Source organism: Bufo bufo, chromosome 10 (assembly GCF_905171765.1).
Source record: "Bufo bufo chromosome 10, aBufBuf1.1, whole genome shotgun sequence".
NCBI lineage: Eukaryota > Metazoa > Chordata > Amphibia > Anura > Bufonidae > Bufo > Bufo bufo.
In genome coordinates, this window is record NC_053398.1 from 98,907,296 (window position 1) to 99,484,011 (window position 576,716).

The 576,716-nt window shown below is 45.2% G+C and overlaps 2 protein-coding genes across 2 annotated transcripts; one reads left to right on the plus strand and one right to left on the minus strand.

Moving 5' to 3' along the window:
- Nucleotides 1-214,351: 214,351 nt before the first annotated feature.
- BRD7 (bromodomain containing 7) lies at nt 214,352-266,596 on the plus strand. Its single transcript, XM_040410724.1, has 16 exons — nt 214,352-214,577; nt 221,726-221,931; nt 229,658-229,787; nt 231,696-231,750; nt 232,261-232,405; nt 245,670-245,780; nt 246,726-246,904; nt 248,042-248,165; nt 251,312-251,384; nt 251,573-251,680; nt 252,525-252,660; nt 257,865-257,976; nt 258,056-258,170; nt 260,043-260,186; nt 266,199-266,342; nt 266,439-266,596. Exons 1-16 carry the CDS (start codon nt 214,367-214,369, stop codon nt 266,498-266,500), a joined length of 2,055 nt encoding a protein of 684 aa, XP_040266658.1. The 5' UTR covers nt 214,352-214,366; the 3' UTR covers nt 266,501-266,596.
- Nucleotides 266,597-282,032: 15,436 nt separating this feature from the next.
- On the minus strand, nt 282,033-483,859 carry ADCY7 (adenylate cyclase 7). The gene is made up of 26 exons (XM_040410723.1): nt 483,652-483,859; nt 430,900-431,365; nt 381,384-381,581; nt 359,091-359,252; nt 339,591-339,740; nt 337,336-337,481; nt 337,111-337,222; nt 333,184-333,311; nt 330,132-330,290; nt 325,937-326,069; nt 322,983-323,171; nt 321,031-321,074; nt 317,776-317,856; nt 315,554-315,626; nt 305,634-305,731; nt 304,512-304,596; nt 304,281-304,418; nt 304,131-304,199; nt 302,960-303,123; nt 300,832-300,919; nt 299,385-299,543; nt 292,773-292,919; nt 292,565-292,672; nt 289,530-289,644; nt 288,307-288,431; nt 282,033-284,015 (listed from the first exon to the last, which is right to left on the minus strand). Exons 2-26 carry the CDS (start codon nt 431,071-431,073, stop codon nt 283,869-283,871), a joined length of 3,192 nt encoding a protein of 1,063 aa, XP_040266657.1. The 5' UTR covers nt 431,074-431,365; nt 483,652-483,859; the 3' UTR covers nt 282,033-283,868.
- Nucleotides 483,860-576,716: the final 92,857 nt, after the last annotated feature.

Sequence of the window (576,716 nt, forward strand, 5' to 3'; positions counted from 1 at the left end):
GTTCTAAGATTTTCAAATCATTGCATTGTTTTTATTTACATTTATTTACATTTTGCACAGTGTCCCAACTTTTTGGGATTCGGGGTTGTAATAAAGTACCGTAATGTGTTATTGATGCAGTGTGCAATACAATGTATACACTAATATATCTTTAGCTGTTGAGGCAATGCTTCTCTCTCTACCTCTCATCTCCCAGGCATTTCAGTTTACCTCTTATCTCCTAACATGTGCTGCCTAAAAGACAAACTGTTGTATATAACAACTAATCACAGCAAAACTTTCATTTTTGCCAATAGCAACCAATAATAGAACAGCTTTCATTTTACTACACAGCTTCTCAATCTGCCTCTCCCTGCGTGTTCTCAGAAAATTAGGTCCTTTGTGATTCAGAGCGGTAATCTCCCTGCATGTGCTAGCTAAAATACAAACTGTTGCCAATAGGAACCAATTAGTGTTGATCGAGCACCAAAGTGCTCTGGTGCTAGTAGAACACTTTGGGATGCTTGGGGGCTCTATAGAGCACCAGAACACAATGGAAGTCAATGGGAGAACCCGAGCATTAAACCAGGCACCCCCTGCTCTGAAGAGGGGAGGGTGTCTGGTTCATAGGAAAAGGTCAGAAATTGATGGAAACACCACCGAAATGGTTCTGGAACAGCATGGGGAGGATGTCTGGATGCATCTTGGACTCCCAGGTCGCTGTTGGGAACCATATTGTCCGAGTAATACGCCACTTTTACAGACTGACAGTAATACGCACAAAACCGAAGATAAAATTGATTTTAGAGGAAAAATTGTTAGGAAACATTCTTTACTGTATATTTACTTGTATATAAAGTGCAAGTGCTGCCAAAAATTACAAGGTAGAGGCAATCCGATACAACCTGTATATCACATAAAGGAGGGCCTCATTCACATTGTAGTACAATTGTTCAGGTAGTGGGACTCCTACACTCATAAAGCCTATGCACCAAGTGAAAGGGCTGCCAAAAATTACAAGGAACCGGAACTCCAATACACTCTTTATTACACATAAAGAAGGGCATCATACACACCCTTGAAACATTATGATTGAACCATATACTCTTTTTTGTGGGGGAAGGGGTGCATGGGAATACAGTGTATTCAATACACCATAACAGCCACATTTAATGCCTTTATGTTCAGCCGCTTTCCTCTGGTGGAGTAGTGAAGTCAGGGGCAATCCAGGTCTTGAGTGAAAAAACGTATATAGAATACAGCGGCTCACCCCTATCACGTATGGATAGGTGCTCACCCTCGGGTCCTACCCTCAGGACCTAGAAGGAAAGTAACACGTATGAAAAATGAGGGGGCACACGCACACGGGAAACACTGGATGATTAGGTAAATATTATTTAATATTCTAAAAACAAACCCCTAAAATATACATAAAACTTATAATGTGACAACCTATAAATTCACATATATGTCAATACTGGTGGCAAAATCGTGTATACGCTGGCGTGAACACTGCTGTGGGTATGGTGAGATCACATACAGTCCGTGCAAGCAATATCCCAATTCAAGTATAGATGCATACGACTGCCAGTGTGCAAAACCGTATATGCACTGACATGAACACTACTGTAGGTATGGTGAAATCACATGTAGTCCATACAAGCAATGTCCCAATTAGTGTAAAAAAATGACCACACAATGTGTTCCAATAATTGTGGTGGTGTTGGATATCCGGAGAATCACACCAGTGATTCTATGAACTGTGTCCAAATGTAATGGAACACTAGTGTCCAATGTTCAGAGATCAGTAAAGCACACTTGGATAAACTTCCCAGTTACTCACAGTATCCAGCCGCTTGTGCTCACCCGGTCTCTCCCCTCCTTGCTGCCTGGCCGCAGCGCTGATTTCCCAGGTGGCCGTGCCTGGCCGACTGTGGCGTCCCACGTGACCTGGTGATCTGGGGTTCCGGGCGGACGCTTGGATGACGTCACTGCTGTGCGGCGGCAATTTCAAATTCGGAAGTGAATCTCTTGCGCTTACAGCTTGATATCCAGTTTCTTTAGTCTTTTGCTTGAATCCACGCTCACTCTGTAATGCCAGACGCGTTTCAGGGTCTTACACCCCTTCCTCAGTGGCCACCGAGAGAGTGGATTCTCACTCCTTTTAAATGGTAAAGACCCACCCACAATTGTGCTTTTTTCAGCTTGTTCCAATATGTGGAGTGGATTTGGTTGCTATTGCATTACTATTCCGATTTGTACATAAAACATAATTTAAAAAGGACATGATAATAAATATTACTCCCCATATAGTAACTACATTGTTAAAACATTAAAACACTGTTTTTAGAGTAGGACTGCAAGGTCAGAGATACATTTCGAGGAAAAACGCATCAAAACCGCAGCCATGTGAACTGCGTTTTGCATGCGGTTTCTGTGATTCAATGTTCTATAGGGCAAAGTGATCCCTCCCAAGGGACTTGGACCGAAACCGCATCAATGTATTTAGGTCTTATCTGCGACTATATGATTTATTGGTTTATTCCTCAGAATTCGTGTGTTGCTAGGGTAATTGATAGTTATGTATAAGAGGAGCCGTCCCGTGGGGAGGAGAATCACAGTGTCAATTATTGATCAAACTGCGATATCTCATCCCCACCGGACAACCCCCCACAATCACAGGAAACCGAAAACCTCCATCTCAGCAACACCACATTTTTTAGATTTTACACCGCCACATCACAAAGCACGAATAAGGAGCACACGCACTCCCACTCCATCACGACAAGAGACAAGAATACACAGTCACAAAACACAGGGTTATGTCCACGATTACAATTTGAGGGAGCGTCCGAGGGAATATGCACAGGGCAGGGGGCACTACCAGACACACAGACAGGAACACAGACACTATCACAACACAGCACATCATCACACACCAACAATCAGCAGATCACAAAGGCACGACCACAACGAAGAATTCGGAGAGGACGACATGCACAAAATGAGAAAACACAAGAATTAAAAACACCAACCACCAATGTAATAAATATCAGTGATATTGCACTTACAGAAATCCAGGTGCAACTTCTTAATAAGGGCCTTAAGTTTGCTCCTACTAATTCTATGGACAAATTCGCCACATACATAGGAGTGGAGAAATTCATCAGACGCCTATGTCTCAAAAAATATTTTCTCAAAAACCCCATTAATAGGGAGATCGATATGGGAGGGAATACAAATAGATACGTACATACAGATCTTAAAGTTAGATCTAAAAAATTCCCAAGGCAGGAGATCAGCAGTGAAATGGCCACTTTCAGGAACAATGTTGAACGTGACCTGAGAAGAATAAAAAGCCGCAAGGTTAACACAAATTTAAGCAGAGAAGAGATTAGGGCTATTAAATCCCTACAGGAAAAAAACAACATCGTAATTAGACCAGCTGATAAGGGTGGGGCCGTAGTTATTCTCAACACGACAGATTATATAGAGGAATGCTATAGACAGCTAAGATCAGAAAATACCTATAAAAAACTGAAGGGAGACCCCACACAGGAATACTATAACATTTTGAAAGAGTACTGTGCAAAGGGGGTAAAAGCTGAGTTCCTTTCTGACCAAGAAGCCAAGTTCATCCTGGATACTGAGAGGAGAATCCCAATGTTTTATTGTGTCCCCAAGATCCACCAGAACCTGGAAGCACCCCCAGGTCGCCCGATAGTGTCGGGGATTCAATCTATATCATGTAATCTATCCAAGTACATTGATCAATGGCTTCAACCTTATGTCAAGCGAGTGCCATCATATATCTGTGACACCACTGACATTATCAAAACACTGGAAGAAGTCAATTGGGTAGATGGGTGGATCTTGGGGACATTGGATGTTGGATCCCTCTACACAGTCATTGAACATACCAGGGGGACACAGGCACTATATGAGCAATTGTCAGGAGATGCTGGGCTCCCTGTGGAACAATTAGAATTCCTGTTAGATGGAGTGAGACACATTCTAGCTCATAACTATTTCTCTTTTGAGCAGGAGTTTTATCTGCAGTGTACCGGTACCGCCATGGGCACCAGATTCGCCCCCAGCTATGCCAACCTTTTTTTTGGCTCAATGGGAGAGAGAGACCATTTTACCCAGGCTGGGGACGGATCTGGTGCTGTGGCGGCGGTACATTGACGATATTTTGTTCATTTGGTGTAACACTGCGGAATCTCTTGATGTATTCCTTAGTGACATCAATAAAAATGACAAGAACCTTGTATTTAGTCCGACTATTAGTCAAGAAAAAGTAGAGTTTTTGGACTTAGAGATATGGATTAGGGATAGCAGGCTGCAATGCAGTACGTTTTTCAAGCCCGTAGCCAAAAACAGCTTCATCAGATTTGCTAGCTGCCACCTTCCGCGGTGGCTGACCAACATACCAACCAGTCAGTTCCGCAGACTTAAGCGGAACTGCACGGTTGACAGCAAGTTTGATGAAGAGGCTGCTAGCTTGAAGAAACAATTGCTAGAAAGAGATTACCCAGTCCAGTTGATAGATAAATCATTGGAAAAAGTCAAGAAGATGGAACGAAAGGGGTTTTTTGAGATAGGGGCACCACAACCGCGAGATGAAACACTAAGAAATATTCTTCCATTTAGCTCACAATATAGAGTGATGGAAAGAAGCATTCGTAAACATTGGGGACATCTGTTAAATGATAAATTAATTGGCCCACTTTTGAGTGATGTACCAAAAATAACGTACACAAGGGCAAATAATTTGGCAGGTAAAATAGCCCCAACTGTGAAAGGCAAAAAGGATAGGCAACAGCAACAAAAAAAATAATTGGTTAACAACCAATGGATTTTTTAAATGTGGCAGATGCACAAATTGCAAGATCACAAGTTTCCCTAAAAAAACAACTTGGGTAAAATCCACAACAAATTCCTTCAGTGTAGAGATACAGGAATGCCTAACCTGTGATTCTACCGATGTTATATATCTGTTGGAATGTGGGTGCAGGAAACAATATATAGGCAGGACCAAAAGGACACTCAAAAAGAGGGTAGCTGAACATGTGGCGAGTATCAAAAAAGGTTTAAAAACATACTCCCTATCGAAACATTTTAAAATTCAACATAATTGTGACCCAACTGGCCTAAAATTCACTGCCATAGAAAGGGTCAAAAAAATGTGGAGAGGAGGTAACCATATTGCACACATGTCACGACAGGAATCTCGTAGAATCTTCAAGTATGATACTATTATGCCGAGGGGTCTAAATGCCGAGATGGAGGTTTTCGGTTTCCTGTGATTGTGGGGGGTTTTCCGGTGGGGATGAGATATCGCAGTTTGATCAATAATTGACACTGTGATTCTCCTCCCCACGGGACGGCTCCTCTTATACATAACTATCAATTACCCCAGCAACACACGAATTCTGAGGAATAAACCAATAAATCATATAGCCGCAGATAAGACCTAAATACATTGATGCAGTTTCGGTCCAAGTCCCTTGGGAGGGATCACTTTGCCCTATAGAACATTGAATCACAGAAACCGCATGCAAAACGCAGTTCACATGGCTGCGGTTTTGATGCGTTTTTCCTCGAAATGTATCTCTGACCTTGCAGTCCTACTCTAAAAACAGTGTTTTAATGTTTTAACAATGTAGTTACTATATGGGGAGTAATATTTATTATCATGTCCTTTTTAAATTATGTTTTATGTACAAATCGTAATAGTAATGCAATAGCAACCAAATCCACTCCACATATTGGAACAAGCTAAAAAAAGCACAATTGTGGGTGGGTCAATACCATTTAAAAGGAGTGAGAATCCACTCTCTCGGTGGCCACTGAGGAAGGGGTGTAAGACCCTGAAACGCGTCTGGCATTACAGAGTGAGCGTGGATTCAAGCTAAAGACTAAAGAAACTGGATATCAAGCTGTAAGCGCAAGAGATTCACTTCCGAATTTGAAATTGCCGCCGCACAGCAGTGACGTCATCCAAGCGTCCGCCCGGAACCCCAGATCACCAGGTCACGTGGGACGCCACAGTCGGCCAGGCACGGCCACCTGGGAAATCAGCACTGCGGCCAGGCAGCAAGGAGGGGAGAGACCGGGTGAGCACAAGCGGCTGGATACTGTGAGTAACTGGGAAGTTTATCCAAGTGTGCTTTACTGATCTCTGAACATTGGACACTAGTGTTCCATTACATTTGGACACAGTTCATAGAATCACTGGTGTGATTCTCCGGATATCCAACACCACCACAATTATTGGAACACATTGTGTGGTCATTTTTCTACACTAATTGGGACATTGCTTGTATGGACTACATGTGATTTCACCATACCTACAGTAGTGTTCATGTCAGTGCATATACGGTTTTGCACACTGGCAGTCGTATGCATCTATACTTGAATTGGGATATTGCTTGCACGGACTGTATGTGATCTCACCATACCCACAGCAGTGTTCACGCCAGCGTATACACGATTTTGCCACCAGTATTGACATATATGTGAATTTATAGGTTGTCACATTATAAGTTTTATGTATATTTTAGGGGTTTGTTTTTAGAATATTAAATAATATTTACCTAATCATCCAGTGTTTCCCGTGTGCGTGTGCCCCCTCATTTTTCATACGTGTTGCAATCCAGGCCTTGTTCATTTTGATAAGAGTCAACCTGTCAGCATTTTCAGTTAACAGGCGGATGCGCTTATCAGATATTATGCCCCCAGCAGCACTAAATACACGCTCTGACAAAACGCTGGCAGCAGAGCAGGCCAGCACCTCCAAGGCGTTGAGCGCCAGTTCGTGCCACATGTCCAGCTTGGACACCCAATAGTTGTAAGGCACTGAGGGATCACTGAGGACGCTGACATGGGCTGCTACGTACTCAATCACCATCTTCCAAAACTTTTCCCTTCTTGTGACACCACTAGGCCGCGCATCAGGGTAAGGGTGCTGGCGGGGTGTCATGAAACTGTCACAGGCTTTGGAGAGTGTTGCCCTGCCTCTGTTGGAACTGCTTTGTGTTCCCCTCGTCTCGCCTCCTCGGTTGCCCAAGGAACTACGTACTCTGCCGCCAGCTTTGTCAGCTGGAAATTTGTGGAGCAATTTTTCCACAAGGACCTTCTGGTATTGCACCATTTTGCTAGTCCTCTCCACCACAGGAATGAGAGATGAGAAGTTCTCTTTGTAGCGGGGGTCAAGAAGGGTGAACAACCAGTAATCTGTGTTAGCCAAAATGCGTATAAAGCGAGTCCCAACAGACAAGAGTCCCAACAGACAAGACTTTGCTGTCCTCATCAGGAGGATGTCTCTCAATCTCCTCATCCTCTTCCTCCTCTTCGGCCCATCGACTCTGAACAGATGGAATAAACCTGCTATGGGTACTACCCTCTGTAGCGGAGGCAACTGTCTCCTGCTCCTCCTCCTCCTGATCATCATCCAATTCACGCTAAGAAGATGAACTGAGGGTGGTCTGGCTATCACCCTGTGTAATGTCTTCCCTCATTTTCACCTCTTCCACATACAAAGCGTCCTCCTTCATTGTGAGCTGCGAGCATTTCAGTAGACACAGAAGTGGGATGGTTACACTGATAATAGCGTTATCACTGCTCACCATCTGTGTTGATTAATCAAAGTTGCGTAAAACCTCACAGAGGTCAGACATCCATGCCCACTCCTATCTTGTGAAGAGCGGAAGCTGACTGGAAAGGTGATGACCATGTTGTAGCTGGTATTCCACTACTGCCCTCTGCTGCTCACAAAGCCTGGCCATGTGGAATGTGGAATTGCAAGCTCGGCTGCAGCATTGCCAGACCGGCGGCAGCTCTAGATGACTTTTGGAAACCTTCACCAGTAGCCCAGGCAAATTAGTGTAGGTTTTGAGAAACCGCTGAACCACTAAGTTGAATTAGTGGGTATGTGTGTAAGCTTGCCAAGCTCTAAAGCCGCCACCAAGTTACGGCCATTATCAGACACAACCATGCCTGGTTGTAGGTTGAGTGGCGAGAGCCACAGCTCAATCTGGTCCCTTATACCCTGCCACAGCTCTGCGGCGGTGTTCTGTTTGTCACCTAAGCAAATTAGTTTCAGCACAGCCTGTTGCTGCTTCCCCACAGCAGTGCTACACTGCTTATAGCTACTGACTGGTGATGCAAGATGAGAATTCAGAGGTGGAAGTGGAGGAGGAAGTAGAGGAGGAGAAGGGGGGGTTGCAGCCACTAATGTAGGTGGTGGCAGAAATCCTGATGGAAGTAGGGCCCGCAATCCTTGGCGTCGGTAGCACCTGTGCTATCGCAGGGTACGACTCGCCCCCGGCCTCCACAACATTCACCCAGTGTGCCGTCAGGGAAACGTAGCATCCCTGACCAAAAGCACTTGTCCATGTGTCAGTCATTAAGTGGACCTTCCCAATAACTGCGTTGGTCAGGGCACGGGTGATGTTACGGGACACATGCTGGTGTAAGGCGGGGACGGCACACTCGGGGGCGGACGGGACGGGAAAAATAGTGGCCTCACATCATGTCATTTTTAGCGCACAGTGAACACCGTAATATTAAAACCCCAAAACCTTGTCAGAATTGTGTTTGGGTTTTTTTCAGTTTCACCCCACAAAGAATTGTTTTCCTTTTTTCCAATAAAAGACACGATAATTAAATGGTGTCATTAAAAAAATGCTATATAGCCACAGCTATATGAATGGAAAATTCTAAAAGTTATGGCAATTGGAATGTGGGGGGGAATGAAAATGCTGAAACCAAAATGTGCCTGGTACTTAAGGGGTTAAAGAGTACCTCTCACCTTTCCGACATGCCTGCTTTAGTAACTATTTGCATCTCCATGTAATAGCAATTTTGGAGTATCTAATGTATTCTTATGAGTCTATGTAATTCATTTATAAACTTATATGAGGAATAATACATGAATGGCACAATACAGAAACATGAGAATAGATGAGCCAGAATTGTTATTTCCTGAGGAATGCAAAAAATTACTAAAACAGACATGTCAGGAGAGGAGACAGGGCTTCTTTGAATTATGATTGCCTCAGCACAGAACAATTTGAGTAATAGGTTTAGATTAGGGACAGTAAATTCCAGTAATTACTATTACCTGATCTCCAAGTAAGACAGGTCATATGACTTAGTCATTAAATTACTTGTATACTTGACTTTGTATGTCTGAAATAGAATTGCAGCTGTTGCTGAAACAAAAAAAAAAAGGGAAGGCAAGAGAAAGTCAGAGCAGCCTATATCCATCTTTAATTACTACATGATTCCGTACATTTACAGAGCATTCGGAAAGACCCTTACACTTTTTTCACATTTTATTATGTTGTAGTCTTGTGCTAAAATTAAAAAGTATTTTCCTCCATCAATCTGCACCCAATCCCCCCAATTTTAGAAATGTTTGCAAAGTGATTAAAAAGGAAAAATATTCTCACGGACATAAGTATTCAGATCCTTTGTTATGACACTTTAGCTCTGAGGTCCTCCGGTTTCTTTTTATTATCTTTGAGGTTCTACACATTGATTGGAGTCCACCTGTGGTAAATTCAGTTGCTTGGAAATAACGTGAAAAGACAGCGATTCACATCAGACATCCCAAGAATATTGCTGCACTGAAACAGTTCTGTAAAGAGGAATGGTCAAGAATTACTCCTGACCATTGTGCACGTCTGATCTGCAACTACAGGAAACGTTTGGTTGAAGTTATTGCTGCCAAAGGAGGTTCAACCAGTTATTAAATCCAAGGGTTCACATACTTTTTCCACCTGCACTGTGAATGTTTACATGGTGTGTTCAATAAAAACATGGTAACATTTAATTCCTTGTGTGTTATTAGTATAAGCAGACTGTGATTGTCTATTGTTCTGACTTGAAGATCAGATCACATTTTATGACCAATTTGTGCAGAAATCCATATCATTCCAAAGGCTTTTTCTTGCAACTGTATATTGTGTTCACAGAAGCAGAAAACATAATATGCCTTTAGGATTCATTATATAATGTAAGGTAAGCTCAATGACACAGCAGAAACAACAGAAAGCATAGAGTTAAACTGTTGTTGCTGGGCAGGAGCCTAGACCAATCACAGCCAGCCTCACACACAGCCTGTATGGGAAATTCCCCTAGCAGGAGCTGCTAGAATCATTAAACCAGAGGAGAGAAGCTGAACAGACATTCACTCCACTAAGAGCTGTGTTTTATGGAAGCCGAGAGGCCAAAATAGGTATTTAAAACAGTTATATAATGTTCTTACTGTTAATATAGTGATTAGAACTGTATACTGAACTAGTTATGTATGTGTTTACTAACAGTTCCACTAATTGCAAACTACAAAGTTCACAATCCAAATTCAAATTCCATATTGCAATCCAAATTGCATACAACCATACCAGGTCATGCTCAACCAATCTGCAAATAGTTACTGCTAACTGCATACTGCAAATTGCGACCAAATTCAGCAAGTAGAACTATTAGTTAAACCTCAGATATACCTCTCAGAGAGATCATAAAGTGCTTAAATAACTTTAGTGAGAGTACTGATACTGAAAAGAGAAATATATCCACCATTGTATGTTGAATGACAAGATTGAACAGTTGAACCACCATCTTATGCATACTGTCATTTTGTGATACTTTATTCAACACTTGTTTTGTACATGGACTATCTGCTGCGGAGGTGGCAGTGTTATATGAAGATAAATTAGAAACATAGAATGTGTCGGCAGATAAGAACCATTTGGCCCATCTAGTCTGCCCAATATAATGAATACTATGAATAGCCCCTGGCCCTATCTTATATGAAGGATGGCCTTATGTCTATCCCATGCATGCTTAAACTCCTTCACTGTATTTGCAGCTACCACCTCTGCAGGAAGGCTATTCCATGCATCCACTACTCTCTCAGTAAAGTAATACTTCCTGATATTACTTTTAAACCTTTGCCCCTCTAATTTAAAACTATGTCCTCTTGTAGCAGTTTTTCTTCTTTTAAATATTCTCTCCTCTTTTACCTTGTTGATTCCCTTTATGTATTTAAAAGTTTCTATCATATCCCCTCTGTCTTGTCTTTCTTCCAAGCTATACATGTTAAGGTCCTTTAATCTTTCCTGGTAAGTTTTATCCAGCAATACATGTACTAGTTTAGTAGTTCTTCTCTGAACTCTCTCCAAAGTATCAATATCCATCTGGAGATATGGTCTCCAGTACTGCGCACAATACTCCAAATGAGGTCTCACTAGTGCTCTGTAGAGCGGCATGAGCACCTCCCTTTTTCTACTGGTAATGCCTCTCCCTATACACCCAAGCATTCTGCTAGCATTTCCTGCTGCTGTATGACATTGTCTGCCTACCTTTAAGTCTTCTGAAATAATGACCTTTCCTCAGATACTAAGGTTAGGACTGTATCACTGATTTTATATTCTGCTCTTGGGTTTTTACGCCCCAGGTGCATTATCTTGCACTTATCAACATTAAATTTTAGTTGACAGATTTTTGACCATTCCTCTAGTTTTCCTAAATCCTTTTCCATTTGGTGTATCCCTCCAGGAACATCAACCCTGTTACAAATCATCAGCAAAAAGACACACCTTACCATCGAGGCCTTCTGCAATTTCGTAATTTCCCAGAACAGATCCCTGAGGTACCCCACTGGTAACAAGACCATGGTCTGAATATACTCCATTGACTACAACCCTCTGTTGTCTGTCCCTCAGCCACTGCCTAATCCATTCAACAATATGGGAGTCCAAGCCCAAAGACTCTAATTTATTGATAAGCCTTCTATGTGGGACAGTATCAAAAGCCTTACTAAAGTCTAGATAAGCAATGTCTACTGCACCTCCGCCATCTATTATTTTAGTCACCCAATCAAAAAAATCAATATGATTAGTTTGACATGATCTCCCTGAAGTAAACCCATGCTGTTTTTCATCTTTCAATCCATGGGATTTTAGATTTTAGAAGTTGAAGTTAATAAATAAGTCATTTCAAGCATTTAGTGTGCTCTTTAAACCTACTGTTTCCATAGAATGGCGCTAGAGGAATTACAGAGTAATAGACAGTCTGGTTAGACTAAAAGTCAGAGATATCAAAATTCTTCTAATGCCATAGCACAAAAGGCACTTCATAGTGCTGCGCCTGCCACACCCTGTCTATATAAGGTGTCAAAGCTGACAATTCATATCAGAACATATACCAAACCATGAGAAGGAAAGAACTGCCTGTAAAACTTAGATATTATGTGGAGTCACAGATCTGGAGAAGGGTAAAAAACAATTATGCTGCACTGAATGTTTCCAAAAGCAAAGTGACCTCTATTATTCTTAAATGGAAGAAGTTTGGAACAACCAGGATTCTTCCTAGAGCTGACTGCCCCAACAAACTAAGTAATCAGGGGAAAGGGGTCTTGTAAGAGAGGTGACCAAGAACCCAATGGGTACTCTGGCTGAGCACCACTGCCACATTCCACCAATCTGGTCTTTATGGCAAAGTGGCCATAAAGAAGCCTCTTCTTAGTAAAAGACAAAGAAGGTTTGCAAAAAAGAAGTTATAGGACTCTAAGACCATGAGAAACAAGATTCATTGGACTGATAAAACAAATAATGAACTTTTTGGCCTCAGTTCTAAGCATATTTGGAGGAAAACAGGCACTGCTCATCCAGAGGATAGATCATCAGTTTCAAAAAAGTGCAGAACCCTTTTATGGAATTTTAAAAGTGCTGAACTAACTGATTATGCATCGTTATCTCCTGGGAGCCAGCCCTGTGTTTGTGCACCTGTATCTATGTGCTGAGGTGAGCTGATCTAATTGCTTTTCATGTCTGAATACTTAGATAAACGCAATCTTTTTGTTTCTCTTATTCAATAAATTAGGCAAAAAGTTCAAACATTCTAGTTAAACTTTTTGAGTGTTGAGTAGAGTTGAGCGGACACCTGGATGTTCGGGTTCGACGGGTTCGTCCGAACTTCACAAAAAAGTTCGAGTTTGGGACCCGAACTTGACCCCGAACCCCATTGAAGTCACTAAAATGGCTGTAAAAATGTCATATAAAGGGCTAGAGGGCTGAAAATGGCATCAAAATGTGGTTAAGAGCATGGCAAGTGCTCTGCAAACAAATGTGAATAGTGAAATGACTTTAAATTACATAAAATACATCAAAATAAAAAATTATAATCTTGATCTAGGAGGACGAGGTCCATATGGAGTAGGAGGTTGAGGAGGCGGTGGATTTAGTGGTGTAGGAGGAAGCGGCAGTGGAGGAGGAGGAGGAAGCCTACACTGTTTTTTGGTTTTACATTTTGAATTTTTTTTAAAATTAGGGTACACCCCAAAACATTGGGAAATATAACCTGTGATAACCCCCTCCAGTCGTGCTAAACACACGTTCAGACAATACACTGGCTGCAGGGCAGGCCAGCACCTCCAAGGCGTAAAGGGCAAGCTCAGGCCATGTGCCCAATTTGGAGACCCAGAAGTTGAAGGGGCAGACCCATCATTAAGTACATGTAGGCGTGTGCACACATACTGCTCCACCATGTCGCACTTCCCTGTGATGTCCACGATCCAATTGGATATCTTCTCTATGAACTTTCGATGTTCTTTTATGTGCCTACCATGGTGATCACGGGTGGCGGGGAATCATGGTTCCAGGCCAGAGAGGGAGCCTGAGAAAGGGATACCACATCCAAGGGAGGTCAATGGATGAAATTAAATGTAATTGAGCGGAAATGTGGGACAAAGTATTGAAGCATAAGCTTCCAAGTTAAGGAGGGGGCGCGCGGCAATTACCCACTCCCGGGGAGGTAGTGACGATAAATAACAATACAGGACTCTTAAGATGCTCTGTTATTGGAATGATTAATAAAAAATTATAGGGAATGTCACTGGTGTATTTTGGATTTGGAAACGTTAGCCAGGAGAGTTGACTCTAGATAACTTCTGCCTGATCGCATGTCCCTGTGACGTCCACGATCCAATTGGATATCTTCTCTATCAACTTTCGATGTTCTTTTCTGAGCCTACCATGTTGATCACGGTTATCGGCGAATCAGGGTTCCACGCCAGAGAGGGAGCGTGAGAAAGGGAGACCTCATCCAAGGGAGGTCAATGGCTGCAATGGGATAAAGCGGAAATGTGGGACAAGTTATTAAAGCAGAAGGATCGAATGAAAGGGCCAATTAAAGACGAATTTTAGAAATTTAAGTCCCTGTCACCTATGCAGAGCAGGGGTTTATTCACGGCAAAAATTGTAAAATGTCAACCCAAGAATGTAACAGAAAAATTTGTGAAATTTATTAACCTGTCTACTAGGTAGAGCAGGAGTCTATCACAGCCAAATATTGTTGAATTTCACCCAAAAATGTAACAGACAAATTAGTGAATTTTTTTTAACCTGTCTACTAGGTAGAGCAGTGGTATATCACACGCAAAAATTGGTGAATTTCACCCGAAAATTTAACATACAAATTAGTGAAATGACATAAAATAAAATAAAATCCGTACAAAAAAAAAAAAATTATTTATGAGGTGGAGTTCCATATGGAGTAGGAGTTTGAGGAGGCGGTGGACGTAGCAGTGTAGGTGGAAGCAGCAGTGGAAGAGGACGAGTTAGCCAACACTGGTTTTTGGTTTTAATTTTATTTATATATATATTTTTAATTAGGGTACACTCCAAAAGAGTGTGAAATATCGAAAATACTAGAATGAGCAATTGCACTGTAGTATAACAATGGCTGGTTAAGGCCGGTATACATGTCTATTCTGCACAAGGTACGGACAAGTCCTGTGGGATCCAGGCCTGGTTCATTTTAATTAACGTGAGCTTGTCCACATTTACTGTAGACAGGCGGCTGCGCTTGTCTGTGATAACGCCCCCTGCCGTGCTAAACACACGTTCAGATAATACACTGGCTGCAGGGCAGGCCAGCACCTCCAAGGCATAAAGGGCACGTTCAGGCTATGTGCCCAATTTGGAGACCCAGAAGTTGAAGGGGGCAGACCCGTCATTCAGTACGTGTAGGGGTGTGCACACATACTGCTCCACCATGTTGGTGAAATGCTGCCTCCTGCTAAGATGTTCCATATCAGCTGGTGGTGCTGGTTGTTGTGGCGTGCTGACAAAGCTTTTCCATTTCGGCCATGCTAACCCTGCCTTCTGAGGTGATGGCGGTGCCCCAGCTGCGTTGGCAACCTCTTCCTCTTCCTCTGCCTTCGCCTTGTCCTTCCACTGTGCCCCCGCTGTCAGGTGGGAATGCCACCAGCAGCGCGTCTACCAGCGTCCGCTTGTACTCGCGCATCTTACGATCCCGCTTCAATGAGGGAATTAAGGACGGTACGTTGTCCTTGTAATGGGGATCCAACAGTGTGGCCACCCAGTAATCAGCACAAGTTAGAATGTGGGCAACTCGGCGGTCGTTGCGGAGACACTGAAGCATTTAATCGGTCATGTGTGACAGGCTGCCCAGAGGCAACGAAAATCTGTCCTCTGTGGGAGGTGTATCGTCTGTGTCCTCTGTATCCCCCAGCCACGCACCAGTGATGGCCATGAGCTGGTCTGGGTGCCACCCTGCTGTAAACATGGTTCCTCCTCCTCCATCTCCTCCTTCTCATCCTCCACCTCCTCATCCTCCATAACTGTGCCCTGGCTGGACAATTGTGTACCTGGCATTTGTGGGTGCAGGGACCCACCCTCAGAGCCACTTGTGAATGACTGGCCGGAAACCCTATGAAATGATCCCTCTTCCTCCTCCTCCTCCTGTGCCACATCCTCTTCCTTCATCGCCAGCAGCGTTTTCTCAAGGAGGCATAGAAGTGGGATAGTAACGCTGAGAACGGCGTTATCGGCACTGGCCATGCTGGTGGAGTACTCGAAACAGCGCAACAAGGAACACAGGTCTCGCATGGAGGCCCAGTCATTGGTGGTGAAGTGGTGCTGTTATGCAGAGCAACTCACCAGTGCGTGCTGCAGCTGAAACTCCAGTATCGCCTGCTGCTACTCGCACAGTCTGGCCAGCATATGCAAGGTGGATTTCCACCTTGTGGGCACATCGCATATGAGGCGGTGAGCGGGAAGGGCGAACAGACAGCCCACACTTTATGCAGCAGCTCTGACATATCGGGGTAATTTTTAAGGAATCTCTGCTCCACCAAATTCAGCACATGCGCCAGGCAAGGGATGTCTGTCAAACCGGCTAGTCCCAGAGCTGCTACGATCTTTCGCCCCCATTGTGACCCTCATAATCTTTAGGAGCAAAGGAGCAGAAAGTGCGGGCCGTCTTTTGTGCGCTTTCGGAGTTCTCACCCTGCTGCTCGCCTGTCTGCGCTGCAGCGTAACTTTGGCCTTCCCGCTTACTGCCTCATATGCGACGTAGCCACAAGGTGGAACTTCACCTTGCACATGCTAAAGAGACTGTGCGAGCAGCAGCAGGCAATAGTGGAGTTTCAGCGGTAGCACGCACGGGTAAGTCACTCTGCAGAACAGCACCACTTCATCGCCAACGAGTGGGCCTCCATGCGGGACGTGTGTGCCGTGTTGCGCTGTTTCGAGTGATCCACCAACATGGCCAGTTCCGATGACGCAGTCCTCAGCGTTAATATCCCACTTCTATGTCTCCTTGTAAAAACACATTGTGCGATGATGGAAGAGGATGTGGCACAGGAGGAAGAGGAGGAGGAAGAGCGATCATTTCCATGGTTATCAGGCCAGTCATTCACAAGGTGCTCGGAGGGTGGGTTCCTGCACCAACAAAGGAGAGGTACACAACTGTCCAGCCAGGGCACAGTTCTGCAGTATGAGGAGGAGGAACCGTGTTCACAGCAGGGTGGCACCGAAAGCAGCTTATGGGCGTCAATGGACCGTGGCTGGGGGGAAACAGAGGACACAGACGATACACCTCCCACAGAGCCTCTGGGCGGCCTGGCGTACATGAGCGACTATATGCTGCAGTGCCTGCGCAACGACCACCGAGTTACCCACATTCTAACCAGTGCTGATTAATTGGTGGCCACCCTGCTGGATCTCCGCTACAAGGACAGCGTGCTGTCCTTAATTCCGTCACTGGAGCGTGATCGGAAGATGCGCAAGTACAAATGCACACTGGTAGACGCGCTGCTGATGGCATTCACACCTGACAGCGGGGGCTCTGTGCAAGCACAAGGCAGAGGAGAAGGAGGAGGAAGAAGTCGCCAACGCAGCTGGGGCACCACCAGCACCTCAGAAGGGAGGGTTAGCATGGTCGAAATGTGGAAAAGCTTTGTCAGCACGTCACAAGAACCAGCACCACCAGCTGATACGGAACGTCCTAGCAGGAGGCAGCATTTCAGCAACATGGTGGAACAGTACGTGTGCACATGCCTACACATACTGACTGATAGGTCTGCCCCATTCAACTTCTGAGTCTCCAAATTGGGCACATGGCCTGAGCTTGCCCTTTACGCCTTGGAGGTGCTGGCCTGCCCTGCCCTGCAGCAAGTGTATTGTCCGAACGTGTGTTTAGCATGGCAGGGGTGGTAATCACAGACAAACGCAGCCGCCTGTCCACACCCAACGTGGACAAGCTCATGTTCATTAAAATGAACCAGGCATGGATCCCACAGGACTTATCCGTACCTTGTTCTGAGTAGACAAGTATACCGGCCGCACCTAGTCATTGTTATATGGTACTTCTCTTTGCATTCTCTTTTCTATTTCCCAATGTTTTGGGGTCTTCTCAAATTTATAAAAATAAATAAATAAAGGAAAAAAATAAAAATAAAAAAACAACAAAAACAGTGTTGGCTACCTCCTCCTCCTCCACCACTGCTTCCACCTACACCGCCACGTCCACCGCCTCCTCAACCTCCTACTCCACTTGACCTTCGCCTCCTAGTTCATGATTATTATTATTTTTTATTTTCCATCTTTTTTCCATTCCATCTTATTTTAAGTCATTTCCCTATCCACATTTGTTTGCAGGGCAACTGTCCTGCTCTTACCCCCATTTTGCTTCCTTTTGCAGCCCTCTAGCCCTTGCTAAGACTATTTTACAGCCATTTTAGTGCACCAAAGTTCAGTTCCACATTGACTTCAATGGGGTTTGGGTTCGAGTTCGGGTCAAGTTCGGGTCCCGAACCTGAACTTTGACCCGAAGTTTGGTCGAACCCGGCGAACCCGAACATCCACGGGTCTGCTCATCCCTAATTATGAGGTACTGAGTATAGAATGATGGAGAAAAACTTGAAATTTTTATTTTATTTTAGCACAAGGCATAACAAAATAATAATAAAAAAGTGAAAGGGTCTGAAGACTTTTCAAATGTACTGTAGGAAAGAAGGGATGCTATGAAAGTTATTTAAGGTCACAGTCTAACAGTGGCTAATGACTCACTCTGTAAGTTTGGCAGAGCTTTGAAGTGGTAGAACAAGGATAAACTATTAGAAATATAGTTCCCCATAAATCCATAAAAACTCTGTGTAGGGGTTAAAGGCTATGTCTACCTTTAAACCATTTTTATACATCAATGAATTTAAAACAAATTGGGGGAATTTATCATGAGGATAATATTTGAAATCAGTTTTCTTAGAGTCTCCGTTGGAGTACTCTGTGCCAAATTTATCAAATGGTACACGGTGTTTGTTAAATTTGGCTCATCTTTAAACCTAACACTTCTGTCTAGAAATGCTACTACAATTTTCTACACTACTCCTCCTTACTGGAGTAGCTTTGAGACTTTTTTTGAAACTTAAAAAAATAAGTCCAGTCATAATTCTGCAGTGAAACTCGTTAACATAGCTAACAACGGCCACTTTCTCTTCTACTTTTCAAAACTGGAGTGGTGTAAAGCCAAAAAGTTGCAGAAGACCTCACCAATTACCTCAAATAGTCACAAGAGACTTTTTTTGCGACTTTTTGAAAACAGAATTCTAAAGTACAGGGCTTGATAAATATTAGTGTTGGGCGAGCATGCTCGGCCAAACACCATTTTGACTCAAGCATCGCGATGTTCAGCACACCGCCGAAGCCATGTTGGTTACTGGCATTACAATGATTGGCTGGCTGAAACGCGTCATCGGGTGCTATATAGCATCCGATGACATGTGGTTCGGCTCAGTCTTAGTCAGGGAGAGCTGCAGCAGAAGGAACAGATAGTGTAGGGACAGGAATAGTTTTCTTTAATTAGGTAGGGTTCAGTGCTGGAAAAGAGAGGGAGGTATTAGAGACCCAAAAGTCCTTTTAAGGACTATTTATTTTTTTCTGGCTGCAATATATATTAGTAGCGCAACCTGCGCTAAATTATGTGCAGTTGTTTGGCCGCTGCTGACTGTGACACAACCTTTGCTACATCTGTTGTGTTACATTTGAGCATCCTTAATATCTGTGACATTCAGCGCAATTGTTTGGCCGCTGCTGACAGCGACATTACCTGCGCTACATCTCCTGTATAACGTTTGCGCATCCTAAATATCTGTGACATTCAGTGTAATTTTTTCTTAGCCGCTGGTGACAGCGACATTACCTGCGCTACATCTCCTGTATAACGTTTGTGCATCCTAAATATATGTGACAATCCGTGTAATTTTTTTCTTAGCCGCTGGTGACAGCGACATTACATGCGCTATATCTCCTGTATATCGTTTGCACATACTAAATATCTGTGACAATAAGTGTCATTTTTTCTTAGCCGCTGATGACAGCGACATTACATGCGCTACATCTCCTATATAACGTTTGCACATCCTAAATATCTTTGACATTCAGTGTAATTTATTTGCGCATACACTTACAAAACCTACGCTACTGTACGTGTGACATACTTTCAAGCATATATAACATTTAATATGAAGAAGGAGAGCAGTAAGGGACAGGGAAGTGGACATGCTGGTCAACAGAATCCTCACCCTGATCCTCCTTCCTCCCACCATGGAGAGTCTTGGCAAACAAGTGATCCCACACTCAGAAATTCCGAGGAGCTCTTTTCAGCGCAATTCCTTGATTTGGGCCTCTCGCCAAGCCCGCTTGAAGAGGGACATGAGGAGATCTTGTGCACTGATTCCCAAACTCTTGAGCATCCACAGTCACAAGAAGATGATGGTGGGAAACGGCAATTAGTGTTTCACAAGATGGATGATGATAATAATGAGACACAGTTGTCAATAAGTCAACGGCAATTAGTGTCTCAAGAGGTTGATGATGAGGATGAGACACAGTTCTCAATAAGTGAGGTTGTTGTTAGGTCAACAAGTCAGGAGGATGACCAGAGTGAGTAAGTGGAAGAGGAGGTGGTGGACAATGAAATCACTGACCCAACCTGGAAAGGTGGCAAGCTGAGCGAAGACAGCAGTAAAGAGGGGGAGGGATATGCAGCACCGTAACAGGCTGTAAGAGGCAGTGGGGTGGCAAAAGGGAGAAGGTGGGCCACACCAAACAGGCCCGCAACTGTTCTCCGGAGCACCCCCTTGCGACACTCTCCCTTACCAAGGGGCAGTTGTTCCGCAGTTTGGCGCTTTTTTGAGAAAAGTGCGAATGATAAAAGAATTGTCATTTGCAACCTGTGCCGTACCAAAATGAGCCGGGGCGTGAACACTAGCAACCTCACCACCACCAGCATGATCCGCCACATGGCATCAAAGCACCCTAATAGGTGGGCCGAATGCCTGGGTCCACAATCAGTGTCTGCGGGTCACACCACTGCTTTCTCTTCCCCTATGTTACGTGCTGGCCAATCCCAGGTCGAAGGCGCAGGCCCGGATGCCTCCCGCCCTGCACCTGGACCTTCGCAAGCACCATCAGCTAGCACTTCCACTTCTGTGTCCCAGTGCAGCGTACAGATGTCCATAGCCCAGGCCTTCGAACAAAAGCAGCCACACACCCACAGGCCATAGCACTAAATGCGCACCTTTCCATATTGCTGGCCCTGGAAATGTTGCCATTTAGACTACTGGACACTGAGTCTTTCCGCAGCCTGATGGCGGCGGCCGTCCCTCGTTACTCAGTCCCCAGCCGCCACTATTTTTCCCAGTGTGCCGCCCCCGCCTTACACCAGCATGTGTCCCATAACATCACCCGTGCCCTGACCAACGCAGTTATTGGGAAGGTCCACTTAACAACTGACACAAGGACAAGTGCTTTAGGCCAGGGACTCTACATTTCCCTGACGGCACACTGGGAGAACGTTGTGGAGGCTGGGAGCGAGTCATACCCTGGAATGGCACAGGTGCTACCAACGCCAAGGATTGCGGGCCCTACTTCCACCAGGATTTCTTCCACCACCTACATTAGTGTCTGCAACCCCCCCCCCTTCTCCTCCTCCACTTTCACCTCTGAATTCTCATCTTGCAGCACCAGTCAGCCATCAGTCAGTAGCTGGAAGCAGTGTAGCACTGCAGTGGGGAAGCGGCAACAGGCTGTGCTGAAACTAATTTGCTTAGGTGAAAAACAGCACACTGCCGCAGAGCTGTGGCAGGGTATAAGGGACCAGACTGAGCTGTGTCTCTCGCCACTCAACCTTCAACCAGGCATGGTTGTGTCTTATAATGGCCGTAACTTGGTGGCAGCTTTGGAGCTCGGCAAGCTCAGACACATACCATGCCTAGCCCACGTCTTCAACTTAGTGGTTCAGCGGTTTCTCAAAACCTACCCCAATTTGCCTGAGCTACTGGTGAAGGTGCACCGCCTGTGTGTCAATTTCCGAAAGTCATCTACAGACTTTTTGGCCAACTATTCGCCATAAACTCGCAAATTAGAGAATTCGTGATCTCCAGTCATTGTTTACTTGATTGCGAAAATCGGCAATGTAATATATTTGCCATAAATTTACGATAAATTTGCGATTACAATATTCAACACTATTCGCGAATACGAATATATAGCACTATATTCAAAATATTAGCAAATTCTCAAAATGGCGATATTCGCAATTAAAATTTGTGATTCGAATATTCGCGCTCAACACTACTTTGCATGTGGAAGAGGTGGAAATGGGGGAAGACAGTACACAGGGTGATAGCCAGATCACCCTCAGTTCGTCTTCTCAGCGCAAATTGGATGATGATGAGGAGGTGAAGGAGCAGGAGACAGTTGCCTCCGCTACAGAGGGTAGTACCCATAGCAGGTTTATTCCATCTGTTCAGCGTGGATGGACCGAAGAGGAGGTTGAGAGTCATCCTCCTGATGAGGACAGCAAAGTCTTGTCTGTTGGGACTCTGGCACACATGGCTGACTTTATGTTATGCTGCCTTTCCCATGACCCTCGCGTTATACGCATTTTGGCCAACACTGATTACTGGTTGTTTACTCTTCTCGACCCCCGCTACAAAGAGAACTTCTCATCTCTCATTCCTGTGGTGGAGAGGACTAACAAAATGGTGCAATACCAAAAGGTCCTTGTGGAAAATGTCATGGTCTTACCTTCTTGCTGTTCTCCTTCGTTTGACATGTGCGGGCGGTGAGTTGAGGCCTTGCATCGATTACAGGGGTCTCAATCGCATCACGATCAAGAACGCTTACCCGATACCCTTGATTTCCGAGCTGTTCGATCGCCTTAAAGGGGCCACGGTCTTTACCAAACTCGACCTGAGGGCGGCATATAACCTGGTAAGGATCAAGGCGGGCGATGAGTGGAAGACCGCGTTTAACACCAGGACCGGTCATTACGAATCCTTGGTTATGCCCTTTGGGTTGTGCAATGCGCCCGCAGTCTTTCAGGAATTCATCAACGATGTTTTCCGTGACCTGTTGCAGCAGTGTGTGGTGGTCTATTTGGATGACATCTTGGTATATTCTGAATCCATGGAGGCCCACATTCTGGATGTCAGACGAGTGTTGCAACGGTTACGAGAGAACAAGCTGTTCGGTAAGCTTGAGAAATGCGAATTTCACCGATCCCAGGTAACCTTCTTAGGTTACATCATTTCCGCTGAGGGGTTCTCCATGGATCCTGAGAAGGTTTCGGCTGTCTTACAGTGGCCCCAGCCCAGTGGTCTTCGTTCCCTGCAGCGCTTTTTGGGCTTCGCCAATTATTATCGGAAGTTCATCAGGGACTTTTCCATGCTGGCCAAGCCTCTCACGGATCTGACCAGGAAGGGCAGTAATTCCCAGGTCTGGCCGCTCGAGGCCATCCGAGCTTTTGAGGCCCTAAAGTCCGCCTTTGTGTCGGCTCCGATTCTGTCACATCCCAACCCTGGGTTGCCCTTTGTCCTCGAGGTGGACGCGTCTGAGACGGGAGTAGGCGCCCTTCTGTCTCAGCGTAGAACACCAGAGGGTCCTCTGCTTCCTTGTGGGTTTTACTCCCGGAAACTGTCTTCCGCGGAGTGCAACTATCAGATTGGTGACAGGGAGTTATTGGCCATCGTGCAGGCCCTTAAAGAATGGAGGCACTTGCTCGAGGGTTCGGTGGTTCCGGTTCTCATCCTGACGGACCACAAGAATCTGACCTACCTTTCTGAGGCCAAGAGATTGACACCACGTCAGGCCAGATGGGCTCTGTTCTTGTCACGTTTTAATTACGTGGTCTCCTACCTACCCGGTTCCAAGAACATCAGGGCGGATGCCTTATCACGGCAGTACTCCGAGCTGTCCAGGGAGGAGTCGATTCCGACTTCGGTCATACCTCCGAATCAGATCCTGGCCGCCATTCGCACCAGCCTGACCTCTCCCCTGGGTGAGCAGATTTTGGCGGCTCAATCTGGTGCTCCCTCTGGGAGACCCAACGGCAGATGTTTTGTGCCTGAGGAGTTGCGCACTCGGTTGTTGCGAACCTACCATAACTCCAAGACCGCGGGGCATCCTGGAAAAAATCAGCTGTCCTGGGCTGTTTCACGTCTGTTCTGGTGGCCTTCCCTACGTTCCGACATCGCCGCATATGTAGCGGCATGCTCCGTTTGTGCCCAGAGTAAGTCCCCTCGGCACCTTCCGTTGGGCCTTCTGCAACCCATAGCCACCGGGGAGCGCCCATGGTCACACCTGGGGATGGATTTCATTGTGGACCTCCCTGCATCCCGAGGCCAGACGGTCATTCTCATGATTGTGGATCGGTTTTCCAAAATGTGCCACTGTGTTCCTCTCAAGAAGTTACCCTCTGCACAAGAGTTGGCCACGATTTTTGCCAGGGAGGTCTTCCGGTTGCACGGTTTGCCCAAGGAGATTGTGTCGGATCGGGGGAGTCAGTTTGTGTCCAGGTTCTGGCGCGCCTTTTGCTCCCAGTTGGGGATTCATCTCTCCTTCTCCTCGGCCTACCACCCTCAGTCCAATGGGGCCACAGAACGATCCAATCAGGCCTTGGAGCAATTCCTTCGTTGCTATGTCTCCGATCACCAAGACAATTGGGTTGACCTCCTGCCTTGGGCTGAGTTTGCCAGGAACACGGCGGTGAACTCTTCCTCTGGGACGTCTCCCTTCATGGCCAATTATGGGTTCCAACCTGCCGTGTTACCGGAGGTATTCTCTCCCCAGGATATTCCGGCTGTGGAGGATCACCTTTCCGTCCTACGTGCTTCTTGGGTACAGATCCAGAAGTCCCTTGAGGTCTCTGCGCAGCGCCAGAGACTCCAGGCTGATCGCAGACGAGCGCCTGCTCCTTCCTACCAGGTCGGAGACCGTGTATGGTTGTCCACCCGCAACCTCAACCTTCGAGTGCCCACTCCCAAGCTGGCGCCTCGCTTTGTTGGTCCCTTCCGAGTGCTTCGCAGGGTAAACCCGGTAGCCTATGCCCTTGCGCTTCCTCCTGGCATGCGGATCTCCAACGTGTTTCATGTCTCCCTGTTGAAGCCACTGGTGTGTAATCGTTTCACTTCCTCGGTTCCTCGGCCTCGTCCGGTCCAAGTGGGCAATCGTGAGGAATATGAGGTGAGCAATATCCTGGACTCACGCCTGGTCCGCGGTCGGTTGCAGTTTTTGGTCCATTGGCGTGGTTATGGTCCAGAGGAGCGTTCCTGGGTTCCCTCCGCAGATGTCCATGCTCCTGCCTTGCTCCGAGCCTTCCACGCACGCTTCCCTCAGAAACCGTTTTGTGCTCCGCGGAGGAGGGGCCCTTGAGGGGGAGGTACTGTCATGGTCTTACCTTCTTGCTGTTCTCCTTCGTTTGACATGTGCTGGCGGCCATCTTGGTTTCTGGGTTTCTTGTAGCCTTCCACCCTGCGGCTCCTCCTTCCCACTGGGAGGAGCTGGATGCCTAGCTCATATATATAGGAGGTCTGTGGCTTCAGTTCCTTGCTTGGTCCTCTTGTGTTCACATGCTTCTAAGACTGCTGCTGCTTCTGGTTCCTGATCCTGGCTTCGTCTGACAACCCTGCTGGTTCCTGATCCTGGCTTCGTCTGACTACCCTGCTGGTTCCTGATCCTGGCTTCGTCTGACTACCCTGCTGGTTCCTGATCCTGGCTTCGTCTGACTACCCTTCTGGTTCCTGACCTCTGGCTTCGCAAAGACTCTGCTCGGTTTCACCATCCGTTTGGACTTTTTGCTTTACAGCTTTATTTTCAATAAAGCCTTCTTATCTTCACTCTTCTCTTGTTGTACGTCTGGTTCATGGTTCCGTGACAGAAAATTGCTCCAAAAATTTCCAGCTGACAACGCTGGCGGCAGAGTACGTAGTTCCTTGGGCAACCGAGGAGGGGAGACGAGGGGAACACACAGCAGTTCCAATAGAGGCAGGGCAACACTCTCCAAGGCCTGGGACAGTTTCATGACACCCTTACCCTGATGCACGGCCTAGTGGTGTCACAAGGAGGGAAAAGTTTTGGAAGATGGTGATTGAGTACGTAGCAGACCGTGTCAGCGTCCTCAGTGATCCCTCTGTGACTTACAACTATTGGGTGTCCAAGCTGGACACATGACATGAACTGGTGCTCAACGCCTTGGAGGTGCTGGCCTGCCCTGCCGCCAGTGTTTTGTCAGAGCGTGTATTTAGTGGTGCTGGGGGCATTATAACAGATAAGCGCATCTGCCTGTCAACTGAAAATGGTTGACTCTTATCAAAATGAACAAGGCCTGGATTGCCCCTGACTTCTCTACGCCACCAGAGGAAAGCGGATAACATAAAGGCACTTTAAATGTGGCTTTTATGGTGTATTGAATACACTGTATTCCCATGCACCCCTTCCACCACAAAAAGTGTATATGGTTCAATCTTCCTTTTCTCGTCCTCCTCCTCCATGATATCAACATGCTTATTAGGCTGCCCTCGTTCCTAATGTTTTAGAGGGTCAGCTCAGCAGCAGACCCGAACCCATAATGTTTTAGAGGGTCACCAGCAGTCCCTCGCCCCTAATGTTTTCGATGGGCAGATGAGCATCAGGCACTCGCCCCTAATGTTTTAGATGGTCAGATCAGCAGCAGGCCCTCGCCCCTAATGTTTTAGAGGGTCAGCTGAGCAGCAGACCTTCGCCCCTAATGTTTTAGAGGGTCGGCAGCAGACCCTCACCCCTAATGTTTTAGATTTTAAGATTAACAGCAGGCCCTCGCCCCTAATGTTTTTGAGGGTCACCAGCAGGCCATCAATCATAATTTTTCAAGGGTGTGTATGATGCCCTCATTTATGTGTAATAAAGGGTGTATTGTAGTGCCTGTTCCTTGTAATTTTTGGCAGCCCTTTCACTTAGTGCATAGGCTTTATGAGTGTAGGAGTCCAACTACCTGAACAATTGTACCACAATGTGAATGAGGCCCTCCTTTATGTAATGTACAGATTGTATCGGAGTGCCTCTTCCTTGTAATTTTTGGCAGCACTTGCATTTTATATACAAGTAAATATACAGGAAAGAATGTTTCCTAACAATTTTTCGTCTAAAACCGATTTTATCTTCGGTTTTGTGCGTAATATTGTCAGTCTGTGAAAGTGGCGTACTACTTGGACAACATCGTTCCCAGCAGCGACCTGGGAGTCCAAGATGCATCCAGATATCTTCCCCATGCTGTTCCTGAACCATTTCGGTGGTGTTTCCATCAACTTCTGACCTTTTCCTGTGAACCAGACACCCTCCCCTATTCAGAGCAGGGGATGCCTGGTTTAATGCTCGGGTTCTCCCATTGACTTCCATTGTGCTCTGGTTCTCTGTAGAGCACCCGAGCATCCCAAAGTGTTCTACTCGAGCACTCGAGCACTTTGGTGCTCGATCAACACTAATAAATATCCCTCATTATTCTTTTGCAAATAATCTTTAAATAATCTCCAAACTCAGTTTTAAAGTAATTATACCACCATATAGGATAGATGCCCAGAAACATAAGTATACCTTTCTTATAAAACTTCGGTCCTCTAATTCTGGGAAATGCATCTTCGGTGCATCATGGGTGAGGCCATACCGTTTAGTGCACTTGGCTTTCCCAGTGTCCTTGCTAACAGCTCTGAATTCTCTGGGACTATCAATCAAACAAGAGGGGGAGACAACTGGGTGGTGTTATGGTGAATCGATGGTGCACCAAATAGTTTCGCCCTGAACATGATGCTCTGAAAACTTTATTTGTATAAAAATGTTTTAAAGATTAGAGGGCCAGATTTTCACAAGAAAGGTGTGGCTATGTTTCAGTGCACTTATCCTTCATGGTGGTAGGCTTACTTTGAAACCAATTTTTGAGGTGACAGACTCCCTTTAATAAAAATATATGTTGTGCATACAGCTCCTCTGCCGACTTATGAGCACCAGATTAATGAAGCTCTTCATCATCGTTACAGACTATACAGGGAGTGCAGAATTATTAGGCAAGTTGTATTTTTGAGGATTAATTTTATTATTGAACAACAACCATGTTCTCAATGAACCCAAAAAACTCATTAATATCAAAGCTGAATATTTTTGGAAGTAGTTTTTAGTTTGTTTTTAGTTTTAGCTATTTTAGGGGGATATCTGTGTGTGCAGGTGACTATTACTGTGCATAATTATTAGGCAACTTAACAAAAAACAAATATATACCCATTTCAATTATTTATTTTTACCAGTGAAACCAATATAACATCTCAACATTCACAAATATACATTTCTGACATTCAAAAACAAAACAAAAACAAATCAGTGACCAATATAGCCACCTTTCTTTGCAAGGACACTCAAAAGCCTGCCATCCATGGATTCTGTCAGTGTTTTGATCTGTTCACCATCAACATTGCGTGCAGCAGCAACCACAGCCTCCCAGACACTGTTCAGAGAGGTGTACTGTTTTCCCTCCTTGTAAATCTCACATTTGATGATGGACCACAGGTTCTCAATGGGGTTCAGATCAGGTGAACAAGGAGGCCATGTCATTAGATTTTCTTCTTTTATACCCTTTCTTGCCAGCCACGCTGTGGAGTACTTGGACGCGTGTGATGGAGCATTGTCCTGCATGAAAATCATGTTTTTCTTGAAGGATGCAGACTTCTTCCTGTACCACTGCTTGAAGAAGGTGTCTTCCAGAAACTGGCAGTAGGACTGGGAGTTGAGCTTGACTCCATCCTCAACCCGAAAAGGCCCCACAAGCTCATCTTTGATGATACCAGCCCAAACCAGTACTCCACCTCCACCTTGCTGGCGTCTGAGTCGGACTGGAGCTCTCTGCCCTTTACCAATCCAGCCACGGGCCCATCCATCTGGCCCATCAAGACTCACTCTCATTTCATCAGTCCATAAAACCTTAGAAAAATCAGTCTTGAGATATTTCTTGGCCCAGTCTTGACGTTTCAGCTTGTGTGTCTTGTTCAGTGGTGGTCGTCTTTCAGCCTTTCTTACCTTGGCCATGTCTCTGAGTATTGCACACCTTGTGCTTTTGGGCACTCCAGTGATGTTGCAGCTCTGAAATATGGCCAAACTGGTGGCAAGTGGCATCTTGGCAGCTGCACGCTTGACTTTTCTCAGTTCATGGGCAGTTATTTTGCGCCTTGGTTTTTCCACACGCTTCTTGCGACCCTGTTGACTATTTTGAATGAAACGCTTGATTGTTCGATGATCACGCTTCAGAAGCTTTGCAATTTTAAGAGTGCTGCATCCCTCTGCAAGATATCTCACTATTTTTGACTTTTCTGAGCCTGTCAAGTCCTTCTTTTGACCCATTTTGCCAAAGGAAAGGAAGTTGCCTAATAATTATGCACACCTAATATAGGGTGTCGATGTCATTAGACCACACCCCTTCTCATTACAGAGATGCACATCACCTAATATGCTTAATTGGTAGTAGGCTTTCGAGCCTATACAGCTTGGAGAAAGACAACATGCATAAAGAGGATGATGTGGTCAAAATACTCATTTGCCTAATAATTCTGCACGCAGTGTAAACAAATCTGGTACAAATATTTTTGTACAAAATGTATTTTTCAAGCATCTCACATTTATAAAGTAGCATTAGCACTAGTATATTTTCTATAGTGAGTATGGCACTATTGTATTTGTGTTTGCAGAGTGCTGTTGCATTGTGTTTGTTTTTGCTGCGCATTGGGATGTGCTGACTAACCCCAATTTCTTTCTTTGCAGTCTGCATTGGAGGTGTGGCTGACTCCATTAGTTTTGCACTCCTAACTAACCTGTCTGTCCCATAGGCTGATTTTTATTACTGAAAGTATAAAGCTATAGCCTGGCACCAGGTGCATTCCCTAAATTTAATGGAGGCCACTGTGGCACCAAAAGAGGTATAACACAGTGTGGGCTCAGCATGCATTTAGAACCTGCATATCCTGAATTTAATGGAGGCGGGTATGGCACCAGAGGAGGTAGTATTTAGTGTAGGTTCCTGTTCTAAAGAGATCGCCTTGTCGTAGGCGGACAGGCACAAATAATTTTATACAAAATGTATTTGCCAAGAATCTCACATTTATAATGTAGCATTAGCATTAGTACATTTGCTATAGTGAGTATGGCACGACTGTATTTACTTTATTTTTTATATTTGCAGAGTGCTGTTGCAATGTGTTTGTTTTTGCTTTCATAAACAAATCTGTATGTTTCAGTCATGGACTACTGTACTTTTTTAGCAATGAAATGTGTGATCAGATCCTGTTGACATTACTTACGCATACTATGTGTATATCTCCGAGAAGAATTCTGAGCTGCCATGCTTCCCAGAAATCCCAGCCTTAAAGGGGTATTTCAGGATTTTAATATTGATGGACTATCCTAAGGATAGGCCATCAATATCTGATCGACAAGGGTCCGACCACCCCACATCCCTGAGCATCAGCAATATCAAAGTAGCTCCAATGCTGGAATTCATTTAAGTGGGAGCAGTGCTGCAGTTACCAGCTCTAGCACTCTACACAATGGATGGAGCTGTATAGTTCTGGCTCTGATTTTTGGCATCGAAGCTACTCTGAAACAGATGATCATTGAGTTGCAGAGTGTTGGACCCCCACCAATCAAAAATCTTTGTCCTATTATAAAAATAGCTTATCAGTATTAAAGGGGTTCTCCAGGCTACAGTTTTGTATGGAGCTGGATCCAGACAGCTCCGTACACAATGTAGTGACTATGTTCAAGTGAATAAGACCTATGCTGCTGTATGCCAGTGCCAGAAACTACATAGTGTACAGCGCCGTCTGCTTCTGTCTGTACACAGTTAGTTTCAGGCATCCTGGCAACCCAAAACAGCTGATTGGTAGGGGTATTGGGTATCATACTCCCACTGATCTGATATTGATGACCTGTTCTACAGTAAAGATAGGTCATCAATGTCTATAGCCCAGAGAACCAATTTACAATCGTAAACATTTCTCAAGATGGGCATCAGGGGACCCTTTTTGCAAGCAGTCCAGGCATTATACACAACTCCAGAAGCTTATCCAAAATTGTGAGTGCCCTACTTAACCCCCATCCACATCCAACCAGGTACACGGCAGGGGTGTCCTTTATCACCAGCATTGTTTGCTCCGGCAATGGAGCCACTGGCTATTAAAATTCAAAGTGACCCTGATATTTCTTGAGTTAAGATTGGACTTAATGAATATAAACTAAGTTTATTTGCAGATGATCTACTCCTTTCCCTAACCAAGCACCTCCTTTCACTTCTCAACTTACTAAAAGTGCTAAACTCTTTCTCTGCGGTCTCAGGGCTCACCATTAACCACTCCAAGTCTGAACTTCTCCTTTGTAATGTGTCCCCACAACTGTGGGCCCTCCTTTCACAGGAGTTTCACTTCCAGATAAAACAATATCATATACCCTACCTAGATATCTCTTTACCGACCCATCTGGATCATTTTTACAAAGCAAACTACCCGCCCCTATATAACAAGATCCGAGAGTACCTTAAATCCTGGAGTTCCCTACAGGTCTTATGGATTGAGAGGATACACATGACTTTCTAAGGTTTATTTAAGCTTCTAAACACCCATGTATTCCTAGACAGACTATGTTCCTCCACAAGATGCAGGGTGGACTCTCTGTCCCAGACATTGATAAATATTATAAGGCTGCCCATTTGGCACAAGTGTTCCTGACGCACCTGGAATCTTATTCACATCCATATGGATTTCTCTGGAAACCACAATTTTCTCCCCTTTTTCTTGGCCCTAAGGCCCTAACCTGGCTCCACTCTCTTTTATATTTGATGTTGAAGTCAAAGTCTCTGCTTTCCTACTATTCTCTACTTCTCTGGAGGGCTATCCATTTTAAATTTACACTGCAATTGGTTGTCTCTCAAGCGTTATATATACTTGGTAACTCTACCTTTGTACAAGGCTTCCAGGCCCAGCAGTTGGCACGGTGGACTTCTCACAATCTACAGTACGTACGCTACATGACTAAATCTCTTGCAATAAACCAATTTCTCTCTCAGTCCAAACATGATCTCCCAGCAGAGGAATTACATAATGCTAACCAAAACTTTTCTTTTTTTGCCTTCCCTAATCACTCCTCCTGACACTATACCTTACACTCCCTTTGAAAGAACTGCAATATATTTCCTGTATAAAAAAAAGGCCAGTTATCTAGATTCTACTGCCTTCTTAATAATGTCCCGGAAGATGTTAAAGTACCTTACACGCAAAAATGGGAAGAGGATAATGACACTAGCCTTTCAGTTTCTAAATGGAGCCACTGTTCCCAATCTTTAACCAAAGATAACTGGCAAACTACATTAGCATAAAAATCTATAAAGGTCCTTCATATGACTTATTTGGTCCCTTCACATTTGCATTCTATTTATCCAACAGTGTCTTCTTGGTGCTTCCGGGGCTGTGTGATCCTGAAAATACCATGCACCATACTTGGTGGACATGACCAGTTGTCTGTTGTTTTTGGAGCAAGGTTTGCACTTTATTGTCAACTATACTGGGCTGTACATTCCCCAAGAAGTTAACCTTCTGCTTGTTGGTAGATAAGCCCTCTTGGCTGACCTTTTCTAAGTTCAGACTTTGACAACAAAACAGCTGATCGGCGGGGGTTCCGGAAGTCGGACCCCCGCCGATATGATATTGATGAGCTATCCTGAGGATAGGGTCAACAATAGAAAAAAGCTGACAAATCTCTTCCTTAGCTTGCAGGCTGTCCTGGATTGGATCAACAGAATTGTCATGTATGAAAAACTAGGAGCTATTCATAATGACACCTTTGAAACCTTTCGAAAGCTTTGGGAACTTTAGCTATTTTCCCCACATTCTACAGACTTTAAATACTGCCTTAGCTTATTAGCTTGCCTAATTGGTGGGACCCCTCCTTATGTACCACTACTGTTGACCATGTAAACATAATGTTTACTTTTCGTTGTATCCAACACCATATTGACATTCTGGCTCATGTTCTTGTTATTTTTCTTTTACCTATTTGTATTATTGTATTCTTCTTCTCATTTTTTGTTCCTTCTTTTCCTTCTTCTGTTAATGTAAAACCAAATATGTGATTTTTGAAACATAAAATCTTAAAATACCCGTTTAATAGCTAAGTCAGCTTAAAGAGGACCTTTCACCAGATTTTATTAATTGAGATAAGTACCTGTACTTGCAGGGTACCCCCCGCTGATGCTGCCACTCTGCCTGTTTTGTTAAAATAGCGCTTCTACGCCGCGCTGTGCCCCCCGGTATTTCCCCTGCTCAGGAGCAATTGGGAGGAGACACAGTCTTTCTCTGTGGGCGTCTCCTTCTTCCCTGGCTGTAGCGCTGTCCAATCGCAGCACAGAGCGTCACAGCCAGGAAGAAATAAACCTCCCTGGCTGTGATGCTCTCAGATGCGATTGGACAGCGCTACAGCCAGGGGAGAAGGAAATGTCCACAGAGAAAGACTGCGTCTCTTCCCCATTGCTCCGATGCTCAGTATTTGCATACTGAGAGGGAAAAATACCGGGGGGCACAGCGCGGTGTCGTGGCGCTTTTTTTAACAAAACAGGCAGTGTGGCAGAATCAGCAGGGGGTACCCCGCAAGTACAGGTACTTAATCTCAATTAATGAAATCCGGTGAAAGGTCCTCTTTAAGATAGGAAAGGTAGAGGTTGATACAGGTACACAAGATGCAAGAGAATTTGCAAGTTCCCAAACAGACTAAGGCCACTTCACCCAGTGCAGATATGGTCAGTATCTGCCATCCATATTGTTAAACCAAAATCGGGAGTGGAACCTGAACAGAGAAAAATGTAGTGGGAAAAATATATAGAGGGATCAATCATTCCATTGGCACCAGCAAAGAGTCACACATTTGTACAGCTTTTTGTCATTTTATGTCACTCTCTCCACTTTTGAAAAGGGGACATGATTTGCTATGTTAATTTGGTGGCATATAACTTGAAAAAGGAATGGTCTCGGATTCAAATGGAGATCCTCTTAAAACTTCTTCTTTATTGATACATACAAATTATAGCAGACACAGCCACTTGGTACACAGGACAAATCGTTGACGCGTTTCGGGTACTGGACCCTTAGTCGTAACAATGTCACATAGTGAGACACTGGAATTTAAATGAATTCTATTCCAGTCCCTCCAAACTCGAAGGAGGAGGGCAGATTCTTCATTGGTTGTCTCACTATGTGTCACACCCATCATCTAGGCTGGTAATCACAGGATAGATGTGTTTCACATTGTGCTGGAACTCTAGATCAAATTAACCCCTCGGGAACTATAGTCCCGTTGTATTGACTGAAGAAAGGGGAAAGAGAAACCGCACAGTGTGAATATCATACTACATATAAAAACATATATTATCATAACTAATATGACCCTTAACCTGCCATTGTATTCCTGACTTAGGGGATTGCATTCATAGCTTCCACAAGAGTAATCTGCCTGGTTCCCTGAACTCAGAATTTACTGATAAATGTACATTAACTCCCTTTTCAGATTTAAACCTGCTGGAACTCTACTGTTAAGTCTGAAAATCCAGAACGCCTCCCGTAGGAGGAGTTTTTTACGATGATCGCCCCCTCTCGTGGGTGCAACCACCCTTTCTATCGCAAAGGCATTGAAGCTTTTCACTTTGCGAGCATGCATCTGCACGAAGTGTCTCGCTACATTTGAAATATTTAGTGCATTCGGATTATTTATATAATTCAGATGCTCCAGGAGTCGATTCTTGAATTTCCGAATTGTACTCCCATTATCTTATTGGCCTTGGCAGCAGCTGCCTGACACTGGTTTCTACAGCTTAGTTTGCTGTCTACTAAAATCCGTAAGTCCTTTTCCATGTCAGTGCTACCCAGTGTTTTACCATTTAGTATGTACTGGTGTCTTGCATTATTCCTTCCCATGTGCATAACCTTACATTTGTCAGTGTTAAACTTCATCTGCCACTTATCTGCCCACAAGTCTTCAATCTATCCAGATCCATCTGTAGCAGTTTACTATCCTCTTCCGTGTTAATTACTTTACACAGTTTAGTGTCATCTGCAAAAAATATTATTTTACTGTGCAAGCCTTCTACAAGATCATTAATAAATATATTGAAGAGAATAGGGCCCAATACTGACCCCAGTGGTACCCCACTAGTGACAGTGACCCAATCTGAGTGTGTACCATTAATAACCACCCTCTAAATTCTATCACTGAGCAAGTTACTTACCAACATACAGACGTTTTCCCCCAGTCCAAGCATTCTCATTTTATATACTAACCTTTTATGTGGTACAGTGTCAAATGTTTTGGAAAAGTCCAGATATACGACATCCATTGATTTTCTGCGGTCAAGTCTAGAACTTACCTCCTCATAGAAACTGAATAAATTAGTTTGACATGACCGATCCCTCATGAAGCCATGCTGATATGGCAGTATTTGCTTATTTTTATTGAGGTACTCCAAGATAGCATCTCTTAGAAAACCTTCAAACAGTTTACCCACGACAGATGTTAAACTTACCGTCCTATAGTTTCTGGGCTCTGTTTTTGGACTCTTTCTGAATATTGGCACCACATTTGCTATGTGCCAATCCTGTGGAACACGCCCTGTCAGTATAGAGTCCTTAAATATCAGAAATAAGGGTCTGGCTATGACATTACTTAGTTCTCTAAGGATACGGGGGTGTATGCCATCTGGTTCCGGCGATTTGTCTATTTAAATTTTTTTAACACACCGCTATATTTCTTCCTGGGTCAAATAGGACACTCTTAATGGGGAATTTACTTTAACATTCTGCATATCATCTGACAGTTTATTTTTCTCAGTGAATACAGTGGAGAAAAAGTATTTAATAGCTCTGTTTTCTCCTCATCGCTTTCTGCAACTCCTCCGTCATTACTCTGTAAAGGGCCAACATCTTCAGATTTATACTTTTTAGCATTTATAAAATTGAAGAACATTTTAGTGTTAGTTTTACTCTATTTGGCAATTAATCTCTTGATCTCTAGTTTGGCTGCTTTTATTTGTCTTTTACATATTCTATTTTTTTCCTGGTAGTTTTTCAGTGCTTCCTCGCTACCCTCCTGTTTTTGGTGCTTTGAATGCTTTCTTTTTGTTATTTATTGCTTTCTTTACAGTTCTATTTATCCACATTGTTTTTTTCTTGTTCCTTAACCTTTTATTCCCATAAGTTATGTACCTCTTACAATTAGATTTTAAGATGCTTTTAAAAATATCCCATTTTGTGGCTGTATTTTTTATATTTAAGGGCTTTGTCACAGTTAGTTAGGCCTATGGCCTCTCTTAGTTGGCTAAACGTTGCTTTTTTGAAGTATGGTATTTTTGTTCCTGCCTGAAGAAACACTCTTTTGAATGACAATTGGAAGGGTTTTACTTTATGGTCACTATTTCCCAGGTATCCCCCAACCTGCACATCTGTTGTTCTGTCAGGTCTATTGGTTAAAACAAGTCCAGTATGGCTGTCCCTTTAGTCAGATCTTTAACCAGATGCAGCATTTGATAAATGGTGGTACAACTTATGACAACATAGATTCATAAAAAAGGGGTTCTTGCGCAAAACTTTTGCAGCTTCTTAGGTTTTTCACAGCTCTTGCTCTTGCCACTTCTTTATTTTAAAAACTTGAATGGAGCTTAGTGGCATTGGTGGGGCCACAGGGGCCCTACACATTTACTGTAATTTACACCAGAAAACTTGTGTGAAGTTTAACTGAAATCTACAGTTTTTTCGAAATTAGAATTTCTCTACTTCTTAGGCCTCCTGCACACGACCGTTGTGTGCACCCGTGGCCGTTGTGCCGTTTTCCGTTTTTTTTCGCGGACCCATTGACTTTCAATGGGTCCGTGGAAAAATCGGAAAATGCACCGTTTTGCAGCCGCATCCGTGATCCGTGTTTCCTGGCCGTGAAAAAAATATGACCTGTCCTATTTTTTTCACGGCCAACGGTTCACGGACCCATTCAAGTCAATGGGTCTGTGAAAAATCACGGATGCACACAAGATTGTCATCCGTGTCCGTGATCCGTGTCCGTGATCCGTGTCCGTTTTTTCCTATCATTTCAATGGCAAACTTGACTTAGATTTTTTTTTTCATTTTTCATGTCTGTGGATCCTCCAAAAATCAAGGAAGACCCACGGACGAAAAAACGGTCACGGATCACGGACCAACGGAACCCCATTTTGCGGACCGTGAAAAAATACTGTCGTGTGCAGGAGGCCTAAGACAGATAATGATGCCTCATAAAATAGTTATTACTTCACATTCCCCATGTCTACTTTATGTGGGCATCATTTTGAAAATGTCATTTTATTTTTTATAATGTTTTTTATAATGAATTTTACATAAAATTTTGGGAATTTTTTTGAAATTTCCAAAACCCACTTTTTAAAGTACCAGTTCAGTTATGAAGTCAGTTTAATAGAAACGACCCATAAATGACTCAATTTTAGAAACTACATTCATATCTGATTTTACATACTTTTTTAACCCTTTAGGTGTTCCCCAAGAATTGAAGGAATATAGAGGAGAAATTTAAAAATTAGAATTTTTTGCAGATTTTCCATTTTAATAAATTTTTACTGTAACACAGTAAGGGTTAACTGCAAAACAAAACTCAATATTTATTACCCCGATTCTGTAGTTTATAGGAACAGCCCATATTTGTTCATAAACTACTATATAGATACACGATACAAAACCTACAAAGACTGCCAGGCCGCTTATGATTAAATGTTGCTTTAATACAAAATTACATATATTTTACAAACATGATTAAAAAGAGAATATGGTGCAGGAGAAAAGGGAAGACGACATCAACTGGAGGATAAACACAGCGGATACATGTCCATAAATCAGTCCATCTGTATGATGTATTAAAGAATAAAGTGCAAATGCAAAACATGTCATGTAAAATCCAAGGACATAGAACAATTGCCCATACTGTGTCTCCTTCAGGATGGCACCAACCCCAACGCGCGTTTCGGCTCACCTTCGTCTGGGAGGAGACACAGTATGGGTAATTGTTCTATGTCCTTGAATTTCTTCGCGGGTAATAACTTCAAAAATGTATTTCTACTGTAAAAAACCTTTTACTCGGGTTCCGTTCCAAGGTACGAGTTTGGTGAATTTTACCACTTTTACTGAAAGTATTTTTGAAAAAATAATCATGTTTTTGCATCATCATTTTCTGAAAGTCATCTCTTTTTATTTTTCTGGCAATAGACTTGTTTGTAGGCTAGTTTTTTGCAGCATAAGGTGATGGGGTGTATATGATTTTTGATCTGGGCGGTTTTTTTTAGTTTTTTTTTACACTGTTTACATGGCAGGATATATCATGTAATATTTATGGTCAGGGCTAGGAATGTAGTCGGCGTACGCAGAGAACCCTGCCCTGAACATAGTGGCTGAATTGTGCCGGGAGCCACGGGCGCGGGTACACCAAGAAAAGGGGGCAAAAACAACAGTTAGGTGCAACACTTTGTTGTGAACGATTACAAAGCCAAGGAACAAAAGGCTTGAGATATCTCTAATTGAGGATTCGGTATATATCTGGTGAAACAGGAGGACCGCCATCGCCCCATGGACCAAATGACATGAGCTGGCACCTGATGCCGGGATGCTACTGAGGCCGCCCCTATGCGGAATGAATGCCCCGAAATTACCTTGGGGTCATAACCTAGGCCCTGGGCGAGAGCACAGATGTAGGAAATGAAATGCGAGGTGTTGAGAGGTTTGCCTGCGTATGGCAGGAGCGGGCTGTCTGGCGGTGAAACCTGAATGTGTGAAAGTAATTGATGAAGCACCTGAACCGGGTACCAATTGTTCGAAGTCGGGTAGAATTTGACCTCTGTGGGGGGACCAGTCTGATTAGTTTTGGTGGAAGGTAGTAGGAGGTTATAATGGCCAATGCCCCATGACAAATGGACCTGCTGTTTGGATTAGACAGCATAAAGTGATGTTGTAGTCCGGCTAAATAAAGTTTGATGGTATTATGCGATAGAGACAGTTGTGAGTGACAATAAGCTAAGAAAGCCATGATATAGGAGGTTTCGGTATGATGACCCCTCGGATGGCTCTTGGTGAATTTATCAAAAGCTTTCAACCCGGCCTGATAATTCCTTGCCATATTTCTTAACCAGATTCTTGGCCTCGTCTATGAGATAATCTATTCCAGAATGAGTGTGCTGAATCGAGGAACGGGTGTGCCTGACTGATCCGCGTCGGGCATTTCCTGAAAAAAAACTGAAAATTAAAACGGGAAAGAGCATCAGCGGCCCTATTCTGCTCGCCTGAAATGTAAACACATCGCATATGAAAGTTGTGGCGGAGGGACAGCCAAACCAATTTGCGCAACAAGGCCATGATCTTGAAGGACTGGGCCCTGCCTTTGTTGACAATGTCCACCAGGGTCTGACTATCTGTAACAAAGGTCACAGAGGCGCTAGACCAATGGTGACCCCAAACCTGAGCTGCCGCCACGACGAGATACAGTTCCAGGAGGGGAGAGGATTTGAGTGCTGCTGAATCTGAGGCTAATTCCGGTGGCCATCCGGCAGCCAACCAGTGAGACCTAAAAATGGCGGCGAACCCGAACCCGCGGCGTCAGAAAATACAATGGGGGAAGAGGAGTCCCATTGTGGAACGAACAAAGAAATACAGTTCCAGTCGGAGAGAAAACTGTTCCACATGACGAGGTCAGCAATGGCCTGGCTGTCCAAATGGATGACGGAATCCTGCTCTGGGGCAGAGGGCAGAAGACGTAACAACCTGGAAAGAAAGGCCCTGCCCTGAAGCGTAATTCTAGTAGCGAAGTTTAGCATCCCCAGCAAGGATTGCAGTTCCACCTTGGTCAGGGAGTGGGACTGAACCGCCTGGGAGATGGCAGAGCGGATCCTGAGCAATTTCTCACTGGGAAGGCTAGCCTCCATCTTAATGGTATCTAAGATGATGCCCAGGAAGGTGACCCTTGTAGCCGGGCCCTCAGTCTTAGCGGCAGCCACTGGAACCTGAAGATGGGAAAAATGTCCAGGAGCGTGTGGGGAATGGATGGAACCTGCCTGGGCCTTTCAACGAGAAGAAAGTCGTCCAAGTAGTGGACGACCATGGATAAACCGCCGTGATGGATGAGAATCCAATGCAGGGCTTTGGCAAGTTGTTCAAAAAGCCAAGGGCTACTCTTAGACCCAAAAGTGAGCCGGTTGGCAAAGTAGAATTTATTCGCCCATTTGATGCCATAATACTTCCAAAGCTGCGGATGGATTGGAAGCAACTTGAAAGCATCGGCGATATCTACTTTGGCCAACCAAGCCCCGATACCTGCTTGCAGAATGTACTGAATAGCCTCATCGACTGAAGAATATTGCACTGAATATTCCTCAGAGGGAATAAGCGAGTTGAGACTGGGGATGGAAGACATATGAGGCACGGAGAGGTCGTAGATGAGACGCTTTTTATTAGAGGATTGCTTTGTGACAAGGCCAATGGGATTGATGCGCCAAGACTGGAAGGGAATCTCTAGAAATAGACCAATAATGAACCCTTTGTCGACCTCTGATTGGATGAGGGTAGCCACCGCCTCGGGGTCACTGGAAGCGGATAGCAAATTGGGGCCTACCCAGCAGCCCTGGGGAAGCGTGATGAGATCGGTATGGAAACCTTTTCTGAACCCATCCAACAAGAAGGTGACGAAAGGTCGGTCGGGGTGGTCCCTCAGAAATGCAGCCAGTAATTCCAAATTAATGTCGGCTAGTCAGGAATCCTTGGCTGCCTTCCTGGGACAGGAGGGACGGGGGTGGGCCCGAAAACACAGAGAACAGACATGAAGTGCTCGGCAAGCATTGAAGGCACAGCCCTTAGCATTGAAATTATTGCATACCTGGCTACTACCGAGGTACACAATTGGCCTGCCCAGCTTATCCAGGGAAGATGAAGACCTAGAGGACCCGGAAGGACCTGGCATTGACACTGACTGAGGGGAATGCACCGGGTTAGGGCACCACTCAGATGAATGGAAAATAGACTGGCAAATGGCACAAAGAGGGGACTTGAGACCCGCAAAGTGTCGACAAAACAGCTCCATATCAAAATCTGCCCAGTTTGACACAAACTGAAACTGGTTTAGGGCAGAAAATGAGCGGTGATAGTCATAGAATGCCGTGCCGCCGTACTTGTGCCCCAAATCCGTAACCCGGTATAAATAAGTGTCCAACTCTTCCCTACGACTAGGCTGAGCTGAGCATACAACATCTCTATAAAGGCTGAAGGCCAGAACAAATTCGGAAATAGATCATTTCCTGTTGAGACGAGCATACTTAGCCTTCAAAACCACAGAGACCTCTCCGCAGTTGATGACCCGGTTCTCAGAAATATCCTGGGAGGCAATAAGAATAGACGCCAGATTCACGTCCTTGCCTGCCAGGATATCCTTTTTGATATCCGGGACGAAATGAGAAGGTGCAATTTGGGCAGTGGCAGAAGGCCTACCTGCAACAGCCTGAGGAATGTCAGGGGTGACTGCCGAACCCGGAGATTGCGGCGAGGCCGCTGGCCTAGTTTCCAAACCTGCCACCCTAGACTGAATGTCCGCGACCGAGCTAGTGAGACCACTGATGGATGACTGGATCTGAGCTAGCGTGAGCTGTATTGAGCTGAGATTGGACTGCTCAGCTGTCGGACCCGGGGCCGTCATCAGTAGACGGTAGAATTCAGCCTTGCGGGCGGACGCGGGATGCCGAATCCCCCGGCGATTAAGCTCGGCAATCAGCTCTGGCACAGTCCAACTTCTCAAAGATGTGCTGCTGTTGTGTCCTGAGATGGAAGCTCCTGGCATGGAGATGTTGTCATCCATATCGGAAACGTGGGACATGCTTGACCTGAGAAAAAAAAAAAAGGCGAATTATAGCCACCAGAGCAACGGCAAAAGGGCACAGACGGATGCGGAGAAAGCGACCGGGAAGAATGTGAGAGACTGGAGGAGTGCGAAAGTGACCATCGGATGAACAGCCTACCTGGCGTGACACAAACGGATTTGGAAGCACGGCTCCAAAACGCCAAACGCTACGTCGAAACTAATGAAAAAGATGACCCTGAGTATCGAATCTGACGGCTGACCCCACCCCAGCAACCATCTCTAACCCGACTTACCTGGGAGCGCCTCGGAATTTGCCTAAACGATGTATAGGAGAAGAGAACAATTACTGCCCAATCTAAGGAAGGAACAAAACAACATCAGAACTGGAGATAATGACTAGGAACCACAAACAAGAAACAAAAAGAGGAAAAGACCCAGAACACATAGACACCCTGGGCGATCCAGGAGACACTGACACCCTGGGCGATCCAGGAGACACTGACACCCTGGGCGATGCAGGAGACACTGACACCCTGGGTGATCCAGGAGACACTGGCACCCTGGGGCGATCCAGGAGACACTGACACCCTGGGTGAACCAGGAGACACAGACACCCTGGGCGATCCAGGAGACACTGACACCCTGGGCGATCCAGGAGACACTGACAACCTGGGCGAACCAGGAGACACTGACACCCTGGGCGATCCAGGAGACACTGACAACCTGGGCGAACCAGGAGACACCGACACCCTGGGTGAACCAGGAGACACTGACACCGTGGGTGATCCAGGAGACACAGACACCCTAGGCGATCCAGGAGACACTGACACCCTGGGCAATCCAGGAGACACTGACACCCTGGGCGATCCAGGAGATACTGACACCCTGGGCGATCCAGGAGACACTGACACCCTGGGCGATCCAGGAGACACTGACACCCTGGGCGATCCAGGAACACTGACACCCTGGGCGATCCAGGAACACTGACACCCTGGGCGATCCAGGAGACAAGACCCAAGTAAGACAGAAAACAAGGCGAAGCTGTAGTGTGCTGTGAAACACATGCGCTGACAGAGGGAGACAGCTAAAAACCCACAGTGAGGGAACATTGCATCAGGTGAACCAAATTCCGCATGAGCAAGTGGCCCTGGCAAGCTGGCAGAGGATATAAATAAAAGCCATGCCACCCTAAATAACACAACCCCATCACATGCCCCAGATTGGGACTGTGCCGGCCGTACCCTGTGAATACACCGCAGGGCAGAAAACTAATCTAAAAGGGGCTCTGCACCCCCAGGCCAAACGAGAGCGCAGAACCCCCTCAAACCCCCACCTGCAGCCCAGCCACAGGGCAGAGTGCTTATATGGCTCTGCTTATCCCCTTGCCAGCCTACTAATAATGGTGACCATGGAGGCCTTTCACCACATCCCATCTTAAAAAAAGGGAAAAACGCGAACTGACCCATCATATCAGATGGGAGCCAGCTGAGCCCCGATTACCTGCTAGGCTGACGTGCGGAAGTCCGGACCTCAGGAGCGCGCTTGCGCAGATACGACAGGAAGAGAGGAAGGAGCGTGATAACCGGCAAGTAATGCGTGATGATCGGGCATCTGGCTGACCGCTGGCGTGGAGAATAAGTAGCCAGACGCCCCTCCCACAAATACAGGCTATCACCAGCCTTACCTATTTGTATAAAGCAGGTCATTAAGGATTCAGCAATATCAAATATGTCCATTTTTTTTTGGTTTCAGTTTTATACAATAAAAGCATTTTTTGAAAAAAATCATGTCTTTCTGAAAGCCATATTTTTTTTATTTTTCTAGCGATTGTCTTGTGTGCAGGCTTGGTTTTTGCAGAAAATGTTTTAATATATGCAAATGAGGCTGTAGGAGCAATAGGAGCGTGGCCATTACTCCTAGAGGCTCTGCTCGCTCTGCAACTGCCGTGCCCTATCCGCTTTGATTGACAGGGCCAGGCAGTGTAAACATCATCACACCTGGCCCTGACTTCTCCTAAAGTCAATCCAAGGGGAGAGGATGCAGCAGTTGCAGAGAGAGCAGAGCCTCTAGGAGTAATGGCCACACCCTCGTTGCTCCTAGAAGCTCATTTGCATATATTAAAACATCATTTTTCTCAGCAATGCGGGCACATATGAACATGGGACCAACACAGATGCCTTCAGCTGGCAAGCGCACATGTAACAGATCAGCCAGTGTCATAGGTACAAAACTGCTGACAGATTCCCTTGTAAAGCTGCAATGTTCTTACCTAGACTGCTGGTATTCAGGAACAGTGATTAGGATGAGAGAGCTACCACAGGCCCCCCTCCCACCTTTATCCCTTACCATAACAAAGGACACGGACACCGTTTTATGACTTCAACTTGTTTTACTGGGTGATAATCGGCCACAGCTAAACATTACAACTGCAAAAGTAAGCTCCTCCCCCAACCATTGCTTCAGTGCGGTGTGCCAACCCCTGGACCCCAGGGGGCACGTGCGCCAAATCTTTTATCACCAGCTCCTTTTGTCTAACTTGCCGCCAGCTGTGACTTCCAACTCCAATCCATAACCAGGAACCTCAAAAGAAAGAAAAACAACATGACCATCCAATCATAAACATTAACATACCACAAAGGGGAGGGAGGGCGGGACCAGCTTGCCTTCGCTGTAAAGAGGAAGGACCAGAAGCATGAAGGAAGTATTTAACCCTTCCCATTGCCACCTCCCCTTCCTGATTCTTCACTCCGCCACTCCTCTTTAACCCTTTTATTCCTTCTCCAACTTCCCACCCTTCTCACTCCCATTTTCAGCCCGTCGGGCCAACATTTAGTATTATGGGAGGGGGCCTTTATTTATTAACAACCAGTGAAGGGGTGAGGGAACCACCAGTCCCTCATCACCCTCCCTAAACCGTCGGGTGCTGTCCAGACTGCTGGTATTCAGGAACAGGGATTAGGATGAGAGAGCTACCACAGGCCCCCCTCCCACCTTTATCTCCTTACCATAACAAAGGACACGGACATCGTTTTATAACTTCAACTTGTTTTACTGGGTGATGATCGGCCACAGCTAAACATTACAACGGCAAAAGTAAGCTCCTCCCCCAACCATTCCTTCGGTGCGGTGTGCCAACCCCTGGACCCCAGGGGGCACGTGCGCCAAATCTTTTATCACCAGCTCCTTTTGTCTAACTTGCCGCCACGGAGGAGGACCGCCCTCTACACGGGACTCCGACCACCACCCAGCAAACAAAAACCTTGTTCAACGCCATCCTGTAGGCCAGACAAAAATATGTCCATACCAATATCCGTAAGGTGCACCCCATGCGGCCTCATCAGCGCCCTGTTATCACCTTCCAACTGCTGGTGCCTAACCACCACCCCACCTCGGGAGCGAACAAAACGAGAAATCCGGGCATTCAAGGTCCTACAGTACCTCTCCAGTGCCTCCCCATTCTGAGCTCCATGCCACCCCACTCGGGGCACCACCTCCGACCATACGATCACCAACTCTTTAAAGAAGGCCGGAAACCTCTCCAAATCGGAACACATAAGCACCATTAACTCTGTCAGCCGCAGGACGCAGAGATCGTTTCCACCCGGATGTATCACCAAGATAACCAGTCCCAGATATCACCCGGCACTGGTGATATCGGCAACCACACCCCGTTCCCAAACTGGTCCGTCTTCGATCTTCTAATAAGGACCCTAAGGGCATTATTGCCAAGCACAACATCCACATCCAACAGGCCACCAAGTCTGGTGCCGGAAGGAGCCACGAGATCCCCCACCCTTAAAGCTGCAAAGAAGGCGAGACTGAAACTAGCCACCGCCATAGAACGCTCAAATCCCGATGAACAAACATCCCCGCAATTCACAATCAGCTTGCACAGCAGGGTGAAAGAAATAGGCCGTCTGCTATCCCTTACTACGTACTCCCAATGCCAACCCTTCATAGCCTGCCTTACCACAAAATTCTTCGTCACATCCGTCCATCCACATAACTTAAATTAGAATTCCAACCTCTCCAACCGTTGCCGCGCAACCGGGGCAGAAACCCCCAGAGACCGCAGCCCTAATAGCCATTCCACAGTAACTTCCAAGCGAAGATCATCCCTACTCGCAACATCTCTTACCCCACGCACCACCAACCAGTCTGCCCAGGCCTTACCATGCACCTGTCACGTCGCCGGAGACACCGACGCACTCACAAGGGACATCAATCGCTGACCACTAGCTGCCACAGGTGCCGCGGGCATTCCGCTCTATCCAGCTCCTCCTCCGGAAGCAGTTCCCAAAAAACATGCCAATTGAAGCGAGAAAGAGCATCAGCAATACGATTTTCCACCCCAGGAACATGCCTGGCCCTAAAATAGATATTACGCTCCAGACAACGGATGACCAGGTGCCGCAGCAACGATAAGACTGGGAGGGATGAAGAAGACAAACGATTAATACATTGAACAGTCCCCAAATTATCGGACCAAAAACAAACGTTACGATTAGCCAGCCGCTCCCCCCAAATCTCCACCGCCACCACTATAGGGAATAGCTCCAGCAATGTAAGGTTCCGAACAAGCCCCGAGGCGCACCAATCCTCCGGCCACGAAGCTGCACACCACTCCTTGCCTGTAGACTGTACTGAAACCTGAACCGGCGTCATCAGACCACAATGCCAGTTCCGAGTTCGAAACTTCTGCCGAAATAAAGCAAGTATGAACGTTATAGGAACCTAAAAAGGAAAGCCAAACTTTCAAATCCGCCTTCAGAGACTTCGTAAGCCAGATATGATGCCGAGGGGACCGAACCCCCTGCGTGGCCAATGAGAGGCGCCGCGAAAAAACCCGGGCATAACTCGGCAAGCAAAACAAAGCAAACCCAAGAGCGATTGGAGTTGACACAAGGAAACCTTCTTCACTACCAAAAACCCATCAATCAAACCAACAAGAGTGTTAAAATTTTTCCAAAGGGAGACGGAACACCATAGCAACCGTATCTATCTCAATGCCCAGAAAGGAGAGACAAGTCACCGGACCCTCCGTCTTTTCCGCCAAAATAGGGACACCAAATCGCGCCATTAGCTCCAGAAACGTAGACAGGAGAAAACGACAGCCGTCACCATCCCCCAGTGCTACAAACAGGAAATCGTCAAGATAATGAATCACTGACGACATACCAGATTCGACACGCACCACCAATTCCAAAAATGAGCTGAACATCTCGAAATAATGGCACGAAATGGAGCACCCCATAGGCAAACACATATCATAATAAAACAGTCCCTCAAAACAACCCCCCAGCAGATGGAAACAATCAGGGTGGATGGGCAAAAGTCTAAACGCCGACTCTATATCAGATTTGACCATGAGAGCCCACTGACCTGCCGCCCTCACCAGAGCCACCTCCCTATCGAACGAGCAGGATAGCGTCATTAACGGATGAACCCCGAGGGTGAGATAGGTGATGTATGAGCCGAAATTTACCAGTCCCCTTTTTGGGAACCACACCCCATGGCGAAACCCGCAGGTTAGGGAAAGGAGGGGCAACGAACGGACCGGCAATCCTCCCAGCTGACAACTCCTTCCGCAACTTAGCCTCCAGTACCTCCGGGTTTTCCCTGACCGATTTAAGATTTTCAGAAAAAAACGGGGACCTCTGAAGAACAAACGGGATGAAAAAACCCTCCGAAAAACCTGTACTCAAAGTGGAAGCTGCCTCCCTATTGGGATACCTGTCTAGCCACGGACCGATCTCTACCACGCTGACCGGCGTCCTTTTGCTCAAAAGGGAAGGGAGGTTTCCCGGGCTTAACTTGGGACCTGGAACACCGGCCCGCTGGGTGGGGGCACCCACATGCCAAACATTCATGCTTGTATCTGCACAAACCAGCATACTTTCAGAATCCCTCATTAAACAACCAGCACGCACCTGGTCGTCAGACGGCCACTGGTCCCTGGGATGCGAAGGCCCCGGCCCCAGTGGCTGCCCCTTGAAAGGAAGGTGGACTTTGGGACACCATCAGGCGGAGCCAAACATCCGTCACCTTAACCCCCCACCCCAGCGCTGGCTGCAGCGCCAAACGTCTCCTAAACTCCTCATCGTACCTCCACCACGCACTGCCTCCATGTGCCTTATATGCGCTATAAATAGTGTCCAAGTAAATGAACAACTCCGAACAGCGCTCAGGGTGACGCTGACCCATAACACAACCCAGGACAGAAAACGCCTGTAACCAGTTGTTCATTGACTTCGACACCTTAACCCTCCGGTCATTAGGCTTATCCAAAAAAATGCTTCTCCCTGTCTACCGTATGCTGGTGCACTGATATTAGAGACCAAATATCCGCAAATTGATTGGACCAAATTTTTTCCTTCACCGCCTCGTTTAAGTGAGAACCTAAAGGACTGACACCGCAGAAAAACGAGTCCTTATGCACACCCGCCAACGCTGGGGGAACCCCACTGGAAGACAACGAAGCCTCAGGCAGAGTAGATCCCAACGCCGGCGGGTCAGGCACAGGAGCCGTGGGGGGCAACAAGGAGGGCAGCTTATCCAACAACGACTTCAATAACACCTCTAAACCCGTACTTGACCTGCCCGCCCCACAAGCCCCCGCATATTGGTACTCACCCGCTGAAGGAGGCATCGGTGCCGAAGCTTTCGGTACAGGCACGACTTCCCTGTGTACTGCCGAAGTAGCCAGGCTAGGGGCTCTGGACCCCTCTGCAGGACCCAGTCTGCTCCTTCTAGAACGCGGTGTTCGCACAGACTCCTCCGATGCACTCGAGGACCCGTCCGAGGACGACGGAGAGCGCCACCGAGAGTATCTGGACCGCCGACTATATCTGGACAACCGGGGCCGCGCCTGCTCCTACTCCTGCGGTCCCTGGACGAGGAGGGAGACAAGGACACCTCCCTGCGCCTGGGTGAGCGGACAGGGGAAGCCGCAATGGGCCGATGGGGAGGCAAAGGGGCCATGTGGGAAGGCCCAGCAGCGGGAGTACCCGCACCAGAAGCCTCCAAAACCAGAGCCACCGGCAGTGGACACCCAACCACATCAGAAGGGGGGGCAAAGTCTCGCCTAATGAGGATGGTGGAGCTGGCTGGGACTCAGGAGGGGTTAATGGGCGGTCATCCGCCGCCATAGCACTACCATTAGCCCCCATACTACTATCAACCGCCGCTTGCCACGCCGGAGACCACAGTGGCTGAAGCGGCGGAACCGGAAGGGGCGGAGCTAACTCTCGGCAGCGCGAACAAGCCGCCGGCCGGCGCCTTGAACCAGAGCTCCTGCTACTCCCAGCAGGAGCCGAAACAGGACTCCGGGAGGAGGCCGGACTGTGCCCTAATCTCACAGGAGGGCGGTGAGCACGAGCCGACCGCCGCTCAACAGGTATGACAGGGGAAGGGGCGGAGGGGGCTACTACTTGCGGCGTCCCCACCGCAAAAACGACAGGCGCATGAGGGACAGAGGAAGGGGGAGCAGACAAGCTTCCCATAAAGGAGCGAAGCCAGCCCTCCCCTCGTTACTAAATCTCGCCAGGAGCGCATTGCGCAGCTCAGCGTCTCCTGCGGCCATCTCTTGTGGGGACAGGCAGCCAGCACAACTCACCAGCTTGCCTTCGCCGTAAAGAGGAAGGGCCAGAAGCATGAAGGAAGTATTTAACCCTTCCCATTGCCACCTCCCCTTCCTGTTCCTTCACTCCGCCACTCCTCTTTAACCCTTTTATTCCTTCTCCAACTTCCCACCCTTCTCACTCCCATTTACAGCCCGTCGGGCCAACATTTAGTATTATGGAAGCAGGCCTTTATTTATTAACAACCAGGGAAGGGGTGGGGGAACCACCAGTCCCTCATCACCCTCCCTAAACCGTCAGGTGCTGTCCAAGAAGACAAGAAAAACACTGCAAAACACTGTAAATAAATCAATTCTAACCCAAAAAAATATATAAATAAAAATATCCATATACCTACAGTAGGTCCGAAAGCATTTTGATCACTTATGGACAATAATGTTAATAAAGCATTTTAAATAGGATGGGATTTCCAGCAGATGAAACCACCAGAATGAAAGCAGAAGGATTTAAATCCCTGGTTTCAGTTTATCAAATGTAATTTAGCAATTTCCACACGTTTATGAAGGAGTGCTTATGTTAACTGTGTCAGTGCCAGCATGGCAGTTTCCTTTGGGAATTTTAAAGTTTGAAGTCAGTTCAAAGCAAGACAGTATGCATTTGAACCAAGCTCTAACTTTGATCTCCACCCCATAAGGATCAGAAATTTTGGATCTGCATAAAGTGTGTGACTATTCGGATGGGTGTTAATCACATACCGCTCCCCCTTAATAAATTATTGACTGGAACCCTGCATCTCTGTGTACACAACACAAACATAAGTTAATGCTTTTATGAGTTCTGTTCATTCAGAATGCAAACCGGAACTGCTTTTAATCTCTTTTCATGGTTATAAGTAGAGTTGAGCGAACACCTGGATGTTCGGGTTCGAGAAGTTCGGCCGAACTTCCCGTAAATGTTCGGGTTCGGGATCCGAACCCGAACCGAACTTCGTCCCGAACCCGAACCCCATTGAAGTCAATGGGGACCCGAACTTTTGGGCACTAAAAAGGCTGTAAAACAGCCCAGGAAAGAGCTAGAGGGCTGCAAAAAGCAGCAACATGTAGGTAAATCCCCTGCAAACAAATGTGGATAGGGAAATGAATTAAAATTAAAATAAAAAAAATAAAAATGAACCAATATCAATTGGACAGAGGTCCCATAGCAGAGAATCTGGCTTCACGTCAGCAGAGAATCAGTCTCTTCATGCCATAGCAAAGAATCTGGCTTCATGTCAGCAGAGAATCAGTCTCTTCATGCCATAGCAGAGAATCTGGCTTCATGTCAGCGCAGAATCAGTCTTCATGTCATAGCAGAGAATCAGGCTTCACGTCACCCACCACTGGAACAGGCCACTGTCACACATTTAGGCCCCGGCACCCAGACAGAGGAGAGCGGTCCTGTAACAGAGAATCATTCATGTCATAGCAGAGAATCAGGCTTCACGTCACCCACCACTGGAACAGGCCACTGTCACACATTTAGGCCCAGGCACCCAGGCAGAGGAGAGCGGTCCCGTAACAGAGAATCTGGCCTTATGTCAGCGCAGAATCTGTCTTCATGTCATAGCAGAGAATCAGGCTTCACGTCACCCACCACTGGAACAGGCCACTGTCACACATTTAGGCCCAGGCACCCAGGCAGAGGAGAGAGGTCCCGTAACAGAGAATCTGGCCTTATGTCAGCGCAGAATCTGTATTCATGTCATAGCAGAGAATCAGGCTTCACGTCACCCACCACTGGAACAGGCCACTGTCACACATTTAGGCCCCGGCACCCAGACAGAGGAGAGCGGTCCCGTAACAGAGAATCTGGCCTTATGTCAGCGCAGAATCTGTCTTCATGTCATAGCAGAGAATCAGGCTTCACGTCACCCACCACTGGAACAGGCCACTGTCACACATTTAGGCCCAGGCACCCAGGCAGAGGAGAGAGGTCCCGTAACAGAGAATCTGGCCTTATGTCAGCGCAGAATCTGTATTCATGTCATAGCAGAGAATCAGGCTTCACGTCACCCACCACTGGAACAGGCCACTGTCACACATTTAGGCCCCGGCACCCAGACAGAGGAGAGCGGTCCCGTAACAGAGAATCTGGCCTTATGTCAGCGCAGAATCTGTCTTCATGTCATAGCAGAGAATCAGGCTTCACGTCACCCACCACTGGAACAGGCCACTGTCACACATTTAGGCCCAGGCACCCAGGCAGAGGAGAGAGGTCCCGTAACAGAGAATCTGGCCTTATGTCAGCGCAGAATCTGTATTCATGTCATAGCAGAGAATCAGGCTTCATGTCACCCACCACTGGAACAGGCCACTGTCACACATTTAGGCCCCGGCACCCAGACAGAGGAGAGGTTCATTCAACTTTGGGTTGCCCCGCAATATAATGGTAAAATGAAAATAAAAATAGGATTGAATGAGGAAGTGCCCTGGAGTACAATAATATATTGTTAAGGGGAGGTAGTTAATGTCTAATCTGCACAAGGGATGGACAGGTCCTGTGGGATCCATGCCTGGTTCATTTTTATGAACGTCAGCTTGTCCACATTGGCTGTAGACAGGCGGCTGCGTTTGTCTGTAATGACGCCCCCTGCCGTGCTGAATACCCGTTCAGACAAAACGCTGGCCGCCGGGCAGGCCAGCACCTCCAAGGCATAAAAGGCTAGCTCTGGCCACGTGGACAATTTGGAGACCCAGAAGTTGAATGGGGCCGAACCATCAGTCAGTACGTGGAGGGGTGTGCACAGGTACTGTTCCACCATGTTAGTGAAATGTTGCCTCCTGCTAACACGTTCCGTATCAGGTGGTGGTGCAGTTAGCTGTGGCGTGGTGACAAAACTTTTCCACATCTCTGCCATGCTAACCCTGCCCTCAGAGGAGCAGGCCGTGACACAGCTGCGTTGGCGACCTCTTGCTCCTCCTCTGCCTTCGCCTTGGGCTTCCACTGGTTCCCCTGTGACATTTGGGAATGCTCTCAGTAGCGCGTCTACCAACGTGAGCTTGTACTCGCGCATCTTCCTATCACGCTCCAGTGTAGGAAGTAAGGTGGGCACATTGTCTTTGTACCGGGGATCCAGCAGGGTGGCAACCCAGTAGTCCGCACACGTTAAAATGTGGGCAACTCTGCTGTCGTTGCGCAGGCACTGCAGCATGTAGTCGCTCATGTGTGCCAGGCTGCCCAGAGGTAAGGACAAGCTGTCCTCTGTGGGAGGCGTATCGTCATCGTCCTGTGTTTCCCCCCAGCCACGCACCAGTGATGGGCCCGAGCTGCTTTGGGTGCCACCCCGCTGTGAACATGCTTCATCCTCATCCTCCTCCACCTCCTCCTCATCCTCGTCCTCCTCGTCCTCCAGTAGTGGGCCCTGTCTGGCCACATTTGTACCTGGCCTCTGGTGTTGCAAAAAACCTCCCTTTGAAGAGACTGGCCTGAAAGTGCTAAAAATGACCCCTCTTCCTCCTCTTCCTCCTGGGCCACCTCCTCTTCCATCATCGCCCTAAGTGTTTTCTCAAGGAGACATAGAAGTGGTATTGTAACGCTGATAACGGCGTCATCGCCACTGGCCATGTTGGTGGAGTACTCAAAACAGCGCAACAGGGCACACAGGTCTCGCATGGAGGCCCAGTCATTGGTGGTGAAGTGGGTCTGATCCGCAGTGCGACTGACCCGTGCGTGCTGCAGCTGAAACTCCACTATGGCCTGCTGCTGCTCGCACAGTCTGTCCAGCATATGCAAGGTGGAGTTCCACCTGGTGGGCACGTCGCATATGAGGCGGTGAGCGGGAAGGCCGAAGTTACGCTGTAGCGCAGACAGGCGAGCAGCGTCAGGGTGTGAACGCCGGAAGCGCGAACAGACGGCCCGCACTTTATGCAGCAGCTCTGACATGTCGGGGTAGTTGCGAATGAACTTCTGCACCACCAAATTCAGCACATGCGCCAGGCAAGGGATGTGCGTCAAACCGGCTAGTCCCAGAGCTGCAACGAGATTTCGCCCATTATCGCACACCACCAGGCCGGGCTTGAGGCTCACCGGCAGCAACCACTCGTCGGTCTGTTGTTCTATACCCCGCCACAACTCCTGTGCGGTGTGGGGCCTGTCCCCCAAAGATATGAGTTTCAGAATGGCCTTCTGACGTTTACCCCGTGCTGTGCTGAAGTTGGTGGTGAAGGTGTGTGGCTGACTGGATGAGCAGGTGGAAGAAGAGGAGGAGGAAGCTGAGTAGGAGGAGGAGGAGACAGGAGGCAAAGAATGTTGCCCTGCGATCCTTGGCGGCGGAAGGACGTGCGCCAAATAGCTCTCCGCCTGGGGCCCAGCCGCCACTACATTTACCCAGTGTGCAGTTAGGGAGATATAGCGTCCCTGGCCGTGCTTACTAGTCCACGTATCTGTGGTTAGGTGGACCTTGCCACAGATGGCGTTGCGCAGTGCACACTTGATTTTATCGGACACTTGTTTGTGCAGGGAAGGCACGGCTCTCTTGGAGAAGTAGTGACGGCTGGGAACAACATACTGTGGGACAGCAAGTGACATGAGCTGTTTGAAGCTGTGTGTGTCCACCAGCCTAAATGACAGCATTTCATAGGCCAGTAGTTTAGAAATGCTGGCATTCAGGGCCAGGGATCGAGGGTGGCTAGGTGAGAATTTACGCTTTCTCTCAAATGTTTGTGAGATGGAGAGCTGAACGCTGCCGTGTGACATGGTTGAGATGCTTGGTGACGCAGGTGGTGGTGTTGGTGGTACATCCCATGTTTGCTGGGCGGCAGGTGCAACGTTCCTCCAGAAGCGGAGGAAGAGGCCGAGGCGGCGGCAGCAGCAGCAGAAGAGGCCGAGGCGGCAGCAGCAGAAGAGGTAGCAGGGGGAGCCTGAGTGACTTCCTTGTTTTTAAGGTGTTTACTCCACTGCAGTTCATGCTTTGCATGCAGGTGCCTGGTCATGCAGGTTGTGCTAAGGTTCAGAACTTTAATGCCTCGCTTCAGGCTCTGATGGCACAGCGTGCAAACCACTCGGGTCTTGTCATCAGCACATTGTTTGAAGAAGTGCCATGCCAGGGAACTCCTTGAAGCTGGCTTTGGGGTGCTCGGTCCCAGATGGCGGCGGTCAGTAGCAGGCGGAGTCTCTTGGCGGCGGGTGTTCTGATTTTGCCCACTGCTCCCTCTTTTGCAACGCTGTTGGCTCGGTCTCACCACTGCCTCTTCCTCCGAACTGTGAAAGTCAGTGGCACGACCTTCATTCCATGTGGGGTCTAGGACCTCATCGTCCCCTGCATCGTCTTCCACCCAGTCTTGATCCCTGACCTCCTGTTCAGTCTGCACACTGCAGAAAGACGCAGCAGTTGGCACCTGTGTTTCGTCATCATCAGAGACGTGCTGAGGTGGTATTCCCATGTCCTCATCATCAGGAAAAATAAGTGGTTGTGCGTTAGTGCATTCTATCTCTTCCACCCCTGGGGAAGGGCTAGGTGGATGCCCTTGGGAAACCCTGGCAGCAGAGTCTTCAAACAGCATAAGAGACTGCTGCATAACTTGAGGCTCAGACAGTTTCCCTGATATGCATGGGGGTGATGTGACAGACCGATGGGCTTGGTTTTCATGCGCCATCTGTGCGCTTTCTGCAGAAGACTGGGTGGGAGATAATGTGAACGTGCTGGATCCACTGTCGGCCACCCAATTGACTAATGCCTGTACCTGCTCAGGCCTTACCATCCTTAGAACGGCATTGGGCCCCACCAAATATCGCTGTAAATTCTGCTGGCTACTGGGACCTGAGGTAGTTGGTTCACTAGGACGTGTGGCTGTGGCAGAACGGCCACGTCCTCTCCCAGCACCAGAGGGTCCACTAACACCACCACGACCATGTCCACGTCCGCGTCCGCATCCCTTATTAGATGTTTTCCTCATTGTTCCCGTTCACCACAATTTTGAGAATGGCAAATTTGGGAATGCTTTTTCAACCCAGAACAAAAAGTCTGCTTTTACGGTCACTACAAATAACTTGCCCAGCTAAAACTGTGCAGATTTGGTTGAATAGAGATGTGAGACCTGGTTTTTTTTGCGCTGTGTGACAGTTATAGGTTTAATCACAGAATGACACTTCTATCAGCACGCTAGCGTGTGTCTTAGGTTTTTCTGAATGACACTATCAATACCTTCAATGTAAGATTTTCTTTTTGGGATAGATTTCAAGTAGGCCTCAAATACCACAAACTAGTTATTTTCAGAATGGCAAATTTGGGAATGCTTTTTCAACCCAGAACAAAAAGTCTGCTTTTACGGTCACTACAAATAACTTGACCAGCTAAAACTGTGCAGATTTGGTTGAATAGAAATGTCAGGTCTATTTTTTAGGCGCTGGGTGACAGGCTCAACTTGCCCCTGATGTAATATATGGCCAAAAAATAACCACACTGTTGATGGTTAAATGCACTTGGGTGACACAGGCTCAGCCTGCACCAGATGTAGTATATGGCCAAAAAATAATCAGACTGTTGATGGTTAAATGCACTTGGGTGACACAGGCTCAGCCTGCACCAGATGTAGTATATGGCCAAAAAATAATCAGACTGTTGATGGTTAAATGCACTTGGGTGACACAGGCTCAGCCTGCAGCTGATGTAGTATATGGCCAAAAAATAACCAGACTGTTGATGGTTAAATGCACTTCGGTGACACAGGCTCAGCCTGCAGCTGATGTAGGATATAGCACAAAATAACCACACTATCGATGGTTAAATACACTTGGTGATAGCTCTTGCTGGCGCACCACAAGTCACAAAATGGCCGCCGATCACCCCAGAAAAAAAGTGATCTAAAAACGCTCTGGGCAGCCTCAAAAAAGTGAGCAAGTCAATAATAGCACTTCAATGATCCACAGCTGCAGATCGATCACAGAATAAAGTCTTTTGGAGGAGTTAATCTGCCTAATCTCGCCCTAACGTCGCAGCTGCAACCTCTCCCTATACTGATCATAGCAGAGTGACGTGCGGCGCTACGTGACTCCAGCTTAAATAGAGGCTGGGTCACATGGTGCACTGGCCAATCACAGCCATGCCAATAGTAGGCATGGCTGTGATGGCCTCTTGGGCCAAGTAGTATGACGCTTGTTGATTGGCTGCTTTGCAGCCTTTCAAAAAGCGCCAAGAAAGCGCCGAACACCGAACCCGAACCCGGACTTTTACGAAAATGTTCGGGTTCGGGTCCGTGTCACGGACACCCCAAAATTCGGTACGAACCCGAACTATACAGTTCGGGTTCGCTCATCCCTAGTTATAAGTAGAGATGAGCTTAAAGTTTTGATTCGGCTGCTTTGCCAAATTTTGCAAAAAAAATTAGCTTCATTGCGAATTACTTAATCACGAAATGCATTTTTTTTGTAAGTAGTGGGTGCAATGACAGTGAAGGCCCCTTCCCCCGTCTTTGAACCCCTCAGATGCCGCGTTCACCACTGATCGTGGCATCTGAGATACATATTAAAGCATTTTCATGGTTGTTAATTGAAAAAATTTTTTTATTGCAGTTACGTCATCTTTTTGATCACAAAGAGGCCGCTGCGGCATCTTGCTTGAAGATCCAGCGCAAAATCTCACATGGTGCGTGATGACATTATCACTTCTGCTGGCCTCCTGACATCATACGTCACCGCGCAACAGATTTCACGCGGGATATTCAAACAAGGTAGCTGCTGTGGCCTCTTCGCTATCAACCGCCATTTTAGGAAAATCTATTCATTACCGTGAAGCATGAGGAAATTTGGCTTCGTGGGGAATCAAATTTTTGCTGAAACTTTGATTCGCTCAACACTAGTAATAAGATTACATTTTAGTTCTGAGTTAATAAAATTACTGATTTTGTACACTGTAACGGCTGTGCAGCTGTGTGCATGCACATAAAATGGTACAGTGGAAAGTTGCATCACTATCATGTCGCACAAAAAGCAGTCTTCCCGTGATTGTGGTTTTCACCACACCAATTTACACAAGTTTTTGCCATAGATGGTAATCATGGTAAAACCATATCTTAAAGGGGTTTTCCAGGTGTTCCATATTGAAGAGGTCATTAATGTCAGATCGGTGGGAGTCCAACTCCCGACACCCCCGCCGATCAGCTGTTTGAATAGACCTCTTCCTAGGCTACTGACTTCACGCTTATTGGTCTCAAGATCTAGGCGCAGCTCAGTTCCATCAAGAGAATGGGCCTGAACTGAAATTCCAAGCACAGCCCCTATACAATATTGGCATTGGGCTTGGTAAGTGCCATGGCCTCCTTAAAATAGCTGATCACCTTTTTTGGTTGTTGGGCTTTCAAGGTGTTTTTTCTGCATTGTTTCCTTTATTGACTGCAGTGCTACTCCCGTCCAAGTGAAGGATGCAGCACTAAAGTAACCAGTTCTATCCACTATGGAGCTGAGAAGTTCCAACTCCTACTTCCAAGGCTGGAGGTAATCCCGAACAACTGATTGGCAATTATGCAGGAACTCAGACCACACCAGTCTGATAGTGAGGGCTTTTCCTGAGGATAGGCCATCAATATCTACATGCTGGAAACCCCTATAAATTATATTTCTACAAAAGAATGGTTAATAGAGTTTGTAGGAAATAGAGAAATGCCTGAGTAATCTGATCCCCCCACTAGGGATCCGGTAATAGAGAAATCGGGATCAAAGGAGAGAAAGATATCAAGGAAGAAAGTACTGGGAATTTTTCATATTTTTTTTATTTTTACACCGTCAGATTGAGTTGGAGAAACATGGCCACATCTACATCTAGTGAAAGATATGGTCTTCCATTGGTGGCATCTATATCATAGTGTCAATATCAACTCATTCAACCAAACTTCAGTCAATTACTATAGTATGCCACTGTTGGATTTTCTAGGGCTAAAGCAGGGTGTGTAGTCTAAGGGATTTTGCTATCTTCACCTGTAAATGCCAGCGACATTATAAGACAGATACAAGTCAGAAAAGATAGGGATCTCATGCAGTGGCGGATCCAGAGCCTGGTCTCGGGAGGGGCACTTTCAGATTATTTTCTGTCCGCCGCCACAAAACAATGGTGCTTATAGAACAGACTCCACAGTGTAGAGGTATACTGTATATTGTGTGGCACAGTGTAGCAGTATACTGTATATTGTGTGGCACAGTGTAGAGGTATACTGTATATTGTGGGGCACAGTGTATGCTATATGTGTATAACAAACATATTCCACATGAAAACTTACAGTTACTTGGCTTGGACCTAGGGGATCTCGGACGCCACTTCACCACTTTGGCCGGGGGCTCGGCGGAGCTGATGTGTTTTATCCTAATGAGAAAGATTTCATAATAAGGATTTGGAGAAGGGGCAGAGGGATAGCAGAGCAGGGAGAGGCTGGTGCTGCTACTAGGGGGTCATACCATGGGGGAGTAATAAAGCCCACCATAATGCCCCCTCAGTAGAAATAATTCTACTTATAATGTGCAAAACATACCCCCTTGTAATGCCCCAGGTGAGCTAATGTCCCCATAGTGCCCCCATAATGTGCCAGTATAAAATACCTCTATATAGTGCCCCTAGTAAATGCCCCCATAGTGCTCCACACCCTCCTTCCTCCTAGTGCCCCCCATAATATACCAGTATAAAATGCTCCAGTAGATGCCCTCAGTGTCCCCCATAATTTGCAAGTATAAAATACCCCTTCTTAGTACCCCCCGTAGATGACCCCATAGTACTCATCTCCCCCATTCCCCATAGTACCCACCATAATGTGTCCCAGTATAAAATTGTACTGTACAGAGCGCCCCATATAAAATACCCCTTCTTTGTGGCCTCAGTAGATGCCCATATAGTGCGTCCAATCATGTGCCAGTATTAACAGCCCCCCATGTGCCAGTATTAATAACAGCCCCCCATGTGCCAGTATTAATAACAGCCCCCCATGTGCCAGTATTAATAACAGCCCCCCCATGTGCCAGTATTAATAACAGCCCCCCCCATGTGCAAGTATTAATAACAGCCCCCCCATGTGCCAGTATTAATAACAGCCCCCCATGTGCCAGTATTAATAACAGCCCCCCATGTGCCAGTATTAATAACAGCCCCCCATGTGCCAGTATTAATAACAGCCCCTCCATGTGCCAGTAATAACAGCCCCCCATGTGCCAGCAACAACAGCCCCCCGTGCCAGTAATAACAGCCCCCCCCCGCTGTGCCAGTAATAACAGCCCCCCCTGTGCCAGTAATAACAGCCCCCCCGTGCCAGTAATAACAGTCCCCATGTGCCAGCAATAACAGCCCCCATGTGCCAGTAATAACAGCCCCCCATGTGCCAGCAATAACAGCCCCCCATGTGCCAGTAATAACAGCCCCCCATGTGCCAGTAATAACAGCCCCCCATGTGCCAGTAATAACAGCCCCCCATGCGCCAGCAATAACAGCCCCCCATGTGCCAGCAATAACAGCCCCCCATGTGCCAGCAATAACAGCCCCCCATGTGCCAGCAATAACAGCCCCCCATGTGTCAGTAATAACAGGCCCCCCCCTGTGCCAGTAATAACAGCCCCCATGTGCCAGCAAGAACAGCCCCCCATGTGCCAGTAATAACAGCCCCCCATGTGCCAGCAATAACAGCCCCCCATGTGCCAGTAAAAGTATTGTGTATATTTAAAAAAAAAAACACAAAAAAAAACACATACTTACCTTCATGTCAGCGATGCAGGCCTCTTCCGGGCTGTGTCCCGCTCTGTACGGCTCAGGCGGCGCGATGACGCCGCCTGATGCCTGCACCGGCCTCTGATAGGCTGCTGGCCTAGTGCCTGCAGCCTATCAGAGGAAGGGAAAGGGACACGCCTCTCCCTCCCCTGCCTCAGCATGGCCATCTGTATCGCTGTCCTGAGGACGGCGATACAGATGACTATGGAGATGAGCGCTTCGCTTCCACAATGGAAGCGTTCATCTCCCTGTGCCCCGACGCCGCCAGCTCGGGGGGGGGGCAATTGCCCCGTTTCCCCCCCCCCCTGGATCCGCCACTGATCTCATGGTCAGGAAACAGTTCATATCAAATCCAACATAACAAACCTGTTCACAATAGAACCGAATTCAAAGAATCTTCTTGCTCAGGCAAGGGGGGTAATTTACAAATATCGATATATCAGTTTTTGCAACTTTTAAACGCCCACAATATTTTGGGAGGGGCGTGGCGGGGGCTGGGATTTCGCCCCAACAAATTTACTAACATTTACGCCCGGAAACATTGGAAGCTTCTGGAAGCATGAATGTTAGTAAAAAACGACTTCAGTCAGGGGCTGGAGTAATTTTTCCCCCATGCACACGGATTTCAGAAGGTGCACCTAATTTATTAAGAGGCAAAGGCCTCTTTATAAATGATGCACATCCTCTGACAGCGCAGAGGGGAAACAAAGACCAATGTAAAAAGCCTGTCTTTGTAAATGACCACCAAGAGGCTGTAGTTCTGAGCAGGTTCATATAATCAGCTGACGTAGGCCTGTCCTTTTATGATGTATGAGTAGGTGACATTCCATTTTATATCAATGAGAATACATACAGTATATATATATATATATATATATATATATATATATAGGGACTTTGGGCCTGTGGTAGCTCCGTAGCTGCTCTAAATTAAGCCATTAAGACCCGCCATTGCCTACAGTGCTAACTGCTGGGAAACTGTAGTATTACATGATGGCCATTCATTTTCATAAGTGGTCATCCACGTAGTAAATGGATGGTTTAGAGTGGGAGCCACTTGAAAAGAGCAGCTCTCCGTTCTGGCTCACAGAAGAGATCCTGAATGAGGAATCTGCTCTATGATGTCCATCTGTCCTAGAGACAACCCTTTTAATATTTATAGGAAATCGAGTATGCTACATTTGGCAAAGGCTGCAACTAAAAGTAAAACAGCTAGAAATTCAGTATTGCTGCATTCCACAGAGCTATACGCAAAACGTATATGAAATTAATTACCCCGTTTCACTTTATAACGCATTAAATGTCATAAATAAAATACTCAACTGAAGCAAAATACACATGAGATGAGGGGAGGCCCTGAGCCTTATTATTATCTTCAATAATATATTTGAATACCAGAATTGAGATTTTATATCAATTACGAAATGTGATTGATATGCAGATCAGGCTTCTCACAGAACATTTCACAGCTCATTACGTTAAAAAAAATAACCTAAAAGTTGAAATGGAGAATGATTTTAAATGCCGATTCTAAAACTTCCCTGACTTTTTGTACCTTTGAAAATTGCCCCCTGATGTTTTATATGCAGCGATGCTTTTATTTTATGTATGAATTACTGCAGCAGCTTATCTCAGAGCGCTGATCAATAGCGTAACTATGTAAATTATATCCAAGAGGAAAGCAAAGTTCAGTGCTTAGACCTCTGTGTGACGAGCCTGGCATACAGAGCTGTTACAGGTCTGTATCACAGCAGGCTAAGGGCTTAAAGGGTTCTCCAGCCATTACAAAGTGATGACCTATCCTCAGGATAGGTTATCGCTAGCTGATTGATCTGTGATGGCCTATCACCTTACATCAATGCCGATCAGCTTTTGGGTGGAGCTCTGCTGTTGGAAGTCAGTGCCTGAACTCGACAGCTCTGTCAATCTTGTATTGGAGCACTCCAGCACCAACTTGTAGTTACAGAACTACACCCAAATATCTGATCGGCAGGGGTTTGGAGTGTCAACCTCTACAGATGGCCTATTCTGTGTGTCACTGTATGGTACTATAAGGTGTAGACAGAGATCCCTCTGGATATCCTTAAAATGGTATTCCAGTTTTCATTTTTTTATTTGTTAATATCTCATACAATATTCTAGTAAATATATATATATTTAAAATTCTGCATACATACCTTTCTTATATCTGGCAATCGCCCCGAATATGCACAATAGACTGGTATAGCCCATGTACAGTTGCCTGACAAATTATGTGAACCCTTTGGAATGATATGTATTTCTGCACAAATTGGTCATAAAATGTGATCTGATCTTCATCTAAGTCACAACAATAGACAATCACAGTCTGTGTAAACTAATAACACACAAAGAATTTAATGTTACCATGTTTTTATTGAACACACCATGTAAACATTCACGGTGCAGGTGGAAAAAGTATGTGAACCCCTAGACTAATGACATCTCCAAGAGCTAATTGGAGTGAGGTGTCAGCCAACTAGAGTCCAATCAATGAGATGAGATTGGAGGTGTTTGTTACAGCTGCCCTATAAAAAACACACACCAGTTCTGGGTTTGCCTTTCACAAGAAGCATTGCCTGATGGGAATGATGTCTCGCACAAAAGAGCTCTCAGAAGACGTACGATTAAGAATTGTTCACTTGCATAAAGTTGAAAAAGGGTTATAAAAGTATCTCCAAAAGCCTTGCTGTTCATCAGTCCACCGTAAGACAAATTGTCTATAAATGGAGAAAGTTCAGTACTGCTGCTTCTCTCCCTAGGAGTGGCCGTCCTGTAGGGATGACTGCAAGAGCACAGTGCAGACTGCTCAATGAGGTGAAGAAGAATCCTAGAGTGTCAGCTAAAGACTTACAAAAGTCTCTGGCATATGCTAACATCCCTGATCCATATCTACGATACGTAAAACATTAAACAAGAATGGATTTCATGGGAGGATACCACAGAGGAAGCCACTGCTGTCCAAAAAAAACATTGCAGCACGTTTACAGTTTGCACAAGAGCACCTGGATGTTCCACAGCAGTACTGGCAAAATATTCTGTGGACAGATGAAACCAAAGTTGAGTTGTTTGGAAGAAACGCACAACACTATGTGTGGAGAAAAAGAAGCACAGCACACCAACATCAAAACCTCATCCCAACTGTGAAGTATGTTGGTGGGGGCATCACGGTTTGGGGCTGCTTTGCTGCATCAGGGCCTGAACGGATTGCTATGATCAAAGGAAAAATGAATTCCCAAGTTTATCAAGACATTTTGCAGGAGAACTTAAGGCTATCTGTCAACCAGCTGAAGCTCAACAGAAGATGAGTGTTGCAACAGGACAACGACCCAAAGCATAGAAATAAACAGAATGGCTTAAACAGAAGAAAATACGCCTTCTGGAGTGTTCCAGTCAGAGTCCTGATCTCAACCCGATTAAGAAGCTGTGGCATGACCGCAAGAAAGAGATTCACACCAGACATCCCAAGAATATTGAGTATATTTATATTGTGGCTCACCCGTATCAACTAGTATGGTTAAGGTGCTCTGTTTTTGGATGATTCACCTGTTCATCCAATATAACAAAAGTGACAAATAAGAAAAAGATAAAAACAGGCACTCACCAACTTGTATGTCTATAGTGGATATTTAATAATAGTAAAATCCCATAAAATAATGAATATAAAACACAATATATCATAAAAACATGTGCACTAGGATCGATAATCTAAGTGCAGATAGCTATCACATAAGATATGTTGCAGGATAACGATATGCTTCAAACAAGTCTGTGCATATACAATAGTAATAAAAAAAATATATAATTATAATAAAGTGAACAAATATCCTGTGAAAAAATATATATATATATACAGTACAGACCAAAAGTTTGGACACACCTTCTCATTCAAAGAGTTTTCTTTATTTTCATGACTATGAAAATTGTAGATTCACACTGAAGGCATCAAAACTATGAATTAACACATGTGGAATTATATACATAACAAACAAGTGTGAAACAACTGAAAATATGTCATATTCTAGGTTCTTCAAAGTAGCCACATTTTGCTTTGATTACTGCTTTGCACACTCTTGGCATTCTCTTGATGAGCTTCAAGAGGTAGTCCCCTGAAATGGTTTTCACTTCACAGGTGTGCTCTGTCAGGTTTAATAAGTGGGATTTCTTGCCTTATAAATGGGGTTGGGACCATCAGTTGCGTTGAGGAGAAGTCAGGTGGATACACAGCTGATAGTCCTACTGAATTGACTGTTAGAATTTGTATTATGGCAAGAAAAAAGCAGCTAAGTAAAGAAAAACGAGTGGCCATCATTACTTTAAGAAATGAAGGTCAGTCAGTCAGCCGAAAAATTGGGAAAACTTTAAAAGTAAGGGCTATTTGACCATAAAGGAGAGTGATGGGGTGCTGCGCCAGATGACCTGGCCTCCACAGTCACTGGACCTGAACCCAATCAAGATGGTTTGGGGTGAGCTGGACCACAGAGTGAAGGCAAAAGGGCCAACAAGTGCTAAGCATCTCTGGGAACTCCTTCAAGACTGTTGGAAGACCATTTCAGGGGACTACCTCTTGAAGCTCATCAAGAGAATGCCAAGAGTGTGCAAAGCAGTAATCAAAGAAAAAGGTGGCTACTTTGAAGAACCTAGAATATGACATATTTTCAGTTGTTTCACACTTGTTTGTTATGTATATAATTCCACATGTGTTAATTCATAGTTTTGATGCTTTCATAGTCATGAAAATAAAGAAAACTCTTTGAATGAGAAGGTGTGTCCAAACTTTTGGTCTGTACGGTATGTCCTGTGGAAAATAGTTCTACTTAAATATTTCTGTGGAGAATTCTGTGAAAAAGGTTTGTGAAAAAACTTGCAGAAGTATAATATCTTCTTATAAGAATATTGTATCCATACAGTATAGCGTTAATGTGTCTGTAAATTATCTTGCAAAAAGCTGTGTCCAATGGCATATGACGCTGCTGTGACAGGACAACCTGCTTATAAAGTCCACACTCAGGGTTCAGTAAGGCATGTATTAAGGAACTCGGGTTTTGTAAATGGGGCATCCCCCTCTTTATCAACCCTCTTACCTTGCCTTCAGAATGCCCCTCGCTTGTGTAGTTGCTGCTTTGCTGGTTGCTGAATCCTTTGTATCTCTCAGTATGAGATCCGATACTTTGTATTTACTGCTTGGTCTCGGCGTTCCACGTGGTGCTGTTGCGTATCACCTGGAAGCACTCAGCAGGAATCGCGTGGTCTCGCGATAACTTTCTCTGGCGTCCGGATCAGCAGTAAATAACTGGATCTTTGCTCGGGTTCAGGTGGGTAGTTTGTCTCTCGCAGGATCAGCCAGACATGTTTCGAGGGAACTCCCTCTTCCTCAGTAGCTATAGTGCGAGTACTACTACCCCCTTCTTTATATACTCTTGTCATTTCAAACCCCACCCAAAACCCGGCATGGATTTATTGCATTCTCATTTGGCTTATAATTATATCCTCAGTGCATAAAAACAATATAATTGTATCCTCAGTGCATAAAACAGTATACATATGTATCAATCTATAGACTTCTATCCTACACCTTATAATCTTTAATATTGATAAAATTGATAAAATTAAAAACTCTATAAATGTCAAACGTTTTGGAATCCTCCTTCTTTTCCATCTCTCCACAGTATATTAATCATATATTCAAATCAGCCTTTTGACTTCTTCCAACTCTCAATATTTGTATTTGTATCTATACAGCTTTCAAATTTATGCTACAGAGATATATAAATCCCTATCTATATAGTCTTCACAAAACCGCATAGAAAAAAACAAAAAACGCATCTACCCCAAAAAAACGCATATGCGTTTTCAATGCGTTTTAGGTGCGTTTTTTTTTTGTTTTTTTCGGATTTCACTTTCTCTTGTTTTTCTTTATTGTCCCCTATGGGTTGTTTGTTAGGGACAAAAGATATAGTTGAGTGATGTTAAATAATATATTTAAAGCTGTCAAATTGTTGAATAATGTTGAATAATGTTGGATAATGTGCTTAAAGTTGCCCATATTTATTATTTGATAACCCTTCTGGGTCCCTCAGACTTTTTCAATATTTGTTAGCCGTATAGGGAGAGGAGCCTGGCTCGGAGGGGAAATCCTGGTGCTGATTAACAGCCAAACTCAGGATGTCCCATCCAAGGCAGGCACCCCCCCCCCCAATGTCTACAAGAAACCAAATAGTTCAAAGTCCGAATTCAATCCTCGTGGGAGGAGTGTCTCAAAATCAAAAATTCTTCTTGATTCCTGCCTTGACATCCTGGCAATATGGTCTCCTCCTCTCCAGTGTATATCCACTTTTTCAAAGGCCACGAAGACCATACCTTCAGGATTTTTATTATGGTGTTCTTTGTAGTGTAGGGAAAGAGAGTGCTTTTCGTAACCGTTTTTGATATTTGTAACGTGTTCTGACAGTCTTTTTTTTAAAGAACGTTTTGTCCTCCCAATGTATTGTTTCTTGCATTGGCATTCTATCATGTATAGAATATTGCTGGAGCTACAGGTCAGGAACTCCTTTATTTTCCATGTGAAGGAGTTTACCCTTGATTGGACTTCTGTGGTCTTCCTAGGGAACGATGTCAATTTACATATTCCACATTTCCCACACTTATAGAAGCCAACCAAGTTCAACCAACCTTGCATGGATGTTTTGTTCTTTTTATCTTTATTTTTAATTGTTGGTGCTACCTTTAAAGATAGATTTTGGGCCCTTGTGTAAGTTATTTGGGGACCATTCCCAACTAAAGGGCCTATTAGTCTGTCTCTCAATAGATGATGCCAGTGCTTCCTCACAATTGTTTCTACCTTTTTATGTTGTTTATTAAAGGGGAGTATTATTCTTAATTGATCTAGTTCTCCTTTTTCTTTTTCTTTTATAGTTTCTTTTTCTACAAAGAAAGTCTCCCTTTGTATCTTTTTGACTTTTGTGAGTGCTTTATCTAATATGTTAGTAGGATATTTTTTATCTAAAAAACGCTCTTTCATAATTTCAACCTCTTGCTCGAAATCCGCTACATCTGTACAGTTTCTTTTTATTCGTTTAAATTGTCCCATTGGGACTTCAAGCAGCCATCTTGGTAGATGGCAGCTTGAAAACAGAATGTAACTGTTACGGGAAACCTCTTTTTGATAAGTACTGCAGATTAGTTGTTTATTCTGCACTCTGATTAAAAGATCTAAAAATTCTATTTTCTCTACACTTACATTGGCAGAAAATTTGAGATTAAATGCATTAGTGTCAATATTTCCCAGAAATATATCTAGATCTTCTCTCGTACCTTTCCAGATAAACAGAATATCGTCAATGAACCTATGCCAGAGTACCAGGTCTGCCCCCAACATGGGCAGGATCTCCTCACTTTCCCACTGCGCCATGAATAGATTTGCATAGCTGGGGGCAAACCTGGTACCCATGGCGGTTCCCCTAATCTGAAGGTAATAGTCCAAATCATAAGTAAAATAGTTATGGGTTAAGATGAATTTCACCCCCTCTGCGATGAAGTCTATTTGCTCCTCAGGAAGATCACTATGTATCTTTAGTTGTTTCCTCAATGCATCTATTCCCTGATTATGATTTATAACAGTATAGAGGGAACTTACATCTAAGGTCCCTAATATCCAGTCCGTTTCATACTGTAGTTCCTCCACTAATTTGATAACTTGGGTTGTATCCCTAATGTATGCAAAATTCTTTTTTACACTCGGCTGTAGCAATTTGTCAATGTATTCTGACAAGTTAGAAGTTAATGATCCTATACCAGAGATTATTGGTCTCCCTGGGGGATTTGTTTGGTCTTTGTGAACTTTTGGGAGACAGTAGAATACTGGTAATCTACTATGAGTGGTACTGATGTATTTGAACTCCTGTTCATTTAAAATTCCCCTCTCCCAACCATCCCTGGCATAGTTCATCAGCTCCCCCATATATTCCTTTGTGGGATCCCTAATCAGTCTGGAATATGTGTCAGTGTCTGACAGTTGTCTTAGACATTCTGACTCATATTTTTGTGTTTCCAGAATGACAATGGCTCCTCCCTTGTCAGCAGGCCGTATAGTAATGTTTTCCGTCTTTTGTAGTTGTTTCAAGGCCTGTATTTCTTGTGTTGTCACATTGTTTCCTATTCTTCCATTTATTTTTAATTTTCTTATATCGTTTTCTACAGATTTTTTGAATGCTGCCATCTCGTGGCCTATTTGCTGCCTCGGATACATCTTACTTTTTGGCTTTAAACTTGTATGTTGAAAAGTGTCCTTCTCCCCAGAATTTGCAATTATAGGGTTCCTCATAAAATGTTTTTTTAGGCACAATTTTCTAACAAATTTTTCTATTTCAATGTAGATGTCAAATTTGTTAGCTTGTGCTGTAGGGGCAAATTTTAGTCCCTTATTCAACAATTGGATCTGTGTTGTAGTAAGTACTGTTTGACTGAGATTGATGATGGAATCTCTTTCTTTCTGGAGTTTTATTATCTTTGCCTCCTTCTTACCTTTTCTCTTTCCCCTCCTTGTCCCCTTTGGTCGTTATACTGTTGGTAATAATTTGGGATATATTTTTCCCTCCTGCCCTGATAATCCCCCTCCCTCGGATTGTATTGTGTTTGATGTTGTTCTCTGTATCTTAGGTTGTATTGATGACCTATTTCCTGATGATAGTCTGTTTTTGGGGGGGATTTCACTCGTTCTGGTGTTGTATGTCTCGTCTGACGTGTTTTCGTTTTGTGGTGTGGAGGGGTCCCATCTAAAAAATGGTTATTCATAATTGGTTCATACCTATTTCTCACCGGGATTTCATATTCTATATGTTGTCTCGTATCTCTAGTGTGTTCTTCATTTATCCCTGTATTTATATCTACAATTTCTGCTGATATATGTTTATCATTTTCTCCTCTGGTGGTTTTCTTTAATTTCTTACTCTTTTTATTAATTATCTCCTGTTCTATTGCTCCTACAAATTTTTTACAGATTCTTTGTTGCCAATTTGTGATTTCTTCACTTGTAGGAAATTTCTGTATAATTTCTTTAATTTTTAGGATCTTTTCTGAGGTTTCGTCTAAAATTTGATTCCTCCTTTTGATAATTAATTCCACCAGTGCTATAGATTGTTTCACCAAAAGATTATCCCATTCTTCCTTGAAGGAATCAGTTAGTAGATCCATAGCTGGATTCTTAGAGAGCTGTAATCCTTTGGTTATAATACCCAATTCTAGATGTTTACCTAGGGATTTGATCTCCCATTTTTGTTTTAGTTGCCTAATCAATAAGGTTTCCAGCTCTCTAAAAGATTCCGTAATGGATCTCTCCATAGGTCCATTTAGGTTATATGTATTAACCTCTTCGAAGGTAAAGGTTTCCAACCTGACATTTTGATTCTCTATAAACTGCCAGATGTCCATAATAGTAGACACTGGGGAGCACACCGATATGTAGGTGAATAAGGTATCAAAAATTTAGTATATTTATATCGTGGCTCACCCGTATCAACTAGTATGGTTAAGGTGCTCTGTTTTTGGATGATTCACCTGTTCATCCAATATAACAAAAGTGACAAATAAGAAAAAGATAAAAACAGGCACTCACCAACTGGTATGTCTATAGTGGATATTTAATAATAGTAAAATCCCATAAAATAATAAATATAAAACACAATATATCATAAAAACATGTGCACTAGGATCGATAATCTAAGTGCTGAGTGCTTCCAGGTGATACGCAACAGCACCACGTGGAACGCCGAGACCAAGCAGCAAATTACAAAGTATCAGATCTCATACTGAGAGATACAAAGGATTCAGCAACCAGCAAAGTAGCAACTACACAAGCGAGGGGCATTCTGAAGGCAAGGTAAGAGGGTTGATAAAGAGGGGGACGACCCATTTACAAAACCCGAGTTCCTTAATACATGCCTTACTGAACCCTGAGTGTGGACTTTATAAGCAGGTTGTCCTGTCACAGCAGCGTCATATGCCATTGGACACAGCTTTTTGCAAGATAATTTACAGCCACATTAACGCTATATTGTATGGATACAATATTCTTATAAGAAGATATTATACTTCTGCAAGTTTTTTCACAAACCTTTTTCACAGAATTCTCCACAGAAATATTTAAGTAGAACTATTTTCCACAGGACATATATATATATATATTTTCACAGGATATTTGTTCACTTTATTATAATTATATATTTTTTTATTACTATTGTATATGCACAGACTTGTTTGAAGCATATCGTTATCCTGCAACATATCTTATGTGATAGCTATCTGCACTTAGATTATCGATCCTAGTGCACATGTTTTTATGATATATTGTGTTTTATATTCATTATTTTATGGGATTTTACTATTATTAAATATCCACTATAGACATACCAGTTGGTGAGTGCCTGTTTTTATCTTTTTCTTATCCCAAGAATATTGCTGAACTGAAACAGTTCTGTAAAGAGGAATGGTACAGAATTACTCCTGACCAGGGGCGTTGCTAGGGTCTAAAGACATCCGGGGCACGAGCCCACGTGAAGCCATGTCCCCATCCCACGAAGCCACGCCCTCATCGGCATCGGGGGCCTTCACAGTAGTTATTAACCCCTTTCAGCAGTCACCCCTTCAGTGAATGGGGGACTGCTGAAAGGGGTTAATAACTACAGTGAAGGGCCTAGCCGTCTGGGCAACCCCACAGATCATTCTAACCTATGGTCAGCCTAATTTAAAATGAAGCAAACCCCCCAACTATAAACTAATCACAGAAGTTGTAACCCATCAACCCCCCTTGTACTTGTTCCGCTACTTGCAGGCTGCGCGGGCATGAGTTCCGATTTTCAGACCGAAGTGACAGAAGTTTTGAACTCATTTTCAAACTTACCCATATTTTTCGCCCTATAAGACGCTCCGGCCCATAAGATGCACCTAGGTTTTAGAGGGGGACAATAAGAAAAAAATATTTTTCATTACACCCGAGGTCAGACCACCAATCAGACCCCCACTGTTAATTAGACCTCAGCTGACAGCCCCAATAAGACCCCCAATGTTAATAAGACCCCAATAAGACCTCAGATCAGACCCCAATGTGAATGACCCCCAATCAGACCTCAGATAAAAGCCCCAGTGCCTCATATCTGCCCCTGTGCCCCTCTTTAGCCCCCCAGTGCCCCTCTTCAGCCCCCCAGTGTCCATCTTCAGCCCCCCAGTGTCCATTTTCAGCCCCCCAGTGCCTCATATAAGGTCCCAGTGCCTCATATCAGCCCCCCAGTGTCCCTCTTAAGCCCCCCAGTGCCTCATATCAGTCCCCAGTGCCTCATATCAGCCCCCCAGTGTCTCATATCAGCCCCCCAGTGCCTCATATCAGCCCCCCAGTGCCTCATATCAGCCCCCTAGTGCCTAATATCAGCCCCCCAGTGCCTCATATCAGCCCCCTAGTGCCTCATATCAGCCCCCCAGTGTCCCTCTTCAGGTCCCTAATGCCTCATATTAGCCCTCCAGTGCCTAATATCAGCCCCCCCAGTGACTCATATCAGTCCCCAGTGCCTCATATCAGCCCCCAGCAGCCTCTCTTAGACCCCCAGTGCCTCACATCAGCCCTCAATGCCCCTCTTCAGCCCCCCAGTGCCTCATATCTGCCCCCAGTGCCCCTCTTCAGCCCCCCAGCAGCCTCTCTTCAGACCCCCAGTGCCTCACATCAGCCCCCAATGCCCCTCTTCAGCCCCCCAGTGCCTCACATCAGCCCCAATGCCCCTCTTCAGCCCCCAAGTGCCTCACATCATCCCCCCAGTGCCCCATATCAGCCCCCCAATGCCCCATATCAGCCCCCCAGCAGCCTCTTTTCAGCCCCCCAGTGCCCCTCTTCATCCCCCAGTGCCTCCATCAGCGCCTAAATAAAATAAAATAAAAAAACACTTACAGTTCCTGCTCCGGATGCTGCTGCTCTTCACCACTCGGTAATCCTCTTGTATAGTCTGCTGTGCAGCCTTCACAGTGGAGCGCCGAGGACCAGGAAGTAAAAGGTGAGTATAGCTCTTCCCAGCCAGCATAAACATTCGGGGCACTGGAAAAAACATTCGGGGGCTCGAGCCCCGAATGTTTTGACCTAACGACGCCCCTGCTCCTGACCGTTGTGCACGTCTGATCTGCAACTACAGGAAACATTTGGTTGAAGTTATTGCTGCCAAAGGAGGTTCAACCAGTTATTAAATCCAAGGGTTCACATACTTTTTCCACCTGCACTGTGAATGTTTACATGGTGTGTTCAATAAAAACATGGTAACATTTAATTCTTTGTGTGTTATTAGTTTACGCAGACTGTGATTGTCTATTGTTGTGACTTAGATGAAGATCAGATCACATTTTATGACCAATTTGTGCAGAAATCCATATCATCCCAAAGGGTTCACATACTTTTTCTTGCAACTGTATTAGTCCTATGTAATGTATCCATCACCTAACTGAAAGATGTCATCAGTCATGTGACGCTCTTCATGTCATGTAATCCCTGACAGTGTTTCATGACATACATGTGCTGGCTGAACACACAGGACACATCCATGTGATAACTTAATTGGACTAGTGGTGGAATCGTGATAATTATTGTAGTTATTCAAATTACTGCATCATTGTGTATATTTACATGATTTTTTAATCCCCAATGCGCAGTTGTTCCCACCGGAGAACCTCTGAGCAGACTTCTGCCTGGCTGGTAGCCTGAGTGGCTGGACTGTGCACTGGAGAATATCATCATTCCCAATATATAAAAAAGTTCATCAGCTCGCCCGCAGCTAGCAAGAGACGTGCCTAGAGCTCCCAGACCAGGAAACTTGCAACAGGAAAAAAATCCTCCAGCACTGTCGTCCGCTGTTAAAATCCAAGTTTTATTCAGTATACATTAAAAGTACAGGAACACGAGCCATAACAGGTTGACGCATTCCAACATCAAGTCTTAGCCATAACCTCAGAATCTTATACTGATTCTGAGGTGGCTCAGGACAGCACTGCTCTGCTGTTACAGCAGCACAAGCTTCATCTGTGGCCTAGTGGGGGCAGCAGGCGATCTCTGCAATGACACTATTCAGGTGAATGAAACTTTGAGAGAATGTACAGTATAGCACCATCACTTAGTCAAAGTGCAGCGTGCTACTGGTAGTGACGCCGACCATGGGATCCCTTTAAGGTGGTAAATATGTGGGTTGAAAGTTTGTCATTACGCCAGTTGCATTTCAGCAATGAGGGATTAGATCCTCCTATGTAAAAGGTGATGGTGGACCCAGGTGTAGGATTGCTAAAGAGGTGTAATGGTTGCCTATAGTGTCCTTTGGGTGTGGCTTTAGCACTTGTCACGGTGCTCCTACCTGGATATCCTGGAACCCCAGGCATTTTTGTCAGCAGCGGGGCAATTGAAATGCTTAGGTGATGAAGATGAGGGTGGATTAACTTGAGTTCAGACTGTTATTAATGTTGAACACAGCTTTACTTGAACAAACTTTCATAAAGGAACTTTATGTTAAAGGAACTCCAACTTTATCTTGATCATCAGCAGGTTTTGGCATTAGTTTTGGCAGGCAAACGCTCTCAGCTCTGCTACATCTGCACTCGTTCAGCTTTACTATGTCAGCTGGATTAAATAGGAACTTTTCCTCTTCTGCTGTAACTTAACTTTCTGTAGTCTTTATTCAGGGAATCTTTCTTCCTGGCTTTGAAGCTTGTAGCATGGGCCCTGCAGTGCTCTGATGGCCGACACACAGCCTTCCCCTTACAGGGGGTACTCTCAACTGACTTTCATTAACTAAGCTCCTCCCTCTCTAGAGAGGGCTGGAATGGAACTAGAAGGTTCCTCTCCAGGAAAACTAACTCTGCCACTGTTGCCGCCATCTGCTGGTGAATCAGGCACATTACACTTTAACAGTAATTAGAAAGGAAATCCATATACACATTATGCAGGACATGGAAATAAATATATAAGATGACACAGAATGCACAGGATACAGCATTGAAGATAGTGGGGGGCCAGACAAAGGTGGTAATGCCACTCTGGGGTATTACAAAAGGACTAATTTTTTTTTTTTTCTTGGCGTGACCCTTTAAATTTTTTCTACTATTCACTATAAGGCTTGGACTAAACCATGACATGTGTCAGTTAAAATTAAATCTAATGATTGTCCATGGTGAGACACACAACATGATATGACTGTGATGACACAACAAACTTAGAAAATCCAGGGCTGTTGGATTTTTTTGTTACAGGGCACAACTCACATGAGACTTTGCTATCATAGACCACAATGCAAGTTCCTTGTGACTGTGACTTACCTATGACTTTTCTGCGATTTAGTTGTTTTTTTACAGTCAAATCACAGCTCTAAAATACCGGTGTGACAGCAAGTTGCCAACAAGTATCACAAACATTTTTTGTTGAGCAACTTCTTCAGCTTTTTTTTTATTGCTCATTTATGGTATAAATATATTATTATTCCCTGGACACAACACTGATCTCTAAGCAAAGGCAATTTGGTTAGGTTATTATTGTGTCACATTTTTAGTAAACCTATAAACACTGCCAAAGCGGCAGCCTTTAGTACTAGTTTGTGATCACCTATTTGCCAGTATGATCTTCTCATGTTCGTTATCCACCATTTTCATCAACTTTTTTCTGATTAATCTTTTACACAAAAAAAAAAGAAAGATCTCCCTAAGACGTGTATATGATTGCCTCCTGAGTTCAAAAACTAGACATCCTCACACATGGCACATTTGTTTACCCCCCAAATCCCTCCAGACACCTTCAAAACAAGTAGTACTGCTGTGGCTCAATTACCATTTCCAGCAGATCTGAAGACTGATTCTCCATGGAAACTCCAGCACCACAAACACCCTCTACCAGCGGGGATTAGGCTACTTTTACACTAGGGTGAACAGCCTGTCGGATCCGTCCTGTTGCTATTTCGCCGTGCCGCCGGACCGCCACTCAGTCCCCATTGACTATAATGTGGACGGGGGCAGAGCTCCAGCGCAGCATGGCAGTGCACGGCGAAAGGCAACCGGACTAAAAGTACTGCATGTCCGACTTATTAGTCCGGCGGCCTCTAAACGCAAACTTCCGTGCTGCGCCGGAGCTCCGCCCCTGTCCCCATTATAGTCAATGGGGATGGAGTGGGGTTCGGCAGCACGGCTAAATAGCAGCAGGGTGATCAGCCTGTCGGATCCATCCTGCCGCTAGTGTAAAAGTAGCCTTAGAGTTCCGATCAGTTTTATCCAAATGCATTCTGAATGGAGAGCATTCCGTTCAGGATGCATCAGGAGGCATCAGTTCAGTCCCTCTTAAGTTTTTTGGACGGAGAAAAAACCGCAGCATGCTGCAGTTTTCTCTCCGGCCACAAATCCGGATCTGTCTGACAAATGCCATCAGTTTGCATCTGGTTTTGGCGTCAGTTTCGGCGAGGGAACTGCCTGCCGGAATCCTCTGCAGCAAGTGTGAATGTACCCTAAGCCTTCACATATAACACCCACTAGTGCAATGAGCAGGATACGGGTATACGCTGACGCCAAATTATGCAATGGCTGGGTCAGGTGTAGATGATAGTCTATGTTTTGTTCATGACGCCAATTGCAGCGTGCGCAGGGTACTATCACAGGGTCCTCCCAAGGTGTTATAACGCACGTCCCAGATTAGAAATACCAGAGTGGTGTAATGGCCTATAATGTCTCTATAGGTGTTGATAATTGTGTCAACGGTGTCTCCTACCTGGGTATGGCTGGACTCCTGGCTCACTTGCAATAAATTTTAGTGTAGTGATAGTTGGAGTAATAGAGAAATTTTGCAGCAGAAATGATGTCCAGACCTTTAGATGAAGTTCAAACTTTTCTTTACTGAAGATAATGGGTATCCAAGCAGAATACAGCTTTGGTCTTTGGTCCCAGCAGGTTTTGGCAATGGTTGGCAGGAATAAATCTTCTGCACTATAAATCTGGAGCTTGCAGGATAAGACGTCTGCTTAGCAGCTCTGTAGCTGTGGCAGGAATTTGTCTTCTGCGCTTCTCTCTATCTTCTGCTTTGTGGGGACTGACTAGCTGAGGAGAAATATAGCTTCTCCTAGGTTGTCTGCTTTCTTCTTATCCACTTGAGGCTGCAAGTTCTCAGGCTTGGGATTTGATCAATGTCTCAGCCGAGACAAGATCCTGGCTTTCTTCCCTATACAGGGGACTCCTTACACACCCCCTACCCTTAGCAGGGGGTGGGCTACACTGAACATAACTTACTTCTCATCCCATGCTGCAGGATGTGGGAACAGTCCACACCTCCACAGAGGGGGAGCTAAGCTGGAATGATCCATTCCAGCCTAGATATACTAAACTAGAACTAATACCTGGCCAATGTTGCCACCACCTGCTGGTCAACCTGGAACATTACAAGGAAACAATTGCATTTAATATGATTTTATATGCACAGTTGTGAAGACATGAGCAAAATTATATCAGATGACAATATAAAAGCTCTTAGAAGATAGTAGCGGGGTAGAGGTGTGTAGTAACACAACTCTGGGGTGTTACACTAGCACAGGAGACCACACACATAACTGAGACACACCTAAATGGGTAAAGTACAAAAGGGCCACACACACTAAAGAAAGGCATTGGTTGTATTGGCTTATGATGGATCCTCCCAACTATCCCTTGAGGGAAGTTGTCCAGGGGAAACAAGAATGCTGAAATTTGTTCCTGTGGTAGATAAGACATTGCTAGGTGGACTAGCAGCAGTGTACTCTCCTGTCTCAAGATGTGTAGCAATAGGCTTATGTGACCTGGTTAGAGATGAGCGAATCAAGGCTGACGAAGTGGAATTCGATCCAAATTTCAGGAAAAATTTGATTCATACCGAAGCCGAATTTCCTCATGGTTCGTGGTAATTTTTTCCTAAAATGGCTGCTGCACATGTGAGGATATGGAGCAAGGAACTCTGGGAAGGCGGGATCACCTACAATGCCATGCATGCAGCTAATCAGCAGCCAGCCAGCCCTGTGATGTCGCAGCCCTATAAATAGCCTCAGCCATCTTAGATTCTGACATTTTCCAGTGTACTTAGTGCAGGGAGAGACGTCAGCAGGCGCTAGGGACAGAGCCCAGCCCAGAGGGAGCACAGTATGGGTAAAGCAACTTTTGTTTCAGATTTGAATACCATTGCACTTTGCACTTGCACTTTTATTGTTATTACAATATGAGCATCATCACCCTTGTGTCTTCCTCTTGTGGATGCCACTTTTTCCATGCACCTGTTTTCATGTAATGATTATATTAATTTTATCAATAAAGTGTATTTATATTCTATGCGGTCTGGTAATTTTTTATTGGGTTTTAACTTATAGCATATTTTACCATAGGCATATGTGTTACTTTTCTCATGGGAATTATATACATGGAACCTTGTATGGTATATACACACATAAACAATTGTGGTTATATATTTTTATTGGCTCATATTTGTTGTAAGACTAAATATGGTAGAAGTAATGACTACTAAGCTACACCTGAAACAAGGGATGTGGTCATTAACAACAACAACTCTGAATCAAGAGTAATCAAAGAGGCTGTTAGATTTCTCCACGCTCCGCCAGTCTCCTTGATCTCCTGACATCTGTCACAGGAGGGACCGTGACAGTACCCCCCTTCTACGGGTGACCTCTGGGCACCCAGGACCGACCTTATCAGGATGAGCTCTGTGAAAGGCCTTCACCAGAAGATTAGCATTAACATCAGCCGCTGGAACCCACATCTTCTCCTCTGGTCCATACCCTTTCCAGTGGACGAGATACTGGAGGGATCTACGGAGAACTCGGGAGTCCACAATCCTGTTGATCTGACATTCTAAATTACCGTCCAGCATGACAGGAGCGGGAGGCAAGGAGGACGGATCAACAGGTTCGACACATTTCTTCAACAACGACGTATGAAATACGTTATGAATTTTCAAAGCCTGAGGTAGTTCAAGACGGAAGGCTACAGGGTTAACAATGGCAGTGATCTTATATGGACCAATAAATCTTGGGCCCAACTTCCGAGAAGGTACCTTAAGCTTAATGTTTATTGTGGACAGCCACACAGAATAACCCACTCTCAGGTTCGGACCATTCATATATCTCCTGTCAGCCACACGCTTATACAGTACTTGTTGCCCATCTTTTTCAGGTTATTTAGAATTTTCCGCCAAATAGAAGACAAAGAAGAGGAAAATCGTTCCTCCTCAGGAATACCAGAAGTTTGAGAACCAGAAAACGTGCCAAACTGCGGATGGAACCCATATGCCCCAAAAAATGCGACTTATCAGTGAAGTCCTGTCTACGCTTATTAATGGCAAACTCCGCTAATGACAAGAATGAAGACCACTCCTCCTGGTTCTCCGAAACAAAACATATCAAGTAAGTCTCCAGATTATGATTAGTGTGCTCAGTCTGTCCATTTGACTGAGGATGAAAAGCCGAAGAAAAGGACAATTGTACGCCCAGCCGAGTACAGAACGCTTTCCAGAATCTGGAAACAAACTGAGTCCCCCGATCAGACACCACATCAGAGAGAATGCCATGTAGTTTCACAATGTTATCGACAAACACCTGTGTAAGAGTTTTGGCATTAGGTAGAGCAGATAATGCTATAATATGCGCCATCTTACTAAAACGATCAACTACCACCAGAATCACGTTTTTTTCCGCAGAATTCGTTAAATCCGTGATAAAATCCATGGACAAGTGAGCCCAAGGTCTGGAAGGGATGGGTAACGGAAGGAGGGATCCGGAACGCCAAGCACGTGCACAGGTACAACAGGCTGACACATAGTCCTCAACACACTTACAAAACCCCAGCCACCAAAATCTACGAAAGATGAGAACGACAGTAGATCTGCTCCCAGGGTGTCCAGCAAGCACCGTACAGTGATGTTCCCCGAACACCTTGTAATGTAATTCGGAGGTAACAAACAATTTCGCCGGAGGACAAGAGTCCGGTGCATTCCCCTGGGCCTCTAACACCTTTGTCTCAAGATCAGGATATAGGGCGGATATGACTACCCCTTCAGACGAAATAGGACTAGGAAAGCTGCATGACAAAGCATCCGCCTTGACATTCTTAACCCCAGGATAGTAGGTGACAATGAAGTTAAATCTGGTGAAAAACAACAACCATCTGGCCTGCCTTGGGTTTAGTCGTTTAGCCAACTCCAGGTAGGCCAGATTCTTGTAAACAGCAATCACCTTAATAGGATGAATTGCTCCTTCCAACCAATGAAGCCATTTCTCAAAAGCCAACTTAATGGCCAGCAATTCTCTATTACCCACATCATAATTTCTTTCAGCAGTCGAGAGTTTTTTGGAGAAAAAAGCACATAGGTGCCATTTACTAGATGAAGGACCCTGCGACAAAACTGCTCCCACCCCTACCTCGGACGTGTAAACCTCTACAATGAATGACTGTGACATGTCCGGTTGTACCGGAATAGGGGCCAAAGCAAAACATTCCTTCACTGCAGAAAAGGCTTGTAATGCCGCATCAGACCAAACAGCGATATTGGCACCTTTCCTAGTCATGTCTGTTAAAGATTTAACCACAGTCGAATAGTTCAAGATGAATTTACGGTAGTAGTTGGTGAACCCCAAAAATTGCATAAGCGATTTTAGATTTTTGGGTCGATCCCAGTCCAACACAGCACGGATCCATACGAAAACCTGAGGATGAGAGCAAGTAACCCAGGAATTGCACTTTCTGAACTGCAAATACACACTTTTCCATCTTAGGCTACCTTCACATTAGTGTTTTTTTGCGGATCCGTCATGGATCTGCAAAAACGCTTCCGTTATAAAATAAATACAATAAAATAATACAACCGCATGCATCCGTCATGAACAGATCCAGTTGTATTATGTCTTCTATAGCCATGACGGATCTGTCTTGAACACGATTGAAAATCAATGGGGGACGCTGCAGGCAGCGTTTTGGTGTCCGCCTCCGGAGCGGAATGGTGACTGAACGGAGGCAAACTGATGCATTCTGAGCGGATCCTTTTCCATTCACAATGAATTAGGGAAAAACTGGTCCAATTTGGACCGCTTCTGAGAGCCCATGACGGATCTCAGAAACGGAAAGCCAAAACGCTAGTGTGAAAGTAGCCTTAGCATTTAACAACTTATTCTCCCTTAGAATCTGTAACAACTGTCTCATATGATCCTGATGAGTCTCCATGTCTGGAGAATAAATTTGTATGTCATCCAGATATACAACAACAAACCTCCGCACCAGATGATGAAAGATGTCATTGACAAAGTGTTAAAAAACCGCTGGAGCATTGGTTAACCCAAAAGGCATGACCAGATTCTCAAAATGACCCTCAGGGGTATTATAAGCCGTCTTCCATTTGTCCCCCTCCTTGATCCTTACCAAATTATATGCCCCCCTCAGATCCAATTTAGAGAACACCTTGGCACCGACAATCTGATTAAACAAATCCGGAATTAAAGGAAGGGGGTAAGGATCATGGACGGTAATAGGGTTGAGCTCACGGAAGTCCAGACATGGCCTCAGAGTACCATCCTTTTTTTTAACAAAGAAAAACCCAGCAGCCACTGGGGATTTGGATGGTCTGATATGTCCCTTCACCAAACTTTCGGTGATATACTCTCGCATGGTCTTTCTTTCGGGTTTCGAAAGATTATACAACCAAGATTTGGGCAGTTTAGAACATGTCTAAGCCCGGACACCGCGACAAGGTTCCCGGGCTACTTGAGAAACCTTGTCGCGGTGTCCGGGCTTAGACATGTTCTACACCGTAGGACATGTTGACTAATCTCTCAATTTTAAAAACAGTTTGAGGATTTAGTAATACTGCAGAGTGCACCTGTGTTTGTTATTGTTTTGTTATATTGTTATATTAATTATTACATCCGCACTTGTTACCTTGTGTAGGATGTCTATTGTGGTACTTGTGGTTCGCTGCGGGCATCCTCCATTGTATGCATTTTGCTGGGGATTGCCATTAGCAACGGGCCACAAGTGCAGGATCTGCTCCCCTATATATATATATGCACAACTGCATGTGGGTTTGAAGCACCTCCTGCTAATGCCAACCTGTCTTCTTAGTTTGTATATATAGATTTCTGGAGGTGTATAAACTCCTATTTAAATGTGCCTGTTTACCATCTACAGGTCACATTAAGGTGCACCTGTGAGGCCTGGGACATATCAGCAAGTCTTGAGTGGGACTCACAGACTCCTCCCTCCTCCCATTGCAAGCATGGCCACATGCTGGAGGTAACTGGTGAGTTGTTTGTGAGTCGGCCTTATGCTCCTGTAATTTGCCCACTGGCTCCTGGTATCGCCCATATGGCTCAGGTAGGAGAGTGTAGGGTCCCGGGCTACTTGAGAAACCTTGTCGCGGTGTCCGGGCTTAGACATGTTCTACACCGTAGGACATGTTGACTAATCTCTCAATTTTAAAAACAGTTTGAGGATTTAGTAATACTGCAGAGTGCACCTGTGTTTGTTATTGTTTTGTTATATTGTTATATTAATTATTACATCCGCACTTGTTACCTTGTGTAGGATGTCTATTGTGGTACTTGTGGTTCGCTGCGGGCATCCTCCATTGTATGCATTTTGCTGGGGATTGCCATTAGCAACGGGCCACAAGTGCAGGATCTGCTCCCCTATATATATGCACAACTGCATGTGGGTTTGAAGCACCTCCTGCTAATGCCAACCTGTCTTCTTAGTTTGTATATACAGTTTAGGTTCAGGAATAAGATTGACGGGACATTCTCACGATGCGGAGGTAACTTCTTGTTACCATTCTCAGAAAATACTTTAGAAATTTCAGAAATGAATGAGGGTACAGTTTTAGTGGTAACCACAGAGAACGATGTATTAAGACAGTTGTCCATGCAAAATTCACTCCAATCATGAATCTGTCTCGCTTGCCAGTCGATGGTCGGGTTATGTTTGCTTAACCATGGTAAGCCCAAAACCAACAGAGCAGGCAGACCCTCCAAAACAAAACATGAAATGGCTTCCTAATGAAAATCACCCACTCTTAAATGAATGTCATTCACCACCTGCGACAAGCATTTCTGGGTAAGAGGTGCTGAATCAATTGCAAAGACAGAAATACTTTTCTCTAATGCACTCGTAGTCAACCCATGAATACAAATGAACTGTCCATCAATCAGGTTAACCCCTGCCCCACTGTCGATAAATACCTCGATTTCCACAGTTTTGGACTCTAGCACCACCTTGGCAGACAGGAGAAATCGGGTACTACCAGTAAATGACAAAAGTAGGTTTTCTTGCTCCCCAGCCACACCACCAATAGTAATTTTGGGATTAAAGGTTTTTTATGGGTTTTTTTTCACCTTGACGCTGAATGTACGGACAAATATTCACAAAATGTCCCTTCTTTCCACAACAAAAACAGACTCCCTTCATATGACCAAAACTGTTGCCAGCAGTCCTAGGACTAGCTCCCCCTAACTGCATAGGCTCATCACAAGGCCTAACCACAGGTGTCTCTTTACCATAACTGTCAAAGGAAGCCGCCACCTTATTTGACAGTACGTCCTAAGGGTGAGGACCCTTTAGATCTCTCCCTCAGGCGTCTATCAAGACGTACAGCAAGGGACATAGCTGCTTCCAATGACTCAGGTTTCTCATGAAAGGCCAACGCATCCTGCAGCCTCTCAGATAGACCCTGACAGAACTGGCTACGGAGAGCAGGATCATTCCACTCCGTATCCGTAGCCCATCTCCTAAATTCAGAGCAATAGATCTCCGCAGAGCGCTCTCCCTGCCGTAAACCATGTAACTTGGTCTCGGCCTAAGAGATCCGATCCAGGTCATCATAAATAAGGCTCTAAAAAATCTATTTACTGATTGGAGGGATGGTGATCTGGTCGGCAAAGAAAAATCCCAAGACTGGGCATCATCTTTAAGCAATGAAATGATCATACCCAAACGTTGACACTCATCCCCAGAAGAGAATAGACGCAGTTTAAAGTACAATTTACACGACTCCCTGAACCGAATGAAATTGTCACTACCCCCGGAAAATCTGTCCGAAAGGGTAACCTTAGGTTCAGGGCAGGCCTGGTACCCACCACCAGAACCAGCCACCTGTGGTCTCTGAATCTGCAAGACTGTCGCGTGGAGGTCTGCTACCTCCAAAGACAGCCCCTGCAGCTGCCCGACCAGTGCAGACATAGGATCCATAGCTGCACTGACCTGAACAAAAATTATGTTTTTTTTAGGCAGTAAGATAATGTCACGGATGAGGTATAGGAGGAAACACCACACTGACAACCAGGAGGGAAAGGGAAAGCCACTAGGCCTCAGTGCTAGGGAAAGGAATAGGTCACCTCCTAGAGAACCCTACTCCTGTCCCTGACTCCTAACCGTATGGGCACCCCTTGATGGTAGGAATTCCCATAACCAGGAACCTGGGACCCTGAAGACCCTAAAGATCCCTATGGATATTGGCAGGGCTGAGACAACCCGTTCCTTCCCAGATGAATAAACAAGCGTCTCCCCGAGGCCTAGAAACAACCAACAAGAAAGGGAAAAACAAAAACAAACAAGAGCGACACTTAACTTCTGTAGTGAGATGGACGAGCAGGAACTCCAGAGAGGACCACACACCAGCTCTTCCAAAACCAAATTAAGCTATCTTACCGCACAGTCAGAAGGGTGGGGTAAGACTAAATAGGGTAGAAGTAATGACTACTAAGCTACACCTGAAACAAGAGATGTGGTCATTAACAACAACAACACTGAATCAAGAGTAATCAAAGAGGTTGCTAGATTGCTCCACGCTCCGCCAGTCTCCTTGATCTCCTGACATCTGTCACAGGAGGGACCGTGACAGTGTATTAGTGGAAAAAGAAAAAATATATTTGCCGCTCAGCGGTGCAGTTATTTGTTCTAAAGCCTTTTGTGGCATGTATTAGTAGGAAAAAGGGGGCTTATTAGCCGTTGTGTGGTGAAGTGAAAAAATGACAAACTTTTTTTGGGGTGTTTTAATTTTTTAATTTTTATTTTTTTTATTTGATCTAACAGTATGTCAGACAGAGAAGTGCTAGGCCCTGCACAGGAGAGTGGCAGAGGTGTAAATGTTTCTGGTGCAGGCAGAGGTCGCAGCAGAGTAAGGTGCTGTGGCAGCAGGGGTCACTTCGAGAGGCCTGAGCCCCCAGTGTCAGCTAACGGTCGTGTCGTGACCAGCAACCCAAGAGGTGGGGGAGACATCCACCGATTAGTCCACTAGGCGGGCAAGTAGTGATGAGGAGAGTGGCATGGGAGCTGGTGTTGTGAGCGGTCAGGCTCCTGACCCAGAGATGGTTGAGGATGACATCAGAGATGTGCATACAGTACCCGATGATGATGTAGCTGATCGCACTTGGTAGCCGGGTGACGAAGGGGCTTCATTATTATTTTTTCTTTATATAATAATATAATATAAAATACGGTGTCTCCATGATAAATCTGCAGCGTGGGGGCCCGTGTGGCTTCTACACACTTTCAAAATATTCCTTCAGCAGAGCGAATAGATGCCTGAAGACTGGGAGGCTCCATGACCTTCCCAGGAGCTTCTGTCGGGAGCAGTGGTTCATTTCTGAGACCTCCGTATAGTGCAGGGGGAATCCGAAGACCATCTCCATCTCCGTGCACCACAGGATGTCCTCTTCCCATCCATGATGACTGGGAACTTGTGATGGTTTCCCTGACGAAGAGACCAGGGGCTGGTAGTTATGGTTTGAATCTTGATGAACTTCGCGACTCTTTCGGGCTCCAAGCAATCTTGAAGCTTTGTCTTCTCATCGTTTGTAGCTACTAGAGGCTTGTTCATGCCAGGCACGTTCCCCCAGAAGTATCTGGCTTGATGAGCAGCCGATACCGCACTTGCTTCAATCTTGACAGGATTTGTCTCCAGGTGTAGAGAAATAGGTGTGCTGTCCACGTTTTTTGCGGACCAATTGAAATGAATGGGTCCGCATCCTATCCGCAAAAAGAACGGAACGGACACGGAAACAAACAACGTTCATGTGCATGTAGCCTAACCAGAAGACTGGCCGATTTTATCCTGTCTTAGGCAACACTTTATTGAGTAATCGTGGAAAGTCAAAAAACAGTTGTCCACTGCCCCCATAAAGGCCTTTCCGGTGCGGGTTAACCACAGATAAGTCATTACAAGGACTGCCGCCAATTATCAGATCGAATTGTTCCCATTCTTCAATCTGTTTCCAGGTTATATTCTGTATGTCGCCCACATATACAATCTGCCCTGGAAGGCGTACCCGTCCTATCATGATGGTGTCCACACACACCTCTGATGCCATATGTTTTTCAACGTTGATTCTAAGCTTTTTGAGGACCAGTAATCCTGTCTGTCCTTTCCAACACAACCGGCACACTCCTGAAATACTCTGTGCTGCCGGGGACCCTGCTCTTTCCACCTTGTAACTCTTAGTCCACAATCTTCAACAAGATCAGCACACTCCTCTCCTGAAATACTCTGCACTGCTGAGGAATCCTGCTCCTTTCACTCTGTGTGTGATATGCTACTCATCTTTTTTTTTTTTTATTAAAAATTTTATTAGAAATTCAAACAATACAATTCACCAAAAAACAAAACATTATTATATTATTTTTCCCCTAATAAACCCTTCCCCCCTGTTTATACCCAACCAACCCTCTCCCTTGTTATGCACCCCCCCCCCATCAATAAGCGAAAAAGGGAGTGATAATGAGGGAGTGTAGGCATGTAAGCAGGAAAACCTTAAAACTTCCATACTCCCCAAATTTTAGTCCATTTTTCCTCAGTATTTCTCTGCTTACATAGAATGTTTTCATATCTCTTAATCTTATTAACCAGGTTGACCCATGAAGTAAATACTTGGAGTATTTAGAGAAAACCAAACCCTAGCAATCAAAAGTCTCGCCAAGAACATTATTTTAATCAAAAGAATCCTTTTATATTTTGGACATTCTACCTTGGTGAGATCACTAAGTACCCAACATTCCACTATAAACGGAATCTCAACTTTCAATTCCCGGATAATAAAATTATAAATTGCCCTCCAATATTGTTTCAACTCTATACATGACCAAAACATATGCAAATGGACAATTAGAACTATCCCTTAAAACACATTTATTAAGCCAAAAAAGTGTGATATAGATTCGGTGCAAAATATTAAATTGAAACAAAACGTGATTAAAATTATAAGAAACTAAACTTAAATTTGCCAATATATTATCTAAATCTTCGAGGGAAATTCAAAGCACTTTATAAAGTTGAGAAATTTTAACCTTCTGTCCCATATTCCCTATAAATGAATAGACGAAGCGGGGAGGTCAAGAAAATTATTACACAGGGCATGGGGGAGGAGGGGGTCAAACATGGAGGCAGAGAAGGACACGAAGCAACATATATTCGATACTTCAAACTTCAAACCTGTAACCAGGTCCCAGCCGACACCGAAGATCCATGGAGGGGGGCGGCAGGAAGCAGAGGAGACCGAAACATCAGAAGGAGGGCGACCTCCCCATCTGCGAGCGAGGCAGCAAGCAGACAGCGCCAGACAAGGTGGACAAACATAGAGGATCTGCCGAGAGTCCGGTCAAGCAGAAAGCAAAGGGCCCAGAGGTGGGGGCATCCCACGGTTCAGATAGAGAGGCTTGTGTCTTGCATAGTGCGGCGGGATAGAACGGTTGGAGGGAGGAACGATTGTCACAGCCAGACAGCTGAGAAGCGCTCACAGGAGCTTCTCAGATCCTCCTCCTTAAATTTCTTTGTTTTGGTTTAGTTTCTCATCTCGTTAGTCTATCTCAGCTGTCATGCAGTCAGACTGATCGCTACCCTTTAAGTTCCTCCCCATAATGCAGTAGTGTGCGGCTGATACAACTTCCTGCAGTGTGTGTGCATGCTGTTCCCAGTTCCCAGTTCCCTGTTCCCAGTCGTCAGTCGTCATTCGTCTGCAAGATAAGTGCTGTTTATGTATTTATGATTTTGTCTTTTCTGGATCCAGGTGACCCTGACTCCCTCCGTGTCAGTGTAGGGAGCCGGTGGTCGTGTCCCTTCACTATTGTAGGGTCTTCAGGTAATAGATAGCCGAGGAACGTGGATATGCGGACATCCACCTTTGGGGTGTTCGCATAGGTTGAGCAGTGAGGGAGAGCGGCAGGTCTATTGCAGGGGTCTCCCTTTGTTCCTTAGTTGTGGATCCAGAGAGACATTGTTTATATGGTATTGTCTTGTTTCCTGTACACCATCCGTGACATTATCAGCCGCCAAAACCGTCTCAAGCATGGATCCGGTTTCACTTTTGGCTGAACGCTTTCAGGGTCTTTCTTTGGAGGTAGCTGATCTCCGTAAGACTTTTTCTCAGTTTCAAGTGATCGGTTCAGCTTGCGTTCATGGAGTTTGTGCTGAGCCTAAGATCTCGCTCCCGGATACGTTCTCCGGGGGTAGTGAGAATTTTGTGCGTTTTAGAGAGGCTTGCAAACTCCATTTTCGCCTTCTTCCCCATTCTTCTGGTGATGAAGAACGGAGGGTGGGGATCATTATATCGCTGCTCAGGGGTAACGCTCAGTCCTGGGCCTTTTCGCTGCCGGAGGGGGCACGGCCCCTTCGTTCAGTGGATGAATTCTTTTTAGCCCTGGGTCAGATATATGATGATCCGGATCGTATTGCTCTGGCTGAGTCTAGACTACGTCTGTTATGCCAGGGTAAACAATCCGCAGAGATATACTGTTCAGAATTTCGGAGATGGGCAGCAGATACGGGTTGGAATGATGCTGCACTCCGAAGTCAATTTTGCTATGGTCTTTCAGAGGGATTGAAAGATGCATTTGCCTTTCATGAAAAACCTACCTCCTTGGATTCTGCTATGTCTCAGGCTGTTCGTATTGACAGGCGTCTTAGAGAGAGAGGAGAGATCTCTCCTTCCTGTCATACTCAGTCCCGGGACAGTGCAGCGGTCTCATTCTGTGCACAGGGGTCTCAGTCGCTGTCAGCCCCTTCTGAGCAGGAGTCCATGCAGCTGGGGTTGATTGCCTCTGACAATAGAAGATTCAGCCCGCAGGGGAGGGTTTGTTTTTGTTGTGGAGGTATAAATCATCTGGCAAATGTTTGTCCCTCTAGGAGATTCAGGCAGTTTTCTGGGAGTAATAAAGAGACAAAAAGGAAAAAATCTTTTAAAAATGTTCCGTCTGTTACTATTGGCAGGGTTGAGGCGGAAATTGAAGGTTTTCCGTTTGCTTGTAGTTCCCGTTTTGTCCTGCCTGCTAGGGTGGCGCTAGAGAGCAAGAGCATTTTTTGTGAGATTTTTGTGGATAGTGGAGCAGCTGTCAACCTCATTGATAATCAATTTGCAATAACTCATGGTTTCCAGGTATGCACTTTGGGAAAGGATATTCCTGTTTTTGCTATTGATTCAGCTCCACTTTCTCAGAAATCATTAAAGGGCATAGTTCACAATATCCGTTTAATTGTGAGTGATGCTCATGTTGAGGATGTGTCATGTTTCGTCCTTAGCGGTTTGCCTACTCCTCTAGTGTTGGGGCTACCCTGGCTCACTAAACATAACCCCACCATTGATTGGCAAGCGAGGCAAATAAATGGTTGGAGTAACTTTTGCAGAGAGAATTGCCTCATAACATCTGTTTCTGAGGTTTCTACTAAGACTGTACCACCTTTCCTCTCTGAATTTTTGGATGTCTTCTCTGAGAGTGGAGTTCAGGGTTTGCCTCCGCACAGGGAGTATGATTGCCCTATTAATCTCATCCCAGGCGCCAAGCTGCCTAAATCTCGTTTATACAATCTCTCCCAACCTGAGAGGGTCGCTATGCGGGCTTATATCTCTGAGAGTCTGAGAAAAGGACACATACGACCCTCGAAGTCACCTGTTGCCGCTGGTTTTTTCTTTGTTAAGAAAAAAGATGGTTCTTTAAGACCTTGTCTGGATTTCAGGGAGCTGAACAGTATCACTATTCGTGATCCTTATCCGCTTCCTCTGATCCCGGACCTGTTTAACCAGGTTGTTGGGGCTAAAGTCTTTTCCAAATTAGACCTAAGAGGGGCATACAACCTGGTTAGGGTCAGAGAAGGAGACGAATGGAAGACGGCTTTCAATACCCCTGAGGGCCATTTTGAGAATTTGGTTATGCCTTTTGGTTTGATGAATGCCCCAGCCGTTTTTCAGCATTTCGTCAACAGCATTTTTTATCATTTAATGGGAAAATTTGTATTCGTGTATTTGGATGACATTTTGATTTTTTCTCCTGATTTCAAGACTCATAAGGAACACTTACGTCAGGTCTTGCTCATCCTGCGGGAGAATAAATTATACGCGAAACTGGAAAAATGTGTGTTTGCGGTTCCAGAAATCCAATTTCTGGGGTTTCTTGTCTCCGCTTCTGGTTTTCGCATGGACCCCGAGAAGGTCCGCGCTGTGCTTGAGTGGGAGCTTCCTGAGAATCAGAAGGCGCTGATGCGTTTTTTGGGCTTTGCCAATTATTACAGGAAATTTATTTTGAATTATTCCTCTGTTGTTAAACCACTCACTGATATGACCAGAAAGGGGGTAGATTTTTCTTCCTGGTCGGTAGAGGCGCGTAAGGCCTTTTCTAATATCAAGGAGAGTTTTGCTTCCGCTCCCATCCTAGTACAACCTGATATTTCGTTACCCTTCATAGTTGAGGTTGATGCTTCTGAGGTAGGGGTGGGTGCGGTCTTGTCTCAGGGTTCCTCTCCTGCCAAATGGCAACCGTGTGCCTTTTTCTCAAAGAAACTCTCCTCCGCAGAGACAAATTATGATGTGGGAGATAGGGAATTGTTGGCCATCAAGTTGGCTTTTGAGGAATGGCGCCATTGGCTAGAGGGAGCCAGACACCCTATTACCGTGTTTACTGACCATAAAAATCTGGCCTACTTGGAGTCAGCCAAGCGTCTGAACCCGAGACAGGCCAGATGGTCTTTGTTCTTTTCAAGGTTTAATTTTGTTGTTACGTTCCGCCCTGGGGTTAAGAATGTGAAGGCAGATGCCCTGTCACGTTGTTTTCCGGGAGGTGGGAATTTTGAAGACCCGGGTCCCATTTTGGCTGAAGGTGTGGTGGTCTCTGCTCTTTTTCCTGAATTGGAGGCAGAGGTGCAGGCAGCCCAGTCAGAAGCTCCTGATCTTTGTCCTCCTGGGAGGTTGTTTGTGCCTCTCGCTTTGAGACACAAGATTTTTAAAGAACACCACGACACGGTCTTTGCTGGGCACCCGGGGGCAAGAGCCACACTGGATCTCATCGCTCGGAGATTCTGGTGGCCTGCGCTTCGTAAGTCGGTTGAGGGTTTTGTGGCAGCTTGCGAGACTTGCGCTCGTGCCAAGGTCCCTCATTCACGGCCATCAGGTCCTCTCCTTCCTTTGCCCATTCCTTCCCGTCCTTGGACACATCTGTCCATGGACTTCATAACGGACTTGCCTCGTTCCTCGGGGAAGTCTGTGATTCTGGTGGTGGTGGACCGTTTTAGCAAAATGGTGCATTTTATCCCTTTTCCTGGTTTGCCCAATGCTAAGACGCTGGCGCAGGCATTTATTGACCACATTGTCAAATTGCATGGGATTCCTTCAGACATAGTCTCTGATAGGGGCACGCAGTTTGTTTCCAGATTCTGGAAGGCTTTCTGTTCTCGCTTGGGGGTTCGGTTGTCATTCTCTTCTGCTTTCCATCCGCAGTCGAATGGCCAGACAGAGCGCGTCAATCAGAATCTGGAGACATATCTGCGCTGTTTTGTGGCGGAGAATAAGGAGGATTGGTGTTCTTTTTTGTCCCTTGCTGAGTTTGCTTTAAATAACCGTCGTCAGGAGTCCTCTGATAAGTCACCATTTTTTGGTGCATATGGGTTCCATCCGCAGTTTGGGACTTTCTCGGGAGAGGGCTCTTCTGGTTTGCCTGATGAGGACAGATTCTCCTCGTCTTTGTCATCTATTTGGCAAAAGATTCAGGATAATCTAAAGAGCATGAGTGAGAGATATAAGCGTGTGGCGGATACGAGACGTGTGCCTGGTCCGGACCTGAATGTTGGTGATCTGGTGTGGTTGTCTACCAAGAATATCAAATTGAAGGTTCCCTCCTGGAAGTTGGGTCCTAGGTTTATTGGGCCTTACAAGATCCTGTCTGTCATCAATCCTGTTGCCTACCGTCTTGATCTTCCTCAGACTTGGAAGATCCATAATGTTTTTCATAAGTCCTTATTAAAACCTTATGTTCAACCTATTGTACCCTCGCCTTTGCCTCCTCCTCCGATTATGGTTGATGGAAATCTTGAATTTCAGGTCTCTAGGATTGTGGATTCTCGTCTTGTCCGCGGTTCCCTCCAGTACCTCGTTCATTGGGAGGGTTATGGTCCTGAGGAGAGGATGTGGGTCCCAGTGACGGACATTAAGGCCTCTCGTCTCATCAGGGCTTTCCATAGGTCCCATCCTGAGAAGGTGGGCCCTGAGTGTCCGGAGTCCACTCCTAGAGGGAGGGGTACTGTCACAGCCAGACAGCTGAGAAGCGCTTACAGGAGCTTCTCAGATCCTCCTCCTTGAATTTCTTTGTTTTGGTTTAGTTTCTCATCTCGTTAGTCTATCTCAGCTGTCATGCAGTCAGACTGATCGCTACCCTTTAAGTTCCTCCCCATAATGCAGTAGTGTGCGGCTGATACAACTTCCTGGAGTGTGTGTGCATGCTGTTCCCAGTTCCCAGTTCCCAGTTCCCTGTTCCCAGTCGTCAGTCGTCATTCGTCTGCAAGATAAGTGCTGTTTATGTATTTATGATTTTGTCTTTTCTGGATCCAGGTGACCCTGACTCCCTCCGTGTCAGTGTAGGGAGCCGGTGGTCGTGTCCCTTCACTATTGTAGGGTCTTCAGGTAATAGATAGCCGAGGAACGTGGATATGCGGACATCCACCTTTGGGGTGTTCGCATAGGTTGAGCAGTGAGGGAGAGCGGCAGGTCTATTGTAGGGGTCTCCCTTTGTTCCTTAGTTGTGGATCCAGAGAGACATTGTTTATATGGTATTGTCTTGTTTCCTGTACACCATCCGTGACAACGATGTAGTAAACTTACGTCATCACGTCTTCACCCCCTTTGACGAAGGGGCTTCATCATCGGGTGAAGAGGGTGGCAGCTTGCCCCATGAGGCAGCGGCAGAGCCAGCAAGTCGCTAGCGTGGCCGGGAGTCAGCAGGGTGGCAGCAGTGGGAGGTCGGTAGCCAAACATGCCTGGGGTAGACCACCTGCTTTGCAGGAGCCTACCTTCCCAGGAAGTAGCGGTGCATGGGTTTACGGAGGCAGCGGCGGTAGCAGTAAGTCAGTATGTAGTGTTGGGGGTAAAATCACCTATTCGGCGGCGGTGTGGCAGTTTTTTGTTAAGCCGCCTGAGGAGACGAACATGGCCATATGTAGAATCTGTGGGCAGAAGGTGATGCGTGGTCAGGGTACCAATGTTGGCACCACGGCCCTGCGTCAACATAACATAAAGTGTCTTGGGAGAACCGTGGCTCCGATGTGGTGGTCCAGCCTGCCGCAGCAACCGCTGCATCACCCAGTAGCACGCACCCGGTTTCAGGCAGTCAAGGCTCCACCACCTCAGCTGAAGAGAGCTATCTGTCCTTCTCTCCACTCTGTCGGGGGCTCTACTTGTATAAGTGTTTAATAGAACAGGTACTGTAGACAGTGTAAAAGGAGTGCGATTCTTCTTGAGGCTAACATTGACCTGTACGGCTGAGTTTACACTTGAGTTATTTGTGCAGTCTAGTGCAGTGAAGGGACCATTTTGAGTATACCTAGTTGTCTCAGGTACAGATGGAAGCGCTCATTGCTGAGACGCTGACACTCACATACTGCGGTGGGGCAGGGAGCGGAGCGCATAGTTCCCTGCCCCGCTGCCGATCACCGGCATAGGCTTCAGGCCTAGTAGGCCTGAAGCCTATGTGGTAATAAAATCCCGGCGCAGATGCGCGTGATGACGTCATCGCGCGCGCCTGTGACGGGATTCAGCAGCACAGTGCCAGGACTCTGCGAGCAAGCGCAGGTAAGTATTTAGCTTTTAGTTGTTTTTTTTTGTGTTTTTTTTTATTTTATGTGCCAACTTTGGGGGACATGAGGGGGCCGGGGTGCACACAGGAGGACGTGTGGGGGGAAAATATGGTGGGGGCAAAAATGTTATTTTATTTTATGTGCCAACTTTGGGGGACATGAGGGGGGTGCACACAGGAGGACGTGGGGGGGGGGATATGGTGGGATACTGTGTGGGTGCAAATTATTATGGGAGGGATTACTATGTGGGGCGAAATTACTATATGGGCAATGTGTGGGGGACACTACTGTGTGGGGGGCACTACTGTGTGGGGGCAGTGTGGGGGACACTACTGTGTGGGGGACACTACTGTGTGGGGGGCAGTGTGGGGGACACTATTGTATGGGGGCAGTGTGGTGGACACTACTGTATGGGGCAGTGAGGGGGACACTACTGTGTGGGGGACACTACTGTGTGGGGGGCAGTGTGGGGGGCACTCCAGTGTGGGGGACACTACAGTGTGGGGGGCACTACTGTGTAGGGGACACTACTGTGTGGGGGACACTACTGTATGTGGGCAGTGTGGGGGACACTACTGTGTGGGGGACAGTGTGGGGGACGCTACTGTGTGGGGGCAGTGTCGGGGCAGTGTGGGGGACACTACTGTGTGGGGGCACTACTGTGTGGGGGGCACTACTGTGTGGGGGACACTACTGTGTGGGGGGGCAGTGTGGGGGACACTACTGTATGGGGGAAGTGTGGGAGACACTACTGTGTGGGGGACACTACTGTGTGGGGGGCAGTGTGGGGGACACTACTGTGTGGGGGTTAGTGTGGGGGACACTACTGTGTGGTGGGCAGTGTGGGGGAAATTACTGTGTGGGGGCAGTGTGGGGGAAATTACTGTGTGGGGGGCAGCATGGAGGCCTTTCTATTGGGGAGGCAATGTAGGGGCCATTCTATTATTTCTGGGGACACTATACAGGGATTATTACCTGGAGCACAATATAGGGTGTTATTATTACTGGGGGCACTCTAGGGGACATTATAACTGCTGTAGACACCATAGGGACATTTGTGGTAATTTATCAAACTGGTGTAAAGTAGAACTGGCTTAGTTGCCCATAGCAGCCAATCAGATTCCACCTTTCATATTTGACAGCTCTTTTGGAAATCCAGGTCTACTTTACACCAGTTTGATAAATGACCCCAATTATGTCTATTAGGGTCACTATTTTTTTCAGCAGTATAGTACCTGGTACATTGGGGAGCACAGTGGGCACAGTATTGGGGGTGGAAACAGGATGACACTGTGGGGACACCAGGATGGGGAGGTTGATGGAGAAATTTAGAAATCTAACGTGTCTGTGTTACAAACTCTGTAGACACGAATTGTGTCTGAAAGAATTTGTCATGGCGGTCTAACGGAGGAGAAGAGGAAAGAGAAGGTTTACATGACAGGAGATGTCCCTGGATGTAAGAGGTATGTGGTCAAGTATTGTGGGGGGGGTGCCAGAGAAATGACCCGCCCCGGGTGCCAAACACCCTGGGCACGTCACTGCCCGATGGTCTATGGCAATAAAGGGGTTAAAGTCAGCATCTCTTATGTTCTAGGACTGTGAGGTGGATAATTCTTGTAGCCCACGTGAAAAGTGCTATACCAGTACATGTTATCTCAGGACTGTGAGGTCAGCTGTGGAACCAACATGTGATGAATGGTGACTGAGTTAGATAGCCCTAACCTATAAAATGCTCACAGATTACACAGTAATTATTCAGTGTCTCCCATGCTTTTCATTTGTGATGTGCTTAAAGGAAGCAATTGCTGCATGGACATTAGATATACAGACTAGTTTTAAGGTAGGAGGAGATAAACCTTTTTATGTCTGTTTCTCTTTGCCAAAGAAGAAAAGAAACTATATTGACTTAAATGTGGGAAATGTAAAAAGGGCCATATGTTCTCACTTTGTGCTTTGTCTCTAATAGATAGGAAGAAATCTTTGAAGTGTGGATTGGCACAGCAGGCTAAATCTTTCAGTAAAGAGAAGATTGTAAAAAAAAAGGGGAGGGGGTGGTGAATGGGGATAGGATACAATATTACCCATGCAGCCCAAAAGACACACAAGAAAATCCTATGATAATGTACATCTGTTTCAGGGAATTATAAGCTTTGAACATTTTTATGTGCTGATAAGTGGATCCTTCTCTTGCCATAACTTAGAACTTCAAAGCAGATTCTGTGGATAATGCAAATTGCTGAAATATAAGATTTTTCTACAAAGAGGTTCTGAAAAAAAGAGGAATTAGGCCTAATTGATGCAACAGCCTTTAATGTGCCGTGCAAAAGAATGTTACAAAAATTGATTTTTCTTTTTTTTTAATGAAATGTGGTCTTGTATCTTTTTTTTGTGCAAGAACTTTGGTTGGACTTTCTGTACATGATATATTTATCTCTCCTTTCAGCAAATTGTACTTTAAATGAAAACAGCAGTGAGAGTTTAACGCATCAGAACCAGTTTGTCGTACGAGGGATTGCTAGGAATAATCGTATATATTTAACAAGTGACAAGGAATACAAGTGAAAGAAGAATACTTAATGAAGAGATTGATCTGCAGACGTCAATTCAATATCTGATGAAACTTTTGTCTTTCTGCAGAACCATTTTATTTACAAGCATGTAAAATGTGCTGCAAACAACATTTACATCCCACCTGTTCACATTCATTAGAAATATGATTATGTTGAACTGCTGCTATAATGTATGACCAGAGGCTTATTTTCCACGCATTGACAGTTCTTAGTACAGGATCCCCAACATAGACATTGAAGCTTGAAGCTCATGGGCTCCAGTGCAAAATCTGTAACAGGACCCCCATCATCACCACCTGATATGCTCCATTTACACAGATTTATTCATAACATTAAAACCACCTGCCTAAAATTGTGTAGGTGCTCCTCAGGCCACCAGCCATGCTCTGACTCATCGAGGTATGGACTCCATATAACTTAAGTATTCTGTTGTATCTGGTACCAAGACTTAAGCAGTAAATCCTTTAGGTTCTTTACAAAAGACTTGTTTTGTTTTCAGCACATCCTACAGAATCAAACTGAAATCTGAGGAACTGGAGGCCAAGTTGACACCTTGAACACTTTTAAAGGTAATCTGTCAGCTCCAGTATGCTGAACTCACTGAGGGCAGCATACTATACACTGCGTGCAGAATTATTAGGCAAATGAGTATTTTGACCACATCATCCTCTTTATGCATGTTGTCTTACTCCAAGCTGTATAGGCTCGAAAGCCTACTACCAATTAAGCATATTAGGTGATGTGCATCTCTGTAATGAGAAGGGGTGTGGTCTAATGACATCGACACCCTATATTAGGTGTGCATAATTATTAGGCAACTTCCTTTCCTTTGGCAAAATGGGTCAAAAGAAGGACTTGACAGGCTCAGAAAAGTCAAAAATAGTGAGATATCTTGCAGAGGGATGCAGCACTCTTAAAATTGCAAAGCTTCTGAAGCGTGATCATCGAACAATCAAGCGTTTCATTCAAAATAGTCAACAGGGTCGCAAGAAGCGTGTGGAAAAACCAAGGCGCAAAATAACTGCCCATGAACTGAGAAAAGTCAAGCGTGCAGCTGCCAAGATGCCACTTGCCACCAGTTTGGCCATATTTCAGAGCTGCAACATCACTGGAGTGCCCAAAAGCACAAGGTGTGCAATACTCAGAGACATGGCCAAGGTAAGAAAGGCTGAAAGACGACCACCACTGAACAAGACACACAAGCTGAAACGTCAAGACTGGGCCAAGAAATATCTCAAGACTGATTTTTCTAAGGTTTTATGGACTGATGAAATGAGAGTGAGTCTTGATGGGCCAGATGGATGGGCCCGTGGCTGGATTGGTAAAGGGCAGAGAGCTCCAGTCCGACTCAGACGCCAGCAAGGTGGAGGTGGAGTACTGGTTTGGGCTGGTATCATCAAAGATGAGCTTGTGGGGCCTTTTCGGGTTGAGGATGGAGTCAAGCTCAACTCCCAGTCCTACTGCCAGTTTCTGGAAGACACCTTCTTCAAGCAGTGGTACAGGAAGAAGTCTGCATCCTTCAAGAAAAACATGATTTTCATGCAGGACAATGCTCCATCACACGCGTCCAAGTACTCCACAGCGTGGCTGGCAAGAAAGGGTATAAAAGAAGAAAATCTAATGACATGGCCTCCTTGTTCACCTCATCTGAACCCCATTGAGAACCTGTGGTCCATCATCAAATGTGAGATTTACAAGGAGGGAAAACAGTACACCTCTCAGAACAGTGTCTGGGAGGCTGTGGTTGCTGCTGCACGCAATGTTGATGGTGAACAGATCAAAACACTGACAGAATCCATGGATGGCAGGCTTTTGAGTGTCCTTGCAAAGAAAGGTGGCTATATTGGTCACTGATTTGTTTTTGTTTTGTTTTTGAATGTCAGAAATGTATATTTGTGAATGTTGAGATGTTATATTGGTTTCACTGGTAAAAATAAATAATTGAAATGGGTATATATTTGTTTTTTGTTAAGTTGCCTAATAATTATGCACAGTAATAGTCACCTGCACACACAGATATCCCCCTAAAATAGCTAAAACTAAAAACAAACTAAAAACTACTTCCAAAAATATTCAGCTTTGATATTAATGAGTTTTTTGGGTTCATTGAGAACATGGTTGTTGTTCAATAATAAAATGAATCCTCAAAAATACAACTTGCCTAATAATTCTGCACTCCCTGTAGTGAGAGACCCATTGATTTCAGTGGTCTGGCACTACTGTGATGGTAGTAGTTCTTTAAGGGTGCAACAACATTTTCAGGTTTCTTGATGCAGTTTTGGAAGCTAAAACCAGGAGTGAATTTCAGAAAAGAAGAGAGGTCATATCTGCCTCTCCTTTTTTGTTCCATTCCTGATTTTGGCTTAAAAAATTACAACAGGAAATCTGAACACATGGCCGTACCCGTAGAGTACTTGCAGTGAACAGGATACGGGTGGTTAATAGTCTATAGTTTGTTCGTGACGCCAATTGCAGCATGCGCAGGGTACTATCCCAGGGCCCTTCCAAGGTGTTATAATGCACGTCCCAGATTAGGAATGCCAGAGTGGTGTAATTGCCTATAATGTCTCTGTATGGTGGTGATAATTGTGTCAACGGTGTCTCCTACCTGGGTACGGCTGGACTCCTGGCTCCCGGATCACTTGCAATAAATTTGAGTGTAGTGATAGTAGGAGTAATAGAGGAATTTTGCAGCAGAAATGATGTCCAGACCTTTAGGTGAGGTTCAAACTTTTCTTTACTGAAGATAACTTGTATATAGCTTTGGTCTTTGGTCCCAGCAGGTTTTAGCAATGGTTGGCAGGAATGAATACTTCTGCACTTTAAATGTGAGCTTGCAGGATAATTCGTCTGCTTGGTAGCTCTGTAATGGTGGCAGAAACTAATCTTCTGCACTTTTCTATATCTTCTGCTGTATGGGGACAGACTAACTGAGGAGGATTTGGCTTCTCCTAGGTCTCTACACTTACTCTCTCAGATGATTTCTCAGGGGATGCTTTCTTCCTGGAATTCTGGAGGTTGTCTGTGGCTTTCTGCTTCTTTTCATCCAGCCGAGCTGCAGGTTCTCAGACTGGGGATATGATCAATGTCTCAGCCGAGACAAGATCCTGGCTTTCTTCCCTATACAGGGGGATCTCCCTACATACACACCCTACCCCTAGCAGGGGGTGGGCTACCCTGAATCTAACTTCCTTCTCCACCCAAGCTGCAGGATGTGGGAACAGTCCACACCTCCACAGAGGGGGAGCTAAGCTGGAATAATCCATTCCAGCCTAGATATACTAAACTGAGACTAATACCTTACCAATGCATTGCTGCCACCTGCTGGTCAACCTGTAAAATTACAACAATAATTGTATTTACCATGGTTTTACATGCATATTTTTGAAGACATAATGCAAATTACATCAGATGACAATATACCGGCTCTTAGGAGATAGTAGCGGGGTAGAGGTGTGTAGTAACACAACTCTGGGGTGTTACATTCCCCCTTACTTTGAGTTAAGCCGACCTCAGCTTATGCTTAGGAGGAGAGAACAAGCTCTTGGGTACCCAATTTAAGTACAAAGTGCTGCATGAGATACATATAAAGACAAACAAAGACAAACAAATAACGGCTACCCTGAGGTTCCTGCCCACATGAGTAGGGTGTTAATTAACAGTTTCCCTCTCGGTAAACCCAGTGAACCAAAGGTCTGCACTAAGCAATCACTACTGACTAACTTTGAAGTATTGTCCACCGATACCAAAGAAAGTATGGGGGTGTCTTTACTCTGTAGTCCCACCATTATGTAATAAAATGCCAGCAAATGGAAGGGTGGCTTTATCCCTTCCCTACACCAAAGTCAAAATATAAGGCTTATAGCACGATCACTATGGTGACTATGGGTAGCAAAAAAAGGCTCTAAGGTTGAGGCGCCGTACCTTATGCAAAGGCACAGAAGGGGAGGTATCAGCTTCTCTATGCGCTTCTGGCAATGTCACAGGAGGAGGGTATGAGAATCCCTTGAAACTCCTGGAAGACACCACAGGATGGGAGCAATCCTGAACAAATAACAAATGGGAAGGAGGGGTCAAAAACTCTTCTAACCATTCCGGAAGCAGCGGGGTTACCCTTGTACTGGACCTGCCGGGACTTACCACTTGGTCCTACCCTGGGTACCTATAGGCATATAACACCGGGTGTAGGCCATTAGTATTAAGCGTCCAGATAGGCAGTCCATATAAAGGGAGAATAGAACAAGAGCTGCAAAGCAAGGTACACAGAAGTAAGGTGCTACTGATCTGGCTAAGTGCAAAAGTTAGTGCAATATCACAATAAGTGCATGAAGGTCACATTGCGGCACCTAGAAAAGAATAAACACAATGGGCATATGATACTTGAACGTTGCTTAACCTGTAAACATTAATGCAAAAACATTGTGCAATATTATAGCTTGCTGCATTTTTCAAGTGCTGCTTTTTAGAAGTGCATTGGAGATATTCAGGAGACTAACTTAGACTAACTCAGAGCTTTTCAACTGTAGCAGAACTTCAGCGGTGTTTCTGGTGGATACTCAGACACTGTGTTTCAAAACAGCAGAACTTCAGCGGTGTTTCTAGTGGATACTCAGACACTGTGTTTCAAAACAGGTAAGGAATTTGTTAGACAGGTTATCACTATTGTCTGATTGCAAATGAGCATAGGTGATTAAGGTGTTAAATTTGTTGTTGGGGGAGGAGCTTTTGTGGGAGTGTGTGTATATATAGCCACATAGTATTAGCTTGCCTAATTATAGCTTGCTGCATTTTCCAAGTGCTGCTTTTTATATGAGCATTGGAGATATTCAGGAGGTAATCTGGAGGTGGATACAATCTAAAAAAGTAAGATTTGTTTGTTTAAAATCTCTCCCCTCTTTAAAATGGCAGACCTGGTTCTGTGCAGGAATTGTTGTGCTTTTATTTCAGGTTCCACTCTTCTGAGGTTTGGATGCTGTCTGATCTGTAGACATCTCTCCGTAATGCAGCAGGAAATTGCATTTTTGAAATCTGAGATTTGTAAATTAACCGTTAAACAAACTAAGGCTGAGAACGTTGCAATGCCACTGCCACAGAGGCCCCCTAGAAATGGAAGATGGGTTACTGCAGGTTCTGGTAGACTGAGAGTTGTTGATAGAAGACATATCCCACAGTCTGTGGCTCTCCATAATTCATTTGCAGCACTTTCAGAGTGCAAGAGCAACATGGAGGATGGCTCAAGCACAGTGGGTGAGAAACAATCATCTCCCATGCCTAAAGTATGCAAGTCTGCAGCCAAAGACAAAAAGGAGAAGGTGAGGACTGATAGTAAGCAGCTGTTGGTGGGCGATTCCATCATAAGAGGTGTGAAGTTTGAGGAAAATGGTGTTGTGAGATGTCTCCCTGGTGCTACCGCTAGCAGGGATAGACGACATATCCTTAATTTTGTTAGGCAAGCAAAGCAGGAAAGGGAGGTGGATGTTATTGTCCATCTTGGGACAAATGATCTGACTTGCAATGAGGTTTCAAAGGTGAAGGAAGCTTTTCACACACTTGGAAATGATATACGTGAGGTTGCATCAACTGTTTCATTCTCTGCAGTTTTGCCTGTGCATAACCTTCAGCATGACAGGAATATGCGCATTAAGGAATTCAATGTATGACTTGGTAAATGGTGTCTGAACCAAGGGTTTGGCTTTGTGTCTCATGTTAGCACTCGTTGGAATGGAAAAAAACTGTACAAGAAAGATGGTTTGCATCTTTCTCTCAAGGGAACCAATGTCCTCAGTGAACAGTTCTAAGTATTTGCTAAGGAGCATTCAAACTAGGAAAGGGGGGCAAAAGAGTGATAATCCAGCAGTCCGACCGCCCCACGGAACAATGCCAGAAGATGCCAGTAGCACATAGGTAAAGAAATGACAAGCTCAGAGTCTTGTCTACAAATGCTCGCAGTTTAGAGAATAAGATCAATGAACTTGAGGCTATAATGGCATCTGAGAATATAGATTTAGTGGCTGTTACTGAGACGTGGTTCAATGGGAGTAATGACTAGGATATAACAATACCAGGGTTCTCTCTATATAGGAAAGACAGAGAAGGCAAGAAGGGGGAGGGTTGGCCCTGTATGTGAAAGATAGCATAAAATCTAATTTAATACAAGTTAGCGAGACCAATTTAGAGTCAGTTAGGGTTATCTTGCAGCTTGATAATCATAAGGTAACTCGTGTAGGTGTGATATTTAGACCACCTAGCCAAGTCAAAGAATTAGATGATCTACTAGTTGAAGAAATAGCTAAAATGACATTGAAGGGGGAAGTTATAATTATGGAAGACTTTAATCTTCCTGATGTAAACTGGAAAACCAAAATAGCTAGTTCTGCCAGGAGTACAGATATTCTAAATTCCCTACTGGGATTATCTCTACAGCAACTAGTTGAGGAGCCAACCCGGAAGGAGGCCATTTTAGATTTAGTATTCACAAATGGGAATTTGGTATCTGATATTACTGTAGGGGAAAGCTTGGGATCTAGTGATCACCAGTCAGTGTGGTTTACTATAAGTACAGTGACTGATTCACACCACACAAAAACAAAAGTTTTAGATTTTAGAAAAACTGACTTCTCTAAAATTAGATTAGTGGTATACGAGTCCCTATCAGATTGGAACAGTTTCAATGGAGGCCAGGAGAAATGGGACTACTTAAAAATGGCACTATTGAAGGCAACAGAAAATTGCATTAGGCTTGTCAGTAAAAGCAAAAAAAGGAAGAGACCACTGTGGTACTCAGCAGACGTGGCCAAAATCATTAAAAACTAAAAGATAGCATTTAGTAATTATAAAAAAAATAAAAAACAAGGATGACAGGCAAATTTATAAGATTAGGCAGAGAGAGGCCAAACAAGTTATAAGAGCTTCTAAAGCACAGGCAGAAGAGAAATTAGCTCAGTCAGTGAAAAAAGGCGATAAGACATTCTTCAGATACATAACTGAAAAAAGGAAACTAAAACAAGGAATTACCAAATTAAAAACAAAAGAAGTAAGGTATATGGAAGAAGATAAAGAACTAGCTGACTGCCTCAATGAATACTTCTGTTCAGTTTTTACAAAGGAAAATGAAGGAAAAGGACCTCAGTTAGGAAAGAAGACTAATGAATATTTTGATGCATATGTCTTTACAGAGGAAGAGGTTCTAAGTCAGCTGTCTAAAATTAATACAAATAAATCACAGGGGCCTGATGGGATACACCGAAAGCTATTAAAAGAGCTCAGCGGTGAACTATCAAAACCATTAACAGATTTATTTAACCAATCACTGGTAACAGGAGTCGTCCCAGAAGATTGGAAATTAGCAAATGTTGTGCCCATTCACAAGAAAGGTAGTAGGAAGGAATCGGGCAACTATAGGCCAGTAAACCTGACATCAATAGTGGGGAAATTAATGGAAACCATACTAAAGGAGAGGATTGTGGAACATCTAAAATCCCATCGATTGAAAGATGAAAAACAGCATGGGTTTACTTCAGGGAGATCATGTCAAACTAATTATATTGATTTTTTGATTGGGTGACTAAAATAATAGATGGCGGAGGTGCAGTAGACATTGCTTATCTAGACTTTAGTAAGGCTTTTCATACTGTCCCACATAGAAGGCTTATCAATAAATTGCAGTCTTTGGGCTTGGACTCCCATATTGTTGAATGGATTAGGCAGTGGCTGAGGGACAGACAACAGAGGGTTGTAGTCAATGGAGTATATTCAGACCATGGTCTTGTTACCAGTGGGGTACCTCAGGGATCTGTTCTGGGACCCATATTGTTTAATATCTTTATCATCGAAATTGCAGAAGGCCTCGATGGTAAGGTATGTCTTTTTGCTGATGACACAAAGATTTGTAACAGGGTTGATGTTCCTGGAGGGATACAGCAAATGGAAAAGGATTTAGGAAAACTAGAGGAATGGTCAAAAATCTGGCAACTAAAATGTAATGTTGATAAGTGTAAGATATTGCACCTGGGGCGTAAAAACCCAAGAGCAGAATATACAATCAGTGATACAGTCCTAATCTCAGTATCTGAGGAAAGGGATTTAGGGGTCATTATTTCAGAAGACTTAAAGAGGACCTTTCATTACAATAAAAAATCTAAACTAAGCATACAGACATGGAGAGCGGCGCCCAGGGATCTCCCTGCACTTACTATTATCCCTGGGCGCCGCTCCGTTCTCCCGGTATAGGCTCCGGTATCTTCAGATTTTTGGCTTAACTGGGAGGAGCCTGCCGGCGAAAAAAAAACTCTCAGGCTATGAGCTGAGCGCTGCGATTGGCCAGCGCTACAGCCTGGGAGAAGGAGACACCGGCAGGCTCCTCCCAGTTGAGCCAAAAATCTGAAGAGACCGGAGCCTATACCGGGAGAACGGAGCGGCGCCCAGGGATAATAGTAAGTGCAGGGAGAACCCTGGGTGCCGCTTTCCATGTCTGTATGCTTAGTTTAGATTTTTTATTGTAATGAAAGGTCCTCTTTAAAGGTAGGCAGACAAAGTCATAGAGCATCAGGAAATGCTAGCAGAATGCTTGGGTGTATAGGGAGAGGCATTACCAGTAGAAAGAGGGAGGTGCTCATGCCGCTCTACAGAGCACTAGTGAGACCTCATTTGGAGTATTGTGCTCAGTACTTGAGACCATATCTCCAGAAGGATATTGATACTTTGGAGACAGTTCAGAGGAGAGCTACTAAACTAGTACATGGATTGCAGGATAAAACTTACCAGGAAAGATGTAACATGTATAGCTTGGAAGAAAGACGAGACAGAGGGGATATGATAGAAACTTTTAAATACATAAAGGGAATAAACAAGGTAAAAGAGGAGAGAATATTTAAAAGAAGAAAAACTGCTACAAGAGGACATAGTTTTAAATTAGAGGGGCAAAGGTTTAAAAGTAATATCAGGAAGTATTACTTTAATGAGAGAGTAGTGGATGCATGGAATAGCCTTCCTGCAGAAGTGGTAGCTGCAAATACAGTGAAGGAGTTTAAGCATGCATGGGATAGGCATAAGGCCATCCTTCGTATAAGATAGGGCCAGCGGCTATTCATAGTATTCAGTATATTGGGCAGACTAGATGGGCCAAATGGTTCTTATCTGCCGACACAATCTATGTTTCTATGTAATATCACAATAAGTGCATGAAGGTCACATTGCGGCACCTAGAAAAGAATACACACAATGGGCATATGATACTTGAATGTTGCTTAACCTGTAAACATTAATGCAAAAACATTGTGCAAAGACGTTATGCATTTACTAGTGCAATAATACGCTCAAATATGGCTTGAGTCCTTTTTCTTGAAGTGCTTGACTGTGGACAGGAACAAAAAGTCCATAAGTCACTTGTAATCCACGGGAAACAATAGAGTTACTTGTAATCCACACTCGGTAGTGGGTAATTTCCACAGTGGGTAATTTTCCTCACAGGAAAGTCTGGAAGTCTTCCTCCTGGGTCCCATATTTGAGGACACAAAAGTTCTTCTTTGAACTGTGTGCTCTCAGAAGCTGTAACTTCAGCAGAAACTTCATCTGCGGTCCCCTGGTGACTTTCTGTGGCAGAACTTGGAACTGCAGCTTCACCCTCTTCTGGAGGATCCTCTGTAGGCATTGGCCTTTTCCTTCTAGGTGACAGGTTCTCTGGACAGCAATAAAGGATGGACCCTTGGTCTTTCATAGCAAGGAGCTCCGGATTCGGTGGTGGCTCTGGAGTGCGTGAAGCAGTATCAGTGAACTCCTCACTGGTGGGTAGGTCACTATCAGGTGTGCTGTCTTCAGCAGGCGGCTGAGAAGAAGACTTGGAGGCTTCATACAATTCCCTTTCTCTGTGCTCTTTTTCCTCCACAATTTTTTTTATATGTTTTTATGCGTTTTCTTCTTTCTGTTAAGTCAACTCCACTAAACATCCTCTCTATCTTTTTCCGTTCTTCCGCTCTTTTTAGCAAGTCCTGTAATGTACTCCACCTGTGGGCTTTCTATCGGGCAAGGTCATCCTGCCAGGTGACCTCCTCATCACTGCTGGAACTGTTGAGGAACACAAGAGGGCGCTCCTGAATCTTGTAGCTCAGGCTGGCAGCTGTGATGGAGCTCCACTGACCTCTTGTGGTGGTTCCTGGTACTGTCTGGGTAGTTAGGCTGGTCAAAGCTACGGTGAGCTGCTGTACATCGGGAACTCCTGCCGGGGCAGAAGGGCTCAGAATTGCCGGCTGTAGTGGCTCTGGCAAAGGTATCACCAGTGGTGGTGACGGCAGGGAAGGAGCGCTCTCTCTGGGCAGCGGAGTGGGAGCTCCGGCCACCACCGCCATGCCAACCGGCGTGATGAGGGACACCTTACGGACCTCCCTGGGTAGGACGTATCCCTGTACTCTGGGACTGAAAGTCAGTACTAAGTTGTTTATTTTCCCCACCTGTAGAGTTGAAGCCGCAGGGAGTTGAGGGATCACTTTGGGGACCTCCCGGGGTCTAGTGGACGTATCGGGATTCACCAGGCATGGTGTCGGGGCAGCTGCGGGCTGGACCGGGGCCTCAAGTAATAGGGTAGTTACTACCTATGCTGCGGTCATTGTGGACCGCGGCTTGATCCGGTGCTGTTGCGCGGGTCCCTGGGCCATGCGGTGAAGGCTCAAGTATAGTTGTCCCCTTCGGGGCCTTCTCAGTCGGAGTCGTCACCTCCGCGGAAGTGGGCTTGAGTGCGGCTGCCATATTGGTTCCCGGGGTTGCAGCCATCTTTCTTGCTTCCTCTGTCACGATGAGTGCAGGAAGTAAGGGTAGAGCCTGAGGGGAGGAGTCTTTACTCCCTGGGCTTGCAGTGCAGAGTTCTTGGTGGGCAGGATTTAGGTTTCCCGCTTCTAGAGGGGCGTAGTCAGCATTTCCACGCTCCTGAGAGGGCGTTCATGTGTTTTCCCGCTTCTGAAAGGCATGAAGAAGCGGCGCCATTACAGAAATATTGCAAGTTAACCCCTGGAGTGGCGGTGCGCACGGTGTAGCGCTTTCTGGCACCGCAATAAAGGCGATAAAAGTCAATTTTCAGGGTTTTGGCACAATTCTTAGATCTTACATTACTGTTAGACATACAATTTGATCCTTGAGGCACACAATTCGATCCGGTCCTGTTCCAGTAGGGATAGGCACACAATCCGATCCTGTTTGTGACGTCAAATTTGCAGTGAGCAAGAACGGGTATGTCACGACCCATGGTCATGGTCGTGACTCTTTGAGTCCGCTTGCAGTTGTCAGCGGTCATTTGGTTGTTCACCGCAGCTGTGAGTGTTTTGCCTCACGTGCGGTTGCCGCTGGCAATATGGTGTTCTTGGCAGTGTAGCAGCCTGAGCTTGTTGCTGGGCTGCTCACTGTCTATGCATGCGGTTGCCTATGGCAATTTGTGTTTATATGTTGCCTCACGTGTGGTTGCCGCTGGCAACATGGTTGGTACTTAGTAGTGTGGCAGTCTGAGCTGTTGCTGGGCAGCCTGCTATCAAGTGCATGCGGTTACACCTGGTTGGGTGTGTGTAGGTATGCACTTTGTATGTCTGTTTGTTGTGCACGAGGTTATGTTTGTGTGCACTGTGACGCCTCCCTTCACTTGTGGTTGTCCGCGGCAACGTCTGGTGTTGTGTGCATGTGGTGGCAGTGTCTCGGCCTGCTGGCTGTTCCTCAGGACATGGTTGCCACGCATGCCGTTGCCGACGGTAACAGGTGAGTGTGTTGGTGTGCGTTTCCCTTTAAGTGTCTGTCTTCCCTTCCCTGGTGTGAGAAGGGTTAATTCCCTTCTGTGTGTGAACACTGGGTTTGTCTGAGTATGGGTGTGGCTACTTTGTGTATGAGCCCTCCCACCATCAGGGTCGGCTCATACGGCTAGGAGACAGGGTCAGAATTAGGGATGTGATAGGAGGTGACCTGCTCCCTGATTCCTGTCCTGGCCTAACAGCTATATCTCAGAGAGACATCGCCCGGCTGAGGGTTTCCCCCATCCTCAGCCGTGACAGTATGACCACAAAGGCTCCTCACGGGGCGTGCCTTCGAAAGAGGGTGCAGCATGTATGGCCTGCCGTTTTTGGCATACATGCGCGTTCTCCGGAGGGAGAGCGTTATGGGGTTCACCATTTACGGCGCGGTTGGTGGCTTATTCCCCGCCACCTTGCTAACCGTGTCCGTGTTGGTGACCCCTCGTCCCTCTCAGGGTTCCTTGCTCTGGTCGTCTGCTGGCAGCATTCCGTTGGTGTGCTGGTTTGGAGTGGCTGTTGGCAGCGACCTGGAGTAGGAACGTTTTCCTGAGTTGGACGCGGTGTCCAGTGTCCCTTCTCCAGACTGCTTTGGTGGCTGGCTGCCTGAGACCTAGGTGACGGTCCAGGTAGGTTGGCGGCAGTTCTGGAGGGAGATACGGGTACCTGTCTGGCAGTGCCTACAGTTGCTCTTTTCTCCAGTCTGCTTTGGTGGCTGACTACATGGGACCGTTGTTTCGGTCCAGGTTTGTTGGCGGCAGTTCTGGAGGGAGACACTGGTGGTTATCAGGCATTGTCCCTTCCCCCCTCCCTGTTTGGCCCCACCAGCTTCCCCTTTTCGGTTGGGGGGGGCTTTGAGGGGTGGGAGTGTCATGACCCATGGTCATGGTCGTGACTCTTTGAGTCCGCTTGCCGTTGTCAGCGGTCATTTGGTTGTTCACCGCAGCTGTGAGTGTTTTGCCTCACGTGCGGTTGCCGCTGGCAACATGGTGTTCTTGGCAGTGTAGCAGCCTGAGCTTGTTGCTGGGCTGCTCACTGTCTATGCATGCGGTTGCCTATGGCAATTTGTGTTTATATGTTGCCTCACGTGTGGTTGCCGCTGGCAACATGGTTGGTACTTGGTAGTGTGGCAGTCTGAGCTGTTGCTGGGCAGCCTGCTATCAAGTGCATGCGGTTACACCTGGTTGGGTATGTGTAGGTATGCACTTTGTATGTCTGTTTGTTGTGCACGAGGTTATGTTTGTGTGCACTGTGACGCCTCCCTTCACTTGTGGTTGTCCGCGGCAACGTCTGGTGTTGTGTGCATGTGGTGGCAGTGTCTCGGCCTGCTGGCTGTTACTCAGGACATGGTTGCCACGCATGCCGTTGCCGGCGGTAACAGGTGAGTGTGTTGGTGAGCGTTTCCCTTTAAGTGGCTGTCTTCCCTTCCCTGGTGTGAGAAGGGTTAATTCCCTTCTGTGTGTGAACACTGGGTGTGTCTGAGTATGGGTGTGGCTACTTTGGGCTATATATCCTCAGTTGAGACCTGAGGTCTGAGGGGTACTCCAGCCTTGTTTGTAAGCTGGAGGCACCCTCCTGGTTCCTTATACCATCTGCCAGTGAGGGCCACCCTTGTGGTCATAAACTTATGTTTAGACATTGATCTTCTTATGTTATGTTATGTCTAGTGGTGTCTCTTTATATTTATTGCAGCGTATGGTTCCTGGGTTCCTGTGTGATGTTTGGTGTGTGCTGTGTCCGTCTATGTTGCTGTGGACTGCAGCACTTGTGCACGGGTTCCAGGCTGTGTGTCTGTGGCAGGAAGGTGTGATACTAGTTTCAACTACCTGCCATTGCCATATGTCTGTATATGTTTCCCTTCTCCTTTATAGCTTGGCCAGTGAGACTCCTGTTGCTCCATGTCTAGGAGGAACAGGTCATCTTACCCTGCTCCTAGTCCAGGGCCACCCTGAGGGCTAGTAGGAATTACAGGTTACGGTGTATGAGCCCTCCCACCATCAGGGTCGGCTCATACGGCTAGGAGACGGGGTCAGAATTAGGGATGTGATAGGAGGTGACCTGCTCCCTGATTCCTGTCCTGGCCTAACAGCTATATCTCAGAGAGACATCGCCCGGCTGAGGGTTTCACCCATCCTCAGCCGTGACAGGGTAAAGCTGACGCCACTTGTGCAGTGGGTCAGGATACGGGTGGTTAATAGTCTATAGATTGTTGGTGACGCCAATTGCAGCGTGCGCAGGGTACTATCCCAAGGCCCTTCCAAGGTGTTATAAAGCACGTCCCAGATTAGGAATGCCAGAGTGGTGTAATTGCCTATAATGTCTCTGTATGGTGGATTGTGTCAACGGTGTCTTCTACCTGGGTACGGCTGGACTCCTGGCTCCTGGCTCACTTGCAATAAATTTGAGTGTAGTGATAGTAGGAGTAATAGAGGAATTTTGCAGCAGAAATGATGTCCAGACCTTTAGGTGAGGTTCAAACTTTTCTTTACTGAAGATAAATTGTATCCAAGCAGTATACAGCTTTGGTCTTTGGTCCCAGCAGGTTTTAGCAATGGTTGGCAGGAATAAATACTTCTGCACTTTAAATGTGAGCGTGCAGGATAATTCGTCTGCTTGGTAGCTCTTAAATGGTGGCAGAAACTAATCTTCTGCGCTTTTCTATATCTTCTGCTGTATGGGGACAGACTAGCTGAGGAGGATTTGGCTTCTCCTAGGTCTCTGCACTTACTCTCTCAGATGATTTCTCAGGGGATGCTTTCTTCCTGGAATTCTGGAGGTTGTCTGTGGCTTTCTGCTTCTTTTCATCCAGCCGAGCTGCAGGTTCTCAGACTGGGGATATGATCAATGTCTCAGCCGAGACAAGATCCTGGCTTTCTTCCCTATACAGGGGGATCTCCTTACACACACACCCTACCCCTAGCAGGGGGTGAGCTACACTGAATCTAACTTCCTTCTCCACCCAAGCTGCAGGATGTGGGAACAGTCCACACCTCCACAGAGGGGGAGCTAAGCTGGAATAATCCATTCCAGCCTAGATATACTAAACTGAGACTAATACCTTACCAATGCATTGCTGCCACCTGCTGGTCAACCTGTAAAATTACAACAATAATTGTATTTAACATGGTTTTACATGCACATTTGTGAAGACATGATACAAATTACATCAGATGACAATATACCGGTTCTTGGGAGATAGTAACGGGGTAGAGGCGTGTAGTAACACAACTCTGGGCTGTTACATAATGACCAAGCCTGCAGCACATGCCAGCGCTGCAAGAGAAATGAGTCAGATGAAGAACACTGACCAAACCCTCTCCTGTCCCTGGACGATGATTGACAGTTTCCTTTCCTGTTGTGCAAAATATTATCCACATGAATACCAGGACCAAGAACATTGTCCATATCATCCCACTAACTTCGGCAGTGTGCCTTCTTTCCATAGTGCATTTTAATGCTATCTCTTCCCTAGGGAAGTGATGCATATGCAGTACCCCAGACTTGGGTGTATCTGTAAAGTTTGGGTTTGTAATGTAATGTTTGTAATGTTTTTAACATGCTATGCACTGTTACAAAACATTCTTAAGACAGAATGCAAATCAATATGGCCATTTAGGGGCTTAAAAAAAAAATCTTTTTATCCACTTGATCGTGCTGCAGCAGCTTCTTCTATCTTCACTGAACAGGACCTGCCAAAGGACCTGCAATATGCGTAATGAAATCACCACGTGGGAGGTCCTGTTCAGCGTGATCAAGTGGATGAGGTGAGTTGTTTGGGAAACACACACATCAATGACTAGAGATGAGTGATCCCAAACTGCAAACTGCGAGTTCGGATACCCGGACCTGAACCCGGACTTTTTCACTTAAGTCCGGGTTCGGTGTTTGGGTGATTTTATTATTTTCAGTTATAACATGGTTATATCAGAATATAATAGCATTCTTTAAAATTCTGTTTATTTTTAAAAGATTTATGAATACATACATAGGAGTTACATCACTCCCATTGAATCGTAAATAAACAATCACATAAAATAAAGGTAGAAGCATACATACAGTCAGGTACAAACTCTTGATTGTCTTTAAAAATGAAGATATACAGTCAGGTCCATAAATATTGGGACACCAACACAATTCTAACATTTTTGGCTCTATACACCACCACAATGGATTTTAAATAAAACGAACAAGATGTGCTTTAACTGCAGACTGTCAGCTTTAATTAAAGGGTATTTACATCCAAATCAGGTGAACGGTGTAGGAATTACAACAGTTTGTATATGTGCCTCCCACTTGTTAAGGGACCAAAAGTAATGGGACAGTTGGCTTCTCAGCTGTTCCATGGCCAGGTGTGTGTTATTCCCTCATTATCCCAATTACAATGAGCAGATAAAAGGTCCAGAGTTCATTTCAAGTGTGCTATTTGCATTTGGAATCTGTTGCTGTCAACTCTCAAGATGAGATCCAAAGAGCTGTCACTATCAGTGAAGCAAGCCATCATTAGGCTGAAAAAACAAAACAAACCCATCAGAGAGATAGCAAAAACATTAGGCGTGGCCAAAACAACTGTTTGGAACATTCTAAAAAATAAGGAATGCACCGGTGAGCTCAGCAACACCAAAAGACCCGGAAGACCACAGAAAAAAACCTGTGGTGGATGACAGAAGAATTCTTTCCCTGGTGAAGAAAACACCCTTCACAAAGTTGGCCAGATCAAGAACACTCTCCAGGAGGTAGGTGTATGTGTGTCAAAGTCAACAATCAAGAGAAGACTTCACCAGAGTGAATACAGAGGGTTCACCACAAGATGTAAACCATTGGTGAGCCTCAAAAACAGGAAGTCCAGATTAGAGTTTGCCAAACGACATCTAAAGAAGCCTTCACAGTTCTGGAACAACATCCTATGGACAGATGAGACCAAGATCAACTTGTACCAAAGTGATGGGAAGAGAAAAGTATGGAGAAGGAAAGGAACTGCTCATGATCCTAAGCATACCAACTCATCAGTGAAGCATGGTGGTGGTAGTGTTATGGCGTGGGCATGTATGGCTGCCAATGGAACTGGTTCTCTTGTATTTATTGATGATGTGACTGCTGACAAACGCAGCAGGATTAGTTCTGAAGTGTTTCGGGCAATATTGACTGCTCATATTCAGCCAAATGCTTCAGAACTCACTGGACGGCCCTTCACAGTGCAGATGGACAATGACCCAAAGCATACTGCAAAAGCAACCAAAGAGTTTTTTAAGGGAAAGAAGTGGAATGTTATGCAATGGCCAAGTCAATCACCTGACCTGAATCCGATTGAGTATGCATTTCACTTGCTGAAGACAAAACTGAAGGGAAAATGCCCCAAGAACAAGCAGGAACTAAAGACAGTTGCAGTAGAGGCCTGGCAGAGCATCACCAGGGATAAAATCCAGCATCTGGTGATGTCTATGCATTCCAGACTTCAGGCTGTAATTGACTGCAAAGGATTTGTAACCAAGTATTAAAAAGTGAAAGTTTGATTTATGATTAGTATTCTGTCCCATTACTTTTGGTCCCTTAACAAGTGGGAGGCACATATGCAAACTGTTGTAATTCCTACAGCTTTCACCTGATTTTGATGTAAATACCTTTAAATTAAAGCTGACAGTCTGCAGTTAAAGCACATCTTGTTCGTTTCATTTCAAATCCATTGTGGTGGTGTATAGAGCCAAAAATGTTAGAATTGTGTTGGTGTCCCAATATTTATGGACCTGACTGTATATCTTCATTTTTAAAGACAATCAAGAGTTTGTACATAAATCTACACAACATAGCTAAATATTGGAATAACAGGGGAAGGGGAGGAAAGGGAGAAAAGGGAAGGACAGTGAGGGTAAGGAACAAGCACCAGTCAGAAATGAATCCTCTGTAGATACTTTTTATTTCTACAATTAAACAATTATTACGTTCAAGCAGTTATTATAATATCTTGGCCATTTTGTCCATGGTCACATATTCAGTCCATGCATTCCAAATAGAGTAATATTACTTTGTCTTGAATATCCCACTCCATCTTCTTTTCTCGTAACTTTGTACTTTAGTCATCTCCAAAAAACATTTTTTAATTGTAGGGTGATCCTTTTGCAACCATTTCCTAGGAATGATTATCTTTGTGGCATTAAGGATAAATAAACAAAGTTCGGACTTGACAGGTGATTGGTTCACCTCAAATATGTTAAATAACACCATATTTAGAGAAAATTTAATCTGCGTCTTAAACACTTCATTTACAATTTTGTTGATGGCTTCCCAAAATGGGACTATCAACGTACAGTTGTACCATATGTGTGCATATCTGCCCACTTCCTTTCCACAACGCCAACATAAATTGGAGATTTCAGGATTTACTAGATTCATAAGTGCAGGGGTCTTGTACCATCGAGAAGTCAACTTAAATTGCATCTCATGGTGCAAGTATGATTTTGAGTTAGAATAGGCATTACTCACTACATATTCAATTTGTGTCTCACTCAATTTCCAGTCCTAAATGGCCATATTGTTTTGCATTCTGTCTTAAGAATGCTATTATTTTCTGATATAATCATGTTATAACAGAAAATAACAAAATCACCCAAACACAGAACCCGGACTTCAGTAAAAAAGTCTGTGTTCAGTTCCGGGTACCCGAACTCGCAAAGTTTGCAGTTCGGGTTCACTCATCCTTAGTCATTGATGTGTTTCCCAGGTTCCTACTGTATTTTATGCTGAGGAAGGCTATTTGGAAATGGTTAACCTAAAGGGTAGGCTCACACAGAGTTTTTTGGAGGAGGTTTTGAAGCACATGTTTTGCAGCCAAGGTCAGAAGTGGATATAGAAGGAATCAAATCAAAGACTGACTTATACCTCGCTCTCCTGCTGGATCCACTTTGACTTTGGCTGAAAAACCTGAAGGGAAATCTGCCTCAAGTCCTCCTCAAAAAAACTCAGTATAAAACTACCCTTAGAGCTCTGCTGGTCTGGATGAGGTACCCCTGGCTAGGTGTGCAATGTATCTAGGCTGTCCTCTTTTCTGGTCTACTAACCTTGGGAAGGAGAGAAGCCAGATCTTTCTGAGAAGACACTGTTGATACCCTGTGCAGGTATAACTATTTGCTGTGCAGACTGTGGTTTTGTTTGACTGGGCTAAGATTGTGTATAATAAGCAATATTATTCAATGAAAAAATATATATTAGTCTCAACTGAATACCACCTAGCAAGTTATAGAAATGAAATACTAGTTCTAAACCTAAAAAGTACCCCCAGAGAACACATTTGCATGTGGATTACTGATTCAGAGATACAGAGTTTTTCACCACTTTCTAGCTTACAGTGGTAATTTTTACACAATGAAACCCTATTCAAGCCCATTCTTCTCATATCTTGCTTCCTTTCCATTGATGCTATTCTATTGCAGTTAAAATTTATACATTAATAAAGAACTGTTCTCTATGTGTTCCTGAAGATTAGCCATTTCCATTCTTCTCCTCTGTACAATTCTACTGTGAATGGCAGTAAGACAACTGGCTGCAGCAAGAAACTCCTCCACTGCTTTGTCTGAAATAGATGCCGAACATTTACCATCTGGGTCAGAGGGATATAACCCAAATCGCAGATCCGCAAAAACCCAGATTCCGAGCATGCCTCCTTTTTTCCCCCCTGTCTACAGAAAAGTCCTATTCTTGTCCTCAAAATGGATAAGAATAGGAGATGTTCTGTTTTTTTGCGGGGCCACGGAATGAACCTATGGATGGATCCGATCCGCGTTTTTTGCACAAATCTATGGTTGTGTGTGTGAGCCCTAAAATGAAGTGCACTAAAATTTTGTCACAAACAATGCCAGGAAAGTGGGGCTATTACCATAATAAATGTGAGAGTCATTCTTTTCTCAGTATTGTCAAATCACATGCAGTCGCATTCACAAATTCTCCTCCACAGTTGACAGAGGTTCCCGAGTAGACTCCCTCACTAGGGCCTGGTGTTCAAGAACCTTCTGCAACTGGAGGATTTACAACCATAATATACCCATTTTTTTTTTTTTTACAATTTTAATAATAATATTTTTCAAACTTTGTTTTGTGGTATATATTTTTAAATATTCATGTATCCTTTATCAGTCTGATAAATTTTGTGGTATTTTACATGGTCAAGTCATTGATGGTGTCTGTGTGTTTCCCAGGTTCCTATTTTATGATGAGGAAGGCTATTTGGAAACGGTTAGGTTCACACAGAGGTTTTTGGAGGAGGTTTTGAAGCACATTTTCCTGTTTGTTTTGCAGCCAAAGTCAGAAATGGATATAGAAGGAATCATAAATATAAAAGACTGACTTATATTTCGTCCTCCTGCTGGATTTATTCGGCTTTGGCTGAAAAACCTGAAGGAAAATCTGCCTCAAATTAGTGTAACTACCCTTAGAGCTCTGCTTATCTGGATGAGGTTCTTCTTGCTAGGTGTACAATGTATCTAGGCTGTCCTTATTTTCTGGTCTCCTAACCTTGGGAAGAAGAGAAGCCAGATCTTTCTGAGATGACACTGTTGATACCGTGTGCAGGTATAACTATTTGCTGTACAGACTATATAGGCTAAGATTTGCTCAGCCTTGTTCCAGTCTTCAGAGACTGATCTTTGTTTAGTTGGAGCCTGTACAAGGCTTGGGATTTTGTGTTTAATATATTTTTTTTTTTGTGATATGGAATCTGTGCAATAAAACTGGCAAGATAGTCAATTCAGTGGCGTTTAACACATAAGCTCAAATTGTGGGAAGTTTCCGTCAATAGGTATGATTATAAGTACTGCCTGACTAGGACGGTAAAACAAAAAACAAAAAACAAAGTTTATTGATATAATACAATACAAAGATGGGCATAGCCCTATTTGGTGACCAATACATGCGTTATTTGGATAGCGTATCCTGCAGCCTATATTCTTAAAAGGATGCAGCATATGTAACATCTGCTGTCCCAAAGCAGATGCAGGACACGAGGGTCCGTACTGTGCCCTAAAGATGTCGGCACATGTAGGAGTGGCCGGTAAGGTAATGAATTATCCGGTCAGTCGGACCCGAATCTAAAGAAAACAAGAAAAGGAAAGTCAGCCCAGGGTAAATGATGGTATTTGTATATAACCACCATACCCCAGCGGGCTGACAATATTGGAGCTATCTTGGTGGGAGAAGAGACCTGTCTTTCTGATCCCACTCAAGTAATGCAGCCTCCAATGAGACTCTACACCCTTACTGGTTAAGTAAAATGCGAGCGGGTGCTTCAGTGTAACCTAGCCAGCCACCATTAAGGGATAGATGAGAAAAAACACTGCTACTATCGTCTACTCTAAGCCAGTCCCACCCAACGAGTTTCTTGTGTCCCTATTTTATGAACATTTGTTCAGAAGCGAGAGAGAGCGGTAAAGAGAACAATCACAGCAGTTGGTAGTAGAGACGCGGCGTGTATCTGCACGTGTAGTGTGCAGCATACCCGTCACTGGTATGGCTTTGCTTGCCCGGCTTGTCTCGCTGTTTAAATAGGGCTGGGCCCTGCAGTGGATGTCACCACTCTCAGTAAGGATGCATGTAGGAGAGGAGGAAGGTCAGGTTGTGACTCACACCTACCATGTCCCTGAACATCCTGACATACAGGACAGCATCAGTGCCGATCAGCGGACAACTTATTTTTTTAAGGCTTATATAAGCGGCTCAAAAAGTGGTAAGGCAACCCTAAAGCGCAGAGCATACTAATAGGAGAGAAGAGATGGCAAGGAATAACCGGCCATAGTAAAGATACCGCTGATACAATGTGTCATCTGTGTATAACAGCATACTAGCCTTATGATAATCTATCTGATAACCTCACACTCATCCTATCATATGTATCGGCTAGATCAATGGATGAGGTGTCAGATGGATATATCAAATGAAGGCCTTCAACGATGGTATCGTTTGTTGCAAAGTAGCAACAATATGTAACAGGCTTTATATGGACAACCCTCATGTAGTGAAAAAGAGGGGTTACAATGTGATACATCATACATACTATCTTCAGGTAGGGAAAAAGGTGGGTTGGGAGTGATGCAGACAATCACTTAAAGCCAGTATTAGATGGTGTCAGTATACTGTACTACCAAACCCCCCTAATTCATAAAAGAGTCGTAAACATATATAATTCCAAATACAGATATCCAAGGATGGAGATAGGTCATAAACTATTGAGAAGATGGGCACACCGCACACAAAATGCATGCCAGGTGAGGTGTGTATTGGGGTAGTGAAAGAAGGCTGCTATTGTTGAGAAATATCTCTCTAAAATGACAACTTTGTATAAGAAAATGGGAAAAGTTGACTTTTACAGAGATATTTCTCTCACCCAGCATGGGTATATGTAAAAATACACCCCAAAACACATTGCCCTACTTCTCCTGAGTACGGTGATACCACATGTGTGACACTTTTTTGCAGCCTAGGTGTGCAAAGGGGCCCAAATTCCAAAGAGTATCTTTATGATTTCACAGGGCATTTTTTACGCATTTGGATTCCAGACTTCTTCTCACGCTTTAGAGCCCCTAAAATGCCAGGGCAGTATAAATACCCCACAAGTGACATTTTGGAAAGAAGACTCCCAAAGGTATTCCGTGAGGGACATGGCGAGTTCATAGAAGTTTTTTTTTTGGCACAAGTTAGCGTAAAATGATTTTTTATTTATTTATTTATTTTTATTTTTTTCTCTTACAAAGTCTCATATTCCACTAACTTGTGACAAAAAATTTTTTTTTACATGAACTCGCCATGCCCCTCACGAAATACCTTGGGGTGTCTTCTTTCCAAAATGGGGTCACATGTGGGGTATTTATACTGCCCTGGCATTTTAGGGGCCCTAAAGCGTGAGAAGAAGTCTGGAATATAAATGTCTAAAAAATTTTACGCATTTGGATTCCGTGAGGGGTATGGTGAGTTCATGTGAGATTTTATTTTTTGTCACAAGTTAGTGGAATATGAGACTTTGTAAGAAAAACAAAAAACTATTTTAAAAAAAATCAATTTCCGCTAACTTGTGACAAAAAAAAAAAATCTTCTATGAACTCGCCATGCCCCTCAAAAGTGATCTTTTTATAGCGCCGCAGCGATTTTACGGTGTTGTTGCAGTGATCAGAAAAAAAAGATTTCTGTCACTGCGGTGGGGCGGACTGAACGCAAGTGTGCGCACAAGATCAGGACTGATCGGGCGAACACTCCGTTTTTTGTAGAGCCTATAGAACATGTCCTATTCTTGTCAAGAAAAGGCATTTTCTATATAGTTCTGGCAATGTGCGGATCCGCAAAATGCGAAAAGCACATTGCCGGTGTCCGTGTTTTGCGGATCCACGGTGTCCGTGTTCTGTGGATCCGCAAAACACATATGGGAGTCTGAATGGAGCCTTACAGGGGGGGTGATCAATGACAGGGGGGTGATCAATGACAGGGGGGTGATCAGGGAGTCTATATGGGGTGATCACCCCCCTGTAAGGCTCCATTCAGACGTCCGTATGTGTTTTGCGGATCCGTGGATCCGCGTATCCATAAAACACATACGGATGTCTGACTGGAGCCTTACAGGGGGGTGATCAATGACAGGGGGGTGATCAGGGAGTCTATATGGGGTGATCACCCCCCTGTAAGGCTCCATTCAGACATCTGTATGTGTCTTGCGGATCCGCGGATCCGATCCGTGGATCCGCGGATCCGCAAAACACATATGGACGGATGAATGGAGCCTTGAAGGGGGGTGATCAATGACAGGGGGGTGATCAGGGAGTCTAATATGGGGTGATCAGGGGTTAATAAGGGGTTAATAAGTGACAGGGGGGGTGTAGTGTAGTGGTGTTTGGTGCTACTTTACAGAGCTGCCTGTGTCCTCTGGTGGTCGATCCAAGCAAAAGGGACCACCAGAGGACCAGGTAGCAGGTATATTAGACGCTGTTAACAAAACAGCGTTTAATATACCTTTCAGGGGTTAAAGAATGATCGCCGCTGGCAGGCTGTAGATGTACTTGTTTACCTGCAGTTCCTGTGAACGCGCTCTCCTGTGTGCGCGCGTTCACAGGAAATCTCGCGCCTCGCGAGATGACGCGCCGGCGCGTCTAGGAGGAATGAATCGAACGCCTCCGGAATGCAATCCTGCGTTAGGCGGTCCGGAGGCGGTTAAACATCTGCCTATTTATTTAATGTATTTGCAATGTATGGTATTTCCTATTTATTAGGCTGGCAATGTCATTACACCCATCCGCCCCTAGGTGGTGATGGCACCACATAATATATATAGCTGGGGTGTGTCTAGTTGAGAGTAGAGAGGAAGTGAATCCCGTATAGAGTGTATTGTAGAGAAGAGAAGGAAGTGTATAGAGGAGGAGAACAGCCAAGTTCCACAATGTAGCTGCCTTTCTTTCCTCTGGGACCTGATCAAGCCTGGAGAAGACAGACCAAGTAGTTACTTCAGCCAAGCACATAAGTCTATGTCTAAATATGAAGCAAGCCTAGTGAGGGTTAGAGCTGAATCCAGCCTATGGATTTCGCAAGCACAAGTTCCTGAGAGCAACTTTAGGAGTGCCGGTACACGAATGGATAATTGATGCGCAGAATTATCTTTATATTCACTAGAAGCCTTCCGGGATATAGTGAACCTGAATCCTTCAGGAGAGCATCCTGCAAATAATGTTGCAGAAGACTGATGCCTGCCACGAGGGAGAACTCCCTTATTAGATAGCTCAAGATAAGTAGAAAACAGTATATTTAGTACCAGAGTGCTATAGTTTGGACTTAGAATAATTACAGAAGACTTGCCTATAAAGTGTCAGCCTTAAAGAGAACTCCTCAACTGACAATTGCCTAAACCTGATAAAAGGAATACTATTAAACCTATTTTTGAGTCATCAATCATGCCATAGAAATGAACTGTATCTGTACTGACTTCCTGAAGACAATTGATTCAGTAAATGTTCAACTGTTTGATTACAACCGACTCCTCATCATTTCTACTACTACACTCAACATTTGCACCTTACGGTGCTGGCGTCACAAACCAGGGGCCCAGCCACAAAAGCATCTTAAACACCTAAGCCATCAAGGGCACCTCACATTCTATCTGGCTGGTGTTCCCTGCAATAGAGAGTGCCCCGGAGTATTTAGTGCTGTCTTCCCATCCACTGCACTGCCGGCCCAGGGCCCATCGGCCCACCGTGAGCCTCATGTGTTTCCCCTGCGGTCCGGCTCGCTGCATAAACATCTGGTTTCCCATGCCTACTGGTGGCCTACTTGGTCATGCAATGTGGTTGCCTTTGTCTCTGTGTGTGGTGTGTGCTAGGGCCAAGGTACCAAGAAGACGTGCTGCAGATTTTAATTTGTTTTGTTTCTGACTGCCAAATTGAGTGGAAAAGGTTTTTGCCCCTAGTGGAGTTCGCAATTAATTAACCACGTCAGCTCATTTATTGGAATATCACCTTTTTATAAATATGGCTTTAATCCGCAGTTTTCTTCTGTCTCTGTGTCCAGCTCCATGAATTCTGCAGTGGATGCTATCAATAGCTATCAGCGCACACATTGGGTTCAGGCTCGCGAGAACCTGAAACAAGCTCAAAGCATCCAATGTAAACAAGCAGTCTTTGGGTCCAAACTTTTTGTTAAGTGAGCTCGTCTGGATTTCTACAAAAAATTTGCGTCTCAGGGTACTGTCTGGTAAACCTGAGCATAAGTTTGTTGGACCATATAGAATCATGTCTGTGATTAATCTGGTATCTATCCATCTTCAGTTGCCTTCCTCGCTCAGGAGGACATATGATGTCTTCCATAAGTCATTGCTAAACAAAATACATTCCTCCTGTGATTTCTTCACCTAAGCCTCCTGATCCAATGGTAATTCTGGGCGAGATGGAGTATGAGGTGGAGAAGATACTTTACTCCCAGAAGGTTCAGGATTTGTTGCAGTACTTAATCCATTGGAAGGGGTATGTTCCTGAGGAGTGAACATGGGTACCAGCTCAAAATGTTCATGTTCATCTAATTATGACGTTGCATTTAAAATTTCCATCGAAGCTTGCTCCCCATGTTGAAGGTCCGGTGGCCCCTCTTAAAAAGGAGGGGGTAACTCACCTGTCCGGGCTCCAGCGGCGGGATCTCCAGCTTCAGCACAACTGTGCTTGGAGAGACACGCCACCTGGTGACGCAACTGCGTTCTTAGCCACAGGATGCAATGCTCTTTCTCCCCACAGCAGTGGACTGATTTATTCCTGTGTTAGTGTTCTGAATAATGGAGTGCCAAGTCATGATCTATCAGGTTCTGATCCTGGGACTCGGTGCTATATTTAAATCCCTTCCTGGCCTTAAACCAGTGTCAATGATAGTCTCTGACTCACTAGCTGTGTTCCTGGTTACGTATTTTGGATTACTAGTGTTTTAACCTCAGCTCATCCTTTTTACCACTCTCTGTCTAACGTATTGGTGGTACTGAGTTTCCCATCTAGTTCTGATCTCGGCTTGGCTATTTGACTACTCTCTATCTCTCGATTGGGTACTTTGTTGTCCTCCTGGTTTGTCTCGCACTGTAGCAGAATAGGGAACGTCGACCGGTTACAGACTTGCTACTTAGATTGTGCACTGCAAGTAGGCAGGGAAAGTTGGCAGGGTTCCAGTTAGGGCTCACTGTCCATGTCCATCCCTTCCTACTGACATTACAATTCCGCATAAAGAATTCAAACAGACCTGATACACTGACAATATAATTTTTTTCTGTCAGCCAAAATCATAAGTGGGCAAAGTTTATCAATATGGGGCGTGCACAGATTTCATAGGATCCAAAAGCAAAACTGAGATTTTTTTAAGTTACTGATGCACAGTGTGAGAGGTGTGCCAGTATCCCCCTCACTGTGCAGCATATGACAGATTTATCAGCAGGTTGCATACCCTGTGGATGAATCTCTTTTTCCAGCAAACTAGAAAAATAGAAAAGTTGCACTGTATCTCACCAACTACAGAACAGACCAAAAGTTTGGACACACCTTCTCATTCAAAGAGTTTTCTTTATTTTCATGACTATGAAGGCATCAAAACTATGAATTAACACATGTGGAATTATATACATAACAAACAAGTGTGAAACAACTGAAAATATTTCATATTCTAGGTTCTTCAAAGTAGCCACCTTTTGCTTTGATTACTGCTTTGCACACTCTTGGCATTCTCTTGATGAGCTTCAAGAGGTAGTCCCCTGAAATGGTCTTCCAACAGTCTTGAAGGAGTTCCCAGAGATGCTTAGCACTTGTTGGCCCTTTTGCCTTCACTCTGCGGTCCAGCTCACCCCAAACCATCTCAATTGGGTTCAGGCCCGGTGACTGTGGAGGCCAGGTCATCTGGCGCAGCACCCCATCACTCTCCTTCATGGTCAAATAGCCCTTACTTTCAAAGTTTTCCCAATTTTTCGGCTGACTGACTGACCTTCATTTCTTAAAGTAATGATGGCCACTCGTTTTTCTTTACTTAGCTGCTTTTTTCTTGCCATAATACAAATTCTAACAGTCTATTCAGTAGGACTATCAGCTGTGTATCCACCTGACTTCTCCTCAATGCAACTGATGGTCCCAACCCCATTTATAAGGCAAGAAATCCCACTTATTAAACCTGATAGGGCACACCTGTGAAGTGAAAACCATTTCAGGGGACTACCTCTTGAAGCTCATCAAGAGAATGCCAAGAGTGTGCAAAGCAGTAATCAAAGCAAAAGGTGGCTACTTTGAAGGACCTAGAATATGGCATATTTTCAGTTGTTTCACACTTGTTTGTTATGTATATAATTCCACATGTGTTAATTCATAGTTTTGATGCCTTCAGTGTGAATTTACAATTTTCATAGTCATGAAAATAAAGAAAACTCTTTGAATGAGAAGGTGTGTCCAAACCTTTGGTCTGTACTGTATGTTGGAAAATTGGAACAAACACTTAATAAATATGGCGTTCATTCTGGCTACTCCAGTCTCCTCCTCAGTTGAAGAAGGTTCTGCTGCGGAAAAACCTGAACTAGCTGTCCCTCTCTCTCTCTGTCAGAAGGCTGGTACCCTGACCAGCGGTATCCAGCTGCCTCTCTGGTCAAAGGGTTTGTTACCCAGGGTCTGTGGCAGAGTATCCCCATCTCAGAGTCTTCTGGTCACTTGCGCAGTCTGGCAGAATCTCTGCCAATTTGCAAATAGGTTCCATTGTTTAGTAGAAGAGTTTCAACACTGGACCCTATCTACAGACAACTATGGGCTCTAACTTCTCTTTTTATATGCAGTTTGTAGCTGAACTAGAACCTTCTAGTGGGAGGGGTGAAGTGGAGAAACCCAGCACAAACAAATATAATGTTACACTTTCCGTCTCTCATAGACTTGTATAGAGTTTCAATTTGCCTTTATTTTCCGTTCTTCTGATCAGCCATTCATGTTTTGTCATTTCCATCAGAGATCTGTTATTTTAGACTGATGCAAAATGAGCACAATGGATGCTCAAAATAAAGGATCTATATATATTTTTTCCGTTCTTCTGACATAAGAACAGAAAACAAAACGGTAACGTGAACCCAACCTAACTATATATATCCTTTATAACAAAGTTATTGGAGAAAACTAACATTGACTCTGAACTACCATTCACTGCAGCTTTGTTATCAAGGGTGAAATGGTTCATGCTGGCATTTCATGCAACACAGGACGGCAACATAGATATAATCAGAATTAAAGAGTCCCATAGCAGACAGCAAATTGCCATATAAGCCAGTTAATTGACTATGAGATGATTTTTCGTCTTTAGTTCAAAGTTTGTATTCTCCTATAATCCTCCACCGTGACCTCTTATTATGTTTATAATATCAATCATACAGAGCAAATATCTATTACAGTTATACAATCCATAAAAACCGTGTTCCATCTCAGATCTTTACAGGAGATGAATGGTGCTCTAACAGGGTCAGAGCTTCAGTTCTTCAATCAGAATCTTTCATTACATGTATAAAAGGGTTTGTAATACATTATGTTGGATAAAAGCTGAGCACAAAATTCTTTTTTTCTTTATTTTTTTTACCCTTTTTCTCCTATTGTCCGCTGGGAAGGTGAGAGTGTCCCTTTAAGAGCGGAAAGCCTAGCAGATTCAAAGTTCTCTCAGTCTCTACAAATCATAAGGCGTTTTTCATTTTGTTACATCAAAGCTCTCTGCTCCGCTTTGAAGTCCTCGCATGCTGTTTAAGGTAGAGCATGAATGAAGAAATGTCAATCTAGCGGGCGTCCGTGTAGTTTATGCTGAACACTAACGTGGAGTTGCTACATAAAAGGCAAACAGGAGCCTTGATAACGAATGTCCTACATGGAAGTTTGCATATCTAAGAGTGATCTCAGCTGGAGGACAGGCTTCCAAACCTCAAACTGAAACTCAGGCCAGGTCTGAGGGATTAGGAATGAAGCAGCAATGACTACGTATAGAACTATGAAATATCTATCTGTCACCTGTCTATACCTACAATTGAAGAATGTATTTCCTTGTTACCATCATGAGCATATAGCAGCAAGTGCAGTAATATTCGACCTACATATTTTATCTTTGAACATGTTGAAATGTGCAGCCACAGCAGGTTCATACAGAACCAGAAAAAAAAAATCTAAGATTATATGTGTATGAACAATCCCTTTAGCTGGGAAAATATAGAATGGTTTATTGGAACATTGGGATTGTGCTAATTGCCGTTGATGATGGAATGCTGATGATTGATGCCGCCAGCCTCTCCATAATTTTTCAAATATTGTTCGAGTATTGGTCAATCCACATTGCATTCCAGCACGCATGGTCCTTGAACAAGTCCATATCAAATGAGATGTCCAGAAGACAAAAATGATTTAGTAATGGCTCAAAATTCTGTAAAAAAATAAAAAGAATCATCATCACCTCACCAATCCCCCAGTACACCGTGTCCTGGTGCTTGTCGTCACACAAGAAATAACAGCACAGTCAATCACTGACCGTAACGAAGGCCTGCCTTCGTTTTTTGATATGCTTGTGTAGTGAGTAGCTTTAAACCTTGTAAGGCTTCATTATTTGGATCTAGGACCTAGATTACCAAGAGTGAAGTTACCCATACCATTTGTAGAGATTAATTGTACCCTGCATATAAATAATGCTGATATCTGCCCAATCTTGAAGGTAACCTGCAGGATAGTTGTGTTCTCTGCTGTCTTTACTCTTGATCCATTTGTAACACCCCTAAGTGGTGTTACCACTCCTGCACCTTGCTACTGTCTTTATTGGTCTAACCTTATGTCATCTTGTGTGTTTATTCCAGGTCCTCCACAATGTGCATTCCTATTTTATTATGCAACTGTTATGTTCACATGTAATGTGCCTAGTTCGCCTGCATTCCATTCTAACCCCCTCTGGAGAGAAGCCTGCAGGAAGGGTGGGGCAGAAGTTCCAGTTAGTTTAGTTTACCCCCAGCTAGGGGAAGGTGTGCAGGGGCAAGTCTCTGCTGGACGTGCCTACGCCAGCCAGAGCACCCTAAGCTCTGCTGGCCATGGAGGCCAAAGCTTGAAGCCTCAGGAGCCAGGAGGAAAGTTCCCTGGCATAACCTAGAGTCAGACTACAAAGTAAAGTGCAGCATACAGAAGAAGCTGAGTTATTCAGCCAGCCTGTCAGTACAACAGAGTCAGAGAGAAACAGATGTAGCAGAGTGGAGTTTGCCTGCCAGTTTCATGCTGAAGCCTGCTGGAACCAAGACAAAGCCTGTAAACCATTTTAGAGAACATTTATTCAGGTAAAGCTGTCATTGAACTTCATCTCAAGGTCTGGACTTTTATTCCTCAATTATTCCCCCTATTTATTGCTTTGGAGCCAAAGCCTCGATTCCAGCGGTATCAAGGTAGGAGCACCGTGACACACAATAAGAGACATTTTAGGCCGCAACAAACCACTCGGCATTTCCTACACCTGGGATGCGTGTTATTTAGAGGGCCCTAGGGGGAGGTGCCCATTGCACATTTATCTACATCCCTTTGCTTGGGTAACCAGAAAGCAAACCATTTGCTTTGCTGCACCCGGCTATTACATTAGTATGCAGTAACCTACCATGCTCCCTCTAGCGGATTCTGTAGACAGCCAGAAAATCATCTCTAAGGCCTCTTTCACATGTTAGTAGTTTCCATGGACAGCACACGTGTCCATGGAGAACGTGTGGGACATGTGCCATAATGTGTTTATTTACACATCAGTGACTTTCAGTAGAAAAACCACAGACATACACTACTTTGGCCCATGATGCAGACTAAACACATCCAATGAAGTCTATGTCCTCCATTTTCTGTCAGTGGTTTTCACAGACCATTAGCAGGAAATGCTCTGGACCAGCAGTGTACATGGAATACGGATGACACACAGAGCAAAAAACGGACACAAGGATCCTTCATGGACATCTTCATAGAGGAACCACTGACCATCTTGTCATGGATGTCATCATAAATCATGGTTTGTAGAGTGAAACTAAATCGCACCTCCTCATTCCTATACTTATGACTACTGTAGGTAATAAGCATCATTTCTTATGATAAAACATGGCTATACAGCTGTTGTATCAATCATTTGCTGTGCACTATTAAGAGGCATTAGTATACAGTTTGATCAAAGAGCATAGGCCCACTTACCGCGACAAGGTTGCCTCTTGTTAAGTGGGAACCTACTCTAACCGTAGCGCAGTGCCGTGTGGCGACCACCGCGTCTCATGTATATGATGGATGTCATCATATACATGTGTAAGAGGCCTTAGGCTAGAGCCAAACAGACACTTTTTGTAGCACTTTTGATTATTATTGATTGATTATTGCAACTACTGATCGCAGTTCACAAGATTACATAAAGCTCAATGTATTGCATTAAACTGCTGCTATAGTCAAAAACTTTTGTAGCCCAAGCCTTAAATCTATGTCTATACAGGGGATTTGGAGCTAAAGAAATTCATCTGCCCAGAATTGTGGACCTAAAAACAAGCTGGTGCCAAAAAGATGAAGAATCACCTTAAAGGGATTCTGTCCCCAGTGACCTCCCTAACCAGCTGTTCGCATGGACACATAGTTGTGGTTCACCTTAATAAAGTGCTGGTTTCCTTTTATTGAGCTGGGGCTCAGTTCCTGAGTTATACATTTTTCTTAATATACAAATTAGGCCGTTGTGCAATGACAACATCACCTTGGCTTTCATTGGACCCAAACTCCCCTAATTTCTGCGGCCAACCCCTCCATGGCTGATTTAATTGACAGGACCAGGCAGTGGCAGAGCAGGTAGGGGCTGGCCACAGAAATGAGCAGAGCTTGGGTGCAACGAGGGCAAAGGCGATGTCAGAAAACTTATTAGAACTCAGGAACTGAGCCTCGGATTGACAGAAGAAAACCAGAACTTTAATGAGATGAACCGCAGCTATGTGTCTATGCAAATAGTTGGATAGGGAGGTCGCCGGTGACAGATTCCTCGTAAGAAACATGATAGCTTGGCTTGGAATGTCAGTGCTACAAATATGTCTATCCCGCCATCTGCTTCCATTTTTAAATTAGGCTTCACTCCCAGGCCTGTCAGTATGCAAATAATTAGTTGATCTGCTAAACGGGAAATAACTGATATCTATATTACATAGACAAAATAAATGACATGTTTATGGAAGGCCCAGATTTACTAATCCTATAGATGGCAAGAAATTAGACAGACTGTCTATCTATGTGGTTCAGGCTGGATGACAAACCTGGAGCAGGACTAGACACTTTTGTCTATGAACCAGTTGGCTTACTTTGAGACAGAATATTACTCTAGAATTGTGGAGCAATTTTGGTGCAAAATAGAGCATCTTAGGCCATGTCCATTTACCATGAAGCTCCATCTGCCACCTGTTTCTAATAAGCCCAAGAAAGTGTAGAAACCCTAGATGTGCCAATTTTCATCACATTTTAGACAGAAATTAGGTGCAGACACATTAGTAAATCTGGGCTAGAGCTGTTGGCAAAATCTGTAACAGGGCTCCCCACCAGCCATAAGCCATCTATATTACCGTTGTCGTCTTATGTGGCAAAGTTTAGGGCCTCCCTTAGGCACCAGAGCCCTGGAGGTGACAGCTAACTCTTCACCTTTTTTAGTTATGTCTCTAATGTTATTCAGTCATATTCAAAATTGTTATTTTTCACTGAGCCAACCGATCTTGCGCCATAAAACTACAGCTACCATTTTAAATTCATTAGCAGGAATGTAACGAGAATTGATAGGGTCACTAAAAGTGTCACTGAACTATTGATATGTCATGTCGACATTTTAAAGGTTGTGATTGGTGAGTGTCCCCTAATGATGGCTAGAACGAGGAGATAGAAGAACTCACATTGCGCGCGTTCTCTCTCTTGTTCTAGTGATTGATGGGGAGCTACAAGTTTTCAAAGTTCATTAACACTTTATGCAAAGATAGTGAGGAGTTATAAAGTTAAACTGTATGACAAGATGGGGAATGAAAAGTCATAAAACTTTAATATGATTACGGTTACCTGGAGTCCACAAATTCAAGGTCCTTTCCGAGAGGTCTACATGGCATTACTCACTGCAGAGTATCACGTGAGAAACACTGAAATGCAGAGCCTTATAAACTGCACCCATTATAAAGTAATATTAGAAAGTCAACTTGACTTCCGCTTGTCTTAGATTACCTTACGTTTAACGATGACTGTTATTTTGTGTTAGTAATAATAACTTGTAGTGCTAAGTGACAATGCATTTTCTGTACTATATAATCTGTAACGGACCTGATGAATTTCGCATTGGCCTGTATTGACCAGAGCTCTGTGGCTACAAATAAACTCTTATTTAAAAGAAGCTGTTGCTGCTGTGAGTCCTGACGAAGACTGAGAAGTGATTATTGATAGGAATTTTACTTCATTTTGTCTTTCCGCCTGGTTTTCTTGGCGGTAAGACTTGTTGACAGGACAGTAATAATTCAAGCAGCAGCTTGACTACTTTAACCAACCAATAAATGGATGAAGATTTACACAAAAGTGAACCCAAAATATGAAGCCTAACCGCAGAAGACCTCCTCTATGTTTTCTCTTCACAAGAAGGAGAAACATTTCTAGGCTGAACACGACCCTCCGCTTTTATGCCCCCTAGCAGCTACATTGACTGCTCCGTCTGTAGTTATGTCCATAATATTCTGTAAAGCCTCTGAAGTATTAAAATACTAGCGCCTCATATACACATGACCATATTTTTCACCCATGTTCGATCAGCATTTTTTGTGGCAGCACACTGACCCATCCATTTCTATGGGACCATGCACATGCCAGTGTTTTTGTGGATCCCTTTTTTCTGTTCCGAAAATTATAAAATGTGTCACTGTCACGACTGTGACTGATCCAGACAGGTCTGGGAGGAGAAGGTCGCAGCGACTTGCTACTCGCGATAGCTTGTGAGTTTGCTCCATGGTTCAGGGTATGTCATCCAGGTTTTGCCTTGTGAACCTTTTTGTCCTGACTGGGAGTTTGTAGGCATCCTTCTCAGGTGAGTCCTGTCTGCCACTCCCAGCTACTATATTAGTTTCAGTTTCACTTGCAGTCATTGCAAGATATAGTCCTTACTTCCAGTGCTACTCTGACCTTTGAAGGAGATCGTTTGATGGTGTTGCTGTGGAGCTCTTGTCCGGCGTGGACTGTCGTGTTTGGGATCGCCTTCTCTGCTCGTAACTGGATAAGTCTATCTCTGCTGTTGTTTGTTTGTTGCTGTCTTCCCCTGTTGTTTTCCTAGACGTGAGTGATGGTGACTAGCGCTCCCATCGGCCTTTCCCCAGTCCAGTCTTGTTAGGGCGACTGAGGGTTTAGGCATCCTGCTCGCCGCACGGGTTCACACCCCGTCTAGGGTATCAGGGCAGACAGGTACCAGCTTAGGGTTAGTCAGGGGTGGCCATTCTATTTCCCATCCGTAGATAAGGGTCCCCCTTCCCCTCCGTCTGGTGCGACACGACTGCTGCTGGGATAGCGGTCGTGACAGTATATCTGGCCTTTTAAAAAAAAAAAAAAAAAGTGACATTTTTTTTTTTCCTTGCTGTTTTGCTTTGTATTTTGTCTGTTCCACTATGGATCCGGTTTCGGTTTTGGCGAAACGATTACAGGGGTTATCCCTTGAAGTGGCAGGATTAAAAGCAACAGTGCTGCAGCAGCAATCCTTGGGTTCCACCGTTGCTACGGGAAACCAAGGTACTCCTGAGCCAAAAGTGGCTTTACCTGATAGGTTCTCAGGAGGGAGAGACCAATTTGTAACCTTCAGAGAAGCTTGCAAATTGTTCTTCAGGTTACGCCCTAGATCCTCCGGCGGTGAGGAACAACGGATGGGCATTGTAATTTCTCTCCTGCAAGGAGATCCGCAGGCTTGGGCTTTCTCCCTACCATCAGACTCTCCGGCCTTACGATCTGTGGAGGAGTTTTTTGAAGCCCTGGGTCTCGTATATGATGACCCGGACAGGGTCTCACTGGCTGAGTCTAAGCTACGTAGACTTCGGCAAGAGAACCGGTCTGCTGAACTATATTGTTCCGAATTCCGTAGGTGGGCTACTGATACGTTATGGAACGACTCGGCCCTTAGGAGTCAGTTCTGCCAGGGGTTGTCTGAAAAATTAAAAGACGCGCTGGCGGTATACGAGGTCCCTGGGTCTCTTGAGGCTGCTATTTCTCTGTCCATAAGAATCGACAGACGACTCAGGGAGAGACTATTCAATTTTACGGAGGCCTCTATAGGGCAGGGATCGGTCTGTTATGGTCCAGTCGAACCAATGCAAATAGGGGGCGCCACTAGAAGGGTGAATCCTCCGAAGTTCCGCCGTAGGTCAGAGGTTTGTTTTCGTTGTGGGGGAGGGGTAATTTTGTAAAGGTTTGTCCCTCAGAACCCAAGAGACCACAAACAAAGGAGCCGCCGGAAAACTAGAGTCCCCAGATTGTGCGGAGGAGAACAGTCTGGGCGTATTTGTTTCCTCCATACGCATGTCTCAGTTTTTGTTGTCCGCTACCGTTGAGGCGGGCAATAAAACTGAGATCTGTTCCGTCTTTTTGGACAGTGGGGCAGGGGTCAACTTGGTGGATTCACGGTTTGCTCAGGCTCTGGGGTTTACTCCGGAACCGGTATGCAGAACTATTCCTGTTTTTGCCATCGACTCCTCCCCTCTTACTCAGAGAGAGTTAACTCAGATCATCCATAATATCCATCTGCAGGTAGGGGACCTCCATAAAGAGCACATCTCTTGTTATGTCCTGGACGGTCTTCCGGCTCCTATGGTATTGGGGCTTCCCTGGCTGGTGACTCATAATCCCGTGGTGGATTGGCAGGCCGGGGAGATTGTGGAGTGGAGTGAACATTGTAAGGACAACTGCTTGAGTAGTAGGTGCTCTACACTCTCTGAAACATCTTTACCTGCCTTTCTGTCAGATTTTATGGATGTGTTCTCTGAGAAGGGTTGTCAGGGGTTACCACCTCATCGTCCATATGATTGCCCGATTAATCTATTACCTGGGGCAAAACTACCTAAAACCCGGTTATACAATCTTTCCGGCCCGGAGAGGAAGGCTATGCAAGATTATATTTCGGAGAGTTTGGCTAAAGGACACATCAGACCCTCTTCTTCACCCGTGGCTGCAGGGTTCTTTTTCGTTAAAAAGAAAGATGGGGGCCTGCGTCCTTGCCTGGATTTCCGGGAATTAAACCGGATAACTATCCGAGATCCCTATCCTCTTCCTCTCATTCCCGACCTCTTTAATCAGGTTGCTGGTGCTAAATGGTTCTCCAAAATGGATCTCAGAGGAGCCTATAACCTGGTTCGCATCAAAGAGGGGGATGAGTGGAAAACGGCTTTTAATACTCCGGAAGGGCATTATGAAAATCTGGTCATGCCATTTGGTCTTACTAATGCGCCTGCGGTGTTACAACATTTTGTCAACGATATTTTTAGTCACCTTATCGGGAGATTTGTTGTGATATATCTTGATGACATCCTGGTCTATTCCCCGGATCTGGATACACATAAGATCCATGTGAGACAAGTGCTGCAGATATTAAGGGCCAACAAATTGTTTGCTAAATTAGAGAAATGTGTGTTCGCCGTAAAAGAACTGCCATTTCTGGGGTATGTGTTGTCAGATTCAGGTTTCCGCATGGATCCAGAGAAAGTCCGGGCGATTATGGACTGGGATCTGCCTGAGAACCTGAAGGCATTGCAACGCTTCCTGGGGTTTGCCAATTTTTATAGAAAGTTTATTAAGAACTATTCCTTGGTGGTCAAACCACTGACAGACATGACCCGAAAGGGATCCGATTTTTCCAAATGGTCACATGCAGCCAAAACTGCCTTTACATCTCTGAAGGAGAGATTCATCTCGGCCCCTATTCTCGTACAGCCAGATGTCTCGCTTCCTTTTATTGTAGAGGTTGACGCATCAGAGGTGGGGGTGGGAGCAGGGCCGGCCTTAGGTGTTCAGGCGCCCTGTGCGAGCTAACCTTGTGGCGCCCCCCCCCCAAAAAAAAAAAAAACACTGCTTGTTGCTGGCATCATGGCATAGGCTGGCTGACTATCCAACCAAGTAGTTACCAGCCCGCACACCCCAAAGGCCGGTGTAATGTTATACTTCCCTACTTCGTGAGATTTCCCTACCTTCGTCATTTCCGGTCGCACCGGACATGACGTGAGGAGGTGTGCAGCGCCGCGCAGGCGCACAATGACAGGTTAGGGAAGTTTCACAGCAGAGTGCGCATGCGCCAGGAGCCTCGCCGGCGGTTAGGGTAGGGAAAAACTATGGGCCAGTGCGCAGGCGCAGTGATCGGATGGATGTTCTCAGCTGGACACCGGCCGACACTGCGCATGCACCGGGAGCCTCACCAGCGGTTAGGGAAGCGAAAAATTACGTACGGGCCAGTGCTTTTTCCCTACCCTAACCGCTGGTGAGGCTCCCAGCGCATGCGCAGTGTCGGCCGGTGTCCAGCTGAGAACATCCATCCGATCACCGGACCTGTGCACTGGCCCATAATTTTTCCCTACCCTAACCGCCGGCGAGGCTCCCAGCGCATGCACACTCTGCTGTGAAATTTCCCTAACCCATCGTTGTGCGCAGTGCGCCCCCCCAATATAATAAACATTGGCGCAGCGCGCCCCCCCAATATAATAAACATTGGTGGCGCAGTGCGCCCCCCCCAACACCCCAGTATAATAAACATTGGTGGTGCAGTGCACCCCCCAACACCCCAGTATAATAAACATTGGTGGCGCAGTGCGCCCCCCCAACACCCCAGTATAATAAACATTGGTGGCGCAGTGCGCCCCCCCAACGCCCCAGTATAATAAACATTGGTGGCGCAGTGCGACCCCCCAACACCCCAGTATAATAAACATTGGTGGCGCAGTGCGCCCCCCCAACACCCCAGTATAATAAACATTGGTGGCGCAGTGCGTCCCCCCCAACGCCCCAGTATAATAAACATTGGTGGCGCAGTGCGCCCCCCCAACACCCCAGTATAATAAACATTGGTGGCGCAGTGTGCCCCCCCCAACACCCCAGTATAATAAACATTGGTGGCGCAGTGCGCCCCCCCTCAATATAATAAACATTGGTGGCGCAGTGCGCCCCCCCTCAATATAATAAACATTGGTGGCGCAGTGCGCCCCCCCCAATATAATAAACATTGGTGGCGAAGTGCGCCCCCCCTCAATATAATAAACATTGGTGGCGCAGTGCGCCCCCCCTCAATATAATAAACATTGGTGGCGCAGTGCGCCCCCTTCAGTATAATAAACATTGGTGGCGCAGTGCGCCCCCCCCTCAATATAATAAACATTGGTGGCGCAGTGCGCCCCCCCTCAGTATAATAAACATTGGTGGCGCAGTGGGCAGTGCCAATGAGGGTTAAAAAAATAAATAAATAATTAACTCACCTCCTCCAATTGATCGTCTTCTGTTCTTTCTTCATGACCTGTCAAAGGACCTGTGGTGACATCACTGTGCTCATCACATGATACATCACATGATCCATCACCATGGTAATGGGTCATGTGATGAGCTTAGTGACGTCACCACAGGTCCTGAAGAAAACAGGAGACCGGCAGCTACGCGATCAACTGGAGGAGGTTAGTTAATTTTTTTTAATTTTTTTTTAACCCTCACTGTCACTTCCCACTGAGCCACCAATGTTTCTTATACTGGGGGGGGGGGGGCGCACTGTGCAACCAACGTTTCTTATACTGGGGTGTTGGGAAGGAGGGGGGGCGCACTGTGCCACCAACGTTTCTTATACTGGGGGGGGGCACTGTGCCACCAACGTTTCTTATACAAAAACAGGAGGCGGGTGCCGGAATCAAATAGCCGGCACCCGACCTTTGTGACAGGGAGTTTCGATCAGCTGCAGTTAACCTCTCAGGTACCGCACCTGAAGGGTTAACTCAACTGCAGCTGATCGCAGCTCCCTGTCATAGAGGTCGGGTGCCGGCTATTTGATTCCGGCACCCGCCTACTGTATTTGTATTTCAGGTTTTCTTCATTGGTGGCGCAGTGGCCACAGCCCCTCCCCTCCTCCTCCTGTCTCTCTTCTTATTGGCAGCGGCGGGGGCAGCAGGCAGGTCAGACACAGGGGAGGAGGAACGAATCAGGTCAGACAGGGGAGGGGGAGATAGAGGGGGCGCCCCGAGGGAGAACACAAGTTCAGCCTCGCCTGCCGCATATTACATTGCGAGCTGTCGGCCGCCCGGCGCCCCTGTTACTATGGCGCCCTGTGCGGCCGCACAGCCCGCACACCCCAAAGGCCGGCCCTGGGTGGGAGCGGTACTATCTCAGGGCCCGTCCCCTGGTGAATGGCGTCCGTGTGCTTTCTTTTCGAAGAAGTTGTCTACTGCAGAAAGGAACTATGATATTGGCAACAGGGAGCTTTTGGCTATTAAGTTGGCCTTTGAGGAGTGGCGTCATTTTTTGGAGGGGGCGGTTCATCCCGTCACGGTGATTACTGATCACAAAAACGTATTATATCTGGAGTCTGCTAAACGTCTCACCCCTAGACAGGCTCGGTGGTCGTTATTTTTTACTAGGTTTAATTTTGTAATAACCTATCGCCCGGGGGCAAAAAATACTAAGGCGGATGCATTGTCCCGAAGTTTTCCTGGAGGGGGTGATGTTGATGTACCAGAGCCCATTTTGCAAAAGGGGGTGGTGGTCTCTGCATTACACTCAGGTTTGGAGGGGAGGGTGTTGGAAGCTCAGGGGGACGCCCCGGCCTCCTGCCCCTCGGGTAAACTGTTTGTGCCAGAAAATTTACGACTGGAGATACTAAAAGAACACCATAACTCCACACTGGCAGGACACCCAGGTAGTAGGGCAACCTCTGAGTTAGTGTCTCGTCGGTTCTGGTGGCCTAAATGGCGCCAGGAGGTGTTGAATTTTGTGTCTGCATGTGTTACCTGTGCTCGTTCTAAGGTAGATCATACTCGTCCGGCAGGGCGTCTTTTACCTCTGGCCATCCCCAACAGGCCTTGGACGCACCTATCAATGGATTTCATTACGGATCTACCAGTATCAGCGGGGAAGACTGTTATTCTTGTAGTTGTTGACAGATTCAGTAAAATGGTGCACTTTATTGCTCTTGCCGCATTGCCTAATGCTAACACACTGGCTCAGGTTTTTATTGACCACATCGTGAAGCTTCACGGGGTCCCTTCCGATATTGTTTCGGATCGTGGTACCCAATTTGTTTCTAAATTTTGGAAAGCTTTTTGTTCTCGTTTAGGGGTTCATCTGTCGTTTTCTTCATCTTTCCATCCACAGTCCAACGGTCAGACTGAACGTACCAATCAAAACCTAGAGACATATTTGAGATGCTTTGTTTCCGAAAATCAGGAGGAATGGTCATCTTATTTACCGTTAGCCGAGTTTGCCATTAATAATCGTCGTCAAGAATCTACCGATAAGTCACCATTTTTTGGTGCGTATGGTTTCCATCCTAAGTTTTGTACGTTTAGTGAGGGGGGGCCGTCTGGGATTCCCGAGGAGGAACGATTTGCGTCTTCACTTTCTTCAGTGTGGCAGAGTGTGCAAGAAAGTTTGAAGAGAATGGGTGGTAGATACAAACGTGTGGCTGATAGGAAGCGCTCTGAAGGTCCGGACCTTGGGGTGAATGACTTGGTGTGGTTGTCTACCAGAAATATCAAGTTGAAGGTTCCCTCGTGGAAATTAGGTCCGAGATTTATTGGTCCTTATAGGGTAATTAAGATCATTAACCCGGTGGCTTTTCGTCTGGAGCTACCTCAGACTCTAAGGATCCATAATGTCTTCCACAGGTCTCTGCTTAAGAGATATGTAGAACCTCCTGAACCATTGCCGCTACCGCCTCCACCGGTGGTTGTTGATGGCAGTCTTGAGTTTCAGGTAGAAAAGATTGTTGATTCACGATATGTTCGCCGCTCTCTTCAGTACCTGGTGCACTGGAAAGGTTATGGTTCCGAAGAGAGAATGTGGGTTCCAGCATCAGAGATAACAGCGGACAGACTCATTCGGGCTTTTCATAGCTCCCATCCGGAAAGGCCTGGTCTTGAGGGTCCGGGGGCCCCTCGTAGAAAGGGGGGTACTGTCACGACTGTGACTGATCCAGACAGGTCTGGGAGGAGAAGGTCGCAGCGACTTGCTACTTGCGATAGCTTGTGAGTTTGCTCCATGGTTCAGGGTATGTCATCCAGGTTTTGCCTTGTGAACCTTTTTGTCCTGACTGGGAGTTTGTAGGCATCCTTCTCAGGTGAGTCCTGTCTGCCACTCCCAGATACTATATTAGTTTCAGTTTCACTTGCAGTCATTGCCAGATATAGTCCTTACTTCCAGTGCTACTCTGACCTTTGAAGGAGATCGTTTGATGGTGTTGCTGTGGAGCTCTTGTCCGGCGTGGACTGTCGTGTTTGGGATCGCCTTCTCTGCTCGTGACTGGATAAGTCTATCTCTGCTGTTGTTTGTTTGTTGCTGTCTTCCCCTGTTGTTTTCCTAGACGTGAGTGATGGTGACTAGCGCTCCCATCGGCCTTTCCCCAGTCCAGTCTTGTTAGGGCGACTGAGGGTTTAGGCATCCTGCTCGCCGCACGGGTTCACACCCCGTCTAGGGTATCAGGGCAGACAGGTGCCAGCTTAGGGTTAGTCAGGGGTGGCCATTCTATTTCCCATCCGTAGATAAGGGTACCCCTTCCCCTACGTCTGGTGCGACACGACTGCTGCTGGGATAGCGGTCGTGACAGTCCTATTCTGGTCCATTTTGTGGACAAGGAAACTCCTTTTTGTTGATGGGAGTGAGAAAATGCAAATACCAGTTAAGAATGTGGATGGCAATGGTTGGTAAGGACCAGGGTTAATCACCTGTTCCTCCCCTCTTGGTAGGAGTGGGCTGGTCCTGCTTCCTGACAAGAGGGGTAGTTTCTGAGTAGCTTTAGGAAGAAGAGGAAGCACACTGCTGAGCTCCTGCTCCTCAAGAGGATTCTCCAGGGAGATCAAAGATGTACAGCCTCAAGTAAATCCTTGAGAAGATAGACAGCAGAGTGAACAGCTACAACTAGCATTAAAGACACTGCTGTGACGTGAGGGACTACAGCTAAGACACCCATCACCAAGACTACTAATAGGCCAGTACAATACTAGAGCTAAACTGCAGCCAACTAAAATGCCTCCATATTCCTTACCGATGCCATAAAACTGCACTTGAAATTAGCTACTATTGAATTTATTTGAAGTCAGAATTAAATGTATAAAAGTTCTGACTTTTATACAGTACATTTAATTCTGGCCTCATTCTTCAATACTACATTTCCACTACACTGATCCCCAGGGAGCAATGGCCTTAATCAGGGCCACAACACTTAATCAGGGCCACTACCACTCCCATCCTCTGTTCACTGCATGTGCACAAAGGGCAGACGGGAAGAAGGGGAATAAGCAGCTAACAGACACTTGACAGCTGATTGTCCCCATTGAAGGTCACCAGTGAATCACCTGTATACTTGCTATATAAGATGGTATTGAACACTTGTATGTAACCTTTGTTGATGAAGGCTGCTATAGCCGAAACGCGTCATAAGACATACTATTATGACTGAATAAAAAGAATATCCTTATTTACAATTGACGACTGCTGGGATTTCCTTTTGAATGCACTCAACACTGACCGGTCAGCTCCCCCTCCCATCCCTAAGCAAGATGGCACTACTAAACTTCTCTCCCCTTGACAGCATACCCTTGCCCATTTCCAAATACACATTAACAAGTGTACAAGTTAACAGCTAATACTTGAACAAGTAACAAAAGTGTTATCCCACACTCCAACTGCAGGCAAGAATAGGACATGCTCTATCTTTTTTGCAGGGCGGCGGAACGGAACTACGGATTAGGACAACACACGGTGGGCTGTCTGCATCTTTTGCGGCCCCATTGAAATGAATGTGTCCGCACCCGTTCCGCAAAATTGTGGAACGGATGTGGACCCAGAACTACGGACTTGTGAATAGACCCTAAAGCTGTTAAAAACGGACAGTTTCAATCAAATTGATCGTTCATCGGGTAATATTTAACAACGAACAATCATTTTAGTCGACTGATGCAGACCATTAACCTGAAAAGAAGTCGGCCATGTTTGACATTTTTGTCCAGTAGTCGGATGAAAGATGTTTCATTCAAAGGAAGATCATTATGGGAGAAAGATCTTTCTTTAAAAGAAGGTTTCTAAAAAGATCTTTCATCCATTGCCTGGTGTCATTGAACATACAGAGGCAAGAAAAAGTAGGGCAGCTGTAACCAACACCTCCAATCTCATCTCATTAATTGGGCTCCAGTTGGCTGACACCTCACTCCAATTAGCTCTTGGAGATGTCATTAGTCTAGGGGTTCACATACTTTTTCCACCTGTACTGTGAATGTTTACATGGTGTGTTCAATAAAAACATGGTAACATTTAATTCTTTGTGTGTTATTAGTTTAACCACCTCAGCCCCCCTAGCTTAAACACCCTTAATGACCAGGCCACTTTTTACACTTCTGACCTACAGTACTTTCACCGTTTATTGCTCGGTCATGTAACTTACCACCCAAATGAATTTTACCTCCTTTTCTTCTCACTAATAGAGCTTTCATTTGGTGGTATTTCATTGCTGCTGACAATTTTTACTTTTTTTTGTTATTAATCGAAATGCAAAAAAAGTGTCACACATCTGGTACCTCCGTACTCAGGAGAAGTTGGGCAATGTGTTTTGGGGTGTCATTTTACATATACCCATGCTGGGTGAGAGAAATATCTTGGTCAAATGCCAACTTTGTATAAAAAAAATGGGAAAAGTTGTCTTTTGCCAAGATATTTCTCTCACCCAGCATGGGTATATGTAAAATGACACCCCAAAACACATTGCCCAACTTCTCCTGAGTACGGAGATACCACATGTGTGACACTTTTTTGCAGCCTAGGTGGGCAAAGGGGCCCACATTCCAAAGAGCACCTTTCAGATTTCACCGGCCATTTTTTACAGATTTTGATTTCAAACTACTTACCACACATTAGGGCCCCTAGAATGCCAGGGCAGTATAACTACCCCACAAGTGACCCCATTTTGGAAAGAAGACACCCCCAAGGTATTCCGTGAGGGGCATGGTGAGTTCCTAGAATTTTTTATTTTTTGTCACAAGTTAGCGGAAAATGATGATTTTTTTTTTTTCTTACAAAGTCTCATATTTCACTAACTTGTGACAAAAAATTAAAACTTCCATGAACTCACTATGCCCATCAGCGAATACCTTGGGGTGTCTTCTTTCCAAAATGGGGTCACTTGTGGGCTAGTTATACTGCCCTGGCATTCTAGGGGCCCTAATGTGTGGTAAGTAGTTTGAAATCAAAATCTGAAAAAAAACACCCCAAAAATCATCATTTTCCGCTAACTTGTGACAAAAAATAAAAAATTCTAGGAACTCGCCATGCCCCTCACGGAATACCTTGGGGTGTCTTCTTTCCAAAATGGGGTCACTTGTGGGGTAGTTATACTGCCCTGGCATTCTAGGGGCCCTAATGTGTGGTAAGTAGGTAGTAGTAGTAGTTGGCATTTGACCAAGATATTTATCTCACCCAGCATGGGTATATGTAAAATGACACCCCAAAACACATTGCCCAACTTCTCCTGAGTATGTCTGAATGGAGCCTTACAGGGGGGTGATCAATGACAGGGGGGTGATCAATGACAGGGGGGTGATCAGGGAGTCTATATGGGGTGATCACCCACCTGTCATTGATCACCCCCCTATAAGGCTCCATTCAGATGTCCGTATGTGTTTTGCGGATCCGATCCATGTATCCGTGGATCCGTAAAAAACATACGGACATCTGAATGCAGCCTTACAGAGGGGTGATCAATGACAGGGGGGTGATCAATGACAGGGGGGTGATCAGGGAGTCTATATGGGGTGATCACCCCCCTGTAATGCTCCATTCAGACGTCTGTATGTGTTTTGCGGATCCGATCCATGTATCCGTGGATCCGTAAAAAAACATACGGACATCTGAATGCAGCCTTACAGGGGGGTGATCAATGACAGGGGGGTGATCAGGGAGTCTATATGGGGTGATCACCCACCTGTCATTGATCACCCCCCTATAAGGCTCCATTCAGATGTCCGTATGTGTTTTGCGGATCCGATCCATGTATCCGTGGATCCGTAAAAAACATACGGACATCTGAATGCAGCCTTACAGAGGGGTGATCAATGACAGGGGGGTGATCAATGACAGGGGGGTGATCAGGGAGTCTATATGGGGTGATCACCCCCCTGTAAGGCTCCATTCAGACGTCTGTATGTGTTTTGCGGATCCGATCCATGTATCCGTGGATCCGTAAAAAAACATACGGACATCTGAATGCAGCCTTACAGGGGGGTGATCAATGACAGGGGGGTGATCAGGGAGTCTATATGGGGTTATCACCCCCCTGTCATTGATCACCCCCCTATAAGGCTCCATTCAGATGTCCGTATGTGTTTTGCGGATCCGATCCATGTATCCGTGGATCCGTAAAAAACATACGGACATCTGAATGCAGCCTTACAGGGGGGTGATCAATGACAGGGGGGTGATCAATGACAGGGGGGTGATCAGGGAGTCTATATGGGGTGATCACCCCCCTGTAAGGCTCCATTCAGACGTCTGTATGTGTTTTGCGGATCCGATCCATGTATCCGTGGATCCGTAAAAAACATACGGACGTCTGAATGGAGCCTTACAGGGGAGTGATCAATGACAGGGGGGTGATCAGGGAGTGTATATGGGGTGATCACCCGTGTCATTGATCACCCCCCTATAAGGCTCCATTCAGACGTCCGTATGTGTTTTGCGGATCCGATCCATGTATCAGTGGATCCGTAAAAATCATACGGACGTCTGAATGGAGCCTTACAAGGGGGTGATCAATGACAGGGGGGTGATCAATGACAGGGGGGTGATCAGGGAGTCTATATGGGCTGATCAGGGGTTAATAAGGGGTTAATAAGTGACGGGGGGGTGTAGTGTAGTGGTGTTTGGTGCTACATATTGCTGAGCTACCTGTGTCCTCTGGTGGTCGATCCAAACAAAAGGGACCACCAGAGGACCAGGTAGCAGGTATATTAGACGCTGTTATCAAAACAGCGTCTAATATACCTGTTAGGGGTTAAAAAAATCGCATCTCCAGCCTGCCAGCGAACGATCGCCGCTGGCAGGCTGGAGATCCACTCGCTTACCTTCCGATCCTGTGAACGCGCGCGCCTGTGTGCGCGCATTCACAGGAAATCTCGCGTCTCGCGAGATGACGCACGGATGCGTCCAGGAGGAATGAATCGACCGCCTCCAGGACGCATCCGTGCGTTAGGCGGTCGGGAGGTGGTTAAGTAGACTGTGGTTGTCTATTGTTGTGACTTAGATGAAGATCAGATCACATTTTATGACCAATTTGTGCAGAAATCCATATCATTCCAAAGGGTTCACATACTTTTTCTTGCAACTGTATATGGCCAATATGAAACAGCTAACATCGATTAAAATGTGTATGGCTGTGCCTGCGAAAAGATCGTTCACCAGAAAATAGTTTTTTCAACTGCTGTTCAACCATTAACTAACTTTATTAACTAACTCTAATGTGTATGGCTGCAGGCGTACAGCCCCCTATCCTATATACCTATCTGTGTGTATAGTGTTGCAACTCTGCTTTATCTAGGACTAGTAGAAGGACCCGACTTCGCTTGGGTATATTTAATCTATTTCAATTAATGTTTGTGTGTGTCGTTAAAAGATATCAACACTATCCACTATAACAGTGACATCTACAGCACCCTGCCCCCTTAACAGTGACCTCCACAGCCCCCACCCCTTAACACTGATCCCCCGCCTACAGTGCCCCGTCCCTTAAAAATGGACCTCCACAGCAGCTCACCCCCTTAACTTTGACCTTTACAGCAGCATTCCCCTTTAACAGTGACTTTCACAGCACACCACCCCCTTGACAGTGACCTCCACAGGGGCCCGCCCCCTTAACAGTGGCCTTTACAGCAATCTGCCCCTTAACACTGACCTCCATAGCGGACCATCCCCTTAACTGTTACCTCCACAGCAGTCTGCCCCTAGGGTGGCCAGAGGTCTGGTTTTAGGCCGGACAGTCCGGCTTTCAGACTTCGTGTCCTCCGTCCGGCACAGGGCCTGGACGGACACAAGGAGTAGATTTTTAACTTAATTTTTTCAATCCCTGTTGGCTGAGGAGTGGGAGGGGGCATGGCCTAACTGGATCAGGGGTGTGTCCTTTTGAACAGCTCAGTCTAAGACAGCAGCACTGTGCTGTCTGAGAGTGAGCTGCAGGGAAACTGAATTGGGGGCGTGGCTTAGCGGGACCTAGAAGTTGATTTTTAACTTCATTTTTTCAATCCCTGTCGGCTAAGGAGTCAAAGGGGCGTGGTCTAACCTGATGGGGGCGTGTTTTAAGTTCGTCTTTTGAGGGTGGACACATTGTGGCAGGGGGCGTGTCTGGGCTCCTTCCTGCAAGAGTGACGCCCCTCTGGGCAACTTACTGGCTCATTTGCATTTCAAATAAACTGGATTTTCAGAGGATAAAAACATCTATTGCTGGAACAAAGGCACATCTTGAAATAAGGTACTAAGTGCTATTAGGCCATGGCTTTACTGCAATAGCGATTATCCTGGTGCCAGATTTCCTTAACAACCTCCCGTCCGCCCATAGACTATAAACGTCCGGGAGGTGGTTCTCTATTTCTGAATGGACGTTCCTGAACGTCCATTCATAAACTGCAGCTGAACGCTAATCGTGCAGCTGCTGATCGGGTTGCCCGCTGTCAGCAACCCTTAGAGAAGGCAGGGACAGTGCTCAGGTGTCCCTGCCTTCTAGATCGCTGTGCGCTTCCTGTTTCGGCCCAGCTGTCATGTGATCGCCGGGACCGGAGAGTGCAGGAGCTGTGTGAGGTCTTTCAGAGACCTCGATCAGCCCTGCTCTGAGGCTGTACAGCGCTGTATGGCGCTGTACAGCCTCTCTGGGGGGTGTATTTCCCCTGTAACTGGGGCTACTATGTCAGCCCCAGTTACAGGAGAAATCACCAGTGAAAAAAAAAGTGAAGTTAAATGTCCCCCAGAGGTCTTGTATGACCTTATGGGGGACACAAAGTGTAAAATAAATTTTTTTAAAAATAAAGTGTTAAAAAAAAAGTAAGGAATAAAAAAAAAAATTTAAATAGAATTTTTTTTATAAAATAGACATATTTGGTATTGCCGCGTCCGTGACGACCGGCTATATAAATATATCACATGATCGACCCAGTCCGATAAACACCATAAAAAAATTTAAAAAAGCGGTGTAAAAAAAAAGCAATTTTTTCACCTTACGTCACAAAAAGTGCAACACCAAGTGATCAAAAAGGCGTATGTCCCACAAAATGGTACCAATTAAACCGTTACCTCCTCCCGCAAAAAATTAGCCCCTATATAACAAAATCTCTCAAAAAATATATATATATATAGCTCTCAGAACATGGACACATTAAAACATGTTTTTTTTGTTTCAAAAATGCTATTATTGTGTAAAACCTAAATAAATAAGAAAAAGTATACATATTAGGTATCGCCACGTCTGTAACGATCTGCTCTATAAAAATGTCACTTGACCGAACCCCTCAGGTGAACGCTGTAAAAATATATAAATAAAAACTGTGCTAAAACAACCAATTTTTTGGTCACCTTGCCCCATAAAGTGTTATAATGAATGATCAAAAAATCATATGTGCCCAAAAATAGTACCAATAAAACTGGCACCTTATCCTCTAGTTTCCAAAATGGGGTCACTTCTAGGGAGTTTCTACTGTAAGGGTGCATCAGGGGGGCTTCAAATGGGACATGGCATCTAAAAACCATGTGGCGCTCCTTTTCTTCTGTGCCCTGCCATGTGCCCATACAGCAGTTTATGACCACATGTGGGGTGTTTCTGTAAACCGAAGAATCTGGGTAATAAATATTGAGTTTTGTTTGGCTGTAAACCGTCAATGTGTTAAAGAAACAATTTGATTAAAATGGAAAATCTGCCAAAAAAGTGAAATTTACAAATTTGATCTCCATTTCCTTTAATTCTTGTGGAACACCTAAAAGGTTAACAAAGTTTGTAAAATTGGTTTTAAGTAACTTGAGGGGTGTAGTTTCTACAATGGGGTCATTTATGGGGTATCCACTATGTAGGCCCCACAAAGTGACTTCAGACCTGAACTGGTCCTTAAAAAGTGGGTTTTGTCAATTTTCTTAAAAATTTTAAGAATTGCTTCTAAACCTTCTAACGTCCTAAAAAAATAAAATGACATTTCCAAAATGATGCCAACATAAAGTAGACATATGGGGAATGTTAAGTAATAAATATTTTATGAGGTATCACTTTCTGTTTTAAAAGCAGAGAAATAGAAATTTAGAAAATTGTGAATTTTTAAAATATTTGAGTAAATTTGGGATTTTTTAATAAATAAAGGTGAAATATATTGACTAAAATTTATGACTAGCATGAAGTACAATGTGTCACGAGAAAACAATCTCTGAATGGCTTGGATAATCGCACAGATTATCGCTAACGGAATGTAGGAATCTGGCAGTGTAAAAGCTCGTTCATCTGTTAATTGATCATTCATGCGGACAGCAAATAACAGCTTATTCTGACTCCTTTAATGGCCCTGTGCACACTTGGGGTCATTTATCAATCTGGTGTAAAGTAGAACTGGCCTAGTTTCCCATGGCAACCAATCAGATTCCACCTTTCATTTTCCAAAGGAGCTGTCAAAAATGAAAGGTGGAATCTGATTGGTTGCTATGAACAATTAAGCCAGTTCTACTTTACACCAGTTTTATAAATGACCTCATGTGTCTTTTGGCATGGGTTCCATCGCAAAAAGCCACCAGCGGCTGCTTGGAATCCGCCCACATTGTTTTCAGTGGGAGGCTACACTGCTATTTGTGTGGCCAGTGGTTTAAAGCCATGACAGCACCATGAGAGGACATGTCATTTTTTGATCCAGTGTCCAGACAGACAACACTGGAAGCCACGGTTGGTGTTCTTCCTCGATTTGGCTCCATTCACTGGGGCTAAACCTCAAACAGGTCCACGGCATTGAATTGAAAAAACCATGGCAGAAAACGTGGCGGTTTCTGCCATGGAATACGTCTCAGATTTAGTTATGGGACCCATATCTATCCTGGGAATATGGCATACTAGTCCTAAAATACCCCTTTAAAGGGAACCTGTCATGTGGATATTTGATTATAATCTAACTAATTATATACAATCATTAACAACTAAAAAGTACCTTAGATGTATTCACTTACTGGTGTGACAGATGGTTACCTCATAATATACACACAAAGATGCCACATGGTCATGAGCTGATTTGAGTCCAGCGTGATGTCATTGAGTCCAGCGTATATTTAATTCAGAGCTATAGCCACTCCCCTGCCCACCTGCTGCTGATTCATATGGAAAAAAACTGCAGCAGGTGGGCGGGGAGAGTCAGGAGCTCATGAATATTCATGACTCATCATTATCAGCTGGAGCTTTTCAATACAAGATGTTGGCAGATTGCCCGGGGCAATTAAAGAAAGTGACCCAGCATTGTGCTAAGAGAATCAATCACTTATTTATGTTGCCCTTAGTTAGGACACCATAAAACTGGTGACAGGTTCCCTTTAAGCCTATGATGTGCTTATTTCAATAAACTTTATAAAAAACCAGATTAACCCCATTAACCCATCCAATGGGTTGTGATATTTTAGAAATGATGAGCAGGCATGGACTAGGCTCTTTGTGCTGAAGGCAGGGGTTTTACAATTCTCTCCTGAAGTTCAGTATGATAGCTGTCAAATAGACAATCCTTCCTTTAATTGCACTAAAGATTGCTCCACCGATTCGAGAGCTTATAGCAAAATCAAACGCTAGTACACAGAGTTGTTTTAAGCCATACGTTTTGATTCCGTTCCCTCTCAATAACGCCAATTTTTAACAAGCCATGAAGAAACAGCATTGTACGAAATCTGGGCAAAATCAGCAGCCTTTTAAGTTTTATTCTAAACAAATATTAATGAACGTCGGCGTAAAGTTCACACCGAGGGCACCTGAAAAATCTCCCCATTACTAGTGCACACAGAAGCCAAGCCTGTTCCCCCTCCAGCGCAGATCTATAGGCTCAGACGCAGAATAAGCTTACCAGCAGGGCAACCGCAGCCTACATTAGAGGCATGATAGCGAGATACTGATTAATAACAGGAGGGGGTGTTAATCAGGAAAAGCCATATGCTATTAAACTTCAGATGAAAGCGAAAATGATAATCATTATTTCAGAAAAGATGCAGTTAAAAGAGTAGTTGAACAGCAAGCGGCATCTTTTTATCATTACAACGTCTTCCTGCAAAAACCTCTTTCCATTTTCTTTTCTAAAGATTTTTTCTTTCATGAGCATCTGATTCATTTCATCTTTAGACATTCGTCTCCCTCCCCTCCATCCATTATATTTGATGTTGTTTTTGAAGAACGACTTCTAAATATGCAATTAATTCCTATTAATTATGGCCTTCAAATCTGCAAATTTATACTCTATTAAGATAATACATTGCATTTTATCAGAAAACTTTTTATGTTTATATATAAAATGCTGTGCTTGGCAATTCTTTATGGTATTCCATAATCTGCTAACGCGGAGACTGAGATGAAGCTTAAAGGGCTTGTCCATTCGTTTACGATCGATGGCCTGACCTTCCATCAATATGTAATATATCGGTCCCAGAAGTCAGTGCCAGAACTGCACAGCTCCATCCATTGTGTAGTGGACACGGCTTGTAATTGCAGCATTGCTACCATTCACTTCAATGAGAAGGGCTGTAGTAACCAGGGCCGTCCACTGCATAATGGATGGCGCTGTGTACTTCTGGCGTTGACTTCTGGTGGCAGAGCTACTCTGAAACTCATTGTGGGGTGCAGGAGGTCAAACCTCCTGCAAATCAGATATTGAGAGCCTATCCTGAGGATAGGTCATCAATAGTCAAGGACTTCCTGGGCCCCAATGTAATATCTGTAATATGGACCTACCTACCATATGCTGTTTATGATATTGGCCCTTTTCTCATGTGGCAGAGGGATCTTTGGGCCTGCTGAGGCTACAGAACCTAGATGTGCCCGTCACCTCTGCAGCTCTTAGAGCTATGACCCTGCTTAAAATGTGACAATTTGCATCAAAATTGTGCCAAGCTTTAGGTACAACATTCTGTCAGTAAGACAACCAATAGCTATACAAGATGTATCAACACTGGCACAAAGGAAACCATTTTACTTGCCCATAACAACCAAGCAGAGCGATCCTTTCATTTTACAAAGGAACTTTGAAAAATGGAAGGTGGAATCTAATTGGTTGCTATAGGCAAGTTTTCCTTCGTACCAGTTTTGATAAAAAAAAATCTCCTCCTTGTATCTAAAGATGAACTAAATTTATTATCCAGCATCAGAGGCAGACTGAGAACTTACACTGGCCCTAGAAAAAAAAAATTAAAGTGGCCCCATGTTTTAGGCATGTCCAAATTGACAGAAGGCAGGGCAACTATAAGTAGGCGGGGCCAGCAATACTGTAGTCCAGCACAAAATACCGCCCCTGCAGAACCAAATACACAGTCTAGCACAAAATACTGACGCCCTCACAGCAGCATTCAAATCTACCACCGTCCCGAGGACGGCAATACAGTTGAATGCAGGAGGTCACTTTCTTTTGCCAGCCAGGTGCATAAGTACCAGATGCTCCTACCATTAATTAATTCTGAGAGCATCAGATCACTATGCACCCGACCGGCGGCCCCCTGGGCATTGACCCACCAGGAAATTACTTTGGGTCTATGGCCAGTCTGCCCCTGATCAGCTGTCACGGACACTCCCGTGACAGGTGCCAGGAGATCAGAGAGACTGGCAACACGTGGGTTAATCTGTTTGAATCCTTGTGGATCATTTGTGTCTGTGTTGTTTTGGTAATGACCACACCGAGGGCTGTCTTTAACGTGGGGCAAAAAGGGCAGCTGCCCCGGGCCCAGTTGCTCCTGGGGGGCCCAAGGCAGCTGCCTCTTGAGCCCCGCTGGCCAGTGGCGTAGTGGGTGGGGCCGGGAGGCAAATTTTTGGGGGCACTATGGGGGCATCTACTGAGGCCACAAAGAAGGGGTATTTTATATGGGGAGGAAGGGGAGAGAGGAACACTATGGGGGCTTCTACTGAGGCCACAAAGAAGGGGTATTTTATATGGGGGCTCTGTATAGGGGCATTTTTTACTGGGCCACATTATGGTGGGTACTAAGGGTAAGCGGAGAGAGGAGTACTATGGGCTCATCTATGTGGGGCACTAAGAAGGGGTATTTTATACTTGCAAATTATGGGGGACACTGAGGGCATCTACTGGGGCACTATATATGGGGCATTTTATACTGGTACATTATGGGGGCACTAGGAAGAAGGGGGGAGAGGAGCACTATGGGGCATTTACTGGGGGAACTATATAGGGGTATTTTATACTGGCATATTATGGGGGCACTATAGGGACATTAGCTTAACTGGGGGCATTAAAAGGGGGGTATTTTTTGCACTGGCACCTTATAAGGAGAATTATTACTACTAGGGAGCATTATGATGGGCTTTATTACTACTGGGGGTCTATGGGGAACATGATTACTAGTATGGGCACTATGGGAGCATTATTACTTCTGGGTCACAGTGGGGACATGTTGGGGGCAATGTAGGAGCACTATTACAATTATGTGTGCTCTAACAGAGAATTATTCCTATTGGTGGGACTTTTGGGAGCACTATTACTGTGGGGGTACCATGGCACAGTATCAGCTTACCACAATTATTATTGGGGGACATTATGTTTACACTACACTGCGTGCAGAATTATTAGGCAAATTAGTATTTTGACCACATCATCCTCTTTATGCATGTTGTCTTACTCCAAGCTGTATAGGCTCGAAAGCCTACTACAAATTAAGCATATTAGGTGATGTGCATCTCTGTAATGAGAAGGGGTGTGGTCTAATGACATCAACACCCTATATTAGGTGTGCATAATTATTAGGCAACTTCCTTTCCTTTGGCAAAATGGGTCAAAAGAAGGACTTGACAGGCTCAGAAAAGTCAAAAATAGTGAGATATCTTGCAGAGGGATGCAGCACTCTTAAAATTGCAAAGCTTCTGAAGCGTGATCATCGAACAATCAAGCGTTTCATTCAAAATAGTCAACAGGGTCGCAAGAAGCGTGTGGAAAAACCAAGGCGCAAAATAACTGCCCATGAACTGAGAAAAGTCAAGCGTGCAGCTGCCAAGATGCCACTTGCCACCAGTTTGGCCATATTTCAAGGTGTGCAATACTCAGAGACATGGCCAAGGTAAGAAAGGCTGAAAGACGACCACCACTGAACAAGACACACAAGCTGAAACGTCAAGACTGGGCCAAGAAATATCTCAAGACTGATTTTTCTAAGGTTTTATGGACTGATGAAATGAGAGTGAGTCTTGATGGGCCAGATGGATGGGCCCGTGGCTGGATTGGTAAAGGGCAGAGAGCTCCAGTCCGACTCAGACGCCAGCAAGGTGGAGGTGGAGTACTGGTTTGGGCTGGTATCATCAAAGATGAGCTTGTGGGGCCTTTTCGGGTTGAGGATGGAGTCAAGCTCAACTCCCAGTCCTACTGCCAGTTTCTGGAAGACACCTTCTTCAAGCAGTGGTACAGGAAGAAGTCTGCATCCTTCAAGAAAAACATGATTTTCATGCAGGACAATGCTCCATCACACGCGTCCAAGTACTCCACAGCGTGGCTGGCAAGAAAGGGTATAAAAGAAGAAAATCTAATGACATGGCCTCCTTGTTCACCTGATCTGAACCCCATTGAGAACCTGTGGTCCATCATCAAATGTGAGATTTACAAGGAGGGAAAACAGTACACCTCTCTGAACAGTGTCTGGGAGGCTGTGGTTGCTGCTGCACGCAATGTTGATGGTGAACAGATCAAAACACTGACAGAATCCATGGATGGCAGGCTTTTGAGTGTCCTTGCAAAGAAAGGTGGCTATATTGGTCACTGATTTGTTTTTGAATGTCAGAAATGTATATTTGTGAATGTTGAGATGTTATATTGGTTTCACTGGTAAAAATAAATAATTGAAATGGGTATATATTTGTTTTTTGTTAAGTTGCCTAATAATTATGCACAGTAATAGTCACCTGCACACACAGATATCCCCCTAAAATAGCTAAAACTAAAAACAAACTAAAAACTACTTCCAAAAATATTCAGCTTTGATATTAATGAGTTTTTTGGGTTCATTGAGAACATGGTTGTTGTTCAATAATAAAATTAATCCTCAAAAATACAACTTGCCTAATAATTCTGCACTCCCTGTATTAGTGTCAGGGGCACTATTTGCTGGGCGCAGTTATTTTAGGGCACCATGTGCCAATAATTATTGAAGGGCACTATCTGCATGGTACTACTATTATCAGGGGGTTTATCTGTTTCTGCAGTCTAGTATTGGGGAGCACAGCGGCACAGTATTGGAGGTGGTAGGATGATTTGTCCAGAAGATGGGAGGATTATTGAAAAGTAGTAAACTAAGATTTTGTTTGTCAAACTGAAGAGTCGAGAAATGGCTGAAAAATGTTGGTCTGGTCTGAAGGTCTGAAAGGAGAAGATGAGGAAAGAGAACATCTACATCAAAGAGACATCACTGGATGTAAGAGGTATGTGACTCTGTATTACCCTGTATGTAGGGGTGGATGTAGGGGTTAGTAGTACAGTACTATCTGCACATTGTAAAAAAAAAAAAAAAGTAATCTGCAAAGTAATATATATTTGTGTCAGAAGTTGTGCTTTTTTAATTTTTAGAATAATGATACATCCATTTTATTTGATACTTTTGTGCTGATTCTTTCCCCAACCCCCCTCTATATTAAAGGACACTATAGTCACCAGAACCACAACAGCTAAACGTAGTAGTTCTAGTGTCTATAGCATGTCTCTGCAAGCTTTTTAATGTAAACACTGCCTTTACTGCCAAGGAACACCTCTAGTGGCCACTCATCATTATTAAAGTTTACTACTCTACGAGGTGTGTGGATTTTTTTGTGTGTGTGTGTGTGTTGTGGTGGAGGTCATGATTGCATGCTAGGGTGTGGGAAGGCGGGATCCAAAGGGCCCAAGTAAATTCTTGCCCAGGGTCCAATCAATATTAAAGACGGCCCTGACCACACCTCTTTCAGGTGTTGTTGGTTTGGTCATTTAATGTCCCCTAGATATTACTGCTTATCCTTTCTGGGGGTGCGGTTTATAGCTTCAGTTTCTGGACTCTGGGCTAGCTGGTTGTTGGATCTCAGTTGAGCTCCTGACGTTGCTTTTGCTCCACGTGAAGTTAAGTGTCATCTTCCTTATTTGTTTATGTTTGTTGTATTTCCCTGTCTTTTGGATCTAGGCCTGAGGGAGACTCCTATTCATCCATCTGGTGGAGGAATAGGTTGTCTTAAGTCCTGTGACTATACCAGGGCTCTACAGGGTGTGTTAGGGCTTTAGTTTCCTGTGTATGAACTTTCCTACCATCGAGGTCAGTTCATACTGATAATTAGTCAGGACTTGGATTAGGGTTGTTCTAGGAGGAGACCTTCTCCTCTACCCTAGTTTCCAGGCCTAGTTACTTTCCCCTTTTCTCCTGTGCTTGGTGTGGAGTTTCCCACCCACACCGCATCCGTGACATCAGCATCAAATACAGTGATAAAATTGAATATACTGAATTCTGTAATGGATAAAAATCCATAACAGAATACAAATGACAATCTAATGCCACCTAGGGTGACTTAAAAAAAAAAAGTGGACCCAGCCTGCATGTGGAACCAACAGTTCCTGAACTTTATGGCGGCTATTATGGCGCATAACAGGTAGTATTTAGTGTTAGGACCCATCTTACAGAGATCGCCTTGACGTTCGGCAGATGGGCTCAGATGGTTTTGTACAAAATGCATTTGCCAAGCATCTCACTTTATAAATAAGCGTAGCATTAGCACTATAATATTTTTTGGTGACTATGGCATTATTGTACTTTATCTGGTTTGCAGGGTGCTGTTGCATTATCTTTTTTTTCTCTATGTTTTTAGCCATGGCAGCGTGCACCTGTGCATTGGGATGTGCTGACTAACCCCCTTTTCTTTGGTGATCTGGTGTGGTTGTCTACTAAAAATATTAAACTGAGAGTACCATCTTGGAAACTGGGTCCAAGATTTATTGGACCGTACAAAATATCTGCGGTGGTCAATCCAGTGGCGTTTCGGCTGGATCTTCCGCAGACTTAGAGGATCCATGATGTGTTCCACAGGTCTTTACTGAAAAAATATGTGAAACCGGTGGAACCATCGCCTTTGCCTCCTCCTCCTGTTCTGGTTGATGGAAATTTAGAGTTCGAGATCTCCAGGGTTCTTGACTCAAGAGTTCTTCGGGGTTCCCTTCAGTACCTGGTACACTGGAGGGGATACGGCCCTGAGGAAAGGATGTGGGTTCCGGCTCGGGATGTTAGTGCCAGCCGTCTGGTGAAGGCTTTTCACAGATCCCACCCGGATAAGGTTGGGCCAGGGTGTTCGGAGGTCACCCGTAGAAGGGGGGGTACTGTCATGCCCTGCTCAGGCAATGTGCGGGGGTCTGCCAGATTAGCAGCACGTGTCTAGCCTTTTGTTTTGTTTTGGAGTCAAGCTAGATCTGCCTTCCTTCAGGTGCACTGGGTGGGTTCGTTGGTTTCAGTTTAAATCACACCCACTCCCAGTGTTCCCTGCGGGTTATAGCTTCTGTCTGGCTCTGTGTTTGCCAGGAAAGAAGGATAGGCTGTTCCTGCTCAAAAGATAAGTTGGTTTTTGTTCTCTTGTGGTTTGCTGTCTAGGCTGTTAGAGAGACGCCTGCCCCTCCAGGTTCGGAGGGAGCAGGCTGCCTCTATTCCCCTTTCATCATCTTAGGGATTTTTAGGGTATTCCCAGCCCAGGCACGAGGACACGTTATTCCCACCTTAAGGGTCTGAACGTGGTCTTAGCAGTATAGGGATAGCTGGTAGGGATTTATCAGGAGGTGACCTTGATCCCCAGCTTCTCGCCTAGAAACTTGTTTGTTTATTTATCTGTGTTTCTATATCCTGTCCACCGTGACACCACCCCTCGCTTAACTGACCACCACTGTCAACCTCCCACTCTTCTCCCCACCACCACTAATATAAGGATGGGCCAAAAGTATGGATACACTTGATTAAATGGAAAACAGTGGTTGGGAAGGCCATCCTGTATGTGGCATGTTGCTATAGCGAAGAGGGCAAATCTATGATGGTCAGTGTCCAACACGGTGGCCATTTTGAAAGCCACCATCTTGGAACAAACTCTATATTTTAAAATCAGAAGGGGTGCATCTGACATGTGTATCTGGAGTCCAAATCTGTTGTTAAATGTGATGTACCTTTATTCCTGCCAAAGTTATTAACAATTTTTGTATTGTTACACAGATAGGGCTGTGCGATTAACACAATAGGAAAGGAAAGAGATTGGTCTGATCCCCGGGGAGAGCACTACCCGAGCAATTGCAATGGATTTCAACATTCAGCACCCATCCGCCATGGCACAGTTGGCAAATTGGTTGCCAAATTTCGCCAAATAAGTTCTGTTTTGGACTTGCCAAAAAGTGGATGTAACAAAAATGTCACAGACTAAGCAACAATAATGACCATCCTGGCGTTCTGCATGGAAAATTGTTAATAACTTTGAAAGGAATACAAATATGTCGCATTTAAGCACATATTTGGATTCCTCATTAGATTCTTTACCAGAAACATATGTTACATGCATCCCTTCCCCTTCGACTTGGTTCCAAGATGGTGTCTTTCAAAATGGCTGTCGTGTTGGACAGCATCCCTCACAGATTTGCCCCCTTCCCCTTGGTAACATGCCACACACAGAATGGTGTTACTAACCATTTTCCATTTATTCAGGTGTCTCCATACTTTTGGACCACCCTATACATTGGCCCCTGTCTAATCTCATGGTCATGTCCCAGTTGCTATGCAAATATGCACTCCATCCACTCTCAAGAGTAAGTGCATAACAAATAGTTTTTACCTATTTGTACCTGTAAGGTAACAATGTACCTGTGAAGTGTTGTGTTTTGCACTTGCACCTAGGAGCCTGAAGCAGGGAAGAAATCCAGTCAGTGATACCCAGTTCTGCCAGTTGAATTGTATTGAAAAATGTGAGAGATGCAATGTCCCAATCCAGTTCTAGCTCTCCACGGATCACCCACTTGCATGTCCCACCTCCGCCTTATCCTTTATCCTCAGTGAACAAAGACCAAACACATACCTTGTATGGTTCTTCTGATGTCCCCGACATCATACAACTTGTAAATATGGAGAAGCTTCTCAAAGACTTGTAAAGATCTATTTTCTTGGAACACAGATTCAGACTAGTGTTGATCGAGAATATTCTAATTGCGAATTTTTATCACGAATATCAGCACTTCGAGAATTTGCGAAGATCTAGAATATAGCGCTATATCTTCGTAATCGCGAATATTCTAGATTTTTTTTTTCATCCCTGCTTCTTGCTTGTGGGCCAATAAAAAGGCTGCAATATCTTTGTCAGAGCTTAGCAACATCCCTAGCAACCAATAGAAAAGTTGCCTACCCCTTACTATATAAGAACCCCCCCAGCAGCCATTTTCTGCTGTTTTTTGCAGTTCTGAGAGAGAGAGAGAGAGAGAGAGAGAGATCAGTAACATTGCTGTGCTCTGTGCTTTGCTGAGTCATCTGGATCCTTATTCAATTACATTAGATAGTTAGGTCATATATATATAATACAGATGGTTAGTGGGAGATAGTCAGTGTAGGTTAGATAGTGATATAGTGTAGCTGATAGGTTCCAGTGCAGGGTGTTAGGTAGTATGATAGGGATTGATGTGCTGTGATAGGGATTAGTGTCTTTGTCTTTCATCTACTCAGACCTGATAAAATGTGAAGTTGCATGTATTGCGCCAAAAAATATGCACATCATTAGTGCTGATTTGCACAATCGCAAATATATTGGATATATATCTGCATATAAAGCTATTGTTCTGCCATGCATGCGAAAGGTAATCAAAAACAGTGCTGTAATGTAAAATTAGTTACAGTGATCAGTTCTTCCTCACAGTCACAAAAGTTGCTGCCAACTATTTTCTCCAGTCTCAGGAAACTTCTAGCAGCTTGAAAAATGTAGCAAAAGTGAGCCACACCTGTATTGCGCACGCAACACGCAAATATTACATTTTTCGTAATCAAGAAAATAAGGACTGGAGATCACGAATTCTAGAATTTGCTAATTTATGGCGAATATTAGGCCAAAAATTTGTAAAATATCATTAAAAACCAATATTGCCTATGCTGCTCATCACTAATTCAGACCATTGACATGACAGAGTGGAGAATGTAATGTATATTTTACATCAAAATTATCACAGAGGAGTGCAATGGCCTGCTGAGGAGTGTGTGGAGGATGGGAGTGGTGGTTGTGGCCATGAGGGTGGTTGTTATACTCACAGATCACAATAGCAATCTCTTTTCTGGCTGCCCCTAGAGCCATGCAGTGACTGGAGGGTGCACTGTTTCTTCCCACAGGGGACTACCTGCAATTGGGGCTTCTGCCTAGTGGTAGTTGGGATGCCCTTGATGTTAGGTGTTGGTCAGGATGCAAGGCAGGAGAGCAGGTGCAATGGCCAGGGAGTGGTGGAATTAGTAACCAGGCCAGTTGGTGTAAATAAGTTTCTCTTTACTTAAGTGCAGAATAGGAGTAATAGTACATTGACAGTAACAAGGCACATTTCCAAGTAGATCACAATGCAATTCCTCCCCAATAGCAGCATATGGACAGCAGCAATAATGGAGGTTTTAGTACTTTGTCTCTCTCTAAAGTCTCTCTGCAGAATCTGAGGCATGCAGTGAGGTTCTTTGTTAATGTTTCTGAAAATTCCTGCACTGAGGAATGCAGATTTAAGACACGACTGTCCAAACCATCTGCAAGTGTGGAAGGGTGCGTTAGCAATGTTCCCTCTCATAGCAGCAAAGTCTCTCTCTACCATAAACGTGCCCACTGACTCCAGTGCACAGCCTTGCAGATTCTGGACCTTCTAACTTCTTCTCTCTGAAGCACTTTTGATAAAGTTGCTTCCCTGGCCGTAGCTTGTCTTAGAGATCAAGGTTCTCAGAGCTCAGACCTAGCTCTGAGAAGCTTGCACAAGTGGGTCCTCACTCTAGCACAACTAGAATTTCTATTCCCTAACCATGGGTTGAACCCAGGTCCATCTCCTGGTAACCTAAGGGGATAAGCTAAGGTGTTAACCGTAAACTCCACATACAGTGCTATCAGGTATACAAATACAGTAAATCACCACACCTCAATTAGCAATATAACATTACGAAAATCTACCCTTTGCAGTGACCCTTTCCTGGGGTACTGCAGGAACACCAAAACAAATGGAGAAAAATCCCTAATAACAATTTAAATTTTTATTGGTAAGTCTTATTAAAAAGCGCATACAAGTATGAAACAAAAATTCACAGACTAGTTAATTAGTCATATATAATGTCAGATGCAACAATTAATAAAGCCTAAGTAATAATAATATTAATTAAATAATAAAAGCTTAAATAATCTCTCAGTGGAGGTCCTTAACCCCTTCAGGACCCTGCCATTTTTCACCTTAAGGACCAGGCCATTTTTTGCAAATCTGACATGTGTTACTTTATGTGGTGATAACTTTAAAATGCTTTTACTTATCCAGGCCATTCTGAAACTCTTTCCTTGTCACGTATTGTTCTTCATGACAGTGGTAAAATTGAGTCAAAAAAATAAATTTTTATTTATAAAAAAAATTCCAAATTCACCAAAAATTTGGGAAAATTCGCAATCTTCCAAATTTCAATTTCTCTACTTTTATAATAGATAGTAATACCTCAAAAAATAGTTATTACTTTACATTCCCCATATGTCTACTTTATGTTTGGATAATTTTGTGAATGCCATTTTATTTTTTGGGGACATTAGAAGGCTTAGAAGTTTAGAAGCAAATCTTGAAATTTTTCAGAAAATTTCTAAAACCCACTTTTTCAGGACCAGTTCAGGTCTGAAGTCACTTTGTGAGGCTTACATAATAGAAACCACCCAAAAATGACCCCATTTTACAAACTACTATTTTGCTGGACTGTTTTTTTTTTACACCATGTCCCATTTGAAGCCCCCCTGATGCACCCCTAGAGTAGAAACTCCAAAAAAGTGACCCCATTTTAGAATTAGTGGAAAATAAAGATGAAATTTCAGAATTTCACTTTATTGGCAGATTTTCCATTTTAATCATTTTTTTCCAGTTACAAAGCAAGGGTTAACAGCCAAACAAAACTCAATATTTATGGCCCTGATTCTGTAGTTTACTGAAACACCCCATATGTGGTTGTAAACTGCTGTACGGGCACACGGCAGGGCGCAGAAGGAAAGGAACGCCATACGGTTTTTAAAAGGCAGATTTTGCTGGACTGGTTTTTTGACACCATGTCCCATTTGAAGCCCCCCTGATGCACCCCTAGAGTAGAAACTCCAAAAAAGTTACCCCATTTTGTAAACTACGGGATAAGGTGGCAGTTTTGTTGGTACTATTTTAGGGTACATATGATTTTTGTACAAAAGGACTGGGCACTCCTATGATATTGGGTCACTAACTTTATTTAGTATAATTAAAATACATTATTGGTAGAGTATATTAGAGTAAAATATATCTGACACAATGTTGCTGGCAATTTCAAAAGGGTAGTCCCCCAAGGAGGTACTGGGTTATATGTCCCCTGTAACTGTCCACATTGGAAATTATCCCAGCATGAGACCGCAGAACTGTATCTGTTACAATACGTCCAGGGATGGGCACATACCGCTAATTAATACTTTATAAATATAATTAATAAAATCGTATCAAATAAATTACACTAAACGATAAAATGGCATAAATCAATAATTTAGAGCAGCATAATACATCAATTAAATTTGCGCTAGATGATAGTATAAATACGGCATAAAATAGCTAATTATAACAGCTTTATTAAGTGCCAGCAGCAAAAATAGCAACAAAATATCAAGATGATCCAAATTCTTTTATCAGTAAAGGTTAGTGATAACACTTTGCAGTGAGAGTTTATAATAGCTCAAATTCCTTTAAAATATTCCGTTGGACAATGCCGATAACTTATGAGTGAAGTTTGCAATATTGTCCCCACAATTAGGCAGCCGTATAAAGCTTTTAAATCCTCTGATATTGTCCCCAATGTTAGGCAGCAGTATATAGCTTTTAAATCCCCTGATCGAACTTATGCAGCAGTGTATATTTGCAGTAATAGACGGCAGAGTCCTGCTGTGTTGCTGGCCTGGCGGCGTCCCGCTTCAGGTCAGAATTGAGCATATGACAATACCACCGGTTTTTAATATTGGAACAGTCTTACCGGTATTGGAGACTTGTATCATCCAAACGAAAGCCTTTGCCGTCCAGCGAAACTTGCTCAGGTCTCTTACTCCGGTCGGGTAGATCGTCTGTTCGCAGTGTTGTTTGGTCACTGCACGTGAACCCGCTTGCTTGGATCCGGACTTCGTCTGTTATCCACCTTTCAAGCTAAGTTTCAAATCGCCTTAAACACTGCTCCTCAATATGGTCAATGTGGTGCACTCACATATGTGTTTGGGGGGTCTGACCAGACGCGTTTCGGGTTAGGGTGTCCCCTTCCTCAGTGGTCCCTAACCCCGAAAGGCATCTGGTCAGACCCCCAAAACACATATGTGAGTGCACCACATTGACCATATTGAGGAGCAGTGTTTAAGCCAATTTGAAACTTAGCTTGAAAGGTGGATAACAGACGAAGTCCGGATCCAAGCAAGCGGGTTCACGTGCAGTGACCAAACAACGCTGCGTAAATGTGGGAGCTGGCTTCAGTCGTAAATGTGGGAGCTGTTATCAGTGATTGAAAGTGCAGTGTCCCACTGCGATGCAGTGCACCAGTAGTAAAGGGGTTACTTATGGGTAGAGTACAGTCTGTGCTGTGTGTGTCTGGAAGGCTGTGGAGAAGTTAACAGACCTAGGTTACAGCTGCTAGGCGGGCTGCTATACCCGTCCCATAGCAAGTGAAACCAGTGTAGAGAGAGACAGCAAAGTATGAGGAAGCTGCTCTGGGGAAGAAATAAACAAGCCAGCTTTAAGCCTCTTTCACACGGGTGTCGTGTAAGAGGGCCGGATAGGATGCGGGTGTTGTGGGAAATTGCGCGATTTTTCAGCGCGAGTGGAAAGCGTTTTAATGCGTGAGAAAAATCGGCGTGTTTGGTACCCAGACCCGAACCCGGACTTCTTCACAGAAGTTCGGTTTTGGGTTAGGTGCTGTGGAGATTTTATTATTTTCCCTTATAACATGGTTATAAGGGAAAATAATATCATTCTGAATACAAAATGCATAGTGTGGCGAAACCAACCTCGCCACTGGGTTTTGGAGAGGCCTGTTTACCAGCCTCTTGCCCTACGACTATGGCCCCGGGACATATTACCCTTCAAGAACAGTGTAACAGAACTATGCTGCATGTCTGGACTGTTAATAGGACCGAACGCGGTCAACGGTGTATACTAAAGATTCTGTGGAACTAAAATCGGATGCGCAAATACGCGAACACCGCTGACCCTTACCTTCTTCCATACGGAACTTTCAGCTCCAGAGACTAAGTCCCGTTCGAAGATGGGACTTAGTCGTTTTTCTGCATGAAATTGACCGACCGCACAGCCCAAATCTATGGAACTGTTTTGGGCAGGAAATTGTGCTTGCGGTCGGTCATAAAGGACTTCCACTTAACTTTTGATCCGCTGGAGGGATTTGTGTGATTTTTGGAAGTGGTTATATTTGATGTATACTGAGTTTAAATATGTAATTTGTATGGAGATGGAATGTATGGTTTTAAAGTTATAGAGTATGTTTAAAAACTGTATTTTTACTGTCTGTGATAGTTATGTTAATCCATAATTATATCACAGACAGAAGGGAGGATTTTGTGTGTTTGGGTGGGGATTCCTGTCCTGTTGTCTCTCTGTGTGTATTGGCGATGTCCTTTGTCCTGAGAGATAACTGAATTACTTCTCGGTTGTCTCCAGGACAGAGGATATTGTGTATTTGTCTGTCTGTGATGATTGCATCAACCCAGTGTGAGGTAATTCTATCAGGGACAGAGGGGAGGATTTTGTGTGGGACTGTCTGAGTTTATTGTACGTGGTTATTGGCTGTTTTGACAAAACCCTGAGGTGGTAACTTTGTTGGAAGATGTGTATAAAATGCTTGTGTCACGGCCAGGCCCATGACCGTGACTTCTTACCGCATGCAGTTGCCGGCGGTTTTGCATGGGTCTTCAACCACGGGTGAGGGCCGCTTGTCTGTGGCCTCACTTGTGGTTGCCGCGGGCAACCAGTGTTGGGGTTTAGCAGCAGAGCAGCCTGAGCGTTGCTAGGCAGCTTGCTGCCCTGGCATGCGGTCACACCTAGCAACCCTTTTTGTTAGGTGTGTTTGTTGTGTGCACTGTGTTGTATGTTATTGTGTGCACTTTCCCTTTATGTATGTGTGTTTTCCCTTCTGTGGCATTGGAAGGGTTAACTTCCTTCCCAGTGTGTGTGTGTGATGTCACTGGGTGTGTCCAACCTTTGGGTGTGGCCACTTTGGCCTATATATACCCTCTCTCTAGCAGGACTCAGTAGGTTGCTTCAGTCTTGCTAGCTGAGGCAGCCTCCTGTGCTTTCCATTCCTCTGTGAGAGCCACCACTGTGGTCATAGGTTTAAGTCTAGGTTTAAGTTCAGGTTTTATGTCTTATTTAGTTTATGCTTACCTGTATGTGTCATGTCTGGGTGATGGTCTGTTGGGATTTTCCTATGTTGGTTTGTGCAGCTAATGGTTCTGGATTCTCTGTGTCAGGGATCCAGTCAGCAAGGCTGGGGCAGGTTGGTTGAGCTACTGAGTTCACCTGCCATTTCCATTAGTCTGTTTATGTTTCCCCTTTTTCCCAACAGCTTGGCCGTTGAGACTCCTGCTCCTCCGTGCCTAGGAGGAGTGGGTTGTCTCACTCAGCTCCTAGCTTAGGGCCATCTTGAGGGCTAGCAGGGACTTCTAGGTTCCAGAGCATGAGCCCTCCTACCATCAAGGTTGGCTCATGTAGCTAGGAGCAAAGGGTCAGGTTAGGGATGCTTTTAGGAGGTGACCTGCTCCCTAATCCTGTCTTCTTGGTCAAGCAGCCATACCACCACCTGGCTGCACACGGCTGAGGATTTCCCTCATCCTCAGCCGTGACAGCTTGTGTGTTAAAATAAAGGGAGTTCCTGTTTTATACCTTCATGAAGTCTTGGCTCATGTTTGGCTCATGGGATAACTACACTCTTGGGGATTGCTATATCATAATACTCCCCTGAGTATAAGCTCTTGTAAGAGCTTGCTCCTGGTTCCTTTCTCTGGATTTTGGAGAGGTTCACCCACTGGAGTCTGGAGCCTTGTCGTAGGTCCAGGGTGGGTAGGAGACGGCGAGACCTCCACCAAGCTTCGGCGGTTCGTGGGGTCTGCAGTGCTGACGGTGTCGAGTGGAGTGCTTGGAGTCCTCTGGAAGCACTAGGAGCATCTATCGAAGGAGGTACCCGGTTGGGGTGCTAGGCGTTCCGTTACATTGGTGGCAGCAGTGGGATGGCGTCCTAGTGTGAGGAGAAGCAGCTCGGAGACACCGTTCGTGGAGTATATTGAGGGCAACGCTAGTATCCGTACAGCGCCCCTGGCTACAGCAATATGGATGCCGTTGGTTCCTGCACAGCATTCCATGAGGAAGATCACCCGGATTACAGGGATGCAGAGCGGAAATGCGTATGGCACCAGGCCCTGGAGGACGTGCAGCGTCGGAGGGGTGAGAGTCTTCCCAGTGAGGAGCAGAGATTGCGAATGCGATTGGCGCTGCGACTACCTCTACTGGGAGAGCAACCATTGACGGAGTGGGTGTCAGAGCTTGAGACACTGGTATGGCAGGAAACCTGGCTGGATGACGCTTACCAAGCACTATGGTGGGACACAGTACGACAGTCTCCATGGATGGAGGAGTACGCCAAGCCCGAAGGTGAGGAATATAATTGCCCTGGGTTATTGTGGGAGTCTTTTGAAGACATTGACTTTGGGAGCACAGAAGAGTCTAGATTTTGGGACATTACTGACTACAGGTGGGACTTGCACAATTGGCCTACAACTAGTGGGGTGAGGGCAGATCTGACCTTTCTGGTACAAAGGGAGTGGGAGCTGGAGCAAGATTATCAACAGTTGTTTCGCTCCATTCAAGCCCAGTGCAAGATACAAGACAGTTGGATACCAGGCCCAGACCTGCAGCCCTACCCCTGGCAAGTCACAGCTGAGGTATCCCCTACTTCCTCACCAACTGTGGAAGTAGGGGACTTCATAGACTGGTACTGGGAGGAACCCCAGTCGGCAGGTGGAGATGGGACCGTAGTCACTCCACCGTCCCAACAGGGTGGCTGGGCAGGCGGCCCAGATTCCCAACTGCCACTGGGAGTACAGGGAGAGGAGATTGTCGGTCCCTCATCTCTGCAACAACCAGAATCACTGGTAGTGGAGACAGCCGGTCTCACTACCCAGCGGCAGTATACTCTACAGGGAGAGGAGACAGTTGGTCTCTCTCCCCAGCGGCAGATGGGGTATCCAGAGGAGGGGGTAAGTGATAGCCCCCCTCCACAGCTCTCTCCCAGCCCAATACTGAGTGTAGTGGGTAAGGCTTTAAACCCCACTGACCCCTCTCCAGCAGAAGAGCTGGCATCAGAGCAGAGCGCCGCTGGCCTCTGCCCACCAAGTACCTACAGCTCCAAGCTAAAGAACCACAAGGGAGCAAGGAGTAGCAGATGCCCACTCAACAGCTGGGGACATACAGAACAGAGCCAGGCCCCAAGATTCAACAGGTCCAGTATTGGGTTGTGGTTGGACTGCCAGACTAACTCAGGTACTGACCGTGAGGTCAGGTATCTGGTTAGTCTTCCCTGGGAGGGGGAGATGTGTGGCGAAACCAACCTCGCCACTGGGTTTTGGAGAGGCCTGTTTACCAGCCTCTTGCCCTACGACTATGGCCCCGGGACATATTACCCTTCAAGAACAGTGTAACAGAACTATGCCGCATGTCTGGACTGTTAATAGGACCGAACGCGGTCAGCGGTGTATACTAAAGATTCTGTGGAACTAAAATCAGATGCGCAAATACGCGAACACCGCTGACCCTTACCTTCTTCCATACGGAACTTTCAGCTCCAGAGACTAAGTCCCGTTCGAAGATGGGACTTAGTCGTTTTTCTGCATGAAATTGACCGACCGCACAGCCCAAATCTATGGAACTGTTTTGGGCAGGAAATTGTGCTTGCGGTCGGTCATAAAGGACTTCCACTTAACTTTTGATCCGCTGGAGGGATTTGTGTGATTTTTGGAAGTGGTTATATTTGATGTATACTGAGTTTAAATATGTAATTTTTATGGAGATGGAATGTATGGTTTTAAAGTTATAGAGTATGTTTAAAAACTGTATTTTTACTGTCTGTGATAGTTATGTTAATCCATAATTATATCACAGACAGAAGAGAGGATTTTGTGTGTTTGGGTGGGGATTCCTGTCCTGTTGTCTCTCTGTGTGTATTGGCGATGTCCTTTGTCCTGAGAGATAATTGAATTACTTCTCGGTTGTCTCCAGGACAGAGGATATTGTGTATTTGTCTGTCTGTGATGATTGCATCAACCCAGTGTGAGGTAATTCTATCACGGACAGAGGGGAGGATTTTGTGTGGGACTGTCTGAGTGTATTGTACGTGGTTATTGGCTGTTTTGACAAAACCCTGGGGTGGTAACTTTGTTGGAAGATGTGTATAAAATGCTTGTGTGTTAAAATAAAGGGAGTTCCTGTTTTATACCTTCATGAAGTCTTGGCTCATGTTTGGCTCATGGGATAACTACACTCTTGGGGATTGCTATATCATAATACTCCCCTGAGTATAAGCTCTTGTAAGAGCTTGCTCCTGGTTCCTGTCTCTGGATTTAGGAGAAGTTCACCCACTGGAGTCTGGAGCCTTGTCGTAGGTCCAGGGTGGTAGGAGACGGCGAGACCTCCACCAAGCTTCGGCGGTTCGTGGGGTCTGCAGTGCTGACGGTGTCGAGTGGAGTGCTTGGAGTCCTCTGGAAGCACTAGGAGCAGCTATCGACGGAGGTACCCGGTCGGGGTGCTAGGCGTTCCGTTACACATAGTACAATAGCACTGGAGGGGTTATGGATCATGTGATGGACCATGTGAGGAGCACAGTGACGTCACCAAAGGTCTTTTTCTCCCAGGTCATCAAAGAAGAAGAAAGAAGAGATGCCGGCTGCGCGAACAAGTGGATGAGGTGAGTTTAATTTTTCTTTTTTAACCCCTCCATCCCTATTTTACTAAGCATTCTGTATTAAGAATGCTATTATTTTCCCTTATAACTATGTTATAAGGGAAAATAATAAAGATCGGGTCCCCATCCCGATCGTAACCTAGCAACCATGCGTGAAAATCGCACCGCATCTGCACTTGCTTGCGGATGCTTACGATTTTCACCCAGCCCCATTCACTTCTATGGGCCTGTGTTGCGTGAAAAATGCACAATATAGAGCTTGCTGCGATTTTCACACAAGTGATGCGTGAAAATCACCGCTCATGTGCACAGCCCCATAGAAATGAATGGGTCCGGGTGCAATGCGTTCGGAAAACTCGCCCCTGTGTGAAAGGGGCCTTAGACAGAGCCTTATATAAACCTCTGAGGAAAGAAAATAGAATGTATTCTGGGTTGTAGCGCAGCCTGTGCAAGGTACAAAACCTCGTACAGTGAGGCCACCCTATGGCTGAACTAAGAAGAGAGCATGGTTTTTGTAGAGTCACTCAGGGAGATAATATCCGGTCCTGTCAACCACCTTTGCAGCCTCTAGAATTGCAAGAACTGTGGAAACTGCAACCCATCTAAAATCTGCCGTTCAATATGTGGTAAAAAACTGAATCTGCTGTATTTGAACTTTTCGATTATCAAAATCTAGAACTGCTTACCAGCATGTTCAGCTTAGTCCCTTTGCCCTCCGCACGTTTTGCACTGCTTTGTCAGGAAGCAATATTCTCATCATCTAGATTTTTTTGATAATTGCTTTATACTTTTATACTTTTTTTATCCTATACATCTGTCTAATATTAAGGACCTTACCTGAGAAATTATTTAGATAGGATTTTAGAACTTTCACCAGTGATTATGAGCCAAAACCAGGTGTGGATCACAACCACAGAACAGGTGCACATTTTCCCATTGTACCGTGTCTCTTCTCTTTCAAGCCTCCACTCCTGGTTTTGGCTCACAATCGCTGAAGGAAATCACTGATCAAACACTGACTGTGAAAGAGAAAATGAGCAGAGGCAGCATCTCATGTGTAGAAGTATCGCCTGGATGCGGTGGTAAGTAATGCGCTTACCTTGAAGTGTTGTGATAGTCCCAACAACTGTCTGCATGGTATACAGGTTCTGGCAGAAGCTTGAACTGCAGCCACGGTCCACGGACAGCTTTGCTGGTTCATCGATAAGCCAAGAGAACCGAAGAAATAACTAGGAAGAAGAGACCAAATCACACGGACAAGGGACTTGGAAACAAGAGCTGGTAGAAGTAAGAATCCTTGATTGTCAATGGGTTACAAGGGTGAATCACCCTCTTCACTCTCCTCATGCCCTTGAAACGCGTTGACAATAAAGAATTCTTACTTCTACCAGCCGTTGTCCATTTGATATTCGTTAGGAGATCGCCTGGATTCGGTCCCTTCTTCCTAGTTATTTCTTCCAAACATTGACCCCGTGAAAGTGGTCTTAGGTTGCTAATGGCTTGCATGCTAGACGACGGTCTGCAGATCCCTTTAATGTTACATGATCGTAAATTGTTCCATTTTATTCAAAGAGCAAATAGGGATAATTCTGAATAAATGTTTGCAACATAATGTGGATATAGAAAGCATTTGCCTTCAGATAATTAGGTATGTGCAAGACACCTCTTCTGCTCACTTTAGGTAATTTGAGAATCTAGGAGGTTTCACTAGTCTTTTCTTCTCATTTTATATTCATGATCCTCTGGTCTTCTCTCACCAGGAGACATTCTTTGTTCAGGCTTTCAACTTGCAAGTGTGTTTTATCTATATCACTTATGGATTACAAGTCTTTCTTCTGTCCTTCAGCCTTTTATCAAGCTGCAAGATGTGGCAGATGCGTCTCCATACGTCTCATAATTACCTTTACTAATTTTATTTCTGTTATCGATGTTCTCTTAGGAGCTCATTGTGAAATATATCTATTTGTCAAGTTTCAATGTAGGTATCTATAGAAGCTATATCTTCCAGTTTCCCTTATTTAGAAGTAATTACTGTTGCTATACAGCTCTCAGTATATGTAGTGTATGAAAATGCTTTAAAAAGGGTTTCCAGGAGTAGAATATTGATCCGTTTTTCTCAGGATAGGTCATCAATATCTGCTCGGTGGGGGTCTGACTCCTGGAACCCTGCTGATCAGCACTTGGTGATTGCTGCTGCCTCTCCTTAGGACACTGATGTCATTTTCATCGGACACGTGGCCTATGTCCTGCAATACAAAGAACAGCCACTATACAATGTACGGCGCTGTGCTTGGCATGCTGTGAGGAGGCTGCAGCACTCACCAGAGCCCCGCAGCCGATCGGTGGATGTGTCGGGTGGTGGATTCCCACTGATCCTAAGAATAGGCCATCCATGTTCTACTTCTGGAAAAACCCTTTAAATTGCTATAGAAACTGAATGGCATAATGTAACAATGAAATGACTAAAGATGAAAGACACTGTCCTGGATGCTAATCACTACGGTATTGGGTCAGTGAACAGATTTAGAAGTCAAAATTCCTCTATTTCTATAGGCAAGAGACTTACTATTGCTGGTTGGGCCATGATAGGAACAATCAATAATTCTGCTGTGGTTCACATCCTTTGTATCTACTTATGACCACTGTCCTGGATGGTCATATTACATCAATTCAAAAAAAGATTGCTGCCGCACCTAAGCCATATACCTTATTTATTTGTACGAGTCTAATATGGACATACCTGACCAGAACTACCAAGATAGAAGCCATAGCACCTGTTAAGGGGCCCAGCAGCCAAAGGGCACAGGTAGGGTCAGACTGATATTTGGACAATATGGTATTATACGAGGGCCCAGAGTATTGGGGAGTCCTTCACCTAGAAATACTATATATGTTTGTAAGAGTTTGTAAGAGGGTCAGAAACTTAAAGGGGTTGTCCGGGTTCAGAGCTGAACCTGGACATACCCTTATTTTCACCCAGGCAGCCCCCCTGAGGCTAGCATTGGAGCATCTCATGCTCCGATGCGCTCCTTTGCCCTGCGCTAAATCGCTCAGGGCACGGGCTCTTTTGTTTTCAATAACACACTGACAGGCGGAAGCTTCTGCCCGGCAGTGTGTTCGGTGACGTCACCAGCTCTGATGGGCGGGCTATAGTGCTGCCCTAGCCGTTTTACTGGCTAGGGCAGCGCTAAATCCTGCCCATCAGTGCTGGTGACGTCACCGGGGTTCCTGGCAGCCCCATGGAGAGCCCCGGTACGTCACATGATCTCCAAAAAATGCCTTTGCCCTGTGCGATTCAGCGCAGGGCAAAGGAGAGCATCGGAGCATGAACTGCTCCGATGCTCCTGTCAGGGGTGCTGCCGGGGGAAAATGGAGGTATGTCTGGGTTCAGCTCTGAACCCGGACAACCCCTTTAAAGATGCGACCTATAGCCATTAGATAGACCCCACCTGAAGATGGCGCAGTTACTTAGACTTGGCAAGGTTTACTTTGAGTCTCTATAATTCCACAGGCAGCTGCCACTAGCAGCAGGGTAGTCATAGGGCGCGCACAGGCGGTGGGCAGTCTCTTGGTGCTGGCCATGGTACACATTAGCAGGGTCATCATCAGCAGTTCTTGGTTGGCTGCAGGGCTAAAAGGGGTTATGCTATAATTGATTTAATAAAATAAATTTCAGACAACATATACTAGATGACAATGTCTTTCTAAGCTAGGACCAGCCCTGTACCTCACATGGGTCCACAGATCTCCCCATTCGATGCCACAATTTCTCTGCTATATTCTCTTCAGGCTGGCAGGGCACGGGCATGTCCCTTCTTCTGCAGATCTCTCCCTGTCACAGCTCGGGGGAGGGGGGTATCCTTCCTTCCACAGTTGTCACATCTTCTAACTTTAGATAGGGCTCTTGTCAGTGGAAGCATGAAACTGAGCATGTGCGTCCACCTAGGCAAGTGGACATGCACAGTACTACACAGATTGAGATGGATTATCCATGTGCTTTCCACATCAATATGTCCGTTCCACAAAAAGATAGAACATGTCCTATTCGCAGGCGCAAAATGCCGACGACTGACCCACAGAAGTTAATGGGTCCACAAAAAAAAAGCAATGCAACACGGACGTCATCCATATTATGTAGATCAGCGTTTTGTGGACAGCAAAATACATACAGTCATGTGCCTGAGCACTTAAGGGGCATTTCCAGGAGTAGATAACTGATGACCTACCCTCAGGATAGGTCATCAATATCTGATCAGTGATGTTCCCACATCTGGCACTGATACCGATCAGCTGTATGAAGAGGCCGCAGTGCTCCAGTGAGCGCTGCAGCCTCCTCACAGCATAGCCAGCACAGTGATGTACACAGCATAGTGGCTGTGCTTGGCATTACAGCCCAGACCCATTTATTTGAATGGGACTGAGCTACACATAGAAGAAACCCGAGCACCCGAGAGCCACAACCTCTTCAAACAGCTGATTGGTGGGGGTGAAGGGAGCCGGACCCTGATCTACCAGGTATTGATGGCCTTTACTGAGGACAGATCCTCAGATCCTGAACTCTGTGACAAACTGTAGAGAAAGACATGGGTGGCACATGTTCTGTGATAATTTAGTTTTCTTTCAGTTATTTTTTTCCCCTAGATTACAATGTGGTTTATGTTATGAAATATTCTATATTGTAAAGTTTGCAATAAAGGGAACCCATTACAATGAAAATGCAGTGCAGTCTGCAGGCAGCCTGGTATAGAGCAGGAGGAGCTGAGCAGACTGATATATAGTTTTATGGGAAAAAATTCAGTAATTATTCTCATTCTGGGCTTAGTAGTCATGTGGGTGGTCCCAACTATTGCCTGCCCTGTGCATATGCACACACATACAGGGAAGGACCTCTCACTGGACTCCTAAGTAAAGCGTTAGAGTTAAAAGTCTGAAATACAGGTTACACAGTCTCTTCCCACAAAACTATATATTCATTTTGTAATACCCCAGAGTGGCATTACCACCTCTTCTGCAGCAAGCGTCATCTCATATATATTTACTGTCATTTCCTGCAATGTGTATATGTATTTCCTTGTAAAACAATGTTAACATGTAATGTGTCTGGTTCACCAGCAGGTGGCAGAAACATTGGCAGAGAGTGAGTTTCCCTGGGATGGAACCTTCCATTCCAGCCCTCTTTAGAGAGGGAGGAGTTTTAGTGTTAGGGAGTAGTCTAGCCTACCCTCCTCAGGGAGAGGTTGTGGGTCGACCAGCAGAGCTCTGCCTGCTCTGCTGTGCCCAGAGGGCCTGCCTCTGAAGCCTACATAGTTGCTTGTCCCATCCTGGGCTTGCACTGCCTTCATTTAAGCTGAAACTAGAGCTTGAGGTACTCAAAGCCAGGACAAGAAGATCTAAGATAAAGAGACTACAGCTAAGCTAAAGTTCCAGCAGAAGTTCCTGTTTAACCCAGCTAGCATAGCAGGGCTGAGAGAGAACTGCCGCATAGCAGAGCTGAGATTGTTGAAGTGTTTGCCTGCCAAAGTTAAGCCAATACCTGCTGATGACCAAGATATCGTTTGGAAACTGTTTGGATTACCATTTTATGCCAAGTAAAGCTGCGTTCTACATTATTACAAGTTATTCATCGTTTTTGCACTTGCTTCGGACTACACCACGTCTGGGATACAAGGATATCCTTGTAGGAGCACCGTGACACTTACATACATCTACAGAGACATTGTAGGCCACTCTACACCACTCTGGCAATACTAACCTAGGTACCAACACTACCATCTACAAAGGGGACTCCATGTCCTCGTTGCTTAACTGCAACTAGCGTCACGTTTACTTGCTCTATAAGTGGGACATATTTCATAGAAACCTCCCAAGGGGCAAGGGATACCCCAGGATACCCTGTGCGATTTAGCGCAGGGCAAAGGAGAGCATCAGAGCATGAACTGCTCCGATGCTCCTGTCAGGGGTGCTGCCGGGGGAAAATGGAGGTATGTCTGGGTTCAGCTCTGAACCCGGACAACCCCTTTAAAGATGTGACCTATAGCCATTAGATAGACCCCACCTGAAGATGGCGCAGTTACTTAGACTTGGCAAGGTTTAATTTGCGTCTCTATAATTCCACAGGCAGCTGCCACTAGCAGCAGGGTAGTCATAGGGCACGCACAGGCGGTGGGCAGTCTCTTGGTGCTGGCCATGGTACACATTAGCAGGGTCATCATCAGCAGTTCTTGGTTGGCTGCAGGGATAAAAGGGGTTATGCTATAATTGATTTAATAAAATAAATTTCAGACAACATATACTAGATGACAATGTCTTTCTAACAAAGCTAGGACCAGCCCTGTACCTCACATGGGTCCACAGATCTCCCCATTCGATGCCCCAATTTCTCTGCTATATTCTCTTCAGGCTGGCAGGGCACGGGCATGTCCCTTCTTCTGCAGATCTCTCCCTGTCACAGCTCGGGGGAGGGGGGGTATCCTTCCTTCCACAGTTCTCTCCTTGTAATTTTCACATCTTCTAACATTAGATAGGGCTCTTGTCAGTGGAAGCATGAAACTGAGCATGTGCGTCCACCTAGGCAAGTGGACAGGCACAGTACTACACAGATTGAGATGGATTATCCATGTGCTTTCCACAGCAATATGTCCGTTCCACAAAAAGATAGAACATGTCCTATTCGCAGGCGCAAAATGCCGACTACTGACCCACAGAAGTTAATGGGTCCACAAAAAAAAAACAATGCAACACGGACGTCATCCATATTATGTAGATCAGCGTTTTGTGGACAGCAAAATACATACAGTCATGTGCCTGAGCACTTAAGGGGCATTTCCAGGAGTAGATAACTGATGACCTACCCTCAGGATAGGTCATCAATATCTGATCAGTGATGTTCCCACATCTGGCACAGTGATGTACACAGCATAGTGGCTGTGCTTGGCATTACAGCCCAGACCCATTTATTTGAATGGGACTGAGCTACACATAGAAGAAACCCGAGCACTCACCAGAGAGCCACAGCCTCTTCAAACAGCTGATTGGTGGGGGTGAAGGGAGCCGGACCCTGATCTACCAGGTATTGATGGCCTCTACTGAGGACAGATCCTCAGATCCTGAACTCTGTGACAAACTGTAGAGAAAGACATGGGTGGCACATGTTCTGTGATAATTTAGTTTTCTTTCAGTTATTTTTTCCCCCTAGATTACAATGTGAATATGTATTTCCTTGTAAAACAATGTTAACATGTAATGTGCCTGGTTCACCAGCAGGTGGCAGAAACATTGGCAGAGAGTGAGTTTCCCTGGGATGGAACCTTCCATTCCAGCCCTCTTTAGAGAGGGAGGAGTTTTAGTGTTAGGGAGTAGTCTAGCCTACCCTCCTCAGGGAGAGGTTGTGGGTCGACCAGCAGAGCTCTGCCTGCTCTTCTGTGACCAGAGGGCCTGCCTCTGAAGCCTACATGGTTGCTTGTCCCCTCCTGGGCTTGCACTGCCTTCATTTAAGCTGAAACTAGAGCTTGAGGTACTCAAAGCCAGGACAAGAAGATCTAAGATAAAGAGACTACAGCTAAGCTAAAGTTCCAGCAGAAGTTCCTGTTTAACCCAGCTAGCATAGCAGGGCTGAGAGAGAACTGCCGCATAGCAGAGCTGAGATTGTTGAAGTGTTTGCCTGCCAAAGTTAAGCCAATACCTGCTGATGACCAAGATATCGTTTGGAAACTGTTTGGATTACCATTTTATGCCAAGTAAAGCTGTGTTCTACATTATTACAAGTTATTCATCGTTTTTGCACTTGCTTCGGACTACACCACGTCTGGGATACAAGGATATCCTTGTAGGAGCACCGTGACACTTACATACATCTACAGAGACATTGTAGGCCACTCTACACCACTCTGGCAATACTAACCTAGGTACCAACACTACCATCTACAAAGGGGACTCCATGTCCTCGTTGCTTAACTGCAACTAGCGTCACGTTTACTTGCTCTATAAGTGGGACATATTTCATAGAAACCTCCCAAGGGGCAAGGGATACCCCAGACGCTGGCAGTGGGCCGCTGCAATTTGCTCAGCTCATCCTGCTCTATAACCTGCTGCCTGCAGATTTTCAATATGACTGGTTTACTTTAAAGGGGTTGTCTGAGACTGACAAAAAAATTTGCCAGAGGTGCTGTAAAAGTAAAAAAAAAAAAAAGAAAAATCACCTTGCCAGAGCGTCCCAGTTCTAGCAAAGCGGCTGCTTTCGTTGCCACTTCACCGCTGAGCTGGAAGTGTGACATGCTGTCTACATGCATGTCGGCACTGCTGAGCAATCAATGGCCTTAGCGGTGACATGTGAAGGAAGGGCATTGATTGGCTAGCCGCAGTAAGATGCATGTAGATGGCATGTCACACTTTCACTCTGGCAGGGACCGGAAGCATTCAGGATAAAAGCCACGGTGCTGGAACAAGGATGCTCCAACAATCTCAGGGGGCTCTTTATTTTTACAGCCAGTCCAGATCCCTTAACAGTATAGTGGGCTGTATATTTAGGACTTGAACAATTAAGGCTACTTTCACACTAGCGTTCGGGTGTCCGCTCGTGAGCTCCGTTTGAAGGGGCTCACGAGCGGCCCCGAACGCATCCGTCTGGCCCTAATGCATTCTCAGTGGAGGCGGATCCACTGAGAATGCATCCGCCTGCCAGCGCTCAGCCTCCGCTCCGCTCAGTGAGCGGACACCTGAACGCTGCTCGCAGCGTTCGGGTGTCCGCCTGGCCGTGCGGAGGCGAGCGGATCCGTCCAGACTTATAATGGAAGTCAATGGGGACGGATCCGTTTGAAGATGACACTATATGGCTCAATCTTCAAGCGGATCCGTTCCCCATTGACTTTCAATGTAAAGTCTGGACGGATCCGCTCAGGCTACTTTCTGACTTAGAAAATTTTCTAAGTTATAATGCAGACGGATCCGTTCTGAACGGATGCAAACGTCTGCATTATCGGAGCGGATCCGTCTGATGAAACATCAGACGGATCCGCTCCGAACGCTAGTGTGAAAGTAGCCTAAAAGGGTTTTCTGAGATTTAAATACTGATCATCAGTATCTGATCTGTGGGGGTCCGACACCCAGGATTCCCGCCGATCAGCTGTTTTGAGAAGGCACCGGCACTTCTGTGAGTGCCATGGCCTTCTCCGTGGTCATCAAACACAGCGCCGTCCATTGTATAGTGGCCGTGCTTGGTATCGCGCTCAGCCCCATTCACTTTTATGGGGCTGAGCTGCGCCCGCCGCCTAGGCCACATCACCGATAAACATGACATCACTCGGCTCAGGGAAAGCATCGAGAAGGCTGCTGATCGTCAGGGATCCGGGGTGTTTGACCCCCACCGATAAGATACTGATGACCTATCCAGAGGATAGGTCATCAGTATTTAAGTCTCGGAAAACCCCTTTAAGTTTTTCATTGCATAAAAAAAATCTGTACAATAGAAGCCTTCCTTTCAATGTATACAATCTGTCCTGGTCAAGTGATGGACACATGTGTACAGCTTCTTAATACCTTTTTAACTACTTTATGGTATCTATCAGGGGTACTCAAGGGACAGACTGCAGTTGTCAGGTTTTTGGATCCCCGAATGTCCCACTTTCAACTGTATCTGCATCCTCAGGCCACACATACAGCTGTATGCAATGGTGAAGCAGGGAGTCATCAGCTCACTGCCTCACCATTCCGCTGCCGTCAGTGGTTCAGCACAAGCAGGCGCGATGTAGTGACGTCATCATGTCTGCTGCGCCGAGCCACAAACAGCACAACACAGAGCTGCGCAGACTTGTTCTACTCTGGATTGTGGGGTGAGTAAATTGGAGGCAATACAGGTCATCTCTAAATGTGGAGCACTAAAGTGGGCATCACTCTGTATAGGGGGCCATTTAAGGGGCATCGCTCTGAGAGGGAGGCAATTAACGGAGCATCGTTGTGTGGGGTCACTTAAGTGGACATCATACTGTGTTGGCACTTAAGGGATCATCCCGCTATGAGAAAGGCACTTAAGGGCATCACACTGCATGAGGAGCACTAAGGGGGCATCATTCTGTGTGAGGAAACACTAAGACCCCTGGCAGACGAGCGTGCCGGATTCAGTCCGGATGCATTGCGGACAGGTTCAGGGAAACCCGCGCGAGTTCGCACGCAATTTGTCTGCGATTGCGTTGCGTTGTTCAGTTTTTTTCCGCGCGAGTGCAAAGCGTTTTACTGAATGTTGGTACCCAGACCCAAACCTGGACTTCTTCACTGAAGTTTGGGTTCTGTGTTCTGTAGTTTGTATTATTTTCCATTATAACATGGTTATAATGGAAAATAATAGCATTCTTTAATACAGAATGCTTAGTACAATGACCATTGAGGGTTAAAAAAATAATAAAAAAATTACTCACCTCATCCACTTGATCGCGCAGCCGTTATCGTCTTTTTTCTTCTTCTTGCAGGATCTGCGCTGACGTCATCGCGCTCAGCACGTGGTGACTGAAGATAGAAGAACCATGTTATAATAGAAAATAATAAAGTAAATGGACTTTAATGGGGTCCTGGGGCTCATCCCTATTTATTCACATCATCTCCTTAGCAACCATCCGTGAAAATCGCATTGCATCCGCATTTGCTTGCGAATGCAATGCGATTTTCACGCAGCCCCATTCATTTCTATGGGGCCTGCGTTGCCTGAAAAACGCAGAATATAGAACATGTTGCGATTTTCATGCAACGCACAAGTGATGCATGAAAAACATCGCTCATGTGCACAGCCCCATTGAAATGAATGTGCAGCACGCCAGACCTGCAGGGTAGTGCGATTGTGAGGTCACGGTTAACGGCAAGCGAGGGTTACTCACAGTTCTGTAGGGAAACCCTGGGCAGGCATGCAGCAGTGAAGGAGAGGCTGACACAGGAGTCCTCTGGGGCACACTCTGTATTTAGGGACCAGGCCTGATGGTGGATGAGGTGCCCTGGATGTTGCAGGTGTTTTACGTGCCTGGGGCAAGGTTCGTGACGCCAGTGCCGGTAATGGTGGCACACCGATGGATGGTCTTAATAAGTGAGGTACACAGATGGTGTGGTGAACCAAACTTTGCTTTACTGTAATCAGTTCAACTTTGTACAGTTGGATGTCAACTCAGTTCCCCATATCAAGTACACTTAGCAAGCAGGGTTTCACAATTATGGCATGTATACTGTTTCCTTGCAAGATACACAGAGGGTAAACAACAACACACGCAGAATCAGGCTGTACAGACTCCTCGGAGATAGTGTACACTGTTCCTTAGAACTCCTGTCTGGCTTTGATCCCAAGGCCCGGATACCTCAATGCAGGCTTTTATCCTTGGTAACAATCTTCCTCAGGTACTCATTCTTGCTTTACATTTCTACCCTTTCTGCCCTTCAGCTTACTTGTACTAGCTGGACATGCTGACTCTGCTTGACTTGGTGGGAACTGCAGGATTTCTCCCAGGAGGCAAACTCTTCCCTTGGGGTAGGTCTTCTGAGCTAACCATGGCTCTCTTGATCAGCAGGTAGACTAGGATCCCTCTACTAGTCTCCTGGTAGCAACTAGAAGCCTGGGCTGTCTAGTTGCATGTCAGGAGAAGGCTCTGACTTGGGCCTCCCAACTTGCCTCTGCAGACTCCTGACCTTCAACTCCCTCTCTCTGTCTGGGCCTGGACCTTTATACCAGGGGTACTCTAACTCCCTCTAACGTCTGGGATGACTAACTGCACCCAACTAGGCCTGATATTGCATATTACAGGGTAACATTACATACAAAAATACATTATAAAATACATAAGATGCACAATTAAAGATAACATTCCTGTCCCTTGTGAGGAGGAGTAACGCACACACCAATTGACCCTTGTGTAGTGCCCACGCTTATCTAGTGGGACACTACATACCACCACGCTTTAACGTTGCCCGACTTCGGCGCAACATGGAGGGGCCCTGCCCAGCTGGATACTGCACCTGAAAAAGAGACAACAATGCAAAGCAGGAAAAAGACAGCTACATTTGCAGAAGCACATTACATGCATAAATCAGGCAGTTCCACTGGCTTAGGAACAAGTAACGGTGAAAAGGGGCGTCGTTCTCTTCTCTCAGGATCATGTGAGGGAACAGGGGCGCTGACCTGGCACAGCGTATCATTATTACCAGGATAGTCCATACGTGCAATTTGTCCTTGATAGAACAGTAGAAAAAAAAATGTAAACAATTTAAAAGTTCTTGGAGGCTCAAGGAACAAATATGAGTCCGTACCCAGGTTCCTTTCTTATTTAGAGTGAGTGTCTGTCACCAGCAAGGCAAGGTAGCAAATCACAGAGGCTCGCTTACAGTGGAGTCCATCTCTGGGCACATTCCTTTAGAAGAGCAAAAATCTCAGAGGCTCAGGTACTTTTGAGTCTATCACTGGGCACGTTTCCTTAGAATTCAGTTGCACAATAGAATGACAGCACATAAAAGATAGCCCACACTTTTCAAATGGCATAATATAAAAACAAGTGCTGTAATACCCTTAATCAACCTGAAAAGGGGGTTAAAGGGTTAAAGGTGCAACGTAGGAACAGGCACAACTTGGTGTGAGATCGTAGAAGCAGGCAGGAGGTCCTGGAACAAGATGGTTTTGCTGACATTTTTATTTCAGTGGGTGACCACTACCACTGAGCCGTGGGTAACTGGCAGCAGCAACAAAGGACCAAAACAAAGGACTCCTGTCCTGAAAGGGTTAAATCTTCTAGAAATAAATCCCTTGTCAAAACAAATAAATCAAGGGCCTAGCAGACCAATTCACAGGGGCATATCATAATCACCTGGTACTTCAGTGGTGCTCCCTGGCTCTGCTGGCAAATGAGGCCTGTAATAATCTTCCACAGGCGGATGTGCCCACAACACGGTATTAGGGGGCAGCTGCAGCATGAAGGGACCCCTAATAGGTATTGGCCCCATAGGCCTAGGGGTGATGACAGCTGCTGACCGCACCGGTGCAGGGATGACAATCGCAGGTTGTGCTTGCCTAGATACCGCCGCCGCAAGCGGTCCGGTGGGCGCTGGAACAACTGGCTCTGCGCAGCAAGTCACATGGTGAGAGGGCCTTCTTGGGGGCCTCAACGCAGCTGTGGTAGCAGAAGGTGGCCGACGGGTGGGGACAGGCACCCTTACCTCTTCCTTCTTAGGCGGCGTCTGGATCCTGGCGGTGGCAATCTTACGCAACTCCCGCAACTTTTCTTCCAGTCGGACGATCTGGTCGTCGAGGCTCTCGTTCTCCGAATCGCTGTCTTCCGCTGTCGCCGCCGGCACAGGTAGAGTAGATGGTGCATCGGACGCGGCCGCTGCAGGCTCCGGTGGCGCATCAGGTCTCTTACCCTTACGGATATTATCCAGGGTAACACGGAGTCCTTTCAGCTTCTCCATTTCTTGAATTGTTTTCTCCCGGCGAGGCAGCTCGGGGGATGGATAGGGACTCACCCATTTCTCTAACACGGTTGGCTGCCAAAATACGTTAGGACCAATGAAAGAGCCCCGCTCTTGGAATGCGTGATGGGCCGGTTCTGGAGAGCGCACTGGTTTGCACTCGCAGCCAGAGTAGTCCTCATCTGCCTCCCAGTCCTCCGGTTCTGTCCCCAGTGGCGGGCAGGCGGGTCTCTCCGGTCCCGGAGAGTAGGCCGGTGGAGCGTCCTCTGGCTCTACACCAATATCATCCATTTTTAATAGATCAGGCGCGGACATCCCAGCAGAGCAGTCTTCACTCTCCAACATGCTCGATCCTTATCTGGAGAGCGACAGGGTGGCGCCAATAAGTTCAGACAGATCCTCCCATTGCACTGGGAGGCCGCCCCCCAGGTACTCCAGTATGGGGGAGGCGGAGTCCATCTCTGCAGACATGCAAATGTCCAGACAGGGCGGTGGCGCCGACTTTGAGCTTTTTCCCGCTCTTCTCAGCAAAAAGGCGCCAACTTTTACCGCCAACTCAGGATGAAGATGATGCAGCAGCAAACTCAAGCAAGCTCAGCAGCCATCTTTAGTAGAAACGCTGTCTATTCACTGACAGCAAGCGGTGGCTTAAACAAGCAGCAAACAGTCCAGAAAACACTATTTTCACACCGCTACTTAGGACAGTCCTTTGGGCCCAGCAATTTTCAATAAAACAATTAGGGCTTGTGCAGCGTACTCAAGTTGTGTGCAGTAGGTGTTTCTGGGTGATGTAGTGCAATATACACTAACCTGGTACAGCTGACTCTCTGCAAGGGCAGGTATAGGTAGAAATAGTTCGTGACGCCAGTGCCAAGTAAACGGTGGCACGCCGTTTGCGGATGCAGGAATAAATTGAGGAAACGTAGGATTAAAACAGAACTCCAACTTTAGTAGTTTTTCCAAGCAGAGACAATAATGGAAATGCAGTTCCTTAGCATACAGTCGATTGTGCAATTCGGTCGATGCAGGCAATTCAGTTACAGCAGGGTAATTACAGAGTGTTGAACACAGGACTTGCAGCACAGGAGCTTGCACTCTAATTCTGTCTGATCCTGGAATATAGCATTTCTTCACCAAGGCCCATTAACCTATTTCTGGCTTTATATCCTTGGCTATAGCTTTCATAAGTACCTCCTCTGTCTTTCTGAGTACCTCTTGCTTTCCTGATCTTTGCCTCTGTCTCTCCCAGCTTCCTCAGGCTCTAGAAACTTCTGAGCTCTGGTCAGGGATGGACTGGGACAATAAAGTGGCCCTGGACTTCAGCCAGACCGGCCCACTTTATTTTTCCCAAACACACTAAAAAAAAAACATAAGTAAAAACATATAGCATAAGATGTTATATACGGTATGTATCATCCACAGATTCCCCATAACGGTGCCATCCACAGATCCCCCTCCATAACGGTGCCATCCACAGATCCCCTTCCATAACGGTGCCATCCACAGATCCCCCTCCATAACAGTGTCATCCACAGATCCCCCTCCATAATGGTGCCATCCACAGATCCCCTCCATAAGTGTCATCCACAGATCCCCCTCCATAACAGTGTCATCCACAGATCCCCCTCCATAATGGTGCCATCCACAGATCCCCTCCATAAGTGTCATCCACAGATCCCCCTCCATAACAGTGTCATCCACAGATCCCCCTCCATAATGGTGCCATCCACAGATCCCCTCCATAAGTGTCATCCACAGATCCCCCTCCATAACAGTGTCATCCACAGATCCCCCTCCATAATGGTGCCATCCACAGATCCCCCCCATAAGTGTCATCCACAGACCCCCCCCCCATAAGTGTCATCCACATGACAGACCCCCCCCCATAACAGTGCCATCCACGGATCCCCCTCCCTATAACAGTGCCGTCATCCATAGATCCCCCTCCCCGCCACTGACAGTAGTATACATTAATAAATCGGTATCCGGCTGCAGGCTGCAGACAGTAACTTTAATTTTAACACAGCGCTCATCTCAGTACCTTAACTACAGTACCTTACATTCATTCAGCTCCCGCCTCCAGCCTCCAGTAACAAGTGCGGGCGGCAGCGCTCACTCACTGACGTCACGCGCCTGCGCCGCCTAGTGGGAGGAGCAGGCGTGTGACGTCAGTGAGTGAGCGCCGCCCCCACACTGCCTGCTGTTACTGGAGCTTTACCCCCCTGATGGCGGCCCTGGCCGGCCCATAATTCGATCGGCCCACCGGGATTCTCCCGGTACTCCCGATGGCCAGTCCATCGCTGGCTCTGGTCTAGACTGACTTTTACTTCCTTGTCTGGGCCTTATATAAACTAGGGCTCCCTAGCTCCCTCTAATGACTAGAAGCTGGAATGACACCCCTAGCAGGCCTATACATGCAAGTTTCAGTAACAGGAAAATACATACATTACATGACATTTTATAAAACTGACATATACCAACTTCCCATAATTAAGGAGGGACGACAGCACACCAAGTGACACTTTGGTAGTGACGGGTACAGTCCCCGTACACTACATACCCCACTGCTTTAAGCTGAGTACGACCTCGTACTCCATCATGGGTCTCCCAATTGGAATCTCCACCTGAAATAGAAAATAGAGACATGCAGGCATACATACATGTAATTCATCTGCATTTACATTTACATCAGGTCCAATTGGCAAAGGTGCAGGGCAGTGACAAGGGGCGTCGTTCTCTTCTCTCAGGATAGTGAATGGAACGGGGGCGCTGACCTGGCACAGCGTAACATTATAACCAGGATAGTCCATGACAATGAATAAGTCCATGATAAAACAGTAGAAAACGGTATAAAAGTTCTTGGAGGCTCAAATAACAAACATGAGTCCGTACCCAGGTTATTTTTTTTTTTTTTAGTAAATCACAGAGGCTCTCATGCGGTGGAGTCCATCTCTGGGCACATTTCCTTAGTATGAAGTTACACAATAAAATGACAGCATAATAACGGAACTACCCAGGGGTTTCCTGGGGGTGTAGCACAGGCAAGGGCTCACGTGGGGGAGTCCATTCTTGCGCACAAATGTCCAACAAGGTATTCCCAGTAGCAACGGTTTGGGAGGAGACGCCACCAGAATAGTCAAAGTCTCCTAAACGGACTGGCGGGCGTCCCCTGGTCATCCGGGTAGACCTTCTCAGTACAGGGGTCTCCTCTTCCCTTAGCAACGAAGTAGAAGGGACAGGAGCAACAGGAGGGTCTCCATCAGCGAGACCCTGGTCAGGAACAACTGGAACAACTGGAACAACAATATCCACGAGAGGGGGAACTGGATCCGGGGCATCTTGAACCGGCTCTTCTGGAGGTGAAGAAACAGTAGGTGCCGGAGCAGGCACCAGCAAGTTCAACCAAGGTGTCAGCAGCCAATGCATGGGATCAGCGTCATACCTCAGATTACTAACAGCCTGCATAGGATCCTCGGGCTGTATTGCTGACTCTGACACAGGATATTCAGATCCAGAACTCTCGGCACTAGGTTCTGGTGTCATGCAGAGCTTCAACCGGTTTCGGTGTACAATTTGGGATCCCTTGTCTTCCCGGGTGATCTCATAAGTGTGAGTTCCAACATTTGGGATTGCAGTGACAACATAAGGACTTCGCTCCCATTTACTGTCCAATTTACTGGTACGGCGGTTATTCTTTAACCATACCACGGCCCCTATGGTCAAGGGTTCGGCATGGGCTGCCTGATCATAGTCTCTCTGCTGTCGGTCTCTAGCAAAGTCCATACGTTCCTGAACAATGGCCTTGGCTGCATCCAATCGCCTTTGATGTTCAGCAACCCAGTCGGTGTTAGGTAACGGGTTAATGCAATCAGGCACATGTACGTCCAATGAATGATCAGCAGGCAATGTCCCTTGGCGCCCAAACATCAAGTAAAAAGGGGTATACCCGGTGGAACAATGTATGGTATGATTGTATGTGAACATGAGCTGTGGCAACAGACTGGGCCAATCTCCTCGGTTCTCAGGAGGCACGGCCCTCAGCATCTCTATCAAGGTCTGATTCATTTTTTCACATAATCTGTTACCTTGAGGATGGTAGGCCGTTGTCCGGATCTTCTTACAGTTGTGTAAGCGGCACAGTTCATGGAACAGATGGGACTCAAAAGCAGGTCCTTGGTCGGTGAGGATCTTTTCTGGACATCCATAGGGCAGGAGGAAGTGCTTCCAGAACATTTCGGCTGTAGTCTTAGCTGTCTGGTCTCTCACAGGCACTGCTACAACAAACTTTGTGAAATGGTCAATAATAGTCATGGCATAAGCATACCCTGAGCGACTAGGCTCCAGTTTTACATGGTCGATGGCGACAAGTTCAAGAGGACGGGTACTTACAATGGGTCTTAGTGGTGCCCTCTGATCATGGTGCTCACTTCGTTTCAAGGCACAGGCTACACACTCTCGACACCACTTCTCCATGTCTTCTCTCATGCCCACCCAGTAAAACCGCTGGCGGATAGTAGCCTCAGTCTTTTGGACCCCAAAGTGACCAGATTGATTGTGGTACATCTCCAACACCATACCTGCATCTCGTCGGGGTATGAGAATCTGGTGCACTCTCTCATTGGACACTGGGTCTAGGCTTCTCCGTAGCAATAGGCCCTTTTGTATGAAGAGTTGATGGCGCTGTCTCCACAGTTTGATGAGCTCAGGATCTGCACTCTTACGCCGGATCCTCTCAGGGGCTCTGCCACTAGTAATGAAGTCCAACAGCTCACCCAGCACTCTACTTTCAGACTGTAGTTTCACCCACCTTTCTTCTTTAGGTTCAGGCCTATTGGAGGATGGAGGAACTGCAGCTCTGTTATTGGTAGCTCGAGCCTGATCCTGTTGAGCAAATTTGTTATAGAAAGCCGGCATCTCTACATCTTCCCAAGCATCTCGCACATCATCAGGAGCTGTCTCTGTGGGAAGCCTGGATAAAACATCAGCGTTATCATTAGTACGTCCAGCACGATACTTTACAGAGAAATTATAGTTGGCAAGGCGAGAGGCCCATCTCTGCTCCAAGGCCCCCAATCTAGCTGTATTTAGATGTGCCAGAGGGTTATTGTCAGTGAATGCAATGAACGGGGTGGCGGCTAGATAATCCTTGAATTTTTCTGTCACCGCCCACACTAATACCAGGAACTCTAGTTTGAAGGAACTATAATTCTGGTCATTTTTCTCAGCTCCTTTCAGGGAGCGGCTTGCATATGCTATCACTCTCTCTTTTCCCTCTTGGATCTGGGCTAACACAGCTCCCAGGCCTCGCTTGCTAGCATCAGTATAGAGATGGAAGGGCTTGCTATAATCTGGATAACCTAACACTGGAGGCTCGGTCAGTTTCTTTTTTAGCAATTGGAACGCTATCTCTCTTTTCTCATTCCACTCAATGGGCACAGGAGTTCTAGGACTCTTTTTGGGTTGCCCCCTCAAGAGCTCCTGGATAGGATCAGCTATTTGAGCAAAATGGGGGATAAAACGTCTATAGTAGCCGGCAAAACCCAGGAAACTCCTCACCTCTTTGACAGTAGTAGGAACCGGCCAATTACGGACAGCTGCTAACTTATCAGGGTCAGGTTGCACACCCTCTCCGCTTACCACATGCCCCAGGTATCTTACTGCAGGTTTGAGCAGGTGACACTTGGATGGCTTTACCTTCAAGCCATATTTGATAAGGATTTCAAATACTTCTGCCAAATGTTTCAGATGGTCCTCATATGTTTTTGAGTACACTATGACGTCATCTAGATACAGCAGCACTGTTTCGAAGTTTTTGTGACCCAAACACCGCTCCATTAGTCTCTGGAAAGTTCCTGGGGCATTACATAGCCCGAACGGCATACAATTGAATTCGAACAGGCCCATGGGAGTAGTGAAGGCAGTCTTTTCTCTATCTGCAGGGGCCATGGGTACTTGCCAGTAGCCACTGGTCAAGTCCAATGTGGAGAAATAGGCAGAGGAGCCCAGAGCAGTTAGTGACTCCTCAATGCGGGGCAGTGGGTATGCATCTTTGTGGGTTATTTGATTGATTTTCCTATAATCCACACAGAAACGGATACCACCGTCCTTCTTCTTTACAAGGACTAGGGGTGCCGCCCACGGGCTACGGCTGTCCCGGATTACATTAGAGTCCTTCATCTCCTGGATCATTTCCTTTACAGTCTGATATGAAGTAGGCGGTAAAGGTCTGTATCTCTCCTTGATAGGAGGATGAGAGCCAGTAGGTATGGTGTGTTGTATGGCACTCACCTCTCCATAATCAGTGGCATGCTTACTGAAGGCCTGGTGGTGCTCCTTGACAAGCTGTAGAATCCCTTCTTGTTGTTGTTGGGGGGTAGTCTCGTCCCCCACATGGAGCTCTTCCCACCAGGGCACTTGTGGCTGGGTCACCGGCGAACATCCGCTGTCTGCAGCTGGCGGCTTTTCTGTCACTGGAAGACGAATGATGTCTTGGAAGGACACCTGGGACAGCTGGGCAACACGGCAATGCTTAGTAAGCGCAACAGGATGATTACTCAGGTTAATCAGACGGACAGGTACTTTACCTTGGGAGACGTTCACCAGGCACTTGGCAGCTCTCACATAAGGATAATCCTCCATCTGGATTGGTTCCACCAGGGCTGGATAATCTCGGCCTTCGACTCCCAGGACAGCACGACACCATAAGAGAGTTTGAGAATTAGGAGGCAAAGTCACAGGCTTAATATCACGAATCTTGGCAGTACAAATTTCTCCTTTCCCATTAGCAAACCTCTGCTGGGCACTTAACACAGTAATAGTCTTCTGAATCACCCTCTTGGTTGCAGAGGAAGCAGTGGGCAAAGTCTGATGTAATACAGCAAGTATTTCTGAATAACAGTTTTTGAAGACATTGGTGCCTAGAATGACAGGATGTCCTCCTCTGTCACCGGCTTGTACTACGATCACTCCCTGTTGAGGCAGGGTTACTTCTCCCACCTGCAGGGTGGGTTCCCAGTATCCATGAACCTTTACTGGTTTGCCATTGCTGGCGATAATCTCCACCCAGGATTCAGGCGGCTGGGTCAATTGGTTGGTGTCCCAGAACCTCTCAAAGGCGGGCAGCTGAATAGTAGTGACCTGAGACCCAGTATCTAATAAGGCTTCAAAGGGGACCCCGTTGATCTCTATATTGATTTTAGGATGGGATCCTACATACCGCGGCATCCAATTTGGATCATCTGGACCTAGTGTTCTACCTCCCGAGGGGTGGTCCTCAGCCTCAGGGGTTGCCCTGTTTAACTGCCAGCACGTGGATTCTGTGTGTCCCAGCTTTTTGCAGTATGTACACACGGGCCGCTTACGTTTTTTATTACGCCTCCCAGGATCCCTGGGGTGAGTCTCTTGGTAAGGAGGTGGGAACGGCCTAGGAGGTGACAGGAATTCTTCTTCTAGCATTATGGGTTTTTCCCATTCCTCTATTTTTCTGCACACTTTCTCTAGACTTTTAGTGAGGTGATTTACTTGCTCTGTCAGCATGGCAATAGTATCGGTAGCTGACACTTGAACAGCTTGGCCGGCCTCAGCTCGGTTAGTGACAAGCGGTTTCGGTCTGCAGGCTGATGACTCGGGTGGGGTGCTCAACTCAGGAGGTACTGCGGACCCCAGAATTTTTATAGCCAGTTCTTTAAAGTCCAGAAAGGCACTGTTAGGATGCTGGGCGGACAGCATCTTTAATTGGGTCCTTATTTGCTCACTCGACACCCCGGTTATAAATTGTTTCCTTAGGGTCTGGTCCCGGTTATCGGCCTCTTTGGGATCTATCTGAACTACAGCCCCTAAAGCCTCCTGAAGTGATAGGGCATAGTCACGGAGGGACTCACCGGGTTTCTGTCTCTTGCCAAAGAAGTGCATCTTTACCTCTGAGGCAGTCCTAGTTTCAAAAGTGGCTCTGAGGCGGGTGAAGATCTGTTCTAGAGTACTCCGCTCAGTAGCAGGCCATGATAACACTTCCCTGCGGGCAGCCCCCTCCAGTTGCGCCAGCATGATTTCCATTTGCTGGTCGGCATTTATAGGGTATAATCGGAATAGTGCCAGCAACTTTTCTTCAAAGTCCCGTAGCGTATGGGTCTCTCCCCTGTAGCGGGGGAACCATGGGGCCCCGAAATAGTAGGGCATGGTAAAGGGCATCATGCTGGGGGCCGCCGGATGACCAGGAGCCGCAAGCTCTCCTGGGGCCGGCTGCTCAGGCACTCCTGGCTCTGACATGGTAGTCTATTGAGAGGTGGCCGCTGGCGACTAAAGAGGCCAGTGCACTCCCCTTCCCTCCGGTTACAGGTGCTTACCGGTATCGTCGGGCTTGCGCAGGCCAAGTCTCGCGAGATCCCGGACGTCCTGAGCACCCGATGACGTAGAAGAAGCAGGGCCGCGGCGGTGCGATGATGAAGAGGGGCGGGACTCTCTGTGTCTTTGCAAGGATCCGCCCACGAAGGTCCTCAGCGGCGCGGGAAACTTCACTCCAGGCAGCCGGTGGCCATCTTTAGCAAAACGCTGTCCATTCACTGACAGCAAGCAGGGTTGTAAAAAGTCCACAAAATCACACTCCAATGTGGCGATTTTCTTCCTCTGTGTAGCGCAACACTGCACAGCGCTTTTTAGAAGTTTTTGGTACACTTTGGGTATAATTTTCAGTCCACAAAGTCCACTTGAAATAAACAGGCAAATTTGTCACTTTGGTCACAGGGCAACTGTATAAGGCACAAAGTTCACGCTTCTTGCACTATAAAGCGTGCGTATCCTGTTCGTGACGCCAAAAGAGAGGTGCAGCGTACTCAAGTTGTGTGCAGTAGGTGTTTCTGGGTGATGTAGTACAATATACACTAACCTGGTACAGCTGACTCTCTGCAAGGGCAGGTATAGGTAGAAATAGTTCGTGACGCCAGTGCCAAGTAAACAGTGGCACGCCGTTTGCGGATGCAGGAATAAATTGAGGAAACGTAGGATTAAAACAGAACTCCAACTTTAGTAGTTTTTCCAAGCAGAGACAATAATGGAAATGCAGTTCCTTAGCATACAGTCGATTGTGCAATTCGGTCGATGCAGGCAATTCAGTTACAGCAGGGTAATTACAGAGTGTTGAACACAGGACTTGCAGCACAGGAGCTTGCACTCTAATTCTGTCTGATCCTGGAATATAGCATTTCTTCACCAAGGCCCATTAACCTATTTCTGGCTTTATATCCTTGGCTATAGCTTTCATAAGTACCTCCTCTGTCTTTCTGAGTACCTCTTGCTTTCCTGATCTTTGCCTCTGTCTCTCCCAGCTTCCTCAGGCTCTAGAAACTTCTGAGCTCTGGTCTAGACTGACTTTTACTTCCTTGTCTGGGCCTTATATAAACTAGGGCTCCCTAGCTCCCTCTAATGACTAGAAGCTGGAATGACACCCCTAGCAGGCCTATACATGCAAGTTTCAGTAACAGGAAAATACATACATTACATGACATTTTATAAAACTGACATATACCAACTTCCCATAATTAAGGAGGGACGACAGCACACCAAGTGACACTTTGGTAGTGACGGATATTACAGTCCCCGTACACTACACTTGTCACTTTAAGGCAGTCTTTAGCACACAGTTTTTATATCCGCAATGGCGCAGGAATGTCCGTTATCCTGTTCGTGACGCCAATTTATGCAGCACGCCAGACCTGCAGGGTAGTGCGATTGTGAGGTCACGGTTAACGGCAAGCGAGGGTTACTCACAGTTCTGTAGGGAAACCCTGGGCAGGCATGCAGCAGTGAAGGAGAGGCTGACACAGGAGTCCTCTGGGGCACACTCTGTATTTAGGGACCAGGCCTGATGGTGGATGAGGTGCCCTGGATGTTGCAGGTGTTTTACGTGCCTGGGGCAAGGTCCCTTTAAGGTTCGTGACGCCAGTGCCGGTAACGGTGGCACACCGATGGATGGTCTTAATAAGTGAGGTACACAGATGGTGTGGTGAACCAAACTTTGCTTTACTGTAATCAGTTCAACTTTGTACAGTTGGATGTCAACTCAGTTCCCCATATCAAGTACACTTAGCAAGCAGGGTTTCACAATTATGGCAGGTATACTGTTTCCTTGCAAGATACACAGAGGGTAAACAACAACACACGCAGAATCAGGCTGTACAGACTCCTCGGAGATAGTGTACACTGTTCCTTAGAACTCCTGTCTGGCTTTGATCCCAAGGCCCGGATACCTCAATGCAGGCTTTTATCCTTGGTAACAATCTTCCTCAGGTACTCATTCTTGCTTTACATTTCTACCCTTTCTGCCCTTCAGCTTACTTGTACTAGCTGGACATGCTGACTCTGCTTGACTTGGTGGGAACTGCAGGATTTCTCCCAGGAGGCAAACTCTTCCCTTGGGGTAGGTCTTCTGAGCTAACCATGGCTCTCTTGATCAGCAGGTAGACTAGGATCCCTCTACTAGTCTCCTGGTAGCAACTAGAAGCCTGGGCTGTCTAGTTGCATGTCAGGAGAAGGCTCTGACTTGGGCCTCCCAACTTGCCTCTGCAGACTCCTGACCTTCAACTCCCTCTCTCTGTCTGGGCCTGGACCTTTATACCAGGGGTACTCTAACTCCCTCTAACGTCTGGGATGACTAACTGCACCCAACTAGGCCTGATATTGCATATTACAGGGTAACATTACATACAAAAATACATTATAAAATACATAAGATGCACAATTAAAGATAACATTCCTGTCCCTTGTGAGGAGGAGTAACGCACACACCAATTGACCCTTGTGTAGTGCCCACGCTTATCTAGTGGGACACTACAAATGGGTCAGGATTCAGTGTGGGTGCAATGCGTTCACGTGACGCATTGCACCCGCGCGGAAAACTCGCCCGTATGAAAGGGACCTAAGGGTATCAGTATTGTGTGGGGGCACTAAAAGAGCATCATACTGTGTGGGAGCACCAAGGGATCACTCTACTGTGAGGTGTACACATAGGGGCATCATACTGAGTATTAAGGGGGCATCATACTGTGTTGGGAGGCACTAAGGCTCTAACATCAAACTTTGTAAAAGACACTAAAGAAGCATTATAATGTTTGAGGGGCACAAAGGGGCATCATTACTGTCTGGGGGCACTATGGAGCATCACTATTGTAGGTTGCACTAAGGGGACCCTTTTACTGTGTTGGAAGGCACTAAGGGAGCACCATTACAAAACACTGCACACTATGCCCTCCTTACATTTTTTGGGCTTGAACCTTTACCCTGCAGCAGATTCAGGTATGTGGACCTTTACAGAAAGTACTTGAGTACCCCTGGTATATATGTTATATTGTCATTGTGGGAATGAGTGGAAATGGAGGGATCTCGAACTTTAAGGAGGGATCCACATGGGATTATGGTCATCCCAGTTGTGGCAAGGTTTCCCGACTAAATGTTGAGTACCATCTCTGGGCAGATGTCCACTGCATGCTAACAGCATGGGATTGTACAGAATGGCAAGGGCTGTTTTGTTGCTTTTGTACTTGCCTCAGTAACAGGGTGGTCATTGGTTAGGGTTTCTGGGGGGGCGGTAAGGTTTAGGAGACATAATGTGGGTTCCGTCTCACCTCTCCTGCAGTCTCCCGGATGTCTTCAACGTTCTCCTTTTTGTTAAACTGGGGGTTATTGCCTTTATATTGAAAGAATTTAGATAAAACTCGAGCTTATGGCTGAGCTCATGTTTTATATATTTTTGATTATTATTTAACATTTTCCAATTTCATGATGATTCATTTTATAGTTACTATTTCAATATCTGTGCGGTAATAAAGTTTTAATGTTATTTGTACAGGTTAATTTATAAAGGCCGAGGCCAATTTTGATCTATTATAAGTATGGTCATGTGTTTTTTTAAGTTTATTATTTTATTTTGAATAGTGTATGACCACTGGCGTACTGCCCATATAGGCAGACTAGGTAGTTGCTATGGGGCCCGTGAGTGTGAAGGGCCCGGCCAGGCTGAATGGCCCCGCCCCCCTTTCCGACCAGGGCCCCATAGCAGCTGCGTGGTCTGCCTATATGGTAGGTACCCCACTGTTTCCGACATAAATGCACAGCTCCCTTACTCCTGACCCCTGCAGCTGCTGCCATCTGCCTGAGATATCGAGCTGGTCAATAAGCAGGGAGATGCTGTGTTCCCTGCTCTGCTTATTGACCAGTTGAATTTTCGGGGCCATGACCTGATCTATCCTCCAGTCTTCACTCTGCTGCTTCACTGCCTGATGCGTCCAGCATCATTACAGCAGTAGAGCTCCGTTACAGAGAGGGGGCCCGTTACAGAGAGGGGGCCCGTTACAGAGAGGGGTCCGTTACAGAGAGGGGCCTGTTACAGAGAGGGGGCCCGTTACAGAGAGGGGGCCCAGCAACTTCAGCAGAGCTTCACTGCTCTAACCTCCTTCTTGTTGGTTTTGTATTAGAGAAGACACTAGTAGCTTGTGATGAGGCAGAACTTGGTTTACTTGTGTGGATTAAGTTCCAAACATACAAAATATTTCAGCAAACTGTAACAGCAGCCATCTTAGTATAAAGAGAGAACCAACAAGTTTTACAGATATACACAACTGGTAACCTTAACATACAGTGCCATCTACTGGTCAAGTGATATTAATACACAATACTGTATATGGTACATGCTGTTGCATTCCCAACACTCCTGACCTCCTGACCAGTGACCTGCAGAGGTAGGGATTAACTCTTCCAGGAACCAGACTGAGCCGGTACAGACCCGGCCGACAGTGAGCTCACTACAATAATCATAGGTGACTGCTGTGTCTGCTGGCTGAGGCTAGGTGTGTCATATACAGTCCTGATCAAAAGTTTAAGAACACTTGAAAAATGGCAAAAAATCATATTTTACATTGTTGGATCTTAACAAGGTTCCAAGTAGAGCTTCAACATGCAACAAGAAGAAATGAGAGTGAGACAAAACATTTTTTCAGCATTCAATTAATTGAAAATAACGATTAAACTGTAACAGGCTGTTTTTCAGCTGATCTAAAGTTTAGGACCACATGCCTTTAAAAGGCCAAATCTGTGCAAAGATGTGGATTCATTGTCATTTTCTGTCAGGTAGTCACACGTTGTGATGGCAAAGGCAAAAAAACTCTCCCTTTTTGAAAGTGATCGGGTTGTTGAACTGCATAAGCAGGGTCTCTCACAGCGCGCCATCGCTGCTGAGGTGGGACGCAGTAAGACAGTCATTTGGAATTTCTTAAATGATCCTGAGGGTTATGGAACAAAAAGTCAAGTGTAAGACCCAAATAAATTTCACCAGGACTGAGCCGGAGGATCCAATTGGCTGTCTGTCAAGACACTGTACGATCCTCGACCCAAATTAAGGCCCTTACTGGTGCTGACTGCAGCCCCATAACCATCAGACGGCATCTGAGACTGAAGGGCTTCAAAAACAAAAAACGTCTTCAAAGACCTCGTCTCCTTGAACGCCACAGAACTGCTCATTTGGACTTTGCAAGAGAGCACCAAACATGGGACATTCAAAGGTGGAAGAAAGTTTTATTCTCTGATGAGATTTTTTTTTACCTTGATGGTCCTGATGATTTCCAATGTTACTGGCATGACAAGCAGATCCCACCTGAGATGTTTTCTACGCGCCATAGTGGAGGGGGCGCCATAATGGTCTGGGGTGCTTTTTCCTTCAGTGCAACAATGGAGCTTCAGGAAGTGCAGGGGCGTCAAACGGCCGCTGGCTATGTCCAGGTGTTACAGAGAGCATTCCTCATGACTGAGGGCCCTCGTCTCTGTGGTAACGACTGGGTTTTTCAACAGGACAACGCTACAGTACACAATGCCCGCAGGACAAGGGACTTCTTCCAGGAGAATAACATCACTCTTTTGGCCCATCCTGCGTGTTCCCCTGATCTAAATCCAATTGAGAACCTTTGGGGATGGATGGCAAGGGAAGTTTACAAAAATGGACAACAGTTCCAGACAGTAGATGGCCTTCGTGCGGCCGTCTTCACCACTTGGAGAAATGTTCCCACTCACCTCATGGAAACGCTTGCATCAAGCATGCCGAAACGAATTTTGGAAGTGGTAAACAATAACGGCAGAGCTACTCATTACTGAGTTCATGTTTGGAAGTTGGATTTCTGTTTTGGGGGGGTTTAGTTTTTTTTTGGAGTTGTGGTCCTAAACTTTTGATCAGCTGAAAAACAGCCTCTTTCAGTTTATTCGTTGTTTTCATTAAATTGAATGCTGAAAAAATGTTTCGTCTCACTCCCATTTCTTCTTGTTGCATGTTGAAGCTCTACTTGGAACCTTGTTAAGATCCAGCCATGCTAAATATGATTTTTTGCCATTTTTCAAGTGGTCTTAAACTTTTGATCAGGACTGTATGTGTAGCAGGGACAGGGTTAGTAGGAGTGCTGGTCTACTGTGTGTGTATGTATGTATATATATATACTGTATACACACACACTGGTTACTGACTACACAGCAGCCTCCATATGCTTCCTACCACTCACAGACACATGATTGAAATTCAGGGAATTCAGTCTTTGCCCCTCATTGCCCTATTACAAATAGCGTTTTTCTAATAGGCAATAAGAGGCAGAGACTGAATCCTCTATATATATTATTATAAATTGATATATATAGAGAGAAAGAATGAATGAGATCTCTCTCTCTCTCTCTCTATATATATATATATATATATATATATATACACTGCTCAAAAAAATAAAGGGAACACTTAAACACAATGTAACTCCAAGTCAATCACACTTCTGTGAAATCAAACTGTCCACTTAGGAAGCAACACTGAGTGACAATCAATTTCACATGCTGTTGTGCAAATGGGATAGACAACAGGTGGAAATTATAGGCAATTAGCAAGACACCCCCAATAAAGGAGTGGTTCTGCAGGTGGTGACCACAGACCACTTCTCAGTTCCTATGCTTCCTGGCTGATGTTTTGGTCAATTTTGAATGCTGGCGGTGCTTTCACTCTAGTGGTAGCATGAGACGGAGTCTACAACCCACACAAGTGGCTCAGGTAGTGCAGTTTATCCAGGATGGCACATCAATGCGAGCTGTGGCAAGAAGGTTTGCTGTGTCTGTCAGCGTAGTGTCCAGAGTATGGAGGCACTACCAGGAGACAGGCCAGTACATCAGGAGACGTGGAGGAGGCCGTAGGAGGGCAACAACCCAGCAGCAGGACCGCTACCTCTGCCTTTGTGCAAGGAGGAACAGGAGGAGCACTGCAGAGCCCTGCAAAATGACCTCCAGCAGGCCACAAATGTGCATGTGTCTGCTCAAACGGTGAGAAACAGACTCCATGAGGGTGATATGAGGGCCCGACGTCCACAGGTGGGGGTTGTGCTTACAGCCCAACACCGTGCACGACGTTTGGCATTTGCCAGAGAACACCACGATTGGCAAATTCGCCACTGGCGCCCTGTGCTCTTCACAGATGAAAGCAGGTTCACACTGAGCACATGTGAAAGACGTGACAGAGTCTGGAGACGCCGTGGAGAACGTTCTGCTGCCTGCAACATCCTCCAGCATGACCGGTTTGGCATTGGGTCAGTAATGGTGTGGGGTGGCATTTCTTTGGAGGGCCGCACAGCCCTCCATGTGCTCGCCAGAGGTAGCGGACTGCCATTAGGTACCGAGATGAGATCCTCAGACCCCTTGTGAGACCATATGCTGGTGCGGTTGGCCCTGGGTTCCTCCTAATGCAAGACAATGCTAGACCTCATGTGGCTGGAGTGTGTCAGCAGTTCCTGCAAGACGAAGGCATTGATGCTATGGACTGGCCCGCCCATTCCCCAGACCTGAATCCAATTGAGCACATCTGGGACATCATGTCTCGCTCTATCCACCAACGTCACGTTGCACCACAGACTGTCCAGGAGTTGGCAGATGCTTTAGTCCAGGTCTGGGAGGAGATCCCTCAGGAGACCGTCCGCCACCTCATCAGGAGCATGCACAGGCGTTGTAGGGAGGTCATACAGGCACGTGGAGGCCACACACACTACTGAGCCTCATTTTGACTTGTTTTAAGGACATTACATCAAAGTTGGATCAGCCTGTAGTGTGTTTTTCCACTTTAATTTTGAGTGTGACTCCAAATCCAGACCTCCATGGGTTGAAAAATTGGATTTCCATTCTTTTATTTTTGTGTGATTTTGTTGTCAGCACATTCAACTATGTAAAGAACAAAGTATTTCAGAAGAATATTTAATTAATTCAGATCTAGGATGTGTTATTTTTGTGTTCCCTTTATTTTTTTGAGCAGTGTATATATATATATATATATATATATATATATCAAACTGGTGTAAAGTAGAACTGGCTTAGTTGCCCTTGGCAACCAATCAGATTCCACCTTTCATTTTGGAGAGCTCCTTTGGAAAATGAAAGGAGGAATCTGATTGGTTGCCAAGGGCAACTAAGCCAGTTCTACTTTGCACCAGTTTTTTTTTAACCGTTTCCTTCTCTGCTATGTAGATGTGTAGCACAGTGAAAACCTTTTGGTGTCAGCTATATAGCTGATACATTGCTCAAACTGACAGGTGTGAACTAGCTCCAGTTCCCCCCATTTTAACCCTTGGGGGGGGCGTTTTGCTATGGGGCCCGATGATTACTATGTACGCCCCTGTGTATGACCTATAATCCCATGTGAACGTGTTACCCTTGACATCTGTGGTAGAGAGACTGTTCGAAAAACTTTTTAATAAAAAAAGAGTTACATGCAACGTGTCCGCCAAAAGATTATTTACTTGGAAATGCTGCCACCATGTGGTAAAATATATATTGCAACCCAGTCACAAAATAGTAAGAGGGTATTGTTATGGTAGTAAATCATTAGTCTATGTACTTGAGTACTGATCACTGGGGGTCTGACTTCAGCAACCCCCACGATCCTTAGAATAAAGGATTGCAGGACTAGCTATGCACTGTGACCCCTTCACTGTATTTCTATGTAAGTGACCTCATTTTAAGCAGTCTGTAATGACACATCTGCGGTAAAGGTGTTTATCTATTATACAGGATGGGGGATAACCGTCTGATCTGCGGGGTCCAACTGATGTGGCCCCTGCTGGTCTGTAGAACAGAATGAATGGAATGGAATGGCATTTGTACTTGGCTATCTCCGGCACTCCCATAGAGTTGAATGGAGCAGCAGAGTGTATGCGTGACCGCCACTCTATTCAAAGGAGCACACAGGACCCAAGTGGTTGGAATAAAAAAAATAGTACAAGGCAGGGAAGGTGTTAAAATAACAAAAGAATGCATAGTCATTGGTGCGCCCCCTCTGCTCCAGCATCACCCCTTCAATTCTCCCAGCTTTGCTTACATGGCTGCATGGCTTCGTCTACATACAGCAGATGCCAGTGACTGGCTGAAGCGGAGGGTGAGAGTGGTAGTGGATGCTCCCTAAGGCCCAGGCAGTGATAGGAGGGCACACCTTACTTTCCTAGGGACACCCTGATGTCGGGGGCTCCTGTTTGATGGTAGTTGGGGTGTCCTTGGTGTTAACATTTTGTACGGGTGTAAGGCAGAGCGTGTACGTGCTGAGGGCAGCGAATGGCGCTGGAGTCAGTAACCAGGCCAGTTGCAGAAAATAAACGTCTATAAACTATGGTGCAGAATGGGAGTTGTAGTACATTCAATGGTATCCAATTCTCAGTGCAAATCTGCAAGGCAGCTGTCTCTTGAGCCCTGCTGGCCGGCGAATACTAACGAAGTACCGGAAAACCAGGAAGCGGTGAACGCTCTGTACTTACCGCTTCCTGGTCCTCGGCTGTGCAGGACTGCGCACAGCGTGAGGCGCTTTGTGACATCACGCTGTGAATGCTAGTTCAGAGCACAGACGACAGCAGGAGGAAGAAAATCGCGAGCGGCGAGGAGCGGTGGCGTCCAGAAGCAGGAGAGGTAAGTGTTTTTTTATTTTATAAAAAATTAGGCTGCTGGGGGCATAATGGGGGCTAATGAGGCATAATGGGGGCTAATGAGGCATAAGGGCTGATAATGGGGGCTAATGAGGCATATGGGGGCTAATGAGACATAAGGGCTAATAATGGGGGCTAATGAGGCATAAAGGCTGATATGGGAGCTAATGAGAGGCATAATGGGGGCTAATGAGGCATAAGGGCTTATAATGGGGGCTAATGAGGCATAAGGGCTGATATGGGGGCTAATGAGAGGCATGAGGGCTGATATGGGAGTGATGAGAGGCATAATGGGGGCTAATGAGAGGCATAATAACAGTGTCATCCACAGATGCCCCCATAACAGTGTCATCCACAGATCCCCCATAACAGTGTCATCCACAGATCCCCCATAACAGTGTCATCCACAGATCCCCCATAACAGTGTCATCCACAGATCCCCCATAACAGTACGCCTGCGCACTGAGGAGAGACAGAAAGGAGGGGAAAGAATCAGCAGAAGCAAGCAGAGGACGGCATAGCAGACGACTGAATAGCTTCCTTTGTAAGTAAATAGTTTTATTATAAATGTACCCCTGCATACAGCAATACTCTCGTATTTTGTAATCTTATTTTTATATACTTATTTTGGTTTTTTTTCAGTAGTATGATTAAGTGGTGAAAATTATTAGTGCCCCCCATTTTTGACTGTGGTATCTTATGTTCCCCCCCTATATATTGTTCCTAGAGCCGCCACTGGTAGTAAGGTTCTTGCAAGCTTGACTGCAATTCCCACCTCCGGGGTACAGGATGAAGATACAGACTGGTCCAAGTGAGAAGGGTGTCTCATCAATGTTCCCCTCGCTGCAGTAAAATCTCTATCAGCCTTAAACAGCGAATACCTTCCTGACTCCAAGCCATTGCACATTCTGGACCTTCTAGTCCTTTCCTTTCTCTCTCAAGTACTTTTGGATAGCAATGACTTTCTTGTTTAGTAATGATTCTCTGGGATGTAGGCCTAGTCCTCTGAGGAGTGAGCACATGTAGCTTCTGTTTATTCATGTCCAAGAGTAAAATAATAGGCCCTTATATAATGAAACACTCAAAGAATGTAACCACCGGCTACATTAATCTCCTACGAAAGCAATGCTTACAAGGAGATGGCAGAGGACCAAAACAGGGATAGCAAAGTAAAACACAGATAGGATGAGAGGTCAATCGAATAGAGGAAGGGGTAAGGGTCGACAGAAGACCCAGAATTATAGAGGCAGAGGGGAGAGGAACAACCCAAGAGGGAGACAGGACTACGGTGGGTCCGATTTTTTAGAGACACCATATCCTTTACGCAACAGAGGGTTTCAGAAATCACCACCCCAGACCAACAGGCCGCTAAGCAACATAACCAAATAGTTAACCTCTCCAACCAGCAGCTCCAGGATTCAGAAATGTGTGTCCTCAGCAAGGGCCTCTCCTTTGTCCCCACCCCAAGTTTCAATCTCTTCAATTGGGTTAGAGATATCCATCTCTTTGCTAGAAAACTCAGATGGCGAAAACACTTTGCCCTGATTGAAAAACGAGAGAGCAGAGAGATGGGTATATCACCCGACATCTTGCAAGACGTCCGCCTCCTATACAGCTTGAGCGATAGTACCCCTCAGGAAGGAAAAGGCCCCTTCACCTCGCTCAAAAATAGGAGCCTTAAAATTCCACCTTTAGGGGACCCGACCTGTATTGACGTTTTTGTCAACCAAGTCTGCCGGGATCTGTCAAACCTCACTTCCTCTCATTGTGGTTTTAATTGCAGTAAAAGCGAATATAAATCACTGCTAGACCTGGAGAAAAAGAAAAATCTAACCATCAAACCCTCCGATAAAGGAGGTAACATCGTTTTGATGGATACTATTGACTATAAGAACATGTTCCAGGTCTTGCTAGGGGACAAGGAATCCTATGAGAGGTTAAGTGGGGATCCCAATGTATCCTTCCAGAAGGAACTAATCATCATACTACGACTAGCTAAGACTGAAAATCTCATCTCACGGGATGAATTTGACTTTTTGTACAATAAACACCCTACTGTAGCCACCTTTTATAGTCTACCTAAAATTCACAAAGGTAGCATCCCGGTCAAAGGGCGCCCGATTGTATCAGGTGTCAATAGCTTAACCCAGAACTTGGGGATCTACCTAGACCACATCCTAGCACCATTTGTTAAAACACTGCCCTCATACCTGAGAGACACGAGTGACCTTCTTGGTCACCTTGAGGGGATAACTTTGGAGGAAGGTACATCTTTGGCCTCAATTGATGTAGAGGGCCTCTACTCCTCCATACCCCATGCACTGGGAATGAGGGCAGTGGAGACATTCCTCATCACCAGAGGACGACAATTTCATCCCCACAATGCTTTCATCTTGCATTTACTTGATTTTGTCCTGACGAGGAACTACTTCTTGTTTGACGGGGTCCTTTACCACCAGCTCAGGGGCACCGCGATGGGGAGTTCCTGTGCCCGTTGTATGCTAATTTGCTCCTGGGCTGGTGGGAACGGACCCTGGTCTTTAGTGATGTACCCAGCAAATATATCCCATGCATCACCACATGGGCCAGATTTATAGACGACATTTTTGTTGTCTGGATAGGGGGGAGAAAATGACTTCTCAGAATTTGTGAAGGAACTGAATGTCAACTGCATCAACATGAGATTCACTTCAGAATTTAAAACAAACACCTTACCTTTTCTTGACATCAAGATTTCAAGGGGCAAGGAGGACATGATAGAAACGAGCATTTTCAGGAAGCCCACCTCCACAAACTCGCTTCTTCATTGGAGTAGCCATCACCCTTATCCGTTAAAAAGAGGGATACCGGTGGGACAGTACCTGCGGATAAGGAGGAACTGTTCCACTTGGAGTGCCTTCAAGGAACAGGCCAATGATTTGCGATGCAGATTTCGTGAGAGGGGCTATCCTGACGGAGTCCTTAGATCAGCCTATAGGAGGGCCTGTGAGAGTAATCGAGATGAGCTTCTTTACCCTAAACCCAAAAAATCTGAGAGTGGTCTCATACGCCTCATAGGCACCTTTGATGATGTATCTGATGATGTCAAACATGTACTGAGAAAACATTGGGACGTTCTCCTTCTTGACCCAGACATCAAGAAGGTAGTCTCTGAAACAGTACAAGTCACCTACCGCAGGGGCCTGAGCCTCAGGGATCGCCTGGTACACAGCCACTTCAGTGAGACACGAGATACAAAAGAAACATGGCTCAGGTGTCCTATTGGATGCTTTCACTGCAGTGGCTGTGTTGCGTGCCCATACATTATACAGGGACGATCGTTCTGTGGTAATGTCACCGGAAAAAATTACCAAATCAGAAATTTTGTCAACTGCCGCACCAAGGGAGTGATTTACAAGATAAACTGTGAGTGTGGCCTCGAATATGTAGGCAAAACCACCCGTGAACTGCGACGACGGGTGGGAGAAAACCTGGGTGACATCAGGAACGATAGAGACACACCCCTGGCGAAACACGTGAATGTGGCACATGGTAGTGACACATCTGGCTTAAGATTCATGGGCATTGAGGTGGTCGCACGACCGAACAGGGGAGGGGATTGGGACCGGAGGGTCTTGCAGAGAGAGACTTGGTGGATTTTCCAACTTAAAACTGTTGCCCCTGTGGGCTTGAACGAGCAGCTGTCATTTAGCTGCTACATTGAACCCTAAGTAGTCTCTCTGCTACCCATCAATATCAGCCGGTCCACTTCCATCCAACCCTTCATTTAAAGGTATGTTGATTTGTTTAGACGTATATAACCCTATGCCACACCACTTTATACATTGTCTGGGTACATATTTTAGGTGAGCGCTGGACCTAGGGGATGCTATAGTGATTGTATGTGCGACAGTTACTTAAGGATCAACCTTATAAACTCCGATATTCCATCCGGGGGTCTGCAGACCACGCAGACCAATGGAAACTGGATTAGAATTGAAGCTGTGTAAATGGTTAACCAGACTTGCCCGCTGGTTTAACCACTACATTGCAATATACCCGCCTCATACGTGTGCAGCATTGAGCATGCGCCGGTAGATGCGCCACTAGCGACGGCTGCTTTTTTTGCCATTCAGAGGTTGGAGTCTCCGCCCCTTGGAGACGGCCGGCTGTCTGGATTGTCACCTTACAGCAGGGATACGCCGCTGCATCAAGCAGCTCTGTCATGTGACCGGGGACCGAACAGGTGACGCCTCACGTGACGAGTTTGGATGACGCTGCATGACGCGTAGGGGGGGGCGTGATATGGGCGGAGCAACACGGCTTTTTAAACGAGCCGCGAATGCTGCTCCACTGCTACTGCCACATGCAGGACGCCGAGGAGCAGCATCCGCCTCTCTTGATCTGAGGACAGTTGACATCTATAACTGGACAGATAAGTTCTCTATGTTTTTGTGCTTGTATACCGCTGCTGTTTAGCACTTTTGAGCACACGCCATTGTACAGTCTCTGAACACTTACTGGTGATATCAATACCAGGAGGACTGTTGTAATGTGTTTGAATTAACATCTCAATGAATAACATTGTCTGTAATCAGATCCGGGTTGCGTTATTTAGACCTGGACAGTATTCACACTGATAGGTAAATCTAGATATCAGTTGTGATTGGTGACCAAAAATTTACCAGTCATTTGAACGGAGGGGAAACTTGGCCGTATGTATCTGGAATTGAACATTTATATGGTTGAGGCCTACACAGAGACCTGTCTGCGATCTCACCATCATCGGGTCACTGTGCAGCCACCAGCAGCCAGGACTGACTACGGTGCTAATCCGGGATGGTTGACATCAGGTTCTTTGTGTATTCCCCACTTGAATAAGTGACCTTATATTAAGGCGTCACTTAAATAGGATTTGGTCTCCTGAAGAATCAGAAACTATTGAAGAAACGCGTCGGGACTCTGTGTTTATCTGATATCAATAAAGGTATTATTTATTTACCAGTGTTGATTGCACTAGGTGCTGCAGGCTATCAACAGCCACTGTGCGACACATTTCAATCAAACTCATCATTTGGCCAGTTCAAGTGCTCTCCTTATAACCGATGGATTTATATGTGATCCCAAGGACCATATTCTGTCTGTCGGGCAAAGCTGGGCAGTCCGCGTTTAGGGAGGGTGACAACAGGGCTACTACACTAGATAGGGGGGAAGAGAGGTAGAGATAGGGACACCTAGGGTAATCGACCCAGCCTTGTGTCTCTCTGCCTTGTGCCTTATTTTCTCTCATCCTATCTGTGTTTTACTTTGCTGTCCCTGTTTTGGTCCTCTGCCATCTCCTTGTAAGCATTGCTTTCGTAGGAGATTAATGTAGCCGGTGGTTACATTCTTTGAGTGTTTCATTATATAAGGGCCTATTATTTTACTCTTGGACATTAATAAATGTTAAGTTTTAATAAGCTACCCACTAGTTGTGAATATACATTGGATTTAAAGGGTTTAGCCCACTAGCAGGAACTGTAGTCTGACCTACTTCAATTGGTTGCGTTACATAGTCACACGTAGCTTCTCTCATATCTTCAGCTACTACTCACATACTGCCAACTGAGCTAGGGGCAGACCTAAGTCTTTCTTAGCTTCCTGCAGTGGCAGGATAGTTAACTCCAATAGATCCATACAAAACTATACTGGGTTGTACAATGCATTAAATAACATTACATAACAAAAACAGTTTGCAAGTCCCCTGTTCTGAGGTCCTGCAGCCATGAAGCTGGTGTCATGCCTGCCATGGCAGAGAAGACCAGAGGAGGGGTGGCACTGGTCAGCATGCGTTATTTTAAAACTTTTCATGCCTTTCACTATTTTTTTATTTAAAAAAATATTTAAAACCCCCTTTACGGTGGGTTCGTATTTGTGTTAGAAATTCTGTTATAGGGTTCCGTTATAACAGAGTTAGAACTGAATATAACAGAATTTTAGGACGGAATGCAAAAAGGAAGCCTTTTAAACGGCATTCCGTTTTGCTCCGTCCTAATACATGTCTATGGGCACATAGAACGGTTCCATTGTTTTCCGTTATTCATGACCGAAAAAAATAGTCCTTGTCAACATCTGCATTTTTCAGGGCATCCGTTGCAAATTCTGTCAAAAAGACTGGACAAAAACAGTCCTTAATGCAGTCCGGTAAAAAAATTGGATTCTGTACAGAAACTAAATGGACTCTATTGTATCTGTGGTGTATATTCATCTCTGTTTGGGTGATCTGGCACTTCTGTTAGGGCTCTTTCCCTTGCGGGAGTCATGCTCCATGTGAGAAAGGGATCGTGCCTTCTGGACATAGGGAGCGCACCTGTGTGCCTCTGCCTGACCTTAATAAAGCTGTCAGTATGATTCTGTTACAGAAAGGTCAGGCAGAGGCACACAGCATTATCAATCATGTCCTATGTCCAGAATGTACAATCCCTTTCTCACACGAAGTGTGATTCCCGCAAGGAACACGCTCGTGTGAAAGAGCCCATAGTCTTGTTGTTCTGCTCTTATAGGACCGCATTTACACGAAAATGTGAGAGCCGTGTCCGTTTTGCAGACAGCACACCATGGATCTGCAAACATGTACACCAGCCATGTGTACCCCACATGGCCAGTGTCTATGTTTCGCGGATCCACGGTTTGCGGTCTGCACAATGGACACGACTGTCACATTGTGCAGCCTAATGGAGGAGACCAATGGAAAAAACTATGATAATATGAACTCAGCCTTACATGTGTATATATATACATAAATGCGTACAGGCTGGGGCAGGGTCGTCTTTAATACGGGGCAAAAGGGGCAGCTGCCCCAGACCCAGTTGCTCCTGGGGGGCACAAGGCATCTGCCTCTTGAGCCCCGCTGACCACTGCCCACAAATTCAATGACATAGTCCGGAAGACCAGGAAGCGGTGAAGGCTTTGTACTCACCGCTTCCTGGTCCTCGGCTGTTGGCTGTGCAGGGCTGCGCACAGCGTGAGGGCGCTCTGTGACGTCACGCTGTGCACAGCCTTCACAGCACAGCCGACAGCAGGAGGATTCAGATCGCGCTGGAGGAGAGGAGCGGCGGCGTCCAGTAGCAGGAGAGGTAAGTGGTTTTTTTTTATTTTGTATTGATAGACACTTCTGGGGGGTGATGAGAAGCTACTGGGGGCTGCTATGAGGCTACTGGGGGCTGCTATGAGGCTACTGGGGGCTGCTATAAGGCTACTGGGGGCTGCTATGAGCCTACTGGGGGCTGATATGAGGCTACTGGGGGCTGATTAGAGGCATAGGCTCTTATCTGATTGGGGGTCATTCATATTGGGGTCTGAGTTGAGGTCTGATTGGGGGTCTGATCTGAGGTCTTATTGGGGTCTTATTAACATTTCGGATCTTATTGGGGCTGTTAGCTGAGGTCTGATTAACATTGGGGGTCTGATTGGTGGTCTGACCTGAGGTATAATGAAAAATATTTTTTTCTTATTGTCCTCTAAAACCTAAGTGCGTCTTATAGGCCGGTGCGTCTTATAGGGTGAAAAATACGGTACTTGCTTGTTCCTCCCCCGACCTCCCTTGTCCTTTGTGTACGCCGCGTGCCGTGACATCACACGGAGGCACTGCAACGCTAGGGTGAGCCGAGCCCCGGACTCCTTCCTGAACTGCAGAGCGGTGCCCACTTCCAGCCTGAGCCCAGCTGCCCAGAGCACTGATCCTGAGCTGCTGGAGTCTTTAGAACTGGAAGTATTTACAGTAATTCACTGTAAGCTATATTATATGTATTACTTGTATATTATATATATTACTTGTTTTTTAGGCAGACTGTGAGTGAGGAGGGAGGGGGGCAGACAGGCTGAGGGGAGGAGGGGGGCAGACAGGCTGAGGGGAGGAGGGGGGCAGACAGGCTGAGGGGAGGAGGGGGGCAGGCAGGCTGAGGGTGAGGAGGGGGGCAGGCAGGCTGAGGGTGAGGAGGGAGGGGGGTAGACAGGCTGAGGGGAGGAGGGGGGCAGACAGGCTGAGGGGAGGAGGGGGGCAGGCAGGCTGTGAGGGAGGGGGGCAGACAGGCTGAGGGTGAGGAGGGAGGGGGGTAGACAGGCTGGGGGGAGGAGAGGGCAGACAGGCTGTGAGTGAGGAGGGAGGGGGGCAGACAGGCTGGGGGTGAGGAGGGGCACAGGCAGGCTGTGAGGGAGAGGGCAGACAGGCTGGGGGTGAGGAGGGAGGGGGCAGGCAGGCGGGGGGTGAGGAGGGAGGGCAGTAGACAGGCTGGGGGGAGGAGGGCAGTTAGGCTGTGAGTGAGGAGGGAGGGGGCAGACAGACTGGGGATGGGGGGCAGCCAGGCTGTGAGTGAGGACGGAGGGGGGCACGCAGGGGCTAGAGAGGGAGGGAGGCAGGCTGTGAGTGAGGAGGGAGGGGGGCACGCAGGGGCTAGAGAGGGTGGCAGGCAGGCTGTGAGTGAGGACAGAGGGTTGTAGACAGACAGGGGATGAGGAGGGAAGGGGGCAGGCAGACGGGGTAAGGAGGGAAGGGGCAGGCAGACTGTGAGTGAGAAAAGAGGGGGCAGACAGGCTGTGAGTGAGGACGGAGGGGAGCAGGCAGGGGCTAGAGAGGGAGGGGGCAGGCTGTGAGTGAGGAGGGAGGGGGCAGGCAGGCTGTGAGTAAGGACAGAGGGTTGTAGACAGGCAGGGGGTGAGGAGGGAAGGGGGCAGGCAGGCTGTGAGTGAGGACGGAGGGGGGCAGGCAGGGACTAGTGAGGGGGGCAGGCTGTGAGTGAGGACGGAGGGGGGCAGGCAGGGGCTAGAGAGGGAGGGGGCAGGCTGTGAGTGAGGACGGAGGGGGGCAGGCAGGGGAAGCAGGAAGATCCAGTCTTCTGTGAGGAGGAGGAGTATAAGGTTGCAGAGGTAATTACAGAGGAAGGGGTGAGCACAGGGGGATTCAGTGGCTCCTGGGCGAGGACAGTCGGAGCCTGCAGGCTGGCAGATATACTGCTTCTTCCTGCCCTGTGTGCCCTACAGATGCTGCCATTATGTGATGCCTTTCCTAGTAAACCAGCTGAGAGGGACAGTCTGGTGCGTCTCTCCTGCGCCCATCCAGGGAATTCCATGATGGCAGCATCAGTGGGCGCAGAGGACATAATGACAGCTCGCTTACTAGTAAAATAGCAAGACTGCAAGCATGCTCCCCTCCCAGCACTGGTAGAGGGCGCAGCAGGCACAGGGGAGAGGCGTGTATTAGTCTCTTCTGAGGTGCATGCACTCGCAGCTGAAGCACCCAAGACAGTGAGAGCATTTTTGCGCCAACCCCTTGGCTGTCATGAGGTGGATCCCTAGGCAAGCGCCTACCTCTGCCTACTCTTTGTCCCGGCCATGCTAATAACATAAATACAGCACCAGAACCATGCTCTGCACATACAGAATGGCATACCTTCAATGGAGACAGACCACGCAACTGCTACAGGGCTTGAGGGAGGAGGGTTGATGTTAAACTCCTTCTTTTCCCGATGAGAAAACACTGCATTTTGGAGCAGCTGCCACTAGGGGGAGCTCAATGCAAAGGAATTATTTCAGCTTCCATTCCAGTAAATGGTAACTATAAATTTCTATGCACTGAGCTCCCCCTAGTGGTGGCAGATGGCAGCCAACTTTGTAATAGAGCAATGTATTTATACCAGCTGTCTGCTATGAATACATTACAAAATATGGTGTTCAGAATGAAGCACCCATTCCATTGTTTCAGACATAGAAGTGAGATAAAGGAGGTGAGGTGGAGGGCAACTTTTTATTACAATCTTTTTTTTATTTTTATTAAAAGTTCTTCCACTTAATAAAAAAAAGTAAATTTGTCAGAAATCTGGTGTGTTGTGCTTTGTGTTGCCTGGGAATGATTATTGCATGTGTACTGGGAGACTAGGTGTGGCAGGGGTCGCCATACTAAGTTTTGCTGTGGGGCCCTATGAGATTTGTGCACGCCCCTGCCATAGGTGTAACTACCCAGGGTAGTAGCCATGGCAACTGTTATGGGGCCCAACAGCTAAGGCATTTTACCACTAACTACACCTTTTGAGTGGAGATGGGCCCCATCTCCACTCAAAAGGTGTAGTTAGTGGTAAAATGCATGCATAGTGGCATACAAATAAGAATGTGTTCCCAATCAGTTACTATTGATTCCCAGTATTACCCTGCTCTGTGCATGATCCGTGCGTGTGACATGACTGTGTGCATTTAGCCTATATCGCTGTTTGTATAACTGATCAGATTATCTCTGTACTGTGATCAGTGTTCATTATCAATGTGCTGTGACATAACTGGATTCATTATCCTTAGGCCTTTTTCACACGACCGTTTTTTTTCCCGTCTACGGGCCGTTTTTTGCGTTCCGTATACGGTCCGTATACGGAACCATTAATTTCAATGGTTACGCAAAGAAAAAACCGGAATGTACTCCGTATGCATTATGTTTCCGTTTTTCCGTTCCGTTGAAAGATAGAACATGTCCTATTATTGCCCGCAAATCACGATCCATGGCTCCATTCAAGTCAATGGGTCCACAAAAAAAACGGAACACATACAGAAATGCATCCGTATGTCTTCCATATCCGTTCCATTTTTGCAGAACCATCTATTGAAAATGTTATGCCCAGCCAAATATTATTTATGTAATTACTGTATACTGTATATGCCATACGGAAAAACAGAACAGAAACGGAAACACAACGGAAACAAAAAAACAGAACAACGGATCAGTGAAAAAACGGACCGCAAAACACTGAAATAGCCATACTGTCGTGTGAAAGAGGCCTTATACTGTGACAGCACTGTGTGCATTATCCCTATACTGTGACATCACTGTGTGCATTATCCCTATACTGTGACATCACTGTATTCATTATCCTTATACTGTGACATCACTGTGTGCATTATCCCTATACTGTGACATCACTGTGTGCATTATCCCTGTACTGTGACATCACTGTATTCATTATCCCTATACTGTGACATCACTGTGTGCATTATCCCTATACTGTGACATCACTGTGTGCATTATCTCTGTACTGTGACATCACTGTGTGCATTATCCCTATACTGTGACATCACTGTGTGCATTATCCCTATACTGTGACATCACTGTATTCATTATCCTTATACTGTGACATCACTGTGTGCATTATCCCTATACTGTGACATCACTGTGTGCATTATCCCTGTACTGTGACATCACTGTATTCATTATCCCTATACTGTGACATCACTGTGTGCATTATCCCTATACTGTGACATCACTGTGTGCATTATCTCTGTACTGTGACATCACTGTGTGCATTATCCCTATACTGTGACATCACTGTGTGCATTATCTCTGTACTGTGACATCACTGTATTCATTATCCTTATACTGTGGACATCACTGTATTCATTATCCCTATACTGTGACATCACTGAATTCATTATCCCTGTACTGTGACATCACTGTGTGCATTATCCTTATACTGTGACATCACTGTATTCATTATCCCTGCACTTTGACATCACTGTGTGCATTATCCCTGTACTGTGACATCACTGTATTCATTATCCCTATACTGTGACATCACTGTGTGCATTATCCTTATACTGTGGACATCACTGTATTCATTATCCCTATACTGTGACATCACTGTATTCATTATCCCTATACTGTGACATCACTGAATTCATTATACCTAAACTGTGACATCACTGTGTGCATTATCCCTATACTGTGATATCACTGTATTCATTATCCTTATACTGTGACATCACTGTGTGCATTATCCCTGTACTGTGACATCACTGTATTCATTATCCCTATACTTTGACATCACTGTATTCATTATCCTTATACTGTGACATCACTGTATTCATTATCCCTATACTGTGACATCACTGTGTGCATTATCCCTATACTGTGATATCACTGTATTCATTATCCTTATACTGTGACATCACTGTATTCATTATCCCTATACTGTGACATCACTGTGTGCATTATCCCTATACTGTGACATCACTGTGTGCATTATCCCTGTACTGTGACATCACTGTATTCATTATCCCTATACTGTGACATCACTGTATTCATTATCCCTATACTGTGACATCACTGTATTCATTATCCCTATACTGTGACATCACTGTATTCATTATCCCTATACTGTGACATCACTGTATTCATTATCCTTATACTGTGACATCACTGTATTCATTATCCCTATACTGTGACATCACTGTGTGCATTATCCCTATACTGTGAAATCACTGTATTCATTATCCCTATACTGTGACATCACTGTGTGCATTATCCCTATACTGTGACATCACTGTGTGCATTATCCCTGTACTGTGACCTCACTGTATTCATTATCCTTATACTGTGACATCACTGTATTCATTATCCCTATACTGTGACATCACTGTGTGCATTATCCCTATACTGTGACATCACTGTGTGCATTATCCCTGTACTGTGACATCACTGTATTCATTATCCCTATACTGTGACATCACTGTATTCATTATCCCTATACTGTGACATCACTGTATTCATTATCCCTATACTGTGACATCACTGTATTCATTATCCCTATACTGTGACATCACTGTATTCATTATCCTTATACTGTGACATCACTGTATTCATTATCCCTATACTGTGACATCACTGTGTGCATTATCCCTATACTGTGAAATCACTGTATTCATTATCCCTATACTGTGACATCACTGTGTGCATTATCCCTATACTGTGACATCACTGTGTGCATTATCCCTGTACTGTGACCTCACTGTATTCATTATCCCTATACTATGACATCACTGTGTGCATTATCCCTATACTGTGACATCCCTGTGTGCATTATCCCTATACTGTGACATCACTGTGTGCATTATCTCAGTACTGTGACATCACTGTGTGCATTATCCCTATACTGTGACATCACTGTGTTCATTATCCCTGCACTGTGACATCACTGTGTGCATTATCCATGTACTGTGACATCACTGTATTCATTATCCCTATACTGTGACATCACTGTGTGCATTATCCCTGTACTGTGACATCACTGTATTCATTATCCCTATACTGTGACATCACTGTGTGCATTATCCCTATACTGTGACATCACTGTGTGCATTATCCCTGTACTGTGACATCACTTTATTCATTATCCCTGCACTGTGACATCACTGTATTCATTATCCCTGCACTGTGACATCACTGTGTGCATTATCCCTATACTGTGACATCACTGTGTGCATTATCCCTGTACTGTGACATCACTGTATTCATTATCCCTATACTGTGACATCACTGTGTGCATTATCCCTATACTGTGACATCACTGTGTGCATTATCTCTGTACTGTGAAATCACTGTGTGCATTATCCCTGTACTGTGACATCACTGTGTGCATTATCCCTATACTGTGACATCACTGTGTGCATTATCCCTGTACTGTGACATCACTGTATTCATTATCCCTGCACTGTGACCTCACTGTGTGCATTATCCCTGTACTGTGACATCACTGTATTCATTATCCCTATACTGTGACATCACTGTATTCATTATCCATATACTATGACATCACTGTGTGCATTATCCCAATACTGTGACATCACTGTATTCATTATCCCTATACTGTGACATCAATGTATTCATTATCCCTATACTGTGACATCACTGTATTCATTATCCCTATACTGTGACATCACTGTGTGCATTATCCCTATACTGTGACATCACTGTATTCATTTCCCCTATACTGTGACATCACTGTATTCATTATCCCTATACTGTGACATCACTGTGTGCATTATCCCTATACTGTGACATCACTGTGTGCATTATCTCTGTACTGTGACATCACTGTGTGCATTATCCCTATACTGTGACATCACTGTGTGCATTATCTCTGTACTGTGACATCACTGTGTGCATTATCCCTGTACTGTGACATCACTGTGTGCATTATCTCTGTACTGTGACATCACTGTGTGCATTATCTCTGTACTGTGACATCACTGTGTTTATTATCTCTGTACTGTGACATCACTGTGTGCATTATCCCTGTACTGTGACATCACTGTATGCATTATCCCTGCACTGTGACATCACTGTGTTCATTATCCCTGTACTGTGACATCACTGTATTCATTATCCCTATACTGTGACATCACTGTGTGCATTATCCTTATACTGTGGACATCACTGTATTCATTATCCCTATACTGTGACATCACTGTATTCATTATCCCTATACTGTGACATCACTGAATTCATTATACCTAAACTGTGACATCACTGTGTGCATTATCCCTATACTGTGATATCACTGTATTCATTATCCTTATACTGTGACATCACTGTGTGCATTATCCCTGTACTGTGACATCACTGTATTCATTATCCCTATACTTTGACATCACTGTATTCATTATCCTTATACTGTGACATCACTGTATTCATTATCCCTATACTGTGACATCACTGTGTGCATTATCCCTATACTGTGATATCACTGTATTCATTATCCTTATACTGTGACATCACTGTATTCATTATCCCTATACTGTGACATCACTGTGTGCATTATCCCTATACTGTGACATCACTGTGTGCATTATCCCTGTACTGTGACATCACTGTATTCATTATCCCTATACTGTGACATCACTGTATTCATTATCCCTATACTGTGACATCACTGTATTCATTATCCCTATACTGTGACATCACTGTATTCATTATCCTTATACTGTGACATCACTGTATTCATTATCCCTATACTGTGACATCACTGTGTGCATTATCCCTATACTGTGAAATCACTGTATTCATTATCCCTATACTGTGACATCACTGTGTGCATTATCCCTATACTGTGACATCACTGTGTGCATTATCCCTGTACTGTGACCTCACTGTATTCATTATCCCTATACTATGACATCACTGTGTGCATTATCCCTATACTGTGACATCCCTGTGTGCATTATCCCTATACTGTGACATCACTGTGTGCATTATCTCAGTACTGTGACATCACTGTGTGCATTATCCCTATACTGTGACATCACTGTGTTCATTATCCCTGCACTGTGACATCACTGTGTGCATTATCCATGTACTGTGACATCACTGTATTCATTATCCCTATACTGTGACATCACTGTGTGCATTATCCCTGTACTGTGACATCACTGTATTCATTATCCCTATACTGTGACATCACTGTGTGCATTATCCCTATACTGTGACATCACTGTGTGCATTATCCCTGTACTGTGACATCACTTTATTCATTATCCCTGCACTGTGACATCACTGTATTCATTATCCCTGCACTGTGACATCACTGTGTGCATTATCCCTATACTGTGACATCACTGTGTGCATTATCCCTGTACTGTGACATCACTGTATTCATTATCCCTATACTGTGACATCACTGTGTGCATTATCCCTATACTGTGACATCACTGTGTGCATTATCTCTGTACTGTGAAATCACTGTGTGCATTATCCCTGTACTGTGACATCACTGTGTGCATTATCCCTATACTGTGACATCACTGTGTGCATTATCCCTGTACTGTGACATCACTGTATTCATTATCCCTGCACTGTGACCTCACTGTGTGCATTATCCCTGTACTGTGACATCACTGTATTCATTATCCCTATACTGTGACATCACTGTATTCATTATCCATATACTATGACATCACTGTGTGCATTATCCCAATACTGTGACATCACTGTATTCATTATCCCTATACTGTGACATCAATGTATTCATTATCCCTATACTGTGACATCACTGTATTCATTATCCCTATACTGTGACATCACTGTGTGCATTATCCCTATACTGTGACATCACTGTATTCATTTTCCCTATACTGTGACATCACTGTATTCATTATCCCTATACTGTGACATCACTGTGTGCATTATCCCTATACTGTGACATCACTGTGTGCATTATCTCTGTACTGTGACATCACTGTGTGCATTATCCCTGTACTGTGACATCACTGTGTGCATTATCTCTGTACTGTGACATCACTGTGTGCATTATCTCTGTACTGTGACATCACTGTGTTTATTATCTCTGTACTGTGACATCACTGTGTGCATTATCCCTGTACTGTGACATCACTGTATGCATTATCCCTATACTGTGACATCACTGTGTGCATTATCCCTATACTGTGACATCACTGTGTGCATTATCCCTATACTGTGACATCACTGTGTGCATTATCCCTATACTGTGACATCACTGTGTGCATTATCCCTATACTGTGACATCACTGTATTCATTATCCCTATACTGTGACATCACTGTGTTCATTATCCCTATACTGTGACATCACTGTGTGCATTATCTCTGTACTGTGACATCACTGTGTGCATTATCCCTATACTGTGACATCACTGTATTCATTATCCCTATACTGTGACATCACTGTGTGCATTATCCCTATACTGTGACATCACTGTGTGCATTATCCCTATACTGTGACATCACTGTGTGCATTATCCCTATACTGTGACATCACTATTTTCCCTTTGGTCGGATTTACATAAGCCTCCCCAACAGGGCTCATACCTACGAACATAAGGGCTCCGTGCCGTAAACTGCAGGTCTGCAATATATGGGCACTGGTCTTGTGCACTCGAAGTGACCCATTGACTTGAATAGGTCTGTGATATGGACGAAGATAGGACCTGTATGATATGCAGAGCGGAGGCACGGATCGAAGCGCTTCTGTGGGCTTTTGGGTCCGGGCCCCCGCACCACAAAAGATAAGACATGTCCTATCTTTTGCCGTATCTTGCAAATCGCAGACCAATTCAAGTCAAGGAGTCCGCATCCATGATATGGAGTGTAAGCGGCTGGGGCCCGTGCATTGGGGGGACGGGGCCTTACGTCCATGTGAATGAGCCCACATTCAGGGTGAGACAAGTGATTTTCCCAGGATTGTCTCTGAAATCTGGCACAATTCAGCTATGAATGATGCGGAGCGGACAGGTCACCGGCCACATAACACTGCACATTGTGGTAAAAACTAATCTAGATGAAAAATTCTCATATGGAATTAAACAAAAATGTATTTAAAGGGTTTTAATATAGTGATCTATCCTCGGGATAAGTCATCAACATCAGATCGGCGGGGGACGACTCCCAACACCCCGGGGTCAGCTGCGCTCCGCCTGATGTCACTTCCCCTAAGAGATGACCCCAATGTAAGGTTTCCAAGCATTCAGCGCTGCACTTCCCTCCTGTGGCCTGAGGGCCAGAAAATGGATGCAGAAATGGTAGAAAGATGGCCATGAATCGGAGTATCCGTTTTTCACTGATGTTTTTCCCCACTTGTCATGTGAATGAAGCCTTAGATCATTTCCCACGAAGAGCTGATCCTTCCCCTTTCCCATGTAAGGATTTCCAATCATTCGCCGCGTAGTTCCCGCCTGTCGCCGGCAGGGGGAGCGCTAGCTGGACACGTTCAGCTAAACAATACCGAACCTAGCGCTTTTTCCGGCATCAATGAAGGTCTCTATGGTTTCCTCCGCCGAACCGAAACCACCTCCAGCAAAACAAGGAGAGTTATCGGTTCGGCGACGTGAAGTGATCACCGGGATACGGCGGAAGATCCTGAAGGGTGCAGCCGGTGATATGGGCAAGAAGCATAAGAAGCACAAAGGCGAGAAGCACGGCTATGAGGAGAAGGGGGAGGCGCGGGCTGCTCCGGAGAACCGTGAGTAACCGGCTCTGTATGGACTACTACACACGTGTGAGGGACTACGACTCCTAGCATGAGGAGCGGTCCCCCCCCGGTCCTGTGTACACTGCAGATCCCCGGCTGTCTCTCTGGTTACCTGCTTTCATTCATACTCCTCAGCTGTGGCTCGTTAATGCCTGCCTCACATAGCAGAGGAGTGCCCCCCCCACCCCAGAGGAGAGGTGCCCCCCCCCCCCCACCCCAGAGGAGGGGCGCCCCCCCCCCCCCCCAGAGGAGAGGGGCCCCCCCCCCCCACCCCAGAGGAGAGGTGCCCCCCCCCCCACCCCAGAGGAGAGGTGCCCCCCCCCCCCACCCCAGAGGAGGGGGGCCCCCCCCCCACCCCAGAGGAGAGGTGCCCCCCCCCCCACCCCAGAGGAGAGGTGCCCCCACCCCAGAGGAGAGGTGCCCCCCCCCACCCCAGAGGAGAGGTGCCCCCCCCCCCCCCAGAGGAGGGGTGCCCCCCCCACCCCAGAGGAGAGGTGCCCCCCCCCCCCCCCAGAGGAGAGGCGCCCCCCCCCACCCCAGAGGAGAGGGGCCCCCCCCCACCCCAGAGGAGAGGTGCCCCCCCCACCCCAGAGGAGAGGTGCCCCCCCCCACCCCAGAGGAGAGGTGCCCCCCCCCCCACCCCAGAGGAGAGGTGCCCCCCCCACCCCAGAGGAGAGGTGCCCCCCCCCCACCCCAGAGGAGAGGTGCCCCCCCCCCCACCCCAGAGGAGAGGTGCCCCCCCCCCACCCCAGAGGAGAGGTGCCCCCCCCCCCCCCCAGAGGAGAGGTGCCCCCCCCCCACCCCAGAGGAGAGGTGCCCCCCCCCACCCCAGAGGAGAGGTGCCCCCCCCCACCCCAGAGGAGAGGTGCCCCCCCCACCCCAGAGGAGAGGTGCCCCCCCCACCCCAGAGGAGAGGTGCCCCCCCCCCCCCAGAGGAGAGGTGCCCCCCCCACCCCAGAGGAGAGGTGCCCCCCCCCACCCCAGAGGAGAGGTGCCCCCCCCCACCCCAGAGGAGAGGTGCCCCCCCCCACCCCAGAGGAGAGGTGCCCCCCCCCCACCCCAGAGGAGAGGTGCCCCCCCCCACCCCAGAGGAGAGGTGCCCCCCCCCACCCCAGAGGAGAGGTGCCCCCCCCCACCCCAGAGGAGAGGTGCCCCCCCCCACCCCAGAGGAGAGGTGCCCCCCCCACCCCAGAGGAGAGGTGCCCCCCCCCACCCCAGAGGAGAGGTGCCCCCCCCCACCCCAGAGGAGAGGTGCCCCCCCCCACCCCAGAGGAGAGGTGCCCCCCCCCCACCCCAGAGGAGAGGTGCCCCCCCCCCACCCCAGAGGAGAGGTGCCCCCCCCCACCCCAGAGGAGAGGTGCCCCCCCCCACCCCAGAGGAGAGGTGCCCCCCCCCACCCCAGAGGAGAGGTGCCCCCCCCCCACCCCAGAGGAGAGGTGCCCCCCCCCCCCCCAGAGGAGAGGTGCCCCCCCCCACCCCAGAGGAGAGGTGCCCCCCCCCACCCCAGAGGAGAGGTGCCCCCCCCCCCCCCCAGAGGAGGGGGGCCCCCCCCCCCCCCAGAGGAGGGGCCCCCCCCCCCCCAGAGGAGAGGTGCCCCCCCCCCACCCCAGAGGAGAGGTGCCCCCCCCCCACCCCAGAGGAGAGGTGCCCCCCCCCACCCCAGAGGAGAGGTGCCCCCCCCCACCCCAGAGGAGAGGTGCCCCCCCCCACCCCAGAGGAGAGGTGCCCCCCCCCACCCCAGAGGAGAGGTGCCCCCCCCCACCCCAGAGGAGAGGTGCCCCCCCCCACCCCAGAGGAGAGGTGCCCCCCCCCCCCCCCAGAGGAGAGGTGCCCCCCCCCCCCCCCAGAGGAGAGGTGCCCCCCCCCCCCCCAGAGGGGGGGGGCCCCCCCCCCCCCCCAGAGGAGAGGTGCCCCCCCCCCCACCCCAGAGGAGAGGTGCCCCCCCCCCCCCCCCCAGAGGAGAGGTGCCCCCCCCACCCCAGAGGAGAGGTGCCCCCCCCACCCCAGAGGAGAGGTGCCCCCCCCACCCCAGAGGAGAGGTGCCCCCCCCACCCCAGAGGAGAGGTGCCCCCCCCACCCCAGAGGAGAGGTGCCCCCCCCACCCCAGAGGAGAGGTGCCCCCCCCACCCCAGAGGAGAGGTGCCCCCCCCACCCCAGAGGAGAGGTGCCCCCCCCACCCCAGAGGAGAGGTGCCCCCCCCACCCCAGAGGAGAGGTGCCCCCCCCACCCCAGAGGAGAGGTGCCCCCCCCACCCCAGAGGAGAGGTGCCCCCCCCACCCCAGAGGAGAGGTGCCCCCCCCACCCCAGAGGAGAGGTGCCCCCCCCACCCCAGAGGAGAGGTGCCCCCCCCCACCCCAGAGGAGAGGTGCCCCCCCCACCCCAGAGGAGAGGTGCCCCCCCCACCCCAGAGGAGAGGTGCCCCCCCCACCCCAGAGGAGAGGTGCCCCCCCCACCCCAGAGGAGAGGTGCCCCCCCCACCCCAGAGGAGAGGTGCCCCCCCCACCCCAGAGGAGAGGTGCCCCCCCCACCCCAGAGGAGAGGTGCCCCCCCCCACCCCAGAGGAGAGGTGCCCCCCCCACCCCAGAGGAGAGGTGCCCCCCCCACCCCAGAGGAGAGGTGCCCCCCCCACCCCAGAGGAGAGGTGCCCCCCCCACCCCAGAGGAGAGGTGCCCCCCCCACCCCAGAGGAGAGGTGACCCCCCCACCCCAGAGGAGAGGTGACCCCCCCACCCCAGAGGAGAGGTGACCCCCCCACCCCAGAGGAGAGGTGACCCCCCCCACCCCAGAGGAGAGGTGACCCCCCCACCCCAGAGGAGAGGTGACCCCCCCACCACCGAGGAGAGGTGCCCCCCCCCCCCCAGAGGAGAGGTGCCCCCCCCACCCCAGAGGAGAGGTGCCCCCCCCACCCCAGAGGAGAGGTGCCCCCCCCCCCCCAGAGGAGAGGCGCCCCCCCCCCACAGAGGAGAGGTGCCCCCCCCCCACAGAGGAGAGGTGCCCCCCCCCCCACAGAGGAGAGGTGCCCCCCCCCCACAGAGGAGAGGTGCCCCCCCCCACAGAGGAGAGGTGCCCCCCCCCCACAGAGGAGAGGTGCCCCCCCCCCCACAGAGGAGAGGTGCCCCCCCCCCCACAGAGGAGAGGTGCCCCCCCCCCCACAGAGGAGAGGTGCCCCCCCCCCCACAGAGGAGAGGTCCCCCCCCCCCCACAGAGGAGAGGTGCCCCCCCCCCCACAGAGGAGAGGTGCCCCCCCCCCAGAGGAGAGGTGCCCCCCACCACACACACACACAGAGTAGTGGTAAAATTCGATAAAACACTGGTTTATATTAATATATTTTGTTCACATTTTTGGGTAGTCCCATAACTATAATTGTATGCGGGGGCAGCGGGACATAAAACCCGATAGATGACATATTTGGTATCTGATATTACTGTAGGGGAAAGCTTGGGATCTAGTGATCACCAGTCAGTGTGGTTTACTATAAGGTACAGTGACTGAGTCACACCACACAAAAACAAAAGTTTTAGATTTTAGAAAAACAGACTTTTCTAAAATTACATTAGTGGTATACGAGTCCCTATCAGACTGGAACAGTTTCATTGGAGTCCAGGAGAAATGGGACTACTTAAAAGTGGCACTATTGAAGGCAACAGAAGATTGCATTAGGCTTGTCAGTAAAAGCAAAAAAAGGAAGAGACCACTGTGGTACTCAGCAGAAGTGGCCAAAATCATTAAAAACAAAAAGATAGCATTTAGGAATTATAAAAAAAAACAAAACGAGGATGACAGGGAAATTTATAAGATTAGGCAGAGAGAGGCCAAACAAGTTATAAGAGCTTCCAAAGCACAGGCAGAAGAGAAATTAGCTCAGTCAGGGAAAAAAGGCGAGAAGGCATTCTTCAGATACATAAATGAAAAAAGGAAACTAAAACAAGGAATTACCAAATTAACAACAAAAGAAGGAAGGTATATGGAAGAAGATAAAGAACTAGCTGACTGCCTCAATGAATACTTCTGTTCAGTTTTTACAAAGGAAAATGAAGGAAAAGGACCTCAGTTAGGAAAGAAGACTAATGAATCTTTTGATGCATATGTCTTTACAGAGGAAGAGGTTCTAAGTCAGCTGTCTAAAATTAATACAAATAAGTCACAGGGGCCTGATGGGATACACCCAAAGCTATTAAAAGAGCTCAGCGTTGAACTAGCAAAACCATTAACAGATTTATTTAACCAATCGCTGGCAACAGGAGTCGTCCCAGAAGATTGGAGATTAGCAAATGTTGTGCCCATTCACAAGAAAGGTAGTAGGGAGGAATCGGGCAACTATAGGCCAGTAAGCCTGACATCAATAGTGGGGAAATTAATGGAAACCATACTTAAGGAGAGGATTGTGGAACATCTAAAATCCCATGGATTGAAAGATGAATAACAGCATGGGTTTACTTCAGGGAGATCATGTCAAACTAATATTATTGATTTTTTCGATTGGGTGACTAAAATATTAGATGGCGGAGGTGCAGTAGACATCGTTTATCTAGACTTTAGTAAGGCTTTTGATACTGTCCCACATCGAAGGCTTATCAATAAAGTGCAGTCATTGGGCTTGGACTCCCATATTGTTGAATGGATTAGGCAGTGGCTGAGGGACAGACAACAGAGGGTTGTAGTCAATGGAGTATATTCAGACCAAGGTCTTGTTACCAGTGGGGTACCTCAGGGATCTGTTCTGGGACCCATATTGTTTAATATCTTTATCAGCGAAATTGCAGAAGGCCTCGATGGTAAGGTGTGTCTTTTTGCTGATGACACAAAGATTTGTAACAGGGTTGATGTTCCTGGAGGGATACACCAAATGGAAAAGGACTTAGGAAAACTAGAGGAATGGTCAAAAATATGGCAACTAAAATTTAATGTTGATAAGTGCAAGATAATGCACCTGGGACGTAAAAACCCAAGAGCAGAATATGAAATCAGTGATACAGTCCTAACCTTAGTATCTGAGGAAAGGGATTTAGGGGTCATTATTTCAGAAGACTTAAAGGTAGGCAGACCATGTCATAGAGCAGCAGGAAATGCTAGCAGAATGCTTGGGTGTATAGGGAGAGGCATTACCAGTAGAAAGAGGGATGTGCTCATGCCGCTCTACAGAGCACTAGTGAGACCTCATTTGGAGTATTGTGCTCAGTACTGGAGACCATATCTCCAGAAGGATATTGATACTTTGGAGAGAGTTCAGAGAAGAGCTACTAAACTAGTACATGGATTGCAGGATAAAACTTACCAGGAAAGATTAAAGGACCTTAACATGTATAGCTTGGAAGAAAGACGAGACAGAGGGGATATGATAGAAACTTTTAAATACATAAAGGGAATCAACAAGGTAAAAGAGGAGAGAATATTTAAAAGAAGAAAAACTACCACAAGAGGACATAGTTTTAAATTAGAGGGGCAAAGGTTTAAAAGTAATATCAGGAAGTATTACTTTACTGAGAGAGTAGTGGATGCATGGAATAGCCTTCCTGCAGAAGTGGTAGCTGCAAATACAGTGGAGGAGTTTAAGCATGCATGGGATAGGCATAAGGCCATCCTTCATATAAGATAGGGCCAGGGGCTATTCATAGTATTCATTATATTGGGCAGACTAGATGGGCCAAATGGTTCTCATCTGCCGACATATTCTATGTTTCTATATTCACACCCAAAAGCAAGGCGCCATAATAACCGTATCACTGCAGAAGGGAAGACATTTCCAAAAACTGAGATGAAAAATGTAAACATTTAGTGTGACTGTCAGAGGTCGGACCCTTATCTATCTCTAGGTCCAAGCTCTCAATGTGCGCTTTTCCTCCCTTCATTTATGTGGGAGTGCCAAAATGATTTCCGGCAGTTCAATAGAAGTGAATGGAGTGGTGGCCGCGCTTGCTTGGTGCGCTCGCCGTTTATTTCTATGGGACTTCCGAAAACAGCTGACCCATTGCTTGGCTATTTTCTGCACTCCTGTAAAAATGAATGAGGCGCGGCTGCGTTGCGTGCTCTCAGGACCCTCTCCTAGCGGAGAGACAATCCCCTTACTCACTTTATCCCTCTGGTAAGGAAGGTAAAACAGACAGCCTCAGGTGAAATGATCATTTTGGAATGACTGACACTGACTTCCAGATAAACAAGCCGGGGGTATGCAAAGGGTTTTCTTCCATTTTTGCTAATTACCTGATGAATATTTTTTTGTGGGATGAATGTTTTTGTCCCGGTTTCCGGACCACTCCACTCTTCTCCTGACCCCTCATCCAAGCTCATCTACTATGATGTGATCAGAATACAACTCGTATGATCGTTCAGGAGAAGTCTGGAGTGACGTCTGCGCCATCAGGGAGCCTTACTGATGGATTTCACACTGAACGGGTCTGGGCAGCCTGCAGTGCAGCAGAAGACAAACTGAGCGACCGCTATAAAAAGAAAACCATTGAAGGAGATGGGAATACTAATAAAAATGTTCTTCAATAATGTAGAGTAAAATGTCCGTGAAAAGGACATGGATGTAGCGGAGCAGGAGGTCTCGCACGTGCGGTCAGCTTGACAGTCCCTTCCTTGGGGTAGGGGACCCTGTAATACAAGACTTCACTTGCAGCATCTCAGGTGACTTAAAGGCCCTTTACACATTTGGGGAATTGGCTTTCGTAGGATCGCTCGTTAGAGATTATCTGGCAGTTTAAAGGTGTCTCCGATTACACAATGAATTGGTGAAATGCTCATTCATCCGGTAATCACATCTTTTATGCGGACACCTAAATCATTGTTTGCCGGCACCAGATTGGGCCATCTAAACATCCTCTGCTGCCGGCAAACAATGATTCTGTATGGGGAGGAGCGATGGCATAACGATTACGCCTCCTCATACTGTGGAGGAGATCGCTGCATGTAAATGAAGGGGTCTCCTCCACTGATGAGCAGGCCATTGTCAGGAAGCAACGCCTTCTTCCCGACAATCGTCTGACAAATCAACCAGTGTAAAGGGACCTTAAGTCACAGGTCCTTCATAGTAATATGATTAGAAGCCATGACACTGGGGTCGGCACAGTCTTGTGGTATTGCTCTGGCGGTTTCTTACTATTCATTTTTATTCTCATTTTGGCTTAATTCTCTGGCAGAATACGTGGAAAAACCTCTAAAGCTGGTTTTGAAAGTTGGTACTGGAGAGGTGAAGGAACTTTCCACGGCCCGAGCTGCTGCCCTTCCACAAGGCTGCCATGAAGACAAGTCAGACCATGATAAGCACAAAGACAAGAAGAAGAAGAAGAAAAAGAAAACCGAAAAAGTAGCTTCTCCTGGTGAAGAGAAGAAGAAGAAGAAAAAGGTGAGTTTGGTTACTTTCGATTTTCCACTGCATGCAATAACGTAAAAAGTATAACCTGCTAGTGGTGCTTGGTCAGTGACCACACAACCAAGGTGGAGCCCCCTTTACTTTGTCCTGCAGCAGGGTATGTGTTGAAGCTCAGGCACATCTGCACTGCTGCTCTTTCATGGTAACGTCCTACAGATGCTGGATGTCCTCCTGTTTTATGTCATTCCAAGCTCCAACCCATAGTTCAGCCATGGTGGCTGCTGTGAACGGAGATCCTTTGTCTCTTCCCCATCGAGAATGTCTGCGACTGGAAGGGACAATCAAGCTGGCCGGGGTAGCTGCTGGATACCCTGAAAAGCACGGTGTGTAATTAGGGGTCATCGTGTTGGAGCACCAGGTCTCCAAACTGAGTAGGACTGGAGATACTGAAGGCTGGTCGATGTTCCCTAAAGGAATACCAGATGGGAACCTCCATGGTAGCCAATGGCGCCCCACATCGTGACACCTGGTGTTGGTCCTGTGTGTCTCCACACTATGTATGATGGCAGTAGGCGCTCTCCAGCCCTCGCATCAAACTCTGAGACGGCCATCATTAATACCAAGGCAGAACCTGCTTTCATCACCAAGCACTATTGATTGCCATTGAGAATGAATTCCGGTGTCGGGCCTCGTCCACATTTCCGTGTCAGTGACATGTCTGTGGAAAAAAGCGTACATGTTTCAACCATAAAGGATCCGTGGTTGGTCCGTGTGTCCGTTTTTACCATACATGTGTCATCCATAATTCACTGACATTGCTCAGCTGAAAATTAATTTCCAAAGAAACTCCAACCGGTGTGTGTCCGTGATTTTCACGGCCCTATAGACTTCTATGGATGTGCTTGGTCCGTGAGTCCGTAAAAAAAATCCTGAAATGTGAACAGACACATTTAAATCAATGGTTGCGTGTGCTGTCATGGAAAATGCGGACAACATACGTCAGTGAAAAACAGAAATGTGGACGAGGCCTCAAACTGTATGATTACTGGGTGGAATTTAACACCCCTTTACTCCTTTCACCTGACTGCCATTCATATGGCCTAATCAAGCATCTAAACTCCTCTTACAGCTCCACCTAGTGATAGAAAATATATATGCAGGATAATATACTGTATGTAAGTCCTGACATTGATAGCAAGCAAAAGTAACAAAAACGTACAGGAGAAAATCATCATTAGGCCCCATTCACACAACCGTTATTTTGGTCCATATCGGATCTGCATTTTTTGCGGGTTGGTTGTGGATCCATTTATTTCAGTGGGTCAGCAAAAATGTGGACAGCATACCGCCTGCTATCCGTATGTCCGTTCCACAGTCCCGCAAATAAGATAGAACATGTCCTATTCTTGTTTCTTTTGTGAACTTGAATAGGCATTGTTACAATGGGTCCGCAAAAAAAATTGATGCAACACGGACTTCACCCGTATTTTTTGTGGATCCGTATTTTGCGGACTGCAACATACATATGGTTGTGTTAAAGGGCTTCTGTCACCCCACTAAACTGATATTTTTTTTTTTGGTTACTTAGAATGCCTATAATGCGATTTATGCATACATACTGTAATTAATAATTTTCCCTATGCCTCCACAACGGCAGTAAACATGGAGATTATCCCGCCTTCTCAGGGACAGGAAAACCGCTTTGTGGACCAGCCCATATAAGGCCCCCTCCCTCTTACCTCTCCAGTTGTTTTCCTGTCCCTCAGAAGGTCAGGACTTGCCGGATGGATCAGTCACGCGCCCAGCCTTTTCGGTTTGTTATCCCGGCTCTGGCCGGAGGGCTGAGGCAGGGGATAGGGTCGCAGAACTCTATTAAAGTTCCTCCTTCCCTGTGGTTTAAGCCCAGCGTTGCTGGCCACCCCGGGCTATGGACCCGCGTCCAGTGCGGACCGGCCCTGTTCTGCGAGCCGGGGGAGCGTTCCTGGGCCTGGGAGCGCTCCCCACATCTTCCCCTATGCGCGCGCGCCGGCGGTTGGATCCTATGTGACGTCGGTGGCCGGCGCGTGACGCGAGGGGGGGCGGAGCATATGTCGTCATCATTGGGAACCAGGAAGTAAAGGAGCGCGGCTGCTGGCGTTCCAATGCAGCTCCTGCGCTCCTCTCCTGAGAAAGATGTCCCAGCAAGCAGACGATTCGCCCAGGCGGCCCACAGATACCTCCAGGCCCTCTAGCCCGGTAAGCCTCCTCCCGTTACTAAACAACAGGTTGCCTTATCCTGTATGGGGGTCTCCTTGGTGGTGGTTCTTTACCCTTTTTTTTTTAAAGAGACTAATGATAAACTTTTCCTCTCCAAACTTGTGTCTCTCAGGGTAAAGAATCCTCAAAAAAAGATCCACCTTTGAAGAAAAAATGCGTTATGTGCAAGAGATGCCCCAGTAGCAAGAATCTCCAAAAAAACTGCCCTTCCATTTGAAGACCTCGGTCTTCTTAAAGATCCGATGGACAAAAGATGTGAAAGCCTCCTTAAAAAGATGTGGGAATCTTCTACGGCCACTCTAAGACCAGGGATCTCCGCAACTTATACGGCAAGAACCCTGGGCCTTTGGTTAGGACAGTTGGAGGAACATCTAGAGTCAGGCACTCCACGAGAAGACATCTTAGCTTCTATACCAATGCTAAAACAGGCCGCTAATTTTATGGCGGACGCATCAGCAGATATAGTGAAGCTTTCAGCCAGATCTGCTGCCCTCTCTAACTCTGCTAGAAGAGCAGTATGGTTACGCACCTGGTCCGGTGACACAGCCTCCAAAAACAAGCTGTGCACTCTGCCATGTGAGGGGGATAGGGTGTTTGGTACGGCCTTGGACGACATTGTAGAGAAAGCTTCAGATAGGAAGAAGGGCTTTCCTACAGAATCAAAAAATTTTCAACAAAGGTGGTCCTTTCGGTCCCAGAAGCGAGGTAGGCCGGACCAAAAAAGAAAGGACACTAGACCAGCCTGGCAGTCCAATAGGGGTAAAGGCAGAGGGTTCCTGTTTAACCCTGACAAATCGGCCCACACCTCTTCTCAATGACGCCAAAGGCGTAGTGGGAGGAAGACTGTCCCAATTCTATCCTGCCTGGGTAAATATCCAGGCCTCTCCATGTTTTCTGTCAGTCATAAAGAACGGGTACAGTCTATAGTTAAAAACCTTCCCACCAGACAGATATATGGAGAACCCTCGTCTGGGGGAAATAAGCCAGCAAACTATGGAGGGGCCATCATCCCAGTCCCAAAGCAGGAACAGAGGAAAGGGTTTTACTCCCCGATCTTCTTGATAAAGAAACCAAACGGCTCGTTCAGATTAATAATAAACCTGAAGATGTTAAACAAATACATCATATACAAAAAGTTCAAAATGGAAACCATAAAGACAGTCATCAGCCTGATCCCAAAGAACGGCGCCATGGTAACATTAGATTTGGCAGATGCCTACTACCATATACCCATCAGAAAGGAAGATCAGAAATTCCTGAGACTGGCGACATGGTTCAAGGGAGAGCTGTGCCACTTCCAATTCCGGGTACTTTTGTTTGGTCTCAGCTCAGCCCCAAGGCTTTTTACAAAGGTCATACAGAGGTATCAAAGTTCTTTCACCTAAAGGAAATTCTATTTTTTCCGTATCTAGACGATTTCCTAATAGCAGCCCCATCATCGTATCGGTTACTCCTGCAGCTCCAGACAATCCGGACCACACTTACCAACCTGGGGTGGATAATCAATACGGAAAAATCCTGTCTTCTACCCTCAACCCAGATAAGCTTTCTAGGAGTGCTGTTAGACTCGGAGAAAATGATCTCTTTTCTTCCTCTGCAGAAACAAGATTTCCTGATCACGACAGTGAGAAGATTTCAGAAACAAGGCTCGGTCTCTTTCAGAGATATAATGGTCATCCTGGGTCTAATGACATCCACTATCCCTTCAGTAAAATGGGCACAGTTCCACTCGAGGACCCTCCAATCATTCCTCTTAAGAACCTGGGACAAGAAACAGACATCCTTAAACAAGAAGGTAAAAATCCCTCAGGCAGTAAAGACATCCTTGAATTGGTGGGCAGATCGGAAAAACCTTTTGAAAGGAGTACCCTGGAGACCATCAGACCAGGTAGTTATTACTACAGACGCCAGCCAACAAGGATGGGGAGCCCACATGGAAGGGAAACTAGCTCAAGGCCAGTGGAGTCTCGTTCTGCAAAAAGCCTCCTCCAACAAGAGAGAATTGTCCACGGTTTGGGAAACCCTGAAAACATTTGCACCCTCCCTCCTGCAGAGGAATGTAAAGATCTTGTCGGACAACTCTACGACAGTGGCATACCTGAACAAACAGGGCGGCACAAGAAGCCTATCGCTAGCCCTGGTGGTGAGAAAAATCTTCAGTTGGGGGGAAAAAAAAAAAAATATTCAGTCTCTTTCAGCAGCCCATGTGAGAGGAAAAGAGAATCGGGTGGCGGACTTCCTCAGCCGAGACCAGCTAAACTCAGGAGAGTGGATGCTAAACCCCCAGGTATTCAAGCAGATCTGTTCCAGGTGGGGAACACCGAAGATCGACCTGTTCGCCAGGAGAAAGAACATACAGGTTCCGAATTTCTACTCTCTGGCAGTAGAAGATCAACCCTTAAGAGTGGATGCGCTTTCGGTACCCTGGCCACAAATCCTGTTATATGCATTCCCACCATTCTCCCTCATACAGCGGGTCATAGCAAAAATTTTGGAAGAAAGAGTACGAATCATCCTGATCACTCCATTTTGGCCCCGCAGATCATGGTTTCCGATCCTGAAGATTCTGGCAGGAGAAGAATTCTGGATCCTCCCCCCTCGCCCAGACCTTCTACTTCAGGGTCCGGTTTCTCATCCTCAAGTCTCTCAACTCCGTCTGACGGCCTGGAGGCTGAAAGAAATATCCTGAAGAACAAAGGTTTCTCCGGGAAAGTGATCTCCACCTTACTACTTAGTAGGAAACCGGTCACCTTGAAAATATATCTGAGGGCCTGGAAATCCTTTCTACTTTTCGGGGAGAACAAATACGACCCATCAGGAGAACCTCAAATGTCCCTCATACTGGACTTTCTCCAAGCAGGGTTGGATAAAGGCCTCGCAGCAAAGAACGAAAAAGAGAGACTTTTTCATAACCTGGACGTCAGGAGATGTATCCTCCAATACCTGGAAGCCACTAAGGAGATTAGGAAGACTAATCAATACCTGGGCATGTTGAAGGGGAAAGCTGCCAGCAAGACTTCAATATCAAGATGGATCAAGTCCTGTATCTATCTAGCCTACCAGACAGAGGGTGTTCCTCCTCCACCGTTTCTCAAAGCTCACTCTACCAGGGCCCTAGCCACATCCTGGGCCGAGGGTGCTTCAGCTTCCTTAGAGGACATCTGCCGTGCAGCCACATGGTCCAATCCATGTACATTTTTTAGACATTACAAGTTGGATGTTTCTGCAAATAGGGATTTAGCCTTTGGGCGGAGGGTCCTATCTGCAGTTGTCCCACCCTAGGCTATTCTCCTATGTTATTTCCTCCATGTTTACTGCCGTTGTGGAGGCGTAGGGAAAAGACTTACATTACTCTTACCGGTAATCGTTTTTTCCCTTTAGCCTCCACAACGGCAGGAGGAATTCCCCCCCCAAAAAAAAAATTTAAAAAAAAATAAATATATATATATATATATATATATATATATATATATATATATTATTTAATATGTATTCATGCTTATATGTGTATATTCTATTGGTGAAATATATATGTTCTTCTAATCCTATAAGTTAGAGCAGACTGGCTCTGATATTTGTTACTTTTGTTCTTTATTAAACCTTCCTTGCATTTATCTCTGAGTACTAGGTTACTAACTGGAGAGGTAAGAGGGAGGGGGCCTTATATGGGCTGGTCCACAAAGCGGTTTTCCTGTCCCTGAGAAGGCGGGATAATCTCCATGTTTACTGCCGTTGTGGAGGCTAAAGGGAAAAAACGATTACCGGTAAGAGTAATGTAAGTCTTTCTGTTCAGCAGATTTAGTTAAAAACGTAGTTTTAAAATATGCAAATTACCTTGCTACCAGCAAGTAGGGTGGCTACTTGCTGGTAGCAGCCGCATCCTCCTATCCTAAAGACGCCCCCTCCGCATGTTGATTGACAGGGCCAACGGACGGGATCGTCCTCTGGCTGGTCCTGTCTGCTATCAAGATCTCGCGCCTGTGCCGTAACGGTATTCAGTCGGCGCAGGCGCACTGAGGCGGACGCTCGCTCGGCCGCTCCATCCTCAATGCGCCTGCGCCGATGACGTCACATCTACACCCTGCGCAGGCGCATTGAGGAAGGAGCGGCCGAGCGAGCGTCCTCCTCTCAGTGCGCCTGCGCCGACTGAAGACAGGTACGGCGCAGGCGCGAGATCTTGATAGCAGACAGGACCAGCCAGAGGACGATCCCGTCCGTTGGCCCTGTCAATCAACATGCGGAGGGGGCGTCTTTAGGATAGGAGGATGCGGCTGCTACCAGCAAGTAGCCGCCCTACTTGCTGGTAGCAAGGTAATTTGCATATTTAAAAACTACGTTTTTAACTAAATCTGCTGAACAGAAATGATTAATTACAGTATGTATGCATAAATCGCATTATAAGCATCTAAGTAACCCAAAAAATATATATCAGTTTAGTGGGGTGACAGAAGCCCTTTAAAGGGATTCTGTCACCTCTCATAACCCAAATTCGGATTTTAAACCAGTCATGCTCCACAGCTTACCTTGAATCGGCTGTGCTGTTCTATATTGTAATCCGTCCAGTAGTTTTGCAGAAAAACGACATTTATAATTATGCAAATTAACCCTGAAGGTGCCCAGAGGGCCGTTATGTTCCCCTTTGTGTGCCCAGTAACTGGGCATGCGCCGAGCCCAGTGACGTCCGATGCTCGCTCTTCCCTCAGTCTCCAGCAAATCGCACTGGCGCAGCCCTCAGTGGGTACTGCGTCTGCGCGAGACTTCGCTCGGCCTTCAGGGAGGGGGAGGAGAGGGGTGAGACGCTGTGGGCGGTTAGGGATTCTGGAGGAAGGCGTTTTGGGCACTGTAAGAGGGGCGTTACTGGGCACACAAAGGGGAACATAACGCCCCTCTGGGCACCTTCAGGGTTAATTTGCATAATTATAAAAGTCGTTTTTCTGCAAAACTACTGGACGGATTACAATATAGAACAGCACAGCCGATTCAAGGTAAGCAGTGGAGCATGACTGGTTTAAAATATGAATTTGTGAGAGGTGACAGAATCCCTTTAATGCTCCTAGATCAAGATGGCATGGAATTTCAAAATATGCTCCAGCGGCGAAACGGTTATCTTTGTCCACCAAGCTAAATCTGTTCCCAGCAGCTTCCCTGATCCTACCAGACCAGAGTAGCTTGTTCCTGTGACTGCTGTGGCCAGTCAGTGGCCTCAGTGGTCACGTGCTTAAATGTGCATATCACAAACTGCTCCCTGTCCGGTGGGGAATGAAGGAGGCTGGGATTGGAGCTGCTGCGCAAAAACAGTGGGGCAGTGGAGCGGGCACCAGTTCCATCCATTGGGGTTGTCAGCTCCTCGGTCAGACAACCCCTTTAATAGGATGATTTCATTTTCTGTCAGTCGTGAGGCTGTTTTCCCAAAAGGCTGGGATTTCATCTTCCTCTTCCACTCCTGACAGTTGTCAGCGGTTAGAGGACATAGTCACACATTATCTTTTCTTCATGTTTTCAGGATGATAAAAAGAAAAAGGATAAAAGCTCCCATGGAGGTGACCCGGATAAGGAGCGCACCCTCCACTCTCAATTGGGAGCCGATATACCAGCCGTGCCTGTTCCAGAATCTTCTTTGACAAAACCAGAAGGTAAAGAAAAAGCCTTTGTTGGCTTTATCCAAGCTCCAGCAGGACCTATTGTGTCCTAAGCACTTATGACCAGAGGACTGGGGTCCATAAAACACACTTTGTCAGAATTCAACGTATTGCTGTATTTAATGGTCAAACGATATAACGAGGAAAGACCCAATCAAGGGAACTGCATCAGAGGGTTTTACAGGCTTGTGACCCTTTGTAATTAGCCCCCCTTGGTCCTTGGCTTGTTAACTTCCGGCTGGGGGGGCACAAAGGCATGACATGCGCTGCTGCAGCCAATGACTGTCCCCAAGTGGAACGTCACTGCTAGGTAGCAGGCGAGTATGACTCTCATTAGGAACCACACGCTACATGAGCTAATTAACAAGGGCCATAATCCTGTTAAACCCCTTTAATCTTACTCCACACTGCTGGCCAAAAATAGATTACATTTAAAGGGGTTATCCAGTCCTTATAATGACGACCCCCCCCCCTTCCCAATGCCTGGGCACCTCATATAGATTATACTTATCCCGGCACCCGCTTCGTTCCTAATCCCTGCATGGCTGCCGCTGCATATCCCCGTCTCGCAGATCAAAACATCTGGCAATGGGGGGAGGGGGGGCAGCCAATAGCTGACTGTGATGGTGGAGAGCTGTGGGGAGGGGGGGGGGGGCAGCCAATAGCTGGCTGCCATGGTGGAGAGCCTTCCTAGCATATCCCGCGATGCAGTGGCGGCCATGTGGGGATCAGGAGTGACGCGGTGCCGGGCGGGGTAAGTATAATCCGTATGAGGGGCCTGGGCATTGGTGGGGTTGGATACCCTGGATACCCTTAGGGTACTAACATACATTGAAGACTTCCTGCTAAGACCTGGGAGCACAAAGGTAAAATGAGCCTGTTCTTCCCACTTATTGGAAATGCATCATTACCTGGAGAGAGGCAGAATGGACAGGGAGGGCGCACTATGGTTATGGGGGGGTAATCACTTAATAATAATAATAATAATACACAATTTCAAATTCCTGGGAAAGCATTGTACTCCTCCGTCTTCTCTTTTCCAGGCAGCAGCATGGCTTTCTATGTGGCTGAGATGGTTTGCACCGGGGCTTTCCTTCACTTAATTTTACTGATTGACAGGGGCCCCAGTGGACCTTATAACAAGAGAGAACTGTGTTCAGGATCCTTATATAGCAGCTCCAGTGTCACTAGTCTAGAGTAACCAGTATGTCCATGTATGACATTGACAGATAATTGGTTTAAAGGGGTTGTTGGAGGCTGGCAAACGCTGTATCGGAGCATCCCAGTTCCAGCACTGGGGCTCCCGTCCCCACCAGACTGGAAGGCTGACATACCGTGTCCACGCACATCACTGCGGTTGGACCATCAGTGGCCTCAGAGATGACATCTGCAGGAACAGCATATGACTGCTTGCCATGGGGCAACCCCTTTAATTTACGACAGTGTAGGGCTTCATTCTTCCTAAAGTGGAACTGTATGGTAATTTTTCTTGTTGCCTTAAGCCTCATTCACACGTCAGTGTTTTGGTCAGTGATTTCCATCCGTGACTGTGAGCCAAAACCAGGATTGGAGCCTCCACAGACCTAAGGAATGAGGGAAAGATCTGCTCCTGTTCTGTGTTTAGAGCCGCACCTGGTTTTGGCTCAAAATCACTGATGGAAATAACTGACTGAACACTGATGTGTACATAAGGCCTTATCCTAATCCAGATCATAGTTGATTGCAGGAGATGAAAGTAGTCGGACACCCCATGATCAGTAGGAAGCTGTCCATAATGTCTGAATAAAGTGCAGGGATTACCTGTATCCTTAGGCTTTTACTTTGTTCTGCTGTAGTCGCTGATGTCAATGTATCACATCTTCTCTGTGAGGCTTGTTTTCTAAGACTCTTTTTCACACACAGAAGAACAAACTCCACTGCAAGAGGCTTTGAATCAGCTTGTGAGGCAGCTACAAAGGTGAGAGATTTCCCTGCTCATACTCCGGATATACACCACGAGCAGAGCCGTATTCTATATCCTATACGGTAGAGTCCTTCCTCCATACAAGCAGCAGGCGCTGTCAATGTAAAGCCAAACTCCTGTGACAGTATTCGGTAAGGCTAGTATCAGACTAGCGTTTACCATCCCTGGCAGGAACTTTCTGGATCCGGCACTGCCGGCTGCTACTTGACACCCGCCAGTCCCACACTGTAGTGGGGACCAGCGGAGATCCGGCTGCAATGCTGCAGTTTTCGTCTGCACGATTTTCTGCATGTTTGCCGGGTTGCAGCTGGATCTCCGCTGGTCCCCATTATAGTTAATGGGGATGTACAGAATTCTGGCAGTGCCCGGAAGTGACGGATCCGACAGGCTGGAACAATCTACTGAATAAGTAGTTGATTGGGCTGTGATATTGATCTAGTGCTGTTTGCTAAGGTGCTGAAGCAATATTGGTCACATTGTCAGTTTGTTCTTTTCCCCCCACAGGAAGGACCCCAGCTCTTTCTTTGCATTTCCCGTCACAGACTTCATTGCGCCTGGTTATTCAATGATCATTAAGAACTCAATGGACTTCAGTACAATGAAGGAGAAGATAAGGAACGGAGAATATGAATCCATAGAGGAACTAAAGGTATCATGGCCGCCCCTAGCATTTCACAGTGACAACTATTGAGCCATCTCTTTCCAAGCCTAAAAATGATATCTCTAGATTACTGTTGAACATGAGGTAAAGCGTCTGGTGTCCCCATCTGGTGCCAGTACTCAGTTGTGGTCACTTACCCTTCATACCAGACACAAGTACAGCATACAAGCCCTCCTCGCCCCATCAGTGCAGGGATTTTAATGGTTTAGGGATGATGGTGATGCCTCTGTTCATGATTCACATGTTAGGACATTAAAAAGCATCTGTCAGCATGATCAACTCCATCAAACAAAAGAAAGGTACCGTTTTAATCAGCATGATCAACCCTACCAGGCAGTTTAATAGGGTTGAACATGCTGACAGATGTTCTTTAAGACCTAAAGAGGTTGTCCCATGAAAAAATATTCTAGAGTTGCCAAACCAGCACCTGGATCTGAATACATTTGTAATTGCATGTAATTAGCATAGCCACTGAGTTATTCAGTAAAATCTATCTGTACAGCGCCACCTGCTGTTTGCCCTTTTTCTAATTTCTCTGTCATGCTCACTGATGGAAGCACATGCTCAGTTTCATCCTTCAACTGCTACCAGCTGCAGTAGGAAGGACACGCTCCCTGTAAGTGTTGTCGGGGGTAATAATTCAATTAAGAATTATTAATTATGGTCATAAAAATAATTAACCATAAAAAAATAAAATTTATAAAATTTGTCATAAATTCTTAAAATCATGACCTGGTGAATTGTAGACAACCTAATTGATACAATTCACATCTGAGTCCGACTATTTCCTCAGATAAATAAGTTCTTTTTGACGTGAGATGATGTTAATGATAAAATGTAGTTCTGCATTATACAATAATACACAGGTATTATAAAAATATGCAGATTTATTGGTTACAAGATTATAAACATATATAAGTAAATAAACACAATTATATATGCAAATGAATATATATAGCGTTAATATAAAGCATTACAAGCTTAACAATACATGTGAGTGGAAATAACTTGTCACATTATAACCAAGCTATTAATAGGTTAGGATATCAAAATAGGAACATAAGTTATATACATCTGTTCAGAGAAAACCTCATGATATCAGGATGGGCATGTCTAATCCTAGACATCTTTATAGAATGCTGAATACATTCTGCCCCCTTCTAACCAATTACACATCACATGGCTTCAAGATGGGCAAATCCATCCAAGGATATAACTTAGAAGAGATAACTGTATCCTTCCGCCCCATCCTGGACTATTTTCACATATATAACTTTGGTAAGACTATTAAGACAAATAACAGGGATCTAGGATCTTAAATGGGAAGGACTTGAAACAAGTATTCCCTGTGGGAATCCATCACTTAGCTTGGCGAAGAATGTTCTATCAATATATATATATATATATATATATATATATATATATATATATATATATATATATATATATATAAGCAATTACTTAATGCTTTGCTAGATTATGAGTCTAGATTCTTCTGCAGGTAGAATGAAGCCTCACAATATCCTAAGACTACATCTCAATATGGAGATGATCAATTAATTTAATCATTTATTTATTCGCCAATCTAGATGGTATAATTTCACCCACACTATCAAATTAGTCTTAATAAAATGAAATATCATTTTCTGTGTCTCTTACCAAGTCCTAGTAGGAATCTCACTTCTGCTCCTAGGAAAGTTGGGTGGTCCATCATAGCACATCTCACCATTGCTTTCATCTTGATAGACCCCTCTAGAGAGCTCTTCTTCTCTCTCTTTTTTTTTCTCCTTTCTCCTTTTTTCTACCTTCTGTGTATGGTTTATGATCACAAACTTATCAGTTAGACACACCTTCCTAGTTTGGAACTTTCCGATCATTGTCGGATGGGCGTGACCATTGTTAAAAAATGTCACATCATAACTTTACCCAGAATGCACTTTTGCTACTGTTGTAATGTCACCTACTCATACCTAGGTGGCACTGCTGTGTAAGCTATTTGCATCATAGTATAAAGGGTTAACTTATGTAAGTCTGAATAAAACGTATTCTATACATTTTGACCTTTTTAAAAGCTTTAATTCAAAGCTATAGGGATTAATTCTGACACTTGTAGCAATTAGAGACAGACCTCTAGGCGTCTCTCTGAATGTTTCTCACACTGTTGATTTATGGATCATGATAGTATGAATGGCTTTGTTTTCTCACAGAGATATCAGTACCTCCTGTCACACCAAAGATGTGATTAATTGTTACAAAACACACATCTTTACAGACACTCTTTTAGAGACGAATATTCTCCTAATGAGAAATATATATATATAATATACTGGATTCATGTTGTCTTCGTAACATATAACAATATAATATAAACAAATATATATATATATATATATATATATATATATATATATATATATATATATACACTCGCCTAAAGAATTATTAGGAACACCTGTTCTATTTCTCATGAATGCAATTATCTAGTCAACCAATCACATGGCAGTTGCTTCAATGCATTTAGGGGGGTGGTCCTGGTCAAGACAATCTCCTGAACTCCAAACTGAATGTCAGAATGGGAAAGAAAGGTGATTTAAGCAATTTTGAGCGTGGCATGGTTGTTGTTGCCAGACGGGCCGGTCTGAGTATTTCACAATCTGCTCAGTTACTGGGATTTTCACACACAACCATTTCTAGGGTTTACAAAGAATGGTGTAAAAAGGGAAAAACATCCAGTATGCGGCAGTCCTGTGGGCGAAAATGCCTTGTGGATGCTAGAGGTCAGAGGAGAATGGGCCGACTGATTCAAGCTGATAGAAGAGCAACGTTGACTGAAATAACCACTCGTTACAACCGAGGTATGCAGCAAAGCATTTGTGAAGCCACAACACGCACAACCTTGAGGCGGATGGGCTACAACAGCAGAAGACCCCACCGGGTACCACTCATCTCCACTACAAATAGGAAAAAGAGGCTACAATTTGCACAAGCTCACCAAAATTGGACTGTTGAAGACTGGAAAAATGTTGCCTGGTCTGATGAGTCTCGATTTCTGCTGAGACATTCAAATGGTAGAGTCCGAATTTGGCGTAAACAGAATGAGAACATGTATCCATCCTCTGATGGCTACTTCCAGCAGGATAATGCACCATGTCAGAAAGCTCGAATCATTTCAAATTGGTTTCTTGAACATGACAATGAGTTCACTGTACTAAAATGGCCCCCACAGTCACCAGATCCCAACCCAATAGAGCATCTTTGGGATGTGGTGGAACGGGAGCTTCGTGCCCTGGATGTGCATCCCTCAAATATCCATCAACTGCAAGATGCTATCCTATCAATATGGGCCAACATTTCTAAAGAATGCTATCAGCACCTTGTGGAATCAATGCCACGTAGAATTAAGGCAGTTCTGAAGGCAAAAGGGGGTCCAACACCGTATTAGTATGGTGTTCCTAATAATTCTTTAGGTGAGTGTGTGTATGTATATATGTATGTGTGTGTATATATATATAATATAATGTCCTACTGATTGTCTTATGCTAAGGACTAACTAAGGCTCATTAAATGAATACATGAATATTATATATTTTGCTTCATTAATAAATGCCTAATTGTATAGGTAATTATCACCAGCTGCATAGAGCTTATCTTTATCTCCCGTCATAAATTTATAAGTAGACAAGGAGGCCTCTTTTCAGACTGGTACATTTATGAGAAGAATAACACTAAAGGTTATAAACCTTTTGTACGACCTTACTTTGGCCTACTCAAGACATACAAAATTGTAAATATAGTCGAGCATGGCTCTTAAAGGAAATGAACATCCATCTTGACAATAATGAATTGGATATCAATGCCTTTACCTATGAAAAGGCACAACAGTGTACACACCCCAAGTTGACAGCTTGAAATAAATCTAGCAGAACAATAAGAGCAATGAATGTGGAGATCTCTAGATCCATGTGAGGTACAGGGCTGGTTCTAGGTTTGTTAGAAATAGATTGTCATGTACTAGATGTCAGTGTTTTTTTTTTTTTACATTAATCGTGGATAACCCCTCTAATACTGAGCCCACAGTGTAAGCCTTCATTATTTAGCATTTTAGAATGGCACAGTCCATATCGCTGTTCTGCTGAAATGCTGTGTATGAAGTATAATTGGTCAAATGTACGTTAATCAAGGTTCTGACTACTTGTTAAGATAAAAATCGTAATATTTTCTTTACCAAAACACTTTCCCTTTTCTTTCGATAAGGCTACCCAAAGTTGGCAGTGTATGGAAAATCAGTATATTTCCTGCCTTCTGTTAACCTTTTCCCGATATTTGACATGTATGTCGTCATGGTATAAGGAGTGGGCTCTGCCTGCAGTGACCAGGATAGAAAATACTGTAACTTCCATTTCAGTCATTTACCCTCAGATACTGGAACCACAGCTTCTGAGCTGTTAGGAGAGAGGGATCCCTCTGTCCTCCGGTCACCCCCAGGTTATTGCTCCTATTACACCATATAAATCACTATACACCATCACAAAATACATAAAAATAAATAAAAGCATAAACATAATTGATATCACCATATCGGTAAATGACAAGCTTATAGAATGTTATTTATGCGACATTGTGAATGTTTTGTCATTTTTGCTAAATTCTGAACACTGTTAAAAACGAAACTGTAAAAATTATAGTTAAATTTCATTTTGTCACTTGTGTTTTTGGAAGACACAGAACCGCGGGTGTAGTTACTGCCACTAGGATGTGAACACTAAGCCAAAAAGTGTTAGCTCCTCCTGCAAGCCATACCCCATCTTGCAAACACTGAGATAATCAGTTTTAGCTTAGTGTCTGAAGGAGGCAGGCAGCCCTTCTATCTGCTTTTACCCTACTCATGATGGGTTAGTTTTACCCTTCTATCTGCTTTTTTATTTCAGTTTATTTTTCTCTCTTTTTCCTCTAGGCAATAAGCTTCTGCTTCTGTCTTTTTCCCCAACAGGGAAGGCGATCAGTTTCGGGCACTCCTCCCTCACCTCTTACCTGTCAGCCATGGCATGAGGTTTGTTACATTTGGCAGAGGTCATGGCTGCATATTTGTAGTCCAACCACTGCTTCATTTCTTTACCCCCCCCCCCCCCTTCCCCCTGCACTTGGGGACCTTTACATTATCTTCCAAGATCAGTCCTAGACCTCAGACGAGCCTAACAGTGGTCCCACTCCCCTCCTCAGGCACTAATCAAGGCTTTGGCTTTGCTGCTTGCTAGGTCTCTGGGGCCATCTCCGGACCTGCTTTTCACTGGTCCCCTGCTCCCGGCCAGCCTCTGGCATTACTCATGGCCATGGTTTTTGTTGCCTAAATGCCCCATTGTGGAGGGGGCTGGTGGTGTTGCTACTTCTTACTTCTCCTACTGCAGGCAGACTCTCTCTGGCCTATCCTTCCTCCTCTGATTCAGCAGGGGATTCTCTATCCCAGTCTTTCCTCTGAAACAATCCTTTCTCCTGGGCTTCTTTTTCCTCTCTGACTGGATCCTAGTGTTATCATTGCCATCATTGATCTCCTCCTGAGGACTGCTGCTGTTACACTGCATATCAGAGGGAAGTTGTCACCTCAAGATCAAGTTTTCTTCCACACCCCCTAATCATTTCTTCAGCCCCCCATTCCCGCAAAGCAGGCTTTCATCTTATTTCAGGCAGTGGACACCCCTCTCCAAGGGGTTATTGTCCCCATTCCTCCCATGAAACTCTTCAGGGAGCTTTATTCCAGTCTCTGGTCAGTCATCGCCTCCATGGAGCAGGTCGAATTTCTTTTTTTTGTTGGACAATAAAGTGGTATTCCCATCTCAGACAATAGGGGCATATCACTAGGAAATTCCCCCATTGTCTGATAGGTGCAGGTCCCACCTATCTCTAAAACTAAGCCTAACACAAGGCCAGCAAAGTGGTGGCTAGCATTGCCGGGTCAGGCCACCACCAAGCCTTCATTATTGGCCGGTCCAAAACATGCTCGGCTATTTTCGGAATCCCCATAGAAATTAATGCACTTGCGCAGCCACCGCTCTAATTCATTTCAATGGGGCTGACTGAAATAGCCAAGCCAACATGCTTGGTGCGCCCTCCAGGACTTTGCTGGCTCCGTTTACAAGCTACATCCCTCCACGTTCCAGTTGTTCCCACTCATCAGCATTTTCTTCGGTTTGCAGTCCTCTCTTACCACTATCAGTTTGTGGCATTGGCCTTTGAGAAGGCCACTGCACCGTAAGTTTTCACAAGGGATTTTGCCGTAGTCATGGTAGTTCTTCGGTCCAGGGGGATCTTTTATTACATACCTGTACAACATTCTGATACAACATCGTTATTATCACCAAATCTGGAAAGCCTCTGAATCCCTCTGGAGACTGACGCACTTCAATTGGGTCATAAAGAAGTCCTGTTTTTTCCCAGTTAAGACGGATCATCCTTCTCGGGGTGCATTTCTACTCAGCATTGGCCCATAATTTCATACCACCGGAAAAGCGCTCCTCTCCCTAGGGGAACATTTTCCAGGAAGCCCATTTCCATATTCACTTCTGCATGAGGATTCTGGGCTCCATGGTTTCACATTTCATCCTCCTTCTTTAGAGTGTGCACTCAACCCTCAAGTGGTGGTTCTCCCCATCCAGCCTGCAGGAAAATGATTTCCTTCCTTTCCACTGGACAGTGACCACATTTGACACCAATCTTCACATTTGGGATGGTGTTTTCCACTCCCGAACAGTTCAGGCTATGTGGTCACGAATCTCTCGATCAACATCTTGGAAGTTCGGGAAGTCTTCGCTGGACACCCCCTGTTGGGGGCATCCCAATCAGATAATGCAATTGACTTTGCATATGTGAATCATCTAGGTGGGGACCACCTTTCCAGGACTGTAGAGTGGACGTAGGTTCATGTTCTGACCTTGTTCACAAGCCGCATTCCCGGAGTGAATAGTTGGATAGTGGATTTTCTCAGCTGGAAGCAGATAGACGCAGGAGAGCTGTCCTTCCATCCTGGCATCTTCGATGAACTATGTGCCAGGTGGAGAATGCCAGAGATCTATTTGTTGGCTTCTAGACTCAACTACAAGCTTCTCAACTTCATGTCAAGGATGCCTGAGCCAGTGCCGTGGGTGACCTTGTGTCTTTTTAGCAGAAGCTCCATCTTTTTCCAAGTTTTGTGATCTGACTTAGGTTTGTTTCCTTGGTACTGCTTGTGTACAAACTGATTAGCTCACTGTCTGCAGGCAGAGAGTATAGCTAGTAGGAGGAGGAGAAACTTTTTGGCTTAGTGTCCACCTCCTGGAGGCAGCAGCGATACACAGTTCTGTGTCCCCTATTGAATTCAGCAAGAGAGAGAATATTCAGGTGAGTAACACAAAAAGATCTCCTTTGTTTTCCCTATTCCTACCCACTATTTAAAAAAAAAATTTTTTTTTTACAGTTTCACAGTGCATTATATGGAACATTACATGTTTCATAAGCAAGTAAAACCCACAAGAACAAGCTTTAAGCCCTTAACACATAATCATACATTTACGTGATTGACATGAAGGGTTATTTGATTTCACATATGCCACGTTCACTGTTGCCAAATTGTGGGGGCTCACTCTGTCCTTTGATCTGAGCCCCTGCACCAAAATTGCGGGGCTCCAATCAGTTGCCATGACAGCCTGGGGCCTTATGAATGTTCTGGCACCTGTCATGGCTAGACAAACTATGGGATTTTCATAAGCTGCCTATCGCATTCTGGGGCAAGCAATCAGAAAATTGCATGTTCAAGTGCCCTAAGGGGACTAAAAAAAAAAGGTTTAAAAAATTAAAATCACTCTCTCTTCCCAATTTTACATATAAAAATAAACCATAAAAAAAAATAACAGGTATCGCTGCATTCAAAAATGTCTGAACTATTTAATCCTCATATCCTATGCCTACAGGAGACTCACATGATACCCGAGAATACTGGGCGGCTGCAAAAACCTTGGGTACAGTGGATGCAACATTCATGTCACACGACTCTGTCCAGAGGAGTGTCACTAATGGTGCATAAATCTCTCAGATGGGAACTAGAACAGTATCAGATTCGGCAGGGAGATATGTATTTGTGGCAGCATACATTAATTGTAAGTTATATGTAATCCTGGGTGTGTACATTCCGCCGCCTTTCTCCATGCAGGTGATACACCAAGCTGTGAGTTTCGCAGCCTCTTACCCATCAGCCCGCATACTAAGCCTGGGAGACTTTAATATGACTCTAGATAAGGACCTAGATAGACATCAACAGGAGGGGTTGGTGGATAGCAGGACTCACAATAAAACAGCCCTTGCAGCATTACTAGAGGAGGTAGGTTGGTCAGATTTGTGGCGACTTAAATATCCTCATGTTAGACAGTACTCATGTCATTCAGCTAGCCATAATACGCTGTCGCGAATAGATCTCGCCCTGGGTAACTCAAATATATGCTCTTTGGCATATGATATAGAGTATGGTTCTAGAGGTATTTCCGATCACGCGCCAGTACAACTAAAGCTGATATTGGATGGGGGTGTGATCAGACGCTCAACTCGGATTAATCCCTTTTGGTTGACCCTGTTTGGACCGTCTGATCGCATTCCTGATCAGCTGGCGGTCTTTATGGAAGGCCATGAAGAAGAATCAAACAATATGGTGCTATGGGAAACTATGAAGGCATATCTCAGGGGCTGTTTGCGTTCCTCCATATCATATATTAAAAAAACAGCAGCTAGACAGGAGGAAAGACTGGCAGCTGAGTGCTCAGGGTTGGAAGCAGCGTACATAGCTGATCCCAGTGACGAAAACAGAGTGGCATGGCTGACAACAGGAAGGCAATATTTAACCTTACTTAAAGAGAAAGCTCAAAGGAAAATGTTCTTCACCAAACAAACATACTTTGAAATGGGAAATCAATCTAGTAAACTTTTAGCCCATATAGTCAGGCAGAATCAGGCCTCCCCTGCGGTACTGCGAGTAAAAGCGATAGATGGACAGACGCTTTCTGATCCGGACTCTATAGCAAACAGGTTCCAAGAGTACTATAGAGAACTATATGAAACTAGGGTGAACTATGAGATAGAAGACGTTATGCATTATTTTGAGGATTTGGAATTCCCTATTCTGTCGCAGGAGGCGGTGGAGAGTCTGGAGGCACCTATAACAGCTCTGGAAATACAGGAATCCATAGCACAGCTAGCTAGGGGAAAGGCTTCAGGTCCAGATGGGCTCCCCTTAGAAGTCTACATTAAATATGCTTCCCATATAAATCCAGTGCTACTGCGTATGTATAGAGAAGCATTTGAGAATGGCTGCTTTCCACCATCATTGTATGATGCAACTATTGTGGTGCTTCTGAAGCCGGGGAAGGATGCGGATGAATGTGGATCATATCGCCCGATATCCTTATTGAATATCGATTATAAAATTATAGCAAAGATTTTAGCCATACGACTTGGAAAAGTAGCATGGTCCTTGGTGCATTCAGATCAATCCGGATTTTTACCAGGCAGGTCTACCACTGATAATATTAGGAGGGTGCAGGTGGTGACCCAGATCGGGATTCAAAGGCAGGAAAAATGGGCTTTAGCGTCTTTAGATACAGCAAAGGCATTCGACTCTGTCGAATGGCCCTATTTATTCCAGGTTCTTAAAAAATTTGGGTTTGGCCCTAGATATCTACAGTGGGTGGAAATGCTATACAAATTCCCAAGTGCAGACATATTGGTAAATGGGATGCTCTCAGAAAGGTTTAGGCTGGGACGTGGCACCAGACAGGGATGTCCTCTGTCACCATTATTGTTCGCCTTAGCCATAGAGCCATTAGCTATAAGGATCAGGGCAGACTCACAATTCCAGGGTACTCGTATAGGAGAGCAAGAAGATAGAGTAGGTCTATACGCTGATGACATGGTGCTCTTCATGTCACAGACTGAGTCCACGCTTCCTAGGGCAATAGCAATAATAGAACAATTTAGCCAATTCTCTGGATTAAAAATAAACTGGTCCAAATCGACTTTATGCCCACTATATCAAATGGATGATAACGTTGTTCGAGGGGAGTTACCCATTGTAAATAGCTATAAATACTTAGGCCGCAACATCTTTTGTTATATAGATACCTATCATGATCTAAACGTACAACCGCTTATAACATATTGCAAAGAAAAATGCAGGATATGGCAGGGTCTGCCCTTATCAGTTTCAGGGAGAATAAATCGGATAAAACTGATTTGTATTACCGAAATGTCTGTACATTCTACAGCATGCTCCATATTTAATTCCAAAAGTCACTTTTCTGAAAATTAACTCCTTGCTTTCACCCTTTATTTGGGGAGCTAACAGACCTAAATTGTCAATAGGGAATTTAACCCGACTTAAAAAAAGAAGGGGGCATGTCCTTACCAGATATACACTTGTACTACCTTGCAGGGCAATTAAGGAATATCAAATCATGGTTATACCCAGAAGGTTCTCTTTGCAGACAGGAAAAACAGTTAGCTGAGTACCTAGGTCTCACTAACCTATGGCCGGTCCTAGAACAACCGAAATTATTCCCTCGTAAACTACTACCAATTCACAGAGTAGCAATCCAGGTATGGGCGGCCTGCAAGCGCTTACATGTGATGGAGACGGATCTGTTGGAGACCCCAGTTTGGGATAACCCCATGTTCCCTGATTTGTTGATTCTACAGGATAAAGCATTCTGGAAGGAGCGCTGGGTTATCACGATGGGAAATCTATATACTAATAATGTATTCAATGACTTTGAATCTATGAGTCGTAAATATGCACTACCAAGGCAGGCATTCTATAGATATCTGCAGTTGAGACACGCTCTGCAGTCGCATTATCGGAACTCCCCAGTCCTTTTTTCCTCTTTTCCAATGATTGGTATAATACGCTCTCAAGGGCCACGAGGCTTCATCTCAGTATTATACACTCACCTCTTGGATGCCAAGCTGAAAGGTACCCGATGTTAGCATTAGATAAATGGAAAGCTAAGATTCCTGACTTATCTAACGAAGAAATAGAGGATATACTAGAATCCCCCACATTAGTGTCACCGGCTATAAATAACAAATTTATTCAAGTATGCATAATACACCAAAGTTACTTAACCCCGTCCAGACTATTCAGGATAGGCAGACGTGCTCATTCCGAATGCCACAGATGTACATCAGAGGGAGCTGATTTCTGGCACCTTATCTGGGCATGTCCAGTATTACAATCATTCTGGAGTGAGGTTGTAAACTTACTAGCAGATCTCATAGATAACACACTCTCACTAGATCCGAAAACTTGCATATTTGGAATACTGGATGAAACTGTATATTCACATCATACTAGGATATTTCTAAGAGAAACATTATTTTTAGCACGCAAGGCTATAGCTATGAGATGGATGGGCGATAGGGCGCCCTCTCTAACGCAGTGGAAACAATTGGTTAACACTATCATACCATATGAAAACATAGTGTACAAGAACAGAGGCAGCTCATCCAAATTTCAAAAAGTGTGGGGGAAATGGTGCTTGTCTTCTAGGACAGCCTATTCAGCTAGAAGACTAATTGAAGCCTTAAATGCAGAACAAGTGGGATAGAAGTAAAACCTTGACATGTGGAAATTGTGGGTACAGGTAAAAGCATTAGGAACTATGAGGAGTGTGGTACTAAAGAACTTTATTCGGCTATGCAAATATCTCTTGTCTGGAATAGAAAAAATGTACAAAGATTGGATACAGCAAAAAAGTTTATTCTGTTTTCCTTTTTTCTCTTTTATTTTGCAAAGTCATATCATTTTATATGTAATTGCTAAACTAATGATGTACATTATGTCATAGAATGTGCTCAAGGTCTATCATCATACTTGACTTTGTGTGTTCAATAAAAAGAATTAAAAAAAAAAATTAAAAAAAATGTCTGAACTATTAAAATATTTTCCTGCACAGTGAACGCTAAAATGGAGAAACAATAAAAATGCACAATTCGCACCTTTTCTCCTAAAAAGAAAAAATGAACAAATAGTGAGTCATAAGTACCCCCAAATGGTACAAAAAAAAAAACTACAGTTCGCCCTGCAATAAAAAAAAAGCCCTCAAACTATATATATATTAAAAAAAAAAAGTGAAATGTAATGCAAACTATACATATTTCGTATTGCCGTAATCATACTGAACAGTAGAAAAAGGGCACCATGTGATTTTCAGCGCACAGTAAACGCAATAATAACAAACAAACCTTAGTGGAATTGGCAGCTCAGGGGGTGTGTTCTCTCTGCTGCAGCCCTCTCCCTGTAACTGCCCCAGCGTCTAACAGAACAGATGGCAGTTGAAGATTTGAAATGAGCGCGTTCGACCAGCTCAGTGAGCTGGACATATAATAAGAGAGAGAACAAACAGCAGGTGGCGCTATGCAGATCATTTTTATTGCATAACCCGGTGGCTACACTAAATTTTTAATTCCTTGCAATTGCAAAAGTATTCAGATCCAGGTGCTGGTTTGAGAAATGTAGGATATTTTTTGTGACGCAACCCCTTTAAGGGATTATTACAGCTATTAAAGGGGAAAGTTCAAATGTTATAGCTGCGATGGGTAAGGGTTAAAATGGGTGAAATCTCTATACATTTCTCTTGTTTTTGGCCCTGATTTCTAGAAAGGATAGTAATATTTAATAATTCCATACAGTCTTAGGCTTTGTCAGTCTTCGTTCTTTTCCTTAAAAGAAGATTGGCTGTGACAATAGATGCTAGTCCGCTGCCTGTCTAATGGTTGTGTCCTCCCAGTAGCTGTGTCTCGTATTGCAGTTTGGCTCCATTCACTTGAATCAGGCAGAGCTCACTGACGAGTAGTCCTGTAGGAAGCAGCCATGTTTTTTATTTCACTTCAGCCCTTTAAACTGTACTCTAAGGGATCTGCAATACACCCGGCCGGCACCCCCCATAGAACTGCCTATTCTTGTCCGCAATTGTGGACAAGAATACGACATGTTCTATTTTTTTCCGGAGCCGCGGACCGGAAGATCGGGGGTGCGCTCCGGAAATGCGTATGCGGACAGCACACAGTGTGCTGTCTGCATCCATGCCTGCCCCATAGAGAATGAATGGGTCCGCACCTGTTCCGGATAAGTGCCAAACGGGTGCGGACACATTCTACAGACGTGTGAATGGACCCTAAAAGTGGTTATTGCCACTACTCAGTGCAGCACTCTGCATAATGACATGTATTCTCTTCATAGGAAAATTTCAAGCTCATATGCCACAATGCCATGATTTACAACAAGCCTGGAACCATTTACTACAAGGCTGCCAAAAAATTACTGAACTCGGGAATGAAAATCCTTAGTCAGGTAAGAAATGTATTTACTCTTATTAAAAGGTTTTACCGTGATCATTATACTGATGACTAGGGCTGAGTGAAGCGGGTGTGGACTGTTCTGTCCGAACCAGATTTGTTCCAAAACTTCATTCATATGCCTCAGCGGAGCCAATACATTGTAAGATAATCTTTTAATCGCCACCAGTAACGAGAGACTTGTTTAGTCTCGTCCTTGGCCGGTTAGTTAGTTTCTGTGCATACATTAATGTCTCTAAATCCGAATCCAAACTCGGGTTTGTGGCTCATTAATGAACCCGAGTTCGGATTCGGAATTTGAGACCTAAATGTATGAACAGAAACTAACTGTAACGGGCCAGGGACGAGACTGAATCAGTGTCTCGTTACTGGTGGCGATAACAGTTGCGTCAGTGGAGCCAATACAGTGTAAGATTGTACGGAGCGCATATTATTAAGTTTTGAAACAAATCCTCTAGATAGGTCCTCAGTATCTGATCCTGGGCGTCCGGGACCTGTGACTATCGGCTGTTTCACAAGGCACCAGCACTCCTTTGAGCAGCGCTGCCTCCTTACAGCTCACCAAGTACCGCGCAGTACATCGTATAGCCGCTGTGCTTGGTATCGCAGCTCAGCCCTATTCACTTCTGGGGCTGAGCTGCGCCTAGGCCATGTGACAGATGAACATGACATCACTGGTCTAGGGAAAGCTGTGAGAAGGCTGCTGTGCTCACAGGAGTGGTGGTGCCTTCTCAAGCAGCTGATCAGCACGGGTCCTGGGTGTTGGACCCCCACCGATCAGATACTGGTTACTTATCCTGAGCATAGGTCATCAGTATTAAAATCTCGGAATACCCTTTTAAAGGGGAGAGTAATAAGCTTGAATAGTGATAACGCTTATATAACGGGAGAACCACAGAAAATAGTCAATTTAACACTTTATCTGCCATTGCTGACACAGGAAAGAATACAGAGTCTGAAGCAGAGTATAGATTTCATGGCAGACCTTCAGGGCAGCGGAAAAGACAAAGACAAGGGAGACTTGCAGGGTAATGCGGAGGTAATGGAAGAGAAGACTGAGGAATCAATGGACACCAGTGATATAAAGGCTTTGAGAAGTCCTTCCAAAGACGTCAAAAGGCATGTATGACAGATGGCAACATAATATGTTGTCATCCCTTATGTTTGTAATATCACAACCTCTTTGCAATTGGATTCCGGCATGATAATCAGCCACATTTGGGTTCTCTAACCCATGGCGATTGGACTCCCACATTTCTCCTAAAGCAGCTGCTATAGAGAAATTTAGCACTGCATGCTATGGCCACCTATTGTAGATACAACTTGTGGGTCAGCTGGAATATATGATCCTAATTGTACAGTCGGGACAGATCAGAGGACAACCACCAAATGTTATTTTAGACCAACTAAGCTAAACAGTAGAGACACAACCCATTGATGCTGGAAACGGTAGTCAATCTATTAATGCATTTCAGGAGGAACAACAGAGGAAACAGGTCTGTTTTGAGAAGTGGCCTAAAATTTGCCAACGTTGATGTGAGAGAATATGACATTGTAGAAAGTGTTTGGTTGCAATTATTCTACCAAAAAGGAGTCATTAAAGGTCTTTATGGTGACACAATCACTGCATAATCCATATACTATAAAATGGCCCATTTGTCCCAAGTTACATTGCTTCTATAACTCCCGAGTTATAGAAGCAACATAGCGCTAGCCACCTGAGATCAGTGCTTAGTCCCATCTCGCCATGGAAACGGTAAGATGGGACAACCCCTTTAACGGGCAGATATCACACATGTGTGACCACTATTAATATTGTTATTCTGTCCTGGGGGGAGTGATACTGGGAGAGTCACTTGTAGAGAAGAATTTGGGTGTACATGTAGATCATAGACTAAATAACAGCATGCAATGTCATTCCATATTTTGCGGAACGGAACAGTCTGCCCCTAATAGAACAGTCCTGTCCTTGTCCGTAATGTGGACAATAGGACGTTCTATTTTTTTGCAGATCGGAAATACGGACATACAGAAACGGAATGCACACGGAGTAACTTCCGTTCTTTTTGCTGACCCATTGAAGTGAATGATTCCGCATAGGGTCCGCAGGAACGGACACGGAAAGAAAATACGTTCGTGTGCATGATCCCTTATGGTGACATTGGAAAGGAAATGGGAAAAACACAAGATCAGAAAATCTGGTAGGAAATGTGCTGCTATTTTCTATTAACCGGCTTTATTTCACTCCATTTATAGAAAAGATAAAGAACTGCAGGAGGACAAACAAAACAATGGAAACTCTGAGAAGGAGCAGGAGCAGATTGACCAAATCATTAAAGACTCTTTGGGCAAATTATCAAAAAGGATGTTATCTAGTCAGGTAAGGAGTAGAATAGACTATTCGTAGAACTGTACATGTGCATCATCTAATACATGGATCTTAGGCCTCATGCGGACTCATTCCCTTCAATGGGGCCGCAAAAGATGCAGACAGCACTCAGTGTGCTGTCCGCATTCGTTGCTCTGTTCCGTGGCCCCGCAAAAAAATATAGCATGTCCTATTCTTGTCCATTTGCGGACAAGAATAGACATTTCTACAATGGGCCTTCCGTTCCGCAAGTTGCGGAAGGCACACGGGCGGCTTCTGTTTTTTGCGGATCCGCGGTTTGCGGACCACAAAAAACGGAATGGTTGTGTGCATGAGGCCTTAACATGTAGGTTCACATTCAATTCTTTCTACCCGGCAATTGCCTAATATATTATGATAATCATAGCTGCCAGCAGGTAAAGTGTGCTGAACTCCTAATGGATTTGAAGTTCACAGCAATGCCCTTGAAATATATCAGTAAAGTGTTTTGTTTTTCTAATTGGTGGGACTCTAGCTCATGTGCCAAACCAGTGCTGTAGAGTGACAGGTCCCAATGTCAACGCAAAATTGTATGACCCCCTTGACCGCACCACCTAAAAATACATCTGTGGTATGGGTGGTGTCTATGGAGCGGGCTCCCAAGCTAAGTTTCCTCCATACACTCTGGGTGCCCAGCTGTGTAATGTAGCGGACACCCGCACGCTGGAATTGGAGATAACTGCGATCCCGGTTATATAATCACTCAGATACCAAGGTCAGTGGTGACTGTGGCATCTGAGAGGTTAATGAGAGAGGTTGGATTCCTCTGACCTCTGATCGGTACCCTAATGGCAAAAATGCAGGATGCCAATCGGTTGCTGTGGCACTTCGGGGCTTTGTTACTGACACAAGACACTTTGGTGCAATTTTGTCATAAAAATTGTATAAAAGTTGATATTGGTGGGTAAAATGTGACTCAAACTGAAAGTTGTCTGCACCACACTTCCTAAAAATATAAGTCCAGGGTGCAGAGATCATACATACCACCTAGGCCTCAGTGTGCATGGACAGATTTTCATAAAATCACCAGAACTGGAGAGACTAAAAAGTCTTGTTTTAAAGTGGCACTGTACTCATTGCGACTTATCACAAGTTTTGATTGGTGGGGGTCCGAGTGCCAAGACCCGCGCCAATTGCTAGAACGAAGAGAGAGAAGCGCTCACATAGTGCACTCTCTCCTTCCTGCAGGAGACGGAATAGGGACTTTCTATTGAGTCCGACTCGCTTCCGTTTCCTGCAGTGAAGGGAGCACATTATGCGACCTCTCTCTCTCTTCCGCTGATCACCACCGATCAGAACTTTTGATCTGTCACTGACATATCAAAAGCTTTGCCAAAGTACCGCACCTTTATAAGCTGTACATTTAAAAAAAAGTAGCAGCCTATAAATTACTGGCATTACAGGTCCTTGTGCACCCACAAAACTTCTACATTTCCTGAAAGCAGACAACTTGATTGACGGACTGTTGACCACCATGGCCACCTTCATGTAACTTTATGACAAACAGGAATTATTTTAAATAAATGCCCCTAAACAAAGATTTGTACCTCTTAACTCACATCCAAGCAGAGGTTCACACATAATAGCTACCGGTATATAGAAATAATAGATTGAGGTGCACAATGCTGATTTATTCCAAAAGTGCATAGCTCAATAAGACTTTCTCTTCAAAACACAGTATTAGAGGCTATGCAATATTTGGGTCCTCCACGTATGTGTTAAGTGTATACTGTACGTGGCAAATGGCTACCATGTTACCTAGATCTCTACTTTCTGTGTATGAAAATATAACCTAATAATTAAAGGCAGCCGATCAGGTTGAACATGGAACCTGAACTGCAGGCAGGAGGAGCTGACCAGATTCATGTATCGTTTTGTGGGAAAACATGTATTTTTATTAATTTCGGTTCCTGCTCATTCTGGGCTGTGAAGTCGAGGAGGAGTTCCTATCTTGTGCAGTGCAAAGATACTGATGACCTTTCTTCAGGATAGCTCATCCATATCAGATCAGCGGGGGTCCCGGCACCCCCTGCTGCTCAGCGCTTGTGCTGCCTTCACATTTACCTGCTCATCGTCTTGCTTGTGGAGGCAGCGCAGTGTATTTTACATTCAAGTTAATGGGACGAGCAGTTGTAACTACACGGTGCAACTGCTGCAAAGGAGACGACGAGCAGGTAAATTTGAAGCAGAAGCTGCGCTCGCACAAGCGCCACTACCTCTTGAAACAGCTGATTGGCATGGGCGCCGGAAGTGGGACTCTTACCGATCTGATATTAATGGCCAGTCCTGAGGATAGGTCATCAATATCTTTGCCCTGCACAACCCCTTTAAATGCATCATTGACCGCAAGAATTATGCCATCTAGCGTGCCTTCTTTGCCTCTGCCATCCCGGCTATGTCAGAATGGCAGTACCAAGCACACCTAGGTACAAGTAACCCCTTCTTTAAGTAAGCTCACACACGTGCATATAGTATAATATTGAGAATTGATTATTGGAAAAGCTGCATATTAATATTTTCCTTCTCATTCTGTTCTCTTTACACATTTGTCTGTAGACATATAGCAGGGGGCATAGTGAAGAGGAGATCTGGTGGCAGACAGTCCAACGGACATGTTACTGACATGTTAGAATGGCTGTAGCTCGGAGGGTGGACCCCATCTTATAAACTTTACTAGTGGACTCCATCCTTAGAAGGAATTTCATCACTAGGTGTAAACTTGTAAAACCGAATCCACAAGACTCCTTTCATGTTTGACAATGAGATTTTATTTTTTTGAAAACTCCTGTATAAAGGCTCGTACAGATCACGATATATTTGTGTCTGCATCCTTTCCACAATTTTGCGGTTCGGATGCGGACCCATTCTTTTCAATGGAGCAGCATCCGTACTTCCGTTCCGTGGCCCCACAAAAAATATAGAACACGTCCTATTCTTGTCTGCAATTGCAGACAAAATCAGGCATTTATATCATAGTGCTGACCGTTGCGTTGCGTAAAATGCAGAACCCACACGGCCAGAATCCGTGTTTTACGGACCACAAAATGGATATGGTCACATGAATGAGACCTAATGCTGACTAAAACTAGAGCGGTCTAATGTGTCTGATTCTTTTACAGTTGGAGTTTGAGAGAAGGAAAGCAGACGGGACTACAACACTAGCCCTGCTGAATCCTGTAGAGACTGCATTAGGTACATGCGCTCTATGGCCAAATAACTGGAAAGTAGCCGCTAATGTTCCATGTGTTTTAAATTGATCAGTGGATTAAAATAATCCTCCCCTGTCATGCTCTATTCTAATGGAACAAGTGCAATATACTCGAATAGTCAAAGGGGCTATATATATGAGAAATCTATATTCAAGACTTTATTTTTTGTAGAATCCGGTCATGGCTCTGCTATCCTCGGGTCAACAGCTGGTCGACTGCAGTCAGGAGTGAATTCGTTGCAAGGATTCAAGGAAGACAAACGCAACAAAGTCACTCCAGGTGACAAGTCAAAACTCAACGAAGACCTAGAACTCCTAATTTACTATATGTTACCTGCGTTGCCCTTAGTTTCACACCTTATATTGTAGTAATAGCTTTTCCATTTTTTTACTGGTAAATTCTACCCAAGTCTTAGGAAAAAAGCCCCACGTTTATCTGTGTGCTTACACCAGTCTTTTCAAATTCACCAATTTAGCTAAAAAAAAAAATTGCCCTTTCTTCTGACTGTTCAGACTTGAAAAGTTACCAGAAATGTGATGTGGTCTTTCAGGAGTTGTAGTTTGGGTCAAATGTATTAATTGGGGAAAGGGAAAATGTCAAATTGAGGTCTACTCATAGCAGTCTGAGAGGTCAAAATAGATATTATTATTTTTTTTTGTTCTCTTACTCGTATAGCTTTATTAGCATATAATAAAAGTGCATTTTTTACAAAAACGGCTGCAGGGACTAATGTTAGAAACATACTGTTATGTAGTGCTGAATCGCTAATGTCAGTCAGCTACATAACAGTATTTCTGGTGGTAGAAACCCTTTAAAGGAGCAGAACCACCTGCCATAAATGTATGTTGGGTGGCCTCCTTCCTGACCAGGCACACTTTCAAATTTTAGTCCTGTGCCCATTTTAACCACTTGCCATGGTTTCCTGAAGTAGACTTGGCTCACCAGACAATGCTACGGTCATCCAAGTCCTGTTCAGAAGAACCTCAGGAGGTTTGGGTTTTGTAGGCGCATTAGTTCCATGTAAGCCATTAGGTACCTTGCTTTCAAAAGTTGACCTGATTATATTTCACCTTCATGCACAGCTAGTGAGTAGATAATTCTGTTTTGTGTGATTAATCTTTAGTTTTATACTTGAACTACGGACCATTTACCTCCTACGCTCCTTCCTATGACTCAACATTTGCAAACATCAGTAAGGACGACTCTGACCTTATTTACACGACATATGGAGAAGATCCCAATCTTCAGGGCACTTTCAGGTACAGTATATATATATGGATATACAAAGGTAGATTAAAGGAATTTAGAATTGATGATCCTATCAGGGGGTAAAAAAATGTAAAGATAAAGGCACATTAAAGGAGTTCTCCAGGCATTATGAACAAAAAATGAAAAGATTGTTTTGTTAATACTTATCTGTCCCCTGCGCCGCTGTCTCTGCTGCACTTGCACAGGCTGCGAGCTCTTCCGCTCAGGTCCCGACTGGATGTGTGCACTTCCTTTCCTGCTCAGCTGCATTTACTTCTTCACAGCTGAAATGGAAAACAACTGCGCACATCCAGACTGGAAAAGCCCACAGCCTGGTTGCACACTGGTCACTATGCCTAATAATCGGCGCCACTTCTTGGTCTGTACAGATCACTATATGGCGGTTACTGCTTATCTGTTACTCTAATCCTGCCTGTAATGACATCGCCTCTGTGTACATATACATCAGTATCCACCATTCACAATAGGTGATTGTCTAAGCCAGTGGTGCCCAACTATTTTTCGTCTGAGGGCCGCACTAGACATGATATAAATTATGCTGGCCAGAACCAGGTAGCTTTGCCAGAAAGAAATGCAAACACTGTGAGGGGGCACGTGCGAGCATTACAAAAATACATAATACGTAGACCTTCAAATCTACGTTGGAGGCTGCGTTTGGCGCCTCTGTTGCAGATTCTGTCGAAAGACCAGACAAAAAAGCCTTGTATGCAGCACTTTTGTGTCCGGTAAAAAGACAGGATCCCGAACGGAAGCATGGGGTGACAGGAGGAGGGGGGAGCAGGGTCACTAGTGGGGTGACAGGAGGAGGGGGGAGCAGGGTCACTAGTGGGGTGACAGGAAGAGGAGGGGAGCAGGGTCACTAGTGGGGTGACAGGAGGAGGGGGGAGCAGGGTCACTAGTGGGGTGACAGGAGGAGGGGGGAGCAGGGTCACTAGTGGGGTGACAGGAAGAGGAGGGGAGAAGGGTCACTAGTGGGGTGACAGGAGGAGGGGGTGAGCAGGGTCACTAGTGGGGTGACAGGAGGAGAGGGGAGCAGGGTCACTAGTGGGGTGACAGGAGGAGGGGGTGAGCAGGGTCACTAGTGGGGTGACAGGAGGAGAGGGGAGCAGGGTCACTAGTGGGGTGACAGGAGGAGGGGGGGAGCAGGGTCACTAGTGGGGTGACAGGAGGAGGGAGCAGGGTGACTAGTGGGGTGACAGGAGGAGGGGGGAGCAGGGTCACTAGTGGGGTGACAGGAGGAGGGGGGAGCAGGGTCACTAGTGGGGTGACAGGAGGAGGGGGGAGCAGGGTCACTAGTGGGGTGACAGGAGGAGGGGGGGAGCAGGGTCACCGGGGACCAGTCACATGAGTCCATGGCTCCTTACCTCTCCAGCGACCCTGTCATGTTTCCGAAGGTCCTCGGGCAGCGCGCCCTGCTTTCCTTACAACAGCCACCCCTGGAGCCGGACCCTCCTTCTTTCAGCTCCCGCCGGCTTCCCCTGCTACAGGACCTGTATCGCTCCGGCGGGCGCCTATACCAACCAATAACAAGGAGCTTTGCTATTGGTTATTTCAGGCAGCATCGATGCGCTGCCTGTGCCGTTCACAGCGCTCACTGCGCTGATGAATGTGGGGGAAAAGTCTAAGGCGTATCGGTCCACCTTAGATTTTTTTCCAGGGAGTCGCAGGGGCCGCAGGTTGGGCATCACTGGTCTAAGCTTATCTGTTCCTTCCTTGTACGATCACCTCTGCACAGGTCACAAAACTCTCCCGTAGAAGTCAATGAAGTCCCCTCCTGACCATTGTGTCTATGGCCCATGTGGCTGCCGTAAAGCAATTTTCTTAATGCTTTCTAAATGCTGTTAAGAACGGCTCAGGCAAGATGGCCGCCCCCATAATCATGTTCAGAAATAGAATAAATACATCTGCAATTAGAAAATAAAAACAGATTAGAAAAAGGAGATATTACTATCTGGTTTTAACTGGCTGATAATGTTTTTGGTGACACGTTTCCCTTAAGTTAAAAAAATTTGCTCTAAGTTTCAGGCTGCAATATTTATTGCTTCATTCATTTTCCGACGCTCTGTTGCACATTTTGACTTTTCTCATGTGGGGTGCCTCTCTCAGTATTTAGAATCTTGATGTATGTTTTGTGTGTGGAGGATGCCACTGCCTTCACTAGCTGTCACGTATGAGCACCGTTTACCCTTCTAACACAGCCCGTCTGTTTTCCCATGGTGACGCAGACACTTAAGATGCCTGTTTGTTGTTCCACTTCCCTTACAGACTCTCCCACTCTGCCTTCACACAGACCCAGTGTGATTCCTCACGACAGGTCACGAAGACTCTGTCGTGGCTCCTCTCCTTTCTATCCACACTCTTAGGGCTCATGCGCAGTAGCGTGTGTGATGTGGATCGCCAATAGCAATCTGCAATGCACGGGTACCGGCCGTGTGCCCGCCGTTTGTGGATGTGGACCCATTCACTTGAATTGGTCTGCGATCTGCAAGATTCAGTCCGCACCTCAAAAAAATAGAACATGTTCTACAGGGTGGCCAATGAAAAAGTATCCCGCCTCCAGCGATAGTATGACAAGATGAACGAGCAAGTGGCACTGTTTTTTTTATTTTTTTTATTACCCACAAGTCACCACAGATGCTGAAAGTGATCACCGTTCACATCGCTGCACCTTTGGGCACGTCGGATTATGTTGGCAGATACCGCTTGCCGCTCTTCCGCAGTGATGCTGCAGATATAGTTTGAGATGTTCTCCTTGACTTCATCCAGGGGATGTGGATTGTTAGCGGACACTTTCTGTTTTAAATTTCCCCACAGATTAAAATCGCATTTGGACAAGTCTGGGGAACGTGGTGGCCATAGCCCTTTGCTCCCAGTTCGCTCCTCTGTAAACAGTTCATGAACTCAGGTGCGGTGCGGCACATTTCCCCATCTTGCTGCAGAAGAAAAATGTCCTGCTTTTTCCAACATCACTGCTGAAGAGCTGCAAGCAGTATCAGCCAACATAATCCGACGTGCCCAAAGGTGCAGAGATCTGAACGGGGAACCAAGTTCAGCATCTTTTGTGACTTGTGGGTAATTTAAAAAAAGAAATCCACTTGCATAATCTTGTCATACTATCGCTGGAGGCAAGCTACTTTTTTGTGGGCTACCCTGTATATTTTTATTTTTTTTGCTGTGTGGAGGCACAGACCGAAATCCCACGGAAGTGCTCCATAGTGGTTCCATGGGCTTCTGCTCTGTATCTTGCAGATGGCGGACCCATTCAAGTGAAATGGGCCCACGTCCGTAATATGGAGCGTACACAGCCGGTGCCCGTATTTTCCGGACCCACTGTTTGCTTGCCACAATACAGCCATGGGCCACAGACGTTCATGTGGATGAGCCCTCATTTGGCCTGCTCTGTATAGCGCCCCTTTTCTTGCTGCTGCTACTACTTTAAACACTTGCAGATGTGTCTCATGAGTTGATCAGTGAAAAAGTATCTTGAAGGCCTCATGCACACGACCGTATTTTTTTGCGGTCCGCAAAACGGGGTTCCGTTTTTCCGTGATCCGTGACCGTTTTTTCGTCCGTGGGTCTTCCTTGATTTTTGGAGGATCCACGGACATGAAAAAAAAGTCGTTTTGGTGTCCGCCTGGCCGTGCGGAGCCAAACGGATCCGTCCTGAATTACAATGCAAGTCAATGGGGACGGATCCGTTTGACGTTGACACAATATGGTGCAATTTCAAACGGATCCGTCCCCCATTGACTTTCAATGTAAAGTCAGGAGTTAATATACCATAGGATCGGAGTTTTCTCCAATCCGATGGTATATTGTAACTTGAAGCGTCCCCATCACCATGGGAACGCCTCTATGATAGAATATACCGTCGGATTTGAGTTACATTGTGAAACTCAAATCCGACAGTATATTCTAACACAGAGGCGTTCTCATGGTGATGGGGACGCTTCAGGTTAGAATATACTAAAAGAACTGTGTACATGACTGCCCCCCCCCCCCCCCCCCCTCCCTGTAGTTAACACATTGGTGGCCAGTGTGGCCGGCCCGCCCCCTCCCTCCCCTGTAGTTAACTCATTGGTGGCCAGTGCGGCCGGCCCCCCTCCCTCCCCTGTAGTTAACTCGTTGGTGGACAGTGGGCCCCCCCCCACCCTCCCCTGTAGTTAACTCGTTGGTGACCAGTGGGCCTTCTCCCTTCCCTCCCCCTCCTAATTAAAATCTCCCCCCTATCATTGGTGGCAGCGGAGTGTACCGATCGGAGTCCCAGTTGAATTGCTGGGGCTCCGATCGGTAACCATGGCAACCAGGACGCTACTGCAGTCCCGGTTGCCATGGTTACTTAGCAATTTGTAGAACCATTATACTTACCTGCGAGCTGCGATGTCTGCGTCCGCACTGGCCACCAATGAGTTAACTACAGGGGAGGGAGGGGGGGGCGGCCACACTGGCCACCAATGTGTTAACTTCAGGGGGGGGGGCTACCCCCTGCTGCCTGGCAGCACCTGCCAGGCAGCAGGGGGCAGTCATGTACACAGTTCTGTTAGTATATTCTAACCTGAAGCGTCCCCATCACCATGGGAACGCCTCTGTGTTAGAATATACTGTCGGTTCTGAGTTTTCACGAAGTGAAAACTCAGCTATGAAAAAGCTTTTATGCAGACGGATCTTCGGATCCGTCTGTATAAAAACTAACCTATGGCCACGGATCACGGACACGGATGCCAATCTTGTGTGCATCCGTGTTCTTTCACGGACCCATTCACTTGAATGGGTCCGTGAACCGTTGTCCGTCAAAAAAATAGAACAGGTCATATTTTTTTGACGGACAGGATACACGGATCACGGTCTCGGCTGCAAAACGGTGCATTTTCCGATTTTTCCACGGACCCATTGAAAGTCAATGGGTCCGCGAAAAAAAACGGAAAACGGCACAACGGCCACGGATGCACACAACGGTCGTGTGCATGAGGCCGAACACTGTGCTGCTGAGAGGAGAGAGAGCCAGGAGCATTGTGCACAGGAGCAGCACAGACGGCTATGTGCAGGAATTGCACAGACTCTACAATGGTAGGAAGATGCATGTAGGGTGTAAATGAACAATAAAAAAAAGTGCCTAAGTTTCCATAATTATTAAAATCACAATTGCAAGATAAAAATGTGTTATGTTATCAATTATTTATTTATTTATTTTCAGCATAGAAGATTTCTTGGAGAGTTCAAAATGCCACCCTTATGGAATGGCGGACTGTCTTCTTGATGCGTTCAGTGATGGACAGTACTCCAGAACAGAACGGGAACAGAATACAGTAAGTGGTTTTACTTTTGCCGTTGACGTTGTAAGTTCTCTTCTTTCATAGGTTTTTCTCCATTTTTTTTTTTTTTTAGGCAGCTACAAGTGAACGGTCGGTGAATCCAGACAGCACTAACAGCTCTGAACAGTTTGCAAGTTTAAAGTCTGTGTTTGGTCTCGGTATATTTGATGAGACCTTTGATAATGAAGGTAAATTGTGCTGGAAGTGTTTTTGTTCCAGTGTTATATTTGTGTAATAATTTGCAGCATTTTATTGTTTTACTCTTCTCACTTTTAGAAAGTAACAAGAACAATAGGTGAGGTTTCGCGGGAGGGAGTGGGGCCTCGCATGGATATGGCAGACTTCTAACCATGAGTCTGCTGTATCCAACCAGAACAGTGTTTTTGTGCTGTTTTGGCTAAAAGAAGAGCCCTGCAATTTGCTGCTCAAAAAAAGGACAACTGATCTGCTGATCTTTTTATATCCATTCAGTGAAAATAATACCGTACAGTGAGGTCTTTCCAGGTATTGCAAAGCACATAGCTGTTAATGTGGCGTACATCAGTCGCCAGGCTATTACAGAGGGAAAACTGATATTATGCATCCAGTAATACTGTAGAAGTGATGTGTTTATGTCTCCGATTTCACATCACAGCTTTTTCTTATGGATTCTGTATGAAAACAATAATTACAGATATTTTCCCAAGAAAAATAGCTTGTACCACCCTGAGTGCAGCTGTACTCTACTGTGTTACCATCCACCCCACAGAGTCCCTATCAGTCTGTATTGCTATTTTAGGCTTCATGCACACGACTGCGTCCATATTGTTGTCCGCAAACCATAGATCTTTTGTGTGTAATCTGCATTTTTCTCATTCCCATCACTACAAATGACTATTCTTGTCCACAATTCGGACAAGAACAGGACACGCTCTTTAATTTTCTGAACGGACACATGGCTGCGGACAGCACACAGATAACATCCGTGTGCTGTCCGTTGTTTTTTTCGGACCCATAAAAATGAACGCGTCAGTGTGCAATCCGCAGAAAAATGCGGTTCGGACCTTGATGCAAAGTATGGTTGTGTGCTTGAGCCCTTACAGTAAATGCTGGGATACGGGAATACACCGGCTCACACACAATTACTAAGTGAATAATATGAAAAAGCGCTATGTAAGCATTACAGCTAATACGCAGCAAATGAATGGGATGGTAAACGTCACTGTGCTCCCGATCAGATCTTGCCGAGCTCTCATTGTTCCAGCTAATATCCAAGATGGTGGATAACAGAAATCTTTAGAGTTTGCTCACCATGACGTGCACTGGTTATTTAAACCCTTAGAGACCACAGTAAAAATCTTCTAATATTGGTTAACCGGGTGTGTGTTGTGCACCGCCATGCCGTTAGTGCTCTCTGTACTGGGGGTTAGAATTATCCCTTGCATACAGTACATCTCCACAGATTTACACAACCGTGTGTATTTTCTGTCCGTGTTACATCCGTTTTTTTGCATACCCATTGACTTCAATGGGTCTGTGGTCCACATTTGCCGCCAAGTATAGGACATATTCTATCATATGCGGAAAGAACATCTGTGTGCTATCTGCATCCGCATGTCCATTCCACAAACGATAGAACATGTCTTATTCGTAGCAACAAGTGCAGACTATGGACCCATTGAAGTCAGTGGGTCCCCCAAAAAATGGATGCAACACGGACTTCACACTGACATTTTCTGGATAAGATTTTTGCGGACCGCAAAATACATACTCATGTGAATGCCCCCTAATACTGGATGGGATGCAATATGCCACCAATCCATATGGAATCTGTGCTAAAAAAAAAAAAAATGTAAAATTGGAGTTTGGGTAATATAACCTGATGCATGAGGAGATGTAGTAGTGCTGCAGATTTTGGGGCACAGGGCAATGTATTTCATTACAATAGGTTCACTGAAGATACCTTGACCTAGCGTGACCTTTTATAAATGACAGTAAATATGCCCGCTTCACTACTTTTCTTGAACCATGGACATTGCAACGGACTAAATGTATTTTCTGTTGGTGAAATATATTTGCAGAAACGGAGAGGTTCCAGAAGAAACTGGATGAAACCACGGTTTTGTTACGGGAGCTGCAAGAGGCGCAGAATGATCGTCTGAGCACAAAGCCTCCTCCTAACATGGTCTGTCTGATAGCGCCATCAGCCAAGGAACTCCAGATCGGTAAGTCGCACTTCACTTTTAAGATTGAATTGCCATCAGAATATGTTCTGAGAAGACTTAAAGGAGTTGTGTCCCTTCAGCAAATAGCATTTATCATGTAGAGAAGGTTAATACCAGGCACTTACTAATGTCTTGTGATTGTCCATATTGCTTCCTTTGCTGGTTACATTCAGTTTCCCATCACATTATACACTGCTTGTTTCCATGGTTACAACCACCCTGTAATCCATCAGCGGTGGCTGTGCTTGCGCACTATAGAAAAAAAGCACCAGCCTATGTGCGTTCCCACAGTCCTGGCCACCAGAGGCTGGCACTTTTTCCTATAATGTGCAACCACGACCACCACTGATGGATTGCAGGGTGGTCGTAACCATGGAAACAAGCAGTGTATAATGTGATGTAAAAATGAATCAAGCCAGCAAAGGAAGCAATAAGTACCTTGTATTAACTTTCTCTACATGATAAATGCCACACCTTTAAAGGGAATGTCCCGGACATACATTTTATGCCAGATAGTCATTTTTTTCTCATCTCAAGGGCTGTATAAGACTGGCAGATGAGCCTTGTACTATTCACAGCACTACTTCATTCGAATCACTTAATTGCCACAGTCACTATTGGTTATGACATCTGAGGGGTTAAACGACCGGGATTGCGTTCTCTCCAATCCAAGCCTTTGCGGGTGGGCGTCAATTGTGTAAAACAGCCTGCACTCGCTAGGTATGGCGTGGGCTCAGCTCAGGAGCCTGCTCCATATATTCCTAACCAACCAATGATGTACATGTACTATACATAGAAAGTGACATGGCAAATAAAATAAAAATCGCCAAAATGTAAAAAAAAATAATATACTACTTTGTCATATATCTTACTACAGAGAAATATGTCTATTCACTTATCAGACTCTTCTCCCTCCTGCACTGGTCACTCACTGGTATATCAGTCTTTAGAGAGATGGTGGAGACTCCTTGAGGGATCCCGTTACATCGGCCGCCCCTGTATGAGGAGGGAGCAGCCACAGCCAGACAGATGCTGTTTCTAGTAAAGGTTCTCCTACACCTTAGGTCGCTGTTGGTCAACTGCTCATTCAGCAAGCAGCTGTTCCTCCCTTACTGCCGGATACCTCCAGTGGCAGCTTATCTCCTGGGAGACAAAGGGTTAGGCCATAATTCAGCAATTTCTCATGTACACACGTGACATTTCATTCTGAGAAGTTATCTGAAACAGCAGTGATGCTTTAGAAGAGAACACGCTGGCTGCATCACCTATGCACAGGATAAGGGCATAAGTGTCTGATCCCTGGGGATCCAAGTGCTGGGACCCCCACTGATCACCAAAATGGCTGTCCCATGTTGCTCTCTTATAAATGTAGTTGTAGATCCAGTATGTTGCACACTGCCACTCCATTCGTTCGGGGACTGCTGTGGATAAGATCACTGTACTCTGCCATCACTGAAAGTCCCATAGAGGCTGAATGGAGCTGTAGTACGCATGTTCGACCTGTGGCTCCTTTCATGCAGGCGCATGGGACCGCTGTTCTCTTGATCCACAGGTTTGGGGATAAGCATCTGATTGGCGGGGGATCTGCTAGGTCCCCCACTGATTAGATGCTTATCCCTTATCCTCTGAATAGGGGATGAGTTGATTTTGTGGCCCTTCCTGATGTCAGTCTTACATGTGGGGTCTGTACAGATGTTGCCTGCTCAGATGCTGTGTGGGTACCATAGCTGGCAGGTGCCTATTGGTTTACCAGTAGTGTCTGTGATCGGAGGTAACTCCAATCAGACACTTAACCCCTCAGATGCCATGGCATTGGAGTGATCATTTACTGGGAGTGGACTGCTTCCAGCTACTGAATGGTCCCTCCATGACGAGATGGTGGGAACCGTTTGGTTGCTATAGCATCTGGGAACCATGTGAACACTCCCAGACCTTCTATAGTACAGTGCTTAGGCAGTGCTCAATAGTAGCATAGTAATTTTGCCATAGACTGCAGAGGTAAACCATTGCAGTCTATGGTACAGGCAATCTAATGATTGCATGTTTAAAGAGGAGCTGTCACCGCTCCTGACATGTCTGTTTTAATAGCTTCATGCATTCCCCATGTAATAGCAATTCTGGAGCCTCTATTCTTATGGCTCTATGTTGTGCTGTTCCTTTATTATTTCTACTAGAAGTTTATAAATGAATTGCTATTAGCCTGCAGTAAGGGTACAGGGGGGAGGTAACCAGTTGGGGGGTGTATCTGCACTGACTGACAAAGGCAGCACTGACTGGATAGAGTCAGTCTGTACAGGTACACCCCCCATACAGCGGTATACGACCACATATGGGGCATTTCTGTAAACTGCAGAATCAGGGTCATAAGGGTACTTTCACACTTGCGGCAGAGGATTCCGGCAGGCAGTTCCATCGCCGGAACTGCCTGCCAGATCCGTCAAAACGTATGCAAACTGATGGCATTTGTCAGACGGATCAGGATCCTGAACCGTCTTACAAATGCATTGAAATGCCGTATCCGTCTCTCCTGTGTCATCCGGAAAAACGGATTCTGCATTATTATTTTTTTCCACATTTTTTGCGGTCTGAGCATGCGGGGGCCGGATCCGGCAATAATGCATTTCAATGGGGAAAAAATGCTGGATCCGGCATTCCGGCAAGTGTTCCGGAATTTTGGACGGAGATGCTGCGGTATGATCTCTGTCCTGAAAAGGCAAAAACACTGATCTGAAGACGTCCTGATGTATCCTGAACGGATTGCTCTCCATTCAGAATGCATTAGGATAAAACTGATCAGTTCTTTTCCGTTATTGAACCCCTAGGACGGAACTCAATACTGGAAAAGAATAACGCTAGTGTGAAAGTACACTAAATATTGAGGTTTGTTTTGTTGTTAACCCTTGATGTGTTACAGGAAAAAATTGATTACGATGGAAAATCTGCAAAAAAGTGAAATTTTGAAATTTCACATCTATTTTGCTTTAAAGGGGTATTCCCATCACATGCAATGGGGGCATATCGCTAGTATATGCCCCCATTGTCTGATAGGTGCGGGTCCCACCTCTTGTTTCCCGCGGTCCGCCACCACCAAGCGCTGCTCCAATGGAAGTTAATGGGAGCGCACTCGCAGCCCCTGCTCCCATTCATTTCTATGGGTCAGACTGAAATAGCAGAGTCAGCGCTCGCCTATTTTCGGCGGCCCCACAGAAGTGAATGGAGGGTGGCTGCGTATGCGCAGTACGCCCTCCGTTCATTTCTCCACTAAGTTCTCGTTGTAAGTGCGGGTCCCAGAAGTGGGACCCGCACCTATCAGACAATGGGGGCATATCCTAGCGATATGCCCCGTTTGTCTGAGATGGCAAAACCCCTTTAATTCCTGTGGAATACTTAAAGGGTTAACAACATTTCTACAACGTGTTTTGAATAGTTTGAGGGCTGTAGTTTCGAAAATTGGGTCATTTGTGGGTGGTTCTATTATGTGAGCTCCTCAAAGTGACTTCAGAACTGAACTGGTCCTTTAAAGTTGATTTTGCTAATTTTCTTAAAAATCTCAAAAATGGCTTCTAAAATTCTAAACCTTCTAACGTCCTAAAAAATAAAATAACGTTACCAAATTTTTAATAAACAAAGGTAAACATATTGACTCAAATTTACCATTAACATGAAGTACAATCTCAGAATCGCTTGGATAAGTAAAAGTGTTCCAAAGTTATTACCACATAAAGTGACACATGTCAGACTTGCAAAATTAGGCCTGATCAGGAAGGGGGCAAATGGCCCGGTCTGGAAGTGGTTAAAGGTAATCTATGGGCAGCATGTTAAAGAGCAGGAAGAAGTGAGCAGTTTGAATGCTTTTATGGGAAAAGATTCAGTAGAACTTGCATTTCATTCTTTTCAATTCCTGCTCATTCTGGGCTGTGAAGTCTAAGAGGTGGTCCTATCAGTGATTGACAGTTCTCTCTGTATACACAATCATAGAGGGAAGGCTGTCAATCACTGATAGGACCGCCTCCTGGACTTCACAGCCCAGAATGAGCAGGAATTTAAATAGATAAATTACACTTAACACTGAGGTTTTTTTTTTCCCCACAACTATAACTATATAACCCTCTGCTCAGCTCCTCCTGCTCTATAACATGCTGCCTGCAGCTCAGACACCATGTTCAATCTGACAGGTTCCCTTTAATCTATTCCTGTTTTAAGCCTCTTTCACACAAACGTAAGGGCTCCGTGCCTGTGCTGTGGGCCGCATACGGCGGTTCCGTAATACACAGGTCACCAGCCGTGTGCATTCCGCATCACGGATGCGGCCCTATTCACTTGAATGGGTCCGCAAATCCGGAGATGTGGAACGGAACCCCACAGAAGCACTACGGAGTGCTTCCATGGGGTTCTGTTCCGTGCTTCCGTTCCTCAAAAAGATAGAACTTTTTGCGGAACGGATGGATCGCGGACCCCATTCAAGTGAATGGGTCTGCGATCCGCATGTGGCTGGCCCATGGTCGGCGCCTGAGCACGGGCACCGGAGCCCTTACGTTCGTGTGAAAGAGGCCTTAGAGTAGTTTCAGATGAGTGTCCACTGCAGTATTTCCAGTTATGGACATTGCTCATCAGGAGTGAATTTGCAGCATCATAATGATTTATAATGTAGTGAATTCCTTCCTGGACTCGTCTGCTGAACCGTAATCCCAGTGACACTAGGGGTATCAAAAAACCTGAAGGTGGAAACCCAGCTTTAAAGGGATTGGCCACTATCGATCCATCAGTGGACTTAATTCACTTACACCGGGGATGGACATGGGAACTAGAGCATGTGCAAACCTGCAAGTAACCCCTTGAGTACCACCACCGTACATGTACGGTGGAAGTAGGGGTTTTAAATATGTAGAGGCCCAGGACTAATGTCTGTGACAGACAGTGATGCCGGTTGCATACATTTACCGTAACCCTTTTTGATGCCATGGTTGGTCAAGCATGACTATGGCATCTAAATGCCGCAAAACTGGAAACGCGTGCTTCCAAGTTAGGACCAGCTGCCCCATGCAGTGATCGGGGGAGCCAGTCCTTCTCTCTGATGTGCTGGGTCTCCGAGAAAACCCAGCGTATTAGAGCTGCAGTTCCTATGGAAGCCTGCAGGTGGCAGGCCTCCATAGGATAACTGCAAATGAAGCTTAGGCCCAAAAAAATGTTAAAAAAATAAATTATTAAAATTTAAATCACCCCTCTTTCCCCAGAATAAAAAAAATAAAAAAACATAAAGATCATGGGCATCACCACATCCCAAAATGCCTGAACTATCAAAATATATATTTTTTTTAATCCCATATGGCAAATACGTACTGGGATAAAAACATCAAAATGGGCGATTCACCCCAAAAAATTGAATAAGATGTGATCAAAAATTCCCACACACTCCAAAATGGTATCAATACAAACTACAGATCATCCTGCAAAAAAAGAGTCCCTACACCGATCCATAGATATACGGTAACTTTTAAAAAGGTTATGAGGGTCAGAATATGGCGATATTTTTTTCTTGTGTTTTCAGTATTGCATGGAAAGTACCACTTGTCTCGCCAAAAAGCAAGCTCTCATAACAGCTATCTGAACAGAAAAATAAAAAAGGAAGAAAAATGAAAACACAAAAACGAGAAAATAAAATAAAAACTCTGGTATTCAAGGGGTTAAACCACTGGACATCCACGCCAATGGCTTACTGATAACCAATGCTAGCTTCATGTATGTGCTGTCATGCATTCAGCTTTTTTGATTGAGTATTGAGGGCAAATAAACTTCTCTTTTTGAATCCACTTCTGGTTTTGGCTTCAAAAACTGTCAAAAACCTGAATGTGTGGCTGCAGCCTATAAGCCTTTAACAGTGTTTCCTATGAAGCAATCCGGAGTAAAGAAAGGCCAGCGCACTTACAACACCTGGACCATAGACAGGTAGACTTGGAAAGCAGTTTTGAAATAATCAGTGAAAATGTTCTCACACTTCGTTTTTGCTTGCAGCGGAAAAGGTTCATGAGAACCTGAAGGAATTGGCCCAGCAGGTCCATCCAGGGGACATTGTTAGTGTTCTTGGCATCCGGAAGGCAATGGGAATTGTCTCTCCATATGTGAGCACTGAAGAGATGGTGAAGGATCTGACAGCAGGTACATCAGGAAAATATATTTGTTTATAGATATTAAAAGTGCTTCACACTGTCCATCGGAATAAATCTTCTCATCTTATTATCTTATCATTGACAGGTTCTCAAGATGGCAAAATGTTTTGTAACAATGGAAACGAGTGCCCACCCATGGGAACGTAATTTTTGAGAGGCAGAAGAACTTGTAAATTATTATGTACCTTAATCTTTTTTAGTACCAATAAAAAAGAGGACCATGGTTTTGATAAAAATCTGCCTTGAATTAATTTGGGTAAATATAAAGGGTTGTTTTCACAGAGCAAAACCTGCAGCATTTGTGTGCCAACAGCATTGAGAATTCAATTCTTCTCCTGACATGGGAAGTATAAGCTTTGCAAAAATCTCTGGACATGTTAGGCTCTGTTCATATCAGGTTAATACTACATTCAGCCTTTGCACTTGAAAAGCTCCTGGTGCATACATACCAATATTGTCCACTGACCCAATGAATGCCTGTAGCCCTTTGGAGAAGTTTATTCTTTTGATAACTATGTGGGATAGTGTAGACTGCTAATCTATTTAATACAGAACATCCTGTAAAAACAAAACAAAAAGGTATTCAGAATCATTTCCAGAGGGGGACTATTGTATATAAAGAGTGGAAATGATGGCAAACACTGACGGTATATAGAGAGTGGAGGTACACTGTTCGTCATTGAAATTGCAACAGGAAATGTTGTGGAATTATGGAAATCACAGGATCGATCGACATGTTAATGATATGCCGATGATTTATTCAGTATCCAATATGAGCACCATGCAAAGAAATACATAAACTTACACTCCTTGGCATGCTAACTGGAAGGTTATTAATGGGTGCCTGAGCGATGTTGAGCACGCAAATCATCAAGATCTGCTACTGGCAGATCCCTCTGCAATTGCTGGCCAATGACGTTCCAGTCTGGAGACACTGCAGGCCATGGTAGAACATTTTAAAGGGCTTCTGTCACCCCACTAAACTTTTTTTTTTTGTTACTTATAATCCCTATACTGCGATTTATGCATACATACTGTAATTAATCATTTTGGTTCAGCAGATTCTGTTAAAAATGTACTTTTAAAATATGCAAATGACCTTGCTACCAGCAAGTAGGGCGGCTACTTGCTGGTAGCAGCCGCATCCTCCTATCCTAAAGACGCCCCCTCCGCATGTTGATTGACAGGGCCAGCGAACGGGATCTTTCTCTGCTGGCCCTGTTTGCATTCAAAATCTGGCGCCTGCGCCGTACCTGTCTTCAGTCGGCGCAGGCGCACTGAGAGGCGGACGCTTGCTCGGCCGCTCCATCCTCAATGCGCCTGCGCCGATGACGTCACATCTACACCTGGCGCAGGCGCATTGAGGAAGGAGCGGCCGAGCGAGCGTCCTCCTCTCAGTGCGCCTGCGCCGACTGAAGACAGGTACGGCGCAGGCGCCAGATTTTGAATGCATACAGGGCCAGCAGAGAAAGATCCCGTTCGCTGGCCCTGTCAATCAACATGCGGAGGGGGCGTCTTTAGGATAGGAGGATGCGGCTGCTACCAGCAAGTAGCCGCCCTACTTGCTGGTAGCAAGGTCATTTGCATATTTTAAAAGTACGTTTTTAACAGAATCTGCTGAACCAAAATGATTAATTACAGTATGTATGTATAAATCGCAGTATAGGGATTATAAGTAACCAAAAAAATATATATAACTGTTTAGTGGGGTGACAGAAGCCCTTTAAGTCATGCAGGCTGCTCACAGTAGCCAAAGCAACATGAGGCCTTGCATTGTCCTTTTGAAAAACGGCTCCTGGGACTCTGGAGAAATGGCCATACTAGAGGGGTTTGGTTACCGTACACTATGCCACCGCACACCTTAATCTGAGAGTAGGACTGTTGTGATGTTCCCTTGTGAAGGCCTATTGGCGTTTTCCCATGTGGTCTCCAGACCAATATCTGGCTTTCTCGCCCATATTCATTGGGGGACACAGGAACTGTGGGTATAGCCATGTCCTCTAGGAGGCGATGACACTAGTAAAAGCTGTTAGCTCCTCCCCTGGCAGCTATACCCCCTCCAGCCTGGGGAGAGAGCTTCATTTTTTCTAGTGTCAATAGGAGGCAAGACCTCCTGAAGATTTTTTATTTTAGTTTATTTTTTTCTCTTCTTTTAGGTGGGAAACAGTGGACGCCTCGCCTCCCTGTTCTCCTGGGGGGGAGCACGCCAGCGTTGGTTCACCACCCTGTCTCCTCAGGGCCGTCTTTTCGAATGGGCACGCTGGGCAGTTGCCCGGGGGCCCCACTTGCCTGGGGGCCCCGCCTGCCCAGTGAACCCACCAGCCAACTTCCCAACCGTCATTTAGCAGCGGGCGAGGGGGGGCAATCGCCCCCCCTATGTTGTCCTTTGCCCCCCCGGTTGCCCCCCCGCTGATTCCCCCAGTTGAATACTAATGAGCGCTTCCATTATGGAAGCGCTCATTAGAACCGAGAGACCAGGAAGTGGTGAACGCTCTGTACTCACCACTTCCTGGTCCTCGGCTGTCGGCTGTGCAGGGCTGCGCACAGCGTGAGGGCGCTCTGTGACCTCACGCTGTGCGCGCCAGTTCAGAGCACAAAGTCGACTGAGGAGAGGCAGGCGGCGTCCAGGAGCAGGAGAGGTAAGTGATTTTTTATTTTATAAGAAAATGTGGCTGCTGGGGGCATAAGGGGGCTAATGGAGAGGCATATGGGGGCTAATGGAGAGGCATATGGGGGGCTAATGGAGAGAGGCATATGGGGGGCTAATGGAGAGAGGCATATGGGGGGCTAATGGAGAGAGGCATATGGGGGGCTAATGGAGAGAGGCATATGGGGGGCTAATGGAGAGAGGCATATGGGGGGCTAATGGAGAGGCATATGGGGGCTAATGGAGAGGCATATGGGGGCTAATGAGGCATATGGGGGCTAATGGAGAGGCATATGGGGGCTAATGGAGAGGCATATGGGGGCTAATGGAGAGGCATATGGGGGCTAATGGAGAGGCATATGGGGGCTAATGGAGAGGCATATGGGGGCTAATGGAGAGGCATATGGGGGCTAATGGAGAGGCATATGGGGGCTAATGGAGAGGCATATGGGGGCTAATGGAGAGGCATATGGGGGCTAATGGAGAGGCATATGGGGGCTAATGGAGAGGCATATGGGGGCTAATGATGAGAGGCAGCATATGGGGGCTAATGATGAGAGGCAGCATATGGGGGCTAATGATGAGAGGCAGCATATGGGGGCTAATGAGAGGCATAATAACACTGTCATCCACAGATGCCCCCATAACAGTGTGTCTTCCACAGATCCACCATAACAGTGCGCCTGCGCACTGACGAGAGACAGAAAGAAGGGGAAAGAATCCGCGGAAGCAAGCAGAGGACGGCACAGCAGACGATTGAACAGCTTCTTTTGTAAGTAAATAGTTTTATTATAAATGTATCCCTGCATACCGCAATTCTCTCATATTTTGTAATCTTATTTATATATACTTATTTTGTTTTTGCCCCCCCATTTTTGACTGTGGTATCTTTGTGCCCCCCCTATATATTATTCCTATATTAAACACTGATTTTGTTGAAAGTACCAATAAATATCGCCTTATTGATAATTTGCATTTTTATTCTAGTGCGTGATTGTGTAGACAGGGCCCCAGTGCACTGTATTGCCCGGGGGCCTATAATGCTCTTAAGATGGCACTGAGTCTCCTCCCCCCACAAGAAGACAAGGTGGACCAGGGCAGCCTCGCTCCCCTGCATCCTGCCAGCCAAGGTGTCACCTAGGTCCGCCAAAGAGAAGACCCTCCCGCCATGCCAGACTCCTGCCACTCCAGTGCCAGCTGCTGAGGAGGTGACCCTGCTGGAGAAGGTGACCTTATAGGCCCTCTTAGGGAGGGTGAAGGGAAGAGGATGAAGATGAGGTGAGTACACGGGACTAGGTAAGTATGAAGCCCTCTTTGAAGACCCCTAAGGACATATCAAGAGTTCACACAGCCAGGGGACCTTACTTACTAGAAACAAGACCCCTAAGGAAAGAAGGGGTTAATCCGGCGGGCGCCACTGACGACACGCGTGCCCCTCCTCACTCCCCATCTAGGCCGACGGCTATTCCGGCTCATTGGGGGTTAATGTAACTTCTCCCACGGACCTCCAGCGTAGTCTGAAGCACAGGCGACTCCCGCTCCCCGCTATTCACAGGCGATAGTGTCCACCATATTCCGCCCCTTTCGGGAGCAGGCACCAAGCGCGCCGCTTCGAAAGGGTTAATGCCACCACCAATGGCATCGCGGACGCCTCGTGCGCTGCGGTGCATTTTCTAACATGGGGGACTCCGGCTGCAAGCTGGGTAAGTGACCTTACCTAAGCGGATGGCTGGATTGCTTGCCCGACTTGGGCTCCAGCGGCACAGTGTGTGTTTTTTTTCTTTCGGGGGCGATTGCGCTCCTCTACCAGGCCTCTGTTTTCCCCGGCCGTCCGGCAGTGTTCCGGTTGGCCATGTATGTAGCATGGACACCGGCTCTGCGGCATAGCGGCGAGTCTGGGGCTAGGCTGCAACTTCATCGAGGGAAGGGGGTGGCGAGCTGGCGCAAATTCTTCCCGCCTAGCTGTTCTCCTCCCCCAGTAGTCAGCTGAGCTCCGCCCCTGGTCTTCTAGACACTTAACCCTTCCTGGCCAGCAGAGGCAGTGCAGTTGCTGATGCTCAAATTAACCCTATACGTTAAAAAACAAAGGCACATTTAATACGCGCCTCAGCACACACCATACAGGGGAGGAACTAAACCGTGCGGTACCAATCTGGGCCCGTGCCCTGTCCCGGTCACAGGAGGACCTCTCATAGTCCCAATCCGTGCTACACGGTCACTTAATTGATGCGCAATACAGTGAAGGATTCCTAATACGCCCCTTGGGACCGTTTGGCTGACAATCCTACACTTGCGCAATGAAGGGGGACCGCTGACATTCCCAATCCACTCTCCTGGGTCGTTTGGTTGATATTTCTCCACCTGCGTAATCCACTGGAGAACCTCTAGAAGTCCCAATCCACCCTTCGGGGTCGTTTGGTTGCTAGTTCTCCACCTGCGCAATTCAATAAAGGACCTCTGACCATCCCAATCCACTCTTCGGGGTCGTTTGGTTGATAATTCTCCACCTGCGCAATTCAATAAAGGACCTCTGTCTTCCCAATCCACCCTCCTGGGTCGTTTGGTTGATAGTTCTCCACCTGCTCAATCCAGTGGAGTTCGTCTGGATGTCCCAATCCACCCTTCTGGGTTGTGTGGTTGATAATTCTCCGCCTGCACAGGGATCACTGATTTACAGGACCTCTGACCATCCCAATCCACCCTCCACGGTCATTCAGTTGATAATGTACCACCTGCGCAATCCAGTGGACGGACCTCTAGAAGTTCCCATTCCACCCCCTGGGTAGTTTGGTTGATAAGTCCCCACCTGCGCAGTCCGCGACTGCCAGGGGCGTGATTCTGAGGGATAGACCTACGCGCAAGCGGACCACAGCAGGACATCTTTTCTCTTTAAAATCTCGCACCCCCACCCTTCCTCCCTGGGTCACACTCTGACACACCCTCCCTTCCCGGGGGGGGGGGGGGGAATCACTGATTCAGACGTTAATCCGAAGCGATCTCCCAAGTTTATGTCCACGGTGGCCTGCAGTACTTGTCGTATGCATTGCCCCCTTCCATAGGCGGAGTAATTGCAATACAGTACTTGCCTTATACATTGCCCCTGCCATAGGTGGACTAAGTACGATAACACTGTTTTCAGTGCTGGGCGTATACATTCCCCCTCCTGTAGGTGGCGGAATTGCATCTCCACTGGGTTCAGTACCTGATGTATGCATTAGCCCCTTCCATAGGTGGCGGGATGACATTATCACTGGTTACAATGTGTGCTGTATGCATTGCCCCCTTACTTAGTTGCAATATTGCACTCCCTCGGGGTACAGGACTCGCCATATGCACTAGTTCTTGCGGTGGGCATTAACCCCCCTTATAGGGGAGTATTCCCTACCACTGGCTTCAGTACTTGTCGTATGCATTCCACCTTCCATGGGTAGGGCAATTGCACATGGTCCCGCCTGTCGCGCTCTCCTCTCCATAGGCGGAGTGTTGCACATCACCGTGCTTCCAGCTACATTTCCCCCTTCTGCAAGTGATCCTCTAGCGGGGAATACCTAAACTCTTCGGGATGCTGCAATTCAACTACGCCACGGCTGCGTGCCTTCGCTTATTTCACAAGGGGGCGTGGCAATAGTCGGTACCCGCGGGTGCCCGGTGCTCTTACTCTAGTGGTCTGTGGGTGCCGGCAGTGGATACGGTGGCTATTCCTTTTTACTTTTGGCGCTGGTTTGGACATGCTTCTAACATCCTTTGTCTTCTCAGGGGGTTGCCTAGCATCACTTGTTTCCTAGAGACGCCCCATCTCCATGGGCCTCCACCGTTCCAGTCGGTCATTATATTGTCCGCATCAATGTGTAGTGCGTACACCATTGCACATCTATGGTGAGTACGTTCCAGTGAGTCGAGTGTTCACCGACCTCTGTATTTCTCTCTATCCACCACTCCTTCTCTGGGAAAGTGGTTCTGCTGGCACTCTGGTTTGACTACTACAGCGTGTCCCCCCACACAGGTGCAGTTTTTCGCCAATGCTCAAGTTTGTAGTTGCTAAAGTGGGACATCCCCCTCAGGTAGGTCCTACCCTGACGCTAGCTTGGCAGTTCCTCTTGTTCAGCGCCCTTCCAGGTAGAGTTTTTACAGTAGCTTTACTTTACTTGGATGATATAGTATGTGGCTTCTACAGATAGTCTCAGGCCCCCTTCACTTGCGCTGACGGGGCTGGCACTGACTCCTACTGTGGGAGTGGTATTTGCGTTACCACTACATTCTCGGTTTTTTACTGCACAGCTCATTTGCAGGTGGTGGGCTCTTCTAGCACTGAATTCAGTGGCCTCTGCGGGTGGCCCCCTCCCCTGCTGCGGTATGGGGCTAGCAATACAGTGTGACCCCCCTTGCCTGGCTTCCTCCTCAGGCAGAGTTTTTTGGCGCAGCCACTTCTGTATAGCGCTGTTCTCCGTTGGGGAATGGGCTTCAGTCCTAGCCTATTCCTCTCCTGTCCTTTCCTCTAGCTCATGGTTCATAGCCACCCCGCAAGTCTTGGTAGCTCCTATGTTACTACCTTCTCTCATCTGCTTGCACTGAGTATTCGTGTTTGTGGCACTCCGGTCCCGACTGGTGGACTGTAGCGTCCACCACATCCCTCCTTCTCCAGGGAATCCTTCCATTGCTCCTGGGTGTGCCAACGGTATCTACACGACAGATTCCCACCTTTTCTCTCCCGAGCAAGAGATCCGGAAGCATGCGGCGTGGACGCCCTGATGTCTCCTTGACAGGAGTTTTTCCCCTTCCCCCTCCTACCCAGAGTTCTCGGGAGATCAGGATGGAGCACATCCGACTATCCTATTCGATCTGGATTGGCCCCGTCATGCATGGTACGCTGGCCTCGTTCTCCTTCTAGGAGACGTCCTTCGGTCACTGCCTCTCAGAGCCTACCTTCTTTCGCAGGGTCAGGTCTTCCATCAGCAATTAAGGTCTCTTCGTATGACGGCGTGGCCTTTGACACCGCCATTTTAACACGCAGAGGGTTTTCGGCGGATGTCATCCGCACTGTGTTCAGGCCAGGAAGCCTGCGTAGTCCAAGATCTATTTCAGGACCTGGAGGTCCTTCCTGGGTTCTGTAAGATCCGAAATATTCCACCACTTTGTTTTATTTCTCTCCCCACGGTCCTGTCCTTTTTACAATCAGGGTTGGACCTTGGTTTGGCCCTTTATTCTTGAAGGGTCAGGTGTCGGCGCTTCTATGTTTTTCCAGTGCCCTCTGGCCCCCTGTAAGGACCTTTCTTCAGGGAGTGGCACATATGGGTCCTCTGTATAGTCCTCCCTTACCGCATTGGGGTCTGAATTTAGTACTCTCAGCGCTCCAGGCTTCCCCCCTGGAGCCCTTGCGGGAGATTTCTCTCCAACTCCTGTCCTGGAAGGTAGTTTTTCTGGTCGCTATCACTTCCATCAGACGGGTGTCTGAGTTGGCGGAGCTCTCTTGCAGAGAACCCTTCCTGGTTATTCATAGTGACAGGGTGGTTCGCCGGCCTGTCCCTTCTTTTTTCCGAAGGTGGTCTCTGACTTCCATATTAACGAGAAAATTGTCCTTCCCTCTCTGCTCATTTCCTTCACGCCCTAGGGAAAGGAGTTACACTATTTGAATGTCAGAGCTCTGAAGATCTATTTAGCAGCCTCCGGTCCCTTCCGCCGTACGGATCCCCTTTTTGTCATTCCGGAGGGTCCTCCAAAGGGATCGGCGGCTTCCAAGATGGCAATCGCACGTTCAATTCGGTCTACGATTGCTGAAGCATACCGCGCCCGAGGCAGGGTTCCGCCCTTCGGTGTTATGGCTTACTCCACCAAGCGGTGGGCGCATCTTGGGCTCGGAGGAATCGCGCTTCGGCTGCACAGTTGTGTAAGGTGGCTACTTGGACTTCTTACACACATTCACAAGCTTACCAGGTGCATACTTATGCATCGGCGGACGCTGCCTTAGGCCGCATAGTCTTTCAGGCGGCAGTTTCTTATATGCCTGCAGGGACTATTGCTTCCATGGTTCTGTGGTTTTCCCTCCCTGTGGACTGCTCTTGGACGTCCCACGGTTCCTGTGTCCCCCAATCAATATGGGCGAGAAAAGGAAATTTTTGTATAACTTACCAGTAAAATCTTTCTCGCTCTTCATTGGGGGACACAGCACCCACCCAGTATTGTTGTTCGACCACAGTTGGCAGTTGCTGGTTTGAACCCCGTTGGGTCTTTTGGCATGGTTGGTGTTCCATGTTTTTTCTTTGGTTGGCTTGGTTCTCCTACTGCTCTACACAAACTGAAGCTCTCTCTCCAGGCTAGAGGGGGTATAGCTGCCGGGGGAGGAGCTAACAGCTTTTTCTAGTGTCAACGCCTCCTAGAGGACATAGCTATATCCATGGTTCCTGTGTCCCCCAATGAAGAGCGAGAAAGAGATTTTACTGGTAAGTTATACAAAAATCTCCTTATCGCTGCATTCAAGACAAAATCAGGACCTATTGCTGAAAAGAGATAGACATCTATTGCCATCTTGTTGTGCACCATGACAGCAGTGGTGTGGTCAGGTCAATTGAACACCTCTAGCTGGATGTCTGGCTCACAGTTCAGGTATCGTGCAGACACCACCTGATGGTTTGTGTACACACTGTTTGCAGGCTTGGGTTGTGATGTCCAGTTTCACATGCAGTACAGAATGGTTCACTATGCACCATTCTAATCAGATGCTCCATCTCTGCACCTCTTGCTGTCATTCCAGTTCGTCGTTCTCCCAATCACTGTGACACGCAACACTGAGCACTGCGGACATCTCCACCTAGGACCGTAGCGATCTGCCAGTGTGGTAAACCAAGGTGTCTCAGTTCAAGGATTCTGTCCCTCTCAGTTTGCTACAACAAGGATAACTGGCACATCAACAAACAGGAGGCTTCTCACAATCATCCCATATGACTTGATCTGATTTTTAAGGTTTCATGTCCCTAATAAACATTGCTTTCATTCTGGCTTTTATGACTCTCCCACATGCCACAGATTGGAGCTAGGTGCTTTAAAATTTGACCATCTTCTCCAATTTCAATGTTGAGTGCATATTGTATACCCTCTTTTTCCCCCCATCACATCCACTCAGTATATGCTGCATGTATACTGTACAGCAGGGATCAGCAACCTCCAGCAGTTCAGAAACTACTACTCCCAGAATGTTTCATTCACTTCCATGAGAGTTAGAAAAGCAGCTGAGCATGTTTGCATGCTGGGAGTTGTAGTTTCACAGCAGCTGGAGTGCCAAAGGTTGCTGATCCCTGCTGTACAGTATACCCTCTTTCACCAGTATATACCGGATAATACTGAGTGGAGATGATAGGGAGACAGTGAGGCTTGCTGGCTCATCCTATTGTAAGAAAAGGACCTTGTACAGCATTGTAATAAACAGGAATAGGACCTGTTTTTTTTTTTTCTGCAGGGCTGTGCAAAGGACTTACGGATGCAGCCCCATTGGGATAAATAGGTCCGCATCCAGTTTGCAAAAAATGCAGATTGGGTGTGGACCAAAACTACGGCTGTTTGCATGAGCCCTTATGGTGCGGTGTGTGCCATTTGCTCACAGAAAGTGTGTGAGTGTGTGAGTGTGAGTGTGAGAGTGAGTGAGTGTGAGTGTGAGTGAGAGAGAGAGATAGATGTGACTGTACATAATGTCTGTGCTGTCTGCTCACTGAATAAACAGCACCTGCTGCTGCCACATAACTCCACCGCAAAGACCTTCCATTCTCACGGAGCTCAAAGCCTCCTTCTCTACACTGGCTGACATTCTGACTATTAGACGCCCCAGAAGATTTCAGCACAGTTTGGGGAAGAAAAAGTGCGTCCAATAGTCTGAAAAGTACAGTAATTGGAATATGGGCACGTACCTTCAACATTGTAAGTAATGCTGAAGCAGGTCAGATGGACAACATGGAGAAGGTTTTGCAGTCAAGTTACAGATATTTTAAGCTGTTTAAAAAAACCACAATATGACTGCACATAATACATTTTATATGAAGCTGCCAACTCTGTCCAAATGTAATAATTGTGAAATGCAAACTATCAACTTGACAAAATTGTGAAATGCAAACTATCTTGAAATACTCAACTTGACAAAAAGGTGAATTTGACCTACAGGATATGTTTTAATCCACAGCTGGATACAATAGAGTGATGGTTGCCACCATCAAAACAATGACATAAAGGCACTTAAATTACATAGTAATTAGTCATACATGGTACACAAGGCGTCTGCATGAGAAATGTAAATAAATATAAAAAACAATTCACTTACAAGGTTTACAAAAAGATTCAAACACAATTTCCTACATCTGACAAAAAGCTCCACGGAAAACAGAACACGACACTGTAAAGTGTGCAATACAGACAGTTCTCAGATGAGTACAGAAGTCATTTTCTTTCCAGGGAGGAAATTACTGTATATTCTGGCATACTGCTTTTAATCTTCATTTTCATCTGAGTGCTAGAAGCCATTGGTTAATGTGAGCAGTCCCTCTGAAATACTGTCCTCACCAACAAAGCCTGAATCATAGAGCCACTTAAAAAAAATTAAAGGATCTCTCATTTTACTTGACATTAACTAAACATGTAAGGCAGACCCATTCAGTGACTTCGCCCCCTCTAAATATATAAAAAGAAATACTCTGTTCTTAAAGGCTCCAAATAACTATTTTTTTCTTGCATTTTTTGTTCCAGTGTATCTAAAATGAAGCAATTGTGCAAATTAAAAAATCTTCTACTGTTGGTGTCTACAGCTGCTGTGGAGACTTGTGTCTGCATGGACTACAGATACATCCTGTGATCCCACTTATTGTGAATGGTGGATGATGTGTTATCTGTATATTTAGGTGTTATCTGTCATAAGCAGATAACTGCAGTAAAGTGATCTGGACAGACTAAAAAGTGGCACCTATATTATTAGGCTTGTTGGCTAATACGAACATTGCAGTTTTTTTAATTTATTTTGACATTTAAAATTAAAAATAACCACCAGAAATTCTTAATACGTTAAACATAAAAACATGATTTATAGAGGTTGGTCACTTCCTTGCTGCTTGTGACCAATGTGTAAGTAAGATGATGATATGGCACTTATTAATATAGCCTTTGTTGGTATCCGTGCCCTTTGCTATATTTCATAAGACATGTCCCCATCTTGGCCAAGTTTTTTTGGTCCGCATCTGATCCATATTTTTTTGAAGATTGGATGGCAACCCATTCATTTTAACGGAGCTGCAAAAAATACAGACAGCACAGAGTGTACTGTCCGTTCCGCAGTCTGGCAAAAACGTGTCATTTTCTGATGACACCGTTCCCTTTGAGTTTCCATTATCTAAAGGTTTAGTAAATCTACTCCATTATTTGTAGTCTGTTACACAGGTCTGTATAAAAGCTGTAGAGGGGGAAAAGGCTAAATATTTTTAATTAAGAAAATTTGTAAAATGGCATATATATTTTTTTTCTAGGTCTATTGGGCCAATAGCAAAAACATGTTTTAGTATGTTTATGTGACTTGGCTATCGTGGCAGAAATCAATGCTGTCCCCCTGACCCAGTAAACTGCGACAAGATGGGGCATGTCACTTCCTAGCATGGGAGAAAAAAATCTGTAGCCATAGAACAGCAAAATCAGTTATCATTGAAAACAGTGGGGCACAGAATACACACCAAAATGCTTAGGGAGGAAAACACTGTGTGAACATACCCTTAATATGAAGGTGCTGCTCCACAACCAGCATAAACTCAACACTTGAATCAGTGGCGTTCCTCAACAAATAACACAGGCGCCAAATCCTCTCAGTGGAACGGAGGCGATTCTCCAGGTGGAAATTATCAGCACAGTGGCCATGCCATTTAATCACTATTAAGGCCTCTTTCACACTACAGTATGTCCATTTCAGTGTTTTGCGTTCCGTTTTTTTGTTTCCGTTTTTCCGTATGGCATATACAGTATACAGTAATTACATAGAGAAAATTGGGCTGGGCATAACATTTTCAATAGATGGTTCAGAAAAAAACGGAACGGAAACGGAAGACATACGGATGCATTTCCGTATGTGTTCCGTTTTTTTTGCGGACCCATTGACTTTAATGGAGCCACGGAACGTGATTTGCGGCCAAATATAGGACATGTTCTATCTTTCAACTGAACGGAAATACGGAAACGGAATGCATACGAAACACATTCCGTTTTTTTTGCTGAACCATTGAAATGAATGGTTCCGTATACGGAATGCAAAAAACGGACCGCAAAACGAAAAAAAAAAAACGGTAGTGTGAAAGAGGCCTAAGTCTCATGCACGACCGTGTTTTTATACACATCTGATCCGCATTTTTTCGGGTCGGATGCGGACCCATTCACTTCAATGGGGCCGCAAAAGATGCAGACAGCATTTAATGTATGTCCGTTCCGTGGCACCTGCAAAAAAAAAAATAGAACATATCCTATTCTTGGCCATTTACGGACAAGGATAGGAAAGTTCTATTATGTGCTGGACGTTCTGTTCCGCGGAACGCACACGGCCGGTATCCATGCTTTAGCGGATCACAAAAACGGCCGTATTCAAGAGCACTTAGTGACATATCAGACAATACGTTTTAAAGGGAACCTGTCACGTTGATTTGCCGGCAGCATGTTATAGAGCAGGAGGAGCTGAGCAGATTCATGCATAGTTTTGCAAGGAAAGTTTCAGTATTAGGGTGGGTTCACACTAGCGTTAGGGATTCCGTTATGGCTTTCCGTTATAACGGAAAATAATGGAATGCCAAGACACAATGCAAAACGGAAGCGTTTAAAAGGCATTCCGTTTGCTTTCCGTCCTAATAGAAGTCTATGGGAAAGCATAACGGATCCGTCTGGGTCCCGTTATGCAAGACGGAAAACAAAGTCCTGTCGACAGGACTGTTTTCCGTCTTGAATAACGGGACCCAGACGGATCCATTTTGATTCCCATAGACTTCTATTAGGACAGAGAGCAAACGGAATGCCTTTTAAAGGCTTCTGTTTTGCATTCCGTCATAATACAAGTCTATGGGCAGAAGAACGGATCCGTCCTTCTGTCTTATAACGTGGTTATAACGGAATCCATAACGCTAGTGTGAACCCACCCTAACTTGTATTTCATTGATTTAAAAGTGTTTTCCGACATTTAAATACTGATAACTTAACTTCTAGATAGGTCATCAGTATCTAGTCTGACACCCGAGACCCCCACATCAGCTGTGAGAAGGCGCCAGTGTTTCTGTGAGCGCCGCTGCCTTCTCCCTGCTCACCAAGCACAGCGCTGTATATTGTATAGTGACTGAGTGGTATTGCGCACAGTCCCATTCACTTCTAGGCTCTCCTAGGCCATGTAACCAATGAACGTGTCGTCACTGGCCTAGGGAAAGCTGTGAGAAGGCCGCGGTGCTACTGTGAATGACAATGCCTTCTCGAACAGCTGATCAGCAGGGGTCCCACTGATCAGACACTGATGATCTATCCACAGGATAGGTCATCAGTATTTAAGTCTCAGGAAACCCCTTTAAATTCCTGCTCCTTCTGGGCTTTGAAGTCCAGGAGGCGGTCCTATCAGTGATTGACATCCTGCCTTATGATTGTGCACATAGAGATCGCTATCAATCACTAATAGGACCACCTCCTTGACGTCAAAGACCAGAATGAGCAGGAACATAGATATATAAAAGTTTTGATGAATCTTTTCCAATAAACTGTATATCAATTTGCTCAGCTCCTCCTGTAACATGGTGCTGGCAGATTACACTGATCAGAAACCCAAAGAACAAAGAAAATATTTAATGTTAAATGCATCAGGATTTGGGAAAACAACATTTCTAAATGAACACTGGGCAGGATGGTGAAATCTGATGTGAAGACTTTCCTGCGTCCACAATAGCTATTCAGTCAAGCCTGCCATCTCTTGAATCTCATGAATCAGATGCTGGATGTTTTTTAAATGTTCAGAAATTATCTTTGTGCAAAGAAATTGTCTTCCTGTAGTGCCCGATTCTACAGCTACAAGCTGGAAAGTGATGTCATTCAACCATCTAGAGAACGTTCTTCCTGATCCTGCATATAAAGAAGAGCTTGCAAGACAACTTGTTACTGTAATTGATTGTGGGAACGGTTCAAGCTCTGGAGGTGCTATGGTCATTGGCATTCAATTTCTTGGTGTCCATAACCTAAAGCAGACTTTGTTTTTGGCCTTCACAAGTCATGAGATATGTAGGTGTAGACAAAGCTGGATTATTTCATGGTTGTCCAGTTGTTAAAGGCTAGTCATACAATTGTAAAGGGGAAAGTATCATCTTACAATACATGACCTGTAGTCAGGAGAGAACATGGCTCTCTGAGAGCTTGGACACTCAGTTAACCAGAATAAAAGTTTGATTATGGGTTTTGTCATGGAAATGGAAATGGTGGCTTCAACATTGCTGGTGTCCTCTTCCACGGGCTGGCATCTGGCAGATCACTCTGTACTTTTACTGGGACACCCATACAATGCTCAAATCCTCTCCTGCATAGGCGGCTTCTCACGTCATATGGTTGCCTAGGCAAGAATAGCACTTGATCTGCCAGCCGCCTCTCATTTTTAGATTTAACCCATTGGTGATCACTAATACGCCAGCTAGAGCACCGCCTTTTTACACTGCTTTAGTTTAAATGCAGCACAGGTGCTCTGCCATCTAAAAATCTATGTTTTTCCTTTAAAATGTGTTTTTTTTTAAAGAACAAAGTAAAAAACTAAAACCACACATAACTGGTATCGTCCCATCCATAATGGACATGCAGTGTAAAATACCACGTTACTTATCGTGCCCAGTGAACACCGTAAAAAAATAAAAATAAAAAAAATGCCAGATTTGCTAATTTTTGTTCAATCCACTTCCCAAAAAAATTTAAAAAAGAAAAGTGATCAAAAACTCATATGTACCTCAAAATGGTACCAATAAAAAACATAAGTTGTGCTGCCAAAAAAATAAGTCCTCACACATCTCCGTCAAATATTTTTTTTGCTAAAATTTTAATTGTGCAAAAGTAGTAAAACATACAAAAACTAAATGGATTTGGTATTGCACCAACTGTACTGACGCATCACGTTACATCTTATTTATACTGCACAGTAAACACCAGAAAAATGAAAAACGCACAAAAATAAATGATAAATTATATCCACCCCAATATGGTTACCGTATGTTGTTGCAAAAAAAAAAGAAGTTATGACTCTTATGCGATGATGAAATAGAAAACTGCTTGTACATTAAGAGGGTAAACTCCCAGGTGAAGAGGAGCACACCAGCAATACTGGAGGTACCAGTGTGAGGGGCACACGCCAGGGCTCCAGCCAATGTCCTCTGCTGATTTGTTTCACATTTATTTGATTCAATCCATGACACTGAGGTTACTGGGAACACTTTTGGAAGCCCGCGTATTGCCACACAAGTGCATGACGGTATACACACACATAAACTTACATTATTAACCCACAGTACTGCTGATTAATATTACCACAGACTGTGACATTTCTTCTGACTGCAAGGACAGTAGCTCAAAAAGTATTTCACATCAGTTGGCGCATTTATCTGTCTGAATTCCTATGTATTTCTCGCTCCATGGCAGTGAATGGGAAGTCATGGCTTTCAATACTATACACCTCCCCTTTACCCCTCTATTTTTTATATATTTGGAGCTTGCATGTTTTTAATTAATTTTTTTAAAAACTTTCTCAAACTTAATTCTAAATGTAAAAAAAAATAATATACCACTAAAGTTTTCTGTGTATAAAGTCAGCAAACACAGAAGTACAATACGAATCTAGAGCAGACTCTGGGCGACTTATTAAGGATCCATGGTAAGGCTGTGCACATAAGGCCTAATGGTATAAAACTGGTAAATTTAGAGTCTTATGTACTATAGTCACCCAACTGTATTGACTTTAGAGCTAAAATCAGTGAAGCTTGATAAAAGATTAAAATCATTCCGCCATTAAATCTCTCATACACAATCATTGTTCCTTTGCCCTACAGTCAAACAATGGGTTATCATTATAACCCATCATACTATAACTCTGCTATCTTCAACAGTCCCATAGAGCTAGATCGATCGGCAGTGTGCATGCGTGAACGCCCTCCATTCAAATGAGGGGACATGGAATCTCCGTTCTCATCATTGGTAGAGGCCCGAAAGACTGATTGGACCCTGCCAATCAGACAACTAATTTCCCATGATCGGTGGTGGCCCCAAAGAGTGATTGGACCCCACCAATCGGACACTTAACTAAGGGATAAGTGTTTGCCATGGGACAGCCCTTTTAAGGGTAGCAGACTGTTCATTTCTCTGTTGACCTCACCATGTTGTTCTTACCCGGCCGGGGCATCCATTCACCTGCTGACATCTATGTACGATCACTACTGTTATTGCCTCACAACAAAGGGTTCACCCGCGGCAAGCAAGGCACATTGATATGTATTATCACTGTTGAGGCCCTTTCATTATTACTCATCTGCGTTCTGTTTCCAAAAGAAGCAATTACAGTCCTGTAGAAACAACCTAGGAAAGAGTTTCTAAAAACACAAGGTCCTGCAAAGTCATAACTTTGAGGCATGAACCACCCGTCCTCTGGCATTCCACTGTTGGGTAAGAAATACTGTAGTTGTAGTACACTTTCTGTAATATTCTCCCGGCACTTCCAGTGCAGGATATTCGAGCTATGCCAATGGTCCAGTAAAAGGCATCTCTTCCATCGGAATGAGCAAATTACTTGGCAAAGTCTTCATGTAAAATTAGGCAGCACGCACGCTCCATACATTTTAAATCCACAAAGAAATAACATGTGCAAAGTCAGTTCATTGCAATGCTCTGGGATTTGGCCATGTCTGTGCAAACAAAGTACGTCCTGAGCTCTCCCTTCCCTTTAACGTTGATCAGTCCTCGGCACTCACAGGAATAACCCAAGCCTTCCAAAATACGGCACGTCTCTTCTGTCACCTGGGAAGAAAGGACACAGATATACCACTGGAGAGTTAGTGCGGATATTGCCACAAGACTTGTCCTGTCCTTCATTTACTACTTCTCACTTTCCTCACAAAAGACGCTGCACATTATACACCGCTCGTTTCCATCTTAGACCCACCCTGCAATCCATCGCAGTTGTTGTGCTTGCACAATATAGGAAAAAGTGCCGACCTCTCCGGTGGCTGGGACCATGGTTGCACACATAGTCTAGTGCTTTTTCCTATACTGTGCAAGCATGGCCACCTCTGCTGGATTGCTGGGTGGTCGTTTCCATGGAAACGAGCAGTGTATAATGCGATGGAAAAATCAAACCAGCAAAGGAGGCAATATGAACAATCACAATACATTAGTAAGTGCCTTGTATCAACTTTCTCTACATGATAAATGCCATTTGCTGAAGTGAAACAACCCCTTTAACCTCTTAGGGACACAGGGCGTACAGGTACGCCCTGATGTCCTGGTACTTAAGGACACAGGGCATACCTGTACGCCCTGTGTATTTCCGATCACCACCGCGTGGCGGGCGGTGATCGGAACTGGGTGCCTGCTGAAATCAATCAGCAGGCACCCTGGGACAATGCCGAGGGGGGTACTGTGATCCTCCCGTATTGGCGATCGCTGCAAACCGCAAGTCAATTCAGACCTGCGGTTTGCAGCGCTTTCGGAAGTTTCTGATCCCCGCGGTCAGTGACCCAAGATAATCGCCCAAAAACTGAAAAAACTATGGCTCTCGGACTATGGAGACACTAAAACATGATTTTTTTTGTTTAAAAAATGAAATAAAATAAAAAGTAGACATATTAGGTATTGCCGAGTCCGTAATAACCTGCTCTATAAAAATACCACATGATCTAACCTGTCAGATGAATGCTATAAATAACAAAAACGGTGCAAAAACAGCTATTTCTTGTTACCTTGCCTCAGAAAAAGTGTAATATAGAGCAACCAAAAATCATATATACCCTAAACTAGTACCAACAACACTTCCATCCTATCCTGTAGTTTCTAAAATGGGGTCACTTTTTTGGAGTTTCTACTCTAGGGGTGCATCAGGGGCGCTTAAAAAAAAACAGCCCAGCAAAATCTGCCTTCCAAAAACCGTATGGCATTCCTTTCCTTCTGCACCCTGCCGTGTGCCCGTACAGCAGTTTACGACCACATATGGGGTGTTTCTGTAAACTACAGAATCAGGGCCATAAATATTGAGTTTTGTTTGGCTGTTAACCCTTGCTTTGTAACTGGAAAAAAATATTAAAATGGACAATCTGCCAAAAAAGTGAAATTTTGAAATTGTATCTCTATTTTCAAATAATTCTTGTGGAACATCTAAAGGGTTAACAACGTTTGTAAAAACAGTTTTGAATACCTTGAGGGGTGTAGTTTCTTACATGGGGTCACTTTTATGGAGTTTCTACTCTAGGGGTGCATCAGGGGGGCTTCAAATGGGACATGGTGTCAAAAAAACCAGTCCAGCAAAATCTGCCTTCCAAAAACAGTATGGCATTCCTTTCCTTCTGCACCCTGCCGTGTGCCCGTACAGCAGTTTACGACCACATATGGGGTGTTTCTGTAAACTACAGAATCAGGGCCATAAATATTGAGTTTTGTTTGGCTGTTAACCCTTGCTTTGTTACTGGAAAAAAAATTGCCAAAAAATCGAAATTCTGAAATTTTAGCTCCATTTGCCATTAACTCTTGTGGAACACCTAAAGGGTTAACAATGTTTGTAAAATCTGTTTTAAATACCTTGAGGGGTGTAGTTTCAAAAATGGGTTTTTTTTGGGGTGGTTTCTATTATGTAAGCCTCACAAAGTGACTTCAGACCTGAACTGGTCCTTAAAAAGTGGTTTTCTGAAAATTTCAGAAAAATTTCAAGATTTGCTTCTAAACTTCTAAGCCTTGTAACATCCCCAAAAAATAAAATGTCATTCCCAAAATGATCCAAACATGAAGTAGACATATGGGGAATGTAAAGTAATAACTATTTTTGGAGGTATTACTATGTATTATAGAAGTAGAGAAATTGAAACTTGGAAATTTGCTAATTTTTCCACATTTTTGGTAAATGTAGTATTTTTTTTACTCCATTTTACCAGTGTCATAAAGTACAATATGTGACGGAAAAGTAAAAGCGTTATAAAGTTATTCACACATAAAGTGACATTGGTCAGATTTGCTAAAGAATTAACGTGGGGTTAATGTGATATATGTAAATCAGACATAATATAGTACATAACAATCTCTGTGCTTCACATGGATCCCATTAGTTGCTCTGCTAGATTTATTTCAAGCTGGCAGCTCAGGAAGCATGTTCTTTCTCAGAGGGTGTGTTCTTTCTGCTGCAGCTCTCACCATCAAACAGATCAGGGGATGTGTCCTTTCTGCTGTAGATATCTCCCTTACAGTTCAGGGGGAGGGATGTCCTTTCTGCGGCACCTCCCTCCCGGAAACTGTCACAGTTTCTAACAGTACATACAGCTGGTGGCAGTTTAAGGATCGAACTAAGCATGTGTGTCCATCTAAGCCATGTTACTCAGGTGGACAGACAAATAAGGCTTTGTTCACATCAGCGTTCAGCCTTTCCGTTCTCCTACTCCGTTATAGGGGCAGGAAAAACGGAAAGGACGGATTCGAACTGAGCCTTTATGCTCAGAGGATGATTTTGGAGCGGAGACAAAAGTAGTGCATGCAGTATTTTTTATCTCTGCTTCAAAAATCTTCCTCTGGAGGGAAACCTAACGCACCCCATTATAGTCTATGGGGGTCTATGGGGTCCGTAGGCTCCGTTCGGCTTAGTTATGTGCCAAATCTGTCCTTTCCGTTTTTCCTGCCCCTATAACGGAGTAGGAGAACGGAAAGGTTGAACGCTGATGTGAACTTAGCCTAAGGAAGAGAACAAACAGCAGATGCCCTGATTTTACCAACCTAAACTTTGGCAAGTATGCATCTAAAACCGCCGCCCCCAGAAATGCCCTGGCTCCACCGGAAACACAGAGTTATCAATAGTCCTGCCCTTTTTCAGCCTGGGACGGCCCAAATTTGTAGGGACAGTCTCTGAAAATCAATGACAGTCCTGGTAAATTCGGGACAGTTGGCAACTATGCACTGTTCAGATAGGATACTGAATAACCCCTTTATAACAGTCAAGAATATTTTTGCCAAACATATTGCTGAGCTGGCTGTAACCAAAGGGAAAACAGATCAAAAGAGGTGCTCCATGGTTCTGTGTTCCATTAATCTGTACTACAAGGACACAGGTTTTCTATAACAGAATGCTCACCAGATATTGTGGCCGTCTCAGGCACAACCCTGGTAATCGCCCATCTCAGGGTGTTTCGCACCTGTCTGCAGCTCCAGACCCTTGAGCTACTTCTTCCCAAGGTTGAAAATTCAAAATGGGTCCATCAAAAAGTACAAAGTGCAAAAATGGAGCAACGTTTCGACTAATACATAGTCTTACATAGTCTCATAGTCGTATTAGTCGAAACGTTACAACATTTTTGCACTTTGTACTTTTTGATGGACCCACTTTGAATAAAGAAAATCATGGAGGATATGTTGCCGACAACCTTGTTTTTGTGCTATTGATATGGAACAGCCATTGAGGATCTGGGGCTGATGACAGGCATGTGCATTCCCAGTAGAGATCTGGAAGGGTCAGCGGTGCTGCTCTCACATTTGTAATTTTTTCTATCCTCTGGATAGGTCATCAGTATCTGATCGGTGAGGGACACTCAGGACCCCAACTGATCAGCTGTTTGAGAAGGCACCGGTGCTCTTGTGAGCGCTGCGGCCTTCTATTTGCTTTTTCTAGGCTAGTGACGACACGTTCATCGGTCAAGTGGCCTAGGAGCAGCTCGGCCCCATTTAGTTGAATTGGGCTGAGCTGCAATACCAAGAACAGCCACTATACAATGTACAGCGCTGTGCTTGGAGAGCTGCGAGAAGGCTGCGGTGCAGCTGATCGGCGGGGATCCCGGGTGTCAGACCGCCACTGATCAAATACTGATGACCAATCCAGAGGATAAGTCATCAGTAAAAAAAAAATAATAATCTTGTAAAAACCCTTTTAAATGCACAATCCTATTTGAGACTGTAAGCACTGTGAAAAAAAATCTATTTTGTATTTGTTTTTAGTATTTACTTATTATAGTTTTCTTCTCACAATTGATCCAACTACAGAATAAACCTTCACGTTTTCTGCAGGTATAAATGATATACTGAACATGTTGTGGTAACTTGTTTAGAAGGACAGATATGTTACCTGGATTTTTCCAAGTTCTCCTGTGCTCTCCATCCTGCTGGCCACATTCACTGTATTCCCCCAAATGTCATATTGTGGTTTTCTAGCCCCGATCACTCCAGCAATGACAGGCCCGTGGTTCATCCCTAAAAGATAAAAAAAAATCCATCATTGTGATCATTGCCATAGCATGCCAAACAAAGGCGACATTATCCAAGTAGCCTATGGCCATCCAAGGAAAACTGTTCGCCCCTTTTTTACTTTACGCACAGCTTTTGCAGAATGCGTGAATGATCCCGGCAATGTCCACTTTCACAATTTATTTTATTGTCCCAGTGTATCAAAAATGTAAAATAAAGTGTGATTTGATTTGAAGTGTCCTAACATCTATCGTTCTCTTTCCACAGCTTCTTTACCAACCATGAGTCTGAGGCTACTTTCACACTGGCGTTTTGGCTTTCCGTTTGTGAGATCCGTTCAGGGCTCTCACGAGCGGTCCAAAACGGATCAGTTTTGCCCTAATGCATTCTGAATGGATAATGATCCGCTCAGAATGCCTCAGTTTGCCTCCGTTCAGTCACCATTCCGCTCTGGAGGCGGACACCACAACGCTGCTTGCACCGTTTTGCTGTCCGCCTGACAAAGCGGAGCCAAACGTGTTTTCTCGGACACAATCTGGCACAATAGAAAACGGATCCGTCCCCCATTGACTTTCAATGGTGTTCAAGACGGATCTGTCATGGCTATAGAAGACATAATACAACTGGATCCGTTCATGACGGATGCATGCGGTTGTATTATTGTAATGGAAGTGTTTTTGCAGATCCATGACGGACCCGCAAAAAATGCTAGTGTGAAAGTAGCCATACTCTTCCATTGGTCTCCTGGGACAGGTAGGAAGGAGTATGACTAAAGGATCAGACTACACTGGTTATGTTGTCTGTTACCATAGAGACACATAGGTCTGCATAGGAACTGTACATCTTCAATCAAAACGTAATGCAAAATTGTTTTTGGTCCTACAATAAAGCATGGAAAACTGCTAGGAAGGAGATGTTACCCATTGTATTACCCGATGCACATCATTCCCCCATTTCATGGCCGTTTACACACACAGATCTTGTGTTACACAAACTGATTAGACAGAAATTGGTCAGATGATCTGTTGGCGTAAATGCACCCTTAGTAGCATAATACTAATTCCATTATTTTTTTCTTTTTATCCTAAGGATTCAACAACTCACCTACACGCAGGCGAAAGTTATTAAAAGAATGCCTATTGATTCCATCCAGCTTTTGCATTAGCGCCATGGCATATTCCACCGTGATTCCTATCTGTGCATTCTTTTTTTCCTGGTCCTATGGGAGACGTAGGAAATATGACATCCCAAGACAGTTAACAGGATTTAGGAGAGATGGACGCTGCTCAAAGGTGTCAACGTAGTTTAAAACGAACATCCAGCATTTAACACAATGTGATTATTTGATGTGAAATTCTGTAGTGTTTCATTTCTTGTATCGCTACAGTAGCGTTTGGTCTGATATAGAGCTCCGATTCCCCAACATAGACATAGATTTAAAAGGGCTGTCCAATTAACTAGCAATTTTCCCCTGGCCACGGAATGCTTTAAAATGAAAAAATATTATATATCCACCTTTCTTCTGCTCCATTATCAGCGCAGGAGAAACTTGTATGTTTTTTTTATTTTTGTTTGTTTTTTGTTTTATTTTAAAGCATTCTAAAGCCTGGGAACATTTCTAGTAAATGTGGTCAATCCCTTTAAATCCAAACTCTAGTTGTCTGTCCCTGTATAGTATGATACTATCCAATTTGTGCTGCCAGTGTCAGATTGTACAGGGACACACCTCCAACTGGTAACACTCATCTGGACCTTCATTGCAGACCTCTGGCAATTCATTCATAACTTCTAGCATGAGTAGTGTCTGAAGTTTTAAAAAAATAAAATATAAAAATTCAAATCACCCTCCCTTTTTCCCTATATAAAAAACAAAAAAAAACATTAGCACCTGCATGTCCCAAAATGCTCATACTATTTAAATATAAACGTATTTATCTCGTATGGTGAACGCCATAAAAAAAAATCTCTAATTTGTAGTATTTAGTTGCTCCACCCCCCCCACAAAAAAAAAAATAAAACGTAATAAAAAGTGATCAAAAAGTCATCACACAGCTCTGTAGAAATATAAAGAGAAAAAGTTTTTTCCTGAAGTCTATTTTTTATTAGTATTAAAACACAAGAAAAACTATAAAAATGTGGTATCGCTGAAATCGTACTGACATGGAGAATGGTTTTATTGTGTAGAGAAAAAACGAATCCCAAAAAAAATTGTGGCAGAATTGTGCTTTATTTTTCAATTCCATCCTATTTAGAATTTTGTTTCCAGCTTCCCTCTATACCATGTGTAACATTAAATGGGGCCATTTGAAAGTGCAACTTGTCCTGCAAAAAACAAGCCCTCATACTATGCTATGTGAACGAAAAAAATAAAAAAGCTATGTCGACAGGAAGTAAAAAAATGAAAATGCTAAATTGGAAAATTGTAGGGTCTTGAAGGGGTTAAGCATAATGTTTTATAACTTAGTTTTAAAAATGGTGGCTATTCATTTCAATATATTGAATGGGAGGCTGGAAAATTAAACGGGCTTGTTCAGCTTAGAAAAAAGTCGCCTTGACCTTGATAACTTTATTTAATACATAAAGGCCGGTAGAAGGAATTGGGCCATAAATTGTTCAAAAGAAAAATGTTTGATGGATGTGGGGGAAATAATTTACATTTAGAACAGATGTGTTCCCATTATCACCTCAGGAAGGGGTTCTTCACAGTAAAAGTAGTCAAAGGTGTAATTGCAGTACCCCAGAACAGGGTCACTGCAAAGGGTAAGCTGTAGTGAGGTCATGTTGCTAAGAGAAATCTTCTGTAAAGACAGACTATTGATATCACCGCCATTATCCGCTGACCACTGCATCCACACGCCTGCCTTGCACCCTACAAAAACACTTCAGTTACATCAAGGACACCCCAATCCCCACCAGGCAGGAGCCCCAAGACCAGGGTGCGCCGCGAGGGAAGAATGCGTATGACCTAAAATCACTGCGCGGCCCCCGTGGGACTGCCACTGTAAATGCTACTAACATAGTCAGGACCAAAAACTACCACTCCCATCCTTCACTCCCCTTTCCTGGGCTGTCTGCAACATAATGAGGGTACAATGAGAAGATAACCTGTCTGACAAGCTTTGTAGGGTAAGAAAGAATTTTTTTTCTGAGGGGTTTTGGTTTTCCTTCCCCTGGATCAAAACGAGGAGTCTGAGAAATGCTGAAATTGGTGGAAAGGTCTTTCTTTTGTATAGTCACGACTGCTCTCATTGTAGAGAAAAAAATAAACCTAGCCCTACAGGTTCTGAAGAAGGTAACACAATGGGGGGAGAGTCTGAATACTGGCGCACCTTGTGAAAGGTGTATCCCTCCCATATGCAGCATGTGTCGGATTCATGACCTGTAACTCATGCCATATGTATGAATCTGGCGTGCCTAGGTCTTACTTTGAACAGTGGCAGAAAATGTAATTAGTTGCCCGTCCCTTGTTTCTGCCTATGTGCTAGTAAAATTGGTGCAGCGTCTGCTTAAATATCAAGTTTAGACATTGATCAATCTGCCCCAAAATACTTTGGCAACACACGTCAGTGAGTAGTTTGTCGACAATGGGTTTAGTATTATATTCTTGATTATAGGTCCCAATTCTTCCTTCTTGACCCAGACAGATATTGAGACCCGTTGACATCTTTCCCTGAGTATTGCTTGGACAAGATTTCCTGCATAAATACTAAGTGGCACATTTATTTTGACCATTGTTCTAGACGCCAGCCTTAATAAAGCTCTAAGCTGGTGGTGGATCCGCCAAACTTAAAGCAGAGGCGCCGGCCTCTCCATAACTTCGGCAGATCCTCCTCCGCTTCTGAATGTAAGCCAGCTTCCTAGCGGTCTTACATTTAGAACATTTTCTACGCCTAAAACAGGCGTAGAAAATGGTAAATTAGACTGGTCTGATGGCCCGTCCCCTTTCCTCGCCCATGCCATGCCCACTTTTTTAGACCTAGCGTTAGTGGGGAGAGGTCGTAGATTGGGGAGAAAAGGACCTTTGCGATGCAATCTGTGCCAGAAATACGCCTAATTTCAGTATATTTCTGTTTAATAAATGACCCCCTAAATTTTCTGCAAAACCCCGTTTTACAAAAGCTCCACCTTACATAGAGTACCTGGTTATTTTCTTGTCCAGGGGTTACCGTTAGACCTGTTGCTGCCATGTACGTACTTCCAATTGTCTTTATTTTCTCCACACCGCTGAATTTTGGTTTCATTAGAAGCTGGATGACAAACATCATAACATTATATTAATTTATGGTAAATTTATATAAATCTACTGATCTACTACATTTGTGCAAAAATAATCGTTAAAAAAAATACCTCATCAAAATCGGCTATAATCTCATTTAAAAGCCGCAGGCATTCCAGGCCTTCTTTATTGACGTCACACTCTGTGTAGAAGACCTTAAACTCTGGCACGGAGGCGAACATCACACAGACACAGTCATACGACTGGTGGTACAGATCCTAGTGGTAAAGGATGGGCGACATGAGCTTTGATTTGGTAAAAAAACAAAAAAAACTGTTGCACAATTATAAATTATAGTGATAAGCAAGACTCTGTTCACACTGCAGTCTCCAATCATTAGCAGCGGCCAAATGACAGGCCAGCTCTCAGATTAAAAGCGTTTTTCTACTGCATCAAGACGACCCCTTTGCAAATGTGTCACCAAACATGTTATCTGCCGGTTAGTACCAGATAGTAGCACCTATCCTTGTTTTCTAATCTGTTTTGTTTCTAATTGCAGATTTTTTAATTCTATTTCCTAAATATGATTATAGGGGCGGCCATTTTGTCTGAGCTGATCTTAAAAATATTTATAAAGCATTAAATTGCTTTACGGCAGCCCCATGGTCCATGGACACAGTGGTCGGGAAGGGACCTTATTGACTTCTATGGGAGAGTTTTCTAGGCATGCTCTGTGCCCTGTGCAGAGGTCATTGTACAAGTGAAGAAGAGATGAGCTCTGACAATCACCTATTGTAAATGGAGGATCCTGTCTTATCTATACACAGAGGTGATATCATTACAGGCAGGATTAGAATGACAGATATGCAGGTAACTGCAGTAAAGTGATCTATACAGACCAAGAAGTGGCGCCTATTATTAGGCTTAGTGGCTAGTGTGAAAACTGCAGGATTTTATGTGGGTTTTTTTTAAATATAAATATTGACATGGAAAATTAAAAATAACATAAAAAATTCTTTATAATATTCTAAACATAAAAAAACGTGATTTTGACAATAGGTCACTTTCTGATAACACATTTTGATCCCCTCCAGTTCTTATCTTCTTGGCTGCAGCAACGACATGTCCACATATACCCCAGATACCTCTGCAGCCAATCACTGGCCCCCTACAGCAGTGATGGAGTGTACAGATATGTCACCACTGCATCCAAACACAGCCCGATGGAGGATTTGTGAGTCAGTGCTGGAAGCGGCAGGGGATAAAACAGAGGAGTATGTAGTATATTCTTTTAGTGTTTTACCATACTGGCTGGGGGAAGTTTTATCTACAAGCCAGACAACCCCTTTAAGGCTGGGTTCACACGAGCGTGTCCGGATTAGTTCCGGATGCGTCCCGGTGTGTTGCGGCAAACCCGCGCGAGTAGGAATGCAATTGCAGTCAGTTTTGACTGCGATTGCGTTCCGATGTTCAGTTTTTATCGCGCGGGTGCAATGTGTTTTGCACGCGCGTGATAAAAAACCGACTGTGGTACCCAGACCCGAACTTCTTCACAGAAGTTCAGGTTTGGGTTCGGTGTTGTGTAGATGTAATTATTTTCCCTTATAACATGGTTATAAGGGAAAATAATAGCATTCTGATGACAGAATGCATAGTAGGTGATCAGTTGAGGGTTAAAAAAAATAAAAAAATTAACTCACCTTCTCCGTTTGTTCGCGTAGTTCTCCCGGTCTTCAGTTCTTTAAAAAGATGAACTATGGGCTAAAGGACCTTTGATGACGTCAGATCACATGCTCCAATCACATGGTCCATCACCGTGGTGATGGACCCTGTGATTGGAGCATGTGATCTGACGTCACCAAAGGTCCTTTAGCCCATAGTTCATCTTTTTAAAGAACTGAAGACCGGGAGAACTACGCGAACAAACGGAGAAGGTGAGTTAATTTTTTTATTTTTTTTAACCCTCAACTGATCACCTACTATGCATTCTGTCATCAGAATGCTATTATTTTCCCTTATAACCATGTTATAAGGGAAAATAATACAGTGTATAGACAGTCACCTAGCAACCGTGCGTGAAAATCGCACCGCATCCGCACTTGCTTGCGGATGCATGCGATTTTCACGCAACCCCATTCACTTCTATGGGGCCTGCGTTGCGTGAAAAACGCAGAATATAGAGCATGCTGCGATTTTCACGCAACGCATAAGTGATGCGTGAAAATCATCGCTCATCTGAACAGCCCCATTGAAATGAATGGGTCCAGATTCAGTGCGGGTGCAATGCGTTCACCTACCGCATTGCACCCGCGCGGAAATCTCGCCCGTGTGAACGCAGCCTAATGCTGTGAGAACTAGACTTGGTATAGGGTAAATAATTATCCAAAACAGCAGATTTATTCGTTTCCAGGTATGTAAACCCATCACTAATATTAGTAATTTTCTGTCTGACTAAATGATGATAGTTTATCAGATGCTGCACTGCTTGTCGTCACTGAGAAAAGGGCCTTGAAACTGAAAAATGCTAATTTCTGTAAGTAAATAAAAAAAGATTCTACCTTCTAATTTAAAGCTGCTCTGTCACCAGGACCAACCCTATTAAACCAGACATACTGGCTGTAGGGCTCATCATGCTGATTAACACTATACCTTTCTTTTGTCTGTATGCTAAATAGCAGCAAAGAAATCTGTGTTTTATTAATATGCAAATGAGAAGTTGGAGCACCAGCAGGTGGGGCTGATTCATTTGAGCACTGAATTGTAACTCCCCCCGCCCCCCCCCCCCCGTTGCTTGACAGGACTAGACATGCTGAGGGCAGAGCTGTGTCCAAGCATCTTCATATCATATACTCTATGTACCACAGCTCTACCACATTGAGATCTGCTCAGAAAGCTAGTATACATATTACAGCTTTAAGGCCCCTTTCACACGGGCGAGTTTTCCGCGCGGGTGCAATGCGTGAGTTGAACGTATTGCACCCGCACTGAACCCGGACCCATTCATTTCTATGGGGCTGTGCACATGAGCGGTGATTTTCACGCATCACTTGTGCGTTGCGTGAAAATCGCAGCATGCTCTATTTTGTGTGTTTTTTACGCAACGCAGGCCCCATAGAAGTGAATGGGGCTGCGTGAAAATCGCAAGCATCCGCAGGCAAGTGCGAATGCGGTGCGATTTTCACGCACGGTTGCTAGGAGACGATCGGGATGGAGACCTGATCTTTATTATTTTCCCTTATAACATGGTTATAAGGTAAAATAATAGCATTCTGAATACAGAATGCATAGTACAATAGGGCTGGAGGGGTTAAAAAAAATAAAAAATAATTTAACTCACCTTAATCCACTTGTTCGCGCAGCCGGCATCTCTTCTGTCTTCTTTTGTGAGGAATAGGACCTTTGATGACGTCACTACGCTCATCACATGGTCTATCACATGATCTTTTACCATGGTGATGGATCATGTGACGGACCATGTGATGAGCGTAGTGACATCATCAAAGGTCCTATTCCTCACAGAAAAAGACAGAAGAGATGCCGGCTGCGCGAACAAGTGGATTAAGGTGAGTTAATAATTTTTTTATTTTTTTTTTTAACCCCTCCAGCCCTATTGTACTATGCATTCTGTATTCAGAATGCTATTATTTTCCCTTAAAACCATGTTATAAGGGGAAATAATACAATCTACACAACCTTGAACCCAAACCTGAACTTCTGTGAAGAAGTTCGGGTCTGGGTACCACATTCAGTTTTTTATCACGCGCGTGCAAAACGCATTGCACCCGCGCGATAAAAACTGAACAACGGAACGCAATCTCAGTCAAAATTGACTGCAATTGGGTACCTACTCGCGCGGGTTTGCTGCAACGCATCCGGACCTTATCCGGACACGCTCGTGTGAAAGAGGCCTAAGCCTCATTCAGACGTCAGTGTTTGATCAGTGATTTCCATCAGGGATTCTGAGCCAAAACCAGGATTGGAGCCTCCATAGACATAAGGCATAAGGAAAAGATCTGCACCTGTTCTGTGTTTAAAGCCGCACCTGGTTTTGGCTCAAAAAGCACTGATGGAAATCACTGATCGAACACTGACGTGTGAATGAGGCCTTAGTCACAAGCAAAATATATGATAATAAAGACAGCAGCATTATATGTTAGCTTATGAGCATAGAAAAGACATTCTGCTCTTTGTGGTAATGATACAGGTCCTGGTAAGTGCATGGTTTTGCATATAGAGATCCCAGGTTTGAATCCTGGGGGAGATTTTCAGGTTTTTTTCTTCAGATATTTTCTTTCTTCCACATTCAACCCATCTATATCCCTATCATATTAAGAATTTACGGTATGTTTTTAGGCTTAAAAACCTAATAAATATTGCTGATGTCTTTATAATGATAGATTGTGTCTGTGAATAAACCGGTAATAGTTTTCAGGTTTCTAAGTCATAAAAAAAAACACTATTCTCAATATAGTCATTCCTTTTATTGTTATACTGTATGATTATACAGGGTGGGCCATTTATATGGATACACCTTAATAAAATGGGAATGGTTGGTGATATTAACTTCCTGTTTGTGGCACATTAGTATATGTGAGGGGGGAAACTTTTCAAGATGGATGGTGACCATGGCGGCCATTTTGAAGTCGGCCATTTGAATACAACTTTTGTTTTTTCAATAGGAAGAGGGTCATGTGACACATCAAACTTATTGGGAATTTCACAAGAAAAACAATGGTGTGCTTGGTTTTAACTTTATTCTTTCAGGAGTTATTTACAAGTTTCTGACCACTTATAAAATGTGTTCAATGTGCTGCCCATTGTGTTGGATTGTCAATGCAACCCTCTTCTCCCACTCTTCACACACTGATAGCAACACCGCAGGAGAAATGCTAGCACAGGCTTCCAGTATCCGTAGTTTCAGGTGCTGCACATCTCGTATCTTCACAGCATAGACAATTGCCTTCAGATGACCCCAAAGATAAAAGTCTAAGGGGGTCAGATCGGGAGACCTTGGGGGCCATTCAACTGGCCCACAACGACCAATCCACTTTCCAGGAAACTGTTCATCTAGGAATGCTCGGACCTGACACCCATAATGTGGTGGTGCACCATCTTGCTGGAAAAACTCAGGGAACGTGCCAGCTTCAGTGCATAAAGAGGGAAACACATCATCATGTAGCAATTTCGCATATCCAGTGGCCTTGAGGTTTCCATTGATGAAGAATGGCCCCACTATCTTTGTACCCCATATACCACACCATACCATAATTTTTTTTGTTCCAACAGTCTTGGAGGGATCTATCCAACGTGGGTTAGTGTCAGACCAATAGCGGTGGTTTTGTTTGTTAACTTCACCGTTCACATAAAAGTTTGCCTCATCACTGAACAAAATCTTCTGCGTAAACTGAGGGTCCTGTTCCAATTTTTGTTTTGCCCATTCTGCAAATTCAGTGCACCGATCTGGGTCATCCTCGTTGAGATGCTGCAGTAGCTGGAGTTTGTAAGGGTGCCATTTGTGAGTAGCTAATATCCGCCGAAGGGATGTTCGACTAATGCCACTCTCCAGTGACATGCGGCGAGTGCTACGCTGTGTGCTCTTGCTGAATGAAGCTAGGACAGCCACTGATGTTTCTTCATTAGAGACAGATTTCATGCGTTCACATTTTGGCAAATCCAACAATGAACCAGTTTCACGAAACTTAGCAAGCAGTTTGCTAACTGTAGCATGGGAGATGGGTGGTCTCGTAGGGTATCTTGCATTGAAATCTGCTGCAATGACCCGGTTACTTTGTTCACCAGACATCAACACAATTTCTATCTGCTCCTCACGTGTTAACCTCGGCGACATGTCAATGGCTGCAAACAAAGAGAAACTTGTAAATAACTCATGAAAGAATAAAGTTACGTTAAACCAAGCACACCATTGTTTTTCGTGGGAAATTCCCAATAAGTTTGATGTGTCACATGACCCTCTTCCTATTGAAAAAACAAAAGTTGGATTCAAAATGGCCGACTTCAAAATGGCCGCCATGGTCACCACCCATCTTGAAAAGTTTCCCCCCTCACATATACTAATGTGCCACAAACAGGAAGTTAATATCACCAACCATTCCCATTTTATTAAGATGTATCCATATAAATGGCCCACCCTGTATATTATTTATTAGAATAGCCTTTTATTATGGCTTAAATGAGAGAGAAAAAAAATACCAGAAAAAAAAGTTTATGTAAGTCTCTCCCCAAGATTCAAACCTGGGATCTCTACATGAAAAATCGTGCACTTATTATAAAGCTACCGGATTACCACATAGAGATGCATGTTTTTTCCTATGCTCAGAAAGCTGACTTATGACTGGTGTCTTTATAATCATATATTCTGCCTGTGAATAAAGCAGTGATATGTAGATGAGCTTTCTGAGCAGATCTCAGTGTGGTGAAGCTATAGTACATAGTGTATATGATATGTACATGCTAGGACACAGCTCTGCCCTCAGCACGTCTAGCCCTGTCAAGCACAGGGGGTGTTACAAAGCAGTGTTCAAAGGATTCAGCCCTGCCTCCTGGTGCTCCAACGTCTCATTTGCATATAACTAAAAATGCTGATTTATCTGCAGCTGTTTAGCATACAGACAAAAGAAAGACATAGTTTTAATCAGCATGAGGAGCCGTACCAACCAGTATGTCTGGTTTAATAGCGGCTCGGGTCACTTCACTAATTCATGTTTAACAAGTAGAATCTTTACCTCATTCATTTTGTTGTCCACAATGAAATATGCAGCCACGTGTGCGGGAAGTACATTTTCTAGAAGAAGACGATTTAGATTCTCCATCGTTTCAATCTCCTCATCTTCCTTCCTGAATTTCTTCTTCCACAAACAATCTAGCCTAGAGTAATAGTCAACCTACAAACAGAGGCAATGCTATATACTTCACATGGATGGAGACTTGGCATTAGAGGTATGAATAATGAATGTATATGGACAGCCTACGCTAATATCCCCCCAGCTTTCCTTTCACATACAGTACAGACCAAAAGTTTGGACACACCTTCTCATTCAAAGAGTTTTCTTTATTTTCATGACTATGAAAATTGTAGATTCACACTGAAGGCATCAAAACTATGAATTAACACATGTGGAATTATATACATAACAAACAAATGCGAAACAACTGAAAATATGTCATATTCTAGGTTCTTCAAAGTAGCCACCTTTTGCTTTGATTACTGCTTTGCACACTCTTGGCATTCTCTTGATGAGCTTCAAGAGGTAGTCCCCTGAAATGGTTTTCACTTCACAGGTGTGCCCTGTCAGGTTTAATAAGTGGGATTTCTTGCCTTATAAATGGGGTTGGGACCATCAGTTGCGTTGAGGAGAAGTCAGGTGGATACACAGCTGATAGTCCTACTGAATAGACTGTTAGAATTTGTATTATGGCAAGAAAAAAGCAGCTAAGTAAAGAAAAACGAGTGGCCATCATTACTTTAAGAAATGAAGGTCAGTCAGTCAGCCGAAAAATTGGGAAAACTTTGAAAGTAAGGGCTATTTGACCATGAAGGAGAGTGATGGGGTGCTGGGCCAGATGACCTGGCCTCCACAGTCACCGGACCTGAACCCAATCGAGATGGTTTGGGGTGAGCTCGACCGCAGAGTGAAGGCAAAAGGGCCAACAAGTGCTAAGCATCTCTGGGAACTCCTTCAAGACTGTTGGAAGACCATTTCAGGGGACTACCTCTTGAAGCTCATCAAGAGAATGCCAAGAGTGTGCAAAGCAGTAATCAAAGCAAAAGGTGGCTACTTTGAAGAACCTAGAATATGACATATTTTCAGTTGTTTCACACTTGTTTGTTATGTATATAATTCCACATGTGTTAATTCATAGTTTTGACGCCTTCATAGTCATAAAAATAAAGAAAACTCTTTGAATGAGAAGGTGTGTCCAAACTTTTGGTCTGTACTGTACATTACCTGTAGAATTACAATAGTAGCCACCAGCTGGTGTAACTGATGAGCACGGCTATAAGGAGCCTGGCCGCTGTTTCATCTAAGCCGGAGGCACTGACAACATAGAGGGGGTCACCCGCTCACAACGTCCCTCTCCGGATCAAAGTGCAGTGCCATTCAAGAAGTGATTGGATTTGTGTCCAGGACATCACAGAACTAATAAATTATCATTTTAAAGTTTTCTTACCTGCCTCGCCAATAAGACGAGTGTCAAGTAGAATAAAGAAAGGTAAAAGCAGGACATCCGCTGCAGGTCTTTCAGGATCCCAGAAGTACTGAAATTACAATTTGAAAGTACAATTTGTAACGTAATATAACATTATATACCGATGTGTGTATATATATATATATATATATATATATATATATATATATATACACACACACTACTCACAAAAAGTTAGGGATATTTGGCTTTTGGGTGTAATTTATGGAAGAAGTTAAAATTTCACACTACAATGATATTCGCAGTGTCCGAAAACTCCCGTACTATTAAAATATAAAAATATTATTCCCATACGGCAAATGGAGTAACAATTCACAATTTTTTTATCACTTCACCGCAAAAAATTTAATAAAATGTGATTGAAAAGTCACACATACACCAAAATGGTATCAATAAAAACTACAGATCGTCCCACACAACTCGATAGACACAACTATAAAAAAGTTATGGGTGTGAGAATATGGCGATGTAAATTCTTTTTTTTCATTTTTTTTTTTTTTTTTAGCATTAAAACACACAAAAAACAAAACTAAAAGTATGTAGTATTGTTGTAATTGTACTGACCCAGAGAATAACATGCACAGGTCTGTTCTGCTGCATAAGGAACGCCGTAGGGACAAAACCCGTAAAACTGTGATGGAATTGTGTTTTTTCCCCTCATTGCATGCCATATATCATGGGTGACACACGGGGGCCATTATACATCTTGACCACCTGGTGTATATTATTTATGCTAATGGAACATCTATTCCTACATATTTCCCTATGCAGCCTTTGTTGTTTTTTCATTAAGGTGTCATGTTTATTGTTTTTTCACACTTGCCGACATCAGCATTTTACCATGTTTTTGTTACCATGTTTTTGTTCTTGCTCCCCTGTCTATTCCCTGCTGCTGCAAGATATTCACTACCCGTGAAAAAAATCCCCTGTACTTACTTCCAAATAGGACTGAGACGGAGTAACTGTATGTGTAGGTGTGTGGCATCTCGGCGGGTGAACGAGCGGAGATCCTCCCCGCTTGGCTTCCCATTGGCTGCACATCCGCCCAGCCCTTGTTGGGGGTGTGTCTATTTCCCCTATTTATTCCGGCATTTCAGCGGGCGCTTCACGGCCGACATAGCGCCGATACGCTGTCACACATCACCAGTGTGGCAGCGTTCTATTATTCTCACATTCTGCACTATTGAATTTCGCTCCTGATGAATCTCAATGAAGAAACGCGTCGAGCCCCTTTTGTGGGAGTGATCATTTAGTCAGGGGCAGTTAGTTAGGTAGTGGGGTTTTATTTTCCCTGGGCTGGCTACTGATAACAATTCACCAGCAGCCCTGGTTTCAAGTGGTATATACAGGTAGTTCACACTGGCCTATATCCAGCCAGGCCTACACTATTACCTGTTTTTCTCCCACACTGCTCTATACTACTGTCCCCGATTTTTCTGGATCCGCACAGAATTACTGTTGCGGCGCTTACCAACCAATTGTTACACAGTTTACCAGTTCATACTGTACTTTGGTGCGGTTCTTTTTTGGTCTGTGTTTTTGATATTGACATAATTGTTCCCCCCAATTTTTTATCAATTAAGTAATAAAGTAATTGTTTTTAGCGCCTCTTCGTTTCAGCCGTGATATAATCCTTAAATTGAGACGTATACCTCTACTATTGTATTCCGTGAAAGGCCATATTAAATGGTGGCATTAGAAAGTACAAGCCCTGAAAAAAAGTTATGGCTCCGTAAAGACAGGAAAGAAAAAAGAAAATGCTAAAAACAAAAACAAATAAACCTCTGGTATCCAAGGGGTTAAGGAGAGTCTGCTACATAATAAAGAAACCTGAGCAGCTGGAGGTTTGCAGTTTAAAGCCATGAGAGAAACTGAGCTTCGATTCCTAGAAAAATGGGGGTTAATTACCAAGGCTGGTATAGATTTGAGATATAATTTAAGCCAGTTTCTTATATAAATCATAGAAAATCTTTTGTGCAAAACTGTAGACTAGAGAACTGGCATACGGAGAATAATAAAATCCTTACCTTGTCTGTATGGAAGCTTAGACACACAACAGCGCACACAGTCCACACAGAAAACATCCTACCTGTTGGTTGGGAAGGCTCCCCTGAACAAGTCTGAGTGCGTATGGAAGATGATCACGTTGTACACGATGAAGGCGGCTGATAACAGGAGCATTTTTAGTTCGAAGCTCATTCGTAGGAATACAGAACATGCAATGAAGCCCAAAATACAGCAGTAGATATAATACTGGAAAATAAAGATGAGATCTGCTTAGTGACTTATAAATGACAATAAAAATAAACTTTTATGGGGTCATTTAGACCCCTGCGCTGGCGCTTGATGCACCTTAGTTATGTAGAGGGGCTTGCCACTGCATAACTTAGGCGCATCCACCACCGGCGCCAAACAGCCTTATATCTACGCCAGCTTCCTTGCGTTTCACACTAGCATTTCTCATATATGACAGGATGTTTCGGCAGGGAACAGCCTACCCAATCTCTCTGTATCCAGCACTGCCAGGAGCTACATGGATGCCAACCGGCCGCAATTCAGAAAATATGCCACAGAAATACCGCTCTGGGGAACAGCCTGACGCATATGAGAAACGCTAGCGTGAAACTAGTCTTTAGGAAAGGCGATATCTGGAATTATTTGCATCAAATATATTAAAATGACATGCCTCTTAATAAATTTGGTGCATTTGGGATACATCATCAGTATCTGATCGGTGGGAGTCTGACAGCTGGGACCCCTGCCGTTCATGCACCGGCCATAGAGTAGTGCTGCAGCCTTCTCTGCTCACCAAGCACAGCGCCGCCCATTGTACAGCGGCTGAGCTTGGTATGGCACTCAGCGCCATTCACGTCTATGGATCTGAGCTGCGCCTAGACCACGTGACCGATGAACGTGTCGTCTCTCGGCTCAGGACCAACTGTGAGAAGGCTGCGGCGCTACTGCGAGTGCCGTTGCTTTCTCAGACAGTTGATCTGCGAGGGTCCTGGGTGTCGGGTCCCCACCAATCAGATACTGATGACCCATCCAGAGGATAGGTCATCAGTTCAAAAATCTTGAAAAACCCTTTTTTTAGTTTGAAGAAAACACCCTCTTTTCTTCCCTTTTTAAAAACTGGTGAGTGATAAGAAAAGTCACAGGTGTATGTTCAGATTTGGCATACATCAGCTTAGTAAATGTGGGCCAAAGAGTCTATATATATATATATACTGTATATACAAACATCAGTAAATTCAACTCACAGGTATACGTTGACAAGCATCTGTTTCTGGGCTCGACCCATTGCAGTTCTGTAGAGAGTCATCTAGAGGCTGGAAACATAAGACTCGTCAGCTCTATAGACTCATTACCAGGTGGAACGCAGAATTACGGATTCCATTACCATGGCTTACCAGATTAAGAATGGCAATCACCAGCAGGGCTCCAATGGTCAGCGCAGCTAAAAGAACTCGCACTAGTGGTTTGGTCTCCACATTTTCAGCCATTGAACATAAGACATGTGACATGGGCGAGCTCTCTTCACAGAAACGCTGGCAAATACATAAAACGTGATTACTGTAACAGAGTCAAAGGCCAGCAGACTTTAGGTTTCCTTTAGAAACGGTTGCCATATATAAACTTACCACGCCCTTGTCTGCATAGCAGATTAGTAGTGCGCAAAGGATTAATACGAACACCACAGCAAACGAAACCCCCAGCTTCACACTCCTGTAGAGGACATGAATGAAACAACGATCAGTGTATGAATGGAGAAAAAACACTTGTAAGGCCGCGTTCACATTTCCGTATCGGTTTTACATTTGTGGAAAAAATTCATCCGTGAAGATGTCCATGAAGGATCCATGTTTGGTGCGCCTGTCCATTTTTTGCCCTCCATGTGTCATCTATATTCCACGGACGTTGCTCAGTGGAAAATTAATTTCTAGAGCATCACCTATCAGTAAAAAACGGACCAAATACAGAAGCCATCCGTGTTGTGTCCGTGATTTTCACAGGCCCATAGACTTCATTGGGCGTGTTTGGTCTGCATCACGGGCCAATGCAGTGCATGTCTCTGTGATTTCTACGCTGCCCAATGGTCATTAAATACTACTGATGTGTGAACAAACAGATTAAAATCAATGGGTAAGTGTGCCTTCCGTGGAAAATGCAGACAGCACATGTGAAAAACAGAAATGTGAACGAGGCCTTAGGTGCTTACAGCACGTTATCGGGCAGAGCTTGCAATTCGTTGCCAATTGCCGGCTGTACCTGGACTTGCGTTGGTTTCGGGTTGCAAGTCCAATTTGTGATAGACTGCAATCACTCCCGGCGGCTGCTAATAGCTGCGTAACACCCTTAGGGTCTATTCACACGTCCGCAAAATGGATCCGGACCCATTCATTTTCAATGGGGCCAGAAAAGATGCGGACAGCACACAGTTTTGAGATTCTTGGCAAATACATTGCAGTTACTCAAACAGCTAAGCGGCTGCTTTCACAACTTCGGTCACCCCTGGCTGTGCCTTACATGGGTCATTCTGATCTGAGCCATGAAAGGCTGAGATGGGTAAACCCTTTAAGCCATCCATATAAGAAGGATATAAAGGGGCTAGCCAGCTGTGCACATTCCGCTATTTTCCTTTTTAAGGAGAAGCTTCTGCTGTGGTGGACACTGCACAACCGTGAAGAACATGTCTCTGAGGCAGTGTTATTTGCCCCAACCCCGCTATCAATAAGTAGAGTGATAACACTGAGGGCACTAACCTTGGCATAACCAAAATTTGAACTAAGAATATGCAGAAGAACACAACACTGGCACACAGGAAGTAATTTCGGATCTTTGGAATTCTGATGGTGCGATACTAAAAATAAGAGAAAAGTAAGAAAACATCATGTGCTAAAGCTGCAAACAAAACTATGTAAACATAGTAAAACTTAAAGGGGTTGACGACTCTGTTAGCACTTATTAAAACTATAAAGAAAGTAGGGAGATATTACACTTACTAATATATCTTCTTAAGCAGATCTGCCCGGTTTCCCTGCTATTGGCAGCCATGCCCCCTCCTGTCCTGCTCTCACAGCAGCCTCTCCATCCCTGCACCTGCCATGAAGGAGCTACCTCGTCCATGCCTGAAGGAGTGTGCTGCTGTCTGGGTCCTAAAGCGCCCTGCTTGTATCAGAGGTGCTTTCCTTCTGTGACTGGCACTCCTGGCTGGCAGGGGCTTAGCAGGGACACTTGTTAAAAGCTGAAATAAAAAAACTTTTGCATGACGCAGGTATTGGCTACCGCCCTCGCTTCTAACCCTGTACCCCACTCCCTCCCAGCCCAAAATAACGACACGTACACCAGGTTGGATTGAATCGGCCACAGCAGCCGTTTTATTATTACATATTTTAACTTTGCAGAAAACTGTACAACCAACCCATATGCAACAAGCATATTACAGCACACACCCCCAACATATGTATAACATATATTAAAGACGAGGGAGGTCCTCGAAGCCACAAATTTGATTAAACCCTCCTCCGCGGGGTACTCCATCTTGCCCCCAGCCAATGAGCGCCAGCTCGGAGGCACCACTGATGGACCTAAAAAACCTGCCCCGAAAATACCAACTATGGGAGTCCAGCCCCAATCATGGACCCCTCTCATCCTCAAGAACCTGTTATTCCACCAACTCCGAGGACCTCCCGCCACCAAGAACGCACAGGCTTGAGCCCTTAAGCATGGGCGTCCCTCCAAACACCCAACGCAGTCTCAATGCCCCCTTGCACTCCAAGACACCAGAGATCAATACCAATCGCATTGAGATGCACCCCATCACTCCCAGGGCCGTCTTTAATATTGATTGGACCCTGGGCAAAAATTTACTTGTGCCCCCTGGATCCTGCCTTCCCACACCTTAGCAGGCAATCACGCCCTCCACCACAACACACACACAAAAAATCCACACATCTGGTAGAGTACAGTGAATGACTGTAAATACTTCCAGTTCTGAAGACTCCAGCGGCTCAGGATCAGTGCTCTGGGCAGCTGGGCTCAGGCTGGAAGTGGGCACCGCTCTGCAGGAAGGAGACCAGGTCTCGGCTCACCCTAGGATTAAAATGCACCCCAGCACCCCCTTTTTATGTATTACAATGAAATATTTTAAAAATATGTTGAGAGGTCACGGTGCCGCACACCAGAAGGGAGGTACCCTGTGTGAACTTAAATTCAGCTGTTTCCACTCAGCAATTAACGCCCCAGACGAAGCATTATGGCGAAACCCGGGTCGGGCAGCATACATTGTTTTTAACACAATTTTATTCCTGTGTTTTTGTAAGTACAATAAACCCTTTTCATTTGCAACCACTGGTATGTACTTCACCATCTCTGCGCCTTCCTTCCTTTTGAGTTTTATGGAAGTGTGAGACGGGTGACATCTTGGAGTGACGCTCTCTTGGTAGGATCATAGTTCAGACAAAGATCTTCTGAATTGACGGCTTCTGGTCCTTACCTGCCCTACAACCTGAGCTCCCTGACTGAAGGCACACCGGTCTCTCTCTATGCGCATTACAAGTGATCCTTGTGAGTATATCGCATACATCTGATGCGACAGGTGTCTGAACATACTACACCATAGTGCGTTTTTTTCACTGCATTTTAGGTTTCCATGCATCTGTTGAGAATTTATGATTGAATGTGGTCCATCTAATTGAAGATTTTTTCCGAACGTAAGAAAGAGAAAATAACAGGAACATTTAAAAGAATCCTCCCTTGCAGCGCAATCCTTTCTTTTATTACTTTATCCAACAGACTTTTACCCACATTGTCTTGGGATTTGCAGCGCTTGAGTGGACTTATTTCCTATACAGAGACTTGTGCCTTTACCCCACAGTATGCAGTATAGCACCCTATAGTATACAGCAACCCACAGTATGCAGTATAGCACCCTATAGTATACAGCACCCCACAGTATGCAGTATAGCACCCTATAGTATACAGCACCACACAGTATGCAGTATAGCACCCCACACTATACAGTACCCCACAGTATATAGTAGAGCAGTATAGCCCCCCACACTATACAGGCCCCCCACACTATACGGGCCCCTCCACAGTATACAGCCCCCCCCACAGTATACAGGCCCCCCACAGTATACAGGCCGCCCACACAGTATACAGCACCCCACAGTATACAGCCCCCCACACAGCATACAGCCCCCCACACAGTATAAGGCCCCCCACACTATACAGCCCCCCCACAGTATACAGGCCCCCCACAGTATACAGCCCCCCTACAGTATACAGGCCCCCCACAGTATACAGCCCCACACAGTATACAGGCCCCCACACAGTATACAGCACCCCACATTATACAGCCCCACACAGTATACAGCCCCCCCCACAGTATACAGGCCCCCCAAAGTATATAGGCCCCCACAGTATACAGGCAGCCCACAGTATACAGCCCCACACACAGTATACAGCACATTAGCATAACAGCCCCTGTCACCTTTTTCTGATGTAATCTTCACACAAAAAAGCTCCAAACTTCTCCTGCAACACTCCTTGTAGGACCTGTGATGACCTCATAGCCATGTGACCAGTAATATTGCTAGGTTACTGGTCACATGGTGATGTTGTCATCTAAGGTCCTAGATCACAACTCACAGTACGCTGGCTGGACTCAGTGCCGGCAAGCATGGCATGGCAGCACCTCCTGTGTAGCTGACAGCCTGACACCCGGGGCAGTGGCTAGCAGGGCTCAAGAGGCAGCTGCCTTGGGCCCCCCAGGAGCAACTGGGCCCGGGGCAGCTGCTCCTTTTGCCCCTTGGTAAAGACAGCCCTGATCACTCCGCCAAAACACCCCAGAGCCTTGTTCTAAATCCGCATGTCGCACGGCTACGGCCCCATTCCGCAAGATGAACCTACCCAACACCCGATTCACCTTTATCCGGGCTTTGTTCAAACGGTCTGCTGACCGAGCCCCACACCACACATGCCTGTATACCACATCAGACCAAATGGTTACTAATCCCGGGAACAATGCCCAGATCCGCAACAGATTGAATTTTATATCCCTAATCAGCTCACGGAAAGGTCTTGCTCCTAAGTCATTACTGCCTACGTGTAACACTAACACAACCGGGGGTCTATCCAATCGCACAAACCTGTGTATCTCCGGTAAGACACTACTCCACACTATACCTCTTTTTCAAAGATGATTTTTATTAGGATTTTTCAATGTAAACTTACATTTAAAACATTGAAGTATGTTTATGTAAATACAAGCACCATAAATACCTATTTTTCCTAGCCAACAGATCACCGCCACGTCCCTTGCAAAACCTAACTGTCGCCCGTACTGCCGTGCTGCAGCTCGCAATGCTCCCCAAAAAACGCACGAAGCAACGATGCAGACAATGAATTGATGCCCTGAACCACTCCCAGATTATCGCAATGGAAACGCACTTTACAGTTACAAAATCTTTCACCCCACAAGAAAACTGCCACTAGGATCAGGAAAAGCTCAAGAAAAGCTAAGTTGCGCACCCAACCCCCGTAAAAACCACTCCTCCGGCCATTTTTCCGCACACCTCTGCCCATCGCAATAAACCCCAAACCTGTCCCCCCTGCCACATCCGAGAATAATTCAAAATCAAAACAATTCACTTGTTAACTCAAAAATAGCGACCGCCCATTATAGGAGGCCAAAAAGGAACCCCAAACTCTTAAGGGTACTTTCACACTTGCGGCAGGACGGATCCGACAGGCTGTTCACCATGTCGGATCCGTCCTGCGGCTGTTTCGCCGTGCCCCCGGGCCGCCGCTCCGTCCCCATTGACTATAATGGGGATGGGGGCGGAGCTCCGGCGCAGCACGGCGGTGCACGGCTTAAGGCCGCCGGACTAAAATTACTGCATGTCAGGTTTTTTAGTCCGGCGGCTTTCTCCGTGCACCGCCGTGCTGCGCTGGAGCTCCGCCCCCATCCCCATTATAGTCAATGGGGACGGAGCGGGGGCACGGCGAAACAGCCACAGGACGGATCCGACATGGTGAACAGCATGTCGGATCCGTCCTGCCGCAAGTGTGAAACTAGCCTAAGTCGTCTCTCAAGTCCCTTCTTAACCTTATATAATGATGAGGCGCCTATGCCTTGGAAGTCGCCATGGACAATCATCGTGAAAATACCCTGCCCATCGGTATTATCCGACAAGCAAAATAAAATTTTTCTAAAAGCGACTGCAAATCGCAAGTTTAATCTTATTTAGACGCTGCACTGTGTTTTTTAAATACTCCAGCTTGTCTGGTGGCAACCGACATTTCATCCTCTCAGTATCAATAATGATACCCAAGAAACTTAGCTTGGTCGCAGGGCCCACCGTCTTCTCTGAAGCCAACGGGACTCCAAAACGCGCAAACAACGTTTCCAGCGTATCTAACAATAAAGAGAAACCGTCGAACCTGGCGGACCTATGCATAGGAAGTCATCCAAGTAATGGATTATAGAAGACCATCCGGCCGCATCCGCAACTGCCCAATCCAAAAAAGAACTAAAAGTTTCAAAATACGCACAGGACAGAGAACACCCCATCGGAAGACATTGGTCCACGAAAAACTTCCCTTCCCAAAAACAACCCAACAAATGTAAACTGTCCGGGTGTACCGGCAGTAACCGAAAAGCCGATTCGATATCCGTTTTTGCCAACAATGACCCTTTTCCAAATTTTTTAACCCACCCAACTGCCGCATCAAATGATGTTTACACCACCAAACACAGTTCAGGATCTATCCCATCATTGACCGACGAACCCTTTGGATACGACAAGTGATGAATAAGCCAAAATTTATTCGGCTCCTTCTTGGGCACAACACCCAGCGGTGACAAACGCAAAGCCGCCATTGGAGGTTCCAAAAATGGCCCCGCCATCCGTCCCAGCCGCACCTTCCTAAACAACTTCTCAGTGACTACCTCCTTGTGTTCGTACGCCGAACGCAAATTCTTTTTAACAAAACGCTTCCCCCAGAACAAAGGGAATACAAAAACTGAACTAGAACCCCTCCCTTAACAAACGCGCTGCCTCCCCATCAGGGTACCTACTTAGAAATGGCGCCATCTCTGCCAAAGGCACTGGCGTTACCCCCTTTTGAAGCAGCTTCCTCCCCTTTTTGCCTATTTCCTCTGAAACATCTACTAGCCCCATGTGCTCCCCCACAAGAAGTGCATTAAATTTGCACTTCGCCCCAAACTTACATCCTCCTTCATTAAACAAAAAACACAGTGCCTTAGCCGACGCCGTAGTAAACGTGGATTGTCCGGATCCTTCTGTTTCCCCCCGAAAGGACTGAGCCGCTCTAACCGGTGCCGTGAATTTTAGCCATAACGTAATATCCATGTGGTCCCAGCGAATGCTTGGACGCACCACCTTCCGCTGCCGAAAATGTTCATCATAGCGGCGCCACGCTTGACCACCATTAACCCAGTATGCTTCGCTAATCGTGTCAAGGTAGCAAAAAAGAGCCAAACAACATTCGGGAGCTTTTTCCCCAATAACACTGGCTAAAATAGCAAAAGCTTGCAGCCAATTAGAAAAAGTGCGCGGAATCAAGCGATACCGGCACTTTTCTTCTTCTTCTTTTTTACCGTCGTCCTTTCTGGCCCTGTCCAAATTGAAATGTACTCCCCTCTCCAAATTCGATCTCTTACGTCTTGTTTTAAATGTGCTCCTAAAGGGCCCTTAAAGCACACATAAACCTCCCCCGTGCAGCGTCATCCATCCTAACCGACTCTTCCTCAAGCGAACCCCCACGCTTGCGTCTGTACTGACACACAGCGTCCCCGTCCCCCCGTGACACCCCCGAACTGTGTATGGACTGCACCTGCCCCCGTCCCAAGTCCCCGGAATGTCCCTCGACCCCCAAAGGCACTAAGGATAGATAGGAAAGGTCCCCATGATAACTCACCAGGCTGCCTGGGTGCTGTGATCCCACCAGCCACAGATCCTGAATCCCGTCCAGACGCTGTTCCCGTAGCCCGTCCATCCAATAGTCCAGAATCAGGATGTGACAACCCATCTTCAGAGGATGATGCAGCTCCCAGAGGCCCTGGAACAGATGTGCTGGCGCTGAATGATGAAGAGGAGGAGTCAGCATCCTGCTGCCCGTTTTCCACCGCCGACCTCACTCTGGCAACAGCACTCACGAAGAGGGGGGGGCAGCATCCTGCTGCCCGCACACATGGTTCAGCCTGCCCTCCCCCACCCCCCACTGCTGCAGGGGAAGACAGCCCTATCCGTGTCCCCACGTTTGCGCCGAGCAGCCTCCCCTGCAACAAACAGGGGATCCGACGAACCTGCTCTTGCGCCACTACAGTCGCCAGCAGAGGGAGTTCTGGTGAGGATCTTATGTCTGCCGGTGTCCCGCCGTAGACGTGGATTCCTCCCATGTCGGGATGACAGAGCAGGAGGCTGCCGCTCATGCGCAAACCCTGGAGGGTCCCTGGTGGGGCTCCTGACCTGGCGCCGGACTCGGGGGACCTGTTCAGGACTGAGGCGCACCGGCAGACGTGAGCGCCGTGGCCGTCGCGTCTCTTGTTGCAGGGACCCGTCCCCTATCTCTCCTTCTCTAAGCAGACCCTGGAGCTGAGACTGCACCTATTCCGGTCCATGCGCAATTGCCTTCTCCCGCAGCAGGCGAATTAACCCTTCAACGTCTGCCATTATTAGGTGAGCTAGCTGCTGTTTTTTCTGTGTCCCTGCCTGCTGGTCTCTTTCTAAAAATGGCCTCCTCTTCTTCTCCCGCCACCCTATTTAAGGCCTTCCCCCCTTTTACCCCACCCCTATATTTTAAAACCCACCAATCCCTGCCTAGCCTGGCTCGCTGGCGCCTCTGCTCATCTTGATGGCCTCCCCCCAGGCTGCGCCCTCTAGTCCGGCCACACTGGAGGAAGGGAGACTGAGGAGAAGCTGTGATGGCTGATCTGACTGACGGCTCTGCCCCCTCTATCTCCTGTACTGAGAGGATCCTGCCAACCTGTGAGGATGTAAGTGCTGTGGACCACAAACTGTGAGCAATCCCAGTGTCTGTCCTGTTTATGGACCCTCTGCTCTGTGTTATCACTGACATGATATTACAGCCAGACCAACAGTTCAGGAGCTTTAACCCCTTGTGAGCTGTCAGTATGGCTGAGGTCAGTGATATCAGCAGCAGTCACTGGTCTCACCTTCTATAAATGTGTGCCCTCTCCTTCCTGCACTCTGTATATGGTGATATGTGACCCCCACCACTGCATATAGAGATCCGTGACCCCCGTACACTGTATACAGTGATCCAAGCTAACGCTAGCCCATGAGTGCCGCCGAAGTCCGCTCCGACCCCATTCACTTTAATGGGGACAGGTCGGAGGTGCGGCCGCAGCACGGCAAACATGCTGAAAGGCCGCCGGACAAAAAACACAGCGTGCTGGGCATCAGTGAACGTGACTGGGGTCGGAGCGGACTTCTGATGGCACTCGTGGGCTAGCGTTAGCACGGATCTGGCAGGGGAACAGCCTGCTAACGCTAGTGTGAAGCCTTAGGAGGCTCCTCTCTATGTGAGATCGATTTGTACAAATGTATTCAGCAGACCTCTTGTGCAACAAAGATCTGTCCCCCCCACTCAACAGCCCCCTCCTCCGGCAGTCCGTGCACCTAAACAGAAATCTATCGCCGCTCAGAGCAGCCGTGGATTTCTGGCTTCATTTGAGTCCGAAAACTGGTGAAAATAAACATAAATTTGTTGGGGCGACTGGTCACACCCCCTCCCTGCCATTGCCACGCTCCCCCTTTTTTTTTAAAGGCACAGTTAAAAAGTCGCACACACATAGTTTGCTACTTTTTAACGCCACTTTTCAGAAACAAGGGAAATGATAAATCTCCCCCTCTATTCATTCTGTTCATGGATTAAATCCAATGGTGCAACTAGAAATGACTGGGCCCTACAGCAACAGGGCCCCCTCCCTCCCCCCCAGTAACATATTAGCATCATATTCCTGTGTGCTGCTGGGACTGGGGCGTCCATCCAGTAAGGGTCCATCCAGACGTCCGTAGACTGGGTCCGGATCCGTTATGCAATTATGCGGTACGGGTGCGGACCAATTTTATTTTCAATGGGGCCGAAAAAGATGCGGACAGCACACAGTGTGCTGTCCACATTTGCATTTCCAGTTCACGGCCCTTGAAAAAAATAGAGCATGTCCTATTCTTGTCCGCAGCTGCAGACAAGAAATGGAATCCTCTATTAAGTGCCGGCGATGTGCAGACACTACGGACGTCTGAATGGACTCTTATTGATATTATCTGAGGGGCTATTTTCTCTATGGAAACACAAGTGGGCGGGGATGTCATGTGACCGCTCCTCTGAACATGCTTGCTACAATGCATGCTGGGATATTTACTTTTACTTTGCCGCTGCTCCTCCCCCCACGGTCGGTCTGAGGAGCTCCTCCAGGGAGGCATGTCATGGTGAACAGGTTAGAAAAGTGATCTATAGCCGGTACATGTCACAGGATAGAAATACTTCACGGTTTGGGCTATTATCTAGGGCACTTTGGATTTTTGATACTTAGGGTGGCCAACCCCCTTAAGGACATAAACTATTCAGACCACCTATCTAATCAAACCCCGGGGAGCCTGGTGGATCTGTGAAGAGGCCTAATGAGTGCACATATGAGGGTGCGCATGTCTGCACCCAGTATTCTTCTGTATGTGTAGGGGCGACACTTGAATTGGCAGTAACTTCTATTAATGTGACACTGCGGAGGGTCGGTCTATTCAGTATAATACAACAAGGCAGAAGCCATGTTAACACACAATAGTCAATGAGTGAACTGCACACAACACAGTAAACAGCTACGTCACGTCCTCTGTTATTTCAGGTAAGATGGCACCACACAAAACGGTGCCGTGCTAATGAACAAACCTAACGGGGGATATTTACAGAGCTAAGTGCACCAGAAGGTTGGTCAATTTTGGCCAAAACAGGTGTACAAGCCTTGCACCACATTTATTTTGTGTTTTAGTCACTTTTTGCACCTCTCTAGACAAGGAATGTGCAAAATTGCACCAAATTTTGGCGCAAGATAAACCAACCAATAGTTTATGTAAAGCTGAAGTCAAGTTTTTGAGTTTTAGCAGGATGGACCGAGTTCATCATGCAGCATGATCCAGCAAGATACATTTGTAGCATCTTTAGACTGTCTTAACGGAGTTTCCAGGAGTTTAATATTAATGACCTATGCTCAGAATAGGTGAATTCCAGATTAGCGGTGGTCCACTACCCGGCACCCCCCCCCCCCCCCCCCCCGGTCAGCTGTTTGAGGAGGACCACCATGTATCTTACCAGGCACAGCGCTGTCCACCGGACAGTGGCTGTGCTTGGTATTGCAGCACAGATGGAGATGGAGATGCGTCTAGACTCTAGGCCATCCGACTGGTGAACTGAGGAATAGGCCCCGGCACTCCAGCAAGTTGATCAGCAGGGGTGCTGGGAGTCAGACCCCTGCCAATCTGATATTGATGGCCTATCCTGAAGACTGGCCATCAACATCAACATTTTGGACAACCCCTTTAAGTTGACACTGTCTAAATATCAGGCAGGATTAGTAAATCTCCCCCATCATCTGCAGAGTACAAGTAATATAGAATATAACATTTTTTCCTACCTCTCTTTCTAGACCATCAGCAGTGAAAAAAAGTAGGAATGCATAAAAGTCATCAGATTTCCCAAACCAGGGCCTGAAAGAAAGGACAGCCAACAATTGACACATATGAATAACATGCTCTGCAAGTCTCCTAGTAAGGCCTCTTGCACACAAACGTTTTTTTTTCTGTTTCCGTTCCGTTTTTTTGTGTTCTGTTTGCGGTCCATATGCGGAACCATTCACTTCAATGGGTCCGCAAAAACAACGGAAGGTACTCCATATGCATTCTGTTTCCATATTTCCGTTCGGGTCAAAGATAGAACATGTCCTATTATTGCCCGCAAATCACGTTCCGTGGCTCCATTCAAGTCAATGGTTCTGCAAAAAAAAAAAACTGAATGCATCCGTATATGTCTTCCGTATCCTTTCCATTTTTGCGGAAGGATCTATTGAAAATGTTATGCCCAGCCCAATTTTTTTATGTACTTACTGTTTAAACATTATTGTATGCTTCTGTTTCCGATCCGCAAAAAACGGATCACAAACAGAAACCAAACGGAAAAAATGGAACGGCAAAACGGAACGGAAGCGGAAACACTACTGAAACAAAAAAACTGAAAAACTCATCCGTTTAAAACGGACCGCAAAATACAGAAAAAGCCATACGGTCGTGTGCAAGAGGCCTAAATCTGAGAATCCTAATTATTTTAGCAGGTCTTCACACATGAGCTTCATGGTCTATTCACATTTCTTGCAGAAATTTCTGTCACAATTATCTGAAAGCTCTTCAGCAAATCTGCCACATGTATATATACTATTAGAGATGTTTTCCCATGGATGCCATGCCATGGAAGCTGAGAATGAAGGTCCTCTTCAAAATGTGACCTGCACAGCAGCTCCTCCAGGCACCCGGCTGTGCAGGGATTTGGGTCACGTCACTACACCAGTGCTGGGCCTACTTCATCGTTGGTGGCCCCTGATGACAGACCGATTATAAAGTGATCACATATCTTAGAGTTATTCCATCAATTGATAACATCAGTGCTGCAGCTCCTTGGCTGGTGGTCATGTCACTGTGCAGTGAAAATGTCAAGAGGACAGAGCACTGGGCCTCTTCTGTTTCCAGATCAGATGAGTCCCGGCAACGGGACCTTCACCAACCAGAAGGTCATAGCACATTTGAGCAATATGTCATCACTTTATGCAATGGTAATAATCCATTTAAAGATTCCCAAAAAGATTGTTACAAGCCGAGGACTATGTATATGGTATAGCCATGGTCGACACTAGACGGCATTATCATTTACCTGTATGTAGGAAACCAGCAAAGCTGAAGATATAGATGAAACACATTTTAATGGAGAGTAACTGTGCACCACACCCCTCATTCAAGGTCAATGTCATGTCACCAGTTACTTTCTATATTGTATACAGGCACAAGAAGCGGCTAAGGGGCTCTTTCACACTTGCGTTGTCCGGATCCGGCGTGTACTCCATTTGCCGGAATTACACGCCGGATCTGGAAAAACGCAAGTGAACTGAAAGTATTTGAAGACGGATCCGTCTTCAAAATGCGTTCAGTGTTACTATGGCAGCCAGGACGCTATTAAAGTCCTGGCTGCCATAGTAGTAGTGGGGAGCGGGGGAGCAGTATACTTACAGTCCGTGCGGCTCCCGGGGCGCTCCAGAATGACGTCAGAGCGCCCCATGCGCATGGATGACGTGTCCATGCGATAACGTCATCCATGCGCGTGGGGCGCCCTGACGGTAAGTATACTGCTCCCCCGCTCCCCACTACACTTTACCATGGCTGCCAGGACTTTAGCGTCCTGGCAGCCATGGTAACCATTCAGAAAAAGCTAAACGTCGGATCCGGCAATGCGCAAAAAACGACGTTTAGCTTAAGGCCGGATCCGGATTAATGCCTTTCAATGGGCATTAATTCCGGATCCGGCCTTGCGGCAAGTGTTCAGGATTTTTGGCCGGAGCAAAAAGCGCAGCATGCTGCAGTATTTTCTCCGGCCAAAAAACGTTCCGGTCCGGAACTGAAGACATCCTGATGCATCCTGAACGGATTTCTCTCCATTCAGAATGCATTAGGATAAAACTGATCAGGATTCTTCCGGCATAGAGCCCCGACGACAGAACTCTATGCCGGAAGAAAAGAACGCAAGTGTGAAAGAGCCTTATGGTAGGGTATTTTTATTTATTTATAAAAAAAATAAAGAAAAAAGGGAACTTACCTCACTGAACTGAGGCCATCGATTGTGTTCAGCATTCTGTCATGAAGTTCTTCCTCCTGGTTCCGTTTTTGTGAAACAGTCCTAAATAAAGAACGATTAAACGTCATTACATGGCTGTCATCATCTCATGACAAAGCTTAGCTGTAAAGCTGTAATATCTGTGGCGAACATTAAATGGATATGTAACATGCAAAATACTCGGGTTTCAGAAAGCTTTAAAATGACACAACAAAAGCCATTGACGAGTTAAAGGTGTATTCCCAGCTGGGACATTGATCCCACGTCTGGGACCCACTCCTATCTGCAGAATGGGACCCCAAAGTGAACAGAGAGCAGACGCAGGGCATTGGCCCACCAGGAAATTTCCCTGTAAGGACTATGGCCAATCCTCCCATGCTTTAATGTATGTTAAATTTATATATATATATATATATATATACCAAGGAAAAAAGGCGGCACTGGTACAAAATCAGTTGAGGTTAGGGTGCACATCCCAAGGGGAATAGGCTTCTTACCCCAATGTGTAGGTCCAGAAAAACGGGCGGCACTCCAAGAGGTAAAGGAAGAAAGTGAACCTTTATTCACCCAGGTGGTGCAACGTTTCGGCTCTACACTTGAGCCTTTTTCAAGCCAAGGGCTTGAAAAAGGCTCAAGTGTAGAGCCGAAACGTTGCACCACCTGGGTGAATAAAGGTTCACTTTCTTTCTTTTACCTCTTGGAGTGCCGCCCGTTTTTCTGGACCTATATATATATATATATATATATACACACTCACCTAAAGAATTATTAGGAACACCTGTTCTATTTCTCATTAATGCTATTATCTAGTCAACCAATCACATGGCAGTTGCTTCAATGCATTTAGGGGGGTGGTCCTGGTCAAGACAATCTCCTGAACTCCAAACTGAATGTCAGAATGGGAAAGAAAGGTGATTTAAGCAATTTTGAGCGTGGCATGGTTGTTGGTGCCAGACGGGCCGGTCTGAGTATTTCACAATCTGCTCAGTTACTGGGATTTTCACGCACAACCATTTCTAGGGTTTACAAAGAATGGTGTGAAAAGGGAAAAACATCCAGTATGCGGCAGTCCTGTGGGCAAAAATGCCTTGTGGATTCTAGAGGTCAGAGGAGAATGGGCCGACTGATTCAAGCTGATAGAAGAGCAACGTTGACTGAAATAACCACTCGTTACAACCGAGGTATACAAAGCATTTGTGAAGCCACAACACACACAACCTTGAGGCGGATGGGCTACAACAGCAGAAGACCCCACCGGGTACCACTCATCTCCACTACAAATAGGAAAAAGAGGCTACAATTTGCACAAGCTCACCAAAATTGGACTGTTGAAGACTGGAAAAATGTTGCCTGGTCTGATGAGTCTCGATTTTTGTTGAGACATTCAAATGGTAGAGTCCGAATTTGGCGTAAACAGAATGAGAACATGTATCCATTCTCTGATGGCTACTTCCAGCAGGATAATGCACCATGTCACAAAGCTCGAATCATTTCAAATTGGTTTCTTGAACATGACAATGAGTTCACTGTACTAAAATGGCCCCCACAGTCACCAGATCTCAACCCAATAGAGCATCTTTGGGATGTGGTGGAACGGGAGCTTCGTGCCCTGGATGTGCATCCCTCAAATCTCCATCAACTGCAAGATGCTATCCTATCAATATGGGCCAACATTTCTAAAGAATGCTATCAGCACCTTGTGGAATCAATGCCACGTAGAATTAAGGCAGTTCTGAAGGCAAAAGGGGGTCCAACACCGTATTAGTATGGTGTTCCTAATAATTCTTTAGGTGAGTGTATATATATATATATATATATATATATAATAGGTTATTGTATCTACTGTATCTATCTGTGTCAACTTTTTCTTTCCTTATGACAGGTCTGGGGGTAAACCTGTAATGGACCCTGATTGCCCAGGTACAATAAATTCATACACCATTCCAAGCCTGTTCAATAAATAGGTGATGCCAGACTGTTGGACTGTTGTTGATACTGATACAGACTTTGAATGTGTAATACCGTATTTTTGGACTATAAGACACATTCCCCCCCCCCCCCAAAAAAGTGAGGGAAAGTGGAGGTGCATCTTATAGTCTGAATGCTAATAAACTCTTCCATTATGGAAGAAGTTATTAGCATACAGGAGGCACGAGGAGGGGAGGGCAGCACGGCATCGGCTCTACTCATCCTCCCTGGTCTTTTTCCAGGCTCCACTCTGTACGCAGTCAGGAGGTAGTGCATGTTTGTAGGCGTGCACTATGACCTGACACTGTGGAATATTAGATCACAGTGCAGCACAGGCCAGAGGTGTGGTGCAGGGAGCGGTGAGTCCATGTTCTGCAGTGTGGCAGCGCCATCCAGAGCAAGCAAGGAAAGTTTTTTTGTACTGTTTGGTGGGGGTCTGACCTGAAGTCTGATGGGGTTCTAATCTGAAGTCTGATGGTGGTCTGATCTGAAGTCTGATGGTGGTCTGATCTGAAGTCTGATGGTAGTCTGATCTGAAGTCTGATGGTAGTCTGATCTGAAGTCTGATGGTAGTCTGATCTGAAGTCTGATCTGAGACTGATGCAGGTCTGATCTGAGACTGATGCTGGTCTGATCTGATGCTGATCTGAGGCTGATGCTGGTCTGATCTGAGGCTGATGCTGGTCTGATCTGATGCTGATCTGAGGCTGATGCTGGTCTGATCTGAGGCTGATGTTGGTCTGGTCTGATCTGATCTGAGGCTGATGGGCGTCTGATCTGAGGCTGATGGAGGTTGAGGGTTTGATCTTAGGCTGATGGAGGTCTGATCTGAGTCTGATGGGGGTTGGGAGTCTGATCAGAGGCTGATGGAGGTTGGGGGGTCTGATCTGAGGAAGATGGGTGTCTATTCTAAGGCTGATGGAGGCTGGGGTCTGATGGGGTTCTGATGAAGGTCTGATGAAGCTTGGGGCTCTGATATAAGGTCAGATGAGAATTTTTTTTTCCTTATTTCTCTCTAATTCCTAGATGCGTCTTTATAGTCTGAAAAATAGGGTATGATTCTGGGCCTGCCTACGCTGGAGACATTGGTTACCCAAAACTGTCACAATTATATTGTTTATTGGAGTGAGATCACATGTTAAATTTATTGCCAACCTTGTTTTTTTTATTCTGGACTTAAAGGTTACAAACACAGAAATGATCTTCTTGACAAAAATTCAATTTTCAGTTTCTCCTTTAAAGAAAAAAAAAGTCAGCAGTTCTTCATACCTTTCTGTATTAACCTGGCACCCCATACGTTGCAGAGCAATTTCCTACAAAAGTAAATATTACAATATTATTTCATTTATATAGTTTGTGCACTCATATACAATGAATGTAATCAAAAAGCTAAATATATTTTCACTAATTCTGTTATGGTAAAGAATGAGACCTAGTGTACATGACCGTATGTATTTTGCGGTCCGCAAACCACAGATCCAGCAGTTCCTGTTATATAAAAGCCTATTCTTCTCCACAAAATGGACAAGAATAGGACATGTTCTATAATTTGCAGAATGGCCACACGGATGCACTTTTTGCTGTCCCATAGAAATGAATGGGTAAGCCTCTGAAGCAAACCAAAAATACAATAGTGTGCATGAGCACTAACCTACAACTAATTCCCATGACCAAGGCCCACTTCGCTGACAAGACAAAATTTTGGGCCCTCCTTCTATAGTAAGGTCCTGCCCTGGACGTGGAGATTTCTGACCATTGTCCTACCACCTGAATAATTCAACACCCTCCATAACATATCTTATGGATTCATACATTTTGTTTCCTTGCAGCAAGGGATGTTAATAAAGGTTATTACTGATGGTATGAGATGGCGCAGGGCAGTGCTTTCCTAACCTATCCATTCTCAGGGAATACTTATTCTTATTTTCAAGGGATAAAATTGTTACTGACATGCCTACTATAAAAACAATATAAGAGGTTGGTGTACATGAGACGCTGAACACCCAGTTGAGTTGCAGCCCCCAAATCATTTTACTTAAAGGGAACCTGTCATGTGGATATTTGATTATAATCTAACTAATTATATACAATCATTAACTACTAAAAAGTACCTTAGATGTATTCACTTACTGGTGTGACAGATGGTTAACTCATAATATACACACAAAGATGCCGCATGCTAATGAGCTGATTTGAGTCCAGCGTGATGTCAGTGAGTCCAGCGTTTATTTAATTAACAGCTATGGAACTCTCTGGCTGAGGAGGTGGTGATGGTGAGTACAATAAAGGAATTCAAGAGGGGCCTGGATGTATTTCTGGAGCTTAATAATATTACAGGCTATAGCTACTAGAGAGGGGTCGTTGATCCAGGGAGTTATTCTGATTGCATGATTGGAGTCGGGAAGGAATTTTTTATTCCCCTAAAGTGGAGAAAATTGGCTTCTACCTCACAGGGTTTTTTGCCTTCCTCTGGATCAACTTGCAGGATAACAGGCCGAACTGGATGGACAAATGTCTTTTTTCGGCCTTATGTACTATGTTACTATGTTACTATGTATAGTCACTCCCCTGCCCACCTGCTGCTGATTCATATGGAAAATAACTGTCATTCAGCAGCAGGTGGGTGGGGAGAGTCAGGAGCTCATGAATATTCAGGACTCATCATTATCAGCTGGAGCTTTTCAATACAAGATGTTGGCAGATTGACTAGGTCAATTAAAGAAAGTGACCCAGCATTTTGCTAAGAGAATCAGTCACTTATTTATGTTGCTCTTAGTTAGGACACCATAAAACTGGTGACAGGTTCCCTTTAAGCTTAATTAGATATATTCTAAACTAAGCAATGTGGGTATCCTACTGCAAATAAAAAATGCAAAGTATTCTAAAAATAAAAAAACACTATAGTCTGACCACTGAAATCATTGTGCCGGTCACTAATACATGCAGCGCTCAAAGAGGACAGCATCTCTGTGCTATTGATAAGGAGTTTTTAGAAATAACTATTTACACTATCCTCAAATGACTATTATTATGCCACAAGGTGCCAACCGCCATCTGTGTCCCGAATCCCAACACTTGACAGGGGAAAGAGGGATCTGCGATATGAGACTTCATACTGGATGTATGGCTAGCTGAACTTTGTTCTGTGTAGTTCCAAAAGTGAATAATATGTTCAGAAAAAAATGCTAGTAAACAGTGCCACATAGCACAAAGCCACTAACCCGTTTTGGCTTTCCATTTGTAACAGGTGTCACAGTGGTAGAGGGCTCAGTGGAGTCAAGATGAGAGAAAGGTCTTGCTGCCCCCCATGATTCCAAATATCTTGTCATGCGGACTGACGGTCGAACCTTTAGACCATCATTCACTCGCGTCCTAGCAATGTGGTGGTTCTGGATCTGGTGTTCTTTTGACTAGAAATAACACAAAACAGTTATTAAATACACAGGGCAAGTCAAATGCAGTGCAGTCCAACCTTCAACATCACATTTATTTATTTTTTTGATATCTTGATAGTTCTGTTCTGGTAATTATTTTTAATATATCTTCAAAGTAGTTGGGGGCTTTGTTTTTTCTGATGCAAAGCTCCAAATCATCTGCATAGACATGTAGACATGTAATGATACCACACACAGCTCATCACATGTGGATACGGTATATTTCTATAGTTCCATAAAGCTGATCTTCCTTTTCAATTGCTTTAGTTATCAAATGAACTAAGGGGGTCATTTATTATACTGAAATACACGTATATTAGGCGCATTTCAAGGCGAAGATAACGGCGACTTTGACCCACTCATGCCAGGTCTAAAATTGTGGGCATGGCATTGCTGGAAAAGGAGATGGGCCGGCTGTTTCAGGCGTAGACAAATGTCTTAATGTAAGACAGCTCGAAAGCTGTCTTACATTTAGAACTGGCACTGGATTCACCAAAGTTATGGAGAGTCTGGCAGGGCTTTATAAAGACTGGTGTCTAAAACGCCAGTCTTAATAAATGTGCCCCTAAGTTTCAAATAGAATCTGGCCAGTGGTCACCTCGTCAATGCAGGTACAGTGTCTCCGCATAAGACCTAATGGTCTGATGTCTGAATCCTTTGTACTGGAGAGGTCCCCTGTTGCCATTACTCTTTGCATTGGCCATTGAACCCTTGGCCCGCTTGATACATCTTAATCAGGACATCACAGGTTTGTAATATGGTTCTTTGGAGGAGAAAATTGCACTATATGCAGATAATATGTTGCTGCTTTTTGGTAATTTGGAATGTGTCTAATTATAGACTTTGACACCTATTCTGGCCTTTCTATTAATTGGGATATCAGTACTGCTTCCATTGGACCCTTTGCCTGAGCCCGGTCTAGAACATAGAGCCCCACTTCAGGTAGCATCCACTTTTAACTACCTAGACATGCAGGTATCTTCTCAGCCTCAGGAATATATCACTCTTAATTTGCTCCCATTACTGGATAAAAGTGCTCAGAAAACAACTACTTGGTGCAAGCTCCCACTCTCTCTACCTGATCAACATGGTGCTAATGCCGCAATTCCTATATGTTCATCATAATAGTTGTATCTGGAACCCAATATGTTATTTTTAGAAAATAAAAAGTCTATTTCGCTCCTTAATTTGCAATAGACAGTTTCGAAGAATCAGGTTGAACACCTCACAAAGAGGTAAAGATTGTGGGGGATTGGTGATACCTAATCCCTAGCTAAAAAAAACAGAATATTAACAAAGGCTATATTAGTAGGCGCCATATAGACATCTTTCATTCACATAAGTCAAGAGTAGCCAGAAAGTGGCCGAACTCCTTTAAGAATTTTCAGCAGCTGAAGTCAGAGCTTGGGCTCCTAAATTCCCTCTTCTATCAATATCTACAACTCCGTCATGCCTTAGATGTGCAGAGCAAAATGTTAGATCCCACTATTGATACTGTTATTAGAGCAGGTCATGTCTAGGGGAGACACCAAGGGGTCATCTCCAATTTTTATCATCTTTTGCTTTAATTTTATCATAAGCAATTTCCCCTGCAAGCACAGGGTAAATGGGCACGAGATGTGGGTCCCTTAACAGATGCACAATAATCTGAAGTTTTGATTGTGTGACAGTCTTTAACACTTTGTGAAACTCAGACTCTCACAACTCTCTCCGATTCACAGAGTGTATAAGACTCCCTTGTTTCTTCACCATACATGGGTTCGGAGGACATCTGACTGCCCTAGATGTAGCATTTCTGATGCTCATGTTCTCCATATGTTTCAGGAGTGCACTGCCCTGGGTTCATCCTGGACATTATTTTTGTGGTGTGTGGGATGCGTCGTCCTGCTGAGCCCATGGTATGTATTCTGGGGCTTTTGCGGACTAATAGTACAGAGAGTACTTACTTTATCGGGCAAGAAAATTAATTGCCCGCATGAATGAGGTAATCTGATCATAAATGAGGGGCAGACAAAAAGTTTGAATCTATATGGGGGCCATTGATTCCAACGCTAGAGCGTCCATCACGACGGCTGTTGTGCATCTGAGTGAAAGACTGATAGGCCTGAGCTTATTTAGGAGCAATGTGATTTGACATAAGTTGGGGGAGGGGATACAGACTTTTTTTCAACCTTTATGCTGCAATCACAATATTCTAGACAGGGGTTTTATTTATTTCTCCTCAATACTGAGCTCGGCCTTTGTGATCTCCAGGTGTCCATTGTACATGCCCATCTACGGCTAAGACCTAATCTTGTGATGCTGTGGGTGCTGTTCTTGTGGGATAGGAAGTTGGCGGATTTATTCTCTTCACCTTTTTTGCTCCGTATTTATCCCCTTTGCTTTATCAGGGAGGTGTTTTGGACTATTTGTTTTACAAAACTATCTGCTTTGTTTGTTTGCCTAACATAAATAAAAATGCCGATTAAAAAAAAAAGTTTAATTGGCTTGATGTTGACACAATGAGAGATTGATTTCTGCCTGGAAACCAATAAAAGAACAAAGTGTGCAAATGATGACATTGTTCAGACTTATAACAACTATTGTGATCATGTCCTGCCCTGTACAGTTAGATGCTTCACTATATGGCCAACTGACCATCATGCCTATATGAGCCTGGACATCCCAGTCCAAAACCATGGGTGTTAAGCCACATACATTTGCCCATATAGCATACACACAATGTTATACATCATACTCACTCTTGGATCAATGACCAGGTAGGTTTTAATGTTCATTTCTTTCAAGTAGGGGTCTCTGAGCTGCCCACGTCCATCTTCTACACAGTAGGCTCCATTCAAGTGCCCCAATGTTGCTTCGGTGATGTGAACTCGACTAATTCATGTGAAAACAGAAAAACAGTAAAAGGTATTTCATTCATCACTAGGATGTGCTATAACTTAAGCTGCATTCACATCTCCGTTAGCCATGATCCGGAATAAATGCCGGCTGGGGCCGGACAGAAACCACTGCACCCTGCTGCAAATGTTCACTGGAGATGTGAACGTAGCCTTACTGATCAGTGGGGATCTGACTGCCGGGACCCCCACCCATTTTTAAATGTGGAGGATGCAGCACTAAAAAAAAATGCAACACAACTTCAATGACGGGAACAGGGCCCGCTGCAAATCTGGCTTGTGAGTGCCAACTGGACAGTTTCCATATCTGTAATGGAGTTGTATAGAGTTTGCAGCATGCTGACTGGGAAGTACTGGCAGTCCTTAACTTAACAATGACCTCGCTGTCTAGTGTTAGTGACTGGTGTAGAACCGCTGTCTAAGCCTTACAGAAAAAAATTATGGCGGATGGAAACCAAGAATAAAAATATTTTTGGGTCTTAAAAGGGTTTGTATAACCATTACATTTAATGAAGCTAAAAAAAAGTACATTTAGCAATTTTTCCATTAACACCTAGTAAATGTAATGCCTTGCAAAGATATACCCAGGGTGCTCAAGATGCCCCCCCCCCCAGTGTGTCCATCCATCTATGTGACTCCATTTTGGTGACCGAGCATGCCTGGTAAATCTTGTATGCTGTACTATTTTAAAATGAGCTTTCTTCACCTCGGCCGGCTGGGATGCGGTTTGCTTCTTCCCCTCACATATAGAGGCTCCTTGGGCATCCCCACTTTCACAACGCTTGAATAAAGCTAGAGAGGTAAAGAGATCTCATTTTAAAAAAAGCACATGTGCACGGTGAAGGTGGCCGCTTTCATAGAGGACAGCATGCAAGATTTACCACACATGCTTGGCCATCAGAACAGAGTTGTATAGATGGACAACTAGAAACGTCATGGAGCACCATCCTGAGCATCATAGATTAATATCTTTGTAACCAGGCATCACTTTTAATGGATATTAATTCCTAATTTTCTCTTTTCACCTCGATTAATTATAAATGTCATGATGGCCAAAATTGGCTTGGCCCTACAGGGGTTAAAATAATGGTACAAGATTTGGTAAACTAGATACTTTACAGACAGCCTGTACATAACCTGTACATGAATTAGGTACGTGATAACAAATTTGCTCAGCCAATAAAATGATGCACACACACGTAGTTTTGTTCCACATCCGATCCACATTTTTTGCAGATGCGGACCTATTCATTTCAACGGGGTCACAAAAGATGTGAACAGCACACAGTGTGCTGTCCGCATCCGTATGTCCATTCTGTGGCCCAAGAAAAAAAATAAAACATGTTCTATTCTTGTCCATTTTGTTCAAGTTTAAAAATAAATGGTGGCATGCACCTGCCCGGGATCAGTGTTTAGCCGATCTATAGAGCGCTAAACACTTACAGCGTGTGCATGAGCCCTAACTTAAATATGGAAATACTTCCATAGTTTGATCTACTGCACATATGGTTCAAACACAGTATATGCAGTGATCATACTTCATTAAATGGAATATCATTAACAAATATACAATAAAATAATACTATGAAAATTAAATTCCAAGATACTACAGTAAAGAAAATGCTAGAAAACTAGCTAAACAAGATCTAGGTAACACAGAATCCATCTTTCACAATAGATGATATCACAGCTTATCTACTCCCTCCTCCTGACCCCTTTACAGGTCACAAAGCATGCCTAGAAAAATCTCCTAGAAAAGTCAATGAAGCCCCCTACTGCCCATTGTGTCTATGGCCCATATGGCTGCTCTCAATGAACAGGGGGTCTTGATATTTTATAGGCCTAGTGACCAGTGTGAAAATTGCATGATTATTTTTAAATATACAGTCAACATTGAAATTGCAACACCAAGAGGGACAAGCCATAAGGTTATGTAAAGCAAGGAAGTAGCAGGTGTCGCTAAGATCTGCAGATGTTCAAATTTTCATGCACCTAGCTCTAACCTGTGGCATGTGGGAGATGCATAAAAGCCAGATTGAAAGTATAGTCTTTTAGTCACATAAACTCTCCAAAACTGGTTCAAGTCATGTGGGATGATTGTGTGATGCCTCCTGCTCATCAACACAAATTGAGAGGGACAGGATCCTTGAACTGAGAGACCTTGGTTTATCACTCCAGTAGATCGCTACGCACCTAGGCCGAGATGTCAGCACTGTTCAACGTTGTGAGTCATGGTGGTCTGGAGAACAACGACTAACTGGAATAACATCAAGAGGTGCACAGAGGCGAACCTCTGCATGGACAGATCATCTCATTAGAAGAATGGTGTGTAGTGATCCGTTCTGTACTGCAAGTGAAATTGAGTATCACATCTCAAGCCTAGGACGGCAAACAGTGTCTACGTAGACCATCAGAAGGTGTTTGCATGATATAGGACTACGAGCCAGACATCCAGCTACAGGAGTCCCATTGACCTCATGCCACTGCTCTCATAAACTATCATTGTGCACAGCGAGATGGCAAAGGAGGCTGGAATGGAGGGCCATCTTCTTCAGTGACGAGTCCCGCTTTTATCTGCAATGATAGGCAAAGATTTGTCTGGAGACCCCAATGCCATGGCCCTTCATGAGGGAACATCACACCGATGTTGTGTGGGGTGGCATAATGTATGGTAGTGGACCCATTTAGTCTTCATTTCAGGTACACTAAAAGCTTGTCATTACATTGATTTGATTGGTACGACCATTTCTCCAAAGTGTCCCCGGGGCCATTTTTGAACATGACAGCGCCACGTTGCTTGTGTTACTATGAGAGCCTGCATGTCCTAAACGTGCTACTATGGCCTGCAGCATCTCTGGATTTGTTTCCTATCGAGCACATCTGGGACATCATTGGTTGGCAATTGCAAAGGGAGCTGCCTGCAGCGGATCTTGATGATTTGCATGCCCAAGTCCATTCAGCATTGCAGGACATTCCTCAGACAACCATTATTAACTTCACTGATCGCATGCCAAGGTGTGTAAGTTTATGGATGTCTGCAAGTGAATAAATCGAGATGTTTTCAATATTTTGTTTCCATTAATCCGGTGATTTCCATAATTCCACAACTTTTCCTTCCTGGTGTTACATTTCAGTGTTGATGGGTGTAGATAGTGACATGGTAATTTAAAAAAATAAAAATAATTCTAAATTTATATAATATGTTTAATGTTAATATATGTTTAACATAAAAACTTGATTTAAACAATAGGCCACTTTCTGACGACACATTCACTTTAAAGGGAACCTGTCACCTGGATTTTGGGTATAGAACTGAGGACATGGGCTGCTAGATGGCCGCTAGCACATCCGCAATATCAAATCCCCATAGCTCTGTGTGCTTTTATGGTGTAAAAAAAACGATTTGATACATATGCAAAATAACATAAAAGAGTCATATCTTACTTGTGTGACCAGAGAAGAGTCATATTTTCAAGCTCTGACTCATCTCAGGTTAATTTGCATATGTATCAAATCGGTTTTTATACACAATAAAAGCACACAGAGCTATGGGGACTGGGTATTGCGGATGTGCTAGCGGCCATCTAGCAACCCATGTCCTCAGCTCTATACCCCAAATCCTGGTGACAGGTTCCCTTTAAGGTTACATACAACTGTACCACACTAGATCCTATATATGGATAGAAAGTGTTGATGCTGGAAGCTGCCTAGATTAGACTGTGTGCGCCCTCTCCACGTTGGTCGACAGGGCCAGAAAGGGAAAGCGTCAATATGCTTGGCCCTGTCAATAAAAAGTGCAGGGGGCGTGGCAGTTGTACAGAGAGCTGAACCTCTAGGTGTAACGTCAACGCCCCCGTTGCTCCTAGAGGTTCATTTGCATATATTAAAACATAATTTTTCTCAGCAATGCGGACACATATGAACATGGAACCAACACAGATGTCTTCAGCTGCCAAGCGCACATGTAACAAGTCAGCCAGTGTCATAGGGACAAAGCCTTTTAAAAAGTTGAAAGTAAAGGCATTGAGCACAGTCTTACCCCGGTACTCCTGCTGATTCCATGCGATTGGCCAATGAGACATCATGTGACCAAACGTCAAACTGCCACTTTCGCAGTCCAATAACCCCACAGAGAACATTGCCAGAATGCACTCCGACCCGCATGTTGATATCCGCCCCTGTAGCTTCTCTCACCTGTCTTTAGAAATACAATATCCAAAAATAAATATATATATATATATAGTACATTATATACAGTATATCCTGAGCTGTGATAAATGGTACACTTGTAGCAAACTCTCAGTAAAATTCCGGCCTCGAACACCATTTTGTTTTCGTTTTATGTAAGAGGTGTTCAAAAATATATTATGCTTATTTATTCTAAATATATTTTATAGCACAAACTATGTAAAAAATTGTTAAAGGGAACCTTTAAGCGGCAAAAGCCATCCCACGCCGCCAGCAGTACCTTCAAGTAGCCGGCAGTGAGTTTCTAATGATGATTTTCTTACTGCATTAAGATGAGGCAGAAGTATGAAAAACGTTCTTTTATCCTCCGTCCGCGCTATTTTCTAGTCATGCTTCAAGTCAAGATAACCGCGCCCCCTTCCCTGTCCCTTCGCTGTGACTGACCGCGCTTATGCCCGACAGCCGGCTGTCAGTCACAGCGAAGGGGCAGGGAAGGGTGCGCGGTTATCTTGACTTGAAGCATGACTAGAAAATAGCGCGGACGGAGGATAAAAGAACGTTTTTCATACTTCTGCCTCATCTTAATGCAGTAAGAAAATCATCATTAGAAACTCACTGCCGGCCACTTGACGTTTATGCTGGTGGTTTGGGGATGGCTTTTGCCGCTGACAGGTTCCCTTTAAAATATAAAATTCGGACTACATTCAGACACCTCTCCTGACATGACAGTTTTAGTAAGTACTTGTATTCCCCATGAAATAACAATTCTGGCACATCTGCTCATATAATGCTACGCTGTGCTGTTCCTTCATTGAATGGGCTTGTCCCTGTACAGTCTGCCACTGCCAGCACTGATTAAATAGTGTCAGACTGTGTAGGAAAACAACCCCTAAGTTGGTAACACCCGTTTGACAATTTAGGGTACTTTCACACTTACGGCAGAGTATTCCGGCAGGCAGTTCTGTCGCCGGAACTGCCTGCCAGATCCGGCAATCTGGACGCAAACGGATGCATTTGTGAGACGGATGCGGACCAGTCTCACAAATGCATTGCAATACCGGATCCGTGTTTCCGGTTGTCATCCGGAAAAACGGATCCGGTATTTATTTTTTTCACCGATTTAATGGACTGCGCATGAGCGGACGGAAAGAACGGATGTGTTTTGCCGGAACACTTGGGGCCGGATCCGGCATTAATGCATTTCAATGGAAATTAATGCTGGATCCGGCCTTCCAGCAAGGGTTCAGGATTTTTGGCCGGAGATAAAATTGCAGCATGCTACGGTATTTTCTCCGGCCAAATAACGTAAGAGCGACTGAACTGATACATACTGAACCGAATGCTCTCCATTTAGAATGCATTAGGGTAACTCAATACCGGAAAACAAAAATGCTAGTGTGAAAGTAGCCTTATTCATAAACTTCAAGTAGGATTAGCAGAGGAACGATACAACAAATAGCTAAGAAAAGATGCTCCAGAACTGTAATTTCATGTGAAATACAATTATTTACTAAAGAAGACAAGGTCAGGAGCAGGTCCTTTAACTGTGTTAAGGATTTGGAACTGTGTATTAGATGGGCTAAGGTCTTCCTTGAGTCCTCCTGCCTTCTCCTACACTTAAAGTGTACCTAAACTTTTATTTTTATTTTTTAGAATTCAATAGTTTAAGTGATAACAGTAAACTTTGAAATATATTTTACAAAAGAAAGTTGCTGTTATTACACTTATCCCCTCCCCATCCCTGCACTGGTCACGGGTCCTGAACTGATCAAATCCATATATGTGAGAAATCAGCTTAGAGCAGACAGAGGGCAGAAAGACCAGATATGACGTGGCTGTAGCATGGAGGGAATGATTTATTTCACCCCAGAGCTGGATATTTTTTCACCTGGGGGGAGAAAAAGCACCCAGCAGTAGCTGCAGCTATCTCTGTTCTCTGTCTGCCTCTGCAGCTCATCCTCCCCATAGATTTCATAGTTGTGTACACATTAGCTCAGTCAATTCAGAGACAGAATAAGGGCAGGGGAAGGGAAATAACTCTAGAAACAGGCATTTATCTTTAATAAAATATATTACAAAGTTCACTATTATCACCTATACTACTAAATTATGAAAAATAAAAGTTTATGTATGCTTTAACAAAATAACTAACATATCTGTACCTGTGCATCAACGTACGACTTAGCTCAGCTATATTCTATGGGAATACCTAGTAAGTGTTCACTTCCATGTCTACTATAATAAAAGACTTAAAAAACGTAGGCCCCTTGCAGACGAGCGTGAGCGGATTAGGTCCGGATGCGTTTTCGTGATTTTGCAAGCAAGTTCATTCAGTTTTGTATGTGATCGCGCTCAGTTTTTATCTTGCCGGTGCAATGCGATTTAATGCGTTTTGCACGCGCGTGATAAAAAACGGAAGGTTACGAACATCTCCTCTTAGCAACCATCAGTGAAAAACGCATCGCATCCGCACTCGCTTGCAGATGCAATGTGATTTTCACCCAGCCCCATTCACTTCTATGGGGCCAGCGTTGCAAGAAAATCGCAGAATATAGAACATGCTGCAATTTTCACACAACGCACAAGTCACGCGTGAAAACCAACGCTCATGTACACAGACCCATTGAAATTAATAGGTTTGGATTCCGTTCCGGGCGCAATGCGTTCGCATCATGCATTGCACCCGCGCTGAATACTCTCTCGTGTGAAAGGGGCCTTAATTTGAATAAGGGAAGGGGAACACAATCGGAGCTTTAAAGAAAAGGTTCAGGAGGGAAGTGTTTTTTGAAGAAGAAACTAACACAAGAAAAAGAGACCCCTCTATATTAAGTAGTAGAGAACTTGACAGTTGAATTTACTGCATTAACCAGGCCGCCCCTTTAATTCCATATAGACATACTTACTTTATTGCTTCACACATATCCAGCCCCATTTTGACACAGTTCTTTGCGTTGTTAGGTAAGGACACTGGTAGGCCAGAGACGCAGTAATAGCAATCCCCTAAAATCTTAATCCTCATACATTCATTTTCCTGGGGAAAAACAGTAAAATGATGCAGTCCGACTTTACTATATATAAATACACAAGGTAATCCTATAGATGGCGGAAGCTTAGACAGATTTATCCCAGGGGATCCTGCTGGATGATAAATCTGGTGCAGGTATAGACACCTTTCCCTGACTTTATACCATCTACTCATTGGCTTACTTTGAGACAGATTTTTACGCCAGAAATGTGGCACAATTTCAGCGTAAAATGGGGCATCTTAGGCCCTGCCCATTTAGTGTGACGCTAAGCCCAGACCCTTGTTGGACATGATGGAAAAAAGTGTAGAAACCTTAGATGTGCCAAATTGTGCCACTGATTGTTGGTGCAGACCCCTTACTAAACCGGGGCAATGTATTTAGCAAATTTCTATGTCTTTTTTTTTAACTAAAGAAAAAAATTACAACATTTTAATAACACCAATTACAGAATGCCCTGAAGTAGAGAGGAGCAAATAAATTTCACCCAAACTTTTCAGAAATCCATATTTTGTGTGATTTGATTCAGGAGATTTGGAGGGAGAAAGAGAGAGATTCACATAGTATAATTTATAGGTACATACCGTATAACATAACTAGTATTTCTTTTTTCGGTGGATGGCGTGAAAAAATATAGCAATTTCGCCATTGTTTTTGGGTTCCGTTTTTATAGCTTTTTTTTTATTGCAAGTTACATTCTGCTGGTTAGTACGATTACAATAATACCAAATGTATGTAGGTTTTTTTAATGCTTTTTTACATTTGCACAATACATAAAGGATGAGTTGTAGTTTTCATTAGTGCCACTTTTGATGACTGTGTTTTTTGATGTTTATTGTGTTTTTTGGAACGTGGAATTAAAAATGAACAGCAATTGTTTTTACAATGTTAATTTTATTGTATGGGTTGTTACAGACAATTATGTATATATTCTTTATTTTTAGGAAAATAATGTTGAAAGTGAAAAAGGTATATTTTTTTGCTTGAAATTTCTTTTTCTACTTTTCATATTTTTTTTAACGTTTTTATCCTAGGACTTGAACCTGGGATCCTCTGATTTCTGATATACACTGCAATACTTCAATACAGTAAGGGCTCTTTCACACGAGCGGATGCCTTGCGGGTAATCTGCTGCGTGAAAGAGAGCCAAGCCACGCTCTGGACAGCAGAGACACGGAGCATTAACATGATTGATAATGCTCCGTGCCTCTCTGTGATCTTTTTACTACTGAATCACCGTGATTTTGTAGTAAAAAGATCACAGAGAGGCATAGAGTATTATCAATCATGTTAATGCTCCGTGTCTCTGCTGTCCGGAGCTTGGCTCTCTTTCACGCAGCGGATTACCCGCAAGGCACCCGCTCGTATGAAAGAGCCCTAAATCTCACATAAGGGACTGTTTAAATAGCACAGTGGCCAACCCCTATTAGGACAGACAGTACTAAGAACAGTGAAGCGTGGTACTTGGTTATAACCAACAGAGATCAGCAACTTGCACAGAAAATGGTGCCATTATGATGATACAGCACAAAGCGTACTATTCCCACACTGAAGGGGGCAGCTGCATGGAGACTATGGCGCTTAATGGCACGGACTGAAAGTCCGAACACTTCCTACATGATTGATTTAAAAAACACCTTAGTCCATCCAGTTCAAATATCACTTACAAACCCAAGTTGATCTAGAGGAATGCAAAAACCACTCTAAATGAACAGTTCGCCATATAGTGGAAATATTCCTTAGTGACCATTGCTGGTGATCAGACAGATCCCTGGATCAACATTCTATATTAATACCAGTAACCCTGTATATTGTTTTTATTGCTTCTGTATGCCTAGATAAAATGGAAAAGAAAATAATTAGGGTGCACCGGGAGCAATTTTGCTGTGATCCAACCTGATCCCCTCATGATTGCTACAGTATCAGAATGTAAATGGTAAAAATATCGGAGTCCCATTAGGGAGAGTAGAACGGCTTTATCTGCTATAATGGCAAAGAAATTCTGAATGAAACTAAAAGTGACCTGTGTAAATCCAGGACAAGTACCTTTCTAGTGGTGAACAAGGTACCTTCAAACACAATGCCAGAGGGTCTTTACAATAGCAGCCATCGGTGACAATAGAAGGACACTTCATTGGGTTGTTAAACTTTAAAGAAACAGGAAATCAGGTTTTGTGACTTACAGGTATATAGGATGGGGCCTTCTCAGTTGTCACATTATTATGCACCGCGCCGAAGGCTTTTACAGCAGTAATAAAAAATACCCTAGTTTAGCCAAGACTCACGTACAAGCCTATACAAATTGTAGATTAGTTTCAACAGAAGAACTTCAAACCTGCTCAATCAGAATTTTCCCACCAAACATTGCAACAATGCAGCGTTCATACAGAAGGAATGCGCATTTTGCGGCTCCATGGTTTGTGGACTGCAATATGGCCACGGTCGTGTGCTTGAGGCCTTAGTTTCTTAAAATGCTCTTATAAATGAAAGCTCACTGTGATTGGTTGTGTTCTTTATTCTCATAGTCCAATAAACCTTAGAAAGGTAGCACATTATGGTGGAAGGTTTTTTTAAGCGGCCATAATCATCTCAGTCTCACACTATCATGAGGAATGGAAAATATCGAAACAGCTGAGCTGGAGATTAATTGCATACACGTGGTCATCTCTCAACTTCAAACATAAGATATTCAGTGTAAGGTGTGGAACTTGGATGGGATGAAGAAAAATATCTGAGTTCTCCAAAATCTAGTAGGTTTAGAGATGAATTACTATATTTTTCGGACTATAACACTCACCCTTTCCCCCCAAAAAGTGAGGAAAAAACTGGCAGTGCATCTTATAGTCTGAATGCTAATGACCGTTTTCATTAGCGTGGGGACCAGGGAGGGGAGCACTGTGTCCGATCTACTCGCCGGCCCCCTTCTGCAAGACACGTACGGCATCAGGACGTAGTGCATGTAGGCACGAATATAACCTGATGCTGTGCCATGTCATGTCACAGTGCAGGCTGGAAAACGACCAGGGAGCGGAGAGTCCTGGATATGCAGAAAGTGGCAGCACAGTCTGAAGCAAGTGAGGTATTATTATTATTTTTTTATGTCTGATCCAGGGCTGATGGGAGTCTGATCTGAAGATAAAAGGGGTCTGATCTGAAGCTAATTGAGATTGGGCAGTCTGATCTAAGGCTAATGGAGCTTGGGGTCTGATGAGGGTCTGATCTGAGGTCTGATGGAGCTTGGGGTTCTGATTTTGGGGTCTGATCTGAGGTCGGATGAGGATTGGGGGTCTGATTTTGGGGTAAGAACTGAGGTTTGATCTGAGGCTGATGGAGTCTGGGGAGGGGGTCTGATCTGATGCTGATGGAGATTGAGGGGTATGATCTGAGGCCTGATGGGAACTTGGGGGTCTGATGAAGATTGGTGGTCCTATCTCAGTCCTAATGAAATATTTTTTTCTTAGTTTTCTCCTCTAACTCATAGGTGTGTCTTATAGTCCAAAAAATGTATATATAAAAAAAACTATTAAAGAGGTTGTCTGGGATTTTACTATTGATGACCTATTCTAAGGATAGGCCATCAATATCAGATCGGCGGGGGTGCCGGGTGTCAGACCCCCACTGATTTGATATTGATGACCTATCCTGAGGATAGGTCATCAATAGTAAAAGCCTGGACAACCCCTTTAAAAAATGGTTCGGTGCGGGCATTTTCAAATTTGTTGTCATAATATCAGTGACATTTTTTATGTATAGCATAAAGAACATAAATCTTATTGTCCTTATAACCAGCCACATTTAGATCATCACCTTAGCTATCTGGTCAAACTTTCCGAACAGCTCATTCAGCATGACCACAAGTTCCTTTGGTGAACAGTCACTGGCAAGTCGAGTGAAGCCCACGATATCTGCATACAGAATGCTGTAAGGGTGAAGAAACACTAAATTAGTCAATCAACCATGCCAATTCAGTAAGCTCGGTTTAATAATGCACGTAGTACATGGATCAGAAACAGACCTTGACGCTTGACCCACCTGACATTTTGATGCCGCTTTACATATAAGCTATGGAAGTTTTTGTCTGGCTGGCGATTGTCGTTGGTTTCCTTTAGTCTGTCCTGAATAGCCAACTTCATCTCCATTGAAATATAGACGGGCAGTACGGACAACAGAAGGCTCTCCTGGTAAGGGTACCAGGTATGGGGGTTACATTGAGTAATGATCAACTTATATAAAATACTGAGTGAGAATGGTAAAAGAAGTAGAAGAGAAAGAGGGAGTGAAGACAAAAGAGGGAGAAGGAGAATTAGAGAAGGATAGGAGAGAGCAAATTCTACTGTACAGATCCATAGACATATAAAGAGTAACTCTAGAGGGCTGACGATATGTGTATATACTGTGTTCAGTTTATTAACCTTCCCAAACTCCTCCGATTATCGTTGGTGGATCCCAATGATTTTAACAGGATCAACAAATTTTTATGGGGGCATCCCGACTTTTCCTATACAGCAGATGATGGGGATATTGAAGATCAGTCATGTTGGTAACACACCAGCCCTGTATTCTGCTAGGAGATAATTTGCTGTCTCTGGCTTGTCTCCCTCTCCTCTATTAAATAACCCTGAGCCCGAGGTGCATGTTTATGGGCAGGCATAGCTGTTGGACATATATATATCATGTGTATGACTAGCCGTAGTCCTGCTAACCATCAGAATAATGCCGCAGCCATGCAAGCCAGATAAAACAATGAAAGCCGGGGACAGCAGAAAGGAATTAAAGGGTTTGTCTCAGTTCAGAAAATGGCACTTACGACCACCCTGCAATCCAGTAGTGGTGGTCGTGCTTGCGCACTATAGTAAAAAGCACCAGCCTAGGTGCGCTCCCATGGTCCCGGCCACCAGATAGACTGGCACTTTATCCTATAGCGTGTAAGCACAGCCGATGCTGAACTGCAGGGTGGCCATAACCCCTGGATACAAGCCGTGTATAATGTGATCGCAAAATGAATCCAGCCAGCAAAGGAGGCAATATGGACAATCACAATACATTAGTAAGTGCCTTGTATTAACTTTCTCTACATGATAGATGCCTTAATGAAGTAAGACAACCCCTTTAAGATGCCCAATTGCCCATGCACATTACATAATTGTCTGGCTAACTGTTTTCACTCCTGACTCCCCAATATACATGTACGCTCGGCTCGTAGGAAGAGGGGAACAAGCAGCAGTGTGTCTGATGGTGCATAGTGAAATCCAACATGCACCATCCGTCTGTCACCTAACATCTGCAATTGGGAAGAGTCTGGTGACCTGACAGACCAGGTTCCTCCAAGTCTCATCTAGTGTGCACCTTTAGTGCACTATACAATGTAATCAAAGTGTGCTGTTTCCTTGCTCCTCTGTATATGGCAGTAGACTCACAGTACCTATAATGGCTAAAGGTGACGATTTTGGCTGAACATCAAGCTTTTACCACACTGCAGACAGTAGGAGAAGGAAACATGAGACGTTATATGACTTCCGTCACACTGAATCATTGTCCCAGATTTGAAACCAATTCCAAGAAAACTAAATTTGGGACATTTTTTTTTAGAACCAATAATACAGAATTTCCATCATAGATGTATTATTTCTTCCATGTATAAAGGCTTTTTGAATGGAAGTAAACTGTACACCTATTTTATCACTGCTCTTCTGACCCGAATGCACAGCATCATAATGATTTCTGAGGCTCTGAGTTCCTGCCTAACCGCAAGGTCTACTGTACTGTATTCAGGTATGATGTGAGTACAGGACAGAAGACATGTGGTCAGGCAGGATTATTAGGATGCTGTGAGTTTGAGCCAAAGCTCAGCACATAGAGATTTATACAGTTACTACTGAAGTCAATGGAAGCTGCAAAATATCTTTGCACCTAGCTACATTTAGTTGATGCCTCTGCCAGTGCGAGATTACGGCGCTTCTCTTCAATTTCACAGAGGCAAGTGCAGTGAATAAATTAGCTAGGAGGCAGCGCTGGGCAGGGAGATTGCAGGCACAGGCAGCATCGCTTTGCTGCCTGTGCCGTTCGCAGCGCGCCCTGCTCTGATAAAGTCCGGTCACTGCGCGGGCCGCATGACACGACTTCGCAGGCCGCAGGTTGGGCATCACTGGTTTATGGCATTTCAAAAATATCATGGTCAAGTGGCCAACCCCTTTAATACTAGTTATTCTATAAGTTGGTTTAGGTCATATACAGTAGGTAAATATATATATATATATATATATTCAAATAAAATTTTGGTTTCTCACCTGCTGCCTCTTTTGCATTTCCAGTTTCATCTTTACCCGAATGCATTTCACTGTGTAGCTGTACAGATCTCTGGAGGCATCCTGCATGTGGTACTTGTGAAATGCTCCCATCAGATTCCCACAGAGGAATATAATAGCATTTGCAATAAGCTGGAAAATACAAAGTCACCTGTTACTGCAACCAATTTACGAAGTGCTAATTGCAAAGCAAAACCATTTTGATACGACCTAAAACATCTGTAATGTGGAATTAAAAATGGTTAAAAGAAGAGGAAATCAGCACCAGTCTGGGCAACCTCTACATGAAGTTCATATGTTCTCCCTGTGTGTGTTTCCAGCGGATTCTCCAGTTTGATCTTGCATGTAAAAAAATACTCATAGGCTATATGACTTTCTAAGAAACTCTAGTAGGTGTAGTGAGGCATAGGGAAATTACAATGTCCTCCTATTAAAGGGGTTATCCCATGACTAATGCAATAAATGAAAATCAGACATCATATAGGATATGACAATCTCTTTCTAACAAAGCTAAAACCAGCCCTGTACCTCACATGGATCCAGAGATCTCCACATTCATTGCTCTGCTAGATTTATATCAAGCTGGCAGCTCAAGAGGCGTGGCTTTTCTGCTGCAGCTAAGGGGATGTGTCCATGCTCTCCCTATCACAGCTCAGGAGGCGTGTCCATGCTCCACCTATCAAAACTAAGGAGGCAGTTGAAGGATGAAACTGAGCATGTGCGTCCATATCAGTAAGCAGGACAAAGAAATAAGAAGAAAACAAACAGCAGGTGGCGCTATACAGATACATTTTATTGGCTATGCTAAATTTTAAATTACATGAAATTACAAAACAATTCAGATCCAGGTACTGGTTTGAAGACTGTAGAATATTTTTGGTGGGGCGACCCCTTTAATTCTGCACTACTCGTCAATGCTGGTGCTCAGTGGAAGGACCGATAACCCAGATATATGCGCAAGATGATCCACAGCACTGAGATAAATAAACAGATACCTAAACATGTGATTGTATTATGATAAAGTACATGAACAGATAAGTGTTCAACATTTCAATTTGATTTTACAGATCAAGAACATCTGTCCCATAGAGGCAGGTAAATAGCAGCAGCAGCACATGTAGTTGTCATTTCAGCATTCTCTGTCTCTACTGTGGATCTGTCGAAAAAATACACAGTTGAGTCCTATTATTATGACCACTTCCTACTTTCAACATCAGCAGCATGTAGCTCATGAAGGACGTCAGGTGTTGCGAGCTGGCATGGTGGTGGGTATATAAGTTGTGTGATAGCCTTAGGCTGCGCACATAACCCTTGTTGATGCCATGGGTAAAAAGGGGCGATTTATCAAAGTTGCAAAAAGGGATGATTATTGATTTTTGGGCCAAGGGTGGCAGTATTTCTGAAACTGAGCAGTGTGAACTGTTCTCGTCCCCCTGTGGTGAAAGTGTACCATGAGTGAACAAACTACACCATTGTGAATAAGTGACGTGGAAACTGCAAAGCACCACATGCCAATAATGAGAGTTGAACGTCGGCTACGAAAGTACAAGAGGATGGACTGACACTCTACAGTGGAGCAGCTCACCCCCAAACTGCGGGCTACCAGACGTGTCTAAAGCAACAGTTTAGCAAACCCTACTATATATGGGGCTCCAAAGTAGATGGATGACCTCTGCTAACAAAGTTGTGTCAGCAGAAAGTATTGTGAATTGAAACAGGGTTGGCCATTTTAGCCTGGCAGGTTTTGAGAGGATTTTTCTTACAAACGATCCCACAGATGACTGGATGGTCGCGATGTGGCAGATCATTGTCTCATGTGTATTGCCAGATTAAGAATTAAAAAGTAGCCACATGAGGATTGAGGCGGTCCAACAGATGCTCACTTGGGTTCAAGTCTGGGGAATTAGGGAACCAGGGTAGTAGTTTGAAGTCTCGGTCATGATCTTCTAACCAATGTTGGACATTTTTAGCCATGTGACATGTTGCATTGTCTTGCTGGAAGATCCCATCCACCGCAGTGAAAACAATCATCACACATGGGTGTGTGTCATCTGCAAGAATGGACTCCTACCCAGATCGGTGGAGAGTACCCTCCACATGGATGAATAGGCCCAGAGAATGCCAGGAAAACATTCCCCAGACCATAACGCTGCCACCACCAGCTTGTGTTATTCTAGCAATGGCTGCAAGGTTCTTGTTCTCTGATGTTTCTTGCCTATCATGCCGACGTCCATCCGTTTGAAGTAGCAGAAAACGTGACTCATCAGAGAAGGCAACCATTTGGCAATCAGCACACGTCCAATTCCGATACAGCAGTGAAAATTGAACCTTTTTTTCTTAACCTGAAAATTAGGCCTTTGGTACAATGTGGACGTCACCATTGCTCTTGTTGCACTCAAGCTCCTTTCTGTGGCCAGACCCTTACTCACTGCTTTGTAACTGCCTGGTCCTGTCAATCAAAGCAGAGAAGGAGCTGGCCGCAGAAATGAGCAGAGCTTGGGTGCAACAAGAGAAATAGTGACAGATCAACAAAACAAAAACAGCGTTTTAATAAGGTGAACCACAGCTCTGTGTCTATTCAAACAGTTGGATAGGGAGGTCACTGCTGACCGATTCCCTTTGAAATGCTGACTCTGTCCCATCACCTCATGTGCAAATGACCAATATAAATCACTTCAAAGCAAACACTTGTCTGCATGTCATTACCAAATCACTGTCTGAAATTCATTTCGTTCACGCGACATTCCCCACATGGGCAGTGCCGAGCCGGCAGAATAATAATGTAAAGACACACAATGGAGCAAGCAAGAACGCTCACTGATGTTAGGTGCAATCAAGTATTATCCTTAGGGCTCATTCAGATGGCTGTAGTGTTTCGCGGGCAAATGGTCGGCACTATGATAGAAAATGCCTATTCTTGCGGACAAGTATATGACATGTTCTATCTTTTTGCGGGGCCATAGAACAGAACTACTTGAAATGATTGGGTCCGCACCTGTTCCTCAAAATTGCGGAAAGGATGCAAACCCATTCATACAGTCGTGTGAATGAGCCCTTATACTGGATTTAACAGAAAGACAGCGCAGACATTAAAAGTAATGTATCATCAGAAAATAACCTATTGTTTAAATCACGTTTTTATGTTTTTTTTAGTTTTTTTTCAATTTTCCATGTCTCTCTCTACATTTCAAAAATAATTCCAGTTTGCACACTGGCCATTAGACCTACAATATGTCTAGACTTCCTGTTCTTTGAGAGTAGCCACATGGGCCATAGACACAATAAACGGGAAGGGACCTCACTTATTTCTTGGCGTAATTTGCAACTTGTACACAGGTCAGGAGGGAGTAGATAAGCTGTGATATCACCAACTGTGAATGGCAGAGCCTGTGTTATCTGTATATAGGTGATATCTGTCATTGTAAACCTGCCTGTGATGATAATGCGATTGCTGCGGGGCCTGTATAGAGGGGGGGGGCTCGGTGTGGAACTCCTTGCTTTCGTGGCAAGAAAACACTCCATTTTCATGCAGTGACTAGGTGAAGCTCAATGCAAAGAGATTATTTCAGCTTCCATTCCAGTAAAAGGTAACTGTATAATACATTATCTATGCATTGAGCTCCCCCTAGTGGTGGCAGTAGGCAGCCATCTTTGAAAAAGACAGGAAGAAGATTTATCAGTGTATTTTTGCAAGTTGCCTGATGTAAATACATTTAGAAATATGGTGTTCAGAATGAGATCCATATTTATGAAGCACATGTTCCACTTTTTCTGACACGGAAGTCGGATAAAGTGAATTGTTACACGCGTACTGGGAAACTGGGTAGAGAACGGGGGCCCTATATGAGCTGTGTACACCCCTTACTGACTCCATAATTTTGTTATTCACTGAAAAAGCCTGCTGGTAAACAGCCAGGAATTTGAAGGTTCCCATAGCCACTTCAAGCAAAGTCCAGCCTTTGGTGGTTCATGGAGGAAAGTGGTGATCTTAATGATTTCTGTCTGACCATGAAGTACATGAACAGGCCAGATCCTCCAGAGCAAAAGCTGTCAGCAGCTCTCTGCTCTGACTTAAAGATGGGAAGATGGAGCATATGGAAAGAGTTGTCATCATAAGGCCTCTTCCACACTTGGCTCTCCTGTTTCCCAATATCAGAGCAGAACAACAAAAATAACTGAAGTTTTGCATTTGGCACATCAATGAACCAAACCGAGCCAAACATACCCCACTGGCTATAATGGGGTCTGTTCAGTTTCCGTTCAGGAGTCCATAGAAACATAGAAACATAGAATGTGTCGGCAGATAAGAAACATTTGGCCCATCTAGTCTGCCCAATATACTGAATACTATGGATAGCCCCCGGCCCTATCTTATATGAAGGATGGCCTTATGCCTATCCCATGCATGCTTAAACCCCTTCACTGTATTTGCAGCTACCACTTCTGCAGGAAGGCTATTCCATGCATCCACTACTCTCTCAGTAAAGTAATACTTCCTTATATTACTTTTAAACCTTTGCCCCTCTAATTTAAAACTGTGTCCTCTTGTGGTAGTTTTTCTTCTTTTAAATATGCTCTCTTCCTTTACCGAGTTGATTCCCTTTATGTATTTAAAAGTTTCTATCATATCCCCTCTGTCTCTTCTTTCTTCCAAGCTATACATATTAAGGTCCTTTAACCTTTCCTGGTAAGTTTTATCCTGCAATCCATGTACTAGTTTAGTAGCTCTTCTCTGAACTCTCTCTAGAGTATCTATATCCTTCTGGAGATATGGCTTCCAGTACTGCGCACAATACTCCAAGTGAGGTCTTACCAGTGTTCTGTACAGCGGCATAAGCACTTCACTCTTTCTACTGCTTATACCTCTCCCTATACATCCAAGCATTCTGCTGGCATTTCGTGCTGCTCTATTACATTGTCTTCCCACCTTTAAGTCTTCTGAAATAATTACTCCTAAATCCCTTTCCTCAGATACTGAGGTCAGGACTGTGTCAAATATTCTATATTCTGCCCTTGGGTTTTTACGCCCCAGGTGCATTATCTTGCACTTATCCACATTAAATTTCAGTTTCCAGAGTTCTGACCATTCTTCTAGTTTTCCTAAATCCTTTTCCATTTGGCGTTTCCCTCCAGGAACATCAACCCTGTTACATATCTTTGTGTCATCAGCAAAAAGACAAACCTTACCAGCGAGGCCTTTTGCAATATCACTTATGAAGATATTAAGTACAGATCCCTGTGGAACCCCACTGGTAACATGACCTTGTTTTGAATGTTCTCCATTGACTACAACCCTCTGTTGTCTGTCACTCAGCCACTGCCTAATCCACTCAACAATATGGGAGTCCATGCTCAATGACTGCAGTTTATTGATAAGTCTTCTATGTGGGACAGTGTCAAAAGCCTTACTAAAATCTAGATATGCGATGTCTACTGCACCTCCACCGTCTATTATTTTATTCACCCAGTCAAAAAAATCTATAAGATTTGTTTGACATGATCTCCCTGAAGTAAACCCATGTTGTTTTTCATCTTGCAATCCATGGGATTTTAGATGTTCCACAATCCTATCCTTTAATAGGGTTTCCATTAATTTGCCTACTATTGATGTCAGACTCACTGGTCTATAGTTGCTCGATTCCTCCCTACTACCTTTCTTGTGAATGGGCACGACATTTGCCAATTTCCAATCTTCCGGGACGACTCCTGTTACTAATGATTGGTTAAATAAATCTGTTAACGGTTTTGCCAGCTCACCACTAAGCTCTTTTAATAATTTTGGGTGTATCTCATCAGGCCCCTGTGACTTATTTGTCTTCACCTTAGACAGCAAACTTAGAACATCTTCCTCTGTAAAGATACATGCATCAAACGATTTATTAGTCATTCTTTCTAGTGGAGGTCCTTCTCCTTTTTCTTTTGTAAAAACTGAACAGAAGTATTCATTAAGGCAGTCGGCTAGCCCTTTATTCTCTTCTACATACCTTCCGTCCTTTGTTTTTAATTTAGTTATTCCTTGTTTTAATTTCCTTTTTTCATTTATATATCGGAAGAATGTCTTATCCCCTTTTTTCATAGACTGAGCTAGTTTTTCTTCTGCCTGCGCTTTAGAAGTTCTTATAACTTGCTTGGCCTCTCTCTGCCTAATCTTGTAGATTTCCTTATCTTCATTGCTCTGGGTTTTTTTATAATTACAAAATGCTAGCTTTTTATTTTTAATGATTTGGGCCACTTCTGCTGAGTACCACAGTGGTCTCCTCCTTTTTTTGCTTTTACTGACAAGTCTAATGCAATTTTCTGTTGCCTTCAATAATGCACCTTTTAAGTAGTCCCATTTCTCCTGGACTCCATGTAATCCGTTCCAGTCTGATAAGGACTCATTTATGACTAATTTCATTTTTGAAAAGTCTGTTTTTCTAAAATCTAAAACTTTTGTTTTTGTGTGGTGGGACTCTTTCACAGTTCTTATATTAAACCACACTGACTGGTGATCACTAGATCCCAAGGTTTCGCCTACAATGACATCATATACCGCTCATAGTCCACTTATTTTAAAGGAGAAAAAAAGTCCTACATGCAGGACTTTGCTTTCCATGGTTAACGGAATCTGCGAAGGACCCGAACAGAGCCTGACGCAGATGGGAGTGAGACCTTAATTAAATCTGAAGGTCATTGTAGGAAATGGCCTGTACTCACTTTACAGATGTTAAAGGGAATGTGTCATCAGAAAATGACCTATTGTCTAAATCACGGTTTCATTTTTTACATATTGTTAAAGAATTGTTGGTGTTATTTTTAATTTTCCATGTCAATATCTATATTTAAACAAAAACAATAAAATCCTGCAGTTTTTGCACTTTCCACTAAGCCTAATAATAGGCCCACCAGTCACAATAGGTGATGGTCAAAGTTTATCTATTCTACCCTTGTACAATGACCTCTGCACAGGTCACAAAGCCTAGAAAACTCTCCTATAGAAGTCAATGAGGTCCCTTCCTGACCATTGTGTCTATGGACCATGGGGCTGCCGTAAAGTAATTTTTTGAAAGCTGTGTAAATGTGGTTAAGAACAGCTCAGGAAAGATGGCCGCCCCCGTACTCATGTTCAGGAAATAGAATAAAAAATGTCTGCAATCAGAAAATAAAAACTGATTAGAAAGAAAAAGAAGATCTGGTTTTGACCTGTTAGTGACCACAAATACGCCTTTTTACTGATGTGAACAAAGGGGGTTTATGCTCGACAGCTGGCTTTTATCAATGATTATATGTATCCAAAATGGCGCATTACAAACTATAACTTGTCCTGCAAAAAGTAAGCCCTCATACAGGTACATTGATAAAAAAACAAAAAAGTTATAGGGACAGATTTATCATTACTCTGACAGCTCACTCCACTTTCACATATGGCTATAGTCAGTTTTAGCCAAGTCAGATTTATGATTGGCCCTTTAAGACTGTAATAAATGTGGTTTGAGGGTAGCAGTTTATCCGTCAGTAAGCAGCTTTACAAAAGTCGCACATCTTTACAAAAAGTCGCATGTTCTTTTAAAAAGCCGCATAAAATAAGCATGGTCCTCACTGGAGTGAAATTGCGCATTTTTTGGCGACTTTTTAAATTGTCGCAATAGTAAATCTGTCTAGAGATTCATTTACAGAAGAAAACACGCCCACTTTCAGAAAACTCGCAAGCATAGCGCAGAGCTAATAAAAGTTGCAAATTTTTGCACAGTTTAAGCGATTGCGCAAAAAATTGCGACTTTTTCGCTCCATTATTCTGACTTGAGCTAATGATAAATCTGGCCCATAGCTCTTGGAAAGCAATGATGAAAAAATGTGGAATTTGCAACATTTTGCAAGTAAAATAAAAAATATTACATTTAAACATGTCCTCTCTGAATAAGATCCAATACAATATATAATAAGACATATGGTCTCACTATGATACTAAAGCAGCGCTACTGCTAAGCAGCCCGACATCAGGATCCTTGGGATTTCAAGATGAAAAATGATTCTGATTATTCATTTTTTTTAAATCCAATGAATGAATTGGTTCTCACTCCCTGTATATAAAACCTCCACATGCTGGTCTCTGCCCTGACAACACAATAGGTGGAATTGTCTGGTGATTACTGTGCACGGCTGACCTCAGGGCCACACCAGGAGCGTGTCTGCAGAGGATATGAGATCATGGAGCACCGCCTTGTAGACTGGTACAGCACACCACCCTGGCCGCCAGACGGCTGTGTAATATCTGGTAGAACAATACAGCGCAGGCAAGCATGGCAGCCAGTGAGGTTACCATTGAGGAATGCAGTGGTCAGCGCTGCAGTGCCGTCCTGGGGAAGGTTCAGCTTGTGATTCTTCTCACTTCTGAATAATCTGCTCGGCTCCATTACCAGATGACAACACTACTCTTCACTTCCCTAGGGGACAGACATGTTTGTTAGCAGCCTTTTTCAGTAATGACCACTATTTCCTTATGATGAACGTCGTCTACCTAGTAATCATCCCCCTGGATAGTCATTATCAACATACTTTTATTGCACTTTTTGACTCCTTGTATCAGGGGACAGAAATGGCCCCATTGTGCCAGTAAGAATTAATAGCACCGCCACTTCTGGATTTATGCAGGCGATGAATTCTGCACATTAGCCATCAGACCAATGGTGGCCCCTGAGCCTATAACTACTGTATTTTTCCCCCTATAAGATGCACTTGCCCATAAGACGTACCTAGGTTTTAGAGGAGGAGAATAAGAAAATAAATATTTTTCATTAGACCTCAGATCAGACCACCAATCAGAGCCTCAATGTTAATGAGACCCTCAATAAGACCTCAGCTCAGACACCAATGTTAATAAGACCTCCAAACAGACCTCAGATCAGACTCCCAATGTTAACAAGACCCCAATAAGACCTCAGCTCAGACCCCAATGTGAATGACCCCCAATCAGACCTCAGATCAGAGCCCCAATGTAAATAAGACCCTCCCAGTCAGACCTCAGATCAGACCCCCAATGTGAATGACCCCCCAGACCTCAGATCAGAGCTCCAATATGAATAAGACCCCCCCATTCAAACCGCCAATGTGAATGACCCCCAGATCAGAATCCCATGCTCAAAGCAAATAAAAAAATCAACTTACCTCTCCTGCTACGGACGCCACCGCAGCTCCTAGGATCCAGCTCTCTTCTTCTGTGGGGATCACGAGGACTATTTCATATAGCTTTTTTTTTCAGACTTGGCCCATAGGGTACTGAGTGTCCACAATGTATGTGTTGGATTTCTATAGCAGCAAAATCCACACCAAATGATTTTGTCCAGAATTCGTTGTGGGTTTGCTATCGATTTCACCCTCTGCCTTGCAAAGGGTAAAATCCATGGCCGAAATATGCAACATAAATTGTCATTCTGCAGATTTCAAATTCACATCGCATGTCAAATTATGTGCAGAATTTATCGTGGAAATTTTCCAGTAATTTGCAGATTTGTTAAAATGTCATCCCTTTTGTTGCTACTACAAATGCTGCAGATTTTCTGCAAGCAATGCCGCTGAGGACAATGTATATGCACCACGTGAGGCGTCCCCTTACGTTGTACAGATGCTGCCTCACAACACAGATTTGATATGATAGCAATAATGTAATAAAGAGAACTGGAGAGAGATGAGCCGTGTGAACCAATGCAAAGCCAATGAGCTCACGGGAAGACTGATAATTACAGAGGACGAGCACTCAACACCAGGAAAAGGAATACTGCTCTTTATAATGAAAAACGCTGTAATCTAAATTCACATTAACCCCTTAGTGACCAGCCTGTGTTGGGTCTTAGTGATCAAGAAATGATTTATTTATTTATTTTTTATTGTCGCATTCCAAGAGCTATAACTTTGAAGCCATATATGGGCTTGGTTTTTTTTTGCGGGTCAAGGTGTCCTTTTTAATGGCACCATGGCAAGCAGTCTCATTCACTTCAATGGGACAGCTCCTTCCTATTCAAGTGTATACTACAGAGACGTCCCATTGAAGTGAATGAGACAGCTTAGGTGTAGTTAACAGCAAGCAGGTAAACAATGAAGGGAAGGCTGCCCCCGCGAATGTGATATTGATGACCTATCGTAAGGATAGGTCATCAATATTAAGATCCCGGAAAACCTCTTTAATTATCTATTCTTAGGATAGGCCATTAATATCAAAATCTCAGAAAACCCCCTTCCCGCCCAGTGCCATACATGTACGGCACAGAGTGGGTCTTTAAAGATGGCATCCGCTTCTGAGCGCGGAGGGCGCCATAGCCGCCAGGGTGCTTGCTGGGCTAATGCATGTGTTTGACAATTTTGTCGATCGCATACATTTAACCCCTCAGATGCCATGGTAAAAAAAAAAAAAAAAAACATCATGGGCATAATTGCATGTGAAAACGCCCCTATTATTAAAATAGAAAAATATTTATTCCATACGGTAAATGGCGAAATGGAACAAATAAGTAAAAATGGCCGATTTGCCGTTTTTTTGGGGTCAACACCTCCCACAAAAAGTTGAACAAAAAGTGATCAAAAAGTCATACACACCCCAAAATGGTATCAATAAAAAGTACAGATCGCCTCGCAAAAATTTAGTCCACAGACAGCTCCGTATACATAGCTACAAAAAAGTTATAGGGGTCAGAACATGGCAACGAAAAGAAAAAACTAATCTTTTTCAAGGTTTTTATTGTTAAAACACAATAAAAACTATACATCGCCGTAATTGTACTGACCAGGAGAATGAAATTAACAGGTCAGCACAGGGAACGCCACAAAAGCCAAACCCATAAAACTGGCAGATTTCTGTTAGTTTTTTTCCAATTTCACCCCATTTAGAATTTGTTTCCAGCTCCCCAATACGTTGTATGTGAGATTAAATGATGCACAACTTGTCCCACAAGAAACAAACCCTCCAACGGGTATGTAACCGAAAAAATAAAAAAAGTTATGGTCCTAGAAAGGCAAGGAGTGCAAAAACAAAAAAACTCTGGGGGTGAAAAGGGTTAAGGCCTGTTAGTGACCGCAATCACTAAAGAGTTAAAGGAAATTTGAAAGAATCAGAAATCCCCAATGCGCAATGCCAGCAAATGAAGCATGTATGGACACCATTTGAATAAACGCATTTTACTCTGCAGACGCTTGTGTAACATGAAGGTGCAATTATACTCAATAAAATGAAGCTTTTATTAGCAGCGTTTCTTAGCACTATAAATGTACTGGAAGTTTTTATATTATTTCCAGTTTAACAAAATGGTTGCCCCCAGTCATATCCAACAACCAGCATTAATGGGTCACTGCCCTCTTGACTTCAAACTCTGCTGTTAGATAGCGCATGCAGGGGATTAAAGTTCTAAAGAAAAGGATCTTTAGAAACATACTGCTGGCTATGTTAAGGTAATACTGGTGGTTTGTGAGGTGTTTTTTAGGTTACAGGCTCCCTTTAAATTGGTGGAGTCTAAGCGCCGAGACCCCCACCGATCGCAAGAATGAGGAGCAAGACCACTGCAGAAGACGGAATTGAGATGAGCCCATAGGAAGCATGTTCCCTGCTGGTACAGCCTGCCGGATCACCGCCGCTAGTGTGCAACTAGCCTTAGGGTAGCAGTGATAGTTCAGTTCCACTACCTCACAAAGCAGAGTCTTACTGTATGCCTATGTGATGCAGCCTCAGCCTGTCTCCTCTGCCTCCTGAATGTGATAGCTTTCTTCCTGCCAGCTCTTACAAGCAGGAGAGATCGAGTTGTCGCCACTGAGGAAGCCAGAGAGCGAAACCCGGGTCGGGCAGGAACGTTACGGTTTTTACCTTTGTGATATGCCTTTTGTCTACTATCGCTTGTGAGTAGAATAAAACCTTTTAAACCAACTTTTAAGAGGGTGCTTCACTATTTGCCAATTATCTTAACCCTGCAGAGGAGGCGGTCTGGGGAGGATCGAATCCTTTGGGTGAGGAGGATAGAGGCTGGTGCCCTGTTTCATTCACCTGTGAACCGGATGATATAATCTCAAGCAGCCCGGTTTCAAAATTTCCATTACTCGATTATCCAGTGTGAACTACCTACCACACTACATCGGAACCAGCAGCGCAAGTAACTGTCTGTGTTGGGACACAGGACTGACTTTTATATTTTATTTTATAGGAGAGATTGAAAAGCAGTGTGAAGCTGTATATCATAGAAATACACTGGAGATTCTGTAAACAGCACACATGGGTAGTATAGACAGTTTAAGGGAAATTGTATAACTCTACAGCTAATCATTGTACGGGTTCACCTGCTGAATCACTACACTTCTGGTCTCTTAAAGGGAACTTGTCATCAACTTTATGCTGACTGTACTGAGGGCAGTATAAATTAGTGACAGAAATGCTGATGTCAGCGGTGTGTCAAACATCAGCTAAAAGTAAGTGGTTGACGAGAACCAGCAACATAATCATTGCAGCACAGGGCTTGAAAAGAGTCAAATCTACCTGAGAAGAGTCCTGGTTATTCCTAATCTCCTGCTCTCTCACCATCTGCTGATGATTGGCAGTTCTCTCCTAGAGAGAAAGGGAGAAAACTAGGTAGAAGACTGTCAGTCATCAGCAGGTGGGCAGGAGAGCAGGAATTCATGAATAATCAGGACTCTTCTCAGGTAGATTTGACTCTTTTCAAGGCCTGGGCTGCAATGATTATGAGGCTGGTTCTGGTCAACCACTGACTTTTAGCTGATGTGTGACACACCGCTGACATCAGCATTTCTGTCACTACTTTATACTGCCCTCAGTACGGTCAGCATAAAGTTGATGACAGGTTCCCTTTAAATAAGACAGCTGGCACCTATCTCTCCAGACTCCCCCATACAAATACATAATCGGTTAATAGATGCTAATGTAATCTTGTGGTTCACAACGTCACACCGTGGGGATACTGAAAGTCTCCTACATAGACAGTTGGGAGGCTGCAGCATGTCCTGAATTCAACTGTATCTGGGTCTTGAGGACACAGATAATGTTGAGTTGTGGTTTCGTCGCGATTCACTGCAAAAACTGTGCTATACAATGAGCTCTAGATGTGTGTAGGAGAGGGTAAAGGACCTTCCAGATATGATTTGTTGTTCATGTCACATTATCATTATCTCAAAGGTTCTTAACCCACGAAAGACTACAAAGCTGAGAAGGAGAACATACAGCAGCCTGTAAGTAAAAAAGTGCCTGTGTGTGAGTCTCTGTGTGTCTATCGGTCTGTATGTGTCTGTGTAGTGTTAGTGCTCCTTTTTAGTGTACACTACAGGGGGTATTATACCTACTGGGGGCACTAAAGGGAGAATTGTATCTACTGGGGGTACTAGAGTGAGCATTATAACTACTGTGAGCACTATAAGGGACATCATAACTACTGGGGGCTTTGCAGGGACCTTATGGAGGGTCTTTTTTTTTTTTTTACTACTGGGGGCACTTTAGGGGCCCTATTACTACCGGGTGTTCTGTGGGGGCATTACTATTAATGGGCACTAGTAGGGCACTACTACTAATAGGGAAACTATTAGCACTGGAGTACTACTACTAATAAGGACAATCTAGTTGAGAATTATTATTGGTGTGACTTTTAAGAGCACTCTGGGGACTATCTGTATGGCACTTATTATATAAATACAGAATTTTGGGCCATTGGGGAGCACAGTGGGCACAGTATTGGGGGTAGCAGCTGGATAATACTGTTGGTACAGAAGGAGTGTGAGGATGATAGAAAAGTGAGGAACCTATCTTGTGTAGCAAACTCTGCAGAGACGAGATGCGGCTGAAAGAAGTTGTCATGTGTTGCCTGGGCTAAATTGATCAAATGAGGACAGAGAATGTCTACATTAAGGTCATACATAAGAGGTATGTGGTGCTGTATTCTCCTTTATGTATGATAGTGGTGAATTTCCATCCAAATATGCCTTAAGTACTAGGAATGAGTGTGGGGGGGGGGGGGGGGGGGGGTTGGATTAAAAATCGAACACATCTGCATTGGGGCTTGTTCTCGAATCTTTAGAAACCCTAGCAATGGCCTTGTTGAATACCATAGTAGATCCGGGAGCCGTCAGCTCCCTGCTTCACCATTCCCTGGCCTGTGCTCTCTGACCCCAGCAGTCAGGAGCGATACAGTGACGTCATGACACCGGCTTAGCTGACAGGCCAGGGGTGATGTGCTCTGCTCATCACGGGAACAGGGCTGGGGGTGTATTACTTTTTTATTTTATTAAAACTATATGGGCAACACTATTATAAGGGGGCAGAATTATTCTGAGGGGGCACTAAAGGGGCAGCACTATTGTCAGGGGAGATTTTTGACAGAAAATGCGTAAAACATTTTCTCCCATTTTCAGCTACACAAAGATATCAGAAATGTGCAACAGCAGAAATAATCTCGTGTGAAAGATTCTGCATGAAGGTTGCAATGTCCCACTGCGACACCACATCTAATGATGATGCCACACGACTGCCCAACATGTGTGCGACTGGGATTAGCTTGTGGCCTCTCTGCGATTTGGCTAGTTTTTTTTTGTTTTTTTTTAACTGCCAAACCCCACAATTATCCGAGCCCTAGCCTTATAGGCGAGAGGTGATTTGTTCATGCATTTCGGTAACAGCCTGTTTAATATTCCCTGCACAACCAAACAAAATGGAAGTGGGGGGTTTAAGCAGAGAGGATTCAGATGTGAAAAATCAAAGAGGTCAACTTTACATCACATTCAGTGTAACCAGAGTACAAGCCTTCCTACAGGAACAGACATGCAGCATGTACGTCATCACTTCCTCATTCTTCACTTTCTGAAGACTGGGCAAGAAACTTGCAAATAATTAGATTCCAGTTCAAACACTATGTGATGCCTACAGAAGAGACTCGGCAAACGCCAAAGATGGAGGCTATGCCCCCACCACCTCAAGGCCCTGCACTAGGCATAACACATTATATACTGTTTCTCCTGGAGTGTTCCTTTTAGGTTCCATTCACCTGTCTGTAGTTTGGGGTCCGCATCCAAAACTGCGGAACATGTGCCGACCCATTCATTTCAATGGGGCCGCATGGTAGCAGTGGTGCAGGGTAATTACAGCTTCATCCTATTCAGGTAAAGGGGATGACAGCTTTTATTACCCTGCACCACTGCTACTATGTAAATAGCGTGAAGGGAAACACGGAAGAGGCTGCAGCACAGATATGAGCGCTGAGGGAAAATTTGATTTACGGCGAAGCCAAATTTCCTTGTGCTTCGTGTTAGCGAATCGATTTTCCCTGAAATGGTGTAAAAAAATATATTTATATCTTGATTGAAATCTCGCATGAAATCCCGTGTGCGGTGACGTATGACATCACCGCGCTGGCCGACGTGATGATGTCATCACAGGCTGCATGATATTTCGTGCCAGATCTTCAATCAAGATGGCGTTAGCCGGCCCGTCACGAGCAAATGGATGAAGTAAGTATCATCATTTTTAAAAATTATTTTACACTGTATTATTGCTGTCAGAGGCTGCGATCAGCTATGAACACGGCATCTGAGGGGTACAATGATGGCTCCCTGTCATTGCACCCACTACTTACAAAGAAATGTGCTTCCTGACACAGTAATTCATCACTAAGGCCTCCTGCACACGACAGTATTTTTTCACGGTCCGCAAAACGGGGTTCCGTTGGTCCGTGATCCGTGACCGTTTTTTCGTCCGTGGGTCTTCCTCGTTTTGGTGTCCGCCTGGCCGTGCGGAGCCAAACGGATCCGTCCTGACTTACAATGCAAGTCAATGTGGACGGATCCGTTTGACGTTGACACAATATGGTGCAATTGCAAACGGATCCGTCCCCCTTCGACTTTTAATGTAAAGTCAGGAGTTAATATACCATCGGATCGTAGTTTTCTCCAATCCGATGGTATATTTTAACTTGAAGCGTCCCCATCACCATGGGAACGCCTCTATGTTAGAATATACCATCGGATTTGAGTTACATCGTAAAAACTCATATCCGACAGTATATTCTAACACAGAGGCGTTCCCATGGTGATGGGGACGCTTCAAGTTAGAATATACTACGAACTGTGTACATGACTGCCCCCTGCTGCCTGGCAGCACCCGATCTCTTACAGGGGGCTGTGATCAGCACAATTAACCTTTCAGGTGCCGCACCTGAAGGGGTTAATTGTGCGTATTATAGCCCCCTGTAAGAGATCAGGGGCTGCCAGGCAGCAGGGGGCAGACCCCCCTCCCTCCCCAGTTTGAATATCATTGGTGGCCAGTGTGTGCGGCCCCCCCCCCCCCCCCGGCCCCCCTCTCTCTATTGTATTATCATTGGTGGCCAGTGTGCCCCCCCGGCCCCCCCTCTATTGTATTAATATCATTGGTGGCCAGTGTGCGGCCTCCCCTCTCTCCTCCCCCCCCCCGATCATTGGTGGCAGCGGACAGTTCCGATCGGAGTCCCAGTTTAATTGCTGGGGCTCCGATCGGTAACCATGGCAACCAGGACGCTACTGCAGTCCTGGTTGCCATGGTTACTTAGCAATATTAGAAGCATCATACTTACCTGCTGCGCTGTCTGTGACCGGCCGGGAGCTCCTCCTACTGGTAAGTGACAGGTCTGTGCGGCGCATTGCTTAATGATCTGTCACTTACCAGTAGGAGGAGCTCCCGGTCACAGACAGCGCAGCAGGTAAGTATGATGCTTCTAATATTGCTAAGTAACCATGGCAACCAGGACTGCAGTAGCGTCCTGGTTGCCATGGTTACCGATCGGAGCCCCAGCGATTAAACTGGGACTCCGATCGGAACTCTCCGCTGCCACCAATGATCGGGGGGGGGGAGGCCGCACACTGGCCACCAATGATATTAATACAGTAGAGGGGGGACGCACACTGGCCACCAATAATAATACAATAGAGGGAGGGGGGGGCGCACACTGGCCACCAATAATAATACAATAGAGGGAGGGAGGGGGGCCGCACACTGGCCACCAATGATAATACAATAGAGGGAGGGAGGGGGGGCCGCACACTGGCCACCAATGATAATACAATAGAGGGAGGGGGAGCCGGGGGGGGCGCACACTGGCCACCAATGATAATACAATAGAGGGAGCGGGGGGGCGCACTGGCTACCAATGATATTAATACAATAGAGGGAGGGGGTGCCGGGGGGGGCGCACTGGCCACCAATGAAATTAAAACTGGGGAGGGAGGGGGGTCTGCCCCCTGCTGCCTGGCAGCCCCTGATCTCTTACAGGGGGCTATGATACGCACAATTAACCCCTTCAGGTGCGGCACCTGAGGGGTTAATTGTGCGGATCACAGCCCCCTGTAAGAGATTGGGTGCTGCCAGGCAGCAGGGGGCAGTCATGTACACAGTTCGTAGTATATTCTAACTAGAAGCGTCCCAATCACTATGGGAACGCCTCTGTGTTAGAATATACTGTCGGATTTGAGTTTTCACGAAGTGAAAACTCAGCTCTGAAAAAGCTTTTATGCAGACGGATCTTCGGATCCGTCTGTATGAAAGTAGCCTACGGACACGGATCACGGACACGGATGCCAATCTTGTGTGCATCCGTGTTTTTTCACGGACCCATTGACTTGAATGGGTCCGTGAACCGTTGTCCGTCCAAAAAATAGGACAGGTCGTTTGCATGAGGCCTAAGTGAATTGTTTTGTAAAATTTGTCGAAGCAGCCGACTTGAATACTTTTGAATACTTCGCTCATCTCTAGTTATGGCCCCTTGTAACAGCCTATCAGTGGGGGTGCTGGGAGTCCGATCCCCACCAATCTGATATTCATGGCCTATACTGAGGATAGGTCATCGGTATTGTAAAGCTGGAATACCCTGCAAAGGCTCAGGATGATCAGACCCACTCTAACCTATACAAAAATGTCCTTGATCAAATCATCATTACCGCCAGCATTAGTAGCGCTGTGACCTGAGGCTTGTGATTAAAAAATGAACTCCATTAGAAAAACGGCAATAATTCATTTACAGTAATTAGAATGGAAAACTATACTAGTACTTAAAATACTAATAATGTGTTTTCAGTTTGGGCTTCAGCTCCCCTTTCCGACTGGGAATTCTGTGCGCCTGCGCTGTTAAACTGAGAGCTTACTCTAAACTTTCACACACTCCTTCTAAGGGGCGGGGCAATCCGAGAAGGAGGTCACAGGATCGGCAGACGTAACGTCATGCCGCATCACTCTACCTCGGATAGTCACATGACTGCAGGGAGTCATGTGACATTATAGTTTCATATCACTGCACAACCCCTTTAATGCTGGCAGTGTGCACCCACCAGTGATTGACAATTCCATCCCTAGGAGAAAATGGTCAATCATTATCAGATGGGCAGGGAAAGGGGGATCTCACGAACAACCAGGACTCTTCTCTGGCAGTCCTTGACTCTTTTTGGGTGAGAAGAGATGCGCTTTATGTGAAGGGAGGTACAAAGGGGCAGGTGCGGACATGACGGGTCCACGGCGTTGGCTCAGGTCCGGTCTCCAGTCTCATTGTAGCAGAAACAGCAATCAGTAAAGGTACACGGCGCTGCAAAACTTCCAACAAAAGTGGTATTTTAACAATTTTTATTTCTTTTCTGGGTTACAACTACGCGTTTCAAGGATGGAACATCCCCTTCATCAGGTTCACTGGCAACAAGGTTAAAAAAAATTAAAATACCATTTTCTTTGGAAATTCTGCAGCGAAACGTAACTTTGCTGATTTGTGTTTCGTTTTGGGTGTGCACAGCCGGCATTAAAGTGTAAGCTGGGTGACAGACCATTGAAATCAGCGTGCCTGTCACTACTTTAGGGCAGCATAAAGGACATAACAGGCCCCCTTTAATGGCTGTCCATTACATGCATTGGGGACTTGGAGGTACTTGACATGGCTCTTAGGCTAACTTCACACGACTAAGTGTTTTGCAAGGCCGTCGCTATATAGAGAATGCCTATTCTTGTCTGAGAGTGCAGACATAAATAGGACATGCTCTATATTTTTTGCGGGGTCGCGGAATGGAACAACGCGTGCTGTCCGCATCTTTTGCGGCCCCGTTGAAATGAATGGGTCTGCATCCATTCCGCAAAATTGCATCCTTATGGACATAGGGATAGAGTGCTATAGAGAGAAATACATTACTTTGATGGTCTCTCACCTGCACTGACATTGGGCGAGGGGAGACCCAATTACAGGCTCGGCAGTATAGCTGCTGAGGCAAACATATGACGCCTGGCAAGTATCATGCTATTCTAATTAATAGGTCAGGAGTCCTATGGATCATTCGTCACCTCTGCCACCCAAGTTGCGTCTTTCAATACTCGATGACAGATTGTGCGGGGCAGTATAAGTGGAGGTACATCATAACAATATAGAAGTACAAAAAGGTACAAATCTTTGCAGTTTGGAAGCTTTAAAACCTGAGATATCTGGAATGTATCACCTTAGTCTTTCTGGTCATGGTAAATGAGATTACCTCAAATGCAATGGTGTCACGGGTGTTTTGGTACGTCATGACGGTGATACTAATGACAACAATGTGGGACATTCCGGAGAGGATACTGATAATCAGGCAGCCTCGCATCCCCAAGGGCAGCATGGTGTACACCGAGAACGTTATAAACAGGAAGAAGGGCACCTAAAAGAGACAAACAGAAGGTCATGAAATACACATTGTCTGGATGAACATAGAAACTAGAGCCCCCTCATTTACTTATATAGTATGGGTATATACTGGACGTACAGACATGGTCAGCAGTCTCTATCCCAGTAGGGCTCACAGTCTAATGTCCCGTCTCTCACACACATTCTGCATTAATAATTCTGCTTCTGTTACTACAAAGAGATGGTTTGCACTAGTGTCACAAATAGTGTACCAGTGCAGTAAAGAAGGGGTCATCCAACCCCTATCATGACCCCTCAATGCCCAGGCCCCTTGTATACATTATACTCACCTGCTCCCCGTCACCTGCGTCGTTCTGCGTCCAGCGACGGGCGGGGAGCAGACAATAGTTGTTTTTAATCTGAGTGACGGGGTGATGCAGCTATGGCCGTGCAGGGGTCCGGGGCGACGTGGGTGCCTGGGAGCAGGTAAGTATAATCCATACAAGGGGCCCAGGCATTGGGGAAGGGTCATTATAGGGGTTGGATAACTCCTTAAAAGGGAATGCGCATCACTGAAAATGTGTTCACCTACTTAAAGGGTTTCTACCATCAGAATTATTGTGATGTAGCTGACTGACAGCGATGTGCTAATGTCAGCACTACATAACAGTGTGTTTTTTGCATTTGTCCCTGCAGCCGTTTTGCGAAAATACACACTTTTATAAATATGCTAATGAGCCTCTAGGTGCTATGTGGGCATCGATTTAGCACCTAGAGGCTCCGTCCACTCACCCTTTATCCCGCCCAGGTCCTCCGTTCTGCGCGCCCCGCTCCTCTTGATTGATGTCGTTGAGGAAATCCCGCGCCTGTGCCGTTCACTTCTGTATTCGACGCAGGCGCGGTGAGTGAAGGCTGCTCTCCTGATGCCGGATTCCTCACTGCGCCTGCGCCGACTATGTCACAGTGAGGAAGCCGGCACCAGGAGCGCGGCCTTCACTCACTGCGCCTGCGTCGAATACAGAAGTGAACGGCACAGGCGCGGGATTTCCTCAACGATGCATGGAACTTGGACATCAATCAAGAGAAGCGGGGCGGGCAGAACAGGGGACCTGGGCGGGATAAAGGGTGAGTGGCCCGAGCCTCTAGGTGCTGAATCGACGCCCACATAGCACCTAGACGCTCATTAGCATATTTATAAAAGTGTGTATTTTCGCAAAACGGCTGCAGGGACAAATGTTAAAAAACACACTGTTATGTAGTGCTGACATTAGCACATCGCTATATCAGTCAGCTACATCACAATAATTCTGATGGTAGAAACCCTTTAAAACCAGATAGCAACACTGATCCTTTTTCTCTCATTAGTTTTTATTTTCCTATAGCAGATTTTTTTATTCTATTTCCTGAATGGGATTATGGGGGTCATGCCACTTTCCCTTTATCAGTAAGGCAAGCTCAGTGCCCGGACTAAACCCTCACAAACATGGAAAGACCATACAAACTCCATGCAGATGTTGTCCCCGATTACACTGGAAATAGCAGAAGAGCAGGCTGGACCAATGATGACCCCGGGGGACGTGTCACAGACTACCTCAGGCGAGGCCATGCATCTAAACTGTAGGGACAGATCACAGCTCTAAAGCTGAAAAGGTAAAATAAAGAGCTGACATTGTAAGGTAACCCATAAATACTGGCTGTGAACCACGGAAGGCTGGACCCCATGAGAGGGCGCAAATATTTCTCAGACTTTGGCAGGGTGTGCACGATATTGCATCACAGATTATATATGCTGAAGTATTCCTACACCGCATTTGTTCTCGGTATTTAAAACCTCAAGCACAAAATATTGGACATTTCTGTTTCTGAATCTACAGACCTCACATCCGCTTTCATCGTTAAAGGGAATCTGTCGCCTCTGGACATATAAATTAGAGATGTGGAGTGAGCCGAACTATTCATGTAGGACTATATATCTATAAATGAAGAGCACGGACGGGGTGGCACTGCTCAGCCTCCTCCACAAACCAACAGCTGTGACCGGACTTCGACAACTGGCAGCGCTCTGCCCTCATCGTCCTTTGAATAGGAACAGATACATAGAAAAATCGTGCGGCACTCACCAAAATGTGAAGTAATGTTCTTTATTCCACGGATAAAAGCGTAACAGTCATAGAGTGGACCACACACTGTAGGGAGGTGTTTGCCTGCAGTGTGTGGTCCGCCCTATGCCTGTTACGCTTTTATCCGTGGAATAAAGAACATTACTTCACATTTTGGTGAGTGCCGCACGATTTTTCTATGTATCTGTTCATATTCATGTAGGACTGCCCTTGACGGGGAATTTAAGGGAATCTGCCCCTTTAATTATCATATAGCTTATAGATGCAACAATTCTGTGCTGATACACTTCCTAATCTCTCATTACAGCGGTCAGAGAGTATTTTTGTGATAAATCTACTATATACTGTAGACTTGTACAGCAATTTATATGATCCTCAGGACGGGTCATCAATATCAGATCGGTGGGGTTCCGACACCTGGCACCCCCGCCATTCAGCTGTTTGAAGAGGAGGTGGCGCTCCATGCGAGTGCCGATTCCTGTTCATTACGCTGCCCGTTGTCTTGGAAGTTTCGGCAGTGGAGTGTACTGACGAGTACTTGTTTCATTCAAGCGAATGTAGTTAAACTGCACAACTGAGACTTCTGAGACGACGTGTAGTGTAACGAAAAGGAAGCAGCGCTCGCATGGAGGGCCACCTCCACCCCAAACAGCTGGTCGGCGGGGGTGCCGAGTGTCAGACACCCAATAATCAAATATTGATGACCTATGCTGAGGATACGTCATCAATATAAAACCCCTGCAAAACCTCTTTAAGGTCCTAATAATATTAGTGTATTGTCAGCCGAACCCGCCAAAAATGTCAGGTTTGTGTGTGTAATGTAATGTGTGTGGGCAGCTCCCGACTCCCAACAGATGAGGTTGGGGAAGAGAAGGATTGGGTACATGAATACTTTCCCCCCTGATCCTTTTGTTCCCCTGGAGATAACCTCCCGCCAGAAGTGAATGGCAGCAGCTGTCACCCCCTCTTTCCATTGAATTCACCTACATGTATATATAGGAGCCTGGAGGGAGTCGGGAGAGATAGCTGTTGGCCTAACGACAAATATTGAATGTGTATGGCCGCCCTTAGATTTTAAAGATAAGATGCCTGCTGCCTACCTAGAGGGAGTTCTGTTATTGACTGCAGGCAGCCAGAATGATGACTACTAAATATATGGCTATATAGGAGATCTGGAAATCTGCATCAGAATAAGAGAGCTGCTATGAAGAGAAATGTAAAATATTGCCTGGAAGAACAACATTTTTGTAAAATAGCCAGGATGGGTAAAAAAATCATCACTTCTCAGCTCATTGATCGACTGCCTTTAAAATGTTGTCCCGGTCCTTACTGTTGTCCACTTCCTGATCCAGAAAACACAGGAAATTGTGTTCCCCCAGACAAACCCTTGCAGCGTCCCACTACGTGTGTGGGGGCACTGCTTAAAAGTACTTTTTGATCTTAACAATTGCATTGTACAGTATGGTATAACTTTGCATTTATGTATCTGCAAAATCCCTGTTAACAGGCCTATTAGGTGTAATTTATACATCCCACCACTAGATGGGGATAAAGTTCAGGTCCTATATATCCCCAGGTCAGGCCTAGTTTAGGGAGTTCAGACCAGCAGATTAGGCAGATTTAGTGTGGAGTTCAGTTGAGACCACAGGTCAGTGTGAAGATCAGTAAGTAGACTGATACTGAGAGAGTGGAAAGTGCAGATCCAGCACTTCAGCTCTAAAGAGAAGTCTTAGCCCAGAAAGAGACAAGAGAAAAGGACAAATTCAAATTCATCCAAAGGACAAAAGCCGTAAACCAGGACCTTTGGGATATTCAGGTGAAGGATACCCTAGCCTCCGGCAACATCACCAGAAGTTCCACTGACATTGAAGTAACCCATTGCTCCAAAGCTACGAAACCTAAACAGCCTAAGGCCTCTTTCACACTACAGTATGTAGATTTCAGTGTTTTGCGTTCCGTTTTTCACGGATCCGTTTTTCCGTTTTTTTGTTTCCGTTGTGTTTCCGTTTCGGTTCCGTTTTTCCGTTCCGTTTTTCCGTATGGCATATACAGTAATTACATGGGCTGGGCAGAACATTTTCAATAGATGGTTCAGAAAAAACGGAACGGATACGGAAGACATACGGATGCATTTCCATATGTGTTCCGTTTTTTTTTTGCGGACCCATTGACTTTAATGGAGCCACGGAACGTGATTTGCGGCCAAATATAGGACATGTTCTACCTCTCAACGGAACGGAAAAACGTTAATGGAATGCATACGGAACACATTCCGTTTTTTTTGCGGAACCATTGAAATGAATGGTTCCGTATACGGACCGCAAAACGGAAAAAAAACCCGGTAGTGTGAAAGAGGCCTAAGGCTTAATTCACACGTCCGTGGTGTGTTGCGGACCCGCAAATTGCGGATCCGCAACACACCAGCCCGTCACCCCCATTGAAATGCCTATTCTTGTCCGCAAGCTGCGGACAAGAATAGGACATGCTCTATCTTTTTGCGGAGCTGCGGACCCAAAATCGGGGCCGCGCTCCGCAATTGCGGCTGCAGACAGCACACTGTGTGCTGTCCGCAACCATTCCGTCCCCATAGAGAATGAATGGGTCCGCACCCTTTCTGCAAAATTGCGGAAAGGATGCGGACACATTTTGCGGACGTGTGAATGGAGCCTAAAACTGTGGATTTGCATAATTAACTCTGTACCATCTAAAGACTGCATAATTGTACTGCTGCAACCAAAAGACATCCAAAGTAAAAGTTGTGAGTTGCATCTTACCACTGTCTACCTCATTATTACTACCTATGGTTGTACCACCATTAGGCTACTTTCACACTAGCGTTCAGAGCGGGTCCGTCTGATGTCTGCACAGACGGATCCGCTCCTATAATGCAGACGTTTGTATCCGTTCAGAACGGATCCGTCTGCATTATAGTTTAAAAAAAATTCTAAGTGTGAAAGTAGCCTGAACGGATCCGTCCAGACTTTACATTGAAAGTCAATGGGGGACGGATCCGCTTGAAGATTGAGCCATATGGTGTCATCTTCAAACGGATCCGTCCCCATTGACTTACATTGTAAGTCTGGACGGATCCGCTTGCCTCCGCACGGCCAGGCGGACACCCGCTTGCTGAGCGGAGGCTGAACGCTGCCACACTGATGCATTCTGAGCGGATCCGCGTCCACTCAGAATGCATTAGGGCAGTACGGATGCGTTCGGGGCCGCTTGTGAGACTCTTCAAACGGAGCTCACGAGCGAACACCCGAACGCTAGTGTGAAAGTAGCCTTAACGGTACTGGCGTCACGACAAAAACCATCAAGGAACTCAGCCGCAACAAGCACCCTAAGCACCCCTGACATCAAGGGCACCTCAACCACCATCTTGGCTGATGCTTCCTACCACAGAGCGTGCCCCGGAGGATTTTGTGCTGTCCACCTCAACACTGTGCTGCCAGACCAGGGAGGCTCTCTGCTAACCGTGAGTAAACTGATGAACTGTGTGTTATACTATTTGGCCCCTCATCGGTCCACCGTGCACCTCACGTGTTGCCCCTGCGACTGGCTGGCTGCACCCTCTAATCCTTTCCCAAATGACACCATTAGGCCTCTTGCACACAAACGTTGTGTGCCCGTGCATACGGCGGGTCCGCAATACACGGGCACTGGCCCGTGTGCACTCTAAGGTTGTTTCGATACCAAAATTTTAATTCGGTTTTGATACCATAAAAAAGTATTGCGATACTCCATACCATTCGATACCACGCAAAAAAAATAAAAACACCAAAAAAAGCTGTGTGCATTCCGCATTTTATGGAACGTTCAGCCCATAATAGAACAGTCCGAAACTATTTTTTGGGGGGACAAGGTGACAAAAAAAATGGCGAGTCGCGCAGTTTATTTTATTTTTTTCTGTTCCGGCGTTCACCGCATAGGACATTTTTTTTATATTTTAATAGTTTGGACTTTTCGGACGTGGCGATATGTAATATGTTTATTTATTTCTTGTTTATATATCTTATATGTAAAATTGGGAAAGGGGTTGATTTATACTTAATATTTTGGTGGGTTTTCTTTTCTTTTTATTTAATAACTATTTCCCCCCATAGTGGCTAGAACCTGGGATCTTTTAATCCCTTATCTATTCACCCTGATAGAGCTCTATCAGGTGAATAGGACTTTACACTCTCCCTGCTGCCCTGTGCTCTGTTCACACAGCAGCAGGGAGCTGACTATGGCAGCCAGGGCTTCAGTAACGTCCTGGCTGCCATGGTAACCGATCTTACACCAGGCTTACACTGCTGGGGCTCTGATCACAACTGCCACTGCCACCAATGAAGAGGAGGGGAGGGGACCCTGTGGCCACTGTCACCAATGATTTTAATACAGGAGGAGGGGTTGGGGGGCGCACTGCGCCACCAATGATTTTAATACTGGGGGATTGAGGGGGGGCGCACTGCACCACCAATGATTTTAATACTGGGGAGGAGGGCGCACTGCGACACCAATGATTTTAATACTGGGGGGATGGGGCGCACTGCACCACCAATGATTTTAATACTGGGGAGGAGGGCGCACTGCGCCACCAATGATAATTAGCATTTAATACAGGAGGCAGGTGCGGCACCTGAGGGGTTAACTGCCGCTGATCGCAGCTCCCCACCAGCACCCGCCTCCTGGATTTCTATTAAACGTTTATTTTCATTGGTGGTGCAGTGCGCCCACCTCTCTCTCCTCATTGGTGGCAGCGGCAGCAGCGGCACAGGGGGGAGGGAGGGAGTGCTTCCTTCTCTCCTGTGCTGCTGAGGAGAACATGGAGCGCACTGAGAGCAGCGTGCTCCATGTTTTCTGATACTAGACTGCGCAATAGCGAAGCTTAGTATCGAAAAAATGGCAAATCCTGGTGTCGAGGTCGATACCAGACATAAGTATTGATTGGGTATCGAAAATTCTATACCCAAAACAACCCTAGTGCACTCCGCATCACGGATGCGGACCCATTCACTTGAATGGGTCCGCAATCACGGAGATGCGGAACGGATACACGAATCGAACCCCACGGAAGCACTACGGAGTGCTTCCATGGTGTTTCTGTCCGTGCCTCCGGACCACAAAAAAATAGAACTTGTTCTATTTTTTTTGGCGGTGCGGACGGATCACGGACGCATTCAAGTTGAATGGGTCTCGATCCGTCCCAGCCACCACACGGACGTTGCCCGTGCATTGGGGACCGCAAATTGCGGTCCCCAATGCACGGAACGGATGCACAACATTCGTGTGCAGGAGGCCTTAAGAGAAAACAATTATTTTTAATACAAACAATTTTATTACTTAAAAGTTACACAACTTAAAATGCACTTATATTGTATACCTCCTGCATCGTTACAACCCATAAAATATGCATAAAAAAGCAGGAATGGAATTTCATTTCATTTATAATTAAACACCAATTTATGACTCTCACAATGCAGCAAAGAAAATACAGAAAAATATGCTGCGTGCTGCGGGTCCACATGAAGGTCAACATAATGAGTGCTGACAACTGGTCATTTTCCATGGTACTTGCTCTTTAAATGATGCTCGTAATGATATTGCTAATGGAGGTAATCCAAATCCACCTCATTGTGCTCTCTGATAATTCTCAGAGTTTCACAGCACAGAGAATGATGCCAGCTGCTGGTTATTCTGATACCTATTAAATATTTATTGAGTCTGTGAGGAACAAGACATTTTGGCAAGTCCAGTGCAGAGTCTGTCTGATACCAAACAATGGCCTGAGCTGGTCAGCCCACAACTCATTTAGAAAAAGACCAACTTTTACAGCCGATCCCCCTGTTCATAATGAATCTCATGTTTTTTTATTCAAGAGAAGAAATGACACTATAAATTAGTAACTGGTAAAACATCTATACATACAGAAAGTCTTCAGACCCTTTCACTTTTTTCACATTTTATTTTGCAGCCTTGTTCTATTAATCTGCATTCAGTATCAGTGATGGCCAGTTCGCCTTGTTCGCCCGCGAACACATGCAGTCTGCCATCTTAACTCACAAGTCCGTCGATGCACAGGTAAGCCCTTACCTGTGCCTGTGCCACGAGCCGGTCTGAAACAAATGCGGTCACCGGGAGCAGGCAGTTCCGAGAACAGCCGCCGGGGGCCTTCATCAGGCAGTTCTCGGAACTGCCTGCTCCCGGTGACCGCATTTGTTTCAGACCGGCTCGCGGCACAGGTAAGGGCTTACCTGTGCATCGCCGGACTTGTGAGTTAAGATGGCAGACTGCATGTGTTCGCGGGCGAACACGGCGAACTGGCCATCACTGTTCAGTATCCCATTATGAGAAAGTGAAAACTTAATGTTAGAAATATTAGCAAATTTATTTTTAAAAAAACTTGTTTTTATGGAGAAAAGTGTTTAGACCCTTTGTTATGACATTTGAAATTTAGCTCTGGGGTCTCCCATTTCTCTTGATCATCTTTGAGATGTTTCTACACATTGATTGGAGCTCATATGTGGTAAATTCAGTTGACTGGACATGATTTGGAAATACATATCCATGTCTATATACAATCTCACAGCTGACAATGCATATCCGAGCAGAGGAAAGAGGAAAGAACTGCAGACGTAGCTCAGAGACACGATTGTGTGGAGGCACAGATCTGGAGTCAAGTATACAAAAATTTCCACCGCACTGAAAGTTCCCAAGAGCACAGTGGCCTCCATAATTCATAAAAGGAAAAAGTTGGGAACAACCACCACCCACCAAACTAAGTAATCAGGGGAAAAGGGCCTCGGTAAGAGAAGTGACCAAGAACCCAATGATCGCTCTGGCTGGGCTCCAAAGATCCTATGTACAGATGGGAGAAACTTCCAGAAGGTCAACCATCACTGCAGCACTCTACTAATCTGTGCTTTAGTGGCCAGAAAAAAAGCCTCTTCTCAGTAAAAGCCACATGAACGTCTTTCTGGAGTTTGCAAAAAAAACTGAAAGGACTCTGACTGTAAGAAACAAGATTCTCTGGACTGATGAAACAAAGATTGAACTTGTTGGCCTCAATTCTAAATGTCAGGTCTTGAGGAAAGGCACTGCGCATCACCTGCTCAATCACATCTCTACAGCAAAGCATGGTGGTGACAGCATCAGGCTGTTGGGATGTTTTTCAGCGACGAGGTCAGGGTTGAGAGAAAGCCGAATGGAGCAAAATACACAGATATTCTTAATGAAAACCTGATCCGTAGTGCTCTGGACCTCAGACAGGGCCGGAAGGTCTCATTTCAACAAGACAATGACCCCTAGCACACATTCAAGACATCACAGGAGTGGCTTAGGGACAACTCTATGAATGCCCTGGAGTGGCCCAGCTAGGGCCCCGACTTGAACCCAATCGAACATTTGTGGAGAACCCTGTAAAATGGCTGTCCACCAATGGTCCCCACCCAACCTGACTGAGCTTGAGAGGATCTGCAGAGAAGAATGACAGAAAATCCCCAAATCCATGTGTGAAAACCTTGTAGCATCCTACCCAAGAAGACTGGAGGCTGTAATCACTGCCAAATGTGCTTCAACTAAATCCTGAGTAAAGGATCTAAATACTTAAGATTTTGCAAGATTTTAGTGTTTCCATTTTAATAAAGTAGCAAAGTTATTAAACATTCTGTTTTCACTTTGTCATTATGGGGTGTTGAGTGCAGAATGTACAAGGCTGTGAAAAATCAGAGAGGGTCTGAAGACTTTCCAAATGCACTGTACATAAAGGTCCATGGTCAATGTATTCATTCATTTGCTCAGCACTGATCATCTGTATTAGTCACATTTGTAAGCAGAAGTTTGGGTATTTTTACTCTTACACATTTGCAAGGGAGGGGGGATCACTAGCCCTACCGAGAACTGATAATGCCGCATCAGCTTTCTAAACAGCAAACTGGTTAAAAAAAATAGATATAAAATAACAAGTAAAGTTTAGGAAAGTTACTTAATGTTATTCTGTACTCCCCTCTTTGAAGACCAGGATGCTTTCATATTCTCTTTAGGGGAACTACACACATTAATTTGTCTCTGCTTTTTTATTTTTTATTTTACCTGTAAAAAAAAAGCACCTGAAAAAGCACAAGCAGGTTTTATTGGCACCTGCGTTTTTGCACACAATGGGGGAGATTTATCAAAACTAGTGTAAAGTAGAACTGGCTTAGTTTCCCCTAGCAACCAATCAGATTCCACCTTTCATTTTTCAGAGCTTCTTTAGAAAATGAAAGGTGGAATCTGATTGGTTGCTATGGTCAACTAGGTTAGTTTTGCTTTACACCAGTCAATATCCTCCAGTGTGTCTTACCACTAACGTTTTGTTAATGGCGTTTATGCCTTATAGAGAAGATGATGTCAAAACGCATGGAAAAAGCCAAAAGTTCCAGCATGCTACATTTTTGAAAAGAAGAAAGTAGGACCAAAACACCACCTAATCAACAACAAAAAAACAGCAGGAAAAAAATGCCTGTGTCCTGCATTTCATATGCCATAGTGGTTTTTACTGCAAAAAACAACAACAAAAAAACGCAAAAGTGCAGAAAAACACCACTGTGAAAATAGCCATAAACAGAAACTGTCCTAGGATCAACCCCTATTAAACCAGCTGATATCATGAACGCATGCGCAGTAGTCATCTGCGATGCTGGGGAAGGGAAGATCTACTGCACATACGCCAACAACGTGATCTATGGCAAAAGAGCAAGATAACAGGGACAAATAAGATGCCTGTCCTGTCAATCAAAGGGAGGGGGAGTGGTTATCAATGTAGAGGGGAGGAGCTCTGGTGATCCAAGCGAAACGTTCCTGCCCTTTGGAGCACCGAAGACCTAATTTACATATTAAAGGGGTTTTCTGAGACTTAATAGGTAATCAGTATCTGATCGGTGGGAATCTCACACTGAGAAACCCCGATGATCAGCGCTGTACATTGTACAGCACTGTTCTTGGTAAGCTGCGAGAAGGCCGCGGCCCCTACAGGTATCGCAGCTCAGCACCATTCACATGAATTGGGCTGAGCTGAGACTAGGCCATTTGACTGATTAACGTAACGCCACTGGCTTAGGGAAAGCTGCGAGAAGGCCACGGTGCTTATTTTTCAGTATGCTCTCAAGCTCTGAAGAATGGGTAAGTACTTAGATGCCAGAATATACTCTGCCGCTCCAATTCTCCCGGCGGGGCTCTATTTACCCTGCTGCAGCCAATCACAGGCTTCAGCAGTGCACTCAAAGAGGTCAGTGATTGGCTGCAGTGGACATGTGTTGTCGATGTGACATCACTGCTGCAACCAGGTAAATAGAGTCCCAACGGGAGAACCGAAGCTGCGGTGTGGGATCTGGCAGGCAAGTACTTACCCGTTCTTCATTGCTAGATTTCTTGCGAATGTCGCGGTGATCCCATTCGCTTCTATGGGATCACCGCTACTTTGCAATCCTGGCCGCAACCAGTGTCACCGTGTAGCCAAAACCCAAGGCTCTCAGGGCATGATGAGAATTGCAGTTTTTCAACAGCCAGGGAGCTACAAGTCGTAGATCTCTGATATAAGCGATCAAGCTGACACAGCTTCTGGACTTCTATTGGGGGAAAAAATAAACATTACGTTGAATAAAATTTAACACCTAAAGAAAATGGCTTCTTTTTTACTTCAGGGTGTGCCTTATTTAATTTTTTTCCACATTTCATAGCTTTTTTATTTTTCCATCGACATGGCCTATGAGGGCTTGTGCTTTGCGGGTCAAGTTGTATTTTTTAATGGCATCATTTTCTTGGAAAAAAATCCCAGTGATTCGGCCATTGTTTTGTGGGTTTTGTTTTTACGGCATTCACTGTGCGGTATAACTTAACATAACTTTAATCTGCGGGTCAGTGTGACTGAGCATACCAAATTTGTAAAGTTTTTCTGTTTTTCTACTTTTGAACAATAAACACTCTACTTTTTAAAAATGATTTGTTTTAGTGCCATTGAACTCAAACACCCATAACATTTTTATTTTTCTGTCGATAGAGCTTTGTTTTCTGGGCTTGTTTTCTGCAGAACAAGTTGTGGGGCCTCAATAGTGACATTTTCAGGTAAATACAGCTTTTTAAGGAGTTGGAATAAGCAAAAAAAACTTTTTAGCCATTGAATTTTTTTTTTTACAATGCTCTCCATATGGGATAAATAATGTGATTATTGTATTGTTTGTTACGGATGCAGCAATGCCAATTATGTATAGCCTATTATCAAACTCTTTTTTTACATTAAGGCTAGTTTCACACTAGCGCAGCGTTTTTCTTCCGCCCGATTCCCAGCATCTTTGCCGGGTTGCGTCTGGATCTCTGCCGACCCCTATTATAGTTAATAGGGCCGGACGGAGACTTTCGAGCTTCCGGCAATGCTGGAATGCAAAGGGATCTGAGAGGCTGTTTCCTACTGGAACAGCCTGATGATTCTCTAGCACTAGTGTGAAACTAATCTTAATACATGCATTTGTAAGCGAAAAAAGGCAATTTTTGTGCCACTAAGGCAGGGATTAGCAATCTTCGGAACTCTAGCATGCACACTTAACTTGGCTGTTCTTGTAACTCCCACAAAAGTGAAAGTAGGATTCTGGGAGTTGTAGTTTCAGAACAGCTGGAGTGTCGGAGGTTGCTGATCCCTGCACTAGGGGACTTGAACCTGTGATTCGCTGATTGCCAATACAGCATAATACACTGCAGTACTTCTGTATTACAGTGTATTATGTCAGTTATAGTAAATCTGCCGGAATACCTATTAAGCCCTGCCAAAGGCAGTACATGGCAGGTCTGGGGATCACTGCATAACCTCAGCTTGTCTGCGGCACCTAAGGCATTAAATGACTGGACTGGAGCCAGCACTCGAGACTGATGCAGCGGGCACAGCTCCTGAGCCTGCACATAATAGTAAGGCACTGTGCATCAGCTACCCTTCCACCACAACATACTATTATAGTGTAGAGTGGGAATAGGTTAATTAAAAAATCCCCCAGAAATATATAAACCCCTTCCTCATTATGTATTTATTAAAGATTATTTTACTTTCACACAGTTCATAATAATAAAAATAAAAAAACATTTGGTAACCATCACCAGTAGAATGAAAATTCTGTAATTTGTTATTTTTACAGCAATGTAAAGAGCAGGAACAAACAAACTACAACGGTGGAATTAATTTTTATTTTTTCATCCCACCAAAAAAAAGTTCAAAAAAAATAATCAATATATTCAATTTACCCTAGAACAAAAACTACAACCTATTCTACAAACAAGCATCCGATACAGTTACTTTGGCAGAAAAATAAGATTTAGTTTTTTGGAATGTTTTTTCCATAAAACATTTTTATCGTGCCAAATGGAGATGAGCGAATTTTCGGTTATGAAATTCGTTTACTGGTAAAAGGTGAATTGTGTTATGGATTCTGTTACCACGGACCATAACGCAATTCTATGACGGAATGCCTTTAGAGGCATTCAGTTATTCATTCCGTCATAATAGAAGTCTATGGGCTGCATAACAGATCCGTCCCGTTTCCGTTATGCAGGAGAGGACTGATCAGTTATGCAGCCTATAGACTTCTATTATGACGGAATGAATAACGAAATGCCTCCAAAAGGTATTTCCGTTATGCATTCCATCATAGAATTGCGTTATGATCCTTGGTAATTGAATCCATAACGTAATTCACCTTTTACCAGTAAACGAAGCATGAACGAATTTCAAAATATCTAATTCACTCATCTCTAGTGCCAAAGTACTGAAACTGTACATTTGGTATTGCCGTTTTCCTAGCGACTCAGAATAAATTGGTCTTAGAAGAAGCCTAAAACTGTACTTAAAAATTTTGCAGCAAGGCCTTTATAATAGAGCAAATTGTGTATATTCTGTATATTATAGTACAGATTATACTGCTCCAAACTGAAATTTTGAGTGAAGCTGATTTATTAAATGTTTGAGAAATTGGAAGCAGGGTGCAGCGCCACCGACATGCGGTTAGGGGCAATTTTTTTTATTAAACTCACTACAATAATTGGAGAGCATCTGTGCAGATCCAACAAAGGGGCTGGAGTAGATCTCAGGTATAATCTACGCCAGTTTCCTGATGTCGATGATATAAATGTGCATCCCCACACTGCCCGCTCCCCTCCCAGCTCCACCAACGTTTTGGAAAACTAGTAAGTGAGGCTTAAACCCCCCCCCCCCTCCCAAATTGCACAAATTAGTGCAATGGGTAGTCTAGGTTTCTTCTGTATGGTGGTTGATAAAGGCCCCTCCTAGTGAACATATTATAATGACAGACGTATGTGCACCATGATGCCATAACTGTGTGTCTTAGGGCGTGGGGCAGGCGCATGGGGATCGCAGATCCATTCACTTGAATGGGTCCGCGATCCTTCCGTTCCGCAAAAAGATAGAGCGAGTTCTATCTTTTTGCGGTGCGGAAGCACGCAACGGAACCCCAGAAAGCACTCTGTAGTGCTTCCGTAGTGTTCCGTTCTTCCGTTCCGCATCTCCGGATTTGCAGACCCATTGAAATGAATGGGTCCACATCCGTGATGCGGAATGGCCACGGAACAGTGCCCGTGTATTGCGGATCCACAAATGCGGTCTGCAATACGGCAACAGGCATCACACGTTCGTGTAAACGAGCCCTTAACCCCTTAAGGACACATGACGTACCGGTACGGCATGTTTCCCGAGTCCTTAAGGACACATGACGTACCGGTACGTCATGGCTTTAAATAGCGATGCCGGCGCCGCGGGGGTTAATCGGAACGGGATGCCGGCTGAAATCATTCAGCCGGCATCCTGTAACAATGCAGGGGGGGGGTCATTTGACCCCCCCGCATCGACGATCGCAGAAAACCGCAGGTCAATTCAGACCTGCGGTTTTCTGCGTTTCCGGTCCATTCGGGTGTCCTGTGACCCGATGAACCGGAAAAAGACTGCGATCGGTGGCGTAATTATACACCACCTATCGCAGTCCGAGGATTTGGAGAGGCGGTGCTGGCCCTGGTGCTGAATGCCGCTGTCCAGGGTGCTGATTGGTGCAGGGGAGAGAGGCGCGAGATTCAAACTTCCTGCGCTCCTCTCTCCCCTCCTCTTCCTGTCCAGCACCCTGACCGTGCAGCATCGTCCAGCACCAGCTCCTGTGTCCCCCTAATCGCCATCCATCACCCTCCTGCACCCATCGCCACCCAGGTAGGTTAGGGTCAGTGAGGGAGAGGCACCTTTAGGCAGGGATAGAAGGGAAAAGTTAAAAAAAAAAAAAAAAAAAAGCACATTTATTCTAAACTTTTTTGTTTCAGCTTTCAGACCCCAGACCCCCCCTGCCTGAGGGGCGAGATTCCCGGATTCAACCACCAGAATGTCCCCCCACTCTGGATGTTACCGGGAAACTTGTGTGGGACCTTATGTACCCACTGCTGGATAACGGTTACCACTTGTACGTGGACAACTTTTATACCAGCATTCCCTTGTTCAGGTCCCTTGCCGCCAGATCCACGTTCGCTTGTGGGACCGTGCGGAAAAATCAACGCGGCCTCCCTGCCCACCCCCTCCAGGTACCTATCCCCAGGGGTGAGACCCGTGCCCTTACCAGTGGAAGCCTGTTGCTGGTCAGGTATAAGGACAAGAGGGATGTCCTTATGCTGTCCACAATCCACGGTAACGGCATCACCCCCGTCTCTGTGCGAGGTACCACGGCAACGGTCCTCAAGCCCGATTGTATCGTCGCCTACAATCGGTATATGGGAGGAGTTGATCTCTCTGATCAAGTCCTCAAGCCATATAATGCCATGCGCAAAACCCGGGCATGGTACAAAAAAGTTGCGGTCTACTTGGTACAGGTTGCCATGTACAACTCTTTTGTACTATCCCGAAGCGCTGGCAGCACAGGGACATTCCTCCAATTCTATGAGGCAGTCCTCAAAGACCTGATCTTTTCGGACCGGGAAAGAGCAGGCCGGAGTACCTCGGGAACTGGAGGCGCCCGGATCGTCCCTGGCCAACACTTTCCAGGTGTGGTCCCCCATACTGGAAAGAAGGGACGAACCCAAAAAAGATGCAGAGTGTGTCACAAGAGGGGGATACGGAAGGACACCACTACTCAGTGTGACACTTGCCCCGATCATCCGGGCCTCTGCGTTATCGATTGCTTCAGGGAGTATCACACTTCCATGGAGTACTAAATTTTCTCCAACAGTCCCCTAGAGAATATAAAAAACTATGTCTCTCAGACTTTGGAGACATAGAAACAATTTTTTTTCCCCAAAAAAATATTAGTTTTAGTGCAGGCATCCTCAAACTGCGGCCCTCCAGATGTTGTAAAACTATAACTCCCAGCATGCCCAGACAACCTACAGCCATCAGCAGGGCATGGTGGGAATTGTAGTTTTACAACATCTGGAGGGCCACAGTTTTAGGATGCCTGCTTAGTGTCTCCAAAGTCTGAGAGCCATACATATTGGGCATCGTCGCGTGTGTAAAAGTCATCGCTATAAAAATAACATTTGACCAAACCTCTCGGATGAACAGCGTTAAAAATATAAAATAAAAACGGTGCCAAAACACCCATTTTTGGGCAAAATTTCCATTTGAATCCTTTTTTTCCAGTAATAAAGCAAGGGTTAACAGCCAAAAAAAACTCAATATTTATGACCCTGATTCTGTAGTTTGCAGAAACACCCCATATGTGGTCGTAAATGGCTATATAGCCACATGGCAGGGCATAGAACGAAGGGAACTCCATATGGTTTCTGGAAGGCAGATTTTGATGGACAGTTTTTTTTTTGACACCATGTCCCATTAGAAGCCCCCCCTGATGTAGCCTAGACTAGAAACTCCAAAAAAGTGACCCCATCTAAGAAACTACACCCCTCAAGGTATTCAAAAGTTACTTTATAAACTTTGTTAACCCTTTAGGTGTTCCACAAAACTAAATAGCAAATGTAGAAAAATTTTTGAATTTTATTTTTTTGTTACCTTGCCTCAAAAAAGTGTAATATAGAGCAACCAAAAATCATATTTACCCCTAAAATAGTCCCAAAACAACAACCACCTTATCCCATAGTTTCCTAGATGGGGTCACTTTTATGGAGTTTCTACTCTAGGGGTGCATCAGGGGGCTTGAAAGGGTACATGGTGTAAATAAACCGGTCCAGCAAAATCTGCCTTCCAAAAACCGTATGGCGTTCCCCTTCTTCTATGTCCTGCCGTTTAGCCAAATAGTAGTTTACGACCACATTTGGGGTGTTTCTGCAAACTACAGAATCAGGGCAACCCATTTTGAGTTTTGTTTGGCTGTTAACCCATTTTTTTCAGTAATAAAGTAAGGGTTAAAATGGAAAATGTTCCAAAAAATAGAAATTTCTAAATTGTTTCTCCATCTGCCATTAACTCTTGTGGAACACCTAAAGGGTTAACAAAGTTTGTAAACCCAGTTTTGAATACCTTGAGGGGTGTACTTTCTTAGATGGAGTCACTTTTTTGGAATTTCTATTCTAGGGGTGCAAGGGGGGGCTTCAAATGGGACATGGTATAAACAAAACCAGTCCTGCAAAATCTGCCTTCCAAAACCTATATGGCGTTCCCCTCCTTCTATGTCCTCCCGTTTGGCCAAACAGTAGTTTACGGCCACATATGGGGTGTTTCTGCAAACTACAGAATCAGGGCAACCCATTTTGAGTTTTGTTTGGCAGTTAACCCTTGTTTTTTTCCTGGAATAAATTGATTATATTGAAAAATTTTCCAAAAAATCTAAATTCTAAAAATGTATGTCCATTTGCCATGAAGTGTTGTGGAAGACCTAAAGGGTTAACAAAGTTTGTAAAAACAGTTTTGAATACCTCGAGGGGTGTAGTTTCTAGAATGGGGTCATTTTTGGGTGGTTTCTATTATGTAAGCCTCACAAAGTGACTTCAAACCTGAACTGGTCCATAAAAAGTGGAATTTTGAAGATTTCTGAAAATTTTAAAATTTGCTTCTAAACTTCTAAGCCTTGTAACATCCCCAAAAAATAAAATATCATTCCCAAAATGCTACAAATAGAAGTAGACATATGGGGAATGTAAAGTCATCACAATTTTTGGGGGTATTACTATGTATTACAGAAGTAGAGAAACTGAAACTTTGAAATTTGCTAATTTTTCAAAATTTTTGGTAAATATGGTATTTTTTTATGCAAAAAAATTAACTTTTTTGACCCAATTTTAGCAGTGTCATGAAGTACAATATGTGACGAAAAAACAATCTCAGAACGGCCTGGGTAAGTCAAAGCGTTTTAAAGTTATCAGCACTTAAAGTGACAGTGGTCAGATTTGCAAAAAATGGCCTGGTCCTTAAGGTGAAATAGGGCTGTGTCCTTAAGGGGTTAAACGTATGCTGTCTTACTTATATACAGTATATGTGTCTCCATGATTACAGACTACAAACCCTGTGTAGTCTGATCTGCATTCATGTGTTACTCAGATTCTTCTCCTTTATCGCCCTATATTTGTAATTTGGGGGGTAGGGGGGTATACATGACTGCACTATTGGACTACACAGGGTTCTTTGTAGTCTGTAAGCTTGGCAACACATAGGTCTGCATAAGAGCTGTATACCAAACACGAGAGAAGGTTTTTAATGAATCCCAATTTGTAAAATGTCTTCACTTTCGGTTTAACATTCATCGCAGTAATAAAAATAAAACATTTATAATGTAATACAGGAAAGTTTAGACTAGCACATCCATAGTCGCAGGTGCACATCCATAAAGCTAGCATGTAGGAAGCAAACAAAAACAGGTATGGCAGCACAACATTTCACATACAAACAATAAAACTGGGAAATAGGGATTATTCTAAATTAAAGTGGTATTATACCGACTATAAGTGAAAAAATAGAAGTTTTTTGCGCGCATTTTTGATCAAACGTGTCGGGCCCATCTACCAGGCGTCAAGGTTGCTTCCGCAGATGGGTCCCTAACACTAACAGAACTGCCTCTCCTGGGCTTGACTAAGGCCCCTTTCACACGAACGATACGGATTGGCCCCAGATGCGTTCAGGGAAACTCGCACCATTTTGCAAGCAAGTTCAGTCAGTTTTGTCTGCAATTGCGTTCCGTTTTTTCCGTTTTGATGCATTTGTCACGCACGTGATAAAAAACGGAAGGTTTACAAACAGCATGTCTTAGCAACCATCAGTGAAAAACGCATTGCATCCGGACTTGCTTCCGGATGCAATGCGTTTTCACTGAAGCCCCATTCACTTCTATGGGGCGAGGGCTGCATGAAAAAAGCTGAATATAGAACATGCTGCGTTTTTCACGCAACGCAGAACTGATGCGTGAAAAAAAACGCTCATGTACACAGACCCATTGAAACGAGTGGGTCAGGATTGAGTGTGGGTGCTATGCGTTCACATCACGCATTGCACCCGCGCGGAAAACTCGCTTGTGTGAAATAGGCCCAAGGCCTCATGCACACGGCCGTTGCCGTATTGCGCCCTGTAAACAACTGGTCCGCAATATGCGGGCACCGGCCGTATGCCTCTCGCATCACGGATGCGGACCTATTCACTTGAATGGGTCAGCAATCCGGAGCTGCGGTGCAGAACGGAGTGCTTCCATGGTGTTTCTGTCCGTGCCTCCACACCGCAAAAAAATAGAACATGTTCTATTTTTTTGCAGTGCGGACGGATCACGGACCCATCCCAGCCTCCACACAGACGTTGCCCATGCATTCGGGACCCCAAATTGCGGTCCCCAATGCACAGAATGGCTGTACGACGGCCGTGTGCATGAGGCCTAAGCCTACAATGTTCAAGGCAGTGTAGGAACCAGCTACATATATACTCTGCTCAGAAGCCCCAGGCAGATGGGCGGGGAGTGCTCAATCTACGGCTACGTCTACACGACGACAATAAGTCGCGCGACAGATAGGGCACAACTACACTGCAACATTTGTCGCGCAACATTTTGTTGCACTAATGTTGCGCGACAATTTTTATAATGGCAGTCTATGGTGTCGCACTGCAACATGCAACATGCTGCGACTGCGACGCAACAGTCGCAGAAAAATCTGTCGCAGAATAAATGTAGCTGGTTCCTACACCGCCCTGAACATTGTAGGCTTAGGTTAGGCCCAGGAGAGGCAGTTCTGTTAGGGCTCATACACACGAACGTATTTTCTTTCCGTGTCCGTTCCGTTTGTTTTGCGGTTATGTGGAACCATTCACTTCAATGGGTCTGCAAAAAAAACTGGAGTTATTCCGTGTGCATTCCGTTTCCGTATGTCCGTATTTGTGTTCTGCAAAAAAAACAGAACATGTCCTATTATTGTCCGCATTATGGACAAGGATAGGACTGTTCTATGAAGGGCCAGCTGTTCCGTTTCGCAAAATACGGAATGCACACGGATGTCATCCATATTTTTTTGCAGATCCGTTTTTTGTGGACTGCAAAATACATACGGTCGTGTGCATGAGCCCTTAGTGTTAGGGACCCATCTGTAGAGGTCACCTTGACGCCTGGTAGATGGGCCTGACACACGTTTGATCAAAAATGTGCGCATAGAGCTTCTATTTTTTTATTTATAGTAGGCAGAATACCACTTTAATTTAGAATAATCCCTATTTCCCAGTTTTATTGTTTGTATGTGTATGTGAAATGTTGTGCTGTCATACCTACATTTATAATGTATACATCCTTTTATCGGTAGAATATACAGGTTTTTTTTCTAACACTCTGCAATACAGGTTTCCTGCCATTTTCTTGCACACTAGGCCCCTTTGTATATGTGGATTCAGCTGCCCCATCTTTGTGCGGAGACAGGACACCTGAGCTTTTCATCTCCTTTCTGACAACACGTCTTTGTTCTAACGCAGAGCATTACAGAAACACTACAGCGCTCCGAATTCCTATTTTCTATTCACGCAATTCTAATATTTCCTTTTAAACGACATGATTATTACATCAGTAAGAGAAACTCTGATTACCATGTTATCGTATTATAATATATTAATGTAATCAGGAATCAGCATGCTGATATGTATTGTACATGCACACAGCACCGGGGACGTTTACAGTTTTTAAATACCCTATTATGGCGCTATTATACATGCGGTTTGTGCAGCAGGTACCATGCCGCGGTTACTGCAAATTGCCTGGTCGCACTTGTACTCAGCAACTGGAAACCAAAGCAAGTACCAGTTCAACCCAACAATTAGCGGCAACTGTGATGCAGTTACTGCGGCTCAGCTGAGCACATGTTAAAGTGCCCTTGGCATATTCTCATTTAATAGGGGTTTCTGAGATTTTTTTAACTGATGACCCATCTGATCAGTGGGGTCCATCACCCGGGACCCCTGCTGATCAGCTGTTTGGGAACTCACTGACGCTTGCAGTAGCACAGTGGCCCCTTCTCCGCTCACCAAGCACAGCACCGTACGTTGTATAGTGGCTGTGCTTGGTATCGCAGCTCAGCCCCATTCACTTTAACAGGGCTGAGCTGCGCCTAGGTCTTGTGACCGATGAACGAGAGTGGGAAACCTGCGGCACTCCTGCTGTAGTGAAACCACAATTCCCAGCATGCTGCATTTATTTCTATGTGAGTTCTTAGAAGAGCAGAGCAAGTATGCATGCTGGGAGTTGATTGTTGCCTCAGGCAGCAGTAAGGCTATGTGCTTCCCTGCCCCTGACCACAAAGTACTGAGGGAAGGAGCGCAAGCTGAACTCTTGCACCAGGGCCCATGAGCCTTTAGCTACACCCCTGGCTGTGGCGCTACTGCGAGGGCCAGGGTCTCCTCAAACAGCTTATCGGCAGAGAACCCCTGTAATTGCCCCTATGGTAGTGCTGTAGAAAAATTGAAAACCTGGCACCAGGTCCACCCCTAGATTACAGCTAATCACTGGGAGTCCCAGAAGAGAGCGATCCTTTATAAGTGTGCAACCCCAGAAATGATATTGAAACCTTAATCACCAGTTTCTGGATCGTAGAAAATGTTTACTCTATGGGAATGTACAAAGAATCGACAGTAAATACTTCTGCTTTACCTGGTCCCATGTCTGGACGTTGTTTGGATCATAAATTAATACATATCCAATGGTTAGAAGGCACGTGTAGATCACCAAGGAAAAAACTTGCAGCCACTTTCGCACAAATGATTCTGTGTACACCAAAACGTAGAGAGTGCAGAATATCACCAGGGCCACGAACACTACAATTATAAAGGCGAGGTGCTTGGAGGGATCCTGTGGAACATAAAAAATAAAGGATGGTGTCAGAATAAACCAAGGAAGTGTCAGCTTCGGCAAGAGTAGATTATAGGCTGCCAAAAACCTGCATTCTACTTACAGAGCAATGACATTATTATTATTATTTATTATTAAAGCGCCATTCATTCCATAGCGCTGTACATATGAAAATGGGATACATACAGTGGGGAAAATAATTATTTGACCCCTCGCTGATTTTGTAAGTTTGTCCAATGACAAAGAAATGAAAAGTCTCAGAACAGTATCATTTCAATGGTAGGTTTATTGTAACAGTGGCAGATAGCACATCAAAAGGAAAATCGAAAAAATAACTTTAAATAAAAGATAGCAACTGATTTGCATTTCATTGAGTGAAATAAGTATTTGAACCCCTACCAACCATTAAGAGTTCTGGCTCCCACAGAGTGGTTAGACACTTCTACTCAATTAGTCACCCTCATTAAGGACACCTGTCTTAACTAGTCACCTGTATAAAAGACACCTGTCCACAGAATCAATCAATCAAGCAGACTCCAAACTCTCCAACATGGGAAAGACCAAAGAGCTGTCCAAGGATGTCAGAGACAAAATTGTAGACCTGCACAAGGCTGGAATGGGCTACAAAACCATTAGCAAGAAGCTGGGAGAGAAGGTGACAACTGTTGGTGCGATTGTTCGAAAATGGAAGGAGCACAAAATGACCATCAATCGACCTCGCTCTGGGGCTCCACGCAAGATCTCACCTCGTGGGGTGTCAATGGTTCTGAGAAAGGTGAAAAAGCATCCTAGAACTACACGGGAGGAGTTAGTTAATGACCTCAAATTAGCAGGGACCACAGTCACCAAGAAAACCATTGGAAACACATTACACCGCAATGGATTAAAATCCTGCAGGGCTCGCAAGGTCCCCCTGCTCAGGAAGGCACATGTGCAGGCCCGTCTGAAGTTTGCCAATGAACACCTGAATGATTCAGAGAGTGACTGGGAGAAGGTGCTGTGGTCTGATGAGACCAAAATAGAGCTCTTTGGCATTAACTCAACTCGCTGTGTTTGGAGGAAGAAAAATGCTGCCTATGACCCCCAAAACACCGTCCCCACCGTCAAGCATGGGGGTGGAAACATTTTGCTTTGGGGGTGTTTTTCTGCTAAGGGCACAGGACAACTTATTCGCATAAACGGGAAAATGGACGGAGCCATGTATCGTGAAATCCTGAGCGACAACCTCCTTCCCTCTGCCAGGAAACTGAAAATGGGTCGTGGATGGGTGTTCCAGCACGACAATGACCCAAAACATACAGCAAAGGCAACAAAGGAGTGGCTCAAGAAGAAGCACATTAAGGTCATGGAGTGGCCTAGTCAGTCTCCGGACCTTAATCCAATCGAAAACCTATGGAGGGAGCTCAAGCTCAGAGTTGCACAGAGACAGCCTCGAAACCTTAGGGATTTAGAGATGATCTGCAAAGAGGAGTGGACCAACATTCCTCCTAAAATGTGCGCAAACTTGGTCATCAATTACAAGAAACGTTTGACCTCTGTGCTTGCAAACAAGGGTTTTTCCACCAAGTATTAAGTCTTTTTTTGTTAGAGGGTTCAAATACTTATTTCACTCAATGAAATGCAAATCAGTTGCTATCTTTTATTTAAAGTTATTTTTTCGATTTTCCTTTTGATGTGCTATCTGCCACTGTTACAATAAACCTACCATTGAAATGATACTGTTCTGAGACTTTTCATTTCTTTGTCATTGGACAAACTTACAAAATCAGTGAGGGGTCAAATAATTATTTCCCCCACTGTACATAATACAGACAATTGCACCAAGCATAAACTAGACGAGTTACAAACTGGTACAGAAGGAGAGAGGGCCCTGCTGGTGAGGGCTTACAATCTACGAGGTATGGAAGAAGGACACAGTAGGTGAGGGTGAAGTTGGTCATGGCGGTATAGAGGCAGCAGGGTGACTGGTTGTAGACTTGCCTGAAGAGGTGGGTTTTCAGGTTTCTTTTGAAGGATTCCACTGTAGGTGAGAGTCTGATATGTTGGGGTAGCGAGTTCCAGAGTATGGGGGATACACAGGAGAAATCTTGGAGGTGATTGTGGGAAGAGATGATAAGAGGAGAGAAGGAGGTCTTGTGAGGATTGGATATTGCGTGTGGGGATGTATCGGGAAAGTAGCTCAGAGATGTAGGGAGGGGACAGGTTATGGACAGCCTTGTATGTATTTGTTAGTATTTTGAACTGAATTTGCTGGGCAATGGGGAGCCAGTAAAGGGATTGGCAGAAGGGAGAGGCAGAGGAGTAACAGGGTGAGAGGTGAATTAGTCGGGCAGCAGAGTTAAGGATAGATTGGAGGAGTGTGACAGTGCTAGATGGAAGGCCGCAGAGGATAGTGTTGCAGTAGTCTAGGCGGGAGATGATGAGGGTATGTACAAGCATTTTCGCAGATTCAAAGTTAAGGAAAGAGATGTTTTTGAGTTGGAGGCGGCAGGTGGTGGAAAGGGCTTGGATGTGCGGTCGGAAGGAGAGGACAGAATCCAAGGTCACTCCAAGGCAGCAGACTTGGTTGACCAGGGAGAGTGTGCAGCCATTGATTGTGATAGATAGGTCTGTTGGGGGGGATTGAGCAAGATGGGGGAAAGATGATGAATTCTGTTTTATCCATGTTAAGTTTTAGAAAGCGAGAGGAGAAGAAGAATGATATAGCAGAAAGACATTGTGGAATTCTGGATAATAAGGTGGTGATGTTTGGACCAGAGAGGTAGATTTGTGTGTTGTCAGCATAGGAGTGATACTGAAAGCCAAGGGACTCTATGAGATATCCCAGGCCAAAAGTGTAAATAGAGAAGAGCAGGGGTCCTAGGACAGAGCCTTGCAGGACACCAACAGAGAGGGAATGAGATGAGGAGGTGGTGTGAGAGTGGGAGGCGCTAAACGTCCGGTCTGTGAGGTATGATGTCATCCAGGAGAGGGCCAGGTCAGTGATGCCAAGAGATGAGAGTTTGCAACATAAGGGAGTGGTCGAGAGTGTCAAATGCAGAGGACAGGTCAAGGAGAAGGAGGACAGAGTAATGTTTTTTTGTTTTGGCTGTTAGTAGGTCATTGGTGACTTTGGTAAGGGCAGTCTCAGTCGAGTGGTGGGGTCGGAAGTCAGATTGTAGCCGGTCAAAGAGGGAGCAGGAGGAGAGGTGAGAGGACAGTTCCAAATGGACATGTTGTTCAAGTAGCTTTGAGGCATATGGAAAAAGTGATATGGGGCGATAACTAGACAAAGAAGATGGGTCAAGTGAAGGCCTTTTGAGGATGGGTGTAATGGTAGCATGTTTAAAGGCAGAGGGGAAGACACCAGAGGTTAGTGATAGGTTGAAGAAATTAGTTAGGGCTGGGATAAACACTGTGGTGAGGTTAGGGATGAGGTGGGATGGGATTGGGTCAAGTGCAAAAGTGGTGAGTAGAGTGGAGAGTTTTTCTTCTGTAATGGTGGAGAAGTGGGTTTTGGGAGAAGAGGACCGAGCAGTTGTGTAGAGGGTATGTGGGGACTGTGTACTGAAGCTTTCTCTGATGTTGACTATCTTTTGTTTAAAGTATGTGGCAAAGTCCTCAGCTGAGATCAGAGGAGAGGGTGGGGGATGGAGAAGGGAGTTAAAAGTGTTAAAAAGTTTATGAAGATATGAGAGATGAGAAGTAGGCCTGTTTTGCATCAGCGAGTGAGGATTTGAATATGAGGAAGGATTGCTTGTATGCGGTGAATTGATCTTTAGAATAGGATTTCTTCCATCGCCGCTCAGCAGCCCTGGAAGCTTGTCTGAGTTTTTTGGTCAGGTTGGTGTGCCAGGGTTATCTGTTGATTTTTCGGGTTTTGTTGAGTGTGAGAGGGGCAACAATGTCCAGAGCTGAACTTATTGTGGTGCTATATAGGGTCTTGGAGGGAACAGATGGTAGAGAGTGTGAGAAAAGAGTCAGAAAGCAAGCGAGATTCGAGATTTTTAAGGTTCCTGCGGGGGTGTGCTGGTGTTTAGACTGGGGAAGCAGCAGAAGAGACCAATGAAGAGAAGGTGAGTAGGTTGTGGTCGGATAGGGGGAGAGGCGAATTAGAAAGGTTAGATAGGGAGCAGAGGCAGGTAAAGATAAGATCTAGAGTGTGACCATCTCTGTGGGTGGGAGCTGAAGACCACTGTGAGAGGCCAAAGGAGGAAGCGAGTGATAGGAGTTTAGAGGCGGCTGAGTGGCAGGTGTCAATAGGGATGTTGAACATGACATCATTCTATATAGCCCGGCAAGTGGCATGTATAGACGGGAGGGGCCCCATAAGGCTAGATCAGCCTGGGCCCTCGATTATGGTGTTGACTTTATGCACCCAGGACAGGGTGGTCCAGTGTTTGCCCCTATAAAGCCTTTGCATGCCAATTTTCCACTTCTTTGATTATGAACAATGTAGTGGAGATAGGTGTTCTACACAGGTCCTGCAAAAGAGATGGGACCAGCTAGTTCTACATGCCCTCCCACCCAAGGCAGTCCCATGGTCCGCTTCTGAGGCATCTACAGCCTTGCATAGGAACACTCCAAATACTGGTAAGAATAGATCAGGTAAAGCTAGTTTTACAGCAGACTGCTGGAGATATCTGGATCCGGCACTGCCGGGCGCTACCCGACACCCGCCGATCCTCATGATAGTGAACGAGGCTGGACAGTGAAGCGGTAGCTTCCCGCAATGCTGGAATGTAAGGAGATCGGTAGGCTGTTCCCTGCTGTGTTAAACTAGTCTAACTTATTTTTGTAACTATCATTTTTTAATTCTGGTTCTGCCAAGGCCACACTACTTACAAAACCGTGTATTGGGCTCAGCACAACAGGGGACGGGAGGTCTTTACATCTGCATTTTTGCTTATACAGACAAGGATATGTGTTTTGTGGGATAACCTGAAGCTCCTGGGCCCCAGTGCAAAATTTGTAATAGGGCCCCAAATATCTTGTGGCATTTATAATACTGGTGTGTGGCAGAGGGGTCTTTGGTTTCCTTCAGGCCCAGGGCCCGGATGTCTGTACTACCTTTGCACACCTGTAGCTACACCCCTGAGTAATATAGTCCTAGAGGAATATAACATTTACTATACATTCTCTTCATTGTTTTCCAGGCCCAGCTTGGTACATTTTGTGCCGTTTAGGTGACAGATCCTGCAGCTAAGGCCTCATGCACCGTCTGTGTGCACGCCGTTTGCAGATGCAGACCCATTGACTTGAATAGGTCTGCGATCTGCAACATACGGTCCACTTCGCAGCACTTCCCCGGGCTTCCGATCTGTGCCTCCGCAAAAAAAATAGAACATGCCCTCTTATTGTGGTGCGGACCATATCTTGCGGATTGTTGACCAATTCAAGTCAATGTGTGGGCATCCGTGATACGAAGTGCACATGGCCAGTGCCTGTATATAGTGGACCAGCTGTTTGCGGGCACGGACGGGCCAACTTTCGCGTGCATGAGGCCTTAGGATGCACTCTGTTTATTGATCGAGTTCAGTGTATGACAGTCGGTAGTAAGCTCCCACTCTGCTCTTTGGATTATAGGCAGCCAGAGTATTTTATTTTAAATATATGTTTATGGGAATTTGGAGAACTGTACCAGACAAATGGACCTAAACCACTTTATATATATATATATAGCAGGAATTTAATCATATACACATACGTGTAACTAAAGCCATCTGCCTCGCCAGACCTGCGCTCATCCCCAGTTTCTAATGCTGTTTGTTGCTTCTAAATATGTGCCCCCAATTCAGAGAAATAAGTGTTTTTACGTTATGTAATATAAAGTGCATATATTCAACATGCTGCGGTTTTATCTCTGTCCTGATCAGTCCAAACGACTGAACTGAAGACATCCTGATGCATCCTGAACAGAATGCTCTTCATTCAGAATGCATGGGGATAAAACTGATCAGTTCTTTTCCGGTATAGAGCCCCTAGGACGGGGAAAAGAATAACGCTAGTGTGAAAGTAGAATTAGGGTACTTTCACACTAGCATTTTTCTTTTCCGACATAGAGTTCCGTCACAGGGGCTCTATACCAAAAAAGAACTGATCAGGCATATCCCCATGCATTCTGAATGGAGAGTAATCCGTTCAGGATGCATCAGGATGTCTTCAGTTCAGTCGTTTTGACTTATCAGGCAAAAGATAAAACCGTTGCATGCAACGGTTTTATCTCCGGCCAAAAAAACTGAAGACATGCCTGAATGCCGGATCCGGCATTTTTTCCCATAGGAATGTATTAATGCCGGATCCGGCATTCAAAATACCGGATACGTCCTTCCGGCCTGCGCATGCGCAGACCGGTAAAAATGTGAAAAAAGATACAAGACGGATGCGTCTGTCCGCATATCAAGCGGAGAGACGGATCCGTCCTTGCAATGCATTTGTGAGACGGATCCGCATCCGGATCCGTCTCACAAATGCTTTCAGTCAGCGGCAGATCGGCGCATCCGGCGGGCAACTTCCCGCCGGATCACACTGCCGCAAGTGTGAAAGTAGCCTTAGTCACACATATGTGATGACAAATTCCGTTAAGTGAGATTTAGAACAACAGAGTGGACATTCACATTTAGACGCTACTATGTGCACATATACAAGTCATCTCCCTGCAGCATACTCAGTGAAGATCTAATGACCGTACTTGAGATAAATGTGAGGCTTCCAGTTCTCGCTGTACTGTGCGCGCTGCGATGACCTGACAACTATTAGGATGCGGTGACATGCAGCCTGACATAGGGATCCAGGCCAGGTATGGGCCCAGCCCTTCACCGCAGCCTGCTCGGGTTGTGAACACAGCTACAGGGTTGCCAAAACACGCTTCCAGTTGCTACAAAACTGCAATTAAATCTTTACACACAATATAAACTCCGGTAAGTGGACTCACTAGGGCTCGGTATAAGGAGGAACATTTAAGACCATGTCATATTCCACTGAAATCCCTGGACAGTTTGTATTATTCTGTATTTCCGGAGACATTAAATGATGTTTACAATAATAATAAATCAGTTTCACAGCAACAATGAGATGTATTGTATTGTGGCGTGGTCATGTGGTCATGTGGGTAAAGGGCTGTCCCACCAAAGAAATGTAAACTAATAATTGATACCTACCCCACCGCTCCACCATCTCTCCTGTTCGAAGGCTAGTTTCACACTAGTGTCAGGGAGGTCCGGCAGGGAGCAGCCTACCGAGTCTCTCTGGATCCAGCATTGCCGCCTGGCCCCAATAACTATAATGGGGACTGGCGGAGATCTGCCCACAGACCAGCAAATATGCAGAGAATTGGTCGGACAAATACCACTTCTTCGGCCTCTTTCCTGCCTCTAGTTCCCGGTGCCACTGGACACAGAACTGGGACAAACTAAACGGTGATTTTTGGTGAAGGCTGAAATACGTCATTATTCGATAATTCAGCATTTGCTCATTCAATGGTACCTTCACACTGGCCAAACACGGTGGGCAGCTCAGTGGCTCAGTGGTTAGCACTGGTGCCTTCCAGCACTGGGGTCATAGGTAGAATTTGACCAAGGACAACATCAGCATGGAGTTTGTACGTTCTCCCCGGGTTTGCGTGGGTTTCCTCCGGGTTCTCCGGTTTCCTCCCACACTCCAAAGACATACTGATAGGGACCTTAGATTGTGAGCCCCACTGGGGACAGCGAGTGACGCTAATGTCTGTACAGCGCTGCAGGATGGTGCTATGTAATTAAGTAAAATTATTACATTTCTACATTGTCAATCTTTTATTGGCCCACTGATCAGTCTGTGTAAAAGGACCTTAAAGGGGTTGTCTCACTTCAGCAAATGCTCTTCATCATGTGGGAGTGTGCACAGACCGCTGCTTTTTCCTATAGTGTGCAAACGCGACCATCGCTGCTGCATTGCAGGATGGTCGTGACCATGAATACAAGCAGTGTATAATGTGATGGAGAAATTAAAACAGCCAGCAAAGGAAGCAATATGGACAATCACAATACATTAGTAAGTGCCCTGTATTAACTTTCTCTACATGATAAATGCCATTTGCTGAAATGAGACCACCCCTTTAAGGCGCATCACTGGGTCACGTGGAATATGAGTGGCACATCACTGCTGTGGCCTGTGATTGGCTGCAGTGGTTAAACTGGATGTTGACGCAGGGAGAACCTGGACCTTCAGAGCCGATGGGCTAGCGATGGAGCCGGGGCGGGAATTGGGTAAGTACGATCACCACAGGTCCAACCATGCTGCAAAGTCTGTAAAAACTATTATAAACATGAACAACCCCTTTAACCACCTCAGCCCCCAGTGCTTAAACACCCTGAAAGACCAGGCCACTTTTTACACTTCTGACCTACACTACTTTCACCGTTTATTGCTCGGTCATGCAACTTACCACCCAAATGAATTTTACCTTCTTTTCTTCTCACTAATAGAGCTTTCATTTGGTGGTATTTCTTTGCTGCTGACATTTTTACTTTTTTTGTTATTAATCGAAATTTAACGATTTTTTTGCAAAAAAATGACATTTTTTCACTTTCAGTTGTAAAATTTTGCAAAAAAAAACGAGATCCATATAGAAATTTTGCTCTAAATTTATTGTTCTACATGTCTTTGATAAAAAAAAAATGTTTGGGTAAAAAAAAAAATGGTTTGGGTAAAAGTTATAGCGTTTACAAACTATGGTACAAAAATGTGAATTTCCGCTTTTTGAAGCAGCTCTGACTTTCTGAGCACCTGTCATGTTTCCTGAGGTTCTACAATGCCCAGACAGTACAAACACCCCACAAATGACCCCATTTCAGAAAGTACACACCCTAAGGTATTCGCTGATGGGCATAGTGAATTCATAGAACTTTTTATTTTTTGTCACAAGTTAGCGGAAAATTATGATTTTTTTTTTTCTTTTCTTACAAAGTCTCATATTCCACTAACTTGTGACAAAAAATAAAAACTTCTATGAACTCACTATGCCCATCACGAAATACCTTGGGGTCTCTTCTTTCCAAAATGGGGTCACTTGTGGGGTAGTTATACTGCCCTGGCATTCTAGGGGCCCAAATGTGTGGTAAGGAGTTTGAAATCAAATTCTGTAAAAAATGACCTGTGAAATCCGAAAGGTGCTCTTTTGAATATGGGCCCCTTTGCCCACCTAGGCTGCAAAAAAGTGTCACACATCTGGTATCTCTGTATTCAGGAGAAGTTGAGGAATGTGTTTTGGGGTGTCTTTTTACATATACCCATGCTGGGTGAGATAAATATCTTGGTCAAATGCCAACTTTGTATAAAAAAAATGGGAAAATTTGTCTTTTGCCAAGATATTTCTCTCACCCAGCATGGGTATATGTAAAAATACACCCCAAAACACATTCCCCACCTTCTCCTGAGTACGGAGATACCAGATGTGTGACACTTTTTTGCAGCCTAGGTGGGCAAAGGGGCCCATATTTTTTTGGCACAAGTTAGCGGAAATTGAAAAAATTTTACGCATTTGGATTCCGTGAGGGGTATGGTGAGTTCATGTGAGATTTTATTTTTTGACACAAGTTAGTGGAATATGAGACTTAGTAAGAAAAAAAAATAATAATTCCGCTAACTTGGGCCAAAAAAATGTCTGAATGGAGCCTTACAGAGGGGTGATCAATGACAGGGGGGGTGATCAATGACAGGGGGGGTGATCAATGACAGGGGGGGTGATCAATGACAGGGGGGGTGATCAATGACAGGGGGGGTGATCAATGACAGGGGGGGTGATCAATGACAGGGGGGTAATCAATGACAGGGGGGTAATCAATGACAGGGGGGTGATCAGGGAGTCTATATGGAGTGATCACCACAGTCATTGATCACGCCCCTGTAAGGCTTCATTCAGACGTCCGTATGCGTTTTGCGGATCCGATCCATCTATCAGTGGATCCGTAAAAATCATGCGGACGTCTGAATGGAGCTTTACAGGGGGGTAATCAATGACAGGGGGGTGATCAGGGAGTCTATATGGGGTGATCACCACAGTCATTGATCACGCCCCTGTAAGGCTTCATTCAGACGTCCGGATGCGCTTTGCGGATCCGATCCATCTATCAGTGGATCCGTAAAAATCATGCGGACGTCTGAATGGAGCTTTACAGGGGGGTAATCAATGACAGGGGGGTAATCAATGACAGGGGGGTGATCAGGGAGTCTATATGGGGTGATCACCACAGTCATTGATCACGCCCCTGTAAGGCTTCATTCAGACGTCCGGATGCGTTTTGCGGATCCGATCCATCTATCAGTGGATCCGTAAAAATCATGCGGACGTCTGAATGGAGCTTTACAGGGGGTTGATCAATGACAGGGGGTAATCAATGACAGGGGGGTGATCAGGGAGTCTATATGGGGTGATCAGGGGCTAATAAGGGGTTAATAAGTGACGGGGGGGGTGTAGTGTAGTGTAGTGGTGCTTGGTGCTACTTTACTGAGCTACCTGTGTCCTCTGGTGGTCGATCCAAACAAAGGGGACCACCAGAGGACCAGGTAGCAGGTATATTAGACGCTGTTATCAAAACAGCGTCTAATATACCTGTTAGGGGTTAAAAAAAACACATCTCCAGCCTGCCAGCGAACGATCGCCGCTGGCAGGCTGGAGATCAACTCTCTTACCTTCCGTTCCTGTGAGCGCGCGCGCCTGTGTGCGCGCGTTCACAGGAAATCTCGCGTCTCGCGAGATGACGCATATATGCGTGACTGTGCGCAGCGCTGCCACCTCCGGAATGCGATCCTGCGTTAGGCGGTCCGGAGGTGGTTAAGAAATACCCCATATGTGACTTGTCAGCATTACAGACTTATTTCTTTATGCCTTAGGGCTCATGCACACGACCGTATGCCCTCCGAGACATACGGTCCGTGAGCGGGCCATATTTCCCAGAGCGGCATACATCGTGTGCACAGGAGCGCATAGCATCATAGGTTACTATGATGCTGTGGGCATCGGGCCGCTTGCGGGACTATCGTCCCGCACTCATATGATAATATGAGTGCAGAACAAAAGCCCCACGGGCGGCCCGATGCCCACAGCATCATAGTAACCTATGATGCTATGCGCTCCTGTGCACACGATGTATGCCGCTCTAGGAAATATGGCCCGCTCACGAACAGCCCATATTCACATGTCAGTGTTTGGTCAGTGACTGTGAGCTAAAACCAGGATTGGAGCCTCTACAGACATAAGGTATAAGGGAAAGATCTGCACCTGTTCTGTGTTTAGAGCCGCACCTAGTTCTGGCTCAAAATCACTGATGGAAATCACTGACCGAACACTGTGTGAATGAGGCATTACAGAGGGACAAAGAACTGCAGATGGATCATGAGCCCTTTGTAGCCTAATTTTTACTTGCAGAGGCTCTCTGGTGCCAGAATATAGAAACATACACCATAAATGATCCCCAGTAACAAACGACACCCTCATTTAGAGGTATAAGGCCTCATGCACATGACCGTTGTTTGGGTCCGCATCCGAGCCGATGCGGACCCATTCACTTCAATGGGGCCTCAAAAGATGCGGACAGCACTCAGTGTGCTGTCCGCATCTGTGGCTCCGTTCCGCGGCCCCGCTAAAAAAATATAACATGTCCTATTCTTGTCCGTGCTTTGCGGACAAGAATAGGCATTTATATTGCCAGCGCCCGTTCCGTAAATTGCGGAAGGCAACACGGACGGCTTGTGCATGAGGCCTAATACAAATGTTTTGTTTGGTGGAATACCAATTAATCAGTGGGGATTTTTGTAAAACACCAACATCTAAATAAATCTCCCCCCAATATCTCCCTTTAAACAGACCTAAGAAAACATCAATTAACATTAATTCTATAACAATTGGAGAAAAAGTGTTAATTTTTTTAACACAGGTGTCAGCCCTTTACAGAGTAATGAGGGGGGAGTTGCAGAGAGCGATGAGGAGAAAGCGAAGCTGTTAAATATTTTTTCTCCACTGTATTCACTGAGGAAAATAAACTGTCAGATGAAATGCAGAATGTAAAAGTAAATTTCCTATTAAAAGTGCCCTGTCTGACCCAGGAAGAAGTACAGCAGCGACTTAAAAAGATTAAGGCTACATGCACACGAACGTTGTTTGTTTCCGTGTCCGTTCCGTTTTTTATGCGGATAGGATGCGGACCCATTCATTTCAATGGGTCCGCAAAAAATGCGGACAGCACACCGTGTGCTCTCCGCATCAGTATGCCCGTTCCGTAGCTCCGCAAAAAAAAAATAGAACATGTCCTATTCTTGTCCGTTTTAGGCATTGTTACAATGGATTTTTTTTTTGCGGATCTGCAATTTGCGGACCGCAAAACACATACGGTCGTGTGCATGTAGCCTAAAATAGACAAATCGCCAGGACCAGATGGCATACATCCCTGTATCCTAAGAGAATTAAATAATGTCCTAGCCAGACCCTTATTTCTGATATTTAAGGACTCTATACTGACAGGGAGTGTTGCACAGGATTGGCGCTAAGCTAATGTGGTGCCAATATTCAAAAAAGGTCCAAAAACAGAGCCCGGAAACTATAGGCCGGTAAGTTTAACATCTGTCATGGGTAAACAGTTTGAAGGTTTTCTAAGAGATGCTATCTTGGAGTACCTTAATGAAAATAAGCAAATATCAGCATGGCTTCATGAGGGATCGGTCATGTCAAACTAATCAGTTCCTATGAGGAGGTAAGTTCTAGACTTGAAGGCGGCGAATCAATGGATGTCGTATATCTGGACATCTCCAAAGCATTTGACACTGTACCGCATAAAAGGTTAGTATATAAAATGACACACAAGAAAACCCAACACCATTAGTGAAACAAAATAGGAGTTATAGTACCGTGGTTAAAGGGAATAGTATTAATAAGAACCAAAACACCGAATAGTAATACACCTGAATCAGGTATAATTAAAACAATCAAGAAAAGTGTAAAAAAATATTTTTTTCAAGTGTGTCCTTCAAGAAAAGAACAAAAAGAGGAAAAAGGGGGAAGAAAATCTCCAAGAAGGAGATAAAACTAACTAGACAGAAAATATACAATCTAAGCAAATACAAACTAACAATAAGTGATACAAAATTATTACAATTATTATTATTTAAAATTTGCACCATCCTCCCAATTTAACCCCTTTGACGCTTTTGTAGGCATTAAAAGTTCCTACGTAATCTCGCCCTCAAAAAACTATAAAAAATTAATAAAAAAATGGGAACAACAGGCGTCGCAAATAATGATAATAAAAATAATAAAAAAATAGAAGATTTTATTACTATTAGAGCAGAGGACACCAATAAAAATCTAAATAACAGCCCAAACAAAAACCCAAATATAAATCCAAATAAGAACTTTGATGGAAAGTACCAACTGGAGAAAAGGGAATCCAAAATAGAGAAAAAGGGGGCCTTCTGTCACGGCGAGGAGTGAGGAAAACCCCCCACCGTACAATGTCAAGGGATAACAGTAGCTGCTAGGCCAGTACGGCGGAATAAGGGAGCTGGTCACCTCCTAAAGCATCCCTAAATCTGGCCCTGTTCTCCTAACTGTATGAGCCGACCCATAAGGTAGGAGGGCCCATACGCTGGAACCTCAGAACCCTGAATTTCCCTGAGGTTAGGAGACCGGGACCAGAGACAACCAGGTTCATCCAAGACACGGATGAACCAGAGTCTCCACAGGCCTAGCAACAAAGGGAAAAGGAGAGACCATTCGCAGCAAGAGGAACGGCAGGTAAGAACAACATGACAACTCACTTACCTGCCGAAGCCTCCACAACTGGAACCCGTGCATCAGTACAGGAGCCCGAACACACAGCAGGTCACAGTACAAACCACCCACACAGGAATCCAGCATGCCAACTCTGCCAGAGCCCCCCACAGGCTTCAACATACAGGGTAAACGTCAAACATACATGTAGGGACAAACACCAACAACAGCCCAGACATGTAACAACCATGAAGACGTACAACACACCCTGAACATAAACCCACACCAAACAACCACACAGGTAAGGTAGGGGAACATGGAGGATAGAATGGGAAGACATCGATGTCCCACTAGGTGGCCCTCACACAGGAAGATGGAGCATAACTCCAGCACACACCAAGGCTGGAGTACAACTGACTCCTGGCCAAAGGCCACAGGTATAAGAAGCACCTAGTGACCACACCCAATCAGGGGGTTAACCCTTACAGCACCAGACAGGGGAAGGCTACAACTTAAAGGGGAAGTGCACACACCAGCCACCACGTTGCCACCGGCAACAGCATGCGTGGCAACCATGTCACGGCGCACACAGCCAAAGCCAAGACACTGCCACCACATGCCATAACAGCAACACGTTGCCACCGGCAACTGCAAGCATGGCACAAGTGTCACGGTGCACACAGCAAAGGCGGTGACACCTTCTTGAACACAAATCTGAAAAATAAATCCAATTTCAATCCTGTAAATGAGTACTGAGAAGTCTTCAAAACATTTGAACACTTAGTATTGACGGATCTGAGAAAGATAATCCTAAAAAGAAAAAGATATAAACACAATTTAAATTGAGATGAGCAAGAGAGTATAAAATCACTTCAAAGAAATAATGCTATTATCATTCGCGGGGGCATTGTCATACTTGACTACATGCAATATTTTAGAGAATCTATGAGACTTCTAGGGGATCAGAAAACCTATAAACTACTCAAATCCAACCCAAAACAACAATACAAACAAGAATTGAATACATTGATACAAAAAGGGTACGAGGAATTATCACTAAGGAAGAAGCAGAGTTTATAAATATTCAGTTTCCACGTACAGCTATCTTTTATTACTTGCCCAAAATACATAAAAATATTACTAACCCTCCAGGGAGGCCTATTATATCAGGCATAGGCAGTTTAACATCCAATCTGTCTAAATATATCAATGTAATTTTACAGAGATATGTTCACAAACTCCCAGCCTATTTGAAAGACACTCAGCACATCTTACAAATCTTGGAAAAACCATAGAATGAAAACCGGGGTATATCCTGGGGACCCTCGATGTTACTTCATTGTACACGATAATTGAAAACCACAAGGGTAAGGAAGCCACCAAATATTTTCTAATGAAAGATAATACACTACCAATGGAACAGATTGAATTTATTGGGGAGTGTATTTTGTTTATTTTAAATCATAACTTCTTCCAATTTGAAGAGTCTTTTTACCTACAGACGTGGGGTACCGCTATAGGGACCAGATTTGCACCGAGCTTTGCAAATTTGTATATGGGTAAATGGGAGGAGCTTAACATTTTTCCCAACGGACAATTACGTGCGAATCTGGTCCTCTGGCATCATTTTATCGACGACATTGTTTTTATCTGGAGGGGTGGGGAGGATGCACTCAACAAATTTTTCGTAGAAATAAATAAAAATTAATTTTATCTTCAATTCACTCCGTCTTTTAGTACGGATCAGATACATTTTTAGACCTAACAATAAGTATTCAAAATAATCAGTTCTGCACCCAGACAAATTCAAAACCGACAGACAGCAACAGTTTTATCTCTCGTGGTAGCTGTCATCTACCAGTGTGGTTAACGAACATCCCACAGCCAGTACATTAGATTCCGATGCAATTGCACATCTTTGGATCAATTTGACAAAAGAGGCAGATGCCCTACAGAAGAGATTTGAGGAAAAGGGATACAAGAATAATGACCTGGAGAAAATAAAATTTGAAATAGCACAAATGGATAGGAAAACTCTTTTACCAAAAAATAATGAAAAAAACTCACTAGACATAAATAAAAAAGAGGAACCCGATTTTAAAATCCCTATCATTACGCAATACAATGTAAGGGAGTTCCTCTTTAGGAGGATCGTCAAACGCCACTGGGATATCCTTAAACATCACAAAATTATACAGAATATCACAGTTCCCATGCTTCATATTCAAAAAAGCGCAAAACCTAGGGAATATAATAGCCCCCCTCTATTAAAACAACTATAAAGAAGAAACAACAACAACAAACCGTGTGTAACACTAAATTTGGTTTCTTCCCCTGTCTACTTGCGAAACAAATTGGACCAATATAAACAATAGAGGGAGCACAAAAAGTATACAAAATAGAGACTCGCCATCTCACATGCCAGACTAGTGGCGTGATATACTTTATAAAATGCCCCTGCTCTAAACTATATGTAGGCAGAACGAAAAGAACGCTACAAACAAGGATAGGCGAACACATTAGAAACATTAATAAAAAATTTGAGGGTCATCCCCTCTCCCACCACTTTGTAGATAAACATAGTGGAAATTTTAGGGGGTCCATTTTTGGAGCATTAGAACAAATCAAACCTGATCAAAGAGGAGGAGATTACATCAAATTAATGTCAAGAAATGAGACAAAATGGATTTAAATTTGGGGAGCCTCGCACCAAGGGGACTCAACCAAGAAATTGAACTGTTTGCCTTCTCATAGTCGGTTTGACCCAACAAATGCCAACTATTAAATCTCCTAGCGTACAAACCCCCTGATAGGTGAAGAAACTAAGTATGATGGTAACACTGTATATTTAATGCATATTAAAATGAACTGATTTCCCATATATTAAAAAAAAAAGACCTTGATGAAAAAAATCAGAAAAAATCTGAAGCACTGGGAGCCTGTGACCGGAATAATAACTGGAGGGCTGGTGACCATGGGAACGATTGCCTACTTATTCGCAAACAGGACGAGCCACAACCATCCCTAAAGAAGGAATTTAATAATTCCAAAACGCGTTGGAGGTATTGTGGTCCAAGGAGGCACCCATCCCCAGTGTGACGTCACAGAACTTTTGTTTTCTAGGTTTTCCAGCGTGGTTTCGCTCGCACGCACGTGTCATCGGCCGGGACCGCGCGAGCTGGCAGAGGAAACTGAAGATTCTACAACCAGAGTCCAGTTATCGGGACTACTTTCAGAGAATCCTGTACACCATCGGAATCCAGGCAAGAAGTCATCCCGTACTGTTGCCCCAATAAAGGTTAGTGGAAAAGTAATACATCTACTATAGAAATAAATAGGGAGATAAGAACTGTGACGTTTTAGTATTGCTGTAATTTAGTAGAGAAGATACCAATATAGAGCTACCTGATTCATTACTATTGTCACACTAAGGAGTCAGCGCGGGTCTAGGTTTTTACTTTTGTATAATTGCATATTTCTACTGAGGGTTCGGGCAATTAACCCTCTCTAGACCGGCAGCGACAGACTTAGAGTACAGCTATAGTACACAACATCTCTCCCTTCCTTTTTACTGCGGTAGTGTGGGTATCTTGATTTGTTAAGTATATAAAATGAGAATGGTTGGACTGGGAGAAAACGTCTGTATGTGGGTAAGTAACTGGCTCAATGATAGAAAACAGATCCATCCTCCATTGACTTTCAATGGAGTTTATGAAGGATCCGTCTTGGCTATGTTAAAGAAAATACAACCAGATCCGTTCATAATGAGTAACAGAAGCGTTTTTGCTGAACCCTGCCGGATCCAGCAAAAACGCTAGTGTTTACCCTAAGCTGTAGAAACCAGTGTCAGGCAGCTGCTGCCAAGGCCAATAAGATAATGGATTGCATCAAAAGGGGCATAGATGCCCGTGATGAGAACATAGTCCTGCCACTTTACAAATCACTAGTCAGACCACACATGGAGTACTGTGTACAGTTCTGGGCTCCTGTGAACAAGGCAGACATAGCAGAGCTGGAGAGGGTTCAGAGGAGGGCAACTAAAGTAATAACTGGAATGGGGCAACTACAGTACCCTGAAAGATTATCAAAATTAGGGTTATTCACTTTAGAAATAAGACGACTGAGGGGAGATCTAATTACCATTATAAATATATCAGGGGTCAGTACAGAGATCTACCCATCATCTATTATCCCCAGGACTGTGACTGTGACGAGGGGACATCCTCTGCGTCTGGAGGAAAGAAGGTTTGTACACAAACATAGAAGAGGATTCTTTACGGTAAGAGCAGTGAGCCTATGGAACTCTCTGCCTGAGGAGGTGGTGATGGTGAGTACAATAAAGGAATTCAAGAGGGGCCTGGACGTATTTCTGGAGCGTAATAATATTACAGGTTATAATTATTAGATTTCTGATTCCCTGACTAGGCAAGGAAGGATTTTTTTCTCCTTAAATGAGGAAAATTGGCTTCTACCTCACAGTGTTTTTTTTCCTTGCTCTGGATCAACTTGCAGGATAACAGGCTGAACTGATGTCTTTTTTCGCCCTTATAAATTATGGTATTATGTTACTATGATGTTGTGAGTTCAGTACAATAGACCCACAATAAAATAGGAACTGGTTGTACCATAAATCACTATGAGGCAGTCAGTTCGGGGGGAGCCAGGGTCGGTTCCGGAGATGTGCCGAAGCCTGGGCAGTGTTTCGCAGACCGGGCACAGTTGTGTGAATCAGGCATTACTGTCTCGACCTGCACCAGATCCATCGCAATGGCTCATGCTGGACATTTGGCTTGCTTACTTTGAGACAGAATTTTATTCTTGAATTGCAGTGCAGAACGTCTTAGGCCATGACCCATTATCTACAGTCACACCAATTCCTGATAAGCCACGCCCCCTTATTGGACTAAGCACAGATCATTTCTGTAAACCTAGATGCGCCAAACTGTGCCACATTTAGGTACAGTTTACAGCAGAATCTAGGTGCACTCACATGTGAGACATAGTTTTTTTTTGTTAAGAAAAATAAAATTGTATAAAAAACTATCTGCCTTGTGCTGCGTTTTTAGGCATTTGTTAAGCATTTCTGTGGCATTTTTAGCCTAATAGAGTGTTTGAACACAAGTTTTTAATGGCTTTTTTAAAAGCCTTGTGCTTTTATATAGTAAAATATGTAACCCCAGTAAAGCCTCTGTAGAAGGCCTCATGCACACGACCGTTGTGTGCATCCATGGCCGTTGTTCCGTTTTCCGTAATTTTCTGCGGACCCATTGACTTTCAATGGGTCCGTTGAAAACTCGGAAAATGCACCGTTGTTTATCCGCGGCCGTGATCCGTGTTTCCTGTCCATCAAAAAAATATGACCTGTCCTATTTTTTTGACGGACAACGGTTCACGGACCCATTCAAGTCAATGGGTCCGTGAAAAAACACGGATGCACACAAGATTGGCATCCGCGTCTGTGATCCGTGGTCGTTGCCAACTTTCACACAGACGGATCGCAGATCCGTCTGCATAAAAGCTTTTCAGATATGAGATTTCACTTCGTGAAAACTCATATCCGACAGTATATTCTAACACAGGAGTTCCCATAGTGATGGGGACGCTTCAAGTTAGAATATACTGAGAACTGTGTACATGACTGCCCCCTGCTGCCTGGCAGCACCCGATCTTTTACAGGGGGCTGTGATCCGCACAATTAACCCCTCAGGTGCCGCACCTAAAGGCTTAATTGTGCGTATCATAGACCCCTGTAAGAGATCAGGTGCTGCCAGGCAGGAGGGGGCAGACCCCCTCCCTCCCCAATATTATATTCATTGGTGGCCAGTGCGGCCTCACCTCTCCCCCCCCCCCCTAGTTAAAATCACGTTCCGAATCCCCCATCATTGGTGGCCAGTGCGGCCTCACATCTCCCCCCCCCCCCCCTAGTTAAAATCACGTTCCCCCATCATTGGTGGCAGTGGAGAGTTCTGATCGGAGTCCCAGTTTAATCGCTGGGGCTCCGATCGGTAACCATGGCAACCAGGACGCTACTGCAGTCCTGGTTGCCATGGTTACTTAGCAATTTTTAGAAGCATTATACTTACCTGCGATGTCTGTGACCGGCCGGGCGCTCCTCCTACTGGTAAGTGACAGGTCTGTGCTATAGGCAATGCGCCGCACAGACCTTTCACTTACCAGTAGGAGGAGCGCCCGGCCGGTCACAGACAGCGAAGGTAAGTATAATGCTTCTAAAAATTGCTAAGTAACCATGGCAACCAGGACTGCAGTAGCGTCCTGGTTGCCATGGTTACCGATCGGAGCCCCAGCGATTAAACTGGGACTCCGATCAGAACTCTCCACTGCCACCAATGATGGGGGAACGTGATTTTAACTAGGGGGGGGGGGAGATGTGAGGCCGCACTGGCCACCAATGATGGGGGATTCGGAACGTGATTTTAACTAGGGGGGGGGGGAGAGGTGAGGCCGCACTGGCCACCAATGATGGGGGATTCGGAACGTGATTTTAACTAGGGGGGGGGGGGGAGATGTGAGGCCGCACTGGCCACCAATGATGGGGGATTCGGAACGTGATTTTAACAAGGGGGGAGGGGTAGGTGAGGCCGCACTGGCCACCAATGATGGAGGAACGTGATTTTAACTAGGGGGGAGGGAGGGGAGGCCGCACTGGCCACCAATGAATGTAATACAGGGGAGGGAGGGGGGTCTGCCCCCTCCTGCCTGGCAGCACCTGATATCTTACAGGGGACTATGATATGCACAATTAACCCTTTAGGTGCGGCTGTAAAAGATCGGGTGCTGCCAGGCAGCAGGGGGCAGTCATGTACACAGTTCGTAGGATAATCTAACTTGAAGCGTCCCCATCACTATGGGAACGCCTCTGTGTTAGAATATACTGTCGGATATGAGTTTCACGATCTAACTCAAATCCGATGGTATATTCTAACATAGAGGCGTTCCCATGTTGATGGGGACGCTTCAAGTTAAAATATACCATTGGATTGGAGAAAACTCTGATCCTATGGTATATTAACTCCTGACTTTACATTGAAAGTCAATGGGGAACGGATCCGTTTGCAATTGCACCATATTGTGTCAACGTCAAACGGATCCGTCCACATTGACTTGCATTGTAAGTCAAGACGGATCCGTTTGGCTCCGCACGGCCAGGCGGACACCAAAACAACTTTTTTTTCATGTCCGTGGATCCTCCAAAAATCAAGGAAAACCCACGGATGAAAAAACGGTTACGGATTACGAACCAACGGAACCCTGTTTTGCGGACCGTGAAAAAATACTGTCGTGTGCATGAGGCCGAACAGTATGAAAAAAATACATAAAAAAAATAATGCAAAAATGCCAATAAAAAAAAAACACTGTCACTTGCCCAGTTTTTAAGCAAGGCCAAAAAATGGATATCTAAGGCACAAAAACTCAAGAAAAAGAGGGGAAAATGCAACTCTCAGAGCATGCTGTGATTTAAAAAAAAAAGTCACTGACCCAATGAAATACAAGTGTAAAAAACACTACAAAAACATGTTTCCATGAGATATTTTGCCTCTATCCACAGTGTAGGTGATAAATGCTAGGGGCAGCATAGTAGGACCCTCACACTAATCACTACAATGAGGGTTACAAGCTCATTGCTCCTCTTCACTGCACAATCTTCAATGAAGCGATAGCCAAGCACTGCACTCCATTTACGGTCAGCTGTATACTGCTTTGTTCTGCAGGTCTACAGAGGTTGCCAGCTGACCAGTAAACCACTGGCCTAGCAGGTATGTGAAGCAGAAGACCCGCTGGCCAGTAATTTCCCTGCGATTTGAAGACCCCGCTCTGCTTTCACTGTGGCTAACTTCATTCAGACAGTGCTTAGGAACAGCCCTGTATATTTATCTTTTATCCTGTCTCCTCTTGTTGGGTCTTGAACCGAGGACCTTCTGTATTGAAGGCAGACATTGTAAGGAGTGAGCCACAGAGCCCACTGTTATGAATGGGATTTTCTCTCACTAAAAATGTCAATAGTAACTTTTTCATGTATAATGTATACTGCTAACTACAGTTAATGTACATCTCTTTATATATCAGTACATTGTAAGGGTGTTTTTTGTTTGATTGTTTTTAGAAGTATAGTTTTATGATTTTTTTGTATTTGCAAAAGAATTCATGGCACAAACTAAGAGACAAAAATCATAAAACAATCCATTATGGACAGAGAACAAATAAAATTATGGAAGCGCCCTCTGAATGAAATGATGGAATTAAACACCACCTGACATACCACCCTGACTATACTAGGATCTGGTTTCCATTACAAACAAAGCATTTTCCCAGACATGAAAACACAGCATGCTGCACTATTCTGTGCAGTATTTTAAACAGAATCTGCAACAGAAGCTCCTGACCGATCCTCCAATGCAAATGTGAGCAAAACCTAACATGGACTTCTGTGCATGTAATCAATCCCCCATCAGTCACAGCATACTTGCTCTCTGATTGTCCCATATGGGGGTCTTTTTTTATTGATTTTTTTAAGAAAAGGAGTGAGAAAATGAGTGTCAAAGAACAGACACATTATGCCGTTTAATTGACGCCACAACCCAGACGTTTACCAGCATCAGGATAACGACGTCAGATTAGTCACAGCAAACACACAAATACCAGTACAGTCTCCATGTTGTATTATCTCCCGCTCCATACGGGATCTTTAGCATTACGGTAAACCTATGGAGCGCATGTCTAGCGATACCTGTTACACACTGCAGTAATAGCATCTATCGCTAGAGAGGAAGATCTCAGATTTCTGACAGATGGAGATTTCCTTCAGAACTGACATTTTCTCTCAATGACTGCCGCCATAAACCATCACTGTGTTAATTATCAGTGTTTTTTCATGTGTAGTTCGCACGGTGTGTGTACTCTCTGGATATGATGTAAGATGCTGTCTTTTGTGTCCTCCACCCTGATGGTGTTAAGATACGTTTACATATGCGTTTACAAATCTGTCAGGCTGTTCCGCATAATGCCGTGCACGGCTGGATCCCCGTTGACTATAATTGGATTTGGCCCACTTTCCAGTGAAATGGCAGCTTTCAGAACAAATTTTTGTCCAGCCCAAAACCGGCATTTATGTCAGAAAGCAGCCAAATCCCGACTGGATCCTAATATAGTCAATGAGGTCCGGAGGTGCACGGCATTATCAGGCTAGGACAGATCCGGTGAATTCCGGCAGGCTGTTCCTCTGCCGGAACAGCCTGCCAGATTGGTAAATGCATACATGAACACAGCCTTACAAATAATGGTTGCTGTTTGTTTCAAGTAAAGAAAAACTTTTTTTTTTTTCTCCTACAATGTGAGTGTTGTTCCTAAAAGCTGAAGCACTGCAACAGGTTATGGGCCCAGAACACAAAGAAACAGAACAGCTCAATTTGGTGAGTGAACTGACACCATGAATAGCCGGCAGCTGGGCTTGAGCAAATCGACCTTTGGATCATAGATCCGAAGTCGATTTGTTTAAATACTTTCATTTTAATGCTGTTTCCGTACACCATTAAAATGTATTGGCTCCATGAAGCCAAACTTCATCTCGCCCAAAGTCACGCGAGACTTCAGTGAATTACTACAGTATTCATTTCTGCGTATTTAAAATAAGAATCCAAAGTGGGCTTTGGTACTGGCTGGTATCTCAGTACCAATGCCCACTTCATTTTCTTATTTCAAATTGTTTATAAAAACGCAGATATGCATACAGTAGTAATACGCAGATATGAATACAGTAGTAATACGCAGATATGAATACAGTAGTGCACAGCCCAATCTCACTATGCAGGACACAGTGAATTCTGGCAGGCTATTTCTCTGCCTGAACAGCCTGACGGATACTTTATCACATACAGTTGCAAGAAAAAGTATGTGAACCCTTTGGAATTATATGGATTTCTGCACAAATTGGTCATAAAATGTGATCTGATCTTCATCTAAGTCACAACAATAGACAATCACAGTCTGCTTAAACTAATAACACACAAAGAATTAAATGTTACCATGTTTTTATTGAACACACCATGTAAACATTCACTGTGCAGGTGGAAAAAGTATGTGAACCCCTAGACTAATGACATCTCCAAGAGCTAATTGGAGTGAGGGGTCAGCCAACTGGAGTCCAATCAATGAGATGAGATTGGAGGTGTTGGTTACAGCTGCCCTGCCCTATAAAAAACACACACCAGTTCTGGGTTTGCTTTTCACAAGAAGAATTGCCTGATGTGAATGATGCCTAGCACAAAAGAGCTCTCAGAAGACCTACGATTAAGAATTGTTGACTTCCATAAAGCTGGAAAGGGTTATAAAAGTATCTCCAAAAGCCTTGTTGTTCATCAGTCCACGGTAAGACAAATTGTCTATAAATGGAGAAAGTTCAGCACTGCTGCCACTCTCCCTAGGAGTCGCCGTCCTGTAAAGATGACTGCAAGAGCACAGCGCAGACTGCTCAATGAGGTGAAGAATCCTAGAGTGTCAGCTAAAGACTTACAAAAGTCTCTGGCATATGCTAACATCCTTGTTAGCAAATACACGATACGTAAAACACTAAACAAGAATGGATTTCATGGGCGGATACCACAGAGGAAGCCACTGCTGTCCAAAGAAAACATTGCTGCACGTTTACAGTTTGCACAAGAACACCTGGATGTTCCTCAGCAGTACTGGCAAAGTATTCTGTGGACAGATGAAACCAAAGTTGAGTTGTTTGGAAGAAACACACAACACTATGTGTGGAGAAAGAGGCACATCACACCAACATCAAAACCTCATCCCAACTGTGAAGTATGTTGGTGGGGGCATCATGGTTTGGGGCTGCTTTGCTGCGTCAGGGCCTGGACAGATTGCTATCATCAAAGGAAAAATGAATTCCCAAGTTTATCAAGACATTTTGCAGGAGAACTTAAGGCCATCTGTCCACTAGCTGAAGCTCAACAGAAGATGGGTGTTGCAACAGGACAACGACCGAAAGCATAGAAGTAAATCAACAACAGAATGGCTTAAACAGAAGAAAATACACCTTCTAGAGTGGCCCAGTCCGAGTCCTGACCTCAACCCGATTGAGATGCTGTGGCATGACCTCAAGAAAACAATTCACACCAGACATCCCAAGAATATTGCTGAACTGAAACAGTTCTGTAAAGAAGAATGGTCAAGAATTACTCCTGACCGTTGTGCACATCTGATCTGCAACTACAGGAAACGTTTGGTTGCAGTTATTGCTGCCAAACGAGGTTCAACCAATTATTAAATCCAAGGGTTCACATACTTTTTCCACCTGCACTTTGAATGTTTACATGGTGTGTTCAATAAAAACATGGTAACATTTAATTCTTTGTGTGTTATTAGTTTAAGCAGACTGTGATTGTCTATTGTTGTGACTTAGATGAAGATCCAATCACATTTTATGACCAATTTGTGCAGAAATCCATATCATTCCAAAGGGTTCACATACTTTTTCTTCACTGTATGTGAACATAGCCTTACAAACAGGGACACCTGAAGAAAGACTGCACAATATGGAAAGCAGAACAGCAGAAACAATATCAGAAAGGGACCAAACAAAAAAAACAAAGCCTCAATCTTTGATCCATGCACAGATAATTGGATTTGCATATTTAAAGTAACAAACAGATGCTGTATGGCTGATGCATTGGCTCCAAAGCAACTAGTCACATGAAAAGTGTCAGAAACTTTTTAACAGAACAAGAGGGAAACATCTTGCAGATGGAAGTAGAATAAATGGACAAGCAACCAGGCATGGGATGTTGGTGTGCCCCTGCCAAAATGGACACAATATAGCTGTACTAGTGAAAGACATGCTGTTGTCACGGCCTATGGTGTGCACTGTGACACTGTTGCTACACTTGCGGTTGCCCGCGGCAACGTGTTGCTGTGTGAGCATGTGGTGGCAGTGTCTCAGCCTTCTGGGTGATTGCCGTGACATGGTTGCCACGCATGCTGTTGCCGGTGGTAACGTGTGGCTTAGTTTGCTTGTGTGTGCAATTCCCCTTTAAGTGGCTTCCTTACCTTGTCTGGTGTTGGAAGGGTTAACTCCCTTCCTAGTGTTTTGTTAACACTGGGTTTATGTGTGTGTGGGGGTGGCTGCTTGGGCTATTTAGTCTCTGCTGGATGCCTGTAGCTCAGTGGTACTCCAGCCTTGGTGTATGCTGGAGTTATCCTCCTAGTCTTTATATTCCATCTGTCCAGTGAGGGCCACCCTTGTGGTCTTAGATGTTCTTGTGGTGTCTCACGTTATTGCAGCTATGGTGTCCTAGGTTCCAGTGTGGTTTGTGGTGTGTGCTGTGTCCTTTTAATGTTGGTGTGGACACCAGCACTTGTGCACGGGTTCCAGTCAGTGTGTCTGTGGCAGGTAAGTGTGTTACTGGTCTCGCTTACCTGCCATCTCTATAGCTGTATGTGTTCCCCTCTCCCTGCAGCCTGGCCTCAGATAGACTCCTGTTCCTCCATGACTGGGATGAACATGTTGTCTCTCCCCTGCTCCTAAGTGAGGGATTACCAGGGCGACTTAGGGTTTCTAGGAATCCTGAGTATGAGTCGTCCTACCATCGGGGTCCGCTCATACAGTGAGGAGTCAGGGAGAGGATTAGGGACGCACTAGGAGGTGACCTGCTCCCTTATTACTCCTTTTGGCCAGGCTGATCCCCTTTACCCTTTGATACCGCACGGTGGGGGATTTCCCCCACTCCCCGCCGTGACAGCTGTATGTTCCCAGTATGGAAGGAACGCTTGCCAGCTGTGAAATTCCAAGGTGAAAATTGTGTCATCCTACACTGAAAGAAGATGATACCCAGCGCCAAGGCAGATGAACGTTTATATTATCTCAATACTGTGAAGGAACAGGTGAGACTCTGCATGCATGGACATGATTGTATCCACAAGTGGCATAGATGCTTAGGCCATAGACATCCAGAAAACATACAGGAGCTGCAAAAGAAGAACCTAACAAAAGATCTTAAAGCGCCCACCTAAATCTAAAGCTACAACAAGGCCAACACTTCCTAAGGAAAGTCAGACCAGAGCCTCATGACCACTTGACTTTATACATAGCTGTGACGAATACCGTACCTCGCTACCGCCGGACGTCAAATACGTGGAGCCAGCGACAGTGTTCACAGATTCCTCCTGTCCACATGGGCACAGAGAGGCAACAAGCTGAGGGAGCCTTTTCACTTAGCTGTAGTCACATGGTAGTGTCACGCCGGTGACAGGTTTGAGAAGGTCTGAAGAATATCTGCACATTAGTGATCTGACAGCCTCTTTTTGTTTCACTTTGTCTGTGTGTTGCTGGTATGTCCACACCCCCTGTTCAGGTGTGGATCATGTGACCTTCACCTCCCCCTATTTAGTCTGACTTTACCCATCACTCCTTGCTCTGGATAGCTTCATTTGGTTTTTGGAAGAGCTGGAGTGTGGTTCATGGTGAAGTCCTGTTCGTCCACCATCCATCAGCCTCAGAAGTTAAGTGTTCCGCTTGTTGTGTTTTGTATTCCCCCCACCTTTGTTGTTTAATAGGCCTCAGCGAGACGCTGGTTCCTTCACCAGGAAAGGAGCGGGTTGTCTCTGCCCGGTCATTACTATTAGGGCAACTGAGGGCCACCAGGGTTTTCTAGGTTCCTCTGTATGGGCATCTCTACCATCGAGAGGTGCCCATACGGATAGGAGTTAGGGCCAGGAGCAGGGTTTTATAGGTGGTGACTCTTTTCCTTTCCTAGCGGTGAGGCCTAGTGTCTTTTCCCATCCTTCTTGTTGTCCTTTGGTGTTCTCTCCTACAACATCTGTGACAGGTAGGCAGTGATGTCAGCAGTTTTCAGGTCCCTCTAAACACATGGCACGATGTGACTCCCCTTCAAAGAAAAGACACGTCCGCTTGCTGGCACAAGCCTTTTGACCTGTAGCCCCCCCCTCCCGGCCTCTGGGAGGAGACCACTCCCCCTCTTCTGGGGCTGGCAGCAAATGAGTCACAAAACCGATTAGGGCTCATGGCTCCAGACCAGGATGTCACAGGGAGGTGGTTCTTGGACCAATGGATCTGCCTGGGTTCCGGCCACCAGTAGAGTCCAAGCATGGTACCGTTATTTGGTTTCTGTGGGGAGATATGTATATCTCCCCTCCCTGGCATCCCACCACCAATTTACCACAGGCCTGTTCATCGTGGCCACAGGGACACAAATATGTATCTGGTTTAGGTCTGCGATGGATGGGCGATTCATAATTCCTTATGAATCACCGGCTCCAATATGTCTAAAATTTTTATTGAACTGGGGAATGGCCTAGAACCCCTGCAGGGAAGTTTTCCTGCAGGATCCGTGCTATTTGAATGGAGAAATTGTAAACAAAGCCGGCTAGAAGTTCTCTGCCATTTGGCTGGGCTTTGAAGCAGGGCTCCCTTGTGGAGTTCACTACCTCTGCTATCTGACAGCAGATGGCTGGTGTGGGAACATGGCTGACAGTAAATAATAATCCATATTCCTCACAATAGCAATATTTGTGGTCCTCTGAGAGTGACTACATCCAGCGGCAACAGGTATACAGTGGCCTTTATAGATCACTGTGTATCTAGAAATGTAATCTATCTAATGAAGAACGAAGATGAAGTTCTGGATAACAGAGGAATCCTTCTTTGAAGTGATAATGGAGACAAATTCACAACACACAAATTAGAGGAATATTTGAACCAATGTGGGAACATCAAAAGGCAGTCCCATAAACTGCCGAGCAAAATTGGGTAGCCTGAAATGAAGAACAAAAGTGGCTGAAACGATCTCTATGCATGCTGACATTCTGGATTACCTGAAAAATATTGGGGTGAAGCTATGATGACAGCTACAGTACTTACCTACAAAATAGACTCTTCTGTAGAACAATGAAGAAAACCCCATATGAGCTATGGCATGGTGTGAAGGCAATCGTAAAGCATTTTTATAATATTTGTATATATTCCAGAAGAAAAATGCAGCAAACTCCAAAACAGGGCAGTAGAAGGAATCTTTGGCAGATACAGTGACTACTGCAAAGGGTGCAGAATAGTAAAAAGCTTGCTGACATATCATGGATGTGCAGCCAGAGGTCACATCGCTGTAATGCCCTGTCATCAATGGGATATGTGAGTGGTCCATTTGACCGAGCTTCCATACAATTATTAATGATCCTTGGGTAGATTATCAATACTATTGGATTGGACCATGTATTGCCATTTATATGAGCTCCTGTACCGATTGCACATTTAATTAACCATTGATGAACACTGATTTATAATTGGTTCTTATTTGGACGGGAGAATTGGTGGGCTTATCTGTACAGTGCCAATTATATTATTTTTATCTTTCACTATCTCCTTGTTTGAGGATTCGTTTATTGATTGATACCCTACTGTTATCTAATCCCCTACTGGGGTGGAAATGCGTCAGAATATTTAGGGTAAACTAGGGACGTGCAGGGAGCATCCACCATTAGGGTGTTTCCCTGTGTTGAGAAGTAGTTAGGGTTATTGCTAGGGAGAGTTCCCTTTCCTGACACCACTGGTACTCCTGCAATGGGCCCCTCCCCTTAGGGCCCTCTATGTAATGCGACCTAGGTATAGGAATGCTGAGTGGTATAGTGCCTAAAATTTCCCTTTATGTGTGTCACGATGCTCCTACCTGGATACCGCTGGATCCTAGGCTTTGGCTCCGAAGCAATAAATGGGGGGAATAAATGAGGAATTTGCAAGAAAAAATTAGTCCAGACCTTGTATATAGTTGAACAGCAGCTTTTCTTGAATACACGTTCATCAGAACCCATCTTCAAGCTTTGTCTTGGTCCCAGCAGGCTTTAGCATTAAAACTGGCAGGCAAACTAGACTCTGCTACATCTGTTTCTCTCTGAATCTGCTGTACTGACAGGCTGGCTGTATTACTCAGATTCTTCTGTCTGCTGCACCTTTTCTCTGTAGTCTGACTCTTAAATTATGCCAGGGAACTTTTCCTCCTGGCTCCTGAGGCTCTAAGCTGTGGCCTCTATGGCCAGCATAGCTGAGGGTTCTCTGGCTGGCTTGGACACGTCCAGCAGAGACTTGCCCTGCACACCTTCCCCTAGCAGGGGGTAAGCTAGACTAACTGGACTCTGTCCCCACCCTTCCTGCAGGAAGTAGGACTCAACCACTTCTCTACACAGGGGGGCTAGAATGGAATGGAAGGTTCCATTCTATCTAAGATAGCTCTGCCATATTTGCTGCTGCCTGCTGGTGAACCAGGCACATTACATGTGAACATAACAGTTACAAACATTATAAATGCACAGTGTGGTGAACCTGGAACAGAATGCATAGATGACACTAATGTTAGCAGACACTGACAGATGCCGGGTGAAGGCGTGGTAACACCACTCTGGGGTGATACACTCCCTGTGTTGTATTGGAATTGTTATTTATCATGATTTTTACATGCTATATATCTTGATTATTGCAATGGTTTGGTCTACTTTATTTACCTTATTCTTGGGAGTTTTTTTAATTTTAGGAATTGAAAGTTATGTTTTAGAGTCAATGCCTTCTGTGCACTGGTTTATTTTAGTTGCATGACTCGATTATCTGAACAATATTGGAATTGGTGATTTAGAGTGCACAGAATTCGAAACCCTAAAACCTACACTTACCAATAACAGCAGTGTAAATTTTGCTCTGAAAGAAAGTGTGGTGACTTTACTGGAAATAAGAGCAGAACAGAAGACTGAAACTAACACCAATCAAACTGCCTGAGAGTCTTCTGAAAAATGGCTGAAGTCAGTGCGAGCCCAAGCCCTGCCAATGAGCAGACAAAACCAAACCACCTGTACGTCTCTCAGACAAGCCGAGCACAGTCAGTGTATATAAAACCTACATCTTGGGAAGAGATATCCTAGAATCCAGAGAGGGAAGCCAACAAATGGCTTAAGGCGGCAGAAGAAGAAATTAGTTCCCTGTAAGACACCAAACATGGACACTAACAGAACTGCCACCCAGGAGAAAGCCATAGGCTGTAAATGGCCTTTCAAAGGTAAATACAGTACAGATGGCACAGTGGAACGATACCAAGCTAGTCTTGTTGCCAAGGGATGCCCACAGAAATATGGAGAGGACAACGATGAGACATTCGTTCTAGGAGTCAAACACGCTACAGTCAGAGCCTTGCTTGCAGTGGCAACCACAAGAACAATACATATAAAAATTTTTAATGTGAAAATGGCTTGCATGGTGAACCATTAGAAAACATTTACATTGAACAGCTGCCAGGATTCAAGGATGAACAAAGACCAGACGTAGTATGCAAACTTCAGAGAAGTATATATGGTCTAAAGGAGGCTGGATATGTAGATGCTGGCTGGGCTGGAGACCTCTCTGACAGAAAGTCTACCAGTGGATCAGTTTCTACTTGCAGGTAGTACCATCAACTGGACTAGCAGAAACCAACTCTCTGTATCATGTTCGTCAATAGGAGTAGGGTATATAGTAGCGTAGGGAAGACAATTGTTGGCAGACGTAGTTCAACAGCAGTCAGAACAAACAAAGGTCTTTGAAGACAACCAAGGATGCCTTGCACAGATGGAAAATGGTTAATCCCAGAACTAAGCATATTGATGTGAAGTTCCATTTTTTGAGGAATCTTCAAGAACAAGGACTTCTGAGGTTGATTTCTGAATCATATCCTCATAACCAAGGATAAGATTGCAAATATATTCACAAAGCCTCTGAATGCTCAAAGGCTAATGGAGAATCTGGCCTTTACAGATTAAAGGGGTTTGTACAGGCAGTATATATTGATGACCTATTCTCAGGATAGGTCATCAATTACTGATCGGCAGGGGTCCGACACCCAGCACCCCTGCCAATCATCCTGTTTGAAGAGGAGGCGGATCTCCATGCGAGCACTTCTTCGTCTTCATTAGAATGCCCATCGTCTCGGAAGTGCAATGTAATCACTTATACTCGCTCCATTCAAGTACTTGTAATTACACTACGCCGCTGATACAAGGGAGATGACTGTAATAAAGAGGAAGCAGCGCTCGTGTGGCATGCCACCTCCTCTTCAAACTGATCGACGGGGGAGTCGGACCTCCACGATCAGATATTGATGACCTATCCTAGGGACAGGCCATCAATATATACTGCCTGCACAACTCCTTTAAGCTTTAGAAGTTGAGATGGGGTGTTAGAGAATAGCATCAGCTGCAGCTTAATGCTGGAGGAACTATGCTGACCCGACAGCAGATGGCGCTGTGTTATCGATCAGTGTTTATTCATGTGTAGTTCTTCCAGTGTACTCTCTGGTTATGATGTAAGATGGTGTCGCTTGTGTTCTCCGTCTTGACGGTGTTACACATAGTGGTTGCTGTTTGTTCTCCCACAATGTGAAGGGACGTATTTTTCTTGGCTCTCTGGTTATTTGCATCTCTAGAAGAGCTCATTCATTACACCTGTTTACACATTAGGCCGACACAGCATTTTACATTAAAGAGGTTTTGCATCTTGGCAAGGGTCCAACTCCAGGCACCCCCGCCAATCAGCAGTTTTAACTGGCGCTCGTGTGAATGCTGCTTCCTGCAGAGGCGGCGCAGGGCAATTACAACTGCTCGTCCCATCGTGCAGGCAGTTATTATGAGGAAGCACAAGTGCCGCTACTCTTTAAAACAGCTGATTAGCGGGTCTGCCAGAAAATGCCCCCCCTACCCACCCCCAATCTAATATTGATGACCTGACGATAAGTTATCAATATCATGACACTGAACAACCCCTTTTAAAAACAACAGGAAAAAATAGTTTTATAACAAAACTAAAAAACCATCGGTGCCAAAGCCCCAAAAACCACACACCCTTTTTACCCAAGCAAATTTGCCAAATGTGGCAACCCAATCTACAGACTATGAAAGGAGCTCCAATCAAACTCCTCCTCACTATGGTCACACTTGTATCGGAAGGAGCCATCCCATAGAAGTGAATAGTAATTACACTGCTCACCGCTGTGATGTCGATGGCGAGCAGGTAAACAATTAGGGGAAGCCTGCTCCGGCATGGCGCACTGCCTCCTCTACTACCACCTAATCGTTGGGGGTGCCGAGTTTCGGACTCCGCCGATCTGATATTAATGACCTATCCTGAGGACAGGTCATCAATAAAAACTATTGCACCTACTGCTTAGACCCAGCGGCAGCCTCTGCACCAGTTTCCCTCTGAACATTTGATCAGTGCGGTTACCTCCCTTAAATACACAATGCTCATTGAGCAACATGAATAGGAACTCAGTAAACACAGAAGCGTGAAACACCTTCTGCTCTCCCATGGGTGCTCTCCAGTCTCTGACAGCTGGGCACCTCATGCTCATTGCCAGGGCAGCTGGCTTAAACCCGAACCGTAAATGTTCATTGGACCTAGACTGCATATAACACAAAATCACTACCACAGAGACAAGCTGAGGATGCCCATTCACCTGTTACAATCACACAAAAGGTAATGATACTTAAGGTGGATTTACACGGGCAGATTATTCGGCGAACTCTCGTCCCCAACAATCTGCACGTGTAAAGGTGCAGCTGATCACCTGAGCGGAACGCTCACTCATCGGATGATCCTCTCGTTAGTGCAGGCACCTAAATTATCATTTCTGGGCAGCAGATCGTGCTGTCTTAGGGTACTTTCACACTAGCAATATTCTTTTCCGGCACTGAGTTCCACCCTAGGGGCTCTATACCGGAAAAGAACTGATCAGGTACAGTACAGACCAAAAGTTTGGACACACCTTCTCATTCAAAGAGTTTTCTTTATTTTCATGACTATGAAAATGGTAGATTCACACTGAAGGCATCAAAACTATGAATTAACACATGAAATTATATACATAACAAACAAGTGTGAAACAACTGAAACTATGTCATATTCTAAGTCAGGGGTCGGAAACCCCCGGCACGCGTGCCCGGCATGGCACGCGAGTCTGTCTCTGCTGGCACGTGTGAGTTCGCCCCATAAGACGCACTTTTTCTTCCCCCAAAATGGGGGAGAAATGCCCCTGCGTCTTATGGGGCGAATGCTTGCCGTTTTACATCGCAAGCTGCGATGTAGGAGCGAGCGGGGACTCGGGGAGGGACTGGGAGGAGGATCTGGGGGCTGGCAATAGCGGCGGGGCGGTGCAGTCAGTGTAGTATAGCCCCGCCCCGCCGGTATACTAATATAAGATGTCATATTCATTTATTGGTTATTAAACATGCCCCCTCAGTCCTATTACTACCTTACATCCTAATCGCATCTGTAGAATTCAGGCAGGCCAGGCGGGCGGCAGCGTAACTTTTGTCATGTGCCTGAATGAAGCAGGCGGCGCAGGCAAGTGACGTCAGTGAGAGACGCGCCGGCCGCCCGGCTTGGGCTGCCTGAATTCTACAGAAGCGATTAGGATGTAAGGTAGTAATAGGACTGAGGGGGCATGTTTAATAACCAATAAATGAATATAACATCTTATATTTGTATACTGGCGGCGGGGGCGATCTGTGGATGGCACAGTTATGGGCTGGGGGGGGTCTGTGGATGTCACTGTTATGGGCTGGGGGGGTCTGTGGATGGCACTGTTATGGGCTGGGGGGGGGGTCTGTGGATGGCACTGTTATGGGCTGGAGGGGGGTCTGTGGATGGCACTGTTATGGGCTGGGGGGTCTGTGGATGGCACATATATAACAGTGCCATCCGCAGATCCCCCCCTGTAACAGTGCCAGCCACAGACCCCCCCCCAGCCCATAACAGTGCCATCCGCAGATCCCCCCCTGTAACAGTGCCAGCCACAGATCCCCCCCCCCTGTAACAGTGCCAGCCACAGATCCCCCTGTAACAGTGTCCGTCATCCACAGATCCCCCCCATAACAGTGTCCGTCACCCACAGATCCCCCCCATAACAGTGTCCGTCATCCACAGATCCCCCCCATAACAGTGACCGTCATCCACAGATCCCCCCATAACAGTGTCTGTCATCCACAGATCCCCCCATAACAGTGTGTCATCCACAGATCCCCCCCATAACAGTGTGTGTCATCCACAGATCCCCCCCCATAACAGTGTCCGTCATCCACAGATCCCCCCATAACAGTGTCCGTCATCCACAGATCCCCCCCATAACAGTGTCTGTCATCCACAGATCCCCCCATAACAGTGTCTGTCATCCACAGATCCCCCCATAACAGTGTGTCATCCACAGATCCCCCCATAACAGTGTCTGTCATCCACAGATCCCCCCCATAACAGTGTCCGTCATCCACAGATCCCCCCATAACAGTGTCTGTCATCCACAGATCCCCCCATAACAGTGTCTGTCATCCACAGATCCCCCCATAACAGTGTCCGTCATCCACAGATCCCCCATAAGTGTCTGTCATCCACAGATCCCCCCATAACAGTGTCTGTCATCCACAGATCCCCCCATAACAGTGTCTGTCATCCACAGATCCCCCCATAACAGTGTCCGTCATCCACAGATCCCCCCATAACAGTGTCTGTCATCCACAGATCCCCCCCATAACAGTGTCCGTCATCCACAGATCCCCCCCATAACAGTGTCCGTCATCCACAGATCCCCCCCCATAACAGTGTCCGTCATCCACAGATCCCCCCATAACAGTGTCCGTCATCCACAGATCCCCCCATAACAGTGTCTGTCATCCACAGATCCCCCCAGATCTGAGGTCTCCTGTGTATTGCTGCTGGTCTGAGGTCTGGTAAAAGGTTTGAGGCTGACGTGAGGTCTTTTGGTGATGCTGTAGGCCTGTTAGAAATTATTTTCTGTAAGTAATAATTATTTTGTATTTCTTCCAGTCTACCAGAAGAAAATACCTGCCAGTAACCTACAGTCAGAAGTCTACAGCTTGAACGCCTACAGCCCACATGCCTCCGGTCTTTTGTCTCAGCTCTCCATCAGGTAAGTAAAAACCCTGTGTTTTATGAAGGTGCAGTGTTTAGGGCTGATCTGAGGTCTTTTTGTAATGTGTAATAGAATTTCTCACTGCCTTAAAGGAGAACTATGAGGTGAGTGCTTTTCACTCACCTCATAGTTCTAGCCGACCTGTGACAATGAGACTGTCACAGGTCGGCTCAGTAGATCGGGAGGTGAGCTAACACATGCACATAGCTGTAGCTCGCGTTATACTGAGCTTAGGGTGGCAAGGTAAACACCTTTAATTAATTAGTGAGTTTAACTTACTATTAGCAGTACAACTATGTACTTGTACTGTATAAAAAGTATAAAAATGAAAATCTAACTAACACTATGGAGCGCTGTTGTTCACTGGCACCCGGTTGCCTGATGGTTTCAAAAATGGCACTGTGTAAAAGGTTGCTGACCCCTGTTCTAGGTTCTTCAAAGTAGCCACCTTTTGCTTTGATAACTGCTTTGCACACTCTTGGCATTCTCTTGATGAGCTTCAAGAGGTAGTCCCCTGAAATGGTTTTCACTTCACAGGTGTGCCCTGTCAGGTTTAATAAGTTAGAATTTGTATTATGGCAAGAAAAAAGCAGCTAAGTAAAGAAAAACGAGTGGCCATCATTACTTTAAGAAATGAAGGTCAGTCAGTCAGCCGAAAAATTGGGAAAACTTTGAAAGTAAGGGCTATTTGACCATGAAGGAGAGTGATGGGGTGCTGCGCCAGATGACCTGGCCTCCACAGTCACCGGACCTGAACCCAATCGAGATGGTTTGGGGTGAGCTGGACCGCAGAGTGAAGGCAAAAGGGCCAACAAGTGCTAAGCATCTCTGGGAACTCCTTCAAGACTGTTGGAAGACCATTTCAGGGGACTACCTCTTGAAGCTCATTAAGAGAATGCCAAGAGTGTGCAAAGCAGTAATCAAAGCAAAAGGTGGCTACTTTGAAGAACCTAGAATATGACATATTTTCAGTTGTTTCACACTTGTTTGTTATGTATATAATTCCACATGTGTTAATTCATAGTTTTGATGCCTTCATAGTCATGAAAATAAAGAAAACTCTTTGAATGAGAAGGTGTGTCCAAACTTTTGGTCTGTACTGTATATCCCCATGCATTCTGAATGGAGAGCAATCCGTTCAGGATGCATCAGGATGTCTTCAGTTCAGTCGTTTTGACTTTTCAGGACGGAAATAATACCGCAGCATGCTGCGGTTTTATCTCTGTCCAAAATTCCGGAACACTTGCCTGAATGCCAGTTCGTCCCTGAGTGTTCATGCGCATGCTCAGATCGAAAAAAAATTTTTTTAAAATAAATGCCGGATCCGTTTTTCCAGATGACACCGGAGAGACGGATCCGGCATTTCAATGCACTTGTCATACGGATCAGGATCCTGATCCGTCTGACAAATGCCATCAGTTTGCGTCCGTATTGCGACGGAACTGCCTGCCGCAAGTGTGAAAGTACCCTAAACAGTATTAATCCAAAGTTTTCTACAAAGCTCATCACTAGTCAAAACACCCAAAAAAACGCCAAGAGCTACAGTGTTTGTGAAAAGGAGCCAGAAAGCCAAAAAACACCACCAGAAAAAAACGTGTCTCCTGTATTATATATTTCACATAGACCTTCAGCTACCACCTGGAGCGGGTGTTTTTTTTCTGCCCAAAATGTCACAAAAATGCAAAAGTGCAGAAAAATGGCAGAAAAAAAACCCTGTGTGTGAGTGAAGCACCCTCTAGTTATTTGTGTTGGCATAAACTACAACCAAAGGAAAGGCCCAGGCATCATCTAGTTCTGGCTGAGGAGCCCTCGGTATAATATTCACGAGGGTCCAGGAAGCTGAGATATGAGAACTTGTTTGATGTACAGCAGCTTTATCTCTGTTTGGGACCTGGAGAAAAATCAATGGTCACCAGTGATTTTCCCTCCCTAATAAATTTTGCCCATTCTCACGACTGTATATTTGTGTCCAAAATTGCGGAACGGGTGCAGACCCATTCATTTTAATGGGGACGCAAAAGATGCGGACAGCACACCGTGTGCTGTTCACATCCATATTTATGCTCCGTGGCCCTGCAAAAGAAAAAGAACAAGTTCTATTATAGGGCTGGCCATTCCGTTCCGCAAAATGCAGAACACACGCAGCAATTTGCAGACCGCAAAAACAGATACGGCCTTCTGGATGAGCCCTAAACAGAGATTCCACAGTTTTTTTAGAGGGGTTCTCCAGATGTTGTGATCTGCATGACAGGGAGATGCAGTGGCCTTGCAGGGATCCGGAGGGACGCAGGCGTCGTGGACCAGGTAAGTATGTTCTGTATGAGGAACCCGGGCATTTCCGGAGGGGTTTACAGGATCGGATATCCTCTTTAAATCCTGGAGAGCCCCTTTAATTTTTTGATCATAAATGGCTATTCAAGTCTTGTTAAGAATAAAAACCAAAAATATCTTTGTCATTTGTGCGGGTCAGAGGTGGGAACCGCACATATCTCCAGAAAGGGCCCTTGAAAGTGGAGGAGAGGGCTGTGCGCATGAGCAGCGTGCTCTCTATTCATTTGTGCAGGAGTTCCCATAGAAAGAAAAGGAGAGCACACTGAGCAAGCATGGCCACCGCTCCATTCACTTCTATCAGACTGCCAGAGATAGCCAAGCCTGCGATCAACTATTTTCGGTAGTCCCATGCAAATGAATGGAGAGGTGGCCACGCTTGCCCTGTATGCTGTCCTTTTATTTCTATGGTACTTCCAAAAATAGCCAGGCGAGTGCGCAGCCACTCTCCTCTCACTTCGGGGGTCCCAATCAAGAGATAGGTGAGGGTCCCAGAGGTGGAACCTGCATCTATCTGACATTGGTGGCATGGTCTAATATGCCATCAATGTGTAAGACAACCCCTTTAATTCCTGATCTGAGGATCTTTTCAGCTAGTGGCCTGGCTCACAATCCCAAAGGTGTTTGATGGGGTTGAGCTGAGGGCTCTGTGGCCTTTATGGACCTTGCTTTGTGCACTGGGCACAGTCATGCTGGAACAGAAAAAGGACTTTCCCAAAGTTGGAACCATACAATTGTCCAAAATATCTTGGTATGCCGATGCATTAAGATTTCCCTTCACTGGAACTAAGAGGACTAGGCCACCCCTGAAAAACACTGCACAGCATCATCCCTCCTCCACTGTTGGCACAATGGAGTCAGGCAGGTAATGCCCCCCTGGTATTTGCCAAACCCAGACTCGTCCATCAGACTGCCAAATAGTTTAGTTTGGTTAGATAAAACCCATCATACTTTATTTAGTCTTGAAACTATTGCTATGACTAAGGGTACTTTCACACTAGCGTTATTCTTTTCCGGTATTGAGTTCCGTTCTAGGGGCTTAGTTTTATCCTAATGCATTCTGAATGGAGAGCAATCCGTTCAGGATGCATCAGTTCAGCAGTCACTGTACAGTTTTTGGACGGAGAAAATACCACAGCATGCTGCAGTTTTTTCTCCAGCGAAAAATACTGAACTCTTGCTGGAATGCCATTGAAATGCATTAATGCCGGATCCGGCCCCAAGTGTTCCGGCAAAACGGATCCGTTCTTTCCATCCGCGCATGCGCAGATCATTAAATCTGTGAAAAAAAAAAAAATACCGGATCCGTTTTTCCGGATGACAACCGGAAAGACTGATCCGGTATTGCAATGCATTTGTGAGACGGGTCCGCATCCGGATCCATCTCACAAATGCATCCGTTTGCGTCCAGATTGCCGGAATCCTCTGCCGCAAGTGTGAAGGTACCTTAAAGGTGTCTGACCACCAGAAATACATTTTCTATGTTTCAAGACTGAAAGTATGATGGATTTTTCTAATCAAACTTCTATTTTCCATATCAACTGGGAGCCAGCCCTGTGTTCGTGCTCCAACATAGTGGACGGAGGGGAGCTGATGCTTGGTGATGTAAGGGTGGCATACAGCTGCTCGGCCATGTCAGGTCCCGGGGTTAAAGGGTTTCTGTCACCAGAATTAACCCTATTAGACTAGGTGACATTAGCGATGTGCTAATGTCAGCTAAACCTAACTAGCCTATTCCTACTTTTATATAAAACTTTTATAATATGCTAATTAGCCTCTAGGTGCAGGGGGGGGCGTTGCCCCTGCTCCTAGAGGCTCCGTCCTCCCACCTCTGGCCACGGCCTGCGCCGTCCCATTCAGTATTCGACGCAGTGAGTGAAGGGTGCTCGGCGACTGCTGGCTTCCTCACTGCGCCTCACAGCGCGGGATTTCCCCAGCGCATTGGGCCAGCAGTTGGAGGTGAAGGCTGCCTGGCCCTGTCAGTCTAGTGTAGCAGGCCGTGGCCAGAGGTGGGAGAACGGAGCCTCTAGGAGCAGGAGCAAAACGCCTAAACCCTAAACCCTTCCACTTTACAATACCGCCACTCACAGATGATTTTGGAATATCTAGGAGGAAGAAATATAACCAACTGATTTGTCGCAACTGTGGCACCCTATTATCTGACCACGCTGGAATACGGTGAGCTCTCTGGAATGACCTATTTCCCAAATGTTTGTAGAGGCAGACTGCATTGCTAGGGGCTGGATTTTATACACCTGTGGCAATAGGACTGAAGGAACCACCTGAATTCAATGATTAGGAGGTGCATCCCAATACGTGTGTCTATATAGTGTACGGTATTTGAGCTTCCTTTTATCTTCAGTAATGGCAAAAGGAAATAAACTAATTGTACAGTACTATTATATACTAGCAATCCCCCAAAAAATAAGGAAAACTGAGGCTTATAAATGTTCCCAGTATATACGGTACGTGCTCGGAGATTTTAAATGGACAAATGTTTGCCAAAACATATCATGAAATGCCGGCCCGATAAGACACTGAATGAAATACACTGTGGTCCGTTTTTTAAACGGCAGATGGTGATTGTTAATTTACCATCACTGAAAAACGTAAACTTGACACATAAGTCTTTGTATGGCCGCACGAAGTACAGGGTGGCCCAGGAAAAGGTAGCCGCCTCCAATATCCCCAAATCAAACTGCCTGATAGTAAGACAGATATGAGGCAGTTTGATTTGGGGTAATGGGAGGTGGGCTACTTTTTTTTCCCGGGCCACCCTGTATAAACTCTGCAGATTTTCAGCATTTGCAATAGCAGTGAAGTGGGAGTTATTAGAAAAAAAATCTCATCCAGACGCTGCTGGATCCTGCACATAACTTGGATGGTGGATTTTAAAGGGGTTGGCCAGTTTATATTACCAGCGGCATATATGCTAGTAACAGCACATGCATGCAGCTAGTAATGAGCATTATGTCCAATAGTTTAAAGAGGCTCTGTCACCTGGATCAACCCTATACAACCAGGTATATAGCCTGCTAGGGTTGATGAAGCAGATTAAAATGGTACCTGGAAATCCGTACTTTTATTCCTATGCAAATTAGCTATTCGAGCACCAGGAGGTGGGCTTTGCAGTAAGAGCAGCGCTCCACGATGCCCCTGGTGCTCAATACTAACGCTTCTTTTGTTCAAAATATGCCCCCCCCCCCCCCCCTAGATTGACAGCGCTAGATTTCAGGTCTACACTCACTCGCTAGAACGTCTTTGGCTACTTTCACACTAGCGTTTGGTGCGGATCCATCATGGATCTGCACAGACGGCTCCGTTCAGATAATACAACGTCTGCATCCGTTTAGAACGGATCCGTTTGTATTATCTTTAACATAGCCAAGACGGATCCGTCTTGAACACTACTGAAAGTCAATGGAGGATGGATCAGTTTTCTATTGTGCCAGATTGTGTCAGAGAAAATGGATCCGTCCCCATTGACTTACATTGTGTGTCAGGACGGATCCGTTTGGCTCAGTTTCATCAGACGGACGACAAAACGCTGCAAGCAGAGTTTTGGTGTCCACCTCCAAAGCGGAATGGAGACTGAACGGAGGCAAACTGATGCATTCTGAGCTGATCTTTATCCATTCAGAATGCATTAGGCCTCTTTCACACGGGCGTCATGTTTTTTGCCCGGATGCGTCCTGGGTGCATTGCGGCAAACCCGCGCGACTAGGTACGCAATTTCAGTCAGTTTTGACTGCGATTGCGTTCCGTTTTCAGTTTTTATCGCGCGGGTGCAATGCGTTTTGCACGCGCGTGATAAAAAACTGAATGTGGTACCCAGACCCGAACTTCTTCACTGAAGTTCAGGTTTGGGTTCAAGGTTGTTTAGATTGTATTATTTTCCCTTATAACAAGGTTATAAGGGAAAATAATAGCATTCTGAATACAGAATGCTTAGTAAAATAGGGCTGGAGGGGTTAAAAAAAAAATTATAATAATTTAACTCACCTTAATCCATTTGTTCGTGCAGCCGGCATCTCTTCTGTCTTCACCTGTGAGGAAAAGGACCTGTGGTGACGTCACTGCGCTCATCACATGGTCCGTCACATGATCTTTTACCATGGTAATGGATCATGTGACGGACTATGTAATGAGCGCAGTGACGTCACCACAGGTCCTTTTCCTCACAGATGAAGACAGAAGAGAAGCCGGGCTGCGCGAACAAGTGGATTAAGGTGAGTTAAATAATGTTTTATTATTTTTTAACCCCTCCAGCCCTATTGTACTAAGCATTCTGTATTCAGAATGCTATTATTTTCCCTTATAACCATGTTATAAGGGAAAATAATAATGATCGGATCCCCATCCCGATCGTCTCCTAGCAACCGTACGTAAAAATCGCACCGCATCCGCACTTGCTTGCGGATGCTTGTGATTTTCACGCAGCCCCATTCACTTCTATGGGGCCTGCGTTGCGTGAAAAACACACAACATAGAGCATGCTGCGATTTTCACGCAACGCACAAGTGATGCATGAAAATCACAGCTCATGTGCACAGCCCCATAGAAATGAATGGGTCCGGGTTCAGTGCGGGTGCATTGCGTTCAACTCACGCATCGCATCCGCGTGGAAAACTCGCTCGTGTGAAAGGGGCCTTAGGGCAAACCTGATCCGTTTTGGACCACTTGTGAGAGCCCTGAACGGATCTCACAAACAGAAAGCCAAAACGCTGGTGTAAAAATTAGCCAGATGAATACTGCGCACGTGCCGTTCACATCACTGAACCCAGAAGTGACTGTGCTGTCGGCAGGGCCGTCTTTAATATTGATTGGACCCTGGGCAAGGATTTCCTTGGGCCCCCTGGATCCCGCCTTCCCACACCCTAGCATGCAATCACGCCCTCCACATGCAGTCTCATGATTGGTCCACACCACACCCCTGCCTTGCAGCCTCACAGGAGTACAGGACCAGTATCTGCACACGTATGTATGGCATAATTGGGATGCACATCACACATGACATGACACGGGTGACACATTATTATTGCCACATGTGTCACATGCCACTACCGACTGTACAGCCGTTCAGAGTTCAGACAGTTCAGAGTTCCACTTCCTTCAGAAAAGCGAGCCTGCCGTGCACTCCAGCGACTTACAGATAGAGGCAGTGGCGTTGCTATGGCTGGTGTCACCCTTTGCTCAGGGGGGGCCCTCATGGTGTGGACTTGTCATTTTTTTCTAAGGAATATAGTTTAACCGTTTATGTTCAAAAGAGAAAAAAAGAGGTCACTAAGTCAGCTCCAATCAGATATCTGCATAGACCCAGAGTCTTGGTCTATGTGCAGATATCTGATTGGAGCTGACTTCTTATTTTCTCTTTTGCACATAAATGGTTAAACTATTCCTTAGTGAAAATGACCAGTCCAGTCCACACCATGAGGGCCCCCCTGAGCAAAGATTAATAAATGTGGCAAGTGATGGCCCCAGGCCACAGTTCAGCAGACAGAGAGAACCCAAACCCTTTGTCTCCCGTCTCTATAATAATCCCCCACTAATGGGGTTATTTAAAGCGAACCTTTCCCCTTATTTTCACTTTATAAACTAGCAACAGTACCTTATAGATTATCTTGAGTGTGTTGTTATCCATGTTAGTGCCGCTTTCCTGCGCTTTTTATTCATAAAAAAATCGTCTTATAAAGTTCTGATTTCTGCTCCGTCACGCAACAAGTCAAGGGGGTATCCCTTCCCTCTCCTCTGGCCGTACCGCCCCTGCCCTAACGCCGCCTCTATGCTTTGTATTTGACAGCCGGCTCAGTCACCGGGACGGCGCTTCTGAATCCTGCGCATGCGCCGTCCTCCTCATTCGCCGCACGATCCCGTCTTTCTGGCGGACACAAGCGAGACCATGTAACAGAATCGCGCATGCGCCGTACGCGATGCCTGCCTGTCTGCTCTCCCTCCCGTGCGCGCGCTCCACTATCTTCAGGCTCCAAGTGCCCCACGTGATCACTGTAGACTTGCCGCAGATTGCAAGCCAGTGATCATCATGAGCGGAGCATTGTTCTAATAATCCGAAGGTATTTTATGAAGATAGTGGAGCGCGCGCACGGGAGGGAGAGCAGACAGGCAGGCATCGCGTACGGCGCATGCGCGATTCTGTTACATGGTCGCGCTTGTGTCCGCCAGAAAGACGGGATCGCGCGGCGAATGAGGAGGACGGCGCATGCGCAGGATTCAGAAGCGCCGTCCCGGCGACTGCGCCGGCTGTCAATTACAAAGCATAGAGGCGGCGTTAGGGCAGGGGCGGTACGGCCAGAGGAGAGGGAAGGGATACCCCCTTGACTTGTTGCCTGACTGTTGGAGCAGAAATGAGAACTTTATAAGACGGTTTTTTTATGAATAAAAAGCGCAGGAAAGCGGCACTAACATGGATAACAACACACTCAAGATAATCTATAAGGTACTGTTGCTAGTTTATAAAGTGAAAATAAGGGGAAAGGTTCGCTTTAAATAACCCCATTAGTGGGGGATTATTATAGAGACGGGAGACAAAGGGTTTGGGTTCTCTCTGTCTGCTGAACTGTGGCCTGGGGCCGGCCGGCCACATTTACTAATCTTTGCTCAGGGGGGCCCTCATAAATATAGACCCACATGGTGTGGACTGGTCATTTTTTCTAAGGAATATAGTTTAACCGTTTATGTGCAAAAGAGAAAAAAAGAGGTCACTAAGACAGCTACAATCAGATATCTGCATAGACCCAGAGTCTTGGTCTATGTGCAGATATCTGATTGGAGCTGACTTCTTATTTTCTCTTTTGCACATAAATGGTTAAACTATTCCTTAGTGAAAATGACCAGTCCAGTCCACACCATGAGGGCCCCCCCTGAGCAAAGATTAGTAAATGTGGCAAGTGATGGCCCCAGGCCACAGTTCAGCAGCAGAGTCAGACAGAGAGAAGAACCCAACCCCTGCCCTTGTCGCCTGGGGCTCTCTATAATAACCCCCCACAAATTTATGAATGGTCGGATCTGGTGACCTGAGTCCTGACCGGTTTCTTCAAATATAAAATAAAGTCAATATATATATATATATATATAATGCCTATGCGCAGCGTGCCACTGCTTTTTGCTTACCTCCTCCTCAGTCTTGTCCTCCCCTCCTGGCGCGGCAGTGGCAGGTCGACTCTGGCTGGCTGCCTGACTGTCTGTACTATTAGGTAGGTCAGGTCAGCAGGTCAGTGAGACTGGTCTGGACTTCTTGTCTGGTAAGTGGTCACAACTCACATCACGTGAGGCTGTGTGTGACTCACTCACCACCGCCAGCCAATCCCTTTAGCCTCTGGTCCCTGCTGGTGCCTGCTCCGCCGTGGCGCTTCACCAGGCTGCGGTGATGACTCACACAAGACACTCACACCCCCTTTTACCACGTGAGTGACGGGGGCGGGGGGCCGAAGTGCTTCGCCTTCGGCGCTGTAAGTTCAAGTTGTCTAGACATCTGTGGTGATGAGTAGACTGTCTGTGCTGCGCTGAAGCGCTTCTGCATATTAGATTATAGATAGAGACTGAGTCAGAGTCGCGAGTTGGGCCAGCCGCCAGGGCCCCCATGAGCAACTGGGCCCGGGGCAGCTGCCCCTTTTGCCCTGCGGCAAAGACGGCCCTGGCTGTCGGCTTCAACTTTGGTGCTCTGGCAGAAGCAAATCAGTGTGGAGGTGCGAGATCTGAGTGCTAGACCTGAAGTCTAAGGAGGGGGTGTGCTTTGAAGGAAAGATTCGTTAGTATTGAGCACAAGGGGCATCGCTGGAGCGGTGCTCATACAGCATAAGCCCACCTCCTGGGACTCAAATAGCTCATTTGCATAGGAATAAAATTACAAATTTAAGTAAAGTAAAAATTAAAGGGGTTATCCAACCCATATAATGCCACCTCTAATGCCGAGGTGGTACTTACCCCGCTCCTCGACGCCCGTGTCGCTCCTAATGTCCGCACAGTCGCCGCATGGATCAAAACATCCAGCGTTGGGAGGGGAGGTGGGGGAGCGGGCACAGCCAATAGCAGGCCGAGATGAGAAATAGCCTCCCTACGTCACCCGCGATGCTAGGGCGGCTCACCCCGTCATGCCCTGCTAATGGCTGATTTCCCCCTCCATCGCCGGGGAGCGGGGTAAGTACAGCCTGTATGAGGGGCCCAGGCATTAGAGGGGTTGGATATCATTTTAATCAGCTTCATCAACCCTATTAGCCTGGTAGTATAGGGTTGATCCTGGTGAGAGAGTCTCTTTAAGGGTAGGTACGTCTACACTGCAATTTTGTGTGCGCCCGTGTTGCATGCAAGTATCGCAGTGTAGTGGGGCTGTCATAGGAATGAATGGGGACCGGTGTGACTCGCCTTATTGCTGTGATCCTGACATGCAAATTGGAGAAACTCCAACCCTGCTGTTCTTTTGTGATTCGTGTGTCTGCGACCCCATTCATTCCTACGGCAGCCCCTGCTACACTGCAATAATCTATGGTCACACGACAGCTGTTGCGCCCACAATCGCTGTGTAGACGTATCCCAATAATAATAATTCCTGGATCGTACATTCAGCGTCAGGGGACCTGCATGTAAACATCAGATATCAGCGTCGATAGTTTAATAATGTTTATTACATGCTGCATGCTGTGCTGGTGCCGGTGCTTGTGCAGCTAGTAATAAAAAGTGGACAACCCCTTTAAATCTGCAGAATGTCATTTTATGTTGCGGATATCTGCCGTGGAGATATTGTACATTGCGGATTTGCAGCTGCGAAAAATCCACAGCGGACTGTTACTTGTGACTTTGAATATTGGGACAATTATTGGGGACGAATGTATATGAACGCTTGTTCCCGAAAATGTGCTGCTGATTAACACTTTTAAAAAAGTAGCGCAAATTGTGGCACCTAGGGCTTGTACACTTTTTTCTGACATGCTTGATAATGGGTGGGAGGGGCAGGTTTAAAATGCACCAACATTTTGCCACAGTTCTATCTCAACGTAAGTAAGCCAACCAGTAGTTAAAGGGGTTGTCTCATCCCACCGCTGGGACCCGCACCTATATCGGGAACGGAGCCCTGCAAAGTGGTGGCTGGAGGACCATAGAAGTGAATGGGAGCGCACCACGCATGACCGGCCACCAAACCCATTTAGGTCCCTTTCACACGAGCGAGTTTTCCGCGCGGGTGCAATGCGTGAGGTGAACGCATAGCACCCGCACTGAATCCCGACCCATTCATTTCTATGGGGCTGTTCACATGAGCAGTGATTTTCACGCATCACTTGTGCGTTGCGTGAAAATTGCATCATGTTCTATATTCTGCGTTTTTCACGCAGCCCTGGCCCAATAGAAGTGAATGGGGCTGCGTGAAAAACGCATTTCATCTGCAAGCAAGTGCGGGTGCGATGCGTTTTTCACTGATGGTTGCTAAGAGATGTTGTTTGTGAACATTCAGTTTTTTATCACGTGCGTGAAAAACGCATCAAAACGCATTGCACCCGCGCGGAAAAAACTGAACAACTAAACGCAACCGCAGACAAAACTGACTGAACTTGCTTGCAAAATAGTGCGAGTTTCACTGAACGCATCCTGAACGCATCCGGACCTAATCCGTCACGCTCGTGTGAAAGGGGCCTTACTTCTATGGGCCTGAGCCAGCTTTTTGCGGGGCTCTGTTCCAGATATAGGTGCGGGTTCCACCGCTGGGACCCGCACCTATCAGACAATGGGGGCATATCCTAGCGATATTACCCCATTGTCTGTGATGAGACGACCCCTTTAAGTTTCTATTACACCTGCTGATAATGGTAAAGATCATCGCTAACAAGCATTCATAGGAGCTCTCGTCAGCAATGATCTGGCAGTGTGACACTGCCGCCGATTACCTGATGTACGAGGAAACTCTCATCGGGTAATTTGAATATTTTATCAGGGGTAAATATAATCATTTGCAGGCGGTAGATCGTGCTGTGTAATCACAATCTGCTGCCGGAAAACCGTGGCATTAGTGATCGCTCCTCTCCATACTGTGGAGGAGATCGCTGCATGTAATAGAAGCGGTCTCCTCTGCTAACGAGCAGGCGATTGCCAGGAAGAAACGCTTCACTCCCGACAATCGCCTGCAAAATCTGCAGGTGTCATATGAGCTTAAGGGTACTTTCACACTTGCGGCAGAGGATTCCGGAACTGCCTGCCGGATCCGGCAATCCGAATGCAAACTGATGGCATTTGTCAGACGGATCCGGATCCGTCTGACAAATGCATTGAAATACCCGATCCGTCTCTCCGGTGTCACCTGGAAAAACAGATCTGGTATTATTCTTTTTTGTTTTTTCTTTTTTAAAGGTCTGCGCATGCGCAGACCGGAAAGCCGGATCCGTTTTGCCGGAACACTTAATGTCGGATCCGGCACTAATACACTTCAATGTAAATTAATGCCGGCATTTCAGCAAGTGTTCAGTATTTTTGCCCGGAGAGAAAACTGCAGCATGCTGCGGTATTTTCTCCGTCCAAAAAACGTAAGAGGGACTGAACTGATGCATCCTGAACGAAATGCTCTCTATTCAGAATGCATTAGGGTAAAACTGATCAGTTTTTTTCCGGTATTGAGCCGCTGTGACGGAACTTAATACCGGAAAACAAAAATGCTAGTGTGAAAGTGTCCTGTGATAATTATGGTGCAGGTCTAGACAGCCGGTCTCCGCTCACACCATCTATAGGATTAGTAAATCCGGGCCATTGTTTGTCCGCAGGGATATGCTGATGATACACAATGAATCTGTAGCTAGCAATCATTTATCTCCATACAGATCGGATGATTGCTGTCTGTGAATGTAGCTGAACTGGTGGTCAATGATCGGGAACAAACAGTTCCTTCCAGATTGTTGCCTTGTGTATCGGCTCACGTCAATGGGCTTTTGAGTAACATTATCTGTCCAGGAGTGACAACGCCAGCTGAAGAGTTTTCTATTAACCCAAAGGCCTATCTCTCGAGCCACATTGCTTTCTTTTGCTCAAGGGTAAAACCACTCTTATCTCGGACACTGGATCTGCTAGCAAAAAAAAATAAAAAATTCTGCACCAAATAAGTAACATACCGATGTCTTCCTTATTTCTTACACCAGAATGCAGACTACCTCATTACATGCCTACAAGTGAATATTAGCAGCTTTTTTTTATTTTTATAAACTGACCTTAAATCTACTTTGTACTTGGCTTTAGAATACATTTTTATGTGTTTTACATTTGCTTCAAAAAGGCATGAATAGAAAGGGAAATAAAGTTTACTCACATCGTTGGTCGTGAAGAAGATGACGATCAGAGTCACACAAGCCGCCCCCACCACAAACAGTAAAATGAGCAGCAGTGGATAGTGCTGGCTTATGCACTGGTACGTTTCGTAAAGTGAATGCGTAATCATCCAGTTCTCGCTGTCCTTGATTAGATATTTCCCTTTGGATGGCATTTTAATCGAGTCCGTCTTCCTCTCTTTCCCTTTAATCCCCAGATTTCACCGCACAAAAGCTGCTCGTCTCCCTAGGCTGCTGCGGCGCGTCTGTCTGATTCACATTGTGAGCCTGCATCCGTCGTGAGAAGTCTGCAGCTGGGGCAAGGTAAGAAAACCAGCTCCCTCCTCCCAAAACCATGTGCAGCTTATCGAGGGCTGGGAGCAGGCATGGCTGTGCCTGGATGATATCCTGCCGGGCTACTGCACGGACTCTCCACACACCGACTCCTGCTTCGGTCCCTGCTGTATTCTGTGTAGAGAGACGGAGAAAGGCGCTTTTAGTGTCAAATGCTTCATCGCTGTAGGTACCACACCTTCCAAACCAGCAGAATGCACGTAGAAAATGAAAACGGATTGAAATGTAGTAGAGAAAAGGAAAAGGGTAACCTCTAGCAGTTAATGGGGTAATTTCTAGGCGTTAGTACATAAAGGCGAGATAGTCTGTGTACACAGAGGACATGGCAGAGTCCAGCAGTCAGGACAGCTCGCTGAACAGGTGAGTCTGCAGGTGGCTCCTGAAAGGGAACGGAGACCTGAGAGGATGCAGAGCGCACAGGGGAAAGGTGGAGTCTCAGAAGCAGGGACATTACAAGGCGTGACATGAGTCAGACACATCACACCTGGTTTCTCTGCTCTTATGACGCAATTCACATACACTATAAAACTATTCAAGTGCTTGGGGTATCTACCGTGCCCTATCAGTCATCATCTATTCATGTAGTAATAATGCAACAAACCGATTTTGTTTCCTTTACTTAGGTTGTGTCAAGATATTCCACAGCACTATACAGAAGGGCTTCTTACGCCAGTCTTCGATTCCCCCCTAAGATCCATAAATAAGGTTCATAGAAACAGGAGCTGCCCCGATGAGACAACAGTATCCGCAAAACACAGATACTGGCTGTGTGCGTTGTGCACATCTATAGAACAGTCCGATCTTTGTCCGTAAAATGGACATACGGATGCGGACAGCACACAGGGAGTTGTCCTCATATTTTGCGGCCCCACTCAAGTGAATAGGTCCACCTCCGACCCGACAAAAAAACACGGTCGTGTGCATAAGCCCCTACTGTATCTCAGAGGAAAAAATGATATATTGGAAGGTAGAAAGTGTTAACCCTAGATTACAGAACATGGATTCAAAGTCAATTGGTAGGATTCCAAGGCTATGCTCACATGTATGTTGTCTTCCTTTCAGAACAGAAGCTACTACACAGCGCTAGAAAGGTCACAGGACAGATCACAGGGGCGTCTGATGGATCACAAGGACAATGTCAGGGTCTGTCAGGGTTTCCGTTGATTTCAGCCCCCAATGCCGATGTGTGCCTTTTTACCCAGGCCGAAAAAACGGGAAATGTTTGAGAATGAAGGACGTTCCTGATCCTTACGTACAAGAGTTTGTTCCCAGTAATTGGTCCAGTCCTCAGCCAGTGTATACGGCCCTTAACTCAACAAGGGAGAGTTCACATATGCGTTGGAGGCTCTGTTCTGGGCCTCCGTTGCAGATTCCGCTAAAAATACCGGAGACCTTTTTCGCCCAATGAAAAAAAACTGGATTCTGAACGGAATTGAGTGTAGTCTGTTCAGTTATGTGCCCTGTACAGCGCTTCTGTTATTTCCGTTGTTCTGTTCCTCTAACAGAGCAGAACAACGGTGAGGCTACTTTCACACTCGCGTTTGGTGCGGATCCGTCATGGATCTGCACAGACGAATCCGTTCACATAATACAACCGTCTGCATCCGTTCAGAACGGATCTGTTTGTATTATCTTTAACATAGCCAAGACGGATCCGTCTCGAACACCATTGAAAGTCAATGGGAGACGGATCTGTTTTCTATTGTGCCATATTGTGTCAGTGAAAACGGATCCGTCCCCATTGACTTACATTGTGTGGCAGGACGGATCCGTTTGGCTAAGATTCGTCTGACGGACACCAAAACGCTGCAAGCAGCGTTTTGGTGTCCACCTCCAAAGTGGAATGGAGACGGAACGGAGGCAAACTGATGCCTTCTGAGCGGATCTTTTTCCATTCAGAATGCATTAGGGCAAAACTGATCCGTTTTGGACCGCTTGTGAGAGCCCTGAACGGATCTCGCAAACGGAAAGCCAAAAGGCCAGTGTGAAAGTAGCCTAAAAAACAGCGGTGATGTGAAGCCGGCAGGGCTGGCATTAATTTTCTACCGCTTTTGGGTGCTTATTAGCTCTGCTCCATTGGGTACAGCTGTGATCTGTGACTGTGGGAGAGTCAGGCAGTCTCACATCGACAATAGGACACCTACATTTCTCCACATGGAAAAATACTTTCTAAGTCACTTCAGATTAACCAGAACACTCCTAAGAAAGACAAGAAGAGGGTCACCACGCAGTTTTAAGTAGCAATGGACGACATCAAGGAGAAAAGATGAGTGCATGGATGTTGAAGTGTGAACAGAATGACTATGTGTGGTGGGGGAAGACTGTACACAGAAGGGGTGTAGAATGGTTTTCAACAAAAGACCTGGCTGCCCCTTTTCCTAAGCTGCTTTCCCTCCCTCCATGGTAACCAGCCTATTCAGATCACAAAGCACTGCTGAAGACTGGCAATTAACTCATTCTCTTCCAACATACTTTAAGAAAGAAAAACAAAACTGTGATACTAGTGTCTAAAATATGTAAAATCCCCACGTAAACCCCTCTGACATCTTGTACTGTAGAGACATGAAATAAGGTAAGTTGCGTGTACCATGTAATAAAATAATACATAATTGATATTTAAACATTTTTAATTCCTTGGTCAAACATTCAGTTCATACAGCAGAAACCGATGCGGTTTCCGCCGTGGTTCTTCAACCTGAACTTCGCGGACATGCTCGTGGTTTAGCCCCAGCGAAACAAGCTAAACCCTGTGCGTAGACCGCACCAAGAGCAAACGTGCTTTCTTGGTATGGTTGCGTCTATAAATTGTGGTAGCATGAAATGCAGCTCAAGCCAATGGGAAGCCGATCCAGCACAGATATCGGCAGCTTTTTGGAGTGGCATCAGTGCCAAATCCTACCGGCAAAAAAAATCCCATGTGAACGGGGCCTTAAACTGCTTAGATTTGGAGAGACATAGGAAATGACAAACTGTCACATAGCTGTGAGGAGATGATGTCGGGTCTATAAACATTCTTCTTGCGTAAAAACTGGCCTGGTTATGGATCAAAGTCAGATTACACTCAATTTGCAATGATCAGTTGACACATAATTAAACAAATGAAACAACTCAAGAACTTGGATCACAGCTCAGAAGTAGAAGCCAGCGCCAAAACATGTTATATATACATGTATAGCTCAAGGAAAGGATAGACACTGGCACCTTCTAAGTGGTACCTTATCTAGAATATGTCCAAATACAATGCTTCCATTTAGACTATACAGAAATCATGTGCATGTAACAGTTAAATCTGTAGTAGCTGACATACAAATATTTTGTACAATAAGATGCATCTTATGTTCCTAAAATAAATGTTCTCCTGTCTTGACCAGTTTGGCTTACCGTCACTTTCTGGGAAACAGGAATTTCTATAAACATTTCTGAACTATTCTATAACTTGAGCCAGAACAAAAGGACAGTGCATGCAAATTTTACTTGTAGCCATTTGATATGAGCTGAAATTTACTATATAGTAAAATAACAAAATTCCACAGGTGAAGCTGAAAAGGATTATGAAGAATACATAAAAGTACCTAAATATGTCTAAATGGTTACCAAATGATGCCACCTTAAATCAGAAGAATTATTTCATTATCCTCTCCAGCTATGTGCAGCACAGTTGATTTCATACTACCAGGGCTTGCTATGGGAGGGATAACTAATGTGGTGGACTACCGTTCTCATGATTTTTCTCCCCTCAAGACTTTGATTCTTTTCCTCTTTGCTGCATGCATTTCCTTTTGTTAAGATTGCAATTATTCAGATAGATCTGCTACTGACACTGCAAAACCTGCTGTCTACTGCCCAGCATTTGAAACACATCGGGAACACTTATCAAGCTAGCCTGTTTTTGGCCATAAAATGAGACAGGCATATTTCATGCAGCTGTCTTTCATTTGCTGAGTTCTTATTAAAAGTCGCACAGCTGTTGCATTAGACTAAGTGTATTTTTATTAGTCTGACCTCTGGAGGTTGTTTTTCAGTTAGAAAGCTCATATATGACACTCCCTCTTACTAGTCACTGGAAGCAGTGGTGGATCCAGAGCCTGGTCTTGGGAGGGGCACAGTTTGTCAGACTGTCACTGGCACCGCCGCATTTGTCCGCAACCCCGTCTCTGTGTCCCTGTCTTGACTCCTGCGCGGCGCTCCTCTGTTCCGGACCTATAGTTTCCTGGCCCAGAACTTGGTGGGCGGGCCTAATTAATTAGATTGGCGCCGGCTTCATTCTGGCTGGCAGTAAGATGCACGGGGGGCGGGGGTCGGGTGGAAGGGACAGGGCGGGCCACCAATATCGACAGTGGCACCGCACCAGTGTATGTGAAGGGGCCCGGAAAAACTTATTAACCACCTCAGCCCCCAGTGCTTAAACACCCTGAAAGACCAGGCCACTTTTTACACTTCTGACCTACACTACTTTCACCATTTATTGCTCGGTCATGCAACTTACCACCCAAATGAATTTTACCTTCTTTTCTTCTCACTAATAGAGCTTTCATTTGGTGGTATTTCATTGCTGCTGACATTTTTACTTTTTTTGTTATTAATCGAAATTTAACGATTTTTTTGCAAAAAAATGACATTTTTCACTTTCAGTTATAAAATTTTGCAAAAAAAACGACATCCATATAGAAATTTTGCTCTAAATTTATAGTTCTACATGTCTTTGATAAAAAAAAAATGTTTGGGTAAAAAAAAAATGGTTTGGGTAAAAGTTATAGCGTTTACAAACTATGGTACAAAAATGTGAATTTCCGCTTTTTGAAGCAGCTCTGACTTTCTGAGCACCTGTCATGTTTCCTGAGGTTCTACAATGCCCAGACAGTACAAACACCCCACAAATGACCCCATTTCGGAAAGTACACACCCTAAGGTATTCGCTGATGGGCATAGTGAGTTCATAGAACTTTTTATTTTTTGTCACAAGTTAGCGGAAAATGATGTTTTTTTTTTTTTTTTTTTTTTTTCTTACAAAGTCTCATATTCCACTAACTTGTGACAAAAAATAAAAAGTTCTATGAACTCACTATGCCCATCAGCGAATACCTTGGGGTCTCTTCTTTCCAAAATGGGGTCACTTGTGGGGTAGTTATACTGCCCTGGCATTCTAGGGGCCCAAATGTGTGGTAAAGAGTTTGAAATCAAATTCAGTAAAAAATGACCTGTGAAATCCGAAAGGTGCTCTTTGGAATATGGGCCCCTTTGCCCACCTAGGCTGCAAAAAAGTGTCACACATCTGGTATCCCCGTACTCAGGAGAAGTTGAGGAATGTGTTTTGGGGTGTCTTTTTACATATACCCATGCTGGGTGAGATAAATATCTTGGTCAAATGACAACTTTGTATAAAAAAATGGGAAAAGTTGTCTTTTGCCAAGAGATTTCTCTCACCCAGCATGGGTATATATAAAATGACACCCCAAAACACATTCCCCACCTTCTCCTGAGTACGGAGATACCAGATGTGTGACACTTTTTTGCAGCCTAGGTGGGCAAAGGGGCCCATATTCCAAAGAGCACCTTTCGGATTTCACTCATCATTTTTTACAGAATTTGATTTCTAACTCCTTACCACACATTTGGGCCCCTAGAATGCCAGGGCAGTATAACTACCCCACAAGTGACCCCATTTTGGAAAGAAGACACCCCAAGCTATTCCGTGAGGGGCATGGCGAGTTCCTAGAATTTTTTATTTTTTGTCACAAGTTAGTGGAAAATGATGATTTTTTTTTTTTTTTTTTTTTTTCATACAAAGTCTCATATTCCACTAACTTGTGACAAAAAATAAAAACTTCCATGAACTCACTATGCCCATCAGCGAATACCTTGGGGTCTCTTCTTTCCAAAATGGGGTCACTTGTGGGGTAGTTATACTGCCCTGGCATTCTAGGGGCCCAAATGTGTGGTAAGGAGTTTGAAATCAAATTCTGTAAAAAATGACGAGTGAAATCCGAAAGGTGCTCTTTGGAATATGGGCCCCTTTGCCCACCTAGGCTGCAAAAAAGTGTCACACATCTGGTATCCCCGTACTCAGGAGAAGTTGAGGAATGTGTTTTGGGGTGTCTTTTTACATATACCCATGCTGGGTGAGATAAATATCTTGGTCAAATGACAACTTTGTATAAAAAAATGGGAAAAGTTGTCTTTTGCCAAGATATTTCTCTCACCCAGCATGGGTATATGTAAAATGACACCCCAAAACACATTCCCCACCTTCTCCTGAGTACGGAGATACCAGATGTGTGACACTTTTTTGCAGCCTAGGTGGGCAAAGGGGCCCATATTCCAAAGAGCACCTTTCGGATTTCACTCGTCATTTTTTACAGAATTTGATTTCAAACTCCTTACCACACATTTGGGCCCCTAGAATGCCAGGGCAGTATAACTACCCCACAAGTGACCCCATTTTGGAAAGAAGACACCCCAAGCTATTCCGTGAGGGGCATGGCGAGTTCCTAGAATTTTTTATTTTTTGTCACAAGTTAGTGGAAAATGATGATTTTTTTTTTTTTTTTTTTTTTCATACAAAGTCTCATATTCCACTAACTTGTGACAAAAAATAAAAACTTCCATGAACTCACTATGCCCATCAGCGAATACCTTGGGGTCTCTTCTTTCCAAAATGGGGTCACTTGTTGGGTAGTTATACTGCCCTGGCATTCTAGGGGCCCAAATGTGTGGTAAGGAGTTTGAAATCAAATTCTGTAAAAAATGACGAGTGAAATCCGAAAGGTGCTCTTTGGAATATGGGCCCCTTTGCCCACCTAGGCTGCAAAAAAGTGTCACACATGTGGTATTGCCGTACTCAGGAGAAGTTGAGGAATGTGTTTTGAGGTGTCTTTTTACATATACCCATGCTGGGTGAGATAAATATCTTGGTCAAATGACAACTTTGTATAAAAAAATGGTAAAAGTTGTCTTTTGCCAAGATATTTCTCTCACCCAGCATGGGTATATATAAAATGACACCCCAAAACACATTCCCCACCTTCTCCTGAGTACGGAGATAACAGATGTGTGACACTTTTTTGCAGCCTAGGTGGGCAAAGGGGCCCATATTCCAAAGAGCACCTTTCGGATTTCACAGGTCATTTGTTGCTGAATTTGATTTCAAACTCCTTACCACACATTTGGGCCCCTAGAATGCCAGGGCAGTATAACTACCCCACAAGTGACCCCATTTTGGAAAGAAGAGACCCCAAGGTATTCGCTGATGGGCATAGTGAGTTCATGAAAAAATTTTTTTTTTGTCACAAGTTAGTGGAATATGAGACTTTGTATGAAAAAAAAAATAAAAAAAAAAATCATCATTTTCCACTAACTTGTGACAAAAAATAAAAAATTCTAGGAACTTGCCATGCCCCTCACGGAATACCTTGGGGTGTCTTCTTTCCAAAATGGGGTCACTTGTGGGGTAGTTATACTGCCCTGGCATTTTCCAGGGGCCCTAATGTCTGGTAAGTAGGTAAATGACCTGTGAAATCTGAAAGGTGCTCTTTGGAATATGGGCCCCTTTGCCCAGCTAGGCTGCAAAAAAGTGTCACACATCTGGTATCTCCGTACTCAGGAGAAGGTAAGGAATGTGTTTTGGGGTGTCATTTTACATATACCCATGCTGGGTGAGAGAAATATCTTGGCAAAAGACAACTTTTCCCATTTTTTTTATACAAAGTTGGCATTTGACCAAGATATTTATCTCACCCAGCATGGGTATATGTAAAATGACACCCCAAAACATATTCCCCAACTTCTGCTGAATACGGAGATACCACATGTGTGACACTTTTTTGCAGCCTAGGTGGGCAAAGGGGCCCAAATTCCTTTTAGGAGGGCATTTTTAGACATTTGGATACCAGACTTCTTCTCACGCTTTGGGGCCCCTAAAATGCCAGGGCAGTATAAATACCCCACATGTGACCCCATTTTGGAAAGAAGACACCCCAAGGTATTCAATGAGGGGCATGGCGAGTTCATTGAAAAAAAAAAATTTTGGCACAAGTTAGCGGAAATTGATTTTTTGGATTTTGTTCTCACAAAGTCTCCCTTTCCGCTAACTTGGGACAAAAATTTCAATCTTTCATGGACTCAATATGCCTCTCAGCGAATACCTTGGGGTGTCTTCTTTCCAAAATGGTGTTATTTGTGGGGTGTTTGTACTGCCCTGGCATTTGAGGGTCTCCGCAATCATTACATGTATGCCCAGCATTAGGAGTTTCTGCTATTCTCCTTATATTGAGCATACGGGTAATGAGATTTTTTTTTTCCGTTCAGCCTCTGGGCTGAAAGAAAAAAATGAACGGCACAGATTTCTTCATTCGCATCGATCAATGTGGATGAAAAAATCTCTGCCAAAAAAAGAAAAAGGAGGGGAAAGGCGTCTGCCAGGACATAGGAGCTCCGCCCAACATCCATACCCACTTCAGCTCGTATGCCCTGGCAAACCAGATTTCTCCATTCACATCAATCGATGTGGATGAATAAATCATTGCCGGGATTTTTTTTTTTATATATACAAAGTGTTTGCCAAAGTATATGAACACCGCCACCTCCTCAGCTCATATGCCTCGGCAAACATATCTTTTACTGCTGAGGAGAAATCTCGTCTTGCAGCGCCGCATACACCGACTTGCGTGTAATCTGACAGCAGCGCAATGCTTCTGTCCGAATGCACATCAGTGCTGCAGCTGGTCGATCGGTTGGTCCACCTGGAAGGTAAAAAAAACAAAACAAAAAAGAAAAAACCAGGCCGCAAAGCAATAACTTTATTAACTTTAGAACAGAACATATTAACTTTTTTAAACTTTTTTAACTTTTTTACTTACCGGTAATTTTTTTTTTGTTTAGTTTTTTTTACCTTTATAGAACAAACCTCTCCTTCCCCATGGGACAATGTGCAAAGCGCAAATCGCCCAAAGATGTGGCGAAGTACGTTATGCACTTTATCCCAGGTGAAAGGAGAGGTTTGCAGCAGCTGTGAGTAAAAGGGCCCTAATAGCCCTGTGTGCCTGTCCTGTGAGATGCAATCCCTATGCTAGGTGTACCTGTGTGTGGTACTTCCGGAAACACTCTCCATAGCATAGGGCAGGGTGGTCAGCACAGTCAGGACAGAAATAGCGGGTGTCACGCCTTATTCCACTCCTGCTACAGACACGACATCTTTTTCGGGGTGACGGTTGGGTTGAGGTACCAGGAACGACACTGGGGAAATGTCGCTCGTGTAGACGGCTAACTACACTGGGGGATGGGGCCACGGAACCTCCTGGGTAAAGGAGGTTCTCGATGATCTCTTCCTGGAATTTGAGGAAAGATCGTGTTCTCCCAGCCTTACTGTAGAGAACAAAACTATTGTACAGCGCCAATTGAATTAAATATACAGACACCTTCTTATACCAGCGTCTGGTTCTGCGGGAAACTAAATACGGAGACAACATCTGGTCATTGAAGTCCACCCCTCCCATGAGCGCATTATAGTCGTGGACACAGAGGGGCTTTTCAATGACACGGGTTGCTCGCTCAATTTGGATTGTCGTGTCTGCGTGAATGGAGGAGAGCATGTAAACGTCACGCTTGTCTCTCCATTTCACCGCGAGCAGTTCTTCGTTACACAAGGCAGCCCTCTCCCCCCTTGCAAGACGGGTGGTTACAAGCCGTTGTGGGAAGCCCACGCGACTAGTTCGCGCGGTGCCACAGGCGCAAATCCGTTCTAGAAACAAATGCCTAAAGAGGGCCACACTTGTGTAAAAATTGTCCACATAAAGATGGTACCCCTTGCCGAATAAGGGTGACACCAAGTCCCAGACTGTCTTCCCACTGCTCCCCAGGTAGTCAGGGCAACCGACCGGCTCCAGGGTCTGATCTTTTCCCTCATAGACACGAAATTTGTGGGTATAGCCTGTGGCCCTTTCACAGAGCTTATACAATTTGACCCCATACCGGGCACGCTTGCTTGGGATGTACTGTTTGAAGCCAAGGCGCCCGGTAAAATGTATTAGGGACTCGTCTACGCAGATGTTTTGCTCGGGGGTATACAAATCTGCAAATTTCTGGTTGAAATGGTCTATGAGGGGCCGAATTTTGTGGAGCCGGTCAAAAGCTGGGTGGCCTCTGGGACGGGAGGTGGTGTTGTCGCTAAAATGCAGGAAACGGAGGATGGCCTCAAATCGTGCCCTGGACATAGCAGCAGAGAACATGGGCATGTGATGAATCGGGTGCGTTGACCAATATGACCGCAATTCATGCTTTTTTGTCAGGCCCATGTTGAGGAGAAGGCCCAAAAAAAATTTAATTTCGGAAACTTGGACTGGTTTCCACCGGAAAGGCTGGGCATAAAAGCTTCCCGGGTTGGCGGATATAAATTGTGTGGCATACTGGTTGGTCTCTGCCACGACTAAGTCCAAGAGCTCCGCAGTCAAGAACAGCTCAAAAAATCCCAGGGCCGAACCGATTTGAGCCGTCTCAACCCGAACTCCAGACTGGGCGGTGAAAGGGGGAACTACAGGTGCGGCTGAAGTTGGTGACTGCCAATCAGGGTTTGCCAGCACCTCAGGGATTCTAGGGGCTCTACGGGCCTGTCTTTGCGGTGGCTGCGACGGGGTAACTAGTGCACGTGCCACCGTACCAGCTTCAACTGCCCTTCTGGTGCTCGCCACGTCACCATGTTGTACGGCAGTGCTGGTACTAGGTCCAGGGAGGGCTGCGCTGCTGGTGTATGCCTCACCACGTGATCCGGCAGCGACAGCCCCACTCTGCTGCTCTTGAAGCGGATCCTGCATAACCTGTGGTCTAGCGACATGGGGCCGGGTACGCCTGGTGCTGCCAGGGACCTCCACCTCCTCGTCCGAACTTTGGGTCAGAGAGCCACTGCTTTCCACAGGTTCATATTCTGACCCGCTAGATTCATCAGATGAGGGTTCCCACTCCTCATCCGACTGGGTCAGAATCCTGTAGGCCTCTTCAGAAGAATACCCCCTGTTTGACATTTTGGACTACTAAATTTAGGGGTATTCCCTGAGACTACCCAAGAAAAAAAGCAAGCCTGTCTTACAAAGGGGAGGCTAGCGAAGTACCGGAGGCCGCTGTGGTTGATAAAAAATATCAAAACTGATTTTTTTATCGCCGCAGTGCGTGTAAAATGAATGTGCAGTGATCAAAAAATATATTTTTTTTGTCACTGCGGTGGGGCGGGCGTGGGTGAACGCACGTGTGGGCGACCGATCAGGCCTGATCGGGCAAACACTGCGTTTTGGGTGGAGGGCGAACTAAAGTGACACTAATACTATTATAGATCTGACCGTGATCAGTTTTGATCACTTACAGATACTATAAAAGTACAAATGCTGATTAGCGATACGCTATTCAGCGAATAAAAGTGACTGCGGTGCGGTGGGGTGGGCGCTAACTGACGCTAACTACCTAACCAAGGGGCCTAAACTATCCTAAAACCTAACAGCCAATACTAGTGAAAAAAAAAAAGTGACAGTTTACACTGATCACTTTTTTTCCTTTCACTGGTGATTGACAGGGGCGATCAAAGGGGTGATCAAAGGGTTAATTGGGGTGCAGGGGGGTGATCTGGGGCTAAGGTGTAGTGTTGGTGCTACTCACAGTTCAGTCTGCTCCTGTGCTGGATCCAACCGACGAAAAGGACCAGCACAGGAGCAGAGAAGCCATATAACAGATCATATTTACTAATATGATCTGTTATATGGCTTGTGATTGGATTTTTTAAAAATCGCCAGCCTGCCAGCCAATGATCGTTGCTGGCAGGCTGGTGACGAACTTGTTCTTTAACTTTTGCCGGCCCGCGATGCGCATGCGCGGGCCGGCTTGGAGCGAAATCTCGCGTCTCGCGAGGTGACGCGTATATGCGTGACTGTGCGCAGCGCTGCCACCTCCGGAACGCGAATCTGCGTTAGGCGGTCCGGAGGTGGTTAAAGAAGACCTTTCATGGGTCCAAACATTGTAAGATAACTATCTGTATATGTAGCGCGGCGCCCAGGGATCTCACTGCACTTACTATTATCCATGGCCCGCTGTGGTCCAGTTACCTTCTCCCACACTGTATAGTAATTGTTACTATCGGAACAGCAGGGAGGAGTCTGTCCTGTTTCTCCCTGGGCCTTCCTTCTCCTAGGCTGTAGCATAGAAACATAGAATGTGTCGGCAGATAAGAACCATTTGGCCCATCTAGTCTGCCCAATATACTGAATACTATGGATAGCCCCCGGCCCTATCTTATATGAAGGATGGCCTTATGCCTATCCCATGCATGCTTAAACCCCTTCACTGTATTTGCAGCTACCACTTCTGCAGGAAGGCTATTCCATGCATCCACTACTCTCTCAGTAAAGTAATACTTCCTTATATTACTTTTAAACCTTTGCCCCTCTAATTTAAAACTGTGTCCTCTTGTGGTAGTTTTTCTTCTTTTAAATATGCTCTCTTCCTTTACCGAGTTGATTCCCTTTATGTATTTAAAAGTTTCTATCATATCCCCTCTGTCTCTTCTTTCTTCCAAGCTATACATGTTAAGGTCCTTTAATCTTTCCTGGTAAGTTTTATCCTGCAATCCATGTACTAGTTTAGTAGCTCTTCTCTGAACTCTCTCTAGAGTATCGAGGTCCAATCGCAGCGCAGAGCTCACAGTCTGGGTGTTTTTTTTTTTTCTCTTCTACATAGTAGTGGGACAGAGAAAAACAGTTTGCTGAAGAGAAGCAGACTAAGGACATGGATTACTAGAACCATGTCCTGTGGTTTGATGAGACCAAGATAAACTTCTTTGGTTCTGATGGTGTCAAGTGTGTGTGGCAGCAACCAGGTGAGGAGTACAAAGACAAGTGTGTCTTCCCTACAGCTGCTCCTGATGAAGGGACATTTGGTCCCGAAACTTGTTGAGCCGGATTTTAATTACTAGAATAAAGAAAGTTGAAAAGAAGCTTCCTGACTGTGTCTGCCTTCATCTTTTACCATCTAGAGGCGATCCAGGCTGGGGGGATACAGGTTTACCGGTGTATTATGCTTATCCAAGTAAACTCCCCACCGTGAAGTGAGTAATAGCTCATTTTATAATATATATATTTATATATATTTCCCACCATCAGTGGTGATTTTAACTATATTTCCTATGCCACTTATTTTATTTATGTTTTATATTTTTACTACATTATTATTGCTTTTATGGTGTTATATGAAGTACGGAACCGTTGAAACGCTTTTCCCAATAACACAGACCATTGTTACATCCCACACTCCACGCAGTGAACTGGCGCTCACCTAGGGTCACCTTTGCAGGATATTGGGTGTAACCACTCACCCAATCCACCTGCCTCCTCTCCTATACTGTATTCACTTGCAGACCAGTCTGCAGGGTTAACCCTTGAGCAGCCTCTCCACCCGCCCAACCTTCACTTGTCCCTCTCTCCCCTCAACCCTCTCCATCCCCTGGCGCCTCAAGTTTTTCTGGCTCTTCTGGATTTACATTCTACAAGAGCCGATTAACCCTCAAACTCTCTCTCTCTCTCCACATTCCCTACAGTCAAGCATGGTGGTGAGGTGGGAGTGTGATGGTTTGGGGCTGCATGAGTGCGGCCGGCTGTGGGGAGCTACAGTTCATTGAGGGAACCATGAATGGCAACATGTAATGTGACATACTGAAGCAGAGCATGATCCCCTCCCTTCGGAACTGGGCTGAAGGGCAGTATTCCAACATGATAAGGACCCCAAACACACCTCCAAGACGAGGGGTGTACTCACTTTTGTTGCCAGCGGTTTAGACATTAATGGCTGTGTGTTGAGTTATTTTGAGGGCACACCAAATGTACACTGTTATACAAGCTGTACACTGACTACTGAACATTGTATCAAAGTGTCAGATCTTCAGTGTTGTCCCATGAAAAGATATAATAAAATATTTTCAAAAATGGGGTGTAATCACTTTTGTGAGATACTGTATGGGTGCTTATTCCCCCCTCTTATTTTTCTTCTTCTGTTCTCTCCCTTTTTCTCAGGTTTCGTCTTTTTCTCTTCTTTTACTTTACTTTTCCACTGATACTCTATACTTTCTTAGGCTAGTTTCACACTAGTGGCACGTTATCTTAGGGTACTTTCACACTAGCGGCAAGGAACTGTCGTAGTTTTATTCCGGCCCCCATGCGGCATGTTTGACGTGCTGCCGCCGGAACTCCAAATCGCTCTTATTATAGTCAATGGGGCCGGAGCGATAGTCCGGGGGCACACGTGCACTAGCGGCAGCACGTATCCGACAGGCTGTTCACCCGTCGGAACAGCCTGCCGGGGTTCCTTGCTGCTAGTGTGAAAGTACCCTTAGATAACTAGATCTTGTTTTATTTTGCCCATTTGACATGTTTAAGCTTCTGATACACTATGCATTTGCTTTCTATTACAATTGTTTGTTTTAGTTGTTTCACTGGGTCAATGGCACTGGTTTTGTGCTTTCTTTTTTCTTTTTAACAATGCACTTGCTTATCTAAAAACCTCTCATAAAATGATCAAAAAAATGTTTATTAACAAGTTAAGTATAGGTGGTACTACCAGACAGAATTGTCAGTACAGTACATAAAAAAAAATCAAAAAAAATCAGACTCTTTTATTGCATGTGCAAGAAAATAATTGGGACAGAAAAAAATAAAATCAGTTATCAGACCCTTTATAGAATTATAATAACTAGCACCATTTAATCTCCCTCTCCACAGAATAGTGTTATTTTAGTTGTCCAGTAATTATTAACAGCTTCAGGAAGAACAGCCTCAGACTCTATGGTATTAACAAGATGTATCCAGGATCTGGCCAACAAGAAAATCACATTTAATTTAACAATATGCTAACTAAAACATTTAAACAAGCAAATATTATATAGCAAGTATAACGAAAAATTCTACTTCCAGAAAAAGAAAGGATGTAACACTGCTGTGTCCAACCCACTGGTGAAAACATGTTAATGCTGTAGTAATAGTGCGGCCCCGTCATGGATCTGCACAGACGGATCCGTTCAGATAATACAACCGCATGCATCCGCTCAGAACAGATCCGTTTTTATTATCTTTAACTAGGGCTGCAGCTAAGGATTATTTGAATAATCGATTAGTTGTCGATAATTTCATTGATTAAATCGGGGAAAAAACACCAAAATGACAAAAAAAAGGGGTTTATATGATTTTACTTAAAAAATTATCTTCAAAGGCCATATTAAAACTAATTTAGGAGTTACATAATTATAAAAAATTTGCATTACAATGTAAAAAAGACAAGTTATGGGGGATCTGTGGATGACACTATTATGGGGGATCTGTGGATGACACTGTTATGGGGGATCTGAGGATGACACTGTTATGGAGGATCTGTGGGTGACACTGTTATGGGGGATCTGTGGGTGACACTGTTATGGGGGATCTGTGGGTGACACTGTTATGGGGGATCTATTGGTGACACTGTTATGGGGGATCTGTGGATGACACTGTTATGGATGGGATATGTGGATGACACTGTTATGGATGGGATATGTGGATGGCACTGTTATGGAGGGGATCTGTGGATGACACTATTATGGAGGATCTGTGGATGACACTGTTATGGGGGATCTGTGGATGACACTGTTATGGGGGATCTGTGGATGACACTGTTATGGGGGATCTGTGGATGACACACTGTTATGGGGGATCTGTGGATGACACTGTTATGGGGGATCTGTGGATGACACACTGTTATGGAGGGGATCTGTGGATGACACTGTTATGGAGGGGATCTGTGGATGACAAACTGTTATGGGGGATCTGTGGATGACACTATTATGGAGGATCTGTGGATGACACTGTTATGGGGGATCTGTGGATGACACTGTTATGGGGGATCTGTGGATGACACTTATGGGGGATCTGTGGATGACACTGTTATGGGGGATCTGTGGATGACACTGTTATGGGGGATCTGTGGATGACACACTGTTATGGGGGATCTGTGGATGACACACTGTTATGGGGGATCTGTGGATGACAAACTGTTATGGAGGCTCTGTGGATGACACTATTATGGGGGGATCTGTGGATGGCGCTGTTATGGGGGGGGATCTGTGGATGGCACTGTTATTGAGGGGACATCAGTATTCATATCTAAAGAGTATTCCTTAACTGGCAGTAACTTTTACTTGAACTTTAAATCAGCGCAATGATCTTTATTACCTTACAAATACAATGAAGGTCCGGTAACAAGCAGAGCGGGCGGCGGCGTAATGTCACTCACTCACGTGACGCGCCTGCTCCGCCCACTTTATGAATGAAGCAGGCGCGTCAGTTAAGTGACGTTACGCCGCCGCCCGCTCTGCCTGTTACCGGAGCTTCATTGTAAGGTAATAAAGATGCACTGATTTAAAGTTCAAGTAAAAGTTACTGCTGGATAAGGACCCGCAGGCATATCGCCTGCTCCCAACCAATCCCAGTGCTTCTCTCATATACACCTCATGTGAGAACAGCCATAACAGGCCCTCTGATTGGTTAGTGCTAAGACAATTGCTGATTGGCTATAAACGGATTGGGGCGGGGCTTAGCACAGCTGGGAAGTGTAGTGGTTTCTGGTTAGTGTGGCTTACTGTCATTACTGGGGCTGGTGACTACCTGCAGTGCATCACCCTGTGTGCTGTGTGGGTCCGAGCTGCTGTCATGGGGTTGTCACTGTTACTGCCTGAGGTAGGTGATGCTTTGTGTTTGCATCATACAATAAGCTAATGTTAAAGAAGCAACCTGTGGCCTAAACGCACTACAAAGCCCAGCAAGCCCTCAGCTATGTATGCCATGCAGACACTGAATAGATATTGTATTGGAAGGTGGGGGGGATTGTTGCCCCTTGCAGTATAATGTCCCCTTGTCCTCAGCCACCCCATGCAGTATAATCCTCCCCATATAGTATAATGTCACCTTGTCCCCAGCCACCTCATACAGTATATTGTCACCTTGTGGCCCCATGAGGTATAATGTCACCTTGATGGCACTGAGTGGGGAGAGCTGAAGGCAGTGGGGGAGTGGAGCTGATGGCACTGGGGTGGGGGAGAGCTGATAGCACTGGGAGGGGAGAGCTGAAGGCACTAAGGGGGGAGAGCTGATGGCACAGGGGATAGTGGAGCTGAAGGCACTGGGGGGAACTGATGCACTTGGGCTGATCGCACAGGGGGGATTGAAGGGTGTTGGGGACTGATGGCAGTGGGTCTGATGTGTTTTTATAAAAGGAAAACAGTCTAATAATTAATTTTTTCTTATTAGATTACTCGATTAATCGTAAAAATAATCGGTAGAATACTCGATTACTGAAATAATCGTTTACTGCAGCCCTAGACCTCACATTAAAAGGTAACACTCAACTCTTCATTAGGGTGTTCCTAATACAGCCCAAATGTGTTTAAAATGTTAGTCACCAAAAACTTATCGCACACGCTTGCTGTCCCAACTATACAAAGTGTATGAACCATCATTTTGTTTCATTTATGACATGTTAGACACAAGGCTTTTTTAGGCAACTTTTCCGCCAACTTTCTGTCTAGCCCTATTTTGTGCCTTGTTTTATCATGAGTTAGTGTTGAGCGAATCGAGCTTCGGATCCTAGATCCAAAGTCGATTAGTTCCAAACTTAGTTTTAATGCTGTACGGAGACCCGTCTCCATACAGCATTAAAATGTACAGGCTCCAGTGAGGCGAAGTGAGTTATCACCAAAGTCTCGGCCATAGATTTTTACACTTTAAAACCATTTTAAAACATGGATCTGAAGTCAGTACTCAAAAAAACTTTGTTAGTAATGCTGTTTCTGTACAGCATTAAAATGTATTGGCTCTGTGTAGCCAAACTTCATCTCGAACAAAGTTGTGCGAGACTTTGGTGAATGACTTCGGTATTCTTATCTGCGTATTTGAAAACATTTTAAAATAGCAATCGGAAGTGGGCTTTGGTACTGGCTGGTAGCTTGGTACTGAAGCAGACTTCAGATTCCTATTTTAAAATGTTTTTAAATACGCAGATAGGAATACCGAAGTCTCGCGCAACTTCAGCCGAGACAAAGTTTTGCTACACAGAGCCCATATATTTTAATGCTGTATGGAAACAGCAATACAAACAAAGTTTTATAAGGAATTGATAAATGATCCGAAGTTCAATTCACTCAAGCCTAATTAAGACCTATAGTGCATTGTGTTGGAAATAGGGATTTCGGTGGTGCGTTGCGTAACATTTTCCTTTCACCACTTTCTAAAACAGATTTAGGGTTCATGCACACAACTGTATGTTTGGCCCGCATTAGATTCGGATTGGATGTGGACCCATTCATTTCAATGGGGCTGCAAAAGATGCAGACAGCATACCATGTGCTGCCCGCATCCGTATGTCCGTTCCGCGGCCCCGCAAAAAAGATAGAACATGTCCTATTCTGATCTGTTTTGAGGACAAGGATATAACATTTCCATTGAAGTAAAAAAGCAAATGGCAGCACGCACACAGCCGTGAGCCGAGTTTTGCGGATCCGCGATTTGCTGACCACAAGACATTAACAGCTACCGTATATGATGAGCTCTTAGACGCAATCAAAATCCTAAATTTGGTGCAAACTGAATATGGCGTAGGCATAATATTTTGGCACAAAACCAACTATTGTCTTAAAATATCTGCCCGATTTTGGCTACTTATCAGTGTCTGTTTTCTAAGACCTGCAGGTACCCAAACCCAGGTTTTGTAGGATTACTAAAGGAGAGATTAACTGAACATCCTTGTCTGTCTGAATTGGTACAAGATGACCTCAGCAGATAAAGCAGTACATGGAACAAATAAAGGCAGAAGATTCTGCTAAGTAACAGAACACAATGAGTCCAGTGCCAAATTACATATTTTGGAAGGTATTCTTCATTACCACTGTCCAATAAGCTGATTTATAGCTGCAAAATGTATTACCTAAATTGGTAGAAGAAAGCAGGTTGTGAGATTTGTGGTGTGATAAACAGCTCCATTGTTTATTATTACGTCTATATTAATCTATATGCAGTAAATTCTAGGTAAATAAGCTGGATTTGTTTCTGCACTAAATTGTAATTAGGAGTGCAGTTCGACTTCCAAGATAATTCTAGTCTCAGCCTGTCCATTTTATGGACAAGAATAGGCATTTCTATCATGGGCCGTCCATCTTGTTCTGCAAACTGCAGAACGCACGAGTCCCGCATCCGTGCTTTGTGGATGCGCATTTTGCGGACTGCAAAACACGGGGTAGTCGTGTGCATGAGCCCTTACCTTCATGGTATGTTCACACAGCTAAAATTCACAACAGAGAAATCAGTAGCTGAGAAAAGGTCATTTTTGGTGGTTGTAATTTGGTTGTGGTTTCAAGAACTTTTTCCAAGTGTTTTTGGTTAAGGTCTTTCCGTTTCCCCATTGAAATCCACTCTGCTTCAAAGTAGTAAGGCTACTTTCACACTAGCGTTCGGGCGTCCGTTCGTGAGCTCCGTTTGAAGGGGCTCACGAGCGGCCCCGAACGCATCCGTCTGGCCCCAATGCATTCTCAGTGGAGGCGGATCCACTGAGAATGCATCCGCCTGCCAGCGCTCAGCCTCCGCTCCGCTCAGTGAGCGGACACCTGAACGCTGCTTGCAGCGTTCGGGTGTCCGCCTGGCCGTGCGGAGGCGAGCGGATCCGTCCAGACTTATAATGGAAGTCAATGGGGACGGATCCGCTTGAAGATCACACCATATGGCTCAATCTTCAAGCGGATCCGTTCCCCATTGACTTTCAATGTAAGGTCTGAACGGATCTGCTCAGACAACTTTCAGACTTAGAAAATTTTCTAAGTTTTAATGCAGACGCATCCGTTCTGAACGGATGCGAACGTCTGCATTATCGGAGCGGATCCGTCTGATGAAACATCAGACGGATCCGCTCCGAACGCTAGTGTGAAAGTAGCCTAACTTGTCATTTCTGAAGCCTTCTTTTTAAATCAGCCACTGAAAAAACAAACGTTTTTACATCGTGTGCACAAGGTTTTTTGTGATTTTAATACTGATTACCAGGGGATAGGTCATCAGTTGCTGATCGGTGGGGTCCGACACCCGGGACCCCTGACGATCAGCTGTTTGAGAAGGCAGCGGAGCTCGAAGTAGCGCTGTGGCCTTCTCTCAGCTTTGCCTAGGCCATAAAGCAATCATTAGTGTGAAATAACGGGATCCATAGAGTCCATCAAAGTGTAATCCATATCCAGTATTTCCACTCTATTGTACGCAAGTCAAATACTCTGAATGTAATTACAGCTTGCATGGCATAATCTATGTCCTTGATTTCAGTGCTATATGCACTTCCTAAATGACTTTGTACAATCTGTTCATGACGGAGGTATTGGTTACCTTTCGTCGGACCCCCAATACTTACTTGCCTCTCATCTGGCCCTCAACCCCACCGATACATTCCCAGCCCATGATCCGAACTACCCATAACCTTTAATAAAAACTCGGACACCAAGCTGGAATGAATCGGCCACAGCAGCCGTTTTATTAACATACAACAAACATATATAAAAACCATAACACTTTAATGACAAATTCACCCAGGGGGAGGTCCTTGAAGCCCCAAATAACTGAGCCATTTTGCCTCCAGCCGTTGCCCACCAGCTCAAAAGCACCACTGAATGGCCCATGCCCCATTCTAATTTCGCCACAACTGGGAGTCTAGCCCCGATCAAGGAGCCCTCCCATCATCCTCACCTGTGAATGTAACCAACTTCAAGGACCTCCTCCGCCACAAACGCACAGACTTGACCCCTTCAGTATGTGCATCCCTCCATAAATTCAAAGCTGTCTCAATCCCCTCTTGTAAGACCAAACTCCACAAATCCAGACCAACTGCATTCAAATGCACTCCATCAGCCCTCAAAAAAAACTAGGGATCGACCGATATAGATTTTTTAGGGCCGATACCGATACCGATAATTTGTCAACTTTCAGGCCGATAGCCGATAATTTATACCGATATTCAGGGTATTTTTATTTTTGAGAAAAAAAAAAATTTCCTACACAAATCTGCTGAAAATTAATATGTTTATTGTTAACGTGTATTATTATTTTATTTTTTTGTAAATCTTTTTCATTTATACTTAATATTTTTTTTTTTACTAACTTTTAGCCCCCTTAGGGACTAGAACCCTTGTCCTATTCACCCTGATAGAGATCTATCAGGGTGAATAGGATCTCACACTGTCCCTGCTGCTCTGTGCTTACACTGCTGGGGCTCCGATCGGAGGAGCAGGGGAGAGGGGATCCTTTGGCCACTGCCACCAATGATTAATACTGGCGGGGGGGGGCGCTGGGGTGGGGGGGGGCGCACTGCGCCACCAATGATTAATACTGGGGGGCTTGGGGGGGGGGCGCACTGCGCCACCAATGAAGATACCTCTCTCATTCACATACAGGAGGCGGGAGCTGGCTGCAGGATCACATAGCCGGCTCCCGACCTCTATGAGCGGTAGCTGCGATCCGCAGCACCTAAGGGGTTAACTACCGCGGACCGCAGCTGCCGTTCATAGAGGTCGGGAGCCGGCTATGTGATTCTGCAGCCAGCTCCCGCCTCCTGTATATGAATTAATGAAAGACTCATCTTCATTGGTGGCGCAGCGGCCACAGCCCCGCCCCTCCTCTTGTCTTCCCCCCTCTCATTGGCGGCAGCAGCAGCACAGGGGGAGGGAGACACTGCTTCCTTCTCCCCTGTGGGAACACGGAGAGCGCTGAGAGCAGCGCGTTCTGTGTTCCCATTACGTTATCGGTATATCGGCAAAATAGATGCCGATACCGATAACTGTCAAAATCCTGAATATCGGCCGATAATATCGGTAAAACCGATAATCGGTCGATCCCTAAAAAAAAAAAAAAAACATCTTTCTCAAGCCCCATATGCCTCACCGCTACTGCCCAGTTCCTGGCCATAAATCGAGCCATGGCCCTATTCACACCCTCCACTGATCTGGCACCCCTCCAAACCCTCCTCGGGACTATATCGGACCAAACGGACACCAACCTCGGAAACAAAGCCCATAACCGCAACAGGTCAAACTTAACATCCCAAAGTAGTTCCCGAAATGGCTGTGCTGCCAAATCGTTACCGCCCACATGCAGCACTAACAGCTGCCCTATCCTGCCTGACAAAACGATGCACCTCTGGCAACACCCCAGCCCAAACTATACCCCTGCGCCCCAACCACCTTACCACCACTGCCGATCGTAGGAAACCCAATTGCTGACCTTCCAGTCGAACCGCTGCCCGGACAGCCCCCCAAAAGACATAAAAATATCCAAGAATCCACACTAGGGCTGGAACTGCACCTGTAACGAGAAAACAACGATAAGAACAATCCTGCCGACAAACCCACAACCACTATAAAGCCCCCTCCCTTTTACATTCGATTTAACCGGATATACAACCTGAAACAAATCGACTCCCAACGCCCAATGCGCTTGATAACCTCATCACTTAACCCCCAACGGGCCGCCTCCGTCGCCGCTCCAATCTGAAACGAATGACTTGAATACCCCGCTTGACTCAGTCCCAACCTCTTTAAACATTTTGAAAAAACTGCAGCAGACTGGAAACGAGATAAAAACGACCCATCATTATGCACTAACAATGGTAAAACCCCCATCCTCATTTTCGACCCATATTCCCACATACATTGCACAGGGCACATAGCACAACCCGGAACCCGGCACATAGCACAACCCAGAATGCCGAACAGCACTACTCGCCGCCCTCTACTCTCCACATCCGTCATCGAGCAACAAATGATGAATTCCACCCTATCGTGGAACAAATCCATGTCCTCCCTGACCAACCCTCCCACCCGAATAACCGTCGGACAGACCAATTCGCCTAAGGGTAACGCCCCAAAAAAAGAAAAAGCTAACCTAAATAACCGCTCCTCCCAGGCTGAACTACAAACCTCCTTTAACTGTTCACCCAACTCCAAAAGCAACGCAAACAACACCAGCCTCCTACAAACTTCACCTACCCTTAAACTACACCAACCTTTTAACGCCCTCATGACCAAAAAGGACTTTGTAAAGCCCGTCAACTTGAACCCAACGGCCAACCCTGCTATACAACTATTCATTTTACCCACTGACCAACCCTCTTCTCGATAATGATCAACAAAGAATAACAACGGAACCGCCAACTCTTCATTCCCAACACCCAATCTAACACACCAGTCCTCCCAATACTGCCACACTTTTAAATAAGTCGCCCACGTACCGGGCGCCAATGATATCTGAATGAGCCCTGCTACGGTCCCTCCAGAAGATCCCACAGACAACTCGGGCACTCCCTCCCAAACTCTTCTGCCTCTGGAGCCAGCTGCTGGAACTGATCCCACTGCGAACGGGAGAGAGCATCAGCAACACAGTTGTCAACCCCTGGTACATGCACCGCCACCACCCAGGTATTAAGCGAAAGGCACTCCAATACAAGCCGCTGTAGCAGCCGTACCACTAATGGCGACGAGGCTAACAACCTGTTTATCGCCTGAACCACTCCCAAGTTATCACAGTGGAATCAAACTTTTTTTATCCCTGAAAACTTTCCCCCACACCGGCACCACTATGGGGAAGAGCTCCAACAATGCAAAATTTTTAACCCATCCCTTTTCCAGCCAACTATGTGGCCAACCCCCCGCACACCAAAACCATAACCCCCCGCCGCGTCCGTAAATAACCCAAAATCAAAAGCATTCACCGCCTCACCCATGAATAGCAAGCGACCGTTATAATTTTTCAAAAAGGAACTCCAAACTTTTAAGTCCGTTCTCAATTCCTTACCCAAACGAACGTAATGATGTGGTGCAACCACGCCGGGCCGTCGCCCCCGCTAACTATCTGCTAAAAAACATCCCCATAGGCATAATCTGGCACGCAAAATTGAATTTTCCAAGAAGTCACTGAAGCTCACGAATTTAATATTTTTTTTTTATCGACTAGCCCTCGCTACCTCCCATTTTAAATCCACCAACTTATCCATAGGCAGTCTACATTCCATCCTAATCGTGTCAATCACTATTCCCAAAAAACTTAATTCAGTGACCGGCCCCACCGTCTTTTCCTCCGCCGATAGAACTTCAAACGCCCCAAACAACATACCTAACGTGTGCAACAACAGTGCACAAACACGCAAGTCTGGGGGCCCAATACACAGGAAGTCGTCCAAATAGTGAATCATGGATTCACAACCTGACACATCCACCAGCGCCCTTTCTAAAAACGAGCTAAACGCTTAAAGTACGTGCAGGACAGAGAACAGCCCATTAGCAAACACCGATCTCCAAAAAATTCTCTGTCCCAAAAACACCCCAACAGATGCAAACAATACAGATGCACTGGCAATAACCTAAACGCCGCCTCGATGTCAGTTTTGGCAAGCAACTCCCCTTTTCCAAACTTCGTAACCCACTCCACTGCCGCGTCAAATAAAGTATAGACCACGGAAGACAAGTCCAGATCAATAACGTCATTGACCGAAGATCCCCTCCTAGGAAATGATAAATGATTAATAAGCCGAAACTTATTAGGTGCGGGAAACAAAAGATATCGCAGCTGGCACTGCCGCATGTGTCTGTGCGATCACTGAGAAGCTATTCACACTGGTATCCAGGAACCTTCACGGTGGTGCTCTATCGGTGATATAGTCCTTATGGTAATGTATATTGAATAGAAAGAAAGCACCGCGGCACTCACCACTGGTCTCAAAATGCTGTTGCAGTTTATTCCATTGTTACATGGTAATAGTGGACGCGGACGAAACACAGGTGCACGGATCGGCTACAGCTGTTTCGCACTGTCTTGCGCTTTGTCAAGCCTCCTGTGATGTAGAGGGGGAGGGGGCTATAAATACCTCCACCCCATGTACGTCACTGGTATACATTTGTATGAAATACAAAACATATATACGTAAAACCAAATCGAATGAAGACAGCTAAATCATTCTTATCATTTAACCTTAAAGGTCCCATGGCTTGCGTTCTAATTATCCATGCGGCTCCTCGCTGCAAAAGGATGCGTTTTCTGTCGCCTCCTCTCATGGGGGATTGGACTGTTTCAATACCTGCACATTTTAAAACTTCACTCCTCCCTCCATGTTCAGCATGTATATGTTCAATTAGCCTGGTTGCTCCGTTTTTGGTTATTATTGATTTCTTGTGCTCCTACAAGCACCTATGTGTCTTACCAATGTAAAACCTCCCACATGGGCAAAAAATCTCATATACTACCAGGGCTGGTGCAAGGATTTTTGCCACCCTACGCAAAAGCTAATTTTGCTGCCCCCTTGACTCTGCCCATTGACCACACCCTTTTACCCGCCCCTTTTTGAGCCACCTATTGCATGCAACATTTAACTATGGTCGCGTACCCTGTGCCAGTCTGACTATGGTCATGTATATATAATATCCAGCCATTGTCTGCCACCTAGTACCATCCCAGTGATGCCAATCACTCTGCGCTGTTCAGCAGGTTGGCACACCAAACACGAGCAGTGCCACCTATTCACTGCCAGGCGCCATTCAGCCACTGTCTGAAATCCTGTGCCACCAGGGCAACATAAAACAGTATGCTGCCTTGTGCCCTCTGCCAGTCTGGCACTGTCCTGCACCCTGTACCATTCATAGCCCTTTAGACAGTCTGTGCCACCTATTAGGCTCCATGTGCCACTGCTGGGCACCCTGTGCCAGTCAGAATCTATGGCCCCCAGTCAAGCAGCAGGTGTGCCCTGACCCCTGTACACAAGTGTGTGCCATCCTGCTGCCAGTCACTGTCATGTGTATGAATGTACACTAGGTATCAAAGTTACCTACAGTAGAAGTCTTATATATTTTTTTATATATTTTTTTTATTTTATTTTTTTAAGCAATTGGCTATACAGCTTTCATAGCTGTGTGGGTAAATGTCTTGCCTCTGATGTGAAAGGTCGTGAGTTCGAATCCCAGAAGAAACTTTTCTAAATGAGATTTAAATACACCAGGGTCTCATAGCTGTGTGTCAGCTGCGTGCCGCTCGCTCTGCCCGAAGTGACTGAACAAACTCATGCACTCGCAGTGCATCCGGCCGGCAAGTACAGGAACAGAAGGAGTCAAGGAGATGATGTCAGATGGATCACAAGTAGGGGCAGGGCGCAGGCGGCTGCCGGGTGCTACTGCTTGGGATTCGGACTCCAGAGTGCGCTCTACGCGGTGGCCTACTCTGCTTATGGGTGGCGCCGGCCCTGAATACTACATACTGGGTCTTACAATGTATAAATTGTTTCATTACATGTCCTACATTGCCCATCTGTAAATATTTCTGTTTGTGTACATGTTCACACCTGGAGCAGTGTCCACATGCGTAGTTTCCTTTAGGAGCACTCCTTCCCAGTTATCAACTGGACGGGGAAGGTTGCTCCTAACAATAGCATCCCCTATAGTTTTGCTCCTGCGGAACCTTACGATAGGATAATTGTCTACTTTGTCTGCCAGAGATCCATCCCTCTGCACCATTTGCCAATTGTTTAGAATGACTTTTTTAATAGTAGAGGCCATTGGGGAATAATCAAATGTGAACACTGCTCTATCTCCATCACCTTTGTTGTATTGTCTCCTCTTTTTCTTTTTTATATTGATGTTCTTACCTAAAGCCTGTCTTCTCTGTATACTTTTCATGTATGCATTATCCCCTATCTTCTCCGGGTAATCCCTTTGTAAAAAACGTTTCTTCATGTCTATACATTGTTCTGTAAACGCAACATCGTCTTTGACAATTCTGGCAAGGCGCATAAATTGGCCATATGGGATTGGGTTTTGATATGTGGCGGGTGGTAACTTGTGTAATGTAATAGTGCATTCGTGGATGTTGTTTTTCTGTGGATGGTAGGGTTTAATTGACCATCTTTTACATTTATTTTAACATCAAGGAAATCCAATTCCACCGCACTCAAAGTGCTGGTGAACCGCATATTCATCTTGTTTACGTCATTTAAGTAATCCACGAATGCACTAAACATGTTTCTCCCTCGTCCAGACAATAAATATATCATCGATATATCTTAGAAACACCTTGATATACCGTATGAATGGGTTCTGGACAGTGTAGATATATCTCTCTTCAAAGATGGCCAAAAATAAATTTGCGAAGGTGCATGAGACTGGTGTCCCCATTGCCATTCCTGACAATTGTTTAAACCATTCCTGGTTAAAACTAAAAGTGTTATGTGTCAGTATGAAAGACAGAGATTCCGTGACAAAATCAATATGCAAGTCACTTTTACCTATCTTGCGCAAAACGTCCCGAATCGTCTCTATCCCCAGTTCTTGTGGAATTCTAGTATATAGGCTTTCCACATCCACCGCGGCTAAGTAAAAGCCGTCCTGCCATTGTATTCCTCCTAAAGCCTCCAAAAAGTCGGTGGTATCCTCCAAATATGAAGAACCCCTTTTAACACTGGGCGCAGCATCCAATCCAAATATTGGGACAGGGGTTCGGTCAAAGAACCATTCCCCGACACTATGGGGCGTCCAGGTGGGTCTAACATCGACTTGTGGATCTTGGGTAGGTACTATATACCACACTGGTTTGATGGGGAACTGGGGATAGAGTCTCTCGGCCATGCGTTTAGTCAAAAATCCTCTGTCCACATACTTCCACAATAATGCCTTGAGTTGTTGCTGGAATTTTATGGTGGGGTCTGAGGTAAGTGAAACATAGGTATTGATGTCTCTAAGTTGTCTGTTTGCCTCTTGCATATAACGTGTTTTGTACATCACTACATTGCCCCCCTTGTCGGCTGGTTTGATAATGATCTCTTTACAATTCACAAGCCAATCCAATGCACAAGCCAATCCAATGAAACTTATTAGTCTCCTTCTTTGGAACCACACCTGAACCCGCCATCCTACCTAGCAAGACCTCTTTTTTAAGTCTTTCTGCTACTACCTCCGGATGTTCCCTAGCCGATCTCAGGTTCCTTTTTAACAACACCGCCTCCCCTGAGAACGAACAGAATTTTAAAACCCCACAAAAACCCTTCCCGCAACAAAATCGCTGCCTCTTTATTCGGATATCTAGCGAGGAATGGCTCCATCCTTTCCAGACAGACCGGCGTCTACCCCTTTGTTAAAATTATCCCCCCCTTTTTGCCTATTTCCCCTGAAACATTGCACCGCCCCATGGCACCCTCCACATACGGAGCATTCATGCTTAAACTTGCACTTAGCCCCGAATTTACAGATCCTGTCGTTAAATGAGAAGCATAATCCCTTTGCGGATGCTGCTGCGACATTGGGTTGACCCCCACCTCCCAATTCCCCACGAAAGGACTGACCGGACCTAATAGGTGCGGTCACCTTCAACCACAACGCTATATCCTTGTGATCCCACCTCATTTCCAGACGTATCGCCTTCCACTGTCTAAACTGCTCATTGTACCGCAACCACTCTATCCCCCCATACACCTCGCCGATTGCGTTCAGGTAGCAGAACAGGGCCGAACAGCACTCCGGCGCCTTCTCCCCTATCACGCTCGCAAATATCGCAAACGCCTGCAACCAGTTAGGGAATGTTCGCGGTATTAAATGATATCTCCGCTTTTCTTTTTTTTTTATTCTCATCCCTCCATACCCTATCCGGATTGAACTTTTCCAACGGGAGCAGAGAAAAAAATCTCAACATATTCGCCTTTCCAGATCCGCTCCTTTACCTCTTGTTTTAAATGAGCCCCCAACGGTCCCTCAAAACATACGTACACCTCCCCTCTCGCTTTGTCATCTAACCGAACCGTTTCTTCCTCCGCCACACCACCCGCCTGAGTTTGCACAGATTCCACATTACTCCCTATGCCTAACCTGCCACCCCCCACTATACCGGACCCACCAGGTGGCTCTGCCACCCCCCAAGCTGGCAACGGGGACACCCCCCACCATGCCCCAACCTGCTAATAAGCCCGCTAACTCCCCCAATAACTGACCTAAACCCCTGCTCAAGTCAATGGGGAGCCTCCCGCCGCCCCCATTACCCGCTGCTAACTCCGCTAAGGGTCCCCATGAAATCTCACCTGGCTGCCTGTGTGCTGTGACCCCATTAGCCGAAGATATTGCATCCCGCTGTCCAGTCCTCTGCGCTGATCTTTTTTCTTCAGGTGAAGACGTCCCTCCATTCTGTCCCCTGCCAGAGCACAGGGCAGGGAGGTTAGCGCTGCTCCTTTCACATAGGGGAATCAGAGGGGGCGGAGCTTCTACTCTGCTGTAGATCTGGCGATGGGGGCCTGCTGCACGCTGCCTCTGAACTCGCAGCAGCCCCGTCCCTCCGGGCAAGATGATCACGCAGGGGGGGCACCCTCACCTCCAAGACATGTGAAGGCGTCCGCTGCTCATGGTCCCGTTCCCATGCCGCATCCAGAAAAAGACGGAGGTGACGGGCCCGGCCACCCCTTGGGCTCCGCCTAATTTTCAAATTCCTTCCACGCTGGGGTGTGCGGGAGGAAGCTTTTCCCACCGCTCCCCAGCATGAAGGTGCTCAAAAGGGCTTCGCATTCGGCGCTGAGCCAGGGGGGGGGGGGGGGCGACGACTGTGGGCTGAAGTACGCCGGCGGCCTAGCGCGCCGCGGCCGGATAGCGATGGGCTGAGGCGAAACTGATGCTTCAGCTGCCCCCCGTAACATCTCCTGCACCTGCTCCTGGATCCATTCGGGCCCCCAAACCTCCGCTGCTGCCCTCAGCTGTCTGATGGTCTCTTCAAACTGGTCCATTATGGGTAAGACCTGCGCTACAACCTGACACACCCCTACAATTAAATTAGCCAATCCCTACCCCCCCAGGGTCTCCTCAGAATGACCCCTTCTATCAAACGGACCTATCCCACTCCCCGGGGTCTCCCTGAACCAAACCCCGGTCATGCTGGCCTCCCCTAAAGCCCCTGCCCCCCAGTCCAGCCATAACTTATTGTTGTACGCGTTTTCATTTTATTCTTCAATGAAACAAGTTTAAAAAAAATTCTACATTGTCACTTATTATCCATTGGACAATAATACACTCCTTGTTCTTGGGTTCCTCTCTGAGAAATCCAGCATCAGGTAGTAATATCCTAACTCTGGTGACATAAGGAACCTGTGCGTGGTGAACGAAGAATCAATTCTGGGGTCTGCTCCAAGGTCTGGATTCATTTGGGTGTTTGGCATGTGATTAAAGGGGTTTCCTAGACTAAGATATTGATGACAATAGTATATGTCGTGAATATGAGACTGGTGGGGATCGGACACTCGAACTCCCCATCGATCAGCTGCTACCTGCAGCAATAGTTCCAGAAAGTAAACATGAATGGGAACATCAGCTGCAGTACCAGAGAATGGCCACTACACAGTGTACGTAGCTTATGGTGTTCCGGCTCCGTACACTGTGTACTTTTTTGGAGTCCCCCCCCCCACCAATCTGATATTGATATTAGCATCGGAAAGCTCCATTGTTGGAAGCTGACCTGACAGGAAAGAGAATGTTCTTAAAATCTGCCCCTATAAGTAATAACTACTTCGATACCTGCTTTAATCTCAGGGTACCATCCAGGTAAGGCTACTTTCACACCTGCGTTAGGTGCGGATCCGTCTGGTATCTGCACAGACGGATCCGCACCTATAATACAAACGCTTGTATCCGTTCAGAACGGATCCGTTTGCATTATTCTTTTAAAAAAAAGTCTAAGTCAAAACGGATCCATCCTGACTTGCATTGAAAGTCAATGGGGGACGGATAAGTTTTCAATTGCACCATATTGTGTCAGTGAAAATGGATCCGTCCCCATTGACTTACATTGTAAGTCCGGACAGATCTGTTTGGAGGCCTTTTTTTTGCAAGCAGTGTTTTGTTGTCCGCATCCACAGCGGAATAGAGGCGGAACGGAGCCAAACTGATGCATTCTGAACGGATCCTTATCCATTCAGAATGCATTGAGGCTGAACTGATCCGTTTTGAACCGTTTGTAAGATCCCTGAAACGGATCTCACAAATGGAATACAAAACGCCAGTGTGAAAGTAGCCTAAACCGTAGTGTAATGGTAACTCTTCTGTCTGCCATACAGAACATCTGGGGTTCAAATCACAATGAAGATTGTAAAATAATTTATTTAGTAAAAGTCTGTGTGCTGGGAGAGGGCCCCCCCACCAACCCATATCGAGCACAGCTTCATTAATATTCACTGGACTGGACTGTCGGGCCCCTGAGTGCAGTACCGCCAATACTGCGCTGATGGCAACCCTGGGTTACTGACATCCACTCCAATCTCCAGAATGGGGTCCCTGAATTGAAGGAGAGAACACCGCACTTGTGCAGCATGCTCTCCATTCATCGCTATGGGAGATATGGAAAAAAACGAGCGACCGCACTTGGCTGTTTTTGGAAGTCCCATAGAGGTGAATGGAGATTGAACCACGCAAGAGAGGCCACTGCTATAAGACTTCTGAAAATAGCCAAGTCTGCGCTCAGCTATTTTCAGAACACCCCCAGCGGTGAAAGGAGGGTGACCGCACATGCACGACTGCTATGGTACTCTGATAGCAGTTCTTTCCTTGCCATCTGAAGTCTCAGAGCAAAATGTTCTCTGAACCTGGGCCTAGATGGCATTAGCTTTCACACAAACATCTCATCTCTTGCTCTGCTCAGACTAGACTGACTAACTAGGGGGTAGAACCAGTCCAACTCCTGGTAACCTAAACAGTTTGCCAATTTGTCAACCGTTAGGTTGTCCATACAGTGCTATTAAGTGCATACACCTTATAATTCACAACATTTAACTCGGTAACATTTCTTCAACTCTTATAGTAGCAATTAGCCCTTTGCAGTAGTCCTTCAGTGGTACTGCAGATGCAGGGCCGGTGCAAGGATTTTTGCCGCCCTAGGCAAAGATCCATTTTGCCGTCCCCTCATGTCACTCACTCACTGACAGACACACACGCACACTGACAGACGGACACGCACTCAGACACTCACTGAATGACGTACACAGAAACTCACTGACAGACATACTCACTGACAGACACACATACACTCACTGACAGACACTCACTGACAGACATACACCTACCCACTGAAACACACACAGAAACTCACTGACAGACACTCACTCGCTGGCAGACAAACACACATATATACTCACTGACAAACACCCAGACACTTACTGACAGACAGACATACATACATACACTCACTCACTGACATAAATACACAGGCAGACACTCACTCAGTCAAACACTTAAACACTCACCTCCCTGGGGTCCAGTGTGGTGCAGCTCCTCAGTCCTCCAGCGCGCCGTTTAGTATGCTGGGGCCGGAATGACCTCATATTCCGGCATCACAGAGGGCGCACGAGGAAGGAGTGGGTAGCTGCTAGAACAGCCTCCCTTGCCGCCCGCCTCCTCTACTCTGGTAATTTACTGGCAGAGCAGGCACCTGCCATCAGGGTAAGCAGATGCCTGCTCTGCCATATTTAAGAAGGACCTCCACCTCCTGGCCCCCCTGTAACGGCGCTGGGGGCGGCTCAAGAGCCGCTCACCCAGGGCTGCAGCCCCAGTCAGGGGGAGCCCACCAGGGCGCCCCCAGCAGGCCGACGCCCTAGGCGAACGCCTAGTTCGCCTATATGGTTGCACCGGCCCTGTGCAGATGTACACATATGATATCATATGATCACTCCTCAAATGCACAATGCTATCCCATACAATGTCTACCTCACCAGTAAAATGCTGGCAACGAGAAGCAGGGGACTTTAAATTGATTTGCTTGTGCACCTGAACACTAACAGTTGGGATCAAGGTTTTCTCCAAGGACAGCTATGGATTACAGCTATCCTCCTGCCAACCCATGTAATCACCTTGCTTGGATAATGAGGTTGAAAAAGACTCAAGTGCAACCTATTATTCTGAAGTTTTGATCAAGAAGAAGGCAAAACAAAGCCTTATGAGGCACATACCAGCTGTTCATGTGAAGAGCACACGTGACCCCCCATCAAATTGGATGTTCATAAGTGGGACAAGAGTGGGTAAGTGGGGGACCGAAGAAGCCGGAACCCTGCGGTGGGGAGCAAGTAAGTATGCTTCGCTCCACAAGGCCAGCTAAGTGGGGGGTCTGGCCGAATGGTTCCCGAAGGTGGATAACCTCCTTTAACCTGTCTCATAGTTCATCAGTTAGGAATATTGCAAAGTGGTAGTGCTCTGCTACTAGTGAATTCTCCAATTTAGGTTACTTTCACACTAGCGTTTTGGCTTTCCGTTTCTGAGATCTGTCATTGGCTCTCAAAAGCGGTCCAAAACGGATCAGTCTTGCCCTAATGCATTCTAAATGGAAAAAGATCCGCCCAGAATGCATCAGTTTGCCTCCGTTCAGTCACCATTCCGCTCTGGAGGCAGACACCAGTTTTTCTGTCCGCGATGTGGTGCAAAGCAAGACGGATCCGTCCTGGCACACAATGTAAGCCAATGGGGACAGACCCGTTTTTTCTGACACAATAGAAAACTGATCCGTCCCCCATTGACTTTTTAATGGTGTTCATGACGGATCCGTCATGGCTATAGAAGACCTAATACAACCAGAACCGTTCATGACGGATGCATGTGGTTGTATTATGGTAACGGAGGCGTTTTTGCAGATCCATGACAGATCCACAAGCAACGCTAGTGTGAAAGTAGCCTTAAGTAGACACTGACACATTTTATTGGGGTTCCTTCATAGAACAGAAATCTGTGTACATTGGCCCACATTTACTAATACGGTCTCAGGGTACAGCCACACGGTCTGGTTTCCTGGTGCAGTTTTAGAAGCCAAAATCAGAAGTGGATCATAAAGGAGAGTGTCACGGGTAGAGTCACGGGAATCAAGATAGAGCGGAGGTGCACCCCCTGAGCTGCCACCCGATCCCCTGTCCCTGCCTAATTGCACCACCCGCCCTAGGTGACGGAGCACAACTGGGCGACAGTCCCTAACCTACTAAGTGCAAGCAGGGAAGAGGACAGCCACTGAGAAGTTACAATAAACGGACAAGAGGTAGAACAAAAACGGAAGGCGAGGCGGGTCAACTAGCCGAGGTCAGTCCAAGAGGTCACGTCAGAACAAGGGAAGAGGCAAAGACAAATCCGTAAACAAGCCGAGGTCAAAATCCGAGAGGTAGCGTCAAGGTACAGGGAGCTGGCAGAAGAGGTGTCAAGAGGCGGATCGAGGTTCAATTCCACAGCCTATAGGACTAAAATCACAGGCAACCTGTAGCCAGCAGGCCATCTGTATTTATAGTGGGGAGTGAGGGTCATGTGACGTGACCAGCGTCACATGACCGACAGACAGACAAGTCGAGCGCCGAGTGATAAGCTCGGCGCTCAAGGCAGACCTAGGAGCAGGGAGCCTCCCAGCTAGCAAAGCCGCCCTGGGAACGAGGCCAAACACAGATCCTCGCTCCCGAAGCTAAGCAGCAGGTCTGCAGGTGATGGGAGACCGAGTGCGCCTTCGGCGCCCCATTACAGAGAGAAAGTATAAAGAACAAATACATCTCCTCTTTTTTGAATTCACTCTTGGTTTTGGCCTCCAAGACTGCATCAGAAAACCTGACCATGTGGCCGTACCCGAGGACAGACAACCTTAAACTGCCCCAGATTTATCACAGTGGCTGATGCTGAATGATGAATCTGTAGATTGGCTAACCTATCTTTACACCAACAAAAAGCTACAGCTCTTTTCACTAAGCCAAGCCCCCTTGTTGGAAGGGAAGTAAAAAAAGATTCTAAAACAGGTTAATAAATGTGGCACAAAGCACATATGCCAGTTTTTGAATTAACGCCTTGTAAGTTCTTCTTTTGGATTTAGCAGAACCAGCAGTTTGCAAATAGGAAATAGGCAAGAGGTTACACATACAGAAGCCCTTTAAGTCAGTTAACCAGATACACATAGAGACCGCGCAAACCTCGTTCTATCTACAATATAGCAGAAAAAAATGCAGCAGTAAGAATAATTGTTTTACTCTGTGAAAGCCTAGAGGAAGTGGTTTCTTAACATGAACTAACCAGAAGTAGCAACCAGCATTACACATTGTGACTATGAAGGTCTCTTTTATACTAAACAGTTCAGGAAATGAGAACATCTGCATACAACCTGCAAGTATAAAAATTCATGTACTTCCATCATGTGTGTAGGAGGCTAGAGAGTATAATGATACAAAACTTTCCATATCCTGAAATAGTGAAATTGTGGGTCTTTCAATTTCTTTGATGAATCTGCTAAGATTGCAAACAAATTCAATAGTATAAAATAAAATTAAAAGGGTTACCCAATCTTGTACTTTTAAGTCTGAGATGGGAATAATAACCGTAAGCACCGGCCCAGGGGGGCCAGAATTATGGAAAGATCTGAGTAGTCGGCACTGCACTGTTTGCCTAACTCCCATAAGTAGTGAACGGGATCTACGCAAACAGCATAGGACAGCAGGATTGCTTGAGTTTTCAAGGGCCCATGGTCAATTCCCATTGCCGCAAGGGCCAATGCCCTCTGGAGACTGTCATTGATAGCTCCTCCCATGTCTCACTGTAAAACAGCCATGTGTCCTTATGTCACTTTCTCTGCTCCCTTGCACAAGATGTGAGATAAAGGGACACATATGCTATGGTAGTGTCCTGTTCTAGAATTGTTATGAATGGAGGTGCTACAACTCATACACTGTGTTGATAAAGTACAAGTGTTTGTCATCCAAAAATTTGCCAACAGTGACTTATCAGGATGGGGTTTGTTAGACATTCTGAGAATGCTATACCAGATCTAAGAAAGTGAAGGGAATGGTCTGGGAAAACAGGTATCGGTCGCCCAGCAGATTGCATACCTCCCAACTTTTGAAAAGAAGGAAGAGGGACATTATGTGTGGTGCGCGCAGCAGAAATTATTTTACGCACTAGGCCACGCCTCTAACTCCACCCAAAATATAAGTAAACACCTAACCCCATCCAGTCCCCTAAATGCCCCACATTGTCATTATTCCCCCTTTATGCCACCACACAGTAGCTTTGCCAGCATTATGCCTCCTTCACAGTAGTTATGATCAGATATGTGCCCCCTCTCAGTAGCGATGCTCAGATATGTGCCCCTCACAGTAGTTATGACCAGATATGTGCCTTCTCACAGTAGTTATTCCCACATATGTGACCCTAACAGTAGCGATGCCAGATATGTACCCCCTCTCAGTAGTTATGGCCAGATATGTGCCCCTTCACAGTAGTGATGCTCAGATATGTGCCCCTCACAGTAGTTATGCCTAGTTATGTGCCCACTCACAGTAATATGCCCAGCTGTGCCCCCTCACTGTAATATGCCCAGCTGTGCCCATCACTGTAATATTCCTAGTAAAGTGCCCCCTTCACAGGCAGTAAAAAAAACAAGAACTCCACATACTCCTTATTCCCCAGCAGCAGCAACACCCACAGCAGGACACACGGAGCTCCCAGCCAGCCCCACCCCCTGCCCAGTAGGGTGGCCACCCGTCCGGGATTGACCCGGACAGTCCGGGTTTGTAATCCTGTGCCCGGGTACAAGCCTTTCTTAGACCCGGGCACAGGATTATTCATTCAAAGTAAACTGCAGTGTGTGTGGACGGACGTCCGACCGAGACTCCGATGATCCGATCGCATATTTAAGCTGTCACTCACTGCGGCGGCCGGGTGATCAGCTGAGCGCAGCGCTCCCGAGCCTCCCCCCTCCTCCCTCCTCTAGTCTACACTACAGTGATGCCAGGCAGCGCAGCGGTTCACTCACTGTTCAGTCTCCGGTCTCCTCGCTCCTCCCCTGCCTCCCAGTCCCTCCCTCCTTCTCTCTGATAAGGAAGTCAGGTCCACACAGGAAGTGACATCAGAGAGAGAGGCAGGGAGGGAGAATTGAAATCATTCTTCTTCTCCAGACTCCAGTCCAGCTCCAGCAGCCTGCCCAAGTAGTGCCCAGCCCAGTGCCCACTGTGCCCTGCCTGCAGAGTGGTTTTTCAACCTGTGTGTGACCAAGACAGTCCTGACACCTGTCCTAGATAGTCACTTCTAAAAAGGTATATAAAACATTTGAAGTGTGTAAATGTAACAGTGTTTAGACAGGTTTCTGAATCTGTCAATCATCAGAAAAAACGTTATGTTATGTAGCTGACTGACATTAGCGATGGGCTGATGTCAGCAGTACATAATAGTGTGTTTTATAACTCCCTGCCTGCCGCTGCCGCCGTTCTCTTAATATGCTAAAGAGCCTCTTCAAGGGCCGTAACGATCGCGGTGTGACAGCGACCAGGGGTGAAGGTGGAACATGGGCGTGGCTGGAGGTGGGACATGGGCATGACTGGAGGCGGGACATGGGTGGGGCCTGGAAGGGGCCCTCCCTCCCTTCTGTTCGGGTTTGGCTTGAAGAAAAGGTGGCAACCCTACTGCCCAGACCTGCAGCGTGGACAGCAGATGGGGGGAGGAATGATGGAGCACAGAGCCGACGGGCAGCTCTTGCTTAATCATTGTAGGCAGCTGTCTCTGCATCCTATGGAAGCAGGGACAGCTGCCAGAAAGCGGGACATACCTCCTCCATACCGGAACCGCGGGACAGCCGCTGAAATCCGGGACTGTCCCGCCGGATCCAGGATGGTTGGGAGGTATGAGATTGCATTGTGTGTGGTGAAACCACGGATTTGTGTGCCTCAACCTGTGAGCTGGCTGAGACAGACATGGAAAGCAAGAACAATATTGATCCATGTCAGGCATAGCTGCCATAGACCTTTTGTAAAGTCTGGTAGGGGTCTTCTTTTTATGGAGTAAAAGGTAGGCTGGGGGTGGGACTCTACACTCCATCCCAGGTTTTTCTTTAGCTCACAGCCGTGGGTCATGTGGCTCGTTAGGAGCCTGATATAATATATAATCAGGGCTTACATGCAAGACACCAACAGAGAAATGTATTTGGAGACCAAATCTTCATTTAGGAGGAAGTGGTTAGAAGGTAATAGAGAATATATTTGTAACACCCTGGAGTAGTGTGACCACTCCTACACCCTGCCACTATCTCTAATAGTCTAACACCAATGTCATGCTTGTATTTATTTCCAGGTCCTTCTCAAGTGTGCATTGATTTTATTGTTATGCAACTGTTATGTTCATGTAATATGCCTGGTTTACCAGCAGGTGGCAGCGTACATGGCAGAGAGAGAGATCTCTAGATAGAATGGAACTCACCAGTGGCGTCACTACAGGTGGGCAGGGGGGGGGGGGGGGAATTGCCCCCCCCAGGTCATTCCTTGCCCCCCCGGGTGCCCACCCCGCTGATTCGCTAATCGCTGCTGCCTGCGCCCGGCCGGCCCGCACTACTGACTCAGTGATTAAAGTTAAAGTACACACACTACAACTGAACACAGATACATACACAGTCTCAGATGAGAGTCACATGACAGATTGGGGTGGGGGCGGCGTTCGGACCCAGCGGACTCGCGGAGGCAGAGCGTGCAGGGCGGGCGCAGGCTGGGAGTGTGGCAGCTGCAGAGACGAGTTGACAACTTGACGTCACAGTCATCAACACGTAAAGCTGCGCCTGCGTGCCTGCCCGCCCGTGCGAACGGACTTTGCTGTCTTCATGTTCTGCTCCTGTGTCACTCTGCTAGTCTAGTGACTTAGACTAGTGTGAGCGGCTGAGCCTGTCTCTGTGTGCCCACTGCCTAGGGCTAGGCCCCACCCAGCTTCGGACTGTCAGGAGAGGAGGACAGGAGTGGACTACTGACTGTGACTGTGTCTGTGGCTGCTGTGGCAACTTCCCAACTCTGCATGGCCCTGCCTGGCCGGGCCCTGGCCCTGGCCCTAGAGAAAAGAAAACAAAGTAAGAATAAAAAGTAAAAAAAAAAGTATGTACCCCTATACCCCCACTACCTCGCCTCATGGCCTGCCCTGCCTGCTTGGCTTGCGCCCAGCCCCTCCTCAACCCTGATACCAGTGGCGTTGCAAGGGGGGTGCGGGGGGTGCGGGCCGCACCGGGTGACACCAGTCTGATGGGGTGTCACCTGCCCCCACCGGCCGCCGGACTGACTTACTGAAGTACAATTTAAATGTGTTACATTCATCACCTAGGTAGGTCTGGCTGGCGGCTGCTACAATGGGGTGTCACCCGCCCCCACCGGCCGCCGGACTGACTTACTGCAGTGCAATTTGAATGTGTTAAAATTAAATGAATCACCTAGGTAGGTCTGGCTGGCGGCTGCTACTGTCTTGTCTGGCCAGCCTACGTGTGTGCCGTGCGATGCGTCCGTCGCTCAGGCCCAAGGGGGCGTGACTGAGTATGTCAGTGGGGCCGCGGCGGACGGCAGCGCCGGCGCAGCTGTCTGGACTCTGGATGGAGGGAGGCGAGGATGCGGAGCTGCTCTGCTGTGGCCTGTAAAAGTTGCCTCTCCAGGCTGGCGGCAGAAGGACACAGACAACTTAAGGCTGAGACTGGAGCCAGGACCCGACCCCACTCCAGCCAGACCCCAGTGATATATCAGGTACAGTACTACTGATCATTCTCAGCCCAGAGGAGCTGCTGAGTTGATTGGGGGGGGGGGAGGGGGACACACGACCGTATTGTAACAGAGAGGGGGAGAAAAGAGATGAGGGACAAAATGTACAACATGTCTGTGCCATGGAGCCTGGAGGGGAGGAAAATAAATGTGCCACCCATGGGGGGGGAGGGGATGACATGATGAGGGGACCCGGGACAATGATCAAGGGAGGGACAATGTTGGAGTCTGCACCATCAGGGGGGGTGACATGATGAGGGACAATGTTGGAGTCTGTGCCATGGGGAAGGGGGGGTGACATCATGTCCCCCCCCCTTTGGCACAGACTCCAACATTGTCCCTCATCATGTCACCCCCCCTGATGGTGCAGACTCCAACATTGTCCCCCATTAGGGAGCATAATGGATGGGGGCTGACGGCTGACATGGGGGGCATGATGGATGGGGGCTGACGGCTGACATGGGGGGCATGATGGATGGGGGCTGACGGCTGACATGGGGGGCATAATGGATGGGGGCTGACGGCTGACATGGGGGGCATGATGGATGGGGGCTGACTGCTGACATGGGGGCTGACTGCTGACATGGGGGCTGACGGCTGACATGGGGGGCATGATGGATGGGGGCTGACGGCTGACATGGGGGGCATGATGGATGGGGTGCTGACATGGGGGGCATGATGGATGGGGGCTGACGGCTGACATGGGGGGCATGATGGATGGGGTGCTGACATGGGGGGCATGATGGATGGGGGCTGACGGCTGACATGGGGGCTGACGGCTGACATGGGGGGCATGATGGATGGGGGCTGACGGCTGACATGGGAGCCTGACATGAGGGCATGATGGCTGACATGGGGGGGGATGATAGATGGGGGCTGATCTGAGGTATGATAACATTGGGGTCTGATTGCTGGTCTGACCTGAGGTATAATGGAAAATATTGTTTCTTATTATCCTCCTCTAAAACCTATGTGCGTCTTATAGGGCGAAAAGTACAGTCCTCAAACCAGCGATTGAAGCAGAGCGAAGATACCAGGACCACTCGGAGGAGAAGCCAGCTGCTGCAGACAGAACCAGGACCAGGTGAGCTGCAGGGGGGGTCGCCAAGATGTAGCTTCGCTTGTGTTGCCAAAAAATCCTTGCACCTGCACTGGTCACGTCCACGTGACAGCAGTGACTCACTCACACAGGTGGCCCGCCCAGTGTCTTCAGCTTGTCCTCCTCCTCCAGTGGCCAAATCCCGCGCCTGTGCCGAGGATCCGGATGTCCGCGCCTGCGCACTGGTTTCCCGATTACTGGCAGAAGCATCGGAGTATCCAGTGCGCAGGCGCGGACAGTGACACTCCTGCAAGCGCCGCATCGGAGGGCTGTTCAGAGCTCCACGAAGAGGCGTGCCATGTTGGAGCTGCCAGCCTGCCTACCTCCTGACTTTGGCAATAGCAATATTTTTACTGCACAGTACGTGTCCCCTATATTTATATGTAATAAATAAAGCGTCCCACAGTACATAATGTGGGCAAAATATACTTAATTACATAACATTCCCAATAAATAAACTTACTTTTATGTAAAAAAAGGCTATTTTACATTTTTATTTGTGATACTCTTTGGTGCCAGGGGGTGTACCCTGGCATTTTTATTATGGTACACCACCTGGCACCAAAGTGTATCACTTTAAAAAAATGTAAAATAGCCATTTTTCACATAAAAATAAGTTTATGTTTTGGGAATGTTATGTAATTAGGTATATTTTGCCCACATTATGTACCACATTATATAACATATTTTTGCTTATATGACTAAAATATTATTGCTTCGGGGGGGTGACACCATTTTCTACTGCACCGGGTGACACCAGCCCTAGCAACGCCACTGCCTGATACCCCTATAACTTAGGGGTATCAGGGTACATTTTACAGGGGTAATATAACTAAGGACCCCTGTATAATGTCCCCACTCTCCTTATAGCACTGAGTCCTCCTCAGTTATATTACCCTTGTATAATGTACCCTGATACCCCTTAGTTATAATATTACCCATAATGTCCCCTGACTGATACCCCTCAGTTATATAACTGAGGGTAATCAGGGTACATTATACAGGGTGTAATCTAACCAAGGGGTATCAGGGTACATTATACAGGGGGTAATATAACTTATATTACCACCGTAAGTTTTCATGTGGAGTATGTTTGTTATACACATCTAGCATACACTGTGCCACACAATATACAGTATACCTCTACACTGTGCCACACAATATACAGTATACCTCTACACTGTGCCACACAATATACAGTATATCGCTACACTGTGTAGGGGTTATACTGTTTATTGTACAGCATGGCGCAGAGGTTATATTGTCCGGCATGGTGTAACCTCCATAAATTTGATGTACAGTATACATCATAATCCTTGTACCATGGCATACAATATACATTAGAATCCATACACCATGCCACAGTATAATATACAGTATTGTTCATAAACATGCTATACAATATATATAATAATCCTAAATATACTGTACAGCATGGTGTATGAACTATAAAACGTATATTGTATTTTTCAGTAGTATGATTAGCTGGTAAAAATTATTAGTGCCCCCCTATTTTTTACTGTGTATCTTCTGTGCCCCCCCCCCCCCTATATATTGATCCTACAGTCGCCACTGGAACTCACCATTCCATTCTCCCTCCTTTTGGCAGAAGTGGGCCAGTCCTGCTTCCTACCAGAAGGGAGGGGGTTGCAGTTCTAGATTATTCCAGTTTAGACTCCATATTGGAGCTGAGAAGACATGAAAGATATAGCAGCCAGAGAAAAGTGTTCTTCGGCTGGAGCAGGAGCCACCAAAGGGAAGTATCTTGTAGACCACCTGGACTCCATGCTAATTTAATTTACTAAATGTCAGGAGGTGGATAACAGCCCAAAGCACTCCAATCCAAGGATACCACAACCGACCAAAAGTCCAGTAACCAGACCCAAGCAGAGTTCAGCACAGCAGAGAGAAAGAAAGCAGAGTTATCAAGTTTGCCTGCCAGTTTATACCAAAACCTGCTGGAACCAAGAGAAAGCCTAAATATAAGAAAAGCCTGAATATTGTGTGGAATCAGGTTTACCCAAGTAAAGCTGCTGTTAAAGTTTATCAAGGTCTGGACTCAAGTTATTCTTCATCCCCTACCTCAACAATCCCCCCTTTATTTGCTTCGGAATCTAAGCCTGGGGTCCCGCTGTATCCAGGTAGGAGCACTGTGACACATATAGGCCGCATCACACCACTCAGCCTTCCACAAAACCTGGGACGTGATAGGGCCCTGGAGGACGGCTTGTTGCATATTTTCTTTTAGATACTTGAGCTAGTGTATGCCAAATTTGCCAAAATGACACAAACAATTCTAGTGGCTAATTCATCTTTCTGCTGTATTATAGTTTCTTGAGTCTAACTATTGTACTTTTCATTTGTACATGCTGTGACTAAGGGTACTTTCACACTTGCGTTAAAGTTTTCCGGTATTGAGTTCTGTCCTTGGGGCTCAATACCGGAAAAAACTGATCCATTTTATCCTAGTGCATTCTGAATAGAGAGCATTCCGTTCAGTATGTATCAGTTCAGTCCCTCTTAAGTTTTTAGGCCGGAGAAAATACCGTAGCATGCTGCAGTTTTCTCTCCTGCCAAAAATCCTGAACACTTGCCAGAACGCTGGATCCAGCATTAATTAACATTGAAATGCATTAACCTCGGATCTGGACACAAGTGTTCCGGCAAAACGGATCCGGTTTTGGGGTCTGCACATGCACCGACCTTTAAAGATGAGAAAAAAATAAATACCGGATCCGTTTTTCCGGATGACAACCGGAAAGACGAATCTGGTATTGCAATGCATTTGTGAGACGGATCCTCTTCAGTTTGCTGGATCTAGCAGGCAGTTCCGTAGACGGAACTGCCTGCCGGAATCCTCTGCGGCAAGTGTGAAAGTACCCTAACACATGTATATGGTTTGCACACTGGAGTCCCAGGGAGGGAGGAGGAGGGTTGTATCCATGGTAAATATATGTTATTTTATTGTTGTTTTAAAAAAAATCAATAAAAAAAATGAAGAAAGATGGCTTCATCAAGTTAACAAGCAGGGCAGAACTGATGCAGCAGCAGTAGCCCATGTGCCTTGTGGTCCATGAACTATTGCTTGTGTCTTATTTTTACTCTTAAAATTCCATTGATTTAGGGGAACCAACAGGGCAGTTACCTGGGGAACCTTCTTAAGGGCTCATGCACACGACCGTATGTATTTTGCGGTCCGCAAAACACGGATCCGCAAAAAATACGAATGAAGTCTGTGTGCTTTCCGTATTTTGCGGAACAGAACAGCTGGCCCCTAATAGAACAGACCTATCCTTGTCCGTAATGCAAACAATAATAGGACATGTTCTATTTTTTTTGGGAACGGACATACAGAAACGGAATGCACACAGTTTTTTAGAAGACCCATTGAAATGAATGGTTCTGCATACTGTCCGCAAAACAACCCGGAACGGACACGGAAAGAAAAAAATTGGTGTGCATGAGACCTAACTCTAGCCCTGAGGATAATGCACACAGTGGTGTCACACACTGAACAAAACACGAGAAAAAGAAATCAGTGATCACAAATCAGTCATTACAATGTGACAGTAGTGAGAATATGGCTCTGTTCACACCGTTTGTTAGAACCTCAGTTACGTGAAGTACATGAATGCCTCAGTGCAGGGATAATGACAGCGACGTCATATATAAGGATTAATGTGCACAGTATGAAGACAGCAGAAGAAAAATGAACACAGTAAGGTCGCAGAATATGGATAATGCACAGCTAAGGAACAATGTACATAATAATACCATAATATTCACAGATTATTGAGAATAATGCCACTGAACCAAAATAATGCACACAGCGATGTCACAATACAGCAATAATAGACACAATGATTCAACTAAACAGAAATAATGTCCAAGCAGGGGAATAACGCACCCGGGCAAGTCATAAAACGAGGATCATACAACAGCAATGCCAGACACAGAACAAACATACTGCACACAGTGATGTCACTGCATAGGAAGAATAATGATAATGAAAGCACTGACCAGTCCATGCAATAGATGGCTGCTCATTCGTTTTCATCAGTGCCTTACACATGGAACATGCAGACTTGGCTTACTTCAATGATAACAGCTGATTGCCTGGGGTTAGAAAAGCCTTAAGAGATGCCTATATGCATCAGGTAAATGTCAGATGAATCCGTCAATTTTGATGGGATCAGTCAGCTATCTAGTGCATATGGGAGACTTTCCCGAGATGGTCATTCAGTAAAGAAACATCGAACATGCCGGCTTTCAACATGCCCGCTGCTTTGTCTCTGAGCGACCCAAGCTGCTGTCAGACCTCTGATTTGGCGGTAGCTAGCCTCCATCTTACATCAATGGAAAAAAAACATGCATGCTCAGCCAATCATGCTTGTTTATGGCTGGGTTGGTAAGAATACCGATAGGGACCTTTAGATTACCTTCATGAGTAAACCCGTTTGCCTGGGTATTTAACAAAAATTCACTTGAATGATCTTTGTCATAGTATATACTATTCTTTTTTCAAAAAATCATTATTAAAAGCTGTATGCAGGGCCGGACTGGCCATAGGGCAGGCCGGGCCGAACACAATCAGCCGGGCCGCCGGCTGAGTTTTTATTTTTATTAATGTGGCAGCAGCCAGGCAGGAGTGGAGATGAGCGCTTCCATTGTGGCCCCATAGTGCTTCCCCTCTTCCCCTCCCCCCAGCGCGGGACACAGGCCGGAAGAGGCCTGCATCGCATCGCTGACAGCAGCATGGAGGTAAGTATATGAGTTTATTGTTTTTATTATTTAATTTTATACTATACTGTGGCAAGAAGGGGGGTGGGGGCCCTATATACTGGCACAATATGGGGGGGGGGGTCGGCACTATGGAGAAGAGGGGAAGCACTATGGGGCCATATATACTGGCACAATATGGGGGAGGGGGCACTATGAGGCCCTATATACTGGCACAATATGGGGGGGGTCGGCACTATGGAGAAGAGGGGAAGCACTATGGGGCCATATATACTGGCACAATATGGGGGGGCCTATATACTGGCACAACATGGGGGGGCACTATGGAGAAGAGGGGAAGCACTATGGGGCCCTATATACTGGCACAACATGGGGGGCACTATGGAGAAGAGGGGAAGCACTATGGGGCACTATATACTGGCACAATATGGGGGAGGGGGCACTATGAGGCCCTATATACTGGCACAATATGGGGGGGGTCGGCACTATGGAGAAGAGGGGAAGCACTATGGGGCCATATATACTGGCACAATATGGGGGGGCCTATATACTGGCACAACATGGGGGGGCACTATGGAGAAGAGGGGAAGCACTATGGGGCCCTATATACTGGCACAACATGGGGGGCACTATGGAGAAGAGGGGAAGCACTATGGGGCACTATATACTGGCACAATATGGGGGGGTCGGCACTATGGAGAAGAGGGGAAGCACTATGGGGCCATATATACTGGCACAATATGGGGGGGCCTATATACTGGCACAATACGGGGGCACTATGGAGAAGAGGGGAAGCACTATGGGTGCCCTATATACTGGCACATTATGGGGGGGCACTATGGAGAAGAGGGGAAGGAGCACTATGGGGCATCTACTGGGGGCCCTTTATACTGGCACTTATTATATGTGGGCACTATGGAGAAGTGGGGGACAAGAGCACTATGAGGGCATTATATAGGGGCATTTAATACTGGCACCCATTTTGATGCCACTATGGGGAAGGGAGGAAAGGAGCATTATGGGGGTATCTATGTGGGGCAGTCTATAGGGGCATTTTATAGTGCCACATTATGGAGGGCACTATGGAGACGGGGAAGGAGCACTATGGGGGCATCTTCTGGGGGGACTATATAGGAGTATTTTATACTGGCACGAATTATAAGGTCACTATGGGCACCTAAGCTCAACTGGTGGCACTAAGTGTTTTTTGTAGTGGCACACAGTACGGGTCATTGGAACATATGAGGGCACTCTGGGGACATTGGCTCTACTGGGGGCACTAAGAGGAGGTATTTCTTTTTTTACTGCCACACAACGGGGCATTTTTTGTACTGGTGCACATTATAGGGTGGGGTTCTACTGTCACACATTATAAAGAGAATTATTACTATCAGGGCATTATGGTGGGCTTTATTACAACTGGGGGACTATGGGAGCATTATTACTTGTGGGACACAATTACTGTTGGGGGCACTGTAGGAGCACTATTACTACTAAATGCACTCTGGCAAAGAAATAATTATTATTGTTGGGACTTTGGGAGCACCATTACTTTGGGGGCACCCTGGCAAAGCATCAGCTTAGCACAGTTCTTTTTGCAGTATAGTTTTGGGGAGCACAGCTTCTCAGTATTGGGGGTGCATGATGGGATGTTAACTGGAGGATGATGGAAAAGTAGGAAACTAAGATGTCTGTCAAACTCTGCAGAGACGTAAGATGCCTGAAAGAAATTATCACGGTGGTCTGGTCTAAATAGAGAAGATGAAGAAAGAGAACATCTACATCAGAGGAGACGTCACTGGATATAAGAGGTATGGGGCGCTGTATTAGGCTACTTTCACATCTGCGTTAGTGATCCTGGCAGGCTGTTCCAGATGAGAATTCACTGGATCCGGCACTGCTGGATGCAGACAGAATGCCCACTAGCCCCATTAACTATAATGGGGTACGGCAGAGATCCGGCCACAATCTGGGAAAAATTCTGAGAATAAACGGGACATAAACCGCTGCATGCTGTGCTTTGTGTCCAGTCGATTCCTTGCATTTTCTGCCGGATTAGGTGGCCGGATCGTACTAAGACCCCTAATGTCACCTGGGGACCCCCAAAGAAGCTTGTGTGTTGGCTGAAGCCTTCCTATCTTACTGGTGGCTGGCCCTGCCTCTCAATTGTGCTTCCGGTTTTGGCTCCGCCCCTAGACTGCAAGGGGATGGGGCCTGTTGGGGGTCATGTGATTGGGCTGCTCAGTCAAAAATGCCCGGGCCTATTTTTTGTCCCAGTCCGGCCCTGGCTGTATGCATACATTTATTAAGTTTTCCACGCCAGTCTTAAGTCCCTCTGTGCTGCTGGAGGAAGAGCCAAAGTTATGTAGAGGCACAGACCTACAGTACATAAGTTTGGTGCTTTCTCTAGCAGCCAATGCAACAGACTTGCTGGCATAGATTTCAGCTCCCTCCCTGATGTACATTTCAGCTCCCTCCCTGATGTACATTTCAGCTCCCTCGCTAGCGTAGATTTCAGCTCCCTCCCTGATGTAGATTTCAGCTCCCTCCCTGGCGTAGATTTCAGCTCCCTTACTAGCATACGTTTCAGCTCCCTCGCTAGCGTAGATTTCAGCTCCCTTCCTGATGTAGATTTCAGCTCCCTCGCTGGCGTAAATTTCAGCTCCCTTTCTGATGTAGATTTCAGCTCCCTCGCTGGCATAGATTTCAACTCCCGGCTGGCGTAGATTTCAGCTCCCTCGCCGGCGTAGATTTCTGCTCCCTCGCCGGCGTAGATTTCAGCTCCCTCGCCGGCGTAGATTTCAGCTCCCTGCTTGCGTACATTTCAGCTTCCTTCGCTGGCGTACATTTCAGCTCCCTCGCTGGCGTACATTTCAGCTCCCTCGCTGGCGTACATTTCAGCTCCCTCGCTGGCGTACATTTCAGCTCCCTCGCTGGCGTACATTTCAGCTCCCTCGCTGGCATACATTTCAGCTCCCTCGCTGGCATAGATTTTGGAAGAGCCATGCAACAGACTTGCTGGAATAGATTTCAGCTCCCTTCCTGAGGTAGATTTCAGCTCCCTCTCTGGCATACATTTCAGCTCCCCCGCTGGCGTACGTTTCAGCTCCCCCGCTGGCGTACGTTTCAGCTCCCTCGCTGGCGTACGTTTCAGCTCCCTCGCTGGCGTACGTTTCAGCTCCCTCGCTGGCGTATGTGCCAGCATCCCTCGCTGGCGCACGCTTCAGCTCCCTCGCTGGCGCACGTTTCAGCATCCCTCGCTGGCGCACGCTTCAGCTCCCTCGCTGGCGCACGCTTCAGCTCCCTCGCTGGCGCACGCTTCAGCTCCATCGCTGGCTCACGCTTCAGCTCCCTCACTGGCGTACATTTCAGCCATTGGCGTGGAAAAAGATAAATGAGCCACCTGCTTCCCCGCCCACACCACACTCCCTTTTCTCACCACAGGGAGAAGTCGCATATTTTTCCACAAAATTGCATGCGACAAAATCTGCAACATATACATAGCATATATCTGTTAATAAATGTCCCTCTGAATGTGTACATAAAACAGGAAGTTCTATATACCTACTTTCTGAAAGATTACTGGACCATACAAGTCTACGGTAGGTTGAGATGAGATCTGATTCCAGACAGACAATGGAGTTGGGCTATTTTCGTCAACACCCAATACACCTTGTGAACATGATACTTGCTGAATGTTCCTGAACAGCACAATAAATCACACACAATAACCATGGAATTAAGCAATTAACCCTTTGGCTTCAAAACATTATGACTGGTCCCTAAAGGTGTAGTCTCACAATAACAACAGCAGACCAGCTATACAGTGCGGTCTTCATTAGTTAAATAGGAGGAAGCTGTGGCCTAATTGGCAGCGCGGTTTTTGACTGCAGCGCGTCTGCGTCCCGAACAGCCCATAATTGTGCCATGTGGTGGTACCCTTTAAGTGACCATAGAAAAAAAACTAAAAGTGGCCCCCATGTTGTAGGCGGATCCATATTGACAGAAGGCGGGGCAACACAAGTAAAACACAAAAGGGGTTTGTCAGCACATTACATCCAAATGCGCAGGTGCACGCTGCTATGGAAAAATACAACATCTGTCTGCGAACCAAATAAAGTACAAAAACATATTGTAATGCTAATGCTATGCTAATAAAGTAGAGATGCTTGCAAATACATTTTGTACAAAATTATTTGAGCCCGTCTGCTGCACGTCAAGGCGATCTCTGTGAGACGGGAACCTGACACTAAGTTCTACCTGTTATGTGCCATGACAGCGACCATGAAAATCAGGGGGTGTAGGTTCCACATGCATGCTGGGTCCCCTTTGATTTTTATCATTTTTTGTGCAAAAATGGCCTCTATTGAATACAGGGAATGCAAGTACCAACATACATGCCGAGTCCACTACCCACTCCATACCTCTCCTGGTGTCAGGGGCTTCCAGTGAGTGGGGAGGAGCAGGCTAAGCTTTATACTCATTCTAATTAAAATCAGCCTATGAGGCAGACAGGCTGGTCACTGGAAGCCCCTGACACCAAGAGAGGTATGGAGTGGGTAGTGGACTCGGCATGCATTTTGGTACTTGCATCCCCTGTATTCAATGGAGGCCATTTTGGCGCAAAAAATGATAAAAATCAAAGGGGACCCAGCATGCATGTGGAACCTTCACCCCCTAATTTTCATGGTCGCTGTCATGGCACATAACAGGTAGAACTTAGTGTCAGGTTCCAGTCTTACAGAGATCGCCTTGACGTGACTACTGAGTGACTCCCTGACCCTGAGTGTTAGGTGTGGGGTGAGTCACTGATAGCCAAGCAGCAGGCAGTGAAGTGCCATGAGAGCCAGGCCAAGCAGGTGGCAGTCAGGGTGCTGGTGAAGGATGACCACAGACAGTACTGCCCAGAGGATGCCATCTCTGCTGTCCATATACCAGGCAGTATTGCCCCTTCAATCATATACCGCCTGCCCGCCTGGTGGTAGGCCTGGTATTCTGCAGACCATCTGCTTGTAAGTTACATATGACAAAAGCCTGGAAGCGTTCAGGTACAGAACACAACATTTCATTTGTTGGCGACAAAATGCAAATTAACATATTGCTGAATGCTGAGACTATAACAAAGGGGTGCAAAAATAATATCAAATTAATAGACAATATTCAAGTGAAATAAGAAGAATTGGTCTTTCCTTTTGTGGTGGTTATTTTAAAGTTTAGTCCCTGTACACAAACGGGGTTCCGTTCCACCCTCTTATATCTGCAGTTAGGCTTCATACACGTGCCCGTTTCAATGTCAATAAAATTATGCCCCCCTGGAAAAATTTCTGCGGACGCCCATGGATATAAGCGGTGTATAATGTGATGGAAAAATTAATCCAGGCAGCAAAGGAGGCAATAAGGACAATCACAATACATTAGAAAGTGCCTTATATTAACTTTCTCTACATGATAAATGCTATTTGCTTAAATGAGTTGTGTTACTTCAGCAAATGGCATTTATCATGTAAAGAAAGTTAATACAAGGCACTTACTAATGTATTGTGATTCTCCATATTGCCTCCTTTGTTGGCTGGATACATTTTTCCATCATATTATACACTGTTCGTTTCCATGGTTATGACCACCCTGCAATCCACGAGCGGTGTCCGTGCTTGCTGACTATAGAAAAAAGCCCCAGCCTATGTGAACTCTCATGGTCTTGGCCACCAGAGGCCAGCACATTTTCCTATAGTGCATGCAATTAGGTCCTTCTACAGTTCCTGGACTGAGGGGTGCAGACTTAAGAAGATACAGATGGCCAGTCCATTTCATGATCTTGTAAGTGCTGGTGGCAATAAAACTTTCCACAGCAGCAAAGTCTCAGTGCCATTAATATGCAAATACCTTGCTGTGTGAAGCTTGCACAGCCTGGTTGGTTCTGGACCTTTTAAGCAGCATGGTCTCTTTTATTCTAGGGTACTCTGGTAGTAGAGTTGCTCCATTGGCACCTGTAGTCCCAGAGACAAATGTTCTTTGGACTTGGACGTAGTCTGCAGGAACTCTCTCACACATCCTTCCTGTTATCCTTTAACTTGTCAACATTGAATGAACTCTTTAGGTAATATTTAACCCTTTTTCAGTAGTACTCTGGGGTACTGCAATTGCACAGCTCAAAAGACTGTTCCATGGATGAGTGGTAAAAAAAGATCTCCCCCAGTCAGTGTCAGAGATTGGTAGACGGTTTAAAGAAACTAGAGATTGTTTCTGTTACAATACCAGGAGCCAGAAAAAAAAACGCACATAAAAATAATATATCTGCAAACCTCGTGTTTAATTAATTGCTGTAGACTCATAATATCACTGTTAGGCCTCATGCACACGACCGTTGTGTGCTTTCACACTTGGGTTTTTTATGCTGTTTTTCAGGGGGCACAGTTTTTTTGCTGTGCGTTTTTTTTTACTTTTTTTATGCTATTGGTGTTTTTGTTAATTCGCATTTTTATTTCTTTCTGGCTTCTTTTTCTATTATTTTTTTTGCCAACACACCGTGATGAAAATAGTGGTAACCACAGCATTGGCAATAAAATGGCAAAAAAATGCCACAAAAAACATTGCAAAAACAGCTAAATACTCTTAAAACTCGTGTGTAAGGACCCTTAAAAAATAAATGTGACTTTAGATATTTAACCAATAAAAATTCCAAGGTGCACTGCCTTGGTCCAGCAAATATTATTCACAAAAATGTTTGTGGCACTTATCAGAACAAGAGAGATATAGGCTAGATACAGCATTTTTTGGGGAAGACATTTTTTTTACTTTCTGTCAGTGCACTATAGTCGCCCTGGGTCATTTACAGAGAATAATAGATGGCATTTAAATGCGTCACACATGGAGGGATGATATAACTTGTACTTCTCGTACCTTACAGCAGCAGATCATATAACGAGTATAATATAATATATATATATTTATTTATTAAGCATGAAAATGAATAAATCCCACTACTCACCTGACAGATAAACTTCAGCCGAGTCCCTCGAATATAATCTACACACAGGACCGGTTTTGCCTACAATATTATATACGTGTCTATTCTATTCTAGTCTGTAGTTACATATAAATGAATCTATGACCAAACTGGCCGTAAGGTCCCACGAAGACCAGCCAAATAAATGCTATCGGTTTCATCTCCTTCGATTTGCAGAACTTCCTCTGCACACCCAGTTTTACACAATGTCAAAACAAGCTGCGTGCAGAGCTCGAAACAAACGTCCTCTTTCACAACTACATTGTCTCAAAATGGGCAGATCTGTGTATTCTCAAACTGTACATGGTTGCTGACCTCAGCAGTCCGTATCAGGGCAGTACACAACTTTATTTTCCTATAAGGCTTTAATATAAAAGTCGCTATTACATAGGAAGCAGACAAGTGCACCTGTTCTTCAGAAACAGGAGCAATCTTCGGTGGTACAAACACTTACAGAAGGATGGTGGGGAGCAAGGCAATTGTGATGCTTTTATAGAGCCGGTCGCTACGGACGTGGTGATACTAAATACAGTATGTCTATTTTTTTCTTTTTTTATCCATTTTTAAATGACTTAATTTGGGAAAAGTGCGCTTTTTTACATGTCTTATTTTTAACTTTTATTTACAGCAATCCAGAAGGCAGAGAGAGCGAGGAACGCCTTCTCTATGCGGATCCCTGCTGTCACTGACAGAGGGACCCCCAGCTCAGAAGCTGAATGATTAGCAAGCAGCTGCGATCGCTGAATTAATGTTCTTACCCAGTTGTCACGGGTACCATGCCCGCTTGACGTCACCTACGTCGAGCTCACAAGACGCAGTATGGTCACATGTTACCAAAGTGTGACGTTACGCCCTCCAAAGGAGCAGGTAAGGTCAGGTTGGTATAGCTTACACACCCCTCCTGTCCACGCGGGCACAGAGAGGCAACAAGCTGAGAGAGCCTTTTCACTGCCGCAGTGAAAACAGCGCTGTCTTAGCACGGGTAATCTGTCACCAGCTTCTCGTTTTCTCGTTTGATTTAAGCCCGGTCCGCTAACGGGATTATATAGGGTGAGAAACCAACCCGCGGTAGCTTATAACTAGGCCGAAACACGGACGTGGGGATTCGTGATCGAGATACAAGATAGCACAAGATTAAATTATATATTTAATCGCCTTAAGGGCACACTAGATATAACACTATACACACAGAATAAATACAGTGGTCTGAGGTTACAAATACAGGTAAATATGGTACACACAGGATTACACAGAGCACAGGTCAGTTACCGGGTTAGTGAATGTTCCTTTGCTGTATTCACATGTAGGGCAGTGATGTCAGCTGTTTCCAGGTCTCTCCAAACACATTTGCACAATGTGACCCCCTTTCAGAAATGACACGCCCCCTTGCTGGCACAATCCTTTTAACTTGTAGCCGGTCCCTCCCCTCCCGGCCTTTGGGAGGGGTCCACCCAACTCTCTGCTGGGCTGGCAGAAACTGACCCATAAAAACCTTTAGGGTTTATAGCTCCAGGCCAGCAGGTCACAAGGAGATGGTTCTGGGACCAACAGATCTGCCTGGGTTCCGGCTACCAGTAGAGTCCAAGCATGGTGCCATTATTGGGTTTCTGTGGGGAGATATACATATCTCCCTTCCCTGGCATCCCACTACCAAACTAAGACCATGGACACAAATATGTATTTGGTTCATGTATGTAATGCACGGGCGATTCATAATTCCTTATGAACCCCCGGGTCCAACCTGTCTGATAATCTGATTGAAGTGGTGAATGGCTTAGACCCCCTGCAGGGAGGTTTTCCTGCAGGATCCGTGCTGCCTGAATGGAGGTGTGAAATGTAACCAATTGTGGCCTGCTAGGAGTTTTCTGCTATCTGGCTGCGCTTTGAAGCAGGGCCCTCCTGTGGAGCTCAGTACCTCTGCTATCTTTCAGCAAATGGTGGGTGTGAGGACATGGCTGACAGTAAATATTAATCCATATTCCTGACACCAGTCTTCTCCACTTTGGAGGACTGTACGACTGCAAGGAGGGGGTCAGAACTTCTGCTCTGTCAAATTTACTATATCTTGCACCAGAAAATAGTAAAAGAGGAGTAAGTCAGGGAGTGGGGTAGTTTTTACTACTAGAGGTGAGCCTAATTTTGGACAAGACGCAGACTCAGGCAAATCTTCCGGCAGTGCAGGGGGGGAAACAAAAAACGGCGTAAAAAGTTGGCGTAAAAACCAATCTAATAGTTACCCCCATCCTGTGGGTAAGGAATAACTCGTAACAACCGAGTCCTGATTGATTGCTATGGACTACTCTTCTGTCTGCACTAGTTTCGTCATCTAGGCCCACTGATTTGCCACGTAAGCGTCAGCTATCTAGTTTACATCTGCTGGGCTTCTAAATGTCATTTTATTGTTGTAAAGCAAACAAGGCCAGACATCCGCGCTTCCTATCATCTGCTTGTAAATCTGATGCATAAACATGGCTGCTGTACTGACACTTCGTCCCGCATTCAATAACAATTTTATTTCTTGTTGACATTTTTGCGTATTTTGTGCTACCAACGCTACAGCAAATAACAGCCGGAAAGCTGGAAAAAAATACTACTGCAGCTAGCGGTTACTCAAAGGGTAACTGTCATGTTTTCATCAAAAAATCTATTTTAGCATATGTTACTGCTGCAGCAGCATTATGCATAAAGCAATCTTTAGTTTCTTCACATACCACTGTTTTCCTTGAGTTTTTCCCTTAGTTACAGCTGTTTAAACATTTACAATATGAGGACCTTCTCAAGATGGCTCCTCTGCCAGTTCTCTGAGGCCAAAACTGCTTTCCCTTACTTCCCATACACACTTGCTGTAGCTAGGAGCTCCCTGCCAGCCAATCAGATTGGATTACTGAAAGACATGCCTCCTCACTCTGAAGCCTAATGCAGGCATGCAGTGTGAAGGACCACCCCTCCATCTTCCTGTCTTCTTAGCCAAAAAAGTAGGTTTGCAACAGACAAATACCCCTGATTTTTTATCCAATCGCCTCTATATAATAAATTTTTAGCCACATATTGATGGGTTTATATACACTGCGTGCAGAATTATTAGGCAAATGAGTATTTTGACCACATCATCCTCTTTATGCATGTTGTCTTACTCCAAGCTGTATAGGCTCGAAAGCCTACTACCAATTAAGCATATTAGGTGATGTGCATCTCTGTAATGAGAAGGGGGTGTGGTCTAATGACATCAACACCCTATATTAGGTGTGCATAATTATTAGGCAACTCCTTTCCTTTGGCAAAATGGGTCAAAAGAAGGACTTGACAGGCTCAGAAAAGTCAAAAATAGTGAGATATCTTGCAGAGGGATGCAGCACTCTTAAAATTGCAAAGCTTCTGAAGCGTGATCATCGAACAATCAAGCGTTTCATTCAAAATAGTCAACAGGGTCGCAAGAAGCGTGTGGAAAAACCAAGGCGCAAAATAACTGCCCATGAACTGAGAAAAGTCAAGCGTGCAGCTGCCAAGATGCCACTTGCCACCAGTTTGGCCATATTTCAGAGCTGCAACATCACTGGAGTGCCCAAAAGCACAAGGTGTGCAATACTCAGAGACATGGCCAAGGTAAGAAAGGCTGAAAGACGACCACCACTGAACAAGACACACAAGCTGAAACGTCAAGACTGGGCCAAGAAATATCTCAAGACTGATTTTTCTAAGCTTTTATGGACTGATGAAATGAGAGTGAGTCTTGATGGGCCAGATGGATGGACCCGTGGCTGGATTGGTAAAGGGCAGAGAGCTCCAGTCCGACTCTGACGCCAGCAAGGTGGAGGTGGAATACTGGTTTGGGCTGGTATCATCAAAGATGAGCTTGTGGGGCCTTTTCGGGTTGAGGATGGAGTCAAGCTCAACTCCCAGTCCTACTGCCAGTTTCTGGAAGACACCTTCTTCAAGCAGTGGTACAGGAAGAAGTCGCATCCTTCAAGAAAAACATGATTTTCATGCAGGACAATGCTCCATCACACGCGTCCAAGTACTCCACAGCGTGGCTGGCAAGAAAGGGTATAAAAGAAGAAAATCTAATGACATGGCCTCCTTGTTCACCTGATTTGAACCCCATTGAGAACCTGTGGTCCATCATCAAATGTGAGATTTACAAGGAGGGAAAACAGTACACCTCTCTGAACAGTGTCTGGGAGGCTGTGGTTGCTGCTGCACGCAATGTTGATGGTGAACAGATCAAAACACTGACAGAATCCATGGATGGCAGGCTTTTGAGTGTCCTTGCAAAGAAAGGTGGCTATATTGGTCACTGATTTGTTTTTGTTTTGTTTTTGAATGTCAGAAATGTATATTTGTGAATGTTGAGATGTTATATTGGTTTCACTGGTAAAAATAAATAATTGAAATGGGTATATATTTGTTTTTTGTTAAGTTGCCTAATAATTATGCACAGTAATAGTCACCTGCACACACAGATATCCCCCTAAAATAGCTAAAACTAAAAACAAACTAAAAACTACTTCCAAAAATATTCAGCTTTGATATTAATGAGTTTTTTGGGTTCATTGAGAACATGGTTGTTGTTCAATAATAAAATTAATCCTCAAAAATACAACTTGCCTAATAATTCTGCACTCCCTGTATGTGTATATATATATATATATATATATATATATATATATATAGTAGATGAAAAACGGACAGCACTCCAAGTAAAAGTAGATGGTGTTTATTCACCCATGTGGATGGCAACGTTTCAGCTCATACAAGAGCCTTTGTCAAGCAATGAACACAATACAAAAGGGGGTTTATATAGGCCAACCCCTATGACATCACAATGTGATCAATTATCAGCCAAATACTAGTATTTGGCTGATAATTGATCACATTGTGATGTCATAGGGGTTGGCCTATATAAACCCCCTTTTGTATTGTGTTCATTGCTTGACAAAGGCTCTTGTATGAGCTGAAACGTTGCCATCCACATGGGTGAATAAACACCATCTACTTTTACTTGGAGTGCTGTCCGTTTTTCATCTACTATTGACGGGGTAAGCTGCTACATCCCTGGACATAGCACTCTTTCTGTGTTGTTCTTCCGGTGCCGCCATTGTTTTTCTTTTTTTATATATATATATATATATATACACACACACACACATTTATTTATTCATTTCTCTATTCACGTATCTATATATCTTAATCCATATTAATATCCGCACATCTCCAGTCTTTCCCTCTATTATCAATTATAATCAATTATCAACTATTATTAATTGTTTTATTTTAACTATGACCAACCAAACCCCTCGATCATGTCACGATTATTTATTGTGTTAGCTTTTTTTAATATTCTGTATTAATCATGTCAGCTACCTCTAATGTTCTGTATTTACATTTTTTTCAAATGTTCGTTGATGCACATGTGTTTTTTAGACTTGAAAAGGGAGCACTGTCTGCTCAGAAACGCGTTGTCAACCTTGAATAAAGAAAAGTTTGTATTTAATACTCACCTGGTCTTCCAGTTGCGCCATTAGTGTCTCTACCAAGGGTGTGGACCCTCCCATGGGTTCCATCCCTTCCTATTTTATCGTTCACCTCACAAGGGCTGGCAACCCATCCAAGTGAGGACCAGACGACACTGGCAGCACTGACATCCCACTATCACCTACGTACACTAGTGTTGCGCCTGCGGTAGCACAACCACACAAGGTGAGTGCAATTTCTCCAACGACCCTCCCTTTCACGTACATACCACCCTATCAGTGCCTTTCCCCCTCTTATTGCCCTTTTCTGCTGTCTTCTTAGCCAGAGACAGAAAAGCCATAGTAACTGTCTTTTAAGGGAGCAGTGGAAAAGGCCAGGGGACATTAATGAAAGCTGTTATTATTAGGTAATTACAGATCTTTTGACAATCATTGACAGACTAACTCAGGTATACATGCCTAGCTCTAATAAACTAGGAAATAAAATAAAAAAAATTGACAGTTACCCTTTAACATGTCTCTCCAAAGATCGTACTAACATGCGCATTAAGGAATTCAATGTATTGCTTGGTGAATGGTGTCTGAACCAAGGGTTTGGCTTTGTGTTCATGTTAGCTCTCGTTGGAATGGAAAAGAACTGTACAAGAAAGATGATTTGCATCTTTCTCTTAAGAGAACGAATGTCCTCAGTGAACAGTTCCACGTATTTGCTAACATTTAAACTAGGAGAGGGGGGCAAAAGAGTGATAATCCAGCAGTCCGACTGCCCCCCGGAACAATGCCAGAAGATGCCAGTAGCACAAAGGTTAAGAAATGACAAGCTCAGATTATTGTCTACAAATGCTCGCAGTTTAGGGAATAAGATCAATGAACTTGAGGCTATAATGGCATCTGAGAATATAGATTTAGTGGCTGTTACTGAGATGTGGTTCAATGGGAGTAATGACTGGGATATAACAATACCAGGGTTCTCTCTATACAGGAAAGACAGAGAAGGCAAGAAGGGGGACGGGTGGCTCTGTATGTGAATCTAATTTAGAGTCAGTTTGGGTTACCTTGCAGCTTTTGAGGCCATCCGAGCTTTTGAGGCCCTAAAGTCCGCCTTTGTGTCGGCTCCGATTCTGTCGCATCCCAACCCTGGGTTGCCCTTTGTCCTCGAGGTGGACGCGTCTGAGACGGGAGTAGGCGCCCTTCTGTCTCAGCGTAGAACACCAGAGGGTCCTCTGCTTCCTTGTGGGTTTACTCCCGGAAACTGTCTTCCACGGAGTGCAACTATCAGATTGGTGACAGGGAGTTATTGGCCATCGTGCAGGCCCTTAAAGAATGGAGGCACTTGCTCGAGGGTTCGGTGGTTCCGGTTCTCATCCTGACGGACCACAAGAATCTGACCTACCTTTCTGAGGCCAAGAGATTGACACCACGTCAGGCCAGATGGGCTCTGTTCTTGTCACGTTTTAATTACGTGGTCTCCTACCTACCCGGTTCCAAGAACATCAGGGCGGATGCCTTATCACGGCAGTACTCCGAGCTGTCCAGGGAGGAGTCGATTCCGACTTCGGTCATACCTCCGAATCAGATCCTGGCCGCCATTCGCACCAGCCTGACCTCTCCCCTGGGTGAGCAGATTTTGGCGGCTCAATCTGGTGCTCCCTCTGGGAGACCCAACGGCAGATGTTTTTGTGCCTGAGGAGTTGCGCACTCGGTTGTTGCGAACCTACCATAACTCCAAGACCGCGGGGCATCCTGGAAAGAATCAGCTGTCCTGGGCTGTTTCACGTCTGTTCTGGTGGCCTTCCCTACGTTCCGACATCGCCGCATATGTAGCGGCATGCTCCGTTTGTGCCCAGAGTAAGTCCCCTCGGCACCTTCCGTTGGGCCTTCTGCAACCATAGCCACCGGGGGAGCGCCCATGGTCACACCTGGGCATGGATTTCATTGTGGACCTCCCTGCATCCCGAGGCCATACGGTCATTCTCATGATTGTGGATCGGTTTTCCAAAATGTGCCACTGTGTTCCTCTCAAGAAGTTACCCTCTGCACAAGAGTTGGCCACGATTTTTGCCAGGGAGGTCTTCCGGTTGCACGGTTTGCCTAAGGAGATTGTGTCGGATCGGGGGAGTCAGTTGTGTCCAGGTTCTGGCGCGCCTTTTGCTCCCAGTTGGGATCATCTCTCCTTCTCCTCGGCCTACCACCCTCAGTCCAATGGGGCCGCAGAACGATCCAATCAGGCCTTGGAGCAATTCCTTCGTTGCTATGTCTCCGATCACCAAGACAATTGGGTTGACCTCCTGCCTTGGGCTGAGTTTGCCAGGAACACGGCGGTGAACTCTTCCTCTGGGACGTCTCCCTTCATGGCCAATTATGGGTTCCAACCTGCCGTGTTACCGGAGGTATTCTCTCCCCAGGATATTCCGGCTGTGGAGGATCACCTTTCGTCCTACGTGCTTCTTGGGTACAGATCCAGAAGTCCCTTGAGGTCTCTGCGCAGCGCCAGAGATTCCAGGCTGATCGCAGACGAGCGCCTGCTCCTTCCTACCAGGTCGGAGACCGTGTATGGTTGTCCACCCGCAACCTCAACCTTCGAGTGCCCACTCCCAAGCATGGCGCCTCGCTTTGTTGGTCCCTTCCGAGTGCTTCGCAGGGTAAACCCGGTAGCCTATGCCCCTTGCGCTTCCTCCTGGCATGCGGATCTCCAACGTGTTTCATGTCTCCCTGTTGAAACCACTGGTGTGTAATCGTTTCACTTCCTCGGTTCCTCGGCCTCGTCCGGTCCAAGTGGGCAATCGTGAGGAATATGAGGTGAGCAATATCCTGGACTCACGCCTGGTCCGCGGTCGGTTGCAGTTTTTGGTCCATTGGCGTGGTTATGGTCCAGAGGAGCGTTCCTGGGTTCCCTCCGCAGATGTCCATGCTCCTGCCTTGCTCCGAGCCTTCCACGCACGCTTCCCTCAGAAACCGTTTTGTGCTCCGCGGAGGAGGGGCCCTTGAGGGGGAGGTACTGTCATGGTCTTACCTGCTTGCTGCTCTCCTTCGTTTGACATGTGCTGGAGGCCATCTTGGTTTCTGGGTTTCTTGTAGCCTTCCACCCTGCGGCTCCTCCTTCCCCTGGGAGGAGCTGGATGCCTAGCTCATATATATAGGAGGTCTGTGGCTTCAGTTCCTTGCTTGGTCCTCTTGTGTTCACATGCTTCTAAGACTGCTGCTGCTTCTGGTTCCTGATCCTGGCTTCGTCTGACTACCCTGCTGGTTCCTGATCCTGGCTTCGTCTGACTACCCTGCTGGTTCCTGATCCTGGCTTCGTCTGACTACCCTGCTGGTTCCTGATCCTGGCTCGTCTGACTACCCTTCTGGTTCCTGACCTCTGGCTTCGCAAAGACTCTGCTCGGTTTCACCATCCGTTTGGACTTTTGCTTTACAGCTTTATTTTCAATAAAGCCTTCTATTTTCACTTATCTCTTGTTGGACGTCTGGTTCATGGTTCCGTGACAGCTATGCCCATACATATTCCCAAATTGTTTTTTCATACATTATTGTCTACTCTAACACGCTTTATATGGCCGGGGAAAGCACCACGAATAGCCTGTTCAATCCTATTCAGACCCAAACATCGCAGAGACTTGGGTCTACCGGATTTCATCTCTTATCACCGAGTCACGCATCTGCTAAAGGTGGTTGATTGGTGTCGACATCAGCCGAATAAACAATGGATAGCGATGGAGCAATTATTTTTACCCACCCCACTAGCAGCTAAACCCTGGCTAGGATCCCACATACCGTTAGCAGCACGCACTCACCCCACCATAGGCCCGACATTGAAGTAAATATCAGCTATCTTTGAATTACCTGACATCTCGTCGTCTCCCTCACCAATGTTTCCTATTCTGGGTAACCCCATGTTCCCTCCGGGATTAGATCAGGGACCGTTCCAAAGGTGGGTGAAGGCCAGTAAGTTCAGAGCACATCACTTTACCATTTCCAACACCTGGCTATCTCCTCAAACACTTAATGACATCTCGGACCCAGTTAATCTATCGAGTTGGCAATCACATCTGCTACAACATGTCCTTGCATCGTTACCTCCAGCATCCACATACTGTCACTACCAGAGCTTTGGGACGTTCTCACAGCTCTGTTTCTCCACCCCTGTGATGATGTCACTACTAGAGTTGGGAGGAGTTCTCACTACTCTGTTTACTTTTGGTTTCTTTCACCACAGCTGTTCTTCATGTGTTTGATTTCCCTCTCTTTATATCACCCCTCCTCCTATGATAGGATGTGGATTATAGTTCTCACTTCAGTTGTAGCTCTTGCTTTAGTTTCTTCACTTGTGGCTATCAGTTCACTGGACCTGTGTTCTGCTGCAGCTAGCTCTCCGGATATTGCCAGCCTGTCCTTGGATCCGTCTTCTCTGCGGCTGCAACACCTCCAGCTAAGTGTGCAGACATTGTTGTGTTCCTGTTTATTTCTGACTGGATCTGAGGTGGCCACGGTTCCCTCCATATACTGAGTAGGGCACTGGTGGCCGTGCCCCTTCCACTATTGTAGGGGTTACAGTGGTCATTAGTCTTAGGCACGTGGGCATGCCTCGTTCCGCCATTGGGATCCGGCATTGTGCTTTAGCAGAATAGGGAGAGCGTTGAGGGTTGGACAGGGGTCACCCTTTATCCTCCCTAGTTCTGGGTCCAGTCAGTAGCTCTGTACTGTGTATTACTATTGTTGCTCACAAACAGCCGTGACATTATAATCCACCAAAACCGTCCTTTTTTGACATGGATCCGCTTTCTGACCTGTTTGACCGCATGCAGGGTCTTTCTTTGGAAGTAGCGGATCTCCGTCAATCTATGACCCAGCTTCAAGCATTGGGCCATGCTCCGGCTCATGGAGTCTGTTGCGAGCCAAAGGTCTCACTTCCGGAGACGTTCTCCAGGGGCAGTGAGAATTTTGTTCGTTTCAGAGAGGCATGCAAACTCCATTTTTGCTTGTGTCCTCACTCTTCTGGTAATCAGGAGCAGAGGGTGAGGATTGTCATTTCCCTGCTCAGGGGTAATGCTCAGACTTGGGCTTTTTCGCTGCCATCAGGGGATCCCTCCCTTCGATCCGTGGAGGGATTTTTTGTGGCCCTGGGGCAGATTTATGATGACCCGGATCGTGTTGCTCTGGCCGAATCTAACCTACGTGTTTTATGCCAGAACAAACGGTCTGCGGAGCTTTATTGTTCTGAATTTTGGAGATGGGCAGCTGATTCGGCTTGGAATGATGCTGCACTCCGGAGTCAGTTCTGTCATGGTCTCTCGGAGAGATTAAAAGATGCGTTTGCTTTCCATGAGAGACCAACGTCCTTAGAGTCTGCCATGTCCTTGGCGGTACGCCTTGACAGGCGTCTAAGAGAAAGAAACGAGACCTCTCTGTCCAGCCATTGTCAGTCTAGGGGCAGTGGTGCGGACTCATTCAGTGTGCAGGGGCCTCATCCTGTCTCGCTCCCCTCTGAGGAGGAGCCCATGCAGCTAGGTCGACTTGCCCCTGATAAAAGAGGATTTAGTCCTCAGAGTATGGTGTGTTTTTGTTGTGGGGGCATAGGTCATTTGGCAAATGTTTGTCCGTCTAGGAGATTCTTGAACCGTACTAAGAGCAATAATAAGAGAAAAATCTCAAAAGGTGAATCATCAAGTTCTGCTTCATCTGCTACTTTGGGCAAAGTTGATGTAGGATTTGATGCTTTACCTCTGACCTGCAGTTCCCGATTTCCCCTGTCTGCCAGGGTGGCGCTAGAGAGCAAAGTCATTTCTTGTGAGATTTTTGTCGATAGTGGAGCGGCCGTCAATCTTATTGACACTCAATTTGTAGCCATGCATGGTTTTCAAGTTTGCACTTTAGATAAAGATATACCTGTTTTTGCTATTGACTCTGCTCCACTCTCACAGAGATCTCTGAAGGGCATTGTTCACAATATCCGGCTAGCTGTAGGTGACACTCATGTGGAGGATATATTTTGTTTTGTCCTTAACGGATTGCCGTCTCCTCTAGTTTTGGGGTTACCCTGGCTCACTAGACATAACCCCACTATTAATTGGCAAGGAAGGCAAATAAATGAGTGGAGTGATTTTTGTAGAGAGAATTGTCTCACAGCGACTTTTGCAGAGGTGTCTACTAAAACAGTGCCATCATTTCTCTCTGATTTCTCGGACATGTTTTCCGAGAGCGGTGTTCAGGAGCTACCTCCTCACCGGGAGTTTGACTGTCCCATTAACCTCATTCCCGGCGCCAAGCTGCCAAAAGCACGCCTCTACAATCTCTCACAACCGGAAAGAATCGCTATGCGAACTTACATCTCCGAGAGTCTCGAAAAGGGGCATATTCGTCCCTCAAAGTCACCTGTGGCCGCGGGTTTTTTTTTTGTTAAAAAGAAAGATGGCTCTCTGAGACCTTGCCTAGATTTTAGGGAGCTGAACCGTATCACGATTCGCGATCCCTATCCCCTTCCTCTGATCCCGGACCTCTTCAATCAAATTGTTGGGGCCAAGGTGTTTTCCAATTGGATTTGAGAGGCGCGTACAACCTGGTCAGGGTCAGAGAGGGGGATGAATGGAAAACGGCCTTTAATACCCCTGACGGGCATTTCGAGAATCTCGTTATGCCTTTCGGCCTGATGAATGCTCCGACCGTCTTTCAGCATTTTGTTAATAGTATTTTCTATCATTTAATGGGGAAATTTGTATTGGTGTATCTTGATGATATTTAGATTTTTTCCCCTGATGTTCAGACCCATCAGGATGATCTTTTTCAGGTTCTGCAGATTCTGCGGGAAAATAAATTGTACGCCAAGCTGGAGAAATGTCTTTTTATGGCATCGGAGATTCAATTTCTGGGTTTTCTCCTCTCTGCTTCTGGTTTTCGCATGGATCCCGAGAAGGTCCGTGCTGTACTTGAGTGGGAGCTTCCTGAGAATCAGAAGGCATTGATGCGCTTTCTGGGTTTTGCGAACTATTACAGAAAGTTCATTTTGAATTATTCCTCTGTTGTCAAACCCCTCACTGACATGACAAAAAAGGGGGCAGATTTTTCCTCTTGGTCGGAGGAGGCGCTTACAGCCTTTTCTAAGATTAAAGAGAATTTTGCGTCTGCTCCCGTCTTGGTGCATCCCGATGTTTCCTTACCTTTTATTGTTGAGGTGGATGCTTCCGAGGTGGGTGTGGGTGCGGTTTTGTCCCAGGGCCCTTCCCCTGCCAAGTGGCGACCCTGTGCCTTTTTCTCTAAAAAACTCTCCCCAGCAGAGAGAAACTATGATGTGGGAGATAGGGAGTTGTTGGCCATCAAGTTGGCTTTCGAGGAATGGCGCCATTGGTTGGAGGGGGCCAGGCACCCTATCACCGTTTTTACCGACCATAAGAATCTGGCATACTTGGAGTCGGCCAGGCGTATGAATCCGAGACAGGCCAGATGGTCTCTGTTCTTCTCCAGATTCAATTTTGTTGTTACATTCCGACCTGGGATCAAAAATGTGAAGGCTGATGCTCTCTCTCGCTGTTTTCCGGGAGGAGGAAACTCCGAGGACCCGGGTCCCATTTTGGCGGAGCGGGTAGTTGTTTCTGCTCTATATTCCGATTTGGAGGCCGAGGTCCAGGCTGCCCAGACTGAGACACCTGCCCGTTGTCCTTCTGGGAAGTTGTTCGTGCCTCCTGAGCTACGTCACAAACTCTTTAAGGAGCATCATGATACGGTTCTTGCTGGTCACCCCGGGAGTAGAGCCACGGTAGATCTCATTGCTCAGAGATTTTGGTGGCCGGCTCTTCGTAAGTCGGTGGAGGGTTTTGTGGCTGCTTGTGAGACGTGCGCTCGCGCTAAGGTCCCTCGTTCACGGCCTTCAGGTTCCCTTCTCCCGTTACCCATTCCTTCCCGTCCTTGGACACACCTGTCCATGGACTTTATCACGGATCTTCCTCGTTCCTCGGGGAAGTCGGTGATCCTGGTGGTGGTGGACCGTTTTAGCAAGATGGCTCATTTCGTACCTTTCCCTGGTTTACCCAATGCTAAAACGTTGGCGCAAGCTTTTGTCGACCATATTGTTAAATTGCACGGCATTCCCTCTGATATTGTTTCCGATAGAGGCACGCAGTTTGTGTCCAGGTTCTGGAAGGCTTTCTGTTCTCGCCTGGGGGTTCGGCTGTCCTTCTCTTCTGCTTTTCATCCGCAGTCGAATGGTCAGACTGAGCGCCTCAATCAGAATCTGGAGACATATTTGCGCTGTTTTGTGGCAGAGAACCAGGAGGATTGTCGTTTATTTCTCCCTCTTGCTGAGTTTGCTCTGAACAACCGTCGTCAGGAATCTTCTGATAAGTCACCATTCTTTGGTGCATATGGGTTCCATCCGCAGTTTGGGACATTCTCGGGAGGGGCTCTTTCTGGTTTACCTGAGGAGGAGAGATTTTCCTCGTCTTTGTCTACCATTTGGCAAAAGATTCAGAGTAATCTTAAAAAGATGAGTGAGAGGTATAGGCGTGTGGCTGATAAGAGACGTGTGCCTGGTCCGGACCTGAATGTGGGTGATCTGGTGTGGTTGTCTACTAGAAACATTAAGTTGAAGGTTCCCTCCTGGAAATTGGGTCCCAAGTTTATTGGGCCTTATAAAATCTTGTCAGTCATCAATCCTGTTGCCTTCCGTCTTGATCTTCCACGGGTTTGGAAGATACATAATGTATTTCACAGATCTCTCTTAAAACCATATGTCCAGCCCACGGTACCCTCCTCTTTGCCTCCTCCTCCGATTTTGGTTGATGGCAATCTGGAGTTTGAGGTTTCCAGAATTGTGGACTCTCGCATTGTCCGCGGTTCTCTTCAGTACCTCGTTCATTGGAAGGGTTATGGTCCTGAGGAGAGGATGTGGGTTCCGGTGTCGGACATTAAAGCCACTCGCCTCATCAGGGCATTTCATAGGGCTCATCCTGAGAAGGTGGGTCCTGGGTGTCCGGAGTCCACCCGTAGAGGGGGGGGGGGTACTGTCACTACCAGAGCTTTGGGACGTTCTCACAGCTCTGTTTCTTTACCCCTGTGATGATGTCACTACTAGAGCTGGGAGGAGTTCTCACTACTCTGTTTACTTTTGGTTTCTTTCACCACAGCTGTTCTTCATGTGTTTGATTTCCCTCTCTTTATATCACCCCTCCTCCTATGATAGGATGTGGATTATAGTTCTCACTTCAGTTGTAGCTCTTGCTTTAGTTTCTTCACTTGTGGCTATCAGTTCACTGGACCTGTGTTCTGCTGCAGCTAGCTCTCCGGATATTGCCAGCCTGTCCTTGGATCCGTCTTCTCTGCGGCTGCAACACCTCCAGCTAAGTGTGCAGACATTGTTGTGTTCCTGTTTATTTCTGACTGGATCTGAGGTGGCCACGGTTCCCTCCATATACTGAGTAGGGCACTGGTGGCCGTGCCCCTTCCACTATTGTAGGGGTTACAGTGGTCATTAGTCTTAGGCACGTGGGCATGCCTCGTTCCGCCATTGGGATCCGGGCATGTGCTTTAGCAGAATAGGGAGAGCGTTGAGGGTTGGACAGGGGTCACCCTTTATCCTCCCTAGTTCTGGGTCCAGTCAGTAGCTCTGTACTGTGTATTACTATTGTTGCTCACAAACAGCCGTGACACATACGTGATAAACAAAACAGACTTTGAACAAATACGCGATGTGAAGGGGATAATCAGACACGAGCTGTCTAGATTGTATGGCCTACTCATCTCTCCGACCAATCAATCCTCTCCTACCTATATCCTCAACTGGGAAAGAAACCTAGGGCTCACCTTCTCAACGGAACAGAAAGAATGTCTTTACATATTAACACATAAAGACCTCTATAGCCAGCAATATACAGAAAACAGGTTTTAAGGTCCTATCCAGGTGGTACAGGGTCCCTACCAAGTTACATTCTCTCTTTCCTACAGTCTCCCCGCTATGTTGGCATTGTGGGAGAATCAGAGGATCGATTTTACATGATTTTTGGGAGTGTCCCGTGCTAGCCAGCTCTTGGCATGAGGTGTGGAGCATTGCGTCTAAATTCACTCATCCTGCTCTCCCCAAGACACCTGCATTCTTCCAACTCCATCATAGCGAGATCCCCATGTCAACATACAGGAGGTCGGTGGTACGACATATGGTGAACGCTGCAAGAGCATGTATCCCTTGCATGTGGAAACAAAAATCTGCTCCCACAATAGCAATGTAGATCTACAAACTTCAGGAGGTCGTGACACTGGAGGACTTGATAGCATCTCTAAGAGGTGCAGTATCCAAATTTTTACAAATAGTGGCAGCACTGGATTGCGTTCCAAAATTCACAGGAATACACAACATTATTGACAGCATAGAATCCAGAAGGTTTTCTCTCTTTAAGGTTTAATCTCTTAATATATTATGCTTCTGTTCACACTCCGAATACCGGCTGTTAAGTAAATGTCTATGCTATTTGGTCTTTTTATTTGATTCAGTTGCTTATATATGTGCAAATACACCTAATACAATTGTTGGGCTGCATCCCTTCACTGATATTTTTGTCTGTTCAAAATACATTTGAAAATTTAAATAAAGAATTTACAAAAAAATAAAAAATATGAATAAAGTAGGTTGCTGATCCCATCATTTCTAATTGTAGTGCTGTGCAATTAGATACAAGTGATGTGATCCGTGCCTGCGATCAGGCTGAGCAGTGTGACAGCAGGACGCAACTCATCCTATTCAAATTCTAGGACAGGTTACTCACTTCAGCAAATAGCATTTGCTATTTAATACAAGCCACTTAATAATGTATCGCGATTTTCCATATTGCTTCGCTTTTTCCTATAGTGTGCAAGCACGACCGACCACCGCTGCTGGATTACAGGGTGGTCGGAACCATGGAAACGAGCAGTGTATAATGTGATGGAAAAATGAATCTGGCCAACAAAGGAGGCAATGTGGACAATCACAATACGTTAGTAAGTGCCTTGTATTAACTTTCTCTACATGACTTGCTGAAGTGAGACAACCCCTTTAAATGTATAGAATTGTTTGCAGGGTCGGTCTTCACAACAAAAGGTTGCATCATAACTTCTGGAAGTGGCTCCTTATGAGTCAAAGTCAAGCCTTGGGATATGATGAGGGAAAATACTGAGAGAAATATCTATCCGTAGACAGCAGTTTTGGGGTGATTGCCCCTCATCAATATGGTATAGTAGCTGAGTGCACCTTAGCCAGGGTGCTGGCTCTCCTTAAAGTGAGCAGCATTGGAGACTTATTGGCAATGCTGCATGGGAAAATAACATGCAAAGGGATAGAGGTAGTCTCCATATACAGCTTTAGTTCTTGTCTCCCCAGGTTACATTTCTGGGAGTGCCCCTGTGCACGTCATTTGCCTCGTCCCGGAGACCTAAGTAATCTCAGACAATCTGGTTGCAAGCCATTTGACAACATATTTGGGAAACTGTGTAATATATCCCTAGCAATCACGACTGTTGATTAGCTCAAAGATGGATTGGCACTGTACATACAGCGGAAGGGCGGTCTGGCTGGAGTCCGACCATGCCTATTTCTTGCTACAGTATTATAATTGGGCAGACTTTCTATTCAGTATCTGGGGCGTTCAGTGATAACACTATGGAAACAGTAATGGCAGCAATTTCCTGTTCAAACACAGATATAACGAAGAACCAGCTGAACTAAATGTTTAACAACTTGACAGGAGGAGAAACCTCAAGGACATACAGCCATCACTGCTCCCATTTAAAGGGAATGTGGCATCAGAAAATGACCTATTGTTTTAATCACGTTTTTATGTTTTACATATTTTTAAATAATTTTTGATGATGTTATTGTTCATTTTACATGTCAATATCTATATTTAAACTAAAAAATAAAATCCTGCAGTTTTTGCACTGGTCACTAAGCCTAATAAGAAACGCCAATTCTTGGTCTGTACAAAACACTTCACTGCAATTATCTGCTTATCTGTCACTCTAATCTTGCCTGTAATGATATCACTTCTGTGTACAGATAAGACAGGATCCACCATTGACAATAGGTGATTGTCAGAGCTTAAATATTCTTTCATTGTACAATGACCTCTGCACAGGTCACAGAGCATGCCAGGAAGATGCTTCCTCAGAAGTGAGTGAGGTTCCCCCCCCCCCCCCCCCCCAAACCATTGGGTCTATGGCCCATGTGGATGCCATAAAGCAATTTTTTTAATGCTTTCTAAATGCTGCTCAGGCAAGAAAAAAATGCAAGAAAAAGCTGTGTCTGGCACCACCCAAATGAAGGATAGCGCAGGTCCTCCACAGTAAATGACGCTCTTTCTGACTATACTAGACTCTGGCCAATTTAAACATAGAATTTCCTAACAGGGTATATGAAAAAGTGTTTTCTAATCTAGGCAAATCCTTTAAGTACTAGGAGTACATAGCACTTTAAGAACTGCATAATGCAAGTGATCCTCCCCTTGTGAGACTAGTAAATATTATAAATAGGAATTCACAAAAGTTTCATTAAAGGGGTCATCCCATGAATAATGTAAAAAATAAAAATCAGACATCATATAGTAAATGACAATCTCTTTTTGACAAAGCTAGAACCAGAGATCTCCTCATTCACTGCTCTGCTAGGGGAGTGTCTTTTCTGCTGCAGCTCAGGGGCGTGTCCAGGCTCTCCCTATCACAGCTCAGGAGCCAGTTGAAGGATTAAACTGAGCATGTGCGGCCTTCTCAGTGAGCAGGTCAAAGAAAAAAAAAACAGCAGGTGGCGCCATACAGATACATTTTATTGAATAACTCACTGGCTATGCAAAATTTTTAATTGCATGCAATTACAAAAGTATTCAGATCCAGATGCAGGTTTGTTTTTATTGTTTTTGCTTTAAATAAATATAAAATGTTTTTATTGTGCAAATGCAAAAAAGATATATACAATCATGGCTGTAAGTGTTGGCACTAGAGATTAGCGAATTTCCCAAAAATTCGATTTGGCCGGTTCGCCGAATTTTTCGAAAAAATTTAGTTTGATCTGAATTTATTCGCAGCAAATCGCATTAAAAACTGCTATTTCCTTGCTGCCGGGAGCCCTTATACTGGTGTAGAACACTGTGCCTTGCAGTAACACGCATAAGAGGTCTGCTGTGGTAGTGAAACAATACTGCGAGTCAGTATGACATGCAGATGACAGGCGTCGCTCTTAGAATCACTGCACACTTCACTTATTTGGGCAGTCACAGGGCCAAAACTGACCAAATAACTCAAGTGTGAACTCATATATCAAGGGGAGAAAAACAGAACTGGATCGCACATCCACAATGCTATGCTTTGATCTAATTAAACTCGCTTATCAGCGCCATATTGAAGTGTACAGCCCCCATACTACATGCTGTACAAGAGGCATTAGTGTACGTTTTGATCAAAAGGCATAAGCCCACTCACCACATCAAGGTTGCCTTTTTGAGTGGGACCTACTCTGACAAAAAGGCGCAACACAATGCGGTGACAAAGCGGCACTGCCCTGTTAGGCGGCGGGACCCAGGAGTCAAACAGCAACCCTGCTGTCTGACAATGCCACCCATGGTACTGGGTACCCACCAACCCACCAGAACAGCGCCACAAAAACAAAGGCCACCACGCAGTACTGCACCATGTGAACAGTTGTCTAACACAACATGTCCATTGCTATCAGGAGCCACAGGTCAATTAATTAGGTTTAATTATATCAAAGCAAAGCATTGTGGATGTGCGATCCAGTTCTGTTTTTCTCCCCTTTATGTATGCTAGTCAAATGTTTCTTCTTTATCACTAGTATCAGCACTCCTCCCAATCGGCACAGGGGGTTTTTAATTTTGCAGAAGTCTGCATATAAGTGGTAATTGACCTGTAGCTCCTGATAGCAATGGATATGTTGGTTTAGGGAACTGTTCACATGGTGCAGTACTGCGTGGTGGCCTTTGTTTTTGTGGCGCTGTGCTGGTGGTTTGGTTGGGACCCAGTGCCATGGGTGGCATTGTCAGACAGCAGGGTTGCTGTTTGACTCCTGAGTCCTGCTGCCTACTAGGGCAGTGCCGCTTTGTCACCCTTTTGTGCTGCGCCTTTTTTGTCAGAATAGGTCCCACTCAAAGAGGCGACATTGGCGCGGTTAGTGGGCTTATGCCTTTTGATAAAAACGTACACTAATGCCTGTTGTACAGCATGTAGTATGGGGGCTGTACACTTTAATATGGCGCTGAGAAGCGAGTTTAATTAGATCAAAGCATAGTATTGTGGATGTGTGATCCAGTTCTGTTTTTCTCCCCTTTATGTATGCTAGTCAAGTGTGAACTCAGCCTTACAGGTCAATGTTAGCGTCAAGAAGAAGCGCACTCCTTTTACACAGTCGGCAGCTGATTCCACATAGATGTCTACAGAACCTGTTCTATTAAACGCTTATATACAGTCAGGTCCATAAATATTGGGACATCGACACAATTCTAACATGTTTGGCTCTATACACCGCCACAATGGATTTGAAATGAAACGAACGATGTGCTTTAACTGCAGACTGTCAGCTTTAATTTGAGGGTATTTACATCCAAGTCAGGTGAACGGTGCAGGAATTACAACAGTTTGCATATGTGCCTCCCACTTGTTAAGGAACTAAAAGTAATGGGACAGAATAATAATCATAAATCAAACTTTCACTTTTTAATACTTGGTTGCAAATCCTTTGCAGTCAATTACATCCTGAAGTCTGGAAAGCATAGACCTCACCAGACGCTGGGTTTCATCCCTGGTGATGCTCTGCCAGGCCTCTACTGCAACTGTCTTCAGTTGCTTGTTCTTGTGGTATTTTCCCTTCAGTTTTGTCTTCAGCAAGTGAAATGCATGCTCAATCGGATTCAGGTCAGGTGATTGACTTGGCCATTGCATAACATTCCACTTCTTTCCCTTAAAAAAACTCTTTGGTTGCTTTTGCAGTATGCTTTGGGTCATTGTCCATCTGCACTGTGAAGCGCCGTCCAATGAGTTCTAAAGCATTTGGCTGAATATGAGCAGATAATATTGCCCAAAACACTTCAGAATTCATCCTCCTGCTTTTGTCAGCAGTCATATCATCAATAAATACAAGAGAACCAGTTCCATTGGCAGCCATACATGGCCACGCCATGACACTACCATCACCATGCTTCACTGATAAGGTGGTATGCTTAGGATCATGAGCAGTTCCTTTCCTTCTCCATAATCGTCTCTTCCCATCACTCTGGTACAAGTTGATCTTGGTCTCATCTGTCCATAGGATGTTGTTCCACAACTGTGAAGGCTTTTTTAGATGTCATTTGGCAAACTCTAATCTGGCCTTCCTGTTTTTGAGGCTCACCAATGGTTTACACCTTGTGGTGAACCCTTCACTTGTGAAGTCTTCTCTTGATTGTTGACTTTGACACACATACACCTATCTCCTGGAGAGTGTTCTTGATCTGGCCAACTGTTGTGAAGGGTGTTTTCTTCACCAGGGAAAGAATTCTTCGGTCATCCACCACAGTTGTTTTCCTTGGTCTTCCGGGTCTTTTGGTGTTGCTGAGCTCACCGATGCGTTCCTTCTTTTTAAGAATGTTCCAAACAGTTGTTTTGGTCACACCTAATGTTTTTGCTATCTCTCTGATGGGTTTGTTTTGTTTTTTCAGCCTAATGATGGCTTGCTTCACTGATAGTGACAGCTCTTTGGATCTCATCTTGAGAGTTGACAGCAACAGATTCCAAATGCAAATAGCACACTTGAAATTAACTCTGGACCTTTTATCTGCTCATTGTAATTGGGATAATGAGGGAATAACACACACCTGGCCATGGAACAGCGGAAAAGCCAGTTGTCCCATTACTTTTGGTTCCTTAACAAGTGGGAGGCACATATGCAAACTGTTGTAATTTCTACACCGTTCACCTGATTTGGATGTAAATACCCTCAAATTAAAGCTGTCAGTCGACAGTTAAAGCACGTCTTGTTTGTTTCATTTCAAATCCATTGTGGTGGTGTATAGAGCCAAAAATGTTACAATTGTGTCGATGTCCCAATATTTATGGACCTGACTGTAAGTAGAGCCCCCTCCGACAGAGTGGAGAGGGTGTCAGCGGTAAGTTTGTGTTGACGTCACTGATTATTTTGCCCTTCCTCTGATCCGTTAGAACAATAACCCACAAAAACGGATCCTGTCTGTGGAGCATCCGCCTTCACTCAGTCAACATTTGGTCAGAAATCTATCAGTATTGCTAAAGCCAAAAAAACAGGACTGGATCCAAAACAGAGATGACACTTGAATGGAATATTATCTGCCCACTTGTATTTTGTACCCACTCCTGCTTTTGGCTACCAAATCATAAGCCAATTCTGATGCAAAATAGGGACCATGTCATGCAGGCCTTACAGCTGTTACATAGACAGGATCCGTTGTGCGTCTCAATTTTACTTCCTTCTGACATATCAGAAGAGGGGTCAAATAAATGATGATGTCAGCAAGGCCGAAAGGCAAAATCGTGGCCCAGTCCGGAAGTGGGAAGGGTGGGAAAAGCATTAGAAGTCAGCAAGGCCGAAAGGCAAAATCGTGGCCCAGTCCGGAAGTGGGAAGGGTGGGAAAAGCATTAGAAGTCCACAGAGTGGCCGTATGACATAGTGGTGAGGAGGGAGCAGCATGAGGAGACCACAGAGTGGCCCAATGACAGAGTCTGGAGGTGGCAGCAGCATCAGGAGGAGGCCAGAGAGTGGCAAGATGACATAGTGTGGAGGTGGCAGCAGCATCAGGAGACCACAAAGTGACCCGGTGACAGAGTGGGGATAGCAATAACAACACCAGTTGAACATGGTGGGTGAAAGAAGGAGCCCTTGGCATCAGATATGTGGCATCAGGCGGGTGGCAGCATTAGAATAGTAGAGGCAGGTAGCCAGAAGAAACCGGTCTCTTTTGTCAAAGTGTTGGTGTGGCATCATGGATGATCTAGTCCGATACATCAGGCATTGGTGGGTGGAAATTCTGGCTGATCCACGCCTGATTCATCTTGACAAAGGTCAGTCTCTCCACATTTTGGGTGGACCACCAAATTCTTCCCGCCGCACTAAACACCAGCTCTGATGCCACACTATTGGTCGGGCAGGACAGCTTTTTCAGGGCAAACACTGCCAGTTGCGGCCACAAATCCATTTTGGCTGCCCAGTAGTCCAATGGATCTTCAATGTGGGGTGGCAGGGTGTTGTCTAAGTATGCCACCACCTGCTGGTTCAGGTCCTGTTTCCAGGTCTAGCTGCTGCTGGTCAGTAGTTTTTTCACTAGGCGGATGAAGAAAGCTGCTCATCAGCGACTCTAGACTCAAGTTGCTGCTGATGGAGCTGGAACTGCTCCTGCCACTGCAGCCATGGCAGAGGAACGTGAGCGCAGAGGGCCCCCCCCCCCCCCCCCCCCCCCCGGTCAGACCTGCAAGAGGATGGACGATGGCGCGGATTGGCAGCGGCCAACTGACTACATAGGATGTCTCTGTAGTAGTTCAGTTAGTCCTCCCTCTCAGGGGGTGTAAAAAAGGCCCCTATTTTGGACCAGTAGCGAGGGTCCAACAAGGTGGAGAGCCAGAAGTCATCACTCTGCTGAATGGTGACAATTCGGTTGTCACTATGCAAGCGAGCATGCATCGGGCCATTTGTGCAAGTTACTCGGAGGGACTCCCTGCCTCCATCTCCACTGCATAATGCCACGGTGTGTCTGGGTATTCTGCCTCGTCTTCCTCATCGCTCTGTAGCTCCTCTGGCTGCTCCTCCTCTCCGGTCACCTGTGTAGAAAAACCACCCATTTCGCTACACATTGCTTGTGCTCCAATGTCCTCCTCCTCCAGTTCAGCCCCAACAAGTGTCATGTGGCCATGAGATCTAGGCACCACGTCTCCAGTCCCCTGACCAGCCAGATTTACCAGTATCTATTCCAGGACACGAAGCAGTGGACTGATGTTGTTCATCCCTTTGTCCTGGCGACTAACAAATAACGTAGCCTCCACAAAGGGCCTGTGCAAACGACAGGTGTCTCACATGAGCTGCCACTGGCTGACATCGAAATTACACAGGGGAGTATTCCTGTCTGCTTGGATCATCAAGAAATCGTTTATGGCCTTTCTCTGTTCATATAGTTGGTTCAACATACGGAGGGTAAAATTCCAACGGGTGGAAACGTCACATATCAGCCTATGTTGGGGGATGCCGTTCTTTCTCTGCAGCTCAAGGAGGATGTGCTTTGCGGTGTACTTAATGGCTGAAGTGCATGCAAAATTTCCTGCCCATTTTTAGGATTTCTTGCAGATGGGTGGAAGACTTCAGGAACCGCTTGACAACCAGATTGAACACGTGTGCCATGCAGGGTGCATGGCTCAGCCCTCCTTGATGCAGAGCCGACACCATGTTTTTCACCATGGTTCCGATTGTCACGGAGAAAGATAGGAATCGATTTCTTTAAGAAGGACATGGAGCAGTTCCTCCCCTGTGTGACTCCGTTCGCAGAGGCAAACGAGGTGCAGAACAGAGTGACAGCGCCGTGCACTGCACATGTGGCATGCTGGAGGGGCAATGTGAATTGTCCCTGCAGTGAAGGCTGAGGACACGGTGGAGGATGAGGAGGCAGAGGCGGACATTGTAGCAGGACCAATGGTGTGAGAGAACGTGGAGGCGGAAGCGGCGTCACCTGGCCAAGTTGCTGTTGTGGCTGTGCAGGAACCACATTTACCCAGTGGGCCATAAAGGACATGTATTGTCCCTGACCGTAGTTACAGCTCCACATGTCGGCGCTGCTGTGCACTTTGGCAGACACGACAGGCTCAAGAACTGGCCCACCTTCTGTTCTAAATACATGTGCAGGGCTGTTACTGCCTTTTGAAATGACGGCTTGGGACTCTCCACCTTGGCTCAGCGCAAGCCATCAGTTCTTTGAAAGGTGCAGAATCCAACACTTGGAAAGGGAGGGACTGCAGGACCAGCAACTTGGCCAGGAGCACATTCAGCTTCTGCACCGTTGGATGAGTGCACGCATACTGTTGTCTCTTGGCAATCGCTTTGGTGATCGATTGCTGACAGAATGACTGACGAGGAGCAGGAGCATCAGGACCAGCAGATGATGGGAAGGACATACAGCTCCCTTCGTCTGAGGTGATGGAGCCTTGACTGCCTGAAATCGGGTGCGTGCCACTGGGTGATGCAGTGGTTGCTACGGCAGGCTGGACCATCACATCGGAGCCACGGTTCTACCAGGACACTTAATGGTGACGCTGCATATCTTAACGCAGGGCCGTGGTGCCAACATTAGCACCCTGGCCACGCTTCACCTTCTGCCCACAGATTCTACAAATGGCGATGTTCACCTCCTCCGGCGGCTTAACAAAAAACTGCCACTCCACGAGTAGGTGATTTTACCCCCAACACTCCACACTGAATGACTGCTACCGCCGCTGCTTCCGTGAACCCCTGCATCCCTACTTTTCGGGCAGGTAGGCTCCTGTGAAGCGGGTGGTCTACCACAGGCACGTTTGGCTCCCAACCTCCCACTGCTTCCACCCTGCCGACCCCCAGCCACGCTAGCGACTTACTGGCTCAGCCGCTGCCTCACGGGCAAGCTGCCACCCTCTTCTCCCGATGATGATGATGAAGCCCTTAATTCACCCGGCTCCCAAGTACGATCAGCTACATAATCATCATCGAGTAATGTCTGCAAGTCACTGATGTCCTCCTCAACAGTCTCTGGTTCAGGAGCCTGACCTCTCGCAACACCAGCTCCCACGCCACTCTCATCACTACTTGCCCGCCTACCGGAGAAAGCGGTGGATGTCTCCTCCAAATCTTGGCTGGCCAATAGCTGCCAACTGTCCTCTAGTAGCTTGTCCTCGCTGTATAGTGGAGCTGAGCCCACAGCATATAATACTTCTCTGGCTGAGGGAACAGATAAGGACAGAGGCAGGTTGAGCACAGGTGAGGGCACAGGCCATGCCAACTAAGGGTAGTGTCTGAGGAACCCACCGACTCTTGGCTGGGGTTCTGGCTCTGATGTCACTTGGGACGAAGTGTATGACCGAGTCAACTATTCAAGAACCGCTGGGTTGCTGGTCAAGACACAACCACTAGATGACACCGGGAGCTTAGGCCTCTCGCTGTGAGTCCTGCTGCCACGCCCCCTTGCTCTGCTGCGACCTGTGCCTGCACCAGAAACATTTAGGCCTCTGCCACTCCCCTGTGCAAGGCCTGGCACTTCTCTGTCTGACATACTGTTAGATCAAATAAATAAATAAAAAGGAAATTAAAACACCCCCAAAAAAGTCTGTAATTTTCTCACTTCACCACACAACGGCTAATAAGCCCTTTTTTCCCACTAATACACGCTACAAAAGGCTTTAGAACATATAACTGCACCGCTGAACGGCAAATGATATATATGTTTTTGCCACTAATATACGCCAAAAAGGGCTTTAGTACATATAACTGCACCGCTGAAGGGCAAATATACAGTCCTGAACAAAAGTTTAAGAACACTTGAAAAATGGCAAAAAATCATATTTAGCATGGCTGGATATGAACAAAGTTCCAAGTAGAGCTTCAACATGCAACAAGAAGAAATGGGAGTGAGACAAAACATTTTTTCAGCATTTAATTTAATGAAAACAACGAATAAACTGAAACAGGCTGTTTTTCAGCTGATCAAAAGTTTAGGATCACACCTCCAAAAAAAAAAACAAAAGCCCCCCCAAAACAGAAATCTAACTTCCAAACATGAACTCAGTAATGAGTAGCTCCGCCATTATTGTTTATCACTTCAAAAATTTGTTTCGGCATGCCTGATGCAAGCGTTTCCATGAGGTGAGTGGGAACATTTCTCCAACTGGTGAAGACGGCCGCACGAAGGCCATCTACTGTCTGGAACTGTTGCCCATTTTTGTAAACTTCCCTTGCCATCCATCCCCAAAGGTTCTCAATTGGATTTAGATCAGGGGAACACGCAGGATGGGCCAAAAGAGTGATGTTATTCTCCTGGAAGAAGTCCCTTGTCCTGCAGGCATTGTGTACTGTAGCGTTGTCCTGTTGAAAAACCCAGTCGTTAGCACACAGACGAGGGCCCTCAGTCATGAAGAATGCTCTCTGCAACATCTGGACATAGCCAGCGGCCGTTTGACGCCCCTGCACTTCCTGAAGCTCCATTGTTCCACTGAAGGAAAAAGCACCCCAGACCATTATGGCGCCCCCCCCCCCCCCAATGTGGCGCGTAGAAAACATCTCAGGTGGGATCTGCTTGTCATGCCAGTAACGTTGGAAACCATCAGGACCATCAAGGTTAAATTTTTTCCCATCAGAGAATAAAACTTTCTTCCACCTTTGAATGTCCCATGTTTGGTGCTCTCTTGCAAAGTCCAAACGAGCAGTTCTGTGGCGTTCAAGGAGACGAGGTCTTTGAAGACATTTTTTGTTTTTGAAGCCCTTCAGTCTAAGATGCCATCTGATGGTTATGGGGCTGCAGTCAGCACCAGTAAGGGCCTTAATTTGGGTCGAGGATCGTCCAGTGTCTTGACGGACAGCCAATTGGATCCTCCGGTTCAGTGCTGATGAAATTTTTTTGGGTCTTCCACTTGACTTTTTTGTTCCATAACCCTCAGGATCATTTAAGAAATTCCAAATGACTGTCTTACTGTGTCCCACCTCAGCAGCCATGGCGCGCTGTGAGAGACCCTGCTTATGCAGTTCAACAACCCGACCACGTTCAAAAAGGGAGAGTTTTTTTGCCTTTGCCATCACAACATGTGACTACCTGACAGAAAATGACAATGAATCCACATCTTTGCACAGATTTGGCTTTTTAAAGGCATGTGGTCCTAAAATTTGGATCAGCTGAAAAACAGCGTTTCAGTTTAATCGTTATTTTCAATTAATTGAATGCTCAAAAAATGTTTCGTCTCACTCTCATTTCTTCTAGTTGCATGTTGAAGCTCTACTTGGAACCTTGTTAAGATCCAACAATGTAAAATAAGATTTTTTGCCATTTTTCAAGTGTTCTTAAACTTTTGATCAGGACTGTATATATGTTTTTTCCACTAATACACGCCAAAAAGGGCTGTAATTTTCTCACTTCACCACACAACGGCAAATATTTTTTTTTGTGACACTTATACACGCAATAAAGGGCTTTAGGACATATAACTGCACCGCTAAACGGCAAATAGACCCTTGCTTTTTTCCACTTATACACTCCACAAAAGGCTTTAGAACATATAACTGCACCGCTGAACGGCAAATATATATTTTTTTGCCACTAATACACACCAAAAAGGGCTGTCATTTTCTCATTTCACTACACAATGTTTTTTTCCCCACTAAGATAAGCCAAAAAATGCTTTAGACCATATAACTGCAACGCACAAGGGCAAATAAGACGCAAAAATATTTCCTTGTAATAAACCCTGTTAATGGCTGTATCTAACAGCACTTTCCCCCCAATAACAAGAACGGTTTGCTGGAATTACAGAGCTGTATAATGGCAATTTGGATCCGCAGTCAGTGCAGCAAGATGTAATAGGATTGTTCCTATTACCCAGGCTGTCACCTCCGCTACTGAATCCTGTTCCTCTTTATCCTTTCCCTACACTTCAAATGCTCTTTCCCTGAACTTCTATTGAGCAAAATATAAGTTTTCAAGTCTTTCCTAGCACTGTTCCTAGCGCCTGCTAAGGTCTCTCCCTGCATTAAGTACACTAGAAAATGGCTGAATCCAGGATGGCCGAGGCTATTTATAGGGCTGTGACATCACAGGGCTGGCTGGCTGCTGACTGGCTGCATGCATGGCATTGAGGGTGATCCCTCATTCCCAGAGTTCCTTGCCCCATGTCCTAACACGTGCAGCAGCCATTTTAGAAAAATATTTGATTCGTTACCACGAAGCGCGAGGAAATTCGGATTCGGTGCGAATCAAAATTTATCTGAAATTCGGATCGAATTACACTTCTTCAACTTCGATTCGCTCATCTCTAGCTGGCACCCCTGACTTATTTCCAGAAAATTAAGTATTTCTCCCAGAAAATTATTGCAATTACACATGTTTTGTTATAAACATGTATATTTCCTTTGTGTGTATTGGAACAGAAAAAACACAAGAAAAAAAAAAAAAGGGCAAATTGGACATTATTTCACACAAAAATCCAAAAATGGGCCGGACAAAATTGTTGTCACCTTGTTAAAATTGTGGGTAACCAATTTTGTTTCATGCATGCAATGCTCCTTCAAACTCACCTGTGGCAAGTAACAGGTGTAAGCAATCACACCTGAAACCAGATAAAAAGGGGAGAAGTTGACCCAATCTTTGAATTGTGTGTGCCACACTAAGCATGGAGAACCCTGAGGACGTGAGAACCAAAATTGTGGAAAAATATCAACAATCTCAAGGTTACAAGTCCATATACAGAGATCTTGATGTTCCTGTGTCCACAGTGCGCAACATAAGCAAGAAGTTTACAACCCATGGAACTGTAGCTAATCTCCCTGGACATGGACGGAAGAGAAAAATTGATGAAAGGTTGCAACGCAGGATAGTCCAGATGGTGGATAAGCAGCCCCAATCAAGCTCCAAAGAAATTCAAGCTGTTCCGCAGGCTTAGGGTGCATCAGTGTCAGCGCGAACTATCCGTCAACATTTGAATCAAATGAAATACTATGTAAGGAGACCCAGGAGGACCCCACTGCTGACACAGAGACATAAAAAAGCAAGACTGCAGTTTGCCAAAATGTACGTGAGTAAGCCAAAATCCTTCTGGGAAAACGTTTTGTGGACAGATGAGACCAAGATAGAGCTTTATGGTAGAGCACATCATTCCACTGTTTACCGAAAACAGAATGAGGCCTACAAAGAAAAGAACACAGTACCTACAGTCAAATATGGTGGAGGTTCAAAAATGTTTGCTGCCTCTGGCACTGGGTGCCTTGATTGAGTGCAAGGCATCATGAAATCTGAAGATTACCAAAGGAGTTTGGGTCCCAATGTAGGGCCCAGTGTCAGAAAGCTGGGTTTGCATCATAGGTCATGGGTCTTCTAGGACAATGACTCCAAACAAACTTCAAAAAGCACCCAGAAGTGGGTGGGAACAAAATGCTGGAGAGTTCTGAAATGGCCAGCAATAAGTCCGGATCTAAATCCCATTGAACACCTGTGGAGAGATCTTAAAATTGCTGTTGGGAGAAGGCACCCTTCAAATATGAGAGACCTGGAGCAGTTTGCAAAAGAAGAGTGATCCAAACTTCCAGTAAAGAGGTGTAAGAAGCTTGTTGATGGCTATAGGAATAGTTATTTCTTCCAAAGGGTGTGCAACCAAATATGAAGTTGACGGTGTCAGTAAATTTGTCCGGCTCATTTTTGGGGTTTTGCATGAAATGATATCATTTTTGGCTTTTTTCTCTGCTTTTTGTGTTGTTCCATGTGTAATTGCAATAATTTTCTGGGAGAATTACTTCATTTTCCGGAAAAATTTCAGGGGTGACAACACTTTCGGCAATGACTGTACATATAAATTTGGTATCTCTGTTGTACTATTGTATACTATTATATAGTATTTGTACTGACAGAGATTAAAGTTATAATATTTGATGTGGCATAGTGAGAAGATAAAGTAGAAAAATTGTTGTTTTCTTTCCATTCCCCACAGAAAGAGTTACTGAATTTTTCTCTTTATAAAGGCTCAATCAATCAGATGACCGTTTGTGTTTTGTGGTCCGCAAATTGCGGATCCGCAAAACACGGATACTGGCCGTGTGCATTCCGCATTTTCCGCACATGGTGTGCTGTCCACATTTTTTGTGGCCCCATTGAAATGAATGGGTCTGCATCCGTTCCGCAAAATTGGCTCCCTGGACACGCTTCACCTTCTGCCCACAGATTTTACATACAGCCGTGCTGACGTGTTCCAGCGACTTGATGAAAAATTCCCAGACCGGCGAGTAGGGAATTTTAACCCCACCACTCCATGCTTACTGCCTGCCGCTGCCTCTATGATGCCGTGCCCCGCTAGTTGTAGGCTCCTGAGTAGCAAACGGTCTAATCCGGGCACGTTTGGCTCCAGACCTCACACAACTTCCACCGTGCTGGCTCACAGCCACACTTACACGCTGCTGGCTGAGCCGCACGCTGCCACCCTCACCCCCTGATGATGATGTTGATGAAGCCCCTCTTCACACGTCTCTACGTGCAATCGGCTACATCATCATCCACTACTGTCTGCACGTCACTAATGTCACCCTCACAAGTCTCATAGCCGTGTCCCTGAAGTGCCTTTTGCGCTGTGGCATTAGAAGAATTTTGATATCTCCGACTTTTAGTCCAACCAGACTGTCTATTACTCTGTAATTTCTCTAGCGCCATTCTATGGAAACAGTAGGTTTAAAGAGCACACCAAATGCTTCAAATAACTTCTTTATTAACTTCAACTTTTCTTCATACATAACACTGCCGCCTCCGCAGGAGATAGTCCATGTACAAAACACGTGTTGAAAAGATAATCATAAAATGGTGGTATGCATAAGATAGTGGTTCAACTGTTCAATCTAGTCATTCAACATAAAATGGTGGATATATTTCTCTCTTGAGTATCTGTACTCTCACTTTAAGTTATTTAAGCACATTATGATCTCTCTGAGAGGTATATCTGAGGTCTAACTAATAGTTCACTTGCTGAATTTGGTCGCAGTAGGTAGTTAGCAGTAGCTATTTGCAGATTGGTTGAGTATAATCTGGTATGGTTGTATGCAATTTGTATTTGCAATTGTATGGTTGTGTCACATCTGTGACAGGTCCCAGAAGGTCTGAAAGATTATCTATGCATTAGTGATCTGACAGCCTCTTTTGGTTTCACTTTGTCTGTGTGTTGCTGATATGTCCACACCTCCTGTTCAGGTGTGGATCATGTGACCTCTACCTCGCCCTATTTAGTCTGACTTTTCCCATCCATCCTTGCTTGGGATAGCTTCATTTAGTCTTTGAAGAGTTGGAGTGTGGTTCGTGTTGAAGTCCTGTTCATCCTTCATCCTCTGAAGTTAAGTGTGTTTCGCTTGTCGTGTTTTGTATCCCCCCCCCCCCCCCCCCCGGTTATTTACTAGGCCTCAGTGAGACGCTAGTTCCTTCACCAGGGAAGGAACAGGTGGTCTCTGCCCTGTCATTATCTTTAGGGCATCTGAGGGTCACCAGGGTTTTCTAGGTTCCCGTGTATGGGTATCTCTACCATCGAGAGGTGCCCATACTGATAGGAGTTAGGGCCAGGAGCAGGGTTTTATAGGTGGTGACCCTTTTTCTTCCCTAGCGGTGAGGCCTAGTGTCTTTCCCCTTCCTTCTTGATTGTCTTTTGGTGTTCTCCCCTACTACATCCGTGACAGGTTGCAATTGATGGAACTGTAAGTAAACACATATATATCTAGTTCAGTATACAGTTCTAAACACAATACTAACAATATGAACATTATATAAGTGTTTTAACTACCTATTTTGGCCTCTTGTTCCCATAAAACTCAGCTCTCAGTGGAGTGAATGTCTCTTCAGCTCCTGTCTTTGCTGAATAATGATTCTAGCAGCAGGAGCTGGGGGAATTCCCAGACAGGCTGTCTGTGAGGCTGTCTGTGATTGGTGAAAACTCTTGCTGTGTGAGAAGCTGGCTGTGATTGGTCTAGACTTCTGCCCAGCAACAACAGATTAACATTGTTTCTGCTGTTTCACTGAGCCTACCTTACATTACAAAATGAATCTTAAAGGCATATTATCTTTTTCTGTTCTGTGAACACAAAATATAACAGTTACATGACATCCAAAACATGATGTCACAGTAAATAACTCTTCTTTTGTCTTTAACACATAAACATAGGAACTGTATTATCGCTATTGGCAGGTCTAGCTGTATACACATATAAGCTATACTAGCAACCTAGGACAGGTCCTAGCTGGCCAGCTACACCCTGACCGCTCGAAACACCTGTTCCTATGCGACTCTCATCGTCGCTACTTGCCCGCTTACAAGAGGAAGCAGCAGATCTCTCCTCCAAATCTTGGCTGGGCAGTAGCTGCTGACTGTCCTCTAGAAGCTTGTCCTTGCTGAAAAGCGGAGCAGAGCCAGCAGCATAAAATACTTCCTGAGCAGAAAAAGAAATAGGCAGGTTCAGGACAGGGGGGAGCACAGAACTTGTTCCTGGGCCATGCCAACTATGTGTGCTGTCAGAGGAACCCACTGACTCCTGATGTCATTTGAGATGATGTTGAAGACCAACCATTCAAGGACAGATGGGTTGCTGGTCAAAACACGACCGCTGGATGACTCTGACAGCTCTGGCCTGTTGCTGTGACTGCTGCTACTACCCCCCTCTTCTTCTGCTACTACTTCTGCTAGCTCCAGAAACATTTTTGCCACAGCCCATTTCCTTGGAAAGCCCTGGCACCTATAGCATTAAACCGCTTTTTCACCCCAATTACAGAGTCAAGGCGTTACAGAATGACTTTTCTATAAAACTATGTGGACACCCCAATAGTAGTAGTATTAGACAGCTTTTTCATCTAAATTAGTAAATCAAAGTGTAATAGAATTGCTTATCTATTAACCAAGGGGGACACTGCTGATTGGCTGTCTGCATGGCATTATGGGTGATCTCTCTTTCCGGAGCTACTTACGTTCACTTTGTAACACATGTAGCCGCCATTTTTGGAAAAAAACAATTTGTTACCACAAAGCGGCAGGAAATTCGGATTTAGTGCAAATCGAATTTTTCCTAAACTTCAGATCGAATTCCACTTAGTCAGTTTCGATTCACTCAACACCAGTTACAACAGTCAACAAATATTAGAAAGTCTCCAGGCATTTGCTTTGAATAACTTCAGCACATCTGCGGCCACAGGACATCACTGGTCTCTCACACTGCTCTGGTGTGATTTTGGCCAACTCGTCTTCCAATCTCTTCCACAGTTTGGTGACTGTAGTGAGTTTCTTGGCCATAACTTTGTCACCAAGGACTTTCCAGCGATTTTCTATTGTGTTTATATCAGGCCATTTCATTATTTCAATGTTTTCAGTTTCAAGGAACTGCTTTTCCCATTTTGCTGTGTGACAGGGGGCATTGTCCTACATGAAAATTGCTGGCTGATTGAGTGATAAAGGTAGGGAAGGAACCACATGTTGTTGAAGAAGGTTCTGATAAACATTTGCATTCACTCTGCCGTGTAGCTATAGAAGAGGCCCAAGTACTGCTGCCCTAAACATTCCCTAAATCATGACACTTCCTCCTCCATCTTTCACGGACTTCTTTACACACTTTGGGTTCAGTCTTTCCCCAGTTTTGATGATGAACATAATGTTTTCCATTGGACCCAAATAAATTAAAGATGTTTTCATTACTAAAGTGAACTTTGAAGAACTTCACCTCTGTCCACACAACATGCTCCTCGGCAAAGGTTATTCCAGTCTTTTGATTCTTTCTGCTAATGAGAGGTTTGGTCACTGCAGAGTGGGCTTTCAGTCCAAATGCTCTGTATGACGAAATAGATCTGTACCCTGTCTAGTGCTGAACTGGCGAGCAATTCCAGCTCCAGTGTTGAGATTGAGATTCTCTGATTTATCCTGTCCTCTCCTGCATTTGACTTGGATGACCAGCCTTTTTGGGGGACTTGAATGAGTTTGTAACATTGTAAAGATGCAATATTCTAGAAATCAAAGATCTAGAACAAACATAGAAACATAGACCAGCTTCTCTTGTTATGGCTGATAGTGACATCCCTTTAGCCTTTATCTGGAGGGTATCAGTCATTTTAGAATGGCTTACCGTCTTACAAAGTCAGTGAAAACTGGAAAGTTAGGCTGCCAGTGAAATAGGGTTTGTCAGATAATTAAAAAAATTAGCACCTGGTGCCAAATTAATACCAATAACTGGGGGGTATCTGAAAGTGTTCTCTAATGTTGATTCTTTTTCAAATATCTCATTCCAGTTCTTCATACTGTGCCTCAAGATATATGTAAGGCTACTTTCAAACATGCGTTGTTTTTTTCCGGCAGAGGATCTCAATACCGGGAAAAAACGCTTCTGTTTAGTCCTCAAGCATTCTGAATGGAAAGAGAATGTATCAGGGTGTCTTCTGTTCCGGCAGCATTGCATTTTGTGACTGGAAGAAAAACTGCTGCGGTGTTGTGTCTGGTCATAAAAACTGAAAAAAACGGATTTGTCACTGAAAACAATGTACGTCAATAGTGACAAATCAGTTGTTTTTTTTAAACCGGATCGGTCACCCATTCACGCAGTGACGAATCCTAATAAAACAGATGCATCCTGATGTGCAAAACGGATCAGTTTAATTGCGGTATGGAGATCCCCTGACGGATCTCAATACCGTAATTACATATGCAAGTGTGAATGTAGCCTAACTCATGAAATTTGCTTAAAATACTGCTTTGTTACTCCTGTTTGGATCATTTCAAGCAGGACTACACAGTGACCTTGACATTTAGGAAATTGTATGCTGTTCTCGAATTTTGATCTCCAGAGTACTTTGCAAACAGTACGAATATGATACAAAATGCTCAAAGACCAGTCGCCGTTCATAGAAGTCACATTTCTTAATAATTCAAAGCAGCGTTTTGCAATATTTGCTCATAACAAATGTGCTATTAATGTGTCATAAAACCATCCGAGAAAGAGCTAATGTTTCACATTTGCATTGTCCTGCTGGATTCACAGTGCACGGCTCTATGGCTCTCACGTGGACTGTTTCACAATGTTTTTGGACACATCTGATAAAAGTAAAATAAAACTTTGGGAGGATTACGGCTATGCTCACATCCAGAGTCTGTCCAAAATATGGGAGGAAATATATATTTTAATCACATAGTCAATGGGGTCGATGCGGTGCCATTTATCTCTGTTATGTGCTGGAACGGAGCTGTGAACTAAGCCCCACGAAACAAAATGCGCCAGAATTCTGCCATACATGCTTTGCACCAGTGTTATTATTTTTAAACTATTCTGACAATGAATATGGCTTCAGTGGAGAGGGGTGTGTTGAAAGATGCAATATTGGCCCAGATTTACTAATGCATATAATAAAGTGCAACTAGACACTATGGGAAACTGCATCAAAATTTGGCACAAGTTGGCACATCTAGTCCCGGCAGGGGGCTTGGCCCCTTGCATAGTACAAAGCATTATGTTTGCTAGTCAGTATACTATTGATAGGCAGCCTATTAGACCCTTACTGGGTCTAACAGGCATATGTACGTGGTAGACCTGGAGGCCAGTGTTAGGGTCCTCGGCTGCCATGGCAACCATTGGCACCCATGATCGAGTCATAGGGTGGCCGATGGTATGACAGAGCAAGCCCCCTCTGTCTAATCGCTTAGATGCCACAGTCACTTTTGACCTTGGCATCTAAGGAGTTAAACAGCAGGGACTATGGTTAGGTCAGAACAAAATGTCCAAATGGACCTAAAATAGGCTAAAAGATACCTAAAAATATAAACATTTTGCATGCGGTAATGTCAGACAGCATCCATTATGTGGCTTAAAGGGGTTGTCCGGTTTCAGAGCTGATTTCATGCTCTCCCTTTCCCTGCGTTGAACTGCGCAGGTCAAGGGCTTTTTCAGCAGATCCAGTGATGTACCGGGTCTCACCAAGAAATGCTCCGATGATCCACTGAGAGGGGCTGTCCGGGTGAAGAAGGGGATATGTCCGGGTTTAGCTCTGAACCTGGACAACCCCTTTATGAAGATAACCTCCTCTATGACTCGTTGGTTGAAGCATAAAGTCAATTTAAATTGAAACCTTAAGAAAGGTGTGAGCAATTATCTGCCTATAATCAGCTTCAGTATATGATGATTTGGCCCCTAGGTCCTCAGCGTGTGGTACATTTCCCTCAGGGAGTGCAAGGTATGTCCCTAGAAGGTACCAGGATTTGGCTCATGCTGTGCTTTTAAATAAGCAATACAGTGTATGATCACAGCCTTGGCGGGACTTGGATGAGATTTGCATAAATAGGGGGTAGCAAGCTTAGGAACATTTGTAAAGGCCACATTCACAAGGTAAGTATACCAAAACCAGGAGACGGTCCAAAGCACAAAAGAGTCTAAATCTTTCCATTATACTTTTTTCTTCAGGTTCCACTCCTAGCTATGGCTTACAAATAATGATGGAAAATACGGAGCAAATACTGACAGTGTGAAAGCGGCTAATCTAACCTAACAAATATGAGAGGAAATGTACAGCTTTGGCCTCTTTTACACAATTGTGTTCGTCTGGGAAACATGACTGAACATTGCTCTTCTGACCCAAACTCACAGCATCATAATGACTTCTGGCCAACTGCATGTCTATTGCATTCTACTCACATAATGCCCTTAGTACAGTACAGAAGACCCCCGTCAGGCAGGAGCTCACAGTGTCATAAATGGTAATGATACTATGAGTTTGGGTCAGAGGAGTAGTGTTCGGTCTGGGAAATGCAGCCATCACATGAAGAAAGGAGGCCTTTCTGTGACTCAACCTTTCAAGACTAAGGCCTTCAGATGAATGTGTGTCCACAGCATAATAAGTTCACCTTATGGAATGCCACATTCTAAGAATGTATATATATATTTTTTTATTTTATACTTTGGCCATATATTGCTGTGGTACCAAGACAAAGCCAATATCTTTCTAATTATTAGGTTTTATATAGAAGAAGAAAATGGAAAAAAAAATTGTCTTCATTTTTCCTGTTGGAATCTGACATAGTGAATCACTGCAGCAGTGACTGGCTGAGCAGGCATTTCCTGTGTTTCACATTAGGACCGTGAAGTAGGGAGCAGTGGGAACCAAAGCAGCGTCAGCAGCAGAAGATCCTTTAGAAAAGTGAAAAAAAAAATTAACCCATCCTGGCCCTTTTTACAAAAACAACTACCATATTTTTTACCCTATAAGATGCACTCCCCACCACCACCCAAAGCTCCCCGGGCTCTGTACTCACTGATTCCTGGTCCTCAGCCGCTTGCAGTGTTGTGACTGTGCACAGTGTGAGGACGTTGGCGCGCTCGGTCACAGCAGAGCGCGTGAAAGGAAGAAGAAAGAGAGAGCTGGATCCTAGGAGCTTTCAGAGCAGGGGAGGTAAGTTGATTCTATTTTATTTGCTCTGAACATGGGGTTCTGATCTGAGGTCTGGGGGTCATTCATATTGGTAGTCTGATCTGAAGTCTGAATGGGGAGGTCTTATTTACATTGGGGCTCTGATCTGAGGTCTGAATGGGGGTCTTATTTATATTAGTGCTCCTAACTTGGGGTTATTCACATTGGGGGTCTGATCTGAGGTCAGAATGGGGGGGTCTTATTAACACTGGGGCTCTGATCTGAGGTCTGAATGGGGGTCTTATTTATATTAGTGCTCCTATCTTGGGGTTATTCACATTGGGGGTCTGATCTGAGGTCTGAATGGGGGGGTCTTATTAACACTGGGGCTCTGATCTGAGGTCTGAATGGGGGTCTTATTTATATTAGTGCTCCTATCTTGGGGTTATTCACATTGGGGGTCTGATCTGAGGTCTGAATGGGGGGGTCTTATTAACACTGGGGCTCTGATCTGAGGTCTGAATGGGGGTCTTATTTATATTAGTGCTCCTATCTTGGGGTTATTCACATTGGGGGTCTGATCTGAGGTCTGAATGGGGGGGTCTTATTAACACTGGGGCTCTGAGCAGAAGTCTGATTAACATTGGGGGTCAGATTGGTGGTCTGATCTAAGGTCTAATGAAAATTAGTTTTTTCTTATTCTCCTCTTCTATAAACCTAGGTGCGTCTTATGGGGTGAAAAGTACTTTAAAATCCATCATGGATACTACAGAAATTCATTGACCTATGTGCAGTGACTTACTGGGAGCACTTTTAATAAAATATGTAGTTTTATAAATTGTGTTAACATCTACAAAGGTATTATATTTTAAGGAAATGTTCATTTTAAACATCTGCAATATGCAGTACCTTTATCTTTTTGAACACACAAGGTGTGGTAGAGAAATTCAGACTACAGTTTATTTGCACAGAGGCGAATACATAGTTATAATTTCTAAAGGAAATATGATATTGTCTCCTTATCATATTTCAAACCTATCCTACAAGCCACAGCTATGTTACACCCTTCTGTTCCTGATACGAGGTCAGAGGTACCCCATTGTATTATAATACCTCGGTATACTGCATTTAAAAATAGTTCAATTCCACCCACACTTTAAAAAACTCCACCCAATTTATACAGCTCTGATTGACCGACGACTACTGAAACCTCATTTTTAAATAAGAACTATAGGAATTATAAAGTCTTGTCAAGCCTCCGCCTGGCAAGATGGGTTCAGCAAACCATATGGAATTCTTTTCATCTTCTCCTACCCAGTCACAAAGCTCGTATCCTTTAGAAGGCTCCTTGCAAGGCATTTCCACAGGTGGGACATTTTCATTGTGGCAGAGAAGAAACCAGGGTGCTGTGCGATGCGCCCGGCCACTGGCACATGGGTGCACCCGGTGACTTACACTCATGCATTTGTACTCATGATGGGGAACCTCTCCTCTCCTGCACCCCAGCTGTTCCCACAGTTAGGGCTGGTTCACACGACTGTGATCTGCCCCTGTATCGGCCTCATCTCCAGGACTGACAGAGGCTCCACTGACCCGAACAGACTGCACCATAGAGATGAATGTGTCAGTTCCATCATCATGTGAGTACAGTACAATAGACCCACAATCAGATAGGAACTGACTGCACCATAAATCTCTATGATGCAGTCAGCATGAATACTGTACATCAGACCTCCAATCATAAACCTCAGTCCGTACAGGTCAGGGGAGCTGTAGTCGGTCGAGGAGATGTGGCGAACAACGAGCCGAGTTTCCTGAGCCGATCACAGCCATATGAATCAGCCATTTTACTGCAAGTCTTAGACGCTGCAGTGCCCGAATTTCAAATCCTAAATCATATGAAAGGGGCTTTCCAGGCCTTCTTTATCAATCACTATCCTTAGGATAGGTTAGCAATATCAGATTTCGGAGGTGTAACTCCTGACAACCCCACCGATCAGCTGTTTTCAGCCGCTCACACGCAGGAATTACACAGTTTAAAAGGTGTGACTTTATCTGGCAAAAAACTGCCATAAATTGTTTAATACATTCCCCCACAGTTGACCGATCGGTAGGGATGAGCAAACCCGAACTTCAACAGGTTCGGGTTCGGTGTTCGGGTGGGTTAGAAATTCCGTTATAGGTTCTGATATAACAGAATATAACGGAATTCGTAGACAGAATGCAAAACGGAAGCCTTTAAGAGACATTCCATATTGATCTGTCATAATAGAAGTCTATGGCCAAGCAAAACGGGCCTGTCTGGTTTCCATTATGCAGGACTTTGTTTCCCGCTCAGCCGCCACCAATCAGATATTGATGACCTATGCTGAGGAAAACCCCTTTAAAGGGGATGTGCAGGCAATATATTTTGGTGACCCGACAACCGACACCCCCGTCAATCAGCTGATCAGCTGTTTGAAGAGGAGGCGACGCTTCATGCGAGTACTACTTTCTCTTCAGCACACTGCCCTCGGAAGTCTCGGCAGTGCAGTGTAATTACAAGAACTCTCTCCATTCACTTGAATGGAGCGAGTACTTGTAATTACCCTACAGCACCACTGCAAGGGAGACAACAGGCAGTGTAATCAAGAGGAAGCAGCGCTCGCATGGAACACCACATCCTCTTCAAACAGCTTTGAAGGGTGTCAGACCCCACCCCCAATTCAGATATTGATGACCTATCTAGAAGATAAGTAATCAATATATCTTGCCTGCACAATACCCTTTAATACACTGCTCAAAAAAATAAAGGGAACACTTAAACAACACAATGTAACTCCAAGTCAATCACACTTCTGTGAAATCAAACTGTCCACTTAGGAAGCAACACTGAGTGACAATCAATTTCACATGCTGTTGTGCAAATGGGATAGACAACAGGTGGAAATTATAGGCAATTAGCAAGACACCCCCAATAAAGGAGTGGTTCTGCAGGTAGTGACCACAGACCACTTCTCAGTTCCTATGCTTCCTGGCTGATGTTTTGGTCACTTTTGAATGCTGGCGGTGCTTTCACTCTAGTGGTAGCAGGAGACGGAGTCTACAACCCACACAAGTGGCTCAGGTAGTGCAGCTTATCCAGGATGGCACATCAATGCGAGCTGTGGCAAGAAGGTTTGCTGTGTCTGTCAGCGTAGTGTCCAGAGCATGGAGGCGCTACCAGGAGACAGGCCAGTACATCAGGAGACGTGGAGGAGGCCGTAGGAGGGCAACAACCCAGCAGCAGGACCGCTACCTCCGCCTTTGTTCAAGGAGGAACAGGAGGAGCACTGCCAGAGCCCTGCAAAATGACCTCCAGCAGGCCACAAATGTGCATGTGTCTGCTCAAACGGTCTGAAACAGACTCCATGAGGATGATATGAGGGCCCGACGTCCACAGGTGGGGGTTGTGCTTACAGCCCAACACCGTGCAGGACGTTTTGGCATTTGCCAGAGAACACCAAGATTGGCAAATTCGCCACTAGCGCCCTGTGCTTTTCACAGATGAATTGTATAAAGGAGTTCACACTGAGCACATGTGACAGACGTGACAGAGCCTGGAGACGCCGTGGAGAACGTTCTGCTGCCTGCAACATCCTCCAGCATGACCGGTTTGGCATTGGGTCAGTAATGGTGTGGGGTGGCATTTCTTTGGAGGGCCGCACAGCCCTCCATGTGCTCGCCAGAGGTAGACTGACTGCCATTAGGTACCGAGATGAGATCCTCAGACCCCTTGTGAGACCATATGCTGGTGCGGTTGGCCCTGGGTTCCTCCTAATGCAAGACAATGCTAGACCTCATGTGGCTGGAGTGTGTCAGCAGTTCTTGCAAGACGAAGGCATTGATGCTATGGACTGGCCCGCCCGTTCCCCAGACCTGAATCCAATTGAGCACATCTGGGACATCATGTCTCGCTCTATCCACCAACGTCACGTTGCACCACAGACTGTCCAGGAGTTGGCAGATGCTTTAGTCCAGGTCTGGGAGGAGATCCCTCAGGAGACCGTCCGCCACCTCATCAGGAGCATGCACAGGCGTTGTAGGGAGGTCATACAGGCACGTGGAGGCCACACACACTACTGAGCCTCATTTTGACTTGTTTTAAGGACATTACATCAAAGTTGGATCAGCCTGTAGTGTGTTTTTCCACTTTAATTTTGATTGTGACTCCAAATCCAGACCTCCATGGGTTAAAAAATTTGATTTCCATTTTTAAATTTTTGTGTGATTTTGTGGTCAGCACATTCAACTATGTAAAGAACAAAGTATTTCAGAAGAATATTTAATTAACTCAGATCTAGGATGTGTTATTTTTGTGTTTCCTTTATTTTTTTGAGCAGTGTATAACCAGAATACCCCTTTAAGGCTTGCTGATTATTTTTTTATAACTTTTTATTTTTTCCATCAACATAGTCAGGGCTTGTTTCATGCAAGACAAGTTCTATCTTTAATATAACAATTTGGGGTATATTAGGTGAATAAATGGTATAATTTGTAAAACATTTTTGGGGATGACAGTTGAAAAAACAATGCAATTCATCCACTGTTTTTAGGGTTTTGTTTTTTTAATTATTGATACAATTTTGGTACCCTTTGATTGTGTTTTTAGTAAATTTTCAGGCAAGGCAAAATTACCCCAAAAAAAAAAAAAAAATTAAAATTCTGGCCTTTTTTTTTTAATGGCGTTCACTGTGTGGGTTAAATAATGGAATAATTTAATACACCGGGGGTCCTTGCGAACACAGTGGTACCAATTATGTTTTAATACTTTATTATGCAAATAGGAGAAATGGGAAAACAGTTTTTTATTTTAGTTTTTTAAATATATTAATATTACTTTTTTTTTTTTTCATGTCACTGTCTATGTATTTATCTCAGACTAAACAACACTCCCACAATGCCCCAACCTGTGTTGCTGACCATACTTAAAGGGCTTCTGTCAGCCCACTAAACCGTTTTTTTTTTTTTTGTTTAATAATAACCCTACACTGCGATCTCTCCATACATAAGTAAAATAATAATTTTCGTTCAGTAGAATTTGATAAAACGCTATTTTTATAATATGTAAAATACCTTGCTACCAGCAAGTACAGCCGCATCCTCCGATCGTAATGACGCCCCCTCCGCATTGTGATTGACAGGGCCAGGGAACGGAATCGTTCTCTGCTTGACCTGCCTGTTTTCATTCAATATCTGGCGCCTGCGCCGCGGCCGTACCTATCTTCAATCTGCGCAGGCGCACTGAGAGGCGGCCACTCACTCGGCCGCTCGCTCCTCAATGCGCCTGCGCCGGGTGTAGATGTGACGTCATCGGTGCGCCTGCGCAGATTGAAGATAGGTTCGGCCGCGGCGCAGGCGCCAGATATTGAATGAAAACAGGCAGGGCCAGCAGAGAACGATTTATCAACGTTTTAACGTTTTATCAAATTCTACTGAACGAAAATTATTATTTTACTTATGTATGCTGAGATCGCAGTGTAGGGATTATTATTAAACAAAAAAAAAAAAAACGGTTTAGTGGGCTGACAGAAGCCCTTTAACTGGGCCCTGCCGCTAGTTTCCTTCCCGATCACACTCCAGCCGTCTCCGCATCTCCCCTGCATGAAGACAACATCCGTGGACGGGGGTTAAGTGACCGTTGCAGCCAATAGCTGGCTGCAGCAGTATCCTGCTCTCTTTGAGTTACAAGTGACATCACATGTGCCGCAAGTGCAACAGGGAACCGCTGCAGCCGGCTACTGGCTGCAGTGATCACGTGAGACCCTCCCCTGTCGACAGATGATGTTATCTGCATGCAGGGGAGATGTTCGTGGTGCCATTTGGAAGGAATCTGGTAGCGGGGCATTGTGCAGGAGTTGTTAAGTCTTAGGTAACCACTTTATAAAATGTCTATAATCCTACAATTTTTTGCACTGGCCACTAGGCCTAAAATATGTTAAGGCCTCCTGACTTATATGGGAGAATGTTCTATACATGCTATGTGACCCATGCAGAGGTCAGGAGGGAACTGATAGCACCTATTGTGAATAGCGGATACTGTGTAATCTATACAGAGGTGTTACTTGTCATTGTCATTCTGCCTGTGGTGATAATGACAACAGCTACCCGAAAGTTAGGCTGGGTTCACAGCATGCTTTGAGCCTTTCATCAGAAGTGTATGTCTGGAGGACTTAAAACGCATCCCCCTGAGGGAAGGCTCATACGCATCCCAATGTGTAGACATACAGTGGGACACCTCCCGCACACGGTCCCTCTCTATAGCACCGTAATGCATTCACTACTTTCCCTCCCACGGCATTCTTTTGCAAAACTGAACCCCTTCAATAATAAGCAGCACAGCCTCAGGGGATGAGACAGAGCCTTCATCTGTGCTGCTTATGGTGGAAGGAGTTAAATGGCCTCTGTCAGCAGATTTGTACCTATGACACTGGCTGACCTGTTACATGTGCGCTGGGCAGCTGAAGGCATCTGTGTTGGTCCCATGTTCCTATGTGCCCACATTGCTGAGAAAAATTATGTTTTAATATATGCAAATGAGCCTCTAGGAGCTACAAGGGCAATGCCAATACTCGTAGAGGCTCTGCTCTCTCTGCATCTGCCGCGCCCTCTCCACAGGACCAGTCAGTGAAAATGTCATCCCACCCTGTCAATCAAAGTGCAGGGGGCGTGGCAGTTGCAGAGATAGCAGAACCCCTAGGTGTAACAGTAACGCCCCTGTTGCTCCTAGAGGCTCATTTGCATATAATAAAGCATAATTGTTCTCAGCAATGTGGGCACAAATGAACATGGAACCAATACAGATGCCTTCAGCTGCCAAGTGCACATGTAACAGGTCAGTCAGTGTCATAATGAGAGATCTGCTGACAGATGCCTTTGAAACGGTCACAGGATCTCCCTGAGGCCTCAGTTTAGCGGAGGCTAGTGAGGGATGCCATGCAGAGGCCTCCGTGTTTACAGGACACTGCAGGATGGAACCGCGCAGTCTACTACACTATTCCACACTGCAGCATACTGACATATACCAGCCAGACAGAGGTCAATACTGATACTCTTGTGACCTTTAACTAATGGAGCCCTATGCAAACGTTAACATAAAGGTCTGGAGGTTTCCTGACGTAAACGCTAAACAAAGGGGAAAAATGTGATGTGAACCCAGCCTTACAGAATACGTAAACATGCCCTGTTATTGGACCTAGTGGCCAATGTGAAAATTTAAATATAGAGTGTGGGGATTTACTCCGGTAGACAGGGGTGCGGGTGCAGTATAGAGGCAAATGGAGTCCAGGTAATGAAGCAAAAGAGCGTTTATTTCACACTTGCTCAAACAGAAAAGCAGAACAGTCACTTGGTGTTAGTTCACACACAAAATAACAGAGAGCTTCACCTGGCTCCTTTACTTGAATCCTGTCCTGGCCGATCGCACAGCCACATAAAGTTTTCTCACAGGATGCTGGGCGCTCTGTACGCCTGTGTCGGGGTCCGGGCCTCAGCTCCACACACTGCAAAAACCACCCAGACTCACAGTGATTTTCCTTCCTTCTCCTCCCAGCTGAGGTTGCTGCCTGGGAATTTAAATCCCAGCTCCAAAACCTGGTTCTGGAACGTGGGGAGTAGGCCAGTGCTCCAGACAAAAAAAAATGACCAGGCCTAAACTAAAAAATTTAGGAGCCAAATTAAATTTTTTAGGCTACTTTCACACTAGCGTTCGGGTGTCCGCTTGTGAGCTCCGTTTGAAGGCTCTCACAAGCGTCCCCGAACGCATCCGACCAGCCCTAATGCATTCTGAGTGGACGCGGATCCGCTCAGAATGCATCAGTCTGGCAGCGTTCAGCCTCCGCTCCGCTCAGCAGGCGGATCCCTGAACACTGCTTGCAGCGTTTGGGTGTCCGCCTGGCCGTGCGGAGGCAAACGGATCTGTCCAGACTTACAATGTAAGTCAATGGGGACGGATCCATTTGAAGATGACACAATATGGCTCAATTTTCAAACGGATCCGTCCCCATTGACTTTCAATGTAAAGTCTGGACGGATCCGTTCAGGCTACTTTCACACTTAGAAATTTTTTCAAACTATAATGCAGACGGATCCGTTCTGAACGGATACAAACGTCTGCATTATAGGAGCGGATCCGTCTGAGCAGACATCAGACAGACCCGCTCTGAACGGCAGTGTGAAAGTAGCCTAAGTCACCAAATTTAAAATGCATATAATTTTTTTTAAAAAGGACTTTGAGAAGATGAGACGCAGGTCACAGTAGTGAGCCAGCACTACATATAGGAGAAAACAGCACTACATACCTCTCACATCCAGGGACATATTCTGGGGGACAAGGTGACTAAAAATGGCGAATTGCGTGGTTTAGAGGTTTTTTTTCTGTTACGGCCTTCACCGAGCGGGAATATTTTTTTATATTTTAATAGCTCCCACTTTTTGGGACGTGGCGATATGTAATATGTTTATTCTTTATTGTTTGTAAATTTTATATGTAAAACTGGGAAGGGGGCTATTTAAACTTTTAGTATTTTGGTGTTTTTTTTAGTTTTTTTTAAACTTTTTATTTAATAACCATTTCTTCCCTTAGGGACTAGAACCTGGATCTTTTCATCCCTTGTGCTATTCACCCTGATAGAGATCTATCGGGGTGAATAGGATCTCACACATCTCCCTGCTGCCCTGGGCTTTGTGCACACAGCAGCAGGGAGCTGAACATGGCAGCCAGGGCTTCAGTAGCGTCCTGGCTGCCATGGTAACGATCTGAGCCCCAGCAGTGTAATCTGCCACTGCCACCACTGGAGGGGATGGGACCCTGTGGCCACCATATAACAATGGGGGGGGGGGGAGAGACTTGTGGCCAGTGATAATGGGGGGGGGGGGAGAGGCTTTGGGCGGGCGCACTGCACCACCAATGAATGTAATTAAAGAGGACCTTTCATAGGTCCAAAGAATATGAACTTAGTAGCAGACTGCATAGAGCGGCGCCCAGGGATCTAAGTGCACTTACTATTATTCCTGGGCGCCGCTCCGTTCTCCCGCTGTGGCCCCCGGTATTTTCCACATTCAGAGCAAGGAGGAGGAGACGCCAGTGTCTCTCCTTCTCCATGACAGCAGCGCTGTCCAATCACAGCACAGAGCTCAGAGCCAGGGAGAAAAAAAAACTCCCTCGCTCTGAGCTCTGATTGGACAGCGCTGCTGTCAGGGAGAAGGAGAGACACTGGCGTCTCCTCCTCCTTGCTCTGAATGTTGAAAATACCGGGGGCCACAGCGGGAGAACGGAGCGGCGCCCAGGAATAATAGTAAGTGCACTTAGATCCCTGGGAGCCGCTCTATGCAGCCTGCTACTAAGTTCATATTCTTTGGACCGACGAAAGGTCCTCTTTAACTCCTTTATACAATTGTCTGCAGCGGTATCACAGACCCGGCACCCGGCCTCAATAACAGGGCATGCGATCTGCGGCACCTGAGGGGCGCGGTACCTCGCACAGGGACAGGGGTGATGCCGTTACCGTGAATTGTGGACAGTACAAGGACATCCCTATTGTCCTTATATCTGACCAGCAACAGGTTTCCAGTGGTAAGGGCACGGGTCTCACCCCTGGGGATAGGTACTTGGAGGGGGTAGGTAGGGAGGCCGCGTTGATTTTTCCGCACGGTCCCACAGGCGGACGTGGATCTGGCGGCGAGGGACTGGAACAAGGGGATACTAGTATAAAAGTTATCCACGTACAAGTGGTAACCCTTATCTAGCAGTGGGTGCATAAGGTTCCACACAAGTTTCCCGCTAACACCCAGAGTGGGGGGTCATTCTGGGGGTTGAATACGGGAATCTCGCCCCTCATACACACGAAACTTGTAAGTGTACCCTGAGGTACTCTCACAAAGTTTGTACAGCTTCACGCCTTACCTCGCCCGCTTAGAGGGAACATACTGGCGGAAAATGAGTCTCCCCTTGAAAGCAATGAGAGACTCCTCAACTGCGACCTCCCTTCCAGGTACATAGGCCTGCACAAATTTGGCCCCAAAGTGATCGATGACCGACCTGATTATGTACAGGCGGTCATAGGCAGGATCACCTTGGGGGGGACATGCTGCATTATCTGCATAATGCAGGCATTTCCGGATGGCCTCAAACCGGGTACGTGTCATGGCCGTACTGTAAAGTGGGGTCTGGTAGAGGACGTCCCCACTCCAGTAATGCCTGACACTAGGTTTTTTGACTAGGCCCATGTGCATAATGAGAAAAAAGCAAGATGCACAAGGACGGTATCCGTATTTTGCATATATCAGGCTAAAGTGACACACAGGATTTTTGAGGAGTTTGTGGTTTTTGGTGTTGGTATTTTTTGCTAGCGTTTTTGCCATGCTTTTATGCAAAAAAGGGCAGTTCCAAATTTTGCATAGAATGCACAAGGTTTAAGTGCAGGACAAACAAGCTTTTTTTTGAAGAACAGCATGCTCCGAGTCTGATATTTTTTCCTCATTTCCTAGCATTTTTCTCCCATAGTTTTGCTTTGGGTTCTTTTCTGCTATTTCCCAAAAAATGCATGTGTAACATGTGTTGGCATTTTTATAACAGTGTTTGTCAATTTTTTCCCCCATAAAGCTCTACTGAGGAAGTGGGGGACAGCTATAACACACTTTGTAGATAAAAGCTTCTGTACAATAATCTACGCTGATCAAGTCGGACATTTTTGGAGATTTATTTGAGCCCAACAAATATGCCAGGAACAAATCTGTGGCCTAGATTTACTATTCCTAAAGATGGTATAAGCTTAGAGGGACTGTCCAGACCTGCACCAGATTTATCACAGGGGCTCAGGCGGGATGGTAAATCTGGTGTAGAGCTGGACACTTTTATACCAGCTATTAGTTAGCTTACTTTGCGACAGATTTTTATGCCAGAATTGCATCAAAATGGCGTATCTTTGGCCCTGCCCCTTTCACATGAAGCTTCGCCCACTTTCCGCCGAGTCCTGCACCATTTTCGAGCATGTTGGGAAAAAAATTTAAAAATCTTAGCTGTGCCAAATTGCCCCACTTTTAGATACATTAGTAAATCTGGGTCTGTATGTAAAGAAAATATCTGCAAAGAGCTGGGAATGACCTACCTCAGGATCTGATCTCAGCACAGCAGGTGATGGGCGTCATAAAAGGCGTAGATGATTTCTCGCCCCTTTTCTTCATTCATATCCTCTCTAAACGTGACGAACATACGTGTTGTTTAACCCATTCCCAACATGCGCTGTAAATGTACAGCACACAGATCGGGCAGGCACAGGAGCGGTCCAATCAGCAGCAGGGGCCCGGCTGTTACTGACAGCCATGCCTATGCTGAAACCGTCAGCATTGTTAAAAACGCTGATGCTGGCAGATTAACCCCTAAGATGCCACGGCCGGATGTAAGGGGTTTACAGAGGGAGGGAGGTCCTTTTCTCAACCATTTGGCTCCCCATTATTTTATTGTGTCGATGGCTTCTAATGCACCAGAAGCCTTACAAAAGCCTTGGGTGCCTGCCATGTACAGACGCTTATGAGGCCCAGCGTCTTACGGTTAAAAAAAAAATAATATATATATATATATATATATATATATATATATATAAAATATAAATTAGTATCTCTGTAATCATACTGACCAGCAGAGTAAAAATAACGTCATTTCTACCACTCGGTCTACACCACAAAACCAAAACCCAAAAAGCAGTGACGTAGTTGCCGCCTTCCCAAAAAAGTAAAATAAAAAGTTATCAAAAAGTCATATGTGCCCCAAAGTATAACTAATGATGGTGACAACTCGTCCTGCAAAAAATAAGTTTACCACTAACATGAAGTACAATGTGTCACGAGACTAAACCCCGACCACCAGGCGGCCAGAAAATGTAGCAGCAAAAAGTCCAAATGGATCCAGCGAATAAAATCACAGGGCTATTTCCACTGGTGAACTAATTAGAGCCAAACGTAACTGCAGTACTGAAAATACTTACCAACTTGAAGTAAATACCATATGCAACAGACTGTCGGCCAGGGGGTATCCAAATTTGATGCTAAAATAAGCTACTGCTGGTGTTAATAAAATAACGCGACATGAACGTTTACAGAAGGAACATAAGATAAATACAAATAAATTCATACCCACACTTATTTTACAATATAACCCCCTATTTTACTAAGTCTGTAATTTGCTTCATAAATATATACCTATACTTTTCGAGGATGAAAAATTACAACATATACTAGCTGAGGGTTATAGAGTGTCATATAGGAAGGCCCGACAATGGGCCAAAAAAATTGCACCTAGCGATTTAAACAAAAACAAGTAAATCACTGACATGGCTATACAATTCAGGCTTCTACCCTTGCGGACACCATCCGTGTGAAACCTGCACTTAATTTTCATTCATCCAAAGAATTTTCACATACTCAAAAAGAAATTAAATACAAAATAAAAAAAATACATAAATTGCAACACGGAAGGTGTTATATATATGATCACGTGCACACAATGCAATCTAGTAAAGCCGGACTGTGGGCTATAGCCTTAGGGGGAGGCGACCATGACGGGGGAAGGGGGTGGTTTAAGGAGACCCAGGGTGGGGATTGGTGGATTTGTAGGGGATCGGGGAGGAGTTAGGGGGTTTATAAGAGGAGTGTGGCCGGTAAGAGGGGCCATTTTGTGGGGGAGAAACATCTCTCACACACCCTCCCCTTCTTTTGTGGCAGGTGGCTACAGTGGTCTAAAGATAAAAAAAAAAGGGAATGAAAGGGGGCATTGGGTTTGCTGGGTACAGTTGGAGAAGTGCAACTTTGAGGGTTGCATTGGGGGTAGTTGTCATGGCGGCATGGGCGGTGGGAGGTCCTTGAAGTTGGTGAGTTTATCAGGTGATGAGGATGGGAGGGCCCCACGGTGGGGGCTGGACTCCCATTGTTTGGTGGGCGGCTGTGGCTGAATTGTTGGGGTGAGCCGGCAGGGGTGCCTCCGAGCCAGCGGTCAACGGCTGGAGGTAAGTTGGCTCACCCCGATATGGTTATTCAGTGGTTTTGGGGCTTCAAGGACCTCCCCCTCGGTGACTGAACATTTGGTACAGGTTAATAATGTTGGTATTAAAAAAGGTTATTTTTGTATGTTTGTTAATAAAAGGCTGCTGTGGCCATATTAATCCAAAATGTGGTGTCTGTGTCATTATTGAATTAAGGTGGGAACTTAGGAATGTAAGGGGGTGGATGAGTTAGGGTTAATGAGGGGGAAGGGTCGAGTGAACATAACCAGTACCCCCGTCAAGTTTACATGGGCAGTACCACCAGAAAACGTAAGGTACGGTTTCTTGAACATTTGAATGATATTACTAATAAAAATAAGAACCGTAATATCTCTGATGCATCCAAGCCTTTTGTTGAACAACATAATGGCAGAGTTGGTTCCCTCAAGATAATTGGCATAGAAAAAGTAAAATCGCACAAGAGAGGGGGGATTTTAAAAAACAATTGCTGGAGAGAGAAGCTTTTTGGATTTTTACTCTGAATTCAGTTTATCCTTATGGAATGAATTATCATACAGATATCTTATGGCATTATTGAGTAACATTTTGCTGTGTTTTATTACGTTATGAATTATTTTATCATATTATCAGTATCTACTGCAACATTGTTCAGATCATGTCAGTCTTTCAGCCGCAGGCATAGATATAAATCGCCCCCTTTCCTAATTTTACTTATAAAATATACAGTTGCAAGAAAAAGTATGTGAACCCTTTGGAATGATATGGATTTCTGCACAAATTGGTCATAAAATGTCATCTGATCTTCATCTAAGTCACAACAATAGACAATCACAGTCTGCGTAAACTAATAACACACAAAGAATTAAATGTTACCATGTTTTTATTGAACACACCATGTAAACATTCACGGTGCAGGTGGAAAAAGTATGTGAACCCCTAGACTAATGACATCTCCAAGAGCTAATTGGAGTGAGGTGTCAGCCAACTGGAGTCCAATCAATGAGATGAGATTGGAGGTGTTTGTTACAGCTGCCCTATAACAAACACACACCAGTTCTGGGTTTGCTTTTCACAAGAAACATTGCCTGATGTGAATGATGCCTCGCACAAAAGAGCTCTCAGAAGACCTACGATTAAGAATTGTTGACTTGCATAAAGCTGGAAAGGGTTATAAAAGTATATCCAAAAGCCTTGCTGTTCATCAGTCCACGGTAAGACAAATGGTCTATAAATGGAGAAAGTTCAGCACTGCTGATACTCTCCCTAGGAGTGGCCATCCTGTAAAGATGACTGCAAGAGCACAGCGCAGACTGCTCAATGAGGTGAAGAAGAAGGCTAGAGTGTCAGCTAAAGATTTACAAAAGTCTCTGGCATATGCTAACATCCCTGTTAGCGAATCTACGATACGTAAAACACTAAACAAGAATGGATTTCATGGGAGGATACCACAGAGCAAGCCACTGCTGTCCCAAAAAAAAACATTGCTGCACATTCACAGTTTGCACAAGAGCACCTGGATGTTCCACAGCAGTACTGGCAAAATATTCTGTGGACAGATGAAACCAAAGTTGAGTTGTTTGGAAGAAACACACAACACTATGTGTGGAGAAAAAGAGACACAGCACACCAACATCAAAACCTCATCCCAACTGTGAAGTATGGTGGTGGGGGCATCATGGTTTGGGGCTGCTTTGCTGCTTCAGGGCCTGGACGGATTGCGATCATCGAAGGAAAAATGAATTCCCAAGTTTATCAAGACATTTTGCAGGAGAACTTAAAGAGGACCTTTCACTAGAATAAAAAATCTAAACTAACTATACAGACATGGAGAGCGGCGCCCAGGGATCTCCCTGCACTTACTATTATCCCTGGGCGCCGCTCCGTTCTCCCGGTATAGGCTCCGGTATCTTCATATGTTAGGCTCCACCCAGCGGAACCTGCCGGGGTCTCCTTCTCCCAGGTTGTAGCGCTGGCCAATCGCAGCGCTCAGCTCATAGCCTGAGAGTTTTTTTTTTCTCTCAGGCTATGAGCTGAGCACTGCGATTGGCCAGTGCTACAGCATGGGAGAAGGAGACGCTGGCAGGTTCCACTGGGTGGAGCCTAACATATGAAGATACCGGAGCCTATACTGGGCGAACGGAGCGGCGCCCAGGGATAATAGTAAGTGCAGGGAGATCCCTGGGCGCCACTCTCCATGTCTGTATAGTTAGTTTAGATTTTTTATTCTAGTGAAAGGTCCTCTTTAAGGCCATCTGTCCACCAGCTGAAGCTCAACAGAAGATGGGTGTTGCAACAGGACAGCGACACAAAGTATAGAAGTAAATCAACAACAGAATGGCTTAAACAGAAGAAAACACGCCTTCTGAAGTGGCCCAGTCAGAGTCCTGACCTCAAACCCATTGAGATGCTGTGGCATGACCTCAAGAAAGCGATTCACACCAGACATCCCAAGAATATTGCTGAACTGAAACAGTTATGTAAAGGAGGAATGGTCCAGAATTACTCCTGACCATTGTGCACGTCTGATCTGCAACTATAGGAAACGTTTGGTTGAAGTTATTGCTGCCAAAGGAGGTTCAACCAGTTATTAAATCCAAGGGTTCACATACTTTTTCCACCGGCACTGTGAATGTTTACATGGTGTGTTCAATAAAAACATGGTAACATTTAATTATTTGTGTGTTATTAGTTTAACCCCCTAAGGACTCAGCCCTATTTCATCTTAAGGACTTGGCAATTTTTTGCAAATCTGACCAGTGTTACTTTAAGTGGTGATAACTTTAAAACGCTTTGACTTATTAAGGCCAATCTGAGAATGTTTTTTCATCACATATTGTACTTCATGACACTGGTAAAATGAAATTAAAAAAAATCACTTTTATTTATAAAAAAATACCAAATTTACCCAAAATTTGTAAAAAAAATTGCAAATTTCCAAGTTTCAATTTCTCTACTTCTATAATACATAGTAATACCTACAAAAATAGTTATTACTTTACATTCCCCATATGTCTACTTCATTTTTGGATCATTTTGGGAATGATATTTTATTTTTTGGGGATGTTACAAGGCTTAGAAGTTTAGAAGCAAATCTTGAAATTTTTCTGAAATGTTCAAAAACCCCATTTTTAGGGACCAGTTCAGGTCTGAAGTCACTTTGCAAGGCTTACATAATTGAAACCACCCAAAAATGACCCCATTCTATAAACTACACCCCTCAAGGTATTCAAAACTGATTTTACAAACTTTTTTAACCCTTTAGGTGTTCCACAAGAGTTAATGGCAAATGGTGTTAAAATTTCAGAATTTAGATTTTTGGGCAAATTTTCCATTTGAATCCATTTTTTCCAGTAACAAAGCAAGGGTTAACAGCCAAACAAAATGCTATATTTATTGCCCCGATTCTGTAGTTTGCAGAAACACCCCATATGTGGCCGGAAACTACTGTACGGGCACACAGTAGGGCGTAGAGGTAAAGGTGCGCCGTATGGTTTTTAGAAGGCAGATTTTGCTGGACTGTTTTTTTTGACACCATGTCCCATTTGAAGCCCCCCTGATGCACCCCTAGAGTAAAAACTCCATAAAAGTGACCCATCTAAGAAACTACACCCCTCAAGGTATTCAAAACTGATTTTACAAACTTTGTTAACCCTTTAGGTGTTGCACAAGATTTAATGGTTACAAAGCAAGATTCCAGTTACAAAGCAAGGGTTAACAGCCAAACAAAACTCATTATTTATGGCCCTGATTCTGTAGTTTACAGAAACACCCCATACGTGGTCGTAAACTGCTGTACGGGCACACGGGAGGGCGCAGAAGGAAAGGAATGCCATACAGTTTTTGGAAGGCAGATTTTGCTGGACTGTTTTTTTTTACACCATGTCCCATTTGAAGCCCCCCTGATGCACCCCTAGAGTAGAAACTCCAAAAAAGTGACCCCATTTTAGAAACTACAGGATAGGATGGCAGTTTTGTTGGTGCTAGTTTAGGGTACATATGATTTTTGGTTGCTCTATATTACACTTTTTGTGAGGCAAGATAACAAGAAATAGCTGTTTTGGCAGCGTTTTTTTTTTGTTATTTACAACATTCATCTGACAGGTTAGATCATGTGGTAGTCACGGACGCGGCAATACCTAATATGTATAATTTTTTTTTATTTATGTAAGTTTTACACAATGATTTCATTTTTGAAAAAAAAAAAATCATGTTTTAGTGTTTCCATAGTCTGAGAGCCATAGTTTTTTCAGTTTTTGGGCGATTATCTTAGGTAGGGTCTGATTTTTTGTGGGTTGAGATGACGGTTTGATTGGCACTATTTTGGGGTGCATATGACTTTTTGATCGCTTGCTATTACACTTTTTGTCACGTAAGATGAAAAAAAATGGCTTATTTTACACCGTTTTTATTTTTATTTTTTTACAGTGGTCACCTGAGGGGTTAGGTCATGTGATATTTTTATAGAACGGGTCTATACGGACGCGGCGATACCTAATATGTATACTTTATTTTTATTTATGTAGGTTTTACACAATGATTTCATTTTTGAAACAAAAAAAATCATGTTTTAGTGTTTCCATAGTCTAAGAGCCATAGTTTTTTCAGTTTTTGGGAGATTATCTTGGGTAGGGTATGATTTTTGCGGGATGAGATGACGGTTTGATTGGTACTATTTTGGCGTACATGCGACTTTTTTGATCACTTTTATTACCTTTTTTGGGAAGTAAGGTGGGCAAAATTTCAATTTTCTCATAGTTTTTATTTTTTTATTTTTATGGCGTTCACCGTGCGGGGAAAGTAACATGACCGTTTTATAGATCAGGTCGTTACTGACGCGGCGATACCTACTATGTGTAGTGTATTTTATTTTTTTAATTTTTATTCAGTGATAAATGTGTTTTTTTTTATCTTTACTTTTTTCACTATTTTTAAAAAAATAATTTGACCCAGACCCACTTGGTTCTTGAAGATCCAGTGGGTCTGATGTCTGTATACATATAGTGTATTGTACTGTATTTTACTTACACTTTGTCTGAACAGATCTATGCCTTTAGCACAGATCTGTTCAGCACCATGGACAGCAGGATGCCTGAGAAGGCGTCCTGTTGCCATGGGAACCTTCCCCGTCTGCTCAGTTGTGGCCACAACTTCGCAGACAAGGAAGGGTAAGGAGGGGGGCTCCCTCCCTCTGTGACCCCATCCTGTCTGGGGGCTGCAAAGGCATAGCAGCCCCCCGATGGGAGAGGGAGGGAGCCCCGTGACCCTGACAGTTAACCTTTTCCATACAGCGGACCGTACGGTCTGTGCAGATGTCAGCCGTTTATACCAGAGTGTCAGCAATGTGCTGACACTCTGGTATAACCACTGGCCACCAATGATTATTCAAGAGGAGGCGGGCGGGGGATCGCAATCCCGTCTGCCGCACTGCCCGCAACCCCCCCCCCCTGCACTACCCGCCGGCATAAAATCATGCAGGGGTGCAGGGGGGGGTGCAAAATCGACATTTTGGGCATTTTAAAGTTTCTGATCCCCGCAGTCAGGGAGAAACTGCAGAAAGTGCAGCAAACCGCAGGTCTGAATTGACCTGCGGTTTGCGGCGATCGCCGATACGGGGGGGTCACATGACCCCCCCTGGCGTTGTGACAGGATGCCGGCTGAATGATTTCAGCCGGCATCCTGTTCAGATTAACCCCCGCAGCTCCGCAATCTCGATTTAAACTTAGGACGTATCGGTACGCCCTGAGTCCTTAAGGATTCGGGAAATAGGGCGTACCGGTACACCCTAAGTCCTTAAAGGGTTTCTATCACTTCGTTTCACCTATTTAGCTTTCAGACACTAGCGATCCGCTAGCGTCTGCTTTATCTAACCATCCTAATATAAGAGCTTATTGTCCTGCCGTTTAGCTAAAAAAATAACTTATATAGATATGCAAATGAGCCTCTAGGTGCTATGGGGGCGTGATTAGCACCTAGAGGCTCCGTCTACCTTAACAAACTGCCGCCGCCCAGCGCGTCCCTCCAGCCCGCCCATCTCCTCCGGAATGCGATGCTCCTCGTATTCGGCGCATGCGCAGTGAATGTCTGATCGCTTCCCTGCTCAGACATCTCCACTGCGCCTGCGCCGATGACGTCATAGTGCTCCGAGGAACAGGCGCAGTGGAGATGTCTGAGCAGGGAAGCGATCAGACATTCACTGCGCATGCGCAGAACAGAGACGCGCACGGAGAGGATCGCTTCAGCTGGAGATGGGCGGGCTGGAGGGACGCGCTGGGCGGCGGCAGTTTGTTAAGGTAGACGGAGCCTCTAGGTGCTAATGACGCCCCCATAGCACCTAGAGGCTCATTTGCATATCTATATAAGTTATTTTTTTAGCTAAACGGCAGGACAATAAGCTCTTATATTAGGATGGTTAGATAAAGCAGACACTAGCGGATCGCTAGTGTCTGAAAGCTAAATAGGTGAAACGAAGTGATAGAAACCCTTTAAGGGGTTAAGCAGACTGTGATTGTCTATTGTTGTGACTTAGATGAAGATCAGATCACATTTTATGACCAATTTGTGCAGAAATCCATATCATTCCAAAGGGTTCACATACTTTTTCTTGCAACTGTAAAAACAATAAATAAACATATTACATATCGTCACGTCCGAAAAGTCCAAATTATTAAAATATCTCCTATGCTGTGAACGTCGTAAAAGAAAAAATAATAATAACCGTGTCACCTTGTCCCCCCCCCAAAAAAATAGGATAGGACTGTTCTATTATGGGCCAGACGTTACATTAAATGTGGAATGGAATTATTATTATATTTTTTTGCATGGTATCAAGTATCGCAATAATTTTTTATGGTATCGAAACTGAATCAAATTTTTTGTATCGTGACAACCCTAATATTTAGTGCTGGCTCATTACTGTGACCTGTGTCTCATCTTCTCCAAGTCTTTTTTTTTATTTTTATTATTATTATTATTATTATTATTATAATTATATACAGGTGAAACTTGAAAAATTAGAATATCGTGCAAAGTTCATTTATTTCAGTAATGCAACTTAAAAGGTGAAACTAACATATGAGATAGACTCATTACATGCAAAGCGAGATATGTCAAGCCTTTATTTGTGATAATTTGGATGATTATGGCTTACAGCTTATGAAACCCCAAAGTCACAATTTTGAGGTACCCTTTGCTCAGGGGGTATGGAGTAATTAGCCGACTAGAGAGTGACAATTTGAGCCTAGAATATTGAACCTTTTCACAAAATTCTAATTTTAAGCTGCATTAATGCAATTCCTTTTAATTTGCATTACTGAAATAAATGGACTTTTGCACGATATTCAAATTTTTCAAGTTTCACCTGTATATTTTCAATTTGGTGACTAAATTTTTCAGTTTAGGCTCCTGTTTATTTTTTTTAGTCTGGAGCACTGAAGGGTTAATATTATTCACTTTTAATTTAACCCCTGCTTTGTGGGCGTATCTATAATTTTACATTTTTTCCGCCCTTTCCATTTAAAATCTGCAACTTGCCTGTGTCTGAATAATTTATACTCTGAATCCATAAAGAAGACCATGTAAGGTTGAAACGCGTTGATTTACTTGCAGGAGTGTTATTTGTTTATATATTCTTAACTAAAGAAATAAAGAAACTGTGATTTTATTCACTAGATTGATTTGGACTTTTTGCTGCATATTCGTTGGGTGTGAACAAAGCCCAGATCCGAGCTGTACAGGACCAAAACCATCTGAGAGCCAGATTCCATTCTTTCTCTAAGGCCAGAAAATAGCGCAGTGGGCTGGCGCTGTGCTGTTTCAGTAGCAATGGGAGGTACTATAACTGAGGCCAGCATAAATTAGTGACAGCATAAATTAGTGACAGAAATGCTGATTTCAGCGGTGTGTCACTCATGAGCTAAAAGTAAGTGGTTGCAGAGAACCAGCAACAGAGTCCTGGTTATTCCTAATCTCCTGCTCTCCCCGACCACCTGCTGATGATTGGCAGTTCTCTCCTAGAGAGAAAGGGAGAAAACTAGGTAGAAGACGGTCAGTCATCAGCAGGTGGGGGGGAGAGCAGGAAGTCATGAATAACCAGGACTCTTCTCAGGAGGCCGTGACTCTTTTCCAGGTCCAGTCTGCAATGATTGTGATGTTGGTTCTCGGCAACCACTTACTTTTAAATCAACTCACCTGTCTTTACTTTATGCTGCCGTTAGTATGGGCAGCATAAAGTTGATGACAGGTTCCCTTTAAACTTTTTGCAGCTTTTCCACCATGCTCACCACCCTTGTTAAAAGTGGGTGGGGCAGGACCTAAGCGGCCTGACACATTTACCATTGCTTGCGCCATTTTCTGATGCAATTTAGGGGGAGTTCACATCACCGTTATGTTTCCGCTCTTCTGATCCATCAGAAGATCAGAAAAATAAAAATAAAACTGATTCTCTAAATAAAAATAAAAAAAGGCTCCTGTGCATCAGTATCGGTTTATTTTTTACAGGATCTGTTTTCTTCTTCTTTTTCTGCTCTTCTGATGTATTAGAAGAACAGAAACATAATGAGGTGTGAACTTCCCCAAATATCTGAAACCTACAGCAGTTCCTAGTTGATGTAGATTTAAGGTTTTGGCACAGAGACCTCTTGAGATGCTCATGCATTATTAGAAGGTATGCGCCTCTTAAAGGCGTTATCCGGGACTAATAAATGTCCCCTATATGCCCGGGCCCCTCACACTGAATCTACTTACCTGGCTGCCTGCTCCCTGTGCCGCTCCTGGTCCCTGCACCTGCCTCTCCCCGTGCTCGGATGAAAAACATCCATCGTTGGGGGGGGGAGCAGCCAATGGCAGGCGGGGCAGGGACGAGCCTCCCTAGCATAATGGGTGAGGCTAGGGAGGCTTATCCCCTGCCTGCCATTGGCTGCTCCTCCCTCCCGACACCGGATGTTTTCATCCGCATACAGGGAGAAGCTGCAGCAGCGGTGCGAGGACCATGAGCGGCGCAGGGAGAGGGGTAAGTAGATTCCGTGTGAGGGGCCCAGGCATATAGGGGACATTTTTTAGTCTTGGATAACCCCTTTTAAGAGGTGCCTTCACACGCGGCAGATCTTGTTTCAGAAAATTCCACGACAGAAAATCAGTTCCATTCACCTGAATGGGGCTTGCAGAAAACCATGTGGGTCATTTATTAAGACTGGTGTTTTAGACGCCAAGTATGCCAGTGCAGACTCAAGCAAAACTGAATTCCAACTTTCCCCTCATGATAAATTCCCCCCGCTGCTGAAACATGTCAAATGTGTATGTGATGAAGAAAAATGGCAAAAAAGCTCCAGTAAAAAAAAAATACGTGAATTTCATTGTGATTTTTACAATACCAAATTGGCAAAGCCTGGCGCAGTTCTTTGGAGGTACACTATGGGTCTAATGGAGTTTTAGGGTACGGCTACACGATGACACTGGTCGCGGTGATCTGTGACTCGCGTGGCATTCCCATTTATTTCTATAGGATTTCCACTACTCTGTGAACCTGCTGGCCACAACCAATGTGTCACGGTACCTTCTGTGACAGAGGTTAGAAGATCTGAGAGACTGACTGCACGTGAGGTTAACTGACAGTCTCTTGATTCTCAGTGTTGTTGTTTAGTAATGACGACACCTCTTGTCAGGTGCAGCTGGTGGTCATTACCACTTCCCTAATTAGTTTGGTCTCACACTTCATTTCATGCGGTTGATATTCTCTGCTTGGATTTGGAAGAGTTGGTGTGTGGACCTTACCGATGTTCCTGCTCACACAGATAAGTTGTTCTTCTCTTTGTATTTGGTTGTTCCCTTGTGCTTGTTGTTACTAGGCCTCAGGGAGACGCTGGTTCATTAACCTGGGAAGGATCCAGTAGTCTCATTCCCTGTCACTACCTCTAGGGCAGGGATGTGCAAACTGCGGCTCTCCAGCTGTTGTAAAACTACAACTCCCAGTATGCCCAGTCTGCCTACAGCTATCAGCCTACAGCAGGGCATGATGCAATTTGTAGTTTTACAACAGCTGGAAAGCCGCAGTTTGCCCATCCCTGCTCTCGGGCATTTTAGGGCCCCTAGGGTTTAGGTTCCGGCGTATGTATTTTCCCACCTTCAGGGTCTATACATACTGACAGGAGTCAGGGCCAGTTCTAGGGGATTCCGAGGAGGTGACGTTTCCCCTCTCCCTAGCCTTGAGGCCTAGTTCTTTGTCATCTCCCTTCTGTTGTCATTCTGGTGTCCCTCCCCATTATTCGTGACACAGTGTCACCGTGTAGCCATACTCTTATGGGTGCCCTATTATAGCTTTGTGCAACTGGTTCTGCTGAGGCAGTATATGGTGCTGCTGGGGCAGTATATTGTGCTGCAATGTGGTATTTGGTTCTGCTGGGGCAGTATATTGTGCTGCACTGTGGTAGTTGGTGCTGCTGGGGTAGTATATTGTGCTGCACTGTGGTAGCTGGTGCTGCTGGGGCAGTATATTGTGCTGTACTGTGGTATATGGTGCTGCTGGGGCAGTATATTGTGCTGCAATGTGGTATTTGGTTTTGCTGGGGCAGTATATTGTGCTGCACTGTGGTATATGGTCCTGCTGGGGCAGTATATTGTGCTGCACTGTGGTATATGGTCCTGCTGGGGCAGTATATTGTGCTGCACTGTGGTAGTTGGTTCTGCTGGGGCAGTATATTGTGCTGCACTGTGGTAGTTGGTGCTGCTGGGACAGTATATTGTGCTGCACTGTGGTAGCTGGTGCTGCTGGGGCAGTATATTGTGCTGTACTGTGGTATATGGTGCTGCTGGGGCAGTATTGTCACAGACGTTCCAGCGACAGGTGGCAGATCGGTGAGACTGGCAACACGTGGTTTAATCTGACATGTTTTCAGTTTGGATCAAATGACGTCTGTGTTGTTTCTGGTGCTTGCCACACCTTCTTTCCCAAAGTGTGGCTATTATGGTCATTTAACCTTCTCTAGTTATTGTTGTTTCTCCCACTATGCTATGCGGTTTATAGCTTCAGTTTGAGTTCTCGATAGCTGGTGTGTGGATCTCGGCTGAGTTCCTGGTGCGATCATAGCCACTTGAAGTTAAGTGTTTTCTTTCCCTTTTGTATTTTGTTTGTTGCATTTCCCTGTCATTTGTATTAAGGCCTGAGGAAGATTCCTGTTCGTCCTTCCTTTTTAAGGAACAGGTTGTCAATCCTGACATTAGTACCAGGGTCCTATAGGGTGGGTTAGGACATTAGGTATTCCTGTGTATGAACTCGCCTACCTCTGGGGTCTGTTCATACTGGTAGTCAGTCAGGACTTTGATTAGGGTTTTACTATGAGGTGTCCTCTCCTTTGCCCCCCTTTTCCTTCTATGTTCGGTGTGGTGTTTCCCTCCCACACCCGAACGTGACAAGTGTATTGTGCTGCACTGTGGTACCTGGTTCTGCTGAGGCAGTATATTGTGCTGCACTGTGGAATTTGGTTCTGCTGGGGCAGTATATTGTGCTGCACTGTGGTATTTGGCTCTGCTGGGCCAGTATATTGCGCTTTACTGTGGTATTTGGCTCTGCTGGGCCAGTATATTGCGCTTTACTGTGGTATTTGGTTCTGCTGGGGCAGTATATTGCGCTTCACTGTGGTATTTGGCTCTGCTGGGGCAGTATATTGCGCTGCACTGTGGTATTTGGCTCTGCTGGGGCAGTATATTGCGCTGCACTGTGGTATTTGGTCCTGCTGGGGCAGTATATTGCGCTGCACTGTGGTATCTGGTTCTGCTGGGGCAGTATATTGTGCTGCACTGTGGTATTTGGTCCTGCTGGGGCAGTATATTGCGCTGCACTGTGGTATCTGGTTCTGCTGGGGCAGTATATTGTGCTGCACTAGAACATAACAAAGTAGCAGCGCTCACCTAAAATCGACTCCCAGAAGCACGGACGGAACCTGGATCAGCTGCTAACTTGTAATGTGAAAAAAAAAACGGAAAGGTCCAGCTTCTAAAATCCAATTCTTTATTCCAGCGGTTAAAAGTTTTCCATACACAGGACAGTGGTACGCAGTCTATGCGTTTCGGACTCACAGATTACAGTCCTTACTCAGTTCATGAAATGCGTAGACTGCCTACCACTGTCCTGTGTATGGAAAACTTTTAACCGCTGGAATAAAGAATTGGATTTTAGAAGCTGGACCTTTCCGTCTTTTTTTTTCACATTGTGCTCCACTGTGGTATATGGTTCTGCTGGGGCAGAATATTGTGCTGCACTGTGGTATATGGTTCTGCTAGAATATAAATTTAATTCCATCCATGATGTACCCCGTAGTTTTACCACCTTATACAGTCAGGTCCATAAATATTGGGACATCAACACAATTCTAACATTTTTGGCTCTATACACCACCACAATGGATTTGAAATGAAACAAACAAGATGTGCTTTACCTGCAGACTGTCAGCTTTAATTTGAGGGTATTTACATCCAAATCAGGTGAACGGTGTAGGAATTACAACAGTTTGCATATGTGCCTCCCACTTGTCAAGGGACCAAAAGTAATGGGACAATTGGATTCTCAGCTGTTCCATGGCCAGGTGTGTGTTATTCCCTCATTATCCCAATTACAATGAGCAGATAAAAGGTCCAGAGTTTATTTCAAGTGTGCTATTTGTATTTGGAATCTGTTGCTGTCAACTCCAAAGAGCTGTCACTATCAGTGAAGCAAGCCATCATTAGGCTGAAAAAACAAAACAAACCCATCATAGAGATAGCAAAAACATTAGACGTGGCCAAAACAACTGTTTGGAACATTATTAAAAAGAAGGAATGCACCGGTGAGCTCAGCAACACCAAAAGACCTGGAAGACCACGGAAAACAACTGTGGTGGATGACCGAAGAATTCTTTCCCTGGTGAAGAAAACACCCTTCACAACAGTTGGCCAGATCAAAAACACTCTCCGGGAGGTCGGTGTATGTGTGTCAAAGTCAACAATCAAGAGAAGACTGCACCAGAGTGAATACAGGGGGTTCACCACAAGATGTAAACCATTGGTGAGCCTCAAAAACAGGAAGGCCAGAACAACATCTAAAAAAGCCTTCACAGTTCTGGAACAACATCCTATGGACAGATGAGACCAAGATCAACTTGTACCAGAGTGATGGGAAGAGAAGAGTATGGAGAAGGAAAGGAACTGCTCATGATCCTAAGCATACCACCTCATCAGTGAAGCATGATGGTGGTAGTGTCATGGCGTGGGCATTTATGGCTGCCAATGGAACTGGTTCTCTTGTATTTATTGATGATGTGACTGCTGACAAAAGCAGGAGGATGAATTCTGAAGTGTTTCAGGCAATATTATCTGCTCATATTCAGCCAAATGCTTCAGAACTCATTGGACAGCGCTTCACAGTGCAGATGGACAATGACCCAAAGCATACTGCAAAAGCAACCAAAGAGTTTTTTAAGGGAAATAAGTGGAATGTTATGCAATGGCCAAGTCAATCACCTGACCTGAATCCGATTGAGCATGTATTTCACTTGCTGAAGACAAAATTGAAGGGAAAATGCCCCAAGAACAAGCAGGAACTGAAGACAGTTGCAGTAGAGGCCTGGCAGAGCATCACCAGGGATGAAACCCAGCGTCTGGTGATGTCTATGTGTTCCAGACTTCAGGCTGTAATTGACTGCAAAGGATTTGCAACCAAGTATTAAAAAGTGAAAGATTGATTTATGATTATTATTATTATGTCCCATTACTTTTTGTCCCTTAAGGCTACTTTCACACTAGCGTTGTTTTAATCCGGCGTTCAATTCCGACACCGGAACTGCCCGCCGGATCCGGAAAAACGTGTGAAAACGGATTACATTTGAATCCTGATCAGGATTTTGATCACAATGAAAAAATGCATTGGAAAAAACGGATCCGCCATTTATAGACTTTAACTTTTTTTTCACATTTTTCGGGTTTAACATGCAAAAGCCGGATCCGGTTTGACTGAACACACAGCGCCGGATCCGGCGTTAATGCAAGTCAATAGCAAAAAAAACGGATCCGGCGTTCAGTCAAAGTGTTCAGGATTTTTGGCCGGAGGTAAAAATACAAACATGCTACGTTTTTCTGAAAAGCCTGATCAGTCAAAAAGACTGAACTGAAGACATCCTGATGCATCCTGAACGGATTACTCTCCATTCAGAATGCATTAGGATAAAACTGATCAGTTCTTTTCCTGATTTGAGCCCCTAGGACGGAACTCAGCGCCGGAAAAGAAAAACGCTAGTGTGAAAGTACCCTAAGGCCTATTGCACACGACCGTATGGCTTTTTCAGTGTTTTGCGATCCGTTTTTCACGGATCCGTTGTTCCGTTTTTTGTTTCCGTTGTGTTTCCGTTTCTGTTCCGTTTTTCCGTTCCATTTTTCCGTATGGCATATACAGTATACAGTAATTACATAGATAAAATTGGGCTGGGCATAACATTTTCAATAGATGGTTCAGCAAAAAACGGAACGGAAACGGAAGACATACGGATGCATTTCCGTATGTGTTCCGTTTTTTTGCGGACCCATTGACTTGAATGGAGCCACGGACTGTGATTTGCGGGCAATAATAGGACATGTTCTATGTTAAAATGGAACGGAAAAACGGAAATACGGAAACGGAATGCATACGGAGTACATTCCGTTTTTTTTGCGGAACCATTGAAATGAATGGTTCCGTATACGGACCGTATACGGAACGCAAAAAAAAGGCCAGTAAACGGGAAAAAAAAACGTCCGTGTGCAGGAGGCCTAACAAGTTTGAGGCACATATGCAAACTGTTGTAATTCCTAGACCCTTCACCTGATTTGGATGTAAATACCCTCAAATTAAAGCTGACAGTCTGCAGTTAAAGCACATCTTGTTTGTTTCATTTCAAATCCATTGTGGTGGTGTATAGAGCCAAAAATTTTAGAATTGTGTTGATCTCCCAATATTTATGGACCTGACTGTATCTCTGATTTAGTCTGCATAGCTTACATATCCACTTTTCACCAATCATTACATATTCATTTCTCTGAAACACCTGTTAGGTCAAAAGTGCCCTTTTCACCCCTTAAAATGTTCGTACGGAGGTGCTCTTTCCAAAATGGGGTCACTTCTTGGGGTTTTTCATTTCTTGGGACCTCAGGAAATGTATTTAATGTGACATAGCAGCTAAAATCCATGTCTGCAAAAACAATTTTTTGCATTTTGCCTCTAGGGACCTGCTGTGCGCCAATACAGAAGGCTACAAGCACATATAGGGTGTTTGCAAAAAGGGGAGAAAATGGGGAACATATACTGGGGTGCATTTTCTTCTTTAACCCCTTGTGAAAAAAAAATTGGGGTCAGCTAATAATTATTTCTTTTTCACAAATATGTGCTTTGAAATGCTTTCCAAGTAGTTCTGTCTTCTGTGAGACACCTGTTTACTGAAAAATACCCTTTCTACCACTTAAAATGTCCATACGGGGGTGCTCTTTCCGAAACGGGGTCACTTCTTGGGGTTTTTCATTTCTGGGGACCTCAGGAATTTATTTAATGTGACATGGCACCTAAAATCCATGTCTGCCAATTCAGGTCAGCAAAATCAATATTTAGTTGTTTGACTCTAGAGCCCTGCTGAGCGCCCATACATCATTTTTTGAGCACATACAGTATAGGGTGTTGGCGTATTCGGGGGGGGGGGGGGGGAATAGGGACAAAATGTGGGGTGCATTTTGTCCTGTTACCCCTTGTGAAAGTTAAAAAAAATGTAGGTGTGAAGCAACTTTTTCTGGAAAAAAATTATTTTTAATTTTCACAGCCAAACGTTTCCTAATTCTGTGAAACGCCTGATGGGTCAAAGTGCTCACTACACACCTTGAAATAATCCTTGAGGGGTGTAGTTTCCGGAATGGGGTCACTTTTTGGGGGTTTCCACTCTAGGGGTACCTCAGGGTGTCTTCATATGCGACATAGCTCCCAAAAGCCAATCCTGCAAAATCTGTACTCCAATGGCGCTACTTCCCTTTTGAACCCTGGTTTCTAATATATAATACATCATTTTTTGAGCACATATGGGGTGTTGGCGTATTCAGTGGGAAATGGGTAACAAAATACGGGATGCATTTTGTCCTGTTACCCCTTGTGAAAGTGAAAAATGTGGGTGTAAAGCAACTTTTTCTGGAAAAAATTGTCATTTTTAATTTTCACAGCCAAGCGTTTCCTAATTCTGTGAATCACCCGATGGGTCAAAGTGCTCACTACACACCTTTAAATATTCCTTAAGGGGTGTCGTTTCCGGTATGAGGTCACTTTTTGGGGGTTTCCACTGTAGGGTCACCTTAGGGTATCTTCATATGCGACATAGCTCCCAATTACCATTCCAGCTAAATCCGCTCTCCTAAAGCCATATGGTGCTCCTTCCACTCTGAAGCCTGCTGTGCGCCCATACATCATTTTTTGAGCATACATGGGGTGTTTCTGTAAACTCCAGATTCAGGGTAATAGATTTTGCGTTTTGTTTGGCTGTTAACCCTTGATGTGGTGCAGAAAAAAATCTATTAAAATGTAAATTCTGCAAAAAAAAAGTGAAATTTAGAAAATTTTCATTCCCATTTTCATTCACATCTTGTGGGGCACCTAAAGGGTTAACAAAGTTTGTAAAATCAGTTTTGAATACCTTGAGGGGTGTCGCTTCTGAAATAGGGTGATTTTTGGGTGGTTTCTAATATGTAAGCCCCAGAAAGTGACTTCATAACTGAACTGGTCCTGAATAAATTGGGCTTGAGCGAACACAGATCACACATTTATTGCATATAAAATACATAAAACAAAATATAGCAATATAACCAATATAAAAACAAATTGTCGCAATATATTCGCAAAAGGGGGCAATTCCAGTGCGCCACCATAAATGTCCGTATTGTAATATGGATCTATTTACCATACATGCGCATGTAATACTCTTTGTTTCATATGCGAAGCCTGAGGGATTGGTATTGTGTCGCAGAATAATCGCAGATAGTGGAGGTATTAATATTACTTTCGGATAAGTTCTAATATAGTCCGAAGAGTGATAGTATTAAAACTATCATAAATAGTCGTGTGTGACTTTAAGTCAAGTTGTAATAGATGACGATGTCGGCTATTCAGCTGCTTACCTCCTTCCTTCGGGGGTTGTCCGTGGTGTCTCCGCTGACTTGACGAGGGGCGAGCGGTGCGGGAAAATTCCGGCGTCTCACGTCGCACTCCTCGAGTATGTATTGTCGAGATCTGTATTGTCGAAAGCTCGCGGGAACACAATCGCGGTACTTCGCTTTTATCCGGATATAGTGTCTTTTGTATGTAAAATCAAAATCCAGTTTTTCGATTTCTTTATGGAAATGTCCGTATGGCCATGCGACTGGAGATACTTCAGCAGGTGTGCGACGTTACCACTGAGGAAGGGATAGTGACATATCCCGAAACGCTTCTAATAACGTTGCACACCTGCTGAAGTAAAATGTAATTGAAGTAGACATATGGGGAATGTAAAGTAATAACTATTTTTGGAGGTATTACTATGTATTATAGAAGTAGAGAAATTTAAATTTGCAAATTTTTCCAAATTTCTGGTAAATTTAGTATTTTTTTTATAAATAAAAATGACATTTTTTGACTCAATTTTACCAGTGTCATGAAGTACAATATGTGACGAGAAAACAGTCTCAGAATGGCCTGGATAAGTAAAAGCATTTTAAAGTTATTACCACATAAAATGACACATGTCGGATTTGCATCTGGTCCTTAAGGTGAAAAATGGCAGGGTCCTGAAGGGGTTAAGTTCCATCCCTGTTCACATTATCATGTTCTGTACCTCAGAGTTGCACAAAGCTGTAATGCGGCACCCATAAGAGTACGGCTACGCGGCACCCATAAGAGCGCGGCTACACGGCACCCATAGGAGTACGGCTACACGGCACCCATAAGAGCGCGGCTACACGGCACCCATAGGAGCACGGCTACACGGCACCCATAGGAGCACGGCTACACGGCACCCATAGGAGTACGGCTACACGGCACCCATAGGAGCACAGCTACACTGGTCGTGGCCAGCAGGTTCACAGTAGCGGTGATCCCATAAAAATAAATGGGAATGGCAAAAAAACAAAACAGCACTGCTGTGACTGGTGCGGCGACCATCATGACCAGTGTCACAGTGTAGCCGTACCCTAAAAGTCCCTTGGACCCATACAGGTCCTCCAAAGAACGGCGCAGGCACCCCTACCAGCCTGACTCAGCACACACCAAGGAACATTTTCCAGGAATTGTCTAGAATTTATGGCACAATTTCCAAGACTAAAGAGTTTTTTCCAACCACAAAAAAGGAAGCAAACGGGCAAATTCCAAATACTTAATGTGAATGAGGACTGAGGTTTCCTCACATTTCTATAACCTGGAACATGTGAGACTGGTCACACACAGGTTGGTTGCCGCACCGTGTGCACGGGCTCGCACTGGCCGCAGCAGCTGATACAGACAGTGTCAGGCGCAAGGACATAAAGCCCCGGATGTAGAGGACTCACCTGGAGGAGCTGGGGCCGCGGGCACCGGAGGCCTCTGTGCGGTGAGGGCACACGTTGCCCCCCGGGGTGCCCTCTGCAGTTCTCCACCCCTGACACAAATCACGGCCGCTTCTGAGTGCGTGGGCGGGTGAGGCGCGAGGATCCGGGCGGAGTGTGATAATAACCCTGAGCAGACTGCACACCGGCTCTGCGCCCCATTCACACACCGCAGCGGTATTCTGCCAGGTCTTTAGGGAAGCAACCGCATAGGATTACTTATTAAAAATCTCTGGTCTGGGGTCTGATTGTGTTGGTATAAGGGGTGGGAATGGCAGTAGTAGTGAGGCGCCAAAGATGGCAGGGCTCATGCACACGGCAATCCGCAAAACACGGATCAGCAAAAAAACGGATGACGTCCGCGTGCATTCCGTATTTAGCAGAACGGAACAGCTGGCCCCTAATAGAACAGTACTATCCTTGTCCGTAATGTGGACAACAATATGACATGTTTTTTGCAGAACGGACATACGGAAACGTTTTTTTGGCGGACCCATTGAAATGAATGGTTCCGCATACAAAAAACGGAACGGACACGGAAAGAAAATACTTTCGAGTGCATGAACCCTCATGTATGTATTTTGCGGTCTGCAAAACAAGGAACTGCAAAAAAATAGGATGACATCCGTGTGACATCCATGTTACCTCCGCTTTTTTGCAGATCTGTTGTAACAATGCCTGTCCTTGTCCGCAAAACGGACAAGAATAGTCGGCCCATGTAAAGGGCCCATTACTTGGGAGAGGTAGTCATGGCTGTCTGGGCCGGGTGGAAAATAAAAAAAAATAAAACAGGGAGATTTATTATTACTGCCTTTTAGGGCTCATGCACATGAACGTATTTCCTTTCCATGTCCGTTCCGTTTTTTTTGCGGACCGTATGCGGAACCATTCACTTCAATGGATCCGCAAAAAAAACTAAAGTTACTCAGTGTGCATTCCGTTTCTGTGTTTCCGTTCCGCAAAAAAATAGAACATGTCCTATTATTGTCCGCATTACGGACAAGGAAAGTACTGTTCTATATAGGGCCAGCTGTTCCGTTCTGCAAAATACGGAATGCACACGGACGTCATCCGTATTTTTTGCAGACCGCAAAATACATACGGTCGTGTGCATGAGGCCTTAAAAAAGGGTTTTCCAGATTCAGGATAGTGATGACCTCTCCTTCGGTAAGATCTGACTTCCGGCTCCCCTGCCATCAGGTGGTTGTGGGAGTGCTACAGCCTTCTCATTGCTTACATGGGGCTGTCTACCTGCACGCCATTTACTTGGCGGCAGTGGTGCAGAGTATTATAGCTTCATCCTATCCAGCTGGACAGGCTACAGTACCCCGCACTACTGCTAATAACTGACGGACTGAGGGAAACAATGGAGAGGTGGCAATGATTGCAGAAGCGCCAAACTGCTGATTGACAGGGACCCAAGCGTCAGACGTCCACGGATCAGATCTTGATGGTCTGTCCTGAGGATAGCAGATCAGTATCTTGATGGTCTGTCCTGAGGATAGCAGATCAGTATCTTGATGGTCTGTCCTGAGGATAGCAGATCAGATCTTGAAGGTCTGTCCTGAGGATAGCAGATCAGTATCTTGATGGTCTGTCCTGAGGATAGCAGATCAGTATCTTGATGGTCTGTCCTGAGGATAGCAGATCAGTATCTTGATGGTCTGTCCTGAGGATAGCAGATCAGTATCTTGATGGTCTGTCCTGAGGATAGCAGATCAGATCTTGATGGTCTGTCCTGAGGATAGCAGATCAGATCTTGATGGTCTGTCCTGAGGATAGCAGATCAGTATCTTGATGGTCTGTCCTGAGGATAGCAGATCAGATCTTGATGGTCTGTCCTGAGGATAGCAGATCAGTATCTTGATGGTCTGTCCTGAGGATAGCAGATCAGTATCTTGATGGTCTGTCCTGAGGATAGCAGATCAGTATCTTGAACCTCTTTAAAATGAGACAGCTTAAAGACTATATACACCCTCGGGGGAAATGTTTGCGGTCATTGAAGGGCACACAGTGAACACTGCACAATTTGTAACACAAAAGAACAATGGTGGACTCGCTGTTTTCTCTATCCTCCCCCAGAAAAACTTAACGGGGTTGTCTTGCTAGGATTTGCCCCCATTTCCTGATAGGTGCGGGTCCCAGCGGTGGAGAACGCAGCCCTGAAAGTGGTGGAGGGCGCACTGGGCATGCGCAGCCGCCCCCTATTCATTTTCTATGAGGCCGCCGAAAATAGCAGAGCGCTGGCTCTGCTTTTCCCATCAGGCCCATAGAAGTGAATGGGAGTGGTGGCCGGTCGTGTGCAGTGCATTCACTTCTTTTGGGAGACGGCTTGGTGGTGGCCGGACCGGAGTCCTCCCAGCCACCACTTTGCAGGGCTCCTTTCCAATATAGGTGCGGGTCCCAGCGGTCACGCCCGCATCTATAAAACATCGGGGGCATATGCTAGCGATATGCCCCCTTTGTCTGAGATGAGATAACCCCTTTAATGAACAAGCCATATGTAACCCAAAATAGTGCCACTAAAAATAAAACTAATCCCCCCCCCACCCCAAAAAAAATAAGCTCCCATACATCCATATCAATAGGAAAAAAAGGGTTAAAGCTCATGGAATGTGATGATGAAAAACAAAGAAAATGCTCCTAAAGGCCCAAAATAGGCTGGCCCTGAAGGAGTTAATCCTAAACCTAACACGTTTGTCTAGAGATGCCCCCCCCCCTTCCCCACCTAACTGATGCCGACCTCCTAAGGCCCCTTTCACACGGGCGAGAATTCCGTGCGGTTGCAATGTGTGAGGTCAACGCATTGCACCCGCACTGAACCATTCACTTCAATGGGGCTGTTCACATGAGCGGTGATTTTCATGCATCAATTGAGCGTTGCGTGAAAAATCGCAGCACATTCTATATTCTGCATTTTTCACGCAACGCAGACCCCATAGAAATGAATGGGGCTGCGTGAAAATCGCAAGCAAGTGCGGATGCCGTGCGATTTTCATGCATGGTTGCTAGGAGAGTATAGGGATGAAAGCAACTCCGGACCCCAATAAAGTGTATTCACGTAATCGCGCTCACCACGATTTCTATCTTCATTCAGCAGGACCTGCGCTGATGTCACCGCGCTCACCATGATTACGTCATCAAAGGTCCTTTTGCAGGTCCTGCAGGAAGAAGAAAGAAGACGATGCCGGCTGCACGATCAAGTGGATGAGGTGAGTTCAATTTTTTTATTTTTTAACCCCTCAATGGACATTTTAGTAAGCATTCTGTATTAAGAATGCTATTATTTTCCCCTACAACCATGTTATAAGAGAAAATAATAAAATGAATAGAACATCTAACCCAAACTTCAGTGAAGAAGTCCAGGTTCGGGTCTGGGTACCACATTCAGTTTTTTCTCACGCGCGTGCAAAACGCATTGCACTCGCGCGGAAAAAAAACTGAACATCGTAACGCAATCGCAGTCAAAACTGACTGCAATTGCATGCCTACTCGCGCGGTTTTCCCGCAAGAGGCCTAAAGCTAGAAACATGGTTGACAGAAGCTAAAGTGGTCGTTTCATGCCTGTAAACATCGCTACTTTGTTATTATTATTGAGATTTTATTAGTGAGATTGTATATTTTTTGCAACTTTTTGAAAATTTGCCGTTTATAAATCTGGTGTGACGTTATTTGACATGGCTAAACATGCTGATGTTTCCATTCACTTTTCAAAAGTGGCAAGAGCAGCGTAAAAGACGAATTTCAGCTCCAAATTATCTGACTTTTTCTGCCGGCAACAGAAAATGGGAAATTGGTTGCTGCCTGTCAGATCGCGTACTTCCTCACATCCACGGAATTCAGTGATTCTGGAGGAAAACTGTGACAGGTAGGCTAATTCACAACCATAGTGGGGCAGATTTACTATTGAAAATGCACTTATTTCTAGGGGCAATTTGTGCCAAAAAGCGGTATGCACACTTTACACCACATTATGATGTGCTTTAGACACTTTTCTAACCTTTTTATGTCTCCTTCGGCTTCCTGTAAAATGTGGAGTGGTTTATCAGAAAGGTGTGTGGTTTCATGTACAATGGAGCGTGGTTTATCAGAAAGGTGCGTGGTTTCATGTACAACAGAGCGTGGTTTATCAGAAAGGTGTGTGGTTTCATGTACAATGGAGCGTGGTTTATCAGAAAGGTGCGTGGCTTCATGTACAATGGAGCGTGGTTTATCAGAAAGGTGCGTGGCTTCATGTACAATGGAGCGTGGTTTATCAGAAAGGTGTGTGGTTTCATGTACAATGAAGCGTGGTTTATCAGAAAGGTGTGTGGTTTCATGTACAATGGAGCGTGGTTTATCAGAAAGGTGCGTGGCTTCATGTACAATGGAGCGTGGTTTATCAGAAAGGTGTGTGGTTTCATGTACAATGGAGCGTGGTTTATCAGAAAGGTGCGTGGCTTCATGTACAATGGAGCATGGTTTATCAGAAAGGTGCGTGGCTTCATGTACAATGGAGCGTGGTTTATCAGAAAGGTGTGTGGTTTCATGTACAATGAAGCGTGGTTTATCAGAAAGGTGTGTGGTTTCATGTACAATGGAGCGTGGTTTATCAGAAAGGTGCGTGGCTTCATGTACAATGGAGCGTGGTTTATCAGAAAGGTGCGTGGCTTCATGTACAATGGAGCGTGGTTTATCAGAAAGGTGCGTGGCTTCATGTACAATGGAGCGTGGTTTATCAGAAAGGTGTGTGGTTTCATGTACAATGGAGCGTGGTTTATCAGAAAGGTGTGTGGCTTCATGTACAATGAAGCGTGGTTTATCAGAAAGGTGTGTGGTTTCATGTACAATGGAGCGTGGTTTATCAGAAAGGTGCGTGGCTTCATGTACAATGGAGCGTGGTTTATCAGAAAGGTGTGTGGTTTCATGTACAATGAAGCGTGGTTTATCAGAAAGGTGTGTGGTTTCATGTACAATGGAGCGTGGTTTATCAGAAAGGTGCATGGCTTCATGTACAATGGAGCGTGGTTTATCAGAAAGGTGTGAGGATTTATGTAAAATGGAGTGTGGTTTATCAGGTGTGTGGCTTCATGTAAAATGTGGCGTAGTTTATCAGAAAGGTGTGTGGTTTCATGTAAAATGGAACATGGTTTATCAGAAAAGTGCGTGGCTTTATGTAAAATGGAACGTGGTTTATTAGAAAGGTGTGTGGCTTCATGTAAAATGTGGCGTGGTTTATTAGAAAGGTACGTGGCTTCATCTAAAACTTTGTGTTGTTTATGAAAAAGAAAAACGGTCAGTAAGGAAACCTAAAGCCGGTTTTCTCTCACATATTTTCACGTGGCAAATCCGCAGCGTTGTACAGTGCCAGCAAAGTGGGTGAGAATTTCTGAAGACGCTGTGTAAAAGAACGAAGCGGAAAAGCTGCAGCATTGCGGATTTGAAATCCACAGTATGTCAATTTATACGGCGGATTTCTCTTGCGGATTTCACCCTTTGCAATGGTGAAGGTGAAATCTGCAGTTTTTTCTGCGGCAAAACCGCATGTAATACGCTCGGTTTTGTTGTGTTTTTTTTTTTTTGCTGCGGAAACACACCATAAGAGCCCATTCACACGATCGTATGGTCGCTGTGCCGCAAATAGGGGTCCGCAATACACGGCCCCCGGCTGTGTGAATCCTGTATTGCGGTGTGGACTTATTGACTTGAATGGGTCCACGATCTGCAAAATACGGCAAATGATAGGACCTGTATTGCGGACCGCTATTTGCGGCACAGCGACCATACGATCGTGTGAATGGGCCCTAAAGGTCCATTCACACGTCCGCAAGTGTTTTGCGGTCTGCAAATTGCGGATCTGCAAAACACGGACACTGGCCATGTGTGTTTCTTATTTTGCGGACCTCACATGGCCAGCTCTATGATTGAAATGCCTATTCTTGTCCGGGGCTGCAGACAAGAATAGGACATGCTCTATCTTTTTTGCGGGGCTGTGGAAAGGGACTATGGATGCGGACACGGTGTGCTTTCCGCATCTTTTGCGGCCCCTTTGAAATAAATGGGTCTGCACCCAAAATTGCGGAACGGATGCGGACGTGTGAATGGACCCTCAACCGCAGAGGATTTTTTTATGCCTGTTTTATGTCCCGTTTGAACCCAGCCTAGATGAGAACCAATATCTGACACTCCAGTGAATGTCACTCATCCCCTTTGTCACGAGGATCTTTATCAGCGCTCTTACATCCACTTGTGATGATCGGGGATCTTTGGCCTGTAATAATATAATGCAAAAGTATTTACAGCTGGGAGATTTGATGCAGGCAGAGTACAAAGTGCGGAAAAGGATTGCAACTGTTCCATTAGGAATAAGGGTCAGTGACCAAAACTTGTAAGAACTGTGTCTGAATGGAGACTAAACAGACATAACACAAGACGTTGGTCGGCTGATCCAATCAACTTTAAAGAGGAGCTGTCTTCAGAATCATCTATTGTTATGACTCTGTGATGTGCCATTCCCATATTATTCCTGCTAGAAGTTTACAAATAAATTGCCATCAGTCTACAGTAAAGGTACTGCTGGGTGTTACCATTAGCGGGTGTGGCAGACTCTGTCCAATCAGTGCTGCTGGTGTCAGACTGTGCAGGGACACGCCCCTGACTGGTAACACCCAGCTGTACCTTTACTGCAAGCTGCTGGTAATTCATTTATAACTTCTAGTAGAAATAACAGATGGATGGCACAACATAGAGCCATGGGAATAGACGGTCTAGAATTGTTATTACATGGGGGATGCAAGTAGTTACTAAAACAGACATGTCAGGAGAGGTGAGAGGTCCTCTTTAAGGCCAGGTTCAAATGTGACTGATAATACAGCGGAAAAGTCTGGTGCGGTTTTTGCTGTGTTTCCACACGTATTATATTGCATTCTGCTGCCACGGAAAAACAAGTGGACTTCACCCTCCCCACTAGATAGGGTTAAAAACAATAACATGGGGGCTGTCAGTCAGTGAAAACGGACAAAATAGAATGTTTTATTTTTTTGACATCCGTTATTCACTGGCCGTGTGAATAACCCCATAGACTACCATTGTTCTTCAAACGCACATCTGATGGCCGTCACGTCTGTTTTTCGCTATCGTATATCGTATGACTGTAGCCTTATAGTTTTTCAATATGTCTTCTATATCAATCCCTTGTGGTTTTCAAGAACCCTGCTTTCTGTCATTCAACAGGAACTTTCAAAATGTTCCCTGGCCTTGTTAGGCTGAGTTCACATATGTGCTTTGAACTCAGGCAATCAGATTCCAGCTTTCATTTATTACAGCTGCTTTAGAAAATGAAAGGTGGAATCTGATTGGTTGCTATGGGCAACTAAGCCAGTTCTACTTTACACCAGTTTGATAAATGACCCCGCTGACTCCAGATGTTACATGTTGGCCAGTAGTAAAGTATAAAACATCCTACAAGCACTGGGGGGCATTTCCAAAAATGTTCTGCGTTTTTGACATACAGAGTAGAGCTAAACTCCTTTTATCAACCTTTTAAACTCCTGTGAGACAATAGTTTGTCACACGGTTGTTTTATTCAGGGCCGGGACTCTGGCCCTGGCAAATTTACCATCTTTTACGCCTAAAAACAGGCATAAAAGAGGAGTAAAAAGCTACTCCAAATTCCAAGGTGGTATAACAAGCACTGATCTGCATCTTCCCTTCACTGCTTTCTTAACATCACAGATTTAGGGCTCATGCACACGATCGTATGTATTTTTTGTGGTCCACAAAAAAAACGAATGACGTCCGTGTTGCATTAGTTTTTTTGCAGATCCATTGTAACAATACCTGTCCTTGACACAAAACAGACAAGAAAAGGGCATGTTATTTTTTATTTTTTTTCCGGAGCGGACAAACAGACATGGAATGCACACGGAGTCATTTCCGATTTTTCAAGCCCCATTGAAATGAATGGTTCCGTATACGGACCTTAAAAAAAACTGAACGGAAAAGGAAGAAGAATACCTTTGTGTGCATGAGCCCTTATGCACAGTTAGGCCTCTTTCACACGACCGTATGGCTTTGGCCTCTTGCACACGACTATATGGCTTTTTCAGCAAAAAATACGGATAACGTCCGTGTGCATTCCGTTTTTTGTGAAATGGAACAGCTGACCCCTGATAGAACAGTACTATCCTTGTCCGTTATACAGACAATAGTAGGACATGTTCTATCTTTGAATGGAACAGAAAAACGGAAATACGGAAACTGAAGGCATACGGAGTACCTTCCGTTTTTTTTGCGGATCCATTGAAATTAATGGTTCCGTATACGGTCCGTAAACAGAACGCAAAAAAACAAAAAAAAAAAACGTTTGCGCGCAGGAAGCCTTTTTCAGTGTTTTGCGGGCCGTTTTTACCAGATCCGTTTTTCCATTTTTTGTTTCTGTTGTGTTTCCGTTTCGGTTCCGTTTTTCTGTATGGCATATACAGTATACAGAAAATACATAGAAAAAATTGGACTGGGCATAACATTTTCAATAGATGGTTCCGCAAAAACGGAGAATACAGATGTGATCCATTTTTTGGGGACCTATTGTCTTGAATGGAGCCACGGAACATGATTTGCGGGCAATAATAGGACATGTTCTATCTTTTAACGGAACGGAAATACGGAAACGGAATGCATACGGAGTACATTCCGTTTTTTTTGCGGAACAATTGAAATGAATGGTTCTGTATATGGAACGCAAAAAACAGACCATATACGGAGAAAAAAAACGGTCGTGTGAAAGAGGCCTTAACTCCTTAAGGCCTGGGCTCATTTTCACCTTAAAGGATAACTGTCACATTTAGACCCTAATTTCATGATATTCCAGAATCAGTTACTATTAGACTGACTTACCCCATATTTAATAAGATTCAACCTTTAGCAACCAGTCTGCATAAAACTACAATTTCACTATTCAGTTAAGATGGCCGCCACTGCCCTCACCCTGAGGTTAATCACGCCTGCCCTCACTACCCACAATGCATTGAGCTCCTCACATGCACTAGCCAGTAACAATAGCCCCCCAAAAGTGTCAGTAACCAGAGCCCTCCCCCCTAAAGGGTTAATCTCCTGCAGCACAAAGGGGTCCTCTTACCACATGTTGCTTTCATTTATACACTGAGCAGACGGCAGATCTCCCTTCCCTGGTCTGCGCTGCACCAACTCTGCATTTTCCAGCTCTGCTGAGTGAGGGAGCGTCTGCCAAGCGCAGGGACAGGGAGAAGTGCACACAGCCCAGGCACTGTTATCAGCTGCTGGGGAGGACCTGGCTTTAATCATTTACTTACAGTCCCTGGCTGTCAGTAATGTGACCTTGCACGCAGCCTGCTTCTGCGTCCTCCGTCCTTCAACAAATAGACGGACCCTGCCTAGCAACCCTATTTTAAGCACAGGTAAAAATAGGCAGTACAGGGAACAAAAATGTGAAATTAAGGGGTAATTGAATACACAGTGAAAAGTTTAAATAGGGCCACCAAGGAGATATTAATCACCACAATCCAATACTCCAAAAAAAAAATGATCACAGTTAGGCCTCATGCACACGACCGTTTTTTTTTACGGTCCGCAAAAACGGGGTCCGTAGGTCCGTGATCCGTGACCGTTTTTTCGTCCGTGGGTCTTCCTTGATTTTTGAAGGATCCACGGACATGAAAAAAAAAGTCGTTTTGGTGTCCGCCAGGCCGTGCGGAGCTAAACGGATCCGTCCTGAATTACAATGCAAGTCAATGGGGACGGATCCGTTTGACGTTGACACAATATGGTGCAATTGCAAACGGATCCGTCCCCTATTGACTTTCAATGTAAAGTCAGGAGTCCCTTATACCATCGGATCAGAGTTTTCTCCAATCCGATGGTATATTTTAACTTGAAGCGTCCCCATCACCATGGGAACGCCTCTATGTTAGAATATACTGTCGGATATGAGTTAGATCGTGAAACTCAAATCCGACAGTATATTCTAACACAGAGGCGTTCCCATTTTGATGGGGACACTTCAGGTTAGAATATACTAAAAGAACTGTGTACATGACTGCCCCCTGCTGCCTGGTAAGTGACAGATCATTAAGCAATGCGCCGCACAGACCTGCCACTTACCAGTAGGAGGAGCTACCGGCCGGACACAGACATCGCAGCTCGCAGGTAAGTATAATGCTTCTACAAATTGCTAAGTAACCATGGCAACCGGGACTGCAGTAGCGTCCTGGTTGCCATGGTTACCGATCGGAGCCCCAGCGATTAAACTGGGACTCCGATCGGTACTCTCCGCTGCCACCAATGATAGGGGGGGGGATTTTAATTAGGAGGGAGGGGGGAGGGCCCACTGGCCACCAACAAGTTAACTACAGGGGAGAGAGGGGGGGCCCACTGGCCACCAACGAGTTAACTACAGGGGAGAAAGGGAGGGGGGGCCAGCCGCACTGGACAACAAAGAGTTAACTACAGGGGAGGGAGGGGGGCCCACTGGCCACCAATGTGTTAACTACAGGGGGGGGGGGCTGCCCCCTGCTGCCTGGCAGCACCTGCCAGGCAGCAGGGGGCAGTCATGTACACAGTTCTTTTAGTATATTCTAACTAGAAGCGTCCCCATCACCATGGGAACGCCTCTGTGTTAGAATATACTGTCGGATCTGAGTTTTCACAAAGTGAAAACTCAGCTCTGAAAAAGCTTTTATGCAGACGGATCCATCTGTATGAAAGTAACCTACGGCCACGGATCACAGACACGGATGCCAATCTTGTGTGCATCCGTGTTCTTTCACGGACCCATTGAATTTAATGGGTCCGTGAACCGTTGTCCGTCAAAAAAATAGGACAGGTCATATTTTTTTGACGGACAGGATACACGGATCACGGTCTCGGCTGCAAAACAATGCATTTTCCGATTTTTCCACGGACCCATTGAAAGTCAGTGGGTCCACAAAAAAAACGGAAAACGGCACAACGGCCACGGATGCACACAACGGTCGTGTGCATGAGGCCTTATACTTTAAGGACACAGCCATTTTTTGCAAATCTGACCAATGTCACTTTATGTGGTGAGAACTTTAAAATGCTTTTACTTATCCAGGCCATTCTGAGACTGTTTTACACATATTGTACACTGGTAAAATGGAGTTAAAATTTTTATTTATAAAAAAATACAAAATTTGCCCAAAATTTGGAAAAATTTACAAATTTCCAAGTTTCAATTTCTCTACTTCTATAATACATAGTAATACCTACAAAAATAGTTATTACTTTACATTCCCCATATGTCTACTTCATGTTTGGATCATTTTGGGAATGACATTTTATTTTTAGAGGATGTTACAAAGCTTAGAAGTTTAGAAGCAAATCTTGAAATTTTTCAGAAATATTCAAAAACCCACTTTTCAAGGACCAGTTCAGGTCTGAAGTCACTTTGTGAGGCTTACATAATAGAAACCACCCAAAAATGACCCCATTCTAGAAACTACACCCCTCAAGGTATTCAAAACAGATTTTACTAACTTTGTTAACCCTTTAGGTGCTCCACAAGAATTAATGGAACATAGAGATACAATTTCAAAATTTAACTTTTTTGGCAGATTTTCCATTTTAATAATTTTTTTCCAGTTACAAAGCAAGGGTTAACAGCCAAACAAAACTCAAAATTTATGGCTCTGATTCTGTAGTTTACAGAAACACCCCATATGTGGTCGTAAACCGCTGTACGGGCACACGGCAGGGCGCAGAAGGAAAGGAATGCCATACGGTTTTTGGAAGGCAGATTTTGCTGGACTGGTTTTTTGACACCATGTCCCATTTGAAGCCCCCCTGATGCACCCCTAGAGTAGAAACTCCAAAAAAGTTACCCCATTCTAGAAATAGAAACTACACCTCTCAAGGTATTCAAAACTGATTTTACAAACCTTGTCAACCCTTTAGGTGTTCCACAAGAATTAATGGAAAATAGAGATACAATTTCAAAATTTCACTTTTTTGGCAGATTTTCCATTTTAATAATTTTTTTCCAGTTACAAAGCAAGGGTTAACAGCCAAACAAAACTCAAAATTTATGGCTCTGATTTTGTAGTTTACAGAAACACCCCATATGTGGTCGTAAACCGCTGTACGGGCACACGGCGCAGAAGGAAAGGAATGCCATATGGTTTTTGGAAGGCAGATTTTGCTGGACTGTTTTTTTGACACCATGTCACATTTGAAGCCCCCCTGATGCACCCCTAGAGTAGAAACTCCAAAAAAGTGACCCCATTTTAGAAACTACGCGATAGGGTGGCAGTTTTGTTGGTACTAGTTTAGGGTACATATGATTTTTGGTTGCTCTATATTACACTTTTTGTGAGGCAAGGTAACAAGAAATAGCTGTTTTTGCACCGTTTTTATTTTTTTATTTACAACATTCATCTGACAGGTTAGATCATGTGATATTTTTATAGACCAGGATGTCACGGACGCGGTGATACCCAATATGTATACTTTCTTTTTTATTTATGTAAGTTTTACACAATGATTTCATTTTTGAAACAAAAAAAATCATGTTTTAGTGTTTCCATAGTCTGAGAGCCATAGTTTTTTCAGTTTTTGAGCGATTATCTTGGGTAGGGTATGATTTTTGCGGGATGAGATGACGGTCTGATTGGCACTATTTTGGGGTGCGTGTGACTTTTTGTTCGCTTGCTATTACACTTTTTGTGATGTAAGGTGACAAAAAATGTCTTTTTTGACACTTTTTTTTTTTTTACGGTATTCACCTGAGAGGTTAGGTCATGTGATATTTTTATAGAGCAGGCTATTACGGACGCGGCGATACCTAATATGTATACTTTTTGTTATTTATGTAAGTTTTACACAATAATATCATTTTTGAAACAAAAAAAAATCATGTTTTAGTGTCTCTATATTCTGAGAGTCATAGTTTTTGAGCGATTATCTTAGGTAGGGTCTCATTTTTTGCGGGATGAGATGACGGTTTGATTGGCACTTTTTTGGGGTGCATATGACTTTTTAATCGCTTGCCATTACACTTTTTGTGATGTAAGGTGACCAAAAAATGGTTTATTTAGCACAGTTTTTATTTTTTATTTTTTACGGTGTTCATCTGAGGGGTTAGGTCATGTGATATTTTTATAGAGCCGGTCGATAAGGACGCGCGATACCTAATATCTATACTTTTTTTTTATTTATGTAAGTTTTACACAATAATGGCTTTTTTAAAACAAAAAAAATGTTTTAGTGTCTCCATATTCTGAGCCATAGTTTTTTTTATTTTTTGGGCGATTGTCTCAGGTAAGGGCTCATTTTTTCCGGGATGAGGTGACGGTTAGATTGGTACTATTTTGGTGGGCATACGCCTTTTTCATAGCTTGCTGTTGTACTTTTTGCGATGTAAGGCGACAGAAAAATTGTTTATTTAGCACAGTTTTTATTTTTTATTTTTTACGGTGTTCATCTGAGGGGTTAGGTCATGTGATATGTTTATAGAGCCAGTCGATATGGCTCGGTGATACCTAATATGTCTACTTTTTTTTTTCCCCTATTTTTTACCAATTTTTTTTTACTTTATTTGAGGAAAATGACATTTTTGTTTATTTTTACTTGAAATTTTTAATTTTTGGGGGGGAAAACTAATTTTTTTTCAACTTTTTTTTCCACTTTATTTTTTGTCCCACTTTGGGACTTGAACTTTTGGGGGTCTGATCCTTTACAATGTATTCCAATACAACATAGAACAAAACATACAATGCAACAGCATTCTGCAAACCAAATAAAGTACAAAAATGTATTATATTGCTAATGCTATGCTTATAAATTAGAGATGCTTGGCAAATCTTTTTGTACAAAATAATTTGAGCCCGTCTGCCGCACGTCAAGGCGATCTCTGTAAGATGGGAACCTGACACTAAGTTCTACCTGTGAAGTGCCATGACAGCGACCATGAAGTTCAGGGGGTGTAGGTTCCGCATGCATGCTGGACTACAAGTACCAACATGCATGCAGAGTAAACTAATGCTAATTTAAAATCAGCCTATGAGGCAAACAGGCTAATCAGGAGTGCACGACCAAATAGGCGAGTCAGCCACACCAGCACTACAAACTGCAAAGAAAACAGCACGAACAGCCTTTAATATAACTGCCTATTCTTGTCCGCAAAGCGCGGACAAGAATAGGACATGTTATTTATTTTTTTTGCGGGGCCACGGAACGGAGCAACGGATGCGGACAGAACACGGAGTGCTGTCCGCATCTTTTGCGGCCCCATTGAAGTGAATGGGTCCGCATCCGAGCCGACAAAACAATGGCCGTGTGCATGAGGCCTTACAGAGATCGCCTTGACGTGTGGCAGACAGGCTCAAATAATTTTGTACAAAATTATTTGCCAAGCATCTCTAATTTATAAGCATAGCATTATAATAAATTTTTGTACTTTATTTGGTTTGCAGAGTGCTGTTGCATTGTATGTTTTGTCCCATCTTAGATATGGGTGGGGGGGGAATTTCGCTAAATTTGGCGCAAACTAAAAATGGCACAGGCCCATAGCTTAATTTACAGTATCTGGCCCACTGTTTTCAAAAACCACCTGAAAAACTGCAGATGGGCAAAAAAAAGTTAAAATGCCAAATTCATGGGCGTAGGGGCCCTAACATGTATGCTTTTGTTATTGCACTTTAGTACGTCGTCACTTTTTGTTCCTGGGGAGGTTGCTGATAGATTGCACTGCTATGCGCCGCACAGTCTAAAAGGCGTCCTGCACAGAGAGTAACAGGCTACGGAGACAGGCAGGCAAAGATAACAGCCCTATCTGAAATATCTCTCAGCTTTGGCAATTTCTTGTGCAGATAACGTATGCACTCATGAATGTAGCTAATAGATACGTCACACAAACCCATGAGCGCATTATAGTATTTCTTTACAGACTGCTCCTAATTTCCAGTGAAAGCCATGGTGAACATTCTTTACTTGTAGACAGCTTCCATGAATTATGGTTCAGACCACTCTAGAGAGCCAAGTGACTAAGCAGGTCTCTTACCCTCCCTTCCCCATCGGTTTGTACAGGACTGGTTTAAAAATGAGAAAGTTACTTGCAATTAGAACGTGTTGGAAAAAAAAGAAATAAAGCACTTGCCACCAGGTCCACCTGTAGATTATCAGTTATCACAAGGACACAAAGTGATCAGCCTAGGCTGAGTTCACACTTCAGTTGTTTGGTCAGTTATTTCCATCAGTTAAGCCTCATTCACACGTCAGTGTTTCATGGACGTGTGCTGTACGTGTTCTCCATGGACAGCACACGTCCCTATTCATTTTAATGTGTGTATCAGTGTTTTAGCACGGTCCGTGGGTCAGTTTTTTTTTAGCACGGATGCATGCTTTATTTTGTCCATGTTCACGGATCCATCACGCCCATTATAGTCTATGGGTCAGTGAAAACCACGGATGTCATCCGTGTTGCATTCATGTTTCACAGATCATTAAGAAGAGATTCTTTGAAAATTATTCTTCAGTGTCAGTGAAACACGGATGCAACACGGAGAGCAAAATACGGACATGCGTATCATTCACTGACAGCTTAACAGATGCATCACTGACCACCTGCTCATGGATCTGAGCACGGACACGGACGTGTGAATGAGGCTTTATTGTGAGCCAAAACCAGTAGTGAAGCCTCCACAGAGATCAGGAATAACGGAAAGATCTGCATCTGTTCTGGTTTATGATTTAGTATATGATCGGTAGGGGTTCGACACCCAGGACCCTCACTGATCAGCTGTTTGAGAAAGCAGCGGCACCGTGCATTGTATAGCGGTTGTGTTTGGTATTGCAACTCAGCCCAATTCACTTCAATGGGGCTGAGCTGCACCTAGGCCATGTGACCGATGAACGTGACATCACTGGCCTAGGCAAAGCTGGAGAAGCCCGCGAAACTACTGCAAGCGCCGGTGCCTTCTCAAACGGCTGATCGACGGAGATCCTGTTTGTCAGACCCCCACCGATCAGATACTAATTACATATCCAGAGGATAAGTCATCAATAAAAAACTGTCGAAAAACTCCTTTAAGGGGACTCTTTAAACCAAAAGGGATTGCCCAAAGCGCACAATTCCTTTAAAAGGTTTTCTGGCCTTAGAGCTGACAACTCCTGCTGTCCTCTCTTGTCCCCCTGAACATAACAAACCCCACTCACCTATCCACAGTCCCACTGTTGCTCCATTCCAAGCTGTTTCCATTCTTCACAGGACCAGGAAGCAGCTTGGACCCGTGACCGTTGTGACCGATCACAGGCCTTAGCAGTCACAGTGTCTTGAATGGCACATCACTGCTGTGACATAACATTCAAGCTGCTATGGTCTGGGGACCCAGCTGTTTCCTGGTCCTGAGAAGATCGGAAGTGGCTGGTAAGGGAGAAGCGGCGGACAGGTGAACAAGTGAGTTGGGTTTGTTATGATGAGTGGAGGACCTCAAGGGTTGTCAGCTCCAAGGCTGGGCAACGCCTTTAACCACCCAACTGTTCTGCGCAAACTCAGCTCGGGCTGTGGGAAAAGTACTTAGCTTTTCTGTCCAAGCTGAGTTTGGGCGGAAGTGGAAGGTGGGGGCTGCTTTAGCTGCTGATATCTCCTGAATGGTAGCAGCTAGAAGCATGGGACTGGTCTCGTTTGAAAGCTTTAGTCCAAGATACTGTAAACAGGAGATATCACTGTTAGAAATCGAGTCCGGAATAATCATAGGTCAAACATGCTTTTACTTTCACTTTCAGCTGTATTCACTGCATCCAGATTTCCATCAGTGATATATTCCCATGTACTGAAGATAATGCTGGTATTGTCTGAAAGCTTGGAATGCCAGCTTTCAAACACTACAAAGCCTATATCTCTAGCTGCTACCAAACCGGAGATATGAGAAGCTAAAACTGTGGGCCCCCCTCCCCTTTAATCTGGAGGAGGAGGGGGGCAGTTGCAGAGCTGACAAATAATAAAAAACATATAGAAATGTTACATTATCATCAGTGCACTGACCCACTGTTATTTTTATCACACAGTGGACACCGTTAATAAATTCTACAAAATAATGTTAAAATTGCTGTTTCTTATCTTTCTCCGTAAAAATAAAATAATAAAAGCAAATTAATACACTATATATACCCCAAAATGGTTCCTAAAAAAACCTACAATTAATCCCGCACAATAAAAAAAGATTTATAAGAAAAAATTATGACTGCTAGAACACAAAGGGGGAAAATATTATTGGTTCTTGAGGCTAAAATTAATTATGTCACTAAGGGGTTAAAAATGCAATTGTGTCCCCTGAGTTGTGCGGCAACAAGATTTGCTGCAGGCCCATATTAAAAATCTACAATAAAAAAGTGACATTTTTGGGAGGGTTTTTCCAATTTTAATGTGACAGGAGGTTAAAGAGAATATTTAGGGGCACATTTCTGAGAGTTGGCATAAATGGACCATACTCTTCGGATAGATGTTGGCTAAACACCTATTGCTCCCTGACCCCCCATAGTCATGCACGTTCATTTGAGTATGCATGTTTTTCTATGGGGGGAGAGGAGTGAGCTGCTTCCAGAGTCTTCTTGGATATTTCCCTTTAGAACAAAAGATTGGCCATTTTGAAATTCAAGATTTTGGGAGAGAACTGAGACTCTCCAAATAGGCGGGTTCATCGGACATTACTCTTATGTATATGGGTACTGTTACAAAGGTATAAATCTGCTTGTTTGATTTTGGTTGGGGGGAGCACAATGTGGGTTGTACGTGCATGCTACATAAAGATCTGTGCAACATTTTTGAAAACCACTAGAAGAGTTTTTTATTCAAGTCCAGTCTATAAATCTTGCATACGCTCATAGGGTTAGCTTCAAAATCATAGCTCAAGACCAGTGACTGACGGCTAAAAATTTTATCAAATTTTAAATATAATTTCAGGGGTGAGGCAATCACAAAATTTTCCAGGCTGTAAAACCCAAAAATGAAATAAAAGTAAAAAATAAAATCACCTTTACTTGACAGACACCAGAACTCGTAAACAGTCATTATTGGTTTCTTTCGCCTCTCCCGGGAACTGCTTGTGTAATATCTACAGAAAATAGCTGTCTGCAAAATAAGCATGGATATTGAACATTGTAAATATACGTGCAAACACGGAAGTGAACCCTGCTTCTTAATACCTCTCTGCTTCCATAGCAGTGGGAGCTATAAATAACAGACTGGGAATTATTAATCCGGTGTTGGGAGCAATCAGGCATGTTATTATGCCTTCCATTGTAAGATAACATTCAACCGACACATCTCGCTTTGCTTCCTGCCTACTGGTCCAGCTCTCTGCTAACCACAGACGATTAATTTAGCAAAATCATCTAAGATGGAAACAATAAAGAGCATATTACATATGGCAAGGCCAACCTTGTTTAAAGGGGTTCTCCGAGACCATTAAAAATCTCAGACAAGGTCTCCTATAGCCTAAAATAAAAACTGATGTCATACTCTCCCCCTTCTCCAGCACTGTTCTCTGTGGTACAAGTCCTATCTTCCTACCGCAGCTTTTTTTTATAAACTGCAGAAGTGACGTAACGCTGAGAACAGTGATTGGCTGCTGCGGTCAAGTGCCGTATACTGTGGCTGCTGCGGTCGTGTGCTGTACATTTGAATGTCACGTGCACAGAGACAGCAGAGGAGAGGACAGGGCAACATGTAAGGGATATAAGTTGAATTTACTTTCACATTTTGTTACATTGCGGCCTTAAAGAGGACCTTTCACTAGAATAAAACATCTAAACTAACTATACAGACATGGAGAGCGGCGCCCAGGGATCCCCCTGCACTTACTGTTATCCCCGGGCGCCGCTCCGTTCTCCGGTTATAGCCTCCGGTATCTTCATAGTTAGGCTCCACCCAGGGGAACCTGCCGGCGTCTCATTCTCCCATGCTGTAGCGCTGGCCAATCGCAGCGCTCAGCTCATAGCCTGAGAGAAAAAAAAACCTCTCAGGCTATGAGCTGAGCGCTGCGATTGGCCAGCGCTACAGCATGGGAGAAGGAGACGCCGGCAGGTTCCCCTGGGTGGAGCCTAACTATGAAGATACCGGAGGCTATAACCGGAGAACGGAGCGGCGCCCGGGGATAACAGTAAGTGCAGGGGGATCCCTGGGCGCCGCTCTACATGTCTGTATAGTTAGTTTAGATGTTTTATTCTAGTGAAAGGTCCTCTTTAAAGGGATTCTGTCACCAGATTTAACCCTATTAGGCTAGCTGACATTAGCAATGTGCTAATTTCAGCTAAACCTAACTAGTCTATTCCTACTTTTATCTATGTCCCCGTTACGCCAGAAATCTAACTTTCATAATATGCTAATTAGCCTCTAGGAGCAGGGGGTTGTTCCTGCTCCTAGAGGCTCCGTTCTCCCACCTTTGTCGCCTCCCTCCAAGTCCTGATTGACAGGGCCATGCAGTGCTCGCATCTGTCTGCCTGCCCTGTGCTCTGGTGAAATCTTGCACCGTTCAGTATTCGGCGCAGGCGCGGTGAGGAAGCTGGCAGCCTGCGAGCGTCTTTCCCTCACCGCGCCTGCGCCGAATACTGAATAGCGGGAGATTTCACCAGAGCACAGGGCTGGCAGACAGATGCGAGCACTGCATGGCCCTGTCAATCAGGACTTGGAGGGAGGCGACAAAGGTGGGAGAACGGAGCCTCTAGGAGCAGGAACAACCCCCCCCCCGCTCCTAGAGGCTAATTAGCATATTATGATAGTTAGATTTCTGGCGTAACGGGGGCATAGATAAAAGTAGGAATAGACTAGTTAGGTTTAGCTGACATTAGCACATCGCTAATGTCAGCTAGCTTAATAGGGTTAAATCTGGTGACAGAATCCCTTTAAGCAAAAATTTTAATAAGTTTAAAATTTCCTCATCATTCTTTACTCAATGCCCTATAATGAATTCAAGTGAAAACAGAATGTTCGAAATCTTTGCTAATTTATTGAAAAGGAAACAGTAAAAGCTTACATTGTTTCAGACCCTTATTCAGACTCTTTTCTCAGGACTTAGTTGAAGCACCTTTGGCAGTAATTACAGCCTTTAGTCTTCAGCAGAGATGTTACTGTGATTCATAGGGCCCCATAGCAAAATAAAATGGGGCCGCCACCACTTAGTGTAAGAAAATTAAAACAGCCTCCCAACCTCTGGGCCCCATAGCAAGTGCTATGTCTATAGTTACACCTATGGCCACAAGGTCTGCAATCTGCACACCTGGATTTGGGGATTTTCAGCCATTGTTCTCTGCAAATCCTCTCAAACTATATAAGGTTGGATGGGGACCATCAGTGGAAGGCCATTTTCAGGTCTCTCTAGAGCAGTGTTTCCCAACCAGTGTGCCTCCAGCTGTTGCAAAACTACAACTCCCAGCATGCCCGCACAGCCAAAGGCTGTCCGGGCATGCTGGGAGTTGTAGTTTTGCAACAGCTGGAGGCATACTGGTTGGGAAACACTGCTCTAGAGATTGGGTTCAAGTCAGAGCTCTGGCTGGGTCACCCAAGGACATTCACAGAGTTGTCCCTAAGCCACTCTGTTGTCTTGGCTGTGTGCTTAGGGTCACTGTCCTGTTGGAAGGAGAACCAGTTCCAGAGCAGTCTTGGTCAGGTCTTCATTAAGAATATCTCAGTACTTTGCTCCATTCAGCTTTTCCACAACCCTGACCAGTCTCCCTGTCCCAGCCGCTGAAAAACACCCTCACAACATGATGATGCCCCCACCATGCTTCACTGAAGTGACGGTATTGGGCAGTGCCTGTTTCCTCCAAATATGATGCTTAGAATTGAGGGCAAAAAGTTCAGTCTTGGTTTCATCAGACCAGAAATTCTTGTTTCTAACAATTTGAGAGTCATTTAGATGTTTATTTTTTTTTTTTGCAAACTTTCATGTGTGTGATCTTTGGAGCTCAGCCAGAGTAACCATTGGAGTCTTGGTTACCACTCTTACCGAGGCTCTTTTCCTCTGATAACTTGAGGAAAGGACCTGGTTGTTCCAAACATATTCCATTTATGAATTATGGAGGCCACTGTGTTCTTGGGAATTTTCAATGCAGCAGAATTTTTTGTCCCCTTCTCCAGATCTGTGCCTCCACACAATCCTCGGCCTGCAGTTCTTTCTTCCTCATGGCTTAGTTTTTGCTCTGATATGCATTGTCAGCTGCGTCTTTCCAAATCATGTCCAATCAACTGAATTTACCACAGGTGGACTCCAATCTAGGTGTAGAAAAATCTCAAAGGTGATCAGGAATGTCATACCAAACAGTCTGAATATTTATTTCCATGTGAAATTTTTGTTTTTCATTTTTAATAAATTTCCAAACAATATGGGGTATTAAGTGCAGATTCATGGGGAAAATTATTATTTTATTTTTATTTTAGCACAAAGCCACATTACAAAATGTTAAAAAAAAAAGCAAAAGGGACGCTTTGTGTATATTAATGTGATTATTGTTGCTCTGCGCCCTCTAGTGGCAAAACTATGATAGCACGCACATATACTGAGTGAAGAAAGAACTTTGACGTGGTAACCTCCTATGTCAGGGATCAGCATCCAGCTGCTGTGAAACTACAACTCCATAGAAGTGAAGGAGGATTCTGGGAGTTGTATGGAGTGCTGGAGGTTGCTGATCCCTGTCCTATGTAGTTTGCCATCTCCTCTAGGGCAGAGTGAGAGCACAGATTCAGAGTAGAAGAGTCTGAAGCACGGCTATGCAAGTAACATAGTAACATAATTTATAAGGCTGAAAAAAGACATCTGTCCATCCAGTTCGGCCTGTTAGGCTGCGTTCACACGGGCGAGATTTCCGCGCGGGTGCAATGCGGTAGGTGAACGCATTGCACCCGCACTGAATCTGGACCCATTCATTTCAATGGGGCTGTTCAGATGAGCGATGATTTTCACGCATCACTTATGCGTTGCGTAAAAATCGCAGCATGCTCTATATTCTGCGTTTTTCACGCAACGCAGGCCCCATAGAAGTGAATGGGGTTGCGTGAAAATCGCAAGCATCCGCAAGCAAGTGCGGATGCTGTGCGATTTTCACGCATGGTTGCTAGGTGACAGTCTATTCACTGTATTATTTTCCCTTATAACATGGTTATAAGGGAAAATAATAGCATTCTGAAAACAGAATGCATAGTAAGTGATCAGTTGAGGGTTAAAAAAAATAATAATAATTAACTCACCTTCTCCGTTTGTTCGCGTAAGTCCCGGTCTCTTCTTTACTTCTCAAAAGATGAACTATGGGCTAAAGGACCTTTGGTGACGTAAGATCACATGCTCCAATCACATGGTCCATCACCGCGGTCCATAGTTTATCTTTTGAGAAGTAAAGAAGAGACCGGGACTTACGCGAACAAACGGAGAAGGTGAGTTAATTTTTTTAATTTTTTTAAACCCTCAACTGATCACTTACTATGCATTCTGTTTTCAGAATGCTATTATTTTCCCTTATAACCATGTTATAAGGGAAAATAATAACATCTACACAACACCGAACCCAAACCTGAACTTCTGTGAAGAAGTTCGGGTCTGGGTACCACAGTCGGTTTTTTATCACGCGCGTGCAAAACACATTGCACACGCACGATAAAAACTGAACATCGGAACGCAATCGCAGTCAAAACTGACTGCAATTGCATTCCTACTCGCGCGGGTTTGCCGCAACACACCGGGACGCATCCGGAACTAATCCGGACACGCTCGTGTGAACGCAGCCTAATCCTGCAAGTTGATCCAGAGGAAGGCAAAAAAAAAAAAACTGTGAGATAGAAGCCAATTTTCCCCACTTTAGGAGAAAAAAATTCCTTCCCGACTCCAATCAGGCAATCAGAATACAGTGCTGCCCATAATTATTCATACCCCTGGCAAATTTTGACTTAATGTTACTTTTATTCAACCAGCAAGTAATTTTTTGACAGGAAATGACATAGGTGTCTCCCAAAAGATAATAAGACGATGTGCAAGAGGCATTATTGTGGGGAAAAAAACATTTCTCAGCTTTTATTTACATTTGAGCAAAAAATACAAGATGTTCCGCACTGTGGAAAATCTCAGAGGATGTGGTCAGAAGCCAAAAGTGACACCAGTGCTGGCCAGGAGGATAGTTAGAGAGGTGAAAAAGAATCCAAGGATCACCACCAAGGCCATCCTGCTGAATGTGGGCTCTGCTGGTGGCAATGTCTCAAGGCAGACAATCCAACAGACACTGCACACTGCTGGGTTCCCACGGATGCAGACCAGGCCCACAAAAGCTCGCTTGGCCTTTGCAAAAGCTCAGCTGGACAAAGAAGAAGACTTCTGGTCTTCTGTGTTATGGTCAGATGAAACAAAAATTTAATTGTTTGGTCACAATGATGTTTCCTTCATTTGGCGTAAAAAAGGAGAAGCCTTCAACCCAAAGAACACCATCCCAACTGTGGTGGTGGGAACCTAATGCTTTGGGGGTGTTTTTCAGCCAATGGACCAGGGAACCTAATCACAGTAAACGGCACCATGAAAAAAGAGCAATACATAAGGATTCTCAACGACAACATCAGGCAGTCTGCAGAGAAACTTGGCCTTCGGCACCAGTGGACATTTCAGCATGACAATGACCCAAAACACACAGCAAAAGTGGTGAAGAAATGGTTAGCAGACAACAACATTAATGTTTTGGAGTGGCCCAGCCAGAGTCCAGACTTGAATCCAATTGAGAATCTGTGGAGGGAGCCTGAAAGATTTGGAGCTCATTGCTAAAGATGAATGGGCAAAAATACCTGTGGAGACATGCAAAAAGCTGGTCTGCAATTAAAGGAAGCGTTTGATTGCTGTTTTTCTATTTATTATTAAGAAGGGTATGAATAATTTTGGACTGGACACTTTTTGCTC

Coding starts and splice junctions, on each gene's coding strand:
- ADCY7 (XM_040410723.1), bottom strand. CDS start 431,073: ATGCCATCCAAAGGGAAATATCTAATCAAGGACAGCGAGAACTGGATG. Junction 292,920..299,384: donor TGGACAACAAAATGAATGAG/GTAAAGATTCTA, acceptor CTTTACCACTAG/GATCTGTACCACCAGTCGTA. Junction 288,432..289,529: donor TAACTTTCGCCTGCGTGTAG/GTGAGTTGTTGA, acceptor TTTATCTTTTAG/GGATGAACCACGGGCCTGTC.
- BRD7 (XM_040410724.1), top strand. CDS start 214,367: ATGAAGGTCTCTATGGTTTCCTCCGCCGAACCGAAACCACCTCCAGCA. Junction 258,171..260,042: donor TGAGACCTTTGATAATGAAG/GTAAATTGTGCT, acceptor ATATATTTGCAG/AAACGGAGAGGTTCCAGAAG. Junction 266,343..266,438: donor GGTGAAGGATCTGACAGCAG/GTACATCAGGAA, acceptor TATCATTGACAG/GTTCTCAAGATGGCAAAATG.